Below are 445074 nucleotides of genomic sequence, written 5' to 3'. Positions count from 1 at the left end.
CCCCCCGCAAGAAAAGATAACTAGCATTTGTCGCTCTGTGATGGTTCGATCATCGCGGGACAGTCCGTACCAGCGCACTTTGACCACTACTTCGTAATGTCATTGGCATCTAAATACGCGTCAATACTCGTCTCCTCTATCATCTCGCTTCTCGTGGATTGACGTTATTGTTTGTCAGAGAGTAGTAGATGCAGTGTACGGACAGACCCATCCTTGACGCGAACACGATACTCGGTTATTGACTTTGTAGGTCAACTGATAAACACCTCCTCTCACCGGGCCAGTGTTTTCAATAATACTCTAGTCCATTTACGTGTAACGCATAAACGTTTCGGAATGTTGACGACTGACTGAACCGTACGGATTTACTTTTTCAAACTCCGGGAACTTTTAACGTGGTATATATATATTTTTATTAGACGCATAATATCCTTAGGAAAGGATAAAAAGGGTCTTACAGAAAGCAATTAAAAAAAAACAAAAAAAAACTACAATCTAAAAAATAAAACAAAAAATAAAAACTTTTCTAAAAAAAAAAAAAAAAAAAACAAGTCAAAAACAAAAAAAAAACATATGATGATGATGAATGATGATGATAATGACGATGATGAAATTACCATCGTTCAATTATTAATCTAGGCTTATTAAAATAGTTGCGTTGAATATAAAATCGAAATGTACTAGTATTTGTTTATTGTTCACAAGTACAACTACTCCACAGCTCAATGGTTTGTCCCACGTACCGACCACATCCGACCATTGAAACTTTTCGCTTGTACCCAGCATGCACTGCGTTGGTGAAACCTTCAAATTACAGTACATGCATGGTTGTAGAGCCAAATGTGAGTCGTTTTGACTGCTTTAAAAAAGTTTGTTTATAGAATTAGTTTTGGACTCGCTATACTGAATGGTCAACCTTCGACCCTGTTTTTTTTATGGGCAGCTGTGTATGAAATGACTGTGCATTGTGAAACGCTTCAGCGGTTGTAGAAATCTCAAAGTGAACTATTGAAATGGTAACGCAGAGGTCTGAAACAGCGATCCCGTGAAAAACAGCCGCACAATGAACGGCGGAAGCATGCTTTTGTGTGAGTGCATAAAAGTGATGCGGTAGAGTTGCGAACAATACTAGCCATGCTAATGCTTTGCGTCAGCGTGTGAGAAAACTGACACATCGTACTAACACTGCTTTGAAATGAAATACATAAATGAATGTAAGAAACCGCCCTGGTGCATAATAGTGTGTCGCTTTGATGGAAACTGTTAGATGTTAAGTATACTCATCAGAATTGCACATTGTGTTCAGATACAAGCAGTTTAGTAAAATGTCAATTATTACACTTCCTTGATATAAATATGAATTATCCAATTACGCCTTCCTATCGCTTATACACGCAGATTAATACAAGAAATATCAGAACATTCAACTTTTTATTGCTGTGTATTCGTTTTAGAATGTGTGTAGTAAAACCCATTGAAGCGTTGGTTGACCCCACTCTGACGCCTTGACCATTTCTAACTTTATGTATGCAAATGAACACGTCAACAAGGTCCCATGACGTGGCAGTACCTTTTATATTTACCACCGTTGGCTGGCAATCTGCCAATAAACCTTTGTTGTCAAGCTGGTGACTGCACTTTGAATACCAAGCAGTACCCGCCTTTATATATCTGTACCGTGTCTACTATCGTCAGCGGATGAATGGCTAACATGCAAATTACCTGACCTCATCAGTCGTATTGTCTACACCGGAATGAAATGCCTATGGTGCTGTGATTCGTAACTGGCGTGGGTGTGGCAGTCTGAAATACGCGTACACATGGCGTACGTGTTGTTGTCGGCTAGCATGGTGTTTTGTAGAGTCACATGACGGCGATGCACAGTGTGTCAACATTCATCAATATCACTGAGATACATCTCTCTGGTGATATACGCACACGGGATACAAAGTTTAACAAGTCGTTCAGCAGGTGAACAGACTATTTATATCACGTGACCAAACATAAACCACTAATCACGGATTAACATAGTTTTTTTTCACATGAAACTCAATTACGCTAAAAAAAATCAGTACAATACAAAGTAGCATTACAACTTCTTATAAAATATCCGGCATACAAGGTAGACATTAATTTACACGTGACTGAGTGTAGGTTATACGCCTCAATGTGCATAAAGTTACTGTCATAATAGAAAGTCTTGTTAACTAAACACAGAGTGGATATATACAGTAAGGTTAGACCTTCCTTCAAAACTGTTAAAGAATTCAATGAATGTTAACTTCATGCGGTTTTCCAAAGAACTGGCACTATAATGAATTTTGTAAGGAAAATTTTCTTCTTTTTTTTGCAAAGAAAACAATGTACATTAAAAAAGTGTTGCTGTGGTTAAGGATTACGACAAACGACGGCATGGATTCTTGTTTGTGCTTACTGAGTTTGGCATGAGATGGTATGTACCCATACGCCCATCGGTCAGTTTGCCCCGTCGGGTCATACTCAGGTTAAGATGGCTTGCTACCCCTCTGAAGGTCATAAAACTTTGCTACCGTGTAAACTAAGAATTGAGCCTCGAATGAACCGATCCCCGAAGTATACGTTATTAATATTCAGTTTTCAGGTACGGTCACGTTGTTTTCGTCAATACACGTATTCCAATTTGTGTACCATTTTTGAAGGAATATATGACACACGCATAACCAGGAGGAATATATACATCAAATTTGTTAAGTGACGTGACGAATTGCAATTAGAAACATGCAATTCTTGTTTATATGGGAACATAGAATGTATGAATTCCCCTCAGCGTTATCATCCCGACGATCATTTACAAAATGTATATACATTTGTGGTTCTCATCATTATCAGTCACTCTTCTTCACCCATCCTTGTTTCGGTGCCACTGAAATGTACAATGTGGTTGTTTGTTCTCAAGCTTATCAACGCGATGAGGTCGATAATGTTCACCTATATCCGGAGTGGGACGATCACGGCTTGGCACATGTACCCGATTAACGATGAGACTTTAACTAATATTAAGCATACTAGTATCGCAAAACCAGTGTTAACCTTTGACATTGAACATGAAGTCACTCGCGACGCCTCTCAATGTGGAAAGTATCGCCCGAAGCGATGTTACGGGATGCGATCGTGGAAAATAAGTTGATTTTATTTTGATTTAGTATGCCACACTTGTATATATCTTTCTCAAAATTTGTATTCTTTTTTCACATAGTTTATTTCACCACTGTTTCATCTCTCTAGCGTTACTTCACTTTTTTATTTTATTTGCTATATCATTTATTGAGAAAAATATTGTTTTAATTGTATTTTTAGTTTGTTGCGGCGTGACGTTATTTATAACTACGCACTACGCGCATGTGCTTTGATTTATCAGTGCGTACCATTTATTTATCGTAACGTACGTATTTGGCAAGTCGTCAACGACAGGTGGCAGAGTTCCATCATAAACTAAACTTTCAGTCAGCAACCGCTTAAAACCACTCGAATCTGCATGACTGCGAGAATCTCCGCACACCACAAAATAACTATACAACTCTGTATTATATATGCGCATACCCTCACTACAGTTATTAGTAACACTGGATAGTATAGTATTCTATTTCAGCCCCAACCCCCAACCCCTCACCCCTACCCCACCATCCGCTGAACTCTTGGCATCACATCCCTGGGACGGAGCATTATGGAAATGTACACACGGTTATATCGTATTCTGTGGGTTTTCTGGCCTAACCCATTCCATGCACAATTAGCTGAATTAGTCTGTTATTAAGGACAGACGTGGCAGTTACTTCACTTTCCAGGCACGCACATCGCTGTCTACAGGGAAATAAATTAGCATATTGTGAATCGAAGACGGTGTTTATGGCCTCCCCAACTTTTGGAAAGGTCAATCTATAATTTTCAAGGGCGAATACTTTCGTGTGTCACTGACCTTGTCCTAGTTTCTCTGGTGCCACTTGTTGAATCGCATTCCCTTAAATTCTCCGGCCCCCGCGAAGGGCCATTTAGAAATATATACATACATTATTTTCAATGTTCGAGTTTGTTGTGGCGTGACGTTATTTATCGGCCTCTTTGTCATCAGTTTCGCTCAAAACACGCGGGTTATATACACTTTTAATGCAGTACACGTACACCGTATGTGTATATATTGTGGCCAGTTGTTTTAGACATTGTACAGTCCACTTTTCAATTTTTTACAGAGTAATGCAATCTAGATGCCATCACCGCTATGTCACCACTCTTTCCAAAGCGGGGTTCTTATATAGGAGGCGTACATCACTCCGTATCATGTCTATGCGTCGACGTTCCTTGTCACGTTAAATTGAGCTAATCACCTTTTTTCTGAATTATGCAATGATAATACTTAATGCAATTTCTGAATTGGGTTGACAAGTTGATCTTTGCAGCACCATCGCATTGCCACCCCAGGGGTGAGCTAAATGCAATGTGTACTGAATGCGCCATTGTTGTTACGGATGACAAACGTCTGACTACTTCTATTCTTTGATTGTACCCCCTGCGATCGTTCTATTTAGAAAACGTCTTTGTGTACGGGCATAAACAAAAAATACCTGGAATGTTGCCAATGATATCCCACCAAAAATCGAGATGAATTCGTGTAAAGACACGACAAATCATAACACATCATTCCAGGTTGGCGTCGCCCCAACATTGTTTTGTATGTTTTAACAATTGGACAACACACAGTGAACTCAATATACTTTCACCTGATATTGACTATTTATATATAAGTCCAATCGTTCACTGACATGCTTCATGTGCGTCACCAGTGTAGTGTGACGTCATTGTTGCCCACGTTACGCGCAAATGATCTGTGTATCGCATAGTGGACCCTGGTGAATTACATGACCACGCCAGTCATAAGGCACACATTTGTAACTATACTATGATTATAAAACGTGTATATTTGTCTTTATTAGCAATTTCTCTCAGTTTTCATAAATCGTAGCTGTAAAGAGCAGCTAGTAGTGACACATTATACCTCCATAAATAAATGGTCTTCCCGGAGTCATTTAAAACATTCAACGACCATCTCACCCCTTTCATGAACCATGATACCACAAATCCCTCACGCTCCATAAAATGGATTGTTTTGACACTATATAATATCGGCCCAGTATCCAGACCCTGATCCAGATACTTTTATCATTGCATGATATTTTTTTAAGGAAGTTGAATGAGGTAATAAGACATAGTAGCAACTGTTCTTTACGCGTTTTTTTCGTTTTATTTCTCCTTTCTCGTATATACTCGTACACAGACAAGAGATGTCACTCTTACGGTGCAACTGTGAAAAATAAGAACTCAAGAGGTGGGACGGTAATGTCACGATTGTTCGCTTCATGTAATTGAGAGAAAAAATAATGCTTGGCGTGATACATTTGTCTGTCAAACAAAGTTTGTTTTTCATCGCTACAACAAATATTTAGCTGAGGTCGAATGGAGTATCCGTGCCAAGCACCTATTAATGTTGAATCTGAGATACGTGTCTCTATGTTCACCTCGTCTTGATTTACAGACCCTGTCAGATTAATACAGTTAACCAGTCACAATAATTACATACATTTATATATATCATACCTATAAAACTTATTTACATACTATAGGGTACCTTTTTATACGTTATTACGCTGTAACTGTATAGTATTTACGTGCAATATTACAAACGATATCATGCTTGTGTTTCAAACATGTTTTATCAGAATATGATACCAGGTAAATTAAACTTTGTTTTTTTAATAGAATTTCTGTGAACAGGAACCGGGTTCAATATTACTCAGCAGGGTCAAAATTGTCAACGTTGTCAGTATCACCATCATTGTTTTTCAATCGGGGAATTCTGGGGACATATATAACTAGTATTTAAAACATGAGTAAACTCGTTTCAATTTGGGGGGAGGGGGTACACATCGATTATGCCCCGCTTTTCAGATTTGATCATTGTCGTCTGCAGGGAGTTTAATTGTAGTATGAGACCTATAATTTGGTGTGTACAGATGACGATGTGGACTTTGAGATGACGATGACGATATTAGAGCCAAAGTACGATCGTATAGATTCTGGCGTGGGTTCATATGGAGACCATCCCTGTCTTATTTCACACGCCGACCGATATGCTACGTATCCACGTGGTCATATAAAAATGTTATCGGTCGCTATCTGTCTTAAAATAACACTCAAAGAATGAACAGCGGTCAGAAAACATTAGGGGTTTGCCCCATGCAGACGGCTTTATGGAGACTAGTTCACATGAACAAGGTGCGTTGCACGTAGTGACGTTAATACGAGGAGGACTGGGTTCAATTTATTAATAAAGACCGCTTGAACCTTGTTTCCGTGACGATGACGTAAGCATGTATACAAGTCATCGGACACGGTTCACGATATCCGGGCAATTAAAAAAACCTAATGAATCATTGCATGTTGCTATGGAGCAGACGCCACCGGTGAGAATGTACTACAGTGAGCTGCACGTATTTTCACCTTAGTTTGGTTTCTGACGTGGATGACCTGATTAAATGTCGTATGCTATTGCAAGAGCATCTTCTATTTCACTCAAATCATATTACCCTCGAATAGACGTAATTTGCATCAAATCGTGGATATCATCTCTATGACCAAATAAAGCCTCAACATTTCCAATTTACAGAATTGCAACATCATTTTCATTATATCACATTATATGCTACATGACAAATATCATCGTCATTTCCTGCCTTCAATTATAAAATAAGGCCATGCCAAAATTTGGCATAAAGCCTAGAATTTAACCTCGATTTGCAACTATTTGAGTAGAACCTACTAGTACGTATCGTGACGTCATCGAACGCAACTCGAACACGTGACAACGTCGAAAGATTTTTTGTTGCCCAATCACACACTGCCTGTTTTGTCTGGTATAGTGATTGTCAAATTGCCTAATGTATATTAATACTTAACTAAAATAGATGAAGTATTGGGGAGGGGAGCCAGGTTGCTTTGCACGGATGTTGGTGATTCTACTCAAGACGAAAACTGCTAACACAACATAAAACGTCAAGTATGTCAGACATTTACGAGCGACACCAATAAATGACTACATAGTGGCGTATTGTATACGATGCCTTTCCAATATAGTGTAGATGAATAAAATGGCACTTTATGGGACGCTATAACGTACAGTGTTCTAATATCACGAGGATTGATTAGTTCCGCATCAAATGTGTGGCTGCCGTGATAGGACTAGTCGTAAAGCTTGTCAATGGTCCCCAAATATCGATAAATCAGTGCAATTCAAATTCTTCAATAACATAAATAAACAGTCAATTTTGAAGCTTAATCAGAGACTCCGGAAAGTCGGATCTTACAACTTTCTTTGTTCGCGCGGATTTTACTTCTTAGCCCAGTGTAGTAAACACACGCATACAAATATTGTTTTCTGGACATCGAGTTTAATACTGCAGGGAATGAAGGGCGATCCGCTGTCGATTATTGCACAATAACTGGACAAGGGGGTGGTATGCCCAAATATGGGCCAGACGTACTCAATATTTACGTAGCATCACCATCCAAGCCCTGCTAGAACACAATAAAGGGCAATGTGGAGTCCTTTATTTCAATTATAATATCCCGAAATGACAAATAATTGAATATGCAAGGTAGAATTAAAAAGAAAGAAATTGCCTAAAAACTACGGTTATGGAACTAAAGAACGTAGACACACCAATATTGTATTTGTTTGATAAGTGCTGACATAGGTCAAAGCACACGTGATTTGAATTACTGTACGTACTATCAATTCAAAGTGCATGTCCATTTACGTAATTCATTGTTTACTGTGATCATAGTTTTTCGTTGTATGCGCTATCCATTGGAACCAACCAATTACCTCTTTAAATAAAATAAGTATTTTGAGACGTTGGCTTTCTAGTCATATTTCGTGTATATATAATTGAAATTCCACGGTTATCGTCATATGTACACGTGTTCAACATATGGTCCCTCTTTTATGTTCTATAAAACAATCCAAAATAGAGGACTCCAAATTAGTTAGTAATTACTGTGAGGGCATTGAAAGTAAATTAACGCATAAATGATGTAAATTTTAGCAACAATAATCTGACAAGATCAAATGAGTAGATCACCACAGCAGCAACCAGCCAAATGTGTTTTCATTGAGACTCATCCAACCATAGCACATTTTACAAGAACGCCTCGGGCAAGGCGGGAAATATATTCCACCTAGTTTTTCTCTGTAGTTTGACGCTAAATGTGACCCTGGCGGTCGTGATAAGTTGCTGAGTGCAATACAGACCACGCACTGGGAAATTTAATGACGTTGGTCTAGTTGTTTAGCTGTAGCGTCACCCGTCAGCGCCAGCAGTATCTCACGGGATTACTGATATTGTCGCAAAACATTACTGATAATTTCCCATTATATTACTGCTAGTATCACATGGTATAACAGAAAGTATCACATGGCATGACCGATAGTATCATATGATATCACTGATAGTATATAACGGCATCACTGATATTATCACATTGTATCACTGATAGTATCACATGGTATCACCGAAAGTATCACATGGTATCACTGATAGTATCATATGATATCACTGATAGTATCACATGGTATCACTGATATTATCACATGGTATCACTATTAGTATCATATGGTATCACTGATAGTATCACATGGTATCGCTGACAGTATCACATGGTACGACTGATACTATTTCATGGTATCACTGATACTATCGCGTGGTATAACTAATAGCATCTAATGGTATCACTGATATTATCACATGGTATCACTGATAGTATCTAATGGTATCACTGATATTATCACATGGTATCAGTGATAGTATCACATGGTATCACTGATATTATCACATGGTATCACTGATAGTATCACATGGTATCACTGATATTATCACATGGTAACACTGATATTATCACATTGTATCACTGATAGTATCACATGGTAACACTGATATTATCCCATGGTATCACTGATAGTATGGTATCACTGATATTATCACATGGTATCACTGATAGTACCACATGGTATCACTGATAGTATCACGTGATATCAATGATATTATCATATGGTGTCACTGATAGTGTCACATGATATCACTGATAGTATCACATGATACCACTAATAGTATTACGTGCTATCACTGATAGTATCACATCATATCTTCGATAGTATCACATGGTATTACTGATAGTATCACATGGCATGACCGATAGTATCATATGATATCACTGGTAGTATCACATGGTATCACTGATATTATCACATGGTATCACTATTAGTATCATATGGTATCACTGATAGTATCACATGGTATCACTGATAGTATCACATGGTATCACCGAAAGTATCACATGGTATCACTGATAGTATCATATGATATCACTGGTAGTATCACATGGTATCACTGATATTATCACATGGTATCACTATTAGTATCATATGGTATCACTGATAGTATCACATGGTATCGCTGACACTATCACATGGTACAACTGATACTATCGCCTGGTATAACTAATAGCATCTAATGGTATCACTGATATTATCACATGGTATCACTGGTAGTATCACATGGCATGACCGATAGTATCATATGATATCACTGATAGTATATAACGGCATCACTGATATTATCACATTGTATCACTGATAGTATCACATGGTATCACCGAAAGTATCACATGGTATCACTGATAGTATCTAATGGTATCACTGATATTATCACATGGTATCACTGATAGTATCTAATGGTATCACTGATATTATCACATGGTATCACTGATAGTATCTAATGGTATCACTGATATTATCATATGATATCACTGATAGTATCACATGGTATCACTGATATATCACATGGTAACACTGATATTATCACATGGTATCACTGATAGTATCACATGGTAACACTGATATTATCCCATGGTATCACTGATATTATCACATGGTATCACTGATAGTACCACATGGTATCACTGATAGTATCACGTGATATCAATGATATTATCATATAGTGTCACTGATAGTATCACATGATATCACTGATAGTATCACATGATACCACTAATAGTATCACGTGCTATCACTGATAGTATCACATCATATCATTGATAGTATCACATGGTGTCACTGATAGCATCACATGGTATCACTGATAGTATCACATGATATCACTGATAGTATCACATGATATCACTGATAGTATCACATGGTAGCACTGATATTATCACATGGTATCACTGATAGTTATCACATGGTATCACTGATAGTATATAGTGGTACCACCAATAATATCACATGTTAACGATGGTATTATCACATTGTGTTACTAGTTGTATCACATTATATCACAGGTAGTATCACAAGATATCACTGATAGTATTACATTGTATCACTGATATTATCACATGGTATCAGTGATAGTATCACATGGTATCACTGATATTATCACATGGTATCACTGATAGTATCACATGGTATCACTGATATTATCACATGGTAACACTGATATTATCACATTGTATCACTGATAGTATCACATGGTAACACTGATATTATCCCATGGTATCACTGATAGTATGGTATCACTGATATTATCACATGGTATCACTGATAGTACCACATGGTATCACTGATAGTATCACGTGATATCAATGATATTATCATATGGTGTCACTGATAGTGTCACATGATATCACTGATAGTATCACATGATACCACTAATAGTATTACGTGCTATCACTGATAGTATCACATCATATCTTCGATAGTATCACATGGTATTACTGATAGTATCACATGGCATGACCGATAGTATCATATGATATCACTGGTAGTATCACATGGTATCACTGATATTATCACATGGTATCACTATTAGTATCATATGGTATCACTGATAGTATCACATGGTATCACTGATAGTATCACATGGTATCACCGAAAGTATCACATGGTATCACTGATAGTATCATATGATATCACTGGTAGTATCACATGGTATCACTGATATTATCACATGGTATCACTATTAGTATCATATGGTATCACTGATAGTATCACATGGTATCGCTGACACTATCACATGGTACAACTGATACTATCGCGTGGTATAACTAATAGCATCTAATGGTATCACTGATATTATCACATGGTATCACTGGTAGTATCACATGGCATGACCGATAGTATCATATGATATCACTGATAGTATATAACGGCATCACTGATATTATCACATTGTATCACTGATAGTATCACATGGTATCACCGAAAGTATCACATGGTATCACTGATAGTATCTAATGGTATCACTGATATTATCACATGGTATCACTGATAGTATCTAATGGTATCACTGATATTATCACATGGTATCACTGATAGTATCTAATGGTATCACTGATATTATCATATGATATCACTGATAGTATCACATGGTATCACTGATATATCACATGGTAACACTGATATTATCACATGGTATCACTGATAGTATCACATGGTAACACTGATATTATCCCATGGTATCACTGATATTATCACATGGTATCACTGATAGTACCACATGGTATCACTGATAGTATCACGTGATATCAATGATATTATCATATAGTGTCACTGATAGTATCACATGATATCACTGATAGTATCACATGATATCACTGATAGTATCACATGGTAGCACTGATATTATCACATGGTATCACTGATAGTTATCACATGGTATCACTGATAGTATATAGTGGTACCACCAATAATATCACATGTTAACGATGGTATTATCACATTGTGTTACTAGTTGTATCACATTATATCACAGGTAGTATCACAAGATATCACTGATAGTATTACATGGTATCACTGATAGTATCACATGGTATCACTGATAGTATTACATGGTATCACTGATAGTATCACATGGTATCACTGATAGTATTACATGGTATCTCTGGTAGTATCACATGGTATCACTGATAGTATTACATGGTATCACTGGTAGTATCACAAGATATCACTGATAGTATTACATAGTATCACTGGTAGTATCACATAGTATCACTGATAGTATTACATGGTATCACTGATAGTATCACATGGTATCACTGATAGTATTACATAGTATCACTGGTAGTATCACATAGTATCACTGATAGTATCACATAGTATCACTGATAGTATTACATGGTATCACTGATAGTATCACATGGTATCACTGATAGTATCGCATGGTAGCACTGATAGTATCACATGGTATCACTGATAGTATATAGTGGTACCACCAATAGTATCACATGTTAACGATGGTATTATCACAGTGTGTCACTAGTAGTATCACATTATATCACAGGTAGTATCACAAGATATCACTGATACTATCATATGGTATCACTGGTAGTATCACATGGTATTACTGATAGTACTGGTATCTCATGGTAACACTGATAGTATCACATGGTATCATCGATAGCATTTCATGGTATCCCTGATAGTATCACGTGGTATCACTGATAGTATCTCATGGTAACACTGATAGTATATAGACATGGCATTAATGGTGGTATTACGACACGGGGCTCACTATCGAATAACATGTACATTGAAACCACACAGCGATCACGTGATTACCACGGAATTTCATACGCTTTATTACGTATGACCGTGCGTGCGTAGAATGTGACTGCAAATGAATCGAAACACATCCACAATAACTGCTCATGTCGGGGTCACCCGGCGGGGTCATTGGGGTTGACATGAACCGGGTTTTGAATTTTAGTTACCGTTGATTATTTGTGTTTCTGTATTATATTGTTGCGTTAATTGTGCCACAGAGCCGTCATGCAAATGTCCATGGTGTTCATCTTTTAAGCAAGGACGCCACCACACTCATCATAATAACAACATATTCCTTTTGTTTTTTGTGAAACCACAGGTACCGCTGATGAAAAGACAACGAGTCTGTATATGTATATCCGTGCATGTTAAACTAATGTGCAAACTAAAAAAAAAGTAGCCGTGCTCAGAGCCAAGCTCGAATATTCGCAATCGCAGATTGGCCACCTACGATCACCAATTATATGTTTTCATGAAGTATCGACATTCGTAAACGTAGAGGGACATCATCAACTTACTGTATTTGATTTAACTCATGGTCATTTATAGCAGATTTAAACCATTGCATTGCTACTTATGGTAATTATAGACGTTGGGCCGGGTGGATGGCGGGCTATAATTATACTTAGGTGTATTTGATGAATTAATCGACCCTGCCAAAAAAACCGTTATCAGAATTTTCTCACATATAATTAGCTTAACTTCTATCCAGCCCTACAGCAATGGTGTGGGCTGCTAACTGAAGAGATACAATGCGGACGGGATAACACCGGGGGTAACATGCCTTCGGCAAAAAAGGACTGCAAGCCAAAGACATAATTACGTGGTTTCCGGGTCTCAACACCCATGGGTAGGCCTTACACAGTTGCGGCATAATACAAACGATATAGTTATAAACATAAGATATGTGTTTACAGAATATATATATATATAATATAGGCTTATAATACGGCACAAAATACTGTAAAACCTGTCATTTTAGCTAATTTGGCTAATCTGTAAGTTTGCTGATTCAAGATGTAGCTAATTTAACAGAAATTATATTCTCACAGGGAGATAGTCGACACTTTAGCTAAATTAAGATTCTGTTAAATCATGCCAAGAGTCAAATCCGCTAAAATTGCATGCAGCTTTTTCAACATGTTCTACAGTACTCCCCAAACATCCGCAAACATCGCGTAAAACACGCATGCGTGCTTCCCTGTATATCCGGTAACACAAGTTCCCTGAGAACAAAATTTAGCTATCCCTGGCCCAGGTGGGACCATTTAAATTAGGTTCTAATAAAGTGATTATAAAAAGATTACGAAGTTACATATACATATAAAATATGATGTACTTTATCTCAAGAGAACATACTTCTTTATGTGATCTAGAAGTACACAGGTTATACCAATGAAAAACAGTTTATTTAAATAATATGTTTTATTATTCGCTAATACACGGGTTGTTTCGTTAGAACTACATTTCTTTTATCATCGTATCCATGAAAACGATATAAACTATGCGTACCATTGATCTTACGGGAGATCACGGAGAAGATGAGCGCATTCAAAAATATAACTCTCCCCCAAAAGAAGCAGTGATTACATATTGTTTGATCACACCATAGAGGGCGACGTTGATATAAAAATGTCGGATCTTCAGTTCCACGTGTGTCAATTGATTCCCCAGTGTTGTTGCCTAACGTTAGTAGGGTCATATTCAGCATACGGGGCAGACACAAATCTGATGACACTATAGTTTGAATTAATTTGTCCTGGGGACTGTATTCATGCGTTGACAATATAATAATAATAACTTTATTACACTACCGAACCATCAGCGGGTTCAGTATGGTAAATAAAAAGTATTACAAGACTAGGACAATTCTAAATACAATACAATACAATACAATACAATACAATACAATACAATACAATACAATACAATACAATACAATACAATACAATACAATACAATACAATACAATACAATACAGTAATAGAAAATACAATAATAAAAAAATAAGAATAAAATAAATGTTAAAAATAATTACTAAAATAAATATAATTAAAACAAAAACTGATCTAAATAAAGTACTAGTAATTTAGTCCTACCAGCCCCCTCCCATTTCTTTATTGAAGTGAGTGCATTTCAAAATAAGGTGTTTTTCATCATCTATCTCATTTTCATTACACCTTGTACATATTCTCTTCTCCAGTCATGTTTTTGGCGTTGTTCTTCTGCCTAATTCAATTCCTAAATTGCGATCGCTCAAACGAAATTTAGACAGACATTGCCTTTGAGTAAAATTAGTAAGTATTTTTTTAGTAATTTTAATTAATAATATATGTTCTTAATTTGTTACCTTGTTCAGTTGTGCCTTTGGTATTTCTAATTTGATTTTTCTATGTCTGTTTATATGTATCTGTCAGCTGTGATTGTAATTCCTTTGTGAGTTGTTTTCTATTTTTGCTATAGTAAGTTTCATCATAATTTCCAAGTTCACATTCATCAAGAATATTTGTTACATATTTAATCCAATTTGTGTTATTTTTTTCTGATTCTTTTAATGCATCTTGAAGGATGTGATTTTCTGGTAGAGTTTTCAATCTGTGCCAGTATTTTTTGTGGCATTATCTGCTTTAATTTTGATGGGAAACCTGCCAAGTTCACCACTTATACCTATTGTGGGTGTCATTTTATTAACGCCAAGAATAAAACGATAAAATGAGCTACAAACCTGTTCTAAGACATTGTTGTCATTTAATAATTCATAGGCCCATATTTCAGAACTGTACATTAAAACTGGCGATATAAGTTGGTCAAACATTTTAATACATATAGTTGGGGATATCATTTTATTACTTAGTATAGATTTTCTTATTGTAAATAATGCTTTCATGGCTTTATTTTTTAACATTTGGTTGTTGAGCTTAAATTTTCCGTAGGGGGTAAAAATTACCTCCAGATAGCTTAATTCTTTTACTGAATTTATATTTTGATTATTTATTTTGAAGTTTTTATTTTTCAATAAACGATTACCTTTATTGAAGATCATGATCTTTGTTTTCTTTGTATTTACAGTGAGATTCCATTCAGTGCAGTAATTCATTAATTTATTAAGGCAATTTTGTAGGCCTTCTGCAGTGTTGGATACTAGAATCAGGTCGTCTGCATATTGAATACAGCTTAAAGAATTACCATTAATTAATACAGGGTTAAATATATTATCCTCAAATATGCCAGGGAGGTCATTTAGGAAGATATTGAATAATGTTGGGGACAGGTTACATCCTTGTTTTACCCCACAAGTGGATTCAAAGCTCTCAGTAACACCTGATGGCAGCTTAACTTTATATTCAGTGTTTGTGTACATAGATTTGATTAGATTGTAAAAATGTCCGTTAACACCTAAATTTTGTAATTTCATGTATAAGCCATCCTTCCAAACATGGTCAAATGCTTTCCTTAGGTCAATGAAACAACTATAATGATGTTTTTGATGGTTGTCTATTTTGTCATACAATGTTTTGTCTACTGCTGTTTTTAAAAGGAAGATGGCATCGGTTGTTCACCTTTCTTTTCTAAATCCAAATTGAAAGGGTGTTAATAAATTATTATTTTCTAGATATATAGTCAGTCTTTAGTTCATAATTGATGTGAATAGTTTTGACATGCAGTTTGATAGGGCTATTGCTCTATAATTGTTGGAATCACTTCTTTCTCCAGATTTATGCAATGGCATTAGTAGGACTGGTTTCCATGCAGCTATCAGGGAACTTTCTGCTAATTAGTATATCATTGAAAAGTTTGACTAGGCATTCAATTAGTAACTTGCTTTTGTTTTTGAGCATTTCATTTGCAATTCCGTCTTCACCAGTTGATTTTTTGTACTTGGATATTTTTAGTGCATCTCTAACTTCTTTTATTGTTATTTTTGCATTTAGAAATGTATTGTAATTCGTCATGCATTCTTTTTGTTCTAGAAGATGCAAAAAATTATTATTATTATTTTGTACTGTTTTTTTGGTATCAAAGTATTGTTTTCTTGCAAATGGGTTATTGGGTTGTTCTGATAACATTTTTGAAGCGTTAATCAGGTCTCTTCTAATTTCATGACATGATTTATCAAACCAGGATTGCCTTAATTTTTGTGTTTTCTTTTTTGTGTTATTTTCTTGAGACATTTATTTCCCACATCAATTAACATTGATGTGAGACTTTCAGTTAAATCATTAATAGTCATGACATTACAATTGGTATTGAAGTAGTCCTGAAACTTATCTAAAGTGTCACTTTGCAAACATTCCTCATATTTGTTTTTGGACTCTTCATCCCATATGTATTTTGGAGGAAGTGAATTTAGTTGTTCGTTAACATCCGGTTTTGGGTTTCTGAAGTTTGCTTGAATTGAATATCTAATTGCACAGTGATCTGATAGGGAACTTATGTCATGGACTTTAAAATAAGCGATACAATTATAACTACTCTTAGTACATATACGGTAATCTACTAAACTTGATCCGGCAGGATGGTGATAAGTGTAATTGCCTAGTAAGTCGCCCATTGTTCTTCCATTAACGATTATTAAATTATTTTTTATACACAAGTCCATTAATTCTTTCCCAAAATTATTGACAATAATCATCGGTCTTGCGTAAATCTCCTGTTAAAATTATCAGGTGTATATCTATTAGGAACAGGTATGTACTCTTCATTGTCAAAATATATAAAGTCATTTATTTTCCCTGTTCTGCTGTTGAAATCGCCAATAATAATCACTTCACTTATGTTGGAAAATTTTGAAAGTTCTTTTTCTAAAATATCAAAGTAATTGTTGTCAAATAAAAGTCGTGCTGAAGTGAGAAAAAAATCATATCTAGTTTAAGATAACCCAAAGGTTGAAATGACACATGTAAAGACAAACAAACTATACTACTAAACAAACAAGAAACTGGACGTTCACGTCATTCCAATGAAATGCCAATATTTAAATTGGTTGGTGGTGCTTCTCGGTTCAACACAATTAGTTAAATACTGAGCAGGAGGATTGCCATATTCTAATTTTGTATTAATAAAAAAAGTGTAACTTTCATCCTTCGTTAGGAAATTGTTTTCTTTCTGCATGTTCGAATTTCATGCGAATTGCGCATGTCCATCTTAAATTGTGCGTGTGTGTTCACTACACGTTATTTCAATCACGTATCTCGCTTGATGCCTGTTTATATGTTCGTAATATATCTATAATTGATATTTCTTGTTTCTTGGAGACAATGAATAATGTTGGTATCTGTAAATAACAAAATGATTTTCATGATCCATTTTTTTTTAATCACGACTATATTTTTTATACCAACAAAGATTCACAGTGATGACAGTTTCCATTTGAGTGGATGCTTTGGTTACGTTTAATAAATAATTTATTTTATCACGTTTTCTCGACTGCAAGAATCTCTCTCAAATTATGACATATTAGAACGGCAGATCCATGATTTCAAATATTTTAGAAACAAAGTTGTTTACTTTATGCTCGTTAAATTGCCTTTATTTTTATCACCTCAGATATATTTAGGAGAATGAAGTGCGCCAAGTTCAAGTTTATATTTTCAATACCACGAACCACATCGAGGTCACGACTCGGTTAGCCTTGCTCAACTGGTTCGTAACCAGTCTTGTGATTGGTTGTTGACAGATGCTGAACAGGCCACGCCTCCAACGGTGTCGTGCGTTCGGACTAACCGTTAGGAATTCCTAAATGGAGTCGATTTGTGTAGTTTTCTTGATTTATTCTGCAGATATTGGTAAAATGTAGGTAAGGCTTTGGCGAAATTCGAAGGAGCAACTAATATTCTTCAACCTGGTATTTTTTTTAGATTTTATTTTTTATTTTTTTCGTCTGTTTTTTCGAGTTTAAAAAATGTGAGCTGGCTGGAGCCTTCATCCCTTGTCTATTTCTTACATTAGATACCAGCCGATACCCCCCCCCCCCGCTCATATAGACTGCGTATTACAGTTGATTATAGTTCCTGGGCTCCCTGTGATATTACAACCATGGGCCTTCAGTTTTGTCAGTAATGATACTAATCGTCTCTAGTAAACAGTTCTTACACCAAATCTATATTAAGTTAATCATTGCTGGTTTCCCCACAGAAATCTTCAGAGACACTGATTTAACCAATCTACGTCATTACGCATAACGTTTTATTGCTAGAGAGCACCACTTAAAGTAAAGGTGAATGGTACGAAAAGAAAAAAAAAACATAGATAAACCTCACGACAATCAATGACCTGACAGTTTTTCCCTGGTTACCGAAAACCTATCGAAAATGTTTATATTATATTTTCAACACTGGTAAAAAAGCTGTTCCTAACTGTCGTCACGTGCCGGCATTAATTTGAAGTAAACAAATCAAATTCGTTAATTTTACTTTTACCGAAGTAGAAGTAGAAGTAAATACAACGAAACGTCACATTCGAAAAAAGGCTCAAACACAGAGTCAAAAAATGAAGGTCAAATACGCATTTCCGAATCGTGTAATTAGTGAGTGTAACATTTAGAATATTTTCATTCATATACAGTTGTTATAATTTATTTGAATTAAATAAATGACTTATGTACTATGTACACAACGTGTTTTGTTTTTAGCGTCGTTACGATAGCCTAAGTGAGAATATTTGTTATATTTCTTTGAATACATATTTACTAGTTTCCATGGCAACCAAAATATTTTACTTGGAACTTTCTACGACGCCATAATTCATATGTTATTGGATCACAGTTCTTCCCTCCTCTGCCCCAGGAACTGCCTTGTGAATCTGCCTTAGTGCCCACTGAAATTATTCTTCATAGTCGACACCAGACCGACCATGCTCATTCTTCTCAAAATTCCCATCCTCTGATCACACTTTTTTAATTTTTTTTTTAAAAATTGTCATATATAAACATACTATTCATTAGATTGCCTTATCTGTACATTTACCTTATCTATGTATTGTAAACGATCATGTACAGTTTAAAATTCAAATGGACAAATGTCCAAAAACAACCTTTAGTGGAGGTATGAGATGAAACAGTGCATCCAAGTCTGGATGCTTGCAGTGAGTGCTGTGGGTTCTGCTTGGTAGTAACTGTGAAGCCATCCATCATTTGATATGCTTTCTCGACGAGAAGACTGATACTGATCCTATAGACTTAGCACAGGGAGCACAGGAACTACTATAATCAACTGTAGTACGCAGTCTCTATGAGAGGGGGGGGGGGGGTCGGCTGGTATCTAGTGTAAGAAATAGTACTTGCCTGGCCCTTCATTCATAGTTGGTTTAGATGTACATGACTTTACCACAAGTCTTACTTCATCTTTAGGTATGACTGACTGAACAGTGAAAGATTAGCCTGGTTGGTGGCCTGATGGCTTGCCCACAAGGAAAACCATCAGTATCGATCTGTAGATGTAACCCCATGACCCAAGAACAAGTCACTAAGATATTGTAGTGCTGCCATAAGAGTGTTTTTAGATATGGACTCTTCAATAGCTACATCAAACCATTCTTGAAAAGATACAAGTCGCAAGTCTTGGCAACTCCAACATATGATCAACAAATTAGGTCGAGCACTCGTAGAGTCAAGGCATGTAATAATGCCAATACCATGTGTGATGAATAGACAACACACAAAGCACAACAGCGTGCAGAAACATAATGGTTGTGTGATCGGACAAATGATGTAGCAATTTTGACCCAAGCCCACTTAAGACAAATGTGTTTTTTCATTTGTAGACACACAGATATCATGACCTCCCAAGTATCATCCTCCACTATTTCGATATTTAGTTAACAAGTCCTCTAACTGTGTTGCTGGACACAAATAACTTCAGCTGCAGTTTCATTCAATGTAGTATTGAGAACAAGAATAGAAAGTCCAACAGTGTTTGTGGTAGTGACTGACGAAGTAGTGAAATGACGAGTTCCGCAGGGGCTACTTGGTACTTCAAGTCTGAGACCTTCTCAGAGGATGAAAAAAACTTACAACAAAAGATGTTGCTGGCTTTTTGACAGACGACCCTCCAAATATCTGCAGCCAAATTAATGCAAAGAGAACATGAAAAATGGGCACATATGCTACAATGCCTCTAGGATAGCATTTCTCATGTAGGAGATTAGTGCAAAAGTAGCAATGGCATATGATACAGAGGTATGAAGAGTATACATAGATTTCCTTGGTGTTCTTTGAGATTGTGTGACAAGAGAGTCCTCTTCAGGACATCAGCCTCAGAAATTAATTGAATGGTCTAGTATCTACAGAAATTAGTTGTAATAAATGACCCTTCTAAAATCAATATATGTGGTATGAAATTAAACAGGATAAGCTATTCATGCATTTTTGTATCCAAACAAACTGAATTTCATTTGACCAGCCTCATCATCCGAATCACTCGGCTTGTTGGTGCCTACTCATTGCAGACTCCACCAACCCATGCGGGATCAGCCTGGGTAAACACATATTTTATGTTAAACAAATGGCCAATTTGGATTGGATGCACCTGTTGGAAAAGCGGCCAATCAGCCGGTGTGTAACATTGCGCGGTAAGCTAAAGAACAAAATTTCGGAAATGGCAACGTGTAGCACATCATCTTCTAGTAACCGTGCATGTAGAGTGTGCTGAGGTTGTAGAAACTCTACTAGACTGATCATTCCAGAGTTGAACAGTTTCATGATTTACCACTCCCTGGTCTCGTTTTGGTGATTGGTGAGGCTTTTTACCTTGAAAATCTGCGTGATCGGTTCAGCTTTGGTCACCATTTTACAAAAAACCTGCTCTACTGTATTTTGATACAAGATAGCTGATTGGCTGTTTATTTTTGTCGCATCTCCTCTCCTTGGTGTTAATAGCACCTATTAAATACACACTGTAGTGGTTCAATCTGCCAAGGGTTAGTTTGGAGGGAGGGGTGACCTGAAACAAACGTTTTTCGGCTAGCGAAGATGGTTAAAGTACAGAATTATAGAAGTAAGGTCACAAAGCAAGGTTGCAGGCAGTCAACCATCTATGATTTCAATGCAAAAAAATTATGATAAGCATGTATCCTAACATGTATAATTTGAAAAGAAAACAAACAAACAAATCAACGATACATTTTGAAAAAAAAAAGATGGCTGCCAGTTGGTAATTTTCAATTCAAACACAAAACGAATCATATGGACATGTATTTCAACATGTATAATGTGTGTATCAAATTTGAATGTGAACCAATATGTATGATGTATGTGCCAAATATGAATGAAAATGATAAGCCTTGGAGATATAGTATGGTTGATCTAATTGCGAAACAAATCGTCTTAGACATGTATCTTAAAATGTATAATGTATGCACCAAATTTGAACAAAAACTGACAAAGCATGCCTAAAATACCATTTCCAAAAAACAAAATGTCTGCCAGTCAGCCATCTTGGATTGAATCAGTAAACCAATGCATGTACACATGTCCCAGATAAAGCACTAGGCACATGTAAAGAATGGATAGATTTGGTCCAAATGAATTGTGTGATTGTTGTAAAATTTCCTAAACAGAGGACTGTCCGCCGATATAACTTTGTTGTATACGTTGTAGTTAGACAGTTGAAAATAAAAATTTTGAAAGAAATTGGTTAAAAACTTATTTTAACAAGTATAGTTTTATGACAGTGTCAGTGACAACAATTATACGATTAAAGTAAAAGTGGAAACTTGCAGTTTGCAAGTGCGAGTGCTGAGATTTTGCCACAGAAGCTATATTCCATGTTTCATGCGATTTTGAAAGAAGCTTTTGTTGCTACAATGGTACGACATTGCAGCAAAGCGAATTTAGATGCAGAAAAATCTGGTGTCAGCAACATTTTCAGGTGCCCTAAATATCAGGGGGATGGGGGTAGAATATGTCTATACATTATGACAAAATCAACTACATGTATATCCATATAGTGGTAGTAGTTGGCTCAACTTCCAAATATGTTAGTCAGAGCCACTGACTATATAAACAAGTTGACAAGTGTAGTGTTTTACATTCTCCAACTGCACTGCATAATCTCTCGTTATTTGTATTCCCACAAAACCCTGTAACACACACCAGTTGTCAACATCCATTGACACATGTTCATATATAGTGTTTACAGTATGTTTTATTGAAAATGCATCAAGTAACAGTACTCTGTTAGAGGATATACAATACCATCTTTCAAATAAATAACGTCACAATTAATCCACTTCAGCTAGGAATGACAATTAAAGAAGCTGGCCAGGCTGTGATTCAATAAGGTAACCCGGTTATGCAAGAGATCATCTGCCAGAAAAGTGAGTTTGTTAAACTTGAGAAACCTTGTTTAGCATGCAATATACGACTTAGTTCTGATCATTCCATATAAAAAAAAACATTACAGCAGTATTGAAACAATGAAAATATTGTCACCTTCTGTTCAAATTACATAGTTTTTTTTAAAGGAAAATGTGATAAAGATTTGCACCACATTTGCTCTATTAGATGCACACATAAGCTAAAAATTGCATCAATTTTGATGTTTATATAAGTGCATATGCTACTAATAAGAGCAAATAAAGGTAGCCTAACTACTTAATATAATTGCAAATGTTGCAATAAATTACTTTTTGTTCACATGCACCTGCTGATCAGCCAATCACAATCAGTTCACATGTTCATGAGCCAATCAAGAACGATGCAGCTTACATTTTGTTTTATGGCTATACTGAAATTTAAAACAAAAACATTAAAGTTAAAATGTATTTCTGGGCAAACTTATTGTTTTTCACGTATTTTTGCTTGGCCAAAATTACTAATACTTAGTCAGAGCCAAACATTTGAGTATCTTGAATACATTTACTATATAATTCATAACATAGGTATGATAAACTATTCAGAATGGATTCTGATTTTTTTTTGTTCCATAGAATATTGTTTTTCAGAGTTACTGCAATACAGAGATAAACATAAGAGAAATGCAAAAATTATGAATTTGACCAGAAGTAATCTATTATTTACTGAGATTTTGATCACAGCCTGACAGCTACTTGTTACCTTACTATGACCCATCCTCTGACAAAACATGGTTACTATACACATGAATTTTTTTTTCTCAATTTGTTTTTCCATATATCATAAATATTGATTCAACATCTTCTTTTCATATAATTACATGGGAGACTATAGTGTCTATAAGAGCATATATAAACATGTGCTGAATTAAATAATTAATAAACTGAATAAATACCAGTTTTTCAGGTACAGCAAATAGATCACTGACTACTGATAAGAATACAATTTCTCTACATCAAGTTAATGACTTACCAAATGGATCAACATCGCGACTTTTTAGCATAGACACTCAACAGAAATAAACTGATTGCAATTTGCGAGTTTCGGTGTCACATGGTATTAATGTCAAAAGCACAGAATAAGCCAGTTTATATTAGTTATGCAGTAATTACAAAAACAGTCCTCTAAATATATATCAATCACACTACATGGCAGATAAATGATTTTAAACACTGCAAACCCTTTACAAGCAAGTTGTAATAGCTTGGCAAATGAACGCCCAGATCACATTCAGAGTGAAAGAACTATTTTTTCCGGCAAATAGTGTTGTATTCTCTCATGTTAATGTGTCTACTGTTCTATTTACCATGGTTACATAGATCAGTGGACGCAATGATTGGAGAAAATGGAATTTTACAGGCAAAAACCTCTCTCTCTCTCTCTCTCTCTCTCATGACTTTGGCAGCCAATTACGTTTAAGGTTGATTGTATATAGGACTGCAACTGTACACAGCATGAAGTGACAAAATTTGAATGAGTCTACAAGTTACTGATATAAACCAACATAATAGCATGTGCACTATAGAAACATTTCAATGGTTTGATCACTAAATCAGTAACAGCCATACAAGGGCTGTGACAATCAAAAATGCTCAGGATCTCCAAATATCTATTAGGACCTAAATCAAAGTAAGCTTATATTGTTTGTATCAGGAAATCCTGAATTAGACATAAAATGCTTGGTCAAAACATTGATGGAGGAGGAATGTTTTTAATCAGATTATTTCTTTTGAGTAAATCAGCAACAGGTTGAAATTGAGACTACATTTAGTAAAGAATAAATAAATTACAGTATCTGATGATGTTCGATTATCAAACAGTCTAATAAATTACCACCATCTGTGCAGATGCAAATTTTAGTTTTTGGCACAGGACAAATAAGTCCCCTTTCACAATTTTTAAATAAGTGTAAAATAAGCCATAGAAAATGTTGATTCATGTTTTGAATATTAAACAACCTTGTTGAAATCATTTGCACCAGTTCAAGGTGGGACAGTTCTATCGATACATAATAATAGTTGTTGATTATGTACCTAAAAGCTATTAAGACTGTTGAAACAAGTTAGTTTGAATGATAATTATTGTTTTGTTGAATAACAAAAATCAAAGTTTGCTTTGAAGCTTAATATGATGCAAGGCTGTGTACCTTTAGTGAACAAATTGATTACAATGTGTGTGTGTGCTTTAAGTGCAATAAAAGTAGAAATAGAAAGTTACTGATAATGTCAACTTTCAAAAAAGAACTATATCAACTGTTATATGCAGCTTTTCCAACTTACAGACATGGGGAAAATGAAAGCAAACTATGACTAAAGTTTGTTGTAACAAGTTTGTCAGCATGAATAATGAAATGAGGTTTTCTGCATGAAGAAGTTGAATAAAATGTGTTAGATTAACTCAGTGTGATGCAAATTAAAAGAAGCAAACTTTGATTTCAGTGTCAAGTTAATATTATTAAGAATACTATCTCTCAATAGTTAGATAAGTTACTACAAAAGCATGTCATACTGTTAAACCTTCCATTTATGTTATTTTCTATACAAAAGAAAAACAAAATATGCGGGAAAAGGATGGCCTTCACTAATACAAACAGTCACAGCCAGTCCATTTAAAAAAAAAAAGATGATACAAATTTAAAAACAAAGAGAAACAAAGTATTAAAAAGTAATTTTCAATATTACAGCTAGCTGTACAATCAAACCTACCATAATCAAATAATTGTGCAAATTGCACTGCTTAAAGCATCAGCCTCCAAATAAACTGCTAGCTGAGATTACATTACTAAATCAATTCCCATTAAAAACATCAAATAGGACATGTGCAAATCATGCAAGAAACATGCAATAATGAACCTTCATGCAAAAAGATCACAAATCCAACTCCAGTAGTATCATTCTTCAAGTAACTGGTAATTACCAAATGCTAGCATTTTCTTTCACTGACTTGTTGGTAACACTTTTATGATGGACAGTGCCTTCCAGCCTAGCACAGGAGTTACCCCTTTCTGGTGAATACTTGAATAGACCGCAATAAAAGTGTTGAATAGCAGAAAAAGTAATGCAACACTTAAATGTTCTGTCAACCAATGTTCAAAATTTCATATTTCAGGCTTAAATATAAATAAAAGATATGCTGCAATAATTAAATTCTGTGAATGACATGGAGTAGTTTAGATCATAGCAACAATACATATCCTGGGGTATCGGACCAGACCCACAGGCTGCCCCCTACTTGAGTAATGCGAATCGGTGAACTGATTTTTGCTTAGAATAATGATTGTATTATACATGTAGAAGGAAATGAGAAAGGTCAACCATTATTTCCTACCATTAATTTTCATAACATTTAGGAACATTTATAATATTATCATAGATTGCTTTATGTGTCAGTGCTGTTTCACTAGTAATGCCCTATTTCTTAGGTACTCTTGCTGAAAGGTGCAACAGTTTTGGAAAATTGATGCAGTCACAGAAAACGCAGCAGTGACTGTGGTTTCCTTGTTTGATTCAATTAATAACTGAGACCATTATGATATCAAGTTCAGAGTAAGAGACGAGCTTATACTACCCCTGGGCAGTCATGCGTCACCATACTTAAAATTTATACAACTGTAACTGAGGTGATCTGCCAAAGAGCATCACTTCACTCCATCAAAATCTATCTCACTCCTTTCTTATATGGTCAATGAGAGATTAACTATACTATGGCTCGTTTTCCTCATTTATGCTTCCAGAATAAAACTCCAAGTTTTGATCAGAAAGCAATGATCAAAATATGTAGTGCAAATTATAAATTATAAAATTAACGACCATCTCCTGTTACATTCACTAAAACATGATTTAAAAACAACTTCAAAATGCAGCAAATATTTCCCTCGTGCACTTAGAGCAAAACAACAACCGGGTTGTCAAAATTAAAGACAAAGGGAAGATAAAAATGCATAGATGATCTACAATATCCATGAAATGAGGGAATGGTAAAAGCAGGTACAATTTTTTCTGTAAAATATTTTTAAATAATGTGTGGGTTTGCCTGCTAGCACACTAAATAGGATGAACTGCAATGGACTATAAATATTGTCTTTCTGTCATTTACTGATGAAATCAAACATTCAGTATAATTTGACAGTCTTCACAACATTACAAAGCTGATGACAACATTTATATCTCAATACAGCAACTTTCTCTATTCTGAGTATTCAAAATGTTGAGAGAAAAAACGTTCTATCCACTTTACCCATTGTAATCTATGAACTACATGAAACAGGTTTATTGGTACTGTTTGAGGAAAACCCACAACATGATACAAATATTAAAAATATAAAAAATTCAAATATCTCTGAAGGAATGAGTTAGTGTTATAGCTCCATATCTTCAGCTTCATCTTCTTCAAAATCACTGAGTGAACTTTCACTTGACGTTGAGCCATCATCATGTTCTTTTAATGCTTCTTCTGTTGCATATTTTCTAACATATTCTGTGTAGGGAATCAAATTTGTGCTGGGTATTACCTTTTAAACTAGTATGTGTCATGAGTTCATACCATTTATATGTATAGCCAGCAATATCAGCACAACTGTCTGTACACTAAAATATGTGAAAAAAGGTACCACATGACTTGGTATCGCAGTTAAAGTAATGATCCACTGTTGCCCTACAGATAGTATGTAGTTAATGTTTGCTTCTTTAATTCACAAATATGCATGACCAAATTTGCACCACATTGCTAAATAAATTTTATCTGATATCATAGCAATGAACATTCATTTAAGCAAACTTGTACACACAAGATATTTACCTCTGATCTTGTCTTTGTATTCTTCTGGTTTATGGAGATACATTGCTGCTGCATCACCATTGAGTGGATCAATGGGATTAGGGTATGTGAGTAACTGTGGTAAAAATGACTCAAAAATATTTGATAAATCTGAAAGTATCAAAAATAACGAAATGATATGTAAGAATATAACAACTGCTTAGGACAATTACCGTAAAAACACACAAATAAGCGCCACCCTCAATTAAGAGCCACTCAGTGAAAATTTGTTACATTTGACCCTGCATTAAGAGCCACCAAGAGTTGAGTGGTTTTGTCAATAAGGACCCAGAAATAAGCGCCAGCCGCCCGGTTGTTTACAATCAGGCAGACACCGAGCTTGTCGTGCCTCACTTCCACCCTGCATTGTTTATTGTCCCACAGAAGGTGTGAGACAAATAAAGTTTATCCCCGTAACTTGCCTGATGTCCTGTGTAATTGAGAACGGAAGAATGATAGACGAAAGAAATGCACTGAGAGTGTGAATGTGACTGTCAACTTGTCTTTTAAATTTCTGATACGCAGCCCACTCTCGCTGATCGTGGTTTGGGGTTATTTTTTTGCATTTCAATTGAGACGTTCGTTTTGGGGTGATTCGAGATAAAATGTTCAGGGAAATGACAAAATAACTGGCACTAATAATCAAAATTGAAGTTGAATGGATTAGTTCCACAAACTTGTGCGATCAACTCGTCTTATAGCATGGAGGTAAAGGTCTCATGCCACTAATTAACCAATGGCTGCTCGTAGCCCTCAATTTAAATGCCTAGCAAGAACCAATGAAATTTTTTAAATATTATTTTTCTCAGGTGCTCCCTGTTTGAGGGCGTAATCACCTGGGTCAGAGGTGAGACCAACATGTGGTCTTTTGTTTACTACTTAGCGGCTGTGTACCTGTGGGTATATTCTGTGTGTTAATGGATGTTCTAATCTTGGTGTTTTTCCAGTGATTTCTCTTGGTGCAATCCAAATACAGTAGGTGTGTCTTGTTTACCTGAGATTTGCAAGAGTTTGAGCTGGCCAACATGTTAGTTTTTTTCATATGGTTGATTACTGGCATGTTGATTTCCCATTTTTGAGCCATATTTCTTCGTCATTTTCATATAGCAATCTCGTCATATGTTAACATTGTCGTCTATGGAAATTCAATTAGTGGTATGAGCCCTAAAGAGAGACAGCAAAGCGAAATCGACGTGACCCGCCTGACCCAAATATTTAAATTAGCTATTTGTGAGAATTGAAAATAATCTGGACTTGTACCAATCAGAAAATGCCTTGTAACAGGCCTGGGCTTTCATAAATGATTTCGTCTCTCTGATTGGTCACAGGAAATTATTTTTTATACACGTAATTGTTACTCGTATCGTTTCGTATTTGGATGTATAGGGGGTAGGGGGCCCCATGGACCCTGTTTGCGTGGACTGAGAAGTACGTGAATATCATTAGCATATCATTATAAGCTGGCTTGATTATGAAACAGGAAATATATAAACCAAAGCTGTACTGTCAGACGTCTAGCGCAATTAAAACAATGCCCAAGTACCCAAGCTGTAAAAATCTACAGAAAAACGTGTTTTTCTTTATTGTTTTTGCCATAAATACAAGTGATGGTGCATCACTTTTTCATTCGTTCCATGCTTGCTTTGCAAATATGTCTTCTCCTGTCGCTGCTGGTCAGATCAATTCTATCCGAAACTATTTCATATTGTCACCAAATCAACCACCACGCCAGCCACAGCCACGCAAGTTATTCCCAGTTTTCAAGAAAAAAGTTGGAGTTTGCCGTACCAAACTTGGTAAACAATTGTACAACGGAAGTACAAGTGATTCAAGTGTTGGGTCAGACACTGAGAGTGCTACTAAATCCGACTTCAGGCATCGCTACACATTGTCGGTGAAACGTCGAATCGTCGTGTACGCTCAGCAGCACGGTCAGCGAGCAGCCGCAAGACAATACTCAGTACACCACAGTAATGTCACCAGGTGGATGAGAGACGAAGCGACCGGGAAGTTGAATATTCAACGCGTCTCACGGTATGGCAACATTCCCGGAAGTGGTGGCAAACTGTCTTACCCCAAAGAAATTGAGGACAAGCTGGTAAAATGGATTCTAGAACTCCGGGACAATCAAGTTCCAGTGTCAACAAATATGCTTCGCCAGAAAGCCAAAGAACTAATCCGTCCGCACAATGTCAATCCAGTGTTCAAGAGTTCAGCGGGATGGGCGCGTCGATTTCTAAGTAGACATTCTCTGTCGATACGACGTCGCACATCGATGGCCCAACGACTGCCAACCGAACTCGAAGACAAAATAACTGCGTTCCATGACTTCATTGTTGAGCAAAGACGGACTTACAATTTTCCACTTGAGCTCATCGGAAATATGGACGAGACCCCGGCATATTTTGATTTGTTGCCGAATACATCCATCGCTCAGCAAGGGACAAAGACGGTCAGTATTCACAGCACCGGTGCAGAGAAATGTCACCTGACAGTAATTTTGACGGTTCTTGCAAATGGTACGGTTCTATCGCCAATGATTATTTTCAAAGGTGTAAGAAAGTTGAACTTGAATGTACCAAAGGGCATGGTTGTCGAAGTACAGAAGAAAGGATGGTGTGATACCGAATTAATGAAGATTTGGCAGACGTATTTGGCTCCCGTATACAAAAGGCCGTCAATCACTCATCATATTCGACTCCTTCCGCGGACATCTCGAAGATTCCGTAACCAACCAACTTCAATCAAACCAGACGTACCGAGCTGTAATTCCAGGCGGATGTACGTCCAAACTCCAACCACTTGACGTGTCGATCAACAAGCCTTTTAAAGAATATCTACGTAAGGAATGGTGTGAGTTCATCGACAGTCAGCTAAAGGCCATCGTTCCAGGTGAACGTCCCAAGACAGCTTCAAAACAAGACATCGTCAACTGGGTTTCACGAGCGTGGGACAAACTTCAAGACAGACCTGACATGGTGAAGTTGTCATTCGTCTGTACCGGCATAAGTAGTGCACTTGACGGATCCGACGACCCAGACTACCGCTCCGCTTCGATACAGCATGAAATTGAATCAACAGCAGCCGCTTAGATGAACGTAAATTTGGACGCAGACGACGACAGCTCACCGGACAATGAAGTCAGTAGCGACAGAGATTCTGAAGACGATGAACCAGAACTCAGCAATGAAGAAATTCTTCAACGTTATTTCAATTCGGATGACAGTGGTAGCGACTTTGACGGGTTCGTTTGATTAATTTCACTGAACAATTTCATAGCTAACAATATTTTTTATGACACTGCATAATTGTACCAGTATTTTTTATTTTTTCATTTCAATGTCAGTATTTTCCTGTGTCAGTTGTTTACAAACATTTTTACTGACACTGAATTTTTTGGTTACTTTATTATCAATCTTTATATTTTTTCATGTAAATAATTTACAAGCTATTTAATATCCCATTTCATTTTTTATATTTTCATTTCCATGTCAGTATTTTCCTGTGACAGTTGTTTACATACATTTTTAACTGGCATATTTTTTCTCTTATTTATTTGACATTTGTTATTCCAATAACAGTGTTTTTTACAGAATAAATTAATTGCAATGATACGTACATCATTAATAATTACTTGTCTGTTTTGGTTGTGTGTGTGTTTGCCTATCCCCTTCCCTATTTCACAATGAAAAGTTTGATGACCCTGGCTTAAGAGCCACTGGCTACAAAGTTGTCAAAATGTTACCTCAAATAAGCACCACCCAGAAATGAAAGTGTTACAAAGTGGCTCTTATTTGAGGGTTTTTATGGTACCAATATTATCTACTATATCATTAGGTCACTGTGATTGTTTTACACATACAATTACTAAACCTGTGCAAATTCAATAAATATGGTAGATCTTGAAAGTAACATTCAAAGTCCCCTTCTAAGATCATAGCGGCAGTCACTGTGCTATAAAAGCTGTTTATTGTAGCATATTAGAAGTATGTCTCCAATCATAAAACCAAGCCTATGCTCTAATAAAGTTCATGTAACCCCAAAATTGCATTTATTATCTTGGATCGTTTGCGTACTAGTTACAGCACATATACCATCTCGAATAGAATCAACTCCTTATCCAATATGATACCTTCAGTATATGTTAAACCTTGTTTTATGCTTAAAGCCTGACTGGTCCTATGCTGGTGCATAGCATAGAACACAGTTGTGCAGAATTTTGGGAAATTTTGTAAATCCATGCAGTTTTGTTTTTTCCCAGTATTCTTTGCATGCTTCCCTATGATTCGCCAGCAAATGCCCGCTAATTTTCCTTCTGTACATGTGCAGTTTGTGTTTTTCACACAATGTACTCGCCTTTGTTTTTCAAAATAGGCAATTTTTCTATGGAGTTGAAAGAATTCTGTTTGTCTCTTAAAAAGAATATATTTAACTGGAATTGTCAATATGGCGATATTACAGTGGCAGAAATAACATGAAAGTGACCATGTCATTTATTTGTGTAGTAGACTGAAAATTTCATATCTAGTAATATGAAAATAATGTTGTTGGTGTCACAACAGTTTTGGCTGGGTAGAGCCCAGTAGTTGCCTCTGAAAGTGTGTGGGCTATGTATGGGAACAATGTCTGACATTTCTGATTATCTTTTATTGATGTGTATTTGGGCGGGTTTTCCAAATAGTGTGACGGGTACCATCGCTGTTCTCTTTGAATAATATAATAACAAGTCATGACAATATTCTTTTGAAGAAAATAGCATAAATTTGCATAACAATAGAAACCCATGATAATTGATAACCAAATTTTTAGAATAGGAAAATAGCATGGCATTGCTATGCTATGAACAACAGAAGTTCAAATTTAAATTACAATTTATTTTGTATGATTATTGACCACATTTCACAACCATGTTCTCGTAGCAACTCTTTTCATGTCACTGATCCTAATTACGATATCTAGCATTGTAATAAACAATTGCAATAAAGTGACAAGTCAAGTCAAAAATAAGTAAATGTGTGAACCATATGTAGTATCAATTGTAGCTCAATCCAGCTATACTCAACGTCCAATTTTTGGTTTGTCATTAATGATTACTAAATTGTTATTACTGGTCAAAAGCAATATATTATGAAGATATAAGCTATTAAATTGAATCCTTGCTTTTTGTGAATTAATGTGGTCTTTGAATTATTACCTGTGTGTATATATTATATTGCTGTATCATGTAATATTACATTATGTGTATTCTCATTATAAAGGTAGAACATGCCACAAATTAACTGCAAATAAACTGACAATAATCTAAGTATTAAAGGCAAGTTGATTGAAATGATACTCATCTCCAATTTCCAAATTGAAACATTATTTTTCAAGTCTCAGGACATGATGTGTCGTGTGCTAGATTGTTTGCTATTCTAGTAATATATTCTATGCAAATGTGAAAAAGGTTTGGTGGTTATATATGTATCTTGGTGTTTGTAACCTCACATTTCTATCCTACTAAACTTATGACAATTACTATTCAGTGTAATACTAATTCATGGATGGATGGATGGATGGATAAATTTGATCAATACAAGTTGCAATGCTTGATTGAAAAAAACAGTGTTATGGTCACTCCTGAATGAAAAGAGACTTGGACTGACAATAAAGTTATTATCATAACAATAGACAGCAATAATACTCAACAAACCTGTTGATATGCTAATTAGCCATAACATTTCACCTACTTTCCCCGACTTTTGAAACAAATCTGACCTTGCCTCTTAGAAGATTATAAATGATTGGATTTTTATTTCAATTACACCCAAGAGCATATGGGAAAAAATTAAAGAACACAGTACAGAATATGTTATTGTAGCCTAGAGTATACAGTACAGCATATGTTATTGTAGCCTAGAGTATACAGTACAGAATATGTTATTGTAGCCGAGAGTATACAGTTCAGAATATGTTATTTTAGCCTAGAGTATACAGTACAGAATATGTTATTGTAACCTAGAGTATACAGTACAGAATATGTTATTGTAACCTAGAGTATACAGTACAGAATATGTTATTGTAGCCGAGAGTATACAGTTCAGAATATGTTATTTTAGCCTAAAGTATACAGTACAGAATATGTTATTGTTGCCTAGAGTATAAAGTACAGAATATGTTATTGTGGCCTAGAGTATACAGTACAGAATATGTTATTGTTGCCTAGAGTATAAAGTACAGAATATGTTATTGTGGCCGAGAGTATACAGTACAGAATATGTTATTGTAGCCTAGATTATACAGTACAGAATATGGTATTGTAGCCTAGAGTATACAGTACAGAATGTTATTGTGGCCTGGATTATACAGTTTCAGCTTTGATTAGTACATGCTAGAAGACTGTCTATGACAATGGACCCCAAAGTATATGTAAATCATAGTTGACATTACATGTTAAAGGTACAGCCATTGCCAGAAACACACTGAGATTTTGGTGGGTGACCAAATAACAAAACAAACTGCCCTTGGTTAATTATATATATTTTTAGCTCACAGAGAACTCTGAATTATTCAACTATATTGTATAATTTACAATTAACATTTCTAGATAAACATTAAATGGTTTTGTACTCACCATAAAGTGCTGTCCATGCTTGATTTATTACATCTAAACACACTGTACCAGAGCTGAGAATAAAAAAACAAGAGAATTTTCCATGATGATTGAGATGAAATGAATATATTCCTTGCACATAATGCATTAGGTGTGAATAGAGAAAGTGAATTTTGATTACATCAAGTCAAAACACAATTCCAATATAGATGGATATAATGTGAACAAGCAGAATAAATTTACCTAAAACAGTGAATTGCGAAAATGTGCATTTCAACATATACATGCAGAACAAGCATTTTTTACTTGAAAGTAGTATATTATCAGTTTCATTTCTACATAACATTTATAAATTTGAGTAATACATTGATTATCACAAGTATATGTAGACTAATGGCTCTAATTTGTGTCTAGATATACAATAGGCAAGCAATTGACACTCTAGTGACTAATCTGTCTGTTAATATATACAATATGCTGAAGATGTTTGCAAGGCAATGCAAGTGCTTGAAATGATTACAGTACTCGTATACAGCCATTGATGCATGATTTTTTTTATAAAATAACTAACAGTTTATCTTAAAATTCAGATACATTGATGAGGAAATGCATATTATTTAAAAAAAATTACATTCCATGGATAATATAATTGTGAGAATGTTTTTAGTATGTTACAACTCGAATTACGCAAAATGAATATGCAAATTAATGTTGTATTAGAAGTTATTTAACCATGACAAATTTGTTGAATGAAATAGTGCTAAATTTTGATATGACATAATTATTTAATCAAAGAAAGCTTAGAAAGAACTCCCGTGTGCTGAGAGTATTGGAGACACATTAAAAATTAATTCAAAATTACTTGAACTTGAGATGTTGATGGAAACGCAGAAAACTAAATAATTATGCAAATAAGATAACTAATATGAACAGATTTAAGTGTAAAACTAATAAGGTCTGCACAATGTACCAAAAAATATTAATTATTATGCTAATTAGAGAATTAATATGAACAGTTTTTAACCGAAAATTAATCAGGCTGCCTATTGTCCTAGAGCATTTATGTACCAAGTTTTATTCAAATGTGATGATCAATACTTGAGATATCAGTATTAATTAATTATGTTGATTAGGTGATTAAGAAGCATAAATATGGTCCTAGGTTCATTGAAATGTGATGGGTATTCTTTAAAAGTTTCATTGAAATCCAATGAGTGGTTTTTAGACATCAGTGCAACAGCCATAGAACAGCAAAAAATTAACTAATTATGCAAATTAGGTAATTAATAGGCACAATTATTTATCCCAAAATTAATCAGGTCTCTGCATAGTCCTAGAATATCTATGTCGCAAGTCTCATTGAAATGTGATGACTAGTACTTGATATATCAGGTGAAAAGCTGAAAATTAACTAATTATGAATAAGGTGATTAATATGCACAAATATTCACCCAAAGAATAATTAGGTCTCTGCACAGTCCTCAAGTAACTATTGAAACGTGATCATTACTACTCAAAATATCAAAAGCTGAAAATTTATTAATTATGCAAATTAGGTAATTAATATGTACTGATATTACCCTAACAACTATCAAGTCTGTGCAGTGTCATATGACATCTGTGTACCAAGTTTTATTGAAATGTTATGATTAGTACTTGAGATATCAGTGGAAAAGCCGAAAATTGATTAGTCATTATGTAAATTAGGTAAGTACTAATATTAACCGATTTTTACCCAAAACTAATCAAATCTGCGCATTAGTTCAGAGCATCCATGTGCCAAGTTTCATTAAAATCCAATGAGTGGTTCTTCAAATATCAGTGGAACAGTCATGGAACAGCTTGAAATCAGTTAATTATCATGCAAATTAGGTAATTAATATTCATAGATTTTTACCCAAAACTAATCAAATCTGCGTATTGGTTCAGAGCATCCATGTGCCAAATTCATCAAAATCCAACGAGTGGTTCTTCAAATATCAGTGGAACAGTCATGGAACAGCTTGAAATCAGTTAATTATCATTCAAATTAGGTAATTAATATTCAAAGATTTTTTACCCAAAACTAATCAAATCTGTGCACTCGTTCAGAGCATCCATGTGCCAAGTTTCATCTAAATCCAATGACTGGTTCTTCAGATATCAGTGGAACAGTCTTGGAACAGCTAAAAATCAGTTAATTATCATGCAAATTAGGTAATTAATATTCACAGATTTTTACCAAAACCTAATCAACTCTGCGGATTATCCCAGAGCATCTATGTACCAAGTTTCACCAAAATTTGATTAGTGGTTCTTGAGATAACGGTGGAACAAAAAAGTGACATACATACATACATACATACATACATACAGACATACAGACAGGGTAACTGCAAAGACTCCCTTTTGTGCTTCGCACACGGGAGTCAAAAATGTATTTAAAATGAAAATACCACTTGTTGAACTATTCATTAGTAATAAACATGAAAACATCTGTGGAGGCATTCACTACATATTAATTATTGTGATGATCTTCAGTATCATAATCTAATTAATTTTTTGGTGGTTCCATGAATTATAATAATGCATTAAAAATGAGACATTTTTTTAAACAAGACATTATAAATACCATATGCCCTGATCTTGAACTCTTTGTATCTGTGTGACAAGCACCACAGGAACATTTACACTAGATTTAACTAGCTTGACCCTTACAATTGACCTACAATGATGATAATATTTAGTGATATAAATTGCCCTTAGCCTATACATGAGATTAAAGCACTCTTTGGCAATTTGGTTAAAATATTTTAGAAAATATTTGTCTGAAAATATTTTAAATTTAAGCATTATATAATATATAAATATATCCATGTTACAAACTGTCCACTTTAAAACTGATATTGTTTCATACAAGGGGAGAGGGAATACAAGGTGTATACCATAATATAATATAAAGAGTACTCCTGTTTTATACTGTCCTTACATGTAGACTTTAATACAGGTTAACTTAAAGTTATAGTAAAAATAGGTTTAAAGATTTGAGTGTGGAAAAATGTGTGGTGAATATTGACGTGAAAATATGAAAAGTTCATTCATGCCACCGCCTTCACACTGTGGAACACATACTGATCTATGATAACAGACTACATGGAAACTCTATAAATTTGAGCAATGTAACAACATAACTGGCATGTTATATAATCATACAGTGTCAAATACTTACACTTCATCAATGTTAGGATGATATATTCTATTTAAAAAACCTGAAATAAAGCAAAGAAGATATATTAAAAAAAATGAAATAATATCTTTAAATACAATAACAGTTTTAGTAATATTAACATTTACAATGCTAGTAGTATTTCATATTATTCTGTGACTTTCAAGAAATATGATTCAACATTCATTTTTTGAACTACATTTTACAACATACATGTTTGTCATTATTAATTTTGATGAATGTAGCAGCACAGTTATAAGTTCGGGATGATCATATTCATCACACTTGATATAGAACTGCCATGACAGTGTTATGTATGTACATGAAATGTAATTTAAACCCTAAATGTAATTAAACTCAGTCAGATCTACAGATATATAAATGTACTGAAGTGAACTAGTTAATAGCTAAAATTATAAAGAATGAGGAAATAAAAATGAATATAACCTATTAAATTATAATTCTAACAATTCCCTTAATTAATGTCATTATTAGCGACAATATATTGTACTATGCAAGTGGGAACAAAATTAGCATACAAATATTACATAAAAGTCCAATAATTTATACTACAATTTGTTATTGTAGAAAAAAATCAAAAAAAAAAACATTTTTTAACTATATATTAAATTGTACAATCATGTACGTTGCTTCAATACATTTAAAATGTGTTGTGTTTTAGAACTTTAATAGATCAAATTACGTGAGCAATTAATGTCAATTTTCCTCCAACAGAGCTAGAACTAATCTACACACAAAATAATCTTTTCTGTCTGGACAGCTTAGTGTTCAATTACATTTTTATTTGCATCAAAGCTTGTCATATTTGAATCAGAAATTTATGGAAATCATGCAAAAATGGATTTATAATGACAGAATGAAAACTCCTGTTATGATATTAGAAATGGTATAGTCTATTTCTACATAAAGCACAAATCAGACACCAGATGACAGTTTAAACAAAGAGAACAAATTAAGTCAGCTTTGCACAATGAGTCTGGTGAACCCTGACCTAAAAAAGTGACACCTGACAATGACTTCTCTTGTTAAAATGAAACAAACACGCCCATTGGCTGAAACCTTAATAGGATTTACTGGCAAGTGAACATGCAGAAGACAACTTAGAAGATGGCTGTCAATCATGAAACGTGAATTATGTATTCAATTAATTGAAACTGACAAGCAAAATTTGTTGTTAATTCACAGCAAACAATAGATGGCCGTATAATTACAGTACAAAAATGATTAATAAGTTATATGGACACATCCCCTGTCAGACCAAAATCTTGCTCAATGATTAGAGTGCCCTCAAAAGAGTACATTGAGAGAAACCAGATTGTGAAACCAATAAATACATGTGCATGCAAGTATGTGTCTCGTGTATATATATATACACACACATGTATATGGAACCTTGATACATGTCTGTGCTATGGATTTGATTCAAAATGGTGACGGGTCATCAGTTTGTTTTACATTCAAACATGCTCTTTTGTAACCATTACTTCAACCATGCTTAGACTGATGGACGGTCACATAGCACACATCTCCATGGACAGGTGCACAGAGGCTAATCCATAAGCCCCTCATTTTTAGACTGTGTCCAAACAAGAGCTAAACAAATTTGGTATGCTGATTGGAACAGGCACAACCTCTTCTGTAGACATGCATTATTTTAATCCTTAATAGCACATCTTTTTGAAACAATCATTAAATCAATAAACAGTCTACATAGTCTGAACAAACTCGGGCATGCATGGGAATTCAACATACCAAGTTTAGGTATATGTTAACATGAAGCACTAAGCTTGGCACGATATACAGACTACTGTATGACATGTGAGGATATATGGTTGTGGTGATAATAATAGCATGACACTGTACAGCTGTTGTACAATATTTACAGGACATGGCATACATATACATGTATGTGGTTCATGGGTGTGGGTTACATGGTATACAGATACAGACAATTTCCAATTTAAAATACTACATAAACTAGATATTTTTATTAGGATTTATTGTAAGAGATAATACAATTACTATTTGTGTTAATATTATAAAATAATAATTCCAGATCATTACTACATGCTCTTTGCATGAACATCAGAGTATAAGTTGACTTCAAGATTCCAAGTTTTGTTTAAGAGACACAATCACTATTTCACAAATTAAATATGGAATCAAATCATGAAACAAATTGAAGTGTATTAGTAACAAACAAAGACGGATGGATGAATGGATAGAACACAAAACACAAGTCTCTGTTTTAGACTACTGTGGAATACTTTATTTTCGCTGGAATTAATTTTCGCTGAAAAGGCTTTTTGAGCGTTTTGTATGGAATTTATTTTCACTGATTTTTGATGAGTTTAATGTTAAATATAGGAAAAAAAGTATATTCGCTGGATTTTATTTTCACGTAATCATCCCTTCAGCGAAAATAGCGAAAATAAATTCCAAGCGAAAATAAAGTATTCTACAGTATCTTTATCTGAGTCATCCCAAATTAGTGTCAAGTTTGTATAATTAATTATGATTCCATTTTATTAAAAAACAAGCAGCCTATCGGCTGAGATAGCTCCGCTGTTAGCAATGCACATTTCAATTAAAGAACTGAAGACATCTTTAGAAAATGAACAATATGTATAGTATCAAAGCAATCGGACAAAATTAGAGAATTGAAGATATCATCACGAAATGAACAAATCTGAGAAAGGTCTACATGTAGTATCTATATATGTAATATCAAAGCAATTGAACATTTGGTTTTTAACAAGAAGTTGAAAATATCACTTTTTACCAAAAATTACAAAAATATTCACCAAAATTAGAGAATTGAAGATATCATCACAAAATGAACAAATCTGAGAAAGGTCCACATGTAGTACCTATATATGTAATATCAAAGCAATCGGACTAACGGTTTTTAACAAGAAGTCGAAAATATCACTTTTTACCAAAAATGACAAAAATATTCACCAAAATTAGAGAATTGAAGATATCATCACGAAATGAACAAATCTGAGAGAGGTCCACATGTAGTACCTATATATGTAGTATCAAAGCAATTGGACTTGCGGCTTTTAACAAGAAGTCGAAAATATCACTTTTTACCAAAAATGACAAAAATATTCACCAAAATTAGAGAATTAAAGATATCAATACAAAATGAACAAATCTGAGAGCGATCCACATGTAGTACCTATATATGTAATATCGAAGCAATTGCACTTGCGGTTTTTAACAAGAAGTCGAAAATATCACTTTTTAACAAAAATATTCACCAAAATTAGAGAATTGAAGATATCATCATGAAATGAACAAACCTAAGAGAGGTATACCCAAGGTACATATACACCAAGTATCAAAGCATTCAGGCTTGTAGTTTTCAAGAAGAAGTCGAAAAAGTAAAACATTGACACGGACGACGACGGACGGACAATCACTCATATGATAAGCTCCGCTCGACAAAGTCGACAGCAGAGCTAAAAAGGAGTTATATTCTACAAATGCTTCATATACATAAATACACTGATAGTCACATAAATCTTAACAATGACTACAGTGATATCTGTACCATGACAGATTGGAAATTCAGATATCAGTATCACATGCAAGTTTTATATTACCGAAAGTTGATGCATCAATGACAAATTGGAGTGATTTATGAAAATAAGAAGACAAGAAATGTAATACAGGGATGATGATAATCTATTAGAATATATATAGAATAAAATCATTATAGCAAGGTTCTCTAATATCATTACAAAATCATCATAGGCATACATATTGCATAATCCTATTAGTTTTTACATGCGAACACCTAGACAGACCTGTGGCAATTTTGTATTACTGACCAACTCTATATAATGACCACCTGCCTACTGTGATCACTTTTATGCTGTATACAGATGATCAAAATACAGTCAAACCTGTGTTAACGACCACCTGTGCAGAGCGGCCACCTGCTCATAGCGACCAGCAACCACCCTATTGTATCCCTATTCACACTTTAACCTTTGTATAACGACCACCAACATTTCCATCAGACAGTCTCGGCAAAAAGACAATAGCTACTTGCGAATCGCTAACAGGAAAGTGGCCATATGTTACGTTCAGATTACCGAGTACGCAATCTTTAGGGCTAATAGACAGGGGTGACCATCGCAACTTGGTTTGTGAAGTTGCGAAAAAGTAAAACAAGCAGCCTATCGGCTGAGATAGCTCCGCTGTTAGAAATGCACATTTCAATTAAAGAACTGAAGACATCATCAGAAAATGAACAATATGTATAGTATCAAAGCAATCGGACTTACAGTTTTTAACAAGAAGTCGAAAATATCACTTTCTATCAAAAATGACTAAAATATTCACCAAAATTAGAGAATTGAAGATATCATCACAAAATGAACAAATCTGAGAAAGGTCTACATGTAGTATCTATATATGTAATATCAAAGCAATTGAACTTTTGGTTTTTAACAAGAAGTCGAAAATATCACTTTTTACCAAATATGACAAAAATATTCACCAAAATTATAGAATCCAAGATATCATCACGAAATGAACAAATCTGAGAAAGGTCTACATGTAGTATCTAAATATGTAATATCAAAGCAATTGAACTATTGGTTTTTAACAAGAAGTCAAAAATATCACTTTTTACCAAAAATTACAAAAATATTCACGAAAATTAGAGAATTGAAGATATCATCACAAAATGAACAAATCTGAGAAAGGTCTACATGTAGTATCTATATATGTAATATCAAAGCAATTGAACTTTTGGTTTTTAACAAGAAGTCGAAAATATCACTTTTTACCAAATATGACAAAAATATTCACCAAAATTATAGAATCCAAGATATCATCACGAAATGAACAAATCTGAGAAAGGTCTACATGTAGTATCTAAATATGTAATATCAAAGCAATTGAACTATTGGTTTTTAACAAGAAGTCAAAAATATCACTTTTTACCAAAAATTACAAAAATATTCACGAAAATTAGAGAATTGAAGACATCATCACAAAATGAACAAATCTGAAAGAGGTCCACATGTAGTACCTATATATGTAATATCAAAGCAATCGGACTTGTGGTTTTTAACAAGAAGTCGAAAATATCACTTTTTACCAAAAATTACAAAAATATTCACCAAAATTAGAGAATTGAAGATATCATCACAAAATGAACAAATCTGAGAGAGGTCCACATGTAGTACCTATATATGTAGTATCAAAGCAATTGGACTTGCGGTTTTTAACAAGAAGTCGAAAATATCACTTTTTACCAAAAATGATAAAAATATTCACCAAAATTAGAGAATTAAAGATATCATTACAAAATGAACAATTCTGAGAGAGGTCCACATGTAGTACCTATATATGTAATATCAAAGCAATTGCACTTGCGGTTTTTAACAAGAAGTCGAAAATATCACTTTTTACCAAAAATAACAAAAATATTCACCAAAATTAGAGAATTAAAGATATCATTACAAAATGAACAAATCTGAGAGAGGTCCACATGTACTAGTAGTACCTATATATGTAATATCAAAGCAATTGCACTTGCGGTTTTTAACAAGAAGTCGAAAATATCACTTTTTACCAAAAATGACAAAAATATTCACCAAAATTAGAGAATTAAAGATATCATTACAAAATGAACAAATCTGAGAGAGGTCCACATGTAGTACCTATATATGTAATATCAAAGCAATTGCACTTGCGGTTTTTAACAAGAAGTCGAAAATATCACTTTTTACCAAAAATGACAAAAATATTCACCAAAATTAGAGAATTGAAGATATCAACATGAAATGAACAAACCTAAGAGAGGTCTACCCAAGGTACATATACACCAAGTATCAAAGCATTCAGGCTTGTAGTTTTCAAGAAGAAGTCGAAAAAGTAAAACATTGACACGGACGACGGACGACGACGACGGACGACGACGACGGACAATCACTCATATGATAAGCTCCGCTCGACAAAGTCGACAGCGGAGCTAAAAAAAGTTGAATATCATCTGAATGTAACGTCTGGAGACTGGAAAGATTTTAACAACAAATTAAAACAGTTTCATTCAAAGTTTGAAATGAAAAACTAGCTTGTTTCCGATCGGTACTACCCCGGTATACTATCGATCCCCATCCGGCCAGCGGCACTTCTGTGGACTGTCTTGCACATTGCACATGAAGAGCAAATTCCCCCCCCGTCTCGAAAACAAGAAAAATGAACTAGTTTTATTAAATGAGAGATGTTTTATTTACCTTGTCGACATGAAATATCCAAACAAACGGATTGCAAAATCCGACCTATTTTGGCCGCCATGTTGTTTGTTGTTGATCGTTATAAATTATGCTAATGAAGCTAGCGCATGGGCAAAACGTATTGTTACTGAGGGGGTCATCTCGGGGTTATTCTCAACGAAAGATGTTTTCTATTTTGATCCTCTTTTTTTTTTATAAACGGTAATATCAACAATTCGCAATCGAGAAAATTCATTTGGGCAGTTTTGACACGTTGATGCTTGCAACAAATAACTGTAAAATTGCGTGTACGACCCGGGTGTACGATCAGTGTTTAATTTCCGGTTCGTTTGACTTTCTGATTCAACACCAAGAGTTGGAGCAATCGTTATGAGTTTGGTAAATTTTGTTTATTACCAATGCTTTTTCATTTTGCCTGTGCATTTTGTCACAGTGTACAATTGACAATACTAACGATGGGACTGATTACCGCCTGTGATGGAATATGTGTTAGAGACTGGGGATTAAGACTGTGTCGAGAGTGTGAAAGTCCGAGCTGAAATGCCAATGCGGCCGATCGTTGACAATCGTTCTTATGCATTAAATACACCAATGAATCCATGGGCAGAATCACTTGGTTTCAGTGAATTTACATGATATAATTTGTAGTAAAAAAGTAAAGCTGTGTAATTATCCAGATGAAAATGATTGACTTTTATTTAAAAAGGCCTATTCATTGTAGGTTTGTTTTTATGTTTTGCTTATGATCTCCCTTAAAATTCCGGCCCTAATTAATATTCATGATTAAATGAATAAATTAGACCACCTCCATATAAAGACCACCTGTCTATAAAGGACAGTTTGGCTCAGTCCACTGACTGTCCTTTATAGACAGGTGTGACTGTATTTGACATGCACATGTAAGTCACTATGTATAGGGCTAATACAAAGTTTGAAAGAAGTGGTTTTGGACACGTTTACAGACTGTGATTTTTTAAATTTTTAACTAAATGGCCGTTAATTCAACAAATTTGATCAAATAACAAAATAACACAACTTACAGTTTTACCTACAAGTATAATACTTGTGTTCACGCTTTTAACTGAATTAGGCAATATACAATGTATAAGGATTTTGTAATGGATGCAAATCAAAACAAAACGGCCACCAGTTGGCAATTTTGTTCTGATCTCAAAAAAAATATGAGGTGTACCTGTAACACAATAATGCATAGCCTTAATACAAAGATTGAAAGAAACACTCTGTTCAGCTCAGAGAAGCAGCTGGACTGTTTACAGACTACGATTTTTGGACTATAGACAAAATGGTGTGTACCTTAAGGTAGCGAGAAGGGAAATTTTCACTTTTTTCTTGATTTTTCAAAAATTGATAAAACGATTACTTTAGACCTTGATACATCATCCCAGGTTTACAAAAGATCGAAATTGCGAAATAACGTTGCTTAAATTAGTGTTTTAAAACGCTAGCAGAAAAGACTGCAACTGCCGTTTCGTGGATATTTGCATAATGTTTATCTTTGGAAGGATTTAAATGATAACATCTTATCTGTATACTCTGTTGTTGACGATTCTGATATAACGGATGATAAGCTTCCTGTCGCAAACAATACGTGTTTATCTAACGTCCATTGTCAGCATTATTGTCAGTCGAGACTTCGTCGGAGAAACATGGTCATACAGTTCTCATTTCGCCCAACCTTCCGCTTTTACTCGACCGCTTATTGCTTAATTTCCGACCATGCGGTCTTGTCCGACCGGAAACCGACCACATTTTAATCGCGTTTTTTTTCTCGCTCGCTTGCTCATTGAAACACTGACCGCTCGCCCAAACACTGATCACAGGCACATGAGTGATCGAAATAGTGGTTTTGATAGTAAAGTGTGAACATACAACTAGTATTAACTATTATTAAATTCTGAGCGACACTCAAATCTAATAGTTGTATGACACTTGTATCGTGAAAGCAACTGAACTGGAACCTCTTGTTATGTGTTTTGGGTGCTTGTACTAGATGTAACATTTTTTATTATTTTAATGAGGCAGAAAAAAGCATAGGTAACTCATTTTGACAGAGCAGAGAAACGAGGAAATGTTAATGATTAATTCCAAAAATAACGATACCAAATCCACATCGGCCGGTCTGGTAAAATTTGACATTCAATTTTCAAAAATAAATCACGATCATTGAATGAGTTCAGTCTATGTGACCGTATACGTACCCTAAAAGTGTTCCCACAACAAATATTTTCGACTAAAAACGGCCACATGCCCTGAAAAAATCAAACAGAGCTTGACATGTATGAATAATTTATTGGGCTTAAAAGAAAAACGTGTCAAATTTAGTTGTAGCCATAAATATTTGGTGACCAGTCGATGAACAATTTGAAACTCAGGATTCACACGGAAGTCCTTCAGGGCTGAAAATCATCGACCCTACTCTGGTTTACTTTATTTCCCAACTTGCAGAGAAAACTGATTCGCCGTGGACTCTAATATATCTCAGCCTAGTATTTTCTTTTTGAACTGAGGTCAAATTCCACCCGTTTGTCAAAATATACCGATGTTTTTCAGCGAATAATTTTGAAGCCTGTCACAGCACAAAAACACGGAAATTGGATGGTACGACAACCCTTCAATTAGCGTAAAATATGCTTTGTTACAACAGCATTGATTGGCTGAAAGTCACATGATCGGAACACGACCTGGGTCACAGAACCATATTTGTCCGTACTATCAACAGGACCTCGCAAAAGAACCACTCCTACATTTTTAATCTTTTTTAGCGCGACCGAGCGGGCGGGCGTTCGGTGATATTTCGGGGTTTGCGGAAATTGTCCGGTCGAATTCAACAAGCGGTCGCAAAAGCTAATACCATTTTTTTCTAATGCAATGGCGAAGAAAAGAAAGCGTTGACAGACGGGGCAAAGAAAAATCTTCCACTCAGTGTTGCACTCTGAAACAGCAATTTTTTTTCAAACATCGGCCATTTTGTTTCACAATAAAAACCGTTTTATTATCAGAGACACTTGAAGGATTAGCTTGTTTGTAAACTGTCAGCGTGTACAGTGGGACAGTAATGTTTGTCAGAGGATTATCCCTCGTTGTTCGTTTGCATAACAATGCAAACCCGAGCGTTCCTGGAGTACGGACTCAAATGCCAGCAGTTTTCATCATTTTTCATGCTCGAGCTTGAAATTATTCATTATCTGACACTCTTTATGAGTTCTATGATATCAGTGGTTAATATGTTTGGCCATTTTTAGTGTATATTTATAATAATGCAGCAAATCTACAGTGTTTTTATATCCAAAACTGTTTTTCGCGTTTTTCTCGAGTTGAAGTTTTGACTGAGTACAACTCATTGGGACCGCCGCCAAATCAAGTGCGTTCGGACTAGGACATTCAAACTCGCAGTTATCGTTCAAAAGATAATGATGTTATATATATAAATATGTCTGGGTTTTTAAAGAAAAAGCTTTGTCACAGAATATTAGTCTGTTAAAGGTGCCAAGTATGAAATAATTTGGGGACCAAAAAACAAACCTGCATAGAAATCGGAATAATAGGTCTTTTGATTACCGGGGACACTTTTCAATGGACTTGATTACGGACAATGCATGACGTAAATTTCACCAGGAAATTCCGCAGTGTGCTCTCGCAATCGCGGACTTAGTCATTTTTACAAGGTTCGCCATTTTTGATGTCACGTGATAATTATGTAAACAATGACTGTCCAGTTTGTGCGAACTTGTACCTCTATACTTAGTCTTTTGATATATATAACCTAAATTACTGTTCTGAACGAGACAACAGACAGAGAATGTTTTCTTTAAAAACGTCACAAAACCCTTCTCGCTACCTTAAACCTAATATGCATGATCCTCATTTTTCAAGTTTGAATGAAATTTTTGAGAAACAGTTTCGGACACAACTGTGATTTTAGGATTTCAGTCAATTCAACCAATTTGATTAAACCACAAAATAGCACAACAGTATTACCTATGAGTATAGTACTTGTGTACTACTCTATATCAAAACCACCTGTCTAAAAAAAGACCATTAAGTGCCTCAGGTGGTCGTTATATACTAGTTTGACTATAAATATTGATGCTATATAAAATTACCTTGACCAGTCTATTCTGTAGCATATTCATTGCTATTGTAAACATGAAGAGTACTCAAGTATGAAACACTTTCAAAAAAGAAGAGTTGTACTTTTGCAGAAAAGAATTTTGTATGTCAAGGTCATGTATGCATCAGGGTTGAGTAGAACAGATGAGATCAAAAGATGCCTTCTTATTGGTTGGCATAATCACCACCATGAACATGGTAGTCACATAAAGGACAGACCAGTCATGGAAAATTTTCGTGTCAATGCCCGAGATTTTACAAAAGTGTTTTTGAGGGGAAAACCTGCCAATCCCAGTGATTGCACCAGAAAATGATGGGACACCATTGTTTATGTTGTTTTGACTGTCAATCTGTCATTCATTTTGCATTATATTTTTAATCTAGTAAGTAAATTGGCTGTGAGATTAGGCTTAACTGGAGGTGCTTCCCTTTAAGGAATTATCATATAAAACAATAAAATTGCCACAGCTGGGCCAATCTATGCAGCACTCCAAAAAAAACATATTTGAGGCTTCTGATAGTCCACAATAAAAAAACATAGAAAGTGATGTTATTTTAATTATTAAAATTACAACATTGCATTGTGCAGTATTAGAGTAGAACGTACATCATTGTTGACTGTCAGCCTGTCATCTGATTAACCATGCCAAAGGTCAAAAGGTTTCATGCTTATGACATTAGCCATGGCATTTTGCCAGCAGTCTTCAGCTATTGTATGTGGGTATAATAAACAACCATTCACTGTTTACCTACCGATGGAAGGAGACTTAAATGGATATTTTTCAGGAAGGTCCACCCTAACTTTCCAAACACCACCTTCATACGGTGCTGAAAAAAATAAAATATATATGATTAAAGATAACTTACATAACAGACAAGTATAGCAACCAATAATGTAGGACATAGGTGCTCCAATAGTTTTATTCACCATTTGAAAGTCCTATAATTTTAACAGTCAAAACAATTAAACATTAGTTATTGGCCTGTTGAACAATATTATGCACTAGAATCAATTTGTATTCCTATCTGGCATTCAATTCACTTATTGTGACAGTGAAATATATGCCAAATGTACATGTCTGTCTCCAGTACTACATATTAATTACATGTACATCATTTCTACTTGAAATTATTGTTTTGCCTCAGTAGATTATATACATAGCATGGGTATATGTATGAGTCAGCAAATATAGAATTTAATACACTGACTGGGTATCAGAGAATTAATTCTGGATTATGATCTGCAGTAGAATTTCTGTTTTAATATCAACCGTAATTAATAAAAAAAATTATACAAAATGAATAGTTGCATTAACATCACTTAAGAAAATTATCTTGAACAGCAGAACAGTATATATCTGTATAAAGGTTTTATTGCATCAGTGTGTATATGCTATAATTTATATTGTATTGTACAAGTAGAATACTAGTATAAAGATTGTAGGTTACCAACCAACTATTAACAAACAATATAAGCACAAAATATATTCCCATGTATTTCACACACAAAAATCAACTATAAATTATTTCATTATTTCCTGCATATTCCATATATGTTGGTCTACAATAATTAATTACATATTAAACCATAGTGAAATTATTCACCAAGAAATGAACATAGTCAAGTAAAAAGTAACAAATAATTTAATTGAAAAAATAACAGAATAACAGCAAGAAAATAATCCCTGGCTGTTAGTCTTACACACAAGCAATATAATTCAATTTTCTGTTGTACACAAGTCTCCATTGAAATTCACCTCAAATATGATAACATATGTAGCCTACTGACTGATAATACTACAATGTGTGTTCTCACATAGAAATTATCATGTATCTAAATAGATGTGTGCTGTGGTCAACAGCTGGCAAAATACTTGTTATCAATTTAAATGAACTTTACAAAGCTTACTATAATGTTAATTGTTATACTCATCTACAATTTATTTTAACAAGGTGTAAATTAGAGAAAACAAAATAAATTAATTACACATCCATGTATGTACAGTAAAATTGTATTATTATAAATATCTATATTCATTTGGCAATAACAAAATGTAAATGTATATCAATATATCATAGGCAATACAATGTGTGATTATTGAAAAAGCTTCTAAAATATCATTTTAACCCAGCATAAAAAAAAAATTGCTCGTTAAACTGATATTGTCTTTGCTCTCTACCTCTATCAGAAGAGCACATTAAATAAGTCACATATGTTGAGTGCTGAATTATTAAAATATTACCCATTTTTTATCATGAAACACCTCTGTAATTACTAAGCACATAAATATAAATACTGTTTGCTTTATTAAAAAAGCACTTGTGCTTGATTATGTAAAAGACAGAGGTGAATCTATATTTGTTGAAAGTGAGATATTTTGATGATCTAGTATACATTAGTTTCCAAATGGCAACCAAGCTCAAACGTAACAAAGACACAACCTAGAAGACGCATGATTTGAAAACAAAACAAGCAGCCTGTCGGCTGAGATAGCTCCGCTGTTAGCAATGCACATTACAATTAAAGAACAGAAGATATCATTAGAAAATGAACAATATATATATAACAAGCAGCCTGTCGGCTGAGATAGCTTCGCTGTTAGCAATGCACATTGCAATTAAAGAACAGAAGATATCATTAGAAAATGAACAATATGTATAGTATTAAAGCAACAGGACTTGCTGTTTTCAACAAGAATTCAAAAATATCACTTTTCACCAAAAATAATCATCACAATTAGATAATTGAAGATATCACCACAAAATTAACAAATCTGAAAGAGGTCCACACGTAGTACCTATATATGTAATATAAAAGCAATCAGACTTGCGGTTTTCAACAAGAAGTCAAAAATATCACTTTTTACCAAAAATTACAAAAATATTTACTAAAATTAGAGAATTAAAGATATCATCATGAAATGAACAATTCTGGGAGAGAACCACATTTAGTACCTATATATGTAATATCAAAGCAATTGGACCTGCGGTTTTTAACAAGAAGTCAAAAATATCACTTTTTATCAAAAATGACAAAAATATTCACCAAAATTAGATAATTAAAGATATCATTACAAAATGAACAAATCTGAAAGAGGTCCACATGTAGTACCTATATATGTAATATCAAAGCAATTGGACTTTTGGTTTTTAACAAGAAGTTGAAAATATCACTTTTTACCAAAAATTACAAAAATATTTACTAAAATTAGAGAATTAAAGATATCATCATGAAATGAACAAATCTGGGAGAGAACCACATTTACCGGTAGTACCTATATATGTAATATCAAAGCAATTGGACCTGCGGTTTTTAACAAGAAGTCAAAAATATCACTTTTTACCAAAAATTACAAAAATATTCACCAAAATTAGATAATTAAAGATATCATTACAAAATGAACAAATCTGAAAGAGGTCCACATGTAGTACCTATATATGTAATATCAAAGCAATTGAACTTTTGGTTTTTAACAAGAAGTTGAAAATATCACTTTTTACCAAAAATGACAAAAATATTCACTAAAATTAGATAACAAAAGATATCATTACAAAATGAAGAATTCTGAGAGAGGTCCACATGTAGCATCTATATATGCAATATCAAAGCAATTGGACATGCGGTTTTTAACAAGAAGTCAAAAATATCACTATTTACCAAAAATGACAAAAATATTCACCAATCTAAGAGAGGTCTACCCCAGGTACACACCAAGTATCAAAGCATTCAGCCTTGTAGTTTTCAAGAAGAAGTCGAAAAAGTAAAACATTGACACAGACGCTGACGGACGCCAGACGCTGACAAACAATCACTCTTATGATAAGCTCCGCTAACCAAAGTCGACAGCGGACCTAAAAATTCCAACATACCGTACTTCGGCATCGATAATTCACTTCCGCATTGCGTTACCAGAAAGTCTACGAAGAATTGCGTCGGTACAACACAGCATTCTGATTGATTAATAACAAACTTGACCCATTAGGTCAAAGGATGTTGTTAAATGCAAATGCAAATACATCATGGCGAAAACCGTGGAAAGTGCTTTTCATCACGAGTTTGCGTACGATCCAACACATTCGTCAGTGGAGATAATGATGAAGATTTTGGCTTTGACTGTGTTCCTACAGGCTCTAATATTTTTAATCTCGTAAATTCGGGTGATACATAATTAATATTCTAATAAAATGTGCATATTTTTTGTGACCATTTCTGTTTCTTCATTGTAAAAGTCCATGACAACGCAACTAATTTCGTAATGTTATTTTTTCCCTCAAAGACGTGATATCCCCCTCAATCTGTCACATGGTGAATCAAAATTGTCATTTGCACTCTTTTCCAAAGGGGGTGCTCAGGTAAGCACCCACCCCTAAAAAATCATGATTTTTTGAGTTGAAGACCTTGGAGCTAATGTGGCCGAGTACGGTACGTGTCAGAAATGGTTAAGAACATATGGTAGCCAGTTGGTCATTTTGAACAAAAGTCAACACCAGTTTAGTTAAATTTCATCCAAATCTCAAAATAACTGAAGAGAACATGCAATCTCTCTTGCAATTGTAATAAATTCAAACAGAATCTGTAAAAGTGTATCTCAGAAATAGATGGAACACTTGTAATAAACCGAAATAGCCACCAGACTGTCATTTTAAATAAAACTGTGAAACAAAATTACGTGCATCACTAACCAACCATGAGCAATGTCAATGCCAAGTTTTTAAGAAATCAGCAAAGGCATGCTCAAGAAACAGTTGGTGACATGCTGTTTTTTGGTGATTTGAAAACAAATCAAAGAAAGCTTAGAAAGAACTCCCGTGTGCTGAGAGTTTTGGAGACACATTAAAAATTAATTCAAAATTACTTGAACTTGAGATATTGATGGAAATGCAGAAAACTAATTATGCAAATAAGGTAACTAATATGAACACATTTAAGTGTAAAACTAATAAGGTCTGCGCAATGTAAAAGTAATAAGACCTGCATAATGTAATATCTATGTACCAAGTTTCATTGAAATGTGATTAGAACCAAAAAATTATTAATTATTGTGCTAACAGATTTTAACCCAAAATTAATCAGGCTGTCTATTGTCCTAGAGCATTTATGTACCAAGTTTTATTCAAATGTGATGATCAATACTTGAGATATCAGTATTAATTAATTAATTAATTAATTAATTAATTAATTAATTAATTAATTATGTTAATTAGGTGATTAAGAAGAATAAATATTTACCAAAACTAATATGGTGTATAGTCCTACACATGTAGGTTCATTGAAATGTGATGAGCACTCTTTAAAAGTTTCATTAAAATTCAATGAGTGGTTCTTAGGACAAATTAACTAATTAAGCAAATTAGTAGTTAATATGCACAATAATTTATCCTAAAATTAATCAAGTCTCTGCATAGTCCTAGAAGATCTATGTCGCAAGTCTCATTGAAATGTGATGATTAGTACTTGAGATATCAGGTGAAGGGCTGAAAATTAACTAATTATGCTAATAAGGTGATTAATATGCACAAATATTTCTCCAAAAACTAATTAGGTCTCTGCACAGTCCTCAAGTAACTATGTACCATGTTTCATTGAAATGTGTTCATTACTACTTGAAATATCAATAGCTGAAAATTAATTAATTATGCAAATTAGGTAATTAATATGTACTGATATTACCCTAAAAACTATCTGTGCAGTCTCATATGACATCTATGTACCAAGTTTTATTGAAATGTTATGATTAGTACTTGAGATATCAGTGGAAAAGCCGAAAATTGATTAATCATTATGCAAATTAGGTAATTAATATAAACAGATTTTTACCCAAAACTAATGAAATCTGCGCATTAGATCAGAGCATCCATGTGCCAAGTTTCATCAAAATCCAATGAGTGGTTCTTCAAATATCAGTGGAACAGTCATGGAACAGCTTAAAATCAGTTAATTATCATGCAAATTAGGTATTTAATATTCATAGATTTTTACCAAAAACAAATCAAATCTGCGCATTAGTTCAGAGCATCCATGTGCCAAGTTTCATCAAAATCCAATGAGTGGTTCTTCATATATCAGTGGAACAGTCATGGAACAGCTAAAAATCAGCTAATTATCATGCAAATTAGGTAATTAATATTCATAGATTTTTACCAAAACCTAATCAACTCTGCGCATTATCCCAGAGCATCTATGTACCAAGTTTCACCAAAATTTGATTAGTGGTTCTTGAGATAACGGTGGAACAAAAAAAGTGACATACATACATACATACATACATACATACATACAGACATACGGGCATACAGACATACAGACAGGGTAACTGCAAAGACTCCCTTTTGTGCTTCGCACACGGGAGTCAAAAATTATGCCCATGATGTCAACCATGAATCTAAATTTACATGCATTTGTATATCATTAGGGGCCCAAGCCCGAAGGGCGAGGCCCCTATTATTATCGTTCGTTTTTTTCTTCTTCTTCTTTCTTTCTTCCGCAACTCCTTTCGTCAAGTTTTTTGAGAAAACTGCTGAACAGAATAGTGTGATAATCTCCAAACTTATACTCTGTATTGTGAACTGGTGTATAAGACTTTTAGAATTTTGATTGGTCAATTGGTTTGGCAACCATATTGGATTGAAATAAAACCGGAAGTGGCCGTTTGACAACTTTCTGAGGGTCTATGCGTCTAGATTTTTTTATGGTATATAGTACAACTCATGTGTAATAGATATCAGCTATAAAAACTTTAGCGGTCATGTGACTTTTCCTGCCATTTTGTTTTCCCTGAAAACAGCAAAAAACACTTAAAAATCTTCTTCAGAACCACCTAGCAGAATGCTCTCGTATGTAGTATTTAGCTTCTATATATGAATCCCATTTATGTTTGAAACAATTATTATGATTGGTCACGTGGTTTGGCCACCATTTTGGATTTCTTCTAAACAGGAAGTAGTTTTTTTACTCTGGCAACACTTGAGGGATTATTTTCAATTTTGCTTCATGGTATCTGTATGTCAAACCCTTTCAGAAACCTAAAAAAGATTTCAGATCAGTCACATGGTTTGGCTGCCATCTTGGATTTTAAGCAAAATTGACCAAAAGTTTGGGCATTTGTTTCTCAGAGGTGAGTCAACCAATCTACTAGATGTTTTTATATTTACCATGCCTAGCCTTAGCTCCATATGAGAAAAATAATATTATTTTGATCAGTCACATGGTTTGGCCGCCATCTTGGATTTTATGAAAACAAATCTTGTGCATTTACATGTGTTGTATTGGTCCGATTTGGCTAAAATTGTATATGTGCATTCTACTCTTGAGATGCATTCTTTCAACTGAATGGGACGTGGCTGGGTTTTGTCGCTAGGCGCTTAAGGGGTGGGGGCTTCTAACCTCATTAATATGCATAACTGATATATCTCAAGCACTGTTGGAGTTAGGAAGATGAAACCTGAGTTATTATGACAACATTTAACAATTGATTTCATTAAAATAACAGATGACCATATATGGTCATGTGAACTCGATAATATGCATAACCATTATATCTTAAATACTGTTGCAGTTAGGAAGATGAATCCTGTGTTATTATGACAACAGTGAACAAGAGATTTGATTAAAATAACAAATGACCATATATGGTCATGTGAACTCATTAATATGCATAACCATTATATCTTAAACACTGTTGCAGTTAGGAAGATGAATCCTGTGTTATTATGACAACAGTGAACAAGAGATTTGATTAAAATAACAAATGACCATATATGGTCATGTGAACTCATTAATATGCATAACCATTATATCTTAAACACTGTTACAGTTAGGAAGATGAATCCTGTGTTATTATGACAACAGTGAACAAGAGATTTGATTAAAATAACAGATGACCATATACGGTCATGTGAGCTCATTAATATGCATAGCAGTCATATCTGAAACACTGTCGCAGAGCAGGACATGTAACTAGTGTCATTATGAAGACATTGAATGAAAGATGTAACTGACATTAGAAATGGCTATATATGATTATGTAATCTCATTATTGTGCATAAGAACATGGCTCATTATATATCCTGAAAACCATATTTCGATAATCAAACCAAGTAAATACATGGTATCAACTTCATTTTGACCTCATGTTACTGATACTTCAAGCTACCTGATTGTCTAACATGTGACCACATTAATTATGAAACAGAATCTTGTCAGCTTGGGCCCCGATGACGCCGCTTGTGGCTTTAATTACCGTATGTCTTGTCTTTGTACCAACTCTGAACAAAAATCATGAATACATGAACTAGTGTTTCATCCAGGATTCGAAAAAAAAAAAGAGAGAAAAGGCCACAAATCACACATACTGGTATATTTGCATATACTGTGTTGTTACAATTTGGCAAAAATAGCACACAGACTAAAGAAATATGGCATCGAAATTGAAATGCAATTACACATTCTGAATGGGATACTAGAAAACAGTTTAAATTTTATTAGGTGGACTGCGAAAACAAAAGCATAAAGATTATCTCTTTATTGGGAAACTAGATTCAGAAACTAATATACTGTGCACTTAATGTTTGTGTTTAACTTCAGGAAAAGAATACCATTTTAATAGCGTAAATAGATCAATGTCTCCACACAAAACAAATCTAGGTCAGCAGCTGAGAGTGAGACATACACTCAAAGTTTTTTCCTGAACAAACAACACATATTTATTTCTCAACAAATAGGAAACTTAACCTTAAATATCAGTATTACCATTTATTTACAATGGGAAAAAATCAACATCAGCATAAAAACACAAAGCAAAATCTGATGTCTTGTATCCCCCAGAGCACGTACACGCACACAATCTGCAGGGGCAGCAACTCACACCTGAAACAATCATGCAATGGTATTTCTCAACCCACTGGATTATTACATGTACATGAGCTTATAAAATTACATATTACTGTAATACATTTTATTCCAGCTGGAATTACTTTTTGCTGAATAAACTTTTTGGCTGTTTTGTATGGATTTTATTTTCACTGATTTTTGACAAGTTGAATGTAAAGTACAGGTACTAGTATATTCGCTTGATCTCTGAATCACTTCTTCAGCAAAAGTAAATTCTATGTCACAATAGTATCAATTATTATTATTTTGATTGTAGTTACTGGTTTTTAAATTCATACTTTTCGCCAGTGACACAATGAGTTTCACTTAGCCAAACTGGTGAACTTTCTCAAACAATAATTACTTTAAGTTCACAGTATACTTGAATATTTAGGTTATAAACAGCAACCCCCTGCTATTACCGGTAAGTAGCGGATACAGGACCTCTCAGGGGAAATTAGCATATTTGGCAGGCAATGATAACCAAGCACATGTTAATTTTACCCAAATGCATTGCTGTTTATATCGCATTGCTATGTATGTATAAATTTCCAATTGTCACGTCTAACCAGGTAAAGACCTGGTTTTACCACGAATGTAAAAGGTGACGAATGGCCATAGTTTTTAACAATAACACCTAATAATAATAATGTTAATTCTGAAAACAAGATATCTAGATTTTCCCTATAATAATTTTCAAGTGGACTGGCGTTCATTTTGAGGGGCTGGTATTTTGTATTCAAATTCTAGGGTTAAAACGCACTCCATATAACATTGGCAAAAATGGGTGAGAGGCATGACAAAACAGACAACAATTCTAGCATATTTCAATGAATTAGCACATAAACAAAACAAGGAAAAAATGTAAACAATACAACGTTTTGGTTGTGTATCTTTACAATTATGTCAGCGAGTGGCAGGGAATACGAAAGTGCAACTGAAGGTCACACTCAAAATCCTGTGATCTTTTTCATATGGAGTGGTGGTTGGCTTATTGTAATCTTGGGTAATCCGTGAACTGCCAAGTTGAATCGCAAACAGTACAACCAAGTCAAATAGATCCTGAGACATATGTGTTTTTTGTCATATTTCTTCAACTTCTAAATATAATTGTATTCTGTAACTTACACTATTGTTTGGATATAATTTGACATAGATTCAGAAAATCAAAAAAAAAAAACCTTAAAATTAGCCACGAACGCGAGACCCTACATTAAGCCAGTTTGTTCAATCTTGGGGCAGGATCACAGGCAGATGGCTAGATTCATACTAACCATGTTATAATTAAATATTAAAACATATTGATATTTTGTTCTACGTTTGTCATAAACTTGAACAGAATCAGTTGAAGAGTACATAAAAAAAATGTTAGGACACTTGAAAAACAAGTTGCTGTTAACAACAGATCCCTGAGGATAGATGCAGTTTAACTAGTAAGAATTGAGAGTAAAGTTCCTTCAAATAAATGGCAAAAGTTTACTTTTGCAAAAATTTTGGACTGAATAATGGGCAATATGCATATAATTGAGGTTTATAATTTAACAAGCAGCCTGTTGGCTGAGATAGTATCTGCTGTTAGCAATGCATATTTCAATTGAGAACTGAAGATATCATTAGAAAATGAACAATATGTATAGTATCAAAGCAATCCGACTTGTGGTTTAAAACAAGAATTCAAAATTAGGCAAGGGTTCTCCGAACCCGCCTATTCACATAGTTCATACCCACCATAGACTCCGGTCAGTCAAAATGACTATTTTGAACTGTAGGCATTAATCAGCGATTCTGCCGATGACGGAGAGATAGAATCCACGTCAGGGGAAGCCCCATGACCTCAAGATTCTTTTACCCCTTACGTAACAAACTCACGTGATCGAGGCAACCTGGCAGCGCCACAGGACTTAGACTTAGGACTTAGACCAACGCGACGGAAAGAGTGGGGAGGTTGGGGGTTGGTGGGTATGAACTATGTGAATAGGCGAGTTCGGAGAACCCTTGCCTAAATTCACTACGTTCAATTACCAACCATAGATTCCGGTCAGTCAAAATGACTATTTTGAACTGTAGGCAGAGTCAGACACCGATAGGTGGCGGGTTTTTCCGAGCAAACAGAAAACAAGCAGCCTCTCGGCTGAGATAGCTCTGCTGTTAGCAATGCACATTTCAATTAAAGAACAGAAGATATCATTAGAAAATGAACAATATGCATAGTATCAATGCAATGGGGCTTGCTGTTTTCAACAAGAATTCAAAAATATAATTTTTAACCATAAATGATTGTGGTTTTTAACAAGAAGAAAATATCACTTTTTACCAAAAATTACAAAAATATTCATCAAAATTAGAGAATTGAAGATATCATCATGAAATGAACAAATTTGAGAGTGGTCCATATGTAGTATATATATATGTAATATCAAAGCAATTGGACTTGTGGTTTTTAACAAGAAGTCGAAAATATCACTTTTTACCAAAAATGACAAAAATATTCACCAAAATTGAAGATATCATTACAAAATGAACAAATCTGAGAGAGATACACATGTAGTACCTATATATGTAATATCAAAGCAATTGGACTTGCGGTTTTTAACAAGAAGTCGAAAATATCACTTTTTACCAAAAATTATAAAAATATTCACCAAAATTAGAGAATTGAAGATATGATCATGAAATGAACAAATCTGAGAGAGGTCTACCCAAGGTACATATACACCAAGTATCAAAGCATTCAGGCTTGTAGTTTTCAAGAGGAAGTCGAAAAAGTAAAACATTGACACGGACGACGGACAACGACGCGGACAACGACGGACAATCGCTCATATGATAAGCTCCACTCGACAAAGTCGACAGCGGAGCTAAAAAAGGATGAAAGTCTTTTCCCAGTCCGGGATGAAAACAAACTCAACACCCTAGTTAAGACCCAAAAAAGGTGGTGTCTTACCTTGCCTGTACTGTCCCCGGAGCAAGGAGCCAAAAAGCTGCTTCGGTGACAGGGTTCAGTGTGCCAGAGAAAGCTAGACCCTAACCAAATTCTGGGGGGTAGTAAGCTTTCGAAGTAAAGACCAAAACAATTCTGCATGAGGGCATAGGCCGTAAAGCGGGACCAGAGTGCTGATGGTAGAGTAGTCTGTCCGCATAAAATGCCGGACTGACTTATTGCCTATGCGCAGGGACCCTAGCGGTCGTTCGGTCTGGGTCAACAAACCAAGACCGACCCGCTACGATGGGACCCAACCTAGAGAGACCCTTATCAATGGATTCGGTGTCTCCTAGATGGTAGTTGATAAAGTCATTCTGTGTTCTCCAGAAGCCTGCCCTCCATGTGTGCTTGAGGGGGGCGCCTGACGCTAGCACTAGCGAGTTAGCCATTGCACAGACCTCATGCGCTCGTACTTGGTGTCACTGCAAGCTCTGTGCCGAGGAATATAAAGTATTAGACCTCTAATACAGTCGCAGTAAACCACCTGGTTATGGTAGTTGGGGAGGCCGGCCTATCCTGCCTGCCTGGGCCATAACACATAGATGTGTGCCTGGCACCCCGTTCCAAATCCTAGTATTGGTGGCAACTCCGTGCTTGAACCGGGTAGAGAAGCAATTCCTCATGACCTTCCGGGCAGACAAAATTTGACAGCCGGGGGATGACAATCGGGTGAGGATCGTGTCCTGGGATTTGGTTCTAGGCGAGAAACCTGATTCATGTCTTTAGCACAACTTGATTGTCCATAACGCCGGTACATCATCCGAGAAGGACAATGCCACCAGCTATGGCCGACGCCTACCTGAGGCGAGGGTCAGTAGGAAGACTATTTTCCACGTCAAAAATTTGAGTGGTGCTGATCGGAGAGGCTCCAAGGGCAGTCTGCTTAGAGCGGACTACACAGCCGACAAGTCCCAGTTGGGCGGTTCCCTTGTATGGGGTCTCAGCGTCTGGAAAGCAGTAAATAGTTGGTTAGTCTTGTTCCCGTACGTTTGAATGGTGGGGAACAAGGCCGACCTGTAGCCAACGATCGTTGCGTAGGACAAACCCACTTCGTCAAACAGGTGGACGACGGAGCCTGCTACCTGGCCAATAGAGGGATGGTATCGATCAATCTCCCTTCCGCTACACTAACCAGTGTATGCTCGCAGCCTAGAAATGTAGGCTGCATTGGTGGAATCCCTGTTCGCCCTAGCCAGGATGTTGGCAGCCCGCTCAGATAAAGCTTTCGTATGTGCGGGTCTAATGAGAGCCTCTATGCGTGTAAGTGATACCCGCTGGGCTCGTTGGTAGTGTGCCGTCTGGTTGGGACGACAGGTCCGGTAAGTCTGGAAGCACTGCTGGTGTTTCGACTAACGTTTCCGACAGAAGTGGAAACTAGGCCCTGCTTGGCCAACTGGGTGCAACCCATGATAATATGCGGGTGTGCCCCTGTCGAAGTTTTCTCCGGTGCCAGGTGAACTGGCGGGAAGGGAGGAAAGGCGTACACAACTAAGTAGGTCCGCGGGGTGGCAAAGCGACCCTGGCCCAGGCTCCTGGAGTCAGCATGAGTGTTACATACGTCGGGAGCTTGGTGTTCCGGGGTGCGGCAAACCGGTCTAACCTTGGACCGTCCACAGCCGAAACAGCCTGGAGGCTACCCACTGGGGTATCAGCCACTCCGTGTTCTGGAGACGGAGTCGCCCTGAAAGGACGTCGCCAGACTGTTCCTCATCCCTGGAAGGTGGTGTGCGGTTAGCTCCACATATTCCAGGCACCAAAGGAGGATTTTGCTCCACTAGGACAGACAACGATGGGGAATGCGCCCCCACCCTTCTTGAAGGAGACCACCGATGCGTTGCCAGTGCGGAGCAGGACTCTGTGGTCTCGAACTATGGGTAGAAAGCGTGGTAGTGCTAAGTACACTGCTCTCTTGATATGGTAGTCCCAAAACTAATGCGGGAGCCATATCCTTGGGCTTGTTCGTCCAATAGATGCGCTCCCCCAACCCTGGGGGGAGGCATCTGTTATCAGAGTCAGGGCCCCTCTGCCCGAGGTTGGCCAGTGACGACCACCAGGGCAGGGCTTCCTTCAATTGGTCCGAGATCGAAACCCGCCTATCTAGTTCCCATAGGAGAGCTCGGCATTATAACAAGCGTTATACCGGGCGGCTGCGTAGTGCGGCCTGGGAAACGACCCTTCGAACCGAGGTCATCAATCCAATGATCCGCATTAGTTCACGGAGGGACACTGAGGGAACGCTGACTAGGCATTCGGCTAGGCTGCTTAGCGCTAAGCGACATGCTTGAAATAGCTAAGCCAAGCTTACCTTTGTGTCAAAACTCCATGCCCAGGGACACCAACTGCGCGTTGGGTCGAGGTGGGACTTGTCGATTTACTCACGAGCCCAACTGGTGAAGTAAATCCTGTGTTAGCCTGACACATTTGGCTATTAACCCCTTGCCCGGGTTGTTGGTAACCAGTAGTCTGGGTACGGATTAAGGTGTACCAACATCTGGTGAAGCAGCAGCACTACCTGTTTCATCACTCTGGTGAACACGTAGGGCGCTGTGCCTAACCCGAACGGGGGGGGGGCACCCGAAATTCGAATACTTGGCCCAGCTGGGCGATTCGAAGAAGATGGCAACTCGCTGGGTGCATCGGTATGTGCAGGTAAGCCCCGCTTAAGTCTAGTGGGGCTAGCCAGTCAAAACGGTGGAGGGAGTAAAGAACCCTGAATGGTGTCTCCATATGGAACCGATCGAGGAGCATGTACTGATTCAGTCTGCCTAGGTCCAGAACTGGACGCCTGCCACTTGTAGATTTGGTACTATGAACACATTTGGGTAGAAGCCTGGACTTAGTTCCGGCTGATGTACCCTGTGTATGGCGTCTTACCCCAGCAAACTGCTACTTCCTGTCTGATTGCTTCCGCCTTGCGGGAGTCCCCTGGCAGTGCCCAACAGGGGAGACACTGACGGGGGTAAATGGAGATTTCAGCGGTATCCCGTAACAGGATGTCACCACCTGGAAAGGTCCTGGGATCGGTCACCCGATGTCTCCAAACCAGACTACACCGGCGCAATCTGTACGACAGGAATATGTGGCCATGTGTTCGGCAGTTGCGAGGGGGGGGGGCCTCCCCTCCCCCATGAGGCGAGTTCCCCAAGGCCTGAAGTAGTCACTGAGTTGTGACCTGGCCACTCATCAAACAGGCCCTAGGGCGTTGTGTTTTCTGTGCTTGGGGTGCCCTCCGCTTGCCCATGGCAGGACCAACTGGCTAGCGGATTTGATCTGAACCCTCTGGTTCATTGCACTCCGAAGCTCCAAGACTGTACCCACCATTCCCTGAACAAAGAGGGTGGAGGATGTCCAGTCTGCGTCACTAAGGTGGGGACGTACCCCGGCTCAGCTTGTCGGCGAAAACATGTGCGTCTAAGGCCGCGTCTCATAGCACAGTAGTGGCCCCGACCAAGAGAGCCAGGCGACACTAGGGGTGTCGCACGTAGATGTGTGGTGGCCCACCAGTAAAAATGTCGCCTGGTCAAGGAGGCTGGTGCGTTCTGCCTCCAAGGTCTCCAGAGTGCTGGGCACGCATAATAATGCGCTCAAGCAACTCTGCCCTCAGGGCTGGATGGGTCGTCTTCAATTGGCAAAAACACCCAACGCGGCTATCCCCCTTTGCCCGGTTTGCCAAATTTGTGGTACCGCGGTCTGGGGAAGGAGCCTTGGAATCCGGTTGGGAGCGTTTTGGTCTCATCCCACGCTATGGGGTCTGATCCCGAAACCACACCGACCGGGTAGCGTTTGGTCCAGTGGGAAGTGTTGCCTAATGTTATCCCCACCCGGGGGCCTTAAGCATTACATCCTCCGCAACACGAGGGTACAAATGACAAGGAAAACTGGGCAGCGGCAACAACCCAAGCTATAAACCCGGACAGGAAAAAAAGCAGGCGATCCAGCAGAGCTCGCTAGATTCCATCTCCACTCGAGGCAGAGAAAAAATCAGAGTGATGGACAGCTACATGTGGCACTGCCAGATGGCCTCGGTCATGTGGGTTCATGACGTAAGGGGTAAAAGAATCTTGAGGTCATGGGGCTTCCCCTGACCTGGATTCTATCTCTCAGTCACCGGCAAAATCGCTGATTAATGCCTACAGTTCAAAATAGTCATTTTGACTGACCGGAGTCTATGGTGGGTAATTGAACGTAGTGAATATATCACTTTTTAACAAAAATGAACAAAAATATATTCACTAAAATTAGAGAATTGAAGATATCATGAATGAAACAAATCTAAACAAGGTATACCCAAGGTACATATACACCAAGTATCAAAGCATTTAGGCTTGTAGTTTTTAAGAAGTCGAAAAGGTAAAAAGTTGACGACGATGACGGATGGTGGACGACAGTTAAAAAAATAGTTAAAATGGCCAATAACAAGAATATCGGTACCTAATTTAGCCACAAAAATTCCTGTACCAAAAGTACATGTATGTTAGCCATGACAGAATTGACAAAAAAAAACAGAAAAGGGAAGAATATTTTTATCAAAATCATCAACCAATTGTCATGAGAATTATGCAAGCCATTTCCCTTTTTAGTAAATTTAAACAAAATTGGTCAGTGTGTCTAATAACAAGCTTAGCTTGGATGTCACGGCATTATTTTTTGACAGAATTGCTTTCTACAAATATTGGGTCGACACTGTCACTGTGTATGAAATTTCACCCAATATCTAGAAAATTACACCAAAAGATATCTGTGAAGCACCTATAAATTGATTAATTTATGCAAATTAGGTAATTAGTCAGCACAAAATTTACCCCTAAACTGAACATGTATATGGCTCATGCCTAAGCATCTACATGTATATGTACCAAGTTTCATTGGATCTGATGAGTGAATGTAATATTGGTGGAAAAGTTAAATATTGGCTAATTAATATGCAAATTGGGTAATTTATGTACACTGATTTCAACTAAAAACTAATCAAGTTTGCGCATTATCCAAGAGCATCTACGTACCATGTTTCATTAAAATCTGTTGAATAGTACTTGACAAACAAGTGAAAATGCTTAAAATTGCACAATTAATATGCTAATTAAGTTATTAATATGCACAGGATTTCAACCAAAACTAATTGATACTGCATATTATCCCTGAATATCTACAAAATGTATATAGAAAGTTTTATTGAAATCTTTTTAATAGTACATGTACATGAGAAACAAGAGAAAATGTTTAAAATTGGCTAATTAATACCGGTATGCACAAATTTCAACCTAAAACTAATCAGGTCTACACATTATTCCTGAGCTTCTATGTACCAAGTTTCATTGAAATATGTTTAATAGTACCTGGGAAACAAGTGAGATTTTTTAAAATTGATTAATTAATATGCAAATTAGATAATTGATATGCAGAAACTAATCATCTATGTTTCATTAAAATCTGAAAATTGGTTCTTGAGATATCAGTGGAACAGACACACACACAGACGCACTAACTGCAAGATTCCTATTGTGTGCTTCGCACACAGAAGTCAAACATTTTTTAGAATCATTGTAACACAAACTGGTTAATATGCAAATTTGCAAAAGATTGGATAATTAAATAATAACACATGCTTGTGAGGGTAATATCACGATTTGTTGCCTGCCCAAGGGATGGTGGTCATGACCATAATATTGATGATGCCAGACCCGAAGGCGAGAGCATCATCAATATTATGGTCATGACCAACAGCCCAAGGGCAGACAAAAAATCGTGATAATGCCCGAATAATCATATGTGTTATTTATTTTATCACATCGAACAGACATTAACCATGCACAATGACATCGAACTTACATCACTCACACCCACTCGCCCGCAAAATAACAACACTTATATTTGAAGTATGCAATAACATTATTTTATTTTATCTATTATAACAAGTTTCACATTACTCAATAACATACATACAATGTTTGCTGAAAAAAACTGCAAAATACACTCAGTAAATGTTATTTTCGGTCATGGATACTCTTTTCAGTAACCGTGTTTCAGCAGTGTGAATCACTCAATTTATCGAGAATAACATTTTTGAAATGAATTGCGAAATTCTCAAACGCAAGTTATTTGATCACTCTCCAGATAAAAATGTCAGAGTGCCGTGGAAGTGACTGAAATTACTTTCTCACAAAAGTACACCTTGTATTCACAAACCACACAGCTTTAGATCGTTTCAGTTAGCATCAGCGTGGAATGTGTAGAAATGCTCAGGGACCCCGGCTGCGAAGTTTCAGTGGCAGCTTTGCCGTCCTTCAAGCACATTCGCCGTCTATTTCGAATGGCTAAAGTTTCTTCAAAATTTGAAAGCAACCCCGAAAAAAAACAGCGACTGGGGCAGCACCAGTGCAGCGAACGACAATTTGTTATGCGCAGTAGTTTCAATGACGTCATTTATGTGATATACCAATGTAATATCCACTTGGCGGGCAATATACCATGTAATATCCATTTTTATTCAATGTCATGTGACCGAGTCTCAACCAATCACAGCAAGCGTAACAGCAGTGAGATGTGATAATTAAATAATAACACATGCTTGTGAGGGTAATATCACGATTTGTTGCCTGCCCAAGGGATGGTGGTCATGACCATAATATTAATGATGCCAGAGCCAAAGGCAAGGGCATCATCAATATTATGGTCATGACCAACAGCCCAAGGGCAGACAACAAACTGTGATATTGCCCGAATAACCATGTGTTATTATTTATGGCACCTTCTATATACACACTGCTTTAGATCGTTTTCGGTTAGTATCAGTGTAGAACCCACAGAAAAGCTCACAGCGTAGAACGTGCCGCAGCGACCTCGACTGAGATGGCTTTGCTGTACATTTTTGCTTCATAAAAAAATACCCTAAACATCAAAACAGAGTATCTTACTTTCCATTCTGGCACGTTCACTGTCTATTTCAGATGGATAAAGTTCCTTCAAAACCTTGAAAGCAAACCTGAAAACTACAGCAGCCGAGGCAGCACTAGTACAGCAAACGACAATTTGTTATGCACAGTATCGCTGCGTATTAGTTCGTTCCAGTGACGTCATCCATGTGATATACCCATGTAATATCCATTTTTATTCAATGTCATGTGACTGAGTCTCAACCAATCACAGCATGCCTAACAGCAGTGAGATGTGATAAAAGTGAGTTATTGTAACCACAAGAATAACTTTTACGACTGAGACAATGACTAGGACAGACATTTTGCCCCTTGTTTACCTTGATCTTCATCTATTATATGATACAGATACAAGACAAGACAACAAAATGGCTGTCAGTATACCCAGCAATGTGCTTTATTTACATGTAGGTCAAGTGTGAATGTAATCAGCCAATGTTTGTATGAAAAATGGTTCATGGTGTGTTTAAATATTACTACCGGTATTTGGAGATCAAAATGGCAAGCAAATGTAATTATTAAAATGAAAAAAAAAACATTGCTTGCACAGGTAATCACAGTTTATAGCTAAGCTATGATACACTCAGAGACCATCCATAAAGCTTTATTGTGGTCTGCATTTGCATGAATTTTAGGACATAATGTACTAACTTTCAATTTTCAACACATGCAAACTACTTTTCATTTCCTAGTTTGATTGAATTTCAATTGCTAACATTTGAAGTGATAATAGACATGAATAAATCCCTAAATATTTGACACAATTCCTGCAGTTATCGATTATGTTACACTACTAGTCTCATGACCCCAATATATGAATGATTTCACAGTACATTCCAGCATGAACGTAGTCTTACAACCCCAATATATGAATGATCTCATCATAGCATGGACTGTTGGACAAGGTCTCAAAACCCCAATATATGAATAATCTCAGTGCATCAGAGCATAGAGGCAAATTTGCAAATGAATGATGTCTAATTAGCATATGAATATTCCATAATTCTTATTACAATACATGTCATTAGAATATCAACAACTTCTATTATTTTCTCAAAATTTATCATCTAGGTGCTGGAAAGGCTCAGAGAAAACACTTAGAACCACTCAGTTCACCTGAAAGACTGCAAATGTTGCCTTACTTTTCTATCTCGCTACATGGCCATGTCCTATACATATAGCCCCTCAACTATGTGATATATGTCATTGAAAAGTAACCACTGACTGTACATGTACAAACAATTGGTAATTAATATTTGGAATAACATAAGCTTAATAATACACAATACTCTGATTTGATAAAATTATTAAAATGCAGCTGATGATACAGGTAAATGTGATTAGAGATCACTCCGGCAACAAAACTGTAAGAATGATATGAAAATTTCAAATCATAACAGAATAGAAGAGTTCAGGAGCGACCAACACGATAAATATATATTGAATGAGCATGTACAGTTCCATTATATTGGTAGTCAATTTAAAAATGTCAAAGAAACAGAACAAGAACCAGCAGATAATAGAAGCACAAACACAATAAAAGTGATTGAACACATACAGGTGGGCACTCTAAAAGTATCCATACAATTTTTTGTTTATGCAAGAGTAATTAGTTATCTGGTAGAAGGAAAATTTGTGTGACTTGATAGAATATAATAATTATTAATTTATCTATCAAGAGAGAATCAGCATTTTCAATCATAAACACATTAGTTATTTACATATGTAGTAATGTAAAATTAGAAACATAAAGCAATAATTACTTGGTCAAAAATTAATAGATTACACAGAATTACCTATGAACCAATTCATAAAAATGATATTGGATGATAATGTATTGAATTTTCCACTCAACAATACAATACAAGTAATACGCTTTACAATCTGAGAATTATTCATTATTAGAACCTACAAATGTCATAATGTGTAAACAAAGAGAAATGAATAGATTTAATTACACTGCCATTATGAGAATGCAAAACAGGTTACTACATGTCACACATTGATGAATTAATCCTTAGAATAATTACTTACTGGTTTTAGGTCCATAAAATTTTACCATGAATTCATTCAATCCTCCTAATATTGTTACTTCATGGTTACTTTCCATTCTAAACATGACAGTAAAGGAAATTTAGCAAGGACTGAAATATATAATTAATGTTTCATTTTATCTCCAATATGGTGGTAGCCCATATTGATAAAATCCTTTTGAAGACAATCACGAATTTTGTTTGCCAGCATATAGTCAAAACAACAAAACACAGAGTTGTATACATTTAGGTGAATGCCCTTAACAAGTAGGTTCCTGATTTCTTTCCCCCCAGTTGACCCTACACACGGCATAGACATCGTTTCCATAGTTATAAATTGAGGGACAAAGTTACACAGCTAGAAAATGAAAATTTGTCAGTCCCAATTTCGAAAAAAATAACCAATAAATAGTGCTATAAATCTCCAATTGAAAAATTAAAAGCAAATGAGATGAACGTTGACAATGTCAGCCATATCAGCTGATTGCAAGGTCAGGTCACCAGTAGGCTTTTACAGGCTTCACAAATATGCATTTTACCGAAGCACAACATTAATAATTCAGAGAGAGTAAAAACCAAACGGTTATTTTATCCATAAAAATAATGGAAAATTAAACACATTTCCACAGGGCTACAATATTCAGGATAAGGCCACTTCACATGCAATTTTAAAAGAAAGATAATCATAATACATACATGACAATCATTGATGAGAGTCCCTTTCTAGACTATTAAATTAGATCATTCAGGGACAATGTACAAGTACCAACATCAGTCCATATAAAATCAAGAAATACTAATAATACAGTGACACAAATTATTCCAATGCCTGTATGGTGTTGTGTATATATTGGCCTACTGCCATATTGGAAATTTGCATATTTCAAGGGCAATCACAATAATTTGAACAGTAAATTTGTTCTGTATGACCTACATATTTTTTTAATAACAAAGACTGATTATCATAGGAGAAAATTGAAAAATATATAACACAACTTGTATTACAACACTTAAAGACATAGTTTTTAGGCCTTGTATAAAGCTACAAACCTAAAACAGTTCCAAAAAAGAACACACATGGAATTTCCATCTGAGGTCAAGAAGATATAATTAATCAGGCAGATGATTTCATGGTTAAGATTATTTATCATGGGCGTATACTTTCTTTAGCATGGGCAGCACTTCTATTATTCACAGCTGTTTTAATAACAAAAGGTATGTTTATTTTGGGAGGTCTTTTTGATGATGGACATGAAAAAATTAGATTTAGATTTTGACGGAAATATAACTGTTGTCAGTGTTTCTTCCTTAATTCAACATATCCACGGGCAACTCTAAATGAGGGTGATCATGATTACACGACATTTTCATGATAATATGCATAAATCGCTAGAAAAATTAGATGAAATTGGCCCCTACAACAATACACATGCAAATGAATGGCATAATTTGAGAACTGAAGTAATTTCGTCACCAGAATGTAAAACACACGAACATACGTTAAAAACATTGACATTTCCACAACATTCCCTCCAAAAAGACCATATCCTGACAGTACATATCAACGATCGCACGATTCAACCTCTTTGTGTCGAAATTTTAATCGAATTTTTTGGATTTTTGAAGAATTTTTGTCGCCCAGCTGACTCATTAATGGAGTCTTCCGATCACCACCCAAATACCCGGACAACCGACCTATTTTTATAAAATAATACCTAAAGGATACAATTTGATAACATCAGTATCCATGCGCCGTTTTCCAGGACTCGGTGACGACATTTTAGGCCAAACACTAGGAAAATTCCAGGTCTCGTGTAGAAATCTGCCGGTAACAGCGTCAGAGCGACGAGCACTTTGCCAACTGAACAGAACCAAAACAATTGTCAAACTTATAAGGTGGCGTGTTCCATTGGTTATTATGAAGGATATTATATATTCCTTTTGTCTGGTGGCGATCCGATGATACCAAAAAAATAAAGAAGCTATAAGTCAACAAATAAATACTTGATCCTTATCATTTGTGATCAAGAAATAGAAGATAATTTGGCTAGAATGAGTCCGACATAAAGGCAACTCCCCCTGATAAAATATGGAATGTCCCCTGTGATGTAAGAGTCATCCCTCCGGTCATCACGTGATACGGCAACGTGAACTAGGAATACTTCTTATAATTTTCTCTGGGGGTCACATCGTTTACTCTTTTTGAACAAAAAAATAAAATAAACGATTTTTCACAAATGTAAAATGTTAAAACATACGTATGTATTTACAGAATGATTATCGGATGTGCAAGATTGGCTGATGTTACTCGTGACCTCATAATCACAAACCAGCCAATGGCGTCCAATGTTGTGATCAGCTGTGACACAGGTCACACAGATGTAAACAAACGACCAGCTGACCCGATGTAAACACAAATTAGCGAGACTGCGGAAAGCGGTTCTACGTACGAAAGACGAATGTGACGTTTGTGACACAAGGCACTCTCAATACCGTGTATTACAAATTCTAACACATGTATTTCAGTGGCATTTAACTAAAAGCGTCATCAATGATGCAACACATTAAATTGATACACATAAGTTTAACACGTAACGACCTGTTGCGTGTACGGCTCATTCCATGTTGTACTTTTGTAGTCCATTTTCAACCATGTTTCTAAGTATAAATCAATAATTGTGCCGGCTTGTGAGACAAATACTAGAATTCGCAGCAATTCATTGTGTGAATCAATAAAAAAAAAAACAAAGTAAAAACAAATGTACCTTTACTGAATATATAGTACATGTACAACAAAAGTGTAAAACGACGACATCACAATTCCCTGGGATTTCACCAGTTTATATTTATAGGGGGGAATAGTCACTGGGCTTAATTTCAGCAGATTTGTTTGATGTTGCAGATATAACCATTTATTTTTAAATTCACTGGTTTGTGGAAGAAGCAATAGATTCTATTAACTTTGCATATTCACATGGTTTTTAATTTAGTGCATTTAGCTGGCAGTGAAATAAGTCGGAAAAATACCCAGTGAATAATTAAGCACTTTACAGTACTTCAATCATAAATATAATTTTTTTTGTTTATTCATGTTAAAATTCCCCCCTCTAACCATGGTGGAGCTTCATGCTCTAACCAATCAATGCTTTTAAGCAAACAACAATTGGTAATCTGTATCCTTTGAAAGAAAGCCAGTAAAATTTGCATAGGTAACTCAAATGACCTTTTTACAACAATACATCAGGTGATTTGCATCACATAAACAGATTTAGACTATTGTTGCCAAGGGTCAACATTCTTTAATCTTTATTATTACTGGCCATAGACCTTAAAATACATTTTTTTAAGGTTTAATGTACTGATGTAATCGCATATGTCACTGTGTACCTCTGTAATTTGTGTTTTGGGATCCACATGAGCTTGTCAACATGGTGAACCACATGGTGAACCACATTCTTCTTTTCTTTATTCAAATGTCTCTGACTGTCTTGTGTTTTTTTGTTGGCTATCTTTTTGTATTACTTTATTGTATTTTCAACTAAGTTCCCACTCTGGGATACGGTTTCAATAAAGCTTATTATTATTATGGGCCCCAGCGATGGACGGTCATGCAATATAAATGTGTTATTCATTCGAACTAAACTGCAAGACCAGGACAACCAGCTATAAGCTCTATTGTATTGCCGATACTTCTTACTTCATAACATGCAATCTACATCCAGAAAATCTACATACATCTACATTCATTCAGAAAAGTTATTGTTAATGACACAGTCCCTATTTCAATAAAGGGAAATATTTTTCGTATCTAAGATAAAGTAATACTGCGGAATACTTTATTTTTGCTGGAATTAATTTTCGCTGAAAAGGCTTTTTGGGCGTTTTGTGTGGAATTTATTTTCACTGATTTTTAAAGACTTTAATGTGAAATATAGGAAAAAAAGTATATTCGCTGGATTTTATTTTCACGGAATCATCCCTTCAGTGAAAATAAATTCTGAGCGAATACAAAGTATTCTACAGTATTGTCAAAAAGCAAGATGGCTGCAAGTCTTTTATCTGATCACAACTTGAACATATGTAATCAAATTTGATATGGAAATCACTGGTAAACTGTTTCTAAATGAATTTGTGGTGTACATTAAATCACAAAATCAATTGACATGTATCCATTTATTTCACATGTGCTAAACATCAATGAAAACAGCCCATAGGTGGAAGAAATATAGTAGTATGGCCAAAAATATGATTGGTTGCCAGTCAGCAATCAATGATTTAGTTGTGAAACTAATTACCATGAACATATATTCTAACAAGTATAATGTATCGGTATATAGCAAATTTGGAAAAAAAAAAAAAAAACTGATAAAGCATGTCCAAGATGCCACATTTAAAAAATCAAAACAGCTGCCAGTTTACCATTTTTAATCTGATACACTAACTGCATGTGCATATTTCACACATGAAGTACTAGGCACAAGTAAAGAAAGGAAGTTTCTATCCAGAGGATTCTGAAATATGACCTTGGACAAACTGTCAGATAAGAATACAATGATTGTAATATGATTTTTATTCAACACAACAAAAAGGATAAAAAAAAAATTAAAATTAAAAACTTATAATGGTTTACAAGCAAATCATATTTTAAAACCTGTACAAAAAAAAAAAAATCCCCAAACCCTAGAATCTATGTTGTAGAACAGGTGGTATTAGGCCAGGAAAATGCAAAATGATTGTCATCCCTTGATGTGATATCTTTAAAACAGTGGATTGTATTTGAAGTTGTATATTTAACAAATGGAGTAATAAGTGGGAAACACAGTTAAAAGTGAATTAGAAAAATAATATTTAAATGTCACACTGACACTAGTTTTTGAAGCCCAAGAGAATCATCCCCACCTTCTGCTATAAAAGACCAGACCACATAAAAGTTTCTGAAATGCAAAAAGAATGATGACCATTTGAAATATAAACAGGATTTCCTCTTTCTAGAGAGTTAATTTTAGTTACTTATTTACTTCAGTCATTAGCACTTATCAGCAATATCATAAATAGCATTTTATTTAGCACAGGTTGCAATCACCTATCCAAAGAAACAGAAATCCCTGCAGCATTGACTCCCTATCACATAGGCAAGAAAAAAGACCTTTTATAAATGTTACTCACACTGCTATATGTTTAATCAGGAAACTGTAATGTATTTGTTACAAACAAAAGTGCTATTATGTATTGGAAAGCTCTTAATTAATCCTGCTTGTGTGGCTGGCTATTTAAAACACCAATGTCGTTTATGTTCATAATTCTGTGCGGCCAATGACTTCATACAATTATACAAGATGATAAATTCATTCGTGAATAATATAAAATAAAAACCAGATGGTAAATAGTGAAAAATAATTAAAAAAATGAATTGTCTAGTTTATGAAAACAGATTATCTTCTCTATTTTCAACTGTTTTTTGAACTGGTCTACCAGAAGCTCAGAATCTTCCTTACTGCCTTCCAGACTTGATTTGGAGGAGTCTGTAAACAAACAAAACAAAATGAAATGCAGCATGATGTAAAAAAAACAATTCAAAAAGAATTTAAATACATATACTTCATAGCGGGATCAGAATAGACATGTGTAATATTCGGTTATCAGGATGACATTTGGCATTGTTAATTAAGAATACATAGTTTTACTTTTGGGGGTTCAGTTTGAAAACATATCATATAACAATTACCATGGTAGAACAAGAATACATTTATTGTCAGTGACATATTCAATATGGCATTGTAGTTTAGACTACCACAATTCTATGCCAAGTTCAATGGCACATGTTTCTGCATGCCTTGAATTGATTAGCATTACTTGACAATATGTATTTTGTGTAATATTTCAATTTTCCTGATGACATACTGGTTCAGTTGCGCACACCAAAAAACAAGACAAATGACATCTTTGAGTTATCGATAATAACACACATCAATAATTATAAATTAGGTTAAAAATAAATAAATGGTTCATTCTTAGACATTTATGCATACAGGTAGGGTTTCAGTGACAAACTCTAGGCATTACAAGGTATCTCGATTATCTCTAAACTGAATCTTGCCATTTATAAAATGTTATGAATGTATCTCATAGTGAGCAGCTATGGTAAACTTTAATTGTAGTTACTTTCACTTCCATATTCCTAACCTCAAAACAGCATTACTGACTGGTTTGCTATGCATGTCTGAAGATCATTGGCTAAATGCAGACATTTACAGGCTTGCCCTAGACATACTGTGAAATACTTTATTTTCTCATGGAATTTATTATTGGAACTATTCAGTGATTCAGTCAGCTTGCATGACTTTGACACCATTTTGTTGAAGTTCATTGCAAACAAATATGGTGGCCATAAGTGAGTCAATGCAGGAATGCACATCTTTGATTGGATAGCTGCCTGACCTTGTGTCACTACAAGATTGAACAACAAAGATTTCAGTTGCGTAATTTTGAAATTCTGATTATATCTAAATCATTCTACCAATGAACTTGGATGTCACAGCACTATTTTTTGGCAGAATTGTGTATTTTCTACACTGTCCTTGTGTGCATGAAATTCTTGCTAAACCTGCCTATGCCGATTTGTATTGTCTTAATTCACACTCTTGGAAAAAACTGTTATTTTTACCAATTTATAAAGTAGAAGCCTACTCATAAATTTTGAGAAAGTTGTAAATTGCATAACAAGTATCATAAGGCTATTGTCTCATGGCACCATGAAATAACATTCTTTTGTGTTACATTGATGTATTTTGAGAAACTTGTTATATTGTAATATTTTTTTAATTCCATAGAGGAAGTTAAAGAACAATTGCATTTTTTGACACTTTTTAAAACCAAAATTTTTGAAAGAAAGTACAGAAAGTACCCCATTATTCACAATATATAATCTTTTCAGCCTATGTCGATCACTAGCCTGCAATTATGGCATATGGCATATTATCTCTGCCATGGGAACCTATGATAAAAGAACTATAACAAGCCATGCATGACACAGTCCCCATTAGTTATCGAATTTAAGATATATAGTTTTGTTTATAGTAATATAGCTGGAACATAACAATGTCAGGAATATGATTTTTTAACATTAAAATGATTGACATTTGTATCTGATCGTCAAACAAGTACTTGTCCATATTGAGAGAAATTGCTCTGGAACAGCATTCAAAATCAGCCATTTTGAATACATGTATATATACATATAACATGATGTATAACGAATATATAAAATTTGAATATAATCAGTCAAAGCATTTAAGAGATATGGCCCAAGAACCCAAATCATTAAAACAAACTGACCGCCAGTCAGCCATTTTGAATCCAATCTGAAAAATAAAATGACATGCATCAGGAACCTGTAATGTCTAATGTATGTTATAAGTTTGAACAAAATCCATCCATAAATGCAGGAAATGCTTGATATTTGAGGATTTTTTTAGCACAAAAATAGCCACCATTTGGCCACTTTGAAAAGGATCGTCAAACCAATATATCCGTATATCTATGACATGATGTCTAATAAATATTTAAAATTTGAACATATACAGTGAAAGCAAGTCAGACATATGGCACAAGAACCACATTCATTAAAACAAAATGGCCGCCAGTCGGCCATTTTGAATCTTATCTGAAAAACAAAATGATGTGCACCAAGGTCCTATAATGATTTTGATGATTTTTAGCACAAAAATGGCCGCCATTCGGCCATCTTCAATCAGATCGTGAAACAAATTGACGTGCATATGTATGATATCATGTATGATGTATGTGTGAAGTTTGATTGTGATTGGTCCAGGCATTTCTAAGATACAGGTCTGGACACACGCACGCACATACACATGGAGGTCAAAACATAAGTCCCTGTTTTCGGACTGCGTCCGAACAGGGACTAATAATGACAAAATGACCACTATCCAATAAATTACAACCATCATTTTCTTAAAAATTAAGCTGGTGACCCATAACTTTTTTTTTACAATTTATTGCAAAATGAGAGGTATTCAGAATAAAATAAATTGTAACAGCAGAAATAAAGATTAGAATAAAAAAAGGAAACATGTTCCATACGTGTGAACAACTGCTTTGATGTGTGACTTCAACACATTCAAAAGCTGATTTGATTTTACACTCTCAGGTTGGAACTCGGCACCCCAACTTTGTTTTGAGCTTCAAACTGCTGCAGACACTATTCCAAGCTCAAGTTTAAGCTCAGGGTGGCATGGCACCCATGTTTTCATGGAAGGTAGATTTGGCTGGTGGAATTAATTTTTTTTCACAAGAGACTTGCGTCTGATTCTGCTGGTGAGTATGTTTCTTTCGCTTGCTTTAATGGGTGATTTAAACCCAGCTGATTTGATCTTAGATGCTCAGGTTAGAGCTCAGTCTTGGCGCTCCAACTTCGTTTTGAGCTTCTGCTATAAACAATTTCCCAAGCTCAAGTTGAAGCTCAGGGTGGAGCTCAAGTTGAAACTCAGGGTGGAGCTCAAGTTGAAGCTCAGGGTGGAGCTCAAGTTGAAGCTCAGGGTGGAGTTCAAGTTGAAGCTCAGGGTGGAGCTCAAGTTGAAGCTCAGGGTGGAGCTCAAGTTGAAGCTCAGGGTGGAGCTCAAGTTGGAGCTCAGGGTGGAGCTCAAGTTGGAGCTCAGGTTGACTCTGAGCAAGCTCAAGTTGAAGCTCAAGATTGCCATTACATACCTGAAAATGAATAATGGGTATTTGCATTCGTGTGCAGACTTCTGCCTTAAATCAAAGTTAGACAACCTACCTGGTCTTTATCTGTCAATCTTTGGATGTTTTCTTTTAAAGGACTTGTCTTAGGAGCCAATAAAGTGAATACTGCTTGCCATCCTGGTATATTATTGTAAGTGGGAACTGGTGAGGATTTGTGATCATCTGATTGCTGCATGACATATGATATGACCCATGGACACCATGCTCTGTGTTCCGTTATAGGATTAAAGGCACTTTTTTTGCTCTCCTACAGGGACAAATGAAATTTCACTTAGCACATTTCACCTCAATGCCATCCGCAGAATAAAAGACACGACTTGTTTTACTAACAAGAACCTCAGAAAAACTGGAACCACCAAACATTTATTTAGTTTTTAGTTATCCATCAGAAGGAAAGTCACCTTCTGTTGTTAAAATCCACAAGACAAATTACCACATAGAAGGTTCTGAAATGCAAAAAAAATGAAAAGAAATGCCATGATATACTCAGTGTCTGTATACGCGTCAACATTTTGTTGTTAAATTAGTGCTGGTCGTATATATAATTCATATGGGAATAGCACAGAATTCTTGAAAACCCAGTTGTATAAGGTCTTTACAGGTATAAGGTTACTTCTGCATATAAAATGGGTAAACCCTGCACTATCATGTCTTGAAGACCCATTAGCCTTGAAACTTTCTCTTACAAAGGGTTTACAGAGGCATTTAAGTTATATGACATACTAGTACATGTACTAGTATGTTAAAGTTGAACTGTCAACAAAACTTAGTTGAAAGTGCTTTCAATTTTGAGTAACATGGCTGAAAATCAAATCTGAAAGTTACAGCATTCACCAGTTTACTGATTGGAAGTTGACATATTGCATCGTTCAGCAACTCCCGGGTAAGTTATTTATTGTCTTCTCTACAATAAATCATATCATACAAATTCTGCTTTGGATGCACAATTAACCTAAGAAGAATGTAATGTCGCTATTCAATATTCACTAGCACGGAGTGGTAACACTAAACATAAATTTTATAGAAAGAGATCTATACAGAAAACTGGTGTGCATCTCAGATTAATCTCAAAGGAAAATATTATTTTTGTCATATAGCCCATCTTTGATCATCAAACAGAGAATCTCACATGCGATTCGATGACTTGATGGCACCCTAAGATGCTGAAAACTCAAACACAATCAAATCCACAGGACTGCTTGGAGATGTTTGCAATTGGCAAGGAAGATACCTTGAGATTATCATAGCTGCTACATTTATTACAGTACACATGTTACTTGAAATGTCAAAGGCTACAAACTAAATAAAATAAACCTTTAATATATAAGGGATTAAAAAAAATGGTAGCCATAGTGATGTTCTTCACTCACTGAGATTTTCCTTTTTTTCATTGATGGTTCTTGAGCACTGTCTGCATCACTGGATTCTACACTGCTGTCCACTGTTGGTTGTTCTTCACTGGTCATCTTATCTGGTTCTGGTTCTACCACTGGAGTGAAGTTCCATAAACCTGCTTGTCTGCGACAATACTGGCATGATACAGTCGGGTATTGTGAGGTCTCACAAGAACTAGTTAATAGAAAGATACAAATCAATATGTATGACATGATGTATGTGTGAATTTTAAACTTGGTCATTTTCAATTTGATCTGCACAACAAAATGACATGCATAAACAAAAAGATTCCATTATGTTAAATGTATATGTACATTGTATTAGCACTGAAAAAATTTGCTAATGCACAACGAAGACTTAGTTTCGAAAAGGCAGAAATGCTTGATTTTAGGTTCATTTTAGCACTAACTTGAATCAGTTAATAAAAAAAACATGTATTTCAAAGTCACAGTCATTGAACTTGTATATAATAAAGTGGATATATTTTATTGTAAAATATCACTGGTAAAAGAAGTTTGCAAACCTGTGTTGTAACTAAATCTGAAAAAACAACATTGTTGGTAAATGGTCCACAAAATATCCACGTCAGCGAGATAATTGAGTTGCAGAAATTGTACTTGTAGCAGTGTTCATAGAGTTAACTGAATGCAAAAATGTTTAGATTCACACTAATAAATACCAAGTTAGGGGGCATGACTGGAAGTGCAACTCAGACAGCATGAGAGAAACAAATAGTTTTATGTCTATTATTTGTCCTTTTTTGGGAGTAAAAATAAGTATTGAGACAGTTCTGTGAATATCTTCATGATATTCAATATTGTGATACAACTCAGTGAACACCCTAAGGTGAATACACTGTGAATGAATACACTTTATTATCAAGTCTAACTTAAATTATAGCTGATCTCACTTTTTTTTAAAAAGAGAAATCAGAAACAAAAGTTGACAAAATTTATCAGTCATTATTTTCAATTGAATGATTTCTGAATACTGTTATGAAACAATCGATTGTATTTGAAAACTGCTTCATTAAAATTCCAAATAAAGTTCTAAACGTCTTGACAATCTTTGATATCTTGTTTATTATTACAGGTCAAATATCATAAAATGTCAGACCTTTTAGGGTAATTTTTCTGTGAATTTAGGACCTAGTGAAAACTCACAAAAAAAACGATTATTAAAAAAATTATTTTAAAAAATCATTAGTAACCACACTGTAACCATCCTGTAGTACAATATAACAAATTAAGCACAAATGAGTCTAAATATATGATTTTCAGCTACTAAAATGTTAATGCATCAAACTATTTCTTATATTTTAGACCTTGTTAAACCCTTAAAGTATTTTAGTATTTTAAACCCTTAAAGTAGTATTATTGGGAAATTATAATAAATTTATTTATACTACATGTATTTATTTTTTTTATTTATTATTGCTTTAACATGAATTCAATAATAGTTCCAGAATAGTACATTTTTGCGTGTTACGAATTTAATTGACCAGACATTAGAAATAACTATCTGAAGAAATGGTCATAAGCACTTCCTTTGTTATTCACACCTGTTAACATCATATGTTCACTTCTGTTATATATCCAGCTCTACTTATTCTCAGACAAGTAAATGAACTCAGCTTGCAATAAACAAAGATTTATTAGCAGTTTCCAGTGACTACATTTTGTTGGTTTTATTTTGTAAAGCCTGCATATCTGTATATTTAAGTAAACATTTGACACGTGTCATTTTGATACAATCTTAAGTGGATCTTTAAAATGTGAGAATTCACAATATTATGATTTGTGACACTGTGACAGTAAAGGTTATCATAATGACAACAAATGGTTTTAACATAACATGGTACAGTCTCTGTTCATTTTAAGATCATATGGAAATGTGTGTGCACTATTGTCCCATGATAGATACAAGGTGAATGCAAAGAATATATGGAAGATACTCAGCAAATCTTCTTAGTATGTACCAAGTTGGAACTAAATCCAACCATGAAAACCCAAGATCTGGTTTCAAAATGCTTGACTTTTTAAAAATAAAATAGCCACCAGTCAGCCATACAGAATCAGATTGGAAAACAAAACACATGCATATATGTGACATGATGTACTACCGGTAGGTATACTGTAAACTAATAAGTCTACATTTTTGACTAACTATCCCCAGTATTTAAAAACAAGCAAATATTATAAACCATATTAATTTTGCAAGAAATAAATAAATAAATTTCATGTGTCCATGTATAATGCTAAATATTTTTGGCAGTGAAAATGTTACTGGGCATGACATGGAATAGCAGTGGTCTTTGTCTTTCGTCAAATCATGAGAAATAAATGATTTACAGTAGTTTAGAATCAATATACAGAATATCAAATAATAACGATAATTGCAATAAGATATACAGTAGCTGCATGGTTAACCATGCATAATGAACACTTAATGTCAACCTACCTAGTTGACCAACCACACAATGAAAGCACACATACAGTATTTATGGCACTGCTATCATCATCATTTCTAATATCTTCCAACAAATTGATCTGTCTTGTAACAACACCAGAGAGAGCCTCAGCAGTAATCTATGCAAAAATAACAATGTGTTAGGGATGTCAACAAAAACAATCATCATGATCAAAAATAATTAAAATAATTTTTGCATGACACCCCCCCCCCCCACTCTTAAAGGGCAGTGGTCATCCCACCGCATGCCACATAACAACATGCACAGCTAGTGTAAAATACATTTGTTTGTTTACATGAAGTTCAACGCGACCACTGCTCATTAATAATGGAATTACATTGATGGAAACTACAAACTAATAATCAATACTAATAAACAAATGACAACAATGGATGATGATATTGAGTTAGCTGTCGTCTTGATTTGACATTCAATGTAATCTATATTTCTATCGGAATATCTACGGAAAATATGCACATCTCTGGTGGAGTTTGCTAGAAGAAGAGCTACTCTGTATATCACTGTTTTACTGCTCAAATCGTTAAAACAGTGGTTTTAAAAATCTTAATTTATTAAAATCTTAGTTTTAATAAAAACAAGTCATTGAAAATGACACAGTCCCCGTTAAGTTCTCTTTGTGCTCGTCATATTAAAGCGGAGGGGTTGTCGCGAGCGTGTCCTTGAAACTTGAGTTCCAAGTGGCGTAAACAACAGATTGTTTATTTACATCAAAACACGTGTTTCGTGTCATAGTAATATGGCCAAAATAAAAACAGCCGTTATTCAGCCATCTTTGATCTGATTATGAAACACACTGATATGTATGTATGTGCCAAATACAAATGAAAATGGTACATAAATTGTGGAAATATAGTAGTAAGGCCAAAAAGTCAGATGGCTGTCAATCGGCCATCCTTGACCAGATTTTGAAACAAATTGTCATGGACATGCATCCTAACCTGTATAAAGTACATGTATGTGCCAAATCTGAATGAAAACTGACAGAGCACGTCCAAGATACCGCATAAAAAAACAAAAACAAGATGCCTGCCAGTCAACCATCTTTGATCCAATTGCAAAATAAATCGTCATGGACATGTATCCTAACATGTATAATCTATGTACCAAGTTTGAATGACAACTGACAAAGCATGTCCAAAATACAACATTTTCAAAAAACAAGATGGCTGCCAGTCGGCCATTTTGAATCGAATCGCTAAACCACTGCATGTGCATATGTCCCACATTAGGTACTATGCACATGCAAAGAATGAACGGAATCGGTCCAAGGGATTCTGAGATATGACTCCGGACGGACGCACGGATGCACGGACACACGGACAGAGGGAGACCGAATTATAAGTCCCCGTTTTCGGACTTCGTCCGAACGGGAACTAACAAACACATTGTTCAGTGGCAAATTATTAACAGTAGTACAGTCCGGTCATGCTGTATCAGGTTAGTAACTTACTTGATTTTGTGGTGTTACAAAAGACTTATTATTACTCAGTCATAATTATAATATCTTACAAAATCGTTTACTTCATCGTAAGCGAATGTCTTAAATCATATTCAAAAACAATATCATTCATCTGGACCTGAAACTATGATAGGTCACAAGCCAGTTATTGTTAATTAATATTTGGAAATTTCCAAATATCAACAATGTCAATTTTTTTTTTTTTTTTAAATACCAGGAAATTGGTAATATTTGGAAGATAAATTGAACATTAACTGCTCATTGCCAAAACACTAGTGAAGATAAATATAATAGTATTCATTCGTTGAAATGCTGAAAATTTGTAATCAAAATGGACAGTGGCATGTCTGATTGTTCTAACATTCATGCTGTCTTGTGTCTGATGTTAATTCTGCTGTAAATGTCATGAATCGTAGAACTAGAGTTGCTGTGTACAAGCGAGGCAAAAATGAACAGAAGATTTCTGTGTTCATTTTTTCATAAACTAAGTAAGTTAAAACTAAGTATACATACTTGTGACTCAATATCACATGTCTCTATGACTGGCAGTTTCCTCCCAAGTTTCTCTAGTGATGTACACCTTGACAGGACATCTCCCTGAACTTCAGACTGATTCAGCAACGGTATTGATAGAAAAATATCTAAAAATAGAGATTAGTAGACTTGATTAGATGTGACTTGATGTCAGTACCACAGTAAAATGTTTACAGGTGAATTCATAAGTCCATAAGTCAAACAAAGTGATGCACTATGTTCACAAATATAACTTCTATGTATGAATAATTTAAATATAAACTGTAGGTCTTTTATTATCATATGAAGGGATAGATTAAATTTAACATGCCACTAGAGCATGAAAAGGAATGTTGGAAATTGTGTAGGGAGAATCAAAAATATTATTAAGGCATTTATACAAAAAGGCGGAGTCAAGGAAATTTCTACGATTCTCAAGTAACAATAAATTAAAACGAAGGTATAATTCATGATACTGTGATGATCCAAATGGGCCAGAAGTAAGATAACATAAGTGTTAGACAACCTTTAGTTGGACTCGCTCAACTTTACCAACCAGGTATTTTTGATGTGGTGACCAGATTTGAGTACAGTATTCAAGCTGACTTCTAATTAGCAAAATATACAAACTGTGTAGACATGTAATACTGGTAAATTGTCTACATGTGCGCTTTATTAGACCCAGCATTTTGTATGCTTTTGTTTATCACAATAGTGCCAACATGAGCGGACCAACTAAAGTTATCCATCAATATGACACCAAGGTCTTTAACTTGAGTGACTCGTTCAATAGACAAACCATCTATCTTATAATTGTGATAGAGAGTCGAGCGTTTTTTAGTGAACGAGATAACGTTACACTTCTGGGGATTTAGCTTCAGAAACCAATCCTTACACCAATCATGGAGCCTATTTAAATCGTTATGGAGGGTGAAAAAGTCTGTAACATTTATGATAGATTTCTAAAGTTTTGTATCATCGGCATAGGTTGAGCAGTATGATGAACTTATGTGATCAAGGTGATCATTCACATACATAATAAACAGTACTGGTCCCAAAATAGAGCCTTGTGGCATTCCGGATGTAATCCCTGCCCATGCAGATTGTGCACCCCCAATAACACCACGCTGTGTACGATTACATAAATATGATGAGCATATCCAATAGTGAATAGGTACACTGATCCCATAATATTGCAATTTGTACATCAGCAATGAATGGTTAATACTGTTAATCGAAATAGACAGAATCAACCTGTCTACCACAATCAATTTCCTTGGTGATATAGTCAGTATTTTTGCACCCCAGTCTTGCTACTTCTGGGAAAGTCATCTATAAAGTCGTTATACGAACATGGGACAATGCAACGTTCCTCTAAAACTTTTCATTTCTTAGATTTGAACATTTTTTTTCTTCAAATCATGAATCTACTAGATTGTATCTTTGTTATGTCTGAGCTCGGTCGCCATTTGAAAATGAGAAAGTTGCATATATTTGATTACGTACATAATATTCACACCCTAGGGTTGCCACAGAGGACCCTTAGCCCACGGCTAAGCGTCCTCTGTTGAGCACACTAGCCCGTGCTAAGGGTCTTAAAATCAGTTCAGATTTTACCCGTACTTAGCATTCCTTAGCCCGTGCTATAAGTGTTCACACAGGTTTTCTGAGCACTAGCTAAGGAATTTGACCTTTTAGCCCTTGCTTAGGAGCTGTGTGAGAACTTGTATCACGATCTTGTTGGGAAACAAAGACTACCCAGTATTCTGATTGCGTATTATCTTCACTGCCAGTCAAAATAATTTGTATGCTATAATTTGTAAAAACATTTTATACCTACCAGGACTTGGACTGTCTCTCCAAGGACATATATTAGAATGGGATTTCACAAGGGCAGCTCTGAGTTCCTCACATCTCTTAGCATCTATAGTCAAATCAGGATGAAAAAAAAGGATATTACCAAAAGACCATTGATCAAGAAATGCAGAAGTCTAGTTTGTCCGCATTTTTCCCAGATCCTAGAATATGAGCATTGATATCAACAATAGACATTATTCCTAAAGTACATAATACCCTTAACTTCTGACACAAGCAAGACAATAATAATACATTATACATACATAAGTCTGGATCCCAGGTCTTTGGTAGTGATGCACACACTATTTCTTTACAACTGACACACTTCACAATGTCATTATCAGTATTCTCCCATCCATACTGTGCACATTTAAGAGGAGATAATTCAATAGGCTTGGCAAACCATGTAAATGCTTGCTAACATTGGTTAAAGAATTGTAAATATAACTATAATGATGCCACATCAAGAAATAGATAAATCAGAACACAAGTTTTACGACCTGCAGTTCTGTAGCTCGTGGTTTCATTATAGTAGTTTGTCAGAAATGATGCGACAGTACAAGTCTATGTTGTTATTTTACCGACAACTATCAACCTTTCTACAGTTGATGAGCACTAAACCTAATTTTTCATGTATCTCAGGGATGCAAACAAAAATTGATGATTATCTCAGGGAAAACGGTGAAAATCTTTAAAATATTATGACATCACTTTTAACAAGATAGCGCCCATCTTGCTGGAATCACTGGTTTTTAATTTTTATAGTGAGATTATCCAACAATTTTAGAAGCATTCTCAGGGTATGTGACAATTTAGTTTTGAGACTCATTGATTGTAAAATGATTGACAGTTGTGGGCAAACGGAAAATGATGACATTTGAGCCATACATGTTTCAGTTTGACTTAGTATGGTGATTCATATAGGCTTATACAGTAGCTCTCTGGTTTTGTGATCACCCCAAAACGGACAAATAATTTCATTTGTATCGCTATGAATTTAATAAATATACAAGTTTGAAAATGAACAGTCAGGATCCTGGAACAGCATTTGTTAAAACAAAATGTCTGCCAGTCAGCCATTTTGGTTCCAATCTGTGAAAAAAATGAGGTGCATCATGTTTTCGTTATGTTCAATGTACATACCAAGAATGGTATATATGCTTGATTTTGATGAATTTTCAACTATTAAACCAATACATGTGCATATGTGTGACCAGATGTATGATGTATCTATCATCTATGAAGTTTTAACACGGTCAATCAAGGCATGTCAGAGATATTGAAACTGCATTCATCAACAAAATGGCCACTAATTGGGCATCTTAATTCAATCATGTCACAAATGAACAGGTACATGTTTCTAAAGAAGTATGATGTATATATAAAGTTTGACGGTGATCAATTCAGTTATGGCATGGATGCATGAAGGTCAATTCATAAGCTCATGTTTTTGTACTTCATCCGAATGGAGACTACCAGTAATATGGTAACTGAATGAACTGACAATGAAATCAAAAGCAACAGAACTGTCGCTCAAGGTTTAAAAAATTATGTTCTATAAGAATGGATGCAAGACATTTACATCATTATTGAATTCTATTATGAAATACTGCAAAATATTTTATTTTTGCTTGAAATTAATTTTCGCTGAAGAAATGATTCAGTCAAAATAAAATCCAACGAATATACCCCCTCCTATCATTTTTTCTATATTTTACAATCAACTTGTCAAAAATCAGGGAAAATAAATTCCATACAAAACAGCCTCAATGTCTTTTTTGTGCAAATTAATTCAAATTAAAACAAAGTATTTTACAGTACATGCATATAGCAGAATATGGAGGGGGTGCTGGTTGCACTCTCATTCAAATCACCCCTTGTCCTAAGAAAAACTAAACAATTGTTTGAACAATTGCTGCTGAAATTTTAAGTATGAATTGCAATTTCTTAACATAACACGATAACAATGTCATGAAATTATCAAAGGATATTGAAAAAGTTTCTAATCTTGCAAAAAATGCTTCTCTATTTCTTGGCAGAAATTGTCGTGATGACTGTGCTATATTTTCTTGATTTGGTTCATCAGATCTGAAAAATACACACACGTACAAGTGAAACAACAATTTCACTGATTCTGTGTACTTACAATTGAGTCAAAACATATATACAAGGTAGATACATCAATAATACCAGTCAAGAAAATAAGCTGCTCTCTGATTGGTCTGACTATTGGATGTTACGGTATGGTAGCAAATCAATAAGTAGCCTCACATTGACTTGACTATCAAACTATCTATATCTAAATGCATGTTACTTAAAATATCACGGTTATCACAACTGCACATCTATCGGGCATGATAGCCAGTTCCAATTTCAAGGCAAAAAGAAATACATTAGACTAATTGCAAAGGAAATATTTGACATTTTTAAAACGATCATACAAAGGCCTGATATCAGTTGAGGTATCTAAGCTATGAGCTATGACATCATATCATATGGTGCATCAAGTCACTACATCACAAAATGAGTTGACAGAATCTACAGATATCAACATTTATAATTGAAATGCGATTTTACTTGAGTACTTAACCATTTATTGCATGGTCTGCGCTTTCAAGATCCCGGGATGTACGTTTCACATTTATTTACTCTTAAAAGAAACACCATGAACAGTCCCATGAATTTTTGAAGAAAGGAAAGATGGGGAGGGGGTATCAACTCAAAAATTAACTATGACTTTATTAAGAGTAATTATTAGATGAATTCTACTTCCATTTTGTCTCGTAGGCAGTGGCTTTATGGAGACAAGAACAGATAATTCATTTAATTTGACAATAAATGAAAAACGACAAAAATTACTGAAAAGAAAAAATTTATTAAATGGAACTTTCCTTAAAGACAGCATCTAACCAGCGCATAGCAAGAGAGAGATAACTTTTATTTTTAATTTTCTGGTATGGTCCTATTTTTATTTGTATTGTTACCCTTATTTTGTTTTTGTTACCATAGTTTTTAGTGTTTGAACCTCTCTAGAGACAGTGTTGTGTCCAATAAATTATCTGTCATCTCTCATATTCTAATATGCCAGTCATGTGAAAAGAAGTGAATTACAATATATACTTCAGTTTATGCAAGTTAAGCCGATAATTCAATTCAATGAACTATGGAAACACAAAGTGGTACATCAACATTCACCTGGTAAATAATTCTCTACAGTAACATGTCATGTAGCATATGACTTACAGATGTTCCATACATTCATTGCTGAGTGGATATGTGCATATGACAGTAATTTATACTATAAACAAACTAAACAGCCATTACAAATTTTAAATTGTGTATCTTAATAATCAGCTTTACAATGACTGCCATTTTAGATCAGTTTGTTTGCTCCACACAAGTAGCTTGAGTTATATAGAGAAAAATTATCAAAATTTATATTCTGAACGTAAATTATAGTAGTCTATCAGATGATACAAACTGGTGTGCATCGAAAAAAAATATTCAAAATTGTCTACCAATTATGTATTGAAAAGTTTCTACATTGTAAGTTTAATCACTTCTGAGATCTATTTATTAGAATGATTACTCTGTTTGGTATAATGGGTCATATTGTGGGAGATCACTGGAATTAAAATATCACCCACTGTGATATTTTGACCTGGCTTGCAACACAGACTGGCTTCTCAAACAGTGGTTCTTCACTTGTCACTGGAAGAACTGCATTTAAAAAAACCATTGAATGTTTCTAGTAAAGTAGCAATTGCTAGACACAATTGCATGGGCAGGCAGTTAATGTCACATAAAATGTGATGTGACAACTAAAGATTAATACATAAAATCATTCATGAGAGGCCACCAGAGAGAGGCATAGCTTCTCAAGATAGAGATATATTTGACATTTTGTCAAGGAACCTCTGTAAGTTGTCATCTTGGAACCGTAAATATGTCCATCTCTTTTTCACATGTAAGTGATTTAATTACAACATCAGTATTTAGTGTGTATTCTATGCTTTCAGTGTCCACATTGACAAATTGATACTAATGACATAAGAAATGTTTCATTAAAAATGAAAATCATAGATACCTGTAGTTACAGTTATTGCCACTTTAATTCAGGGTGTTCAAAAAAAGATTTAAATTAGTATTCATTTAATTCATGCTTAAATTTTTTATGAAAATCTAGCACACAAATCATTATCGTCAGACAAATTTTAAATCAAGCAGCTGTCGGCTGAGATAGCTCCGCTGTTAATAACGCACATTTCAATTAAAGAACTGAAGATATCATTAGAAAATGAACAATATGTATAGAATCAAAGCAACAGGACTTGCTGTTTTCAGCAAGAATTCGAAAATATCACTTTTTACCAAAAATGACAAAAATATTCATCAAAATTAGAGAATTTAAGGTATCATCACAAAATGGACAAATCTGAGAGAAGTCCACATGTAGTACCTATATATGTAATATCAAATCAATTGGACTTGCAGTTTTCAACAAGAAGTCGAAAACGTATCTTTTTACAAGATATCATCATGAAATGAACAAATCTAAGAGAGGTCTACCCAAGGTACATATACACCAAGTGTTAAAGCATTGAGGTTTGTAGTTTTCAAGAAGAAGTCGAAAAAGTAAAACATTGACACAGACGACGACAATGACAACGACGGACAATCACTCATATGATAAGCTCCGCTCCACAAAGTCAACAGCGAAGCTAAAAATGTGTTGTAAACGGTGACATCACTTGATGTATATGTCACCTTCCACATCCCAACACATAACAGTGATTATTTTTACTCATGACACAAATGTAACTACCGTACTCGACCACGTTAGTGCCCAGGGTCCTCAATCTGAAAATCATGATTTTTTAGGGGCGGGTGCTTACCCGAGCATCCCCCCCCCCCCCGGGAAATAGTGTGAATGACAATTTTAATTCACCATGTGACAGATTGAGGGAAATATTATGTTTTTGAAGAAAAATAAAATTACGAAATTAGTTGCATCGTCATTGACTTTTACAATGAAGAAACAGAAATTGTCACCACAAAAAATATGCACATTTTACTACAATATTAATTACGTACCACCCAAATTTCTGTTGGAACACAGTCAAAGTCAAAATCTTCATCAGGATCTCCACTAATGAATGTATTGGATCGTACACAAACTCTCAATGAAAAGCACTTTCCGCCATGATGTATTCACATGAGTATCCCGAATATAAAAATTGCGCAAAAATGGGGGGTGGGCACTTGACCGGGAATGGGTATTAAAAGTGCTGCCATGAATTTAGATCAGAACATTCCTTCAGTCAATGTAGATAAAATTAGAAAACAATCTGACAGCTTGAATGACTTTTGCGCCATGTTGTTGGAAGGTTGAAAGTTCATAAACGGATGTCATGAGTGACCTTATGCATGAATTCACTGCTTTGATTGGAGTACTACTTGACCCAGTGTCAGAACAAGCTTGTTAGATCAACAAAGCTCTCAATTTTGAATTTCTAATTACGTATAATTGTTTTTGCAGAACCAAAAGATTGCCTAGATGCTGAACACCCATGTTATATCTTGTGGTGGGTGATATTTCAGATAAAAACGGTAGATAAATTCAACTTTAAATACATATTCTGCCATATTCAAACAGTTGTAACGCGAGTGCATGGCCACAAGTGTTGTGCTACACTAATGAATGTGTTTTACCTAATATCCACGTACAGTGTGTACACGTTCATGTACACAGGATGTGGGGTCTGTTTTCTGTCCGAGAGTTTGTCAACAAATTTATCTTACATCAAAGCGATGGTAACATTACTATGAGTCTGAGAAAGGTCAACATTTTGCATACGAATAATGTGTAATGTTGCATGCATGTCAGCTAGCTTTATAAATAAATCTATATGTATGTGTCGGTATATATATATATATATATATTCCATCAGCAACAATGATGGCCAATGTTATTTACGAAAATATTTGTTCACAATTTATTATATAACCTATATATATATAGAATTTATTATATAATCTGGACAAAAGAAATCATTATTTTTCCTTGCTATAATGATAACATGCAACTTCATGTGGAAATCCTAATAAATGAGATTTAAAACTCACAACTGGCGGTTTAGCAATATTAGGGATTGTTAACTTGTTCATGGGGGCTATGGGTTTTTTAAAAAAAATATTTGTTTCACTGACATTTATTTTGTAGTCACATTTTTATGTATACCATAGGGTACCTAGTATCTTTTACTTGCTGATTTGACTACACTGTGTACTTGGCAGTTTACAGTACTTGTATATTGTGGTCTCCAGCATAAATTATATTGGATTATTCGGACACAAAATTGTAATGTAAATTTAATGTGTTATTGCTGTTATTCAGAGTCACATGACGGCTTACTTACGTAATACTTATTTATCAGTGTCTGACTGGTATATACAAAAAGCGGCCAAGAAAACGCCAGAATAGTAAAAAAATAAATAAAAGTTGCTTGTGTCAAGAGAGCAGCAGAACCAAAACAATGTCAGCTGTCGCCATCCACACCAGAGATATGATTTTACACATAGAAATTGAGAATCGCAATGCACAGAAATGAATGCTAAATACAGCTATCCTGACCGTATTTGAATTATCAGTCTTCATGAGTGATGCAACCGTTTTTACTGCTATTTCCATCTATTTGCTTTGTGGTCTGAGAGTGAATATTGTCCGAGAGTGTGTCTTTACGTAAGGTGACATGAAAATTATTGATACAATCAAAGACGTGCTTCTGGGCTAGTGCCATTGTCAAATTTTGGAGAGTAGAGGACAGTAAAGAATTGTTAAAATTGTTCAATCAGCATATAAAAATCCTTTATTGGAACAGAATATGTTCTAAATTTACCAAAAAAAAAAAAAAATAGCCATGTTTCTAGGCATACAATGAACACAAAACAAAAGTTGACCGATGCAAACAACCTGCATCCCTGCGTTTCCGAGCAAAAAAAGGTCAAGGCCAAAAACCAACCAATTTTCATCAGCGGTTATTTTTATTTTTACTACTCTAAATATCCGAACATCATTTAGTATAAGGTAGTAATGAGAGTTCAACATCAGTGCCACAACTAGGCTTGTTATTTGCTGTTGCGTGCTATAGTATCAGATTGGTTGAGTTTGCGGTCATGTCGGATCAGTGGACTTATTTTGGTGATGTAAGAGGGCGTGTTTTGAACAGTTTGATGACACCTAAGTGATTACCAGTACGAGTAGTTGCATAACGCACAACCGATTCGCCAGGCATGGCAGTTAATTGCGCAGTGAGGGTGACTGAAGTACTGAAAAAAAAACAGTTTAATGGCTTTTGCAGTAATTTTTTTCTCAAAATTTTCACGACCTTAAATACAATGAGAAAAAATAACAAACAAACAATTCTGATTTGAGCTCTGCACTGAATTGATGATAATGTCATCAACTCCAAGAGGTACAAACCTCCATTGCCAGACTGTCTCCGTCTCCAACTCGTAAAACATAAAACTTCCCTGGTCTAACCTTTCATCAACGCCAGTTTCTTCTTTGTGAATAAAAGACGACAAAAGATCATGAACTCTTTTTGGGGTGACTAACACACTTGATTTTTCCGCCATTTTGTCAGAGACCATCAATGCTTCCAAGCAACGTTAGTGTTTATTGGTTGGTGACACAACGAGTAATTACGCATGCGCGTCATCTCAAACATGGCCGCTCCCGTAAAGTTTGGTGACGTTGTTCATCTGGTACCCAAAATCAACAAAAATACCGGTAATTGTAATTCTTAATCATCAAATCAAGGAGTGTATTTTCAGATTCCTGCTACTTAGTCTTAGCAGCTTGCTCGTCTCGTCTCTCATGACTAAAGCAATTTGGTGAGGGCGCTCTAAAATCGTTGGTCATGTTATTTATTTATTTTGTTTATGACGAAACATTAACCCACTACACAGATCATCAATGACCAAACTAAGATTAAGCGCATATGTTTTACAAATTGAAATGGGCAGATACCATAAAATTGACATTACCGAAAGAAGCTGTCCTGTATGTAATACAAATGATGTTGAAGATGAAGAGCACTTTCTGTTAAAATGTCAGTTATACAAACGTGAAAGACAGATCCTTCTCAACACAATTAGACAGTGTTCTGAGGGCAACACTGATACAAGCTTTATCAACATACTAGGCACAAAGAATACTGTCATGCTAAAATGTCTAGCAAAATATATATACGAATGTTTCAACATAAGAGAAAGCAAATTAAAAAAAAAAACAGCTGCCTCACAGATATCTAAATAAGTAATCCTAACATTTACTTTATTTAATTTGCATTTCTAACCCACTTTCGGGCAAGTTTATTGTTTTAGTTGTGTTTAGTTTAGTTTAGTTTTTTTATACTAGTGTATCTTCTTTTTTTAGCTCCGCTGTCGACTTTGTCGAGCGGAGCTTATCATATGAGCATTGTCGTCCATGTCAATGTTTTACTTTTTCGTCTTCTTCTTGAAAACTACAAGCCTGAATGCTTTGATACTTGGTGTATATGTACCGTGGGTAGACCGCTCTCATATTTGTTCATTTCATGATGATATCTTCAATTTTCTAATTTTGGTGAATATTTTTGTCATTTTTGGTAAAAAGTGATATTTTCAACTTCTTGTTAAAAACCGTAAGTCCAATTATTTTGTATTACATACATATAGGTACTACATGTGGACTTCTCTCAGATTTGTTCATTTTGTAATGATATCTTTAATTCTCTAATTTTGGTGAATATTTTCGTCATTTTTGGTAAAAAGTGATATATTTGACTTATTGTTAAAAACCGCAAGTCCAATTGCTTTGATATTACATACATAGGTACTACATGTGGTCCTCTCTCAGATTTGTTAATTTTGTGATGATATCTTTTATTCTCTAATTTTAGTGAATATTTTTGTCATTTTTGGTAAAAAGTGATATTTTTGACTTCTTGTTAAAAACCGCAAGTCCAATTGCTTTGATATTAAATATATAGGTACTAAATGTGGACCTCTCTCAGATTTGTTCATTTTGTAATGATATCTTTAATTCTCTAATTTTGGTGAATATTTTCGTCATTTTTGGTAAAAAGTGATATATTTGACTTCTTGTTAAAAACCGCAAGTCCAATTGCTTTGATATTACATACATAGGTACTACATGTGGTCCTCTCTCAGATTTGTTAATTTTGTGATGATATCTTTTATTCTCTAATTTTAGTGAATATTTTTGTCATTTTTGGTAAAAAGTGATATTTTTGACTTCTTGATAAAAACTGCAAGTCCAATTGCTTTGATATTAAATATATAGGTACTAAATGTGGACCTCTTTCAGATTTGTTCATTTTGTAATGATATCTTTAATTCTCTAATTTTGGTGAATATTTTCGTCATTTTTGGTAAAAAGTGATATATTTGACTTCTTGTTAAAAACCGCAAGTCCAATTGCTTTGATATTACATACATAGGTACTACATGTGGTCCTCTCTCAGATTTGTTAATTTTGTGATGATATCTTTTATTCTCTAATTTTAGTGAATATTTTTGTCATTTTTGGTAAAAAGTGATATTTTTGACTTCTTGTTAAAAACCGCAAGTCCAATTGCTTTGATATTAAATATATAGGTACTAAATGTGGACCTCTCTCAGATTTGTTCATTTTGTAATGATATCTTTAATTCTCTAATTTTGGTGAATATTTTCGTCATTTTTGGTAAAAAGTGATATATTTGACTTCTTGTTAAAAACCGCAAGTCCAATTGCTTTGATATTACATACATAGGTACTACATGTGGTCCTCTCTCAGATTTGTTAATTTTGTGATGATATCTTTTATTCTCTAATTTTAGTGAATATTTTTGTCATTTTTGGTAAAAAGTGATATTTTTGACTTCTTGATAAAAACTGCAAGTCCAATTGCTTTGATATTAAATATATAGGTACTAAATGTGGACCTCTTTCAGATTTGTTCATTTTGTAATGATATCTTTAATTCTCTAATTTTGGTGAATATTTTCGTCATTTTTGGTAAAAAGTGATATATTTGACTTCTTGTTAAAAACCGCAAGTCCAATTGCTTTGATATTACATACATAGGTACTACATGTGGTCCTCTCTCAGATTTGTTAATTTTGTGATGATATCTTTTATTCTCTAATTTTAGTGAATATTTTTTTAATTTTTGGTAAAAAGTGATATTTTTGACTTCTTGTTGAAAACTGCAAGTCCAATTGCTTTGATATTACATATATAGGTACTACATGTGGACCTCTCTCAGATTTGTTCATTTCGTAATGATATCTTTAATTCTCTAATTTTGGTGAATATTTCTGTCATTTTTGGTAAAAAGCGATATTCTCGACTTCTTGTTAAAAACCACAAAGTCCGATTGTTTTTATATTACATATATAGGTACTACATGTGGACCTCTTTCAGATTTGTTAATTTCGTGGTGATATCTTTATTTATCTAATTTTGATGATTATTTTTGTCATTTTTGGTGAAAAGTGATATTCTTGAATTCTTGTTGAAAACAGCAAGTCCCATTGCTTTGATACTATACATATTGTTCTAATGATACCTTCTGTTCTTTTACTGAAATATGCATTGCTAACAGCGGAGCTATCTCAACCAACTGGTTTATATTCTGAATGTTTCTGACATGGATTGACAATCATGCTTTATTGTACTTAGATCTATGTCCATTTTTAGGATACAACTTCAATAAAAACTATTATTATTATCCATTCCACAGAGGAATGAAAGTGATCACAATAACAAATGAAAGAAATAGAGAAAAAACATGACAGGTGCTCAAAATTGTTAGAACAAGCACTTGATGTCAACGAGGAAGCTCTTTTTAATGAATTGTGTGCCACAAGGGGGATGGACAGAGGGGCGGTCGCCCCCCTCAAAAAAATTTTGATGAGGTGTCGCCCTTCCAAAATCAAGCTGAAACTCTTTGTGTTAGCAAAATTTGCCCCTCAAAATGCAAGAAATAGCGTTTCAGAGGGTATAAAACTTTTTAAGGGGGAGCATGCCTGCTGACCTCCTAGTAATGTCGGTGCGAGGTTATTGAGCAAATCTCGCCCCGTCATGCAAAATTTCATGCCGTCGCCTCTGTGCCAACTTGACTTGAATGCACCATGGAGGTAGAAAAGAGAATGAGTGAGGACGCTATTTAAGCCTGTGTTAATCCTATCAACATCCTTTGTGTTGGTTGCTCTTGTTAAGCCACTTATCGTTTTAATTCTCGCGAAGCTTCCGAATATAGCCGAAACACTTAAGCCGATTAACGGTGGCACTTGACAGCATTTTTGCCAAATTAAAATGTGTACTCAGTAAACAACTTCAAAGCATCATGAAACCAGCGGAAATAATAGCGTCCTCACTTTTCTACCTCCATGAACGCACATATGTTCATGACTGAGTAATATGACAGAACCCCACACCCTGCCCGTGGCTTTCGTTGCATATGGAAGTTATTTTCACGAGTGATGCGATGTATCCTGCGGCCGTACTTTCACGAGCGAAGCGAGTGAAAGTACAGCAGAATACACCGCATCTCGAGTGAAAATAACTTCCATACGCAACGAAAGCCACGGGCAGGGTGTGGGGTTCTGTTATTATTACATATGTTCCATGTTTGATCATTTCATATCAAAGAAAGAACGTGCAACAAACCGGCATGGAATTTAGGTCGGATAGCCCATTGCCCATTAATATGTTCAAATACTGAATATAGTGTTATGCCCAAGCAACGCGTGTCAGTGTAGAACCCGCCCCGAGAATACGTGTCACTGTTTGTTTGAAATTAAAATAATCAGACGTTTAATCTGAGTCACTGTCCGAATGAATAATTCGTGGACGTTTAGTTGGGACCACGACAGAACCAGAACTTGAACTGGACGACTATAATACACAGCTTATGTTGAAGTTAAAAGTTCCTCAACAAAATTGTCCACAGGTAAACATGCTGTGCAATTGCGGTACTCCACTGACGAGGTGACTTTCGTTGACAGCAGTCGTCGCTGAGCTGCACGCTACAACTTCGTGTGTGATATTGCTTGCTAGTCGTGGATTGACCGAGTCTTGGTTACCGGTTAAAATGTTGCTCATTTGGCATTGGTAATTTTTATTTGGAACTGAGTAACGCCGCAACGTCGCCAGCAGAAACCTCCTAGTATCTCGATGTTGATGATTGCGGCTCAATAGTACATGTGTAATCGCTGATTTTACGGCGGGTGGATCTTCGGAGAGCCGTTCAAGGTTTATAAAACTCAGTTTCCAGGTGGTCAACATACATTAAGTTCTCCCAATCGTAGTATTCCATGAGATGTACACCTAACATGCCAAAAACGTTGCTGAACGATTTGAATCTTACAAAAATAGCAGACGAAAACGTGTTTACAAAATAAAAATAGTTCGGTAGCCAATGGAAATACCATGTTCATTTGCATATCGACCGTGAAAATACCGAAAACATTATTGCATGGGTGATATGCAAATTAGTTTTTGTCAAAATAAGTGACTGCCAAAGAGGACCGTTACTGTTGTTCAAATTTCATTCCACTCGGCAAGTATATTCATGTACCCCAAGAGAAAAATATCGCACTTCTTAAATATTGTTTATTTCTGCTATATTTCGAAAAATGGTACTCCTAAGGGGACTACTTTGTTTGCTTTCAAACTCATTTGCATATGAGGTGTGGAAATATCGATTTTGATTTCAGGGACGAATCAAAATAAACTGCAGTACATATGTAATAATAAGTTGAACTGTCGATAACAAATCCTAATATCCGAAAATAACAACTTTAATGACAAAAAAATATCAGAAATGACCAAAATACCATCTCAAAGACTAAAGACTAACACAAGAAGAGCTATGAACCCACAGCTACAAACAACAAAATCTTTTATCATAAATGGGCTGGAAGTCCAGCAAATTCTTCCTTATTATTATCTAAAGATATCAGCATTTGGCCCTTGAGCTACGTTCACTATTAATATGCAACAAGCAACAACAAACAAATGCAGCTGAGCAGTTAACTGAACAAACAACAGACATAACCATAGAAGGTTTTAGCATATGTTATGTGAGATGTTTCGCGATGACACCCATTACTCATTTACTGATGATTAGGAGCTAAATTTTGACCCATTCTTATCATTCTCACCATTGAAGTACATTTCTGAAAATGTTTTCTAATGAATGACCTTTCTCACTGGCATTATCTGTGTACCTTCAAACTTTGAAATTCTATAATCTCTATATATATATAAAAATATAGATCAGAAAAATAGAAATTTCAAGCAAATATTATGAACTAAGGCCATATTAAGATGTTAATTATTAACGATATTTATTATTAGTTCTGGATATTTACCGAATTACTATAATATGTTTATAAATTTATATTTTTCAACACAATTTTTGTCTAATGCAAACTTGGTAGTGCTTATTTAGTATTTGTTTATTTTATGTTTCAACAGCAGTGCTATTTGTAGTATAGATTTTGAAATTTGTCATACATGTATGAACATAATGCATGCATTTAATGTAAGGTTGTTTTTTCTTACATAGGTGAAATATCTCCATATCCCAGGAGTGGTCATTGCTGTGCTGCAGATGATTCAAATCTTTACATATACGGGGGATATAATCCAGTATATGAAGTGAGAAATGTCAAACCTGTTTATAATAAATTATTTAGAGAGGTAAGTCTGTAAAATACTCCAAGTATATATTAGTTCACAACGTTTTTGAAGTGATACATTATCTAATAAAATCTCTTACTTTCAGCTCTGGAGCTATAACTTCAGCACTTGTACATGGACATTAGAGAATGATACTAATGGTGAAATTCCGGAAGAAACGGCTTCCATGTCCAGTGAGTATAAGAATGTGCTAACTAGTATGGCATTGCTGATGTACTGCATGCATTTGAAATATTAATAACTAGTTGCTGACAATGACACGCTGTTGTAATTATGCTGGTGACAAACAAAGCTGTTCACAATGTGCTGGGGGTTGAGGATCTTGTGAGTGATTTTATTTCACTTCAAAGTGTTCTGTTCAAGGGAATAATACACTGTTCAGAGGGGGGACAAGGGGGTCCCTGGACCTGGATTATTCTTTACGACTTTTTATTTGAATGTAAATTCTTGTACATACCGAGAAAAATGACACATTTTTACAGTGTACGAAAAAAATATTTGATTCATTACATTGTACGTCTAGCCTGTGATTACAGAATTACGGAATTTATTTTTTCAATTTAAGTTGTACGAACAAAAAAATATTGCAAAATATTACATTGAACGAAAATAACCCTTGATAATAAATTTATTTTGTCAGGCTAAATGACCACATATGGGTGTGAACTGACATGTTATCTCAATTTTTTCAGCTGATGTATGTATATGCCTCTGATGTACTTATATTAATACCCATGGTTTATTTGCCTGGCTAACATTGTTACTTTTCAATAACAGTGGCTATATCTGGTAATTGTCTACTACTATTTGGTGGTACTAGTTTTCCATGGGGAGAAAAGTCCAATAAAGACGTCTATGTGTATCTTATAAAACAGAAAAAGTGGGATAAACTGCAGTGCATCGGAGATAGTCCCCCAGCAAAATATGGACAGGTATGTATCTACAGATAAGTGTATGTACCAGTGGAATGAATAATTACCATTCCTCTCTTTTGTCACTTTTTGTCCTCTATCAAATTTATGATACAAATATGAAAATATATGCACTTCATGATGCCTGATTGACAATCATTTTTAGCCCCAGTCTGAACAAGATAATTTGGGTTTAGTCAGTTTGTCATGGACAGACCAATTTCAATTTCAATGTCAATTTCTTCAGAGACAATGTAATATGATCAACAGGTGCACAGAATAATTTGGTATAAAAGCAAATTATAATGAAATGCCTATACTATTGACATTTAATGGTACCTGTATTAGTATTTTTGAACACAATGTGGGCATTTTGGTCAAAAATGTGAGTGAAAATGATTTTTTTCTGGTTATCAGACATATATTGAGCAATTTTGTTCAAATCTTAAATTATATTGGAATTCATATTCTACTTTATATTATGGTGGTCTATGCATTTTTAGGTAGTATTTTGAGGGCAGTCATAATATTGTCATAACCGATGACTTCAATAGTGGTCTCAATGATCCTAATGAAGAAATTGCTATTAAGGTAGCGAGAAGGGAAATTTTCACTTTTTTCTTGATTTTTCAAAAAATGATAAAACGGTTACTTTAGACCTTGATACATCACCCCAGGTTTACAAAAGATCGAAATTGCGAAATAACGTTGCTCAAATTAGTGTTTTAAAACACTAGCAGAAAAGACTACAACTGCCGTTTTGTGGATATTTGCATAGTGTTTATCTTTGGAAGGAATTAAATGATAACATCTTATCTGTATACTCTGTTGTTGACGATTCTGATATAACGGGTGATAAGCTTCCAGTTGCAAACAATGCGTGTTTATCTAACGTCCATTGTCAGCATTATTGTCAGTCGAGACTTCGTCGGAGAAACATGGTCACAGAAACACAGTACTCATTTCGCCCAACCTTACGCTTTTACATCGACCGCTTATCGCTTAATTTCCGACCACGCGGTCTTGTCCGACCGGGAAAACATCCGCATTTTAATCGCGTTTTTTTTCGCTCACTCGCTCATTGAAAACATTGACCGCTCGCCCAAACACTGAAAACTGGCACATGGGTGGTCGAAATGGTGGTTTTGATAGTAAAGTGTGAACATACAACTAGTATTAACTATTATTACATTCTGAACGACACTTCAAATCTAATAGCTGTATTACACTTGTATCGTGAAAGCAACTGAACTGGGACTTCTTGTTACGTGTTTTGGGTGCTTGTTCTAGATGTAATATTTTTATTTTTATTTTAATGAGACAGTTACGTGAAAAAAGCCTAGGTAACTCCTTTTGACAGAGCAGAGAAACGAGGAAATGTTAGTGATTAATTCCAAAAATAACGATATCGAATCCACATCGGTCTGGTAAAATTTGACATTCAATTTTTAAAATTAAATCTATACCGTATACGTACCGCAAAAGTGTTCCCACAAAATATATTTTCGACTAAAAACGGCCACATGCCCTGAAAAAATCGAACAGAGTTTGACATGTATGAATAATTTATTGGGCTTAAATGAAAAACGTGTCAAATTTAGTTATAGCCATAACTATTTGGTGGCCAGTCGATGAAAAATTCAAAGTCCTTCAGGGCTGAAAATCATCGACGCTACTCTGGTTTACTTTATTTCACAACTTGCAAAGAAAACTGATTCGCGTGAGCTCTAATGTATCTTAGCCTAGTATTTTCTTTTTGAACTAAGGTCAAATTCCATCAGTTTGTCAAAATATATGTTTTTCAGCGAATAATTTTGAAGCCTGTCACAGCACAAACAACTATGTGAATCGACGCCGGTGATTGGATTGTACGACAACCCTTCAATTAGCGTCAAATATGCTTTGTTACAACATCATTGATTGGCTGAGAGTCACCTGATCGGAGCACGAACTGGGTCACAGAACCATATTTGTCCGTATTATCGACAGGACTTTGCAAAATAACCACACCCACATTTTCAATCATTTTTAGCGCGGAAGTTGCCAACAAATGTAAAAAAAATCGTGAATTTCATGGATTCGAATAAAATAAAGCAAGCGATTGATAAGGATGATTATTAATATTTTCCCCGATGCTCTTCGAATTTTTATTTTTTTTATTTCAAGGTAAGAAATGGCTAGCTGAAGTTGCATGTCTTCAATGCGGTTGTTTCACCGCAAACAACTCTAGCTCTGTTTTGGGCATGGTTTAGTTTTGCGATGTAAAATAAAATATATATTAAAATAATAATACTTGATTAATTATTTGGGGTTTCAGCCCACAAATTACGGACATGATCTCCATGAATTATGGTCAATGTTTGTCTTCTCTCGGCTGATTGTCACGGTGTTGATCGACGCCCTTCCTAAACTCAGTATGGAGAAACCAACAGGGATCGACATTCCAAACAAACAATCGAAATTATGAACGAAAGACGAGTTTTTTTTTTGATATTTACAAACATACTGTCATGACAAACATATGTAAAATTAACAAATACACAAAGAGGTGTAATATTAGGTTTTATTTTAGGCTTAGAAATATTTTCTTTCACTCAGCCCATGCATGTAACTGCCATTTAGCTTTACGGTCCTTCAGCATCGGGGGAAAACAACAATAATTATACAAAACACATTGCGAAGACTCAACAATCAGGAAAGAAACCCCAGACAACCCTGTCGTACTTGTGTTGAAATACATTTTGTATTTCACGTCAGAATATTGTTTAAAATAAAATATTCAGTCCAAGCCAAATCGAGGTCAAAGGGTCAGGTTGCGTGCATATAATTATATATAGTTAAAACAAAAAGTATTTGAACTTTTGTCAGCTGTTCAACATCTATAAAAACCAGAAAGACAATTATAAGACAATGTGAACCTCGGAAATTATTCTGTTAGTCCGAATTTTAAATGCGCGCGAGCGAGCAGGTGGGCGGTGATATTTCGGGGTTTGCGCGGTCGAAAATAAAGCAGAAATTGTCCGGTCGAATTCAACAAGCGTCGCAAAAGCGAGAGAAAAAGGTGATTGGAAAGCGGAAGCGGGCGGGAGGTTGTGCGAAAGGAGTACTGTAACTTTGCACAACTTTCTTTTAAATCGTTTTATTTTCCAAGTCAATATTCTATTTTACTAATACATTTTTTTTCTAACGCAATGGCGAAGAAAAGAAAGAAAGCGTTGACAGACGAGGCAAAGAAAAATCTACCACTCAGTGTCGCACCACAGTCACTTGGGGGCTGAAAATCAATAAATACTAATTTTCAAAAACAATCATCCGCTATAGTATATAAATAAACAAGTTGTGAAACACGGCACCTAGTAAATCGACACCCTGTCGGTTTCAAATGTCGATTTCTTACCTTAAAATGCAAAACAAAAATTTTAGAGGGGGTCAGGTGTTACGTTAATAACCATTGTTCATAATCGCTAACTTGGTTTTATTCAAAACTGCACAAATCACACGTTTTCTGGTGATATCCGACAATTTCATGATCGAAAATGGCCAGCAGCCAGAATCAAGGGGGATTCGCACAGAGTTCTGGGTAAATCAAGTGCGCATACTCATTTTCAGCCAATCAGGCGTGCCGTAACAGCGAGTATTTCCTTCATTTACCCAGAACTCTGTGCGAATCCCCCCTGATTCTGGCTGCTGGCCATTTTCGTTCATGAAATCGTCGGATATCATCAGAAAACGCGGGATTTGTGCAGTTTTGAATAAAACCAAGTTAGCGATTATGAACAATGGTTATTAACATAACACCTGACCCCCTCTAAAATTTTTGTTTTGCATTTTAAGGCAAGAAATCGACATTTGAAACCGACAGGGTGTCGATTTACTAGGTGCCGTGTTTCACAACTTGTTTATTTATATACGTATAGCGGATGATTTTTTTTGAAAATTAGTATTTATTGATTTTCAGCCCCCAAGTGACTGTGTGTCGCACTCTGACACAGCAATTTTTTTTCAAACATCGGCCATTTTGTTTCACCATGAAAACCGTTTTATTAGATGTCTTATCTGAGACACTTGAAGGATTAGCTTGTTTGTAAACTGTCAGCGTGTACAGTGGGACAGTAATGTTTGTCAGAGGATTATTCCTCGTTGTTCGTTTGCATAACAATGGAAAACCCGAACGTTCCTGGAGTACGGACTCAAATGCCAGCAGTTTTCTTCATTTTTAGCGCTCAAGCTTGAAATTATTCATTATCTGACACTCTTTATGAGTTCTATGATATCAGTGGTTAATATGTTTGGCCATTTTTAGTGTATATTTATAATAATGCAGCAAATCTACAGTGTTTTATTAACCAAAACTGTTTTTCGCGTTTTTCTCGAGTTGAAGTTTTGATCGAGAACGACTCATTGGGACCGCCGCCAAATCAAGTGCGTTCGGACTAGGACATTCAAACTCGCAGTTATCGTTCAAAAGATAATGATGGTGCGAAATATGTCTGGGTTTTTAAAGAAAATGCTTTGTCACAGAATAATAGTCTGTTAAAGGTGCCAAGTATGAAATAATTTGGGGACAAAAAAACAAACCTGCATAGAAATCGGAATAATAGGTCTTTTGATTATCGGAGACGCATTTCAATGGACTTGATTACGGACAATGCATAACTTAAATTTCACCAGGAAATTCCGCAGTGTGCTCTCGCAATCGCGTACTTAGTCATTTTTACAAGGTTCGCCATTTTTGATGTCACGTGATAATTATGTAAACAATGTCTGTCCAGTTTGTGCGAACTTGCACCTCTATACTTAGTCTTTTGGTATATATAACCTAAATTACTGTTCTGAACGAGACAACAGACAGAGAATGTTTGATTTAAAAACGTCACAAAACCTTCTCGCTACCTTAAGCAATATGGATTATGTCAGTCAATTGATCAACTAACTCATTGTCTAGCAGGATTACTTGACGTCATTTTCAGGAATGATACCACTGTATCACATTTTATGAAGCCAGTTTATTTCACCAAATTTAGCATTATTGTTAGGTTCTTAATTTTTTATGGTTATACTAAACATAAAATATCAATTTGTATGAATTGTATTTGTTCTATTAGTAGCACATGCATTTTCATAAATTACAGAGGTGTGTCTATATTCAAAATAAGTAATATTTGTATGATTTCAGTGTACAATGAGTGTGATTTTTGGTTTATATGTGCTTCTTTGGAGATGCATTTCTAATAGAGCAAATACTGTACTGTAATTCACTAGGATGATTTCAGTATGGAAAGTGACCACAGTATAATAGCAAGTGATTTGTCAATAGGTCATTTTCCGTTCACCTGCGACATCTCGCGAGATGCATGAAAGACGCGCGTCGAACGTCTGCCGCAAAATCGAACAATTTGATTTTGAACTCGAATTTCTTTTATTTCGTAGCTCACATCGACCGACCGATCTTTGACAGAGGAATATTGCTTTTGAATACTCTCACTTAATCGAAATTGTCTATCATCAAATGTGTACAGCACATTATTAACGCTATGACCTTTGTTTTCCTGTTTTTACATTTGATTTCATGCATAACGTGTGATTCTCGCAGTGAACGGAAAATGGTCTATTCGACTGGGGACTGTTTCATGACAATGTCTTTATATTTTTTTATGTTGTCTTTACACTATTTTTACCTTACTGTATCCACAGCAGATTACAGTTGCATAATAAATTATTATTATATTTTGTAGGCTGCAGTTCTACGTAGCGGTAACCTCTATGTATTTGGTGGATGCCGGAAAATTGCCAATGATAATTTTCACTTTGATGCTGAACTCTATAAACTGAACTTGGAATCATGCATATGGGAAAAGTTAGCAGGGTCGGAATGCAGCAATGAAATACAACCTGAAGGAATGTATAGACATGGCATTGCATGTGATGATCATAAACTATATGTTTTAGGATATAGCTGGAGTGAGGTTTACACAATTCCTCATTTACATAAGGTAAGTGAATATTATTAGTATCGTACATATCCGTGTAAGTGCCCATGTCCGGACAAACATCCACCCTCTAATTTTGATACATAAAGAAATTGAGGTCATGTCCGGGCATACGCCCAGGGGGGCTTTTTCTACAATTGTAATAAAAAAAATTTGTTTGACTTTCTTGTAGCATGTTGTGATTCTGATAAAAATTATTGAAGCTCTTTGTCGAGCGGAGCTTATCATACGAGTGATTGTCCGTCATCGTTCGTGTCAATGTTTTACTTTTTTGACTTCTTGAAAACTACAAGCCTGAATGCTTTGATACTTAGTTTATATGTACCTTGGATAGATCTCTCTCAGATTTGTTCATTTCATGATATCTTTTATACTCTAATTTTAGTGAATATTTTTTTTAATTTTTGGTAAAAAGTGATATTTTTGACTTCTTGTTGAAAACCGCAAGTCCAATTGCTTTGATATTACATATATAGGTACTACATGTGGACCACTCAAATTTGTTCATTTCATGATGATATCTTTTATTCTCTAATTTTAGTGAATATTTTTTTTAATTTTTGGTGAAAAGTACCTGGGAGATTGGTTGAAATCACACTGTCTGGCTTTATAAAATATTCAGTAACAGCTTGCAAACACACAACTGGGGCCAGCAATTTTGCAATGTCACGCCGAAGACTTCCAACATTTTTACCATTTTTATCACAGCTATTGCATTTCTGTCATAAAAATTATTCTTCTGTTTGAGAAAAAAAAAATTCCCTATTTCAAGCCCACTCTTGATATCCATATAGTGAGACATTTCAACTGCTGGAACATGCTGAATGATAATTTTCACCATGATTGATGAGCGTCTAGTCTGATAAGAAAGCAATGTTGACTTGACCTCTGATGAAACACTAATGGTGATGCCATTCAGTAAAGCAGTTGCTTAAAGGTCAAAGATGATTGCCAGACTGTAAACAAAAGCATTGCATGCTGTCACGTGTGGAAGGGCCAAGCAGTCTGACATGCGACTCGCAAGTCACTAAAGTACACTGCCGAATAAAAACGGTATGGTCGCAACCACACAAAACAGAATTTCACCTGCACTACTCAGGAATTTTCTACAAACCTTATTAAACCATCAGACCTGCCAGATTCTTACCACCCGTGTGCGTGAATTCTTTCAGCATATTTATATATGTATATAAAGGACTGGAATATACGGGGAATGGGGAGCAATAAAACACATCACACGTCAATATATATTTAAATAATTATTATTGAATAAATAAGAATTGAGTTGCACCCAGCAACAACTAATACATGATAAATTACAAAAGCAATGAAATAATGTACTTTCAAATAAATGGCTTCCAAATTAATGCACACACAGTCCACAATAATATAAATTGTCCCATAACTTTAACCAAGCTAGTAACTTCCCGAGTGCACTCACAGTTCCCGACCTTCACAGCGCTGGACCATCTGTGTTTACGCGAATCTTCTGACTTCTACCCGAAACACGACGAAGTTGTCTTTTTTGTTGCAGATAACAGCATACAGCGAAGTTCTGACTCCATGTCGGACTTCACGGAACACGGTTTTCTGTTGACTTGACATCACCCGGTGTAGCACTTATGTAGAGTCTTAGAATGTTCGTTTCCACAGCACGCAACAGGCCCACTTTACATCCCTGAACAGGAACAGTTTATAAACCAATGTTCACATAAACTCAGGAATTGAAACAAAAGCACAGGACCCTGCCTCACTTGTGCAAACCAAAACGAAATGGGAAAAAAGGAAGCCCATGGCTAAGGTGTGACTGCCTTTTATACCCATACCCAGGTGTACATAATTGCATAGTTAAATTCAGCCAATCATGGTTTGCCACTAGCCACACTTTGGATAATGGCGCATCCATTTTAAATACAGGGGTGGCCCACCCTCCTGCACTGTGATAGCACCACCATTGTTATGCAAATATACATGACTGCACTGTGTACCACTATATAGATATATACAAAAAAAGACAACTAAAGATTGACCTCATGACACGTGCCATTGTAGCAGAGTCGTTTGCTGCGACCCCAGTTTTCTTGTCTCTTTATTGTGATTAGACATTAATTAAAAATGCTGACAGACAGCGAAATCCGTGGATTAAAAGTGCTATTATAAGGTCAAAATTGTGTGCAACGTCATCGTCAAACTTCAGGATGAATCTGTAGGGATTTTGTATAAAGCGGCAACAGTGACACATCGACTTGGACTTTGAGGGTTTCGACTTTGACGAAGATGGCAAGGAACGTACAATGAGAGATCTAAGAAGTTTTTTCAAACAACTATGAACTTGCGTAATTTTTACTGTGTAAATTTGTAAATTATTATTGATCTTGTTTAACAGTTGATTCGGTATTGGTCAAGACCGGAACTAATTTTACGCAGTTTAACATCTGACATTTTAGTTCATTTTGAGTTCACACGTATTTGGCATGTTTTTATTTGCCGTTCTATTCCCTGTCCGAGTTCGATCTGCGTTTTGTGAATTTTTTTTGCAGGGGATGTCCGGGTATAGGCCCACCCCTATTTTTTGTCAATTTCCCATGTTCATGACCCTGGTCCCATTTAAATATGGTATTAGTGAGAGTTTTCAAGCATGATATATATCTTCTTGAATGTCTTACTATTTAATGATGGTATGTTGCTATGCTGTCTTTATAGATCTATGCATATGACTTGAAATTGTCTATGTGGGAGAGTCTCAGTACACATCCAGATTATTTAAAAGGATTTCCTCCAACTAGAATTTACCATTCATGTGCACAGAGAAATAATGGTAAGAATATAAAGAATATTTGTTGGTGTTTCTGATATGAGTTATACCTGGTATGTGATGTCAGTTTGTCTGTGCATGGAACACTACGGAACAAGATCATATTGTTTTTTTTATAGAAATCCATGCATGTATTTAATAGAAACTAAATTTTATTTGATAAATTGCATGCTGGGTACTTTACACAGGAAGTCAAAGCAACTTACTAGTAGTACAATTTAGTGCTAATACCATCAAATTTATTGATTTACTGATTAACACTCACAATTTACTGTCTGCATTTCTGTTTTTATAGCCAATATTTTGGCTACCATCAAGAGGAAAAATAAGGAAATTGTAAATAACACTACAAATACATGTATCCCAATATTTTGCTGAGCAAAATGTTATATAAAAAAGTGTTACCAGTGCATGTGATTTTTTCCATGGTTATAAACTTCAATCAAGCCAACTAAGAAAACTTTTCCTTAATATTTACAGATGTTTTTATTAGTGGTGGACACAATAATTCACTGATATACGATGACTTGTGGAGACTCAACTTAACAACTCTGCAATGGACGAGCCTAAACAAATTACCAATAAAATCATTTTTCCATACAGCCTCAATAACACCTGTAAGTCATATTATTATCCCTCAAATATAAGAAATCAATCTTATTGGTTGAAAACAGTCACATGATCACTTGATAATTAGGAAAGAGTTCCTTTTGTATCCCCCATCCCTAACCCTAACCCTGACCTCCAGCACTCCCCATTTAATTGTACATGCCCCTCCTAAGGACATGTATAGTTATCTAGAGAGGGCATATACAAATGAATTGGGTAACTGGGAGTGAGTGTTAGAGTTAGGGTTAGGGATGGGGGGGGGGGTACAAAAGGAACTCTTGTCGATTATTGATATTAACCTATCTTGCCTCTGATGTTGTTTTGTGTGCAACTGGTGTATGATGTTATAGTATCCGGGACACTTAGATTGTTGCAGATGATAAAAGGATTGACACACTTTCTGATGTCTTGAGTCTCACTCCCATGTTTGCGTTTTTGCTCTCAGTTTTTATTTGCTTTCTGCCTTGTTGTTCTCTTCAGGGATAACAAAACCGTTACTGTTCTTGGCTTTGGCCAAGAATATAAAGAATTACCATTCTCAAGTGGCTGTTATCAATCTTAGGATGATAATACTTGATATTGGACAAAGCCTAGGACAATAGTCAAGGCCAGTAACAGCCAATTTATTTATTTAATACAATCACAACAGCCATCTAAGGCCATTAACAGTGGTGTGTTAGTAGACACATTTGTTAAATACAATACAACAGTAAACAAAATTACAATTAGAAAATAATAGACTTAAGCTTCTTTTTTAAAGTAGACAATCCCAGATTAAAAATTGCACAGTTTATGTTGTTATTAAAAAACAACTTAAAAACACATTCTTAGTAACTTCAAAGCGTCCAATTGGTACATTTGGTAAGAGACATTTTCCTAAAACTATGTGGAATATGTAAACTGAAAAAAGAAGATAATTTACAACAACTGTACGATTCTAAGACACACTGACACATAAAAACCATATCAAAATAATCTCTGCGTGCTGCTAACGTGGCTATATTTAAAGTATTGCACATAATTTCATATTGTGTGTCCACGTCCCAGCCAACTTGTCTATATACAAATTTCCAAAAATTACGCTGGACTCTTTCAATGTGTTTATCAGTTTGGTGGATACCTTTCCATATAACGCTACAATACTACACCTGTTTTGAGTATAAGAAAAATAAATAACCTTTAATTATTCACTGGGTTTTAATTTCTTTCCGATAAGTGAAATTTGCTGAATTAAATCCACATAGACATGTAAAATTGATGAATATGCTCCATAATCATAATAATAAAATTAAACACCAGTGAAAATGAATGTTTTAACAGAATGCTTCAGTTTACCTTATAAACAGTATGCTGAAAAAAAACACATACTGAAATTAATCAACTGAAAAAGTGAGTTTTGAACATAACTTGTAAATACTCTTATGATTCTTTTATATTAACCCCCCCCCCCCAGATGAACAATGCTTTGGTAAAGCTTTTTCTCTGTATTTTGTATTGTTTTTCACAGAGTGGATGTATGTACTATTTTGGTGGAGTTACTAAGCTGGATGACAGTTCAAGAACTGGCGAAACGTATCGAATATGGCTTGAAGTACCTAGTCTGTTTGAACTTTGTTGGTACCATGTATCTTCGCTCATACCTGATCTTGACAGCTTATCTGACGAAAGACTTATAACTCTAGGAATTCCTAGAAGTTTAATTGGAAGAGTCAGAGCAGGATGATCTTCAATATTGTCATGTGTGACCACAACTGCAGAACTCATCATCATTATTGTTACAGGTAACTGTTGATGGAACAGTGACAAGGATACGATGGTGTCCTTCTTTAATAGCCAACCATCTCTACCATTGAACATCTACATCAGTGTTATAAATTCCTGCAAATTATGTGGAAGACACCAGAGCTAACAATTTCTAAAAATTAGTTGCTCTGATGAAAAGTCGGTAGACCAATTTGCTGTTAAAATTAGTGAGCAACGTACAGTATATGTACTTAAATAAATGCATCACTCTCAATACAATACATAAATATACATAAACAGTAATATCATGTAGTTCCATAGTAATACTGATACTTTATGGCTGATTCTTTTAGTGATAGTTTCACTTGTATTAAGGATATTGTAGAGGTTTTCAGGAAGTAAAATTCACACTACTTATTTTCAAAGAAGAATTGTTTTAAACCATATCAAACTACTAATATACTTGTCGATTGGCCAGCAATTGAAATCAAGATTACCAAAATAACTTCTCACCCGGTGGTTATATTCCAAAAATGAAAATGATGCAATATTTAAGGTGTCTGTGAATGGTGCGTAAAAAATCACAGTAAAACTCGCCATGTATGCATTTGAGTTTTACCATGTCACAGACTGAAACTCGATCTATAGGAAACAAAACAGCAAGCGGCAAACATTTGTTTATAATAAGAAAATACAATTACTGACAGTCATCATATATCCTACTTCTCAAAAAGTAGGTGGGCAACCGGGTGACAAAGTTACAGAACTTTGTGTTCCGACAGATAACTTGATGGACTCAGCGACCGGTAATTTCAAACACTGGTTCATGTACATGTTGTTGTGCTATTATTTTTTTAAATCAATTGTACTTTTATTTTAAATTTTTTCCTACCATTGTATTTACAATTTTATTTTGTTTATGTATTCTGTAACTTACTGTCTCAATGTGCACATCACTACATGTACTTATGGACAATGATACATTGATAGTACATCAAGGTTACATAATTCTTTGTTCTGTAGTGAGATGCAAATGTCCCCCAGTGTTGATGTAGAATGTCAGTCCTGTGATGACATAATAATAAGTAGATTGACAAAGGGTACTTTGTTTTCAAATTTTAGGAAAATATTTTTTCATTGTAGCTATTAATTCTCAAGATTACACATACTCGTGTAGCATGATGTAATTTGGAAAATCAGTTTACAGATTGTTATGCTTGTATACATCATACAATGTGTGATCACAGATTGACAGAATCTGAACTTGTTGCCATACTACATACATGTATGAGAATCACTATGAAAAAGTTTGAGTTACAGATATACGGTAAACCTACAGTTTTGGTCTGTCAAGGAAATTGCATAAGGGTGCTAGCTTGAGTGCAATTTATAAGACGCTGACCAAAACGGTGGGGTTATTTCTGTAAACCCACACACAGTCCCTCTGATAGATGAACTGTGACCCACAGTTTGAGTGAGTCTTTTGAAGAAACAATCAAAACAATTCATAAGTCCTTTGCATTGCCAGTGCATAGAGCTGAATGTATGTTAATTTACATAAATACAAAAGAAGCATTGTAAACTTTGTCATTTGTTCATAATAATTTAATGCAAACCTCTTGACATTGAAATTACACTTCTAATGCCTCTATTTTCCCCAGAACCTCTAGTTGAAAACATAATACCTGCTTCAATTGACCTCTTTTTGACCAACTTAATCAATAGTTGAGGAAGAACTCTGTCTTATCCACTCCAGATGTTGCACCTTGGCTAAGTTCTGATTTACAATAGGGATGTTATCTGTAGCAATTACGGATTCTTGATGATTACAATTAACATAAAGACAGAGAGAGAATAAACGTGCATCTATAACAGTGGGTCACAGCTAGACAACACATACCCATGGATTACATCGATACACGCTGTGTTAGTTCTTTCGTTTAGTGCAATATTTTCAGTTTGAGTTGCTGCTGCCATTTAGTGTTTTATTTTCATTGTTATCAATTTGTCAATAAAAATATACTTGAGAACACAATTTGGCAAAAATCACTGTGACTAATAATAAAATACATGTAAAAAGACAAAATATAGTACTAGTACAATATAACAATAAAATTACGATTTAAGAAATTGATATTAGCAGTGGTGGCTGCATGGTATTTGAATGATTGGTATGAGCACAGTCATTCTACTAGGAGAGTGACTGTGGTGTGAGCTTTTGGGATGTGATATTTGTTTGTGTTGTACGGCTTTGTAAATTAAAACCAAACCATTTCGGAACGGCATTCTAAATTAAAACCAATTCATTTCGGTACGGCATTCTAAATTAAAACCAATTCATTTCGGAACGGCATTCTAAATTAAAACCAATTCATTTCGGTACGGCATTCTAAATTAAAACCAATTCATTTCGGAACGGTATTCTAGATTAAAACCAAACCATTTCGGTACGGCATTCTAAATTAAAACCAATTCATTTCGGTACGGCATTCTAAATTAAAACCAATTCATTTCGGAACGGTATTCTAGATTAAAACCAAACCATTTCGGAACGGCATTCTAAATTAAAACCAAACCATTTCGGTACGGCATTCTAAATTAAAACCAATTCATTTCGGTACGGCATTCTAAATTAAAACCAATTCATTTCGGAACGGTATTCTAGATTAAAACCAAACCATTTCGGTACGGCATTCTAAATTAAAACCAATTCATTTCGGTACGGCATTCTAAATTAAAACCAATTCATTTCGGAACGGCATTCTAAATTAAAACCAATTCATTTCGGTACGGCATTCTAAATTAAAACCAATTCATTTCGGAACGGTATTCTAGATTAAAACCAAACCATTTCGGTACGGCATTCTAAATTAAAACCAATTCATTTCGGTACGGCATTCTAAATTAAAACCAATTCATTTCGGAACGGTATTCTAGATTAAAACCAAACCATTTCGGAACGGCATTCTAAATTAAAACCAAACCATTTCGGTACGGCATTCTAAATTAAAACCAATTCATTTCGGTACGGCATTCTAAATTAAAACCAATTCATTTCGGAACGGTATTCTAGATTAAAACCAAACCATTTCGGTACGGCATTCTAAATTAAAACCAATTCATTTCGGTACGGCATTCTAAATTAAAACCAATTCATTTCGGAACGGCATTCTAAATTAAAACCAAACCATTTCGGTACGGCATTCTAAATTAAAACCAATTCATTTCGGTACGGCATTCTAAATTAAAACCAATTCATTTCGGAACGGCATTCTAAATTAAAACCAAACCATTTCGGAACGGCATTCTAAATTAAAACCAAACCATTTCGGAACGGTATTCTAGATTAAAACCAAACCATTTCGGAACGGCATTCTAAATTAAAACCAATTCATTTCGGAACGGCATTCTAAATTAAAACCAAACCATTTCGGAACGGCATTCTAAATTAAAACCAAACCATTTCGGTACGGCATTCTAAATTAAAACCAAACCATTTCGGAACGGCATTCTAAATTAAAACCAAACCATTTCGGAACGGCATTCTAAATTAAAACCAATTCATTTCGGTACGGCATTCTAAATTAAAACCAATTCATTTCGGAACGGCATTCTAAATTAAAACCAAACCATTTCGGAACGGCATTCTAAATTAAAACCAAACCATTTCGGAACGGTATTCTAGATTAAAACCAAACCATTTCGGTACGGCATTCTAAATTAAAACCAAATCATTTTGGAACGGCATTCTAAATTAAAACCAAACCATTTCGGAACGGCATTCTAAATTAAAACCAAACCATTTCGGAACGGTATTCTAGATTAAAACCAAATCATTTCGGAACGGCATTCTAAATTAAAACCAAACCATTTTGGAACGGCTTTGTAAATTAAAACCAAACCATTTCGGTACGGCATTCTGAATTAAAACCAAACCATTTCGGTACGGCATTCTAGTGCCTGGTTCACACGTAACATTTACGCCGTTGTAGCACTGCTGTAAATTTACCGACGGTGCTATTTTTACCGTGCGACCAGTTTATGCCGGTGTTAAAATGGCGGATTTTACACCGGCGTAAACTTTCTGACCAGAGTCAGAGCTCAGACCTAAATTCTAAACAAAAGTTTGTGTGAACACGCACAGTGGCACAAACACTCTCTATCGGGAATTCGTGTCTACGTCCATAGCAACGACATGACGACGAGTCATACACGTACCGCTCTGGTCAGTGGAACGAGTAGTCTCGGAAATAATTGAATAATAATAATAAAGTCCTGCTACTGATTTCTATTTGGTAAGAGTAAAATATTTTTAGATTGATACACGGAACCTCCCATGATAGCCAGGTTTACAGGATTATTGCACAAAAGACAAGGAATTGATGTGAGATAAACACGCAGAACTGTGCTGTCAAAAAGTAAAACCTTTGAAGTCAAGATTCAATTAAAAATAATAACCGTAGTGATAGGGTACGAATATTTTCAAACACGGATCTATCTACAGAGGGGGTGCTACACAAGCCTAATATAAAATTACGCCGGCGTTTTTAATGTCGTGTGATCGCAAACGAAATACACCGTTGCAGAGCCAATGCGCCGCAAGAAAGGATACACCATAAAAAATAGACACGCAGTCACACACATTATTATTCTCAATAAACATATTTTTATTAGCAAACGCACAACCTGAAAGAGGGGTTGCAGTTGACGTTAAATGTATGATTGAATTGTGTTTTGATGCGATCAGGAATTGGCTTGTTCTGAACAATAATTGCAGATGATTAATTTCTCATAACCATAAAGTGGTGATGGAGAGTGCAGCCATGCTGGGAAATTACTGAAAAATGTCGGTGAGTGTCTCTAAATTTGCAGGCAAGTTTTGGAGCGCAGGACGAGGTCGTGGCGTTGCATGAATTGTTGACACCATCCTTTCGATGCTTTGAAGTCGGGCTGCACTGGTCGTACTAGCTGGAGTGCGTAGATACGTATCGCGTCTATCGTTACAGGTAACTTTAAGTCTCGTTGCTCGAGGACCCAAGCTAAAATCTGCTCATCCATCTCTCTCGGGTATGAGATGTTGCGACCGCTACCAATACGTCGACCAGCTTTGGTAAGTCGAGCTGAATCAAATGTGTACTTTTTCCACGTCTTCAAAGTGGAAGGTGGAATATTGTACAACCTGGCAGCCGCATTGAAACCAATTACACTTGCCTTTTCTAATACGCATTTACGTTTCTGTATAGAATATCTCTTATACACGCCCCTTTTCTTTGTTGCCGGTGACTGCAATGTTGATGGTGTCGTCCTAATTTGAGCAGTCTGCAGGGTATGGTCGTTACTGGTGACATCGGTTGTTGATACATTTGTGTCATCGTCCAGACGTGTTTTTTTACTGGGTCGACCGACTGGACGCTTCTCTGGTTTCTTTGGCAACGGTGCGAGTAACCAGGTGCGCGGTATCGGTGGACAGTCCATCGTAGCCTTGCTAAAAAAGAATTCAATGCGCTGCATGGCAATGGGTTATACTGAGAATATGTTGAAAGCGAGCGAGCTGTTTTTCGTACGAATGAGAAAACTAAAAGTGAAATTTCTTTCTGTCCGACAGCTATTTATGCCAAACTTTCGGAAGTAGGACAGAAATGCCGTTGTCAATCCCTTACTAAGTGTCTATAGCTCAACAAAACGTATCCAAAATAGCATTGTCTAGTACGTTGAGTTCGTCCGGTAATGAACAAAGCTGTCTCGCACCACTTAGGAAAACTTGCGAATGTTCGAAGTACAGGTACCCATTGGACAAAAGATACATGGAAGTTTAGCAACTGGGACAGTTTGTATCTCCCCGACACAGTGCAATATATCCGGTTAGAAACAAAACTCACGTGTCCCTTATTATTCAATTGTAAATTTTTGGCTATCACGTGTAAACAATAGAGCAATATTTTTTGAAAGTCAAGCAGGGCACGGTTACTAAAAAAACGTGAACAGGGCGATTTTTTTTCACTCTACACATATACAGCACAGTACTGTAACATCGTTTTTTTTCCCTATGACACTGTCGTTCAAACACTGAAACATATACTTTGTGCACACACAGTCCCTAGATAGAGGGACTGTGGTGCACACAAACCAACGGACCTTTCTATGGCCACCATGTCCCCAGAATGATAAAGAGTACATACAGGTTGATTTGTTGCTATATAGAGTACGTAAAACGGGATGATTTGTTGCTATATAGAGTACGTAAAACGGGCTGATTTGTTGCTAGTGGGAAAATGCACGTACAACGTTTGTTATCGTTACGACTGATCATGCATATAATTATACACTTATAAAATTGTTTATTGAAATAAAATCACACACAGACCATGGAGCTAAAAAAGATTATATTTATATATATTAGAGCACACACACCCGGGAGACACTCCACGCAAACGATCATAAACATTGCTGCAAGATTATTATGTGTAAAGTTTCGGTGATGAATCCCTCAGCCAATCAGAAACTGGTACTCACGCATTCGGGGAAAGTACCGACGGTAAATTCAAAACGATTCTCTGGCCGTGTCATTGTAGGTCAGCAGTCGCTGAAACCAGACTGTAGAACAAAAAAATAAAAAAAAAGTGAACAGTGTTTTACACTATGACAAGCAAAACAAACTCGGAAATCTTCGTTCCACCACGGTTACGAATAAACTATGTTTGGGAGAAAACCAAAACTGGTCGAAATTTTTGAATAAGTTGGCGATTTTTAAATCAAATCCCAGGGCTAATCTGTTAAAACGCACTCTGTATATAACTTGTGAAGTGCAAATCGGCAATTGTAGTTAATTGCGGTAAATCAGACGAGCCACTATTTCCTAGTATTAACAAAACTAAAGGGAAAAATGTAATGTTTTATTCTTTGAATTTACGAAACAGACGACAGGCCCAGTGAGGGACAATGACGGAAACACTGGTGACGTTACGTGTTTGATTTGTAATACTAGTATGTGCTTCAAAAACAGTGACGGCGGCACGACATTATTCATGGGTCGAGAGTTGCCCTTCGGCGCGAGTGATCACGGATTTTTCTGGGGGCGACCCCCGCCGGTGTCGCCGCCACTAGAAAACAGCAATGTTTTTGTGGGTAATTCACGTTTTAGGCAATTATAATTTGTATACAATACTGTCTATGGTTTAACTGCTGGTTTTCGTTCTCCTTTCTATTTTTAATAATAATAAATTCCCACACCAATTGTGATGGAAATTAGGTTCCAGACAAAACTAAATAAAAAGTCAACATGACATGCATTTATTAATGCATACATTTGTCATTCCAGATATTTCCAGTAGTAATGTGCCTGTTTGCTGATGGCACAGTTCAATTTGCCAATTCAGCAAGGGGCTGACAATAATCACCCAATATCGAAAGAGAATTTTAATACTTCAAATGGTACACCAATTCCTACTCAATTACATCTATTTGATATGCATGTGAATCATTTCATTACAATGGCTATCTATAATACACCAAAAACATGAATCAACAAAAATACATATAATCTTGCACGCTTGAGCAAACTTGGTCGTTTCCCCCCTTTTCACCACTATCTTAAAAAATGGTATAAAATACCGATGAATAACCTGTTGTATTATCTTTCAACTTGTGCAGATTCGACATTACTTAGTAGTTTTATTCATTAAACAGACAGACAGTAGTTTCTAGTTTATTTTTTGTTTTCAATAAATTGTGTTGGTTAAAAAGGGGGGGAATTGAGTCCCAAGCGACAATAACAACACACGCTAAAAACGCAAAGGCTCATGGGTAGACGATTGTTTGTAAACACGAACAGCTCTAACAGCCATAGAAAACACAGGTTCTAGTAAGTTTATAAAGTTAGTCATTTATAATAGAAACTAATGCTTTGGCATGAACCTTGGCAAGAACCTTTGTGTTCTATGGCAGTTAGACGCAGAAAATCGAGCCCGCTCAACCCAGAAATAGTATTGAAATATTCACCATAATACAAGATGAACGGAAATGTTAGGAAACCGACAACCACGGGCCATCAACATCCCCACCATTTCCCTGGACGGACTCCGAGCACAGCGAGTCAAATTTAACAGCGCCTGGGACGGCTAACCCGCTTGAATGCACTTTAAGGAAGTATCCTCGGGGACGGAGCTACGTCACAAAACGTTCCACGTTGCTACGACGCGCACCACTGTACATGCATTTCTATGGGCTCTGTGCGCGCTTCTGTGGAACGCCGGTCGAGCCGGTGAAAATTCGAGAAAACAACACAAACTCAACTTTGAAGAATCCCGAACAACCAAATTTATATATGTTACACACGTAGGGCTAATCTTGTTACACTGTTCAGAGAAGTCTCAACATTCATCCCAAAGTACCGTTTTCTGTGAGTTTTGGGCCTTTGTTTTCACCGCCGTGGGTTGCCAGGCGGTGAAAATGCCCGGATGTCAGCCCCTGAGGATAGTGGGACAGAGTTGCTCGAACCATATACTAGTACTAAATAAACTAAGAACCTACAAACTTTTTAAAACCAAAATAGAACAAGAAAACTACTTAACAATTATGAAAAACAGTGAACTTCGCAAATCCTTAACAAAATTTAGACTTGGCAACCACTGTCTGAAAATTGAAACAGGCCGGCATACAGGATTGGATTTTAAAGACAGAGTCTGCAATATGTGCGACAATGACCATGTTGAAGATGAACAACATTTTGTCACAAATTGTCCTCATTACAATGAAATAAGATCAAAACTTTACATTGTAGCTAATAAACGTATACCAAATTTTGACAAATTTAGTAATGAAAATAAATTCATATCATTACTAAGTGACGAGAAAATGTCAATTCCTTTAGCGCAATATTTAAAAAACTGTTTTAATACAAGACAGCAGCACCTACATAAACTAAGCCAGTAATACATTCCTTGTATTCAACTTATTATCTTTTTTTTTTTTTATGCCTTTTTGTTCCCTTACTCTTTATGTGGTTATTTTTCTTTTACTAATATCTGATTTGTAACCCTTTTCATCCCCTCCGGGGGATGTTGTGTGTTAATAAATAAATATACTAGTATGCTCGAACCCCGGCTCGAACCCACCTTACATGTAAACTGACAATACGGTTCTATTGAAGACAGGGCTATTGTGTTTTTGTGCTAACATGACACACTTAGTTGTCAGCGTCGTTTTATTTGTCATACTGAATGATATTTGATGTACATTGCAGACATGGTCCAAGTACTGTTCTTAGAAAGAGTGCTCACTCGAATACCATCCATCACGCGTGTTCGTATAAAAGAAAGTAGCTAACATGTTGAACGTAGAGGGACACGCCGTCGGTGCAAGTATCTAGATAGACCAAGAATTCATGTTTTTGGCGCCACCGAAGTGAGCGAATTGGTATTGTGAATAGTTTTGTTTGTAAAAAAAAAACTTTATTTTAGTCCTCGAATAAAATAATGTGTCTGATCAAAGTATTTTAAATTTTGTTTTGGTAAAATATTTACGGGCACACATTTTGCGGGTTTCATCAATCCAGAGGGAGCTGTGCAGTGGCTCAATAAACGTAAAAAGATTAGCCCGCACTTTTTGGGTGGTTCGCACGCCGTCCAGAAATAACTTTTTTAGGTCTTACTGTCCCTGTACTAATTACTAGTATGATAGTTTCGGGTATATATGATTGTTGATTTACTATGCCTATCTGCATACAAAGATGTCATTGTCGTGACCATATTAGGTAATTAACTGGATAGGGGTATTGAAATAGTTTGAAATCCAATTCATAAATTTTGTACAGTTGATGAATACTATCTGCTGAAATGGTTGAAAAATATTTCTTCAAATTCTCTTCTGTAGAACTGTTTGTAATATGTGAATCGTGGCGTGGGAAGGTCAATATTTCGCCAACATTCGATTCTTTCAAAATATATTGTGCATCTTTTTCCAAGTTTTCAAACTTCCCTATGACGTCATAATGGACGTCACATACTGAACACATCTCGTGTATTGGTCGCCAATGCTCATTTTGTAGAGCTCCGTCGTCAACTGTCTCAATTATAAACTGGACAAATTCGTTAAACGTGATGGGTGATTGGACGATACGGGCACGTGACCATTTCCCCTCCCTGAAACGTTTAAATATTTTTGCCGAATAGCCTGTCATGAACTTGACATTCCATTCGTCTGTCAACTCAAATTTGTTCCTAAAGGCAGACAACAAACGTTCAAATGGATGCCTAACGAACAAAAATTTGAAGTATTTCTCAAGTCGCATTTCTTGTTCAGATTGTGACAGTTCTCTCAATATAGGGTATGTAATAGGTGTGTGGTGGACAAATGAATGATGCACGCTTTCCAATACGTCAGTATTCAGGTGCCCCATCAGAACCAACCACACTTTCTTCCAGTTTGTGCAGGCAACTTTAGGTACTGGACAATAGATCAATCCGTATTTATCATCGTACAATAAATCGTTCTCTTCGAGTCCGTCATCAGAATGATCCGCTTCACAATGTTGTTGCAAAAACAGTTTTCTTTTTTTGTATATTTCACGATTACTTTCATGCAATGCCGATTCCTGTGGTAAAACATAAAAAAAACAGGAACCCTAATCATAAATCAAAATGCCCAAAATTTATTCACTTTGCAATTAATAAAATGTAATCTCGGGCCATATAAGGATGTTACCTTCGAAAAAAAGTTTGAGGTCACGAGCAAAATGTTTGATGACTGATGGTTATATTTAGTGAATGTTGACCATTTTGTCAGTACTATGATGCTGGATATATACCCCCAAGTGAAGGCCGACAAAAGGTAAAAAGGTATAAATCATATTTGACGGCGTAATCCTGGTTCAAAACGCAATAAAGAATGACGTATTTTTCGACTAGGGAATTGTTCTAAAAAAAGTGTAATTTTTATGCTATATTTGCGACTAATTTTCTAAAATAGAATACTGTAACACACACCACAATGTTGTCTATTGTTACCATGAAATATAGTTCCATATTACATAAACCAATGAACAATGTCCAACCTTCTTTCTCAGTATGTGTAGACGTCTAACTTAATCATAAATATATATGAAACAGGTCAGTTTGTTTGACATTAGCTAACACGAGTATAACTGTCAGACATCGTCTCGTTTCATCATAATACTGGTGTACAATATTACTTCTAATATTGGTTTTATGTTCTAAGGCTAACAGAATTTGCGTATTATTCTTTTAACTTTCAGGTCAGTTTTAAATAACGCATTAATGAAGTGATTTGAGGTTCAATCAACAAAGAATAAGAAAAGAAGATGTCTGTCACACCAATAAACACAGGTCAGGACAAACAATACTTGCAATAGCATTGTTGATAGTGCCTATGCCTGTATCCAACCACCCTGTGTATTAAGTCAGCAGATTGTCTCCATTACCGACTGTGGCACTCCAATGCAAGAAAAAACCAGAAGCGAGAAATGGAATTAAAGATCGTAACTACCACAAATACTGCATTTATATATGTGCTCCAGATGCCGCCCGAGTCTGCTATTGTGAAAACAACAACAACATGAAAGGCAAATGTTCATTCAAATATACGCAATTGCGAAGGGAAGAAAATGTTGGAAGCAGGTATACAGTTGGGTAGTTATAACCATACAATCCCTTCATTGATGTATCATCAAAGTCAGGCTCTCTATAATATAGATTAGAACTACGAATGAAGAGTATTCCCCGTGCAAGGAGAGGAGAAGTAATAGCAACAGTAAATAAGGTAAACACAGTGATTGTGAATAAACGTCTTGAGCCACAGATGAGCCACAGTAAAAGAGTATGCAGACATGGAATGAGGAACACATGCGATGAGAAAGGTCACAAGGCAAGACCCAAACAGCCTAATGTTATGGTAAAGAAAATCACGACGGTTGCAAAGAAAATTGTCATATTTTCATATTATAGTCATATTATATTGAAAATATACACTGTGCTCGTAATGCTTCTATTAAAGTACAGAATAGTGCTGAGAAAGAAAACAAAACAGGAGACATTATGTACAGGAAGAGAAAGCTATTTTGAAAATAACTGGAGCTATCAGAAAGATGACCAAATGATAGAGTGAAAGTCTATGATGGAAAGACTGTGTGATGGTCATGGTTAGAAGATTTGTTTCAATTTGTCTACACTGATAGTAGTAGAAATGCATTTTGATTTGTATGTTCCCCTTGGCGAAGTCATCTTTGGTCATCCTTCGCACAAGAACCAAACAATTGACACCAGGTTTCCATAGAACCAGGAGACGTTTCCCTTGAGACAATGACCAATCAAATTTGAGGGGGGGAGGGGTGAGTCCGGTTGCCATAGAAAAATGAATTTCTGAATGAATCTTTCACAATTTTCATACAATACAAAACATTATGGGCCAATTATCATGATTTTTTGGAATCAATTTGTTTTGTGAGATATCTGGATCAGGATGCCATGGAGACAGGAACTGTATGTTCGTTTGTTTGTTAACAGAATATTCAAACAATTATGAACGCATTTTAATAATTCCTGTGGTGTTGCCTTTCGAACAACGAACAAAGCCATTAATTAATACAATAGTGCAGTGTACATTATGCAATAGTTATACTTACGTTAGTTTCATACTTCATATTGGATATATCAACTTTACTTCTTAAATCCATAATTTGTTTACCCATTCCACTTGGTATATCTAGCAAATTATTAACACCATTAATTATAATCGACAATATCGGTGAGTGGTCAAAATACTCGAAATAAACAACATTTCACATCAATATACACAGACAATCTGATAAAAACCGATGTAGGTATAGGCTCTATTATTTTTTTTTTATTTTTATATTTTTTCATTGTTATTTTTGTTTATTTGAATATATATTTTGAATACTTAGGGGATGTACTTGTTAATAAACATGATATAAAAAAGAAGAGTGTTCCATTTCATAACTACACGTTATCTGTCATTTCAATACATCACTGGATTAAAGCGGGAGGGTCGTCACCTGCGCACGCGCGGGAATTGAGTCCCAAGCGACGATAACAACGCACATTAAAAACGCAAAGGCTCATGGGTAGACGCTTGTTAGTAAACAATGACACGCTATGGCCACCTGACGCATGTGACGACTCCCCCGCTTGAACAACGTCAGGTCTAATTCCACTTCATTCACATTGAATTCAAGATGACCCTCAGTGCGTTAAGTGACAAGATAAGGCAACAGTTCCCACACCAAAAAACGCCGTTTTCTGCACGTGAGTGGTCATACTAAAACAATGTACGGCCCATGCAAAACAGCAACATGGTGAACGGACGTCATATAGACACGATGTTTAATTGACAGTTGAACAGCCTTATACCAGTATTTAAAACTTGTTTTAAATACACGATTGGCCCCGAAAATTGAGGTTGGATATATCATCCGTACGATTGGTTGGCGTAACTTTAAATTGAATAAATGATCCATACTGTCCAGAGTTATCATTATAATTTTGATTTTCAATGAAAATAAGATCATTGAGACAAATCAATAAAACAATGTAATGCATTGACATCAAAATAAAAACGGGGCAAACAAATGGGGTGTCCGTGTCGATTTAATAAAAATATTTAATTAGTTGGCTGGTTGATGTAATGTGACAGCTGCTGTTAATGTGTTAGGACAATATTGGCTATTGCTGGTAATTGTTTTCGATATTGCAAGTTGATGTCCCGTACACACTGCATGTTTGGTCGCACATTGAGAAAAAAAACGCTTGGCAAAAACATGAACAATTTAATATATACACGTCAATTATGCGCATTATCAAGTACGAATTTTTTCCCTTACTGTAACTCATAACTCGTTGTGTATAACAATATATAAGACCGAACACATGACAAAACCTTCTCAAGTCAGCCGTCATTCAAAGTATTAATAACCACATTATTAAAAAAATAACTACTGCATATATAATATTTATTGGTCGAAGTATATACTGTATTATTTATTTTCAATGTGTCCCTCCTTGCATCGGCCAACAGTAATATATAGTTAATATATAGTAATAAAGTTAATTCAATATTGAATCATTTTGACATACCAAATATGATATACACATGAGAGATAAACCAATCAAGCTGTATGTGTAAACTTCAGTGTAAAATATTCGTAGGACAATCTACTGATTCGAGATTTCTGCAGCATGTCATCAGCGGAAGTAATCAGTCGAGGTCTTCAGCGGTCAAAGTGTGTCCAAGATAAATTCCTTTTTTTTGTATTCATTCAAGTATATGCATATTTTAGATCCGCTGGCGGGTACGGAAAACGAACAAATCTAATAAATGTAAATTTGCTAACGCAGAATTGATTTTAGTATTTCTATCTAAGCATATTTATTTTAAACCTCTGCCAAAGAGGTTACGCTGTTGCCGGTGTTTGTTTGTTCACCCATAGAGCTAATAAAATAGAAATTGTATCTGTCTCAGCAGATTATGGATGGATTTTCAAACAAATTTCTAGCAAATTTTTCTTAATACAAGGACAAATCTATTAAATCTTGGTAGAGATATACGTTTGGTTTCCATAGAAACGAATGAATTTTAATTTATAACTCAACTCAAAAAGTTAGGGATGGTTTCTCAGTCACCATCGAAACAGCAAGTTAGGGAATGATTTGTCATTGATTCGTCGAATTATCATGACATGTGCAAAAGGAAGTTGCTTTTGGAACAAAGGTTGGTTGAATCTTGATCCCATTGTCACGGAAACTAGACTATTTTCAATGACTATTCATTATACATAACTACATTGACAGGATATTTATGTTTTTCGCATCGTGTGGTATACGTACCTGGTTCATGTGACACGTGCATCAGGAACAATACCGTCGTGCTGCTCATGAGCAGAACAAGTGACAGTAGCTTTTTTAGGTCAACAGTAAACATGATCACAAGCAAACAGATATGCTCATGCACAGTTGGACGTCCTAGGTCATCCTGTGTATTTAAATTGAAGATTAAAACGGATAAGTGTTAGCATCTCGTTGGTAGCTAAGACAGCTATGTATGAGAACGTGGATTTGTCAGCCAAAAAAAGTGATACTTTAAACAGCTCACCTAACAAGTGATTCAAAAGCTTGCCTTTACAACACGATTATTAGAAATGCCACAACTCGTTCGTTATTATTGTTATTATTTGATGGCTGGCAAGATGTTGAACTGTTTGAGTTACGGACATCTAGTTACGAACATCGAGTTACGAACACATCCAGCTATGATAAAACTGGCCACACCCATATTTTAAAAACCACGACAACTTTTGCAAAAACATTTCTAAATTATAACTCGATGTCCAATTAACAGTTTACCGAACTTCGAGTTACGGACAACATACATCGATTGTTTTGTGTAACTCGAACTTTAATGAAAAGTTAACTGACAATCAAGTTAAAAACTCGAATTTAATGAAAACAGTTGACCGAATATCGAGGTATGTGCAATCTAGGTTTGTATTGTTGTTGTTTAAACATCCACATACTGTTACCGTATATACAATCTATTTTGATAAAAACGCTCTGACACGTACGGAAAAAACATTGAGAGAATGTGCAGCTGAAGAATGGTAACCGTGGCTTGCATGAACAAGTGAGTAAACTTAGAGATATTTTTTACAACTTCGTGATACAACTATAAACTAGATGAAGAAAATATCAGAATGCAAAGATACTCCATGAGTTTTAATCTACGATTGGGTGGAATCCAAGAAAGAGAAGACGAAGACTGCTTACACGTGGCAAAACAGATACTACGAGCAAGTTTGGTATGGAAAACAGAGATTGAAAACGCACATAGAACTGGGAAAACAAAAGGTACCGGAAAACCGCGCCATATCCTAGCTAAATCTTTATATCGCCTACAACGCTATAACATAATCGTAAACGCAAAGAAAGCTCTACAGAGCACAGGAATGTTCGTGACTGAAGACCGCTGTCCGGAAGACTATAAAAGTAAACGTGCAGTAAATGAAATAATGAACGAAGCTTACAGTGAAGGAAATAAACCAAAATTTTGTGACGGAAAGCTTTATATAAATGGGCAACTCTACATCCACCGCTCCAGTGGCAACTAAATCACGAAGAAATAAGTGAAGCCGAACAGAACTGAAATGTTACCCTTACTCTATCTTTTATTATGTATATGTATCAATCAATATAGTAATCCACTTATTTGAGCATCTTTTGTTACCTTTTTACAATGTCCGGGTTGACTAGGTATCATTTACGCAATACCAAACATATACCTGACCATATTGTTACTATACTCTCCAGCTAGGCGTGTTCCATAACTATTTATTATATATATCCCCATCGTTCTTGAATAGACTAACTTCCAAATACTATTCATTCCCAATGTGTTTAAAATCTGTTGTCGCACACTCCCGATAAGCATGCGCCACGAATACAAAAGTTGCAAAATGGTGTTTGTTTGACCAACTAGGTAAACTAATAAAAGTAATTAAGGTAATTAAAGAAAAAATAAAGAAAACATATTCCCAAATTACGTCACTGGAAAATAATTCACTGATGCATGCTTTTCGGGACCCAGTTCGTCTACAACTGTTCTTCCTCTTGTTTGTTCTTGTAGTGCCGTCGTTTACGGTTGTGCGAGTAAGCAAGTATTTGTTTGTCTTGGCCATTTTCTTTGTGTGTATTATTTTTGCCCTTTTTGTATTGGGTAAATTTTACACAGAAACGAGTAAGCCATGTGAAAGCACTTATTGTTACTTGGAAAATATGAAGTGTATATCGCAAGATTCGGTAATACTAAACCAAACTTTAATTTATTCATTGAAAAAGTGAAACAAATTATTCATCTGGCAAAAAAATATTGCTGAAAAAACAATGAATGCTATTCTGTTTTTAAAAAAAAATAGCGAAAAAATTATAAAATATTTTGAAACGCTATAAATTGTTAATGCATTCTTTTCTTTTATCAAAATAACATGCACCTTTTGACCTTGACCTTGTCACTGTCCATGTCTCTGTCCATGTCACTGTCCGTCTCTGTCCAGGGTAAAGTCTGTCTGTTTCGTGTTCTAGTGTCTGAGTGTAAATAACCATAAATAGTAATTATTGTGATGAACTCATTTGCATATAATTTGCTAGTGGCTGTTTTGAATGATAAATTAGCCTGTTGTATATTTTATCCATATCCATAATTACTATATAATCTTTTACGAATGAAATAAATAATAATCGCACAAAAGACGGAAAATGAAAACTACAGAGAAAATTGTTTGCGAGAAACAATTTTATATCTATAACTATGCTGACATTGTTATACGGGAATATTAACTGAATACCTCCTTACCTTCCGTTAGTTTTATCGTCACTATGAATTGAGCACAATTTGTGCCATGAATTGGTCCTTACTGTGGAGTACAATTACACCCACCACACCGTACAGCTCGCAAAGTCGATCATACTGTTGCACAGTACATTTTTTCTCTGGATGCGTATTCGGAATCGTGTTTATCTACGATGCTATGCCAATTACAAGTGTTAATGTATGATATCGTGGCAATTAAGGGGAGTGAGGTTGTGATGTGACGCGCGTGTGCGGCCGATAAAATACACTCGTTCCTCGTTAATTGCTATGTCTAATTCATAAAAAAAATGCAAAGGGAAACTTTAAAAAACCCTGTGTTGCATTATAAATAGTTACTCGTATGACATTAGTTATCATACTTAGTGCACTGGCGGATCCAGAAATTCGGTAAGGGGAAGCGCGCTTCTATTGACGTGGGCTTCGGTGGGCTGGGTTTGTCCACAGGGAGTTGGACAAACTTATGTATTTTAATAAATTATTAAATAATAAAATGTTATATAACTTTCACACCCTATTATAGTAAAATAACCTGCATATAGTAATTAGCGGGTAACAAAGAGTTGTCAAACAAAGATTATGATAAAGACTGAGTGGTATAAACAAAGATCAGTGATTACTTGAAATCGATGCCAAGAAGGGGGGTAAAAGAAAAGTTATATAACATTTTATTATTTAATAATTTATTAAACTCCATAAGTTTGTTCAACTCCCTGTGGTTTGTCAATTGATTTGTTATTTTTTTGCCGGCGCCCCCCTAAATCCGCGCGTATAGTGATTTTTCTTTCACGGGTAAAATAAATTCCCTAACATTTATGGAACATTTAACTTAGAAAAACTACCCTTAGAATCCCGTCGGCAGGCCAGTCACACAGTGAGGTTAGGGACCCCTCCGCTAAAAACAAGATACAAACACGTAACGCATCGTGTAATTACATATAAACAAACAAAGGCATTGAATGAGATGCATTGAAGCAGCCACAGGAAAGAAACAAGATTGAACCGAACATTAAGTTGAATAACAGAAACGTAAAAACGATCTCTGAACAATAACACTGTGAATTCAAGTTCACAGATGGATTTGTAGTTTTCCGTTTTCCAAGAAACATAGAGCGTCCAGATGTATTCGAACTTGTCTCTCTGATTAACAAGTTTGAAGTACTGGTACTATGATTTCACAGAACGGGTCTACGTTGCTAAGACACGCACCACTGTAACATGTATTTGTATGGGCTCTGCGCAAGCTGCTGTGGAACGCCGGTGAAAACAGCTAAAGTCAGGGAAACAGCACAAGTCAACTTTGGAGAAATCATGCGCAACCAAATTCATATTATGTTGCACATCTAGAGGTAATCTTACCACACTGTTCAGGGAAGTCTCAGCAACAATCCCAATGTACAGTTTACTGAGAGTTTTCGGCCTTCAAGCCCGGGGAGGTTTACTCAAGTTGGGGTCCGGAAAAAAAAACCTACGAAAAAAGACCCTAGGAAAAAAAACCCTTGGAAAAAAACCCATAGTGAAAAACAATTGTTTTTTATCACCAATGCTTGCACATTGTCAGTATTTTGCTTGCATATTGTCAGTATTTACATGTAAAATAAATGGCAACACATATTTTCTGCTATTATTTTTAGAGTATGTTAATGGTCTCATGGGGTATATGGTAACCTTTGATCTTAGATGTGATCAACAGGTGTTAATTTGTGTCAACCATATAGTTAATGGAGTGGCATCCTTTGATCTTGTCTATTGTACGCATGCCCATGCATGTTTTTGTTAACTTGCTTATTGTTTAAAGGTGTTTAATTGTATATTGGTAGTGGGTGCCTTTGATCTTTCCCTATATAAGCAACCAACAACCTGAGTGAAAGCTGGAATAATGCATTTCGTCAACTGCTTGGCTATAGCCATCCATCTGTGTGGGCTGCAGTTGATGCAATCAGAAAAGATGCAGCTCTTGTTTCAACTACTTTATACCAGATGTCCCGTGGAGTACCCCCAAGAAAACGCGTCAAAAGAGTGACAAAACAGCTACAAGAAAAACTTCAGAACTTATGCAAAGATTTTTCAGAAGGAAGAAAAGACATTCAATAATTTCTTGAAGCCGTGGGACATTGTGTCAGGTGGAAATAATGGTGTGGGTTTAATTACAGTGTGTGGTAGTTAAATAATAATCTTGTAGTTGAATAATTTAATGTGTTTCACATTTTGTAAATATTTAATAAATAATGAAAAATAAAAAAAATACTGTGTAATAATGCTTGATGTTTACTTTTGCCCTTTCCTGTCCATCAATCCACCAATCTATATCAAAGATTTAAAACTAAACAAGACTTATCTTATGTAAAGATCAAAGGCATCCCTCAACAACATAGAATTAAACACTTAACGAAACACCAATGAATAGGCATTCAAGATCAAAGGTTGCCTATAAACGTAAGTGATTGACACAAATTAACACTAGATGTTCACAACTAAGATCAAAGAATAACACAATGAGATAATAATATACTAGTAACATGTGTGACCATTTATGTTAATTCTGTGAATATAGTTATGACAAACAAGTTAGTAAGTCTTCCGTATTCTGCGACAATATTACCTAAAAGTGTTTTTTTCACTATGGGTTTTTTCCCCTAGGGTTTTTTTTCCTAAGGGTTTTTTTTCCTACACTCACTCAAGTCAGACCTCTAAAGCCTCTAAACACGTAGAACAATAAAACCTACCAGCGGGGAATTACAAAAAAGAACGTTTCGGGTTCAACCATCAGCAATTAGACACAAAACATAAAAACACCATACTATAAAGCATACAAACACAATAAAGAGCCAATCAAGTCAAAGGAAATGAGGTGAATTGACAATTAATGCCAGCTAGACTAAGTGCGCCAATTTTGAATATTAAGGATGCGGTAGAGTTATTTTCGTGAATTTTGCTTTTTTTGTTAATGAAGAATTATTACTTTTGTGAAGTAATTGGGCTCATAATTTTATCCTAATTTAAACTGAAACACATCTAGAATACCTTTTTTTTAAAAAATAAGAAAACTACTTGTATAACGGGATACTGTAGACTTTGTTTTTGAGATAAAAGTCTGGACGCAAATAATAAGATTGTCTTATTGCGTAATTTGCATAATCCCTTCACGACGGAAACAGTGCACACTGAAGACGACGCGGTGGGGCCGAATGGTCTGCGGAAGGAGGCCAACCTACAGGGCTACTCCGGCTCCTGATCAATCACTGCGAACAAACGGAAACAAAATCTCTAGTTCTACTACGACTGCTGCATCTTTTCGTTGTTTCGAAGATTTATCATGACACAAAAAAGAAACCCCCACGAAAAAACTCAAAAGGCAGTTCAGAGGAAGCGAAACTTTACCTATAACAGAAACGCATTGCCGACAGTACAATGGGGTTCACACTTAAAGTTTGAGTATTCAAACCAAGAAGGTACAATTTCGTCAGCAAAACATGATCAATTTCCATCTTCCAAAAAGTCGGGCAGACAATTTAATATGATAAGATATGAATTTTATTCAGTACAATGGCCTCAGGCCTATGGTACAATAAAATACATACAGAGGGATTCCTTTAAATAATTGTTGAATCTACTAGTCACAACTGGTTAAGTAGATTGACTTTGTGTTTAGAAGCGTAGAATACAAATTTTGAAATTTGAAGTACAGATAAGTAGTCAAACTACATTAAACGAAGAAATTTTTCGTAAGTCTGATTTGACAGATAAAATATAGGTAAATATTTTTTCCTAAGATTTACATAACGTGGACATACCAGGCAAAAATGGTATTCATCCTCAACCAACCCTAAATTACATACTTTGCAGATTCTCATATTCCTCGGTATGTTTAGTTTACGATCATATTCAACCCGAAGGTTGTGGGATGATGTTCTAAGCTGACATAGCACAAAACGTAACTTGCTGTCTGTTATTAAATGCAAATATTTTTCACATCCAAAATCAATCTTAAAATCTCTGTATTTATCGAGTTTAGGATACTTGTTGAGATCTGTAAACCAAGTTTGTTTGTACATGTCATGAACTCTTTGGGTGACAAAAAGACAAAAAGGAACAGTTATCTTCCACGCCTTGGTTTAACCACAGTCCCTCTATAGAGGGATAGAGGGACTGTGGTTTAACCAAACAAAACCAAAACCGTGCGAAAATAGTAGTTCTTTGACTTGGAAAGCCTAACATTTGGAGTTGTTTTCCGCTTCTTTATACTGGAAAAGGTAACATTGGTAAACATAACGCTGTGTTTACATTTTTAAAATTTTCAACCAAACTTTAATAATACGTATGTAACGCAAATGGATTAGTGGTAGTCTGCCTAATTCTCCATAAATTACAGGATTTGCTGTGGTTGTAAGCAAATTTAAAATAAATTTACATAACTTGCGATGTGTTTCCTCAATTTTTATCCCTTTGTCAAAACCCCAAACTTCACTGCCATACATCAATATTGGTAAAATTTTACAGTCAAAAATCTTTAAATACATTTGTACATCAATATCACTGTATTTTGCTAGTATCTTTTTTAAAGCAAATATTGCTTTATTCGCCTGCTCGGCAATCACTTTTTGGGATATAAAGCAGCGACCATTATTCGACAAAGTAATACCCAGATAACAAAAACGAGGCACAACCGGAAGTTGTCACATCATTGTAGCGCCATTTCTCATAACGCCTTAATTTGCCGGCATTTACTACAATTAAACTACAATTTTTGTTTTACTAATATTGACTTTAAGTTTCCATTTGCCTGAATACATGAAGCGACCACGACGACCATTTTTAGCAATTTAAAGATTAACATATAATGATTAATATGGTCGAACGCTTTTTCAAAATCGACAGACACTCAATAAAGTCTGCTCTTAAGAGTGAAATATCTATTTATGATGGTGTCTAATATAAACATATTATCTAGTGTGCTATACGACTTGCGAAATCCAGCTTGATTTTCGTTCAAAGGGCAATTTCTTTCGACCCATTTGTTCAATCTGGTATATATTATAGAAGCAAATACTTAACCCAGCAGTGATAATAATGTAATTCCCCTATAGTTATTAACATTTTGAATGTCACCCTTTTTGTGTAGCGGTACAATCAACCCCAATACCCAATCACTCGGAAAGTAACCAGCAGAATATAACTTATTAAATAATTTAACTAGTAAAACTGTAAATTCGGTGGGACATTTATTTAACAATTCAACTGGTATGCCATCATTACTTGTAGCTTTACCCCTTTTCATGTCATGAATTACTTTGTTAACTTCCTCAAGTGTAATTTCGCTCCCAAGTTCGTCAAAATTAATATGGTTACAATCCTGGTCACTTTCTTGAAAGTTAAAATTGTCCACAAACTGTTTAACCTCTTCGTAAAAAGGGTCCACATCAATTTCACCTTCATTATAACTGAACAGGTTTCGAAAATAACCAAACCATTCATCGTTAGAAATATTGTGTCATTTATAGTGGCCCATGTCTCTGTGGGACAAATCACATGAAATTTCTTTAGATAAGAAAGAAAATCAGGGTTTGACGATTTAGATCGAGCATTATTGACATTCCAGCATATACAATTAATAACATTATGTTCACACGATTCATTAAGATTGCTAGTAGTTGTATAGTTCGTATCAAATATAGTATTTTTAGAGTTCTGCTGCAGTTTGATATCGTTGCGTAAGCCCTGGCCGAACCTTTATCCATTTTTAACCACGGTCTGAGTTTTAAGGTCGTAGATATAAACTTCACCCTCGATAATCAACTTATCGTATCTCATTGTTGCGCGCTTACCTTACCTTCTTCCAGTGCGTTCTGCATATTCGGCAATAACTTGCGTGTCTTTTCTCTCACCAAATCTGAGAAATCTTCACCGACACGCATACCAGCATCCAACGAACTTTACGTCTTGCTTGATGCCGTGGAATATTAAGTTGTCGCGTTTTAGTTGGCCATGTTGCGTGTCTAGCTTATTTTCCGATCGGTCGATTTTCTCATTTAACTGTTTACTTTCAGACTCGAAACTCTTCATTTTGTCATTAGTTACTTTAGCTTCAATTCTTAGTTTCTGAACTTCACCATTGAGATTATTAATTTTCGTATTTAGGTTTCTAGCGAGATTATCCATTTTACCATTTAGTTGTTTCATCTCTAACATTTGTTCCCATGGTGCCCTCGTATCATCTATATTAGCATCACTGGTTTTATTGCCACTCCGTAATGTCATAGATTGTGGACTTTCCGTTGAGAACATACCATCCTCTGCCAATGTTGATTGTTTAGGACCGGGGTTGGATTCCACGTCAATATCAACCAAAAATCTGAATTGGTCAGACGAGCAGCTAGGAGAGGTCGGCGAGGTTTGAAAAAACTAGTGTCTTATGTGGGATTGCCGCCGGGCCACCCACCCACAAAGGTCCGTACAAGAACGCCGTTTCCGAAGTTGTGGTGGAAGCCGAGTGCCAGCTAGAACAAGACATAACGTCGGATGTTGTTGAGTTAATTAGCACTAGGGGTTGGCGTTTAGGCATGTCGACCTCTTTCTCCGGTTACTAGGCAAGCGTTTGTTTTACAGACCACGCTTTGCAAGTAAACCTGAGCCGAGAGGAATCCCCGCTGTTTACATGTAAAATACCAGTAACAGCCATACCAAAGACACTATCATTGCGGGGGGGGGGGGGGGGGGGTTGGACTCAATTCCCACGCGTACGCAGATGACAACCCTCCCGCTTTAACACATTATACGCGTATACGCATCCCTTTTACGAGTCTTTTACTTCAGTTTGCGTTCCATATTTTATTCAGACCCCCCCGGGCCTTCGAGTTTGTTTTCCCCGTGCCTTGTTTTCCGTCTCGAGAATAACAGATCGCAAAATCGACGTGATGAATTATGTCACAGAACCGTTTTGTCACTTGATGGCGCATTGGCTGATGAACAAAGTGAGGCAGTTTTTCAAGAAAAAAACGTATCTTTAAAAATCTCAACAATATATACCATAAAGTTGAAAGAAAGGCGCCCTCACGTGTCGTTCCTCCTCCGATAACACCTAAAAATGTCATCCAATCTTTGGTTTTATTTAAATGGGCCAGCCACACGGGATATTGTGCACATAATGTTCCCCGAGCATCTTAGATGGAATCGTGTATGGTTACTATATATTTTTGCATGATTTTTTGGCGGATTATGTACGTATGGCGCAATACTTAATGTGGGTTTCTTTCATTGTTATTTGCAGTTTTGGGTGCACTTATCGTGACCCTCCGGGATATAGCAGCCCTGGAACTCAGCACTGCAGAAATGATTATGATGAAAGGGCGAAAGACTAGATCAGGTGTCAGATCTGGAGCTAACCTGCTGCCAGAGGATACTGCAGTAGAAGGAAGAGATAGTGGCAGTAATGCTCCTGTGTCTGAGAATACTGAATGTCAAGAGGTGACAGTGACAAATAATGACAGTGATACCCTTTTGCTAGAGGACACTAAGCCTCAAGAACTGAAGTGACAAAAAATACAGTAGTGGGGATAATCCAGAGATAGAGACTACTTCTCCAAATCACACCATTGTCTCTTACAATGAGTTAGAGGGAAATTATTAAAATATTGTAGAGATGGAAATTGATGAGTCAGATCGAATCGAGACAGAAGATGAACTGGAAGATCCTATAAATACAGAGGATGTGAATAGAGGGGAACAGCATTGAGAAGGTCAGGAATGTGGAGACAGACATCAGTGGAGTAAGACTATGAGACTTATGCTAGTAGTCTTCAGGGGAGTCAGCAGAGTGTAAATGAAAGCATTCATACGGATACTTATAATCACGGGGGTTGATTTAAAGATGATGATTGCAGATTACTGGTCAAGAAATGAATTTATTGCAACAACAATGTCCCGCAACAGGTTCCAGAAAATAATGCCGTATTTTCATATTAGTTATGCTGAGAAAGATCCAGCCAACATATCTAATTCTCAAAGGCGTGATCGTGGGAGGCGTGCAAAGCCCATGTACAAGGTAGCCCCAGTAATGGCAGTATTCTCGACAATGCTCCACCTCCACAGAGAAGTAGCCATAGATAAAGCCATAGGGTTACAATAGAAGAAGAGGGGGGTATTCCCACTGTATTTATTAATAATAAACCAAGAGCAAAGTGCTTTAAAGTATATGTTATGGCAAATGCAATTTCAAACTACATAAGTACACTGAAATGTATGACGACTACTGCCATTGATCACAAGAGAGATGAAAAACTAACACTTAATTTATGCATCGATCTTGTTAGATATATCAATAGGCACAATCATATTCTTTATACTGATAGTTTTTACACCAGTCTAGAGCTAGCTATGACACTGTTGAATGGCCATAATGTTCTAACAGTTGGGAGTGTACACCCAAATAGAAAAAGTTTTCCTTACCAGTTTGAAAGCAGATATGAAAAAAATAGTATGGAGAATCTAGAGAGAGGTCAGTTTGCTTCCAAGCAAAAGGGTGAATTGGTAGCAGTGGTCTGGAAAGAATCTAAGCTCTTCAGTACACTGACAACCTGAAGAAGGGATTCTGGGCAATAATAATAATGGGCGTGTTGTGAGGTATGTTAAAGACAAAACTTCACTGCAAGCTTCTGATGTAATAGAGACATACAATATATGGGAGTTGTTGATAGAGCCAACCAGCTTCGGGCATATTATACTTCACAATGCCAAAGCCACAAATGGTGGAAGTATATTGTTTTACTTGCTGGACACAGCATTGACCAGCAGTTGGATAATATATAAAGAGATAACTAAAAGCAAATGACACACAGGGCATAAAATGTTGAAGTAGGTATTGCTTTAGTGGGTGGATTCACTCCCCGAAAATAGGAAGTGATCAGCCTACACTTGATACATACAAGGATCATACCCTGATACGTCAAGTAGGACATGGCCATCAATTTGTGCAATCTGCTTTCTACCATACCACCAAGTAGCAACAGGCAAGCCCTGTGGAACACAATATGATGATGCAGATCAAGCCCAAGCTTAGGGACTATGGGCAGCAAAGATGAGAGGAGCACTATCAAGGGGTAGAGGAGCAGCATACAGGGAAAGAGGAGCACCCACCAGAGGGAGAGGAGCAAGCCAGAAGAGACAAAGACATGTTATGGATGGGCCACAGGATTGTTGGGTTACTTCCCCCAATTAATGAGCCTAAATGTCAAGCTTTCTAAGTATCTGTGTTGTGTTTACAGGATTAGAAGACAAAAGTATATCTGCCTGTGTTACATTATATATCTTATATACGAGTTACCATAAATTAGACTGTAAACTAGCTGTGATTTAGTGTTAAAAGTTACTTAACCAACTGTTATTCAGTGTGCAATCCAGATAGTCCAACTATAATTTAATGTTAACAGTTGCTTGGCCAACTGTTATTTAGTGTGAATTCCAGACAGTACAACTATAATTTAGTGTTAAGAGCTGCTTCCCAGCTGTTATTTAATGTCATTGTTTTAGCCTTAGCCAACTGTTATTTAGTGTGATAGCTCAAGTAATGCCTACTTTCTCTAACTCAGTCCTGATAACTTTGTTTAATTATGACTCTTGATATCTGGGATGTAGAAAATTAATTAATGAGGTCAGTTGACCATATATGGTCATCAGATATGTTTATTATATATGTTGTTCAATGCCTTCATTATAGTTCTGGTTCCCACTTTATCTAGAACAGTCTGTGAGATACGACATAGAATTTAATGAGGTCACATGACCAAATATGGTCATCTGATATTTCAGACATATCACTTGTTCCTTCCCTTGACTATGACACTAGTTGCATGTCCCTATCTGCAACAGTGCTTGAGATATCACAGTAATACATATTAATGAGGTCACTTAACCTATATATATATATATATATATATATATATATATATATATATATATATATATATATATATATATATATATATATATATATCATATTTGTTATCCAATGCGTTCATTATAGTACTGGTTACTTGTTTGTATCTACAACAGCATTTGAGATATGACAGCTATGCATACTAATGAGGTCGTGTGACTATATATAGTCACCTAAAATATGTATATCTGTTGTCCAATGCCTTCATTATAATACTGGTTGCAAGGTCCTATGTACAACAATGACCTTGGATATTACAGTTATGCATATTAATGAGGTCACATGACCAAATACAGTCATCAGAAATATTTATCATATAGTCGTCTAATGTCTTTATTGTAGTACTGGTTACTTTTTTCTATCTACAACAGTGCTTGAGATACGACGGTTATGCATATTTCAGACATATCACTTGTTTCTTCCTTTTACTAAAACACTGGTAGCATGTCCATATCTGCAACAGTGCTTCAGATATGACAATTATGTATATTAATGAGGTCAGGTAACCATATACAGTCATCAGAAATAGTTATCATATAAGTCGTACACTGCCTTTACTGTAGTACTGGTTACTTTTTTCTATCTACAACAGTGCTTGAGATTTGAGTTAATATGCATACTAATAAGATCATATGACCATATATGGTCATCCGAAACATGTCTCATATCTGTTGTCCAATGCCTTCATCATAATACTGGTTGCAAGTTTATATGTACAACGGTGCCTAGGATATTACAGTTATGCATATTAATGAGGTAACATGACCATATGTAGTCATATAATTTCTCCCTTCCCTTCACTATAGCACTGCGTGTCCCTATCTGTAACAATGTTTGAGCTATGACAATTATGCATATTAATAACAAAAGGTGTTCGCCCCATAGGCATAGATATAAAACAAATATTAAGATGGATTCAAAAATTGTATACGCCCTACAAGCGAGGGAAGTTGAAAAAACTGACAACGGTCAACATTGTTTTTAAACAGAAATATTTTAAAACCTTGTGTTGAACACTCAATTATATTAACGAGGTACTGTTGCCTAGGAAACCAGACATTGGAGGCGTGCAATACATACTATGGTCTGATAGCACTGGTAATTTTAAATTACCCGTTTAAACACCCGTTTGACAAAACAAAAAAAATGGCATTAATATCTTTGAAGAAGTTCAGATTTCGGGTGAGATGAACACCCAGGTCTTAAACCTATGAAACTCTGGATAAAGTTTTGACAGAGGGTGAGTAGTTAAAGATAATTGTTGATTTCTTGTTTGTTTTGTGGAATGTATTAACACTTTGACTGAAGTTCCCATGCTCTATATTAATTACTCCTCCATATAATGGCATTATCAATACCAGTGGATTTTATGACGTCATTCCTGCAGATTATTCTCGATAATGTAACCCATTATTGATCATCAAGGGCCCGTACCATGAATATGAATATAATGTTGTTTTTGAAAATTAAATTTGATAAATTAATTTAAAAATATTAGTATAGCAATGGTGTTAATATTTGCATTAGTCTGTTTCTGCGTAGAACAATAATCACAATATTCTCGATATTATGTATTAACCAATCATCTCAATCTCCCACACAAATTGTTCCCCGCTTGATTTATTGTTTCTTTTCGTTCAAAATCTAGTTTCCCACTTAAAAAAGCAAATGCAATTGAAATCATTCTATATCTCCTGCAGCTACTGTGCCGTTCTATGATATTTTAGTCATTTTCCTTTCACCTTTACTGTTACCATTGTCTACATAGTTTGTTCTTTCAGTGGCGGTAGCACAGAGGGCAGAGGGGGCGGTCGCCCCTTCGGAAAAAATGTTGGGGGGGGGGTGCGTCGCCTCTCCAGCATCAAATCCTTTGTGTCAGCAAAATTTGCCCCTCAAAATGCAGGAAATAGCGTTTCAGAGAGTCTAGATTGCAAAATTTTTAAAGGGAGCGCGCCCCCTAGTAAGGTCGCGCCTTCGGTTCAAGGCTGGCTCGCCCCCTCATGCAAAATGTTGTGCCGCCGCCACTGAGTGTTTACAAATACTTGAGTGGTAGGTCTCCGCTCCTGTTAGTTTCACAGATTAGTCATTTGCATATGAGTGTGTCACAAGGTCACACACTCACTAAAAAATCATTGATTCTGGTGTTCTCATCTGTTGATTTTATCGAATTATAGCTATCCCATTCCTTTATTTTTTAGGTTGTCAATGGCCTCATACATTTGGATGCCTCTACATATGCTAAAACAGACCTTGATGTGAAAACAAATCGCTTGTGTCGATAAACAAGCTTGAAAATCTTTGCTGTGACTCCATCATGATGGACGTTTTCTATGTTTTTTCAAAATACGAGGTCTTTAACAAAAAATAACGTATACTTGTTATCGTCGATTAACACCAAATTTTCACAGCTTTAAGGTAACAATGGTGTTGTGGTTTGACTTGGGCAATGCGACTAAAACTGAAATTAAAATTCAGCACACTACTTGTTAAAACGCGTTGCTTGAATAAAACTGACAAGACACATTCAATTTAGCAAGATTATTGAACAAATCGGAAAAGTTAAAACAAAATCACCAGCATAAGTGATTTTCACTGAGTAACGCGTCGTTGAATGTTGATATTGGCATGAAAAACACACTTTTGAAAAGCTTGAAATCTGGCTTTCTTGGGTCTTTTTGTAGTCATTTAGTCACAATTAGAAGATGAAAACAAGTATGCAAATACTACCTTAATACACTTCAAGTGTAATATGTATGTTGGAAACCAAACAAATTAGAAATTTTTTTTAATCTCCGACCAGTATTCCAGATTACTATTAAAAAGAAGTCTGAAAATGAACTAGACAAATAGTGTAATTTGTCACGAATACTAGTCTATGGTCGATAGTCAATAGTGTAATATGTTTGTTGGAAACCAAACAAATTAGAACATTTTTTAAATCCTCAACCACTACTCCAGATTACTATTAAAAAGGAGTCTGAAAATGAACTGGGCAAATAGTGTAATTTGTCACGAAATTTAATACTGCTATTTGAAAACTTTTTTAAATTGTACTTTGAAAGCATCGATGCAATTGCAGTAAACAATTTAATCTCAATTTGCAATTTTGACAGCCGTATTGTGTTTATCATTTGTTTTGTTTCTACCTGGATATGTTGCTGAATGTGGTTAACCAATGAAAAAAAAGGTTACTTTACAGTATGCTGGAATGAGTGAGAACGAATGTGTAAGTGCATGACTGCATGTTTCTTTGTGTGCTCGTCCAGGGGGTAGGATATACTTGGCTGCTGATACGGCATACGGGTGTAGCCCGTACTGCGAAACCCAGAGCCCATTTTAGACCAAAAATGTATACCCCGTCTTAGACCAACATTTGTCAGACAGATTATTTAGCCGCTTTGTTTTTATGATTTTTATTTAATTTACCATACTCCGCCCTCTGCATAGTAGTGTAATAAAATTATTAATATTTTTTTCTATTTCACTTTTCTTTCATTTTCTTGCTACGCCTTCAGCCAAAGAGGTTAGATATAAACATGTGTGCACACACATACACACACGCAGCGGTTCCGTGGTTCCACACAATTTGCCCCAAAATGCCGGCGTGTTCTCAATTGTCTCTACTCTCTGTATAAATAGACTCTACCAGTCAAGGATACGCCCTTTGCTTGGTCGATTACTACAATGCTACTCCACATCACTCAAAAGACGCTTGTCCACTCGCAATGTAAATAATATTTGATGGATTAAAACTATTTTCGTTCTTAGTTTGTCATGAGATTGTGAAAACAATTTTCAAAAAGACATTTTAAATTATGCCGATTCAGGGGCCCAGTAACTGTGAAACTGTTCCGTTCACTGCGGATTTTTATCCAAATTTTCTGCTTTTTTAGTAGCAGCAAAATGACCCACTGGTATTGACAACGCTACAAGATTCGCCCATTATTGGTTGGCAGGTCGTTAATTATTGTTTAATTATAACACTTGTGCTGTATGCAATAAACAAAATAATTAATATGGTTTTCTTTGAGACTATTGCAAATCTCTTTAAATCATTGCCTTATTATTATTTTTAATTTAATTATTACTATTGTTATTTGTAATTCATATTTTGTTTGGGTTTTATCGATTCGTGATTTGAAGATTCGTTGGTGTCGCCTTACCCCCAATCCGATCTGCATATGTGCTGTATCTGCTTTGTTGGAAAGACACGACAGAACAAAACATTAAACACATCCTGTCCCAATTATGCCAGTCCCGCCATAATCTAATATTACATTGTACAATTGAATTGCTATTAATTTAATTTGTCGATTATTATATGGGCCGTGTCGCCTCTCACTTTAATAATATTTTAGTTTAAAATTAATATCACTGTACGAGGCGCGGAATGTAAATTTATTATTTTGTGTACACTAGAATTTTAATGGTGTGTTTTAAAACGATGTGTGTGTTTAAAAATGATTAATGTGTGTATGTATGTGCATTAAATGTATGTGTATTAAAAATGATGTGTGAATTTTAAATGGCATGTGTATTAAAATGACGTGTGTATTTTAAAATTATTTAAATGGCGTGTGTATTAAAATGACGTGTATATTTTAAAATTATTTGTGTTTAAAAAATGACGCGTTTTAAAAATTATGTATGTTTAAAAAATGGCGTGTGTGTTTTAAAATGACGTGTGTTTTAAAAATTATGTGTATATTAAAATGGCGTGTTTTAAAAAATATGTGTACATTAAAATGACGTGTGTATTAAAAATGGTGTGTGTATTAAAATGACGTGTGTTTAAAAACGACGTGTGTGTTTTAAAAAATATGTGTGTATTAAAATGACGTGTGTGTTTTAAAATGACGTGTGTTAAAAAAAATACGTGTTTAAAAAACGACGTGTGTGTTTAAAAACGACGTATGTATTTTAAAATAATGTGTGTATAAAACTGACGTGTGTGTCTTTAATACTGACGCATGTGTTTTATTAGCATTATGAAATTCGGGTTTTTTGAATACTGATACGCATCAAAACCAACCTACCAGCTCATAAACATTCAGTTCCTGTTCAAGTCAACTATACAACTACTAATGACTTTATTCGATGCAAAAGTATAAAACAATGACTCAATTTTTGTATATAAATGATGTTTTAGCACTGACAAGCGTACATTGTCATTTTAAAACGTCGCCATTTACATTTAGGTTCGAAAAGAGCATCCATAAAAATTGCCCAATTTAACATGAATAAAATGCGGTGTGACAAATAACAAATCAGCCCACCAATTTTTAATGTTTTTAATCTTAAAATGTCAAAATCAAAGAGTAAATAAAATAGAGTTCATTTCAATCACCCCAAAAATCAAACACGAAACATTTCTGGGTAAAGGTATGAAAATTTGTTGCGAAAATGTGTCGCTGCTGGTAATTTAATATAGATGAATTAAAGAACTACTCGTTAGAGGGACTGTGCCCCGTTGTTTCATATGATCGATTCAACCGTGCTGAATAATAACGCATCGTGTGTCACGTGGCAGTGAATAGACCGGTTTTTACTTAAATAAGCCACAGATTTCAGCTGGTTGCTACATACAACACGTATCCTACATCGTGTTACCATGGGCAAGATTCACCAAATCGTTCTAGGGCTGGTGCTGTATACCATTATTGGAGCCAGTGAGTCAAAATTATAACGTATTTTTGTGTGACTATTTTGGAACCGTCGTATAGATTTTTAGTAATTTTCTACCTTAAAGAAACATTTCTCTAATTGCATAACGAATAGCGAGAGATTGTGTATCCCATAATTAGTATTCGAAATTAGAGTGAAAATCTGTTCCATTAGATGTTAATATACAGTTTAATATCAGTTCGAAGTCAATAAATTGTTCCCCCTAATTCTCAAAAGTGAAAGTATTATGTAGCCGGTGATTTGCCGAACTGATTTTTCGACGTCCTGTTCAACTTAAATATGAATGTTGGGTGACAAGTTCGATTGACGGGTGATCCATCGAGGTAATTGAGACCTCGTACAAATGCGCATGGATTGTCTATGTGTCTACTCAAAATCACGCGAGGGATAGTCGACACGACTGAAATATGCTTGGTTCAGTAACACGCTACTAAAATGTACAACTCAGCTGTGTAGAAAATTACTTTTCAGATGCGGTAATTACTGACCTTCTCAAATTGGCTGTCATCAAATACTGATGTTTGGGGTATGCGTTACTACTGAAATGCGTTATATGACTGAACTACGACGTAATTTGTGTCTGATTGACATAAAACACATCTACCGCCTACTACCTTATGTTTCACGTAGTTTATGTATTTTACTGATTGAATTGGCTTTATTTCAGACTATTTGTTCATTGGACAAAAGTGTAGTGTTACCAGACATAAATATTTAAAATTAAAAATGTTGCTGCAATTTTTATTACAGGGTCCCACAGGTTTGATTATTGAATTAGTGGTAATGTAGCAGGTGAATATAATAATAACTATTAAGTATATATATATATATATATATATATATATATATATATATAAGTAAATAAGAAATCGAATGTTAAAATTCATCGTGAAATGACATTCGTCTGTCTAGGATCTATTAATTACGTTTTTCCGCATTGTGCCGCTTACAATGAAAATGAAATTCAACTTTCTCCTTTACAATTTCATTTAAGAGAAATAAGAGATTGATCATTTGTATTATTAGGGTAAATGAATTTAATCTTCTTCCATTAAGCAATGCTTGATAGTAAGGGTATGAATATTATTTTGGCATTTTCTTTTTATGATTATATTACTGCCTCAACAACGTATTTTAATGTGGCCAATTGGAACATCACAACACACAATCTCTGTTATTATGCAGCACTACACAATTTGAAGACATAAATTATTTCACGACAAAACTTTATTTGACAGCTTTATTTTCACAGCTAAACTATACACACTCTATTATTGCACGACATAACTCCACAATTTCACGGGAAACTTCCACAATTTGACTGCAAAGATGCACAGTTTGACGCAGAACTTCATCACTTGACGGTAAAAATAAATTATTTCACGGCAAAACTGTACAATTTTGCAGCAAAACTCCAAAATTTGACGGCACAACTATATTATTTCATGGCAAGCCCCACAATGTGACGGAGAGACTCTAAAATTTTACGGCAAGGCTGTATTATTTAACGGCAAAATTATGAAATTGGACGGCAAAGCTGTAGTAGTTTCTGATATGTTGGGGATCAAAGGTTTCCAAGTCACGAGACGAACAAATTGATCAGCAGTAAATGGGAAACTGGCATACATAATGCCAAAGAGTTTGAGTGGGGTGATATTTTCTGTATTGGCAAAATAAACTACTGCTATTCTATATAAGGCACGTCATGTTACCAAGAAATCTCCCTGGCCACTATACTCAATAGTTCACTTCAATCTTCGCGGTTGGTGTATTGTATGTGGCTGAAGATGTGTTTATTCTGCATTGTGCTTGCACATTTGCACTTTGACTAGGCCACACGAAACGAGTAGTTATACCATGAGAGAATATGGAGATTGGTCATGATAACTATGCAGTTGTGCCCTAAAATTATTATTTTTTTCTATGAAATACTACAGTTTTGTGGTGAAATGATATGGTTTTGTCGTAACTATAATTAACTTCGCCATGACATGGTAGTTTTGTCGTGAAATTATAGAACTTTGATGTGAAATCGTGGAGTTTTGTCATGAAATGATACCAGTAGCATGTTTACGGAGGCTCTTCAATTTCAAACTCATGCATGTTTTCTTATTTATTTCGCCCAACAGCTGCACTTGTCCCAACTACTCTGCAAATAACAGATTTCACAGCAACATCAATAAAGGTTTTTTGGGAAACGATTATTGAAGCTGAAAATTACGTCTTAACCTTCTATGAATCCAAATCTGGAATAATGCATGTCAAAGATAATATCAGCGCGGGAAGGACAACTTATGTCATATCAAATCTGAACCCTGGTACAATGTATGACCCAATAACTATACATGAAATGTATGCTGGTGTACCTGGTCCTCTGAGTAATGAGGTCAGTCAATTAACACGTAAGTACATACTAATTAAATTTTTTTCCCTTAAAGTGATATTCGTGTTACCTTCACATCAAACTCTCCCTGTGTCGACAGTTCTCAGATTGTATCTACTTAGTTATTCAAATATTAACTTCAATTATATTTCGGTCTACAGTTGCACCAGCACCATACGTGCAAGTAGTAGACGTTGAGCAACAACAATAACTCTTAGTTGGAATTCGCTTCCTGTAGCCGAAACGTTTATCATCAAATATGAAGAATACAACTCTGGAATGCCTCAATCCGTAACTGTGCCAGGGACAGCCAATACTTATGAATTGGAAATGTTGAAACCCTCCACACTGTATTTTGTACAAGCAGTATATCCTGATGTGTCAAGTGATATCAGCAATGAAATTCAACAAACAGCAGGTAATTACTTATGCTTATCTTTTTTTATTATACATCTGTCACCGTAACGCCATAAGTTACAGCGTGCCGTAATTTTGTGGGATTTTACGTGGTATTTTCATCCTACCATATTAGGAATTGCGAATTCCAAATATGGAGTAAGCGTTCTCTAATAATAAAAACAAACATGGCTGCCATCAGGGTTTGACCGGACTCCATACAAAGAAGTTCGCTGATTCTGTTCTGTATAAACTTCTCTATCGCGACGTTTTATTGCTATGAACCAGTAGCGTTTACGGACATTCCTCAACTAGCTGAATCACACCAATTGTACATAAGCCTCGACGTGGTTACACATATATGATCTTTTATTTAATTTGTTGAACAGATACACCACCGCCACCTCCTAGTACTTTGCATATAACAGATGTTACATCAACATCAATAACAGTTTCTTGGACTGCAGTGCTTGGAGCTGAGAGTTACGTCATATACTTCTATGAATAGAAAACTGGATTATTCCATTCCATAGATGTTCCAGTGTCGGAGACAAATCATGTCATAACAAATCTGAACCCCGGCACAATTTATCATTCAATAACTGTACAGTCAGTCAAATGACATGTAAGTATCTATCTAAGTGATATTCGTATTACTTTATCAACAGTTTTCAGAATGTATCGACTTGCTTATTCAAATATTAATTACAATTATGATTCGTTCAACAGCTGCACCAGCACCATCACTGCAAGTTACAGGGTTTACAACAACAACAATATCTCTTTCTTGGTCTGCGATCGCTGTAGCCGACGATTTTATCATTAACTACGAAGAATACAATTCTGGAAACCCTCAATCTGTGCCAGGGACAGAAAGTACTTATGAATTGGCAATGTTGAAACCCTCTACCCTGTAGGTAGGTATTTCCATACAAGCAGTATATCCTAATGAGACAAGTGCTATCAGCAATGAAATTCAACAAACAACAGGGAATTACTTATGCTTACGTTTTTGTTTACATAAAATCTTTCCTGTATCAAACATTCTACAGATGGTATCAATTGTTAAATGTAACTGCAAGCAGCCACGTTGGGCTCCATGCTGGTTAATATATTTCCTATGGGCAATCTCGTGATATCCGTTTTAATTGCCAATTTAAATTCTTATTTTCGGCATTTCGGTTTGCAATACATTAAATGAGGGTGATACGCTCAACATTAAAAAAAAATACTACATTAAAGGGTGACTTGGCCTCTCTTCTTTGGTCTTGTATATTCATCCCAGGATGTGACATCGTAGTCAATTGTTTCATTGATTCCATCGCTGGCTGAAAGCTTGCATTTTGTTTGCTCTGAACTGTCCACAATTCTGATATGTACATGCTAATTTGTCCATCCAGTACAAATTGTTGGTCTATTAACATTTTCCATTTAACATCTCTCCCTCTGAATTAAGCATACTCAACACTTTCTGCGCCACTCCAATAAAACGAACAGCAACTATAGAAACTATGCCTTCTGAGTGTATTGTTCAAATAACAGTGATGACCCAAATTGTCTTTCTTTGCTTGACCCCATGTTTTTTCCCATATTGACGGTGGATGTTTATATAAACATGAACAATAAATAATGCACATAAAAGGTGTTATGTTAATTCCTATTTCTAAAAAATAATGTCAAGTTTAGAATAAATATAAAGCTTACACTGAACCAAATGTCCTCACAAAATATCATTAATACAATCTTTCAAAATATAGCTACAACTGTAAATAATTTTTGATAACAGTGACACTTCAAAACAAGGAAAATTAGAATCATTGTCAGTAATTGCATTGCTTACAACTTCATGCTGTATTAATGTTTATGATGTAGAGATCATGTATGAGTTGTTGGCAGCATAAACCTCAGGTCCCATTCCCTTGACTACTTGTACTAACACTGTGTCATAAAAAACCTTGGGCTATTGGTTAACACACCATGACGCGTTTCTCTATGTAGATATCTATTTGTGAATTTCTCTACTCAAGAACTCATTTCAATATGGCTTCACATTTTTTGATAGTTAATGTATGGCAGTAACAGTAGGTACCGGTAATAGCCTGTTTGAGGTCGAGCCTCTAGTAAATGTCTAAGGCAGGTAATACAAATATTTAGCTTGTTGCTATTCTTCTCATATACCAGTAATTTTTTACGTTTTTCTTCAGCATTTACGTTCTACTGAATGAGCTGAGGTGTTTAGTGAATCATAGACCCTCTCTTTTAGAGGGTCTATGAGTGAATGAATGAATTACATCATGTAATTCACAATGATACATACATAACCCGGGTGTGATATCTACAGGTCATTGGCCCATTGTCCTTCTATAACAAGTTATGTAATAGATGTATGCTTTGACAACATACAACTCAGGATTGGGCTACAGGTAAATACACTTGAAACTCACTAAATTTGTGGTATAACTTTGTTTTGGAGTCTCAGTTAAATAAGAGTTAATTAAGGTTGTCGCATCAGACTCATGATCGGTAGACCCAAGTTTAAATCCTACCTTAGCCTGAACATCAAAGGGTCGGCCTCTACCCTGGGTGAGTGTGCCACAGACTCAATGGGAAGGCCAATTCCACTGGCCGAGATTCATTCACTAACGAATGCGACTTTGGGGGAACTTTGGTTAAGGTCCGCAGGTGCTTGTGTTTGACCGAGCCTGGTTGACGCCAGGATAGCGCATTAAAAAATGCCATTTGACAGAGAGATGGTCACACAGCCCTGTCATGTAGTCCCAAACATGAATATGACTTCTGTGGCAAAATGCACTATGTGTCAGCACTAGCACTTGTAATTTGCACACACAAATAAATGTCAGGAGAGACAACAGTGATACTCAATGTCCAGAACTGTCGCCTGGCACAAAAATTAAAAAAGAAAAAGAAAATTAAGATTTTTTTGGATGTTACATGTTATTTGTCGATGTTTGCAGGCAGACAATGTCAGTACATTCCCAAAATTAAAATCATATCCTTTATACATGTCAGAAGCGAGAGCAGTTGCATCAGGTGATCCACATATGACAACATTCGATGGACGTCGATACAGTTTTCAAGGTGCATGCTGGTATACATTTTTCAAAGACTGCACCACACACCCTGATTTTGAAGTCAAAACTAAGGTTGAAAAAAGAGATGATATTGAACTATTCAAAACAAGGACAGTATCTTTCAAAGTTACTGTCAGAGACCAGTATGCTATTGTTAATGGCATGGATGTAGTCAAAGTAAGTATGTTGATTAATATTGTATAGCTAACACATACATACATTTGACTATCTACTATATTGACCACATTCACATGTAGTACTGTTCACAATACCTAACATTTTAGCATATATTGATATATAGGGAAGTACAGGTGATGGACATGTGGATTCAACTGCTATACAGATTCAGGAAAAAGATAGCGTGATTACACTGACATTCACAACCAAGGATACAACATACACTCTGACATGGACAATGCGAAAACATATTTTAGAAGCGTCATTCTCTGGTTTTGATTACAACGGCAAACTCTGTGGTCTGATGGGAGATGCTGATGGTGACAAGCATAATGACTTCAAGAAGCCTGATGGTACTAGTACTAATGACGCTATTCAGTTTGGAGAAAGCTGGAAAGTAAACGAAGAAGTGTAAGTTTGTTTATTCTGTATTAAGTAGAGATTGTTTTGGCAAGCCCAGTATGGTTCATAATAAAACAAACAACTTGAATACAACCTAAATTGACACACCCTTTACATAAAATTGATATTGTATGTTATTGTACTGAAGCTAAATTATGAATAGTCTCTGTTGGTTACTAGGTAGTGGCAGGAAAATAAATTTAATGAGAAGGCACTCTGAGAGTGCAAATCTACAAAGTACTTAATTTTAAATAATTCTACCATATTGTTATATATTATTTTATAACAACCAAATCTAGTTCCCCTCTCACAATCTAATCATTTGGTTAGTGAAGGACAGTCCCGAAAATCAAATGCACTGCCAAAATAATTGTTATATAGCATCTAGATGCAAGTCTCTCCTCAAAACTAATCGATTGGTTCTTCCGAGAAAACATGTACGTCAATAATTGCTGTTTTGCAACCAGATGCAAATCTCTCTTACAATCTAATTGACTGCTTGTTCTCCATGTCAAGTTTAGAAAATGCCTACAATTTTTTAATCTTTGATACAATTTCTTTTAAAACCCACAAAAATGTGAATAACTTCAAGCACTTTTCGTGTGAAAATTCATTAGTTAAATTTTTTGACGAAGTGATCAATAATAATAATAATAATAATAATAATAATAATAATACGGACAGTGAGAACAAACAAAGAACCTGCAGCTACACAAACAATTTAAGCATTATAAATTAAATACGTTATTTTCTTCGACCTTACAGGTGCAATTAAGAGTGTCCAGGGGCCAAGCAGACCTACTGATTACATGTTATCAATTTGAAGTCCTATGGGAATTTGGTCGCCTAAGATTAATCATCTTAATTATTATTTTGGTGTTATAAGTTTTAGAATGATTTTGTCATTATGTTGTGATTTGGAGATTCTAGGGTTCTGATATAAAATTATTCGAGACATGTACTGTTGAGTTATATGGAATCGGAAATATGACTTTCATCGGAACGTTAAATTCAATAAAAGGTTTGAAATTGGGGAAAAAGTGTGTGAGTGTTTATTAAGTTATTTAACAATTAGAATAACAGGCTTGCACTTGCCTGAATATACACATGTGTGTTGAGAGTGAAGATTTGCGTTTTAGGGCTTATACAAGCCAGACATGTATGTATGTTTGCACATTCCTGAATCTACAATTGCACAACGAGGGTGAAGTTCTACTGCAATCGGCTTGGCTTGCACATGCCTCAGTATATTAATGTGTGTGCGAGTGAAGATCTACTCCTTTATGCATGCACATGCCTGACCCACTGTGTGGAGATCTATACCATCAAGCTTAAGATGCATTGAGTGTGAAGATGTGCGTCGTCAGGCTTACACAAACCAGAATTTATGTATTCAACTTCAGGGTGAAGCTCTACTCCATCGGGCATGCATATCTCTGAATCTACAGATGAATCTAAAAGGTGAAGCTCTCTTCTGTCGAACAGGCACATCCTTGAACAAAATGCATGTATGTTGTAGGTGAAGATGTATTCAATCATGCCTTCACTTATCTGAATCTACAAATCCATTTTGATCGAGAGTGAACATCTACTTCTTAAAGCTTGAACATGCCCGAAACATTGGATGTGTGTTGAGGAGTGAAGTTCTAATTCATCACGCTTGCACTTTGCACATGCCCCAGGGTCTACCATGCATGTGAGATTTATTTACTTATTGACTCATACACAATCCCTGGAGGGAAAGAAAATGGTCACAAAGTACAAGGAGAAAAATAGGTATAAAAATAGAACAAAAACACAATATACTGAATAACAAATACAATCACTAAATTACTAAATAATACAAAATCTCTAAATTCCTAACTAATAAAAAATTACTAAATTGACAGGCATTAAGATGTCAAGTAAGACCCTGCTTCCTGACTTTGAAGCTTTTGCTTATGAACTGTGCTACTGGTATAATAACGTTTTCATTGTTTAACAATTCCATGATTTTTTTCTCTGCAGGTTTATTTTCAAATGCTGTGACCATATCCTTAGCTTTATTGAACAGTTTAGTACGCAACTCATTATATTTGTTGCATTCCAGCAGAAAATGCATTTCATCCTCGATTAGACCTTTGTTACACATGTCACAAACCCTGTTGTTTAATGGGATTTTTTTATGACTACCCATTTCAATTTTGAGACTATTTGGTAAGCACACTACGCTGTTTAAAGTTTTTTAGCTTGACTAAATATGGCTCAAGGTTTGATTAGCCGATATGTTCTCAGTTTGTTTTTCTCATTTGCTTTGGTGCGGTTAATTATCATTATGGACCTCACCTTTCCATCTTGTTAGAAATAAATCCTTGATCCAAATCAATTTGTTTCATTTGTGCCGAGGTTAATTTATCACAGTTGTTAACTGAATGATATTGTTGGATATTGTTTAATAATGATGTTACTTCTAGATACCATTTACTTTTAATGTTTTGGTTAACCACAAAAGCTTCCTTGAGTAACGCATTATTAGAATTCATGGCCCGATTGTAATATTTAATTATTTGTTTTTTTATAAATACGTCTAAGGGGTATCTGCCTAACTCGCTATACATGGCCATAATTGGTGTGTGTTGTGACACCCCTAGTAAATGAAGATGTACTCCAACATGCATTAGCGACTGAGATTGAGAATGAAGATCTCTGTCATAAGTTTTGCACATTACCAAATCTACACATGCGTTTTGAGGTTGAATAAAACTTCACTTCTTATATATTTCTTATTGGATTGATTACTTAATTGAGAAAATCAACGCAGGTTCTTCAGTCTGGTGGCAAGTCATTCTCTTTTCTAAATTTGAATTTAAAACAGCAATGATAGGAAAACAATTTTAAAAATAAAGTTTGGATTAAAATACTGTTTCACGCATAATATACAATATACTTCATGCAATATGCAAAAGGTTTCCTATGAGTAATTTCGACAAACATTTGTATTCTCGGGAAAAAACAAACACTTGTGATGACAGATGAAATCTTTGGATACACCTTGAAGAAAAAGCGTATTATAACAAACAATTAATAAAGCAAGCAGTTAAAAGTTAATAGAACATCTTGGTATGGTAGGAACCGCTACATAAATGAAGATGTTTAAATAGTACATCGCTGTCATGTGATATGTATTAAATGAATATGTATACTGCACTGTGATGTGAATGAATACACTTCCACTTTGTTGTGGCTTATGTCGTTATCTGCCCACAATTACGGTCACTTGGCACTGAAACTACAAATTGCGATGAAATAGAACTCTTAAGTTAGTTCTTATAATAACAATACGACCCGAACATACTTGCCCTATAACTTGCTATAATTCACACCAAACAATGGATTGCTCACCAGAAAACAATTTTAATATGAGTGAGAGGAGGGGGTTCCGCCTATATTTAGGTGTGTTTACGATACTGGGTAACTATTCAGAATTAACTAAATTACCTCAAAACACACCCAGTGAGTTATCAGACTGGCTACCGGGCAGAACCTGCCTAAACACAAGATGTAAAAGATAAATGTCTTTTAATTTATTTTCCGCGGGGAAAATGGGCAAACCAGATTAATGCATAACTGCCCACCATCCAATCAACTACAAAGTATGATATTTGAATGACATCCTCAATACATCAAACAAATCACCAAGTGTGGCTAAGCAAAAATGTGGAGAAGAGAATGATCTGTATCAGGAAATACCTGGGGGTAATAGCTACAGAAGCCCGAACAAGAAAAAAGCTTATGTAACAAAACAAGAATATTAATTATGTCACATAACTATATGTGGTCATCGAATATATTTATCATATCCATTGTCTAATGACTTCATCATATTATTGGTTGCCAGTTTATATCTGAAATAGTGATTGAGATATGACAGTTATGTACATTAACAAGGTCACAATATATGGTCATCTTAAATTTCAGTTAGATCAAATTTCACTTTTCTTCACTATAGCACTGATTTCATATCCCTATCTACAACAGTGCATGAGATATCAAAGTTAAGCATGAGGTCACATGACCATATATGGTCCTCCGATGCATTTGTTGTTCAATGCCAGATTATAGTGCTGGTTGTAAGTTTATATCTAGAACAGTGCTTGAGATATAACAGCTATGCATATTAATGAGGTCACATGGCCATACATGGTCATCAGTAGTCTTCCTCTGTCAACTCCTCTCCTGTCTCCTCATCCTCTGACTGTTCCCCTGTATCCATATTCCTGACCTCATGCTGTTTCCCTCTATTCACATCCTCTGTATTTATAGGATCTTCCAGTTCATCTTCTGTCTCAATTCGATCTGACTCATCAATTTCCATCTCTACAATATTTTAATAATTTCCCTCTGACTCATTATAAGAGACAAAGGTGTGATTTGGAGGAGTAGTCTATCTCTGGATTATCCCCACTACTATCTTTGGGGAATTCACGCAGTGTAGCTTCTGCCACTGGGGCATCACTGTCATTTGTTGTCACTTCTTGAGGCTCGGTGTCCTCTAGCAAAAGGGTATCACTGTCATTATTTGTCACTTTTGGAGATTCAGTATTCTCTGGTACCGGGGCATCACTGTAATTTGTTGTCACTGTCACCTCTTGACATTCAGTATTCTCAGACACAGGGGCATTACTGCCACTCTTCCTTCTACTGCAGTATCCTCTGGCACCAGGTTAGCTCTAGATCTGACACCTGATCTAGTCTTTTGCCCTTCCATCATAATAGTGTTTTCTTCAGTGCTAAGTTCCAGGGCTGCTATTTCCCGGAGGGTCATGATAAGTGCATCAAAAACCAAAAGTATTGCATCATATGTATATAATCTACAAAAAATCATGCAAAAATGTATAGTAACCATACATGATTTACTGTAACTAGGTGTGAATTTGCATGATTATTGTCGCTGCATGTAGCAAGAACGCTAAATATTACCAATAAATATAACCAATCAGAGACCGGTACCAGAAAGAGGCTGCTTATCAGTTTCAGTGCGCCAACTTTATTACTGTTCGATTACGTTCTTCTTTTGGAGTTTTCACGAGCTCAAGAGTGTAGTTTTTTGTATTGTTCTAAACTTTAGTCAGTTGACAATAAACGATGTTTGACGAGTTACATACTACGAGACGTTATCCATAAGTCTACAAATTGAACCAGCTCGGCAACGCCTGATAAAATACAGCTCAGTCGTCAAGCCACAATTATATTGCCACATAACTACAATTTAGTGTCAAAAGACAATCCATCCAACTGTTATCTTGTGTAAAACACATTGCCCAACTGTTATCAGATGAACAAACAGTCATGTGACCTCATTAAATATGCATAACGTAATATCTCAAGCACTGTTACAGATAAGAACATGCAACTGGTGCAACATTGAAGCTATGGGACAAGAGATGTGACTAACATATCAGATGACCATATATGGTCATGTGACGTCATTAAATATGCATAGATGTAATATCTCAAGCACTATTACAGATAGGTACACAAACCAGCATAGTATTGAAGCTATTGGACAAGAGATGTGACAAAGATATCAAATGACATTACATGGTCATGTGTCCTTCATTAAATATGTGACAAACATTTCGGTTGGTCATAGTTAGTCATGTGACCTCAATATGTGTAACAATAATATCTACAGCACTACTGCAGATAAGAATATGCAACCAGTGCGATATTAAAGCCATTAGTAGAGACAAACATATCAGTTGATTATACATGTGACCTCATTAATATGCATCCCAGTTATATCTCAAGCATTGTTACAGCTAGGGACATGCTATCAGTGCAGTCTTAAAGCTATTCGACCATAGATGCGACTAATATACCATATGAGCACATAAGGTCATTATTATCTATTCTACATGTCACGCTCTACAAAGTGACTGTTTCAGATTTTCGATTAGTCACGCGGTTCCGCCGCCATCTTGGATTTAATAAAACCCGGAAGTGCTTAATTACACCAAATTCTGAGGGTCTGGAATTCTCATGTGAGGTCATAGATCTCATTAAATATGCATTTCTGCAATATTTCAAGCACTATTGCATGTACAAACATGAAACCAACAATATATTGAAGGCATTGGACAAAAAAATTTGCTAACAGGTTCAATGAACATATATGGTCCTAGAACTCATTAAATATGCAATATCCAGGGATTTGCCCAGCTCTTTGGGAGTGCTGGTCGCTCATTAATATTCATGAGCTAATTAATATTCATAAGGTTGACAGACCCTGGAAATATCCATATTGTTTTGGGTGTTGAGTACTGCTTTTGTACAGAAGATACAAGCTACAGAAGAAATGTGTCATATCATTGTGTTATTTATTTTTCATTACATAACAAAAACTATGAGATTTTTAAAATACAGTTCTGTCGGCTGGTAACAAAATGTCAACTTATTGCTCATTTCTTTACTATAGTGGAAACGTTGGCATTAGAAATACAGTGAGTGAGTTGACTGGTTGTGCTCAGATTCAATAAATAACAGGAAATAAATTAATTATTTTTTTCTTTGTATTTACTTTTTTTAGTAATAGTCCGACCAGATAAAAAAAACACATTTGCAGTAAAATCAATTTCATTAAATTGTTGACAATTCCTGACAAAATAGTGACACGAGTCCTGAATTTAAGTGGTTCACTAGGTAAAGTCCGTGATACTTATGAAAAATACGGCGTTTTTTTTATCTCAGCCCACAATGTAACAGCAGCTGAATAGTTGTAGTTTTTCGTGATTGGCCCGTCGATGGCTATGCGCACTAGGCTATCCAGACTTCTTTGACTGAGACGATTACGTGGTAATCTCACGTAGTACACAACGATTGAACAAAAACTCCTGAATCTAAGTGTGGTTGTTTCAAAATTGCGTCTTCTGCGTAATTTTTGAAGTTGGTCCACTCGTTGACGCTGTCTGCTGTTTTGTCTGACTGGTTTTCAATGAGAAAAAAATGGCCATACAGCGCTCGTATTTCATCATTTCTGTAGGTTGGCTGATCAGCATTGGCGAGTTTGTGTGGGTCAAAAATAATGAAGTGGGTGAGAATTCCAGTGTCTTCTTCTGGAAAGCGCTGCTCGATGTTGTTGACTAAAACTGATATATACTTGCTTCTGATGTGGCGTTGAAAAAAATCATCGTCGTCCGCACGTTTATTTATAGTAATGTCAACATCTCAAAGCTTGTTAATAAATACTGGTAGCTGTTCCAAATTTTCACCATCACTGGACTCCATGGCCGATATCGTTGACACAGTCGATGCGATCAATGGCTTCATTGCACTGAGTTCAAACTCGCTATCTTGGAAGGCTCGTGACAGCTTGTTGACATTTGGGAGCAAGTCGCAGAGTAGTAACATTGTAGCAACAAACCTCCACGACATCATCAAGTTTTTCAAACCAACGGCCTTAGCTTCACCCCGTTCTTCACCTTCTCTGTCCAAGCTTAATAACACGCTAATAAATGTGTTTTTTAGTCTGGTCACGCTCATCTCAATACTCAGCCACCTTGTCGATGATGGCTCCACTGGCTTTAATTCTTTTTCATGCAACGCAGTTTGAATTGCGTGAAGCCCTGCCATACGAACTAGACTGTTGTTGAAAAAGTCATAAAACTGTCGCAAAATCGAAGTAAACCGTTTGACGTAGGGGACTGCGTTCGTTGCCTGTGACGATGCCAATTGTAGCCTGTGGGCACAACAATGAATTCCAATCGCTTTCGTTGCTAACTCTTGTAGCCGTTTTACCACACTGGATCGCTTTCCCATCATCACGGCTGCACCGTCTGTTCCAATACCAACAAGCCTTTTATAATCTAGTCCCTTCTCTTCCAAGTACGCTGTAATGTGTCGTGTTATTGTTTCAGCTCCGAGTGTTACTCTCTGATTGTTGTCGTCATCGGGCTTCAGGGGTTCAATCATTTTCAAGAACTTGACTGTTAAATTGCCATCTGGTGTTATATATCTGCAATTTAAAGTTAATTGTTCGTTGACACTGACATCAGTTGTTTTGTCGAGCATGATCCCAAAAAAATCTGACTTCTTGAGTACTGTGGGGTTATGATTCGTGACTGGGTTATATTCAAAATAAGTAAGAAATGCCAGGCTATGCAAACAAATCAATCATAGGAAACGAATACGTAAGTAATAAACACGTAAAAGTAGTTTATTACATCAATACAGTATATCCACTGATACACCGGAGAATTTACCATAAAGAGATATGAAAATAACTGTTGAACACAACAACGCGGTAAAGACTGGCGCTAAAACACTTGCGCGTCCTATTTATAGGATCGGTGGGATTCTGAACCCTAGGCGGGAATGTCCCTCATTGTTCGAAAGTTACCATTATAGAAATGCGTAATAAAGTGGTGTTTTCTATCATGTTCGCACTTGTGTCACCAACATGTCTATTTATAGACGTGGTTTAAAGCAAAAATGGTACATGTAATCAAATATATAAAGTACAGTATTTAAGAAACTTCGATAATACAATAATCAGTGTTTTCAATAATAACGATCAAATTGCTTAACACGACAAGTACGTCGATGGTTTCACTCTCAAGTACAGACGAAAGAATGCCGGTCATTTCTTGAATCGACTTGTCACTACAATATGTTGCATTTTTACTGACGTGAAGATCGTCTTTCACGGACATACCAAGCTGCGTTAATAGATCCAACATCGGTTCAAAGTTAGTCGTATGTGGTATTCTTCGCTTTGCTAAAAAATACAGCACTTGAAAAGCGGATGTTATGGCGTCATTGTTTACTTCTGGCTGTATAACCTCGGCAATATTTTGACTGGAAATAGAAGTCAGTTCCCGTCTCGTAGCTTCGTGGTGTGCTGCTGTCTGCTCATGGTCTTTGATGCTGCCTAATCTCAGTCGTTTACATGGCGTTTTATTCCATATGTCACGATCATTCGGCAACATATTAAACTTCTGACATAACTTGCAATACATTCCATCGCCTTGGTGAAAGTACAAACATGATATGCGACCAGTGATCCACTCATTGCGAAAGTTCGAAGCTTGGGCTCTACGTGGAGATGATGGTTTGTCGTTACTTTCCACTCTGGATTTCTTTGGTGTCGGCACAGCATTCTCTTTATCGGAAGCAACGGTACTCTTACGCTTTGTAGAGGTGATGAACTTCAGTAACGACATGCTGGTTGTATAAAAGCAACAAAGACTCGGGAACAGTTTACTAAGTAAAGTTTGGCAATCAGACAGTACTTCTCTCTTGCTAGGCAATCGGGAAATGGTGTGTTACATGCATTTTGTTCTCTTTTGATTTCACAACTAATAAAAGAGGTGCTAAATGTTTCAATTAAATCGACAAGACTGTTTTTATTTCATGTACGACGCGACCGTCACTCAAAATAGCCGTTGTGTTAATCACTTGGGATGGGATATCACTTGGCCGGCACGCAGTGACATGCAAGTTTTGAGAACAATAGTGCTGGTCACGTACTTTTTGTGATGGTTGCAAATTCTGAGTACTGGTCGCATGCGACCAGCGCCGACCAGCGTGGGCAGATCCCTGATATCTATAATATCTCGAGCACTATTGAAGTTAGAGACATGGAAATAACGCTATAGTGAGGGCATTGGACAAGACCATCTTGTAACCAACATGTATAAAGTTTGCACAAATCAAATCTTCAAAACTTTTTTTTCAAATTCAATGGTATTATGGCCCTTTATTTGAAAACCGTTAATAGCTGCTATGCAGCTATATTTTTGTATTTACTTTATTTTTCTTGACATTTACTCTCGGCGCAACAAAGGCATCTTTATAAATACTAAAATGGCACTAGATCTAGTGCTAAAATGGCACTAGGTCTAGTGCTAAAATGTGCACAGTGCGAGTGGCATTGTTATTGCATTGTCAACGATGTCGAATAATAGGAGGGGCATCGACAACCACTTTCATATGCAAACTACAAACAGTATAAAACATTGGCAATATGCGCGAGATGTTCATAATAATACTTTCTTTATATAATACCGGATTCTACCGTAAATTCGCCCATCCGAAAAATCGCCCTCAGGATTTCACGGCTGGTGGAGCTCATTTGGGGTTCAAAATTTCAAAAAATAATCATTAAATATTTTAAGTATCCAACTACGTAGACTTCCAACGCCATCAGTTGGGCCACCCAAGAAGAAAAAAAAACTATTGCAGAATTAACAATAATTAATAATTCTTGATGAAATAAGAAGTAGACCGCCTGAAATTTCATTACAATGTCGCCCAGTGTCATTTATCAAATACATTTGTTTTTATTTTATTGGTAACGAAAGTATATTTTAAATGAATTTAAATTGTTATGAAATTCAAATAAAATTCAACTTAGTTTCATCGTAAGCAAATGATTTCGATCGCATATAATCGCTCTATGCTGTATGGTGTCCGCCATGTTTCTCTTGCATAAGTTGAGGTCAAATTGCTAATTAACCAATCAAAATGCTGGATGATGCCAATGTGTTCAAATCACCATAGCTCACCAGAGCTGATAGCTTATTTCACGGTTACTAAAAGTAACCGTAATTATTTAAATATGTTAATGTTATTGAACGCAACACGGAAGAGATTTGTAGTACGATCTTTTGGCTTGGATTTTGATGGGGAAATGGCATGATTTTTTTTTTTCAAATTTAAAAATAGTTGTTTTCAAAAGATGAGTTGAGCATTAGAAGAATAATTTAACATTGTTTATAGTGACAACAGCGCTTTGTCCAAACGAAGCTTACCCATTCACACTAGTCACAATAAACACGCTCTTGAATAAAAACTTAAATAGACTATTTTTGACGTCAGGAAAGATTGAAATGTCCGAAAAATTACGCCAAAATAAACGAACATTGACAAACGATCATAGGGTAAAGCTAAAACAATAGATCATGGCTTCTTCCTTAGTACTATCAGGGGAGAAATTCTTCTCCTCTGGGTTCTCCACACTTGTCAGGGGGGAATCTCGTCTCATCTCTCTATCGCGTCCCCTTGAGGTACGGGATCGGGAAAGTCACTTTAACTTTACAGTCAAATAAGACACACACAACGAAATACGTTTCAGCTCTTGTCTTAGTCGGTCAATCGAGCACTCTATAAGACACAGCGCCCTGGGGAAATATCCCCAAGACTATCGCAAGGCTGACCCAACACTCTCTTAGACTGCGTCAACACTCGCCCCGAGTCTCTCCAGGACTCGACTCTCGACCGCGTCTATCGTGGAGTATTCGCCAAGACCAACTCAAACTCTCTTTATTCATTTTCAAAACTCTAACCAATTACAAAACAGTAAAAAGACTCTAGGGGTAACCTTCAATCATAAAGCCAATCACACTAAGTACTGAATACGTCATATCTTTTGATTAATCGTTCACTACATTAATAACTACGAATACCAACTGTAAGAATTAATAGTCAGAATAGCGACGGTTATCTGGTAATTAGTTCCAAATCACTGAGCCAAGTTCCGTCCAAAACTTCAAATAGGCCTAAACGATGACAGACATAACACAGCAATTCGCTAATAATCAACTAATTAAGTCGATTAACAGATACGCGAAAACAAATTCATGACAGTACCTCCATGGTACAATGTAAAAACAGGATTGCGTGAATCCACTTTTACCATTGGTTGATTATGTACGCTAAGGTCAATGTCATGACAACCAGACAACGGTTCATTTTCTGTCTAGTTCCCAGTGGTACTAAGCAACATGCCCATTCACAGGGTGCCGTACACACAAAATCCACCGAGCTTTGCAGGGACCCGGGACTTAGATTAGCAGTATACACATTTTTTATTTAGTTCATATATGGCATCATAATTTGCCATTTTAGCACTAGATCTAGTCCTTTTTCGGATTAGTGCTACTAGCACTAACCACTCGCACTATATCCATTTCGACACATTTACATACCTCCACACTGTGCTCGTTGATTGGCTCGTTTGAAATTTACCAATATGCATTTGTTGCGCCAAGAGTAAATGGTCATTGATTTGTTTGTGTTTGTATTTAATTCATCTATTTTACCAGCAGCGATACATTTTCGCAACAAATTGTTCACAGGTCTTTATATTCAAAGCCAAATACCGGAAAAGGCTGAATAAAATGCATTGCCCGGATGCGCTCACTGGTTGCAAAAGTTGTAAGTTGGGTGTTGTTTTTTTTCGCTGAAAACACTTGTGTTTAGAAGTGGGTATGTAAATAGAAAAACAATGGTTTAGAAGTGTGTATGGTTTACGAGAGGTGGGCTTCACACCCTCACTCACTTAATGTGGAAGTATGATTGAAATGAACTCTATTTTATTTACTTTTTTTCTCAGCACGAAACCAATATTTGTCTTGGGTTTTGACATTTTATAATTCAAAACATATCATTAAAAATTGGTGGGCTGATTTGGTATTTGTCACACCGCATTTTATTAATGTTAAATTGGGCGATTTTTATGGATGCTCTTTTTGATCATAAATGCAAATGGCGACGTTTTTAAATGACAATGTACGCTAGTCAGTGCTAAAACATCATTTATATACAAAAATTGAATCATTGTTTTAGACTTTTGCATCGAATAAAGTCATTAGTAGTTGTATAGTTGACTTGAACTGTTACAAACTCCCAAGAATCAGAAATATCACAGATTTTTCGATCGACCACGTTAACATGAACGACGCCGTTTTGACTAGATTTTGTTAGTGATATCAGCATGTTGGTACGCGTCGTTTTTTCCTTATTAAAACTAGAAGATGAAAATAATTCTCGATATTAATCTTTACATAGCAGGAACTGAATGTTTATGAGTTGGTAGGTTGGTTTGGATGCGTATCAGGGTTCAAAAACCCCAAATTTCATAGTGCTAATTTTGTTTACATGTTTTGTTACGTTAAATTTAAGCATTACTAATTTAGTTATTTTGTATATTTTTTTATAACAATTATTTCCTTTTACCAATGCATCAAATTTCACCAAACGGACCATTCAAACAGCCTCTTCCATCTCCTCCTCTAGTATTGCATATCCAACATTGTTATATTTGTGTTATATGTAATTAAAATGTCGGTCCTACTTAATGAGACTAATGCAAATATATTTACACCATTGCTGTGCTAACATTTTTAATTTAATTATTATTGCTATTTGTAATTAATATTTTGTTTGGGTGTTATCGATTCGTTGGTCTCGCCTTACCCGCATCCAATCTGCATGTATGCTGTAACTGCTTTGTTGGAAAGACACGACAGAACAAAACATTAAACACATCCTGTCCTAATCATGCCAGTCCCGCCATAATATAATATTACATTGTTCAATTGAATTGTTATTAATTTAATTTGTCGATTAATATACGGGCCCTAGATGATAAATAATAAATAATAATCTGCAGGAATTACGTCATAAAATCCACTGGTATTGATAATGCCATAATATGGAGGAGTAATTAATATAGAGCATGGGAACTTCAGTCAAAGGGTTAATACATTCCACAAAACAAACAAGAAATCAACAATTATCTTTAACTACTCACCCTCTGTCAAAACTTTATCCAGAGTTTCATAGGTTAAAGACCTGGGTGTTCATCTCACCCGAAATCTGAACTTCATCAAAGATAATATCAATGCCATTTTTTGTTTTGTCAAACGGGTGTTAATATGCATAATTGTCATCTCTCAAACACTGTTGCAGATAGGGACTGTTACATCTGATGTCACCAGATGAAGCTGGATTTAACCAATGAAACTCACATACACTATAGTGCAAGTGAACAACAAGCCCGCCATTTTATTGACCCTTGACCCTATCTCAAGTCCGCCACTAGATGGCGCTATAATTCATAACATGATTTTATTTCCAATATTTTACTCCCCAAAGAAATCATTACCAACCTGCAAAAATTCACATATTTAATGAAAAGTAATGACAGAAATATAATAAAACTTTTAGGGGAATTTTTACATAAATCATTTATTTTAAGAAATGAGCTTTTTTTGGATATAATACCTTGACTCTTTTTTTCTATTTTTTACGTTATCGTACTTTGATTTTTTTAATCACTTATATATTTATTGCTGTAAACCAATAGAACATTTGTTATTCTAAGGATGCAATAAAGTTATTATTATTATTATTATTATTATTATTATTATTATTATTATTATTATTATTATTATTATTATTATAACACATACAACATATACTATTACCTGGATATGACATCCCTCCCCTTTCAGAGTGATGCTACATATCACCATGGTAAAAGTTGACTTTATAACAATGAACTCAGCAACATAAAATTTTTAACAACATTCAGGTTAACAATATTGTTCTCAACTAAATTTGCATAGTCTGCACTCAAAAGTTCAACAGTAATTATAAACTTCATAACTCAAAAAACAGTTCTCAGTGTCACATTGTATAATCAGAGGTACTTTACCGGTATAATTCTTATTATACTGCATGTCCTATATATTCAGTTCATGATGAAATTATCAAATATCTTTGGCTTAATTCTCTCCCTGGTGAGTCAACATGTGTTTTTACCAGTTATTGACTCACATGGGGATTTAACAGGTGATTTAGGCTCATTTGGCTCTACCAAAGAATCATGGGACTCTACTGCTCGACTATCAATGTGATATTTTTTTACATGTGACGAATTACGATCATACTAGACACCCTTCGGTGACTCAACAGTTACCTTACTATAAACAAAATACAACAACCTAGCAATATGACGAGCACCTCTGTTTGTGCATAGCTTGGTGAGTGTACGTGGAAGTTCAACATGCAAACACCAGATGTTGTATTTTTTAAGGATTACAAAGAATTTACATTATTTTGCATTTTTTTGTAATTCAACTATACTATTGTTTTACTAGAATAAAATGTGAAAATATAAATATAAGATACCTACATAACATGTATCATTTCAATTGAGCTGGAAGTTTTCAAGAAGTCGTCAGAAATAGCAGTTTTGACAAAAATGACCTAAAATATTCACAAAAATAAAATCATTCAAGCTAGTAGTATACTAAACACTGTAAACATTAAAACACTCAGGCTACTGGTTTTCAAGAAGATAAAAATGCAATTCTTGAAGGGGAGAACACCGGGAAGTATATGACACCGGAAATAATATCACAGGTTAAGTTCGACATTAATCCCTAGCCTGATTCGCGTTACACAACCCCAGAAGATTTGTCACATCAGAACGCGTTGACCGGAGGATTATTCAATGTGTGATATTGTTTGATTCTTAAACACAAATTGTCAAATATATTTGGAAAAAAATGTAAAATGTAATTATCTGTAAAGTGTAAAACCCTATTTTTTTTACTGTAAATTGAAGTTTCATTTTATTTCTTGTAAAAACATAAAATGCCTTTTTTATTTTCTGTAACCTATACCAACTATTCCCCCTTGCCCACCCTCTTGAAAGCCTAATAAAAGTTCGGCAACTTATAACATAATGTAACATAACAATATAATATGAGAGCTGAAAATCCAAATAAATCGATTAGTATTATTTTTTTCAAGATTTTCCATCGCGATGAAAAAAAAAAATAGGAAAAAAAAATAGGAAAAAAATAAATAAAAAATAGTCCTGATTAATTTGGATTTTCAACCCTCGTGTGATTGTAACGGTGTTTGCATATGCCCCTGCCTATTCTACCCCTCACCCGTATGTCAAAGTGATTTAAAACTGACGAAACATATAATTCCACTCACATTTACACATAATTAAAACTATCTTATTCCACTTATTATACTTGTAGCATTAAATATTATACATAAAATCAAGTGATGATAATGGCAAAATGTTGACATGCGGGTAGCGTATCAGCCTATGCGTACAACGCTGAGAAAACATGCATTGAACAAACTAACTTTCCAGGAAAGTATCAAAATGGCCGCGCGGATATCTGTTGGTTGCATTGTTGTGCTGACCCCGGATAAAAATCCAGTAACAGGTGAGTACTGTACACCTAATGTAAATATACAAAATATTAGCTAGATTTTTTGGCTGGTGTTCAATTGGCGGTCTATTGCCCAACAATTGTTTCCCAGTTATTGATAACTATAGAAGTGGGTAGTCGTCCCGGGGTTGTCGTGCGTGTGCTGTTTGGTTTAGTTCACTCACACTTCCGGGTTCTGGTCCGGAGCGTGTGGGCTAAAGGACAGCTCCACCGAGTTCGGATAGTCAAATTTTGGTCTCGCTCTGCCAGCCTGTGTTTTCTTCGTCGTTTTCCAGACACAAATGCAGCGTCAGTGATGAAAAAACTCGCAAAGCAGAGCAAAAATACTACTGGTAACACCTGAGCGGGCGAATTACCACTTGGCGGTGACCAGTGACTGTTACAGTGACTGTAAAGTAATAATATTATGAGTGTTTCCTTTATAAGCACTGTGAGAAATTTACAATGCAACAATGTTTTTGTTTATATGAAAATCTAGTGTTCGAACACAACGGTAATTCAGGTTTTTGGCGTCATCCAGCTAACATAGTTATTTTACACAAACTTAAAATTCAGTGAAAACCAAAACTCAATCGTGGAAATGCGGGTGAATCAGCTTGGAAGAGAATATCTTCTGGTAAACCTTGTCATTTCAGACCCTGGAATGATCTCTTCCTAGTGAATGACATTTATTATTATTAATTTTACTGTAATATTATTATTGTATCAATTGCATATGGGTATGCAAGACATTTTGAGTGAGAATTAAGGTCCACATTTGAGGTAGCAAGAAGGGAAATTTTCATTTTTTTCTAGATTTTTCAAAAATTTATAAAACGGTTACTTAAGACCATGATACATCATCCCAGTTTTTCAAAAGATCAAAATATATTAGAGTATGGTTATAATAATGCAGCAAATCTACATTGTTTTACTATCCAAAACTGTTTTTCGTGTTTTTCTCGAATTTTAATTCAGTGCGGCTCATTGGGACCGCCGTCAAATCAAATGCATTCGGGCTATGACATCCAGACTCGCATTTATCGTTTAAAAGATAATGATGGGACGAAATGTGTCTGGGTTTTTAAAGAAAATGCTTTGTCACAGAATAATAGTCTGTTAAATGTGCCAAGTGTGAAATAATTAGGGGACAAAAAAACAAACCTGTGTAGAAATCAGAAAAATATGTTTTTTGATTACCAGGGACACATTTCAATGGACTTGATTACGGACAATACATGACGTAAATTTCATTCAGAAATTCCGCATTGTGCTCTCACAATCGCGGATTTAGTCTTTTTTACAAGGTTCACCTTTTTTGTTGTCATGTGGTACTTAAGTAAACAATGGCTGTCCAGTCTATACTGTGTCTATACTTATGCTTTTGAAGCATATACGTTATATTACGGTTCTGAATGAAACAACAGACAGAGAATGCTTTGTTCAAAAACGTCATCAAACCCTTCTCGCTACCTTAAACCAGAATTAAAAAAAAAATTACAATTTATAGCATAAGTGTCACATCTGTTCATTTATTTATTACATAAACAAATACTGGGCTGAAAATGACATTAAACAAGCTAAAACCATACTGCAAAACTATATTTAGAAACACATGTACATATACAAATTTATTTTAAAACATTTGATGCTGTAATTAAACCCATTTTGTTAAACTGCTCTGGTGACATTATTAGCCAACAACAAAACTTCATTAACCTGCAATTGAAAAAAAACACATAAAATGTTGTAAATTCCTTCTTAGTTAAATAGCAGAGCAACAAATCTAGCTTGTTTGTTTGTTAGAACTAGAGAGGCTCTGCCTTATTTTGTTAGAGATCAAACAAATGATGAAATATTGTAAAACCATTTATTTTCCCTACTTTCATGTTTCGAGCATGATCACTATTTTATTTTCACGAATTTGTCAAGGAAACAATGAGTTTTATTGTTATTTTACATGTTCATGTAGATTTAATTTAGCAGATTTCACTTGTCAGCAAAAATAGTGAAATTAAAACCCAGTGAATAATTAATGCATTTACACTGGGTCCATAGTGTTGGGAAAATCCTTTGAAAGTCTTTGGATTTTTTGAGGTCTGGAAAGTCTTTGAGTTGTCTTTAAATTACAGGAAAATTAAGAAACCGTTGAAAAGTCTTTAAATTTGATAGATTGATTTCTTTACAGTTATTTACTCATTTTAGAAAGGCTCGTTTTCTCCAGGGAACTACCATATCCTTAGAACTTTGATGAGCTTTGGTGGTGATGTTGGCCTGAATTAAAGGTCAAAATGTCTTAGAAAAATGCAAGAAAGTTTGGGAAAAGGTCTGGAAAAGTCTTGGAAATCAGTTGGCTCTTGGTGCTATGGACCCTGTTACATTATTGGCTAAGAATAAACATAATGCCACAAAATATGCTGGTTGATGAAGCTTATAAATTAGGCATTCAACTAGACAATGCTGGAAGACAAAACTGGGTATCCATATAGCTAAATATAATACATATGAAACATGTTTGGGAAGAGTCAAAATCTGAAGACAGAAATGGTCTAATTAATTAAAACAATATTCGATAATAAATTACTACAGAAGCAGTAATGATGACAACAATGGGGCAAATCATAAAAATAATTTTAGCACATGTAGGCAGTTTAAATCAGATTTCTCGTTCGAAAAATACTTATACATAATTAAAAACCCACATCACTGATCTTTGTTAACCAAATTAAGAATTATTGAATATATCCTACAAATTGAAAAGGACAGATTTAACAATGTTGACATTTTTCTCAAATGCAATCTTTACAAAGATGAAACAAAAAAAATCGTGGCTGATTTATCATACATTTGATTGACCACACGTTTATTGTTAACACAAATAAAATACTTGTTGAGACACGTTAATAATGAAATGAGATTTTGACTGAGTTGATTCTGTTGATATAAACTATGCGTGCTCTTACTCCCTCACATAAGATTATGGATCATGGTTACTTGTTTCTACAGATTTGGCACAATGATTGAACAAACATGGTTTTTTGTTTGGATGGCGAAAGAACACTTCAACCTTTGTACATGTGTACATGCAGTCAGTTTATCATCCAATCAGAGATCTCTGCTGGCACCATTATAGTTTTTAAAATATACTACAATCATGCATTACACATGTGTAATTTAATTTTCAAACTTATTGAATGTATGAAATGTTAACAATAACTGTGCCATGCATGGCTTTTTATCTTAAGCTATATACAAATACTGGAAAATATAAAAACTAATAATAATAATTTTGGAAATAAAATCCCCTCCACTTATCCACAAAGAAAGTGCCTTTCTGTCCTATATATCATTCATTACCAAAATTGCCCATCTTTGCAGGTCAAGATGTACCCCATGCACGTAGTGGCCATTGTTGTGTTGCCGATAGCAGCAGCGTGTATTCATTGGGCGGCATATACTATGATCCCCTAGAAATATTAAATCTTGAAGATGAAGAGAATTTCAATCCAGTTTTTCAAGAGGTAAGGGATGAACAAAACTTTGAGTGAAAACGTTCTTTTTTTAGTAAATTTTCATATGCTATTTTTTTTAACCTCACTAGTAAATGCATTGCTCCTATTGTTATCAATTTCACAATACTGTATTTGATCTATTAGAAGGGTATCTCCAATAGAAGTGCGTATGAACCAAAAATCAGATTTGTTGTATACTGAATCATAAAAATATTACTTATTTTGACTATAGAAACACCTCTGTAATTTACCTGAGTTCACACACTTCAATATAGTATTGTTGATAAATCATCAATCAAATTGTAGACAAAGATAGTCGGAGGATAGACAGTGTTTAGAAATAGGTTAAATTTAATCTACTATATAAATACATGTATATGCATCAAGTGCAAATATTGAACTTTAAAAATGTATTATATTCATCTGCAGGTATGGTGTTATAATACATCTTTGAATATCTGGAGTAAAGTTAAAATGGAAGGAACAGTCCCACCATTAACAGCATCTATGTCATGTAAGTGAACTTTGAACTTTGAATAAAAACATCTGTCTCTTTAACAGCTAGGGTCCATAGATAAATAGGTAAATAAACAAGCCGGTAGGCTGGTTGGCGATCCACTCCGCTCAAAAACAAGCACCATGTTTTTGGCTGTTTCCATGGTGTGACATAAACGTGAAGCTAACGTCGGTTTATAACTAATACAAAGTTCGCAAACACCATTCAGTTTTTGGAAGTCACTTAGTTTATTACTAGGACCACAATCACTCTCCTAGTCGAGTGACTGTGCTAGGACGTATTCTGCTGTTACATTTATTATTTCCAACCGTTTTGCGATAGCATTTTCTAGAATGAAGCGTTTCCTGTAAATGCTGGAAAGCGAAATAATGAAATAACGAGATGGTAAATATTTACCTATTAAAGTACAGTGTGTTGACCTTCATAATAATATACTTCATAATGCAAAACATTAGTCACGGTGAGTTATTTAAATATACGACTCCTAATCGAAAAATATGACCACAGTCCAGAATTTCAGACGGATATTAAGAAACCCAAGAGCATATCAAAAGCATTTACTCTAAAATATAAAAAAGAACTGCAGTCAAAAGTCAAGAATGCCAGCAAATAAAGGACTCTGCCCCACAATCCTTTGTGCGCGTTATTACGGACACATGCAAAAAACTGTACCACGCTTGTCAAATCTGGGTCAAATATACAGTACGCTACTATCTTGCCACAGTGGAGTGTTCGGTGACCATTGAATTAGCCCGTGATTCATATTTTATGTGTATTAATTTATTCATCAATTTTCGTGACTGACAGTACTGCCCAAATTTTAGTCAAACAAACGCAACTGGTGAAACGGAAGAGCATTGCCAGGCGATGGACGCGGGGCTCTTTGGCGACGACCGCATAGAGGTCAAAATACGCGTTCTATTTTTACGCGTTAAATATGGCTCTTCCATTTCGCCCCCTCCGGAATGTTCTACTTTCACAGCCTAATCGCAGGTTTTTCGAAAAACGTCGAAAAAACACAAGAATTAGTAGAAATGTTCCTGTTTTGGGAGGATTATTGATGGAGAATAATGTCTTTATTACAAAAATGCTGAAAAAACGTGAGTTGTTGCCTTAGTTATTTTTTTATTGGCGAAAAACTGCGAACTCGGCAAATTTGGTTGCACAACTTCCCTTTATCATATACACCCAGCGACAACGATAAAACTGGTAGGAGGTAATACATTTGGGGCGAAAGTATTCAAAAATCAGTTTTTGGATGTTGCAATGGCAATGGTGGGCCAGGATTGTTTTCCAAATAGTGACGGCACGACCTACCTGTGAAGTATGAACAAAACCGGCCGAGCCGAAACAATCACAGAGGAGTTAAAAGTTGTTGCTGGTGAAAAGTTACCCCAACTTTAGGGTCAAATTTCTCGGTAATGAAAACAGATATCAAAAATTCAAATGCTAACTTTGTGCCCACACTCAAGCTGAGTAGAATGAGCTATGTCTGAAGTGTTTTATCCCAAATTTGTAGGAGGAGATACATTTGGCGCGAAGCTATCCAAAAATCAGTTTTTTGGCTGTTGCTATGGCAATGGTGGGCCAACATTTTTTGCAGATTTTTCCTAATAACTAGGGTGAAGGTGTGACCTACCTGCCAAGTTTGAACGAAATCGGCCAAGCCAAAAAAATCACAGAAGAAATCATACGTGAAAACACTGGAAATGTACACACACAGACCCACACACAAAACGACACAAGCCGGTAGGCTGGTTGGCGATCCGCTCCGCTCAAAAACAAGCAACATGTTTTTTGGCTGTTTCCATGGTGACATAAACGTGAAGCTGACGTCGGTTTATAACTAATACGAAGTTCGCAAACACCATTCAGTCTTTAGAAGTCACTTAGTTTAGTACTAGGACCACAGTTACTCTCTCCTAGTAGAGTGACTGTGCTAGGACGTATTCTGCTGTTACATTTAAATACATTTATTATTTCCAACCGTTTGGCGATAGCATTTTTTAGAATGAAGTGTTTCCCGTAAATGCTGGAAAGCAAAATAATGAAATAACGAAATGGTAAATATTTACCTAAATTGCAGTGTGTTGACCTTCATAACAATATACTTCATAATGCAAAACACTAGTCACAGTGAGTAATTTAAATATACGACTCCTAATCGAAAAATGTGACCACCTTTATTAAGCAACCTAAGAGCATATCAGAAGCATTTACTCTAAAATATAAAAAAAGAACTGCAGTCAAAAGTCAAGAATGCCAGCAAATAAAGGACTCTGTCCCACAATCCTTTGTGCGCGTTATTACGGACACGCGCAAAAAACTGTACCACGCTTGTCAAATCTGGGTCAAATATACAGTACGCTACTATCTTGCCACAGATTGTTTAGTAGTGGAGTGTTCGGTGACCATTGAATTAGCCCGTGATTCATATTTTATGTGTATTAATTTATTCATCAATTTTCGTGACTGACAGTACTGCCCAAATTTTAGTCAAAAAACGCAACTGGTGAAACGGAAGAGCATCGCCAGGCGATGGACACAGGGCTCTTTGGCAACGACCGCATAGAGGTCAAAATACGCGTTCTATTTTTACGCGTTAAATTTGGCTCTTCCTTTTCGCCCCCTCCGGAATGTTCTACTTTTGCAGCCTAATAGCAGGTTTTTCGAAAAACGTCTAAAAAACACAAGAATTAGTAGAAATGTTCCTGTTTTGGGCGGATTATTGATAGAGAATAATGTCTTTATTACAAAAATGCTGAACAACCGTGAGTTGTTGCCTTAGTTATTTTTTTATTGGCGAAAAACTGCGAACTCGGCAAATTTGGTTGCACAACTTCCCTTTATCATATACACTCAGCGACACCGATGCCAGCTGACTGTGTACAAAACTGGTAGGAGGTAATACATTTGGGGCGAAAGTATTCAAAAATCAGTTTTTGGATGTTGCAATGGCAGTGGTGGGCCAGGATTTTTTTCCAATTAGTGACGGCACGACCTACCTGTGAAGTATGAACAAAACCAGCCGAGCCGTTGGGGTCAAATTTCTCGGTAATGAAAACAGATATCAAAAATTCAAATGGTAACTTTGTGCCCACACTCAAGCTGAGTAGAATGAGCTATGTTTGAAGTGTTTTATCCCAAATTTGTAGGAGGAGATACATTTGGCGCGAAGCTATCCAAAAATCAGTTTTTTGGCTGTTGCTATGGCAACAGTGGGGCAAAAAAATTTTTCAGATTTTTCCTTATAACTAGGGTTAAGGTGTGACCTACCTGCCAAGTTTGAACGAAATCGGCCAAGCCAAAAAAATCACAGAAGAAATAATACGTGAACACTGGAACACTGGAAATGTCACACACAGACACACACACACACAAAACGACAAAATTGATTATAAGGGCAATCCTAGCGGAGCGGATCGCCAATAAATACAATAAATTTTTAAATCCCTATTGAACCAATTTTGTTGTTGTAATTATTTGTATTTTCAGACATGTTTTTTTGCTGCTCCTAATTGATTTATTCCTATATGTGTACTTCCTTCTTGAGAAGATTTCATGCATCATTACATGTTATGGCAGACTGGCAGCCTAATCAATAAACCTTGCAATACATTTGTATATTTGTTCAGATACATTACATTGTATGGCTGATACTTAAAGTATAAACAAATCTGTTAAACCATATTATTATACATCTGTCACCGTCATAGGTTACATAGTGTCGTAATTTTGCGGTATTGCACTTGGTATTTTCATCCTACCATATTAGGAAATGTGAATCTCAAATATGGAATGAATTTGCGTGTAAACGTCCTCTAATAATAAAAAAAAACATGGATGCCCCTGGACCGGACCCCACACAAAGAAGTTCGCTAAATCTGTTCTAAGCATTTCGGATTTCGGCATTCCAAAAGCATGAAAAAATGATTTTATATAACTATGAAAACTACTTCAAAAAATGGACTGCAGTCGGCAGTGGCTCACTCGTGAACCAGAAAGTTTTGTTGTTTCTGAAAATGCAAACGACATACAGCATGAATCGGCATCTGTATTTTTTTTGAAAATTATGTTGATTGAAATGATTTTACGTAAATCAACATTGCAAAAAACTACACAACAAATTACATTATGTGTATGCTAGTTTTGGGGCCAATTTCATTTAACCATGTTTGCAAATAAAATGTTTTAGATGCTGTATCGCATTTGAACATGGTTTTTCATGCTTTAAAGTTATTTCTATATCTTTAAAATGAAGTTGTTATAATAAAATAGCAATAACCACCACCACCACCAGAGTATACCACTCAATTTCATCCAGTTTACTTCATATACACATGCTTGTGTGGAATACTCACCTGTGGGGCAAATATTCCTTAAATATTAATTGTAATAAATGTAAATGTTTTTATTCACCCAGCAATTCTATCAGGTCATGTTGTGTTTACGTTTGGTGGCTCTGGATTCCCATTTGGTGCTCGTAGCGATAATCGTGTTCATACATTCAACCTGAAAACACAGTGTTGGGCAACTTTACCTCTCAAAGGCGATCTACCACATGCAAAGTATGGACAGGTAATAATAGGTTTGTTGTAAGGTTGATGTGTGGTCGTCGATATATGTGGTTCACAAGTGTTCATGATACGCATGTTCAGTGTGTGTTTGGGTTGTTTAATGTGTGTTCAATATGTGGTAAATATATGTGTGAAATACTGTAAAAACATGTCTTTTTAGCTAATTTAGCTAATCTGTAATTTCGCTAATTCAAAATGTCACTAATTCAAAATAAAGTATATTCTCACAATGAGATTGTTGACACTTTAGCAAAATTATGATTCAGTTAATTTATGCATGGAGTCAAATTTGCTAAAATGGCATGTAGATATTTAAACATGTTCTACAGTATATGAAATGGGTTTTATGTGTGGTCCATGTTATAGTTGATAGATATTCAATGTTTGGCCAATATACATTTGATTTGTGTAGATATTAAATACCATTCAAGATTATATCGTGTTTTTCATCTCAAATTTCAGGCCATGGCTTTGGTGCACAATCAGTATCTCTATGTATTTGGAGGCTGTAGAAAACTACCTGAAGGAGGTCTGTTTGTCTTTGATTCCGATTTACACAGAATGAAACTAGAGACGTACTGCTGGGAAAAAGTAAAAGATCCTGTCATGGAAGCACAAAAAAATAGGAAAAGAAAAGAAAAGAAGAAATCTAATAATGATGATGAGAATGATGCAGTTAAGAAGGAGAATGAAGTGGAAGAGGAAGAAGAGGATAATGAAATGTATCCCCTAAGAAATGGTTCTTATCGACACCAGGTTGCAAATGATGAAGACAGACTTTATGTTTTAGGAGGAGGAACTCTCTGGAGGGAGGTGTTTCCTTTTGACAAAGTAAGTTGGTATGAACTTTGCTGCATGTAAATGGAATTAGAAGTGCAAGCCTTGACAATGTATTCAACATTCCACAGGCTGTTTTCATAAAAACAATAAATTGCAAAGTCTCATAGAGCAAAAAAAAATAATTGTGAAGAAAGTTTGGCACTTCTTTCTTGGTTTAACAAATGATACGGTAGAACAATACTGAAAAGTAGATATAATGTCAATTTTGTGCAAAATTGACTGAAAATATTTTGTCTCTTTCAGGGCATTTGGTTTCTATGGCTAAGATATCTCAGAATTGTGACATATGTTAAAAAAATGATTGATATCAATAGTGCATTATGAAAAATATATTAAAAAAAACTGACAAAATGTATTTTCATTGAGGTCTATAAAAACCACTGAAAAAGTGACATTTTGTGCATATTATTTGAAAGATTTTTTTTCACAAAAGCAGATTGACAGTGAACAAAATAGTCGACGTACTATTGACTAACAAGACAAATTGTAGAAAAATGTCGACATAAAATATTCTCGCTGCTATACGAGCTGAAATATGCACATGTGGTGTGGGGTTGCAGGTATTGTGTCCCATCTGAAGGATTGGGGCATTTTGTCAACCCTTAAGTATGAACATCGATATGCTGCTGTGATCGCACTGACGCCACAAAACCACATCTATATTCTTACGCTTGATTCATTTGTAGGCATCGCCTTTCATTTGATGTGCTGTAAAATTATGTCTACTGTGTGCTCCTACGTTCACAATCAAATGTTTTTATTATTTTTCATTCACTCTTTTTTGAATGCATGTCATAGCACTTTCACTCATTGGCAACTCATCGGCATATGTGTGTCATCAACAGTATATTTTTCAAACAATCACAATTTGTGAATGCCGTGACGTGGTGATTTAGTATTGGTCTCTAAGACTCTCGAAAGTCTACAAAATTGTGAAACTCCTATTGTAAAAAATGGAGCCTTGTAGTGAACATAAAGAAAAAAAATTATGGTTTTTAATACTGGCAACAGAATTCTAAAAAGTCAAAATTTCTCAATAAATAACCAAAATATTCCAGCAGTGTATGAATTCTTTAGGCACTATATTCACAACAAATGGAAAATTTAAATGAAATTTATTAATGTTAAAAAACAAAGCAATGAAAGCTTTATTCTCTATACGACAAACCATCTCAAAATGGTGTCCTCTTCACTGTGTTTAAAGTTATTTGACCAACCAATTTCACCAATTTGAATGTACGGGTCAGAAATCTGGGCTTGTGATTTATTAAAAGATGACAATAATCTTGAACAAACCTGTAATCAATTTTATTGTTTCATACTTGGTGTAAGTAAAATCAGAGTAAAATCGGTTAAGAGTAAGAGTAATTCTAGCTGGGTAAAACATATTGAAAATATAACGGGTCACAATGATTTGAAACAATAAAATTGAACCATCAATTATCAAATGTTGTTAAAATAAAACTCACAAAAGACTATGAAAAATTATAAAAAGAAAGCTTAAATTCTCCTCACAGTAAAAATGGTAAAGATGACAATAAAATGAGAACATATAAATTGTTTAAATCGCATTTGAAAATAGAAACATATTTAATCGAAATAACGAACTTCAGCCTTCGCAGTAAATTTCGACTCAGTGATCATAATTTAGAAATTGAATGAGGAAGACAACAACGATAAAAAATTCCTGTCGATCGATTTTGTAAAAAATGTCATACAAATTCAGTTGAGAACGAATAATATGTTATCCAAGATTGTGAATTTTTCGATAAAGATAGTCAGTTTACTGCATATATGTTTACTCTAAATGATTTCAGCAGAAAATACAACTTAAGAGAACAATGATAATCACAATGCAGTATACTGTAATCCAATCATACATAGTTTGTGTGTGTGTGATACCTCATAATGTATCATTGTAATTTCAGATCCATGCATTCAACTACGCAACAAGTAGATGGGAAATTCTAAGCAGTCACAGAGATGGTCATTGTGCAGAAGGGTTTCCGTCACCACGAAAATATCACACATGTGTACAAAAAGGAGATGGTAAGTTTTGTGACACTTTTTGACACTGAGGGCGCTTGCTATTTAAAACTTGAATTGAGTTGTACAGAGATTGCACATTCTTTAACTGCTGTTTTAATTCAAAAATTGCAGAAGTTTTTATCACTGGAGGTCATGATGGTTTTATAGTGTTCGATGACATTTGGAAATTAACGTTACACGATCTTCAGTGGTCCAAGCATCCTGCTAAACTCCCGTCTACGTTATTTTTCCATGCTGCAGCACTAACACCGGTGAGTACTAAGTAGCCTCAGTACTAAGTAGATTCTGTTAAAAAAGCAGAATTTTAGGTGAGAGAAGTATCTTGGTGGAACGTCGTATATCATGCTCAATGTGTGTGTAATTTACAAAAAATAGTACTCAATACTTGTACAGTTCCACTCAATATACCGGTACACCACTCTACTACACATTCATATCACACTATTAATCAAGAATTGAAATACTTTTAATTTTCTGGTCAGTTTACTTAGCTCATGATTTATGGAATGTCCCATAGATTTCAGTTGAACTAAGATTCTGTGAATTCCAGCTTTTCAGGTTTCACTCCCGTAATTAAAGTTGTATCCCTACGCACTTAAATAGCACTGGACGAATATAGGGCCCAATTTTATTTGCGAATTAGTTTTTGGGGTAGCAATAACTTTCATTTGTACTTTGTGGGTGAAAATAGATAGAGGGATAACAAAAGTTGAAATTTTTGTGGAAGCAATTAATTAAACATGTTTTTTTTGGCCCCATGTTTTTTGGTTCATTTATTTTATGTGTTCGCTCAGTGTAGTGTGCCTTAGTTTCAATATGTTCATAACTTGCTATTAAAAATGTGGAAAAAAACGGTGGGCTAATCACCTGATCAAATGGTGAAATTGACTCCGACCATTGTACTAGTGGGTCACTATAATGAATGATAGAAACTCTTAGTAACCCAGTATATCTCATTTTTGGCATATATTTATTGTAATTTACATGTGCTTTAATGGGAGGTTTGAAAAAGGTGTGTGACACTGGCCACATCAGTACTTGTGACATTATAACCAACATTTTCATTTGTTTATTTCACTAGGCTGGGTGTATGTACATATTTGGCGGTGTTTGCAACATACAGAATAGTAAACGTACGTCAATGATCAGCAGGATATGGCTGTATCTGCCAAGTTTACAAGAGATTTGCTGGCATTATTTAGTTCAGTGGATACCCAATATTAGGTCACTTACCCAGGAACAACTCTTGCTTATGGGAATACCAATAACATTTGTGGAGAGATTGCACTGGGATAAAGGAGAGACTGGTATTGTTGGATAAAAACTGAATTTTTTCTTCCAACCATGTAGTCCACATCGATGACTTACAGAATATTCATCAAGGAATCTCACCTGAAGCTAAATGTGTCTGCATTGTACAATCATACTGGATTATATAGAAAGATTTATGAAGATAATTTACCTTTGACATTTGGCAGGCTAAATGGAAACTATACAACTATTTATAAATAATTTAAAAATCAATATATTTATTATAATTTAACAAGCACCATGTCAAATTTATTCCTATTCCTACACAAATGCAATGCATGTTGGTTGGCTTTAATAGAGACTTTCAACCATTTGAACCAAATTGAACTTTTTCTGTCATATTTATTTTGACAAAATGGTTGTCATTTTCCATTGTTTACAGTTCTTGATAAACATTTTAGAAAAAAAAATTACCAGAGTTGTGTGGAATTTGTTGTGAAGTGTCAAAATGTTACTTCAGTGTTCAGACTGTCAACAGCGTAATTTTCCCCAATGACATTTTTATTCAACATTTTGCTAAAAATTCCCATTGGTGGTTATGGTCTTGATCAAGAATTTCTGTGAATTTTTTTTGCATAACATGACAAAATTTGCCTTATTACTTTTTAAAATCATGGAATTTTTCCACTTTATGATAGTATTTTATCGTGCAATGCTTGTACATTTGTATCTCAGGTCCAATGTCTAAAGAAATAAATTCTGGAATTCAATTGCCTCATTTTATTAACTACTGGTTTTGCCATAGTTACTGTTTATAACCGATTTGATTAACCAAGTGGTTTAATGATCCCAACAGTACACCTTTGACATCAATATAGCACAAGAAATGACTAATCCAGTACTTGATCCGGACCACACACCAACTGCTGATGTGGCATGTTTATACATGCCATAATTGTGGGCATGTTGTAGCACATATCCTATTGGAAATTAATTAATATTATTATAGTATCAATTGTGTGTGAAATAATGTTTTATCATGGATTTCTATGAAAAAACTTTTAAGGTAGCAGGATAGTTTTTTTGCATGGAAAATGTAAACAACTATTATCAGAATAAATTTTACAAGAAACCATACAATCTATATATGTTTGGAAAGCCCTTGACTTGTACTTTTTTTTCTATTATTAATATTTTGTGAACATTGTGTTTGTTTTAGCATCACGTGATTCTGAAAATCGGCGCGGCTGATAATTAACTAACGTGAATACATTTTAAAATGTCAGCTCTAAGGCCATGCATGCGGCCAAAAACTTTACACTGTTTTGAAGCAAGGGTCATGAAGTTTAAATCCGTATTTCTATTTTTTACATTAAGTTTTTTTTCCTCTCCGAAAATCAAAAATTTCAAGCACGTTTTTGACTCCCGTGTGCGAAGCACAAAAGGGAGTCTTTGCAATTACCCTGTCTGTATGTATGTATGTCACTTTTTTTGTTCCACCGTTATCTCAAGAACCACTAATCAAATTTTGGTGAAACTTGGTACATAGATGCTCTGGGATAATGCGCAGAGTTGATTAGGTTTTGGTAAAAATCTATGAATATTAATTACCTAATTTACATGATAATTAACTGATTTTAAGCTGTTCTATGACTGTTCCACTGATTTTTGAAGAACCACTCATTGGATTTCAATGAAACTTGGCACATGGATGCTCTGAACTAATGCGCAGATTTGATTAGTTTTGGGTAAAAATCTGTTAATATTATTAATTACCTAATTTACATAATGATTAATCAATTTTCGGCTTTTCCACTGATATCTCAAGTACTAATCATAACATTTCAATAAAACTTGGTACATAGGTGTCATATGACACACCACATACATGATAGTTTTTAAGGTAATATCAGTACATATTAATTACCTAATTTGCATAATTAATTAATTTTCAGCTTTTGATATTTCGAGTAGTAATGATCACGTTTCAATGAAACTTAGTACATAGTTACTTGAGGACTGTGCAGAGACCTAATTAGTTTTTGGGTAAATATTTGTCATATTAATCACCTTATTAGCATAATTAGTTAATTTTTTGCTGTTCTATGATGTCTAAAAACCACTCATTGGATTTCAATGAAACTTTTAAAGAGTACCCATCACATTTCAATGAACCTAAGACTATGCACCATATTAATTTTTGGTAAATATTTATGCTTCTTAATCACCTAATTAACATAATTAATACTGATATCTCAAGTATTGATAATCACATTTGAATAAAACTTGGTACATAAATGCTCTAGGACAAACAGTCTGATTAATTTTGGGTTAAAATCTGTTCATATTAATTCTCTAATTAGCATAATAATTAATATTTTTTTGGTTCTAATCACATTTCAATGAAACTTGGTACATTGTGCAGACCTTATTAGTTTTACACTTAAATCTGTTCATATTAGTTACCTTATTTGCATAATTAGTTTTCAGCTATTCCATCAATATCTCAAGTATAAGTAATTTTGAATTAATTTTTAATGTGTCTCCAAAAATCTCAGCACACGGGAGTTCTTTCTAAGCTTTCTTTGATTTGGTGTTGAAGTTAGTGTATATCGGTGGTTTGCGCGAGGTTTGTGAAAATACGCGATAGAATTTCGCAAAAATGTAAATACGGATACGAAGCCAACATATTCGAGAGTACGAAAAGCTAAACGGCGACATCGTCACTTTTATGATTTTAAACTTCAATCGACGTTAACTCCCGTTTTACCAGCAAAATTTATATGGGCTAATAGTAAATAAATTACTTTGAAGGTTGTTTTCAATAAAAATCATGAATTAACATTTATATCTGTAAAAAAAACAGTATTTTTTGACCGTTCTCTTTCACGTTATGGAGTTTTGAGACGGTCTGTGCTGATAACGAACGGTTACGTCATTCATTACAGCTAGGATTATGCAAAGTAGGCGGTTCTGTTTGCAGGTAGCAAACAACACAAATACTATACTAGGCAGTTGAAGTGTTTGTCAACATAGTGTATTTATTTTGGGGCCGTTTTATTTGCAAACTTATTTTCTCGAGTATTCCACGAGTTTCAAAGTCTTCTAGAGACAGAAGAACACCTTCCGACACTATTTATCAAGACTCCCGCGAGCAAACTTGTGTAGAATACGGTAGAAAATTAAATGGCGGCTGTCGGGTAAGTTCTTTTTAAGTGTGGATATGGGAAAATGTAGTCAATTTTCAACACGAAAATATTGTAAATCTGCTAGCCGGCGAGTCCATTTTACCTGGATAAGCCCATGGAGGGATCTCTTTTCTACCTCCACGATAAGCCTAAAGCGATTTCGAAGAGTACGCCGCCCACCTCACCCAAGTGTTCGTCTTACAGCACATTTATATACACTCTTTTTGCAGGTACGACGGACTTTGGTCTGACTTTGGTAGCAGCTAAATTCAAGTCCATTATGTTCGCCAATAACCGCGCTGCATCACGTTTTAAACTTGCCACTTTCTTTCCACAAAAAGTCACAGCAACTGCGGATTCTGGCGATCTCGGCGTGGGAAGCTACCGTATTGTGGCATCCCAACAGCAAGTACATTGCGGATATTGGATAACAACTTTTTTTCTTTTCCGCTCTTGATAAGAGTGATCAATCACTGTCAACAGACTGTAATATGTGTTTCAATTGACGACTCTTTCTACGTAATTCGACCAATGAAAATGCAGTGTTCTAAAATATTTACAGACACTAAACAACCCCACGTGGTTTGTTGTTATGGCTATGAGAAGGCTACGAGGTGTCTTTGTTGCCGCGAACTGGCCACTTCGGTTGAACTTTTCTGGTCTGTTTATATTTTCCACTTCCGTAATGAATGCGTCGTCGGCCTTCTTGGGAAACATCCTTTAGGGATTGGTCAGTTACTTCGGCCTAGGGGGGGGGGGTCGGCAGATTTCATTTTGCCAGCTGTAAATCTCAGTTGACCCACCCCCTATCAAATAAAAAAAGTGGGTGACCCCCCAAAAAAACATTATATTTTAAAACTAAAAACATGCTGACCCCCCCAAAAAAAAAACAAACAAAAAAAACAAAGAAACATTAACAGTTTTGGCTCTGACATGATTACAAAATGTATTATATGTGCATTGAAAATATGATGGTTTGCCATAATTTTGACATAATTATTAGCGTTTGCATTTAATAGACCTTAGGAGGGAAGGGGAAGCATAAAGCCAAAACATGACTACAGAAAAGGCTGCAGGAAGGAGGGAAATCTATGTTGCTAAAGATAGTAAATAAAAGCAAAGCTGTGGAGTACTCACTCGATATATGCCCTTAATTTTAATTTATATATCAGCATTTTCACAAACTTAACTTTTTTGACTTGTTGAACAAAAACTGTCACTGCTCTTTGTACTAATTGCTGTGTTGTCTTTCCGTCTCCTGTTATAATTGGATAAATCCAGTAAATATCTTATACAATGTTGAGTGACTTCAGACTTTAAATAAAATAATCTGATATCAGCAGCACATGGACTTGGGATGTGTTTAAAACTTAACTGTATAATTGGGGTTCTAGCCGCATTGCATAATCGGTTAGTTATTTGGCAACTTTAACCTCAAAATATTTAGCCTATAACATTTTTTGCATCAACAAATTTATAGGCAATATAGGTAATAGTTATTATTAAGAACACATTTGTACGATTAACTTTTTTATCGTTTGTTCTGAAATAAAAATTTTAAAAATATATGCATGAGTGCTTGTGAATTCTGGAAAACATGATATCAAAAACAGGGTGACCCCCCTACTGATCCACCGACCCCCCCCCCCCTAGGCCGAAGTAACTGACCAATCCTTTACCGGGCCTTTGTAAGTGCCGCCGTTGAGGAAACGAAAAACTGCTGTGAATACCAAGCCGCTAATGGTGGAGTCACTGAACAGCAAACTTCAAGAGGTGTTAGCTTGGGAAGCTAAATGACGAATTTGATTTTTTGGACGAAGACGGTGACCCAGAATTTGAAGGTGAAGAAATCACAGATAAGACGCCCTTCAAGTATTTGTGAATGATACCGACGAACATTGTAGATGACCAAATAAAATGTACGACTGTAAACGTATTGCCATTTTTTATAATTCAATGTACATGTGGGATTATTTTATTTTTATTGGCATTGTTAATTAAATTATTATTTTGGAAATGAGCGTCTTTGCTTGCTCCCTAGAGTGTAAATATACGCCGAGGAGATCGTAACACTTGCGCCGTCCACATGAACAAGGCCCATGATCTGATCATAAAAAGATACAATGTATCAAATATAAAAAATCTCCAACTGAGTTCCCCGCACAATGGGGTATCATTTCACGCAGATTGATTGTTGCAGATTTAAAATAACCATTTAGAACGTAAATTCCTCTTCCCAAAATATAAAACAAAATTAAAAAAACCAAACTACCGTTAAACGGCCTAAGCGAATTTACGGCAGAATCCGGTAATACGTTGGAGTGATATACTCATGTACCTTTTTGTTTATTCAAAATGTGTTGTGTTTCAAAAGTTATTTTTTGTCTTTGCTGTACAGCTTCCTCCTCTCGAAACGAAGCAGTGCACATATCTTATCAGCTGTGTGTAAACTACAAACAGATATCTTATCAGTTGTTTGTAAATAGCTTGGCCTCAGTGCAGTTATGTTTGTTAGGCATGAATATTAATGAGAAGTACTGGTGGGGTGTACACTGGATAAACAAAAACTTGGGTATTTGTTTGCACACAAGAAAAAAACCAGTTTACTTGTACAAGATATTATTTTTTCAATAAAGTAAATACACTAATGTATGTGGCATGCCTTATGGAGCTATGCTTGTGATTTTCACACAAAAATGAGAAAAGTGCCCAAAAAACTATTCTGCTATCTTAAATGCATTTCATCATTCAGGTTTCAGTGTCTTAATATTTATGTAACTTATTTTAAAAGAAAAATATTGTGATTTTTGTCACCATTTAATAAATCCAGTGCTCTTGAGTTGTTAACAAAAATGAGTACAACTGCCAACTGTCATATGAACCTTAATTAGAGACGACTTCTAATGGAGAAAAAACATTTTCATTCGGTCATGTTATCTGTCCCTCATATTATAAATTAATGTAATATGATATACTGCTTCATAATTCATTTTTGATACATGTGAATATTTATCAGGTATTCTGTTGTTTTATATTAATATGTACCATACTTGCTCTATTAAAAGTGAATGTAAATGACAGAGGTGAATATGTGGTCAATAATCTAGAATAAAATAAATGTTTCTTTTTGTTTTATGTGCACTCCATTTAGAGATGTAACAAGTCATTGTTAATGACACAGTCCCCGTCCGAAATTTTGTGATCTGACATATCAATTTGATGCTGATATCATTTAGATTAGATTGAAACCATTAATAGGAGATGGATTTGTAATAAATTATGATTTAGTGCTTTTACTTGAGAATTGGACATTGGGCAGTCATATTGAATCAAATTACAAAAATAATGTTCATGTTGATGTATACTGTCTTTGTAAAAATTTAAACAGAAATGTTCATTGCATTCATGGCAAAGTAGACATGGGTATCATGAAAAACAAAATGGCCACCAGTCAGCCATATTAGTTTGAATCACAGAACAAATATGACATGCAACTATAACCCAATATGTATGATCATCATACCAGCTTTGATCCAAATCGGCCTAGTCATCTCTGAGAAACAGCTCCGGACACGTAAATAATGACGATTTAACGCTTTTACAGGAAATTTGGGCGTCTGTCAGCCATATTCAAGAGAAAGTAGCATGGGTACCATGAAAAACAAAATGGCCGCCAGTCGGCCATATTTGATTGAATCACAAAAATAAATGACATGCAACTACAACCCAATATGCATCGTCATCATACCAACTTTGATCCAAATTGGCCCAGTCATCTCTGAGAAACTGCTGCAGACATGTTTAGGTATCAGAAATAGCAAATTTTACATCCGAAATGGCCGCCAGTCGGCCATTTCTTCTCCGATCATAAAGTAACTTGACGCACATATGTAAGACATTATGTATTGTCTTCATGTAAAATTTGAATGAAATCTGTCAATGGGTGCCCGAGATATAGCTCCGGACGAACGAAACGAACGAACCCAAATTAATGTTAAAATTCTTTTGCAAAGCGATTCCTAATGCTATTTTTAAATTTGATAACAGCCACCTCACATTGTTGACTATTCCATAAAGTTACATGGAGATACATTCACGTAAGCTTAATTGTTCTCCATATGATTAGAGCTTACAATGTAGCACATGGAGTAAACATTTGTCATTTGAACAAAGTACACAATGTGTGGGTTTGTGTTGGATAAAATCAATGTATACAGAGTCTTAAGTGCTTTGGTGGTTATAAACAAACTTTGTGTTAGATTCTGTCATGCCAGTTTTTATTGTGCACATCAATTCTAGCGAAAATGTTAAAATGACACAATATTGTCACACAATAGATTATAAAGAGGAGCATTATTGTACCACAGTGCCAACCACCACTCATCATCAATGCAACAGTTATTGAAACCACCAGCACTGGCGTTTATTGATACCATCGATACAACCACAACTAGTTTACCAACACCATCAATTCAAGTGCTCTCAATGCCAGCACAAATACATTGTTACCACCAATTGTACCATCAGTGCAACCACTGCCAACCACCACCACCACTACCAGTGTAATCACCTATGCAAAAACCAACACATCCAGTGACCATTTATGCCACTGTCATGAATTTGTTTTTGCGTATCTGTTAACCGACTTAATTAGCTGATTACTAGCTGAATTGCTGTGTTATGTCTGTCATCGTTCAGGCCTATTTGAAGTTTTGGACGGAACTTGGCTCAGTGATTTGGAACTAATTAACAGATAACCACCGCTATTTAGACTACTCATTCTGACAGTTTATATCCATAGTTATTAATGTAGTGAACGATTAATCAACAGATATGACGTATTCAGTACTTAGTTTGATTGGCTTTATGATTGAAGGTTACGCCCTAGAGTCTTTTTACTGTTTTGTAATTGGTTAGAGTTTTGAAAATGAATAAAGAGAGTTTGAGTTGGTCTTGGCGAATACTCCACAATAGATGCAGTCCGGGCGAGTCGAGTCGAGTCCTGGAGAGCCTTGGGGCGAGTGTTGACGCAGTCTAAAAGAGTCTTGGGTCAGCCTTGCGAGAGTCTTTGGACTTTTCCCCAGGGCGCTGTGTCTTATAGAGTGCTCCACGGATCGACTAAGACGAGAGTTGAAACGTATTTCGTTGTGTGTGTCTTATTTGACTGTAAAGTTAAAGTGACTTCCCCGATCCCGTACCTCAAGGGGACGAGATAGAGAGACGAGACGAGTTTCCCCCCTGACAAGTGTGGAGAACCCCAGAGAGAAGTATTACCCCCTGATACCACCAACCAAGAACTTACGCTGTTAATGGCACCTCAACAGGCATTATTATCATCGTTTACATTATTAATACCACCACGTCCGCTACTGAAAAAAATGCATTATTAGAATTAATTTTGGAATTAGAGATTTTTGGCATATAAGATATATATCTGGCTTGCTTTTATATTCCCTTGACAAATTAACTATTAGTGTCACGCTAATGATGGGTATTTTGTCGTTTTGGAAAAAGAAATATATCTCAGTTCTTCTAGCAGGGTGAAATAATTTTTATTTGGAGATTTCAACAGCAGAATTGGAAGTCTTTTGAATTGTATTGAAGGTGATTCTAATTGTCATGTGCCAGTCCCTCGAATTACATTTCTGAAGATTTTACCAAAGAACTCGTGTTTGATAAAATTATTTATACATTTTGTAGATAGGTAGGTAGGTAGTTGGTTGACATTTAGTAATATAACTAATAGGAGGGTAATTAGTGATTACTTAGGTCATGACACTCACCGCCATTTTCTGACTCTAGACAACTGTTACACGAATTGGCTGAGAACCATTTCCAAAATGAAAATGAATCAATTGATAATTTGACCACTATTATGTCAATACTAAAAAAATTGAGAAAAATTCAATTGACAACAAATAATAAAACTTTCATAGATCTAGACAGCAAAGGTTTGAAAAGAATGGTAATCAGTTGAAATAATATGAAATCTAGACATAGTGCTCATGCATCAATATTTGCATAAAGTGATTCGCCACGATAGTACAATGTGTTTAGAACTTCATTTATTACGGTTACTAGAGGTAACCGTGTAATCGTCATTAAAGTAGCAAAATATTGAGATCGACGTATAATTTTAAGTTTTCGAAACTAATATCCACTACATATGATAGTATATTACAAATTAGTTTGGGTTGATCATGGACGTACTAACACGTCCATGGATTGATCATTTACAAAATTGCACGTAAATCACAAGTCCGAAAAAAAGCAAGTGAAAACGCCCTCTATGACTGGTAAGGAGAAAACTGCTTGTGTGTAAGCCCGGGGGTTACTCACCTTGGTTTTGGATGGGAGTCCTCCGCAGCCAGTTTGCTGGTTTTCGCTTCAAATGTCATGGCGCACCAAGCCGCGAGAAAAATAAATAGTACGCCGGGAACCAGCGAACGCAGCCAGTTGAAAAATGGACGCTAAAATACCGACGTTGAGGGCGGTGTTTGGCTTGAAATTTAGGGTTTTCGTCAAAAAATTGCTTAAATTTGGCTAAAATACTATAATCTTGAAATTGTGAGTTAAAAAAATCGGCTGGACAGTGAAAATGTGAGTCAATTCAGGGCTTCTTAGGCGTATACATCAACTATAAAATTACCACCCCTCTCGGGTGTGAGAAAAACATGGTGAAAGCTCACTTGTGAATGAGCGCCGAGTTTCAAAACTAATTTGTTTTTTAATAGTTTTCTAAACTTCAAAGCATTGGTGCGGACGGGGACGTGTCATATGTCAAAGAGAGTTATCAAATACAGCACAAATCTTCGACGCATGCAAAATGTCTAGTAATTGTCTACATAGATTTGGCAATTTACATGAATCGGATTTAGCGTTTGATTGCCAACACGAGTTTACCTTAAAAGCATCACATACTTAAAATTAATTACAAATATTTTAGTTTCATTATGCATAATAACAATGGACAAATTATATAACGATAATATGTTTTACGTACTTAGTGTGATCTAACCTGGTCAGTACTTTAATTGTAAGGGGCAGTATATCAACCAACATCAATCTGACGAAGCAGAACAAATACAGAGCATATACATCCAATTAACCCTTCTTCCTCGGCGTTTATCTGGTATCTCCAACGATAACTACAGTCTTTATAAATTAATTAAAGCTTTGTAAATATCCCGAAGTGTTTTGAAGTGGTGTTATAGATCGTAGTCAATCATACCATGTACGTGTTGACATCTAATCAAAGGCACGTGCGTTTTAATAAATTCGACTTATTCAAAATACTCGCATTTTGGCTGTACTTGATATAATAAGCTCACTCATTTACATTGGCTTCTATGTTGTGTCATTAGAAATTACACAGCCGTTCTAATTATTGTTGCCTTTTAAAGTTGCGAGATTTTTGCATAATTTTTTTTCTATTCTTGTTTTATATATAACGAAAACATTCAAAGAGGTCATTTAAAGAAGCGCGAACCGTGTTTCACCATTTTTTTTATGTTCGTGTAATATTTGGTTAACACTAGTTTCGTGGTACCAAATGGATACATGGTAATGTGTCACGGTAATATAATTTGTATATAGAAATGATAATACAATGCTCATAGCTGGTGAGGTGATTTTTCGCTCGATAAGAAATTGATTTTCCGGGTGTCTGGTGTTGTTTGCTTATGAGTAGCCAGTTGTCTAGGTGCTGTGTGTGTGTGCGTGCTATGACAATTTTCTTTAATTTTACTACACGTGTCTTCATTAGTACCACAAATGACATTTGACCCAGTACTACATAGATTTAGACATAAATTAAACAAAAATGGACAACACAAACAAACAAACAAACAAACAACAGAGCTCACGGATATTACGAAAAAAAAATATTGTTATAAGTAGGTGTGCGTGATAACGAATTTTAAGCCTGTCGCCAAGAAGTGTCGATCTGTCGACAGCGCCTCCACGTATGACAATACACATCTGTTTATTTCCATTTGTCACATGTCGTTGCTACATCTTGGACAATCGTAGTATAGCAAATGTGACGTCAAAGCAAGCAATCGTCGTAGACAATAATTATCCAAATCACGTTTACTATGATGTAATTATATCTCATTGAGCAGCTGTCTCAAATTTGTCACGTACAATCATGTTATTGATGTACATTAATTTGATTATTTCAGAGTTGGATAAAGTATACTATTAATCTACCACATTCCTATGCTGAGTGAAAGGTAGCATCAGAGAGGCACCGAGGTCGAGGTTGGTTTCATAAAAATAAATATTCTTATAAACTTAAAATTTGTCAAAATTCGCATAACTATAGCGACAGACTCATAATGCTTAAATTATGTCTTTGTACATACATGTACAGTCAGTAGGATGACATAACTTTGCAAAAATTCATAGAATGCCTGCAGTTGCAAACATAAAAAACAATAATATAACTCAACTGCTTTATTGTAGAGCCTCCCTGACATACCATTGGGACGTTTATATAATGAAAGCCAATTGGGTTATGTATTTTTTCCAAGCCTCCCCTCTCCCTCCGGCTTGGTCCAAGTTGTTTGCGTCCTCCAACGATCACTGAATTTAAAGCGGTCTATAGAGGGCGCCATCGAACACAGTGTTGTCAGACACTGTCAGAACGGTCCAAAAAGTAGTAAATGGTTATGTGGCATCGAATACTATCAATTTAACGTTTTCAAGTTTTGTTTCGTTCTCGTGTTGTATTACATAACATTACTATCAGAGGGTACAGGATGGTAAAACAGAACTACAACATTCAAAATGTATCGAATGATATATTGAATAACCGGGCACCGGTTTCCATGGCCTGCATTGATTTATATAGTCCTTCATTCATCGAGATGAATAAACGGTCAATATTGACAGCTAGTCGGCAAAAATATTAATTTTCCGGCAATTAGTCCGCTGAATGAAAATGATGAAAACATATTAAACCACTTTTCCCTTGACTGCATTTCATAGCTTTTAAGTGTCAGGTTTATTGAAATGCCGCAGATTAAACTTTTAGAATCCGTTGCTGGGGTGAGAGGAAATTCTACACGGAGATTATTTTGTTGTCACTTTATGTCACCATTCCCTCTATCTCTCAGTCATTACGCATCGCCAAAATCTGAGTAAAAAAAAACAACAACTTCGAAGCACGTGTGAATCACCGTACTAGTATATAATCCATCTTTCACGGCCAACGCTCAGTCTGACGCTGACGTCGAAAGAGGGAGAGTGCGTCTGCTATTGCTGCGTAACAGGTGCCACCTTGCGGTCATTTTCCTTGGAGGTCCAGCGCCAGATCTTGCCACCGGGAGAACATGCCCATTTCCCAAATCTGCTGGTTGTATTTATACTTGTGTTGTTGACAGTTTTAGTGTTAATTTATTGTGAAGAATAACTCGTCATCATCGGAAGTGACTCACTGAAAGTCACTTCGTGCTATCACACTGGGCATAGTCTCACCGCGGTATGCATGTGAGTTTTCATGCATGACAGATACATTTCCTAAGAAGCGCCGCTTGCATACACGCATCAGTCAGCACTGCACAATCGAAGTTAGTGCGGCAATTTGTTTAACTGCGAGAGAAAAGGGAAAACAAATTTCCAACAAACATGCCACGTAACCAGCCTCTTCTTGTGATGTGGAACCGCAGTTTACATCTTGGAGGACCGCGAGGAGAAAAGAAACGCGAACAAAGAAACACATCAAAACAACGGCCCAAGATGGCTGCCCCCTTGCACATTGGACGTGTGAAGCACGTCAAACCTCGAAGAAATCGAAAATTGGGTAAGTTTCCAACGTTTTAAGATCAGAAATAAAAACGAGTGGATGTCATAAAAAACATGCATCTTAAAATGACACTATGCCGCTCAACTAAAATGTCCAGGAGCTCGCATTTAACAGTTCATTTCCGACGTATTGTCTATTTATGGCGACCAACTTCACCAGAGAGGTGCGGTTAGTAAGATGATTCTATTTCTATGTAATATGTGATGAAAGGTACAGGTTATTTTGAGCATGCATAATACATGTGAAATAAACGGGCGATGATTCAGTTTTTAAATTCACCAATACACACTTTATTTTTGTTTGTTTCTACACAGCAAGGTCAAAACCTTACTTCGTCGAAGAAAGTAAACCTTACGCTCGCAGTGGCCACCGTGCTGTGGCGGACAATGCCAACCTGTATATATTTGGCGGCTACAATCCGGACCTGTTTGAAGACCATTTCGAAGAGGATGATGCTTGTAATCCATTATTTAAAGAGGTATGCCTTTATCTACTTCCCATCGCCATTTATAATGTGAAAGAACTTCCCTGGGGCGGTGCTTGTATGCAGTCATGTCGTTCCGGGTGAATAACAACGTATTCCGTGTTTCTGTTCTTTTCATTTCTGAATTGATGCGATTTATTCCATACGGCGAGCATTAAAACTATTCTCTTTTCTCTGATCACACCACATTATATATAATCACTGAGGAATTACATGTAGTTACAGTTTTTTTTTAAATTCTCACCTTGATGTTTTTTTTTTTAACACAACTTTCTATGAAATTTCGTTCTTTTCTATCAAAAAATATGTCTGTTCATCCATACAGATATTACTAATGTTTGTTTTCTTCTTTATTCTGTGTTGTGATTGACACTGTCTGTAAATCGTTTAATTCAAGCAAGTCTTAAACAGTACGTTAAAAATAAACAATATGGCATGTATTATAAGCAATTGAGCAAATTTCTGGTTAAAATTATTGCCACATTTTGAGTTTTACAGTACTGTATCAAATAATTGAATCTAATTTTAGTTTGAGTGTGTGCATAGTTGTTAATTTTTGTGTGCAGCAAAGAAACTTTGCAATGTAAATATAAACTTGAATTTGGGTAGTCTGTTTCAGTAAGAATACATTCAGCAGACCTAGAATTGTAGAACTGAATATTCGCGTAAGTGTTCGCTTAAGATTTATCAATTCCCCTTGTTTCATCTTTTCCTCTTCACCATTATTTTTTTTATTTACATTATACAGTTATAATGTTATAAGCCTACAACCTTGTTTTTTCGTTTCTCCTGAAGAGTTAAATTGAGAATTTCTCTCAAGCTATAATGGGAAACTATAGCCTTGGAAATAAAAAACAGCTTCAATTTCCTGCTTGTAAGCCGGTGGCAGTAAAAATCAAGTTCAATTAAGTCAATCCATAGTTGTGATCACTTTTTGGAACAAAATAATGACTTTTTCTGACATCATAGATAATGGGTGAAGGCAACGAATCACATTGATGAGAAAAAACCCAGAGCTAAATACCATAGGCAGATGTATAGATTACAATCAGTATTTAGGTAGACAATTCAAGATCAATAACGCATTGATTGCCTCATCAGTATTCTATCAAGCGTAGCCATTGAGATAAGGCCAGAAACAATGAATATTAATGGTATCTGACACCTGCTGAATCCTAATCGTGTGTTCTTGTATTGAGAGGCAACTCTCTGGAGGTGTCAACATCTAGGAGCTTTTATGGTGTCTTCATGATACCACATGGTAGTTTGTAATATTAATGTTACACCCGTCTTACACTTTCTTGCACTTTTTTCCCATGTACCACACTAAAACGATTGCACAAGGTTGTCTTTTTTTTTCAAGTACTCTAAATAGGTCATTTTTTCTATTAGTGCTTTTTTTTCGAGTGCTATTAACCTGACATTGTGCCATTAAATTTTAATACAGTTTGGAATGTGAGTTGCTTCTTTAATATCTTTTTTAAATGAACTCATTTTATATTCTCTTACAACTCTATGGTAGAATCAACTTAGTCATATTACATCTTAATATTTTCGCTTGTTTTTTTCTCTTGCTGCTTTATTCTATTTTTCTCTGAATTGCTTATTGTCGCTGTTAGATACCAAAACTGTACTGTATGTACCGTGATTCGCTTTGCGGAATTTTGTAGCGATAAACAGTCTTTTTATGACAAGCCAGAGTTAGCATTGTGAAAATTCATCAGCACTAATGCCGTTATCTCGTATGATATTGATGGAGGTGAAAATTAAAGCGTTTACAGTAAATAGCCAGTTCAATCCAAAATTTGGTTATTAAAAAAAGTATTGAATGAAAATTAAGCTAAAGTTATTTTTCCTACCAGGAATAGTTATCAGTATGCATTCATGGGGATTGTCGTCATACATTGCATACATGTTGGTTTAGGACTAATGTTTTACCACATACACCGGATACTGATCTGATCAAACTTTCTTTAAAAGGGTGATTGTCGTCACATTTGAATTTTGTGTAAAAAATGTATTTTACATGCTTTTTGTTTGTCACATATCGTGTTACAACACCGACCACCTTTTGAAAGCAACAGTTATGTGCCAACATGCATTAGGGAAGGTGTGATGAACAGGAAATGTAATCTCTTTTCTATGCAAATGACTTTATAAAGGCTGTAATGAAAAATTTAATGAAAACATAAAATTGACAGAAATAGTTTTTTTTTTTGAGTGTATAATTGACAGATGCTGTCCATGTGTATTGCTTAGAACAGGTGACTAACACACGCCTGCCTATTTTATGTCATGCACGATGCATATCATGTCAAACTGTAAATGATATTTATAGCTTTTCACATGGCGGAATTTGACCCCTATTCCAAAGGTAGTATTTTGACGGCTTTTCTGTCACATCAACTGCGTAATTATTATGCAGCCACTGTAGTCAAGTCACTCTACACTGGAATTCATTTCCTTCACTTTACTGTTGAGCAATGCCATGAAAATTGCACCCTGGTCACTCTCTCTGTCATGCTTCACCAATTTCAACCTAACTTAAGTAGACCTGCTGATTCCACTTTGAATATAAATAGTTTCAAGAATGTCTGTCGGTTTGTATTTCACTCAATTTGTGAAGTGTTATAAAAGCCTGAGCCAAAGATTGTACCCTTCATGAAAAAAACTGAATTCCTGTTAAATTCTAGCATAGACCTCTTCTATGAGGTCTATGCCTGTTTTTTTTCCACTTTGTGTATGTTGCAGTGTAGTGTAATGCAGTGTCAGTGTTCAGTGACCTTTGAACTTGTAGTGGCTGTGGGTAATTTACATGTAATAGACTCGGAAGGCTCGACTTTTGACCCTCTTTCAAAGGGGAACACATAGTTTTGCTTTGAACAGTTGTGCTAGATAAAAAATAGTTTCAGTGTGAAGGAAAATATCTCAAAGACTTATATTGGACCCACATTTAAAATTTGAACTTTTCCCTTTTCCAGTAATTTTGTGTTCTGCAAACGAACATCCAAATTTGTATATTAGCCCATATAGGTGTATATTAGCCCATATAGGTGTATATTAGCCCATATAGGTGTATATTAGCCCATATAGGTGTATATTAGCCCATATAGGTGTATATTAGCCAATATAGGTGTATATATTCTGCTTAACTGTAGAGGGCTACTCAGAAAGTGAAGTAAGATATGCTCCATATGGCACAAGACTATAACACACTGATGTTCCAATATTTGATCTAGAGTAATTGTTATCCTTTTTGATTTTAAAGTTGTGCGGTTAGACAGGACAGGCGAGCTGACTCTTGAATGTTAGGGTTACACAATGTACCAAACTTTGAAATGTTTATCAACTCTGTGTGATTGCATGATAAACCGTATGATTGTTTTCATATCATAATTGCTTTATGGGAATTTAATGTGCTACCCAGTTATCAGTCTGTATGTGGAACACTACCAGCAGATAGACTGCTATCTTTTGGTTCATTTTTAATTTTCAGTATTAATTTTTTCTTTCAAAATGCAGGTTATCTTGTTAATGTATATTTATATCCAGATCATTTATTTCACAATAGTTAATTTTCATATTAAATAGGAAGGGTATATTTATATCCAGATCATTTATTTCACAATAGTTAATTTTCATATTAAATAGGAAGGGTATATTTATATCCAGATCATTTATTTCACAATAGTTAATGTTCATAGTGAATAGGAAGGGTATATTTATATCCAGTTCATTTATTTCACAATAGTTAATTTTCATATTAAATAGGAAGGGTATATTTATATCCAGATCATTTATTTCACAATAGTTAATGTTCATAGTGAATAGGAAGGGTATATTTATATCCAGTTCATTTATTTCACAATAGTTAATGTCCATAGTGAATAGGAAGGGTATATTTATATCCAGTTCATTTATTTCACACTAGTTAATGTTCATAGTGAATAGGAAGGGTATATTTATATCCAGTTCATTTATTTCACAATAGTTAATGTTCATAGTGAATAGGAAGGGTATATTTATATCCAGATCATTTATTTCACAATAGTTAATGTCCATAGTGAATAGGAAGGGTATATTTATATCCAGTTCATTTATTTCACAATAGCTAATGTCCATGATAGTGACTAGGAAGGGTATATTTATATCCAGTTCATTTATTTCACAATAGTTAATGTCCCATAGTGAATAGGAAGGGTATATTTATATCCAGATAATTTATTTCACAATAGTTAATGTCCATAGTGAATAGGAAGGGTATATTTATATCCAGATAATTTATTTCACAATAGTTAATGTCCATAGTGAATAGGAAGGGTATATTTATATCCAGTTCATTTATTTCACAATAGTTAATGTTCATAGTGAATAGAAAGGGTGTATTTATATCCAGATCATTTATTTCACAATAGTTAATGTTCATAGTGAATAGAAAGGGTATATTTATATCCAGTTCATTTATTTCACAATAGTTAATGTTCATAGTGAATAGAAAGGGTGTATTTATATCCAGATCATTTATTTCACAATAGTTAATGTTCATAGTGAATAGAAAGGGTGTATTTATATCCAGATCATTTATTTCACAATAGTTAATGTTCATAGTGAATAGAAAGGGTGTATTTATATCCAGATAATTTATTTCACAATAGTTAATGTCCATAGTGAATAGAAATGGTATATCTATATCCAGTTCATTTATTTCACAATAGTTAATGTCCATAGTGAATAGGAAGGGTATATTTATATCCAGATAATTTATTTCACAATAGTTAATGTCCATAGTGAATAGGAAGGGTATATTTATATCCAGTTCATTTATTTCACAATAGTTAATGTCCATGATAGTGACTAGGAAGGGTATATTTATATCCAGATAATTTATTTCACAATAGTTAATGTCCATAGTGAATAGAAAGGGTATATTTATATCCAGATAATTTATTTCACAATAGTTAATGTCCATAGTGAATAGGAAGGGTATATTTATATCCAGTTCATTTATTTCACAATAGTTAATGTCCATGATAGTGACTAGGAAGGGTATATTTATATCCAGATAATTTATTTCACAATAGTTAATGTCCATAGTGAATAGAAAGGGTATATTTATATCCAGTTCATTTATTTCACAATAGTTAATGTTCATAGTGAATAGAAAGGGTGTATTTATATCCAGATCATTTATTTCACAATAGTTAATGTTCATAGTGAATAGAAAGGGTATATTTATATCCAGTTCATTTATTTCACAATAGTTAATGTTCATAGTGAATAGAAAGGGTGTATTTATATCCAGATCATTTATTTCACAATAGTTAATGTTCATAGTGAATAGAAAGGGTGTATTTATATCCAGATCATTTATTTCACAATAGTTAATGTTCATAGTGAATAGAAAGGGTGTATTTATATCCAGATAATTTATTTCACAATAGTTAATGTCCATAGTGAATAGAAATGGTATATTTATATCCAGTTCATTTATTTCACAATAGTTAATGTCCATAGTGAATAGGAAGGGTATATTTATATCCAGATAATTTATTTCACAATAGTTAATGTCCATAGTGAATAGGAAGGGTATATTTATATCCAGTTCATTTATTTCACAATAGTTAATGTCCATGATAGTGACTAGGAAGGGTATATTTATATCCAGATAATTTATTTCACAATAGTTAATGTCCATAGTGAATAGAAAGGGTATATTTATATCCAGATAATTTATTTCACAATAGTTAATGTCCATAGTGAATAGGAAGGGTATATTTATATCCAGTTCATTTATTTCACAATAGTTAATGTCCATGATAGTGACTAGGAAGGGTATATTTATATCCAGATAATTTATTTCACAATAGTTAATGTCCATAGTGAATAGAAAGGGTATATTTATATCCAGTTCATTTATTTCACAATAGTTAATGTCCATAGTGAATAGAAAGGGTATATTTATATCCAGATAATTTATTTCACAATAGTTAATGTCCATAGTGAATAGGAAGGGTATATTAATATCCAGATAAATTATTTCACAATAGTAATGTCCATAGTGAATAGGAAGGGTATATTTATATCCAGATAATTTATTTCACAATAGTTAATGTTCATAGTGAATAGGAAGGGTATATTTATATCCAGATAATTTATTTCACAATAGTTAATGTCCATAGTGAATAGGAAGGGTATATTTATATCCAGATAATTTATTTCACAATAGTTAATGTTCATGGTGAATGGGAGGGGTATATGTAGTTAGATATTATTGTAATAGTATTTCCTTAATTGAATTTATACCAAAAAGTGCATATTTTAACCCATATTTTTACATTTTCAACTTCTTCTTGAAAACTAGAATTCTTATTGCTTTGATACTTGGTGTATATGTAACTCTTTTAGATTTGTTCATTTTGTGATGATATCTCTAATTTTCTAATTTTGATGAATATTTTTGGTAAAAGTGATATTTTCAACTTCGTGTTGAAAACCAGAAATATGATTGCTTTGACATTATATATATAGGTACTGCAGGTAGACCTCTCTCAGATTTGGTTCATATTGTAATGATATCTTCAATTATCTAATTTTAATGAATATTTTTGTTATTTTCGGTAAAAAGTGATATTTTCGACTTCTTGTTAAAAAATCACAAGTCTGATTGCTTTTATGTTATACATATAGGTACCTCAGGTAGACCTCTCTCAGATTTGTTCATCTTGTGATAATATCTTCAATTATCTAATTTTGATGAATATTTTTGTCATTTTTGTAAAAAGTGATATTTTCAAATTCTTGTTGAAAACAGCAAGTCTGATTGCTTTGATACAATGTACTATACATATTGTTCATTTTCTAATGTGGAGCTATCTCAGCCAACAGGCTGCTTGTTTATTTGTCAACTTGTCTTTCTGCAAAACTTTTATTTTGTGTTTGTTTATATGAAAATATGAACATGTTCATTTGTTAATAATTTAACAGTGATGGACAAGTAATATTTTTCAAACTTGGAGAAAATGTATTTTTGATCATTTTCAGGGAATTTTTTCATGTGCAGGTGGACTAAAGGGACACTAAAGCTACTGTTGGATCTTCTTTTAATAACATATGTTACTTTAGGGGGGTGTTGGTGAAGTGCTGCAGGTGCAGGTGTTTTTACAGGATCGAGTTGAAGACTTTCAGTTGCCATAGTGCCATATTTAGGTATCATGGCTCATTGTTGGTTCTTGTGATTGTAATAACTTACTTTAATATGTAATAATGAATAATTTAAAGAGTGACTTGGATGGTCTTAGGCAAATCTTATTTAACATTTTGCTTTGATTCATTGACGGTTATCCGGATTGCACTTTAACTCAAATGTATAATTTAATAAGTTACTTAGGTAGTGTTATGCTAATTATATGCAAATTAGCCCACACAGCTTTTATAATTATTATACTGTATAACTGATACAACAGTAGAAGTTCAGAAGGTGGGTCTGGACAAAAATCGCAAGTGTCTTTCTGAAAACTTGATGTGAGTGTACATCACGTGGAAAACTGGCACATGTACAAAGACTACTTCCTCACTTTCCAAAATATATTTAAAAGAATCTGCAGATGGTGCAGACACAATGTCTGTTGATGAGGTGCTTTCCTGTCATTGACAATCCTGTTGTTGCAACAAAATTTACTCAAACTTTTTAGCTCGGTTTTTTAGCTTGACTTGTCATTTCATTAAATATTTAAATTTTTGTCATTTTTTGGTAAAAGTTATATTTTCGATTTTTCTTGTAGACCAAAAGTCTTATACCTTCAATATTGAATGTATACCGTAGGTACCTGAGCTGGACCTCTCTCAGATTTGTTAATTTCGTGAAGATATCTTCAATTTTTTGATAGGAAGAAATTTTTGGCATTTCTGGTAAAAATGTTGTTATCACCTTTGTGCTCTGGATAAAATGGCTTCCACTTTGTGCATCTTAAAAATTGCAGATTATACAAGTATATTGTATCAGCTGATTGGCTTGTCCTTGGCACATGACCTCCTAGTGACACTTGCACTATATGTAATTACAAAAATTAAGTGTGATTAATACCATTAATTTACAATAACATAACTGAGTAATTGTTTTAAGTAAGTGAGTCTCTGATTCATATATTTGAAAGGAGTGAGCACTGACCTTGCAAATTTGTACATTATTACATTTTGTTTGAAAAAATCTTCTCTCGATTGTTCAGTCTAACCATTAGGTACAGTTTAACTTTTTTATTATCATTATCAATTTTGTCACATTCACACACAAACATTCTGCTAACCTGTTTAGTTTCCAACCAAAACGTTGACCAAAATCTTTGAAATTTGTATCAAAATCTGTTTAGTCCAGAATTTGCAATGAAGTTGAAGAAAATGCGAAACAAAACATTGCCTTAAACAACGATGGATGAAAGGTTTAATCATGATGTATTACCTTTAGTCAGAAAGTGAGTTCTTATTTGGTTGTCTCAAAGGATGGCATTCATTCCGGTAAATAATTGGTCTGAGTTATAAATAATCTCTGGTATAGATTGCAAACTTCAGTGTTGTTTAGCGATGTCTGTAGTTAAGTTAGATGGTCATACATAAGTGGATAATGATGGAAGAGAACAGATCGGCAAAGTGTATTTATTTCATTACTTATTAAAAACGTGACATGATTCAATGCTGTCACATCGACCTGCATTGTACACAAGGTCTCATCTCTTCCAATTAAAAGAATATCTATATATTGTACAACCATGTTGTAATGATAATCAATGTACACAGTCAGCTTTGGATCAATAATAGCACTTTTTTTTTTTTGGAAAGCACTTATAGTATAGTAGTACTTATTGTGATTGCTTTGTAGTAGTGTACTATGGTTCTTGTAACAGGTGGTCTGTTGACAAATCCAGGCATGTAAAAATGTTCATGAATAATACTTTTGACCAAATCATTATCTTTCATGGAAAAAAAATGAAAGTTCTCTTTAGTTTTTTGGATCTGGGAATTTATATGTTTTCAATAAAAATGAGCTAGACATTATTTGGTACCTATTCACATACAATTATTTCTACATAACAAAGCCACCACTCTCGTATGTGATTCATAAAGCCATCAACTGTCAATGATAACACTACACCTCTTACTTGGGATGCAAACAACCAACAACTGCCAATCACTAAGCCACACCTGTTACGTGGGATGCATACAGACAACAACTGCCAATCACTAAGCCACACCTCTTACTTGGGATGCATACAGACAACAACTGCCAATCACTAAGCCACACCTTTTACTTGTGATGCATACACCCAACAACTGCCAATCACTACGCCATACCTTTTACTTGGGATGCATACAGCCAACAACTGCCAATCACTAAGCCACACCTTTTACTTGTGATGCATACAGACAACAACTGCCAATCACTAAGCCATACCTCTTACTTGGGATGCATACAGACAACAACTGCCAATCACAAAGCCACACCTCTTACTTGGGATGCATACAGACAACAACTGCCAATCACTAAGCCACACCTCTTACTTGGGATGCATACAGCCAACAACTGCCAATCACTAAGCCACACCTCTTACTTGGGATGCATACAGACAACAACTGCCAATCACTAAGCCACACCTTTTACTTGTGATGCATACACCCAACAACTGCCAATCACTAAGCCATACCTTTTACTTGGGATGCATACAGCCAACAACTGCCAATCACAAAGCCATACCTCTTACTTGGGATGCATACAGACAACAACTGCCAATCACAAAGCCATACCTCTTACTTGGGATGCATACAGCCAACAACTGCCAATCACTAAGCCACACCTTTTACTTGGGATGCATACAGCCAACAACTGCCAATCACTAAGCCACACCTTTTACTTGGGATGCATACAGCCAACAACTGCCAATCACTAAGCCACACCTCTTACTTGGGATGCATACATACAACAACTGCCAATCACTAAGCCACACCTTTTACTTGTGATGCATACAGACAACAACTGCCAATCACTAAGCCACACCTTTTACTTGTGATGCATACAGACAACAACTGCCAATCACTAAGCCATACCTCTTACTTGGGATGCATACAGACAACAACTGCCAATCACTAAGCCACACCTCTTACTTGGGATGCATACACCCAACAACTGCCAATCACAAAGCCACACCTCTTACTTGGGATGCATACAGACAGCAACTGCCAATCACTAAGCCACACCTCTTACTTGGGATGCATACAGACAACAACTGCCAATCACTAAGCCATACCTCTTACTTGGGATGCATACACCCAACAACTGCCAATCACAAAGCCATACCTCTTACTTGGGATGCATACACCCAACAACTGCCAATCACAAAGCCATACCTCTTACTTGGGATGCATACACCCAACAACTGCCAATCACAAAGCCATACCTCTTACTTGGGATGCATACACCCAACAACTGCCAATCACAAAGCCATACCTCTTACTTGGGATGCATACACCCAACAACTGCCAATCACTAAGCCACACCTTTTACTTGGGATGCATACAGACAACAACTGCCAATCACTAAGCCATACCTCTTACTTGGGATGCATACAGACAACAACTGCCAATCACAAAGCCATACCTCTTACTTGGGATGCATACACCCAACAACTGCCAATCACAAAGCCATACCTCTTACTTGGGATGCATACAGACAACAACTGCCAATCACTAAGCCATACCTCTTACTTGGGATGCATACAGACAACAACTGCCAATCACTAAGCCATACCTCTTACTTGGGATGCATACAGACAACAACTGCCAATCACTAAGCCATACCTCTTACTTGGGATGCATACAGCCAACAACTGCCAATCACAAAGCCATACCTCTTACTTGGGATGCATACACCCAACAACTGCCAATCACAAAGCCATACCTCTTACTTGGGATGCATACAGACAACAACTGCCAATCACAAAGCCATACCTCTTACTTGGGATGCATACAGACAACAACTGCCAATCACAAAGCCATACCTCTTACTTGGGATGCATACACCCAACAACTGCCAATCACTAAGCCATACCTCTTACTTGGGATGCATACAGCCAACAACTGCCAATCACAAAGCCATACCTCTTACTTGGGATGCATACACCCAACAACTGCCAATCACAAAGCCATACCTCTTACTTGGGATGCATACAGACAACAACTGCCAATCACAAAGCCATACCTCTTACTTGGGATGCATACAGACAACAACTGCCAATCACAAAGCCATACCTCTTACTTGGGATGCATACACCCAACAACTGCCAATCACAAAGCCATACCTCTTACTTGGGATGCATACAGACAACAACTGCCAATCACAAAGCCATACCTCTTACTTGGGATGCATACAGACAACAACTGCCAATCACAAAGCCATACCTCTTACTTGGGATGCATACACCCAACAACTGCCAATCACAAAGCCATACCTCTTACTTGGGATGCATACAGACAACAACTGCCAATCACAAAGCCATACCTCTTACTTGGGATGCATACAGACAACAACTGCCAATCACTAAGCCATACCTCTTACTTGGGATGCATACAGCCAACAACTGCCAATCACTAAGCCACACCTTTTACTTGGGATGCATACAGACAACAACTGCCAATCACTAAGCCACACCTTTTACTTGGGATGCATACAGACAACAACTGCCAATCACAAAGCCATACCTCTTACTTGGGATGCATACAGACAACAACTGCCAATCACAAAGCCACACCTCTTACTTGGGATGCATACAGCCAACAACTGCCAATCACTAAGCCACACCTCTTACTTGGGATGCATACATACAACAACTGCCAATCACAAAGCCATACCTCTTACTTGGGATGCATACAGCCAACAACTGCCAATCACAAAGCCATACCTCTTACTTGGGATGCATACAGCCAACAACTGCCAATCACAAAGCCATACCTCTTACTTGGGATGCATACAGACAACAACTGCCAATCACTAAGCCACACCTTTTACTTGGGATGCATACAGACAACAACTGCCAATCACTAAGCCACACCTTTTACTTGGGATGCATACAGACAACAACTGCCAATCACTAAGCCATACCTGTTACTTGGGATGCATACAGACAATAACTGCCAATCACTAAGCCATACCTCTTACTTGGGATGCATACAGACAACAACTGCCAATCACTAAGCCATACCTGTTACTTGGGATGCATACAGACAACAACTGCCAATCACTAAGCCATACCTCTTACTTGGGATGCATACAGACAACAACTGCCAATCACTAAGCCATACCTCTTACTTGGGATGCTTACAGCCAACAACTGCCAATCACTAAGCCACACCTCTTACTTGGGATGCATACATACAACAACTGCCAATCACAAAGCCATACCTCTTACTTGGGATGCATACAGCCAACAACTGCCAATCACTAAGCCACACCTCTTACTTGTGATGCATACACCCAACAACTGCCAATCACTAAGCCATACCTCTTACTTGGGATGCATACAGACAACAACTGCCAATCACTAAGCCACACCTTTTACTTGGGATGCATACAGCCAACAACTGCCAATCACTAAGCCACACCTCTTACTTGGGATGCATACAGCCAACAACTGCCAATCACAAAGCCATACCTCTTACTTGGGATGCATACAGACAACAACTGCCAATCACTAAGCCACACCTCTTACTTGGGATGCATACAGACAACAACTGCCAATCACTAAGCCACACCTTTTACTTGGGATGCATACAGCCAACAACTGCCAATCACTAAGCCACACCTCTTACTTGGGATGCATACATACAACAACTGCCAATCACAAAGCCATACCTCTTACTTGGGATGCATACAGCCAACAACTGCCAATCACTAAGCCATACCTCTTACTTGGGATGCATACAGCCAACAACTGCCAATCACAAAGCCATACCTCTTACTTGGGATGCATACAGACAACAACTGCCAATCACTAAGCCACACCTCTTACTTGGGATGCATACAGACAACAACTGCCAATCACTAAGCCACACCTCTTACTTGGGATGCATACAGACAACAACTGCCAATCACTAAGCCACACCTTTTACTTGGGATGCATACAGCCAGCAACTGCCAATCACTAAGCCACACCTCTTACTTGGGATGCATACATACAACAACTGCCAATCACTAAGCCACACCTCTTACTTGGGATGCATACAGACAACTGCCAATCACTAAGCCACACCTCTTACTTGGGATGCATACATACAACAACTGCCAATCACAAAGCCATACCTCTTACTTGGGATGCATACAGCCAACAACTGCCAATCACTAAGCCATACCTCTTACTTGGGATGCATACAGACAACAACTGCCAATCACTAAGCCACACCTCTTACTTGGGATGCATACAGACAACAACTGCCAATCACTAAGCCACACCTCTTACTTGGGATGCATACAGCCAACAACTGCCAATCACAAAGCCATACCTCTTACTTGGGATGCATACAGACAACAACTGCCAATCACTAAGCCACACCTCTTACTTGGGATGCATACAGACAACAACTGCCAATCACTAAGCCACACCTTTTACTTGGAATGCATACAGACAACAACTGCCAATCACTATGCCACACCTTTTACTTGGAATGCCGAGATGCAGCAACTGTCACTCAAAGAAGGAAATGTCATTAACATTTACTGTATCACAGTTCGACATTGTTGTTGAAACCTGTTCATTATAATATTAATTAGGTAATTAGGAATTGAATAATGATATCATGCGTGTAAACCATTCAGATCCAGACAAACCGAATCTTTCAAAGAAACCTTTGAAACTATCACAATGCTGATAACAGTATGAGAAGGACAGATATGTATAATACACCTGTACAAGATTCAGTGTTTTGTTGAAATCCATGATATACCTGGATGTGTCTTGTTAAAACCTTCTTACTTCTCAACAAACGTTATACATGTTACAGTACATTACAATGAATGATTCCAAGGTGTATGAAGTCCTCGTTAAGTTTGAATCAAGATAAATACAATGATGAAATAAACCTAATCTGCCTCGACAAATTTGGCACATTATGGGAGAGAGCTTTCCAGTGGGAGCAATAAATATTTTCTTATTCTTGTCCCAGTTGCGTCACCTTTTATTGCAGGCTCTATTGAGGCTGATGTAATGATAGCGATAATTCATGGTGTAGCTTTACATCCATATTACCTCCAGAAACTGCTGAATTCGCGGTTTTCGTCACATGTTGTGAATGTACAATTTGTGACTGTTTTTATGGTTCTTTGTATTTTTTGCATCACTGTTTTAATTACTAAATAATTAAACCAAAGCTGATTAAGGTAAAATGTTGACCCTTTGTGTGCTAAAGCTGACTTTTGTCACCTTCCATAAAATAACAAAAAATATCATTTGTTTGCAAAATGTGATCAAAACATAGACTGCAGATAGTTAATTTGGTTCATAATTAACAACAAAATTATAGAAACTTGCAAAATGTTTCACCAGCATTTTGAGCGGGAAAAAGTTTATTGTGTCACTTCAAATTGTTAAATTTTCACCTTCACAGAATTGTTCGCTATTTTATTTGGGTACGCACCAAAGCAAAATTTCATGAAATTCTCTTCACATTGTTTACTGTGCACTTGAAACTGGTGTGATGCCTATACAAATGTTTCTCATAAAATTTTAGTGTACAGTGCACTAAGAGTTGAATTATATAGATTGTTGTCATGACAACACATTTTATGGATTTATATATCTTAAAACAAAATAAAAAAAATTTGTTTGTAGGGGGGTTTGCTTTTTGTCATATTTACAGGAAACGTCTTTTTTTCTGAGACTGATTGAATCAAACTTTAATTCGTGGTTGTAAATTTGATTTTGGCATTTATCTCCAATATGACATTACTGAGCAGAATTTGATAATGATAATGTAATTGTAAATAGTGCAATACGACAGGCTGTAGCTAGGGGGCATAATTGGAGGTGAGCAGACTTGTTGAAACAGGCCTGTGTATGAAATATCACATACTATTAGTGGAGTTCTGAATGAGTACACGTCTGGCTGATTGAAGTAGGGGTGTGTTTCTGAGACCTGTTGCAATAAAAATGAATGTCTGGGTTAGTTACAGTATGGCATGCAAGGGTCATTGGTGTACATATTTTGAACATGTTTGAGCCAGTTTGTACATTAAAACTGTTGTTTAATCCTGATAACGCTGTATTATGTTTTCCAAAGCTAATTGTACTGAAGTGTTTGTCAAACAAAGATATTTGGCATATGTCAAAGCAAAAAACACTAAAAATAAAATAAAAGCAAAAACATATAATAATATTTATTGTTTATAATGTGCTATGAGTTGCAGCTGTGACAATACCAGATGATGAGAGACTGGGACTAGTTTGGCAGTGTGCACTGTAATCCACATTTTATCCAAAGATGATTAAACAGGCCAGCCCCAGCCCAGGGTATGGTATTAACAATTCTTGCTTTGCTCATACAATATATTTTCTGGCATGAAATATAAGGGATTTGATAATTTCTCTATAAAATTCAATAATATCAGCAGAAGGCCATTCATTCAATAAGAAAATAAATTTAAATGCACAAGAATGGGGTTTCTTTAATATATACTAAGTGGAAGACATCTGCAAAATGAAATCAATAAAATATTGTCAAATTGTTCAGTTGAAAACTTTGATGCATCTCAATAAGAAAGACACCAAAGTGGAGAATTCAAAAATGGCAAAAAGTCATTTACAAACAAGAGACACCTGTAAAATACTTCAATGAAAGTGCATATGCTACTATTTGATTGCCTTGTCAAAATAGGCTGCATGACAAGTGACAGATTTAGGTGGCATACACCAAAAGGCAGCTGAAATAAGATTTCTGGCGTTATACATATTTATGGGCTTCAATTTGCTTCTAATGAGCAAATAAGATATGCTAGTATATGTCACTGTAATTTCCTGACAAAATATCTTAATTTTCAATAATTACATCCAAATTAAGTGTTAATTATGACTAAGCAAACAGACTGAATATGACATTGTTTAACTGTTTGAACACTAATCGCAACTTTACTCATATGAATCTTTCATATTTTATCCAAAACTTGTGATCACGCCCTGTGACAATTCGTGTATGTCTGTTTGGTTCAAATTTTACAGCAAGATTACTGTATCATTCTATTCATAGCACATGTGATTAAATTTAAATTGTTTTATCATTATAAATAATATTTTTATGATTCGGTATTTTGGGTTTATATTGCTGCAAATAGAGTGAATATAATACCATTGACTCCAAAAAGCCATAAATAAATACCCAATCTAGTTACTCTCTCGCTTCAGTTTGAATTGTGAAATTTGTAAAAATTAAAGGATTGAATTTGTTGGGTTGACAGTGTACATGTAGAAAATTACAAAACAATTTGTTAAATTTTGCACCAAATCGAAAAGAAAAATTATGACATTCTAACGGTCAGAGATTTTAAACATGAATATTTTGTGGAAGATGACAACATTTGATAATGTCTTGATATTTATAGAGAATAGTTTATAAAATTGCAGGGACTACATTTTACGCCAACTTAATATAATGTAGATATAGTCTTCAACCCATGTATGTATATTATTATTGTAGTATATGCTATATATCCAAGCGTACATCATAGCATGCATGTATGTCTCCAAGACTCTTGGGATACCTGTCTCTTAAAAACTGATGCATGTATTATATATGGTATGGTTGGGCATTACACAATCTTATCTAATAATCTTTAAGAGATGGATATTGATGTTGTAATGTTTTCTTAATTTCATTTGCAAATAACGATAAAATATTGAATTCATAAAGGGACTTTTCTGATTACTATGGGATGTGTGTATTTGCATCCTGCTTATCCATTTATACAGGTAGATGTGATATAATTTGATATTGACAAGTATCTTGCAATCCAATCTCTGTCATTGTAAGCAATACGAGCACAAGGCATCCATCTTCTGATTATTAGTCCAAGTTTGGGCACAGTCCGAAAATGTGTACTTATGAATTGACCTCTGTGTCCCTATTCATGTGTCTCAACCTGTATTTCAGACATGCCTGGACTGATCACATTCAAACTTCACATATGCTTCTTGGGATACATCAAGAATTTTTCATATTGGATTCAAACTCGTCAGCAATTTTATTTTAATGAAAACAGCTCTGGAGCCATATCTCTGACATGTTTAAACTATTTAAATGGATAATTAGTTTCATGGCAACTGATACGATGGGAATTCCTTGTTTTGTATTTAAACATATACGTGTGTTGCAATGTTACTGAGACTCTATAGCAACAATTTTGTTGGAATTCCACTTAAGTTGTCTTGTTCACTGGGTTTAATGAGCTAACTAAGAACAGTTTAAATGATCTGTATGGGCTTCTGGTCAGAGGCAGTGTTCTGCAAAGAAAATTGTTTTGTCTTCTAAAAAAGTCAATAATCATATTTGTGATGCTAGAAATGGCCGGAGGGGGAGGGGGTGCTGTCAAATTATATGTGCCTATTTTAGTTCCTGTTTGGATGCAGTCCGAAAATGGGGACTTATGGATTTACCTCTGTTTGTTTGTGTGTCTGTGCATCTCTGCATCTGAACATATGGCTTGTCCAATTACTAGTATATTCAAACTTCACACATACATCATACATAATATTATACATATGCCCATCAATTTGTTTCACGATCTGATTCAAGATGACCGAATGGCAGCCATTTTGTACTGACAAATCATCGAAATCAAGCATTTCGTTTACATATGGATTTTGTTCAAACTTGGTACATACATTGGACATTATGGGACTTCGATGCACATAATTTTGTTTTTTAGACAAGATTAGTTTTAATGAATGTGGTTCTAGTGCCATATCTCTGATATGCTTTGACTCATTACATGTGTATGTTTAAATTATAAATGTTTATTATATATCATCGCAAAGATATGCAGATATATGGCTGATGCGCTTTATTTTATTTTTCAGATCAAATTCAATATGAATTACATCCATTTAGTTTTATTGATTGTGGTTTTAGCGCGGTTTTAGTGCCATATCTCTGACATGCTTTGACTGATGATCAAATTTTATATATTCATTATGCATCATGTCATACTTATACATGTATAAGTATTGGTTTGATGCTCTGATTCAAAATTGCCAAACCGTGGCCATTTTGTTTTAATTAATGCTGTTTTAGAGCAATATTTCTTAATATGAATAAGTGCTTGTACTATGTTACTATAAACCAAACTATATAACTTAGATTTGATAACTAACAGGGACTATGTCATGCATGGCTTATTTATTTACTGTCTTGAAACTTAAAAATAATGTTCAACAATTATGGTAAAAAATAAAACAGTGTTAAACAGTAATAAAAAAAAGATTTCAGAGAGAATAATTTCTTGTGATTGGTGTATTTCTTCATCTCACTATTCATAGATTGTATTTTTCCTAGTTATTCATATAAAGGTACATATACACATTTGTTCGTGTAATTGTCTAAGTGTTTTGACTTATTTTTTTAAAAACCATCATACAAATGGTTTTGACATTTACCAGACTGCTATCATATACTGTACTTTTTTTCCAGCTGTTTTTATCAACTTTAGTATTCTAGATCTTTGTGCATTCCAACAAATTCAGATTTACAGTACAGTCTGAGCGTAACTTAACTGCCATGCTGGTTATCAACTCGCTTTCCTATTTCATAAAAAGTGTGTATTATTTTCATCAATAATTTCAACTTATTATTTGTAGTGTTTACCTTGGTTACTCATAGGACACATATTTAGGCAGATTACCCTGGTACTATTTAGATATGTGGCAGTTTTAAAAGCAAGCTAAGCTAGATAAATGTTAAGTTATGCTCAGACTGTGTTGTATGTTCACCTAACAGGATTCCTGTTTAATACCCTATTCCCAATTGTGTTGTGTATTAAATATCCCCTACATCAAATCCATGTCTTAATTCACTCAGCACATTTCTATTTTATACTGTGTTACAGATTGCCTGTGAAACGTGCGTCACTAACAGTGGAGTTATATAAGCTGACAGACTTCTTTTTGAAGATTTTTTGTCTACAATATTTCAGACTTTAATATTCTTCCCTATCAATAATGTGTATGCATAGTAATATTTTTGAGTTTTTCAGAAGCAGCCTGGCTAATATATCACCTTACAGACTGATTGCTTTATACATATCAGATCAAACATACTTACAAAGATTAAAAAAAATTGATTTTTAAATTTGATCCCACCCTTCCTAATTTAATCACAGACACTAGAAAGGAATGGGACGTAATATAACATCTTTCCTCAAAATTCAAAATCATGTCACGTATGAGACACTGCCAATAATCAATGTTTTATAAATTTTTATTCAACAAAGAAAAAAGTTAAATTGAACTGTGAAAAGTACATAGATTACAGTCTGGGCATTACTCAGGGTCCAAGCTAGCTTTGTCTTTTCATAAAAACTAATAATTTTTTAAAGCAAGCATTATAAACATTAATAATTTTAACTTATTTTTTGTTGTATTGTTACTATGTTACTAATATGAGATATATTTTAATAGGCTTTGCACAATTTACATAGGTATCATTTTTGAAAGCTGGCTAAGCTCAGAGCTCAATAAATGCTACACATGGACCATATTGTACAGTGCATACACACAGAAAGATGAAAACTAGAACAATAGGCTATTTTTACCCAACCCAACACAATTACAATTATGTGATTGAAAAAATATTTGATCAGTATTGCATTGATGTAGTATGTCAATTTCAAAAATGTATGACCAGCTACTGGAAAAAACACACACGACACACTGTGATAAAAGAGGCATGTGTTGCACATAAATTGAACACATGATATGGAACATCTGTTGCACGGAACAACAGTCCTTTCCCCGTTGATGTTGCCCACCTCTTTTTTTTTTTGGTACGATTGATTCAGGTCATTCTAAAAGTTAAGATTCCCAGCATGCTTTGGGAATGTCATAACATACATGAAGTTCACATATACATGTACAACTGTTAAATCTAAAATTATACTGTTCTACCTTTGAAGTATTGGTTGTTACAAAGTGATCTGTTTTGAGGATGGCCTCTCTGAATATACTGTATATCAATTTATTTCCAATTCAATGCTTTTTGATATATCATGAGACACCATTTTACAATGTTTGAATATGAAAATATTTTTTTTTTTTTGTTCTTATTTATCACTATAATGAGCCCATTGTAAACAATGTCAGTTCTGTTTCTCCTACATTAACAGTCTATGTAAACACACAATCCTGTAAAAGGAGATTTTTCTGGTGAGATTACATAAATTCACAAATGCTCGCTGGAGTTGATGGATGTGGTGCCATTATGTCTAAAAAAAGTTAGATACTGCAATTCTGATGCTATCAGGTGAAATATGGTATGTTGGTTTCCATGATATATCACATGCATATTTCAATAAAACTCTCTTACAGTACAAGATTCTAGGGGTGGTTAAAATTATATAAAGAAATTTCTTTGTTTTGGTTGACGTTTGTTAAAGCAGGGTTTATATTTTAATTAAAAGTATGCCTTTTATAATTCAAATCCAGTACTGGTACTGGGTATGTGATTTTAATGGAGGTGTGCCTTTAATCAAATATAGAACTAGGTATGTGATTTTAATGGAGGTGTGCCTTTAATCAAATATAGTACTAGGTATGTGATTTTAATGGAGGTGTGCCTTTAATCAAATATAGTACTAGGTATGTGGTTTTAATGGAGGTGTGCCTTTAATCAAATATAGAACTAGGTATGTGATTTTAATGGAGGTGTGCCTTTAATCTTACAATACTGGGTATCTGTTTTTAATGTAAGTGTGCCTTTAATCCATTATACTACTGGGTATATGCTTTCAGTGGAGGTGTGCCTGTAATCAAATCCAGTAATGTCCCATTCAACTTTTAATTTATTGCCTAATCTATACAATACCAATCAGCTATAGTGATAATATTGCCAATGGTCAAGTGAATCATTTTAACCCTTGTACAATCCTATATAAGCTGATAATATACAGCCTCAGGTCAAGGCAACAGTTTTTGTTGAAACAAGTATTATGGCATTTTAGTGCCATAGTCATTAATTTGTTTAAATTTGAATAATTATTAACTTTGGTTTGTATTACATGTTGCAACCTGTTAAAAACTTCAGTCTGTTGTGTTACTACTAAAGAAACAACTCACCATTGATTGAACAATATTTCCACCAATCGCCTTGCTCTAAATCATATAGGGTATCCTGAGGGCGCCATTTATGACTTACTTTGCTTTGCTGGCCTTTGAACCCTACATGGTCACTGTTTAACCAGTGAGAAGGCTTGTTTAATACAAATCTTTTAAATATGTAAATTACTAATCATCTATGTGATATTTTCTTGAGATACTTGAAGTTACAATGAAAAAATATTATTTTGCAAATTCAGTTTTTACAAAGTTTCACTGAATATAGTTAGTCAGATTAGTGTGATTATAATGCAAATTAGGTAATTAATATGCATCGTTGTTAACCAAAAAACTAATCAGGTTCAATGTACCAAATGTACAATGGCAAATGAATAAGCAGTTCTTCAGATATCAGTAAAACAGACGGATGCACAGACGGATGCACAGACGGATGCACAGACAGATGCACTCAGAGCCCCCTCCATTGGTGCGAGTGCAAAAACACCATATCAGATCTTGGGAATTGCTCACCCAAGTAATAGATTACCGTTCAAATTTCCTGTTCATTGATGGAAAAATAAACCATTAAGAATGTGTCTTTAGTCAGAGTTGACAATTATCAAAAGTAATTTCTAAAAGCAAATTACGAGCTATTTATCTGTTGATTACATAAATTAGCATGACAATGCATGGGTTTGTCTTATTTACATACAAATGAATATGAAATGAACGTCTCTTGTACTCATAACAGCAAATAGTTTCCCAATTTGATGTCTTGAAGGGAGCTGACAGTGTTAGTTCTCTACAGCAAAAAAAAATGAGTGTCACAGATAATTTGCATAGAACAATGTAATTTGTTATCCTGCAAGCTGTATTCATTGTTATGGTAATTGTGTTTTATTGTTTATTCACAATTATAGGTTAGTGATGTGGGTCCCTACTCTCTAATGCTCTGGGGATAACCCTGGAGCACTATTAACTGTTTTGTAGTTATAGGTTAGCAATTCTCTTGAATAATTGGCTGATAGGGTGTATTGATCTGTCTCAGCTCTCGTAAGTAACCAAAGAAAGCCTATAGTTATACTGTATTTTTCAAATGCCAAAATCAACTATAGTCACCTTATACAAAATAATAAATTTTTCCATATTTTTAAAATTTTTTGATCAAAAAATTAACCAAAAACTTTGAGAAAATTGCATAAATATGAGCACAGCATTTTGTCAGTTAACAGTGTTGCTATTAATTTCAGAAGATACAGAGATCTGTGCAAATCACTACAAGTCTGTTCTTTTCAAATTACCCATCATGCTTTTCACCCTGCTACAAACATTTCTGTCTGATACGGTATGTTCATTCAAACCAATCTCCACAGTACCTTTAATATCTGATCATTGAATGCAGTTTGTATCACACTATTGCAGCTAGGAAAATTAATTCAAAATCCCAAAATTTTGATTCGATACCAGCTACATTGTACTAGTAAATATTAAAGCAATAAAATATACTTTTAATATGTGTGCCTTTAGGTAAAATATACTGTGAGAAAGGCGTGGACATCTTTTTTATTTATATCATTTAACAAGTTGAAAACACTATCTGGAAGCTGATGTAACGTCTCACTGACGTACAAAGAATTCCTGTGACGCAACTAAGTTGTACTAATTTGACCGGCGTGTCATTGACGTAACAGAAAAACATACATTGATACAATGATCTTGAAAATCATTTTACTATATTTATGGGATTTGTAATTTAGTGAAATGAAATTCACATTTTACAAACAAAATATGTGTAAATGCGAAAAAAATCAGGGACCACAACATTTTTATTTGCACCTCAAGTCATCTATATTGTCACATATAATTTTATTTTTTCCTCGAAGACCAACTTCACCAGCAATCAACAAGCTTACTCAACTTGATACTGGGGGATTTTATTTTAACTCAAGACTTCTATAAAATCAGTCCTCGCATACATGTAGGGCAGACTGGAGTGAAAAGTATTTACAATAGAAAACAGTCTGCAGAACAGTGTACATTGTTGAACTATTATTGATTTTCCAAACGAAAAACAGGAAATGTTTGATTGTGGGAAGGTGAATTGAGTTACCCATGTTTGCTTTGTGTGAATCCTTGTTGTGTAGGACTTACCAAACACGTTCAATGTTATGACGATACTTTTACCAAAGGATAAATAGGCAAAAATAGAGAATCTGAGTGATCTTTTTTGCCCATCTCTAATAACCTTTTATTTTTTATTTCTTCTATTCTAGCTATGGTGCTATAACTTTGCTTCTGGTCTCTGGACAGAAGTTGAAACCTCAGGACACATGCCAGAGGAATTGGCGTCAATGTCGATGCTTATTAGTGGCAATACAATATTAGTGTACGGCGGTACTGGTTTCCCATTTGGTCAAGCCAGTAGCAATAATCTGTATGCATTAAATGTCAAAACAAAAGTATGGAGTACAATAAAGTGTTCCGGAGATGCACCTATTCCTACCTATGGTCAGGTAATGTGATTTTCTTCTCATCTGTAACTTTTGATACACATACTGGTACATCTGTAATATAAGGCTATCACTTGTGTCACTAAATGTCACTACAATGAATGATACATGTATCCACCATGATGTTTATAGTTGTTGTTACCTTTTCCATCTCCTTGGGGGGGGGGTGAGTGTTATTGAATAAATAAATAAATAAATAAATAAATAAGGTCATGTGACAATACAAGTTTATTACGAGGATACCTCAAAGTATGCCTGAAGACAGTGCAGTGAAAGTATCGACTGGCATTTCCTAATATGGTAGAATGAAAATACCCCATAAAATACCACAAATTACGGCATGCTGTAACTTATGGCGTTACAGTGACAGATGTATAATACTAGTTATTATCACTTTTTTGGTAAATGTACAGTAACTTCTTCAAAAGTTGTTAGTACAAATGTAACAAATAAAAACAACAACAACAATCATAACTATTTTGAACATTAAAATTAAACCACTGTTATGAATAAGCTGGCAGTGGAGAAGTTTAGCACACCTCTGTATTCTGTTGTCTATGCCAATATGTTGAAAGGTTTGTTTTAGCAACTCTATTCTTTGTTTGTGGACAAAATCTCCAGTAGATGTATTGCATTTGGACTCAAGTACACTCAATAATGACTGACATATGGTTGTTCAGGTAAAGTGCACAGAACTTTCTCACAATGTGTTACAACTCATTGAACTCTGCTACAAAACAAGCCCTGTATTTTTCAAAAATAATCCAAAACAAGTTTGTCGTATAAAATGTGTACACAGTATTGAGAATGTTTCTAGTGTTGGCGCAACAGATAATTCTTACATGCTGGTAATTCTTGGTGCTTTGAAATCACTCAAAGTAATTCATTGATTGGACCATTGACAGATAACTCTTTCTATACTATACTACTTCTACTCATAGCTGTATTCAGAGTACATGTAGGGCCCTATAAATGTGCTTTACCTTTCATTATTTTCTGAAAACTAGTATATCAGTTAAATTCGCCCACGCAGCTGAAATGAAGTTTATTTTGAGTTACATTCGTAGATTGAATGTGTGCAATGTATGTAACGTGTTTAGCGTATTAGAACTGTACATGTAATTATAGTTGATTGCATCAGCTGTTTCTTTGAACATACTGAGAGAAAGCAACTGTTCTAACATGTATTCTACAGGATGTATTCAAGGCATAGCTAGTTCATACGTAAATTCTATTATGAATCGTCCTCTGAGTTTTTCTAGACAAATTATTTCGTCTTTGACTCAAGGGATGCAAAGCAGCTTGGTTCATTAGCCCCTATTGTGCGAGGTTATGTATTTAGTTAGAGAATAGTTAATAATTATATCAGTATTGTGAACATATCTCTGTAAACTGTCATAATTAACAGACACATTATTGGAATTTTCAAATTAACCCTCATCTGGTTAAGTCAATGTAAAAGTACTTGGGGCTGGCAGGATAAGGGTTAAAGTGTCCAGTTGACAAATTGAATTCTTTTTGGCAGCTTGAGGAAAACGTAACATCCAACTTTTTTTGTAATAAACCGGAATAGTATCAGCCTCAGGGGCAAACAATGTTTTGAACTTAACGATCGATCAGATACGTTGTTTGTTTGTTTGCTTGATATGATCTATTATGTATAATATATATATATATACAACATTCAGTGACAGTATATTGTTCTTTATACTGGTACATGTACTGTAAGAGTACTTTGTTTTAGCTTGAATTAACTGACATACATTTCTTGTTTGGACAAAGTCCGCAAATAAACACTTATAGAATTATCTGAGTATGTGTGTGTGTGTCCACACCTAAATTCTTGACATGTTTGGACTGATCACATTCACACTTGGCAAATACATCATACATCATGTCACACGATTTGATTTAAGAGAATCAAATGGCTAAATTGTTAAAATTATTGAGAGACCTTCAGACACGTAACTTTGTTTTGCAGTTCTTGTTCAAAATGACCAACTTGTTGTATCTGTTGTATTAGAAATGCACCAAAATTTAGGATTTGTGGAACAAATTTCAGGCTTCTGCACATTTTGGATGATTGAATGGCAGCCATTTTTAGTGCTAACATTCATAAAAAATAAAACATTTTTGCTATTCTAGAACTGGATCTTGATTGTGCATAAACATATTTCATTCAAACTTGGTATGTCTATTGAACATCTTGGTGCAAGTCATTTATTTTTAGATAAGATTCAGTTACCCATTTTAACAAAATGCTATTTCAGGGCCATATCTCTGACATGTCTTGACCGATTTCATTCTACACAAATAATGAACAAATAAACCTATGTGTCAGCCATAATAGATAATTAAGAATGTCTTGTATCAGTCATCACACCACTAGTAAGAACTGTAACACCATTCTACTGATGCAATCTATCATCGTTAACCACACTAACTCAATTGACACATTTAATTAGAACATTCTGCAGTTGCATGGAATTTGCTTGTACACATAACATAATCCACCCTTTTGGGGGATTTCAGGTGTTCAGCTCATAAGAGATCACATTGAATAAAGTACCAACAGGGATTGTGTCTTTTTCAATTTGTTGGCATGCATCTTGGGATATATGTACACATGTATTCCTATGTGAACTTACAATAATAATGTATGTACCAGTGGTTCACCTGTTTACACTGACTTGACCAGTGGTTCACCTGTGTACATTTACACTGACTTGTCCAGTGGTATACCCGTGTACACTTACACTGACTTGTTTAGTGGTATATCTGTGTACATTTACAATGACTTGACCAGTGGTATATCTGTGTACATTTGATATGGAACTTGGCCAATAGCAACAAGTTTTTTTCCTGCCATATTATTGCATATATTTTTATGTACCAAGGAAAATTACATGAATATGATCAACTTGTATAAATGCTTTTGCCAAAGTCCAAATAAAATTAGCCTGGACACTGTTAAAATAAATTGGAAATAAAAAAAAAGTATTCTATGATACAAAAATTTATGTAACTTATGACTGATAGATAACAAGTGAGAACTGACTGCTATACTTTTGCCAACTTATGTACAAACGTTTCAGAGGTGCAACATAAACCATTTATAAGTGTTTATAGTTATTAGTATGCAGATGAAACACAAGTACTCTGACAGGAAATGCATGATTAGTCATTTGTGTCTCTGTCTCCACTTCTACAGCACTTTCTTGATGTATTCTGATATCGACCTGAGGGACTTGATGAATATTCATGAGGTCATTATCCAATCATTCTATGTAATGCACGACTGGAGTGAAGCAAAGCCTGTTACTACAGAGTGATAGTTTTAATGATTTTGCATTAGATTCTTTGCAGCTTAGATGAGATCATTTGAGTGAACGATGGACAAAATTGTGACACAACTTTTAATTTACACTCATTGACCTAATGTTAATGCCCTTTCTATGTACATTTACACTGACTTGACCAATGGTATATCTGTGTACATTTACACTGACTTGTCCAGTGGTATATTTGTGTACATTTACACTAACTTGTTTAGTGGTATATCTGTGTACATTTACACTGACTTGTCCAGTGGTATATTTGTGTACATTTACACTGACTTGTCCAGTGGTATATTTGTGTACATTTACACTGACTTGACCAGTGGTATATCTGTGTACATTTACACTGACTTGTCCAGTGGTATATCTGTGTACATTTACACTGACTTGTCCAGTGGTATATCTGTGTACATTTACACTGACTTGTCCAGTGGTATATTTGTGTACATTTACACTGACTTGTCCAGTGGTATATCTGTGTACATTTACACTGACTTAACCAATGGTATATCTGTGTACATTTACACTGACTTGTCCAGTGGTATATCTGTGTACATTTACACTGACTTAACCAATGGTATGTCTGTGTACATTTACACTGACTTGTCCAGTGGTATATCTGTGTACATTTACACTGACTTGTCCAGTGGTATATCTGTGTACATTTACACTGACTTGTCCAGTGGTATATCTGTGTACATTTACACTGACTTGTCCAGTGGTATATCTGTGTACATTTACACTGACTTGTCCAGTGGTATATCTGTGTACATTTACACTGACTTGTCCAGTGGTATATTTGTGTACATTTACACTGACTTAACCAGTGGTATATTTGTGTACATTTAAACTGACTTGTCCAGTGGTATATCTGTGTACATTTAAACTGACTTGTCCAGTGGTATATCTGTGTACATTTACACTGACTTGTCCAGTGGTATATCTGTGTAGATTTACACTGACTTGTCCAGTGGTATATCTGTGTACATTTACACTGACTCGACCAGTGGTATATTTGTGTACATTTACACTGACTTAACCAATGGTATATCTGTGTATATTTACATTGACTTGTCCAGTGGTATATCTGTGTACATTTACACTGACTTGTCCAGTGGTATATCTGTGTACATTTACACTGACTTGTCCAGTGGTATATCTGTGTACATTTACACTGACTTGTCCAGTGGTATATCTGTGTAGATTTACACTGACTTGTCCAGTGGTATATCTGTGTACATTTACACTGACTTGTCCAGTGGTATATTTGTGTACATTTACACTGACTTGTCCAGTGGTATATTTGTGTACATTTACACTGACTTGTTTAGTGGTATATCTGTGTACATTTACACTGACTTGTCCAGTGGTATATTTGTGTACATTTACACTGACTTGTCCAGTGGTATATTTGTGTACATTTACACTGACTTGACCAGTGGTATATCTGTGTACATTTACACTGACTTGTCCAGTGGTATATCTGTGTACATTTACACTGACTTCTCCAGTGGTATATCTGTGTACATTTACACTGACTTGTCCAGTGGTATATTTGTGTACATTTACACTGACTTGTCCAGTGGTATATCTGTGTACATTTACACTGACTTAACCAATGGTATATCTGTGTACATTTACACTGACTTGTCCAGTGGTATATCTGTGTACATTTACACTGACTTAACCAATGGTGTGTCTGTGTACATTTACACTGACTTAACAATGGTATATCTGTGTACATTTACACTGACTTGTCCAGTGGTATATCTGTGTAGATTTACACTGACTTGTCCAGTGGTATATCTGTGTACATTTACACTGACTTGTCCAGTGGTATATCTGTGTACATTTACACTGACTTGTCCAGTGGTATATCTGTGTACATTTACACTGACTTAACCAATGGTGTGTCTGTGTACATTTACACTGACTTAACCAATGGTATATCTGTGTATATTTACATTGACTTGTCCAGTGGTATATCTGTGTACATTTACACTGACTTGTCCAGTGGTATATCTGTGTAGATTTACACTGACTTGTCCAGTGGTATATCTGTGTACATTTACACTGACTTGTCCAGTGGTATATTTGTGTACATTTACACTGACTTGTCCAGTGGTATATTTGTGTACATTTACACTGACTTGACCAGTGGTATATCTGTGTACATTTACACTGACTTGTCCAGTGGTATATCTGTGTACATTTACACTGACTTGACCAATGGTATATCTGTGTACATTTACACTGACTTGACCAATGGTATATCTGTGTACATTTACACTGACTTGACCAATGGTATATCTGTGTACATTTACACTGACTTGACCAATGGTATATCTGTGTACATTTACACTGACTTGACCAATGGTATATCTGTGTACATTTACACTGACTTGACCAATGGTATATCTGTGTACATTTACACTGACTTGACCAATGGTATATCTGTGTACATTTACACTGACTTGTCCAGTGGTATATTTGTGTACATTTACACTGACTTGACCAGTGGTATATTTGTGTACATTTACACTGACTTGTCCAGTGGTATATTTGTGTACATTTACACTGACTCGACCAATGGTATATCTGTGTACATTTACACTGACTTGACCAATGGTATATCTGTGTACATTTACACTAACTTGTCCAGTGGTATATCTGTGTACATTTACACTGACTTGTCCAGTGGTATATCTGTGTACATTTACACTGACTCGACCAGTGGTATATGTGTGTACATTTACACTGACTTGACCAGTGGTATATTTGTGTACATTTACACTGACTTGACCAGTGGTATATCTGTGTACATTTACACTGACTTGTCCAGTGGTATATCTGTGTACATTTACACTGACTTGTCCAGTGGTATATCTATGTACATTTACACTGACTCGACCAGTGGTATATTTGTGTACATTTACACTGACTTGACCAGTGGTATATCTGTGTACATTTACACTGACATGTCCAGTGGTATATCTGTGTACATTTACACTGACTTGACCAGTGGTATATTTGTGTACATTTACACTGACTTGACCAGTGGTATATCTCTATACATTTACACTGACTTGTCCAGTGGTATATCTGTGTACATTTACACTGACTTGTCCAGTGGTATATTTGTGTACATTTACACTGACTTGACCAGTGGTATATTTGTGTACATTTACACTGACTTGACCAGTGGTATATTTGTGTACATTTACACTGACTTGTCCAGTGGTATATTTGTGTACATTTACACTGACTTGTCCAGTGGTATATTTGTGTACATTTACACTGACTCGACCAATGGTATATCTGTGTACATTTACACTAACTTGACCAATGGTATATCTGTGTACATTTACACTAACTTGTCCAGTGGTATATCTGTGTACATTTACACTGACTTGTCCAGTGGTATATTTGTGTACATTTACACTGACTTGACCAGTGGTATATTTGTGTACATTTACACTGACTTGACCAGTGGTATATTTGTGTACATTTACACTGACTTGACCAGTGGTATATTTGTGTACATTTACACTGACTTGTCCAGTGGTATATACCAGTGAACCTTGACTTAGTGTTGCCTGCACTGCTTGTACGTGTGGGTGTAATAAAGCTAGCTTGCTTGATATTTGATGCACGCACTTTGTGAGTGCATTAAATGCGCTTTTACCTGGTGGCATTAAAAGTTGCTTTCAACTGTAATTCACTGGATAAAGGATGTACATGTAAGGAAAAGAGCAGAGTGTCACTGAATTGCACCATTCATCAGTGTGGAATCGTGCATTGCCAGTCTTCTTTGTGTTGCACCACTGGAATTTATAAAGTTTACTTGTGATTATGTAAGCCATGGGTTTTCAAGTATTGGCAGACAACCCAAATGACGTCGGCGATATAAAGAGGTATAGTCCTTGAAACACAAAATATATACTGTGCAAATGGATCTGGTTATTTCTGTATAATTATTTTACCTCTATTATGGTACATTATCACAAGTAACATACACGTACCATCTAGTAGACTGAAGTTAGGGACTGTGTTGATGAATTACTTAGTGTGTTGCACCTGTTCCTATCAGGTTAGACATACTTACTCATTCATTGATTCATGGATGGGTCTCCCTAGTGTGGTACACTATTATTAAGATTTCTTAATCGTCCATACAAGTTTCACCTGCAAACGTAATGTGTTCAATCAAATCCGATGATGATTTACAACTAATGAAGGAACAGTTTATTTTGTTGTTAGTTGTAGACGTTTCTTTCATTTCCTGTATTATTTATAATTGCTATTAATCTAGTTGTGATTTATGAATGTTCAGGTCGTTTGTTTTGCCAGGTGACATTCGCTATTGCATTTGGCAGTCATATAAATCAAATGTTCATATGGCAAATAATTATAACACCTTGCATATGCCAATTCACTAATGGTATATGATGTACAGTACGGTTAAAAGCATAACTTTTATATAGTTAAAGTTAGTTTAGCTTGCTTTCAAAAATGCCACAAATACTGTTTAACACTTTAATGCATTAAACACGCATTAAAATATATCTCATATTAGTAACATAGTAACAATACAACAAAAAATATGTTAAAATTATTAAGCACATTTGACCATGGTGCTGAAATAAATGGCAGTTATATTCACATGATGCACATTGGGCCATTATGGTACTGAATTGAAGGATGTTTATTGTTATACCATACAGTGATACACATTGGACCATGGTGCTGAATTGAAGGGCAGTTATTGTTACACCATGTATTACGACTGTAATACTCGCTCTTTGAGTCTATCATCTTTACTGACCTAGTTTCTAGTGGGTGTGCTGAATGATTGAACAATGACATAGTCTTTTTTTTTACATGTGAATGTCAAAAGGTGATTTTCCAAACGTCTTTTTGATTTTTAACACAAGTTTTTTTTATAGCTCTATATGTCAAGGGGATCATTGCATTGCAAAACCCTTACTGCATCAAAGGTGACCATCATCAATGTGCATAGTACAATATTAAGTGTGGGAATATCCTGAAAATACTTTTGTGTTTGTCAAATCTCACACATTTTTTTTCTTCCTTGGCTGCAAGGAAATGAAATAAGGCAAAATATAGGAATAAGCTTGTCTGTCTGAGGTTTTTGTCTGTATTTTGTGTCTACATTTGTAGATTGACTCCAATCTTTTTCACCCTTGCGAATATTATCAATCAGTGTACAATCTTGTTCAATGTTGATAAGTCTAGCACATACATTTTTGGAAATCTTGCTCAAAAAGTGTCTTTAAAATCTGTATTGGGTTAATTTAGCCTGATCTTGTTATGACAAGAATGACACTTAATAGGCAGCACTTTGATGCAGCCTTGAACTATCTGCTTATAGTACACTGTATAATTATTCATGATACTTGTACGTTATCAACTGATAATTTTTATTTTTCAGCATCTGAATACGGTTTTCATTGTTTCTTGATTTTTCCCTTATACTGTGACTTACTGTAAATGTGTTAATTATTCATGTATTTTTAATTTGGTATGTTTAAAGTGAAATCCACTAAATTAAATTGATATGTAAAATTCCCTGGCAAATGAATGAATTTGAAACCTAGTGTATATGTACACATGTAAAATATATTGAATTCAAAAACGCGCAGTGCGACTACCACCACACCAAGATTGGTTTCAGAACTTACAGTCATGCAGCTTGTGTTTGTATATTAGTATAAGTTAAAACATATTCAATTGAACAGCAGCCTATTACAAGATAAAGGCATATAGCTGCATTGCAACTGGTCAAATCAGGTTCATAATAATCTTCTCACTGATTGTAGTTTGACTAAACTAGTTGGCTAATAAAAACTGCTAAAATGTGACCACAAATCTGTTTTTAATTCACAGATGTAAAACAAATATAGCTCAGCTGACAAATCTGAATTCCATTTAAAGACAAGGCTTAGATAGTTTCTCTATGCTATCTGTATTTTATCTCTATTTTATCTGTAGCCAATAGCAAATAATGTACATTTGGTTCAAAACTATCAATTAAAACTGACAAAATATTGCAACCAAATTGTGGCATGTAAACTAAACATTTTTAAGTTATCGGAGACTTTATGACATAAGATTAGTTTAATTGAAGGTTTATCAGTGTACATAAACGGGAACTGCCCACATGTATTATCACAAGTTTGTTATTGTCGTTGCGTCAGTGTGGGCCATGATTGAACATGCATCATAAGAGATACGATTGTTGTCACATGGTGAATAGATATGTGTGTGTCGCTGTAATCTTAGATTTTGACATTTAAGATATTCTCTGAGGCAGACACATACACAGTTTTTTTGGTTGCAGGGATAGATACTTTTTTTTCCACACTATATTGTAGGTACAACAATTTTATACTGTATTCAGTCCTGGGGGGAGAAATGCACTTCATACAAAATAGTAAAAGTTGTCTTGAATAAAAATTCTATATGTATTTCCAACTGTTTTTCCTGAGTGCATATAAATTATCGGAATCCCATTTTATGCAGATATTGGAAGATGTGAATATATTTTACTTTATATATTTTACCTTTCCTGAATTTCTATTGCGACAATTAATGAGAATAATTTTGTACTATTATTTGTACCTGTATACATTTCTTCAATCAGATTGATTCTTTCACAACTGTAATTTATCAAATGTTTTCTAATTTTGGCTGTTATTAATAAGTATACCGTTATGCATATATATATACCTGACTATTTGATAAGCTTTGTATTAAAACTTCATTTTTCCATTTTGGCCGTATTGGAGAAGTGAATTGATTGTCTGTCTTTTTAAAAAGGCTTTTCTCTCAATATGCATGATTATTTGTGCATCCTGAAGGCTGCATCCGTGTGGATTCTAACACTCTCAACGCCACTCTACGACATAGTAAAAGAAAGACTTCCTGTTCGTGTTTGCTAGTTTCCGTAACCACCAAGGTGTCAATGCTTCTATCTTATCTGAATAAAGTAATAAATTATTCATTCTTTTTATGAGTTGCTGCCAGGGAGATGGACACAGAGTGCCTATTAAAAGATCCATACAACAAGAATTATTACCCCATAAAATCCTTGCTAGCTTATCAGTGCAGTTGTCTGCCGCTACGCATTGTCATCATGCTAAACTGACTCGTTAATTTCTCTCAGTATTGTCCATTTCAATGAATATTTAAACTAATTTTTTATTCTATTTCGTCAATGGATTTTGCTGTGTTTTTTTTCTAACTGCTGTTGAAGTATTTTCTTATCATTCTTTAGACTATCAACTTTAACCTATTAAAATGTTGGTTAGAAATCCCATTTGCTGATAACTGTTTTAACTTTTCACCTGGCTCACGCAGGTGTATGCTTTCCACCTGCTAATGAGTCAGGCTTTATTGCCACAGTTATTGCAGTTAGCTTTGTCATGAATTGTACTTAACCGGTTGATAGTGATAAATTTAATTGGTTTGCTGTGTTTGTGTCGGCAGTGTTAAAAGGAGAACTTGCTACATAAATCCTGAACCTGAATTTACCCGTAAAAATGAATTACCAGGCGTCTGCTATATAACGAAAGCAGCGATAGGTGACTTGCACAGTCTTTGTATTATTTTTAATGGTATATCAATCTCATGTGAGTTCATGCGTATCTTGTATTCGGTGTCTGCCCACTCCACCAAGTTCCGAGAAAATTGACTGTTCTGTGAACTCAAAGTGTGTTATTTTTTTTATAATCTAGAGGTTAATGGGTCCATCAGTTTGCTTATATAGTGTCATCATCATTGCTGTCATGTAAGCCCTCCTCTAGTGCTAAGCATGCTGTTATTAGAACATACATGTATCCAGTACTTTATATTCTGAGTGGATAAAGTAGTTGTCTAACGTAGTAGTTTAAAATTTTGTTATATCTGACAGCCACATTGTATCAAATTCATATTGTAGCCTTTATGTATGTATACAATTCTGAGTTTGTCATAGCAAAATGGTCTTTTTTGGTTTTCTCATAAATTTCCTCATTCTGTGTTTGGGTGAAATATGGCTTCAAAATCACCATTGCTCTAAGGATACAGCCCAAATTAATTTCCTACAGTGAATTTTTGTTTTCTACCAAGAATTGATTGTTCCTAGAATTTTGAGTGTGGGTTTAGCATGTTATAAGTTATATATTTCCAATTTAGTTCAGTATTTAAGCTAAGGAATCATTGTTCTCTCTCATTTCTAACGTTGCATACAGTCTCTTGTTTATTTGTTTTTAATAAAATTAAATATCATGGAGAGTATAAATGGCGAAAGTCATGTTACCCACGAAAGCTGTGTTAACACAAAATAAACAAGAGACTTGTTGTAGGCACCCTCTTGCCATAACGGCATTGCAAGACAGCATCGAAGGTGCACTAAAGATACCAGGTTGTACATCGCTTCAAGAATACCAACCAGAGGTTGTTTATGCGTTCACTTCTGGTTGCGATGTTTGAGTGTTCGTTTATCAAACCACCGACTGCCTGAACTCCATATCCTAACAAGCATGTGTCTTTTGGTCAGCTTTTACCTGTCTTCTACGATTTTTGACCCACATACAATGCAAATGCGTTCCTGAGTTCTCGGTGATACAACCGTTCTGGAGCTTATTTTTTTGTCGGTGTGCTAGCGATCGCTTGCCTACTATTCACAGCTATCTTTAAAGAATGTATTCCTGCTCTGCTCATCAAATTCTGTGACATCATTGAAATGCTCATTAATATTAATAGCAAGGGTCACAAGTCTCTTGTTTATTTCGTGGCAATCCAGCTTCCACATTTATACACATTTTATTTTATATCAAAAAACACCAACAAAATAAACAAGAAACTGTATACAAGTTTATCACATTCCTCAACCTGGACATGGTTGCTATGGATTTTATTGCTTAAAATAAATATAAAAAACACATTTTATAAGCATTATATGTGACTAAAATATTGTTTACAGTCTTTCCCAGACGTGCCACAACTTGGGATACCTTGTCTCATGTGAAAGACATATTCATGAAGTCTTTTTTTTATAACACAACTAATATAAGAGTTGTTTTTACAAAAGTTTACTGTGAAACCTAAATTTACCACAGAACTACCGGTAGAACAACAAATATTTCCCTACTTTTAAGAGGTGCAGTGTTATATTACTGTTCAATATATAAAACTCGGGTTCTTGTTGAATAACACCTGGCAATTGGAGTCGTCTGTATAGTGGAAGGATTTTAAAATGTCACAGACTTGGATGGTTAGTTTTACATCCTGTACAATACTATATGTGGGATACCATCCATTCATATGTGCTTGTCATAACAATGGTTTGCAATTTAACCTCAAGGTTTTTCTAACTAACTTTCTAAAAGTGCATGCTAGATACATTTGCAAGCCTCTACATAATAGCCGTCTGTGACAAGTGCAAGAAATATGAGGATGATAATGAGAACAATTCTAGCGATGGGATGCTGTGGGAGACGAGGGGGATTACAGCATACATGACGTGTGTCGTGTCTATCGGCATTCATAATTCATGAGTGCACAGATCCAGTAAAGCGAACAGTATTTTCACAAATCCCATTTTAATGGATTATTGTTTGATATTTATGAATAATAAATGAAGGCGTTTCAGTTATTTTACCTGCAGGTTTCAGCATATACATGGATGTTAATTTATTTCGTGTTTTTCTTTCCAATATTTGTGCTTCTATATCCTTCAGAATGACCTCACAGACCAGTTGCCCACATTGGGGGGGGGGGGGGGGGGGGGGCTTTATTCTTCATTTTTTTGAATACCACAAAGTCAGTTGCTTTCATTTTCTTTGTATTCTTGCAAAAATTCTTTATTTCTTCAGTATTTTTGCGAAGACCTGCAGACAAAAAAAACTTGTGTATTTAGTCAAAAATTGAAATATTGCATTTCAGCAGTGATAAATTAAGATGGTCAAAATTATATTTAATTTAGTATTTCACATTCAATATGAGACATTCAATGTTATTGGTCAAAAGTGGTCACATGATGTATTGATATTGGCTTCTTTTAGCGTATTTCTAGCTTTATGATGTCGTTTTGTGTGTTACTAGCCTCTGATGAAATAACATTCAAGACACTTTATAGATTGTTGCATGGGCAACACTTTTAAATGTGTTTCTTTACCGGCAGCTAATTCTTGATATTGGCTTTAATCAAATCCAATATCTGTTTATATGTATGTTACATTGAATGAAATCAATTATAGTTACAGATGTATGCAATGATTGGGGGAGAATTTTGAAAAATTGATTTGATTCACAGCACAGCTCTTTTTTTTTGTAATGATTCATCATATGAATTCATTTTAATATTAAAAAATGAAAAACTAGGAGATGACATAAAAAACTACCCCAAAAAATATTCTTCTAAAGTCAATTTTGCTAATTAGCAAATAAAATTGTCATTTTAATTTATCATGCACATCATTCTGTTGGCCCCTGCTGTTGATTGGTGACCATGATCTTTTATCTCCGGTGGATTGAAAGTGGAGATGAAATATTATAATAGCATTTGACATGTGCCCTGATAGGATATACAATCAGGGTAGAAATATACTGTGGTAATAACAATTAAATGAAGCCCGTATAGCGACATTCATGTCTTGTTTCATCTTCTGTTCGTGTCACATGCACTTTACGAAAATTACAATCATCATAAATTTTGTTTTCATTGGTAATACAGGTGTTGTTATGCTTACGATAATTGGAACTGTCTGATGAATGCCAGTGTTTGTCCCTTTTAGCATTGTGACAACTTCAATGTCATGCTATCGCTCTTCTCTTTAAACCTCCGTTCAGTTTCAGTGTTGCTTGATTTTAGCACTGATGTGTGTATGCTGCTGCTGTCGTCATCTTCACTGATGTCGTCGTTAATGATTTCTTGTGGTCACGACAACTCAAGGTTTTATGCCACTACATTTTATGTATAATCTTGTCAGTTTCCATATAATCTCACCCAAGTTTAGTTTAGCTCAGTCTTTGAAACTTTGCTTGAACTTTGATGAAAGTTCCTGTCAACTATAATCATGTTATAGAAAGATGGTCACACAGCCCAGTCATGTAATGTAATATTGTTTCTGTGGCAATACTTAGTATTAGCAATCTGCTCATAAGTCAGAAGAAACAACTGTGACATTCAATGTCGGGAACTTTTGTTGTTGTTAATGATTTGAAATCCATAGTCTGTCTATCTAGTTTTATATTGAACTTTGACAAAATAGTTTCCAATGGATGTATTGTTTTCACTTTACATGTGCGCTTTTATTGGCGGGCAAATATGACGACAGTAAACCTATTAAAATGTCTCAATATAATATGAATTTAGAATACTCTATTTGTTCTATTTGAAGTACACCTCCACTAAAGCCCAGCTTAACTAATTGCATGTAATTTATACTAGATCCTTTAAATGATGATGTATTTTCACCATAGACTCACCTCTGTCATTTACATAAGCACATGGTACATGATTATTTCAGATTACAGGTCACCTTTTTTCTTTCTAAGAGTCGTATATTTTCACCACTGAGAGTTGTTAGCGGTAATAAAATGAGACAGAAATAAATGATATGTATCCAAACTCCTGTTTGACATATCGGTAGTAGTTGGATGGACTCTCTTTCACTCTCAGTGAAAACTAAATTATTGTATGTGTGTAAGTTAAAACAATTGCGTTTTTTTTAAAAGGTGTTTGTCATAATTTTAGAAAAAAAAAAGCGAAAAATTAAATCTTCATAAAAAATCAAAATATAATTCCTATGTTTATGGCAATTTTTAAAAAAAGAGAAAAACAAAGATGCCCATTGATTATGGAAATAAATTTTGAGCCTGAGGTTCTGACAAAGTTTTGACGTATGCAATGTGTGCGAGTGTGTGCATCTGTTCTATTTGACCTGTATCCTAGACATGCCCCAGTTATTACACACACATCATACATCTTTGGTTACATATACATGTTCATTTGTTTCATTTTTGATTCAAGATGGTCGAATGACAACCTTTTTAAAGTTAATAATTCATCAAAATCAAGCATTTTTGCCATTTCAGAACCAAAATTTTGGTCATAAATAGATGGATTATGTCAAATTCAAAATGGCTGAATGCAAATGCTGTTCTAGAGCAATGTCTCTGTCATATATTGACTGGTCGCAATCAATATTTACAACTACATTATGCCTCATGTCATTTGTTTCATGTTCTGATTCAAAATGGCTGACTCATTTCAGTTAGGTTTACTAATGAACCAACAGGGACTAGGTCATAACTATATTTATCAACTGCTGTGTTGGGAGTGCATAGGAAGATTTTTATTTTAAAATTGTAATAACAAAATCTTTTACTCAATATCAGTACATTCACTACTTTAATTGTCAAATCTACAAACTGCCCTTCTATGGAAGTTTCTCTCATTTATCACTTATTTAGCAAACTGACTGACTAACTGAAAATAATAACAAAATTATGTGTATAATAATATTAACCAAACAAGTATTGCAATATGTATTCATGTCTAGTTCACCATGTTTTTAGGGTGAGCCGTCATGTGAGTGAAATGGAACACTTTTTGCATGCGTTCTTGTTACTGCACTGCCATGGTAATAGCGAGTCACTGGATCACCCTTAACACATGTCTGAAATGCTGGACTGTATGATTTTCAGTTGATAAATTTGAATACCTAAATTGATGAAAACTGAATCGTATATACAGCATGATTATATCAGCGTTTTGTTGAAGCTCTCATACCTTAATGAATTAAACCCATGGTGTACATAAAGTTGAACAAATGGCAGCGTATCTGTATGCTGTCTGAATGTCAATTGTGGTTGGTTGGTTTGTAAGCTATGTGATTGATAATCTGGAAGCTGCACCTGTCTATGTCGTATAATGATGTCTGCTGCACAACGTGTACGAACTGTCATCATCTTTATTGTGAATAACCTGATCTTTGACCCATATACATTTCATCTACTTTCACCTTCAGTTCATCTGTTGAAAATGAAAAGATCTTAATTAGTATTACTGAGAAAAGTTTTTATTTTTTTATTTTAGCTTGATGTTTTTTGTTGATAATGGAAACGTACATAAACAATATATTTTCAAGAAACAAGTGAAATATACATTGTATTAACAATTTAATATCATTTAACATAATTCGCGGATGTGATATTCAGTGTGAAATATCACTTCTGATGCAGCGTTGTATATATATATATATGTACAGAAAATAAATATATATAACTCGTCTAGTAGTACAGTCTTCAATGTCGCAATGATGTGAACTATTACTCACATAACACATTGATACTAACAGACTGATATCAACTGAAAGTTTCTATTGAAAATAATAACACTGATACTATTCATGACCAGTGACTCACTTTATACATGTATATATAATTGATAAAAATAATTCCACAAAAATGAAATTTTTCTTTTTGGCAAATGCCTTATTGTAGTTAGTAATATGATAAAAAGGTTGTCTGCCAAAACTGCATTAAATATTTGTTGGGGTTTAACTCTGACTGGTGGGTTTTATTTATATTAATTTGTCACTGCATGCATCCATTTCATCCTCATCTATAACAGTTGTAATGTATCACCTCTAACAATGACATTGACTTAATTATTGAATGTGCAGTAGTACATAGAGTAGTTACTTTAATTAATTATGTCACATGTGTGCTTTATTAGTGTACATTGTCTCTTTCACAATTAGTGCATGTTATAGACTGAATATATCCTCCAGCATCACATGTACTATTCATCTATATTCCTTAATTTATATGCAAATTTGGAGGATACCATCAATTCTCTCGAATCCAGAACGTCTGTTCAATTCAGCGATGGTCATGATAGTTGCTTTTAAACACATTAGGTGTGGGGAATATACATGTACCTTGTTTGGCAGTAAATGGCTCGCAAAATGAAGGAAAGGTGATAATCGGTGCAGTAGAGTTACGTGTCTGCTATAGTGTATTTTAAGCCAAAGAAATCGGCACAAATTACTTTTTCAAATTTCGCCTTTCAATCCCAATGTCTTTTCTGTTGATGTTTCCCACAATGCAATGCAGGGAACAGAGTGAGATCATCTCAAAGTTGTACTTGTTTTGTATTGAAGGTACTGAGATTGTCTTATCTCAGACATCCCTCTATCTTTCTAAATATCAACTTTAGACTTTCACAACACGTGTATTATTAAACTATCATTGAATCAGGATTATTGATACATGGCTGTAGTCTGTGATATGTTTTTGTTGGCTGCACGTACTCATTCATTGAATTTAAAAATAACAAAACCATCTGACTATCAATCCCTTTACTGAACGCATGACTGTATTTAATGTGATAGAATTAAGAGCTTGTAGAACTCTGGGGCTGCGGTTCATGTCGGCGATGATAAGGTTAAAACATCTTTAACGCTACTTGTAGACTCTGCAAACAATGAAATAGATCCCAGCACAAACTATCAATATGGCGCAACTATCGAGGGATTGTCACTGATGGAGTAATTTTTCTAGATTAAAGAAATAATGAGGAGCTGTAGAAACCCAATAATTGCATTTGATGAATGAGTCATTTACACTTGATATGATCAGAATTACCATTTTTATGAAAATAAATACTTCCGCTGGGTGAGATATGATGTAATCTGAATAACAAGTTGTGTATGGAGTAAGCCTTTAATAGTATTTCACAGTGACAGTTTTTTACAATTAATCCTCATTTAAACCTGATGTTTAATAGCCATGATGGAATTGAGGTGCTTTGATCAACCTGTAAAATGACTGTCAATTTGACCTCTCCAACCCTCAACCCTCCGGCGGATGCTGATTCTTTTTTCATCTTGACGGATGCAAGTGTGAGAGTGTCAACGCACATGACTCGATTGATTAAACAAGTTTATTTGTAAAGTCTAAAAAACAGCATAACATGTAATGAATAATGACTTTTTATGTAAGATATTTTCAATTGTCAAGTCCTTGTTAATGGTATACTTGTGACTTGAGGGCACTATGAGAGCAAATTAAAATTCTTTATGCTCAATTTAAAAACTGTTCTTTACGGTTGGGATGTATGTGTAACGTTTGTGTGTTGTACTTTGTTACTGATCGACAATCTGCCAAGTTCAAGTTGTGACCTCATCCAGGGTACTTAGATACAGGTGCATCTCTTCAGTAGGATTTGATGAGCGCCTCGTAACAATGTTTCTCCCATGTGTGTCAGTCTTATCAACTGTGGGATATGCCATATGGTGCATAGGGAGTTATGCTGGATTCAAGGCAGTGTATTGGAAAGTACAGTAAGCAGTAATCATAGATAATATATCATTCTTAGGTGGCAGATGTAAAATATTGTATGATTAATTATCCATCATATCAGAAATACTTTTTTTCAATCTATGATGCACTATTGATTGATCTGATATGGACATTTTGTTGTCATATTAACAGACAGATGTGACCAGCCATTGGTATGTTGAATAGCCACAAAAACAATTTATTGCATGCACCTGTGCTATTGTTATTTCTCATTCAGAATCTTTTTGGGGCTTTGTTGTCCTTGATAAAGGATGATGAAACGCAGGCATGGTATTCCTTTTAGACCATAATTTATTGAAAGCACTCTGAAATGCTGAAATAATCAAATATTCAATGCGCCAGCTTCTCCAACACATGCATGTTAAACTAGGGGTTTATCAATTTTTCAACAAATATTATATTTTCATAAACTATCTCTATTTTTACTGTATATGGTTTGAATTCTTCAAAAAAAAAACAAAACAGATTTTGTATTCTGTTATTTTATGGACATGCCTGGACTAATTTTGTTCAAAGTTGATGCGAAGACAAGATATATTAGTTTTCATATGTATGTCAATTTGTTTTTATGTGGTTTTGATGAAATTTACCTGACTCGCAGCCATTTTCTAAAACACAAAATATTAACATGTCTGTCAACGGTTTGTCAGGCATGTCTCAGCCAATTTTATTCAAACTTGTTAAGAACATAATCTATGGTGGCAAGAACCATTTTTAATTTATTTTTAAAATATTTTTTTTTTTTTTTTTTTTTCAAGTTTAGTACTTAGTACATATAAATTATCTTTGTGGTTTTGATTAAATTTGACCAACTACCAACCTTTTTTTGCGACCATTTATTGTTTTGTAATACATCGTTTGCACTGCATTTTTGGAGTTTAAATACATTAAAAATGTATTCTTTGTAAATCTATCTCAGTCAGGATCCCTACTCAAAATTACAGTTCCACACAAATTTGTGAGCCTGGAAATTGAAATTTGGGACAAATCCTTGGTGAAACCGATGAAGTATAATTTGAACTAATTGTGTATGATATACGCTGTTTATATATACACGCACACATGCTGTATGGTATAACATGTATTCAAACATTGACATTTGTATTAATTCATGATATTACTTGTTATTACTTGATTAATAAATACTTTTAATATGAACACGCAATTTTCAATAATTAGATATTAATCTTTCGATTTTGAATTTTATCTGCTTTTATGTGATGTTAAATTTTTTTTATAAAAGCCAGCTATTAATTTTATTTAGCAAAAAAAAATATGTTGAGTATTAAATATCTGTCTTGAAGTGAAGCATGGTAAACCTTAGAAGAACCTACCTGTAAAATGATTGCAATGAAAAGAATATGCTTGACTAAAATATTATGTGGACAGACTTTGAGATCTATGAAGAGTTGGAAGTCTAGTTTGGTGGGTTTTATTGGTATTACTACATGGCTCACTACTCTGTAGCTTTGATTTCCTGTTTTACTGAGATTGATTGCTGTATAGTATATTGAGTCTGTCTTCCTGTTGCATTGTGCCATCCATACTGATTCAGGTGTGTTCATAAACCTATTTTGATGAAGCATTTGCTGCAAGCACTTGTTGGCAGTGGGGATGCAGTATTGGTTGCACCATATCCTAGCTTTATGGATGGCTACTGATGGTACCATAACCTAGTTATATGATGGCTATTAGTGGCACTATATTCTAGCAGTGTGGATGGCTATTAATGGCACTATATCCTGGCAGTGTGGATGGCTATTAATGGCACCATATCCTGGCAGTGTGGATGGCTATTAATAGCACCATATCCTGGCAGTGTGGATGGCTATTAATGGCACCATATCCTGGCAGTGTGGCTGGCTATTAATGGCACCATATCCTGGCAGTGTGGATGGCTATTAATGGCACCATATCCTGGCAGTGTGGATGGCTATTAATGGCACCATATCCTGGCAGTGTGGATGGCTATTAATGGCACCATATCCTAGCTTTATGGATGGCTATTCATGGCACCATATCCTGGCAGTGTGGATGGCTATTAATGACACTATATCCTGGCAGTGTGGATGGCTATTAATGGCACCATATCCTGGCAGTGTGGATGGCTATTAATGGCACCATATCCTGGCAGTGTGGATGGCTATTCATGGCACCATATCCTAGCTTTATGGATGGCTATTCATGGCACCATATCCTGGCAGTGTGGATGGCTATTAATGGCACTATATTCTAGCGGTGTGGATGGCTATTAATGGCACCATATCCTGGCAGTGTGAATGGCTATTAATGGCTCCATATTCTAGCAGTGTGAATGGCTATTAATGACACTATATCCTGACAGTGTGGATGGCTATTAATGGCACTATATCCTGGCAGTGTGTATGGCTATTAATGGCACCATATCCTGGCAGTGTGGATGGCTATTAATGGCACCATATCCTGGCAGTGTGGATGGCTATTAATGGCACCATATCCTGGTAGTGTGGATGGCTATTAATGGCACCATATCCTGGCTGTGTGGATGGCTATTAATGGCACCATATCCTGGCAGTGTGGATGGCTATTAATGGCACCATATCCTGGCAGTGTGGATGGCTATTAATGACACTATATCCTAGCAGTGTGGATGGCTATTAATGGCACCATATCCTGGCAGTGTGGATGGCTATTAATAGCACCTTATCCTGGCAGTGTGGATGGCTATTAATGGCACCATATCCTGGCAGTGTGTATGGCTATTAATGGCACCATATCCTGGTAGTGTGGATGGCTATTAATGGCACCATATCCTGGCAGTGTGGATGGCTATTAATGGCACCATATCCTGGCAGTGTGGATGGCTATTAATGGCACCATATCTTGGCAGTGTGGATGGCTATTAATGGCACCATATCCTGGCAGTGTGGATGGCTATTAATAGCACCATATCCTGGCAGTGTCGATGGCTATTAATAGCACCATATCCTGGCAGTGTGGATGGCTATTAATGGCACCATATCCTGGCAGTGTGGATGGCTATTAATGGCACCATATCCTGGCAGTGTGGATGGCTATTAATGGCACCATATCCTGGCAGTGTGGATGGCTATTAATAGCACCATATCCTGGCAGTGTGGATGGCTATTAGTGGCACCATATCCTGGCAATGTGGATGGCTATTAATGGCACCATATCCTGGCAGTGTGGATGGATATTAATGGCACCATATCCTGGCAGTGTGGATGGCTATTAATGGCACCATATCCTGGCAGTGTGGATGGCTATTAATGGCACCATATCCTGGCAGTGTCGATGGCTATTAATGGCACCATATCCTGGCAGTGTGGATGGCTATTAATGGCACCATATCCTGGCAGTGTGGATGGCTATTAATAGCACCATATCCTGGCAGTGTGGATGGCTATTAATGGCACCATATCCTGGCAGTGTGGATGGCTATTAATGACACCATATCCTAGGTTAGTCTAATTTTATTTGATGTGACAGTACATGTTATAGTGTCTATCTCTAAAATTGGATGAATATAATAACCATATTTGGATTATAGCAATCTTGTTGTCATCCACTTATCACAACGTTTTTTATCCTCTTCAGTTTTATCTGCTAGATAAAAGAGCTGCAATTGTGTTGTTGCCTTCTAGAGTAGATTTTCTAGAGCGAGTTTTTCCTTGTAGATACTGATTGGCACATGTGAGGTTTCCTTGTAGTTACTGAATTAGTTTGCCCATAAAGCACACCAGAATTTAAGTCGCCCTCTATCTGATAGGACTTTGTAACACATTCATACATCAAAATATTTTTGTGCAGAAGGAGTATTACATGTACATTGTATGTATGGATTGTAGACAAACTGCATTTAAGTCAAATTTAAATATCTTATGTGTGATATTAAAAGTATTCAATGAGTTTATGTTGATCGTTGATTCAAGTTATTTATACAGGTATACTATGTCCCTAAATTTTATATGTAGTATGGTCATTAGAGCATATCAATTGTATTAGGTTCTACAACGAAACAATTAACACAAAAGGCAGCATGTAATTTACAATTTAGTCGTACATTAGTTTTCGTGGCGGCGATGTTTAATGCTCATCATCGATGTCATTCGACTGTGTCAATTGAACTGAGTTTTAAATGAAACATTCAACAGTCACTGAATAATGCGGTATAATAATAGTAAGAGTGTTCAATTGACCAATCACTAGTTATTGGACATATGTTTCATGTTTTTGTGTATAGCCGATGAAATGAACTAGACATAGTCTGCAATATCCCTCTTAACCACTAGATGTCAAAGTCAATTTTTGTGACTTTTCATAAAATACATAATAGTTTTTTTTATAAACAGTGTATTTTTATAAATTTTATTCATTACCTTGGTATGTTGGTTTGGTAAAAAATTAACAAAGCAATAATAGAAAAATATCTGAAAAATAGTGCAAAATCAAGAAGAAAAGTATTTCAGCTGTGCAATCAAAGCATATCATGTCTTAATTGTATTTTACACCAACTTGACATGCAATCTGTAGCCAATCTGGTGGAGATTAAAGTGTTCTGATGTGTATGATATAGATACGCACTTGGATTGATCCATGTCTCTATACTAATGCCAAATCTGAATCTAAAACAAAATCAGATTAAGATATGAGATTTTACAAATGGTTTGTCCTTGGCATTTGCCTGGCATCTAGAATTCCTTCAGTGGTATATGTAGGTGTGTTAAGATTTGTTTCAATTTTAGAATTTATGTGCAATGCTCATCTGTTGTGATAAGATCACTGGGAAGGCCAGATTTATTCACTAGTGAGGAAATCCTGGTAAATATCGTCTATATTTTCGACTGAGTCTTTGAGTTACTTTAAAGCGCGGTGGTCGTCGCACAGCGCCTGTTCGAATTTCATGTAAATAAACAATGTATTTTACACATGTTGTATACGTCGCTATGAGTCCTATATCGAACAGGACGCGGCGTGACGACCATCGCCATTTAAGTGCTGTAAATATATAACAGCGATTGTTTTGAGGAGAATCATAGAGGAATGTTTTAGTCTGCTTTAATGACACTACACATTCTTTGCTGTAATACCAAAGAAAGAGTGCCCAGGGTAACCAAAGCTTGTTTCCCTGGAAACAGTGAATTGTGTTATGCTCTATAACTGGTTGCTTTGAATGCAAAATTGGTCAAAATTCATAAACTATGGTACATAATTGATTTTCTTTATGAGATTCTGGTGTGTCCTTGAAGGTATGCTGTGTGTGACATATGAACTAGTACATGCATACACAAATAAATGAAAAATACTTAACATTTCTGTGTATTTATTTGTGATTGAGTTGTCAGCATCTGAATAAGAGTGTCATCAAGTTGGTAAACCGCTTGCAGGATTTTCTGATCAGTAATCTTGAGATGGTTCTTAAACAAAATTTAATATGAAGCATTTGGATCAAGTTAGCTTGGTCTATGATTCACTCTAAACTCAAAATTTCCAGTTCTTTTTACTTGTACATTAGGCCAGACTTTTTTTATTCCTTGTTTCTCGAGTTTTCATAAGGCAATTTTTTTGAGAAGGGCGGAAAAAAATAAAATAACTTCTTTTTTTCCATTAGATTTGTGTGATTCTCAAAGAATTGTATGTGAGATCATTGATCGTAGAGAAGAAATGAAATACAATTTTATTCCATGTATAACCTTGTTTCTCATCTGCGTGAGACTTCGGTACTTTTATCATGATAATCCCACGAAAATGCAACTTGAATTTGTTATGCGGCGGGCGGTAAAAAAAATGAAGAGAAAAATAATATTTTTTAAGCATTTTTTTGCGCTTACAAGTCGGCGGGCGTGAGAAATTACGCTGAAATAAAATTTTATTTTATTTCATTTTTTGGCTCCTGTTCATTCGGCGAAACAAGGGACAATAAAAGTCTGGCCTTATGTTGATTGGAAGTAATTTTTCTGAGAACCAAGTTGAGTGACTGGATTGTTAGAACTTCAGAGTTGAGACTGAAACCATAGAATATAATCACTCTGGCCCTTTAATCATTCTATAGTTGGGTCATTCAAATGATTACTGTGGGCAAGGTCATAAAGGATTTAACAATAATTGTCATTTTCAAATCTTGCAGTTCAAAGAGCACAAATTACAAATTTAACAAGTTGATTTTTACTTACCCTCATACATAGTTATTTAAAAGCAATTTTCAAAATTAAATTTTGTTTAGTTTTAAAAATTGTAAATTTCAATTGACAAGCTGCAGATTTTTCACTGTATTGATGTTGTAAGCCATGATTATCTAATATTGAAGTCTGGACACACCCTGTGATGACATGCAGGGATACCTTACCTTGGGGCATCTCCCTCATGAATTCAGAACCGTAATTCAGATATGATCTTAAATAGGATTAAATCAAATTTAGTTACTTGGACCAATTACCTTTTTTCATTTTCAACTACCCTTGTATTTTGACAATTTTCATACGTGGAGTGTCATGAGTATTTTGTTTCCCCATGTTTCTCGTTATTTTGAGTGGTGCTCCATGTAATGCATGTTTTAATGGATATAATAGTGGAAGTATTTTACGCAATCTTGAAGTAAATGAAAAAGTTTAAATGACAAGTGTCATACATGTACATTGTACACTGTAAACTTTTACATTGTTTTTATTTTTGTGATTTGATAAAATTTCCTAAGAATTCTTATTTATTTATTGAAAGTTTTGTGCTCCAAACTCACAAAAATTTGTGCTACAAAATTGAAGCAATATCAATTTGACTTGAAATTAATTTTCAATTTATCTGAATAATAGCATTAATTAGTATATGTAATTGATTAAATTCCAGCCTGGACCATCATTCTGAATTTCTACATTTACTGAATATATATTTCCGAACATCAACAAGACAGTTGGGTGGTATTCTGTAGAACGCCATCTACCTAAAGGTCTAAAAGCTTACCATTGTGATAACTCCTTTGTGCCTTGATAATGACAAACGTTTTGGACAGATATTCGTGGACAGATACTTGCCTCTGGTGGCGTTCATTAGTATTCACATGTCATCGGGAATTGATTGTTATGATAGAATTATACAGGGTACTTGTGGGCATTCAGTGAGTCCCAATCCAATTAGTCGCCATAATAATGTCTGAATCGTTACCCCGCGGACATGGTCTATGACATGGTATCAAGTACAGTGTATACATGTTTTATAGGGTACAACCTCAAATGACACACGTACTGTCCTATATCTAAAGAGTGTCATGGGTTCTGGTCTTCTAACAGGTGGTTGAACTTTTTTCTCATGCTTTCTGCTTTCATGCATGGTTGAGTGAAGAACACACATATTTGCATTTGAAGTAGATTTCTTTCCCCAAATTCATCAATTGCTCTATAATACAAGCACTCTTCACTTTGAAAGAAAATAGACTACAAATGTAAGTGTGGACCGCTCAATCGCGCATAGAATTTATTTTCACTGAAAACAGTAATTTGTCTTGATGGATATGTGCAATTTCTTTTTACCCAAAAATGCAAACTGTGGGGAAAACAGTATTTGGATAATTTCAATGAGAAATTACTTTTTTTTCCATTCTGCGGTATACCATGAAGTCCATTTGCCTTGTTTACCTGTAGTGTGAGATGAGATGATGAATCATGTGTCAGTGACTGCATCTCAAACACCTTTAATGTTTTATCATTTCTGTCTTTTACACCCTGAAAGCTTCAACAATTATATAATCCAGTCATTAGGGTAAAGCATGCACTGCATACTCATTAAACATTCCATATTCCTACTAAAGTATTTGCATCCAACTAAACCTTTTTCTGGAATGTCTCTGGAATTTTATATGTTTAATATTGAAGTAAGTGGCAAGGTTAAGCTTGAATGGAAGATATTGTACACTATTTTGTTTTCTATTACGGTTGTCATGAGTCACTTTCTCATCAAACTTTTTCCTAGTTCATTGCTTTGAGTGTCAACATCAACATTTTTTCAGAAGTGTTGGTCAAGGCATTTATTTAGCCAGTAATATATTATGTTTGTTTGCTCCTAAATTTCTCTTCAAATTTAGAAAAATAAATGTACAAAAATATTACAAGATTTTGTCAGGAAAATTATGGAATTTAAATTCTGTCCATGTGTCGACTTTAACACCTGCTGAAAGTCTCCATAAACATCCCCAATTCAATGGGAAAAAAGTGTATCAGCAGGCAACAATACAACCATATATAAAGCTGCAGTTTATTTTGTGTAAAATTACATAAAAACTAGTATGCAGATTAATGTCAAAATGATAAGAAGATTACCAACTATCACAGACGTAATGATTCTGTAACGGATGTCAGTGTATGGACATTCACTCCATTATGTGACAGCTATATTTGTAAATGACTCAGAAGATGATACTTTTAACAAACGACAATTCTGATTGTAGATAACTCTCAAGCAGTCTGCGTGTGATGTCAACTCAGCTGGCTTAACACAAGACTAATTTGAAGATCATCCAATCAATCCATGTAGATCAAAATGTCACGTTTTTGTCAGTATGCTAGATTGCTGTGTGTCACAAAGAAAATCCCTAGTCAATGACATATACGCTTGTCTGCATGCGTATAGTGTTGACTTTCATTCCCTTCAGAATCGTATATCTCGACAGCTCACACTCTTTGTGTTTTTCAATAATTGCTTCAGCTTCGAACATCCCCCGTTCATGCATATATCAAATGGATGTACTCGATTCTCAGTAAATTTCAATATTGACTTTTATTTTTCTGCCTCTGTGTTTTTCAGTGTTACTTCATTTGTATTTAATACCCGGTACATTTGTGCTTGAGGATCAACACCCTTTGTTCCTCCACTTAACACCTTCTCATACTATGACCAAAGCTATGTTTAGTACTATGATTGTTTACATGGAAACATCACATCACAAGTTTTAGACCATGCAGTTAAACTGCATCACACTAAAGAAACTATCTGTCCCTTCGTAAACATTATTTGTCACATCCAGTTAGCCTTATTATACAGATTCTTGTAATTGGGTGCATTCTCACAGTCTCTTCACACTTTCTTATCCTGGACAGAATCGTTGTGCATGAATGACAATTTGTCTCCCTTCAGGCTAGTCAAGCCAAGCAACTTAGGTTTTAGTTCACCTCACAATGTCAGTATAACTCACTGGGGTAATCTAGAATGGATTTAGTATAAGTTTCAGTATGTCGTATACAAATATGTGCATCTTTACACCCTTGCATCATGGGAAAGGTTCCAACAGAAAAGTGATTTTCATCAAACATTTCTAACCAAGTATTATTTTCCATACACGACCACAAGCTCTGATAATTCCAAAGTGGTGTATTTCATATTGCAGGATATCCAATGTGTTCACACAGGAAGTTCAAAATTCACATGATCATCATTTCATTTCTGATTGCTTCAAAAAACACAAATAATTTAGATTAGAATTAATACATTTTATTTAGCACTTAGATGACCTGGTCTGTTCATTCACGCAGAGAGACTGTTATTTGACTAAATATTGACTCACTGAGCAGACTGATAAAACATCATAAATGAATATGTTATTGAAAGACTTGGACCAGCCAGTATTATGTTTGATTATCTTGTGATATTGAATTGAACTGCAACATTTGTAATGGATCCATATTGCAAACATATCATGTCCAGTGGCTACATTAAAATTTCAGACACAGCTTTAGATATATTACCGCTTTGCCAACAGTGTTGTTTTCCCACTATGTGCATTACAAATACCATGTCACAGATACGTCTCCTCATGTTTGGCGTTTACTGTCTGACTGCTCTCGTAAAGTTTGACTGATTGATAAGTCAATATATTTTAGCATTGAAAACTACAGGAGTATGTACCTTATTAGGAAACTATAATAATGTTTTCTAAATAACCTTTTAAAGTATTTGTATTAAGCAGTGTCCTTAATAACTAAAATTTTTGTTTAAAGCCCATACATTTATCTTTTCAAACCTTTAATGCACATGCAAATTTTCTCCATGTGTTCATACATGGACACGTCAGTAAGTTTGAGTCTGGCTTTAAGGTATATTGTAATAGAACCATGCCCTTCCGTAATTGGGTAATCTTCGCCACATGATGTGCTGGGCGAAGTTAATTATTGCAGTTAGATATACTGATTTTCGCCCAAGGCAGTGCAAATGAAGCAATTCGACTGTTGCCTAATTTCACTTGTATGTAAGGACAGTAAGTGTTGTAGATGGGGTATTGTGACTGTTGCTAATAAAGTTCACTTCTAGAATAGAGCTGTAAGTGTTGTAGATGGGGTATTGTGACTGTTACTAATAAAGTTCACTTCTAGAATAGAGCTGTAAGTGTTGTAGATGGGGTATTGTGACTGTTACTAATAAAGTTCACTTCTAGAATAAGGCAGTAAGTGTTGTAGATGGGGTATTGTGACTGTTACTAATAAAGTTCACTTCTAGAATAAGACAGTAAGTGTTGTAGATGGGGTATTGTGACTGTTACGAATAAAGTTCACTTCTAGAATAGAGCTGTAAGTGTTGTAGATGGGGTATTGTGACTGTTACTAATAAAGTTCACTTCTAGAATAGAGCTGTAAGTGTTGTAGATGGGGTATTGTGACTGTTGCTAATAAAGTTCACTTCTAGAATAGGGTAGTAAGTGTTGTAGATGGGGTATTGTGACTGTTGCTAATAAAGTTCACTTCTAGAATAAGGCAGTAAGTGTTGTAGATGGGGTATTGTGACTGTTACTAATAAAGTTCACTTCTAGAATAAGGCAGTAAGTGTTGTAGATGGGGTATTGTGACTGTTGCTAATAAAGTTCACTTCTAGAATAGAGCTGTAAGTGTTGTAGATGGGGTATTGTGACTGTTACTAATAAAGTTCACTTCTAGAATAGAGCTTAAGTGTTGTAGATGGGACATTGTGACTGTTGCCTAATGATTTAACTTTTATGGTAGAGTAATCTTGTTTTTTCCTAACCTTACATATGCATATCTAATTATTACCATATTATGACCGTGAGATGTACATGTACATGCAGATAATATTAGCATCTGAATTTATCATCTGCATGGCCATGACAGGTATTACAATGACACTCCATTCAGGATATTATATTAAAAACTATGATGACTAATGACTGTGTAAGTTGTGCAAACCTCCCCTCTGATTGGTTATTGATTACATAGTTAGATTCCTTTGTTTCACCTGTTTGACCTGTGGTGAACTCTGGGCTAGGCAGGCTATTGTCTTCAGTTCAGCATGTGCTTCTGAAGAGTGAAGACGTCTCTGTGTCTGCTCTGAATTGCCCTGCCGCATTGGGTTTTCTGAAACTTGCTAGGTTTGCTAACATTTGTACACCGGTCCGGGAAGGTGCCACTAAACGAGGTAAGGAAGGTTTTCTTTTCATTGTTGGCTTCATCAGCATGAAATTATTGGCAGTGATTTGTTACAAGTTTGAGTACTCATATGAACTCTATTTTATCACTCTTACTTTGGGTTATTATTGCAAGTCTGTAAATGTTAGTATTCGCTAGTATTTGTTAAGACTTATTTCTTGAAAATTGTTTTGTTATTTATATTATTTGCCACCCATTTTTTGTGCCCAAACACATTGCGTACATGTGGTCAGCTGCACGTTTTGTAAAGCACATGGTGTGCAATGTGTGCTTTGGCTGGTCAAAATGGTTGACAAATATTTCAGTTAGCATTGTTACTTATTGTTACATATTTTATTTGCCGTATATTTATTGGTTGTATCGCTCGACTTTCTGCACATATTAAGAGAAATGTATATTTAATTTACTGTACATTTTATGATGAGAATTGTTTGATTTACTTCGACTATTATAGTTTCCCTATTTTGTTTTGTATATTTTAGAACCATATTCTGGAGATGTATTAACTTGTTTTGATTCCGTAACGATTGACCATATGGAATAAATATACGATATAACCAGAGTACGCGTTTCTAGTTGGTGGCGTAAGACTGTAATACCTGTGGGAGCTTGTGATGCCTACATAGTTCTCGTTTAACCTTCGCTGAAGATCATAATTTTGTGTTGCCTTCATACCTTGTACATACTGGTAATACTGCGGTCAGTCAAGTGAATATCGTGCTGTGAATGTCATATCCTAGATCATAAACCCGTGCAAGACAGGGAAATGAGTCTGAATCAAGGATATTCGCAAAAAAGGGACACGTTATTCGACCTGGACCGAGCCAGTATGCAACTTGATAAGATACATCGTTTGAAGAAATCAACAGCTTCATATGGCGGTCATCTTACCAGAGTCTACACTGAGATAGACAGTATGATGTCCACAAAAGCAGCATACCAAGAAGTAAGCAAGAAAAGATGTGCTCTTGAGAAAATATTCAACTCGTATAAAAAAACTTGTCGTGAATATATGCAGTGTCTACCTCCAATGGCAAGAGGTGCTGTCGAAAGTGAATACGAGGTTGAGCTTGAAAGAAAGGAGTATTTTGATCAGAGACACAGAGAATGGGTATTCCAAACAATGGAGTCTCCTGGCCCAAAGGAAAGGATTGACGACCATATGGAAGACGCATTGGAACATGGATTTCTCTTGGAAAGGAAAGTCCACATGCCAACTCTAACCACAGAACCAAATGCGTCGGTAGATTCTCACACTTCATCTTGGCCTCAACTCCCACAAGAAAACAAGACAAATCCATGGGATACTGGCAAGAAAGAATTTTTGGATGTGGATATTGAGGATGGTAGAATAGGTTCTAACTCCAATACAAAGACGAGTCGTGTGTCTAGGGAAGCAAGGAGGAAACTCGCTTTAGCCCGGTGTGAGTTGGACCAACTCAAAGTTGAAAAACAGATAAAGCAACGCATAAAAGTGTTGCAGCTTCGAGAAGAAACAGAAAAACGTCTGCTTCTGATACGTCAAGAGAGGGAGCAGCAGGAAGCAGAAATGGAAATTATGCAAGCTCAAAATCGGGTGAAACAAGCCAAGGTAGAAGTAGACTTTATAGATGAAGAAAATGAATCTGACCAGAAGTCTGATATACTCCCTGGTTTGCAGAGGCAGACCCAACAAGAAATGATGAGCAATTATTTCCAATCGTATATACCGTCGTGTAGTCCAGCCAATAGTCAATTCAGGACTACAGGGGCGTCAAGTCCACAACATACAAGCTTTGTTGATAATGCACATGGTACCAGCAAACAATATCGTGATGACAGAGGAGGGCCTATAGGGAAGCAGATGACCACTAAGAAGTCAGGTAATGGTGCTGCTCTCTCTGAAACGTTCCAATTACAGAAACTGTTAGAAAGTCAACAGAAGACAATGGAATGCATTGTGCAGAATCAGCTGGAGACTACCAAAGCATTAGCCATTAACTTGAGTCTACCAAAACACGAGTTTCATACCTTCGATGGTGACCCAGTCGCATATCCAACCTTTATCAAAAACTTTGAGGTGAACATAGAACAATTAGTCAAGGATGATACTGTCAAACTATCATATCTTATCCAACACTGTACTGGAGCTGCTAAGGAAGCAATCAGAAGCTGTGTAATTCTCCCTCCAGAGCGAGGATATACAGAAGCCCGAAAGATCCTTTCTACAAGCTTTGGTCAGAAACACGTCATAGTGCATGCTACAATTGACAAAGTGGTGAAAGGCCCTCAGATAAAGGCATATGAAGTGGATAAGCTTCAGAAATTGGCTCGTGATATGAAGAATTGCCACCTCAGTTCTGAGCAAATGAATTTCCATGCTGACATCAATTCAATGGATACCCTGGAAAAGGTGGTTAGGCGGTTACCATCATACTTGCAATCAGATTGGGCCAAGCAAGCTGGCAAGTTGATCAGTGTGGGCACTGAACCTGAATTCCTGCACCTTACCCACTTTCTGGAGAACAGATCAGCAATTGCAAATACAAGATTTGGTAAATTGGTAGGATCTAAGCCTGATGGAGAAAAAGATTCAAATGCCAGATCAAGACAAAAGCCAAGTAAAGCTACTACATTGGCTACACATGTAGCTGACACGCCTCCCATAAATCGTCCTTCCAAGTTTGCCTCCAATGATGTTGGTGCTGATGATACTTCCATGATCGAAGTTAATGGCAGGAGAGGTTGTCTGTTTTGCAGTGGTAGCCATGCATTTGAATATTGTCGAAAATTTACGTTCAAACCGTTCCAAGAGAGAAAAGACTTCATCAGGGAACACAGGCTCTGTGACTGTTGCCTAGAAGCAAGACCTCCTCACTTGGCTAGGAATTGTAGAAGTGGCCGTATTTGCCCTATCGTAGGCTGTGGTAAAAGACATCATCCTTTGCTTCATCCTGCAACATCAGACTCAGCATATCAAACATCTGCAACTCCCAAGACATTCAGCAATAGTAATCTGAAAGCTCCCGCCACAGCTCAAAATGAGAGACATAGTAATGTCATTGGAAGCAAGGCGCAATGTAGTGCTACACAAACCAATCAACCACGCATAAGTTTGCAGGTGATTCCTGTTCGTGTCAGTGGGGTAGATGGAGGCCAAGAGATTGAAACCTATGCATTTCTTGACAGTGGTTCTGATTCGTCTATCTGTCTTTACAGCCTTGCTGATAAATTAGGCATTACAGGTAAACCTGTCAATTACACATTGTCCACACTGAATGCAGAGAGGCAGATTAATGGTCATGAATTACAGATGGATGTAAGAGGTCTGAATTTGGTCAATGGTGTGCGACTGGATAAAGTTTGGACAACGGATAGATTACCGATAGCAGCTGACAGTATTCCGACCAAGTTGGATATAAAAGGATGGTCTCACCTGAATGATATAGAATTGCCAGAGATAGAAGTTAAAGATGTTACTCTCCTCATTGGGAACGATGTCCCCGAGGCACATTGGGTTCTTGAGGAGCGTCGTGGTGAAAGGAAGCAACCATATGGTATTCGAACACTACTTGGTTGGACATTCATTGGACCAATGGGCAGAAAGAAGCGTGGAGGTAACAGCATCAATTTTATTAATGTTGACCAAGTCTTGGACTCTGATTCCCCAATTCAGTGTCTCGAACCTATAACTTCTCAGCTTCATCGCATGTACAATGCAGATTTCACAGAGTCCTTGTTTGATACCAAGGCATGTATGTCGCTGGAAGATAGAAGAGCAAAGGCGATCATGGACAGTTCAGTTTGTCTGATTGAGGGTCACTACCAGCTGGCTCTTCCTTGGCGATATGATGATCCCTGCTTACCCAACAACAAATGGTCTGCTCTAAAGAGGTTGAAGCTACTGAAGAGGCGTCTATTGAAAGATCCTGCACTTATGAAGAAATATAAAGACACATTGGATGGTTACATCTCCCAGGGTCATGCAAGAAGAATGCCCAATGTGGATTCATCAGCAACGAAGTCTGGCTCTACTTGGTATTTACCTCATCATCCAGTAATCCACTCGAATAAACCAGAGAAGGTGAGAGTTGTTTTTGACTGCGCTGCCAAATACCAAGGCACATCTCTTAATGATCAGCTTCTGCAAGGTCCTGATCTAAATAATACCCTTGTGGGAGTACTTCTTCAATTTCGAAAAGAGCCAGTTGCCATTGTCGCTGACATCAAGCAAATGTTCCATCAAGTTAAGGTGAAGAAGGCGGACTGCGATGCACTAAGATTCTTATGGTGGCCGGAAGGAGATTTATCTAAAGATCCAGCCGATCATCAAATGTTGGTGCATCCATTTGGTGCCACATCTTCACCAAGCTGTGCAGCATATGCTCTGAAGAGAACTGCAGATGACAACAGAAGTAATTATGACACTCATATTGTGGATACTGTTTATAGAAACTTCTACGTCGATGATTGTCTGAAGTCTGTTGCTAGTGTTGAAGAAGCCAAGGAACTGGTGAAACTGTTGCCTGAAATGTTAGCTAAAGGAGGTTTTCATCTAACAAAATGGATATCCAACTGTCGGGAAATCTTAGCACTGATCCCAGAAGCTGAGCGTGCTTCTTCAGTGATGAATCTAGATATGGAGAACTTGCCGATTGACAGAGCTCTTGGCATCCAATGGGATGTTGAAAAGGATGCCTTTAACTTCAGAATTGGCGACAGACTGAAAGAAGAGACACGCAGGGAGATGTTATCATTCTTGGCTTCAGTCTACGACCCACTTGGATTCGCTGCCCCCTTTGTTTTACCGGCAAAACGAATCTTACAAGAATTATGTCGTGTTGGATATGGATGGGATGAAAAGGTACCAGAAGATCAACTGTCGAATTGGAGAGAATGGAGGAAAAAACTACCTACTTTGATGACACTAGCTATACCTAGATGCTACAAACCATCTGGTTTCAGTCAAATACAAACAGTGGAACTCCATAATTTCTCTGATGCCTCCTTAGGAGGTTATGGGGTTGCATCTTACCTGCGGCTGATAGATACAAATGGTACAATTCATTGCAGTTTGCTGATGGGAAAGTCCAGGGTCGCTCCGCTCAAAGCCATGACAGTACCGAGGCTTGAACTAACAGCAGCTACAGTTGCAGTTAAGGTCAGCAGACAAATTCAAGATGAAATTCAACTCCCAATCCAGAGAACCCTATTTTGGACAGATTCAACAATAGTCATCCAATATATTCGCAACATGGCAACACGATTCCAAACCTTTGTCTCTAACCGCCTCCAGATTATTCACGATGCTTCATCTCCATCACAATGGTACCACGTCAGTTCAGAGTTCAATCCAGCAGACCATGCATCACGAGGAATAAAATTGAATGGTTCTAATGAGGCAGCAATAACCACATGGTTCCATGGTGCGGCATTTCTATGGCAACCTGAATCAGAATGGCCAGGCCAACCTACTGACCTACCAGAAATTGATCGTGACGACAAAGAGCTGAGAAGGAAGGTCCAAGCAACAACCATTACCCAGTGCAATACAATGGGTACAGATGTTTGGAGTCGTTTGCTCCATCAATACTCCTCTTGGTATAAATTACAAGTGAGTGTTGCATGGCTCATCCGGTTTAAGATGTACTTGAGAAGATCTGCCTTATTGAAAATAGGCCCGTTAACAGTTCATGAACTTTCCATTGCTACCACTGACATTTGCAGAATTGTCCAACGAAGTTCATTTCCAAGAGAGTTTGCTTCACCGCAAAAGATTCTGAGTGAGAAACCTGATGCTGAAGGTTATGTCAGTCCACTGCGAAAGTTAAACCCTAAATTAAAAAATGGAGTCCTACACGTCGGAGGACGACTAGTGAATGCACCCATTAGTCAGCAAGCTAGACATCCAATTATATTACCTCGCAATCATCATGTGACTGAGTTGATCGTTCAACATTACCATGAACAACAAGGACATATTGGCCCAAACCAAGTGTTGTCAGAGATACGACAGAAGTTCTGGATTGTTCATGGACTAGCTACTGTAAAGCGTGTGATTGGTAGGTGTATTAAGTGTCGTCGATGGAATGCACAACCCGGGAATCAAAAAATGGCTCCACTTCCTGCAGCTAGAGTGACACCAGGTGAGCCACCATTCTCCCATGTCGGGATAGATTATTTTGGACCACTGTATGTTAAGTACAGAAGAGGTACCATTAAACGATATGGATGCGTGTTCACCTGCCTGGCCATTCGGGCTGTTCATATCGAAGTGGCCCATGATTTATCCACAGATTCCTTTATACAATCTGTGTGGAGATTTATTAGTCGGCGTGGACCACCTACACATCTCTACAGTGATAATGGTACCAATTTCCGGGGAGCCGAGACTGAGCTGAAACAGATGCTTGCTAAATGGAACCAAGCTTTTATTAACGGTAAACTTAGCGGAAGAAATATTCAATGGCATTTTAATCCACCAGCAGCAAGTCATGCAGGTGGAGTCTGGGAACGGATGATTCGTTCGATAAGAAAGATTCTTCGATCTTTATTAGGGAACAGGTTAGTGGATGATGAAACGCTACTCACTTTCACTACAGAAGTGGAGAAGATTCTTAATAATCGACCACTAACACATTTATCTGATGATCCAGATGATCTTGAACCACTCACACCAAACCATTTACTTTTGCTACGCCCAAATCCTTGTACGTCGGTGAGTGAAATCATAGAAGAAAATGGTCATCACAGAAGAAGAACCGAAACTCAACATCTTGCAACTGAGTTTTGGAAACGGTGGGTACGTGAGTACTTGCCAACTTTACAAGAAAGGCAGAAATGGTGCAGGCCGAAAAGGAACCTATCCATTGGTGATTTGGTACTTGTTGTCAATGAAAATATTCCTCGAGGTGAATGGCCTTTGGGAAAAGTCGAACAGACCTTTGCTGATCGATTTGGTACAACTCGTCATGTTCTTGTGAAGACTTCCACTGGATGTTTACGGAGAGATGTGCGCAAGCTCTGTTTATTGGAAGGCAACATGGATCACAAGACTGTGATGGAAAGACAAGATGGAGTAACTAGAGCAGCAGAGATCGGTGCAGAAGACACCAAGGAAATACATGAACAAGTAGATGGATGTGATCATTCGATGCCACGTCGTAGTAAAAGACTACATCACAAGAAGAAAATAGAACAATGAACTTTTGTTGAACAGAACAATGATTTTTTCTTTTCATGTACATGATTCATTTAGTTGTCGGTTCTGCAACTTTAAATTTAGAAAGGCTCCTCGTGACGTGCGCCTTTCGGGGGCGGTGTGTAAGTTGTGCAAACCTCCCCTCTGATTGGTTATTGATTACATAGTTAGATTCCTTTGTTTCACCTGTTTGACCTGTGGTGAACTCTGGGCTAGGCAGGCTATTGTCTTCAGTTCAGCATGTGCTTCTGAAGAGTGAAGACGTCTCTGTGTCTGCTCTGAATTGCCCTGCCGCATTGGGTTTTCTGAAACTTGCTAGGTTTGCTAACATTTGTACACCGGTCCGGGAAGGTGCCACTAAACGAGGTAAGGAAGGTTTTCTTTTCATTGTTGGCTTCATCAGCATGAAATTATTGGCAGTGATTTGTTACAAGTTTGAGTACTCGTATGAACTCTATTTTATCACTCTTACTTTGGGTTATTATTGCAAGTCTGTAAATGTTAGTATTCGCTAGTATTTGTTAAGACTTATTTCTTGAAAATTGTTTTGTTATTTATATTATTTGCCACCCATTTTTTGTGCCCAAACACATTGCGTACATGTGGTCAGCTGCACGTTTTGTAAAGCACATGGTGTGCAATGTGTGCTTTGGCTGGTCAAAATGGTTGACAAATATTTCAGTTAGCATTGTTACTTATTGTTACATATTTTATTTGCTGTATATTTATTGGTTGTATCGCTCGACTTTCTGCACATATTAAGAGAAATGTATATTTAATTTACTGTACATTTTATGATGAGAATTGTTTGATTTACTTCGACTATTATAGTTTCCCTATTTTGTTTTGTATATTTTAGAACCATATTCTGGAGATGTATTAACTTGTTTTGATTCCGTAACGATTGACCATATGGAATAAATATACGATATAACCAGAGTACGCGTTTCTAGTTGGTGGCGTAAGACTGTAATAACTGTGGGAGCTTGTGATGCCTACAGACTGAGTGAATCATTCTATCAAGTGGTTCACCGATATCAATGTCCTGTTGAACACTGATATATCTTAAACTATAATAAAAGAGTGTAAATCAAATTTTCCTGTGTTTTCTCATGGCAGGGGCCATGTATATTTGTATATTGATGATATTAATTGTTATGCACAGTGGCTTATGTATGGAAGTATCTGTCTTGCATTACAACAAACGGATGACTGTATAATTGACACCAAAATGTCTACATGGATCATGTCTAGTCCCTGGAGATGTGAATTAATGAACCAAATACATATCAGATTGTCAACTCCATTTATAATATGTTTTAAAATGCTCTGCAGTTTAACTGTAAATTGGGATGCTTGTATGTATAGTAATTTACCGCTATTATTAAACAAATAGTCGACTTGTTAACTTGCAGGTTTTCATACCCCAACTATGTAAACACTTTCTATTCAGACTATTATGAATGGTTGTGGCTTTTATTGAAATTTGTGGAGGGTTAATAAAATTAAAATATTCATGTGACTTTTTAATGAAGAAAAAGTACTGGTGTTGTCATTTGTTTATTAATTAATAACCACACACTGGTCAGTGGGATTTTGCAATGCTTATATGTCATGGTGCATGAGTTTTACAACCCAGTCTTTATGTCGTGATGGCTTTTGTGATTCCCAGGTCTGTAACTGTTTTGACTTTTTATGACTGTCACTTTTATAATAGTATAAGGAAAATATTATAAAAATCTTGAATCTAGTATCTGTAAATCCTTCCTTGAATTGACAAGCATGAGTACATACATGTACCTCAATCAATTCGTTATTTCAGGTGTGAGTGGCTACTTGCCATGCATACATAATGTACATTGGCCATAAATTGGTTTCATTTTGGCCAATATATTGGCTTATTAGGGAAATTGAAATGCAATGTATATTCTGAAATTAATTTGTGGGTTGTTAGGTTAAATAATGGCCTGTATGTGATCATCATCAATAATGTATTAAGTATACTGCAAAGTTTTTGTCCACACCCCTTCCCTTCCCATGTTGGGGAAGACGGTTTACAGAAATGTATACTGTCACTAACAATATATATCTATTCTTGGGCTTTCAACAAACTTGTAATAAAAGAAACATTCTGATCTGCCTGATATCAGGAAATTATTTCCCTTTGCTCCAGTAGTGAATTACATACCAGTATTAGATGAAAAAAAATGGTCTTTTTTTAAAAACTTTATGTAATCATCTCAGGAAATAGAGTAATTAAACGTCAAATTTTTGTAATGAAATACCTAATCTGGTTGATAAAACAGTACATGTACCCCATTTACTGCATTATTAGCACTTACATAAATAAAAGAAGAATGTTTGTGACCAAATTTAGCTGTGTATTAATGGAACATCATATAATAAATGTATTTTTGGGTTTACATATGCATATTTCTGTGTGTACATGTATTAGCTATACCGCTCAATAATATTGTGAAATCACATTGGCTTACGTCTTCCCTCTCCATGCTGGTAACTGACTAAGAAATTAAATAATCTCATATTTATAGCAATTATGGTTAATAATAGTTTTTACTTAGTTGGAAATATGAAAGGAAATTACTTATCTGTCATAATATGTTTGTTAATTCTGTCGACTAGAACTAGTATTATTTCAACATGTACATGACTTTTATTTTTTTTTTATATCAATTGACAAGTTGCTGACAACATGTGTTGATGCATGTTCTGTTCTGCTGTAAAATTTGTATTTGGGTCAAGGTATCTTCAGTGATTTCCAGATAATGGAAACTGTTACCTACACTAACTGACCTTAATCGTTTCTTAAAACCAGACAGTATACATGTAAGTGATGTCTATCTGTGGTATGGGCAGCAGCTACCGTTCTGACATTCACAGCTGACCTGCAGTCAGATTCTGATCTCTCCACCCATTATCTTAATCTATATGGTGCCAATTTTAACATTGTACAATCCACTGTAGTATTACTGTGTATTATAAAAAAAACTTGGCCTTGCTGTCAGATATACTTTGAATAGCAACATTCTCAATGTACGTTTGAGATTATTGTGGACACATTGTCACTGAAGTCTATTCATAAAGTGCACAATTCTTCAATAAAAAAAATTATAATTTAGATTAGTGAACTTATCAATGTACATATATGACCCATAATATAGGTTGAAGAAAAAATTTCTGGATTGCTCCCTTCTCAAAATTTGACACATACACTATACAGTTTTTCTGTTGGCCAAACAGATAATTTCTTCTGCCTTGTCACGGTTTTCTAATTATGTCATCTTTTGCAAAGTCATTCCCTTGAACCCTTTCACCTCCATGGTCAACTTCCACAAAGTAGTCTCTTTTAACCCCTTCACTGTCCTTGTCATCTTATACAAAGTAGTCCCCTTTAAACCTTTCTCTGTCATGTCTGTTCTGCTGATTTCATGCAAATTGCATGTCAATAAAACTTGTGCAGACCTGATGAGTTTTGGTTTTAAATATGTGCATAGTAATTAACGAGTATGCTTAATAATTAACCAATTTTCAGCTTTTCCACAACAATCACAATTCAATTAACCTTGGTACATAGATGCTCAGGACAATGTGCAGACCTGATTAGTTTCTTGTTGAAATCAGTGCATGCTTATTACCTAATTTGCATAAATTTGCATATTTTAAAATCATAAACTTCAATTCTGTGGACCATATTGCTTTCACATTGTGTATCTTTAAGATTAGTGATATATGAGTCACTTCATATGCCTCCAGTACCATCAGTGTACAGGAATTCTTTCTAAGCTTGTATTACTAACATTCAAAACAATCCAGAGAGCACATACCCAAGATGAATATTTTAGGGGTAGTAAAATAAAAATACTGATATCATAATTTGAAGTAAATTGCATAAATTGTATAAAATTTTTTAATGGCACAATAATTTAAATCTTGTGATGTTCATGTCTTTTTTATTTTTATCTTTCAGTCTACTGCTTTAGTTGATTGTAGCTTGTATGTGCAAGGGGGCACCACAGGATGGCAGTATAACTCAGATGTCCATCGTCTCAATCTTCAGACCAGAGAATGGGAAAGACTCTTTGACACTGAAGCAGAAATTGAAAGACTTATAAAAACCAGAGGCACCTTGTTGAACCGTGAACTTCCTATACCGGAGCCAAGATATCGCCATGAAATGGCCACAGATGGTAAACGACTGTATATTTTAGGAGGAGGTACATCATGGAGTGTTTACCCACTAGATAAAGTAAGAATACATGTATATTTAATTATTTATTTATTAATAAGCATTTGAATCTCTGTTTGAAGAGACGATTGAGTGTTCAGACACAATGCTAATATTGCTAAACAAAGACTGGGTGGACATAAGTGTAAGAATACAAGGGTGTGTGAATACGAGGGTGGTAGGCAGGGTGTATGAATACAAGGGTGTGGGAGGCAGGGTGTATGAATACGAGGGTGTAGGAGGCAGGGTGTATGAATACAAGGGTGTGGGAGGCAGGGTGTATGAATACAAGGGTGTGGGAGGCAGGGTGTATGAATACAAGGGTGTGGGAGGCAGGGTGTATGAATACAAGGGTGTGGGAGGCAGGGTGTATGAATACAAGGGTGTGGGAGGCAGGGTGTATGAATACAAGGGTGTGGGAGGCAGGGTGTATGAATACAAGGGTGTGGGAGGCAGGGTGTATGAATACAAGGGTGTGGGAGGCAGGGTGTGTGAATACAAGGGTGTGGGAGGCAGGGTGTGTGAATACAAGGGTGTGGGAGGCAGGGTGTGTGAATACAAGGGTGTGGGAGGCAGGGTGTGTGAATACAAGGGTGTGGGAGGGAGGGTGTGTGAATACAAGGGTGTGGGAGGGAGGGTGTGTGAATACAAGGGTGTGGGAGGGAGGGTGTGTGAATACAAGGGTGTGGGAGGCAGGGTGTGTGAATACAAGGGTGTGGGAGGCAGGGTGTGTGAATACAAGGGTGTGGGAGGCAGGGTGTGTGAATGCAAGGGTGTGGGAGGCAGGGTGTATGAATGCAAGGGTGTGGGAGGCAGGGTGTATGAATGCAAGGGTGTGGGAGGCAGGGTGTATGAATGCAAGGGTGTGGGAGGCAGGGTGTATGAATGCAAGGGTGTGGGAGGCAGGGTGTATGAATGCAAGGGTGTGGGAGGCAGGGTGTATGAATGCAAGGGTGTGGGAGGCAGGGTGTATGAATGCAAGGGTGTGGGAGGCAGGGTGTATGAATGCAAGGGTGTGGGAGGCAGGGTGTATGAATGCAAGGGTGTGGGAGGCAGGGTGTATGAATGCAAGGGTGTGGGAGGCAGGGTGTATGAATGCAAGGGTGTGGGAGGCAGGGTGTATGAATGCAAGGGTGTGGGAGGCAGGGTGTATGAATGCAAGGGTGTGGGAGGCAGGGTGTATGAATGCAAGGGTGTGGGAGGCAGGGTGTATGAATGCAAGGGTGTGGGAGGCAGGGTGTATGAATGCAAGGGTGTGGGAGGCAGGGTGTATGAATGCAAGGGTGTGGGAGGCAGGGTGTATGAATGCAAGGGTGTGGGAGGCAGGGTGTATGAATGCAAGGGTGTGGGAGGCAGGGTGTATGAATGCAAGGGTGTGGGAGGCAGGGTGTATGAATGCAAGGGTGTGGGAGGCAGGGTGTATGAATGCAAGGGTGTGGGAGGCAGGGTGTATGAATGCAAGGGTGTGGGAGGCAGGGTGTATGAATGCAAGGGTGTGGGAGGCAGGGTGTATGAATGCAAGGGTGTGGGAGGCAGGGTGTATGAATGCAAGGGTGTGGGAGGCAGGGTGTATGAATGCAAGGGTGTGGGAGGCAGGGTGTATGAATGCAAGGGTGTGGGAGGCAGGGTGTATGAATGCAAGGGTGTGGGAGGCAGGGTGTATGAATGCAAGGGTGTGGGAGGCAGGGTGTATGAATGCAAGGGTGTGGGAGGCAGGGTGTATGAATGCAAGGGTGTGGGAGGCAGGGTGTATGAATGCAAGGGTGTGGGAGGCAGGGTGTATGAATGCAAGGGTGTGGGAGGCAGGGTGTATGAATGCAAGGGTGTGGGAGGCAGGGTGTATGAATGCAAGGGTGTGGGAGGCAGGGTGTATGAATGCAAGGGTGTGGGAGGCAGGGTGTATGAATGCAAGGGTGTGGGAGGCAGGGTGTATGAATGCAAGGGTGTGGGAGGCAGGGTGTATGAATGCAAGGGTGTGGGAGGCAGGGTGTATGAATGCAAGGGTGTGGGAGGCAGGGTGTACGAATGCAAGGGTGTGGGAGGCAGGGTGCACGAATGCAAGGGTGTGGGAGGCAGGGTGCACGAATGCAAGGGTGTGGGAGGCAGGGTGCACGAATGCAAGGGTGTGGGAGGCAGGGTGCACGAATGCAAGGGTGTGGGAGGCAGGGTGCACGAATGCAAGGGTGTGGGAGGCAGGGTGCACGAATGCAAGGGTGTGGGAGGCAGGGTGCACGAATGCAAGGGTGTGGGAGGCAGGGTGCACGAATGCAAGGGTGCGGGAGGCAGGGTGCACGAATGCAAGGGTGCGGGAGGGAGGGTGCACGAATGCAAGGGTGCAAGAGGCAGGGTGTATGGTAGTGTCTTCCTTTCTTTGGGATTTTCACAATGTATTAGCTGTATAAACATGTTGTTCATTTATACAAATTCTATAAAAATTACATGTTAAAGGACATAATAGTATTTAACTCTTTTTTTTCAGGTGCATAGTTTTAATTTTGAAACTAATCGTTGGGAAATTATACAGACTAAGGCTTCATATATGGGTTATTTTCCACCACCACGTCGGTGTCACAGTTGTGTTCAACAAGGAAATGGTATGTTTCTTTTTAGCTCCGCTGTCGACTTTGTCGAGCGGAGCTTATCATATGAGTGATTGTCCGTCGTCGTCGTCCGTCGTCGTCCGTGTCAATGTTTTACTTTTTCGACTTCTTCTTGAAAACTACAAGCCTGAATGCTTTGATACTTGGTGTATATGTACCTTGGGTAGACCTCTCTTAGGTTTGTTCATTTCATGTTGATATCTTCAATTCTCTAATTTTGGTGAATATTTTTGTCATTTTTGGTAAAAAGTGATATTTTCGACTTCTTGTTAAAAACCAATAGTTCAATTGCTTTGATATTACATATATAGATACTACATGTAGACCTTTCTCAGATTTGTTCATTTTGTGATGATATCTTCAGTTCTCTAATTTTGGTGAATATTTTTGTCATTTTTGGTAAAAAGTGATATTTTCGACTTCTTGTTGAAAACTGTAAGTCCGATTGCTTTGATATTACATATATAGGTACTACATGTGGACCTCTCTCAGATTTGTTCGTTTTGTGATGATATCTTCAATTCTCTAATTAATTTATTTTGGTGAATATTTTTGTAATTTTTTGGTAAAAAGTGATATTTTCGACTTCTTGTTAAAAACTGTAAGTCTGATTGCTTTGATACTATTCATATTGTTCATTTTCTAATGATGTCTTCAGTTCTTTAATTGAAATGTGCATTGCTAACAGCGGAGCTATCTCAGCCGATAGGCTGCTTGTTTGTTTTTTAAACAATTAGTTCATATACATATATTTTGCTAATTTATAACACTATATATTCAGTTGCATACCGCTATATATTCAGTTGTATACCACTATATATTCAGTTGTATACCGCTATATATTAAGTTGTATGCTGCTATATATTAAGTTGTATGCTGCTATATATTCATTTGTATACCACTGTATATTCAGTTGTATACCGCTATATATTAAGTTGTATGCTGCTATATATTAAGTTGTATGCTGCTATATATTCAGTTGTATGCTGCTATATATTCAGTTGTATACCACTATATATTCAGTTGTATACCGCTATATATTCAGTTGTATACCACTATATATTCAGTTGTATACCGCTATATATTAAGTTGTATGCTGCTATATATTAAGTTGTATGCTGCTATATATTAAGTTGTATGCTGCTATATATTCATTTGTATGCTGCTATATATTCATTTGTATACCACTGTATATTCAGTTGTATGCCGCTATATATATTCATTTATTCATTTGTATGCTGCTATATATTCATTTGTATACCACTGTATATTCAGTTGTATGCCGCTATATATTCAGTTGTATGCCGCTATATATTCATTTGTATGCCGCTATATATTCATTTGTATGCCGCTATATATTAAGTTGTATGCTGCTATATATTCATTTGTATATCACTGTATATTCAGTTGTATGCCGCTATATATTCATTTGTATGCTGCTATATATTAAGTTGTATGCTGCTATATATTCATTTGTATATCACTGTATATTCAGTTGTATGCCGCTATATATTCATTTGTATGCTGCTATATATTCAGAATACCTCTACACACACTTTGTTTTTATTTGCTCAATGTTTACCTGTGAAAACATTTTTTTTCACATTCTGAACCACACTTTCATACTGTTTTGCAGATAGTGAATTATCATACAACCGTATTTCTACGACTTCTTTATCAATGTTTGTCTGAACAATTTGATGGTTTCTATTCATGATTAAGTGTGTCAGTAAAAAAAAGCTGTGGAAATGTCAGTAATGGACAGTTAAGAAATTACCAGAAACAACCCTGTGAAAAAATATTATAATAATAAATATTAACTGAATGTCTGAAGCACATAACGACTTCAAAATCTCATTCTCCTTTATTGCGCCTTTCTGAAAATCTATGTATACTGCTGTATATGAATGTAATACAGTATGTCATAATTAAATATTCATATATGAGTATTATTATTCATATTTTAGATGTTTACATTTGTGGCGGGTATGATGAGCATCGTATATTTGGTGATATATGGAAACTGACTTTAGACAATTTAAGATGGTCAAGACTCCGAGCCCGACTTCCAGAACCTGTTTATTTCCATGCTGCGGCTATCACACCCGTAAGTTGAAATCATACTTTACTGTGGCTTTATTTATGCTTTCAACTTCATAAGCACTCGTAATGTCTTCTATGTGTTTTCATTAGCTGTGAGCAACTTGTGTGATTATGTTCACGAAGCTTGGGAGTTTTCAGTAAAAAACAAAATGTGTTTCAAGAGGAGGGTCTATTTTGTATACGAGACAATTTTTTTTACATCGTGAACTGTGCCACATGTTTATACATCAACTACATGTACAATATAACAGTTTTATATTGTAACCTGTTATAGTGTTTGGTGTAATTATAAAAATGTCCTATTTCCAACAAAAACGCATACCTTTCATCGACCTTCATGGCGACCTTGATATCCGTAATGTATTATTGCTTGACGTTTCCGCTTGTATCGCTGGCAATCTACCCAAAATGCAATGTACTGGTACATTAGCACGTATTGTGTCAATTTGTTAATGAATTTAAAACTTTATTCGTTTTTTGTTTGCTTTTGCCCCACTTGGAAATGGGATTACTCTTGTTTATTTTTTCTTTCACATATCAAATTTCATATTCATGCTAAAAAAACTGACATTGTAAGCGTTATAATTTGAATTTCAAATTGATCACTTAAATTATTTAAAAATTCCTCTTGCATGTGTACTCAACTTGAAAGCATTTTATATTTACACAAAATAAAAATGACTGGTACCAGCCTGCATAGGGACTCTATTAATAATATGTATAGTCATTTAATTTGTACTACATCTTTCTTGTTGTGTTGCCCCAGATCTTTGTTTGTTCAAACCTTTCACAATATGGCAAGTAGATAGTTCTTGAATTTCATGTAAACAAAAACTGTATTTTATACATGCTGTACATGTCGTGTTGGACACCAGTGGGGGAATGTGGTGTGGGACACCAGCATGGATCCCAGGTGGGGGAATGTGGTTTGGGACCCAGGTGGGGGAATGTGGTGTGGGACCTCAGTATGGGACCCAGGTGGGGGAATGTGGTGTGGGACCTCAGTATGGGACCCAGGTGGGGGAATGTGGTGTGGGACCTCAGTATGGGACCCAGGTGGGAGAATGTGGTGTGGGACCTCAGTATGGGACACAGGTGGGAGAATGTGGTGTGGGACCTCAGTATGGGACCCAGGTGGGGGAATGTGGTGTGCGACCTCAGTATGGGACACAGGTGGGGGAATGTGGTGTGGGACCTCAGTATGGGACACAGGTGGGGGAATGTGGTGTGGGACCTCCCATGTACCAATGCTGTATAAATATAGTTGACCAACCAAATATGTTTGGGAAAAGTTTTGACACCATTCATAATTATATTATTTTTATAAATATCTCAAATTATAGAGTGAGGGCCCCCTACTCTATATTGGTCCGTGGAGAACCCTGATATTTATAGTGAGTGGTTTATGGTAATAAAAAATATGTATTTAGTGATCGGTTATGAAGATGCAGACTCGTAACTTTTGACGAATCCAAACTTTAAAGTCCATATTAAAGACATTCTCATCCAACATACATGTATCAGTTTAGTGGATCCAAGGATGATTGCTTAGAATCACACATGTAGAAATATGATTGAAAAAAGGACTGGTGCCCTCTGTGGTTGAAACTTAATATACATAGTGTTATAAAATGTATACTATGATTGGTTGTTAGGGAAGAGTGCTAACAATTAGGGAGTTCATTCCCTATCTACGTCATCAAACAAACTGGAAGCGCAGTATACAATGTCATCGTCTATCCTAATTTGTGCTGTATGTTGCTTGTTCACGCTAGTAGACAATAGTCTACATCGGTAACTCACTAGCAGTTATCTGTGGTCCAAGCCTGCTATGTTTGATAGACCATGTGACCTCTAGTACACACGGAATGCCATACATATGCCTGCTCACGTTATGATGTTTTTCTGTGTGTTTTAAATTTGTGAAGACTGAAAAGAATCTGAGTGGGCATTAGATGAGCTTATTTCCCTTTGCATAATTTGTGAAACAACAAACAGAATGGTGCCACCATTGACCAGAAGTGCACCATTTTCAAACTCTTAGGGTATATAGATTTCTTTGATATGCTTGTATATACACATGTTATCTATAGAGCTCACTTTGCCCAGCAGCCTTCATTCGCTCCTACTGCACTCACTATTAAATCCATGGTACAAGCACCACCAACTGATTGCCAACATCAGCTTTGTCCTACCACTTGACAAGATAGACTCATTGTCTTTATTGCCATGGTCAGTACGCCTTCTTGATACAGTAACCAGTACCTAATTATGTTGGAAGCATAAACAAACTGACCTAGCCACATATGCTCATCGCCGTGATTAAGTGGGTCATGGAGAACTAGAACATAGAGCTTCCCCAATGTTGGATGCTATTCTTACTGCTGCTTATCCTAGTTCATCGTGCGAGTCAAACCAAGACAAGAGTGATCATTTCTGAGATGTTTTGGTGACTTTTGTTCAGTTTGTTTATGTGTTATGATACTTACATTAATCATGTCAAAGCAATGCGCTTTGATCACCTCTTCTCCCATAACCCAATTGGACCGAATCATTGTCACCGCGCAGGGTTTCAATGTTTATGTTCTGTCACAGTGGTCACACCTCAAGAGTTGACACAGTTCCATTCCATATGCTAAAATCTATTGGGGATGAGTTTTCAAGTCACTATTGCCACCTGTTTCTTGTTTGTGAATGGTTTGAACCAGACTTCACTGAGCAGACATGTCAAAGATAGGTATATGTAAATGGAGGCTACCTAGACAACACATATGGCTATCGATCAAGTGTCTAAAAGCCCGGAGTTTTGATGATCCATTCCAACAAATTCCTCAGATGTGGGATGGACAGACATGACCCCAGGATCTGTGGAACCACACCCAAACCTGCATGCACATGCACAATTGGAAGAAACTGAGCGTTTTTCATCTCACTCTAGCAATTGCCCTACTATTGATTCAAGTAAAAACATGTCCACTACTGCACTTCTCACTTTTCTTGTTGCTGCCTACACAACATGGAATTCAATTGCAAATACATGTACATCAAGATGACTATGTGACTAGTAAACTATGGTGTGTTGTGCTGCTGGTATTATCTGTTCACCAGTGAACAGGATACTCATGTTTCCATACATTCTGTACAATGTCACCTTCCTAGGTGAGCTAGTGTCATTCAGTCCTGTACCCCACTCCACCATACTTGGTTAATATTTAATAACTTATATACTAATATGGAATTAATGTCCCATAGCAACCAATCACAGACATTTTTAGTCCCCGTTCGGACGTAGTCCGAAAACGGGGACTTATGTTTTGCCCTGTGTGCGTCCGTGCATCTGTGCGTTTGTGATCACCTGTATCTCGAACATGCATGGGCCAATTAAGTTCAAACTTCACTCATACATCACACATTATATGGGACATATGCACATGCATTTTTTTCATGATCCGATTAACGATAGCCGAATAGCGGCCATTTTAAGGCCGAAAATGCATCAAAATTGCATTTTTTCACCATTCCGAACCCGGATCTCAGTTATGCATGGACGGATTTTGTTCAAATTTGGTACATACATTAAACATAATAGAACCTTGATGCACGTCATTTTTTTTTTTTTGGATCGGGTTTGAAATGGCTGACTGGCGGCCATTTTGTTTTAAAGAATTCAGTTCTGGATCCGTATCTGAGACATGCCTGGATTGATCGAGTTCAAACTTCACACACACAAGGTACATCATGTCACAAATATGTATGTGCATTTGTTTCATGATCTCATTAACGATAGCCAAATGGCGGCCGCTTTAAGGCCGAAAATGCATTGAAATCGCACATTTTCACCATTTCGGACCTGGATCTCAGTTATGCATGGACGGATTTTGTTCAAATTTGGTACATACATTAAACATAATGAGACCTTGATGCACGTAATTTTTTTTCCCCGGATCAAGTTCGAAATGGCCGACTGGCGGCCATTTTGTTTTAAAGAATTCAGTTCTGGATCCGTATCCGAGACATGTCTGGATTGATCAAGTTCAAACTTCACACACACATGGTACATCATGTCACAAATAGATATGTGCATTTGTTTCATGATCCGCTTAACAATAGCTGAATGATGGCCATTTTAAGGCCGAAAATGCATCAAAATCACGTATTTTCACAATTCCGGAACCGGATCTCAGTCATGCATGGATGGATTTTGTTCAGATTTAGTACAATGTGTTGTACATATGCAGGTGCATTTCGGTCATGATCTGCTTTGAATGTATATGTCACTCAAATATGAACAGAACAGGGACGTGTCATTGACAATGACTTGTCATATGATGAAATTATCTTGTCTGGTGACAAGAAACAATTATGGGTAGTTATTATAAGTGTGTTCTCATGAATTATTTTGTTCTGATGAATTATTTCATAATTTTAGGGATGTGCTCAAATTTATTTCATGTACTTACAGTTGTCTGCATTTATTTTACAGGCAGGTTGTATGTACATTCATGGAGGAGTTACATCAATCTACGGGGATGAGAGGACAGCAGAGCTTTACAGGGTATGGCTGTATGTACCAACGTTATTAGAAATCTGCTGGCAGAAAATGATCTCAGTTATACCTCAGCTTGACCGGCTACCCTATGATAAACTACTATCCCTGGGCATACCAAGACAGCTGATTGAAAGAATACAACGACAGTAAGGGACAATAAACCAATATTTCGAGTATGTGGAAGTTGATAATAATATTTGAGAAGTTTTCTCACTTCCACATACAGTAATTGAATACAGACAACTATAAACTACTATTTGATGTTAAGTATGGAGAATTCTTTGAGGTAGATTGAGAAATTACATCATCAGATGATGACTTTTTGCCTTATAATAATATAGCAACCCTAAGTATTAGAACAAAACACTAGGACAGAGTGTTGTAGCGCCTTACATTGCATTTTTAGACTAACAAAATAGAGTGAAGCATTGATACGTCAAATTAGCTGACTCTTAAAACTACAGTCTACTGCTGTGGTATTCAGTATCCATGTACTGGCCAAACTTGAGGAAGAAACAATCATAGTACAAAGACTGAAGCAGTTACGTGGGTTGACATGAATGCAAAATGAGGATATCACTTTTTGATTGGTTACTTCCTTTGAATGAATGAATATGTCAATCATTATTGAAAAAGTGTGAGTGAACATGAATGGGTTGATGTACAAGGTCTATTAAAGTTATTTTTATTGAATACTGTATGTTGATCTGCAACTCAGATCCGTCCGGATAATACTCTCAAATCATCAGTCTTTGTAAGTGCCCATACGTTACTCATTATTCCACCCATTAGAGGGAGTTTTCTAATATTTATTTTACATTCCTACTAATTAAATCATTGGCCCATTTTTTTTCAGTTTGAACATCGTGTCCTTGGGTTAGGTTTTATTCAGTTCAACCAAGTTAAGTCATGTCCCAGTACCAGGTTTTGTTATTTTGAAATTTCATTGTGATTTCCACGCCAATGGTCTTTGTTTACAGACATAGTGCGTTTGATCTAATTCATCAGCTCATCTAGGATGACTGCGATATCTATAGTTCCAGGGTAACGTGTGTTTGATGAATTATATATAATAATACCTTGAATCTATCACAACTATCTTCAGCCACATGAAATGTTTTTTTATTCTAAAGAATTATTAACCAGAATCCAATGTTATTTTTACTTGACTTGAGAAAAACTCATCTGCTTGAAGTTGTTTATACAGTCTGTCACTAATATGAACCATTATAGATCATTTAAATGTGAATGAGCAACTTAATCAAAATTGTCACAAAGGACAAAATTTATAACTGCCTTCAGAGTTAACTTAGCTTTCACCACTTTTGTTCATTCATCTCAACTTCATTACAAAAAAACACTGTCCTTGAAGTTTGTTTTTTCACCCAGGTCAATGTGCAACATTCATGTTTTTATTGTGCAGATGAAGGCTTAAGATTGGTCTGCCAAATTAATTTCCATTCATTGAGACTGGATTCATCTTTATTACTGGTACTGAAAATAAATGATTTAATGACATTTGATCCCAACAGGTGCATTGTATGATTCGGTACTGTTGTACAGATGCTCTACTAGTACTCAGTATATGAACTTTGCAATATTTGTTCATTGCAATCTATCTATGGATATGTATATAATGGTATACAGCCATGATTCTTGTCTTGGTGTAGGGCATACCACCACATTTCTTGTGCTTCAGTGATGTTCGTATACCAGAACAGTTTAAGTAATGTCATAAGTTTCACTAATTATGCAAAATAAACAATATTAACTTCGCACAAATATTGCACTTCAGAGAATGTACTAAGCTTTAAAGAAACAAACTAATTGAATCATACTCATTTTATTTGTTTATGCCCTGTAAGCAGTGTTCTGCATTGGTTGACTTTGTTACTTATCACCATCAGTACATTTGGGTCACATGTCCTTTAGTTTGAAGCTGAGTAAATGTACTCTGATTTGTCTATCACCATGTATGTTACAATAAGAGGGGTGCTGTATCCTTAGTTCAAACAAATTAACTTTCCATGCTTTCTGTATGTTTATTTATATTACATAGATTTGTACCTTGTTCTATTTAAGTAGTTCTGTTGATCAGACATTTTTTTTCCCAATTCAGCTTAATATTAGTAAACCTGTTGATTTATATTTTTTTTGCACTACAATGAACTGATATGTGCAGACAATCATAACTATATTTATAACTCATTCCATGCTTTTAAGGCATAAAAAAAGCAGCAATTTATTTTCTAGATTAACATGATTTTTTTTTCTAATCATATTTGAAATCAAGCTTCTTAATCCTTGGTGTGAAAAATTTGCACACTTGATTAACAGTGAGATGTGCAATTCCATCAGGATAGAGATCACATATTGCTTTTTGAAACTACAGATAAATGGTGTTTGCATAGTGTTTACCAGATATGTACTCTTTCATCCTAAAAGTTCATAACGTTTCTTTTAATTTCACATGCAGTCAAAAAGTGTGCAAGATAAAAATCACTGTTAAGATTGTGGAGTTTGTAATCATTATTTTCATATGAACAAGCAAATTTACATCAGGTGCACTTATTTACTGTATAACTATAGTGAACTTGGTCTGTAGTTTCTAATGACAGGAGTCAACTGTATGCCAAACCAATGAAATATAACAGATGCAATCACATATGGCTTGGCAGATGATTGGCAGCACACTTAGTTTATATCCTGGGTCATGCAGGAGGTTGAAGATTCTAGTACAGTGGTGAAATGCTGTTGGAATAGGCTTACCATTATACAGAACTAAAGAATCACACTTGAATCCTGTAATGGTTTGTCCAGGGGTTTGAACTGCACTGCCATTCAAATAATGATGGCTATCTTTATCACAGATACGTTTAGCGAAATGAGTACAAACATATCTCCTTTATCAAAGTACCAGCTAAATATCATTGTTGTACTTTACAAATTTCCTGTTGTGTTTCTTGTTGTCTTGAATTATTAGTCATTGAGAGTTTGAAAAACACTTTTTAAGTCTGCATTATTCACTGCAGATAAGATTACAAGTTAAATGAAGTTTGGTGTTGCAGTAGGAGCTAGCCTCCCTAGTATTATTGAAATATTTATACAAGTTTTGCATATTCATATCTCTATTGACCAATGAACTTGTAGTAAGGTACTAATGAAATGCAGATTGATGCATTATTTAAAGAAATCCAATCTGGTTCTAGTTTTACTTGTGTCATTTTAGTGATGTAATATTTACAGTAAGTTATTATAGATTTTTGCTTTATATGGAATAAAGAATAAAATATATTTGGAGATTTCTAGAAATAGTTTCTATAAATAGAATTTGAAATGTCTATTTGATATTGGCTGTTTTTGTACTGTTTTGTTTCCTTAATGCATTGATGATTATTCATGTAATTCCAGTGTTTTCATAATTTTTACTCAGGTTCTTTTACTTGGTATATTTTTATGTTCATAGCAGCTGTAGACATTCCTTGTGCTGAGTACATAATAATATGTGGCTGTAGTGCCTCACACATTACAAAGTGTCCATTTGTCTTTTTTATGAAGTACGAGTCCAGAGTAACTGGTAATGTGTATTTCATATTTGAAGCACATCAAAAATGACATTTGCTGTATACTGAATTATTAAAATATTACTTATTTTTACCAAAAAAAACATTTTTGCAAATACAGTACTGGAGCTTGAAACGGCCTGATTTCTCAGGTTTTTAACCATCACTTATTCGTTTAAAAAAAATGTGATCATGTCATGAACACTTTCACACAAATTCTGTTTTATTTAAATGTAACACAAAAGTTAACACTCTGAGAAATTCAAAGGATAACATATATTACTAGATTATAATCAAAGCCATTATATCAACAAATATTCATCTACATTCCTCTTTTATACACAGTTAAACTGTCCAGCAGTTTTTTTAAAAGTTGACTATGTATGGACAGTCAACAGACAGATGCCAGCATCATTCCAATAACTTATTGGATTACCAGTCTTGTTAAACTAAATCATTCCTTAACAAAAAAAACTACCAATGCCAGATATTTTGGAAATTCAGGCCATTAGCTTAAAGGGCATAACATTTTGTTTTGATTTTTTCCTATTCTTTCAATCCATGCAATACTGAGCTAGTCACCTTTGTGGTAAATCATTCATCTTACACATATGCAAACAGTAGCATCTAGACATCTGGAGAATTGATTTCTGGTCACATAACATGTCACCATGTGTTTACTCATATCACACATTGGTATATGAAACCAATTTTGGCTCAGTATGTGGCATTGATTAAAAATAGAAATAAACTTCTAAGAAACTCTGCCTTTACCCCTTTAAAAATTCAAGATTTTTACAGTATTTCAATACTTGATGTGAAGGTTTTGTAGCTTGACAACAAAGAATCTTTGCTCAGTGATTCAATCTGCATTTGTCTGGATTTGTTTAAATTAACCGCGATTTGAAATCCTCTTCTCTGCCATCCATACATGATACAGTTGAGCAGTCCTTGTAGAGGACAAGTACATGCCTGAATCAAAAAAGTTAAAAAAACAAGAGATTACCTTATTCTTGTATAGATGGTGGTATAAAAACAAAAGATTTTCCCACTGTGTTATAGGTGGAGCAGATTTGCTTTTCAAACGAGAAGCTTGGCAAGTCATATTTGTCTGCTATTTGAGATGCATAACATGAAAAAAAGGTGATTCACATTTAAAATTTATAATACATGGTTTTAGTCTAAGTTATTTCAGAGCACCTCTGCGATGAATTCAATTTAAATCTGATTTTTTTAGATATCAAATTGGCTAATACCGTAAAATCTGTATTATAAGCCGCATCCCTAATAGAAGTCGCACCCATTCTTTTTGAATAATTGAGAACCAAAAATTCATCATTTTCCATATGTGTAGATGCTCTAATAAAAGCCGCATCCCACCTGTTGCATTGTATTATTCTAATAGAAGCCGTGGCTTCTAATACAGATTTTACAGTAATAGATAATCATTATGCATGTTTATCAACAATAAACTAATCATGTTTGTGGATTACCTCAATGAACCAAATGAATTATTATACAAATTAAGCAATTATTATACATAGATTTAAATCTGTATTTATTTCACGGTGCACATGTACAAAGTTTCATTATAATGTGATGATTAATCCTAACTAAATTAGTGGAAAGCTGAAAAGTAAATTATTATGCAAATTAGGTAATTATTATAGATGTATATAAACCTAAAACTAATTAGATAACCACATTGTGTTAGAGTACATATGTACCAAATTTCATTGAATTAAGATAAGTACTGTCACAGATCATCTATGTATGAGGTTTCATTGAAATGTGATTAGAACGAAAAATTATGATTTATTATGCAAATTAGGTAATTAAAATTATCTGATTTTCATTCAAAACTGAGTGGGTCTGTGCATTGTTCTGGAGCATCAATGTACCAAGATTCATTGAAATGAATTAACTAATTATGCAAACATTTTTACTTAAAATTTTTGGATTGTTCTAGAGCATCTATGAACCAAGTTTCATTGAAAAGTAATAGTACTTGAAGTATCAAAAGCTGAAAATTGATTAATTATGCAAATTAGGTAATTATATATCTGTGTCCTATGTATCTATGTAACTTTCATTGAAATATGATTAGTACCTGAGATATCAGTGGAAAATTGACTAATCATTATGCAAATTAGATTAATTATATGCATGGATTTTCACCCAAAATTAATCACATCTGTGCATTAGTCAAAAGCATCTATGTTCCAAGTTTCATCAAAATCTAATGAATGGCTCTTTAGATATCAGTGGAACAGTCAAGGAACAGCTAAAAATTAGGTAATTATCATGCAAATTAGGTAATTAATATGCTAGGATTTCAACCAAAACTAATCTAATCTGCGAATTAGCCCAGAGCATCTATATACCAAGTTTCATTGAAAACCAACATACAGTTCTTGAGATATAAGTGGAATGGACAGATGCACGCACACATACACAGGGTAACTGCAAAGTCAAAAACAAATTATGGTTACCCAGTATATATGCCACTGGGTATCTGTTCAAATATGACATGTGTAATACATTATGATGACTCACCTGTAACATGTATAACCAAAAAAAACTTTGCATCTTGAAATCTCCATGGAATGATATCACACCCAAAAGCATTGCTGCAAAAAATGTACAGGGCATCACATAAAATATGTGCAATTGTCTTTTACTAGTATGCGGCACAATATGGAGAATCATGTAGACAAAGCTGAAAATAATATACTGAATGGTTAAAGTGAGTGACTCAACCCAATTCAATTCTGAATGGTTTTTTGTAAGTGCAGTTGTTGACATACAACACAGGATTCTTGCCTGCACTTCTATAAACCTAAGTCAATCGTTACAAAATAAAATTTTTCCCCATATCCTTTCAATTTCAACAATTTTTAATGGTTCTGAAAAACCATTCATGGGAAAATACATAGGAGTGTGAAAATTATGATCTTATATGGAGACCTTGAAGCAAATTTGAATGGGATTGTTTTGTTCAATTTTATAACCAGTTGCTTTAAATAAAAAAACAAAATCTCCTCATACTATTTATACTCACATGGCAGCCAACAAATACAAAAGATAGAGCAGTAAAGAATAGCTCTGTTTCTGACTCTAGCTGCATCAATGTATTGTCTTGGACCAATCACACCACTGGTAAGTTGGTTACGTCTCAAAGCTCGATGAGTTAAAAAATATATGATCTGCAAAAGGTGAGAAAGTTGGAGTTGTACTTTGTTGTGTTACCAACATGAGAGCACAAAAGCACAATCTGCAGCAACAATGAATTGTGTGCAATATAATTATGGTAAGTTTATACAGATACAAACACTATCATGGAAGCACATCGCCTATAGAAATGCATGGGGTTTGGTGAAAGTGAACCAATTAATTTATGCTAACAATTTTATTAAGTCATTTACATGTAAGGTACTTTTAACACAGGAAATATTCCATATCAGAATAGGTGATTTTCCGTTGAACTGAGAGATCTCGCGAGATGCATGAAAGACGCACATCGAATGTCTGTTGAATACCCTCACTTAATCGAAATTGTCTATCATCAAATGTGTACAGCACATTATTAAGCATAGAAATGCCCCCCAAAATACTTTCGCGTTTGTCGAATCCCAAGTGATGTGTGACGACGCTATGACCTTTATTTGTCCTGTTTTTACGTTCGATTTCACGCATAATGCGTGATTCTCACAGTGAACGGAAAATGGTCAATTTGGTGACAAAGCACAACTTGAATTATACTGAAACCAGTCTACAGCTGCAAAGTCATGGAGGATATGTGTGGGGTGTGATGTGTTGAATTCTAGTGTGACAAATTGTTACAGTGGCCCTAAATTGTCACTTATCAAACACAAGATTCATTTCAATTCGTAATCTAATATATTGCAATTATTATTCACATCTAATAACATTAGTGGAAAGTGTTAGGTCACATTTCTAGTCAGATCTTATAAACTATGCAAGTCACTGATCAATAAGAACTCAAAGTCTAAAAATCAAATCTAGTTACTATAGCTGTCATGATAAAATATGACAGAGACACTACAACCTTCATTAAAAGTGAAATGAAAAAATAATAATTTAGCTTGTGTTCTTACAAGATTTCCAGTAAACACGATTAATAAAGGAATTAAAAATATAGTTTTGGAAACAAGGTACCAGACTTCTTCACTTTCAGGCTAAAAAGAAAATCACATTATTATTGTACTACATATTTAAATAAAAAATATTGAAACAATATAGTATCAACAATGATGATATAGTCAAGTCAAGAATGAGAAAAAAATAAAGTTACTAGCACTTGAACATGAAATAACACAGGGGGGTTGGCAAAGAAAGTTTAAAAACCATAAAAGTCAACCATAATGGAATGTTTACTGATTGATGGTAGTCTGATTACACCACATGGGAACTCTCATTATGACAGCTTTCAAATTTTCTCTTCTCACTAAATAAATTCTCAGGGTAATAATAGGTCTTAAAAGATGTTGCTCACCACACAAAGATCCACTCTGTGATGCACTAAAAGGACACATCTATAAAAAATAACATTTACATATCAACAAATCATGTATTTGTGTTCAATAATTAGATATATTCTGATAACAGCCACATATTTTGTAATTGTGAATCAGTAGGGTACAATTTATGATTCCAACAAACTAATCACATGTATCTTTGTTATACAATATCTCGTGCATATTCCTAAGGTCCAGGCGCCTGCCAAGTCATATTTTTCAATTTTTTTTTATTTGTACCTGCTAGACATCAGGCAGAGAGTTGTCAATGTTTATGCCAACAGCATTCATAGCCATTGCCAAAGATCGTGTGTCTGCTGTATTACGGTATTTGTAATACTGTAAACCACCTAAATTTTGCAGCTAGGGATTGTTTCCTGATTTGATGGCATTTTATAAAAACAAAATTTTGCAAAAGTCCATGTAGTAGGACCCCAGAAATATTGTCACTGCTACAAAATTTTGTGATTTTCAATGACTTTTCAAATTCACGAAAATTTGTCTCTTGTGAAATGAAAAAGATTTATATTATTGAATTTGAATTTTCTGCATTATGTACATAATTTAAAAAGACATTCAAGATAAATAAATGTTGGAACATTTTGGCAAAAAAACCAATAGAATTCACTTACAACTAAATAAAAAAAATATTTTTCGCTGCCTTTTTCACAAGAAAAATCTGATAAACAAGATTTATTTTTGTCTAGCCTAATGATGGATTTCTAAATATGGAGCTATTGCTGACATTGACATAATCACTGCTCATGTAAATTGTCTATGTACACTTTGTGTCAGGTAAGCTTGACTCATATGCAGGGAAATTGTGTCTACCGGTAATTTCTTTTTTGGTATTCACACAATGATTCTAAAAATAAACCTAGAATGGCTATTCATGCGAAGTTACATGATATGGGTTTTGACTTGTTCTATCTTGAATCATACTTTTGAAATAGAAACATTATACAATTTGGAGGCATTTAACAATATTCACAAAAAGTCGCCATGACCAAATCACCGATTTATGAAATGTCAAAATAAATACTAAAACATTATTCCCAAAGACTGTCTCTTATTAAAATAAAGTGCTTTCAGAAGCTACTTGAGACAAAATAGAATGACTACATCTTGTATGAGCTGACTATGATTGTTATGCACATGTGGTCATTTAGGATGGTGTTTCTTGTATTATAACACATCAATGGTGCTGCTTTGTTTGTACCCCGGTAGTATGCATGTAGTATGTCGCTTGAAATGCATGAAATTAGGAAGCTCATCCACTGAGATGAAACATGGCAGGAAATAGTATATTAACCTTTTCACCACCAGTTCCCTCCTTTTATCACAAATTCACAAAATATTCCTGTTTATATTCTGCACTTTTATTCAGAAGATTGGGACAAAAATAGATAAATGTTTAGAGTAAAAACTAAAAATTGACTCACATTTTGTCTGTTGGCTCCAAAATTAGTCAGAAATATTGAAGAATGTAAGAAAAAAGTGCAGAAAAAAATTTGGCTGATTAAGTCCTAAGACTGGTACCAAACGTGTAAATTAACATACTGTTCTCAGTAATCATGGATATCAATTAATTAATATAATTCAGGAAAACCGAAAACTGTAATAGAACAAAAATATTAATGATGATAGCAAAATTAAAACATAAGTTATAATAAAAACAAAGCATATATAAGTGTATGAAGAATTTAACTTACACAAAGTTGGTACATGGCCCACCTGTAACTGTTTTGGGAAAATGACTGATTTCAATATGCAAAGTAAAGCTGAGTATAACAACTGCACATACTATAGGAATCACCCACGATGAGATGTACAGCATATACACTGAAGGAAAATAACCATAAATCTGCAAACAATATAGTATACAGTATGTTTGACAAAATATACCATAGTTCATAGTGGTATGTTTTTCAAAACTGTCTGGTGGCTGCTATCCATATACATGTATCAAAGTCTTGCTTTCATCATTTATGTTAACTGCCAACATTATGATAGTGAATCTTTTTCTTTAATTATTGACAACAAGCAGCCTGTCGGCTGAGATAGCTCTGCTGTTAGCAATGCACATTTGAATTAAAGAACTGAAGATATCATTAGAAAATGAACAATATATATAATATCAAAGCAATCAGACTTGCGGTTTTTAACAAGAAGTCAAAAATATCACTTTTTACCAAAAATTACAAAAATATTCACTAAAATTAGGGAATTGAAGATATCATCACGAAATGAACAAATCTGAGAGAAGTCCACCCAAGGTGCACATATACCAAATTAAAAAGCATTCAGAGTTGCGGTTTTGAAGAAGAAGTCGAAAATATCAATTTTGATCAAAAATTACAAAAATATTCAGCAAAAATCCAACATTTGAGATTTTGAGACAAAATTCATGAAGTGGAATTGTTTCATTTCTTATTTTTATATATATATACAAATTTTTTTATAAGCATTGACAATGCACAGTCTCTGTTCTGTACACTGCAGAGATCCACGAGTGTGAGTGTACTTTTGGATATATAGTGATCAGTTGTTGCTGGCTATGTAATCGTTACACTGAGTTTAAATGAAATGATGTAAACAAATCTTGAAGAAACAGTTTAGAACAGATAAAAAAGTTGCAGTGATATATACATTGCGAAGAAACACTTTAACTTTAACACCAGTTTCCTCTTTTCATCACAAAGTAGTACTGTTTATAGTCTGCACTTTCTTTCAAAATATTGGGATTAAAAATTAAGGTTCATTTCCAGAAATATTGAAGAATATAAAAAGAAAAATGCAGAAAAATTTGGGTGAGAAAGTCTTGTAGTGAAAATATTAACTCAGCTTTGAGCAGAGATTATAATTAGCATATGCAACCAGAATTGATTCTTTGGTCGAAATCTGTGAATACATGATTTATTTGTGAATTAAAAACACTAAATCACAGCATTTCAACATGTCAACAACCATTTCTCAAGCATGCCTGGGGAGATTTCATTACTGTTTTATACCAATTTCTTTTGATTTAAAATGTCTCTACTAATTTGTCTGACAACTTAACCAATTATGAATCAGTACGGTACAATTATGGCAAAAGATATTATAGGAGTGATAAATTGATTTGGGTTATTGAAAACCTTGTCATGACATGACATTCTGGCCCTGCTTATGTCTTGAAATGTCAATTTACAAATACAAATAGGGATTATGTCATATTGAAAATATCTTGTTATGAAACTTACAATAACTACACATTATATGCAGAATAATACAGTGACATTTTCAACATTTTCACTAGGTTTCAAGTTTGCTAATTAGACAACATGTACCACAATGCATCACTGTTTAAAATGTTTCAGTTGTTCAAACCATCAAACATGAATTACCATTTTTTGTAATAATTGGCACCTATTCAAAAATGTAATTTTTATTGTGGTCAGCGTGAAAGACAGATAACAAAATACTTACTGATTCTTTCATTGGCTTTCTTTTAAGTCTTTCTTTCATTCGTATATAAACCTCTATTGCATAAGTCAAAGTAAGGAAAAACGTACAGAGGAAAAATGTCTATGAAAAGTAAGGCAAAGATAATCACATTTAATCAATTGAAAGATAAAGTTAAATGGAATTCTGAACTTTACATTACGTGAAAATTACATTTAATTGTAATTTGCCAAGCAGTGCCATAAAATAAAACTGTCCGTCCTCAATGGTCAATTAATATTCAGAGGTGAAGCCTGTATATAAAATGATAAGCAGTGCTTGAGGTCAATGCACTTGTCATCTGAACAAACCACAACAACAAATTACTATCAAAACCATCTTGTGTGAATTAATCAAGTCATTTTCATGATCATTACGATCACCTATTACTTTGTTTATGCATGTTTTACATGTACATGATTCATAATGGGGGGTATATGCTATTTTAATGCCTAGGTGCATCTCATTTTCTTAATTTGGGGAGTTTCAGTGTATAATAAATGCTCACTGCCTATAACTATTATAGTAGGACTTGGATTCCAGTGATCTTGCTTACCTATGACTTCCTCATTCTACATCCTCGTCTTGCTGTCACATAATAATGGGCAGACTGGAGTGCTTAATTTATTATTTGTGAAATTCCTATTGTACATCTCTATCTAAGGCTGTCCTTCATTGTTGACATGAAAATAGTACCTTACTTACAGCAGATTACACACTGTAATAATTTAACAAGTTCTAGTCTTGGCAGAGACCATGGGCACCCTCCCATTAACTTTAAATTGGAATATGTTACTTCGTCATGAAATCAGCCCATATTTGTTTCACATGTTAGTCAGTGGGCCCCCCATTAAAACAATATGCTTCCTTTTTAATACCAGTCATTGAATTATTGTTAATATTCAAGTGAACTTACCATGGATAAACCAATAATAACACTACATGCAATTGACATATTATAGGCAGTCCCCGCAACATTATATACTAAGCAACCAATAAGAAGAAATAACGATGCTAGCAAATCAGCCAGAGCCAAATGAAATATTGGATGCACCTGAAAAAAATTAATAATTATTAATTAAAAATAATTCACTTGTTGAAGACACAAAGTAAGAGTAGTGACTGATACAATAGATAATCCACTAACACACTCACCTCTGGCTGGCATACTTTTTTCTTATACAGTGTCAATCCAATTATAGAACTAGCACCTAAAATACTGTGAACAAATTCAAAAAACCATGTAATGTTAAGTTATAGGTTAGTGCTGGCTTTGCAACATTAAAATGATCAATGAATTTTTTAAAGATTTCCAAGTCTAAATCTTTGTATACTTTATAATTAGGTTAGGGAAAATCATAAAGCTTGGGGTCACCAACTATATATAAAATTTATTATCAATCAACATTGTACAAATTTTTGAACTAGATATACCAGTAAACATACTAACACAAACATATTAACAAATTGGTGAGTGATTATACTGAAAGGTCTATGTGCCCAATCAGAGTTGGCAGAGCTTAAGGCCCTGAAAAAAAAGTGAGATTATAACTTGCCACAGAGGGCGCTCTTTAAAACAGTTAGGAGTTAAACAGAATTCGCTAATTGATACAAGTGATGTGGGCATAGCTGAATAAAAGGCCCTTGGCTGGCAAAGATTTTTATCAACTAGCAAAACTGTTTACAGTAATTCAAGAATATTTTGGTAACTTTTTGTTTTATTTATCATACACTTGAGTTCCAGTCTAACCCTTCAGGGATATATGAAATCAGAGAGACTGGAAGAATTCATATTTTATTCACATATGCTTGATAACAATTTATATTACCAGTTATCATGCTGATTTTTCCCAACAACATATTTTTTATTTTCACAAAATCTAGATAGATTCTAGCAGTTCTCTTGTTGTGGATCAGTGGTAGTAGGTATTGAGCAAATTATGCGTGGATATAATCAGGTCAGTTTGCTACTAAGTGATTGATAATAAATAGAAAATATTTAAGAAAGAAAAAAAAAAAAAAAAAAAACATTTACATGCAAAACCTTCAAAGGCAATATGTGGCAAGAGTGGCATATACTAATCAAGCTAATTATCGTGATGCTCATCAACAGACTTTCCACCAAAGAACACTAAATTCCATACACAAGCAAGGTGATGTGTTCATAGATACGTAGCATGAAAGTACATTTGTATCACATAAAACAGTGAGTTACTCAAAAACAGAGCAAAATGTGAAATTCTTTCTCTGCCTGTCCTTGATCATTGTGTTAAGTTCAAACATACACAAGTTCTCATTTTAATAGTGTCAGAAAACTAAGATTCAGTCTTCAAATATATCTAAACTATAACATTTTGCATTGAAACCCTTGAAAATTACTTTCATTATGAGTGTTATAAAGTTTACGATGATCATGCATATTGTTTTTATCACAACGATTTGTGAATTCAGATTGGATAACATTTTTCACAATTACTCACATATATACCTTGTACTGATGCAAAAAAAAAAATACTATTGCAAATGGTAATATTTTGGAAAACATCGAAAACATCATCAGTTATTTGAAATTAACCCACACTGGCAACCACAGACATCTGCCTAATTCGCATAAATTAGATTATGATTTGTAAGCATGCACAGTTTCATAAAATTATGATTTCTCCGTCTTTTTGACATTCGATAGTTCAAGTGATATTAAGTGATAACCTCATATTACAATGTCCTTGGACGTAACACTATGAAACTACATTTAAATACAAAAAGACTGAGTGCATAAAAACACCAAGAACAAGACATTCTTTCATTTGGCGAATCCCATTCATAGAGAGTACCATAATAAACACTGTGTGCACACACAACAGCTTAAATACAAAGGACGCATTGTTCTATGTTTTTACAGTGCAACACAGCCTCAGGTGTGCCACATCCAGTCCATTATTTACATAAATTATACGCCACCTTACACAGACATGAATTCAATAATTCGCAGTAAAAAACTACCAATTTTGCAGGAAAATTAATAATAATGCAGACTATCGAACTTTAAACAGAAATAAAAATCGTGGAGTATTATTAAAATCAGTAATAATTATTCGGTGAGATTAACATTGTCAAGATGAAATTAAAATTTTAATAAATATAACAAACCTAAGGCTACTTGTTGCAATTTCAGCGTAACTTACTTCGGAGATCTGAAAGACAATGTGACATTAATAAACAAACTTCCATTATTATGATAATTTTTGCCTATAATTAAAGTGTACATCACTTTTTCAGTATCGCTGTTGCTTGAAGTTGAAAAAACTCGAAAGAGACGAATAGTTGGTGTGTGTGTGTATTGTCTAACCTGTTGATAAGCGAGTACTGACGAGTTTTCAAACGAGACGTCGTCCATCATTTTTAACACGGTCATACTTGTAGTTATCACATTGTAGAACGCTACGTCCGCAACACAGACACCGTCAAACAGTTAAAGTTTACATGCACCCTGTTTATGTAAATAGAGACTCTCGTAACCTTGAATGACCTTAAATCGTCCTCGTTCAAGACAAAATTTAAACTTTATAGAAAAAATCAATAAAAATGTAAATTATATTATTACAGTAATATGTTTTCTGAATGTATTCTACTGTTTTTAACAATTATTTACGCAATAGACTCTATAATGTTGATTCAATGTTTTCAATATAACAATTGGTTGAAATAGTTACGAATCTAGTCCGACCAAAATGGCCGACTAATAGTGGGATGCGATGTGATTGTGGATATTTGTCCAACTAGAGAGTGGGCTGTTAACTATTAGAATGGGTAGGTTATTGTGTTTACTATAAGGATTTTGTGCAAGCTGTGTTTATGCAAAAGTACACCAAACCTTGGATTAAGTGTATATTGTATGTTCGAAAATACATGGACACATGATAGGCCCTTGAACCGGGCCCTTAACTTAAATTTCAACAGGCAATATTGTTCTGTGACAAGTGTCAAACTGTAAAATACGATCTCCTCACGCATAATTATCGAACCTCAGTGCTACACTGTATATTAGCTGAGATCAGGAATTGAGGACGGTATATACACTGGCTGGAGTGGGTGCTGTCAAGAATATGTAGGTATGCCTTATATCACAGTTTCTCTATAGAGCGACTGAGCATTAATGCAACATAATTGCATTTTTTAAATTTCATGCATACGATTTACGTATGTTAAACTGGTTTCTAGGGCGTGGTCATGGTTGCTATGGACACGCCCACCTCACTGTTGAAAATATCTGTTGGGCAGTGCAACAATATCTATATGATAGTTTGCTTAGAATTATTTTCCAACTTATGCATAATTTATACATAGACTGTAATTTAGTTTTGGTGTCACCATGGCTTTGGTCCTGATAAATCTGTATTCATTCATTTATTGACACAACATTGTTTTTGGAAAGTGCAGCAGTAAGGACACTAAAAACTACAAGACAATAAAAACAATGAATAACAGTGAAAGATATAACGTGGACACAAATTACAGAGTTACTTACAAATTACAAGATTAACAGGAATTAAACATATGTAAATACATTACAATATATAGTACTTCTACTATGGGTTGCTGTTGTTTAATTTTAAGGCAATGTTCAAACATTTCTTTCATTGATTGATGTAAAAAAAAACATGTGATAAAATGGTATTTGTCTTCTATTTCATTCTTTGAGCAAAGATTGCAGATTCTTATTTTTTCTGTTGGTAATTTCGGCTTAGTATGCCTCTCTGTATTTGTATGAATTTGAGGTGGTGGTTACCAAGAGATTAAATAATGTAGATCAATATACATAATTTGTAAGACAACTGAGTTGGCTATTCACATTCCCAGAAGCATCGTCACCTGGTGCAAGATTTTGTAGAGGACCTAGAAAAACTAGCATGGTGAAACAAAATGTAAAACACTTTGGGTTATCCCTGTGTGGTCCCTGATAAAACAATTCAAATGTTCCAGTAAAGTTTGCAAGCATGTGCTACAAATGTATGTAGAACCAGAAAATTGGTTACTACCAACACAGACCTGATAGATACTTTATATGTGCTATGCCATAGTTCTTCTTTACATTAAAAAGAATCTTGAATCTGTGTGGTTCCAAACTTAATCCAGATTATTGATACCAACAAAATTTAGGCCATCAAATAAATCGAATTTATTAGTCAGTTATAATAGATATTTTTTTTTATGAACAGCACATATCCTGGCATCACATCACATGAATCCCATCACTTCTAGGGGAATGTAAATATCATTGTATTGCTACCATGGCTATTTGCAGTATTGCTACAAATAATATGAGGTTATTACGAGAATACCTCAAAGTATGCACAAAGACAGTACAGCTGGAGTATCAGCCGACGCGCAGGGGAGGTCGATGCACGGCATACTGTCTGAGTGCATACTTTGAGGTATTCTCGTAATAACCTTATTATTATACATCTTTTCTTTCCAAAGATATACCATAGGAATGCCGAAATTCAAAATGTTTAGAACAGAATCAGCGAACTTCTTTGTTCTTTAAACAGCCATGTTCATTATAAAAAGGACACTTTCATAATGAAAAAATTATAGGATACACTCAGCTGTGTATAAATGGTCAAATCAGATTCACTCGGAAATTCCACTTTCTGTTAATACATACATATAAGTACATAAAACGTGTTATAACCGACAAATTTTTTTTTTCAGGAAAGATCAATTTTTAATTGAAAAATCTACTTCAATTTGAGGTTTGATTTAGGATGGCTGCATCAAGTTGTAGTAAAGGAACATGCATGTCACCTCAGAAGAATATGTTCAGTAACAGCCATGCTAAGGACATACTCACAACAATGAACAACTTGCGAAAAAACGGCACACTGTGTGACGTTGTACTTTCAGTTGAAAAGACTGAATTCCCTGCTCATAGGATTGTATTGGCCGCTTGTAGCGATTATTTCTGTGCAATGTTTACTAATGAGGTGAGAATTGCAAGTTATTTTTTGTTCAAGAGATTACATTATATGAACAACTATCACATCACATCGGCATTTTTTGGACTTGCTCTTCATACCCTCTAAGTTGATATGACACGTCACTGTCACACACAGATTTGTTTGTGACTTAACAAAACAAGTATAAAAACAAAGGAAGTATTGTTCAACAACAGTTTTACTTTGTACCTTCAAAAACTCCTTGCATCCACATATATTCTTTGTTTTGAAGACCTCTTTCCCAAGTTTTCTACAACCTGACCAATTAAACTTCATTTTTGGAATTCCTTTGTGACTTAAGATTCGTACAAATTCACTCCTGCTAGAGGACATTCTGTCATTGTCTGTAATCTTATGTCTTTGATTGTGAACAAATTTGTTTTTTATTTGTTCCATAATTTAATCATTGATATTTTCTCACATCAGGCTTTCTGAAAATATATAGATTTCTATTGTTAGATGTATTGTAAATTATACAATGAATTTCATTTTTTTATGGAAATTTATAAAATATTTATAAAACATTAACCCTCTAAGATCGTCGTGCTTCATTTGCTATATAAGTCATTTGGTAACATTTATTACCCATGAGTCTTTGCTGGTTTTCTTCAATCATTGGCATAGCCAAGTAGTTTTCAACCACCAATTGTCAATTTAAAAAAATTCATATATAATTTACATAAAAATAAATTCACTGTATTTGTTTAAAAACAAACTTTATTGAATGTAACTACTAGTACCGGTACCTTAAATTGTTTTTACATGTCATCATTACCAGGGCTTCATTGGTAAAGATTTCAACTCAAACTAAGTTACTCCTAATTATATATCAATTGTTTCTTCACTAGATGAGTGAAAGTCAAAAACAGTCAATAGAAATACAAGGTCTTACTGCCAATACTATGGAGGTACTGCTAGATTTTGTTTACACTGAAACAGTCAATGTGACTGTTGAGAATGTTCAAGAGTTATTACCAGCTGCCTGTTTACTTCAATTGAAAGGTGAGTTACTGTGTTCATATCAAACAAATAATTCATTGCTTGTTTTATTTCAATCATATTTTACTGGACATATTTGTGAAAATATACGCTAAAAAATGCTTAGTGCAAGGTTTAATGGTTTATAATTTAACACATGCAATGTTATGCAATTAGAACTCAAGCTTGTTTTTGTCAAATCAAATCAAGTTGACAATTTTGTCAACTTGATTTGAAGGTGTGAACATTTTTGAAAGAAGTTAAATCTGAATTAAATGCCATTTTGAACCCTTTCTGAGAATCTAGACATTCATAATTAATGGTATGAATTGAGAGAACACTCGTCTTAAATTCACAATAGAAGCCATTGAAATATTCAACATTACACCTAATATTGAAATGATTCATCTCCTGTTTTGAATAGTGATTTATTGTCCTGAGTTTGTTTTTCTGCAGACATGAATTGTGCGAGTCATTGCAAATTTTGTAGCAGATAAATACCACTGAGTCCAACAACTTTCGCTGGGGCCGAGTGAGTCACAGCCACTTTTACTGGGGACCTAGGGAGTCAAAGCGACTTTCCCTGGAGTTCTAGGGAGCCATAGTGACTCTGAAGGAGCAACATCAACTTTAAAGCGGTAGGGTCCCAAGCGACGATAACAACACATGCTAAAAACACAAATGCTCATGAGTAGACACTTGTTTGTAAACAATGACCTGCTATGGCCATCTGACGCATGCGATGATGACGATTCCCCCGCTCTAACTAGGGTCCTAAGGACATAGTCACAGTAATTTTCGTTCTGGTCACAGTGACTTTCGCAAAATATTGTTCTCACAAACATTAAATCGTAGCGAAAATTCCTTTAACAAAATTAAACAGTTTACAGAATTTAGTATTTTACCATAGAAGTATGTTTTGCTATTCATGTTTTTAAATATTAGAGATAGGTACTCAACTTTTGGGTTTTGTTTGTGTGTTTTTTTTAGGCGTGAAGCGAGCATGCAGTGAATTTTTAGAAAACCAGCTAGACCCTACCAACTGCTTAGGAATCAAGAAATTTGCAGAGACGCATTCCTGTGCAGACTTGCTTCAAGCTGCTGAAAATTTCAGTTTTAAGTATTTCTCAGACGTGGTTCAGCAAGAGGAATTTATGGCAATTAGTAAAGAGGAAGTACAGGCACTGATAGAGAGTAATGACGTACAGGTTTGTGTTTATCTTCTACACTCAGAATGTAAACTATGTTTTTGTAATCAAATCTTAAAACTAAAATTGCATCAAAATGTGTTTCCATGTTGTGTCTGAAAATGGTTGTACCGGTAATGTATATTTCATTTTTCATCCGACACAGTGCAATTCATACTCACCATGAGTAGCAATGACAAACAACTTATACTGGTTCTGTATGCATGTAGGCACTTGTGCATGTTAAAAATTCATTTATTCACTATGTTAATTATGCCCATTATAAAAATTATCAATTTATCATGAAAAAGTAAGAGAAAAATTATCAGTTCTCCGATAGAAACATTTGATGGCTAAATTGCTGATGGCTAAATGCATTACTGGTGAGTTAAAACTCAGTGAATATGCAAAGTTAACAAACATCAGTCTTTCTGAAACCAGTAAATTTAAAACCTAGTAAATGTCCCTGACACATCTAATATGTTATAATTAAATTATGGAGCTCTCATTATAGCTCCATGATTAAACCAAAATTGAATTAATCAAACATCACAAGAACATTACTATAATATTTATATCAGGGGTTAGGCTGATGATCGATTGTTTCTGAATCTATTAATGCATCGTGTAACAAACTTAATACATCCCTTCCTGAAAGCATCTACATCGTCAGCAGGTGATGTAATAAAATGTGTCTTCTGTGACTATTTGTAACTAAACACAGAGTTCAGTGGTTGGCATTGTGTTAACAAATTGGCTCTCTGTACACATTGAAAAGTATAGTGATGTGAGATTCTGTTATCAGCTTGTTACAGAAGAGCCAGTCTTTGCTGCAGTATTAAGTTGGGTTAAACATGATGATGAGAAACGATCTCAATATTTGCCGGAACTACTTGGTTATGTAAGATTGCCATTGTTATCTCCAAAATATCTCACTGATGTTGTGGACATGGAGGTAAGTATTTATCAAACCTGTATAATTCATAGCTTCAAAATCAAAACTATACAGTACACGTATGGTATGGCAGGGTAAAAAACAACCTAAGTCAAGACCTAACTATGTTTACATAGCTTTGCTAAAAGTTTCTAAAAAATGTTGTTATTTGTTTCTCATGATCAGTGAATTCTACAAATTTGTTGCTACATGATCAGTAGGATCATTATCAATGTCAGCCTTGTTTCATTTATACCATAGATGCTCTGTTAGAATCACATGTGTACCTGACTATCATGATGTCATTATATGGCAGTTGTACTGTTGATACAATTACATGTACTTTTGATTAAATAAACACAAACTCCATTGATAAAGTTTATTTGATCATTGATTAATTTTCATGAATTGCTCAACTTATGGAAGAACATTTCAGTGACTTTACAACATTTGTCCTTCAATCATCAAATCACAAAAATATCTAGTAGTTATATTTAATGATGTTGTACTGTATTTTGAATGTTTCACCTTGTAACGTATAAAAGCAATCTCACTAGTAGAAACTAAAGCTAACAATCACTAACTGAATCGTTGACTAATGACAACTAAAGCTGTCATAAACTATGGATTGGTGAGCAAATTTTATTGACTCTCATTGTCGTGTTCACTTGTTCTAAACCTAGTTGTATATTTCTACTTGAATCTCTTCAGCCACTGATCAAAACCAGTCTGGAATGCAGAGATCTGGTTGATGAAGCTAAAAGGTTTCATCTGAGGCCTGAGTGCCGGGCTGAGATGAAAGGACCAAGAACAAAACATAGAACAGGTATATGCCACAAATCTGTGATAAGAAGTTGTGAATGAATGAGACTGCAATGTAGACATGTTAGAAATTTGTATTACCCTGATCTGTGTGTATTGTCTGCACACATTTAAATTTGTTTTTTGATTTAAAAAAATGTTTGAAGTTTAGGTCATAAAAGTATACACAGATGTAATGACAAATCTTGTTGTCTTTCATTATAGGGTCAGATGAAAGATTAGTTGTAGTTGGTGGTTTTGGAACACAGCAATCTCCTGTAGCAAACGTAGAAGAGTTCAATCCTAAAAAACAGATGTGGAGATTCTTACCAGTGAGTTCTATTTATTTGGAGATCAATGATACTTTCCTCTGTTGATAAACAATGATGAAATTAAACTAATAATCATTTCTATTCAAGTCTAGCTGTAATCAGCTCCCATCAATATCTAGTCAAGTTGTTTTTCTATCAGCTTTTAGGTCACTGCAAAGCACCAAATTAAATAGAAGTAACTATGAATATTACAGCAATGACTTTATGCCTTAATAACAAGAAATTAACTTGTGTATGTGTGGAGATTTCGTCCATAAAAAAACAAAATAGATGAACCAGAAATATCTGTACACAACCAGCAAACAAGGATTAACGACCTTGTCACCAGTCTTGTGGCCTTAAAGTTGGCAAACTTTCATTTGCTTCAAAGCATGTCAGGCACCAATGGGAAAACACAAATCAGTCTTTGCACATATAATGTACGGCAGTTTTCATGTATGTCCATGTTACCAAATTTACAGCAAGCAAGTTAGGCACATGCTTTTTGTCTCCAAATTTTGTAAATTATTTATTAAACTATATTCTGTCACCAGAACTTAACTAAAAAGAGGAGATATGTAGCAGTGGCATCCCTTGGTGATAAATTGTATATTATTGGTGGTTTTGACGGTATGTCTAGATTAAACACAGTAGAGTATTTAGATTATACCATGGAAGACTTAGGGTGGTCTGCTATAGCACCTATGAATGTTAGAAGAGGACTTGCTGGTGTGGCTGTACTTGGAGGTAAGTCATTCAGAATTTAAAAACTTGTTCTAGCTTTACAGTTATCACACAGTGTGTTGAATTTTGTACAGTGTATTTTACATGTGTTGTATATGTTGCATGGGACCCACAATAAATGTGACATGTGGTGCAACTACCCCGGTACTGTAAAAAAAAATAAAGTGCATTGATTTACTGTTGACTAGCCACCGGATCATCGATAATCACAGTCAATAATGAACGTGCATCATATTTTTTCAACACACCATCCTGTATAGTTAATGATAATAAGTTATTTCACAATGCAGAAATGATTTATGTGGCTGGTGGCTTTGATGGAATCATTCGACACCGTTCCCTGGAACGCTATGACCCCCACATAGACCAGTGGAATGTTCTAGCTGAAATGGAAACTGGCAGAGAAGGAGCAGGATTGGTGCCTGCAAATGGAATGCTTTATTGCATTGGAGGGTATGATGGTGTCAATATTCTGAAGTCAGTGGAGAAGTTTGATCCGAATACAAACCAGTGGGTGTCTGCTGGATCAATGAGTACTAGAAGATCAGGTAAGGTAGAACAGTATATTCTCTTGAGGTATACACTCGACTAATTGAACTTAAATTCCGTGAAAAAAACATGTATATATTAGTACCAGTGAGGTCACTGAGTAAGTTGCACACAAACATGGTAACACTGATGTACTACTGTCAACAAATGATCCAGTTTTAACACATCACCATCCACATACTATGCAATTCAATATCATTATATGTACATGATATGAGAGGTGGTACCATAGGCATGCTGTACTTTCATTCACTTGAATATTTGTCATTGACATTAGCCATTGAACCTGCTTGTTTCATGCTAGCACATAGTATGCTGCACACCACCATCGTTACCCTATTTCATATTCTGAATTCACTTCTGGGATGTCTCCCACCTTGTGACACTGTTCAATCAGATTTCACCTGTTTTATCACTCCATGAGTTTATTGGGGAAGCTTTTACATTACAAACTGTAGAATTGGGGATGCATTGACTATTCTTGTTTTTTTTCTTCATTGCCGATAGGTGCAGGTGTTGCGTTGTTAAATGATATGATTTATGTGGTCGGTGGATATGATGGATCATCTCATTTGTCATCTGTGGAATGTTATAATCCAAGGACAGATACATGGACACTTGTTACTAGTATGACAATACCAAGGTGTTATGTGGGTGCTACTGTCCTCAAGGGGAAACTATATGCTGTCGCTGGGTAAGACCCCGCCCCTCTGTGGCAATTTTATTGTATATCTACATGTATTAGTAGAACATGCATTTATATAAATGTAAGTGGCATATCTAAGGCCAGAAGAGGTCATATTTGAATGGTATAGCATGCAATTAATCGTTTATAAGCAACTCTATTGGAAATGTGCTTCTAACAGTCTAAGAGCAATTACGGTAGTACTCCCCTATACAGTAAAGAGTAGACATCATTGGAGCGTTGCTTATAATTATTTGTTCTGAGCTTGAACTATATTGTGGTGTTTTTGCTTTTAGTTTGTATGTACTTGTAACAATATTGTAATTTATTATATATGTTGTTTTATATGTAAATGCATATCTGTATTTTGTTTTTTTCCTGACTAGGTATGATGGCAACTCATTGTTGAACAGTGTAGAATGCTATGATCCCATGTTGGATGTGTGGGAAGTAATGCCACCCATGACAGTGCAGAGATGTGATGCTGGAGTCACTGTGATGAGGAAAAAATAACAATTTACAACCAACAATGATTGCATGAATGCATGAAATGAATTTACCTGTACATCGCCCTCTTTAGTCTACTTTTGTCAACATGTTGAACCACCACTAGAGGGCAGTTTGCATATAGTTGCTGCAATATATTTATATGACCCAATCATTGATGTGAAAAACAATTATTATAGTAAACCATGAATGGGTGCATATGGTAACCTGAAATTTGACTGATCAAATAAGAACATATGAATGTTTCCGTAATGATAGGAGCAATCTGTGCAGGACTAAAGTGCCAGACTCACACTGCCATCAAAATGATAACACAGTGCTGATAATTTAAAGTTCATCTAATCATGTTCTATGAGCCTAGTGTTCAAAAGCAAAATAATTTACCGATTTAATATGCCGATGCAGCTCGTTTTCTAATTTAAGTGTAATGCAGATATCCGTAATAGTTCTCATAGTAAATAATAATTCTATTACATGGGACGAGTGTGCATGTGTATTGTTTCGCAGTCTGATTTCTGTTAGAGGGAGTTCTAATCATTGACAAGCATTTTGTATTGTAAAGTTCAGGATGTGTCTATGTAACCTAGTAATCATTTTAAATAATGTATCGTGGCATAAAACAAATTATTGTGAATGTGGTAAGTATCAGCAATACATTCCTGTTTCAAAAAAATAGAAAATTTTGTATACCGATGATGTCCAAATTCATAATTGTGAAAAGAGGATTTATGAGTTATAGAACACAAAATAAATGATTGCTAAACAATTCACAATTATTAAGCAAAAATCTACAATAAATGCATACACTGCAAAATTAAGTCAAATCAATGGGAGAATGATACATGGAGACATGCAACAAGGAAGTGATTGAGTGAAAGTGTTCAAAAAACAAAAGTTTAGAATTATTTATTAACAGGGACTGTGAATGTCTTATTGCTGTCCTGGCTTGTTGCACCTTGTACGCAAATGATGAGAAACACTGGCCAAAGCAGTGTGGAACTCCCTTGTGATGTAATTATTTGAAGTGCGTTTTTTTTTCAATTTCAGTAATTTTTAAGTTACACCTCATCTAGCAGACTACTACATAAGGTGATAGTCAATTGGTTTAAACTAGTACATCATGTGGGATTTACATGAGAACATCAATCCAATATGTTTGATTGGTTAGTGCAATGTATGTCATCAAAGTCTTTGGCAAGAGATGAAAACAATTTTGTGATGTAACTGATTGGTTTCGTTGACGGAAAACAGCTATCTTTTCATTCACTTACATCATATTAGAGTTTTACCGCGCATGACTGAACTACGAGTTATTCAGTTTTTCTCATATATATGCATAATTCTCAACTAAGCTATATGTATATTTTTTGTTCATATTTTAATTTGTATATTTTAAAAGATCATGAAAATAAATTTGTCATTTTGTTTAATATTCAGTTGTCTTATCACATAATGTTCTATACACTTTCATTATCACTGAAGTTTTTTGTCAAATTAATTGCTATATTGACAATTAATGCTATCATCTCAGTGTGCTCACCTGGAATTTAAAAATCTTAAACTGATCTATAACTTTATGTGTTGAAGGCAAGACAACATACAGACATTTATGTCCAAATCAAGTTTAAAGTAAATTGTGGGTCAGGGTCTGAGTTGAGAGGACATCCATTTTTAAGGGCAGAATTTATAAAATGGCCGTGGCATATAGGAATAACAGACATTTGACAAATCAACTTGCACTACTGTGCAAGAACACAAATTGCCTGTTTGACACAATTGGACACTGACATTGATTTTTTGCATCAATCAAAATGGCTGCCAGTCGACCATCTAAGATTGGATTGTGACAACTTTGATCTACCGGGTATGTACACGAACACAATTGTATTATAAGTTTTGACATCAGACAGTATGAACTTGTGATAAAACAGAATTGTCAAAAAGACTGCATAGCAACCAAAAAGAGCTCGTCTTGTAACAAATTTGAGTAGCAGTAATAAGAAAGAAAAGTAATGGTACAGTACACAATCTGAGAAACTACTCTGCACATAAGATTCATTGTTTAAGTTTCTTTTAGGGTCAAATATGACTGCAAGTTCAAGACAATTGGGGAAATTAAGTATGCATATCAACTACATACAAAGTTTTAAAAAAAACTATCATTGTGACATGACCCAATCTGTGTCCAGTAGAAGAAATTTTGAGTACTGAAGATCTAGTAATTGTGCCAAGGGATTTGTATAGAGTTAGCTTACAAGTGATAAAGTCAATGTAAAATACATTGCACTATAGTCTAAGCTTCAATACAATGATATATAAAAGGGAACGGGCTCACATGAAAGATTGGCGGCAATGGCATATTTTATTTACTGTGTATGAAGCAACTCAATGCCTGCCACCATTGGTTAACCTACATTGGCCACTGTAACTGAACAGTGCACACAGCAATTTGTACAATTTTTGGCAAATTCTTTTGGTTATCTATGATTACAGATTAACAATATACATATACGATGACAGACAACAGAAATTTTGTCACTAATTTGGTCACTAACTATGACCCTCCCTTCACTTCACTATGTGCAAACAAAAAACTGGTAGGGTGCCCACATCATGGGGCTGGCAGGATAAGGGTTTATACACACTAATTCAACCCACTGTAACCAAGAATTGAGGCATAACTACATGGATTCACATTTGTAAATGCATAATTTATTTTAAAATAAAGGAATGCAACTTTCTTTTACTTCCTTTTGAAAAACAATAAATAAGCATTTTCCTTGATAACATCATTATTACACTCGTCCTCCATGTTGGATACCATGGTTACGTAGTCATCATCAAATTTGTACCAATTGTCATCGAGAGCCTTGCTGTAAGCAACATAATGACCACAAGACGCACTCTGACCTCCGAGATGTAGACATAGGGAATATAAATAATACGCAGATCTGAGGTTAATAACTGGTTCTCGGTTTGTAACTGTGTCCAGTATCAGATTACTCAAGTCAAGTTCATTAAGTGGTATTGTAATTGGTGTGTGTTTTTTGTAGGTGCGGCATCGCAGTGAATCATATCGAAATCTCATTAGTTGGACTATCAGGCATTCAGGGAGCTGTCGCAGTAGTGATCTGCGCTGACCAGAAATAGGCGACTCGCTCGCATAGCTCTCCATTTTTTCATCTTCTGCAAGCTCCTTTGAATCCAGACTGGTTTTACCCATTTGTTGTAATCTCTCAGATCTCCTAGGTGTTGATTTTTCGCGTGAACAACAGCAGTGAGAGCACACAAGACTGTCCCTACCAGAAAGCTCCTCCGTGCTGCTGAATGTAGCGATGCAATCTTTGAGCTTTACCTGGTCTCTGTATGCTACTTGTTCAGGCACTGCTACTGGTAGTACGGTGAAAGGCTCGGTACTCACTGATATATGACTACATTTGCAACAAAACCGTACATCCACAAACTGTCCAGTGAACATTTCATCAATTATGGAGTTATTCTGACGACAATACACCAACCATTCTAAATCTGATAGCATTGTTATGGCGTCAGCATAAGAGTCATTGTTAAGACCATTTGCGTTTTCTATTGTTTTTTGACACAGTTCTTTCAACTCTCTTACTCTTTCATCACTCAAATCACCATAGACAAATTTCAACATGTTACCAGTATTTGTGGTGTCAGAGACAACATTTTGAAGTGTGTATTTATTATTTAAGATGGTTTGCAGTGCACTCAACAACCATGTTAAGAACTCTGAGGCATCTTGCTGAGATTGTGATCCAACGTCTGGATTGGCAATCAAACTGGGCATCATTCTGTTAGTGGCACTTCTGAAAGCAGTAGTGCTAATTGCTGCACTTGTGGTGGTTCCAGGCAAAACGTTCAAGACCTCAAGTAAATTACCAACAGCAGCTACCAATGCAGACTCCAATTGGTTGGCAGATAGGGGTCTAACTTGGTTTGCAAAATGTGCAGCCAATAGAGGCGTATGTGCCAAACATTGTAAGACAGAGTTCATAAAGCACAAATTTTGTCCTCTGTTTTGGAGTCCGGGTGGAGTGTTAGCAGGTTTGAAATAGGAGAACCAATTAGTGAAAGATGGAGTATAACGATTGACCTGTTTATGCACACCAGTGACTTTTGTAGGAGGTGCTTCATCAGGAGGTGGGCTCTTCTGCGGGGATGTCCATGATTCACCAATTAGTATAGGACTTCTTTGCCGTGCAATTCCTGGTCGAGGAAGTAATGGACGTCTAACAATCTCTGAAGAGAGGTTTTTTTGCAGACTATCTTGGTAGTAGTTGACAGGCTTGCTACTGTAAACGTTTTTCTCAGCGTGAAACTGATTATATTGCCTCTGGTCCTTATGTAACATAGAACATCCAAATGTACAGATAATTAAAGCCCATAAAACAAATGGCTGGTGAATGTAAATTGTAATCAGCCCACTAATTAAAAGAAGGATGAGAGCTTCGTACAACCAGATTTGACGTCTCTGCAATGAAGTCCTGTGTTTGAACAAACAAAATAAAAATTACACAACCATTTGCTACTCAAAATAGTTCTTTTTACGGTTACTCATGACCATTCAACAGAAGTTGCACTGATGAATACATGTATAAAAATAATATGAGGTTATTATGAGGATACTGAAAAGTAAGTACGAAAACAGTACAGCAACCAACACGCAGCGGAGGTCGATGTGCCATGAACTGTCTGAGTGGTATCCTCATGATAACCTTATTATTATACATCTTTTCCTCCCAAGGATACATCATGGGATGCCGAAATCAAAAAAGTTGAGCAGAGGATGATTATGCGCGTAAACGTTCAATATTTGGAATTTGCATTTCCTAATATGGTAGAATGAAAATATCCAGTGCAATACAACAAAATTAAGGCACGCTGTAACTTATGGCGTTACGGTGACAGATGTATAATAATAATCTTCGTTGAACTCGTATCCCCATTGGGATTTTGAATAACATGGCAATAGAGAAAAAAATGACATAACACAATAATAATGATGATGACTATTTAAAAAAAGTGTTATACATTTTTTGATATTTCATTTACCGTTACCCATTAATAGAATTCAAAGTCATTTGCTGTACTACGGTACGAATTTGCAGTCGTCCAACCTCGACAGTGTATGGGCACAATTCTGGAAGCTGTACCTACCACGTACTGTCTGTGGAGAAAGAGTCCCGTAACTACCAACCCAAGCGCCAACATAAATAGAGGTTGTCATCTTTTTTTACCCCCATGTACACAATAAAGCTTTACTTGTAGTTGTACACCATTACCTTGTTCGGCTGAGAAAACTTTTCGCTATGCCATCGATGGTGATGAACAGAACAATCTCTGCGATGAAACGAAACGCAAATGTCAATGGGATCAGGTACTCCGTGATGACTAACCACAACGATTCCTGTGATATGCTGGCCAGAATACGGGCCACAGCAGGCGACGCACTGTCATTCATAATTAAAATTTTTACTTCCAAATTCTAAAGTCAAAAATAGATCGGACGACGTCGACGATGTGGTCGTGGATGTCAGGTCTGGTTGTTCATAACTGAAGCTAACAGTATATTGTTTCATCCCAACACTATAACTTAATTTTCGGTGATGTGCGTCACTACGGCACATTTTTAAATGACGAAATAAATAACAGAGACTTTCTACACCGATAGTTAGAAATTATTAAAACCTCGCGAGCGTTAACTTCGACTGGCTGCCATTTTGACGAATGGTCGAGCGCCTCTGGCGGTTGACCGGCGAGCATTTTTGGAATTCCTCGATAGAGGGCAGTCATTAGTTGCATTCAACAACTTCTAAGAACTAACACAAAATACGACACTACGTATTTATTACCGTCTTCAGTGAGTCTACCATGTTGAATCCATTTACGCGTTTAAGGTAAGAATGTACATAATGTATATAAAGTAGTTGCATGTAATTTTACCTCCCGGTTAAACCTGTGTTTTTAAAATTGTATTAAACTTGTTTGACTAAACTGATTGTATCACAGTCCCTCTATCTAGAGGGACTGTGATTGTATGTAAAAACGTCATTTAGTTAAATAGACATGGTTGAGTTGTCAGTTGACTGGCGGAAGAAACATTTTATTGTCTGGCACAACAAGGTCAAGTGGGGCATATGCTTAATTAATTAGACATGTCTTATTGTAGCTCTATATTTGAATTAAACTTACCTGGTAATGATTGTTATGCACAAATGAAAATACTTTCCAATCCTATACTTTCCCCAACTTTAATCCTAACTAACTTTAATTGTTTATGTCTGTCTTGAAGACACATCTAGTTATGGGGTGGAGAGTTAGCATCATAGTCAGGGGAAGAGCTGTGGTGTACATTGGAAAGTCTCTGCGAAAATGTTGAAAACAGATGCACCCATATGCAGAACGTTTCTAATGTATACAAGCAAATATTTACCAGCTAAAAATTACCTTGAGTTTCCCCAGCCAAAAGAATGGTAGATTGGTTGTTCAGGCAACCTTCCAAATGCAGTCAACATTTTGTCTGCTATTTGTCATTCTATTCACTTCACATGCGTCAGTGCATTTGACCTTATGTTATACTCTGGCCACACGTGGTCAAACCGACATAAGTCAATATTCTTTCATGTTTACAGAGGGAAACCAGTCAAACTACGTGAATGATGTTTTTATAGAACCATGTCTTGGATGTTACTAGCTACCAACATCTGTAATATACTAATTCAGTACCATATACTGGTGTCAGGAGCAGTGCAGGTGAGATTTATATAATTTGTTATTATGAGTCCCCAATATGAATTCAGAGACTGAAGGTAGTAATCCAATGCGAGTAAAAATTCATGACCTCATGAATATTCATGAAGTATTCCTCATCATGCATGAACAGTTCACTAAAGGTCAAAGTGACTTTCATGAAATAATTTGGTTCCATACATTAAATGATGTACATGAGTATTTGATGTAAAATACATTCATAATTGATATAACTCATTAAGATATCTTTTTCTGTTTTGTTTTTCTAACCATTCCTTGTTTTCCGTTTTTATTTTTATTTTATTATGTTTTCATTTTGTCTTCATTTATATTTTGTCTTGCCATTTTTGTATGTATCTGAAACTTTATTGTATTTTAAAAATCCAGATCCTGAACAGGATATGATTTCAATAAAGGCATTATTATAATTCATAAACTTATATTGTTCATTCATAAATTGTTTGGAATGCATGAAAGTTTTATGAATATTTCATGGAATAAAATACTGTAAAACATGTCTTTTTAACTAACATATTATTTTAGCTAATTTAGCTAATCTGTAATTTTGCTAATTCAAAATGCAGCTAATTTAACAGTAAGTATATTCTCACAGGGGGGGTAGTCGACACTTTAGATAAATTAAAATTCTGTTAATTCATGCCAAGAGTCAAATTTGCTGAAATCGCATGCAGCTATTTCAACATGTTGTGTTCTACAGTAGTTTAGTCTCAATAAAAAAGATAATAACACATTCAGCTTCTCTGGTATGACAGTTTTATGTTAGAACACCCAAAATGTGAAAAACAGTCAAAAATTCTTGAATTGTGACCAAACAGAGGTCACTCTGTTGCATTTTACAAAACACAGTGAATTATGAGAGGTGAGACCATTCCACAACAACAAAGACATCTTTAGTATGCTACTTTTATATCTTTATTTCATGAAGTAGTATCAAACTTATTGAATGGTTGAGCTTTAAATCTAACTACACTTTTACAGATTGAACTCAAGTTAATCCAACTCAAGTAAACTCCAAACTGTGCAAGTTATCTGAATGCAGCATAATCTAGATGTGTTGTCGCATTTTTATAGCTAACAACATATGTATGGCTTCTCTTTGGCTCAGTGAGTCACGCAAAAAACATGATTTACCCACAGCCATGTGAAAATTGAGATTGTACATTATAATGGTAGTTCTCTCAATGTGATGTGATGTGGTTCTCTGTGATTCCCAGTGCTTAATATGCCAGCCAGTGTTGCAGTAGAATTACATGTCATATAGATTGTTATATTTTCTCTTGTATTTTGTGTGTTACCAGGGATATGATGTTGACACTGTGTGCAGTGATAATCAAGCACTTGTACAGCTTCCTGGAGGACAACAACTTTGCCTCAATACTGGTAAATTTGCATCACTAATTTGGATTATCAATATTTGTTGTGAACGAGTATGACATCAAATTACTTTTGTTAGTGTGATATCATAAATATAATTTTCACAGTGATGAAATAAATGTGTCAAATATATGACTTGAGAAATCCTGAAAAAATTATTTTCACAAATAAAATATCACAAGTAGGGACTCTCCAATCACATCTCAATTTTTATGTACGTGCATATGTATCACACTACAGTCCATCTTTTGAATGTTGTATACTGTATGTACTAATAAACATGTTCAAACTGCTGAACCCTATGCAATAATAATTCTGGTTTTGCAACATTCCAGATAATTTGCCTATACTACTAATTTGCTCACTTAATTTGCTTATAGTGTCACATTTTCAACCTGAAATGTTAGTAAAGATAAACAATTTAAGCCAAGAAACAGATTTATATACCGTAAAACATGTCTTTTTAGCTAGCACGTTATTTTAGCCAATTTAGCTAATTTTGCTAAATTAAGATGTCGCTAATTAGAATATATTCTCACAATGAGATTGTTGACACTTTAGCTAAATTAAGATTCAGTTAATTCATACATGGAGGCGAATTCGATAAAATGGCATGTAGCTATTTCAAAGTGTTTTACAGTATTTCCATTCACTCACTAACTTGTTCACTGGTAAATGTTCCTGCAATTATTTAAATTTCTGTTCTTATCAATTATCTTAAGAACTGAATGGATTTGTACCATATGGTGATATTGATTGTGGAAGTGAAGTGCTGAGTATCAGGAGTTTTCACATTGAAAGAGAGGCATACGTAGCTATAGCAGATAGAGACAATGGTAAGTCATCATACCCTACAAATAGTAACTCCGTTGGTAGGCTTACCCAATAAGTGATCAGCTCCTACCCTGGCATGTGGGACACTCAATGTCTCATTCCCAGTCCTCTAACAAGGACTTTGGATAAGCCTTGGGCAAGGTGTTTTTTTTTTACATGATTTAAACACACAAGGTTTATTCTGCATTTGTTCCATTTTAGATGCAGTACTGATCTACAAATGGCATGACCAGACATTTATATATCATCAAACGATAGACGTACCTGCTGTGCTTAGTTTGGAGATTTTCAGAATACATAATGACACGTACCTTGGCACCGCGGCATACCGTACTGGATCAATTGACACCTTGTATCAAATTGTTCAGATTGTTGGTCTTCAAATACTTACGCAACCAGTCATTTACAAGTGGAAAGAAAATGAGAGTACATTCATAGAATTTCAGCGACTCAATGTTTTGGAAGCAAAGACCTTAAAATTTGTGGAATTTTCCCAAAGCAGGGATATTACAAAGTATTTTCTCATTGCGACTAATGGTTCGTATGCCAATACAACTCTATATGAATGGGACAGTGATGGATTTGGGGTTGTTCATCATCTGCATGCAAAATCCAAGCATGTAGCATTTATTCAAGAAAACTATCAGTTCTGGATGATACTAACAAGTGATCGTGGCACCACAGTCTGGAAATGGACCGGACAGCATTTCTATGTCCTGAAATCAGCCTCAATCAATTTAAAAGCACCAGACTCTGTTAGTCTGGATACTGCTAATTTTCACCACATCACGTTCATATGCATGGTTGATAAAAGACGACAATTACCGGTGTACATCACAAAATGGCACAGTGAGCAAGAACAATTCATCCTAGTCGAAAACCTTAAACACCACCATGCAACAACATGTCAGTTTGTCAACTACGCTGGCCAACTTTACTTACTCACTGGTAGCCGCCTTGGGGCAAATATTTACAAATATGACCAAGTCTTCAATAATTTCCACCTGATAGACGAGTTAGATGGCATTAGCCACGTCACTGCCACAGAACATGTAAATATTAATGGTGTTCTTTATTTACTTTTAAAAGTAAAGTCCAGACAGTACACCAATGATGGAAGAGTTTCAGATGTCTGTCGATATTACCAGGGCCAGTTAGTTTTTTTAAATGCTGGATGAACTAAACTGAGTTTGTACATTTTCATTAATTGGTTCAAAATGTTGTATTTTTATTAATTACCAAAATTGTTTCTTGAATGCAGCCACAATGACTATTGATTCACTTGCATGCTGGTACATAAGCTGCATCACTACTAGCAATACGTCACTACTGGTGATTTGCTGCCACTGGTAATGTGTTACTACTAGCAATATGTCACTACTGGTGATTTGCTGCCACTGGTAATGTGTTACTACTAGCAATACGTCACTACTGGTGATTTGCTGCCACTGGTAATGTGTTACTACTAGCAATACGTCTCTACTGGTGATTTGCTGCCACTGGTAATGTGTTACTACTAGCAATACGTCACTACTGGTGATTTGCTGCCACTGGTAATGTGTTACTACTAGCAATACGTCACTACTGGTGATTTGCTGCCACTGGTAATGTGTTACTACTAGCAATACATCTCTACTGGTGATTTGCTGCCACTGGTAATGTGTTACTACTAGCAATACGTCACTACTGGTGATTTGCTGCCACTGGTAATGTGTTACTACTAGCAATACGTCACTACTGGTGATTTGCTGCCACTGGTAATATGTTACTACTAGCAATACGTCTCTACTGGTGATTTGCTGCCACTGGTAATGTGTTACTACTAGCAATACGTCACTACTGGTGATTTGCTGCCACAGGTAATGTGTTACTACTAGCTATATGTCACTACTGGTGATTTGCTGCCACTGGTAATGTGTTACTACTAGCAATACGTCACTACTGGTGATTTGCTGCCACTGGTAATGTGTTACTACTAGCAATATGTCACTACTGGTGATTTGCTGCCACTGGTAATGTGTTACTACTAGCAATATGTCACTACTGGTGATTTGCTGCTACTGGTAATGTGTTACTACTAGCAATACGTCACTACTGGTGATTTTCTGCCACTGGTAATGTGTTACTACTAGCAATATGTCACTACTGGTGATTTGCTGCCGCTGGTAATGTGTTACTACTAGCAATACGTCACTACTGGTGATTTGCTGCCGCTGGTAATGTGTTACTACTAGCAATACGTCACTACTGGTGATTTGCTGCCACTGGTAATGTGTTACTACTAGCAATATGTCACTACTGGTGATTTGCTGCCACTGGTAATGTGTTACTACTAGCAATATGTCACTACTGGTGATGCATCACTACCCACTTCATCGCAAATATCTTAAACACTCCACCAGTTGATTATAAAGTAACCTTTATAATCAAGTATAAAACACTACTACCTTTACCCATTGTCCTTGTGAGGGGAACAATATTTTGTATTTATATTACCAAGAATATTCAATTTTATATAGTATCAGTAAGTACCCTGAATAACACCATTTTGCTTCTTATCTTCCCACATCAGTTTGAATCTTGGCACCATTTCACATCATATCAAGTGTGCAACATACAGTAGAATGTGAAAATGTTTGTTTTTCTATTTACAGATAATTTATATATTCGAAAGCAATATTTAATAAATGTTAAACATTGAACATGCATCTTCTTGCAGTATTGAATAATCCTAATAGATAAAGAAAGGGGTACCAGGTAAAAGTAATTGTGTAAATAACTTAGAATAAATGGAATGATTGTAAAGATTGAGTGAATAAATAGAACTGTTCATTCTTGTTAAAGTTGTGGCACCAGGGCATGTAAAAAATATTTACTTCTTTTGACTTTGAAACAGTAAAAGCAATCAGTATTCAGCGATATGAGACTTTTTCTCTCATTGTATAGAATAGTAATAATTTTTGAAGACAGTTTGTCAAACAATCGGTACCAATACAATACAATGTGATTTTATTTAAATTTTAAAAAAATGAGTTTTGTAATATAATGTACATTACATTGAAAATATACAGTAATAAATAAATACAGTTGATAACACACCTACAACTTTGCACTATTAAAGATGCAATATGGATAAAAGAAAACATTTTTTTTCTTTTATATTAATGTTCAATACTCCATACTGTAGCCCAAATCAAACTATGCATGTGTATTGGAAAATGTCATTGTTACATCATACATGTACTCAGATGTGTGCTACAAGAACAACATATTCATTTCATGATAAATCATTGTCCCATGCATTCATCACCAAATAGTATCAAATAATAATATTAAAAATCGCTCGTCCATGCTGCACTGCAATCAAAAGATTAGAGTCTGACAAACTGATTAGAGTGTATAAACTGATATACACACATACAAAAACAAACGGGTATCGTAACTTAAGCTACCATCTCTAGAAATGATGAAGCTTTATCATATCGATATAAAACATAATCTTCTATTTGGCTCAACCCCCCCCCCCCCTTTTGAAATGTTCATATAGTAGTCTTAAAATAACACTGGAATGATTAGGTATATAGACATGTCACTGTATAATCTAGCTGGTGCCTGAATACCATTGGTAGTACCAGGATCCTTTTCACCATACCTCATAGTACCACTTCCAGGTCACATCTTATATCATGTGTAGGAGAGTAAGTTGATTTCATAACAGCCATCAATCTACCATTACAAGAAATATGATCAGTTGATTAAAAACAGAATGGCTGTAGTTAGTAGATCACAAATAAGAATTGATTTGGGTAGATGATTACAGTTACAAATCAGATTACTTGTGTTTGAGTACAGGTCAGAGTGGTTGTGAATAGTTAATTACGTGTTATGAATACAAATGATTATACTGATCTACTTAGATTACTATGTGCATATACTCACATCATATCTTCCTAAAGATGCAGCTGTTTGATTGGCTCTCACTGATTCAGTTAAAGCCCATAGCTGTTGAAGACCTGATGAGATATTGTCAATAGGAGGAACGCCCTATGGGGAAAATAAAATCTCTTGTAAAATACCAACTATTTGAATAGATTAATTAATGGATTAATTTCTTCTCTGGTAAAAGTGTGTATGATAACATAACATTGTTTTTGTCTCTGTCGTCTCAAGAAGAACAAACATTATACATAAACACTGTATAATTAGAATACTGTAAAACATGTTGAAAAAGTGACATGCAATTTTAGCGATTTGTGGTAAAATGACGTAATAGTGAAATGTTGATTTAGCGAATCTCTCTTGTTATTGTTGATTTCTTTGTTTGGCGGCCATTTTGAATTTATGATAAAGTCATTAGCGACATCTTGAATTAGCGAATCAGTTCTTTCGATAAATTCGCGAAAAAGAAATGTTTTACAGTAACTAGTATTTTTGAACACTTTGACTTTCACTATCACTAAGGATTTTCTTGACCCAAAGACCCAAAGTACCGTAAAAACTCCAAAATTACGACCGGTTTTAAATAATTAGTGTTGGAAACGTGACGTGTTTTTTTAGAGTCAAAATTAAGGTGCATTTTTGGACGGTCAAATTTTTCAGAATAGAAATCAGCAAATGAAAAAAATGGGAATGATAGACAGTGTGCTTCGTTAGTTTTTAAAAAATGCAATGTCCGTCAATTGACGTAAACTTCCCCATGTTTCACGGTAAAAGCAAAGGTCTTGGCCGAGTTGTAGGCTGAACAACTCAAAATCAAAACAAAGTCATCAATCAGTGAGTATTATGACAAGGAAAACAAAACATCAAGACGCGGAGAAGAGGTCAGCACAAAACTAATAAGACAAAGTTGTCTCTCACTACCTAGGAAAACTTGCGAATGTTCGAAGTACAGGTACCCATTTGACAAAAGATACATGGAAGTTTAGCAAACTATCTCCCCGACCCAGTGCAATGTATTCGGTTAGAATCAAAGCTCACGTATCCCTTATTTGAGGGACCAGATTCTGCCGTAAATTCGCTCTTGGATTAAAAAATAAAATGGGATTTAAGAAAATAAAATGGGACTTTTAAGGTGTATTTTGGCGTCATTTTTCAGACATTTCAATCATTCCTTACTGCTAAAATAGTCTAAGTTATACCGTAGTCATTGATGTCTATTCAAGAGTATTATTTTTATCGTGACTAGCGTGAACGGGTAAGCTTCGTTTCGACAAAGAGCTGTTATCACTGTAAACAATGTTAATTATTCTTCAAATGCCCAGTTTATTTTTTAAAAACAACTAATTTTTTGATTTAAAAAAAAATCATGCCGTTTTCGCATCAAAATCCAAGTCAAAAGATCGTACTACAACATCAATCTCTTTCGCATTGCGTTCAATAACATTAACATATTTAAATAAGCTATGGTAATTTGAACACGTTGGCATCATCTAGCTTTTTCATTGGTTAATTAGCGATTTGACCTATTTGACCTAAGAGAACATGGCGGATATCCTACAGCATCGAACGTTTACACAAGACCGTAATCAAACAATTAGGCCGTCCGAAATTTTGGAGTTTTTACGGTAGTCCACTCATTGTTGCTTTGCTTTTCACCCTCATCACCTGGCGAACACACATGTATTCCGACATTGGTGTATACATAAACTTCATTGCACATCACAGTATAAGATTATGAAAGTCTCACTCCCATGTTAAGTATGCTCATTTCTCACCTCTAAATAAATTTCTTCTTCCTTGTCTTCATCCTGTGTATCATTGTCATTGTCACCATCATCTCCAGTGTGTCTTAGCAACCACTGAGGTAATGAGACAGGTGAGGGTGCCTTGAAAGAATAAGAATCACTAAAACTGAAAGCTCAGAAACAATCACAATTTCTATTTGGAATGATTATGAAAATAATATGCAAATGATATGCATATTAGTACATCAATTTTTGCCACCACTCTGGTTGAAATTTCTGAGGAGAACAGGCAGCGTACTGAAGATAGACGGAAATATGAAATAAAATAACACTACAGTCACGTTTCACATGGATCTACAGCTATAGGCACCACTGAAGGTACTGGTAAATAGTCAGCACATTCAGTACCGGGGGTATGTTTCCAATGACCTCTTATTTAATACATATGAACAATGTCAGTTCATGTACAACAATTGCACACAAATTAAGTTATATAACACATTAGACTTACATCTACTTTGTACTCATAGAGGTTGATGTCTTCTATTATAAAATGACTCCACACTGGTGATGGTTGCTGTAGAATAAATCTCACGGCTGCTACTCTGTTTGGTTCGGCTAACATCTGAATTCAAGCACACAATCAATTACAATGAGGGTATTTGTTTCAATAGAAATTAAATTCAAATGTTTGAGACGCAAAACCTGTTCTATTGAAAGAAGATGGTCATAAGCATACATGTAATATGTCAACAAAGCACATCTATAATACAGAAAGAAAACTTGAAGCCGCTATTTTGAATTAAACTGCTAAACACAATGAGATGAATACTTATAGTAACCCACCATGTGTAATGTAAATACAAAGTTTGAATGAAATCAACAAAGGCATGCCAGAGAAACTGTTGATAACAAAAATGGTTTTGGTCTATCAAAGGTCAAGGAAATGAACTATGTGCATATGTACATGTAATCCATTATAACTTGTCTTTGTAACAACTTCCAGCAATTTGGTCAAAGCACAACAAAAAATAATTATAAGAACACATAAAATTAAAACCAACATGGCCACCAGTCGATTATTTTGAATCAAAACACAAAAATGTATGTGCATCAGTTACCCATCATGTGTGACGTTCATACCAAGTTTGAGAAAACTCAGCCATGCAATTATGGTTTGACAAAGCATATTATTAAAGTTTCATTCTATTGTGTCAATGGGAAAATAAGCTTCACACAAATGAAACTTGCCCAGTTTACAGATAGGACTGGTTGTGAATGCAAGAAATATTCACACCATTATGTCTTTTGAACCAAATTAAAACAAAATCAATGAAAGTGTATCAGCATGAAAAACTGGTATGACACATGAATATTGAATCAAATCATAGAAACAAGGTTTGAAAGCAAGCACCATGGCGACAATTCAAACAAAGCATCTGGTAATGACAATACATGTACATGTACATATCTATGAACATTACAAAGTGAAGGCATACCTGCTTTCTAGAAATTGTAAAATAATCTTGACTTCCTGGTTCACAATGCGGATCTGGCATCAGGGGATATCTTCTCAATACTGTTTTCCATTTAGTATCTCCTGCAATGGTGCATGTTTCTATTATTTGGGAGTACATAATAAAACACAACACATATTTTCAGACATCGCTTTATCATAGGTGCAACAAAGTCACCTAGGAATATAACATGTACCTTATCTGCTCTATTAATAGCACTGGAAAGGAAGGATAGATAGCGTAACACACTTTTGACATAGTACATTAATTTTGTTTGCAATTTTCAAAAATTTGTTCAATGCAACTGGGACCTCCAAACTAGTTTTTAAATTATTAACTTTAGTTGAATTAATATCAACCAACCATAAATTCTAAATGTTCATCAGAGTAATCACAAACTCATTATTTCTAATGAAAAAAACTCAGGTACCTACTGTAGTTTTTAATTTGCATTTTGTTATTGCAGAATAGTACCCTCAAGTGTTTATAGTTTGTTGTAAACCCTTCTCAGAGAACAACATAACTCATTGTTTTTTTCACTACAAATGTAGAACTACCACCCTAATCTCACCATGGACAACTCAAACACTTGTATTACAAAACATCTTAATCTATACTTACTGCCCGAAACTTCAGAACTCTTGAAACTGCATCTGACTTTGATTGATAAATAAGCAGTGTAATTATTCTTGAAAGTGACTTCTCCAAGCTGCAATGATAGAATTACCAGAATGTTATGTCTGTTATTTTGTAAACAATACAGCCTCTCATATACTGTAATATAAAATGTTTTTTGGCAGTCTCATAACATTCAAGCAGGAGATTCAAAGTTACCAGTGCCTAAAACACATTATGATTATGGCTGCATTGTAAACCATTGAATTTTCATAAGTTTTTGTGACATTTTCATTTTTCATGAAAGAACCCTAGCATCAGTAACTTCACACACAATTTACCTGACTCACTATCAAAGAAATGGTCATCTACCTGTAAGGCCGTCACTGATTGGCGCATGCGTCGGATGACAATTTACGATTCAAAGACCCCAGGGAAGTGTTCTAGTTTCTTTGTATTTGTATGCAAGGAATTTTTCCACACAAAAACAACAATTTTGGCCGAATTTTGTTAGCGGTTGACTTAATGTTGGCCAATCGTTTGTCCGTGAAAGTTTGCTATTTTTTTTATTTGTAGAAATCATTTTTTTAATCTGAAAAACCTGTTTCTCAACTTTGTTCTTTATTTAGTTTTAAGCAGTATTCAAGATAGCAGCCCCATACAGTAAATTAATCACATTCATTTTATTATCACTTATACACCAGCTGACCCATGCATGAATGCACAGTGACACTAGACTCATAACATTCAAGCCCAAATATATAATTATTTGACCTTTAATGAGAATTATCTATTATTAAAACACATGCAATGAGTGATGTCTTCAATATTCAATATATAGAGTCGGTCATAATAAAATGTGCTTTAACCAAATATTGGTTGTTGGATCATTGGTTTGTCGGACAGATGAACCCTCCCCAATTTCTGCATGGTCCACCCCTCTTTTCCACAGAACACAGCACAATCTGAACCAATTTGTTTCTCCCCATGAGTGATCCCGCGTGAGTACAGTTGGTGATCAGTGGGTGAAAAAATGCATGCCGAGAAAGTATATTTCTAAGCCCCAACGATGTTTACATTTACATTGGCACATGAACATGTACTATAATTGTAATAACAGTACTCACGTCAACAGATTTTATGTTGGGCATTGCAATTTCAATGACTGCAGCACCGGAACTGAATTCCGTCCTTGGATCACCGATTTTTAGCACCACGGGTTTTTTAACGATGCAGTTGAGTGGTTTTGATGCCATCTTTCATTTGACAGATTCAAACACTATAAACTAAACTATAAAAACTGAACGATGTTTTCTGTTTTGATTGAAAGAAAACATCAAGACAATATTGCCGCCATGATGGTTCTCGTTTTTTCTCGCGAGTGTTTGTTGTGCGAGTGAACGAGATTTTATACACTAAGACTATACCATTATTATATAGGGTAATATGGATTTTAATAAACTATATATTCAAATATATGCAATATTTCAAAGCACTCCGATTTATTTATTTATCAATCAACTATTCATAAATAAAACAATATACCTAATTCTTCAAGACGTACGAATGCAAAGCTGCTTCAAACTGACGTTCTTGATATATGAAACAACTGACCCCTTCGAACTACTTAGGTTGACGTCACCCAACGTGTTTATCTTTTGGTCAACATAGCAACGACGCATATAAATCGCCCGATAAACATTGAATTCGCCATATTTATTTGTTGAGCCGTTCTAACGTGAGCTGTCTATACTGTCTAGATTTCTAAATTTTTCATTTTAGTAACATTCAACATGGCTGGTGCCGAAAATAAGCTGACTTTGCCACACGAGGTAAGACAAAGTTGATGTTTTTTTTAAACGCTGAAAAGGGACAACAAATGTAATACATTCGACATTATCCATTTACTTCATTTTGCACGCAACGAAACACGAAAAGTGACGTTGTTTGTCCAACCCGACGCTCTTGTAAAAGCAACGATTGTATTTCAGGTAGACACCCGGTCTAATACAGCCATTACAGCAAATTACGTAAAACTCGTGATTTGTCTTTGCATAGTACATTTGGAATGTTGCGAAACATTGCTTTTTTTCACCGAAATGGCGTTATTTTTGTGTTAAACTTTCATTGATGAGGCCACAGTCCCTCTACAGGGACTGTGATTAGGCAGGTTATGACACTGATCATGGAGCTAAAATATAATATTTTAGCTCCATGCACTGATCAAGATGTCTGTGAACATAAACTTGATATGTAGTTTAGGAAGGTTTCGGCATTGTCAGTACCTCATTATGAAAATAAAAAGTGTTTGTCTAAAACCTTTATTAACCAAAAAAAAAAGTCACATTATCTTTACGGTACTAATATAATAATATAGAATTTTATTCTATTTTTTTCTATATTGAAATAGAAGGTAGTAATTGCTGGTCTGTTCATTTGTTGTTGATTATTTATAGCTACATGTATTTTGAAAAAAAAATAGACATTTTCGCTCAAATGTTGATAGGTTTGTAGAAATCTAGCCTATCAAATCAAATTTTGTATATAAAACATCAAGTACTGTACTGTCTGAAATGACAGGCAGACAGGTGGCTGGCTAAATGCCTGACGTGATGTCTCTGGTACATGAAATTGACAATATGGAGAAAATATTTGACTTTTATGAAAGAAAATATGACATTCACATTGGGATATAACAATTCTTCTTCATGACCTACCATGAGCATCTTTTATGTATTGTATATCACGAATTGTGTTGCATTTATTTATTTCCCCTCAAATGAACCCCAGATATATAAATTTATATAAATTATTATGTCTTCATGGACACACATGTATAAAGTCATTTGTGTCATTTAATATTAAAATATGGAAGTTTCTTGCAAATACTAGATAATTAGTATTTCCATAGTTTCATGACTAAAAATTATGCTGTGCAGGAGCAGGATTCTGCATACTTAACTGTCCAGAACTACTGAATTATTTCTCTAGCTAAAAAAAATGATACAACTCTTGATAATTTTTGTTATCTTTTTGCACAGGTAATAGATGATTCACAGTACCCACAAGAACGTACAGGAGAACAAGCTTGTGATACCAATGCAGCTTCATTAACAGGTGCAAAAACGTCTGACCTCTACAGGACACATGATATTCCTGACCGTTTTGACAATCCTGGTATGATTTGTGATTTTCTTTAAATGAAGTCTGGTCGTCAACCCAAACTGAACGCACATGTCTTCAGTCAGTACATATATTTTTTGGCTTCCATGCTTATCTTAAAGATAGCTCACATAAATTACATAATTGACTGAGTACTGGTATGTTTACATAATAAGTACATGTAGTTCAGTTTGGGTTGTAGACTGGCAAGTTCATTTCTATCACTAATTAATTTCTCTTTATTATTTAGAAAACATGCCTCCATGTGCTAGTCCAGGTAATCCAATATTTTCCTGTATGGAAAGGCCAACAATAGAAGCACCACAACAAAGTGATGAAGGTGTGTACTGTTGAGATGCTAGCTGTCCAAACCCTCCAAAAATAACACATGATTTTGACCATTTTTTGCAGCATATATTCCATGTATTTGGTGAACTTTTTTTGTGTGTTAATTGTAAATTGCTTTATATACATATTTGAGTTGAGAAGTGTCTAAATGCATTGTAGCACATCTAGAATTCAGCAATATTACATTGATCACACTACACATTTTTATAATTCCGAAAATGGAGCACAGAGATCTGAACAGTATGACTGGTGGGTGGAAAAAATATTGTTTGTTCACAAAGTATAACTTGAAACACTCCCACAGTGGGTACACTCTCAGCGCTAGAGTATCATCTCTCCTATAAATAATGGTATGCTATTTGACATTATGGCACTAGTGATAACTCTTATACCCTTACATTATTTTTGTGTCTGTGACAGATCTATTTTCTAATAAAGTTTTTTTTTGTTCCACGTACAGGTTGGTTTGAAGGTTATGGCACAAAATCACAACACCCAATGTACAGAACAACAAACTCCAAATATGGCTCCATGCCTCCAAGTGTCCACACAATGCCAACAAGTTTTCATGCTAGGTCACAGAAGTTCTCAGAAGTGAGTGTCTTTTCAACAATATATACATGCATGTATATAGTAAAAAACATGGTATCGGTATCGGACTAGACTAAAAGTGGCTATAATGCTACTGGTGTATCAGATCTATTGAGTATCTGTTAGCATTGTACATTGCATATTTGTGACATTTCTCTTTTATTTTTTTATTGCAGCCTTTAGGAAAATGTGGAATGTATCGCAATAAAGGACTCAACACAGGAATGGACCAGAGTAAAGTTTAGCAGCTGCCACTAAAACAAACACTTACATTTAAATTTTTCTCACTCTTAGTTAGATTCTAAATATGTCAAATTATAGGTTTCCAAAATGAGAAATCTTCTAAATATGCTCTATTTGTGTACAGTATGGTATAATTAGTAATTGAAACATAACATGAAAAACAACTGTAACTAAAATAAAATACATTTGTAGATTTACACTTTTGTTTAAGTTGTCCTATCCATATACTACTGTAAATTACTTTATTTTCGCTTGGAATTAATTATTGCTTTTGCTGAAGGATCGATTCAGTGTAAATAACGTCCAGTGTATATACCTTTTTTTATTTTACATTCAACTCATCAATTATCAGTGAAAATAAATTACATACAAAACACCCAAAAAGCTTTTTCAGCGAAAATTAATTCCAGGTAAAATAAAATATTTTACAGTAGATGATCTGTGATGTGATATACAGTAGCTATATGGTGTACCAATATGGTTAGATGAAGCAATGAAAGATGCTAGATTATATACTAGTATAGTTTGCTAAACTATTCCACATTTAGACAGTACCAAAATTACATGTAAACAAAAAATATATTTTACATTAGGAGACCCACATACAACACAATGTGGGGTGGAGCTGTGATAGTGCTTTAGTATTGCATGTTATTTGTGCATAATCCACATCACATTTAACACATCTACAGTAAATAAAAGGCTCACAGTTTCCCTGTAAGTACCACAATGTCCACTCATACCATGGAAAGTAATAGGACCTCTGTGCTAAAATTAATCAGAGAGCTTATATATTTCCATGTTTCGAGGCAGATCAATGAAAAAACTAAAAATTTGCTAATTATTATGCAATTTACATTGCACAAACTACAACCAGGAAACAATTAGGTGTGTAGATTTATTATTACAGATCACCTATATACCAAGTTTCAATCAAATCTAAGCAGTTTTGAGATATCTGTTAACGGTTAAAATAAGCTTTATATACTGAGGCAATTAATAAGCCCAAAACTTAATCAGGTCTGTGGATTATCAGTTTAATTCTTGCCTGAAATATCTAACTGCTGTTAAAATTAGGTAATTAACATGCACAAATTTTCACCCCAAACTTACCAAGTCCATCTGAAATTACACTGAAATCTAATATTTGTAAAAACTTGTTTTTGAAATTTATTGGTGTGAAGACATGTACACTTTACTGGCACACATACAGACAGGGTAATAAAAAGATTTGCATTGTGTGCTTTGCATACTGTAGGCAAAAATTTACACCCAATACAATCCCTCTATCTATGATAGAGGGACTGTTTACCCACGTAATAACATGGAAAACAAATAGAGTACACAAAAGGCAACTTAAACCAGTTCAAGTTGCCGTTGATGGCGTACTTTATAGAACCCCAATAGCCAAAGACATGCTGCCAACGCTTGGTACTACTGATTGAAGAATGTCAAAGTATCGCATGTGCAGCATTCTTCATTGCCAAACCAAAACACAGCTTCTCCCATTTGATTATGGTCATTGTATAACCATGGTGATATCGCAAGTGTGTAATTTTTCTATAATCAGTTTGTAATTTTTAAAAGTGCAGTGCACGAAAGCACAAAGCAAATAATGATTTGTATTGATGGTTCATTGAAATGACAACATAACTAACTTAGTATGCACACATACTATATTGCATACTCAGTATTTATCGCATACAAGCTGTACATTATAGACTTACACACTATCAATTCCTGTCTCGGGGCTCATTTTTAGAAATATGTCTTTTCAAAAGAAAAAGATAAAAGCGAGGTAATCTCCACGTCTTAATTTTGTTGAAATTTACTGGCGTACCAACCGGCGAATCTCCATCACGTTTAGAATTCCCTCGCAAATAGTATTTGCCTTTCATGTCTTGGAATGGGTTACATTTTTGCATATGTGTATGCACATTTAAACTTTAGAGGCTTCTATAAAAAACCATGGGTACCCATGATCAAATTCAAGTGCCCCCTGGGCCATCTTACCGTAGAACTACCCTCACAATTGGTTATATAATAGACTAGATTGTTGACTTACTGGTCGATCTTCAGGGCAGTGCTGTAGCACATCAGCTTCACCATCATGCACCTAATAGCGATTATGATGTTGATTACCGGTATATTAATGTATTGAAGATGATTAAAGACATGGCAAGACATTAGTTCCAAAGTTGGCGTATTAAAGGGCGGTGGTTGACACACCGCGCATGTGCGACATTTGTATTGATAAACAGTAAATTTCCCACAATCCAATGCGCTCTTCTAATGGAAATCGCAACGTGGGCTAATTGCCGTCGATGGTTCCTCCAATACCTTCCAGTCACCAAAGACATTACCTAGTTAAAGCTTGGCAACCTTTCAATTTGTACTCGTTGGTCTGCGCATTAGCAAAGTCGCTCTTTAACATGTCACGATCATGGATGGATAATACAGTAACGGCAGCGAGGGAAAGCTTTGTTACAATTATGCAAGAATATTGAATTGCACATAGGTCATATAACGATATGATGACAAAGCACGAATTGACTTTTTTCTCTTGAAGTAAAATTGGACTCCCAAGTAAAGTTCTTTCTTTGGTTTTACGTACAGGTTCAAAACACCCTATAAAAGGTAAGTAGAAAGCTACCCCAGCCCCTAAACGGAGCTGGTTATCTGGAAGTTGTTGAGATATGGCATATTATAACCTTATTTTTATCTGCCATTCTCAATATCCAGTTTTGTGACGAGATGTAACTGCTGAACATTGTTGAAGTGCTCCTTCTAGGGGGTCGCATTCTAATATTCTTTTGTTTCGCTGCATCATCCTCCTCTCAATAAATTTATGACAACAGCATTACTTTCAATCCCCATGCAAGGATCTTGGCAGCGGCACTGTAACAAACCAAAGTTGGAGAAAGGATGGGCAAATCTTTACAGTGATTTTAAGCCAACTCGTAGTACAGATATGTAATGATCGTCTTGAAAGTGATTATATTTCTTTTATAAAGCGTCGCAACACATTGTCCTCCTCTAAGCGTCGGTCGACACAATCATCGTACTGCCTTCGCACATACGTTGCGGAATTCTCGTAATGACCTCATAGTATTCGAATTTATCTCTAATAGGGTCCTGCTAAATCTTGATCGTTATAACTAAATTTAAAACCCGCAATTTCCAAAATATGGTAGATTATGTGTTGGCAAAATATTTTTTTTTAACAGTGAACTATATACGGCAATTTACTTGTATACTCACAGCGAAGAGTATTTAATAATTCTTGTAGATTTTTTGCCGGGATACTATCATAGCGGTGTCAGCCGCATAGAGTAAAGTCTTTCAAATTTGAAATAGCAAAACAATGTCCCCATGGAAAACCACTTTCCCTAATTCACAGACTGAACTATTTCCTCGGCGGTAATTACGACTGAACCACTGAATACTTGTTATTTGCACCAATTTTAAAAATGCCGTGCCACTAGAAAACCTTTTGCAGATTTAATGTAATCTGTTATATATGTACATGGATAATATATTTTTCAGTTGAGTAATACCCACCGAAGAAACCATATTGCATGGAAGTCTATTTTAGACGAGCTGTTGCTCCACCTTCTAGCATTTTGAAAACAAAATTTATAAAACCGACTGAACGGTAGTTTCTTTCATCAGTTCTAGAGTTCTTATTTATATAGAGGTTTTACTGTCGCCATAAGCATGTAGACAGGGTTCCAGTCTGTTGCCTCTGTGCCGCTGTGACACAGCTGTATATAATAACTAGAACCGCTAAGGGCAGTACATCAGTAAACAAATAACGCCTGGGTAAAGACACAGGCTTGAAGTCGAATCTAGCCATATGATCGCCAAAATTTATATTCAAGCCATGTTATCTTGTCCACGTAATTCATACAATACAATCTCATTCTAGAGCAAATGTTTTCTGTGTTTGTTTGTTTGTTTGTTTGTATGTGTGTGTGTGTGTGTTTCAAGTATGCAATACTGTAACAATGAAATGTTTAGGGGAAATAAAAATAATAATAACCACTAATAAACTAAGTAAATAATATCCCACTTAAGTGACTTCAGTAAAAGACATTTTTCCCACTGCTAACATTAAGATGAGTCCCTTACGGATTTCGCAGCGCACCTAAAAATATAAAAACTGAGCTAATTCTAAGAAGTACTGATAAAGTGGCCATTGACGCAAACTATAATTCTGATATGCTTCATACGTACCATGTTAATATATAATTAATTTAAAGATAAACCACGAGTAGTAATGACTTAATTACCAGTGGCCACTTGGACTAGTCTGAATTCCAGCTGTCATATCATTTCATTCTTAGAACACAATGGTTACGTTCAATTTAAATTTCTGCGATGCTAGACTGTCCGACTATTTTCTTAGCGTATTTCGAGCTTGAGATTTAGAATCCCAGAATAATTACAGAAAACTAATAATAAGTAAAATAATAATATATAATCGGCTTGACGAATATGAATGAACCGACTATGTGACGTCACATTGTACGTCAGCTAGCAGAGAATTATCAGCTAAAACCAGTGTATAATTAGTTATATATCAGTTCAGTTCAGTTCAGTTCAGTGCGAAACAGGTCGTGCTTGACCATGCCTGCAAAATATAAACTGCTGTTCACGGTACTCTTGTTAGTAGTTTTCATAGTTACTGTTCTGTGTATGGGGAAAATAAATACTGTTAGCAGTGTTTATTCGCTGTCAAGGTCGAAGTCTCGAAGAAGACGGGATTCATATACACCGATACCTACTTATTGCGAGCGAGAACTACAACGTGATCTCAGTGACCAGCTATGTTCGGAACAATTCGCTATCCTAAGGGAGTGTCCGCCAAGAGAACCACATGGTAGAGAACCACTTGGAAATTTCTATCTCGCATATAAAAACGACACTTCATATACAGATCATAGTGCTCTTTACAAAGACGCGAATATAGGATTTGTACACATTCCAAAGGCTGGTGGTACTTCTGTTGAAGAGGTGCTGTCAAAAGCTCCAAATCTGAAGAAAGAGAGGAGAAATAAAGTCGGTATCACTGTCAGCCACTGTTGTCAATTCACGACGATTGCACGGCAAATGGTAAACGAGAGCTCTAAAACATTGTTTATATCCAAACGAACATACGGGATTCATAATTATGCCTATCCATATCGATCTTTTGTGTATGTGACATGGTTACGACATCCTATCTCGAGGGTTGTTTCCAATTATTATTACATGAAACAACACAGACCTTTCAACAAAGGGCATGATCTGAGCGAACAATTTATTAAACAAAGCTCGAATTTGACTGATTTCTTGAAAAGAACAGAGAATATTATTCACCAAGACAACAACAATTACAGCGTCCGTTTGCTGTTGTTTGGCGAATTCCCAAATATTGATGCTTCATTTGAAGACTACGCGCCTCATACTGGGGACCCATTACAAGTACCACGGGTTGAAGAAAGACACTATTTACAAGCCAGAGAAAACCTTAGGAAACACATGGCTTTTGTTGGGTTGTTGGAATACTGGAATACATCACAGGAAATGTTGACATCCATGTTGAACATAGAAGACAACAATGTTTACGTTCACGTAAATGCCAACTCGCACCACACTGAGTTGACGGAGTATGAGCGTTTGGAAATTGAGAGACGTAATTATTGGGATTTAAAGTTATATAAAGATGCAATCGACATATTTAATGAACAGAAATACGTGTATTCGCAGATGAAATCACAAAGTGCATAATGATACCACCTTAATTATGTAGTGACATTTACAGGATATAGTTTAGACATTCGAATGTTTAACCAAGCACATAGTTTTATATTATATGTATATTAAATGTTAATATATATATTCTACTCTTATAAGCAAACATAGTCTACAACATAATTAACTACTAGTATAATGTACGCTACCTATTTTTTTGGTGTACAAATTGTACAATTTAATTATTGTTTGTAATACTCGAAAGATGTTGCACAAACGGTTTATTATCCGTATTGTGCACAATATCTGATTTAATTAAACATCAGTTGAGAGAAACAGCTGCCGTGCTTCGGTCGACGTTTTTCATTAATCCAGAAGAGCTCGAGTATGAAGGTTTTATCCAAATTGAAACCTGTCGCCAAATTATGAAAATTTCTGAGCCAACAGCGATACTTTTACTTTCGCAATGAGGTTTGCTCTTCATTTATAAACATGAAACATTCGCTGGTATTTATAGATAATTATTTCATTGCAGTGACTAGTATATAAAAATACCAAGCACGAGGGGATTATTGGTCACTTTTAACAAGTACTCATATAAAACAATACAACTTTGACGTGATTTCCTTTTAATATATGCTTTTTATATGAACTTTGCGGTGTTTCTATAAATATTTGTCATTAGAAAAATAAACTTTTCAACCTCAGTCGCGCGAGAAAAACCTGATGTATGTGAGCTGCGGTTCTACGCGTACGCTAGCGATACAAGATTTACCGTGAACTTGTTATATGGTGTAACTGATGTGGAGCACTGCAACATATTACAAGAAGCATCGAATAGTCTAGAAATTCTTCACTTATTTGATGAAGTTTTGCATTTAACTAATGACAACGGTCTTCCTGTTTTATTACCTCGTGATACTATAGTTTTGCTTGATTAGTGGAATAGAACTTGATACGAAAAGTTTTCTGCAACTGTATTCACCGGAATTCAACACGTGCGAGGGAATACCCGAGTTGTATTAGTAAAGTTTTCTAATATAGCAATCATGGTTGCAATGATAAAAAATAGAGGGTACAATTTCTACAGGCACTGTGGGTATGTCTTTGATATAGGGTGACCAGCCCCAGAAACTTTTATATAAACAAAAATACTGGTTGTTCATAACTTGTTGTATTATGACACTAGTAACGATACTGTTTACTGTCAAACACAATACCCACAACGTTGTACCCTTTATTCATAAATGACACCAGCCTATTTTATGTAGGCTCAACTATTTGAAACCCCGGAATGGCCGGAAGAGTGTGACAAGAGCAATGATTTCGGGGTGCCTTATCTGTGTTTTTTTAACCAAATAATAGCTTTATATTGGAATTGTCTTCTCCTGTGACAATGGTTAAAGGGTCACTTAAGATTACTCAATCTCCTGCTCTGTACAACCTTTATTGCCATCACTAGGTAAATTAGTAACACTGGGTGCTTGGGTAGGTACATTACTGGTAACATTATGATTCAGTACATGGGACTGATCACTGGGTAAATTGGTAACATTAGGTGCTTGGGTAAGTACACTACTGGTAACATTATGATTCAGTACATGGGACTGATCACTGGGTAAATCGGCAACACTGGCTGCTTGAGTACTAGTTACATTACTAGTAACATTATGGTTCAGTACATGGGACTGATCACTGGGTAAATTGGTAACACTGGGTGCTTGGGTAAGTACACTACTGGTAACATTTTGATTCCGTACATGGGACTGATCACTGGGTAAATTGGTAACATTGGCTGCTTGAGTACTAGGTACATTTCTGGTAACATTATGATTCAGTACATGGGACTGATCACTGGGTAAATTGGTAACATTGGTAAAACTGGCTGCTTGGGTACTAGGTACATTACTAGTAACATTATGATTCAGTACGTGGGACTGATCACTGGGTAAATTGGTAACATTGGCTGCTTGAGTACTAGTTACATTACTGGTAACACTATGGTTCAGTACATGGGAATGATCACTGGGTAAATTGGTAACACTGGGTGCTTGGGTAGGTACACTACTGGTAATATTTTGATTCCGTACATGGGAATGATCACTGGGTAAATTGGTAACATTGGCTGCTTGAGTACTAGGTACATTTCTGGTAACATTATGATTCAGTCCATGGGACTGATCACTGGGTAAAATGGTAATACTGGCTGCTTGAGTACTAGGTACATTACTGATAACATTATGATTCAGTACATGGGACTGGTCACTGGGTAAATTGGTAACATTGGTAACATTGGTAAAACTGGCTGCTTGGGTACTAGGTACATTACTGGTGATATTATGATTCAGTGAATGGGACCGATCACTGGGTAAATTGGCAACACTGGCTGCTTGAGTAGGTACATTACTGGTAACATTATGATTCAGTCCATGGGACTAATCACCAGGTAATTTGGTAACACTGGCTGCTTGGGTACATTACTGGTAACATTATGATTCAGTACATGGGACTGATCACGGGGTAAATTGGTAACATTGGTAAAACTGGCTGCTTGAGTACTAGGTACATTACTAGTAACATTATAATTCAGTCCATGGGACTGATCACTGGGTAAAATGGTAATACTGGCTGCTTGAGTACTAGGTACATTACTGGTAACATTATGATTCAGTACATGGGACTGATCACTGGGTAAATTGGTAACATTGGTAAAACTGGCTGCTTGGGTACTAGGTACATTACTAGTAACATTATGATTCAGTACATGGGACTGAAAACTAGGTAAATTGGTAACATTGGCTGCATGAGTACTACGTACATTACTGGTAACATCATGATTCAGTACATGGGGTTGATCACTGGGTAAATTGGTAACATTGGCTGCTTGAGTACTAGGTACATTACTGGTAACATCATGATTCAGTACATGGGGCTGATCACTGGGTAAATTGACAACACTGACTGCTTGAGTACTAGGTACATTACTGGTAACATTATGATTCAGTCCATGGGACTGATCACTGGGTAAAATGGTAATACTGGCTGCTTGAGTACTAGGTACATTACTGGTAACATTATGATTCAGTACATGCGACTGATCACTGGGTAAATTGGTAACATTGGTAAAACTGGCTGCTTGGGTACTAGGTACATTACTAGTAACATTATGATTCAGTCCATGGGACTGATCACTGGGTAAATTGGTAACATTGGTAAAACTGGCTGCTTGAGTACTAGGTACATTACTAGTAACATTATGATTCAGTCCATGGGACTGATCACTGGGTAAAATGGTAATACTGGCTGCTTGAGTACTAGGTACATTACTGGTAACATTATGATTCAGTACATGGGACTGATCACTGGGTAAATTGGTAACATTGGTAAAACTGGCTGCTTGGGTACTAGGTACATTACTAGTAACATTATGATTCAGTACGTGGGACTGATCACTGGGTAAATTGGTAACATTGGCTGCTTGAGTACTAAGTACATTTCTTGTAACATTATGATTCAGTACGTGGGACTGATCACTGGGTAAATTGGTAACATTGGCTGCTTGAGTACTAGTTACATTACTGGTAACATTTTGATTCCGTACATGGGACTGATCACGGGGTAAATTGACAACACTGGCTGCTTGAGTACTAGGTACATTACTGGTAACATTATGATTCAGTCCATGGGACTGATCACTGGGTAAAATGGTAATACTGGCTGCTTGAGTACTAGGTACATTACTGGTAACATTATGATTCAGTACATGCGACTGATCACTGGGTAAATTGGTAACATTGGTAAAACTGGCTGCTTGGGTACTAGGTACATTACTAGTAACATTATGATTCAGTACGTGGGACTGATCACTGGATAAATTGGTAACATTGGCTGCTTGAGTATTAGGTACATTTCTGGTAACATTATGATTCAGTACGTGGGACTGATCACTGGGTAAATTGGTAACATTGGCTGCTTGAGTACTAGTTACATTACTGGTAACATTATGATTCAGTACATGGGACTGATCACTGGGTAAATTGGTAACATTGGCTGCTTGAGTACTAGGTACATTACTGGTAACATTATGATTCAGTCCATGGGACTGATCACTGGGTAAATTGGTAACATTGGTAAAACTGGCTGCTTGGGTACATTACTGGTAACATTATGATTCAGTATATGGGACTGATCACTGCGTAAATTGGTAACATTGGCTGCTTGGGTACTAGGTACATTACTGGTAACATTATGATTCAGTCCATGGGACTGATCACTGGGTAAAATGGTAATACTGGCTGCTTGAGTACTAGGTACATTACTGGTAACATTATGATTCAGTACATGGGACTGATTACTGGGTAAATTGGTAACATTGGTAAAACTGGCTGCTTGGGTACTAGGTACATTACTAGTAACATTATGATTCAGTACGTGGGACTGATCACTGGGTAAATTGGTAACATTGGCTGCTTGAGTACTAGGTACATTTCTGGTAACATTATGATTCAGTACGTGGGACTGATCACTGGGTAAATTGGTAACATTGGCTGCTTGAGTACTAGTTACATTACTGGTAACATTATGATTCAGTACATGGGACCGATCACTGGGTAAATTGGCAACACTGGCTGTTTGAGTACTAGGTACATTACTGGTAACATTATGATTCAGTCCATAGGACTGATCACTAGGTAATTTGGTAACACTCGCTACTTGGGTACATTACTGGTAACATTATGATTCAGTACATGGGACTGATCACTAGGTAATTTGATAACACTGGCTGCTTGGATACATTGTTACCTGTTACCTATCCTCCAGATGCCAAGTGGCACATAGGGCCTCCATCGAACGTCTCCATTTTGTCCTATCAGCTGCTGTAACTCTGGCTTCCGCCCATGACTTCCATCCAGCCTTGTTTCTTTCCTTCTCTACAGTGCGTCGCCAAGTTGTTTTGGGTCTACCCCGTTTCCTTTTCCCTTCTGGTGCCCATGTCAATGCTGTGTTACAGATGCTTGTGGGTTCCTCCCTTAAGGTGTGCCCAATAAATTTCCATCTCCTCTTCATTACTGTAGTGCTCAATTTCTCCATCCCAGTCCTGGTTAGCAGTTCTTCATTCCTAACATGGTCTTGCCATTTTATCTTCATTATCCTCCTTAAACACTTTGTTTGAAAAGTATTGAGTTTTCTTTCATCGCCTTTTGTCATCTTCTAGGTTTCAGATCCATATAACAGCACTGACAACACCAATGATTTGTACAACTTGAGTTTTGTTGCTCTCTTGATTTTGTTACTGCTCCATATTTTATTAAGCTGCCTGAATGCATTTCTCCCCTTTGAAATTCTGTTTTCCATGTCTCCCATTCCTCCTCCTGATTTTGTTAAGGTTGCACCCAGGTACACAAATTTGTTGACATCTTCAACAACTTTGCCATCGATGTAAATTCTGTCAACATTTCTTGCATTAATTCTCATTAATTTTGTCTTCTGGGAATTCACTTTTAGTCCAACTCGTTGAGCTTCTGTTTTTTGTTGGATATGTTGTTTTGTGGATGCCATCAGCGCCAAATCATCTGCGAAATCCAAGTCATCCAACTTTGATGTAAACTTCCATCTAATTCCTGTTTCGCCATTTTGTACAGTCCAATCCAATCAACCACTATGAGAAACAAAAAAACCTGACATATTGCAGCCTTGTTTTACTCCTGTTTTGATGTCAAACCATTCCAATGTTTCCCCTTGATGTATCACTGCACATTTGAAGTCATCATAAAAAGCTTTCACAAGACTGGTTAACTTTTCTGGTATTCCATACATTCTCATTATTCTCCAAAGGCTGTCTCGGTGCACAGAATCGAATGCTTTTTCGAAGTCAATGAAATTAACGTATAGTGTTGCTTGCCATTCGTTGACCTGTTCAATAATATTACGTAAAATGAATATTTGTTCTGTTGTGCCTCTTCCCTTCCGAAATCCAGCCTGCTCATTTCTGAGACATTTATCAACTCCGTTCTTTATTCTGTCTATGATGACTCGGCTCAGGACTTTGCTTACAATAGGTAGTAGTGTTATTCCTCTCCAATTCTTACACTGTTTGAGATTTCCTTTCTTGGGTAGTTTTATTATCAAACCTTGCTTCCATTTCATAGGTATTCTCTCTTCTTTCCATATCTTATCAATAAGCTGTTGAACTTTGTCTGTTGCAAGTTCAATATCTGCTTTAAGGAGTTCTGCTGTAATTGAATCAACTCCAGATGCCTCCCCATTCTTTAACTGTTTAATTGCATTCCTTATTTCAACTCTGCTTGGTTCTCTGATATCAATTTCTTCAATATCTATATGCTCATAATTTGCATCATCATCATTGATAGGTTGGTCGGGTTCCTTTCTGTTTAAAACTTCCTTGAAGTGGTCACTCCATCTATGTAGTGTTTCTTCTTTTCCACTTATCAAGTTTCCATTCTGGTCCTCCACTGCTACACTTTGTTTTGGTGGTTTGTTACACATTACTTTTGTGAGCCTGTAAAGTGTTCTCATTTGGTGACTATTAGCTGCTGCTTGGGTACATTACTGGTAACATTATGATTTAGTACATGGGACTGATCACTAGGTAAATTGGTAACATTGGCTGCTTGAGTAAGTACATTACTGGTAACATTATGATTCAGTCCATGGGACTGATCACTGGGTAAATTGGTAACACTGGCTGCTTGGGTACATTACTAGTAATAATATGATTCAGTACATGGGACTGATCGCTGGGTAAATTGGTAACACTGACTGATTGGGTAGGTACATTGCTGGTGATATTATGATTCAGTACATGGGGTTGATCACTAGGTAAATTGGTAACACTGGCTGCTTTAGTACTACGTACATTACTGGTAACATGGTTCAGTACATGGGACTGATCACTGGGTAAATTGGTAACATTGGCTGCTTGAGTACTAGGTACATTGCTGGTAACATTATGATTCAGTACATAGGGCTGATCACTGGGTAAATTGGTAACATTGGCTGCTTGAGTACTAGGTACATTACTGATAACATTATGATTCAGTACATGGGACTGAAAACTAGGTAAATTGGTAACATTGGCTGCATGAGTACTACGTACATTACTGGTAACATCATGATTCAGTACATGGGGTTGATCACTGGGTAAATTGGTAACATTGGCTGCTTGAGTACTAGGTACATTACTGGTAACATCATGATTCAGTACATGGGGCTGATCACTGGGTAAATTGGTAACATTGGCTGCTTGAGTACTAGGTACATTACTGGTGATATTATGATTCAGTCCATGGGACTGATCACTAGGTAATTTGGTAACACTGGCTGATTGGGTACATTACTGGTAACATTATGATTCAGTACATGGGACTGATCACTGGGTAATTTGGTAACACTGGATGCTTGAGTAAGTACATTACTGGTAACATTATGATTCAGTACATGGGACTGATCACGGGGTAAATTGGCAACACTGGCGGCTTCAGTACTAGGTACATTACTGGTAACATATGATTCAGTCCATGGGACTGATCACTAGGTAATTTGGTAACACTGGCTGCTTGGGTACATTACTGGTAACATTATGATTCAGTACATGGGACTGATCACGGGGTAAATTGGCAACACTGTCTGCTTCAGTACTAGATACATTACTGGTAACATTATGATTCAGTCCATGGGACTGATCACAAGGTAATTTGATAACACTGGCTGCTTGGGTACATTACTGGTAACATTATGATTCAGTACATGGGACTGATCACTGGGTAAATTGGTAACATTGGTAAAACTGGCTGCTTGGGTACATTACTGGTAACATTATGATTCAGTCCATGTGACTGATCAATGAGTAAACTGGTAACACTGGGTGCTTGGGTAGGTACACTACTGGTAACATTTTGATTCAGTACATGGGACTGATCACTGGGTAAATTGGTAACATTGGCGGCTTGAGTCCTAGGTACATTACTGGTAACATTATGATTCAGTACATGGGACTGATCACTGGGTAAATTGGCAACACTGGCTGCTTGAGTAGGTACATTTCTGGTGATATTATGATTCAGTCCATAGGACTGATCACTAGGTAATTTGATAACACTGGCTGCTTGGGTACATTACTGGTAACATTATGATTCAGTACATGGGACTGATCACTGGATAAATTGGTAACACTGGCTGCTTGAGTACTAGGTACATTACTGGTAACATTATGATTCAGTCCATGGGACTGATCACTGGGTAAATTGGTAACATTGGTAAAACTGGCTGCTTGGGTACATTACTGGTAACATTATGATTCAGTACATGGGACTGATCACTACGTAAATTGGTAACACTGGCTGTTTGAGTACTAGGTACATTACTGGTAACATTATGATTCAGTCCATGGGACTGATCACTGGGTAATTTGGTAACACTGGCTGCTTGGGTACATTACTACTATCAATATAATTCAGTACATAGGACTGATCGCTGGGTAATTTAGTAACATTGGCTGCTTGGGTAGGTACATTACTGCTGATATTATGATTCAGTACATGGATTTGATCACTAGGTAAATTGGTAACATTGGCTGCTTTAGTACTAGGTACATTACTGGTAACATTATGATTCAGTACATGGGACTGATCACTGGGTAAATTGGCAACACTGGCTGATTGAGTAAGTACATTACTGGTGATATTATGATTCAGTACATGGATTTGATCACTAGGTAAATTGGTAACATTGGCTGCTTTAGTACTAGGTACATTACTGGTAACAATATGATTCAGTACAAGGGACTGATCACTAGGTAAATTGGTTACACTGGCTGCTTGAGTACTAGATACATTACTGGTAACATGATTCAGTACATGGGACTGATCACTGGGTAAATTGGTAACACTGGCTGCTTGGGTACATTACTGGTAACATTATGATTCAGTCCATGGGACTGATCGCTGGGTAATTTATTAACATTGGCTGCTTGGGTAGGTACATTACTGGTGATATTATGATTCAGTGCATGGGACTGATCACTGGGTAAATTGGTAACACTGGCTGCTTGAGTACTAGGTACATTACTGATAAGATTATGATTCAGTACATGGGACTGATCACTGGGTAAATTGGTAACACTGGCTGCTTGGGTAGTTACATTACTGGTAACATTTTGATTCCGTACATGGGACTGATCACTGGGTAAATTGGTTACACTGGCTGCTTGAGTACCAGGTACATTACTGATAAGATTATGATTCAGTACATGGGACTGATCACTGGGTAAATTGGTAACACTGGCTGCTTGGGTAGTTACATTACTGGTGATATACATCACGAAGTGCTTTGTTTTGATGGTAGGTAAGCCCGTGCAGAGAAAAAGCCAGCAACACGTTTTTACCAAGTATTGTGTAGTTTCTTTCGTGAGTTCTGATTGGGTGATGCAAATGAGCCGATGTGAATCTTACAGTAAATCGTGGTGAAATCTGCCAAGGGTTAATGTTAAGGCTTCGGCTGAATAACTGGTTCTTGGCTGGCGAAGATGCACACATTTATGGAATGGCGTCCCTGTATTCATATGAATAAAATGGGCTGAGACACTTCCTAGGTTCATATAAAAAAATGAATTGGTCAACGAATGAAAGAATGTCTTGCATGTCGTGAGTAGGATATTTCCATTTGCAAAGCTTTCTCTGATTGTTTCTTTAGAAGATGGACTTCCGAAATGAAATATAATGTACATATTATTTGTGGCTGGCTTGGGGAGGGCAATGTACAAGAGAATTGCAGACATTGGTGATATGCAGTCCATGAAAAGGGTTTCATAATCAAACAAATTCAACACAATATTTATTTTTATTTGACACAATTGTCAACATGGGCCTTGGTTGGCCATAGTATCTTGTAACCAAAAATGATGTGTAAGTGAATTCGTCGTTGTCAGCTATCGGTAACTGAGCTAAATTAAGCCAAAATTGGTTTCTGTTATGACTAACAACATAATAGGCTTGAAATGCTCATAATCAGACGTAACTGGCAATGTCTTGCTGACTTTGTAAAGCTTTCTTTAAGGAAATTGACATAAAATGAATCATCCAGTGGTAGCATGAACAATCTGTCCAAAATTGCTCAAGTTGTTTCAGATCGCAATTCTTGTCTGAAATAAAACACAAAAGGATACATACATAGGAAGTAAATTACGACATTAATAAATGTTATTAACATTTAAATTAAATTTTTGTTTCAAGTTTAAAAGACACACTTAATGACTCAGGTAACTATCCTATCAAGTGAAAAGTTGTCAGGTTTTCATTCAACAATGCAGAGGAAAAATCAAAATAGTGAAATGGAAAAGTATATTTGATTTGATCAATAGTACTTGAGTCTCAACAGGATTAAATAATCTTCCATAATCTTCTTTGATAAACGTGGTTTCGCGGCGTTTAGGATCTGGAGACCTATTTTGCTTCATTTGTTACTTATATACACGTCATCAGTATACAGCCTGGCCTGGTCCAACTGTAGAGCAATTTAGTAAAAAAAATGGCAAATGACGCTCCTGACCTATATAACTGTTCGGAAAACAAAAATGTGCAGATTTTCCTCAAATAAAATGCCAAGTCTCGCAAACGATCACGCGACTCAAGATTTTTTAACAAATCTATAACATGTTGATGACCTTGATTAAACAGATATTAACATGTTACAATATATTGAGCAATGCAAGTGAATAGTTATGATAAACAGACGTCGCCATGGTGGTAGAACGTGTCGTACCCAGCTCTTGATTTTTAGTAACCGATCTTGTACTAGACTTGGTCTACGATGAATGACATTCGCTGCCGTGATTGTGGAACATTTAATGGTGTATCTCTTTGTCAAGGTGATCAGCAATTCAAAACTACGTTGACCATGGTCAAAGTGACTCCACCCTGGCTTTCGATGCCACTGGATCAATGGACAATGACACTGCAGTGCAACAACATCGGTACCAGTGACAAATGAAATGCTGTTTTATGGTGGATAAAATGGATATCTTGTCAAATGATGTTTCTGTAAACTTGTGTTTGGATACGTTTGGTAAGTCTGAAATTGATAATGCAAAATGCCTTTTGTCTAAACACTGTGAACTGCGGGTAAGCCTAAATGAAGAATCAAGAATCAACGAATCAGCAATTCACGAATTGTGCAATGACTATTTTTAATTGCCATTTTATTTGCAAGAAATAGCGTTTGTTGTTTTTTTCAAAAATTAAGAATTAGAATATCCAAGAAATGTCATTCGTGCATGCTAGCCTCAGCTCTCACACCTAATGATTTACGTTGGTTTAATTCGAATCTATAACTGTCAATCACAAAATGTTTTCCTTCACGGAATGCTCAGAGCAGAAGGCAAGACGTGACGCGTACAGCCAGCTGGCATCGGTGTCGCTGGGTGTATGTGATAGAGGGAAGTTGTGCAATCAAATTTGCCGAGTTCGCAGTTTGTTGCCGATAAAAAAATAACTAAGGCAAAAACTCACGGTTTTTCAACATTTTTGTAATAAAGACATTATTCTCTATCAATAATCCACCCAAAACAGGAACATTTCTACTAATTCTTGTTTTTTTTGACGTTTTCGAAAATCCTGCGATTAGACAGCGAAAGTGGAACATTCCGGAGGGGTGAAACGGAAGAGCCAAATACAATGCGGTCAACCAATAGCTGGACACGATACGTTCTATTCGTACGCAGGCGGTGTTCGCAATGTAAACGCCCTCAATCGTCGAATATATGCAACTTGGGGTTGGGTCGACTTTCGCTGGTTCCCGGCGTCCTTTGCGAATGGCTTGGTACGCCATGACACTTGAGGCGGGAACCAGCCAAGGGTCGACTCAGAGTAAACTTCCGGTTTGAACAAATGCGTATATTATTCTCAGGCCTGTCTTAGTCTCTTTCGCGAAGTCGTTTTCGTGTACTTTTGCTGAACCGATTCAACCTCTCACTGTTAACATTGGTAGTTTTATGATTTATAAATCGGTAAGTATGTAACCTCGACTTTTTATTGATCTTTTTTGCTATTCAATTTTTCTAATGTTTAATTTCAAGTTTAAATACACGCAGTGTTTTCAATATTAAGTTGACAAAATATTGTATTGGTATTGGACAGTGTCCCAAGAGTAAATTTCTGGTTCAAAAACTATATTGTATACAAACAAACAAGAACATCACAATAAATAGTAATCTGTAAAACGAAAACAGGGCATGATCGGGGTCGTTACTAGTAGTGTAAGAGTTTTATGCATGCAAAATGTGAGATTCTTTGTTCTACAATGAACTGAGTGAGGATATTGTCAATTTAAGCGCCAACAACTTGCGTGCCGGACTATACCAACTCAAGTTGTTGGCGCTTAAATTGACGAGATCCCTGAGTGAAGCAAGACGACCCATTAGATTACAAGATTTTAGTGGCAAAACGTTGGCCCTTGATGCATCAATGGTTTTACACAAAGGTTGCTGTGGTTGTGCACAGGAACTTGCAGAGGGTATACCAACTGAGAGGTACATAGAATAAAGTACAGTAGTTGTTATTGTACAACTTTTCACCGAATTTGCACACTGCAGTGTTGAATTATTGTAGATTTTTTGTTTGCCACACACTACTGACAACAAAATCCAACCAATCTCATTCTGAAATTACTTTGATACAGAAAATAAACATTTTTATTACAAAATCTGTCCATAATTTTCATAATAAACCAAATTTTTTTTATGATTAATTTTAGATCTGATTTTTTTATTTAATAGGTACATCAGATATTTTATGAAATGGGTGTTGCATCTGGTCAACATTGACATAAAACCATTAGTTGTATTTGATGGTCAGAAGGTCCCTGGAAAACAAGCTGAAAATGAGAAACGTAAAAGGTAAATACAAATTGCTGGACCAGTTGGACTAATACATGTATTGTTCATTTACTAAATGGCTTGTGCATTTTAATTTGGGAACAGAATTTTTAGAGATCTGACATAATTTGTATTAACAAGGAATTTCATTAAGAAATGTAATGTTATATTACTAATTATTCATATTTCACAGAAAGCGCCAGTTGTCACTGCTGAAGGCTAAGGAGTTTTGGAAAAATGGAAGTTACATGGATGCACAGAGATATTATTTTGCTGCTGCAACTATTACTGAAGATAGTATGCAAGCAGTTATAATGGTAAATAAATCAAAATTAATACATTGTTCATATTCAATGTCCACTCTTTGTTAGAATTATATGTACAGAATTATGCTTAATTATCCAACTTATTTTGACTCTTGAAAATTGCTTTCATCTCCACTTTTTCAGTCACTGAATTTGGAAATCACTGTCACAGGATTGGAAGAAGCCTTGGTTTGGACTTTGCCATGCTGTCCTGTTATTAAACTAAGTCCACGTGTTGTGAAGATACTCACTCCTCAGTCATCACAATTTGCAGATTTGTCACGTGGAGTAGTGAAACTATCGGATGAAAGACTGTGTAGTTAACTTACCAGCTTTGATAAAATGTATTAATAGTGATCGCTGTACTGTAAATATAAGCAATAGGTCTCTTTTAATGCTGTGGAATTGGACATGATGTTTAGGAGGTTAGAAAATTAGAAATAATTTCATCAAATAAACAAATCTTAGAAAGGCCCACGCCAAGTTTCCAAATTCAATGTGAAAACAATCCAGCTCATGGTTTCAGAAAAATGTAAAACACAATGCATTTCCAATGGAGTCATTTACAGAATTAGTACCCAAGGTTCCAACCTTGTTTAGTTGTTTATAACCCAATTTGCAAAATATAGCACAGAGAATTTTTACAATAAAATCCAAGTTAATCGTCTTAACTGTTAAGTGTACCAGTGAGCTGATAATATTAAAAACACCAATTCGCACTATACCTGACCAAGTATTTCTCATAGATTCTCTCAGTCCTGCATGCATATCTGTCAAGTCTGCTTTGATCCACCATCTTCCATTTTTTATCCTCTTCTTGATCATAAGGAAAGCTTTTTCCTACAATACGGCTGGTTGGTCATTAAACACCACATACACTGAAAATGGGTCTTATAATACATACACATACATGTAAAATGCTTTGTAAATACTTTTTTGAAAATAAACAATCAGAAAAAAATCTTACTTGGATGCTGGTATCTTGGCAAAAACCACTCTTTTCCAAGCGATAAGCTAATGTTCTCTTTGATAACCCAACAACATTTGTCATTGCCTGTAATGAGATGAGTGACAGTTAAACGGTTCTAATTGTTGTTTACAAATTTTTCAAAATACCTGAATAATCTTATCATATATAGTATGAGCTGATATACCTTCATTGTCTCTCTTTTCATATTTTGTGTTTTTTTCTGTGGCAGTATTCCATAACTATGAGCAATAGTATTTGGATCAGTACTAGTCGCTTCCACTTCTCTTGGCAATTGACAAGACAGAGAACAGATGACTAACATTCAAGTTGTCACTATTTGCAGCTATTTTCTCTTGTTCACCCTGAAAATGTAAAAAATAACATTCATAAATGTATCTACAATACAAATACCACATTTGTTGACTAATTGTAATGCTCAATGCTTTATTAACTCAATTTCTATTTTTTCAAATTAAAATTCTACGCAATTTTAGTCACAGAAAGTAGTATAAGTGCTTATACTTTTTTATTAGAATATCCTCATTGAGATAGCAATATCAAAGTGAGAATTTTTAGCTAGTAAAGTTTTTATCAAATAAAATAATTATAAAGGTGCGTCTTCCCCTGCCTTTAAAAAAAACACAATTACATGTACTAATATCACCTGATTATCAAGAGGCCCTGTAGATGTCTGTTGATCATTGGCATTCAAATCTCTCTCATACTCCTTCCATTGTATATTGATATCAGTCTCCTCCACAATATTTGACAATTCCATAGCTGACTGTATAATATCATGTGACTCTTGCTGTACTGTTTCTGCTTCATCACTTTGTAACTGGTTGTGATTCTTCTCACTGCTGTATGTCCACATTGGCCCACACAATAAACTTATGCATTTATTCCCAAAATGACAATACAATGTCTCTAAAAACTTGGCATAAGGCTCAGGACAGTGACATTGATGTATGTTATCCACAGCAAAAAATTGATGTTGTAAGATAACAATGGCCACGACATGCGATGAAGAGGCATTCTTGGTCCACTACCATCTTCTCCAACAGCTGATGCCAGATGATAAAGGGTATTTTCCTCATTGTTTTGCTTTAAGTTATTCATAGCTTCAGCAGCTAAACTGATAAAATTTGTAGGAGTGTATGGCGGCAATAGAGTTGGTGAGTAACGTGATGATAGATAAATAATGAATAGTTGTGAAATCAAACTAGATTGCTGTCGTCTAGATAGTAGATTGAAACTCTCCAAAACTATTATGTATTCTCCCGGAGTTGATGATAGAGATGAGGCACTGTTCCTGGGTGGACTGAAACATCCCATTGGTGACTTGGGTGATGCTGCTTTTGGGTTATTAATTGTTTCTTCAACAAAAGAGCCGAAATCATGATATCAATCAATATCATAGAAGTTTTCTGCCTCTTCAATACTTTTAAACCGATGTGCGAGATGATTCAGAGTTCTTGACCTACAAGCCCCACCTAAAATAAAAAAAGAAAGAAAACTTATCAAAAGAAATATATTTCAATACAGTGAGTGGGTGAGTGATAGCAACACTATATTTTGACCTCGTCTTGGACATTCCAAAAAGGGATTAAATGATCTGCCTGCTTTGTAAGTAAAATTGTTGTTTTCTAGAATTATTAGTACAACTGCCAATCCATGTACTAAAACAATTTTGCAGACACAGCAAGTCTAAAAATGTGAAAAAGTATATGTTAAATTACAAGTATAACACAGACATCAGTATTTTTTTCCTCGAAGATTTTTAATTTAATAAGAGTATAAACAACAGCTTTACAACACTGACCAACAAGTTTTCTTCCATGATTTCAAATTTATAAAAGTACACCCTATAACTTTTAGTGACCCCAAAACAATTAAATAACATGCCGGATCATGTAAAGGGTACAGGGAACAGGTCAGTAAGAGCAGTCTGCCCGAATAATCTTTTTTTTTGGGAAACCAACAAAATAAAAATTAAACTGTACCTTCTCGTTTCTCGCATTTCGTAACAGCACTGATGGCTTCAGCACATTTAGCCCAAAATATTGATTGATGGAAAGTTGGCCACACTGATTTAGTTTCCCCTGTGCTGTAATAAAGGGCTATATACTGGACCAATGCCTGATATTCTTCAAAGGTTTATTTTCTATATTTCTGTTTCACTTTTGGTGGCACCGAGTAAAACATATGGAAGAAATGGGAGCTTACAAATCAGCCAATACAAACATTTCAGGGTCTGTTGTATAGAGATTACATAAAAAAAGTCATTGCAATATCTAACTGTTAAATTTAGTGTAGTACCGCAATAGCAGTGAAAGACTACATACCACGTTGTCTGTAAACAAAGAGCGTGGTCTTGTGCTAATTTCTTCTTCACCCCGACTTCACTTAGTTTTCCTTGGGGTGGGACTATCTGTCATCGCACTATGTAATCTAGACATGATTTCTGTGAATAAAAAAACTGCATATCAAAAAAAAAACTTGTATTTACTATGTCCGATCTGTTTTATCGCGGTTGTTTGTGTGCAACGCCATCTTGAATTTGCCATAACAAGCGTCTTGCAAAATTAGTGTCGCCACGTAAATAATCAAATGGTTCAGTTAGTTTGATGCGACTTTTCTGCAGAATAGATAATTCTCATTCCGATTTATACATATCTGGCACCTAAACCTTCTTTAATTATGCACAAAATACCCGTTCTTGCCACGCAAATAAACCGGAAGTGAATATTTTCAGTAATCAATGTCTTTCAAGTTTACGCAATAAATTTCATAATCTGTACATAGTTTTTAACAATTTTTGCAGTAGGAACAACTGTTTTCTTCTAAAACGAACTAAACATATAAAATCATTGTAATATTGCTTCAATTCCTTACCTTATGCCATGCGACGTGGTCTTAGTTTGCCTTGAGCATAAATTATGAAAACCTGTCTGGGATTGGTTGAACGACGTCAGCGCTAGAGGGCGTTTACATTGCGAACACCGCCTGATTTGTACGCGTTGTATTTGGCTCGATCAAGCAAAATGTTCATGAAAAATGTTGTTTATTTCTGTATTTTAACTATTTATAAAGATTTGTCAAAACCATTACATACAAATTATGTACTATTTAAAATAATGATGAGGTGGTAAATAATGTTCGCGAACGAGAAGTCTGGTACGCGGTGTGTCCGAAAATGAAATGTGCTGTGTACTACCCAATCTCCTTACCAGAGGCCTTTGCGCTTTACGCAATAGTGCCTCTGCCATAGGCAGCCTTCAATCTTGTGGTCAATCACCTCACTATGCACGGTCATTTTCCTGTAGCTGTTACATCTGAAAACGTACTACATAAATGGGGAAAAAAACGTATGTGACATTCGAACTATTTATTAATGTCAGACTTCAGTAAAAACGTAAATACGAACCATTTTATAGCGGACTATGTTTCGCAAGGTTATGTTATCGTAGTGAAATGGCGCACGTGATACACTAAAACTGGGAAGAAAAAACAAACGTTTTGTTAACTTACAAGGGGTTTCTTAACATTTCCGTTCACCTTGTATTCTGGCGAATATTTCATTACTATTTCTGGCTTGAACGGGTTCGATTTTCCGTGTCTAACAGCAATATAGCACAAAGGTTTTAGTGAGTTTATAAAGTTAGTCATTTATTATACAACCTAATGTTTTGGCATCTAGTAAAATAATAAGTCATGTATATTTTTATCTAATTAACTGCACATTTTATTTGGAGTCAGGGTGTTAAACGTCTTATTAAAGTGATTTCCATGGGTGAAATTGGGGGTGGGGGTGATTAGCCTGCCTGCTAATATCATGCATGTTTATGTATGCTCAATGAATCGTCTTGTGTATCCATTTTCAGGACAATTGCTTTCACGGTCAATCACAGATAAGAAACCAGTATGTCACAACTGTATTACTTTACACCACGCAAAGCCAAAGTCGATGCATGTGTTGTGTGTACAAAGCAGGCTAAAAATAAATCTGAAATGTACAACCTCAGTAATGCTGCAGCATTCAACAAGAATATTCCCAAACTGTTGGAAAAGTTTGGAAGGGTTCAGTATATGGATGGTTATATTTGTCGACTATGCCAAGCTAAATTATTGAGACTAAATGAGAAGGTTGAAAACTTTGCATGTTTATGCAAACAAAGTGCGTCAAAACTTTCAAAAAGGTTGCATAGTTCACCAACAACAATATCACCACAGTGCAATACAACATGTACAAGACCCACCAAAAATTCACTAAGCTGTTCAGTGATTGTGAACAAACATGTATACTGCAACACCATGTTCAAAAATACCTGTTATGTGTGTACCAACAACATCAGCCATACCAAGAAAAGAAAATTCTACTCATACTTCAAATATGAAATTGGTTAATATTGCTCCCAAGCCAAGTGACTTCTCTGTAATTAACAATTCACCATCAAAAATACCTGTACCAACAACATCAATGTTAACCACACCAAGAAAAGAAATGAACTCTGTTCATCTTGACCATATGTATTCCAAAATTAAAGCCGATAAGAATGTTGAATCCAAGAAACAGAAGACCACCCTTTCAGCATTCCAGACCATGATTACCATGGAAGTGTGAGCAGATCACATGGGAAAGCAGCTGCTTACTTGACTGGGTCAACTTTCAAAAACAGAATTCTTGACTCAGAGTCTTTCAAGGAAAAACCAACATCAAGAGTTACAGAAGATGAGTGGAAGCAAATTGAAAGAAGTGCAATAATGTGCAGTACTGATATGTTTGCAGATGTTGTTGCCAGTTCACCAGCTTTGTGAGAACTGTTCACTCGTGTCACTATGCAACAAGAAGCCATTTCCAAAAGGAACATGGGGAATAGAAAATTTGGATTTGTGAGTTACTTAATGAGAAAGAACTATGATGATCTGGTGAACTTTGAATGGATGGATGTTTTGGAGGAAGCCTTCAGCACATTTCCTGAATTGATGCAGCTGGCATTAGGGGTGTGATTGAAGGAAGGGGTTCAAAACCGACTGGAAGTACTACAGGGTATTGTACCAAAACTTGGGATGGTTTATGCTATCCTAATGCAGCAGGCCAATCACCAGCTTAGCAAGGTACAGCGCATACTATCTCTTGTACTTCACGATAACATTTGTGACCAGAAGGTGCGTTTATATATTTTCACTTTGATTGTTGTTATGTGATAGTACTCTATTATTTGACTTTCAGGTTTACTACAATTTGTAGAATGCATATACATCTTGTCACATGTGCTGCTGAACATACAAAGAGAGCATGGAATCATATTTGTATAATTCTATTTATATCTAGACAAATCTAATTCAAAAGTTTGGATAACTAATTTGTCGACCGCTTTTCATTATATGATGTCTTAACTGTGTTTATAACATGCTTATATTCCAGGTGGACAGAAGAAAAATATATATTACAGTGTGTTAATTAAGTATATGATGTTACCTTATATACCAGCTCTGACAGTCTGGTATAGGGGATTTAGCTGGAAATATATTGTAGTTGGCACATACTATACTGTAACCTTATTATAAGGAACTCGGAGACGTGGACAAAATTTGTTATATCACAAAATATTCATTATAACATGAGGGCACATTCTGGGAGTCATTTATTTGTTATCAGGGAGTTTGTTATAATGAGGTCACAGAATATAATGCTTGTGTGTGCATGTAGTGCTTTTATCCTTGCTTACACATATGCAGCTTAATTGCTTCAGCAATGGATAGTTTTAGCAGTGATAATGGTTTTTAAGGTGATCTTTAGCATGAGGTAGATATGTGTACTTACAGTACATACAGTAGCTTCATTTTACTACTCTATGCAACCTGCCATCTGTGTACCACTCTTGTTGAATGCGTTTACCATAAAATCCTTCAAATAAGAGCCACCTTGTTATAATTTAATTTCTGTGTTCCTAACTACCATTTTGATGACATTGGAGTAAACGTTTTGAGTAATTCTCAGTTGAGGTTGGTTCATACTTGGACGATTTTATGGGATCTTAACATTATCATTAATCAGTCACATTATATAGGAACCATGGATAACGTGTACACAGTTCTATGAAACACCTTTATTTAATCACCCCACCAACTAAATGAAAGTCTGGTTTTCAAGACATCAGAACATGAAACAAAAAAGTTTGATAAGTTTGATCCCCATGCCCCTAAATGAAGAAGTTTGTTATACGTACCCCTTTATTAGTGTATTTTTTTTCTGTTACTGAATAGGTTTTTGATCGACTGCAGCCACTGGGAGTCTGCTTGTCCTACAATAGCAGCTTAAATCTCATTAATGTCATCAGTGGGCACTTTGATGCTGAACTCATTGAACGGATCAAGAAGAAAAAGAAGTAATTATATTCTGACTATTTTATTAATTTTTTGGGAAGGGGGTCAATCTGTTTATACATGTACACATTCTCAATAATTCTCAATAATGTGCTTGTACTTAACAATATCAAATTGAGTGAAAGACAACAAACTGATATTTAATAACCTGTGCAGTAATGCTCTTAACATTAGAATAGGATAATACATTTTTTTCATTTTATGACAGATTTCGCCTCTGTGGAAATAATGTAAATTGGAAACAAGGTGTTAGTGAACAGCGCCATGATAGGAAAGGACATATGTACCATGCCTTTGGTTCAATATCCATCCTGCAAAAAACAGATTTCAGCCATCTGGCTCACCAATCTGGTAAGATATTTATTAACATACTGTCATCTACATATCACAACATTTACATATTAATGTCCTATAGGACTGACTTATAACATATTTGGATGATCTGCTGTAAGACTCCCAAAAACATTTAGATTAGTTTGCAATGTGGACTTACAATTCATTCTTTGTGTGTCATGACATACTTTGCACCATGAATCATTACACTGTAATTAAAAACTGCTACCATGTTTTGCTAATTTTCAGGACCACAGCTCCCATTTTGGCACCTGACAGCCAATGACTTTTTACCAAATGTAAATGACTGAGAGAATATCAAAGAGAACTACACCAAACTGATTGGACGAGCTGTTGTTAGACTTGTTCCAGCACTACAATTTGTGAAGGAATTTGTGGATAAACCAATTGTGGGACCTTTCTCAGAATCTCTTTCCCAGAAGACAAAGGTTGTTCCACTTCCTGTATTATTCAAGAATGAACAACGCTATGATCAGGTTGTAGACATCCTATATAGTTATGAAGAAGTCATTCACAATGTTTATCATCAAGCTGGCCAGAGTGTGGATGGTGTGAAGGTCCGTCCGTCCGGAGCCATTTCTCAGACACACTTTGACCGATCTTTTTCAAACTTGACATATAGACAAAGTATGATGATCTACACAAGCACGTCGATTTTCTTTACATTTTAGTTAAATATGGCTCACTGGCGGCCATTTTGTCCTCAAATTTGGTGGATTCTGATAGGTAAACATGTCTGGAACTGTTTCTCGGAGCTGCACAGAGTGATTTCAATCAAAGCTTGTATGATCATCATGCATATTGGGTTACAGGTGCACGTCATATTTTTTGTGTGATTTTAACCACAATGGCTGACTGGTGGCCATTTTATCCCCTTTTCGTGCTGATTCTTCTGTAAGATATGAATCAGTTCAAAGTTTGTACATAGTACCATACTACACAGCATGTTTTGTTTTGAGGTTTGATCAAATTTGTTGAAATGGTGGCCTTAAACTTTGTATGATGATCATGCATATTGCTTTAAAAGTGAACTTGTCACTTGAGAAAAGAATTCCCATGTTTGTCAACTCCCAGCCTACATGGGACCCTGCATGTGTCTACATGTCACTTGTACTGAACATTGAGGTCGACAACAGCTAATACTGAACGGGGACTATGCATTTTCAATGCTTGTTCAGAATGTCATAAATGTTAGAATTATATACATCAACATTTGCAGTTGCTGTTCATGGTATCACACTGACAGATTTTTTTTCTTATATTAATGCTTGAGAAGTATGACATGATTTGGTGAACAGTGGAAGTAAGAAATATGATATGATGCTAATTGTTATTTTTTTTACATATTGATCTTCAGAACAAGGTCAAGTGATAACGTTGCAGCTGGCCGATGAACAAATCCAACTTTTGATTAAGCCAACTGAGAAGAAATATAAAGACCCAAGTAAACAAGACTATATCAAGAACTACAGTCACACTGTGCTAGAACTTGGACTTATGTACAAAGATCTGCTCGATCTTATCAAGCATCCAGACCGTGACCGAGGTATCCGATTATTTAAAGTTGCAATGTTGTTTTTCAAGGAAAACAATAGTCTCTCAAAATATGCTTATGAAATTGTGAGATTCTTGTGCATCAGTTGTGTTCACTGTCAATACGTGAAGCACATGAGGAATTTTTTGGCTTATTTGTGAACACTGCAGGAAAGACTGACAGTCACATACCAGCAGATGAACGGATGGAATGGATGGTGAATATGATTAAAAAGAATTTGAAACACATGTTTTCAGACAAAACTGAAAAGAACATCACAGCAAGATCAAAAGCTCTTACTGGGATTCAGGAAGTAGCTAGTAACTTTGACGAAACTTCAGATGTCATCAAAAGGTATCGTCATCACACTGTTGCATCTGCACAAAGTGATGAAATGACCATGATTAGAGATTTGCGAACCCTGCGACCCTTCCAGTTTGTAGCTCGACGAGCACATTCCTCATTCCCACGTATGCATTGTTCAGTACTTGATAATCTTGAAGTGCAAAACACAAGATTATGGATTGAAAGCAAACAGTTTTATTTTGCAACTGAGCTGGGAAATTAAATCAGGGTTCTTGTCAGCACTCATCTAAGAGATTGGTGTACAAAAGGTACAGAAAAAGTGATATTTGTATCAAAACATTTTCCAACAAAAGTCATGTAAATCGTGAGTCTCAAAACCTGACTATGCTACTTTTTCTTGAATGCAATGAACGTTTGTTTCAACTTTGTACAAAGATAATAGTATACCAAGAGATACATTCGCACCAACATTATTTTTGTGATTTGATTCAATATGGTCGACCAATGCACAATTCTCATTTAAAGCACAAATCGTAATTTTTTTACATCTTCTATTAAGCTTATATCAACTTCATCAGCATCAAATTCATTCATATGTCAAGTCACAACATTTTGAACGGGGAATGTGTCATTAACAATGACTTGTTGACTTTGTCTTGAAAACCATTGGCCAAATTGCTTTCAGATTTATAATGTAGATACTTGGGGTGGTCATCTGTTAAATTTGTTCATTTGGTGACATCTTGAAAATTGTATTTTTGCTGATTTTTTTCGTTATTATTTTTTATATTTTTGGCAAAAAAACATTTTTGAATTGTTATCAAAAACCGTTAGCTGGATTTCTTTCATATTTGCTGCATATGTACCTAGGGTGGTCCTCTCTCTAATTTGTTCATTTGGTAGCATTATCTTCAAATTTCTATTTTTTTGTGATTTTTTTTGTTATTATTTTTTGCCATTTTTGGTAAAAAACTTATTTTGACTTCTTATCAAAACTAGTGTATTAAGTGTTGAAAATGCATTGTACCTTCATTTCTCAAGGACTGAAAAAGATTAGTATATTGTACACGTTAGAGTTTATGACATTCTACCTCAAACTGTGAGGTTTAGAATGGTAGACCCATGAGAACTAGTACATTGGTATTGTAAATCAGCTACACTTGTATTATTGGTATTGTAAATCAGCTACACTTGTATTATTGGTATTGTAAATCAGCTACACTTGTATTATTGGTATTATAAATCAGCTACACTTGTATTCATATTGGTATTGTAAATCAGCTATACTTATATTCATATTGGTATTGTAAATCAGTTACACTTGTATTATTGGTATTGTATATCAGCTACACTTGTATTCATATTGGAATTTTGTACTTGCATTCATATTGGTATTGTAAATCAGCTACACTTGTATTCATATTGGTATTGTAAATCAGCTACACTTGTATTCATATTGATATTGTAAATCAGCTATACTTGTATTCATATTGGTATTGTAAATCAGCTACACTTGTATTCATATTGGTATTATAAATCAGCTATACTTATATTCATATTGGTATTGTATATCAGCTACACTTGTATTCATATTGGTATTGTATATCAGCTACACTTGTATTCATATTGGTATTGTATATCAGCTACACTTGTATTCATATTGGTATTGTATATCAGCTACACTTGTATTCATATTGGAATTTTGTACTTGCATTCATATTGGTATTGTAAATCAGCTACACTTGTATTCATATTGGTATTGTAAATCAGCTACACTTGTATTCATATTGGTATTGTAAATCAGCTATACTTATATTCATATTGGTATTGTAAATCAGCTACACTTGTATTCATATTGGTATTGTAAATCAGCTATACTTATATTCATATTGATATTGTAAATCAGCTATACTTATATTCATATTGATATTGTAAATCAGCTATACTTATATTCATATTGGTATTGTAAATCAGCTATACTTATATTCATATTGGTATTGTAAATCAGCTATACTTATATTCATATTGGTATTGTAAATCAGCTACACTTGTATTCATATTGGTATTATAAATCAGCTATACTTATATTCATATTGGTATTGTATATCAGCTACACTTGTATTCATATTGGTATTGTATATCAGCTACACTTGTATTCATATTGGTATTGTATATCAGCTACACTTGTATTCATATTGGTATTGTATATCAGCTACACTTGTATTCATATTGGAATTTTGTACTTGCATTCATATTGGTATTGTAAATCAGCTACACTTGTATTCATATTGGTATTGTAAATCAGCTACACTTGTATTCATATTGGTATTGTAAATCAGCTATACTTATATTCATATTGGTATTGTAAATCAGCTACACTTGTATTCATATTGGTATTGTAAATCAGCTATACTTATATTCATATTGATATTGTAAATCAGCTATACTTATATTCATATTGATATTGTAAATCAGCTATACTTATATTCATATTGGTATTGTAAATCAGCTATACTTATATTCATATTGGTATTGTAAATCAGCTATACTTATATTCATATTGGTATTGTAAATCAGCTATTTTGTACCAGACTTTCTTCTGAATTTGCACAAATTTAGGTTTGTGTATATTGAGCCTCATGAACCATCTTAATAAAAAATTACAAAACAGCAACTTTAATTGTATTGTCTTTTATTAGGTTATGTTATGGTTACACGTTTATGTATATCGCATACTGCACTGGGGCATACTGCACAGGCCAATTTCGAAAAAAATAGGCCTGTGACCCGGTCACTCATCTGTGATTATAACATCAGCAAATAAATCAATTAGTATAATATGTAACATACATGAACTGGTGTAGTGATGAATCTGTGTAAAGTAACTGAGTGTTGTAACTGAAGTCCAAAAAATATAACCAGTATGAAGGTGGGTTCAGTCATCGGTGAGCTATCATGCCATAGTGAAATTCAAGCTAAAAGTTCATCACAAAGTTGACCCCCCTACCCTTTCCCTGCAACAATAGCAAATGTATGCATACACACCAAATTATAAGGTGCATTTGTGATTTACATGATAATAAGTCACCAAGTCTAGTGACAATCTATTCACTCTCTAGGCTCATTCTTTCTAAAATAATCCATATATTGTTGGCATATGAATTTTGTATGTGTCTGATTGATTCGTAGTTTGTGAATTGTTGGAACTTTATTGCAATATCATTAGCCAATGTTGATGCTAACCCTGTTGGCACGTCAGATATCATATTCTCGTGTTTAAAGTACTCTGACAGTAATTTCTGTACCGAGACCCTAGTTGATTCATTCAACATTGGTATATAATCCTCACATTCACTGTGTCCACATAAATCAGTTACATTTTATTTCACAAACATCACAACACAGGTGTAGAGGTCTGTTTTCTTCTGAGAATCTTGGTATACTGCCAAATTTATCACATAACAACTCTCGCCTGCATAACTCTGTTTTGCAGTATTTGCGCATGTCCTCAGTCATGCCAGATGCAGCAGGGCTAATATCGGAGGCATTGTAGCACAATATCCCTAATGCCTGTTGCCCACCTCTTCCAGCACAACCAAGTTCTTGTAAATATGCTGAAAATGAAAAGGTAAAGATAACTAAATAAACTGCAATATTCTTTTTAATAATTAAGAGATGCATCATTGAAAGAAAGATGAGCAATGCCGAGAAGCTGCACAATTTGTCTGCACAGAAATTACTACAAAATATGAAGATACACTGCTGGAAAACTTGCACATCACTGTAAATTTAGTCTTACACTACTGTACACCCTATAAATATGCTAGCCACCCTATCAGATTTAAAATAATCCAGCTTATAAAAATTGACAACTTACTTTCCAAGCATTTTGGTGGTCCTGCATGTATAATTCTTGCAATATCAACAACATCAGTGCCCATTGAGTATGCTTCTGAAGCAAAGAGTAGTCTAATTGCACCCTTCTGATGGCTAATTGTACTGTCTTGGGGAAGACTGACTTTAAACGACATAATTCTTGGACGGCTGGGCGGAAATCTGGTCCCCACTTAACAATGCAATGTGCTTCATCTATAACTATAAATATTTTCTTCTTTTGCCACCCATCACTACCAAAAATATCTAACACTTCCTTTTTAATAATATGCTCTGGATGTCCAAGAAAATATTTGAAATGCCCTGTCCACTTTTGAAGCTCTAATGGTGTGTCAACAATAGTAGATGTTATGATTAATACATCATGTACATATGAAAATATAGTTAATATTTGAGAAACTTTATATGGCAAATGTATTTGACAAACTCGCAGTATTCTTTGTTTGTTGTGATTATTGGTGATTGTGCAAAGTGAACTGACTGACTATATACATGTACTCTGTTACATGATCAAAACACAAAATTCAATTTTGCCATCAAAGATAAGAAAAACAAAAATTGCACTCTGGTAGATATAACTCTGCCCATTGATAAAAACAAAAATGTACCTCCAAATAGAGATAACAAAAATGTGTAACCTCAACTACCATCTTTGTATGACAAGTATTCTTCCCCACCCTGGCTGAGAGGACCCTGGTTACGACATTATATAATTTTTATCTGAGCAAACAATTTTCAATATATATGTAAAAAATATTTATCACACATTTTTTTATATTTAATATATTTATTCAGGAGTTGTAAGTTTCAAAAAACTATTTACAACAATCGGACAAAACGTAGAAATGTTAAAACGTAATGTGAAATTATAAGTGTACAGATTCATTCAGAATGCATTTTAATAAATAAAATAACTACACCTAAGGGTTAAAGTTTTCCCATTTTCTATTGTAATTGGACATGCAGTTATTTTTTTTTGGGGGGGGGGGAGGTCAAGTACTCAGTTCTCTTTACATTCACAATTATTGTGAGTAACAGATTAAAGGATGGGATCAAAGCTTTAATTTACATTCAAAGAGTGATTTTTTGACAATAATCAGATATACTGTAGAATACTTTATTTTCGCTTGGAATTTATTTTCGCTATTTTCGCTGAAGGGATGATTCCATGAAAATAAAATCCAGCGAATATACTTTTTTTCTTATATTTCACATTAAACTCATCAGAAATCAGTGAAAATAAATTCCATACAAAACGCCCAAAAAGCCTTTTCAGCGAAAATTAATTCCAGCGAAAATAAAGTATTCCACAGTAGTGAGAATATAAAGCCTTTACCCACAAGTGTTGGAATGAGTTCCAGATTGAAAACGAACTTTCATAGTAAACAAAAATATCATGCCTATTAGTAGAATTCCTAAAATGTGTAATTTGTGTATATAATGTTATGAACAAGATTCCACTGAAATTCATTCACGTACATTTTAGGAGGTAGGTAAATCATGGAGGTAAATTTTGGCGACACTAACATACCTTTGTTTCTGCTCGTTAATAATAGAATTAAGTGGACTGACCACAAGTACTGTGCACTGCGCCGCCGATCTCCCACTTGCAAGCTCAAGTGCTTCGTACACATATGGCAGAAGCTCGAAAATCAGCGATTTTCCATAACCAGTGGGAAGAACACCAATGACATCTCTTCCACTAAACAATTCCTTCATGCATCTAGCCTGCTTCGGCTTTAGAAATGTAATGGGAGAATATTCCTCTTTGATAGGGCAATTTTCGTTGACAACATCAGATTGAAATTTGCCGCCATGTTTGAACAAGTGCCCCGGAAGTACTATTGAATAGCCAATTAGAAGAATCCATGTCCCGACCAAACAGATTTCATATTTTATTAATGGCGTATTCCCATTACCTGCCTCTTTGAGCTTGCGCATAGAGGCGGTGACCAGCCAATAGGCGCAACTATGTACAACGCGTCATCCACGATTGTTCCGGGCTGGATGCGCGCGCATCTAACCGGCGTATACCGGTTGTCCCGCCCAGTGACCTTCAGGGCAACCGACGTAAACATGGCGGAGCAAACATCGCAGCGGCAAATGTGAGTACATTTTTTTGGGGAAATGTTTTTTTTTTATTTGGAGTGTTATATTTATTTTCTTCGTGAACTATACCACTATGCTTAAATTACTCAAATATTTCAAAACTTAAAAAAATAACGGAATTAAATCTAATAATTTTTCGCATAAGCTATGCTCATCAAGTAGAATTTATTTTGATATAAACTGTGTAATAAACAGAAGATATGTCATTCTCACAGTAATTTGCCAAACGACATATGGTTCAATAATTTTTTTAAAAATATTATATGACGACTGTTTAAATAAAGGATAACAAATATATTCAAATTTATCTTTGTATACTTTAATGTATAATAGTAAAAATAAATGATTTGTTTATGTGTGTATTAGGTTCAATGTTAATGTGCCATCAGGAAAACAAATAACAGCCATTGTTGATGAAACAATGTTGAACAGAATAAAATCTGGTGGTAAGATACAATACAATATTTCGATATATATTAACGTAATCATAAAAGCTAAGCATATATAACAACAAATATGTATTAAATATTTGATGTGATTAATTTCAGACAAAATAGCGCTTGAAACTCTTTCTAAGTCTGTTATGTCTACGTCATTTTGTGTGGAGGAAACGCCCGTAGCTGGTCCCAGTGGCGTACAGAGACATGAAAGTGGTATGTTGATTTTATAAAAAAAAGATAAATAAGTTATATTAACTGATTTTTTATATTATAAGCTTTGAATAATTGTTTCATAATCGTGTATTTTCACAGAATTTTGGACCAAGCCTAGAATTAAAGCTATATCAGACGCCTATACTTGTTACAGACAAGATGGTAATAAATGGGTTAAGGTTGCTGCAAAGCTGCGTGGAATTCCAGGGATGGAAAGTATAACAACAGAAAAATTTCGATTAAAAATAAGATCACTGGAAGAAAAATATAAGCGACAAAAAGCACACAATGGAAAATCTGGAAATAATCCAATTTTAATCGACGAAAGCCTTGTGAGTGCTTTTGAAAAAGATATAAACATAAATATTAAAACGCTGAATTCTGCGGATGGCGGCGAAGGTAAGAATAGTATTTTAAATTGCTTCAATATACACACAAATTAAAATTATGTTATAGGGTTAATAGTTTTTATAATTATTCAGAAATTGTTAATGTCCCATTAAGTGAGAGTGAAGACGAGGAAAGTCTTGCGACACCAGCCAAAAAAAAATGAAAAAAACAAATACTAAAGTAACAAGTAAGTTGCATTAGTTGCATACATTATTCATATTATATGATCTTAAAATTGTCTGTGTACCGGATTTTTGATGCAGTACATCGTGCATCAAAATACCCATACTAGAAATATTTTATCATCTTCTTACCTTTATTTTAAAATAATTTACTATTCCTTTAGATAAAATGAGTGGTGCTGACAAAGTCATAGCTTTTATGAAAGAAAAGGAGAAAGATGCTGCACAGCGCCACAAAGAAAGTGTCACACGCAACGTAATGTTACCGTAATTGGTATAGTACAGGTGTGATGGTTCAAATACCAAAATGGCAACAGTAACATAAAGACTTCCCTGGCGGCGATGATAACATGCGAACACGGAGCCAACAGATGATGTTTCAACTGGTACTGGTATTATTATACTCTGCAAACATCAAGTACAATAACGCGGTAAAACTCCGCTACACCAATAACTTAAACTCCAATACAATTCAACGAGATCTCCGATCTGAACTCAGCGCTGAACAACTCCCCTATATATACCCACACTGTCTATAAATAGACCATTACATCAGCATACATAATGAGTCTGGAACTTACTACAAATTTCTAGAATGTTCCATTACCTATTCAACCAGTTTCTAAAAATTCCACCCAGACACAGTACGGTTCTAGAACATTCTTAGTCACACGGAAGTGGTAAACAAGTCGTATGCGACAGAAAGGAATGGCCTATTAAGAGACCTAATCTCAGCTTTGAAGGATAAGTATGTTGTAAATAATTACTAGTAGTTTGAAAATAGAAGCATTATAAATAAGTGCTGAGATTGTCATTAACACGGGCTAAAGTATATGTACAAATCTTCTGATTTCTTTAAACTATAATTACTCAGTACTGAAACAAGGAAAGTAGTGCATGTTTGTATTATCATGGCTATAAAACAATAACAGTACAAATTTAGGAAAATGCAGATTGCAGAATAACGGGACGTAGTTCAGAGTCTCGTCGTCAGTTCCTTTATTCTTGAGAATAATGTCTCTGGATGTGCTCGCGTTGATTGTCATTTCGGTAATGATAGAAAATTTTCTATTTTCGCACACACCTTGTTAGCCGGTGATAGACCATGTATTAAAAATAGTCAAGGTCGTACTTACCGTTTCATTAAATTAACTATTGTATTGACCTACATTAGTACATATACTATACATATATTTAGGTGTAGACAATCAATATATATATATGACTAACTTTCCCCTTTTATTTTTCTTTCATTTCAGATGAACTTCACTGACCTACTCAATTCAAAGAAAAAAGAACATGTCGCAGTTATAATTTTTTTTTTATTCGTTGTTTTTTTGCAATTATGGTCTAAATGTTTAAACAATTTTATTTAGACCAGAAATATGTAAATTTGTTTTCTTTTTTGATATAAGATACATTAGATGTTATATAAATACGATACAGCATTGTTTTATAATTTAAATTTCTCATTTAACTAAAACATGTATGGAACTGACGCTCAGCTTAGTCGCAGACATTGGTACTGTAAGGCAATGACGATAATATAATAAGTGCAACCAAAGTAGAATCATTATTGCTGCAGTTATTGGCAACCTCAAAGATTATAAGTTAAATTAATCCTTTTCAATCTCCCTTCACGTCCTGGATTATGTGGAATAACGTCGTTTACGACATCATCAGCAACTATTTGACGCCACTGGACATCAACAGCGTTGTCGTCATCATCATGATCATTTTCGTCGAAATCAATATCATCGTGCTTAATGCAAATATTATGGACGATGCATGCAGCAAGCACGATTTTATTGATTTCATTTACGTCTGTGATATCAATGCCATTCAGAAGTCTCCTAAATCTTCGTCTCAACGATCCAAACGCCCGTTCAATAATCACTCTTCTTCTTGACAGAGAAGTGTTGAACAATCTCTGGTGTTCGTCTAAATGAGCATTGTCACGATAGGATGTCATGAGCCAATTTGTCAACGGGTACGCGGCATCACCTATAACATGATATTGACCTCGTTGACAATTGCCCATTCCGGTGTTCCAAAGGGTAGAATTTCGTAAGACCCTGGCATCGTGCATTCTGCCCGGACATCCTACGCTGACGTCAATAAATTGTAAGTCTTCACGAAAACACCTTGAAGAACAACAGAACGGAACTTTTTCCGATTATAATATGCATCAGGTTGTCAGGTTGCTCGTATGGCGTAGATATAGGTATATGTGAGCCATCAACGGCTCCTATAATATTTGGAAGGTTGCTGGTGTGCATGTCATTAAAACATGCCGAAATGCCCTGTAGTTCTCTTCTGAGTGGCCAATGAATAGTGTTATTCAATAAATGAATCAAAATCACGTATGTTACTTGACGTCTAACTTTGATTACAAACGATTCAGTTATGTTAAATAACTGTGCTATATCAAGTATCGTCTCCATCGACCCGACACATTTTAAAAAAATCAATATTTTTTGTCGGGTAATATCGCTGGTCGACCACCAAAATGGATTGGTTCGTTTTCAATTAGCGGCCCCGTTAGAATGTCTGTCAAATACTCGAACACAGAATGTGGCACTCGAAACGCTCGTCTGAATCTCTCAGACTGCAAAAAATATACGTATACTATTTTAGTCAGTGATACGATAAAACTTAAAATAAAGACAGTAGAAAATTCATGTATTTGTACAAATAAAATTAAACATTTCTTTGTTAAAACAAGGTAACTGCTTGAATCAAAAGAGAGTCGGCAAATATTAATATTTTTATTTAAATAAAAACTTATCATATTTATGATTACTTACAGTAGAGTTACTAACAGTAAATTATCGGTTTCTATTTCTTTCTCTTCAAATAACTCCGATATTACACCGACCATACCCAGCGAACGTTGCCTGTGTTGTGTCATTACGAAACCGGGCTGTTACTTAAAGATGGAACGCCCTCGATTGCCCTTCACGCGACCGATGTGACTATCACGTGATCGGCATATGACGGCGTATCCAACCGGCGCAGCCAATCGAGTCCACCCACTATTGCGTAAAGCGCAAAGGCCTCTGGGAAGGAGATTGGGCTTATGCAACTGGCGCGGCCAATCGAGTCCACCCAATCTGTCTCAATCTCCCGGGCAGAGTTCTATTTCTACGAATCTCTGCCACCACGCGATCTTCGTTGGCAGCGCTGATACATTTTGTTTACAACTCTCATGTACGCGCTTACCGCGTATGCACTGAGATCACAATGTCATAGCAACGCGTCATGGCTGCCATATTGGAGATATCAACGCCGACTGGCGCCAACGTTGACAACACCGTTTAGCGCGTTAGCAGAACGCATTAGTGAAAATGGTAGGTTATTCTGAGAAATGGCGTCCAGGGAAATACCAGCCAGGACTATGTGCTACCGGGATACTCTAGACTACTCCGAACGATCACGCTATGAAAAAAAATAGAGATAATCGGGAATGAAGACCCATACACGTTTGCGTCTTTCGAGTGGTCCAACTGGGCAGATGATGTAAAGCTTTTACCACCAATTACGTATATGGACATGTTAAATTATTTAATTTATTCTGCAAGCTTGTATACCATGGAAGATCTGCGTAACTATAAATCTTTGGAGGCTTATAACCAGTTCGTTTGCGGTTGGGTGTACGACAAACGCGTCTGCGTAAAGAACGGTCACCCTGTTCTGTCTGCCAAGGTGAACTATGAACTTTACAATAACCTTTTTGTGTGATTTAATATAATTATATTATTGCTGTATGTAATTACTAATTTATAAATATTTAAAACATCGTGATACAGCATTCTTCACTGTTATAATTATGTTCAAAGTCACTGTCAGTAAAAGTAAATTATACCACATTTTGTAAACTAAATCATGTTTCTGACAGTAATGTCAACAGCACTACATTTTCTTTTATTTAGTATTCTACATACATCAAGTGAGTTGGATTAGCTAATATTAGCAAATTGACAATTCTGACACATAAATATACCAGTAGTCTGTTTGTTAAAAAAAATTCACAAAAAAATATTAATTCACAGACATTTATTTCATTAAATTTACCAGTTGAAATGTAATTTTACTTAGTAGATTTGGCCAATGATGTGATTACAATTGTAACATACTAATTAATTAGAAATGACATGTTGGCTTTATATTCTTTTTTTTTCTTTTTGCATAGTTAAAGCATTCACAGAGATTGACAGCAAAACCATTAAATTCTTGGATTTTAGTAGATAATGGTGGACGTATTTTAGCAGGACATTGTAATTGTATTGCAGGTCTAGGGGAAACTTGCATTAATGTGGCAGCTGTGCTGTTTGCTGTGGAAGCTATGGTTAAATTTTGTGACTCTCAAACCCCGACAGAAGAAAAAGCATATTGGCTAGTACCAGGTAGTGGTAAAGGGGTTCAGTATAGTGAAATCAGTGATATAGACTTTTCATCTGCAAGACGTAAAAAGAAGGTGTTGGATACATCAATTGCCAAACCCCAAAACCCAACACCAAGGGATGACAAGGCCAGTAGCTCACATCAAGTTGCCACTGAGGGGGACATGTTTGATTTTTGTAAAAAAATACATATAACTGGTAAATGTTCATCAATTTTGACAACTTGTGAACCTTTTTGTGAAGACTATGTGCCAACTGTTATTAAAGAAAATTTCCCAACTATTTTAACTTCACTAGTAGACAAACAGTGTTTTGAAATGAATTACTGTAACCTTGTAGATCACTGTAGTAAAATAAGTATTTCTGTTAATGATACGTGACCTGCAATGAGACAAGAAGAAAAAAATGACGATAAAAATGCGGTCGTTTTCCGGTCGGAAATTAAGTGATAAGCGGTCGATTGTGGGAAGTTGGGCGAAATGAGTACTGTAGTTCAATTGATATTAGCGTATTTCTAATTTAGTTTTTAACTCGTACAATGTGTATTTACTCACTGTTTACTATAGCCAGAACGCTGTACGTGTCTTCACTTTTAGTTAGTTCTTCTGCCGATTTCTCGCAACCAACAGCGTGATTATTTATTTGGGATTTCGAGAAACCTAACATGAATCGTTATGGCGTTCATAACACAATAGAGAGTTTAAGATTTGCGTACGTAACGGGAACGTAACGTGTTGTTCTAATTTCGTTTGCGTTACGTTCACGGGTGTCAGAAAACGATTAAGTACAAGTGCCCACAACGGGAACGTAACTGAAACCAGAACCATGTAAATCCGTCTCTCATTGGGCAACTATAACTATCCATCAACTCTGCTGAGGTCCCAAGCCTGTTTGCCGACCTCTTTCAGCAGATCAATGTCATGCGTTTTCGGTGGGTATAAATATCAGCTAAAATGCATCCAATATTTCATCATAAATATACAAAATCACTCTAATATAAAACGTTTTATCAATGTCAGTAAAGATTGATCAGTCACCTTGATCACGTTCAAAACGACTGCCGTACGACCAGACAACCGATGACGTCATTGGTTCGCGCGGAGGTCATGCACAAAGCAGTGACGTATCCGTTCTCGTATGCGCATCTTAATGTCTCTAACACCTGAATATGTTACAACTTTTAAGTTGTCAGTTAACAAGGCTTTTCATAGTAGCATTTCTATGGGATTGACGTACTAGAATGAATGGGTTAAATTAACAGTGTTCACTGATGACATCATTTGACTGGCCCTCTACAGGCGAAATGACGCCAGGCAAAGCGGAGGTTTGTCGTCTGCTTCACAGCCCGTTTTATACCCGATATTTAGGGCATTTCGCAGCACATACAAGTTGTTTTTTATTGACAGAATTCATACATAAATCTCAAATTTCATGTACAGAGTGTCAAAAGCCACACCTCTGCCCCCCCTTTAATTATTTTGGCTATAAACTTATTTTAATTATATATTTTATTACTTTTGTTATTAACACACGCAAATTCCTCCATAATGTATCCATAACGAAGCCTCTCCATATGGTCCACAGTACTGATCATCAGTACCGGACCATAATGGAGAGCCTCCTGTACTGGACCAGAATGATTGTTCTTCAGTAGTGGTCCTTTAACTTTTTCTCCAGTACTGGTTCATTATGGAGGACTGTCATTATGGTCCATTACTGAAGATCGGTACTGGTCCGTTAATGGAGAGCTATCATTATGGACCAGTGCTGGACCATTACAGTCTGAACGTTGGGGGTATGTAAATAGTATGTAAATTAGAATCTCTTTCAAATTGAACGGCGCCCTCTATGAAACTTGCTTTCCGTTACTTGCAATTAGTGAATTTCTACTCTCGAATTTTCTCAGCGAATATACCTATAGGATTAATCTTTCTGTGTTGGAATACTTTCTATTAGCAGGTAAGTAATTGCTGATGTGTTATTTACTAACATTTTAGGGCAATTTTAAGAGATCGGGTGACATTTAACTTTTAACACGTTGGTTTAGATAGAGACTTTCAACACTGTACGAATTGTGGGACCTGACTTAAAATATTATTTTTTTTCAAAAAATCAGTAAGGAACTATTATAGATATATCTGTTGCCTTGTCATTTTTGTTGTTCAAGGGCAGGATCTTTTAAAATAAGCCACGTTTCTTGACCTTGTTTAGCGATGAAATCCAATATGGCCGACCTTGCATTAGAAAATTATTTGGTTCTTGTAGCAATCAAGCACAAAAGGTGTAAATTATATTTTCTAGCCATTTCTGGGTGTAAGTACGACTTAGGCATTATTAAGATGATTTTTAATATTTTATGAAATATAGTAAAAAAATACCAAAGTAGGTGTACACTAGTACAGGAAAAAGTTCCTTTTGCACCCCACCCCCCACAGCAGTATTAATTCTTCTTCTTTATTTATGGAATAGATATAGATATTTTATTTGTCACAAATCGTTGTACATAAAAATACATTAACTATGGTTAAAAAAGAAAAAAAACATGTAATAGAAAAAAATTAAATAAGGATGTATATTTGCATAGTGATATTATGTATATAATGTAAAATTTCATGGATAAATTTTCCCAAATTATTAGCATTGAATGAAACAACCACCTGAGCTCTTAAGAAAACTAAGCATGTTTTAGTTTTCTCATCTACAATATAATAGTAGTATACTAAGGTTTGATTTAGGATTTGGAAGAATGTTTTTGTATAAATATGTTTTGGTTGGGTGAGGGGTGCAAAAGGAACTCTTTCCCCAAAATTGAATAAATATTTATCAGGATAAAATTGTATGCCCTTTCAACTAATAGCTTGTATTTCCATGACATTTTTGTAACTTTTCTTTTTCTTTGTTTTGTCTTATAGGTTAACAAAGCATAGCTAAATTTGGTTTCTAACCTGGAGAGACTTTGACGGCCTGTGGTTGGTTGGCTCAGTTTATTCTGATTCATTTCCTAACTGGTTTGGTTGTCTGGTTATTGTATTGCTTTTCTTTACTTCTTTTTTAAATAAATTGTCATTTGGAGAAAAATAAATTGTTTAATTCCTACTCTTCTTACTTAATTCTTTGTCACATTTAAGGTGGTTAGTAAAAGGTTATATGTACATTAGGTCTTTGCAGTTGAAAACATGAGTCCAGCATTTGTTTCAAAAGTCAAACGGTGTAGTGTTATCAATAACTATAGCAAAGAAGTTCTGCTAAAAATTGATAACATTTACAAACGAGCTGATATTTTTTCTAAGTATAGAGCCTTCTCTTGTATTCAGAGTCTGGTCAGTGCTCGTTTGTTCTCATTACAAAAGTCATATATATCATGGCAAAAGTCAAAATATAGTTGTAACTCCATGGTAAATAGTTCCACAAGGTGCCATATTCATCAGTTTTTGATTTTTGTTAACGATAGGCATTCTCAGTACATTTTACAGAAAACACAAGTCCTCTCAGAGTCATCAAAAACAGTCAAAAAAATATGTCAAATGCAGCAAGAGTTAAAAAACAAGTTCAGACAGTTAAAGAAGGTGCACCATTTTATACCAAGATAAACTAAAATAATAACAGAAGTGAGTATTATCAAAAAACGTTGGCGACAATTTCAGTTATTATCTGATGAAAGTAGAAAGTGTCTGGTGTTGACTGATATTAAAATAAGACTAAGCAGAATTGAAAAAATTCTTAATGTAATATCAGTGAATGTTTCATTTGAAAACTGTGTCTTCAAACTTCATCTGGCAACCTCTAGTTGTAAAAAACTTGCAGAAAAGATTTCTGAACTGACAGGATTGGCAGAAAATAGTTTTAAGTTGTTTCTTTATGGCAAACCTATTTATGGCACTTTGCCATGGCCATGCAATGCAGATATCATAGTAAATATATCTGGTAAAGGTGGTGTTCGATCAATAGCAAAAGAAGCACACCCAAATAAAAATGTCTGTGGGCCTTGTGGGAGATGTGCTACAAAATCTAGCAGTAGGTGGCATCACAAAATGAAAAAAGATCAACATTATTTGCACTGTATTATGCCAGAATGTAACAAAGTTGTTTATGGCCAAGTTAGACATCCCCCTAATACACAGTTATTGATGGAATATTTTAAAGAACAAGGGGATTATTCTAGCCTTTTGCTAAACCATGATAGTCCACTGTGTATGTCTTATATATGAAGTTATACAGACTTGCTGATAACATAAAACAACAAGAATCTGGCATTATATCATTTTCAACTGTTAAAGAAGGTGGTAATGTACAAAAACACTATGGTACATTAATCCTTAGATATGGTGCAAATATTAGAGAGATCCTGCACAAAGACTATTTTAATTTCATTATTGCAATTAAAAAGCTTGAAGAAACCTGCAATAGACTTTCCAAAGAACTCTTAAATGAAACTGCATCAAGTAGTCCCAGTGCAACATCTATTTTATTTTCCGCTGCTGATATGCTATCAGAACGTTTGTATTCACAAGCAGTATGTTTCATAGAGAAGTATAAAGCTTCATCAAATTTAGCAACCCTTGATTTAAATAAGCTTATTAAAGAAATAGATCCAGTTTTATGGAATTTTATATTTCTTATTACACAAAGCAAAACGGAAAGGTCTGTTTTTGTTTAGGTTTCCTTAAATCAGACTCTATAAATAAACATAGACGCTTTCTTCGTATATTTTATAATTTGTGTCACCTTTTATTTATGAAAAACAATCAGTGTAATTACCTCTTACACCTAATACTCGCTGACAGTGTAGATTCCTACAGTGGCTGACCACATTACTTAATTCATTTGGTATTGTATGTTCCAAAACAACCTCTCGTGAACACATGAACGAGGTTGTCCTAAATATTTTAAAAGAACAGTTCAGTAATCAGTTTACTGAAGATGCATTTTTAATAACATCATTGGATAACATTGACATTGGACAACCTTATTCATCAGTCACTCCTAACTTTAAAAATCGTGGAATTCATGCTACATCATACCAAGCAGTAGAACCGAAACCTACAACAGTAAAAAATAATGCCAATGATTTTGTAAGGGGTAGTACAAGATATCGCCAGTTTTCAGAACTTGTACACATTTCAGTTAAACAGGATTGTAGTTCACTATTTAGGTGCATTGTATCTTGTTCATCCAGCAAATTAAGGCAGTGTGACAGAACCAGTGATGGAATACCAACTGATTCATCACTGAAAGATCTTGAATGGTCACTGTCATGTGATTTAAGAAAATCATTTGGTGCTGTTTTGGCCAGTGATGATGCTTACAATTTTTTTGAAGGTACAATTCCGATCGTTGAGTGGAAACCCCGGAAAACACTAAACCAGTTGAAAAACACTAAACCTATTGAAAAAGGCTAAACCTGTTGAAAAAACACTAAACCCTTCGTAAAGGGCGAATTATGGATATACCATGATCGTTCAGTTGAGTATTTATGAAAAGAAAGCTAAAGAAAAATCCCTTTATGATCGAGGCCAGGGCCGCAGCTGATTTGGTAGCAGGACGCCCTCTATGTTAGATACTAGTATATCGCGCCCCAAACCAAACATTTTATTTTATTTATTTATATATTTACAAATTATGAACACAGCAATTGGCATATTTTTAGATTTGAAATTCCTAAAACTACATCATGTCAAATTCAGTCCTTGTTGTAGATAAACATCGTGCACAACATCGTGACATGTCAGAGGAAATATTTAACAATACATCAAACCATTTACACCATCACACTTTACATACCGCGGTAAAATTTGGAGCCTCGGTTGGGAGATGCAAAATTGAAATGTCTTTTCAAGGGAGCTTCGTTGTGTGGTAAGTACAATCTGAATGTCGTTTTGAAATTGCTCTATTCAAATTATTTGCAATTTTTTCCCGGTGAAAATCCCCTCAAGTAAGGTCAGGTATCACAATGCCCAGATACAGACCCGGGATGCAGACGCTTTTTTGTCATTTGGGGGCGTCGATTTTTGGAACTTCCAGACTCCTCTGCCACGTGATCGCATCGGGAAACAAAAAAAACAATGATCATATAAAGCACAGTCAGCTGGTAACAGTTATTTATTGGACTGTATATACAGTATATAGTATACAGTCCAATCACTGTTGCCAGCTGACTGTGATATAAAGAGCCCTTTTCTAGATTTTAGTATATAGTGTCTATTTTGATTTTTTTGTCGTTATTTTATTTCTTCTTAGCCTAGAATCTATGGAACTGCGCATAGATTCTAGGCTAATTTCCTCTCTGTGATTCAGAAACCTTTTATGTTTGGTTGTTTCTTACAATATGTGCATGTTTCCTTCTTCACTGCAACTGTAAACTTGGATTGCTCAGAGTGATAGTTTCTGTGGATGTTAGTAGAACAAGTGGTGTTTATTTTTGTGACAAAAAGTAAAAGTCAGATTGCTTTCATACACCCTTTTTTTAAATGACAACATACTCCACACTGTGAAGGCCCACTGGTGGTTTTGAACCATATTTGTTCCTGGTGGATAGTACTGTGGACTTCACTGCAGGGTGGAATGGTGTCATAGAGGTTACTGGTTCACCACCCAGCAACTTATATTCCCAAATTCCCTTAGAGTGTATTATAGTTGAATTTATTAGGTATGTTCATTGAATGAGCAAGGTTTTTTATAAGTTTTTAAGTATTATTATTTTTAGACTGACGATGAAGTACATATAGACTGTGCCAAAGACATTTCTGTATTTTAAGAAAAATGTTATGTTGTTGACATCTATTTTTAGGCATTGTGAAGATGATAGTGATAGTCAAGAAGTTACCAACTATGATGCTGTTCAATCTGAGGAAGTCACCACCTATGGTGGTTGTGAGGAAGTCAGATATTCATCTAAGGTCAGGGTAAGCACTACAGCTGTTGTGCTGCACATGTACAAGAAATAAGTATCATGTATTGCCATATCCCATAGTGGAACATGTTTTCATCAACACGAAGTGTAATATTGTACGTATTGCATGCAAATCAGCCCGTAAAAAAAAAAAAGCAGTATACATTGCAGTGTAACATTCAGTATACACAAATCTTAACAAAAAAAGGCTGTGATGTGCAATGTTTTCACTGATGTGCGCGCAGTGACCAGAAACGTAATTATTTGTCTTGCTGCATTATATTTTTTTTACCAAAACAAAATATATACAGCTGAACTTGGTGTTGGTATTCTTTCAGAATGATGTTGCAGAAGTGGTGAGAAAGTTTGAGGATCTTGAGAGCCCAAGTAAATCTGAACCGGTTAATCACCCAGAGGTTGATAGGTAAGTAATGTTTACATGTGTTCCACTATATAAAATTAAATGAAACATACTGTAGTTATCTTGTCTTGTGTATGTATATAAATCTTGTTACTGGAAGGGAAAGGAGTGCTTTTCTGTGTGTATGGGTGTGGTTATGCCTAATATGCATTTCCTCCTCCCTCCCCTAAGGATCACATAAGTATACTTTACCAACAGTACTAGAATATTAAAGTTATTAATGTAATTGTTCTGCTAAAATCCATTGCTTCAATGTAATACCCATGTGGTTCATGTAGTCAGATTCATAATCAAATGGGTGCCTCTATTCTCAGCTTATTTGAAATCCAATACATACTCTTCAAGTACAAGGCTAGATATGGTTTCCCTATCTTATGCTAGTGCTCTGAAACACGTGCAGCTTAAGTTGTAATATATTCAATTCAGAAACAATTTCCCAGGGTGGCAATGTTTAACATTATCATAGAATTGTGATTGGTTGCCAGAATTCATCGCTGGGACCCATAGAAAAGAGGAAACAACTATTTACAATCGATTAATTATGTGACCTTGTTATGTTGGTCCAGCAATGCATTCTTGCAACCACTTGTCATTAACCAGTTCCAAAAAAATACATACATCACTACTTCAATTACATGCTGATATTTTAATTCTCATTTATATGTATAGGGCGGGAAAGAATTCGGAATCGGCTACAATTGATCTGACAAATGATAGTGATGATTCTGATGTGAGGTAGGTCAAGGGTGATAATTTATTCCAATTAGCTCTCTTTATGCAGCACAGTTTTGTTGCATTGTAGTTATATACAGGGTTCCCACAGTCATGGAAAATCATGGAAAAATTTGTGGTCATGGAAAGTCAGGGAAAAGTCAGGGAATTTGGAAAATTTGTGAAAAGTCATGGAAAGGGGATTTTGGTCATGGAAAAATCATGAAATTGCAGAAAGTTACACGAGTTTGTGTTCAAGATAATTTTGAAGTTTGGGTGTTGGTGAAACGAAAATGGTACCCTGGTCAGAAACAGTTCATATACTAATGATAATAGATGTACATGTCATGAGTAAGATAGTGGGTGGAACGGATGGCTGTGAGGGGAGGTGGAGGCCATCATAACGTGTCTGATTTTGGAAACCGTGCCAGAAAGAAAGTCATGGAAAGCAGCAATTTAGTCATGGAAAAGTCATGGAATTCTGTTTTCAAATTTCTGTGGGAACCCTGTATACCGTATTAGAAGCGCATCTCCAATAGAAGCGCATATAAAACAAAAATCTTATTTGTTGAATACTGAATCCTTAAAATATCACATATTTTGACCATAGAAATAACTCTGTAATTTACGTGAGCGCATGCGCTACTAATAGAGCAAATACGGTATATTAATACATCATTGCTGAAGTACTATTATTTCTAGGACAGACAAATAAGCATATTTTATCACTCAAAATTGGGAGAAGCAATTCATAGATTCACTTCGTTATTTATCTAGCTTTATCCGTCCTTAGTAGTTAGACAACTTAGCATGGAATAGCTATCTGAGTAAAACTGCACAACATGGGAGAAAATACATAAAATTGATGAATGTGTAGCAATTAAAGTATCAAATATCAAATTGATATGTTGTGGGCACCACATGGAGCTGCAAGTGTTCACCATGACATCACTTTTTGAACATCTTTCATCTCTTTCTGTAAAACTCCTAACATTATTATTTTTGTCATATATTTGTCATGATATGATACTGTGTTAACTGTATGACCTGAATGATTCAATTTATAACATGATGACAGTTGGTGTTGGTGCATCCTCTCCAGCAAGTTCAGCCTCCCTTGAAAGTTTGCAGCTTGGGAAACCGTCTGAAAATCAAAGTTGTGAACCTAGGTAATTTAGACAATTAAATCATTGTGCACACTACATTAGCTCCTGTTGTCTTCTGGACAAAACAAGAGCTAATGTCATGGTGATGTCTGTCTATGCAAAATATTGTTCCAATGAAATCTCCAAAAGTTGGGATGATACTCCGCTCATAGATGCTATGGGAGAAATGCAAGATCTGGTTAGTTATTGGTACACTTCCAATTATGCTAATTGTCTAATGTGCATGATAATTGCATTGATTTTGTGAAAATAATTTGCATCTCTACAACCCCTTGTTGGATTTGAATGATATTTGACACAAACATGCTATGGGGTGATCTACACACCTGATTATTTTTTCTGTTACTTTGCATATTAATTAGTTAATTTACATATTAATTTGCAGAATTTTAAGTAAAGTTGTTTATAAATATCTTGTGATAGATTTTGAATTTTTGTTGAAGATGATCTATGGCACCCTCTATCATCTATATGGTGCCCTCACATGGACTTCTTGTGAAATATTTTGTTTTTGCAAAACCGCTTGTTGGATTTTTTGAAAGACATTTCACAAAGGCACGGGTTCTCTACAGGGTTTTCCACAGCCATTATATTTTTATGCTGGGCTCCATGCATAATACATTAGCTAATTTGCATATAAATTACTGACATTTAGCAAATTTGTATCAGATGGATTTGATTGAAGATGTATAGCGCCCTCTATGGTCAGTATAGCACCATCACATGAATTTTAAGTGTTCTTGAGATATCACCGGTTCTTGAGATATCACCAAATTAGCTAATTATTATGAATTATTATTAGAGATTTGGCTAATTAATATGCATGTATGATTGCCAAAAACTAATCACGTCTGCACATTATCCCACATTATTGAAATCCGAATAGCGGTTCATGAGATAGCGATGGAACAGACAGACATACATACATACAGAGTAACCGCAAAGACTCCCTTTTTGTGCTTCGCACACGAGAATCAAAAATACACTGTAATTGCCTTTATGGAAACAATTCAACTTTTTAATTGTAAATGACCTGTTTCTTTTATAGTGGCTTTAACATCAGCAGTCATACTCAACCATTGACTTCAAAAGGTTATTGAACTGATATTCAAGAAGAACATCACAGTTGAAAAAGCAATGCCTATGAGAGTGAGAAGAAACATGGTGTTTTTGGTAGACCTCCGCGAAGTACCTCTTAATGACCTAACTGCAGATGATAATGGGGTATTTGTAAACAAGGGTCAGCCTGTACATATGTACATATGTACCCGTGACCAAGAGACAATTTTCTCTAAATTAGTTCATAGAAATATTATCAACATAAGGATTACCCAGACTTTAATAGAGTTATATATTTTCTGAAGGATTCAGAGGGGAATATCAAACATGATCTGGCAGTTCTACAGTACTATTTCATGTTTGGTGAACATGATATTGAAGTGAGACCACATGGTAACTCTACAAAGAGTAGCATTAAGTTTTCCAAAACCAAGACATCAGTTAAGGAAAAGCTTAAAGAACGATGTAAGATGTACACACCAAAGCAATCTGTTGAACTTGCATCAAGGGAAGTTGGGGGATGTGCAATGCTCGTAGTTCTGCTGATCAGCCACATGGAAGACAACAGGTTAAAGATTTCAAGCGTAATTCTCTGTCAACAGAAATAGAATTTAAGAAACAGAAGGATGAACTGTTCAGCCTATTACGTGCTTCCAAAGAAGAAGAAAATGATTTCATTCAACACATTACATGTGTACCTGAGCCACTATTGGTGTGTGGAACAGATGGCCAATTTGATGATTTGCAGAAGTTTTGCACAGACCCAGTATGCTTCAGTACAATGTCAGTGGATCCCACATTTAACAATGGAGAATTCCATGTCACACCAACATCTTATCGGAATAAAGTACTTGTAAATAAAAGTGGGGAGTCACCAGTGTATCTCGGTCCCACGTTGGTTCATTTGAGTTTAACAGAAAAGGTGTTCCACTTCTTTGCTGCTACTCTTTCCTGTATCAGACCAAAGTTAAAAGGTTTGCTTTGTTTTGGAACAGATGGTGAGAAGGCTGTTGTTAATGGTTTAGTATCTGTTTTTGACTCTGCATTAACACTTAGGTGTTTCCGTCACTTGGAACTTAATGTCAAGAGGCTATTCTCTGAAAAAGGAATACCAATGGCTCAACAGAAGGTTTTTCTTCGCGCCATATTTGGATACACTGGTAGTGAAGGAGTATACTACACTGGTTTGTTGGATTGTGAAGATGGAGATGAGTTTGATATGGCATTAGCAAAACTCAAACTATGCTGGAAGGATGATGGGATAGAGAATGGTGCTGAAATAATCAAATGGTTGCAGGAAAGAAGTAGTGTGATAAAAGGTAGCATGCTAGCAGGAATACGGAAGAGTTCTGGAATGGAAGGATCTCCACCAAAGAAGTATTACACTAACGATGCTGAAATCAATAATAAAAGAATAAAAGACGAAATGCAGCATAGAAAGAGTGGTGAGTTGAATTTCATCAAGGGATTGAAAAGATTAGCAATTGCACAGGAAGAAGAATTCATTAGAGCCCTGACAGGATGTTCCCAGGTGTACAGACTGAGAATTGATTTCAAAGATTATGCAATTGAGGTGGATGTTTGATACTCTATGACTACTGATGAAAGAGCTAAACACATACAGAAACTCCACAAGTTGACCATGACAGAGATGTTTAGTGGCAGGTCGTCTGTGCCACGACGATCAGGCGTTCCTATAGAAGCAGAAACTCCAGCAGTACCAGGGCATACTGAGACTGGCGCAGTGGATGGTGTAAGTGCTGCAACTGAATCACCAATTCGCATTTCAGCAGGTGACATGGCTGCACAAGAGATTGAAACTGGTTTGTCAGAAATCAAAGTTCCTGGAATAAAGTTTATTTCCAGGAAAGCAATCACACTTATTTCAAATGAAGAAAGATGTATATTTCCTGCTCCAATTAATAGTATGTCAACGGTTCACTGTGTTTCAGCCTATTCTGTAAAAAGCACCACAGGGATAGAGCCACACTATGTCTGTGTAATGAAAGATAACTTGCAACTGCGCTCAGTACGTTGATGTGAAATTGTGCTCCCATTCTGCTGCAGTTGCATTTCATCATGGATGTCTGAAGGATTATATTATGTGGCACAAGACTAAAGACAGAGTGAATTTGTCAAGTTTGGCAAACAGGAATTTGACCGATGCAAGACTCAAGGCTGGAAGAAAGGGTGGCAGACCTCCTCGACAGCAGCCTAGCGCTAGTCTACCTAAACCTCCTGAAGCTGTTGTGAGCAATTTTCATATTCCACAGTGGTTTCCAGAAGTTCCGTTTGAACTCACGTTTCTTCAAGGGCTGATTAAGAAGTGTTATGGGTGCAAAAAAGAATTCACACAGAAGCAGAGAAGTCAAACTTGTGATTTAATAATACGCCATAAAGAGATCAGACCTTACATAAACAGGAGAACAGGAAAAGAAGTAACTCCAACAATTCCACAAAATTGTTATTACCATTTAAATCTACAGTGCGTTAGAAGGAATTTCCCATTCTTTCAAGGGAAGAACCTCACAATTCATGAAGAGGTAATGAACACCCTTTTATCTGGACACTTTGAATATCTAAACAAATTTAAAGATGGCAGTAGATAAGTCAGCAAACTGATTCCAGCTATTCAAAACTATGCAATGATAATGTTGTGATGTTTTGACCTTCAACATGCTTGGTAGAGTGCTGTCACTGCTTTCGTCCAGTTTGAATATTTCTTTGATCAGTTGATAACTGACCATGTAGAGGCAGGCCATCTGGAACAAATATGATCGTAGATGGGAGTGGTAGGAGATGAACCAAACCTGCTACCTTCCAGAAGCCAATAAATTTGACATTGGTTGAGGAAAGTTAAAAATCAGTACATGTACATTAGTACCGGTATGTAGCTCTTTTTTTTGCAAATTAGCATATCAATACCTACTTTCCTTGCTGTGTTCATAACTTCTGATATAATTATATATGCTGGACTTATGACCTGACCTCAAGTGACCTTTATTTAATTGTTTTAAATTATTTTTTTTTCATTATCTTGTATAATGCACTGCTAAAAGAGGGTGTTGTATAGTATGTTAAGATTTCAAATGAGTCTAGATATATTCTTGTTGTTCAATTTTCTTTCAAAACATGCAGTTTTTCAAATTTTACAAATTTGTGTGACTTCTATAGTATTATTTCACTGCTCCAATCAATCCAAAATGTATTATGCAGTATCACATTTATGACCAAACATTGTCTGAGATTCAGGAATATCACAATTAAGATAATATAATGTATGCAAGCATACTATTTGTTTAACCAATAAAGTTTTAGACGTTTGACTGCAACTGCTGGTAAATAAGAAGCTCCTGATGGCGTTCATCATACATTTGTACTTTCAATACCCAGTTATTTTGAAGCTGGATACTACCCATTGTTCCCAAATTTCCATGCATTTTGTTTGTAAAATTAATATCGATTTTGTTAAATTTGGCACATATTTTGGAACATGCTTTTGATTGTTGGCCATTTTGTTTTTTTGAAAATGCTGTACCTTGTGCTAATGCTTTGACAATTTTTGTTAAAATTTGGGACATGCCTCATACATGATAAGGTATGTACACATAAATTCCTTTTGTGTTCAGATAGCCGACTGACAACCATTTTATTTTTAACTACATCACTGTATCGCTATCATTTTTGTTCATATTTGGCACATACATGTTGGGGGTCATTTTTGTCTTTAAGACTGAGCACAAACAGGGAATGCGTCATTGACAATATTTTACTCTTTCCTTCCTTTCAGAAGGACTTTATTCATTTATTTATCAATATTTTACTGTATTCTTCTTTGATTGTTAAATAGTGCCCCTTCGTTTATGTTTTAGAAATAAACTACTTGGGTCCAATTGTACTGTTGTTACTTTAGTAATTTCAAAACGCGCGATCAGTTGCACATAATTCACTGTATTTCCTCTATTAGAAACTCAACATTGATAGAAGCCCAGCATGACCATAAACATGTCATTATTTATCAAAACAAAATAAATTGATACGCTTATACACTTGTCGGTCAAACAATAAATAATATTGTGCTTTTAATAGAGCAAATGTGGCAGATTAAGCCTGCAATAGATTACCAGTCCCATTCAAATCAGCGTGCCTCCATGCCACCCTGACATGCAGCGTTTTTGCATTCATATGAAAAAACCATGTCCTGCAAACTAGTGGTATCAACCTTGAACTAATTAATTTCTTCTGACCACAAATGGGTTTTAGATAATGTATCTAAACCCATTTGAGGTCAGAAGAAATTAGAGTTCTCCCCAGAGGGTTTCAGAGTTTATTTTTCATATCCTATATTCCTGAAATAAAATATCTTAGAACTAAGAATAGAACTAATTCTCTAATTATACAAAACATCCGAAAATGAATATGCAAATTAGGTACTTAATATATGCAGATATGACCCGAAAACCAACGTTGTTACATCACACTACTTGGTACCTGTGAACCAAGTTTTGTCGAAATCCATTCAGTGGTTCTCAAATTTAGCAAAAAATTGAGAAATGATTATGCAAATTAGATACTTAATATGTGGCGATATGGCCCCAAAAAATATAAGGTTAATACCCCATTCTGGCCTGTGTACCAAATTTGCTTGAAATCCCTCCAGTGGTTCTCAAATTTGAAATCTGGGAATGATTAGGCACTTAATATGCACATGCACGGATATGGACCGAAATCTATTCAGGTCGGCACATCCGCCTCAAAGGTGTCTATGTGCCAGATTTGGTCAAAATCCGTCTAGAACCAATTTGAAAAAATACTTATCACACCACACTCATAATCTCCGTTTTGTGCTTCGCACACAAGAGCTAAAAGTATGTACAGAAAACATAACGTTAAAGAAAAAATAAATAAACTATTATTCCAAAACTGATGCAGATTTTTTTAGAGTTTCCTTCTTGGTGTAAGTGTATTCTCTTTCATATTTCACCACCAGAGGGCGTGCAAGCAGCCAAAAAGATTTAACGTGCAATGTTTTCACTGACATGATCAGAAACATTTGTTTGGCCTTGTATATATATAATGTATATATTAAACACTCTTTAATTAATAAAAATGGCTTACAAAATGTAAAATTGATGTCAATCAACAAGTTAACTTCTTTGCATTATTGTCAAACACTGGGCTATATTGGGTATATATCATAAAAAAATGCCGCCTCGAGAATGACCCTGACCATGCTGGAAATTTTTTAAAAATTCCTCGGAAAACAGCACATAACTAAATGTATTTAACCCAGATTTAATACATATAATAAACGTAATAGTTTAGATTACATTGAGGGCGCCCTTGTGAAATCAGCTGCCGTCGTGGGTTCTGTTTCATGTTTTCGCTTTTAATCAAATATTCACCGGACGATTATGGTACACCCATAATACACCCTTTACCTCGGGTTTAGTGTTTTTATTGTCAGGTTTAGTGTTTTTCGACAGGTTTAGTGTTTTCCGGGGTTTCCACTCAACGAATTCCGATAAATGAACAAATGTTTCTTTTGACCCCACATTTTGCTGATTTTGGTGCAAGAGCTGAGCAACTACCCAGTCCATCTGTACCTGGAGACTACACTGAATTAATATGTTTTTCATATTTAGTAAAGTGTCCTGTGAAAGTTTACTCCCTAAGTGGAGACTTGTTGTGTGAATTTGGTTCCGTATTCTCCAGTGTTGAGCCATTTTATGTAATTCGACACTCACTGGGTAATTTTTGGCTGCTCTTGTCAAAAGACAGAATTGGCGACAACTTTGATCTGTATGATCAGAATACCAATACATTATTAAAACCCTGGTATTTTACAAATGTTAGACTGCTTTCCCCTGAAATTATATCAAAATCTATGTCTTGCATATGTGGTGATCATATTTTGCCATCTGCTCGTGCAGATGTATGTGATGATGGGATGTCATCAAAACCAAAGAGGAGAAAAACTATATCAAGTTTACAATCATTGAATGTTTCTTATGAAGGATGTGAACATTTTCTCCCTGATACTAGTATACAGTCTGGTTTTATGAGAACAAATGCATCATTGGATGAGTTCAAACTATCTGAAAATGAAATAGATTCTTTACACAAACTTGGAAGTGATGTATTTTTCTACTGTCTACAAAAATATTCTTCGCATGCTTTAAACAACAACTCAATTTTGCAAAATTTAAGGAACACTCTTTCACACTTGCATACACCAACCACTGAAAAAGCCAAAGTAATCTACTTAGGTGTACTTAATGAACCATGTGATAAGTTGGATACTGTCAAGCATATTGTTGAAAAAATGTATACTATTTTCCAAATTGGCAAAAGATTAAAATACCTAATTATTGTTGGTGATGGGTGTATCTGGAAGTGTACACATTTGTCGTGAAAAAAATATTCAATGTAATGGCAAAAATTGTAAAATGCTGTGGAATTTCTTTTGTAAATAAAAATGTACTAGCAATTTTCTATTAATGGTTTATTCAAGTGGGCAAAATATTATGTACAGAAAGATTGCCCGTATACACTGAAAAGTAAGCAACCAACAGCCTGTATAAAAGGGGGGCTGTGATTGGCTGTTACTTACGCGAGATTTGAACGGGACTTACATAGGCGTCGGATCAGATGTAGGTAGGGCGGAATTAAAAAAAATCACAAAATCAAAATCGAAGTAAAATAATAAAAAAAAAGCATTAATAACAAATATAATAAAAAATAAAATTAAAATAAGTTTATGGCCAAAATAATTAAAGCTCGTACACTACATCAGATTTTAATCAGATTGCGTTTTATGCGAGTTTTTGGCTTTTGTTTTCACCGTGAGGGTTGCCAGGCGGTGAAAATGTCCGGATGTCCGCCCCCCCGAGGATAGGCGATTTTCCCTACAATTGCCAGATCCAGCGAGATGCATGAAGGACGCGCGTCGAACGTTAGCCGCAAAAATCGAACGATTTGATTTTGAACTAGAATTTCTTTATTTCGTAGCTCTCATCGACCGGCCGATCTTCGACAGAGGAATATTGCTTCCGAATATCCTTACTTAATCGAAATTTACTATAATCAAATGTGGACAGCATGAAAATGCCCCCCAAAATACTTTCGCGTTTGTCGAATCCCACGCGATGTTTGACGCCACTACGACGCTATGACCTTTGTTTGTCCTGTTTTTACATTCGATTTCACGCATAACGGCATGATTCTCGCAGTGAATGGAAAATGGTCTATTCATAAACCTCTGACCACTTTCTGAGCCCAAACTGGGTGCCAACAGTCAATGTCGGACACGGGGAGAATGTTCTGAAGCAAACAATGACAGTAAACAGGTACAATAGGCTCCACAATAGACAGAAAAAAAGCAGAGGAAAAGATCATCATTGTGGAAGAGGGATTGGCGCCCGATTGGCGGTGGAAAACAAGGAAAACGCTACAACCGAGTTTGGCACCCAAACAGATCTAACAACCTCTATGTTAAAATCACCGGAGAATGAACTCCAAGCTCTAAGAACAGAAAACCAATCATTGAAAGAACAACTTTCTAAACATACAAATAAAATGTCACAGGGAGACTTAGAGGGGGACAATGAAAAAGTAAAGTTTTTTACTGGCATCTCTTCATTTGCCATTTTAATTTCATTGTACAATTTCATAGAACAACACTTACCTCCTCCTACGTCTTTGGACAAATTTAGAATGTTTATGTTAACAATAATGAGACTTCGATTGAATTTGTCAGTGCAATTTTTAGCCTATGATTTTTCCATTTCACCAGCTTCAGTGTCAAGAATTATAACTTTTGTTATTAATGTTATGTACATTCGCACAAAACCATTCGTTTTTGGCCAGATAGTCATCTTTAAAGTCTCCCTATGCCAATGCAGTTTAAACAACATTGTGGTTTTAAATGTGTAGTAATTATTGACTGTTTTGAGGTGTTTATAGAAAGACCATCAAGTCTTCCTATAAACATCACAGCACAGGGTACTGTGTCATTTTTGTCTAGAGCTTGGAGTGGCAAAGTAAGTGACAAACACATTACAGAAAATAGTGGAATTCTTGACAATTTATTACCAGGATATTTGATACTGGCTGATCATGGTTTTAATATCCAGGAGAGTATTGGTTCTGTTTGCGCAGAACTCAAGATTCCTGCATTGACCCGGGGAAAAAGCCAATTGTCTGCAGTCGATGTTGAAACAACCAGAAACATAGCTAATGTAAGAATTCATGTGGAAAGGGTCATTGGAATGGTGCGACAGAAATATACAATACTGGGTAGTACTCTTCCAATCAATTTATTTATTTCTAAAGATGACCAGGGTACAACAATGGTAGACAAAATAGCACACGTATGTTGTCCATTAGCAAACCTCTCTGAGTCTGTTGTAGATTTTAATTGAACAATAGTAATGCATATTTCACAGGTGCTTACACTTTTTATGTACACTCACTTAATAGCATGCTTTTGTAAATATGAAATAAAATATTTTGTCTTGATATCATGTAGCATTATCAGTGTCATAATTTCTTTTCTGGATGTCAGAATGTAGAAAATCACATTTATTTAAACTACTGTACACAATAAAAAAATGGACAAAAAATAAACATATTTTGTACTGGAAATAATAAAAATGTAAACAAAATATAGCCTGTATACAAATCTAACATTGGAGGCACACTCACTAAAATGTAAATAAATATTGACTGCATCATATTTGGTAATGAAATGTAAATAAATATTGGATATATAAAAGTATGATACTGGGTGAAAAATTGCAAGTAAATATTGACTACATAACATTGGAAGATGCCTTGTTTCATAATGTCAATATGGCTGCATCAGTTTTTCTTCCTCCTGTATTCTGGTAGTTTCCTACAGTCAGGAAACCATTTTCCCTTTGGTATATTTCTAATTCCATCACACTTGAAATGAAACCAGACGAGCACATTCTGTGTTGTCACAGGCAACCGTGTTGCCATGTTCTTCTTGGTTACAATAACAATACAGATTAACATCATTGCCACTGGACGTAGAGGCTGTACCATCATTGCTGACTTCTTTGTGATTGCTGGTGTAAAATTCCACCAGAAGTTCTGGCATTATTGTGGTGTAAAATATATGTTTTGAACGTTCACAGATTGTTACCTAAAGCTCTTCGTCATACATTATACTTTCAATGTGCATGTCCTCAGTCCAAACTACAAAATACCCCTATTGTATACTGAGTCTGTACTTGGTAATAGTATCTGTGATTTTTCACAAGTCTTGCTGCGCCATTCTCCTTCTTCAGGTAATCACACCCATCAAGATTCTCATTTCGTAGATTGAAGGGGCATTTGATTTCTATACAAGATGTACTGCAGCAGTCACAAATGAAAACACTATCTGGGGAAAGCTGCAATAAATGGCTGGTCTTGGTAAATTACAAGTCCCCTTCTTTCTATACGCCCATTTTCATGTTCTTGAGACACCTATGCAATGTCTCCATGCTCACATCCCCATCTAGTGGCCTCAGTTGAAAACTTTGAAAACATGGGGTAGCAGATGGATGATATTAGGCTTATCGAAGGGCTGTCTTGGTTGGTTCTGCATACTATTTTGGACTTTGACGCAGTTACTCTGCCTGCTCTAAACTAGAACCATCTATTTGATTTAGCCTGTTCTCTAGTATGTGACTCAACATTTTTTATTCGTTGAACACTTCTCCAGTAACTCTTTATAATTTAAGTTGCTATAGTTGACATCATATAATGTTGTTAAAGCTGGTGGATAACTTTCATCTCTACTGATGGAATCATTCGAATGTGGTACAACGAGAGCAGTGAAGGCTTTGACCCAGTTAGATGTAACTCATTGAAAAGTGACTGTAGTTCTTGAGCTGTTGGTTGTGGTATGTTGTTAAGTGTAGCCAGTGTTTTTGGAGCCAGGGGAGTTTGCGTCTGTAATGCCAAGTCCAACTGTTTCTTTTTGTTTTGGCTGATGTAAAGTCTATATCATTCATTTTCTTGTATGTCACAGATTTCAAAGATGATGATATAAGCCAATATGCCTTTTCATCAGTCACTGTTTTGGAGTCTTGAATCCTAACAGTAGCCTCCACTGCAAACAGAACTGCAGCCACATGGATGAAGGTTTCCCCAAGACCAGCCATGCAGTTACAATGAGCACAGAGAACACTGCCATTACGGTTTGCTAGGGGCTTCTCACTCATTCTCCGAGAATGCATGATCTGTGTAAAAAAATAAATGTTTTGTTTATACTATTTAAATATGAGGTAATTGAAGCCCCAAACCACAAGATGTACAACAATTGTAATGTATGGTTATAGTTAATAATTAAAAACACAGCAGACTGAGACCGAGATTTTCAACAGACATACATCTCTTTTAACAAAAGGACATCCACGACTGAGAAAACAGTGGACTATTAAAAATACTGACAATACCATATATTAATGCTCACCTTAGCAGATACTACAATGTTTTCATTGCACACAAATGTTTTCATTTCTCTCACCCACCCGGAAACAAATTTGTTGTAGGCTTCAAGACCTTTGTAACACTTTAAGTCATCCAGTGTGTAAGGGCTGGGATTGAAAACCAGGTAATTCACAATATTTGGATATGTCACGGACGGTAACAAGGCGACGTCTGCAGACCATTTAGTAGCATCAACCACGTAAGGGTCACATCCCCGAATAGTAGACAGTTTTGCTTCATAACGTAGCTGTTCTGCACCAGAAAGTGTTACACGATACAGACAGAGAGCATTTTTAGGTTTTGATTTAGAGCCAGACATGTTTGCAATTAAGAAGGAACTGGAAATGACTGAAGGAAATGAACAGATACACCATCAAACAATCAACCCATTTACGCATACTATTGTTATGATTGCAGACGACACAATTGTAGGACCTCCAAAATGGCCGACTTCCAGGTTGATGACGCCACGTGAAAGACCTCTATATTCAGTACGTGTCAAATCGGTGAAGAAATAGATATAATGGCACAGTATCTAGTTTGTGTGTATATTTACTACGAATATTATTTATTGAATCTTCCAAAGCAGAATGTATCACTGATCCAACTGTCTACTGCCCTTGCTCTGATATGAGCATTCCATGAAGGAAAATATTTTGTAATTGACAGTTTTAGATTCGAATTAAACCTACGTAAATCATTAAGTGTGAAAGTTGAGGCTCACATGCATAAATGACATTTCTTGGATATTCTTAAGACTAATTCTTAATTTTTGAAAAACAAAAAACGCTATTTCTTGCAAACATTACGTAATGAAGATCATATAATTACTGATAGCCAGGAATGCACTCAAACACGTGTAAATGATGATTGACATGATGATGTTCAGATGATTTACAATACAACACAGTCGTCGTCACTGGTATAGACACATTAGCTATGCTTGTGCACGTGTCAATGGAACAACACATCCAGATATACGTATACATGATTCATCTGTAAACCAGGATTCTTTCCGTAAGCCACGAAAATACCCCTATAAGTCTCATGAGCAGAGTGTTGATAGTCGTGGGAATAAATAACAAAGTGATCTTAAAATTTTGATTAGTACTCGAAAATCCACTGATCAGATAACTAGTTCATAGAAAAAAATAGTGTTTTCGTGTCCAGATACTACAGCCGAAATGCTAGATAAATATATATCAAACGACATAAACATTTTATGTGTCTATCTTCCAAAGAATAATGTAAAAAATCGAGACGACTTTGTGGACTATATAGAGGTATGTACGGTACCCTCTAGAAGGCATTTGAGACCAGTTTTGAGACTCTCCCACAGAGGAAGATGCCGTTTGAGACCGTGTTTGAGACCGATTTAAAGACTCTCGGATGCCACATAGACCGGGAATGAGACCGTGTCTGAGACCAGCTTTAGAGACCGTCAATTCGCGCAGTCTGATTGGACAACCCTCTGACATCCGAAATTGTATTCTCTACTCTTTTCACCATAGATTTAGGAACAGAAAAATTGTTGACAAACTTGTTAGCTACGAGAAAATTAAGACGCTAAAAAAGAGAAAAGAAAACGTGAATACCTCATTTAGAGAATAGTTTGACGACATACAAGACTGTATTATTATGATGTAGTGTATTCTGAAACATGAAGCTCGGAATATTTAGTAACTGTGTTGATTGTTTGTAGCAGTTGACATAATCGTTAACAAACCCGGTATTATTCAATAAAACAGGCGCAAAATTCACCCAATTAGCCAGTTAACGGGTAGTAACAATGGTCTGTGTCCATCGATAACGATCGTATTTGAGTTGCAATGTTTCTTTATTTGTCAATGCTAGGTTGGGGCGAGTCGTGGAGCTAAACAATTTTTTTTTAGCTCCATGGGTGAGTGGGAGTACGTCATAGTTTAGAGAAAAGTTCCGCGATTTGCGTTCCTTAAATAGTACTAAGTATCAACAGAGGTGCGTGAAACCGCAGCTACGTTGCCCAAAATAGTCGGCGTCCCGGCAACCAGGAGACGGCTGTTCATTTCCCTTTATCTGTATCTAGTTCTTGGCGCCATTGAGCAGCGAACGAAATTACGTTTGTTGAACGTTGGGTCGCATATGCACGAGTTCCTGTTTAGCGAGTTAACGTGTTTTTACCGATGATAACTACACTTCTGTGAATATTTCAACGCTGAGATGCCCATTTTCATTTTAACGAAACATATTACTACTGGTTTATATTTTGTGTCCATCTCTAATTTTATTTATACAAGTTAAAATGGTTAGGTTGAAGTGCTCGGGCTCGTACATCTATTTAGCCCTAAACCTCAAACCCAATACACAGCCCCTCTATCCCGGTCAAGCAACGCCAGACATTTTTTGTGTGTGTTTCAATCCGGGTTGCGGTTAAACAAACTTCTTTCCCACGACAGGGATAGAGAAACAAAAAATGTACTTTATTTCTTCATATATTCTATGACTTCGTGTTTATGGTTTATCTCGGAAATGTGGTCTCTGTGTCCGAACTACATCAGTAACAACCATAGTAGTTTTCGTGTCCATTGTGGCAAATTTAACACCTCTGTGAGGTGTGACTACTTTTGAAGCCTTCTATTGTTTACACGAAATCGGCGGCGCGTGACGCAGGAATTCCTTTTTACAGGCGTGACCACGTATTTTTACTGACGTAAAATAAAATATTTACCATGGCTGTCTGAATTTATGACAGAAAATTATTCACACGTTCAGATGTTAACAGTGTGTGACTGTTAGTGAACAAGAGACAGACTAACTCCACCATTAAACAATGAAGCAAACAATTGTCATCGAACTGTTATTGGCGAATACTAGTACATAATTTACTAACCATGGGCTTGGCGGAGCTTAGTATTCTGATTTGACTGATTATTCAACGACAGCAACTGTCAATCGTTCATTAAATGGAGATAGTCCTAATCTTTTGTTTATGTGTATAGTTACTGATTTGAGCCGTGTAAAGTGAAATAAACAATTCATTTCCGGTGACGAGGCAGCTTGATGGAATCCGTATTCAAGTCGGGTATACTAGTATGCACAGTTCATTCTAAAGTGACACGATCTATGCTGCAATGTTCAATAAATATATTCACTTACATAAATTACGTTGCGTAGAGTAAATCTCTTGTCTCTGAGCGACCACATTTTACCCCAGACATGTAGCCAGAAAAGAATCTCTTTTTACCTCCATTCCCCGGATAACTAAGAGAACTGTATATTCAAATAATATTTATGTTGATTGTCCTTGCATCATCTCAGACCCAGGTGAAATGAAACGCATTCGTTCACGGATTTGACCTACATGTATTATCATAGTTTGGCTGCTGTATGTTTTATGATTTGTATTTTCTTTTCTTTACTATACTGCGACCTCTGATGGCATAGTAGTGTAATAAAGTTATTATTATTATTATTACTAATAATATTATCTTCCATAACTGCTTAAGATTTCTTTCGCAGCCACAGGTTATCGTCTATTTTTTGACAAACTAGAAAGAATTACAAACTATGCCGATCTAGTCAAACGCAAGAATGCGTAAATGTGCATTTTTATCGGATATATGTCAATTTGGCCCGAAACGCAATCACGGCAGAACTTGGTCGAGCAATATCACGACAAAATGTACTCTGTCCTTACTCATTTTGCATACGAAATTGTACGTGAATGTCTTATTGTAATGCTTCGTTGATCCACAGTCCCTCTAGAGGGATAGAGCATGGATGTACTTCTTAGTACATCCATGGATAGAGGGACTGTGGTTGATCACTATAAAAATAATCATTCTCGCTACGATCCGGAAATAATGAGATAGAACATTACCGACGAGCACGGCGGCAGCGAATCTCTTTCGCTTATTTATTCAGAATTATGTATATCATTACAGGCAAAATTGTTGGGAACGGCTTCTGAATGCCGTTTATCGTTGACAAGTTGATTTCAACCGCCGGCTGTGTTTTCAAACAGACACTTTATATTCTGTCTGGTTTTGACGTTGCAAAGAAGTTCGTGTGTGTTTTCTTTCCTGTGATTCCTTTCATTGTATTGTCTAACACAAACAACGCACTCGTGGCGTTTTTTCACCTCATATGCAAAGTAGGCATTTTGAAAACAATGTGGGTGGAGCTTTCAGTGTCGGCAAATTCGAAACTCAACGCTTTTGAAACCCATTTCTCCGGCAAAAGTAAATGCTCTAGCCGTAAAATTCACTACTATTTTTATTTATGGCTTCCCTGGACATTCATGGTGCCACTCACGTTTGAAAAATAGAAAATATAATGCAATGAATCACTGTTTCTCGTGTTTTGTGGAACTTTTAGTCACCGTTGTTGATGTGGGTGAGGGCATGGATGTACATCCATGGTGAAGGCGACTCATTCGAATAATGAACTCCGCCCGCACCTGTTTATATACCATGTCGGTCTTTATAAGTTTAAACACGACCTTTTAGAAAACCCCAGACACCGAACGCGTTCAACCTGAAACATGTATATGCAAATAGTGACGTTAATATTAATACAATTACATGGCGAGATTATTACCAGAGTTCATAATACTAGTAATAAGATTGATTTGCATTGCTAAAAGAAAAAAAGTGGCTATTTCCAGGTTGCAGTTCTTTGTTCACTCCCCCGGGATTCACTCTTTGCCTCACATGGTTGCAGAGGACTATCCGGTACTGCAGCCCGTATATTTATTTCATTTATTCAGTTTTGAATGTTATTATTATTAGTTTTATTATTATTATTGAACTTATTAGTATTAGTAAAAAAATTACCACATTACATTTTTCTTTATTATTTCATTATTATTATTATTATACTTGGTTATACTTTTATTGCTACTGTACTGATATAAATGCAATAAATATCATTATTATTTATTTATTAACACATACTCACTCCCCGGAGGGAATAGTTACATATAATAGTAAAAGTATGCAGTATTAATACACTAAAAAAGAAGGAATAAAAGTAAACTAGAGTTTAGTATAGTACTCCATAACTGGACAGTACAGGCATTTCGCACTGAATTTAGTACCCAAACATACATTTACTGTATGCATGACCAGAAAAAGTACCATTCGCGAGTACCAAGATGCGAATAGCACTTCCTGTGATCACGGTTCTATGCAAACTATAGAAAAAACTGTTTGATATACCCACTTAAATAAATAATAAAAAAGCCTTCCTAACGCACACCATTTTTTTTACCATAGAAATATTTTATTTTACGTCAGTGAAACCATGGAGGTAATAAGAATTCTTATTACCTCCATGGTGAAACTATGTGGTGACGCTTTAAAAAGGAATTCCTGTGTCACGCGCCGCCGATTACGTGAAAACAATAGAAGGCTTCCAAAGTTTTCACACCTCACAGAGGTGTTAAATTTGCCACAATGGACACGAAAACTACAATGGTTGTTACTGATGTAGATGTGAGTTATTTAGCACACATTTCCGATAGAAACCATAAACACGAATGCATAGAATATGTGGAGAAATAAAGTACATGTTTTGTGACAAGTTCCTCTATCCCTGTCGTGGACAAAAAAAAAATGTCTGGCGTTGGCGTTGCTTGACCGGGATAGAGGGGCTGTGTATTGGGTTTGAGATTTAGGGCTAAATAGATGTACGAGCCCGAGCACTTCAACCTAACCATTTTAACTTGTATAAATAAAATTAGAGATGGACACGAAATATAAACCAGTAGTAATATGTTTCGTTATAATGAGAATGGGCATATCAGCGTTGAAATAATCACAGAAGTGTAGTTATCATCGGTAAAAACACGTTAACTCGCTTAACAGGAACTCGTGCGACCCAACGTTCAACAAAAGTAATCTCGTTCGTTGCTCATTGGCGCCAAGAACTAGATACAGCTAAAGGGAAATGAACAGCCGTCTCCCTGGTTGCCAGGACGCCGCCTTTTTTGGGCACCGCCAGCCAATGGTAGCTGCGGTTTTACGCACCTCTGTTGATACTTAGTACTAACGGCGTGACGCAAATCGCGGAACTTTTCTCTAAATTATGACGTACTCCCACTCACCCATGGAGCTAAAAATCTTTTATTTCGCCCCAACCTAGCATTGACAAATAAAGAAACACTTGCAACTCAAATACGATCGTTAACGATGGCCACAGATCATTGTTACTATCCGTTAACTGGCTAATTGGGTGAATTTTGCGCCTGTTTTTCTGGATGATATCGGGTTTGTTAACGATTACGTCAATTGCTACAAACAATTAACACAGTTACTAAATATTCTCAGCTTCATATTTCAGAATACACTAAATCATACTACAGTCTTGTATGTCGTCAAACTATTCTCCAGATGAGATATTCATGTTGTTGTCACGTTTTCTTTGCTTTTTTTTAGCGTTTTAATTTTCTCGTACGCTAACAAATCTATAGAAAATTTTTCTGTTCCTAAATTCATGGTGAAAAGAGTAGAATACAATTTCTGATATCAGATGGTTGTCCAATCAGACTGCGCGAATTGACGGTCTCTAAAGCTGGTCTCAGACATGGTCTCATTTCCGGTCTGCAGGGCATCCGCGAGTCTCTAAAGCTGGTCTCAGACACGGTCTCATTCCCGGTCTATGTGGCATCCGAGAGTCTCTAAATCGGTCTCAAACACGGTCTCAAATGGCATCTTCCTCTGTGGGAGAGTCTCAAAACCGGTCTCAAATGCCTTCTAGAGGGTACCGTACATACCTCCTATATAGAAAAAAATTAACGCCATCATTCAGTAAAGTAGTATGCATAATATTCTTGTTATTGGAATACTGTTCCTCGTTCGCAGTCATATAACGAATTACGAATCACGGACATTAAAATGCTAGACAATTATAAGGAGTGATCAATGCATCTTGACTGGTGTAACATCACACTAGTATAAATGAACCATTACGCTCACAACACGAATATTGACCTGCAAAGCATTGCTATACCAGTGATTGTGTTGTGTTGTACACCTGTTAACTGTTAAAATACTTCCATGAATATTCATGATGGTTAAGAGAATGTTGTCACGAGGATGTGCATAGCTTTGCACGAGTTTTTTTTTTCTGGTGGCATTTTGCTTGCAAACCAATGGAAGGCGCTGTTCATGACACGGTGACGTCGACGCGGGCCAAATTCAAGCTTACACTGCACAACTGCAAATCTGCACATTCATATGACTGCAGACAAACTAGCCACTCACCTTTTATATAAAGACAAACGCTCGTTCTGGAAGGAAGTCGTGAAATCATACACCACTTTCATTCCATCTTTTGTTGGGAATGCTTCTGGTGAGACGGACATAACAAAAATGTGGGCAAAATATTTTGAATCGTCTCTGAACTCCATTACGAATGATACAAGACTAAAGTGCTAAACCTGAAATCTACAAAAATGCTCGTGTGTTCTCTGTGGAAATTAATAAAATCGTTAAAAACTTGCATCTAGGGAAATCTAGTGGTCAGGATGGTTTATGTGCAGAATACTTATGCTACTCCTCGTGTTAGTAGACATGTCGTCATTCCAATAGGCACCAGGATGGGATATGAAGACAACAGTGAAGGGTAAGATCAAGCTAAATTCGTGACGGCTGCGAGAGAAACAGCACTAGCAAGTTGGAATTCCTGAATGGGGATACAGCTATTGTACACAGTAAAAGAAATTCTCGATAAAAATAAATGATCATTTATTTCATCGTATAATATATCAGTATTGGTGAGTCTTTTAGTGTGCTCTGTTTTAAGAGATCGTTGCTGACGCTTTCATTATCTGTGTTTACTGGGACCGAACGCTCGCTGAAGACGGCGAGCCAGCTGCCTGTGTGTCCTCATTTGCATATCCATTAACCATAGTTAAACAAAAGAATAATAATGACAATGAGCTACGACAAACTGTATTGCGTGTACAGACTGATAAAACGATCAAACATAAGTACTTGGACATAGTAAACGCACTATCTTTGGATGAACTGTAATCGTTTAATAAGTAGTCATCTTTGAAATGAGTAAATTAATGCCGAGCGATTCGCAGGAATCCATTAAGGTTGTTTGCCATTATTTTGGTAACACCTTGAACAATCTCAAAATCGCTTGAAGGGGTTACGTGATGGCAGTCATTCTTTAGGTAACTCGTTAATTAAGATGTTTGCTACATCCGTAAAAACATTTATCAATGCGTTGTCATCTGATTCTGATACGGCGGCAACCCCAGTTTCCCCTTCATTGTCAGTTAACCATCATATCTCACCAACCAAGAGGCAACGCAAACCAAAGAAGAAACGTAACAGTAAAAAGGCACCATGTCCTCAAATTAGCACATCATCACGATAGCCTTATTGCATTCGCAATTGCAAACACAATCGATCTGGTGATGGTGAGATGTTTCGTTATCATCTCGCGTGCATTGGCGTGAATAGTGACGAATCACAGCGCTTTTTCTGGCCATGCCTTGATTTTAGACTCTTAATGCAAACTGTAAGTAGTATGACATCTGAACTCATGGCTTCACAATCTATGAATGCCAAGCTTATTTAACTGTATGACTATTCCAGAAATGAGAATTCAAAGTTGAAGGAAGAACTGGCATCCTTAAGTAAATCAAATGTTTTATTGAAAACTCGTTTAAAAGATTTGGACACTGCTTTATGAATGCAATCGTCGAAGAGACAGCCACTAACCACAGGGAGCCCAGGAACTACAATCAACTGTACGCACTCCCTATGAGCGGGGGGGGGGTGGGTTATCGGCTGGTATCTAGTGTCAGAAATAGACAAGGGATGAAGGCTCCAGGGGGCTCGCATTTTTTAAACTGAAAAAACAAAAACAAAAAACAGACGAACAGAATGAAAAATAAAATCTATAAAAAACTACCAGAATGAAGAATATTAGTTGCTCTTTCACAATTCACCAAAGCCTTACCTATGTCTGCAGAATAAATCAAGAAAACTACACAAATTTACTCCATTTATGAACAATTCAAAAAATAAACGAGAGATTACATGAGATAGCACAGCGCATGCGCAGCCTCTGCATATTCAGGCTTTAAAGTGTAAATTGTAAGTACATGTGTATGTTTTAATTTGACAATAAATCGGCTCCAGACATTGTTCCATGATTTTATTTTTATTTTCCACCTTATATACGGCCCTACATTACGCAAATATGTGTCTCATAAAGACATAATTTGTCAACACGTATTTGTAAACATGGCTTCGGGAAACTTCGGAATTATGACGTCATAAGGAGAACTCCCCGGTGTTCAATGTTGTCTGCTAGGTTTAATTTCATAGAACTAGCTTTCAAAAATATTGGTAGACTATGGTAAAAAGGTGCGTCGTATATGGCTGCAATGCCACCCATAAGGATGACGTGTCGCTTCATAATTTCCCAAAATCTGGAAGATTTCGTCGGCAATGGGTGAAATTTGTGAGAACAAAAAGAGCAGACTGGGACCGCGTAGACCCTGGCGAGTCGGCGGTGGTTTGCGCCAAACATTTTACCACGGATTGTTTTCAAGACAGCTCTTTGAAAACTTCGTTAGGGTTTTCAAGTGGGTGAGTTTATTTTATTACTTTCTCATATATGCATTTGTGTATTTCTATGCTAATCTGGGCCTCGTAGCACAGTACTGCCTCAGGCACTGGGAGTGGTGACGATATGCCGTGATGTCGGCACTTCGACCGTGACGGTTGTTGTATGACCGCTGATAATAATCTAGACCGTATCTATTTTTGTGTCCGTGTCCGTGGCCGTAGTCGACAAGTGAAGTTGATTTGATCCTATAGCATTATGGCGTCTTTAGTTGTAATGTGCTTTATTTGCTATTTCTGTCGTAAACTGCGCCTTGATCATTCGGTTACTGTCACTGTCTGGTTTGTTGTAACAACGGTACCAGCTGGTGGACGCGGGAAAAATGACGCGTAAAATACTCGTCGTTTGGTACCACTTTTTTTACGATGCAACATTATTGAAAGCTTCGAACAATTCATCATAGTTTTCAATGGTCTTATTCCGCAAAAGCTTTCTTGCGAAAAGATAATGTTTGACGTTGTTTTTCATTTGCTAAATCAGTGGCGTTGACATGAAATGTAAACAATATATCGACAGGCAGTTACAGATGTTACCGGTACTAACAATCGCGGTCACTGCATGTTTTACATTGCGTGTTCTCGCCCTTATTAACCTTAGATCGAATTCGAATTGAATGGTTATATAAAATGTTTACCAGCGATTTTTAGCTTCCTTTCAGAACAGAGGGTAGAAATTGTAGAAATAACCACTTTTGCAAAAGGTTAATAATGTCAACCTTGTTATTATTTCTAAAATATAGTGAGAGTTTTTGTTGTTGTTTACTACAGGCGCCCTAGATTGTTCCCAGAGGCTGTTCCCACCATACATTCGGGTAGCAGTTTGTCACCAACTGAAGAAAGAATAACATTCAAAAGGCGAGAGAACTCAAGAGTGAGTTAATACAATTGTTCATTACATGCCACAACAGTAAAACTAGTTGCTGTCAATGAGATGGTTTCCAACAACCATTTTCAGTTTTTAAATGTTCTTTAGAAAATTGTGAATTACCTGTATGATGTTGATTTTCCACTAAAATATTACTGAATGTTTTTTTTTTTTAATTTAATTTCAGGTTCTTCAAACACTAATCACAAATGACTTGGTTGACCATACATTTGAAAATCAAAATTATGACGAACAAGTTATTACTGCACAAACTACCATGGAGTCCTCCAATAAACCTGTAAATAAACCAGTACAAACACAAACACAGTCCCAGATACAGACACAAGTGACACATGTCAAGACACAAACAAAGACAATACATAGAAGTAAAGGTATGTTTTATTTGTATATATAATAAAAAAAAATCAGTAGGAAAGTTTTATAACCTCTTTAATATTTGAACTATGATTCATAGCTGAACTAAATTTTGTTTATATCAGGTTCACCATGCATTATATTGTGACGTAAATTGTAACTGGGAAGTACTTGGAAAAGGGAACAGAGCCCTGGATGTGTGTGTGGAAAGCACACATGTTTGGATACTTTGCCACCACTCATTGCACATGTTTATTTTTAGACTGCTGATACAGTAGCTGGATTGGGGTGTCAGCAAAATTTGATATACATACGTCCTGTTTCCCCTTTGGGATAATGGTATGTCCCAGATAGTGGTGTGGTGATTGTGAAATACTTTGGAATGTGCTGAGCCCAGTGTTGTTGGCAATGAAAATAGATATGACATCATTGACCCGAGTCTCCTACTTTAAATTGGTAGAGCTTGGATTAAAAGTGGTTTATTCCACTACCAAAATTGGCATCCTCTGTACACTGATTTGTCGACTATTTCGAGATAACCAATCATTTCGTTATATACATTTTATTATTTGCATGGCCATAAATTAACTAGGGTATTTAAAGTTGAGACATAAGGGAAAATCTCTAGTCAGGAAGGTAACCTGACTTGGTCCCACAACATCCTGAGACGCTGATTCCTGACTCCAGTGAGCTGTACCCTATACTGTGGTACACATGCAGACGTGCTGTGCAGTAACCCCTGCTGATCAACAGGAACCACTGAAGCTCACTGCCTGAACTACTCCCGTTGTACCGGTGCTACCAGTAGCAGCAGATAGCAGTGAAGTTGCCGATACTCCCTGGACACAGAGCACGAGTTTAAATTGTAGTGCAGCTGCTGAGACAGTGTGCCAGATACGAAGGAACGCAACCAGGTACATTGCTGTTAACCGGAGAGTGGAGTGTTCCTTGCAGCCTCGATCAAGTCTTTTTAATTCTATTTATGTACTGTATACCCCCACCTCCTACTGTTATTTGTTCATTAAAGTACAGGAAACCGTATATATTGTGTTGTGTTAATTTGTTATAATCGTTACTGGTATATTTCTTTCTCTGCACAGTCTCAGTTGTGGTGATATACATTCACCGAACGATCCCCACCCCGTGACAGCGGACGAGCCGAGAGGGAGGAGAGTTATTAGATAAGCACGCTACCAAAGACAAAGACTATTAGACCGGTATTAAAAACAAGCTCCCCGATCCTGAATACGGTGTAGCCCCATAAAGGCCCCCCCCCCCGCATTTAACGTCACATTGGTGGCAGCGGTGGGATACAACTGGTGCAGAGGAGGTGAACCAGAGAAAGCAGATCATGGCGACTCCAGATACCGATCCAGTTATGGCAGAGCAGATTCCAGTAGAGAGTATCCAGATTGAACCAGTAGCTGATACAGAGCCGGGAGATGATCAGCAAATTTTTGTTGATACATTAGGAGAAATAGAGTTTGCACAAGCAGCAGCTGGTGATATTGCAGAGTTTAAAGAACCAGAGGAGACTGAAAAGGAGGGGGTTGTGCAGCCAGAGGGTAAAGCGGATGAGCTGCCGCCACAGGTGACACCCACCTCTGGCTATGGGACCCAAGAAATTAGTAAAGCTGAACTGTTGACTGGCAGTAGAGTTACAGTGGAAAAGCGGAGTAAGCCAGCAGTAGCCGAGAAAACAGATATACCATGGAGGCTGGATACAGCCACACCACGGTACCGATCAGCACTGAGAGGGAGACCAGCTGACAGAGCAGATGACCTCTGGCTTGGGTACCCCCGGGCACAATCAACTGGCAGACGGCTGACAAACCCCCCCTCAGATTTATTTGGGGGAATAAAAGAGGATCCAGAGCCAGTTGTTAGACCAAAGCTGCGCAAAGAAAAAGCACTGAAAGGAGAGGAGGCTTTCCGGCAGAGGGGCATGTATCCTGTGACGAAGCCTAATATAATTCCAGAAAAATTTAATGGGAAAACACCATGGAGAGATTACAAGGCCTATTTTGAGCAATGTGCACTTGTAAATAATTGGGATATGGCACATAAGTCCAGGTATTTGGCAGTGAGTCTGTCCGGTCTGGCGCAAAAAGTGCTGACCCAGGAAGCAGATGGTGGAGAAATACCGTACCAGGAGTTAGTCACCAGACTGGACAGGAGATTTGGTCCCGGTGGGCAAGCAGATACATATGCGGCAGAATTGCGGATTAGACAGCGCAAGAAAGATGAAAGTTTGCAAGAATTGGGTGAAGCTATACGGGAGTTAACAGAGATGGCCTACCCAGGTATGGATCCGGCTTCCCAAGAAAGGCTAGGCAGGCAGTATTTTAAGAATGCCATCCCTGAAAAGGAAATAAGAGACGGTATATTCAGAGCAAATCCAAAAACATTTGACCAGGCGATACAGGCTGCATTGGAGACTGAATCACACGTGATGTCAGAGAAAAGGAGATTGGCTGAGCGGTGCCCCAAATTTGGCAGGGTGCTGAATGCTGAAGGTGACTCGGAGATGGTAGAACTAAATGAAGGAATAAAAGAAATGGGTGTGGGAAAATTCCAACCAACCCAGATAGGAGAGCAGTCATTCGGTGGAGGGAAAGATAAAAGACCAAGAAGGTGGGGCCAGATGGGAATTGAGTGTTACAGATGCGGAGGACGAGGGCATATTAAGAGAAACTGCGCAACTCCACCAAACGGGTATGCGGGAAACGAATCACGACCAACCCCAGGGGCCAGGGCTGGGTCGGGAATGCAGACAGGCCCAGGCAACCCCAACAAGCAGTAAAAATGATGCAGGGACGGAGGGGACAGGGTACGCAGGCAGGGGAGACAAAACTAGAGGAATCAGATACAGCGACCCCCCCAGCAACTGAAAGTAGACCCCTGCCTACCGTACATGACTATACAAGGGCAACAAGTGGTATATTTGTGGCAGGCAGAATAGGAGGATTACAGGGATATTTTTTAATAGATACAGGGGCATCAGGAACCCTGTTGTCAAGAAAACATTATGAGCGTATACCTGAGATGCAGAGACCTGCATTGGAAGCCATGACGACTCGGATCCGGCAAGCAGACGGTACCTTGATGAAACAGCATGGTGGAGCTAATATGGAGGTACGCATAAGTAAATACAAAACCACAGCCGATGTGATTGTAGTGGATATGGAGACTGATGCAATATTGGGGATGGAATTGCTGATTACCTTAGGCTGTGTAGTGGACATAAAGAATCTACAGCTGAAATTTCTTGATGAAATAGTCCCATGTTATGACTGGAAGGCCCGTACTCTTTGTGCCAGAGTGGTGCTGAGAAAAGCAGTTGATATTCCTCCTGGCAGTGAAATGTTAGTACGATGTGATGCTAACAGAAAGATCCCAGGCTCTCGGCAGGGAATGTTGATACCAACAGATAGAAACCCGATTGCGGAAAGAGGAATAATGGTGGCAAGAGCGTTAGTATCAGATTGTAATGGGGTAATACCAGTACGGTTGTTGAATGTAACCCCACACCCGATACATGTAAAACAAGGCACTGCAGTGGGGATGTTGGAGCCGCTATCAGAGGGGGAGGGTGTGGTTACAGCAGAGAGGGATAAAGAAAATGAGGTACCACTGAAAGAAAAGCAACTGCCAGAATATTTGCATGATATATGGAGGCGGAGTACAACAGAGCTGGATGACGGTGAAGCAGAAAAGGTAGCGGCATTGCTGATGAAGTATGCAGATGTATTTTCCAGGGGTGATGATGATATGGGGTGTACCAATCTGGTTAAACACTCCATTAATACAGGTGAGGCAGCTCCTATTAGGCAACCCTCAAGAAGACTACCAATTTGGCAGAGAGAGGAAGCGGGGAAGCAGGTGGAAAAGATGCTGAAAGCCGGTATTATTGAACCAAGTTGTAGTCCCTGGGCTTCACCAATTGTGTTAGTAAAGAAAAAAGATGGTGGGACAAGGTTTTGTGTTGACTACAGGAAGCTGAATGATGTAACAATTAAAGATGCGTATCCAATTCCCAGAATAGATGACTCTTTGGACAGTCTGTCAGGTGCTTGCTGGTTTTCTACCTTAGATTTAGCTAGCGGTTATTGGCAAGTCCAGTTAGATGAAGAGGCACAACAGAAAGCTGCTTTTGTGACCCGTAGTGGTCTGTATAGTTGGAAAGTGATGCCCTTCGGCCTTTGCAATGCGCCCTCTACGTTTGAGCGGCTTATGGAGCGAATAATGGCTGGATTGCAGTGGGAAATACTCCTGTTATATTTAGACGATATTATTGTATATGGCAGAGATATTGATGAGGAGTTGGAGCGTCTAGAAATAGTGTTAGGCAGATTGCGGGCAGCCGGACTAAAACTCAAGCCAAAGAAATGTGACCTATTCAGAACCAGTGTAATGTATTTGGGTCATATAGTGTCGAAAGATGGGGTAGCCACGGATCCAGACAAAGTTAGGGCCATAAAAGAGTGGCCAACGCCAACAAGTGTGAAGGATGTAAGAAGTTTCTTGGGGACAGCGTCCTATTATCGCCGATATGTAAAAGGATTTGCCAAGATAGCAGTACCTTTGCATAGATTAACGGAGAAGGATAGAGTGTTTAACTGGGATACCGAATGTGAGATTGCTTTCCAGGTGTTAAAGGAGTGTCTGATGTCTGCCCCAGTACTAGGGTATCCACAGGAAACAGGAGAATATGTGCTGGATACAGACGCAAGTGAAACAGGTATTGGTGCTGTCTTATCACAGGTCCAGGATGAAAAGGAAAGGGTGATAGCGTATGGCAGCAGGTCGCTTAGTAAAGCGGAAAGGAATTATTGCGTCACAAGGAAAGAATTGCTGGCATTGGTGAATTTCGTGAGATACTACAGGCAGTACTTGTATGGCAGGAAGTTCATCATAAGGACTGATCATGCAGCTCTAAGGTGGTTGTTGAATTTTAAGTGTCCAGAAGGGCAACTCGCCAGGTGGATCGAAGTCCTTGTGGAATATGAGTATAAGGTAGTACACAGGCCAGGGAAAATCCACGGGAATGCTGACGGGTTATCAAGGAGACCATGCAGGCAATGTGGTTGGCAGGGGGAACATAGCGCTGTGATTTCCAGGGCCGGAGAGTATAGCAATGAATTGCAGGATACTCCCACTTGCATGAGGGACACAGAAAAGGTGAATATGGGAACAGGAGTAAAGGAAAAAGGAATAGTGGACACCAGGATGGTGGACACAGAAACGGAGACCCAGATACGGTCTGTCAGAATTCAACCAGAGGTGAGCGGTGATCAGATAAGGGAAGCTCAGGAGGCTGATGCGGATATAGGGCCAGTAAAAAGGGCGAAAAAGGGCGGAGTCAGACCAGGTTGGGAAGAGATTTCACGGTTGGCGCCCGCCGTGAAGGCATACTGGGGAAGCTGGAAGCAATTGAGAATAAAAGAGGGCATTTTATATAAGTATAGAGAATCAGAAGATGGGAAATCGGGTTGTTACCGATTAGTCCTACCGAAAAAATACAGGAAAATGGTTCTGCAGGCTTTACATAATGATGTGACAGCAGGACACCTGGGTATTACAAAGACTGCGGAGAGAATAAAGCAGAGATATTATTGGTATGATTTGGGGACTGATGTGCAGTTATGGTGTCAACAGTGCACCGTTTGTGCAAAACGTAGTGTTTTACCCCGAAGGCATAGGGCACCACTGCAGCAGTATGGGGTAGGAGCCCCAATGGAAAGAATTGCCCTAGACATAATGGGACCATTGCCAGAGACCCCCAGGGGGAATAAAGTTATCCTGGTGGTTGGTGATTATTTTACTAAATGGATAGAGGCATATGGGCTCCCAAATCAAGAAGCAGAGACAGTGGCGCATACATTGGTAACACAGTTTATTTCACGGTTTGGTGTTCCTAGAGAAATACACTCTGACCAAGGGCGGAACTTTGAATCCAGGTTATTTGCAGAAATGTGTCAACTATTGGGTATGAAAAAGACACGCACAACAGCCGGGAATCCGAAATCTGATGGTTATATTGAGCGGTATAATAAGACATTGATAGATATAATTGCCAAGTATATTAAGGTGGATCAGTCCGATTGGGATTTGTATATTCCCATGGCAACAATGTCCTATAGGAATGCGATACAGGAATCTACCTCATTTACACCAAATTTGCTGATGCTGGGAAGAGAGATTACACTCCCTATCGACTTGACGATGGAAACGGATGTACCTGAGGGAGAAGAGACAATAACAGATTATGTGGAAAAGCTGAGGAATAATTTGCAGTGGATACATGAGAAAGCTAGAGTTAGGTTGCAAGGTAGTGCAAAACGCCAGAAACGACAGTATGACCAAAGACTGGCTGGGAAGCAGTTGCAAAGAGGCGATTTTGTGTGGTTATTTGACGCCACGAAAAGAAAAGGGCGCTCCCCAAAGTTACAGCAGAGATGGCAAGGGCCCTTCATAATAGTGGAAAAACTGTCAGATGTTGTTTATAAAATACAGAAAGGAAAAGGTGGTAAAACGAAGATAGTGCATTTCGATCATATGAAACCATATCAGGGGGAGGAAATAGCAAGCTGGCTGACGGACAGTGAACCCGGGAAGGTGGCAGAAGCTGAAATTAATTTATCCGAGTACCCTGAATTGGTGACACCGGAAGCGGTATTTACTGACTCGAGCAAGGCAGGCCTAAATATAACTCAGTTAAATGCTGAACCGGAAATACGACGCGAGGCCCAGGGAGGTGGTAACGGGAAAAATGACATGATAAAAGATGAAGAAAAACTCACCCCAAAAGACACGACGAAAGATGCAGGTAGTTCAAAGCAGCCAGGAGAAGCAGAGACGCGAAGGAATCCCCCCAGAACGAGAAAAATACCTCGTCGGTTTCTGTATTAGTAAATAGGAAAACCAAGATGGCACCCGATGACGTAGCACATCGAGGGCGCCCTCGGAGGTGAGTTAAAAATAGCCCAATTGCTACGTCATTCATGCATACTTAATTTATAGAATCCGCTGACAGAGGAAAAAGTTTTTAACTTTCAAAGTTGCACGCTTGATACATCCTGGTGACCACTGCTGAGACCCGCTTGCATTGCTAACGTGGAGAAAGACGTGAAAGGAAAGAACAAAAGAAAGAAAGAATGTCCGGCGGCAGGAAAAGAGATTGGGATGGCGAAAGGAAGCGTTGGGAGAAAGAAATGAACTTGAGGAGGTGGGACAGTCAACAGCCTGATCCGGACACCGTAACCTGTGAGAGATGTGATGCAGTTTTTAAGTCTAGGAGGCGAATGAGAGACCACATGGAGCGGCATCATGGGAATGCAACCGGCAGGGAGGCGAGCCGTAAAACTAGGAAAGAGAAGACGGATGGTGAAAGAGATGCAGAAAAGCCGTCTACATCGTCACTCGGGGTAGCAGTTGTTGGTGTGGGAAAGCTGCACAGTTATACTATACCCCGAATCCGAAAGTCCCAGGAATGGATGCAGGGTGGGCCCCAATGTCGGAGGGTAAGGAGAGAAGAAGGGAAAGGAAAGTCTGGAAGGACGCCGCCAGGAAGACGTCCGACAGTCAGATCAGGGGGAAAGGATATAGAGGCAATGAAACAAGCGTACGTGAATGCCTGTGAGCGGGGGGAAGTGGAACAGGAATCTGACGGGGTGTTGGTATCGTCGGACTCGGAGTCGAACCCAGAGGCGACGCAGGGTGAGGAGTATGCGGCGGGAGTTAAATATCGAGACGTGAGCACACAGACCCCGGAATTACAGAGATGCTGTGCTGGAGGTTGTGGGGGTGGAAAATTGAGAGTAAAGATTAGAAACCGGTCCGAGTGCGTTTTTGTTGATTTGGAAGAAAGCACGGACTCAAACTGAACTGTGATAAACTGTGAAGTGCACTGCCCTGTAAAAGTATTTTTAACTATATTTATAATCTGTTTTTAACTATATTAACAATCTATTTTAACTATATTTATATGACATATATATTTCTATTTTGATATGACTAAAAGTTTACAAGTAGATAAATCGCACTTGTGCGTGAGTAGAAAACAAAGTTATTATATATTGTTCTATACTTGTTGTTATTCGATATTTGTTTATTTTATTCTTTTGTTATACCCATGAAGTACAGTCTTTAGTTTGTTTTGTAACCAGAAACCAAAGAGATCTCAAACCGAACTCGTACTGCTGGGCTGCAGACCAGCATTGGGAGTTTGGGGAGAGTGGACAAATTTATCAATAAAGTGGAAGCCGAAGTTAACTGGACTGTGACTTTTTGTCCTTGATTTTATGTACTACTTCAATGCCACACCAATGTATAACCCCTTTGAATTTCCCACAACAGTTTACGTCTGTTTAAAATGCTATGAAATCAACCCCGGTGTGTTGAACTCAGGGGGGGATAATGTGACGTAAATTGTAACTGGGAAGTACTTGGAAAAGGGAACAGAGCCCTGGATGTGTGTGTGGAAAGCACACATGTTTGGATACTTTGCCACCACTCATTGCACATGTTTATTTTTAGACTGCTGATACAGTAGCTGGATTGGGGTGTCAGCAAAATTTGATATACATACGTCCTGTTTCCCCTTTGGGATAATGGTATGTCCCAGATAGTGGTGTGGTGATTGTGAAATACTTTGGAATGTGCTGAGCCCAGTGTTGTTGGCAATGAAAATAGATATGACATCATTGACCCGAGTCTCCTACTTTAAATTGGTAGAGCTTGGATTAAAAGTGGTTTATTCCACTACCAAAATTGGCATCCTCTGTACACTGATTTGTCGACTATTTCGAGATAACCAATCATTTCGTTATATACATTTTATTATTTGCATGGCCATAAATTAACTAGGGTATTTAAAGTTGAGACATAAGGGAAAATCTCTAGTCAGGAAGGTAACCTGACTTGGTCCCACAACATCCTGAGACGCTGATTCCTGACTCCAGTGAGCTGTACCCTATACTGTGGTACACATGCAGACGTGCTGTGCAGTAACCCCTGCTGATCAACAGGAACCACTGAAGCTCACTGCCTGAACTACTCCCGTTGTACCGGTGCTACCAGTAGCAGCAGATAGCAGTGAAGTTGCCGATACTCCCTGGACACAGAGCACGAGTTTAAATTGTAGTGCAGCTGCTGAGACAGTGTGCCAGATACGAAGGAACGCAACCAGGTACATTGCTGTTAACCGGAGAGTGGAGTGTTCCTTGCAGCCTCGATCAAGTCTTTTTAATTCTATTTATGTACTGTATACCCCCACCTCCTACTGTTATTTGTTCATTAAAGTACAGGAAACCGTATATATTGTGTTGTGTTAATTTGTTATAATCGTTACTGGTATATTTCTTTCTCTGCACAGTCTCAGTTGTGGTGATATACATTCACCGAACGATCCCCACCCCGTGACAGCGGACGAGCCGAGAGGGAGGAGAGTTATTAGATAAGCACGCTACCAAAGACAAAGACTATTAGACCGGTATTAAAAACAAGCTCCCCGATCCTGAATACGGTGTAGCCCCATAAAGGCCCCCCCCCCCGCATTTAACGTCACAATATTTCAATATTTCTACAGACTATCACTGGCAGCTCTGCATTTCAATGAAAATTCAAACAAAGACCAGGCAATGAATGAAGATGGAGAACTGCAGTATGCAATTAGATATCCCAAATTTAAGTATGGTGGTTACTCAGTGGTGCCAATAACAACTAGAAGCACATTTGGTAAGTACTGTAATCCTTCTAACCTAAAGTGAAAGAAAAACAAATATTTTGCGCAATAGTTCTACCCTCTCTAAATTTTTTTTAACAGTAAACCCCTGATCTTTTTTTTTCACAGACTATGTTGATATGTTGTATGAAGAGCTATACAATGTAGTTGAAGACGACAGCAGTGATACTGATGAGATGAAACCTCCACCAAACCTATGCAGTGGATATGAAAGACCCGACAAAGATGATGCCATAAAGCAACATTTTTCTCGATTTTCTAAAGATTTGTAATTAATTTTTATTTAAGTTAGTTACCGGTAGTTTCACTTGGTTTCTTCTTTTCTTGTTTTTACAGGAATTCGCACATTGTTTCTATGCAAGTATTTTGTTGATTGTTAGCTCATTTTCAAAATATAGTGTTTTAACAGGAATAACTGTGAACACTGCAATACAGCATTTAAAGATGTTTCATTTGCAGTGTAGTTTTTTGTTAGCTATAACTATAATGTAAAATCGTCTCAATCAACATAATTAAAAGAAAAATACGGACAGTGATCAGTGCACCTTAGAGTTTGCAAGTGATTCACTGTGTTTGTCTAATTCTTTGTAATATCGCAAAATGATGTAGTTGCCGATTTCAGTTAATAGAAGGATTAAGACTAGTTCTAGATCATTTATAATCTGGATCTGGCTTTTACTTGCAAATGTTTACTACTTGCTCGTTACCTTTTCATTGAATAATTGACTACATAAAGCAAATACTGCAAGAAATCATCTAAATTGTAATTCAATTATAAATTATGATAATTATAATTTGATTAACATTGATGACCCATGTAGACTGCATTTTCTTCAGGACCTGTTTGTTGAAAATGAGCACGAATGCAACAAACAGCACAAGCAGGAAGAACTACACGGACACTTTTTCCTAAAAAAACCCAACACCATCTTGCAAGCTGACGATAGGCAGTATGTCGATATCTCTCATGGTCAGGACCATCAAATGGGGTGTCATATTGCTGCCTGTATTGAAACCAGGCAGTTTGTTGCACAAATTTGTTCAAACTAACACATTGGAAGCCTGAATGTTGCGTGATGCATTGCAATCTTTCTTCTAAACCAAATTCAAACACTGCTTCTAAACACTTGGCATCAACAACAGTGACCTCCCTACAGCATACACATTCTCTTACTGTAGGCAATATTTGGCATCCTCCACCACATTTACACCTAAATAAAAACACATTTTGTCTTAATTCAATGTTTATTACAGTTCGTTCGTTTGTTGATTTTTAACAATTCTCAAGAAAAGGGGGGCGTATACATGTATTACAGTGATTGTATTTCATAGAATAGAATTGGTACAATAACACATGTACATTGCACGCGTATAATCAGTGATGGAGGGACTGTGGTATAACGCTAGGAGTACCCAAACATGACTTGTTATATTTATCAGTGATTAGTGTTGACAAAATGAACGATTCAACTTCAAATAAAATTCATGATTTCGAGACACATGAATAGTGAACAATGTTTTAGAAGCGATAAATACTAAAATAGCATAGCTCTGAGATCGTAGCATTTGGTTTCACTACAAGGCATCTCAACGTTCAGTTTAATTTTCGTAAATGAAAATGTTTGGTGCTCAGCTAGTTGTGGCGATCTAAAAAAAAGGTACCTAGCCCTATCTGCGATAAAAACTTGATAATCAATTTTGATTAATCTAGAATTCAAAGCATCCGGTGGAACTCACCGGTTTCGTTACGTACCAATCTAAATTATCGAGTCGAGTACTCGAGGTTTCTTCGACGTGTTGGGCACTACGATCGTCCCGAACGTTGACTTCTGCCGTCGGCTCATACATGTACGGCCTTATGATCGTAGACGTATCAAACAAAGTTAACGAATTATTTGAAATGTCGGAATCATCAGTAGCAGCGCTGCTTACATCTGAATGTTCCAACTAGAGAACTTCTTGTGACGTCACGACGCGTTGAAAGTTCGATGACCTAGTCTTGAAACGCGTTCGGAATTCTTTGGAAAAGACTCACAAAGAGCCGGTTTTCGGCAATATCTCGAAAGTAATTTCTTTCCGAATGTCATATAAACTTAAGGAAAAAACGTCTCTGCTTATAATGTATATTTTTTCTGTAAATTTTATTTGTATACAAGCACTTGCAATTTACACTTTAAATAGATCAAAATGTGCACATGTCAAGCCATAGAAGGTTAATCCTAGGATTGCAACACATCAACATTGGGTGGGATATAAATAAGGGTGAGCATGTAATCTCTTCGTTTCATGATGACTACATATACTTCACTTCTGGAAGTTCGTTTAATTTTTGAATTTTATTACATCATCACTTCACTCGAGATTACATGAGACTTTAAAGCCAATGTGCACATGAGATTACTTGAAATCTATTTATTATGCAGAGGTAATAAATAAAATAACTCAAATTCAGTGAAAATTGCCTTCACTAAGACAGCACCCCAGTAGAGAAAGTATTTTCTGCACAAATTGGTTTGTCATAATACTTTGCAATAGATGTTCAACTGGCACAAAATTACTTTTGGCCTTAGAGGTAGCAGCAGATCTCACACACTGTGGGCTTTAAATATATTTGTGTCAATACCTGACCTTCTCGTATCCACCTGTTTAATGTGCTTTTTCCTACAGCCTTATGAGGCTTCAAATAACCGAGTTTCTGCTCCTCTGATTTCATTGGTACATAATAAATATTCTTTTAATACTACACAGACACAATCTCCTGTCTGAGGGATTAGCTTTCAACTTAACTTGGGGGGTTAACATACCCAGGCATAATTTGCCTAATTACTGTCTGAATGACAAAGGTGTATGATGACTTTCCAACCATCATATACTTGACATCTAAAAGGTGCAAAGGTGCAAGGCTATTAGCATAACTAGTTTTAAAGTTAGCAACTTTAATGTAATCTCCCTTACCGGAGAATTATTTCTTAGGAAGTTTAGCACTTTGGAGACATCCCATATTTCCAGATATCTAGGCACTGTAGGCCTCAAATTATATACACCTTTCATGAATCTAATTACAAGAGGATGTTTCCCCACAGACAAAAAACCTTCAGATATACAGATAGCAGACATGCTGATCTAGCTGTGTTTAAGGCAGAATATGCCAAACCAGACTCGAACAGTCAAAAAGTCCAACAGTACATTTATATCTGTGTGAAAAGGATCTTTCTTGACTTTATTCACATTATTTTTATTCACAGAATGATTCGTCACTGGAAGTTCAATCCTGTACTTATCTTCACTGGAACCCTCATCACTGTTGTCAAGATTCATTGATGTTTTCCGAAAGACTACTATCAGGGATGATTTGTACTGGCCTATCATCAACCAACTGTTCAGCATCTAATAATTCATTACGATGGACTGTCTTTTGTTGCCCTAGACCATCCACTGCCTGACAATATATACATTACCCTTAGGATCGGGTCGACCTACAACTCGGTAGGGGATTGGCTTCCAGAAGTCATGAATTTTATTTCTGCCATGTACAGATCGATTTCTAAGATATACCTTTCCATTTATTGGTATTGGTGCTTCAGTGGCAGTTCTATTGTGACAATTCTGTCTTACTAATGCCTCTTTTCCACTGTTCGCTGCTGCTTTTTGAAACGCATTCTGTAGTATTGTCTGATGTCCTTCAACCCACACGTCAACTCCCATCCCCTCACTACTATACGTTTCATGACGTTGTAGTCCTTATAACTGATCAACCGGAAGTCTTGGTTCATGTCCAAACATTAGGAAGTATGGAGAATGGTTAGTAGATGAATGCGGGGTAACATTGTATGCATATATCAGTTCGGGTAGATGTTCTGGCCATTTTCTCTTCTTATGTGATACTAAAGTGCATAAACGGTCATGCATTGTGCGATTGAAACGTTCGCACTGTCCATTTCCTTCTGGGTGGTAAGGAGTCGTGCAAGACTTTTCAATGTCATATCACTTCACTCTCAAAATTTCGACCTTGGTCGCTATGCAGTCGTCTTGGAACACCATACCTTACAAACCATTCTTTGACCAATACCTTAGCTACTGTCCGTGCACGTTGATTTCTGGTAGGTATAGCCTGGGTAAATTTTGTAAAGACGTCCGTCATCACCATTACATTTTCCATACCATCTGAAGCTTGGTCCAATAAAGTATAGTTCATATCTAACACATCTAGTGGTCTGAAGGCTTGTAGAGTGCCCATTAACGGTTTCACATTTGGTTGTACATTCTTGGCTAGCATACTACGCTCACACTTTTTACACCAAGACTCTATGTCCTTGTTCATGGTTGGCCAGTAACACCGTAATCTTGCAAGTGCAAGAGTTCGTTCTATACCTTGGTAACCAGCCTGGTCGTGCAGTGACTGTAACAACTGGTGTTGCATGGAACTAGGTAGAACTAGCTGAACCACCTCTTCACCGTTTTCATGTATAATTCTGTGAAGTACGTTATCAGTCAATTGCAGTCTTCTCCAACAATGAAGCAGTTTACGTGTACCCTTAATGCAAGAATCTAACTGTCGTTTTGTTGGCTTATGCTGTTTATTCCAATAATACAATACTCTTGAAATGACAGGATCTTCCACCTGGAGTTTCACGATCTGTTGACTTGTCATGGTTGGTAGTGTGACTCAATTCTAGGCAGTGGTAACGCGTCTTATGATTGAGGAATCTATAGTCCATACAGATACGAAGTCCACTATTTTTCTTTCTCACCGCTTGTGAACCATAAGGACTGGTACTGCGACGAATGATGCCACGTACGAGCCAATCTTGTAGATGTTCTTTCACCTCTGGTTGTAGATGCGGTGGCATGCGACGATGAGGTAAACAAACTGGTATATAATCTGTGGTGTGAATTTGGTGGTTAATTGGAGCTGAATATCCTAAGTCATTGTCATCCTTGCTAAATACAGCATAATGTTTAGCCAGCAGTCTGCCACATCTAACCCATGAGGCCATGTATTCATCTCTGGTTCTGAGGAACTCGCCAATGAACTACTCTTCTGACCAACTTTTATCTCCGTTTATTTAACTGACTTGTACCGAACAGTTCTTGAACTACCCCTAAGCACATACCGGGACGTAACATCTCATCCTCATTGCCCAAATTTGCAACATACACTGAAACATGACCATGTTCAACTGTAGAAACTTGTATGTGCTCAATCATTGCGTCATACTTTCCGTTACGTACACTGGTTGTCCCCATAATTATAGTCACTGTTCTAGCTGGCACCATGACTGGACCTTTTCTCGACATCTTTACGTAATCACTTTTCCCCTCAGCACCCTTGGATATCAAAATTTCTGCATTCATTTCATACAACATCAGAACACGTGTCCATTGGTTACCTACCCTCTGGGTGGGGTGCAACCTTATTCAAGAAATTTTTACCAAGGCAATGATGCAACTGGTGATGTATATGTCTGAGTATATTATTTCCAATAATACCAGGAACATGATCTTTTCTTGCTAATGTCGTACTGTCAACGGGATCCTTAACAACCAAAATGCCCAATGCTCATGATCACCAAACACTTCATGTATTATCTGTAGTATTCGTTCAGGATTGTTGTAAGAAAACCAGCCTAGTTTTCCACTATGTAAAGGCGAGCTAAATTTATAAATAAAATTGGCCCGACCCTTGGTCGAGCCTAACCAAGCCAAGTGTTGTATTTGCTTTGTACTGCGTATGATGTGGGTATTTGCGTATGAATGGGAATGTAAGGTTGCATGCGTCTTGCAGGCGGCTTTGTTATGTAAATTCATGTGAGTTGTGTGGTGGACGTGGCAAGTCAGTACACCACTAGCCATTGAAGTATGAGCACCGTATTCAGCTCTGCCTAGCAGCAGTTTGTAAGGGCATTTCAGGCTTTTCGTCACCTTGCTCATGCTGCAGAACCCGACTAATAGTCAACCAGCGTTGCGATTATACCTGTGTACAGACAGGACGAGTTTGTTGGTTTCAGCGATTCTGTCCTTTGTGGACAGGGAGGAGTGATGGCATATAAACGTTGGCTTGGTAATTGTGAACTGGTGTATCGTGGTCGTGTGGACTTACTTTAATATTGGCAACTGGTGGTTGTAAATGGTTTCTATTATTATATCTACCCGGTTCGGTTACTGGTGGCACAGGCAGTGTTAGAAGCTCTATGGACTTGATGTGGATGGTAGCTGGATTGTCGTCGATGCCAAGATTTGATTTCTGTTCAGTATCTGACATGATTGAATCTGTAGAACTCTAGGCAAGCAAGATATGATTGGTCTACTAATTAAAAATATATTCCTACACCTACTGAACTAATTGCCTTTAAACTGTGATGCAAGTCTTGAAATGCACAATATAAACAAACTTTTCCCTTACTGATATCACACTGTACAGTGACAAGGAGTTACTGATATACACTGTTCAATAATAATAATGTTGCTTATAATAGATCACTAAACAATAACACGATACCAGAAATTCTAATTAGTTTTACATCAAAATTTACCACTGAATGCATACAAAAAATGTATCCATGAGTGAAATGCATAAAACAAGAGAAGTCACTTTAGCACAATATTTCAATGTGGATTTCTGTAAACCTGCAGGAAATATTGTTCAGTTTAAAAAAAAAATAATGTTTCTTTACTACCAGAATGATGAGTGTGATACAGATCTCGCTACATCTACTTCTCGTCCTGGGGTATCTAGCTACATCTACTTCTCGTCCTGGGGTATCTAGCCACATCTACTTCTCGTCCTGGGGTATCTAGCCACATCTACTTCTCGTCCTGGGGATACTTCACTGCCATAGGGGTTGAACACGTATTATGGCCACCAAAAATTATATCCTGCCGACTACGCCAAATGTGACCAATGAGGGTGGTAAATAAATAAATTAAAAACAATAGGTGACTTCAGTATGATGACTGTAGATGTTCTATTTATTCCATCAAGCAAAAACCCCTATGCAGCCGGTAACATCACTGATGATAACAAATACATTTTCTTGACTATTTACTATGGTAACCGTTAGCTTCCCTCTCTACATCAGTAGCTCAAAACCTGACAATCGTAAAGTTAGCAGCGAGTTGTTTGCAAAAATGTTGCAGCCCAAATGACATACAACCTATACTGTTGACATAAACAAAAACCAAAAATCATAATGGCCGAAGCTAATTGACAAAAGTTTACTTTTGGGCCATGAAAAAGATTGTACAAGATAAGAATATTAAAAATATGATTTATACCACAAGAATAAATTTAAATGACAAAACAAATAATTGCATAATAAGACTAAGATGTCTGAACAACGCCCTCACAAAACCAAGAAATACAATCTCTTGAGTTGGTGATGTGACAGATTTTTCGGAATGTGGTATGAAACCCAGCTTTGTAACTAAATCTAATGTGTCACGTACATTCTGGTTGCACTCTGTTATAGTGTCACCCACTAATAAAGAATCATCAATATAGCCAAGGTTGACATGACCTAACTTTCTCAATGTGGAATAAACCGGTTTGAGTAGTTTCGTAAATAAGCGAGGTGCACTCGCTAACCCATTTGGCAGACAGGTATATTGAAACAGCTGTTGTTTCCATTCCAATTTGAGATATTTCTGGTGTTCCTCATCAATAGAAACAGAATAATATGCATCCCGTAAATCAATAGATGCCATGTAGCTACCAGGGGAAATTAGTTTTTACAGCTGTCTCAAATGTATCCATCTTAAAATGATGGTATGCCACATATTGATTCACATCCAGTAATTTTTGGATTTCTTTTTCAATAACAGTTTCCTTCGTACTACTACGAGGATATTATTTAGGAACCTTAATCTGTTTTGAATTTCGTGTAAATTCAATATGGGCATGTGATGATACCAAATCTAGTATTCTCTTATCACAAGTAATAGAACCCCACATATCAATGAAGTCTTCCTGCTTCAAAGTTAACTTTATTAACTTTTATATCGCTTACCTGAGAGCTCTTTGCTTCAGTACTCATTTTGACTGTTTGGCAGTCTGGGTCTTTGAATAGTTAAATTTCCACCACGTCCTCTTCTTCTAAATCTAAATACACAACCCCTGGACCTTCCTCGAGTTCCAGTTCTTTTGTGAGTAATTCTGACTAATTTTATGTGCCGTTTGATTAACTTCCTTTATATCTTTCACTCTTTTAGTGACATCATCACCAAATAGATTATCCGTAAATGGTACAGTGGTAGATATTAAATGAAGATATAGTCCTGTTTCAAATCAGGTTTCATACAATCTCTTCTACGTAGATTGAGCAAACGATTAGGATTACCCAAACAAGCCAGTAGTACACCAGTGCCTGCAACTGCAGATCCCTTCACAAGGGTAGTCTGTGCCATTTGGAATTTAGAGTCGAGTGCTGGTTTCTGGGTGAATAATGTCCCAAACCAACTGATTTACTCTCACTTTAATAGCAAAACCTTCACAATTCTCTGGTGTATTATATTTTTTAGAAAAATCGTCAAATTTCTCATCAGAAATTCCCATTCTAAATAAACCATTATTAATTTCGGCAAGTCCATCATCGACTGGCTTGTCGCACTTGTCTTTGACGACAAATTTGTCAGCCATACTTTTAAACAGACTCAGACTGGCGTCGCCATTGTTATCATCAGGTCCGAGTGAAGTTTTATGTTTCTTGCTAGGATTTCCCCCACGGGGTTATTCAAATCAACACCACATTGGATATCATCATAATACTCGCAGGCTTCCAGAAATGTGTTCTAGTAGACAGTGTAGAAATAGTCTCGCCTTGGTTTGTTTGGTTTTCTTGAGTGTTTTTTTTTAGATTCCCAAAATGGCTGCCGTATCCGACGTGAATTCTTTATCAACTGTTATTGTTGTTTTAGCCGCAGCACCTGTGGTTGTCGAGACATTCTTACTTGTTGAGATCGTTTGCCCTCGGCCTCAGCCGTAGCATCAGCTCTTGCCGCCATATTGGCAGGACTCCAGAAGGAGTACCTACACTTTATGCAATTTTTAAAAAAAATTATGCTAATTTATTCATGATGTAGCAGTTTCTGTGCTCATGAATATTCATTAATTTGTGGGTCAATACATTCTAAAAGGGGCGATATATTATTTTGGGGGGAAGAGTTAGAAAGGGGGATTAGCAATCCTTAGGGGGTCTTTTCCACTGTACCACGAGTGTCTTCACACAAATGATAGGATTTAAGTCCTATCACTAGCATTCAAAAATCGTACTAACCGTAGTGGATTCGAACCAGCGATCTCTCACATTGGCGACATTGTACATATCCACTGAACCATATGGGTAGTCATGCAAATGAATGATTTGTTTTCATATTTAGTTTTATTGCAAATTAGTGTTTGCGACAAAAGACTAGAAGGCATGGGAATTGAACCCGGGTCCTCCTGATCACTATGTAGACAACTGAACCACAATTGATTGACTGGATGTGTTGGCATTTGATAAGACTATATAGGATGTATATATATAGAAATACAACATATTTCTATTATTGAGTTACAATTGTCCAAGAAATTGCCAATTTTGTGTTTTTACTTGTGTAAACTATATGCAAGCCATAACCCGTTAGTGTACATCTTGCCAATTGGGTGTCTGCCATTTGCGTTACCCTAACCCTAATGCCAAGACACATTCCTGTTAATAATTCCGTTGCCCATACTTGACCCGACCCTAAACCTAATGCTAAGACACGTTCCTGTTTATAATTGCTCAATAATGATACTCTGTTGTGCACTGTCTGCGGGTAAGTTGCATTGATGTCAACTGATTAAACAAGTCGCGTTTAAGTAATTTCCACTATTAACAAGTTGTTAAATTGACAATAAATGTGTGGACAAATATTTGAGACTTATTTTGGTGTGGACAATTTGTTTAATTATTTTACACCATTACAAGTTGTTAAATTGAGAGAATAAATTTCTCAACAAATATTTAATACTTATTTTGGTGTAGACAGCTCTCGTCTGATTAATTCCCACAATTACAAGTTGTTAAATTAAGAGAATAAATGTGCGGACAAATATTTTAGACTTATTTTGGTGTAGACAGCTCTCGTTTAATTATTTTACACCATTACAAGTTGTTAAATTAAGAGAATAAATGTATGGACAAATATTTTAGACTTATTTTGGTGTAGAAAAGTCGCATTTAATTTACTTCCACAAATTACAAATTGTTAAATTGAGAGAATAAATGTGTGGACAAACATTTGAGACTTATTTTGGTGTAGACAATTCTCATTTAATAATTTTACACCATTACAAGTTGTTGAATTGAGAGAATAAATGTATGGACAAATATTTTAGACTTATTTTGGTGTAGACAGCTCTCGTTTAATAATTTTACACCATTACAAGTTGTTGAATTGAGAGAATAAATGTATGGACTAATATTTGAGTCTTATTTTGGTGTAAACAGCTCTTGTTTGATTAATTCCCACAATTACAAGTTGTTAAATTAAGAGAATAAATGTGTGGACAAATATTTTAGACTTATTTTGGTGTAGAAAAGTCGCATTTAATTTACTTCCACAAATTACAAATTGTTAAATTGAGAGAATAAATGTGTAGACAATTCTCATTTAATAATTTTACACCATTACAAGTTGTTGAATTGAGAGAATAAATGTATGGACAAATATTTTAGACTTATTTTGGTGTAGACAGCTCTCGTTTAATTATTTTACACCATTACAAGTTGTTGAATTGAGAGAATAAATGTATGGACAAGTATTTGAAACTTATTCTGGTGTAGACAACTCTCATTTGATTAATTCCAACAATTAAAAGTTCTTAAATTGACAGAATGAATGTATGGACAAATATTGACCATTATATTTGTGAGTAAATACCTGTCGTTTAATTAATTTCCACCTCTACAAGGTTGTTAAATTGAGAGAATAAATGTGTCGACAAATATTTGATACTTATTTAGGTGTAAGAACTCGTGTTTGACCAACTTCCACCATTGCAAGTTGTTAAAATAATGAAATAAATATACTGGTATCATTGGATATTTGATTTAATTGTGAAACTTTCTAACAAAATGTTAACTGTTGGCTTCGAACCCTCAATCAACAATTCCGCAGACACAGTATAAATTCCACAACACCACAGAAGATATTCGTCTGTTGCCTGAATTGTTTTCGTAATATAGGGAACGCCAGCGACACTTCAACAAAACTTACCTTCACTTGGGTCTTGTTTATCTCTTGTCACAATCTGGAAACTGGTGAACAAATTGCGCGTCGTCCAGTTTAAGACGTAAGTTATTTTATTATTTATTCATTCAGTTTTGTATGGCGGAGTTTTGTGAGGTTTATTATTTTTTCGCGACGTTCTTTGTTTACTTCTTTACGGTTTGAAAGATTTCAGTTTATTTGATTTACGTTTTTACGGTAGCTCTGAGCGAGACTCGAACCCACTGTCTTTTCAAGCTAATTTTGTTTTATTTTGATGGCACGCTTGTGTACCACGCCACGACGTTGGTCGTTGAGTGGTGTTCATTTTTCTAACTACTCCAGTGTTCCGATGAGTTGAACGGAAAAGCCAAAACGATTGCTGGTTTCTGATTGCTTCGGTTCTGGTGAGAGTGTGTCTAGTGTGATTCGAACCCATGTCGTTTGTATTGGGCGTTTTTTTTTATTTCCCATGTTGGCTACGCCGTAATATGCAACCACTTCCCCGTTTATTGTGATTTTGAGAGTGTTTAATGATGTCTTCCTCACTAGCTGCAGTTATGTAGCTCGCTTGGTTTCGCTGTCGGTTATTTTGTTCGTCGTGGTGTTAACGCGAAACCAGGGAGCTACAGTTCCATCCTATGCGAAATACCATATTTTACCGACCTGAAATCAGGTCGGGCCGTAACAGCCGTTTTTTTTTCATTATTTTCGCCTCAAGTTTCTACTTTTCTACTGTCGATGGGTCCCGAAACTATTTCATCAATTATTTTGAGGGCGATTGTCCGAAATTGGTCGATTTCACGACGAAGACCGCGGAAAACTACAGCGAAATCCCCGCGTTTGCCGCCATCTTGAATAAGTTATCGTGACGTCACAAGGCGTCTCTGTTTTCCAATTTCACGCAGTTTTCGTCGTGAAAACGACCAATTTCGAACAATCGCCCTCAAAATAATTGATGAAATAGTTTCGGGACCCATCAACAGTAGAAAAGTAGAAACTTGAGGCGAAAATAATGAAAAATAACGGCTGTTACCGCCCGACCTGATTTCAGGTCGGTAAAATATGGTAACTCGCATAGGATGGAACTGTAGCTCCCTGGTTTCGCGTTAACACCACGACGAACAAAATAACCGACAGCGAAACCAAGCGAGCTACAGAACTGCAGCTACTTCCTCACCCGTCACGCCATGACCCAGTTTCAACCACACGGCCATTTTGTGACACAGTGCGTGACCCTCGGCGTCACCCGACTGACTATATGATCGTTCTGTTCAACTGTTAAGCTAGGATTTATTACCGTTATTATCATTATGTTGTCACATGATTTGTTTTACCTTATGTGTAATGTCTTAAGTATCTTTATTGTAATTTGTATATACCAATTCGTATATACCGAGGAAACGACCCCGATTGAAGGTTATGTATTTTGTGACGTCACCAATTCGTGTGTAGGTACGGCTTCTAGATCCGTGCCCAGACAAGTAACGCGTTACCTCGAAAGGCCACAGTACACTGAATATGCGCATGCGCAGTGCTATCTCATGTAATCTCGAGTGAAGTAATGACGTAATAGAATTAACGGTTTGCCCGAACGCACGGCACAGTTGGATGCATGGCTTGTTCAGAATGTGTCAACAACCAATCGTATGATTGGTGACGAACCACACCGAGGTTACGACTTGGTTAGCCTCGCTAAACTGGAAAGACAGTTAATAATAAAAAATATAAATAGTTGATGGTATATTTTTTTAGATAAGCAAATAGGGTGACTTTCGTTGCAATTGACAATGATAAACTTACTGATAAGCCATGTTTTTCCCGATCGTTTTCATTGCTAACATCAGTATAATTTTATTTGAGTGTGTTTGCGACCTGACTCTACCTGGTGATGTCATCAGTTGCGCTATATAAGGTCTTTGATTCGTTGACTAAACCAGTCAGAGGTCTCGTTGAAATCTTGTTACCTAGGCATTGGTTCAGATGTATGTGGCGATAGTTAAAAATATACCGAATCACAAGTACATAAAAAAAAACAAATAATTAAAAAAAAAAAAGTAAAAGTAAAATAAATACAACATGTATATAAAATGCAATACACATCGTACAATACATCAGATTTTAGGCAGATTACAAGTATAGAAGACTCGTTAAAAATTAATTCAAAATAATTTGTACTTATTGATGGAAAAGCTGAACTGACTAATTATTATGCAAATCAGGTAATTAACAGGCACAGGTCTGCACAATGTCACAGACCGTCTGTGTGTACCAAGCTTCATTGAAATGTGATCAGAACAAAACATTATGAATTATTATGCTAATTAAGGAATATATATAAACTGATTTTAACCCAAAACTGAGCAGGTCTGTGCATTTTCTTAGAGTTAAAGTCCTAATTAATATTTGAGATATCAGTCGAACGGGAAGACACGCACATACATATACATACAAACTAACTGCAAAGACTCCCATTGTGCACTTAACAGACAGGAGTAAAAAATATCAAATATCATACCTGGGTTTTCCTTGCTTGTCAAATCGTTGACATCAGTTAGGTCATTTGTTTCTGCCGTTAAACAATACAAGTAACCACATTTAATACGAGACTATGTCTGGATATTTAAATATTTAAACAGTATTTACATGTACAATTATATTGGTAACAATACATGGTTGATATAAATAATCCAGTAAAATCTGCAGCTGAAACAATCAATACTTACATTTCAGCTGGTGCTTGGGTATTATATTCTGTGTCACATATATTGTTAGATATTATATATTTAAATTTAAACTCACCTAATACATATTTATTCATATCAATGCTATGCGTTTTGTTGTCTGTGGGATGATTAATCAAATAGGTTATTTTTAACATACACCAACTGCATTGTAGGGAGACATTTTTTTCTTCCCTGGAAAAATTTTACAGTAATATTTCAAATTATTATCTAGCACTAAAACAATAAATGTTTTCGTTTTGAAAAAAACAACAATAAACTTGTATATGCAACGGCCTATAAATTCATTGATTTATAAATGGCTATACAGGGAACAACTCAAAATGTGACATCGAATTTTGTAATATTAGTCCATTTTCAATCATTTGAAATAGAAAATTATAAGATGCCAAAACTAAATTACATCCATATCTGTGAAAAATGTTTCTAATGCATATCTTACAAATATTATTAACAGATGTTGCTTTTATTACAGTACACATATTACTTAGCAATAAGCTATATATGAAACTTAAAAATTGTTGCTATAGTATAAAGTCCCTAATATTAATGGTTGAAAAATGTCTGGGAAAACAACATATTACTTCAGATGAAAGAGATCCATTAATTTAGAAGAATGCAATTTTCATTCTCTAGATATTCAACTTTTCCATCAGCAGTATTACGTAGTCCACCATCTTGCATCCTCAGCAAAGAATTATGGGTAAAGAATGAAATCATAACCACTTTTGTGAAAAATGGAGAAAATATTTTTTTCTATAGCAGCTATTCAAGTTCAACACATCCATCATTTTCTGAGATGTAACATGTCTGTAATGCATACACGGACACCAAGATGTTATAAATTATATTGTATGTCTGTATATACATGTTCCATATACAAACATTTTGGTATAAACCTGGATGCATTGGTTAGCCTAGCAACAAGTTTAAATTGGTACAAAGCTGGATCTGGTACAGACTATCTGTCTATATATATGCTGACTGGAAATGCATTAACACCATGACTATAATGTACCCATCCATTTTACATGGACATGCATTCAGTAGATATATAGCAGCGAGCTTTCAAACTCGTCCGTTCTATGATACTAAAGATTAAACAGTTTTTATAGAATAATGATTAGTTATGTCTTATGTAACATAATATACTCACAGTTGGTAAACTTGTCAAATTCTTGCATAACATTATGCGTCTTGGCAAATTGAACACCTAGATACTCCAATTCCATGTTCATGTATGCAGCATACTTCAGTATTTAAAATATGAAGTGTAGCACATTGTAAAACAATTTAAAAAAGAGAAATTGTTATTATTGTAATGAATACATAATTTTACTAGCTAACTCAGCTCTAACCAGCACATGCCCAATGTTTGTATATTTTGATTCACCCAGATCCAACTGATCACATGCTAAATTTTGTGTCTGAATGACTAATAGTGGTACCAAAACTGCTAAAATGGCAATTGATGTTCGGTCATATCTGGCATTACCAGTAGTAATAATGTTTTCAATTTTCGGCCATATCTAGATAAGTATATATACCTAGCACCGGCTGTTCTGTTGCCATTCAATAAATTATACAGACTGAATACTTTGGTAATTTGGTTGCAATAACAAAATTCCTAGTGAATTGGAGCAAATATCACAAACAAGCAGAATCGTCACACAGGATACGCAAGATGCTCACATGATATAGAGCACAGTGGCGTCAACAAAATTAGTATATGATGTGCCTGCAAGGATAGATTTTTATATAATATCATATATTTCATTACTGATCCTTGAAGCCATTGCCGCTTAGATTGATATAAAACTGACGGTAATCACTTGTATATGCTGACATCAACCTAAGTTCAAAGAATGCTTAAAAAGAACTCATATGTGCTGAGAGTATTAGAGACACAGTAAAAATTAATTGAGATATTGATGGAAAAGCTGAAAATTAATTATGCAAATTAGAAAAATGTATCAGACCATCTATGTACCAAGTTTCATTGAAAATGTGATCATAACCAAAAGATTATGAATTATTATGCTGATTAGGGAATTAATGTGGACAGATTTTATCCTAAAACTGATAATATTTGTACATTGTCCTAGAGCATCTATGTACAAAGTTTCAATGAAATGTGATGTTTAGTGGTTGAGATATCAGTGTGAAAATTAGGTGGCTAATATGCATAAATATAGCCAACAATTAATTGGCTCTCTGAATAGTTTAGATTCATTTAAAGGTGATGACTAGTACTCGAGATATCTATGAAAAAGCTGAAAAATTAATGCAATGCAAATGCAAATTAGGTAATTAATATGCACAATTATTTACCCCAAACTAATCAGGTCTCTGCATATTCCTATAGGACTTTTGTACAAAGTTCCATTGAAATGTGATGATTAGTACTTGAGATATACGTGAAAATCCGAAAATTAACTAATTATGCGATTAATATGTACTGATATTACCCTAAAAACTACCAGGTATGTGCAGTGTCCTATGACATCTAGGTACCAAGTTTCATAGAAATGTGATGACTAGTTGTTGAGTATCAATGAAAAAGCCGAAAATTCACTAATCATTAAGCAAATTAGTAATTAATATGCACAGATTTTCAGCCAAAACTAATCAAAACCCGGCATTAGTTCAGAGCATCTATGAACCAATTTTCATCAAAATCAAATGAATGGTTCTTTAGATATCAGTGGAACATGCGGACACAAACACACACATACAGACAAACTAATTGCAAAGACTCCCATTGTGTGCTTAGCTTTTTGCTTATAATTCTTTTTTCTTTTCCGTTGCGAAGCTTACCCACATAGCTCCCCAATTGTTAAAAGATTCTGTAGTAGGCTTAGCTGAATCTGTAATGTATAAAAGAATGTATGAATGTTTTTGTATCTACTTTGAAAAAAAAAAGTATACCCTGCAAATGGCAGATAAAAAGAACCCAATATGGGCCACCAGTTGATGATTTTGAATTAAATAACACAAAAACAGACATGAATTGAATGAATGTGCTCTTTGTGTTAAATGAGAAATGAAATATCAGCATTTATATGTTTTTTTGATCAAGTATTGTGTCTTCCTTGTGTACCAAATATAAACAAAATGTATGAAAATGCATCTGAGAAACAGGTGGGGGAATTTTAAAAGACAAAATGACCACAAGTTGGAATAAATGGCGTGCATCAGTAACATACCACGAGTCATACCATGTTTGTATACAATTGGTCAAGGCTTGACCGAGAAATAGTTATTAACAGGTCCAATTGTTGATTTTCTTTTTTGAGCAAAACATGACTAATATGTACATGAATCAGGTATAAATTCTACAGGTTATTTTCTGATCGTCCTAAAAAAAGGAGTTAAGTTAACACATATACACTGTGACTGTTTGAGGTCTTAGCCTAGTAAACAAATACTTTCCTAGTAAATGCTGGACAAAAACGTCTACTATCGAAGGTGGACTGTTAGAACAATAGCGATGAGCCAATAATTAGTATTACTATCCTTGGCATCCTCGTAGCCATCCTTTAACTATCAGTAATAACTTACCTCGTTTCTTTTCTTTAGTAAACATGTTGTATGAAGATTGCCCTTTTTATAAGCTATTATTGTTTGGCCGTATATCCGTCCTTTCACTTTTCTTGCTGCATAATTACCAATCCAATTATATTATATAATGTTTAAATACATTGTTATCCAAATATAAGTGAGTTAAGATTTCAGAAAGACATGTTTGTAGAATTAATTGATAAAATACTAGAATATGCACATCAAACAGAGAACATTAGATGTTCACTATAGCCATATGAATGCTTGGCCATAATTCAGAAACAGTTAGCCAGGAAAGGGGGAAAATTGTATTGCCTCTATATAGATTTCCAGAAGGCATTCGACTCGGTAAACAGGGATTGTTTATTGTTTAGACTGGCCATTAACGTTATCAGCGGAAAAATGTATGTAATTTACAAAGTATTTATATAGATGTCAAATCATGTGTTCGTGAAGGAGGGGTCACTTCGAGATTCTTTGAATTGAAGAATGGGGTTCGACAAGGGTGCATGATCAGCCCTATTTTATTCTCATTACATTAACGAGCTACAAAGCATGTTCTACGACTCTGGGTATAGAGGAATACAATTGATCCCGAACGACATGTCAGAGTTGTTTTCATTATTGTATGCTGACGACATTGCTTTATTTTCAAATTCTGTTTTGGGCTTGAAAAGACTAATAAGTATATTGTATGAGTTTACAAACAAGTGGGATCTAAATATCAACTTAAATAAAACTAAAATTGTAGTATACAGTAATGGGGGATATCTCAGTAAATATGAAAAGTGGTACTTCGAGAACAAGCAAATTAGTACTGTTAGTTCATACGAATACCTGGAGTTGGTAATGTCATGTAAATGCTCTTTTAATATTACCACAGAAAATCTAGCTATAAAAGGCAATAAGAAATTGATTGCAATCAAAAGATACTTAGGAAATATGCAATTTTTAAATCAGACTCGTATTTTAAGATCTTTGACACCTTAATTCAACCTGTACTTACATATGGGTCTGAAATCTGGGGATATGGTCAATATCAACATTTAGGAAGTGAACATACATCTTATTGTAGGCAATACCTCGGTGTAGGTAAAAATGCTCCAACTTGTACAGTATTAGGGAATTGTGGGAGGCTACCCTTATTTTGTTACCATATTAAAAGATGTGTGAAATATTGGTTACAAATTACTAGCATGGATAAAAACAGACTACCCCCAAAAGCTTACCGGATGCTACTTTCACTTTCAAAAAAGGACAAAGGTGGGCCACAGAAATTAAAGAATTGCTATTTAAATATGGATTTAGTTATGTCTGGTTTAATAAAATATGTTCTTGTACAAATGTTGTGAACGGGTCAAAGATACTGGAATTACAGATTGGTATATAGACGTTTGTTCTGGCGAAAAAACGCAGTATTATAGGCAATACAAAACAAATTTTGGGATTGAAAACTATGTGTCATTGCCACAATTAAAATTGCGCAGAGCAATAGCAAGATTACGATGTGCGTGCCATCCCTTAGAAATATAAAGAGGCAGACATAATAATATCCCTAGGGAGAGCCGTATTTGTCATTTGTGCCTGCAAGAAATTGATGATGAATATCAATTTTTACTAAAATGCACTGCAAGGGACACAATCAGGAAAAAGTATCTCCCAAATGAAACACAACCTCCAAATTTGAATACTTTAGTTCCTCTAAAAGCCAAATCATTAACTCGTTAGCTCTATTTATTTATAAGTGTTTTTTTCAATCAAAGATCAAATGAAAATATCCCGATCACATTATATAGTACTTATATTATCTATTGAACACCCTCTTCATTTATATTTTCATACATAGTTTGTAATATAAATTTATTTCTTGTCAATAATTATTTTTTATGATTGTAATGGGCCGGGGCCATATACAATTAATAAATTATTATTATTATGAATGCTTGGCGACATTGATCTGTGATCTACCAACTTGTGTAACAATGGACACAATAAGTACAACCGCAAACTTAATGTACATATTATGGCATTTTGGTGTTTAAACACGCAAACAAACACCATAAAATCCAACTTATATTCTCCAATCTTGAACTTAAATCTTGTTTCAAGGAATGCCGATTTGTTTAGTGTTGTGTTTTGATAAATCTATGTTCCTGAACTCTGGCTCGAGTTCACTGCCACAGCGGCCCTCGTCTAGATAAAACGCGTCAATTTTATGGTGTTAGTTTTTGTTATATTGTTTTTACATATAAGTAGATTTTTATTATTTCCATTAAATTTTGAAAGATTCCGGACATTACAGATCTGTCGGAAACACCGGAATTCCGGAGAATACATCTTACCAGCTGGATACAAGTCTGGACGTAAACAATAACATTGACTTTTGCGACGCGGTCATATCAGCTCCGGCTCCTGATCATTGATCACTGCAATTTTATCACTGCGAAAATTTATCATGAAGCGTAAAAGAGGTCCCCAAAAAAGAACACGAAACGCATGTCAGAGGAAGCGCAACTCTACCTAAAACTCTACCAGAAACGCATTGCAGATAGTACAAGGGAAGAATTCGACACAAAAGCCAGCATTTCGGAGGTAAAGTTGTTGCCCAACATGGAAGTGGATGATTTGTTTCCTAGCGAGGAAGGCTCACTTCGTTTGATTGATACGAGTATTTTGAACCGAGAAATGTTGAGATATACATTGTGTTCGACGGGAAAATTGCGAATATCTGAGGACACACGGCATGGCTGGGGTTCCCACTTCAGGTTTGAGTGTTCAAACCAAGGGCACAGGGAGCCCAGGAACTATAATCAACTGTAATACGCAGTCTCTATGAGCGGGGGGGGGGGGGGGGTATCGGCTGGTATCTAGTGTAAGAAATAGACAAGGGATGAAGGCTCCAGCCAGCTCACATTTTTTAAACTCGAAAAAACAGACGAAAAGAATAAAAAATAAAATCTAAAAAAAATACCAGGTTGAAGAATATTAGTTGCTCCTTCGAATTTCGCCAAAGCCTTACCTACATTTTACCGATATCTGCAGAATAAATCAAGAAAACTACACAAATTGACTCCATTTAGGAATTCCTAACGGTTAGTCTGAACGCACGACACCGTTGGAGGCGTGGCCTGTTCAGCATTTGTCAACAACCAATCACAAGACTGGTTACGAACCAGTTGAGCAAGGCTAACCGAGTCGTGACCTCGATGTGGTTCGTAACCAGTCTTGTGATTGGTTGTTGACAAATGCTGAACAGGCCACGCCTCCAACTGTGCCATGCGTTCGGGCAAACCGTTAGGAATTCCTAAATGGAGTCAATTTGTGTAGTTTTCTTGATTTATTCTGCAGATATCGGTAAAATATAGGTATGGCTTTGGCGAAATTCGAAGGAGCAACTAATATTCTTCAACCTGGTATTTTTTTTAGATTTTATTTTTCATTCTTTTCGTCTGTTTTTTTCAGTTTATAAAATGTGAGCTGGCTGGAGCCTTCATCCCTTGTCTATTTCTTACACTAGATACCAGCCGATACCCCCCCCCCCCGCCGCCGCTCATAGAGACTGCGTATTACAGTTGATTATAGTTCCTGGGCTCCCTGTGCCAAGGGTGTAAAATTTCGTCCGCAAAACACGATCAATTCCCGTCATCCAAAAAGTCTGGCAGACATTTTGAAATCAACAAAAAATCAGTATTGGCCGGACGAGCAATTGGGAAATGTCGGCGAGGTTTGGAAAAACTTCCATCTTATGTGGGATGGCCGCCGTCCATCCACAAGGGTCCGTACAAGAACGCAGTTTCTGAAGTTGCGGCGGAAGCCGAGTGTCAGCTAGATGAGGAGTTCAATCAAGCGGCGGAAAAACTCAAAATCAAACTTGATTTAGGAGAAATAGAGGACGAAAACGTCACTGTCAGTGTTGCTGTTTCTGGACCGTGGGCCAATCGCGGCTTTTCGTCAAAAAATGGTGTGGTGTCAGTAGTTTCTGTTGATACTATTTCACTGCTATTTCACTGCAAACTATGAAATTCGAACATAAATTCACGATAAAGCATTCGGATTGTTTACGTTTGTGTCAATCAAGAACACTTGTAAAAGATTTCGATAAGTGTAAACGACATTTTATTCATCACTCTTTATTTCAGGGAAAGTGCTAGACAGCATTCACCTCTGTGTACACTGCGCCGGATGCCAGAAATGGGAAAACAAGGACAAAGGCGATGAATACAATGCATGGTTTGATGAACACATTTCTGACTGTACAATTAATCATGAAGGCTCGTCCAAAAGCATTGAGGTGGAGGGAGCCGTGTTGCTGTTCAGCCGGTCTATGGAACGGCACAATTTCAGGTGAGTTGACATTATTTAGAGTACCACGTCTTTTAGTTTTCATGGTGTGTTTCACCTTACTAAATTTTATGTGTTTTTTTTAATTTTACTACAGGTATTCGTCTTATATTGGGGACGGAGACAGCTCTGCATATAGTGCCGTCAAATATATATATATGGAGACGATTACGTTGTTAAAAACACAGGGAGCCCAGGAACTATGATCAACTGTACGCACTCCCTATGAGCGGGGGGGGGGGGGTATCGGCTCGTATCTAGTGTAAGAAATAGACAAGGGATGACGGCTCCAGCCAGCTAACATTTTTTAAACTCGAAAAAACAGACGAAAACAATGAAAAATTAAATCTAAAAAAAATACCAGGTTGAAGAATATTAGTTGCTCCTTCAAATTTCGCCAAAGCCTTACCTACATTTTACCGATATCTGCAGAATAAATCAAGAAAACTACACAAATTTACTCCATTTAGGAATTCCTAACGGTTTGCCCGAACGCACGGCACAGTTGGAGGCGTGGCCAGTTCAGCATTTGTCAACAACCAATCACAAGACTGGTTACGAACCACATCGAGGTCACGACTGGGTTAGCCTTGCTCAACTGGTTCGTAACCGGTCTTGTGATTGGTTGTTGACAAATGCTGAACAGGCCACGCCTCCAACTGTGTCGTGCGTTCGGACTAACCGTTAGGAATTCCTAAATGGAGTAAATTTGTGTAGTTTTCTTGATTTATTCTGCAGATATGGGTAAAATGTAGGTAAGGCTTTGGCGAAATTCGAAGGAGCAACTAATATTCTTCAACCTGGTATTTTTTTTAGATTTTATTTTTTATTCTTTTCGTCTGTTTTTTCGAGTTTAAAAAATGTGAGCTGGCTGGAGCCTTCATCCCTTGTCTATTTCTTACACTAGATACGAGCCGATACCCCCCCCCCCCGCTCATAGGGAGTGCGTACAGTTGATCATAGTTCCTGGGCTCCCTGTGTTAAAAAGGAAGAATGCGTAGACCACATCCAAAAAAGAATGGGTACGCAGCTGCGTACATTGGTTGACAGAAAAAAAGGTACAAAATGTATAATGCGTTCGTTATCTTTTCAGTAGTTTTAATATCTGATTAAGAATATAAATAATGTATTTCCAATGAAATCATGAGCGGATTTAGAGGGGGCCGAGGCCTCCTATTTTTAACAACCAACAAGAGTTCGCGCCATCGGCGCTCGCGAACTTGGCCTTCGGCCAACTTATCGGCTCCCCTTTTCCAGAATCCTAGATCCGCCCCTGGAAATTTGTGGGGGAAGGGTGAGGTTCGGGTCTTCTCAGTCACGGAAGTGAACACTGAAACGGACACGTCATGTAACTGGAACTCAATCTCGTTTATTCTTCAACAACAACGTAATACAGATGTTAACTCGTAAACAACTGGAAAGCAACTGCTCAAAACGAGCGCAAAAACATACAATATTGCCAATTGCCAATATCGCGTCAAGTAACAATTTGTAGGGCGGGAGGCGTTCTCATTGCCCAATACGAATACGGTGTTTACTCCGACGTTCGGAACACATATTGGCCAAATTACAACTGGGTGTGCTAGTTTCTCATAGCATTACATGCAAAAAATGAAATACGAAGAAAACATGGTTATGAATAAAAGATCAATAATTGAAATGAATCTCCCCACATACTGGGGGCGGGCACAAGAAATATTCTGATTCACAGATCAAATATTTTCCTGAGAGAAATCAATAACACAATACACGTTTAAAAAACTCAAGGTATATATAAATTGTTCAAAATTGTAACAAGTGTTCAAACATATTTTACAAGTCCTTTATAATGTCACGGACAAACTTTCGTGCTGCTATTGCAGCTTTCCTCGGCGGTCTTGAGGGCGGAGATTTAACAGTACTGTCCGGTTGATCAATTTCACTTTCCTTGTCGGTAAGAGGTTGAAACTCCTGCTGGCTATCATCGGTGGATATCTCCATCGGGTATAATTTCTGAATCGGGCGGTTTGTTGTGCCTGTAGCGGTACGTAATTCTGCTGCTCGTACTAATCCATCTGGACCGTTAAATAATTTGGTGACTTCAGCAATGTTCCATTTGAATCGACGCTTGACGTCATCATGAACTATTACTACGTCACCAACCTTTATGGCGTTGTGTTTACTTCCGTCAGCTGTGAAAGCGTGTCTTTCTCGCAATGCCGAGAGATATTCTGTCGACCAGCGCTTCCAAAATTCATTTTGGAGGGCTGTTAACAATTGATATCGACTATTCATTGTGTGGTGATTTCCACGGATTGATTTGTCGAGTTCATCATCATCGACCGGTGAGTTCGGAAGTGGGGTTAATAGGCGTCCCGAAATCAAATGTGAAGGAGTCAGCGCTGTAAGGTCGTTGTTTGACGGCGATACATAAGTCAAAGGTCGGTCATTGAGAGTTGCTTCAATCTCGGTTAGAATTGTGCGGAGCTGATCGAAAGTGGCTTGAGTTTTACCAAGGGTTTTCTTAAGTGCCGTTTTTGTCATGCCGATCAGGCGTTCCCAAAACCCCCCTTGCCAGGGAGCTCGTTTGGGGATGAATGTCCACGTTACCTTATTTTCGGCGAGAAGTCCTTGAACTTCGGGTGATGACAATAGTTCATGCAATTCGTGCGATGCCGCCAAGTAAGTCGTTGCGTTATCGGAAAGAATTTTGGATGGTAGCGATCGTCTCGCTGCGAACCGTCGAAAGGCTAAGATGAAGGAGTGCGTGGATAGATCGGGTACAAGTTCGAGGTGCACACCGCGGGTTACCGCACATGTGAACAAACACACATATGCTTTAGCTGATCGGTGATCGGCGGTACGTACGTACAAGGCGCCGGTGAAGTCAACTCCGGTGACAGTGAACGGGGGCGTGACGGTCACACGGTACTTCGGAAGCGGTGCAGTAAGTGGCGCATTGTAGGGTTTACCGTCGACTCGCTTACAGGTGACACAGCGTCGAATAATGTAATTAACAGTCTGTCTGATGTTCGTAATCCAATATTGTTGACGAATAGCAGTCACGACAGCCTGTGTCCCACTGTGGTGTAGACGTTCATGTTCTCGGCGGACAAGTAGCGTAGTAAAGTAATGTTTGCTTGGTAACAATGCAGGAAATTTAGTAGTAAAGTTCACATCTGCGTTGTGAAGTCTGCTGCCACAGCGCAAAACTCCGTCGTCATCGATGAATAAACGTAGTTGTCTAACAAGTACACCAAAGCGTTTATTGTTGTGACGGATGGTGGTGAATGAATCAGCGAAGTGTCGTTGCTGAAGATCAGAAACCCATGTCTTTTCAGCTTTAGCGATTTCTTCAGCGGAAATTGATGAATTCGCGGTAGAAATACGTCGGCGAAGTTTATCGACGAAACGACGAATTAATACAGTAACTCGAAGTAATCGTTGCAAAGTGCTGAAGCGAGTTGGGTCGATTATATTCTCGAGATTGATGTTGGGTTCATTTGGTTCGTCGTCAGCATCATTCATCAACAAATCGCTATCGTGACGCGGTAACGTATCTGAAGTCGCGTTGATTGACAGCGGAGGAATCAGCTCACCTAGCGGTTGATTGGCTGAATGTAGTATGTTGACACTGACGTCATCACTGAGACTGGGGGAGTGTTCAGAGGTTTCACATACATTGTAGACATGCAGTTCAGAGTTAGTAATGCGACTTGCAGAGTTTGCGTTATTGTTCTCGGTTTCGTGATCGGAGGGACCGTTATCAAGTTGCGACGATCGGCGTTCATAGTGCGTAGATGCGGCTGGTGGCGCGGCGTTCGATGACCCCTCGTTGACCGGTCGTAATGATTCGCGTGTGTATAATGTAGAGGCGGTGATCATTTCAACTTTTCGCGGTACAGCTATAGATAATTGTTCATCTACAATTTCCTTTATTGGCGAAGGCATGTTTATCAGTACATGTAGCATGTTGGTTGTAGACGAGGTATTTCCGCAAGGCTTAGGTCCTGAAAGAAGGTAACCAAATGGTGACATGACAGCAGTCGGTCCGTCTCCTCGAACGACCCTGTCAGTTACGTATTGCCAGTAATAGTCGGCACCAATAAGTATGTCAATGTCAAAGTTAGGTTCTTTGTCATTAATGGGGTGGCCGAGTACTAGGTCCCTTAAATGTGGTAATTCTAGTAAATCACTAGTGACATAGTTTTCCATATTAGCAGAAATTTCAGGTATCAGCAAAGCGTTCATTTGTGATACAGTACCGTCTAATGCGTGTAAATTCAATGTCCCACTTTGTAGTATACGTCGTTCAGCTTGTTTACTTCCAAAAGCTGAAAGGGCAATTATTTCTGGATTAGTCGTGTTCATTGCAATTTTGCTAGCAAGGTTTTCAGTTATAAAACTTCTATTGGCACCCTCGTCAAATAGTACAGTAGCAGTAGTCATGTTATTGTCATAAGAAACGTTAATTTTGGCAGTCTTGAGTAGTACAGGTCTCTGTGAATAGCCAACATTACCGGAATTTGAATGAAATACAGCCGAATTGTTACTGACTTTCGGGTCAGTAGGATTCTCGTTAACCAGTGTCGATGAGCAATCGGTGTGATTGCAAGTGTGAGCCAGTGTACCTCTCCCTGGCACCGAGGTGTAAGTAGTTTTAACGTGAGTGTTTTTATTTGAAGAATGTGATGTATTGGAATGTGAACGGTTTGTTATTTCCTTGTCTTTACTTTTGTCATGCAAGGAGGTGTGATGTTTTTTTTGACAGTGGCGACACGAATACTTCGACCTGCAGTTATTGACGACATGATTTCCCAAACAGTTAAAACATAACTTGTTGCGTTTGACTATGTCAAGTCGTGAATCAAAATCAGAGACAACTACACAGTCGTTTGGGGTATGACCCCCTTTACAATAGGTACATGGAGGAGAGGAGTAAGTCTGTCGTGTAGTCGATCTTCGGCCACCTCTGGTATTAAATGGCGGAGCGGTTCTCTCGCCTCCTCTCGTTGATGTATGGAAGGTGGCTATGGTAGGAGTCTGTCGAGTATGATTGTCAAAGTCACCAATATGATTTACCTTAATTTCAGTTAGTATAGCCTTACGTAAATCGGGAAGTGTCCACGGTGTATCTCCCCGGATGCGGTATAGCGTACGATGAAAGTCAGTGGGTAATTTCTCCAAAATTAACGGTATAAGTAATTCTCCATATGCGCTTTCATCTTTGCCGTGCGAATTAAGTCCACGAACATGCGTTTCAATCGTGTCGTAGAAATGTCTAAGACTCGCTGTGTTGTTCGCCGGTGTAGGTAGTTCCCATAATGCTTTGATGTGTGCATTGATGATGGCTTGTTTCACGCCGTATCGTTCTTCTAGTAAAGTCCGAGCATCGATGTAATTATCGTTAGTGAGTTCGAGTCCTTCAATGGATCTAGCGGCTTCATCTTGTAGTAGGCTGCGCAAATAAGTAAACTTTTGCACATTAGACAGGCTTTCATCGCTGTGGATAGCGGCATTAAATGTATCGTAGAAACTCGTCCAGCACAGAGTATCTCCGGAGAAAGTTTGCAGTTCAAGTTTGGGTAGATTTACTGTTCTTCTTGGCGATGCGTTTGCTTGGAGTTCGTTGGCGCGAAATGAGGGGTTAACGGGCGGTGCGACGGTACTACTTTGAACTCGCGGTTTCGCTATCGAGATAGTGTATTCAACTTGGTCCTTCTTGATGACGAGATCGTCAATGTAGTCACACGATTCTGTGCATTCATTCTCGTAGTCTTCGTCGCTGACTTGCTCCAACTGCATTTGTTGCTGAATTTGTTTGTCGAGATTACGTAGATCAACAAACCGATCGTTCAAAACTTGAGAAAGAGAGTTGATTTCTCGGTAGAGGCTTTCTTTTAATTCGTTCTCGACTTCGTTAGACAGTTGTTGTAGTTTAGGAGTGATTTTGTTAAATGTTCTTGTCATCAAACTGCGTTGAATACGACGAGTGAGCTTGAGTCCCTTGACAGAGAGAGGGTTGGGCTGTGCTGTTGCGGCATCAGTCCCCGATGACGTTCCTGGATCAGACATCGTTGTAGAGTACTTGCTTCTCCGTAGAAATGAGAAATCCTGGTATCTGGCACCAAAAATGTGGGGGAAGGGTGAGGTTCGGGTCTTCTCAGTCACGGAAGTGAACACTGAAACGGACACGTCATGTAACTGGAACTCAATCTCGTTTATTCTTCAACAACAACGTAATACAGATGTTAACTCGTAAACAACTGGAAAGCAACTGCTCAAAACGAGCGCAAAAACATACAATATTGCCAATTGCCAATATCGCGTCAAGTAACAATTTGTAGGGCGGGAGGCGTTCTCATTGCCCAATACGAATACGGTGTTTACTCCGACGTTCGGAACACATATTGGCCAAATTACAACTGGGTGTGCTAGTTTCTCATAGCATTACATGCAAAAAATGAAATACGAAGAAAACATGGTTATGAATAAAAGATCAATAATTGAAATGAATCTCCCCACAAAATTATTACATTCTGAGTTGTTTACTTGGTTGAATGTGTAGTATAATAATAAGTTGGACCATGGAAAAGGTTTGACAGGGCGTGGTAGGCTAACCAAGAAAATAATACACAACTTGCAGACTTTCTATGGGATTGCTATCAGAAATAATAAAGGTTCGTCAGATATTTACATAAACAATTTTTGTGTAAATCGCAATTTTACGTCTCGTAATGTCGGGCCGCTTTGTCATTAGTTTTCATTAGCATTTTGTAATTACATGTATTTTTTTTCAGGCAATGTCGAGGAGATGAGTAGGCAGACGAGAGCAACAGTTCTACATTATGCTAGCACTGCAGAACGGCCCCGGCACGAGCACTGCCCAACCGGAATGAACTCGTGGTGCAAATGGCAAAGAGACGTCGTTACAGGGGAGGCCACTTATAAACCACTCAAACGACCGATTCCAGATGCAGTGGTAGATGTAATTTGGCCAATTATAGAGAAATTGTCCAGCCAATCATTGCTAGGTGCCAAGAACGGGAACAAATCTTTTCACCACTGCCTATAGGGCAATTTGCCCAAGGACTCTAATCACGGCTACCACGAAGTGCGTCTTGGACATTCTTTGGCGGTAGCCCACTTCAACTCTGGAACGACTGGATTCAATTCCAAGTTATTCAAAAAATTAGAGTGGTCGCTGCCCGAAGAAAGTATCTCTGCATGGAAAGTAATAGACAGAAAACGAATTTATGATGCCAGCTCCGACAAACGCAAACTTGCAAGAAAGGCAATAAAAAAGCGACGCCTGCATAAGGAGGACTAACTAGAGTATGAAGAGGGAACAACATATCAAAGTGGTTCATTTGATTCAGCGACACCACCTCCTCCAACTACTAGCAAGCCATCAACAATGTGCAGACAATGCAATGCAAAACACCAATGAAGGGGCACCCACAAAGACAATGCAGAAAATGATAATGCAGGTAATTTAAATTTTAAAATTTGAAACAAAATCAACTTATTATTTCAGAGACAGCTGTCCATGGCAACATTATTTGCGATTTGTTTTAATTATGTGTTTAGTGTAAATAAATATTGGTGTTTTTTATATACAGATTACTTGGTGTTATCATTGGTATTCTAGAACCGAAATCAAACATGACAATAAACTATATATATAGATCATTTGGGTACGAGTTCAAAATTCTAAGTCAATTCTCAGAAAGAAAATTCAAATTATTTCTCAAAGAAAACTACTGGTCAAAACTAGAGCGAATATTTTTGTAAAACCAAAATCAAGGAATCCAACTGGAATATTCTGATATTAATAAAAAAACACTAACAGGCATAATTTAGGTTTCTCTCTAATTTTTTTTATTTCAGTAATTGCACCATACATTAAAAAAACAAATGAATCAGGAGTTGTCCTCTACAGCCATTTATCGTGGCGGTAGCAAATAGCACTGCAGAATTCTTCTAAACTTATCTTGCGTGCGCCCTGAAAAAAGAAAAAGAAATGATCAATATATTGGTGACGGAATTAATAGTGAGAATTTCATGTGAAGTCGGAAAATATTAAAAACTGTGATTTTTATTCTTAAACACTTGAACATAAAATTATTGTTAACGTGAATGTGCCGTGACGGCGTACCAGAGTCGCCGAGTCTGTGGATTTTCCGTTCTGCCATTTTTGTTCACGTGCTGAATTTTACAAATTTATCTTACCTTTCTTATTTCCCATTTACATTATTTGGATCTTCTGTCCGCAGCCATCTGAGTAGAACCTGTGGGTAATAGTAGTACATGCAATTATACTGTTCCAGAAATAATAACAAATATTTCTATGGAAATAAAAAAAAAAATCGCCACTTTTTAGCTGTATTCTGGGTTTCATAGGAAATTGTTTTATTTTTGTTAGTCTACTGGTAATACCGTAACGTCCAAACGATGTAATGAAAACATAAAACAATTTCTTGCGAACCTGCAGCTCGACACTGGCGGTAAGACTGCACTGAGCTAACGCGCTAGCAATTCACTGCAAATAATAGAGAGTATGCGAGATAAGTGTAATGAACCATGGAACTCACCCCAGTGCATTCATTTCTGAGACAAGTTCACCCCTGGTTGACAAAACGTCGGAGGTTGTTGAGTTAACTGGTACTAGGGGTTGGCGTTTAGGCATGTCGACCTTTTTCTCCGGTTACTAGGCAAGTGTTTTTTTTACAGACTACGCTTCGCAAGTAAACATGATTTGAATACATAGTGAGATGACGTCATTTGTCTCTCTAACTGTTCAATGTTATGTGGGGCCGCTGTGGCTATAACAACTTCGCTTCTTTTCGCAGGACGAATACGGGACCAAAACTTTATAGTTTTGGATTTTAATACTACAAGGCCACTTAGTGACTCTGTGTACTGCGTTTTGATGTAAAATTCAGTCCATCTGATGCTTTAAATGTCCAAAATTAGCGCAACATGACAAATGTTTTGTTTTTTGGCGTTTTCAGGCAGAAGAAATCTGCCGCCACAGAGGTCATTCAAGAGAGTTGTGCGTCCTCAGAAATTGGCCTACATTCATGAAATTTACACACATTGATAACGTATGGGCGCAGAATAAAACTCTATAAGCATTTTTTGATAACTCCTCGTAATAAAAAAAAAAAATTAAATTCATAGTCCATTGGTTAAATAACAGGAAAAATGTAAATTACTTTCATTGTAAACAAGTATGCGATCTACGTTCTAACGCTCTCGAGGCATTGACGGGGCTGATGCTGCCTTGATTTTTCAGCTATCTTTTTTTTTACAAAACTCCCGCTGTTTTCACACAAAACTCACTTTTATTCAAAATAACACCTCTATGTTTACTTAGTAATCACGTAACTAATTTGTGGTACATATCGCAGACTTTTTTTTCAAAAAGCCAGGAACAAGGGGCTTCAAGAAAATATATATTTTGCCATACTTCAAAACACTTTTCCCCGTGAAAAACGTTTTTACTTTTTAGAGCATGATGGACGAAAACATGTGGACGAAAACATAATAATTATATGCTTTATTGTATCCGAGCAAGTGGTCTTGGCAATTAGTAAAATACCAAACAACAGATGAAAAACAGCACTGAAAAAATTATATACATAAAAAAGGAATGAAATGGGTTCATCGTGTGTTGGTTGTTCGTGCCAGCTGGCATTTTGAAACAAGTGGATGAATTTAGCAAACTCAATAATTGTTTGGTTATTTTCACTTATTAGCAGATCTGCTAGATATTCGTCAAAAAGTTGATTTCATTGTAATTAATATTTTTAATAAGGTTATCTCACTTTTCTTATAGTTTGTAGATGAGGAGAAAATGTCTTTCATTCTCAATTTTTCGTTGGCCACAAACAGATACTATCTTCAGCATTTATGTTATTATATCTACCCTTTCAATTTGAAAGACACGAGCACCGAGTTACGTCATAGCAACTCAAACTTGGAATTTCTAATTGCAGTCACAGATTTTACACATGCAATTTTCCTGTACGCAACTCATGGTTTGTACCGTTATTGTCATTAATATGTAGTATTTTATAATCTTGCTCGCATTGGGGGCCAACAAAACTCACGTTGAAAGTCGTACTCATCATCAACATAATTCCATATTATATAATGTTATGATACCAGAAATGTTAGGCGAGACTTTTTCAGTATTTCTTCTGAATATTTTCAAGATTTTCAAGAGAACAATATTGTTTTGGCAGACTGAAGTCGGACTGAATCTAACAAAAAAACTTGAAACACATTGAGACAATTACCTTAATCATGTAAACGCTGTACTCTGTTTTGAACCAGTAAGTGTAATTTTGACTTACCGGGACTCAATATATCACCACCGAACTTTCTGTCAAGGCTGAAAGACGTTCGGGAGGCCCACGTCAATGAACACTATAGAAAACCTACATGTATAACATAGGAGTGAGAGGGTTGGTCTAGAACTATCGCTAATATATGCCAAGTTATATTCGAAGAATATTTATATACAACATGTACTGACAATAAAGTTAAAAATCATAAAACGTAAAACTATAAAGCAAAAAAAAAAAAGAATGAATGCCATGCTAAAATGTAGTCTATACCATGGTGTCTATACAATGATTTCAGAGGTTTTTTGCAACTAAGGCCAGACATTTTTTATTCCTTGTTTCTCAAGTGTTTATAAGGCAATTTTTTTGAGGAGGGCGAAAAAAAATAAAATTAATTCTTTTTTTCCATTAGATTTATGTGATTCTCAAAGAATGGTAAGTGAGATCATTGATCGGAGAGAAGAAATGAAATAAAATTTTATTCCATGTATAACCTTGTTTCTCATCTACGCGAGACTTCGATCATGATACTCCCACGAAAATGCAACTTGGATTTGTTATGCGGCGGGCGGTAACAAAATGAAGAGAAATTACGCTGAAATAAAATTTTATTTTTATTTCATTTTCGGCTCTTGTTCATTCGGCGGGTTCGCGAAACAAGGGATAATAAAAGTCTGGCCTAAGTTGATAAATAAGTAGGAACAGAAAATCTTGTAAGCATCACGAACCCAAATAAGATTTTCAGCAAATATGTTTTCAAGTGCTTCACTTCAAGATGTGACACTGTATAAACAAAATTTACTTTATTCTATTTTCTATAGGTCCCAAATTGGGATCTTTTCAGTAAACTATTTGCCCCCCCAAGTGAGACTGTCGCTATTATTGATTTACATTTAATATACTTATCACATATTTAAAATGAATTTTATTTAATTGATTTACGAAAATAAGTTGTGTTGTGACCAACAAAGTGTATCTAACCACCGTCCGGACGGTGCTCTGGGATCTAACCATCTTCCCGCACTCGTCGTGCATACAACATCACCCCGAAAGTTCTATCAGGTTATTCACATTTCATGATTATAGTATAATGAATGTGCCATAGTGTTGGTAAACATGGTACAAGTTCTTTTTTTTCTGCATATCGGGAATAAAGAAAATATTGTTGTAAAGGTTTTCCGATTTAATTTATATGCATCACATTGATTATCTATACTAACATAGAATTCGGCATCACCCTGTACGAGATCGTAAACCTAAACAAAGGCTTTGCAAACGAATGTGAATTTGAACAAAATTGGGACGAACTGACTGTGAATCTGGGATTTGAACTTAGCGCAACACAATCACTGCTCTATATACTGTCATTGGGGAATTTCTCGTCTTGTTTCTATACAATCTGATTAAAATAAGAGCCTGGTTGGCTTAATTTTTTTTTTAATTTTTTTTTTTCATATAATTACTATAATTGTTATTTATTTTAATTATTTACTATAATTATTATTTATTTCAATTATTTTTTATTGTTACAATTATTTTGCTGCAAGAATGGTTTTGTTCGTGAAAGCCACCGGGATCTGAACAACCCGCATAGGAACTCTCGTTCCAGTCTCACAATTTACGAGAAAAACAGCAGCCAATCAAATTCGTTGTAACATGTGCAAGATTACGCGAGTGAAATTGTTTTTGTGGTCGCCATTTTGTTTTTCGTCAGCGGGAAGATTTCAGAGTTGTTATTGGTAAGTATATTCTGTATTATAGATTCGTTTCTTGGTAAAAAAAAAACGACAGACAACTTTAGTCAACTGACAGTCTATGTATGATATGATATTGTGAAAATTGAAGCAATTTTGTTTGTATTTATTTGTAATGATGGATCTCAATCAATCACTTTTTGTTATTTTGCGTCGGAGGTTAGCTGCAGTTCTGTAGCTCGCTTGGTTTCGCTGTCGGGTATTTCATTCGTCGTGGTGTTAACGCGAAACCAGAGAGCTACAATTTCATCCTATGCGAGTTACCATATTCGTGGAGGTAATTTTTACCTCCATGCCCTATTTTACCGACCAGAAATCAGATCGGGCTGTAACGGCATTTTTTTTCATTATTTTCTCCTCAAGTTTCTAGTGTCGATGGGTTCCGAAACTTTTTCATCAATTATTTTAAGGACGATGGTCCGAAATTGGTCGATTTCACGACGAAAACCGCGGAAAATACGAAAACTACAGCGACATCCCAGTGTTTGCCGCTATCTTTACGTGACGTGAATAGGAGCTGTATATACAAGTGAACTAATTATTAATTTTGTTTCTTTTAGTTTCAGATTTTAGCTACTATGTCGTATGTAGTTTTAGTTTTAAAAAGGAGTTTTTGAATAAAGCTGGAAACCTTGCCAGTGGATACACCAGAATAAAGATTGTCCGGAATACAGATGAAATTATTGGATTGAAAAATGGTTGGCTGTGCCCAGCAGAGCTGATATGATTGTTTTCAAGCCTGTTAGAATCAATTTTTTGGTCAAAAAATAAAATGCAGTTGTATTGTCCACAAGGATCACCCTAGGTACATGGTTTTATCGTTCCAAATGTGTGTAGGGAACAGAATATAAAACTGTTTTCACAGCAATTAAGACACATTGACAATTGTTAATTTATTAAAAAAATATAACTGATGTCTCTGTACATGTTTTCCCAGCATGGGGACAGATCCAATAAAGGACATTTTGTACTACAAGTAATAATTCATATGCAAGATAGAGCTTTCAACTACAATTTCTGTGCAACTTTAACAAAAATATGACACTGGTAGTCAATCACAACATGTCCGACTCGTACTGAGGAAAAAATGGGTAAAAAAAAGGTTTTACAAATTTAATTAGTTATTTATTATTGAAGTTTGTCAAAATCTACTTGGCATCTTATCAGCAATATCCCCAAAATAAGAATTTTCACATATTCAGAGACATTTGTTGGATAACAAATACAGATCCTCATTTCACACTTGTAAATTGTGACAATAAAATACAAAGCCAATCTGATTATACCAACTTCACACTGCTATTATCAATGGCACATTCAGTCCTCTGTACCAGTGCTTGATGAGCTATTCTCTATTATTGCATCAGACTCTATACTGTCACTGCTAACACTATCTGTATCAGCACAGTAATGAATAAGATGTCTTTCAATATAACTACTATCATCTTTGCCATGTCCACATGAACACTTAGTTACACAAATATCACAACAACTATGATATAATACTTTGTCTTTCAATTGATTTATTTCCAGACTTGAAGCAAAATCTGCATACATTTGTTTTTAGCTCCGCTGTCGACTTTTTCGAGCAGAGCTTATCATATGAGTGATTGTCCGTCGTCGTCCGTGTCAATGTTTTACTTTTTCGACTTCTTCTTGAAAACTACAAGCCTGAATGCTTTGATACTTGGTGTATCTACCTTGGGTAGACCTCTCTTAGGTTTGTTCATTTTATGTTGATATCTTCAATTCTCTAATTTTGGTGAATATTTTTGTCATTTTTGGTAAAAAGTGATATTTTCAACTTCTTGTTAAAAACCGCAAGTCCATTTGCTTTGATACTACATATATAGGTACTACATGTGGACCTCTCTCAGATTTGTTCATTTCGTTCATTTCAATTCTCTATTTTTGGTGAATATTTTTGTCATTTTTGGTAAAAAGTGATATTTTCGACTTCTTGTTGAAAACTGTAAGTCCAATTGCTTTGATATTACATATATAGGTACTACATGTGGACCTCTCTCATATTTGTTCGTTTTGTGATGATATCTTCAATTCTCTAATTAATTTATTTTGGTGAATATTTTTGTAATTTTTGGTAGAAAGTGATATTTTCGACTTCTTGTTAAAAACTGTAAGTCTGATTGCTTTGATACTATTCATATTGTTCATTTTCTAATGATGTCTTCAGTTTTTTAATTGAAATGTGCATTGCTAACAGCGGAGCTATCTCAGCCGATAGGCTGCTTGTTCTTAAGTATGATGCAAAATAACAGAATGAGATGGTTGGTCATCTCTCCCAAATTCCTGTACATACAACTCTATATAAAATGAAGGACCACAGTGATGAAAATTTTTCATATCAATTACCCATTGTACAAAAAATAATATGCAACTCTGAATGCGACACTTTCGTCATTTCCTTGAAGTGAGACTCTTATACCACAGAATCAGTTTCGCTGTGGTACATCCCAATGTTAGAAATTGAGGCAGGATATTCCCCTTTAAAGTAATCATATAATCTAGATGTATAATCAAGTGATGAACAGTAGACAAGTGTACGTGGAAACTGGTCAGTTTCCTCTCTCAACTTATCAACCATCCAGTAAAAAGTTGAGGGGATATCACGTACAATTTTCAAAACACCATATCTAACATTAGCCTTATTGGGACAAACATTTATATTTTTACAGTCTGAAATGGAGACTGTCCTTGATCTGTGACCTTAACAATTTGGATGCTGTTGCGGTCAATGCCAGCACTTGCACATCAGACAAATAGGATCATAGTGCGCCTGCCTTTGTTACTTTGAGCAATAGTCGGCTTTCCCCTGTAAAGAGAAAAAATGAAGATACTCAACATGTGTAACTTATTTTAATATAGATACCGGTAATTCATTTTTCCTCTGTCTTAGGGGCTTGAGGATTTGAAACTTGGAAGGAGTGTGAACACATTTTTGTAAAGCATTATTTAACTAATTTGTACCATGGCTGTCACAAATTGGGCAGTTTCGGCAAATCATTAGCTATACGTGTAGTTTAAAGTAGAGAGTAATCACCTGCGCATGGCATATAGCCATAGCGTGTCATTGTTCACAAATAAGCATCTACTCATGAGCCTACGCATTTTTAACGTGTTGTTTATCATCACTTGAGACACAATTCCAGCATGTGCACAGGTGACAATCCTCCCGCTTTAATTTGTATCAAATTTGATGATGCCTATGCTTTGATCTCATATTCGATGGTTATGGCTTTAAACAACAAATTCTAAAACATGGTACAATGTGTTGTTAATGAGCGATATACTTACCACTTTGGAACTGTATGAACTTCATCAACCACTAATACAATGATCTTGTTACCATGTTTTCCCTTTAATATTTCAATATTTTGTGTATTCTTTAAGTAAGCCTTTGGCGACCAAAAATATATTTTGGCAGGTCAGCATCGAGATTTAATTCTGTTATTGTTGCTGCTGACAAACAATTTCTGATGAAAAATATCTAAAGAAAAAACATATAATATCTAATTATATCTAATGAACATTAATTTGTTTTCATCATTTGATCCAAACTTGATTAATTACAAAACAAACATTATTAATCAATTGAATTATATTTTTAAGGGTGAAGTAAAGTAGAATTTTACTAAAATCATTTTATTAGGTACATACCTGGTCTTTTATCGGACACCAAAGGTGATACAATTATGATTGCTCCATCAGTTGGTGATTATAACATTGAAAACATTTCCCATATCCAGTTGGCAGAATTGCAAGTACATCATTTTCACCTGAAAGATACTTTATAGCCATTTTTTGCTCTTCTTTCAACTGTGTGGGATTGACACCAAACTTCTCACAGACCTTAAAATTAAATAGTAAAAAAATAACATTTGTCACAGTCATGTATAAGTAGTACCACCCGAGCGGTGTATTACCAGGTTTTTAATAAGACAATAACACGAATCGAAAGATAACTCTGACTACTATAGAACAGATGAGCATTGGTCAGATTCGTTTGTTTGGGGGCTTAACTTTTTAATCAAATAAACTGATGTGACATATATAGTGGCGTTCACGTTAGAGATCTCGGCACGTGATGAGACTCTGGACCGAGTCGGCACGTGCCGAAAATTGTGTGTGAACGGTCGGCACTAGCCGAAATCACGCCCTCGGTGGTAAATTTAAGAAAAACATAAGTTGATTGATACTAGGATGAAATTACGATGACAGGAAATTCGGATATACTAGTAGATGGTCGGATGCTGTAGTAATGAATGCAAACCATCATCAGCGACGCATATTTATGTGCTGCTACAACCTCTATTTTCTTGCACATTTTACATTGACGTGAAAAAAATAATTATGTTTCGAATCTTCTTTGCCGTTCATGTGCACGATGGCTCGTAATAAACACCATTGCAACAAATGGATATAATTTCACTATAACAATTATTATTATCATCATACATGTATGCGTATCGTTTGGGCCAACATATCGACGAATGAGAGCATATGGGTATGTTTATTATTTTATCAACTAATGCAAGATACCGGGTAGTGCAAGATAACATAGTCCCTTTATCCCTGGGTCTGGAAATGAGGATAGAGGGATTGTGACAGGAAGTAGTATTAGTTAGATCCTAGTTTATTTTCTTTTTTTCTTGGTTAAAGATTTACAGTACTGGTAAACAGTATGCAGCAATACAAAATACTAGTAATTTGCAACTTGTGTATATTGAATAAAATAAAAGAAAAAACATCAAAAAACTGGGTGGAGAGGTGTTTGTTTCTGTTTGATCTAATGTAGCTTGTAATCAAACAAACCAGGGTTTAGTCTAACCTGGATTTTACCCATCAAGCTTTGCAAAATTTTAGTTTTTGTCTTGTAATTCAGGGTAGATAATAAAATTTACCTAATTTTCCCCTTTTAAATATCTATGAAAATACCCTTTTGGTTATAGGTATACTAATGTTGTGTTTGTTCAAGTGAGCTCTTGTAAGGGTTAAAGTGGCTGGACAACAGGAAGTGCTCTGCCTGCCAAGCTTCAAATAATGACATAACATCAGTACTTTATCTTTAAATAATCTCCACAATTGAGACAAAACATATGCAAGTTATTGCAACTTCCTGCTGAATATTAAATGACTTCAATCGTTAATTGCGTGAGTATATCAAGTTTCCAAACGCAATGTCCACAAAAAACTACGAAACGTCCACACAACACTATCAACGCCAACACCGCCATTTGACCTTTATATGCGAAAATTCAAAATAATGACAAATACTGCTATAAATTTGCTCACTATGTATTCATAGACAGAGATATCGTAGACAAAATTAGAAGATACTAAAAATGCTGCAACTCAGGCGAAAATTGGCCGACTTGAATGACATTACGAAAACACATGAAACAGATAAATGCGAGTGCGTTCTGAAATCTTCGGGTTAAAGTGTGTCAACAAACTCACAGCAAGTTCTGCCAAGTTTCAAGTCTGAGAAGCTAAATAACCAGTCGGCCATCGAACGCAAAGTTACGCTGCAGGACAACAGCTACAAACAATATGCGAAGTATGCAAAGAAACAACGATTGTTTGTCAGTAACAATTACGAAATTCATCGAAACACGCATAAACCTACCTCGAACTTCACCTCTGCAGCAACAAACAATTTATTAACTCATAACAACCTACTGAAGGAGGTTAAAGGTTACAACAACAACAAAAATTACAGATAAAAATTAATCAAATTACAATGGCTAATAGTTTAAAGACAACCAGAAACAGACTAAATTGAAGTTAGTAACGGAAATATATAATAAAGTAAAATGAAACACCAACAAAAAACTATAAACTGAATATAAAAACAAAAACCCAATGAATAGGTTTTAAAAAAAAGTTAATGACTAAGTAGGTGCTGTTGTCTAATAGCAAAGCTGTATTTCAGATATTGTGCCAGAGGAATTGCTAAGTTATTATTTGACATTATTTTTATGAATTTATTTTCAGGTGTGAGATTAGTAAAGTCAGGAATAATCTTTTCAGCTTCATTGTATAAAATGACCCTCTCTTTACTATATACTGGGCATATTATGAGGATGTGATGTTCATCTTCAATATCATTTTTATTACACAATTTGCAGATTCTGTCGCTACTTTTGATTCTGTTGTGTCTTCCTTTTTCAATTTCTAAACTGTGATTGCTCAGTCTGAATTTAGTTAGGGTACTTTTCAGTTCTTTATTTTTTAGCTTAATTAAGTAGTTTTCCAAAATGAAGTTTGTTTTAAATTTTTTTCACAAACTCGCCAGGTGAGTATCAGTATCAATCATTCTTGAAATCGGGCTCCTGGAATTACATAATGTAAAGATGCAGGTTCGTGGGCACTTTTTTTTGCTTTTCATTATCCAAACAGTCTTGACTATAGTCAAGTGGACATGAATAGTGGACATACTCAAAATACGATTAAAATATAGATAACAGATGCAAACATTCTCTCTTTTGAATGTTTAGCAAGGCTGCACATAAATAATAAAAAGAAACATGGTGCAAAAAGAAATGACGGGTTCACCATATTATGCACTATATTTAACTTTTTACAAAACGATAATACATTTACATTTGGAAGTGTTACAGCCATTTTAATTATGAGCATTAGCAAACGTCTTACTGAGTGAATAGTTGTGCAAATTATCAATTATCTCAGTTTGTTTTAGGGCACATCCCAGAACTTTAAAAAAATAGCTCCTAGACGCTTAGACCTTTCATTTTGAAATTATCACAAATGATTGACAATGTGTTTATCTCCAAAACGTCGTCGGGGCATTGTTTCTGGTTGAACAGTGTTACAACAATCGTACAGACAACTAACCTGGGTGTTAATTTATGCATAAACTTGAAGTAATGAAATTTGAGCTGCTGCCTTGCAAAATTGACAACTGGTAGACAGTTTTCAAGACGGCACTTTCTTCATAGTAAACCGATGTACCCGTAAACAAATTTTGACAGGAAACAGAAGCATGGTTTAAAAGCTAATTTTTTTTAAATCAAAATTTACCAAAAAAGCACATTTTTGTGCATATTTCAAACTACAGTGTCCATAAAAGAAAAATACTAACAAAATTTTAAAATTCATACAATAAGCTTACTGAGAATATATAGTTTTGTGGACAAGGGAGGTCATCTTGGTTTCCTAATTAACTAATTAAAATACCCGTCAGGTAAACTGCATCTCTACCTTAAAAAACAGGGTTTGTCTATTTCTTACACTCGTTACCAGCCGATACCCCGCCGCTCATAGGGTGTGCGTACAGTTGATCATAGTTCCTGGGCTCCCTATGGTCTTCCATGTTCCCAAGACTATATTTACACACCACATTTTAATAATGGAGTCGCATACATCAATAGACTGCTCTCAAAGTCCAAGAACATTTGTATGCAGCAAAGATTAGTCGTCTTAGATGAGATTACAAATAAATAATTTGCCAATTTTGGCACCAAAAGGTTACCCATTTGAAATCGAAGGAGCTGGACGGAATTGGTCAATTGCATACTTTTTTTTCATGCTACTACATAATCCTAGGGTAAAATTTAAATTCAAGAAACATTACAAAAATCCTATGCTTAACTGCTGTGTAATTTATTTCATTTATAAGAGAAATATCAGAACACATTTTATTTTACATCTTTGCAATCAAAGAATATGAACACAATAAAGATTATTATAATTACATTCATTATGCACACTAGCTAAAGGCAAGTGAATAATGTATGGCCACTCATATTTTCACCTCATAATTCCTTGCGTACAATATTACTATGGAAAAACAACTAAGCCTTGCTACTAACCAGCTTCAATTCATAAATGTACCAGTGAAACAATTGCAATTTCAATTTCACGTGTTCATGTGGATTTAATTCAGTGAATTTCACTCATTAGCAAAATAATTAATGTGTTCATAGCAAACATTTAAAATCCAGAAACAATAAATTTACATGACCTGTATACTACTTACACAACAAACTCATTCATTCATTTTCAAAAATATTTACAATTTCTATTTGCGATAGAATAACACTGGAACATTTTCAAATGATGTCAATGTGCACTGATTGATTGGCTGTTTGAACTCAACTGTCATTAATAATTTGAATATTTATAAGAGTGCATGGAATGTTTTTTTTAGGTCAATAGTAAGTAAAAGAACTTGCACTGTTATACTGTATTTGCTCTATTAGTAGAACACACACTTACATAAAATACAGTTGTGTTGATAATAATAAGCCTGAGAAGTGATGTTAAATGGACAAATGAAAACCAAAACACAAATTTCTGTTTAATAGTATAATTAAGGTACAGATGAGACATTCATCCAATCATTTTGTGCATTACATCACCCTAGAGTAAGGTCATCAAGTACAACATCATTACACTCAATGAATTTACAAAACAATGCAGTAAGATTTGAAATGGTCTGGCCTATACATTTATATTTGTGGGTGATTAGACCACAGCAACCAAAAGTGTATGTCGACTGATTTGGGAGATCGCTGATTTCAGTAAATTTGTCAAACAAGATTTAACGTTGTGCAATGTAAAAAATTCAACACAGATCTCATTTCGTTTTGACATAAAACCACTTCTTGTGCACGCAGCAGTTTGAAATAGCTGGTGATTAAATGATGTTTTGTGCAAGCTGGCACATGGCAATGTGTTATCATTGACTGATTACCAAAATACAAACTAGATTCTGAATTCTTAACATCATCAAAGGACAGCTCATGCTCTTCATTCTCTCGAATATCATTGTACTTTTTCACTAGTTCGTTTAACTTCTTATTAACATTGTTTATTTGTTTTGAACTGCAATTTCCTGTCCAGCTGTATATATTAAAACACAAAGAAGAAGCAGTTAAAAGCTATATAAATTATCTCACTGTGTTATGTTATACCATTCACTGTAACCAGGGAAATTCAAAGTATGGATATTGGAGAACAGATTTGGATGGTCATGTCTTCAACCTTTTTGTTTCTGCATTCACTTTAACATTTGAACACATTTTGAAACCAAATACAGACAATAATAAACTGTCAGTTTTCCCCTTATTAAAAAGGATGTCAGTTACATATACATATACAAGTGCAGTGTAGATCAGTGGATTGTCTTTTCTTTTTCAAGATACATAGGTGACAATTTAATGCAAAGTGTATAATTAATTACATGGATATTTTGTCACCAGTGTAAATAGGTATTTTCGTTCCTTCGATATTTGAGATAATACTACCAAAATATTCTTTTTTTTTTCTTTTTGCACTAGTTAGAGTGTCAGCAAATACTTCTGAAGACGTTGACCACCTTTCAGTTATCTTACACTTCTTTTCTTGTTTTACCACAAGTTCTTATATTCTGAAAAATAAAAATGCAACTACATTCAATAAGCATTTCCAAAGTAAAGTAATTAGGCCAAAAAGCATGATGGATGCAAGTCTGTCCAATCAAATGAATTTGTACATACATATAGTGTGAACAAAATCTAATCTTGTATTTGCTAGATGCCATCAAATTGGATATGTAAATTACTCGTCATGAGTCCAGGTATATTGTTTCTGAATGAAAAGGTAATTATGACCAGAGTGAATAATAGACTAATCTAGTTATCGACTAAAATCAGGTTTATTAAAATAATGCTGGTCACAAATTTATTGGATGGCAAGTTTTTGCTTGCATCTGAAAACAGTTCATCACAAACCACTGAATAATAATTGGTCATTTTCTATAAATAGCTATAGTCATGAATGTATAATGTATCACCGAATTTGAACGGAAACTGAAAAAGCCATTTTGGATTGAATCACCAAAACCACTGCATTTATAGTGATGACATTACAGTATTGTTTGGTGCAATATTCGGTAGTAATGTGATAAGTTAAACCAAACAATTTTGTATTAGGAATTTGAATGAGATGGTTACTGACCTGGCAACATCGCTGAAAGAACTTGCAGCACTATGAAAGAAAAGAAGGAACAAATATTGTTAATGTACCAGGTATTTCATAAAACAAATAAATCAAAGAGTAAGGGATTGAGAAACACTCAAGTTTTTTTATGTCATGCTTTTGTATTAAATTTGAGCTATTTAAGGTATATCTGTACAAATACTTTGATGTGCATATATAACTCACCACAAGTTAATGCATGCCTGCAAAACGATTAGTCGTAGATCAAATGTTGATTTGTGGTGTTTGGTGTTGGGGGGGGGGGGCACAAATAGCTGCCAGTTGGTCAAAGGTCAACCATATGAAAAAACAAATGCACATGCATATATCTCATCATGGCTTGTGCTGAGCAAAATTAGTCCACATGTACGAGAAATAATGCCGACCAGAACCATGGCCGAAACCAAAAACACCCTTCGATGAGTTCCCATCCTTTGATGAGGGCTAAAAACATTTTGTTCATTGAAGTTTGAACAATGGCTGTCCATCTATGAGCTAGATCCGGGTCAAGAATACAGAAATGCTTAAAATTACAAACATTCCACCATCTTGAATCTGACTATCAAGCGAATATATGTGCAAGTGTGACATGATGTACAAGTTTTAACTAGATTGGTTAATGCATGTGAAAGATATGGCTCTGAAGCAGTTTTCATGAAAACATAATAGCTGGCCATCTTCGATCTGAACAACAGAATGAAGTGATTCTAAGTCTCACAATGTGCAATATATGTATATGTACTACGTTTGAATGAAATACACAACAGAGACCTGATTTTGATCACAAAATAAGATGTGTGTAAGAAGTTAAAACGTGTATATGTACTACGTTTGAATGAAATACACAACAGAGACCTGATTTTGATCACAAAATAAGATGTGTGCAAGAAGTTAAAACGTCCACAATACAAGTGATGACGCAACATTCGAAATATTGTATATGCTATTTTAGCTGACATTTGTGAAATAGTCTAATTTATGTTTCCCGTAGTCATTGATGGCCTTTCTTCATTAATACATGAAGGTCAATCCATAAGTCACTGACATCTGAACAGTAACAAGGACAGACACCATACACATTTCTTTCATCTAAATTGATACAGGCAAGGTAATAAAATGTGATTATTTTATTCACTTTCAAAATTATCTTGTACTAAGCTATACTTCAATATATGTTCGCGAGTCTACAATATACGAAGGTGAAACGTCAATATATGATTGGGTGCGCAATTCAACTTGGTTTGGACAATTTATCTCAACGATTTTCCGATAAAAGAATAGAACCTTCTACTGTTTTAGCCATAACAGACGGTGAACTCGTTCATCTAGGCATAACTACAAATGAGATAGGACACGTATCCGAGATATGTGCAAGCCGAATCATGAAAGTGGAAATGACAGTGTTGATACCGGTGAGTCAAGTTCGCCGTACACGAGTTTGACAAGACGTGTCTAACATGAAAGAAACATGTTGTTTAGGCCTGGTACTAGCTGTGGGATCATAGCCCTATGTTGCCGACTGCATTAGTTACGTGACTGGCCCATAGAGCCTTATGCGACTGAATACCGGTTAAAATCCACATGCCAAATTTGGTCGTCGCGAAAATCACATTTTAAGACCTTCGAAAGTACTCACTATGTTTATTTATTTCCAAACAACAACCAGAACCCATTTGAGCTATGAAATGATGAATGTGGTCATAACAAATTACTTTATTTACCGTACACCGGTAGCCGTCTCTGAGTAGATGCATATTAAAAGTGTACAACTCATTGTCTTACATTTCCCTCAAAAATAGGTTAATGGTGTCAGAAATAAAATATAATATAATAAATATCTTTGCCTTTCTTTTTACAGGACTTAGTATATTTCAAAATGGTGGAATACCACAGTTCATGAAAGAAGAGGTTCGACGAGAACTGTTTGAAATTACCATACAATCACTTTGTATTAAAAAGCTCAGAATTGGTTTTGATAAACTTAGCATATGCAAGGTATGTATGGGCATTGTTGTTAGAATGCAGATTTTAAAGGCTTAGTCTTTTCCACGAAACGAAATGAAACAAAATAAAACGAAACGAAACGAAACAAAACCCTAACCCTAACCTTAGATTTTGAACGACCTCAAACATCGTCACGTCCGTATTTCACAGTGTGAAATTTCCTCAGATATTATTGGGCCAATGAAAACAAAAATGCGAGTTAGGGTTAGGGTTTGGGTTTCGTTTCGTTTCGTGGAAAAGACTAAGCCGATTTTAAATCTTAAATTACTAAAAACAACATTTTAGCCTGGGCTTGATGGACTCAACTTAGTTTCATCCTGAGCTAATTTTGTAGATTGCACACTGAGAACTGATATCCGATTCGACCTCAAACTGTGTCCTTTAGCCATTTATCAACTCGTGACCTGACCTGACCAAAATAGGTCCGCTGTGTCTTCAGCAAAACAAGGTTGATAGTGTTTGATATGATGAGATTTTTTCCATATAATTTACATATCACAATTAGAATATTTTATACAGGTGTTATGGCAAGTGCAATTTTTTCATGTTACAAAACTTATAAGAGGTACCTGCTTACCAAGTTATCAGTGCTGGTATAGTCGAAAATAGCATTTTTTCACAAAAAAATAGAGAAGTGATCATATTGTCACAAAATGAACAAATCAAATAGAGGTCAACATACCAATCAAAGCGTGGATAATTCTTCTTTCAAGTATTCCTGTATTGATTATGCAAATATGTGATACACTTTGTCTTGTCAACGTCGATGTCGGCCATTAATTTAAAAGTGATGATGAATTTATTGATATTGAATTCTTCTCAATTTTATCAATTGTCATGTTTTTTGCCTTCAACTTTTAAATGCAACACAAAGTTTCTCTCAATAAGCTAGCCAGTGTCAGCACTGTTGTTTGGTTCAGTGTGTTAACATCGGAAATAAAAAATTTCTATAACAGGTTGACAATAAAAGTCATGATTACTAGTAGATCAGTTGTGTTGGAATATCTATATAGTTGCAGCCCCAACTCAGAAACGCTTTGTGTAGAACGCCGAGTGTCCAGCAGATTGTTTATAAGAGTGCAATTTGTACATATATATACATTACATGTTGAATATTTTTTTTTTCAAAAAATAATTTATTTTTTAAATTATCTTTGATTTTATTGTAGCTTTGTAAGAAGCTGCTATGGTTTATGTATTTGTTTGTACCAAATGAAAATAGCATTTTGACGTTTCAGAAACTAAAGTTTCTCTTAAACTTCAGTCCTGAGGGATCAAACAGCCTCAAGTATGAAAATGAAGTTCATGCAGTCTTCATTGCATACCTGAGAGAAGTAGCAGGCAAGTAGATTGACTTTTTAATAAATCTTTGCATACATGTTTCGAGTATGTCGAATGATGATTGAATATAATATTTAGATTGTGCAAATCATATTAAAATAAACTGATAGCTGCTGTCCCAGGTAACTGACATGAGCCTGAACTGAATGGATTTGTTTAGCTTTTGCTTGCTAAAAACTGTTTCAATTTAAAAATACTAATTTATTGTACTAATATTTAGCTCCACTGTTGACTTTGTTGAGCAGGTTTGTTCATTTTGTGACAATTCTCTAATTCTGATGGATATTTTCTGCTTTTATGTAAACAATACTATTTCTGACTCAATTGCTGTAGTATTTTATATGTAGGCATCTATAGAGATCCCTTCTCTGATTTTATTAATTTTGTGGCAATATCTTCAATTATTTAATTTTGATGAATATGTTTTATTTTTAAATTATACTATCAACAATATCTCAAAAAACTGTAGTGGGGTGTGGTGTGGTGTGGTGTATGGTCTGGTGTGGTGTGTGGTGCGGTGCAGAAGATAGAATATGCGATACATAATTCCTGGCAATGTAAAATTGACCCCAATACAACATTCCATTTTTTAATTGCTCTCTTTATTGTAGGTGGTAGAAGATCTGGGATAACATTGAACCACATTCTGAAGTTTGTTACATGCGTGACTACGAAAAGCCAAAAGATGCATTATTTTTTTCTATTGCTGTATCAATATGCTGAAGCTCCCAAGAGCATGTTTTCCTCTATGTGTACTGAAAACAAGTTAATTTAAATGTTCAATGTATATAAATAGTTTTTCAAAATCGCCGGGACCTCAGAAGTGAAAGGTAACAACATTGACATAGATAAGAGATATATACCTGCACTTTGATTCGTTGTCAATGCTAGTCAACATCTTTTAATTAGCATAATCACCGGAATGATTCCAGTTTTCACTCCAACACAGGGGGTCGCCTGCAGATGGGTCAGGCTAATCAACGAATCAGCAAATCACGAATTGTGCAATGACTATTTTTAATTTCTATTTTTATTTGCAAGAAATTAAGAATTAGAATATCCAAGAAATGTCATTCATGCATGCTAGCCTCAGCTCTCACACTTGATGATTTACGTTGGTTTAATTCGAATCTAAAACTGTCAATCACAAAATGCTTTTCTTCACGGAATGCTCATAGCAGAACAAGGGTGTTGTGTCGTCACAGGAAGCGCTGTCCTAGCACAGATCTGTGTCATAGCCTTAATAGGCCCTGCCCTCGTTGCATTATCTAATAGGAGTTGTGTCATGATGTAATCACACACTGAATGGAATTCCGGCTTTGGTGCTAAGTCGTCAGCACAGTCCACCTGGTACTGCGCGACAAGATTTACACAGTTTTTATGCAGGTGGCATTTGCCAAAAGCTTCCATTTCTTGTGGCGAAATTATTCTCGTAAGATCTTCTTCTTGTTGTTGTGATTTCCTAGCTGCTCGATCCTGTTTTAAACTACGAGCCCAATTTTGAGTCATTGCAATTAGTCTTGGCATGTGTCCCTCACCAGGACCTAAGTGATGCGTGTAGCTGAAAAAACTCTTCACAGCATGGATATAAGCTGTTGTTGTGCATGCTGTATACTTACAACACAGAGACTCGATCACACCCCTCAGCAGGTCTCGATTGAAGACATTGCTAATCAAGCCACCAAGGTCGCACACAATAACTTCCACTTTCCTCCTAATTTCCTTGGCATCAGCTTGCTTTTTGTTGCCACCATCGAGGGTGGTTAGGTGGGTTTGAAGACCATGCAACAGTACATCTTTGGTAAAACCCTTCAGCGATATTGTTGGTTGCATCAAACCTTCTGGAGCGACATTATCCCCTTCATTTTCTATCATCTGCTTTAGTTGAGACTGTCGCTCTCTAGACTTCTTCTGTGTTGCTAATCGTGACTGCCACATCAATTTATTATACAAAAAACTTTCATTCTTCAGCTTGTGGGCATTCCTTAGATGTAGGACAAGTTTTATAAACCACTTTTTGCTTTGCCTTCTCCTGTCTTCTTCTTATTCTTCTTCTTAGAATGATCTGGTCAGCCTTTTCCTTTGAGAAGTGATTGCTTGTGATGATATGTCGCTTTAGATTGAAGACAGTTGCATCACAATCAGAAATGCCACAAAGCATCTTCGTGTGTTTTCTATAGTTTGTAACCTTCTTTTCTTGTTTCTTGTTTGCAGTTTTCTGATGTTCTCTCCTCTTTGTCAGCCTATCGATTGCCAGCTGTAATATTTTCTTAGCTTTCTTTTTCCTGGCATCTACCCTAGCCTTATGCTCTTTTATAAGTTGCTGAGTTGCTGTTTGTAATCAAATGAAATAAAATTGTGTAAAGAGAAAAAAACAAAAACAAAAAAAAAACAAACAAAAAAAAATACAAAAAAACGTTGCTGAGCATCCTCCACTTTAACTCTTTTCAACATGACTACTAGTCGTTTTCCAGTTGGCATCGTGGCGTTAACTGAATCCAGTAAAAAAAATCATAATTGACAATACTATAATTAAGACATGTATTAATATATTTACGTCACCATGTTTCGCTTCTCCACAAAGTTGCAGACTGCGCATCTATCTACACATGAAAGGATTTTCCATATGATTGACCAGTTATTGAGATTGGACCATTCTATAATGTTTCTCCTCCATCTCTGTTTGGGCATACCACGATTTCCACTGCCCTCAAATAGGCAATCCTATTTATGTATAGGGTGCCATTTGTGCATTAATTGATATGTCTTATTTTATATGATTTAAGCATATTATATGTAATAAAGTGCACAAATTAATATTATTTACAAATAATCTTATTACACGACAATTATTTGTATATCACGCATTTCTACGTTCAAATTATTTATAAATGAAAGCAAAACTACGATTTATTGATATATCATACATATTTACCATTTTTGTTATTTATAAATAAACTTAGAATAGTGCAATATATATAAAAAAAAATATTTGGCCACAATTTTGGCCAAATTTATTCGTTCGACCAAAATTGTGGCCAAATAAATAAATTGGCCAAACATTTTGATCACATTTTTTTTGGGGGGGGGCAGCAATTTTGAACAAATATTTGATGTTGGCCAACAATTTTTGGCAAATTTTGATGAAACAAACGTTCGTTGCATTCAGGCAAATATTGATGAACAATGAATAATTAAACTTATTTTATAACAAACAAAATACAACAATGACTCATTTGAAAAAAAAATGGCACCAGAGATTCCAACGTTGAGGAAACCATTTCAATAAATTATGTTGTTTCCCATACCACAGTCTATTGGAT

At 35.9% G+C, this 445074-nt stretch overlaps 20 protein-coding genes, 4 long non-coding RNA genes and 3 pseudogenes across 26 annotated transcripts; 13 read left to right on the top strand and 14 right to left on the bottom strand.

Moving 5' to 3' along the window:
- Positions 1-27267: 27267 nt before the first annotated feature.
- LOC102802702 (ubiquitin-conjugating enzyme E2 H) lies at positions 27268-70764 on the bottom strand. Its single transcript, XM_085497156.1, has 7 exons — positions 70604-70764; positions 68879-68955; positions 48814-48888; positions 37652-37691; positions 34465-34517; positions 27834-27962; positions 27268-27512 (listed from the first exon to the last, which is right to left on the bottom strand). Exons 1-7 carry the CDS (start codon positions 70654-70656, stop codon positions 27394-27396), a joined length of 546 nt encoding a protein of 181 aa, XP_085353282.1. The 5' UTR covers positions 70657-70764; the 3' UTR covers positions 27268-27393.
- Positions 70765-73035: 2271 nt separating this feature from the next.
- Positions 73036-93054, bottom strand: LOC144345965 (zinc finger C3HC-type protein 1-like). The gene is made up of 9 exons (XM_085497162.1): positions 92839-93054; positions 87342-87443; positions 85619-85764; positions 85339-85422; positions 83499-83626; positions 81496-81623; positions 79011-79209; positions 77675-77887; positions 73036-74399 (listed from the first exon to the last, which is right to left on the bottom strand). The coding sequence occupies exons 1-9, from the start codon at positions 93006-93008 to the stop codon at positions 74346-74348; spliced, it is 1224 nt and encodes a 407-aa protein (XP_085353288.1). The 5' UTR covers positions 93009-93054; the 3' UTR covers positions 73036-74345.
- A 28-nt stretch (positions 93055-93082) lies between these two features.
- Positions 93083-113315, top strand: LOC102801838 (kelch domain-containing protein 10-like). Of its 2 annotated transcripts, none has more exons than XM_085497160.1 (8): positions 93083-93147; positions 98980-99113; positions 99199-99286; positions 99891-100045; positions 105760-106017; positions 108718-108832; positions 109310-109446; positions 110946-113315. In XM_085497160.1, the coding sequence occupies exons 1-8, from the start codon at positions 93084-93086 to the stop codon at positions 111159-111161; spliced, it is 1167 nt and encodes a 388-aa protein (XP_085353286.1). In that variant the 5' UTR covers position 93083; the 3' UTR covers positions 111162-113315. The 2 variants fall into 2 exon arrangements, with proteins under 2 accessions (XP_085353286.1, XP_085353287.1); XM_085497161.1 differs by having other exon boundaries at positions 109919-111073.
- Positions 113316-120911: 7596 nt separating this feature from the next.
- Positions 120912-128689, bottom strand: LOC102807860 (carbohydrate sulfotransferase 11-like). Its single transcript, XM_006823831.3, has 4 exons — positions 128558-128689; positions 126040-126184; positions 123819-123898; positions 120912-121772 (listed from the first exon to the last, which is right to left on the bottom strand). Exons 2-4 carry the CDS (start codon positions 126131-126133, stop codon positions 120912-120914), a joined length of 1035 nt encoding a protein of 344 aa, XP_006823894.2. The 5' UTR covers positions 126134-126184; positions 128558-128689.
- Positions 128690-147071: 18382 nt separating this feature from the next.
- On the top strand, positions 147072-151678 carry LOC102804880 (BMP-binding endothelial regulator protein-like). Its single transcript, XM_006824563.3, has 5 exons — positions 147072-147592; positions 147697-147884; positions 149998-150236; positions 150361-150647; positions 151404-151678. Exons 3-5 carry the CDS (start codon positions 150030-150032, stop codon positions 151411-151413), a joined length of 504 nt encoding a protein of 167 aa, XP_006824626.3. The 5' UTR covers positions 147072-147592; positions 147697-147884; positions 149998-150029; the 3' UTR covers positions 151414-151678.
- A 6166-nt stretch (positions 151679-157844) lies between these two features.
- LOC102804998 (zinc finger protein 862-like) lies at positions 157845-158687 on the bottom strand. The gene has a single exon (XM_006824564.1). It carries the CDS (start codon positions 158685-158687, stop codon positions 157845-157847), a length of 843 nt encoding a protein of 280 aa, XP_006824627.1.
- Positions 158688-166560: 7873 nt separating this feature from the next.
- On the top strand, positions 166561-180529 carry LOC102805112 (kelch domain-containing protein 10-like). The gene is made up of 8 exons (XM_085496591.1): positions 166561-166654; positions 170018-170160; positions 170581-170665; positions 175092-175246; positions 175708-176076; positions 178014-178134; positions 178246-178385; positions 179216-180529. Exons 1-8 carry the CDS (start codon positions 166591-166593, stop codon positions 179453-179455), a joined length of 1317 nt encoding a protein of 438 aa, XP_085352717.1. The 5' UTR covers positions 166561-166590; the 3' UTR covers positions 179456-180529.
- Positions 180530-191798: 11269 nt separating this feature from the next.
- Positions 191799-271051, top strand: LOC100366574 (kelch domain-containing protein 10-like). The gene is made up of 7 exons (XM_002741153.4): positions 191799-192378; positions 192696-192859; positions 216471-216710; positions 258009-258287; positions 260746-260860; positions 262834-262973; positions 267453-271051. Exons 1-7 carry the CDS (start codon positions 192204-192206, stop codon positions 267666-267668), a joined length of 1329 nt encoding a protein of 442 aa, XP_002741199.1. The 5' UTR covers positions 191799-192203; the 3' UTR covers positions 267669-271051.
- On the top strand, positions 247607-255563 carry LOC146747867 (uncharacterized). The gene is made up of 2 exons (XM_085496622.1): positions 247607-254386; positions 254880-255563. The coding sequence occupies exon 1, from the start codon at positions 247607-247609 to the stop codon at positions 254021-254023; it is 6417 nt and encodes a 2138-aa protein (XP_085352748.1). The 3' UTR covers positions 254024-254386; positions 254880-255563.
- Positions 271052-271276: 225 nt separating the features above from the next.
- Positions 271277-282617, bottom strand: LOC102804121 (transmembrane protein 116-like). Its single transcript, XM_085497155.1, has 11 exons — positions 282452-282617; positions 282253-282296; positions 280258-280321; positions 280019-280156; positions 279088-279186; positions 277332-277483; positions 275598-275637; positions 275200-275280; positions 274143-274287; positions 273638-273711; positions 271277-272053 (listed from the first exon to the last, which is right to left on the bottom strand). Exons 1-11 carry the CDS (start codon positions 282515-282517, stop codon positions 271877-271879), a joined length of 1080 nt encoding a protein of 359 aa, XP_085353281.1. The 5' UTR covers positions 282518-282617; the 3' UTR covers positions 271277-271876.
- A 212-nt stretch (positions 282618-282829) lies between these two features.
- Positions 282830-293227, top strand: LOC100378547 (kelch-like protein 12). Its single transcript, XM_006824561.3, has 11 exons — positions 282830-282912; positions 284818-285089; positions 285950-286103; positions 287070-287287; positions 288072-288221; positions 288912-289026; positions 289227-289333; positions 289867-290059; positions 290347-290604; positions 291113-291299; positions 291677-293227. Exons 2-11 carry the CDS (start codon positions 284871-284873, stop codon positions 291801-291803), a joined length of 1728 nt encoding a protein of 575 aa, XP_006824624.2. The 5' UTR covers positions 282830-282912; positions 284818-284870; the 3' UTR covers positions 291804-293227.
- Positions 293228-294487: 1260 nt separating this feature from the next.
- On the bottom strand, positions 294488-297538 carry LOC102805219 (ubiquitin carboxyl-terminal hydrolase 2-like). Its single transcript, XM_006824566.2, has 2 exons — positions 297107-297538; positions 294488-296308 (listed from the first exon to the last, which is right to left on the bottom strand). The coding sequence occupies exons 1-2, from the start codon at positions 297283-297285 to the stop codon at positions 294541-294543; spliced, it is 1947 nt and encodes a 648-aa protein (XP_006824629.1). The 5' UTR covers positions 297286-297538; the 3' UTR covers positions 294488-294540.
- Positions 297539-297638: 100 nt separating this feature from the next.
- Positions 297639-303908, top strand: LOC102805335 (leucine-rich repeat LGI family member 2-like). The gene is made up of 5 exons (XM_006824567.3): positions 297639-297721; positions 298457-298577; positions 299894-299975; positions 300692-300805; positions 301005-303908. The coding sequence occupies exons 2-5, from the start codon at positions 298500-298502 to the stop codon at positions 301979-301981; spliced, it is 1251 nt and encodes a 416-aa protein (XP_006824630.3). The 5' UTR covers positions 297639-297721; positions 298457-298499; the 3' UTR covers positions 301982-303908.
- LOC100378696 (nicolin-1-like) lies at positions 303796-309978 on the bottom strand. The gene is made up of 7 exons (XM_002741148.4): positions 309747-309978; positions 308626-308713; positions 307987-308087; positions 306999-307112; positions 306518-306628; positions 304743-304847; positions 303796-304529 (listed from the first exon to the last, which is right to left on the bottom strand). Exons 1-7 carry the CDS (start codon positions 309873-309875, stop codon positions 304488-304490), a joined length of 690 nt encoding a protein of 229 aa, XP_002741194.1. The 5' UTR covers positions 309876-309978; the 3' UTR covers positions 303796-304487.
- Positions 309979-310273: 295 nt separating this feature from the next.
- On the top strand, positions 310274-313160 carry LOC100378844 (piercer of microtubule wall 1 protein-like). Of its 2 annotated transcripts, XM_002741149.3 has the most exons (5): positions 310274-310451; positions 311661-311736; positions 312032-312121; positions 312590-312723; positions 312897-313160. In XM_002741149.3, exons 1-5 carry the CDS (start codon positions 310413-310415, stop codon positions 312963-312965), a joined length of 408 nt encoding a protein of 135 aa, XP_002741195.1. In that variant the 5' UTR covers positions 310274-310412; the 3' UTR covers positions 312966-313160. The 2 variants fall into 2 exon arrangements, with proteins under 2 accessions (XP_002741195.1, XP_002741196.1); XM_002741150.3 differs by lacking the exon at positions 312032-312121 and having other exon boundaries at positions 311661-311796.
- Positions 313161-323910: 10750 nt separating this feature from the next.
- Positions 323911-324258, bottom strand: LOC146747866 (uncharacterized). Its single transcript, XM_085497489.1, has one exon. The coding sequence runs from the start codon at positions 324256-324258 to the stop codon at positions 323911-323913; it is 348 nt and encodes a 115-aa protein (XP_085353615.1).
- Positions 324259-329729: 5471 nt separating this feature from the next.
- On the top strand, positions 329730-332308 carry LOC146747865 (exonuclease 1-like; annotated as a pseudogene).
- Positions 332309-332415: 107 nt separating this feature from the next.
- On the bottom strand, positions 332416-335322 carry LOC144342256 (uncharacterized; annotated as a pseudogene).
- A 9494-nt stretch (positions 335323-344816) lies between these two features.
- On the bottom strand, positions 344817-345478 carry LOC144342257 (putative ATP-dependent DNA helicase Q1). The gene is made up of 2 exons (XM_085497488.1): positions 345325-345478; positions 344817-345061 (listed from the first exon to the last, which is right to left on the bottom strand). Exons 1-2 carry the CDS (start codon positions 345476-345478, stop codon positions 344817-344819), a joined length of 399 nt encoding a protein of 132 aa, XP_085353614.1.
- Positions 345479-347375: 1897 nt separating this feature from the next.
- On the top strand, positions 347376-349973 carry LOC144342255 (uncharacterized). The gene is made up of 6 exons (XM_085497153.1): positions 347376-347446; positions 347817-347896; positions 347999-348103; positions 348203-348502; positions 348840-349061; positions 349935-349973. Exons 1-5 carry the CDS (start codon positions 347418-347420, stop codon positions 348944-348946), a joined length of 621 nt encoding a protein of 206 aa, XP_085353279.1. The 5' UTR covers positions 347376-347417; the 3' UTR covers positions 348947-349061; positions 349935-349973.
- Positions 349974-354920: 4947 nt separating this feature from the next.
- LOC144342259 (uncharacterized) lies at positions 354921-356174 on the top strand. Its single transcript, XR_013418731.1, has 2 exons — positions 354921-355037; positions 355991-356174. It is a non-coding gene; the product is annotated as an uncharacterized LOC144342259 (long non-coding RNA).
- A 15042-nt stretch (positions 356175-371216) lies between these two features.
- LOC146747864 (uncharacterized) lies at positions 371217-371747 on the top strand. The gene has a single exon (XM_085497487.1). It carries the CDS (start codon positions 371217-371219, stop codon positions 371745-371747), a length of 531 nt encoding a protein of 176 aa, XP_085353613.1.
- Positions 371748-390575: 18828 nt separating this feature from the next.
- Positions 390576-391634, bottom strand: LOC146747863 (uncharacterized). The gene is made up of 2 exons (XR_014928990.1): positions 391500-391634; positions 390576-390937 (listed from the first exon to the last, which is right to left on the bottom strand). It is a non-coding gene; the product is annotated as an uncharacterized LOC146747863 (long non-coding RNA).
- A 10829-nt stretch (positions 391635-402463) lies between these two features.
- LOC144342258 (uncharacterized) lies at positions 402464-403441 on the bottom strand (annotated as a pseudogene).
- An 11033-nt stretch (positions 403442-414474) lies between these two features.
- On the top strand, positions 414475-423628 carry LOC144343787 (uncharacterized). The gene is made up of 8 exons (XM_085497485.1): positions 414475-414646; positions 415583-415966; positions 416115-416322; positions 416417-416491; positions 417283-417378; positions 422872-422978; positions 423099-423286; positions 423374-423628. The coding sequence occupies exons 1-8, from the start codon at positions 414475-414477 to the stop codon at positions 423626-423628; spliced, it is 1485 nt and encodes a 494-aa protein (XP_085353611.1).
- Positions 423629-424156: 528 nt separating this feature from the next.
- Positions 424157-425054, bottom strand: LOC102804042 (uncharacterized). Its single transcript, XR_438640.2, has 3 exons — positions 424893-425054; positions 424531-424589; positions 424157-424303 (listed from the first exon to the last, which is right to left on the bottom strand). It is a non-coding gene; the product is annotated as an uncharacterized LOC102804042 (long non-coding RNA).
- Positions 425055-437664: 12610 nt separating this feature from the next.
- Positions 437665-442720, bottom strand: LOC144343793 (uncharacterized). Its single transcript, XR_013419054.2, has 3 exons — positions 442615-442720; positions 438386-438415; positions 437665-437816 (listed from the first exon to the last, which is right to left on the bottom strand). It is a non-coding gene; the product is annotated as an uncharacterized LOC144343793 (long non-coding RNA).
- Positions 442721-445074: the final 2354 nt, after the last annotated feature.

This window comes from Saccoglossus kowalevskii, chromosome 3, assembly GCF_978046115.1.
Source record: "Saccoglossus kowalevskii chromosome 3, keSacKowa6.1, whole genome shotgun sequence".
NCBI lineage: Eukaryota > Metazoa > Hemichordata > Enteropneusta > Harrimaniidae > Saccoglossus > Saccoglossus kowalevskii.
Note: the sequence above shows the minus strand (reverse complement) of the source record. Positions and strands in the feature narration are given on the sequence as shown.

Excerpts from the sequence above, each read along its gene's own strand:
- LOC146747864 (XM_085497487.1), top strand. The coding sequence starts at position 371,217 with ATGCCAATGCAGTTTAAACAACATTGTGGTTTTAAATGTGTAGTAATT.
- LOC102804998 (XM_006824564.1), bottom strand. The coding sequence starts at position 158,687 with ATGCTCGACAAAACAACTGATGTCAGTGTCAACGAACAATTAACTTTA.
- LOC144345965 (XM_085497162.1), bottom strand. The coding sequence starts at position 93,008 with ATGGTCTCTGACAAAATGGCGGAAAAATCAAGTGTGTTAGTCACCCCA. Across the intron at positions 85,423-85,618 it reads GACCTGGGATCCAGACTTAT|ATGCTAAGAGATGTGAGGAA; the intron begins GTATGTATAATG and ends ATTTGACTATAG. Across the intron at positions 81,624-83,498 it reads CATGTGATATTGAGTCACAA|ATTACTGCTGAGGCTCTCTC; the intron begins GTATGTATACTT and ends ATTTTTGCATAG.
- LOC102804880 (XM_006824563.3), top strand. The coding sequence starts at position 150,030 with ATGACAACATTCGATGGACGTCGATACAGTTTTCAAGGTGCATGCTGG. Across the intron at positions 150,237-150,360 it reads ATGGCATGGATGTAGTCAAA|GGAAGTACAGGTGATGGACA; the intron begins GTAAGTATGTTG and ends ATTGATATATAG.
- LOC144343787 (XM_085497485.1), top strand. The coding sequence starts at position 414,475 with ATGTCAGAGGAAGCGCAACTCTACCTAAAACTCTACCAGAAACGCATT. Across the intron at positions 416,323-416,416 it reads ATGGAACGGCACAATTTCAG|GTATTCGTCTTATATTGGGG; the intron begins GTGAGTTGACAT and ends ATTTTACTACAG. Across the intron at positions 416,492-417,282 it reads ATATATATGGAGACGATTAC|TTCCTGGGCTCCCTGTGTTA; the intron begins GTTGTTAAAAAC and ends AGTTGATCATAG.
- LOC100378844 (XM_002741149.3), top strand. The coding sequence starts at position 310,413 with ATGGCTGGTGCCGAAAATAAGCTGACTTTGCCACACGAG. Across the intron at positions 311,737-312,031 it reads CAATGCAGCTTCATTAACAG|AAAACATGCCTCCATGTGCT; the intron begins GTGCAAAAACGT and ends TTTATTATTTAG. Across the intron at positions 312,724-312,896 it reads GGTCACAGAAGTTCTCAGAA|CCTTTAGGAAAATGTGGAAT; the intron begins GTGAGTGTCTTT and ends TTTTTATTGCAG.
- LOC100378696 (XM_002741148.4), bottom strand. The coding sequence starts at position 309,875 with ATGGCATCAAAACCACTCAACTGCATCGTTAAAAAACCCGTGGTGCTA. Across the intron at positions 308,088-308,625 it reads GAGTTCTGAAGTTTCGGGCA|GAGATACTAAATGGAAAACA; the intron begins GTAAGTATAGAT and ends GCACCATTGCAG. Across the intron at positions 306,629-306,998 it reads TCTATGAGTACAAAGTAGAT|GCACCCTCACCTGTCTCATT; the intron begins GTAAGTCTAATG and ends TATTCTTTCAAG.
- LOC102805335 (XM_006824567.3), top strand. The coding sequence starts at position 298,500 with ATGTCTTGGATGTTACTAGCTACCAACATCTGTAATATACTAATTCAG. Across the intron at positions 298,578-299,893 it reads TGGTGTCAGGAGCAGTGCAG|GGATATGATGTTGACACTGT; the intron begins GTGAGATTTATA and ends GTGTGTTACCAG. Across the intron at positions 299,976-300,691 it reads ACAACTTTGCCTCAATACTG|AACTGAATGGATTTGTACCA; the intron begins GTAAATTTGCAT and ends AATTATCTTAAG.
- LOC100366574 (XM_002741153.4), top strand. The coding sequence starts at position 192,204 with ATGCCACGTAACCAGCCTCTTCTTGTGATGTGGAACCGCAGTTTACAT. Across the intron at positions 192,379-192,695 it reads TCGAAGAAATCGAAAATTGG|CAAGGTCAAAACCTTACTTC; the intron begins GTAAGTTTCCAA and ends GTTTCTACACAG. Across the intron at positions 262,974-267,452 it reads ATGCTGCGGCTATCACACCC|GCAGGTTGTATGTACATTCA; the intron begins GTAAGTTGAAAT and ends TTTATTTTACAG.
- LOC102805112 (XM_085496591.1), top strand. The coding sequence starts at position 166,591 with ATGGCCGCGCGGATATCTGTTGGTTGCATTGTTGTGCTGACCCCGGAT. Across the intron at positions 178,135-178,245 it reads ATGTGTACAAAAAGGAGATG|AAGTTTTTATCACTGGAGGT; the intron begins GTAAGTTTTGTG and ends CAAAAATTGCAG. Across the intron at positions 178,386-179,215 it reads ATGCTGCAGCACTAACACCG|GCTGGGTGTATGTACATATT; the intron begins GTGAGTACTAAG and ends TTATTTCACTAG.
- LOC102805219 (XM_006824566.2), bottom strand. The coding sequence starts at position 297,285 with ATGAATGACAGTGCGTCGCCTGCTGTGGCCCGTATTCTGGCCAGCATA. Across the intron at positions 296,309-297,106 it reads AGTTTTCTCAGCCGAACAAG|GACTTCATTGCAGAGACGTC; the intron begins GTAATGGTGTAC and ends GTTCAAACACAG.
- LOC102802702 (XM_085497156.1), bottom strand. The coding sequence starts at position 70,656 with ATGTCGTCACCGAGTCCTGGAAAACGGCGCATGGATACTGATGTTATC. Across the intron at positions 68,956-70,603 it reads GATACTGATGTTATCAAATT|AATGGAAAGTAACCATGAAG; the intron begins GTATCCTTTAGG and ends TGTCATGTTTAG. Across the intron at positions 27,513-27,833 it reads ATACAAAGACAAGATCAGAG|AATATGTTAGAAAATATGCA; the intron begins GTAAATATCTTG and ends TTCCCTACACAG.
- LOC102804121 (XM_085497155.1), bottom strand. The coding sequence starts at position 282,517 with ATGACCGTGTTAAAAATGATGGACGACGTCTCGTTTGAAAACTCGTCA. Across the intron at positions 274,288-275,199 it reads TCGTGTTTACTGGAAATCTT|ATCATATATTTTTTAACTCA; the intron begins GTAAGAACACAA and ends CACCTTTTGCAG. Across the intron at positions 273,712-274,142 it reads TTGTATTTGTTGGCTGCCAT|CAATGCTTTTGGGTGTGATA; the intron begins GTGAGTATAAAT and ends CATTTTTTGCAG.
- LOC100378547 (XM_006824561.3), top strand. The coding sequence starts at position 284,871 with ATGGCTGCATCAAGTTGTAGTAAAGGAACATGCATGTCACCTCAGAAG. Across the intron at positions 286,104-287,069 it reads CTGTTTACTTCAATTGAAAG|GCGTGAAGCGAGCATGCAGT; the intron begins GTGAGTTACTGT and ends TGTTTTTTTTAG. Across the intron at positions 288,222-288,911 it reads CTGATGTTGTGGACATGGAG|CCACTGATCAAAACCAGTCT; the intron begins GTAAGTATTTAT and ends GAATCTCTTCAG.
- LOC146747866 (XM_085497489.1), bottom strand. The coding sequence starts at position 324,258 with ATGGCATCCACAAAACAACATATCCAACAAAAAACAGAAGCTCAACGA.
- LOC102801838 (XM_085497160.1), top strand. The coding sequence starts at position 93,084 with ATGGCCGCTCCCGTAAAGTTTGGTGACGTTGTTCATCTGGTACCCAAA. Across the intron at positions 100,046-105,759 it reads CCCCAGCAAAATATGGACAG|GCTGCAGTTCTACGTAGCGG; the intron begins GTATGTATCTAC and ends TATATTTTGTAG. Across the intron at positions 109,447-110,945 it reads ATACAGCCTCAATAACACCT|AGTGGATGTATGTACTATTT; the intron begins GTAAGTCATATT and ends TGTTTTTCACAG.
- LOC102807860 (XM_006823831.3), bottom strand. The coding sequence starts at position 126,133 with ATGTTTACTGTTGACCTAAAAAAGCTACTGTCACTTGTTCTGCTCATG. Across the intron at positions 123,899-126,039 it reads GCACGTGTCACATGAACCAG|ATATACCAAGTGGAATGGGT; the intron begins GTACGTATACCA and ends ATAATTTGCTAG. Across the intron at positions 121,773-123,818 it reads ATATGAAGTATGAAACTAAC|GAATCGGCATTGCATGAAAG; the intron begins GTAAGTATAACT and ends GTTTTACCACAG.
- LOC144342257 (XM_085497488.1), bottom strand. The coding sequence starts at position 345,478 with ATGTCGTTTAAAGTCAGTCTTCCCCAAGACAGTACAATTAGCCATCAG. Across the intron at positions 345,062-345,324 it reads ACCACCAAAATGCTTGGAAA|CATATTTACAAGAACTTGGT; the intron begins GTAAGTTGTCAA and ends TTTCATTTTCAG.
- LOC146747867 (XM_085496622.1), top strand. The coding sequence starts at position 247,607 with ATGAGTCTGAATCAAGGATATTCGCAAAAAAGGGACACGTTATTCGAC.
- LOC144342255 (XM_085497153.1), top strand. The coding sequence starts at position 347,418 with ATGGCGGAGCAAACATCGCAGCGGCAAAT. Across the intron at positions 348,104-348,202 it reads CGTACAGAGACATGAAAGTG|AATTTTGGACCAAGCCTAGA; the intron begins GTATGTTGATTT and ends GTATTTTCACAG. Across the intron at positions 348,503-348,839 it reads TTCTGCGGATGGCGGCGAAG|ATAAAATGAGTGGTGCTGAC; the intron begins GTAAGAATAGTA and ends CTATTCCTTTAG.